This window comes from Nyctereutes procyonoides, unplaced genomic scaffold, assembly GCF_905146905.1.
Source record: "Nyctereutes procyonoides isolate TBG_1078 unplaced genomic scaffold, NYPRO_anot_genome, whole genome shotgun sequence".
Taxonomy (NCBI): Eukaryota; Metazoa; Chordata; class Mammalia; order Carnivora; family Canidae; genus Nyctereutes; species Nyctereutes procyonoides.
Window position 1 is genome coordinate 16,421,756 of NW_026575046.1, and position 460,515 is coordinate 16,882,270.

At 36.6% G+C, this 460,515-nt stretch overlaps 3 protein-coding genes, 5 non-coding genes and 1 pseudogene across 18 annotated transcripts; 3 read left to right on the top strand and 6 right to left on the bottom strand.

Annotated features, from left to right (window-relative positions):
- The first annotated feature begins 13,915 nt into the window (after positions 1-13,915).
- NIPBL (NIPBL cohesin loading factor) lies at positions 13,916-214,801 on the top strand. 3 transcript variants are annotated; one of them, XM_055325202.1, is made up of 47 exons: positions 13,916-14,261; positions 102,833-102,975; positions 104,958-105,123; positions 107,472-107,599; positions 111,439-111,538; positions 112,105-112,256; positions 117,398-117,558; positions 118,492-118,588; positions 121,845-122,471; positions 128,556-130,181; positions 147,745-147,927; positions 152,216-152,413; positions 152,667-152,738; positions 152,828-152,917; positions 154,453-154,556; positions 157,261-157,347; positions 159,835-160,066; positions 161,045-161,196; positions 161,774-161,854; positions 162,575-162,675; positions 164,223-164,361; positions 165,558-165,640; positions 166,227-166,359; positions 167,223-167,366; positions 169,705-169,794; positions 171,108-171,322; positions 171,418-171,520; positions 172,147-172,245; positions 172,333-172,479; positions 175,214-175,348; positions 176,197-176,295; positions 177,648-177,701; positions 191,559-191,667; positions 193,148-193,284; positions 196,949-197,089; positions 197,183-197,276; positions 197,707-197,861; positions 198,369-198,459; positions 199,930-200,103; positions 200,501-200,691; positions 203,666-203,773; positions 204,244-204,444; positions 207,898-208,044; positions 209,833-210,107; positions 210,961-211,135; positions 213,065-213,253; positions 213,817-214,801. In XM_055325202.1, exons 2-47 carry the CDS (start codon positions 102,912-102,914, stop codon positions 214,180-214,182), a joined length of 8,415 nt encoding a protein of 2,804 aa, XP_055181177.1. In that variant the 5' UTR covers positions 13,916-14,261; positions 102,833-102,911; the 3' UTR covers positions 214,183-214,801. The 3 variants fall into 3 exon arrangements, with proteins under 3 accessions (XP_055181177.1, XP_055181178.1, XP_055181179.1); XM_055325203.1 differs by having other exon boundaries at positions 213,065-213,294; positions 213,817-213,957; XM_055325204.1 differs by lacking the exon at positions 128,556-130,181 and having other exon boundaries at positions 13,917-14,261.
- On the bottom strand, positions 79,280-79,386 carry LOC129510052 (U6 spliceosomal RNA). The gene has a single exon (XR_008664494.1). It is a non-coding gene; the product is annotated as a U6 spliceosomal RNA (small nuclear RNA).
- On the bottom strand, positions 194,444-194,545 carry LOC129510031 (small nucleolar RNA U13). The gene has a single exon (XR_008664488.1). It is a non-coding gene; the product is annotated as a small nucleolar RNA U13 (small nucleolar RNA).
- Positions 214,802-227,921: 13,120 nt separating the features above from the next.
- Positions 227,922-369,204, bottom strand: CPLANE1 (ciliogenesis and planar polarity effector complex subunit 1). Of its 9 annotated transcripts, none has more exons than XM_055324960.1 (55): positions 368,976-369,204; positions 361,638-361,749; positions 358,434-358,569; positions 358,201-358,320; positions 357,839-358,003; positions 356,947-357,179; positions 353,863-353,969; positions 351,502-351,658; positions 350,986-351,089; positions 349,046-349,228; positions 346,037-346,286; positions 345,709-345,864; positions 344,776-345,545; positions 343,406-343,614; positions 343,126-343,206; positions 339,568-339,732; positions 335,706-335,879; positions 331,051-331,279; positions 329,584-329,723; positions 324,962-325,179; positions 322,277-322,441; positions 318,081-318,219; positions 317,288-317,397; positions 316,972-317,130; positions 316,748-316,856; positions 314,902-315,178; positions 312,033-312,936; positions 293,305-293,453; positions 292,556-292,719; positions 290,318-290,400; positions 289,495-289,577; positions 286,386-286,578; positions 284,162-284,455; positions 283,216-283,986; positions 281,378-281,544; positions 280,227-280,359; positions 279,364-279,418; positions 274,687-274,791; positions 272,306-272,377; positions 270,578-270,687; positions 270,026-270,221; positions 269,481-269,630; positions 264,955-265,193; positions 261,898-261,982; positions 255,881-256,042; positions 251,890-251,920; positions 251,218-251,349; positions 240,330-240,495; positions 238,089-238,147; positions 237,485-237,652; positions 236,625-236,749; positions 232,648-232,737; positions 230,339-230,422; positions 229,356-229,531; positions 227,922-228,906 (listed from the first exon to the last, which is right to left on the bottom strand). In XM_055324960.1, exons 2-55 carry the CDS (start codon positions 361,716-361,718, stop codon positions 228,739-228,741), a joined length of 9,951 nt encoding a protein of 3,316 aa, XP_055180935.1. In that variant the 5' UTR covers positions 361,719-361,749; positions 368,976-369,204; the 3' UTR covers positions 227,922-228,738. The 9 variants fall into 9 exon arrangements, 8 of the variants coding, with proteins under 8 accessions (XP_055180935.1, XP_055180936.1, XP_055180937.1 ...); XM_055324961.1 differs by lacking the exon at positions 368,976-369,204 and adding an exon at positions 368,561-368,689 and having other exon boundaries at positions 289,495-289,574; XM_055324962.1 differs by lacking the exon at positions 368,976-369,204 and adding an exon at positions 368,561-368,689 and having other exon boundaries at positions 283,312-283,986.
- Positions 369,205-374,710: 5,506 nt separating this feature from the next.
- On the top strand, positions 374,711-375,937 carry LOC129509664 (glyceraldehyde-3-phosphate dehydrogenase-like; annotated as a pseudogene).
- Positions 375,938-381,351: 5,414 nt separating this feature from the next.
- On the bottom strand, positions 381,352-381,458 carry LOC129510055 (U6 spliceosomal RNA). Its single transcript, XR_008664497.1, has one exon. It is a non-coding gene; the product is annotated as a U6 spliceosomal RNA (small nuclear RNA).
- A 6,799-nt stretch (positions 381,459-388,257) lies between these two features.
- NUP155 (nucleoporin 155) lies at positions 388,258-455,172 on the bottom strand. The gene is made up of 35 exons (XM_055325689.1): positions 454,896-455,172; positions 451,449-451,586; positions 448,709-448,805; positions 447,106-447,176; positions 441,838-441,930; positions 440,878-441,044; positions 438,974-439,079; positions 437,469-437,542; positions 436,248-436,339; positions 434,140-434,237; positions 433,043-433,195; positions 432,013-432,113; positions 428,393-428,563; positions 426,869-426,979; positions 425,236-425,330; positions 424,248-424,336; positions 423,519-423,581; positions 422,843-422,990; positions 420,921-420,987; positions 419,816-419,931; positions 415,934-416,031; positions 412,646-412,776; positions 408,161-408,352; positions 407,371-407,509; positions 406,341-406,476; positions 405,328-405,481; positions 405,016-405,120; positions 404,055-404,209; positions 401,596-401,725; positions 400,166-400,279; positions 399,367-399,487; positions 398,820-398,930; positions 395,392-395,528; positions 389,957-390,063; positions 388,258-389,384 (listed from the first exon to the last, which is right to left on the bottom strand). The coding sequence occupies exons 1-35, from the start codon at positions 455,050-455,052 to the stop codon at positions 389,246-389,248; spliced, it is 4,176 nt and encodes a 1,391-aa protein (XP_055181664.1). The 5' UTR covers positions 455,053-455,172; the 3' UTR covers positions 388,258-389,245.
- Positions 418,460-418,587, bottom strand: LOC129510024 (small nucleolar RNA SNORA30/SNORA37 family). The gene has a single exon (XR_008664481.1). It is a non-coding gene; the product is annotated as a small nucleolar RNA SNORA30/SNORA37 family (small nucleolar RNA).
- LOC129510001 (U6 spliceosomal RNA) lies at positions 443,920-444,024 on the top strand. The gene has a single exon (XR_008664463.1). It is a non-coding gene; the product is annotated as a U6 spliceosomal RNA (small nuclear RNA).
- Positions 455,173-460,515: the final 5,343 nt, after the last annotated feature.

Here is a 460,515-nt window from a genome sequence, read left to right on the forward strand (position 1 = left end):
ATCACATTTTGTTTACCAAATGTGTCAGTTGGTGGACATTTAGGTTATTTCCACTTTTTGGTAATTCTGAATAATGCCATTGTAAACATTTGTGTACAAATTTCTGTGTGGGCATAGGTTTTCATTTTTCTTGAGTACATACCCTGGAGTAGAATTTTTGGGTCATATGATAAGCATATATTTAATCATTTTGGGAACTGCCAAACTGTTGTTTTTTTTTTGTTTTTGTTTTTGTTTTTTTGCCAAACTGTTTTGCAAAGCGGCTGCACTATGTTATATTCCTATCAGCAGTGTATGAGGGTTCCAATGTTTTTTACATCTTTGCCAGTATTTTTTTTATTGGGTTTTGCACATTTTCTTTTATTTATTTGTTTGTTTGTTTATTTATTTATTTATTTATTTATTTATTTATGATAGTCATACAGAGAGAGAGAGAGGCAGAGACACAGGCAGAGGGAGAAGCAGGCTCCATGCACCGGGAGCCCGATGTGGGATTTGATCCCGGGTCCCCAGGATCGCGCCCTGGGCCAAAGGCAGGCGCCAAACCGCTGCGCCACCCAGGGATCCCCAGTATTTGTTGTTATCTTACTTTTTGTTCTAGCCATCCCAGTGGGTATGAGTGGTATCTCATTGTCAGTTTGACTGGCATTTTTCTGGTAACTAATGATGTTGAACATCTTTTCACATGCTTAGTGGCCATTTGTATTTCTTCTTTGGAGAAATAACTATTTAGATCTTTCGTCCATTTTTAAATTGGGTTGTTATTTTACTTACTGATTTATAAATGTTCTTTATATATTCTAGATATAGATCCCTAGATAAAGATCTAATATGTGATTTGCAAATTTTCTTCCCATTCCTTAGGGTTTTCTTTTCATTTTCTTGTGTCTTTTGAAGCACAAGTGTTTTTAATTTTGAAATCCATTTATTTATTTGTTTATTTTTGGTTGCTTGAGCTTTTGGTGTCATATCTAAGTATACTTTCCCTCTATGTTTTTTTCTAATAATTTTATAGTTTTTGCTTTTACATTTAGGTCATTGATCCATTTTGAATTAACTTTTGTATATCGTATGAAAAGTTAGGGTTCAGCTTCATTCTTTTGCATATGGCTATCTACATGTCCCAGTACCATTTGTTGAACAGCCCTTCATTCTTGAGCAAAGTTTAGTCTGATGTATAGCAATATCTTCTTTGATTTTTTCAAAATTGATTAAAGATTAGTAATTGGCCCATAATTGTGTGCCTTTTTCTGAATAAAGCTATTTGAATACTATGAAACTAAATACTTTTGAATAGTTTATAGACTATAATTTCACTACTGTCATTTTTAAAAAGATTTTATTTAATTATTTGAGAGAGAGAAAGAGAGAGCATGAATGGGGGGAAGGGCACAGGGAGAGGGAGAAATAGACTCCTCACTGAGAAGGGAACCAGAAGCAGGGCTCAATCCCAGTACTCTGAGATCATGAACTGAGCTGAAGGCAGTCACTTAACTGACAGAGTCACCCAGGCAACCTATAATTCCATTATTATGATTTATTTTTTTAAAAAAGATTTTATTCATTTATTCATGAAAGACACAGAGAGAGAGAAACAGACACAGGCAGAGGGAGAAGCAGGCTCCATGTAGGGAGCCCAATGTGGGACTCGATCCCGGGACTCCAGAATCACACTGTGGGCCGAAGGCAGGCACTAAACCGCTGAGCCACCCAGGGATCCCCTATTGTTATGATTTAAAATGTATGTGGTCCACATAGATTTCTAACTGTTATGGTTCACTATTGGAAAGCATGGATATCTTGGAATATGTGATATTTTGCATAATTTTAATTTCCACAGTTAGTTTCTGTTTTATTTCTAGGTGACAGGAACAATGAAGACTCTATCACCCTTCACTTTTAAAGCAGTCAGAATGTGTGGGGACAGTGGAAACCAATGGCGACTGGATAGATGTTATTAGAGGGTTAGTAGTAAGAGAAGTGGGGTCAAGAAGGAATGATTTAAGTAAAGCAGCAAGAATAATCAGGTAGAAGTGTGGATTGGGTTGGAATGGGACCTGGACTAATATGGACAGAAATTACTTGGAAAGTTTGAAAGCTGTAACTAAGCTTTCTACATCTGGTTGTGTTATGTGATAAGAATAATTTGATGCTTTGGGGTGCCTGGCTGGCTCAGCCGGAAGAGCATGCAACTCTTGATCTTGGGGTTGTGAATTCAAGCCCCATGTTAGGTACAGACATTGCTTTAAAAAAAATAAAAAATCTTTGGCAGCCCGGGTGGCTCAGCAGTTTAGCGCCGCCTTAAGCCCAGGGTGTGATCCTGGAGTCCCACGTTGGGCTCCCTGCGTGGAGCTTGCTTCTTCCTCTGCCTGTGTCTCTGCCTCTCTCTTTCGCTCTCTCATGAATAAATAAAATCTTTTAAAAAAGTAAAAAATATAATCTTAAAAAACAAAGAATTTGCTGCTGAAAACTAAAATGTCATTGACCTTTTCTGTTATTCTCTTGGGAAATCCACCTCTGTTCTATTACTCTCCCATTTTGGAGTAAAAGGTAAGAGAGACAGTAATTGAATAACTTCCAGAATTAATGTAACACTTTATAGGTTATTGATTTTTAGAGCTAAGCATTTGTTATAATATTTAACTAAATGCCATATAAATAAAGAGTCCTTTTCAGATATTGTAGGGGGAAAGTGGTGGATTATTAAACCATAGGAAACTTACGTAGCTTGGTTTTTCCTTAGTGGTCCTTATAATTCTTTAGCTCTTTCTCATTTTATAGACTCTCTCTGGCTTCTGCTCTGTGGCTTCAACTATCATCTATATGAAGATGACTCTCATATCTTTATCTCTAGCTCTGTCTCCTAAGTATCCATACATACTTTCAGCTGCCTGCTGGATAGTTCTCACTGGAAGAGTCTAATAGGCAACTCAAATTTAATTGATCCCAAATTGATTTACTTGTACTCCTCTCTGCTTTTAGCTTACACTTTCTCCTATGTCTGTCTCATTTAATGAGTCCATCTAGAGAACTAAATCTGAATTGTCAGTAATATTTGAATCCTCCTCACCCACTCCAACAAGTTCTAGATTCTACTTTATTTTTTTTAAAGATAAAGGCCCTGCTCCTGTAGCCTAGCCCTCATATCTCACTTGAACTACATACATTAGCTTTCTTTTTGATTCACATTTCTCCAGCCTCATTCACATTCCATCCTTCCTTCAATCAGTTGCCTAAGCTTCTGTTTCAGTTGAAATTACAAAAGTAATGTAGCTACATTAAGAGCCCAGATGAGAATACTCAGCTGGGTACATATTTCCAAATTGCATGAAATTTCCAGGTTCACTACACTTTTACTCTTTGTTTTTCCTAATGTAATAGTACTTCTCTTTAATGTGAATTTGCAGTTAGTCTAAATTGCAAATTTTATCTTGCATTTTATCTTGGATATATCTATTATCTTGGATGTAAAATTTCTTTAATGTTTACCCCTTGAGTGTGGGGTAAAATCCAAATACTTTATACTGGAGTAGCAGATCCCATCTTCCTTACATAATCTGCACTCTAACCAAACCCATTTCTAGATTATGAAATATAAGGAACTTTCTCATGCACCTCTATTTTTTTTATGTGTTCCTTTCTTTAGAATGATTGATTTCCTTCCTTCTTGTCTTCCTCTGCCTGGAAAATTGTTTATCCTTCACTAATGTTCAAATTTCACTTATTCTGTGAAGCTTTTTAAGACCTCCGGGTATCTCTGGTACTTTCATAGCACCTTTGATACAACTCTTGGTCATTATCTGTTTTAAGTGTACTTGATGTAGGGGTGCCTTGGTGGCTCAGTTGGCTAAGTGCCTTTAGCTTGGATTGTGATCCCAGGATCCTGGATCTAGCCCCAAATGGAGCTCCCTGCTTAGCAGAGTCTGCTTCTCCCTCTCCTTTGCCCAACACCCCCCCTCCGAAGCCCCCACCTCTCAAGCTCTCTCTTGCTTTCTATCTCTCAAATAAATAAAATCTTTTTTTAAAAATGTACTTGATTTAGTTTTCCTCTGGGATGAGTTATAAGAGGAAAAGAGGCAGGTTATTCATCTTTATTTGCTGTTTCCACTACACAGATGCTGGACATATGCTTGTTGAATGAAAGATCTATAGTTTGTAATAATAAAGATGTTGTACACTCATAAGTAAAGAACTTATCCCCCAACTTTGGATATGCAAATTCAGAACTTCTTTAAGACATTGCATAATCAACTATACTTCGGTTAAAATAAATAAAAAAAAAGAAGTAAAATCTCTATTTAGATGGTGAGACTGATAAGACAGTACCCTGTGATGGAACCTGGGCTCCTGAGCAGAGCTGAGAGTCAGGGGGTGTAAAGGGAGAACTACAGACCCCCACCAGTGACCTTACTTGCTTGCCCCAATACCCCAGCAGTTCTCCAAGTATCCACACAGTCACAGCTCTGCACTGGCTGAGGAACCTATTAACACCTGCCAATCCAAGGCTGTGGAAATGCCTCCGGGTAGTTTCACTCTTTTCATGTTCATTAAAATTAAATCTAGAAAAAAGGGAACCCATTGTCTTCTGATATACTGAGAATAATATTCTAAAAACACAGAGAATTAGAGACTCATTTGTTTAGAATATTTTTATTATATTAAATATAATAGTTACATCATAGTTTCAAACCAGTTTTCCATGAGCATTTCTTAAAGAGACAGATTTCACAACTTTGATGTTTCACAGCAATATCATAGGTACAATTAAAGCCCACAAGATTTAATGTAAGCACAAGACTAAACATTAAGTCTTTATCAATTCTAAGCTCCTAGCACAACATGGATATTCCAGATATTTTACAGAAAGCCTGTAAGATGTGAATAAGTTCTTCAAATTAAAAATACTTTTGTACACATGAAGAATTGTCAAGGATTACTACAGCTCTTTTAAATTCATAATGTAAATTATTTCCCCTTACATCAAGCAAGTTACATAGTTTGCCTGGATAGGATCATAAGGAATCATCTGCATGTATTTGAGAAAGCTACTGTATGTTGATGATAGAGTTAGGAAGACAACACTGGGAAAGCACTTTAGAGACGTGCTTCAGAAGACAGAATTCAACAGAAAGAAGCTAATAAATGAGAAACGGGACTACTAAAGCAACTGGGGTTTTGGTGCTGTTTTTTCAAAAAGAAAATAAAATATTTCAAAAGTCTAAAGAGCAGTGTTAAAACAGTACTCACATTAAGGTATAAATTCCTGACTAAAATTTTGTATTTAATTTTTTAGGGAAAGCGAAATCCTTTACTCACACATTTTGTTCACTGGAAGTTGCTTTCTTGCTTTTACTAATCTGTCACCATTCCCTACTCTGGAGTAAGACATGAGCCCTTTGCTTTTCCTTCCTTTGATCATTACAGTCAGAGTCTTAGATTATTAAATAAAAGCTAGCTAAAAAGGAAAAACTTGTACTACATATTTTAGACTCTATAATGTTGACTTTGGTGACAAAGTTTAGTTTTTATTGGAATTTGATAGGAGTTAACCCATTTTTCTCATCCATAAAGAAATGTTTCATGGCAAAGCTATTGCCACTTATTAATGTGATTTTTAGAAGATTATAGTATTTTTCCATGAGTGGAAACATTAACAAAATTTAAAATATAATTAGAGAGGTCAGGCTATTTATATAATTCTAATAGCCTATATTTACTACAACTTGTGTATAAAAGAACCACATAATTAGAAGTTAATACTGATTGGGGGCACCTGGGTGGCTCAGTTGGTCAGGTGTCTGTCTTCAGTTCAGGTCATGATCCCAGGGTCCTGGGGAGAGCCTTGTGTCCTATCCCTTGCTCAGCAAGGAGTCTGCTTGTTTGTCCCTCTCCTTCTGCCACTGCCCTATGCCCTCCTCCCTCCGACTTGTGCTCTCTAATAAATAAAATCTTAAATAAAAAAAAAGTAATACTGATTGTTTTTTTGGCATTAAAATGTTTCTAAGGCTGACATCAGATGAATTTTATTTCTTGGATATCATTGTCATGATTAACTGATTTAATACCAGATGCCAATACATATGTCAGTATATTATGATGTAACATTATAAAAGAACTGACCTACAAAGGCTTATAATCTGTGTTCTAGTACTCAATAGTAAATGATTCACTTCTACATACTGTCTCTTTGGATTCAATGGGTTACATATTGAATTTGTTTACATATTTAAATGAAATTAAATCTTTCAACAAGTACTTCGCCTAGTTCTTAGTGAAGATACACTCCATGTCTTTTGGAGATTGTTAAGTATTCAAGAAATATATTTTTGGAATGAATAAACGTATAATTGTACCTATAGCTAAAATTTGCCTGAATCCATTGTTTTTCTGTGCTTTGAACAGTATGTTTTCACAAACTGCAATTAGTAAGTGGCCAGACTACCATTATTTATTTGGCTAAAATCATTTGGGTCTTTAGGTTTTTTTATTTTGATGCAGTTAGCTAACACCCAGCTTTTACAGTTTTTACTTTAAATAATCATTATATCAGGCACTTTGAAGTTCTTAGAAAATATTAAATAAGCTGACAGTACAATTATCATTTAGCAACTATATTCCTCCATACCTCTGTCACAAAACAGATATTGCTTTTTTAAGATTATTTATTTATTCATGAGAAACACACAGAGAGGGGCAGAGACACAGGCAGAGGGAGAAGCAGACTCCCTGCAGGGAACCCAACGCGGCACTCGATCCCAGGACCCCAGGATCACACCCTGAGCCAAAGGCAGATGCTCAACCACTGAGCCACCTGGGTGTCCCCAGATACTGCTTTTTATTGTGTTTATAAAGCATAGTGGAAACAATTCTATTTTCTAAAGTGATAAACCATCTTGTTATATTATTTTGCTATATTAAAATTTTTCCCTTCTTTATCAAAGTTAATATAAATTTAATATAAGGGAACCTCCTTATCTGCACCAACTTTATAATTTTAAAAAGTGTCTATTTAGAGGCGAATTTCAGCTTTAGGTCAATGTGGATTTAGGGGTACCTGGGTATTCAGTGGTTGAGCATCTGCCTTTGGCTCAGGTCGTGATCCCAGGATCCTGGGATCAAGTCCCACATCGGGCTCCATGCAGGGAGCCTGCTTCTCCTCTGCCTATGTCTCCGCCTCTCTCTGTGTCTCTCTTGATTAAGTAAATAAAATCTTTAAAAAATAATAAAAAACAAGTAAATGTGGATATATTAAGAAATGGTTCACTGTTATATCTGGCTAGTAATTCATCAGGGTCCGAAGGTAATGTTTTCTGATTTTCCATCTTAGGTGGTAATACTGAGACATTTCCACTTTTATATTTCTACTAGAATTTCCTCTGCTTAATTGCTTTGTTCTGATCCACATTAATTTCAGCATCTGTAATAGAAATTCAGTAGTATACTGTTTGCATATTTTACTTATTCAGCTTTTAATATCTGATTTTCAAATAATTCTCTTTTATGCTGCAAATTCTTCCCTGGGTTGTCCTTAATTTAAGAAGTATGTTTTCTTTCAGCTTGCTTCCTGCAAGGTATTTTGACAGTTAAAATTGTTGCCCTGACATATCTGATACACTGGTAGCCTTTCTATCCTTTACTTGTCTTTCTGTAGACTAAACTCAAAAACAGAACAGCTGCCAAACAGTCAAACAAACAAACAGGAAGTCATGTGGTCTTCCTTTGTAATCCTACCCTTTCAGGACTGACTTGGCTCCCTCTGCTGGTTGGTAATATAATTGCTTTCTTAGTTCAATAAAGTATGTATTGTGTTGGTGAATTATTTGGAGTATAAGCTTTGGTTTAATAAGTGAATTAGACATTCTAATGTTCTCTAAATTTTGTGTTAAGGTTTTAACTAAACTAGGTCTTAAAGATCTATAATCAAAAGGAAGTTTGGCAGCATATGTCCGAAAAGAAACTTTTATTTATGCTCTTAGACGTGTCAAAAGTACTGAAATCTATACTGAAATCAGGCAAAACAGTAATGAAACATTTAAATTTTATTGAAATGTCTAAAACCTACTGACATTCCAGCATAACATAATCATTTTCTGTTTGATTCTTTTCACTTCATTTATACAGCATATTGTGTTCCTTTCAAATTCTATACACAATTCTCTTTTTAAATTCCCTTTAAATTTTGTATACAATTTTAAGTACATTTATTTAAAATAGAGTTGGATGGCAAATGAAGGTTAACTATTTACTTGGGCTAGAAAGAAAAGCCTTATTGACAGTTTGTTCTTTTTTAGAGGGAACAGAAGTTTCTATCATTTTCTGAGAATAACTTGTTCTTCTGATTGCTCTGTGAAGGTAGCAGTTTTCTTTGCATTTCTATTGCTCGTTAATAAACACTTGTTTTAAGATTGAAAATAAGGCGGGAAGGAATAGAAACAGACATATCTTTGCCTTATATTTATTATTTTGCTGTATTGGGCATTTGAGAATAGAAAATATACTATAATAAGAAAATAGTCATAGATCTAAACACACAAATTTAGCTCTACTAGGAAATTCTTTCTTACAACTTCAACTATATTTAACATTTCTACATAGTTTATTACTTTTTAACTTTAGATCACCTTTCTGAAACCATTATCAAACATCGTCTAAAGTACCCAGTGCTTCCTTTAAAACTCCTCACTACACAGGCAAACTTTCTAGCATTGATTTTCTAAGGAGGGGAAGTAACGGAAAACCCAAACTGAAGGGTTTTTTTTTAAATATACTTTTATTGGTCTATAACCCATAGTAAGAAATAGATTTTACCTGGTACCTCAGCACATGCACACACACAAATAGAATGTTTATTTAAAAATACAGACTGCTACGTGTGATGTACTCTTAGATCCTATTCTTTTCTCTAAGTAAAAAATGCTAGTCACAAACCAGTAAATTTCATGACCCATAATGGTACATGATCCGGTTTTATTTTTAATTTTTTTTTTAATTTTTATTCATTTATGATAGTCACAGAGAGAGAGAAAGAGGCAGAGACACAGGCAGAGGGAGAAGCAGGCTCCATGCACCGGGAGCCCAACGTGGGATTCGATCCCGGGTCTCCAGGATCGCGCCCTGGGCCAAAGGCAGGCGCCAAACCGCTGCGCCACCCAGGGATCCCACGTGATCCGGTTTTAAAACACTGGTCTAGTGGAGATGCTTTTAAGAGCATCATAAGCACTCTCTTCATACCTATTTAGATGTTAAGTTTTTAATGGATTTTGTATTCTTTCATAGATAAAGTCATTTTTAGCCTATTATTCCAAATTGGTTTAGGTTTAAAATGCATGTTATAGTTTAATTACCTGGTTCACATTCAGCACATGCGTATGTTCCATTAAGATTAGGCTTTCATGAAGATTTAATGAGTCTAAATAATTATATTGAGATATTTCAGAAATGCCATTGTCAAGGGTCTTACGTATGTAATGTACAGTGAACCTGTAATGTAGTATAATTAGTTGCTTTTATTTAGGAGTATGACATATAGATACACAAAAATGTAAATATAGGAAAATCAGGATTATAAGTAGATGGCATAAATAATAAAAATTTACGAATTTAGAAAAAATCCTTAGAGAGGTAAGAAGGATTAATGAAAGAACAAAACTTGTTCTTGAAGGCCAAGATGAAGAAAGTCCTTGAGGGAGAAAATCCATTAATTTCTGTCATCTCAACAAAAATTGATAAAATACACTGAATAACCTAACCTTTACAGATACTATCACAAATTTGAGGTATATTCACTTTGAAAACTTGAAACAGGAACATATTTACAGACTGTTGTTTGATATTTTAGTAGTGTGTAAATAGTCTACAAAACATATACACACTACATGTTCCTTACTTTTTCCTATCTTTTGAAAATTAAATTATTAAATTTATCACTAAGAATAGAACTGATAGGCATGAAATAGTGTGGAAATGATTCTTAAAACATCATTTTCATTTCTATCATTTTATGGCAAACTGTATTTATCTTGAAGATATATTTTCCAAAAAACCTCCTGAGTTCTTAATTTGTGAATTGTACCAATTCCTGCTGACACTCAATTTTTAGTCCTTGAAACCCATTTTAAAATATTTTATTAAGTCGTACGCAATTTACTGATCAAGAATACACATGGGATTATCCAGGAATATAAAAAAATTAATAAAATTAGTGCAAGTCACTTAAAACAAGGGGGCAATATTAGGTCAGATTAAGGGTTTACTGAGCTAGCTACAAACTACTGACAAATCAAGGCTACAACAACAAAATATAAAGTCACCATTAAGTCACCGAAATCTTTTGGGACATAAAGATTTAAAAATGTAAAAGCAAAATAAATGGATGGTGATGATCAAAATAAGCATCCCTCCCCCACAAAAACCCAAGAAACAAGACAAATCAAGAAGACACTAAGATTAGATTGAGATTCCACACAAGATCTCAACTTGGATACTTAAATTTAGGCAAGCAAAATGCTAATTGATTTAATACAAAAATATTCTGATACGCATTGAAACATTTCTTTAATTCTGTGATCTGGGGAAAAAAGTGATATAAACTAATTACAAGTTAAAACCCTTAAAGATAGAGAACTCGTCTATTTTTCTCACTAATGTATATAAGAGATGCTTATCATAAAGCTAATTAGCACCTAGTCTTTAATAAATGAGGGAAGTAAAAAAATAACATATCTAAAATTTTAAATTAAATGCTACAGTAATGCCAAGACTTTTGTTACCTAGACCTGCAAATTTACTAGTTTACCATTTAAGAAAGTGTGTAGGAAGAGAATTGTTTCCTTCTACTTTGAGTGAGAAACATTCTGGGCCATTGATAAGATTACTTAAAGCCGTTCTTAAGATTAATGGGTAAACTTAAAATGAACAGACTTAGATTTATGAAACAATATTTAACTATATTAATGATTATAAAGACTTTCTTTTTTTCTCCAAAAATTCAATACACGAACTATTATTTGGAATATCATGGCCAAAAGCTTATTGCATAGTTTCTAGTTTATTGGTATACTTCCTTATTATAAAAGGCCTGTTTTCCCAGGCAGTAATAGGAAATACAAACATTCAATTTGTTTCAGTTTTGAAAAATCATGATTAATATACCCTGGTATATCCAGGGCTGTCAAAAGGTAAGTAAATGTAATGAACAGCAAACTAAAAGGTGAATTAAAATATCCACTCTGCATGACCTTAGCTTTCGCTGAATCTTTTCTTCAGAAGGAAACTGTAAAAATAAATCTCACTAGTATTTGCTTGACAACATAACTGAATAGTAACCAAAAGTAGCCATATGAGGCCCTTTACATAAAGCCTCAGAAACATGCACCTTTTGAATCCCTGTGCTTGGCACACATTTTGTGCCCGATAAATACTTGCTGAATGAACTCTTCCAGTAGTGCTGGATTTGGGCTAGGCCAACCAAATTCTCACAGACTTTATTAGCCTGTATATATATATATATCTTTTTTTTTTGCAAGAAAGAAGGCAGACAGAATTTTTAAAATAGTGATTTAGGAAGAGAGCAAAGCTTATTGGCCCAGTATGAATATGATCATGTGATCTACTAATCGACTATCCTCTAGCAAGTCCATTTACAGGACCCTAAGAACAATTATCACTAGTTTGTGGGCTTCTGGTGTCGTGGAGGGTGAGTCTAGAAGTTGTGCCCTTCTCTAGAACTCTGTAATAAACTTGGTTTTCCCCTAATTTTTTTTTTTCAGTTTTCACACATCTTTCATAGGGTTCTCTGTAGCATCTAAGTGCATACATTAAGGGCTAGAGTTCAGAAATTGCTGGGGTGGGGGTGGGGGCAATGGGGGAGGGCAGGGCCCTTAAAATGGTCATTTATTCATTAACCAAATATTAAGCATCCACTGTGTATATGTCAGGCATTATTAGTCTAGACATTATTTTCTCCACAAAAATACCAGTGGAGAAAAACAAAACTTCTTGCCCTACTGGAGCTTAACGTCCCACTGAGTAAAAACAGATAATAAGATAAACGCGTGAGATATGCAAGAGGCCTCCACTCCAGGATAGAGTGGGCAAGGGGGGCAGCGACCCTGCAGTTTCGGGGCGTGGGGGCACTGAAGCCCCGAGGTGACACCTGAACCACACCCTGAAGGTGAGGGAGCAAGCCCTGCGGATTCTTGGGGGGAAAGACGCTGGCACCGGGTGTAGCGAGGGCAGAGGTCCCGCTCGCAGGACGTCAGGGCGGCTTCTCCCGCAGCCGCGCGCGCGCGGTATTTAGGCCACGGTCAAGACTTTGGCTTTTCCTCTCCGCGAGATAGTTGCCAGGCCGCCGCGTGGAGTGAAGAGGAAAGGAGTCACAAGACCTGACCTAGTCTCTCGAGTGATTTCTGGGGCCAATGGGAACACCGGAGTGCAAATCAACCCGTTCACTTTTTCAGCACGCTGGGGAACGTGCAGGTACACAGACAATGCGATTACCGAGTGATCCGGAGCCATGAAACCACGAACACCAAATTCGTCCCGCCGGAGTAAGATTCGCTTACCTGCTGCACTTTTTACCTGAACAAAAGCCCCCCCCGCCCCCCCCGCCCCCAACTTTAATTTTACGAACTTCGGAAAGATCAAGTTCGTTACAGCAGGTGACCGCAGGCAGCCCGGCACCGTACGCACGGTCGGTCGCATCCGCGCTCCAGCCTCGTGCAGCACCGCGCTGTCTCAAATGGAACGAGGAGAACGACGCTGGCGGCCGGCGGGGCCCAGGCTCCCCCCGCCCCCCCTTCCCCGCTCCCGTCGCCCGCCGTCGGCCGGCGGCCCGGGTCCGGCGGGCGGCGGGCGGCGGCGGCTCTCCGCGCGCGCCGGCTCCACCCACACCTAGAGGGGGGCGCCGACCCGCGCGCTCCGGGCCCGCCGCCCGCCCGCTGCCCGTTCGCACAGCGTCGCCTACAGGCCTTCATCCCCACGGTTAAGGGAGCACCAAAAGCACCGCCAACAACCACCACCACCACCACCACCACCACCACCACCACCACCGACCAGAGAAGGACCGCATATTCCCAGAAACCAGAGCATCACAGGCACGATTCCAATTCAGTCCAGCTGGGACGCTGCTTCACCTCCGAGCGTTTGCGTTCTCGCTCCGCAGAAATAATGCAGAGACGGGCGTAGAGTCCGGCCTCTCCGGAGGCGAGGTGGGGAGGGGGACGGGGGTTACGATACATCCATCCACCAGACTGCAGAGACACCATTAAAAAGAAAAAGCAAAAAGCAAAAAAAAGGCAAAAAAAAAAAAAAAAAAAAAGAAAAAAAAAGCACCGTCGCCGTCGCCGTCGCCTCGCGGGCGTCCTCTCCCCCGGCCGCCCCGAGCTCGGCTCCCTAAGCGAATGGCCACCAGCCGGGGCAGCGAGCCTGGCCTGCGAGGCGGCACGCGCGCCTCCTCCTCTTCCTCCTCCTCCTCAGCACTCGGGCCCCGCTCCGGTCGGCCTCCGGGAAAATAGAGACCGGGGAGAGCCGGCCCGCCCGCCCGCCCGCGCGCCCGCGCGCCTCAGCGAACGCGCCGCCCCGCAGGCTCCACGCTACGCGGCAGCATCTCCGCAGTCGCCCTGAGGAGGAGACGGGCGCCCAGGACAGCCCCGGGCGCGGGGCGGTGCGGCGCGGCCGAGGACGCGAGCCCAAGTGGCGGCAGCAGCGGCGGCGGCGGCGGCGGCGGCGGCGGCGGCGGCGGGCGGCGGCGGCAGCGGCGGTGGCGGAAGTGGAGTGGGGAAGAGGGGGTGGTTGTTAGTGTTTGGCGCCGGCGGAGGGAGTCATTCCTGCAGCTGCACTTCCGGTCGGCATTTTGTTCTGAGAGGGAGAGACGGAACGAGAGAGAGACACACACAGGGCTCCTTCCCCCCCCGCCCTCCCCCCCCTCCCTCCGTCGGTACCGACTCACCCGACACCACCAAGCCGCAGGGAGGGACGCCCCCGCCGACAGGAGGATTGGTTCCCGGGCCGGCGGCGATGCCCCCCCGGTAGCTCGGGCCCCCGGTCGGGTGTTTGTGAGTGTTTCTATGTGGGAGAAGGAGGAGGAGGAGGAAGAAGAAGCAGCGATTTGTCTTCTCGGCTGGTCTCCCCCCGGCTCTACATGTTCCCCGCACTGAGGAGACGGAAGAGGAGCCGTAGCCACCCCCCCTCCCGGCCCGGATTATAGTCTCTCGCCACAGCGGCCTCGGCCTCCCCTTGGATTCAGACGCCGATTCGCCCAGGTAAATTCCTGCTCTTTATTTCGGCGGCGGCGGCGGCGGCGGCGGCGGCGGCGGCGGCGGCGGCGCCAGGTCCTCAGCGTCTCTCCTCCTCGCTCCCCTCCCCGCCGTTTCCTTAGCGGCCCCAGGTCTCCTCCGCGGGCGAGTCTAGAGTTCGCTCCTCTCTGGTGGCAGCCGCCCTGGGTGGCGGTGGTTTTGTACTCTCTCCGGCCGGCTCCGGTGGCGCGGACTGGGCTCCTGCCGGGCGGCCGGGGAGGCGTAGGCCCGGCGGAGAGCGCAGGCCGCGGGCCAGCGGAATCTACTTGAGCTCGGGGATTAGGAGAGCTCCGGGCTGAGCGGAGCTGCTGCTGGTCGGTGACAGGCCTCGCCCGGGAGAAGAGCCGTAGCTAGTGAGGAGGCGGAAACAATACAACTCACGGCAAATGTGCCCAGATCGTCCCCATATTTACAACTTTCCTGGTCCGGGAGTGGGGAACGTCCCAGTGAAACAAACAACCCCCCTTCTTCCCCCTGTGACCCCATGAAGGGAGGAAGTAGTTTCAGTTAGTGAGACAAATGTAAATACTCAGACGCGGATCCAGTGGTAATTCTTGCCCTGTGTGAAACTTGTTTGGGCGTTAGAAAGTTAATAAAGACTCGTTTTCTTTTTCTTTCTTTCTTTCTTTATATTTCTTTTTTTTTAAAGAATTAAATCGCCCACATGAATATTGAATGTAGAAAGCCACAGGGTGGTAGACACTGCATATGCCCCCCCCCCCCAACACCACCGCCACCACCACCACCACCAAGAGCTTTTATGTTGTTGTTTGACAGTGTGGGTCGCACATGGACTTTTTTATTCAAAGGCAAGTGTAAAGTACTTGACAGGTTTACCCTGGCACTTTAGGTTTGTGTGCGTTATATAAGGACGATTTTAAACGACTATACGTAAAATACTCAGGTACTTCCTGATCTCAGCGTGGAGATGCATGGAAAGAACCCTGAATGTTCTGAGAATTGTACCGAGGTACAGGTAAAAACCAATTTTCTTTAAAAGCGCAGAAATTAAAGTTAGGCTTCAAATCCCAGGGAGGCTAAAAAAAAAAAAAAATGTAGAAGGTGCCATCCTTTCATGTCAGGGCAGATCTTCGTGAGGTCCCAGGATTGTCATTGGCTGTTTGTGCCCATGATGTTTGACTGTGTAATGAGAGAGGTGTCATTTTAATAGGTCAAATGTATCTGTAAATGCTAGAGAAAAATATCAGTTCTGCCTTAACAAATTCCAGTTCACGAGTAAGTTAAGTGTTCACAGCTTGTTTATTGAGGCGTTGGTAAGGTAGGTTAGTATAAGGGGAAAACGATCAATGTAAAAGTCCTCAGCCATACAAATTGCATAGAAAAAAAGAAATGTACCTAGCATTAGACTCTTTGGATACTTTGTCTCACATTAACTGAGGGAAAACTTTCACTGGTTAGAATGAAGCAACACTGATCAACAAAGTCCCTTGTTTTACTAATGGGTGTTGTTACATTGGTTCGGATTTTTGGTGTCTCATTAAATTATTATTGTCATTGTAGAATAAGTAACTTTCCTGAAGGTTATTTTTGAGTTTAGCCCTCTGCTTAAAATAAATTGTTCCACATTTCTGGCAAACGTATGGATAAATGTTAAAAAGAGTGAAGTTAATATAGCTGTCACGTACTAGGCATGTTTTTAATGCTATAAATCCGTGTAGTAGTCAGTAGCGTGTCCGTGATTTGTATTGGTCAGGGAGCAGTTTGAATTTTAAAAAGCCTGAAGCTCCTGCTGAGCCCCAATCCCGGCCTCCCTCCCTCCCACTAATCTCCCATTCCTGTCTTTGTGCTGCCTGCTCCTGTTAGACACTGTTTGCTACAGGGCCTCAGGCCTACACCGGGTGGGGGGCAGGCGAATGGGGTCTTGCTGGGGGGAGGGAATACAGAAGGGAGGAACACTTCACATCTGAAGCTGAGGGTTTGGAACTTTGGGGGAGCGGCCGGTAAGGGTTTCAATATAAATGTTCTAAAGGCCCTTAAATGAACCTGTGATGCCTTTACAACTTTTATTTAAAAAAAACACGGAGACGTATGTCAAAGGATGAACATATTTCTACTAAAGGTAATGGAAAAGAGGAGTTCTGCTTGCTTAGTTTTCATCAACAGAAACAACTTATTTTTAGTGCTTTATAGTTAAAGGGAGCTTTCTTACACAGATGTTTGAATCAGTGTGTTAGATATCTGTTTATGTGAATGATTTTTTTTTTTCTTGTGACTTTGGAATTAAAGTGAATTAGTTCTTACCAGATCTTATTTTCCTAATTCTACATATTTAGTGTTCTGTAAGTAGTACAGGTCATGTGATAGCTTTCATTAAGATAGCATAAAACATTTAAAATAAAGTAAACTGAAAATATGTGTTTTTGTTTTTTGTTTTTTGTTTTGTTTTTTTTTTGGTCCAAACCAATTATATGGGTTATTTTTAAAGGAGGAAACATTGTAAAGCTCAAACAAAACCTAAACTTGAACTTTAAAATTTTGACAACTTAGTTGGAAGGAATACTTTGTATTTCCCTAGAGATTATGAATACTCTGTTCTACCTCCCCTGTACTGGTTGTATGGATAGTCACCAAGTGGCTATTTTTGCATTTCTACTATTATTATTATTTTAATTTAGTGAAAGAAGACCCTATGAGTGTTCAAGTCATCTTTTAATGTTAGTTATATTATTGGAGAAATAATTCCTAGCATTATTCAACAGTGTGTTTATTGTTTTTCTTGAGTCTGCTGTTACCAATAACTTATAATAATTACTTGAAAAGAAAGCAGTTCTAAAGTAGTGAAAGTCTAGTAAATCAAATTAAAATTGAGTATTAAATACTTAGTTATTTTTAGTGTTTGGAGAAGAGTGTATAGAATGCTGTTTCTTGAAACCGTTTGACAATTTGTTTACGAAGTTACTGGAAAGCATTTTGAACCTGTGCTAGGGATCATTATAATACTGCCCCCTTTAAGAAGAAAAAAGTTATATTTGAAGAAAGAAAGATTGTCTACTTCAGATTGTCTTTGGGGATGAAAAGTGAAACTTTTTAGTATGGTAGTAAACCAGGTTTGGGTTTTTTCCATAGCAATCACTATTAAATTTCAGAAATTTGACTGTGAGCAAAGCTATACCAATTCAAATATGAAATATTTATTTGGAAGCCTGACTACCCCCACCTCAAACATGTATTTTCTAAGACTTCCTATATTGATTTGATATTCAATTTTTTTGGTACTGATCCATCATCAGATTGCCATAGAAACATTTGAAATCACCTATTTTATATTTTGGCATTCTTTATATTGATGTAAAATTTAATAATACAAGAATAAATAAAAACTAAAGAATTTGAGGTTTATATGATTCCATTTAATTTTCTCCACCTCGCAGTTTATTAGGAAACGGATAGTTTGTGAGTAATTCTGGAATTTTAAAATATGATTTTAGGTTTATATGAAGTGATTGGGAAGACTGAGGTAAATAAAAATTCCTTTTGGAAAAATGTAACTTCAGTGTTGTCGATCACATTTATTTGCTATAAAATGAATAGGAAATTAATGACTGGGAACTGTAAAAAAAAAAAAAAACAACCTAGTAATGAACTCTTTAGTTGAAGATATTTATTTTAATATCTTGAACATATTAGGTTGGCTTTGGTGGTAATTTATGGTACTATATAGCCGCCTTTAAAAATCATTTCAAAATATACTTTTTAAGCAAAGTTTCTATTTTTAGTAGTTGTCATTTATAATTATTCTTTGAATTTTTAAAAGGATTCTTTTTCAAGGTGACCTGAGTTCATTTTTAAATGTTCCCATTTCCCTGTGAGAGAAGTGACTGGCATGATTTCTATTTTTTGATGAAAAACTTGATACTCAGAGGCCATATTAATTTGTATAGATTCATGTTTTCGGTGAGAATAAGGGATTCTCTTGTTTTTACTAGTGTTTTATTAGACTATGTTGTTTTAAGAAAAGTGTGAGCTCTGGTCCTGAAGCTAGGTATTGCTGTTGCTCAATGCCAACACTGATACCTTATGTGACTTTTTTCAATTACCTGGGTCCAAGGTGCTTTTTCCTCTTCTTTTAGGGAGATATAATACCTGTCTCTTGATAGTATTTTCCTGATATGAAAATAGTACTTTTGCATTAGAAATCCTGACCTTGTGTGTATGTTTGGTGTTTGAATGACTGAATTTATTTACATTATGTTCCTCTTAAAGAATGTAAGTCACTTAACCATATTTATAGTAAATATATAGTGACTCCTGAAAGTGTTTTTATAAAGTGGAATTTTAGTGTTTCTAGATGATTTAAAGGCAGTTTTAAAAATACCATGACTCTTTATTTAAGGTCATCATTATCATTTTAAAAAGTATTTTGTTTGCTCAAAAATTTTTTCCCAAGTAATAAAAATTATTTTAGATATTTGTCTTATTATTTTGTTCAGTGTAAATCTAGGGTCAGTTTTGATGAATTGAGTTTTGTCAGAATGCATTGTTTTAAGGCATATTTCTTTCTAATTCCAAAGTGATACTGTTAAAAGACATTATTTCTTAATATAGCATTGCTAGCTAGGTAAGATTATAAGGACTTAACATGTGCCAGGAATTGTGTTAAGTATGTCACCATAATACTATCTCACTTAACATAAGAAACTCAGGAAATAGAAACAGTTATCCACAATTTAAACATGAAGAAACAGAAACTGGAAGAGTTAGAAAATTGCCCATCGTCTTATAATTAGTAAATGATCAGTCTGGTTTATATTTTTTCTTAAGGATTTAGGATTGCACATTTCTAGTTTTAACAAAATCGTCATATTGTTTGGTTGCTCAGTTAACTCAATAATACTTAAAAGTCTTGTAGTTAAGGAACTTGTGTACTTTAGGCAAAGAACTAAAATAGAATTCAGACTGTATATCCTATATATAATGTTTTTGAAATCAGCAAATCTTTGCTATCTTATATTTTAGTGTATGTTAAGCAGTCTGTAATTTTTACTTTTGTTTATTGAGTTGAAATTGTCAAAGCATCTATTTCTAGAAAGGGAAAATTCAGCTTTAGAGAGTGATTTCATTCATACATATGTATATGACCAATTGTAATATAGTAGATGAATCTATAAATTAGTATGACTGGTAATTTTTTAAAATTCTATTGTTTATATAGCCAAAGACTGTTAGTCCTTTCAAAGTCACCAACTTGGGAAGTTGTGTGCTTATTCTAGAGCTTTGCCATGTAATCTTATGGAGGGAGATTCCTTTAGTGAATACTTTTAGAGTTTTTGAGATGGTCTTTTTTTTTCTTTTTTCTTTTTTGTCCTTGATGGCAAATCTTTATCTTCAGGGGTGAATTTGAGTTGTAGAGACAGTAAAAAAACAACTTAGAACTTAGTTTCGGAGGACTGAGATTTAATAAGATCTTTTTTGTGTCAGACACTGTATTGAGTGGTTTATATTTGTAATATGTAATATTATTGAGTTATTTCCATCTACCATGAATCTGCATATAAAATGAGTCTGGTTGTGTGTATTATTCTAAGATACTTGAGAAAACTAAGGTATAGAATGTTTGAATGACTAGCCTAGGGTCCCGTAGCCAACAAATGGAAGAAAGTAGAGGAAAGACTCCAAAATTGATGCCTTACCTATAACCTTAACCACTACACTGTATATCATGTTTTGAACCTCTTAGCTACCCAGTGAGGTTAGTGATGTATTCTTGTTTTACAGACCAGGAAATTGATGCTCATCGTATAAAGAACCTTGTCCAGGGTGGCAAATCTAGCAAGTGTTAGAGGTAGGATTCCAACCCGATATGGCTAATTCTAAAACATCTTCCATTCTATCACCCTGCCTCTTCAAGATTTATAATACATTCTTTGATGAAAAGGGTAGGCTTGGTTATAAAGCAGTGAAACTTTTTATGTCTTATGAAGAGGAATTCTAAAATGTTTTGGTTAGTTACTTATAGATGATTGATTATTTGAATAGTCTTTTCTGTAAAATACCTTGTTAGTTTACACCTCATCTATTACACAGAATGTATCCACAAATATGCATTTAAGTACGATATGCATGCTGTATTTATGGAAATTGGCAAAATATGGAAAGGGCACTTTATAATTTTGTGATTCACTTATTTCTTATAAAAATGTCAGGTGTTAAAAAATATTCCAAAGACCGCATTAAACTTCCAACATAGTTTATGTAGGTAAATTGTTTTGCCATCTTACATGTGTGTAACATCAGTTAATGTGAACACACCAAACTTCTAAAGTGTTCTTTTGCATATATTTGCCTTTTGGCAGAAAGGAAAAACATTTTCAGTATGCAGAAACATGGAATTAGCATTAATTAATTTATTAAAATAGTTTTTTACACTTTTACCTCTCCCAAGAAATTTAGAAGCTATGACATAATTTGAAATACTCAGTTCCTTTTTGTTGTAGTTATTTGGATCATTTGTACTTCTCAGTCCTTTGGTCTTATGCTGATGAAATGTATACTTGTTAAAAAAACAGTACTGCTATTAAAACAAGTTATTGATTCTAGGTATCCTAAAAACTTACAGTGTTTGAAACTAATGCATTATTTAAATTTAAAATATAGTTTACTGTAAAAATACTAATCTTTAAGATTTTATATTTGACTCTTTAATTTGTGAAACAAAAATGTCCTTGAAATTAATCTTAATAAGGAAGATATATCACTGACTTTTCTGAACATTTCTACTTGGCAGCCTTTTCAGGAATTTTAAACAGGTTTTTAGTTGTCTTTATTTGATAGGATTGTGGCTTGCCAATTTCCATCTAAAGAAATTGATCATATGAATTAGGCTCCATGTAATTTAGTTTTTTCTTGGTAATGACCAAGTTGAAATTTTATATGAGTGTAAATTGGGTATAACTCCCCCTCATCTTTTTAAATACCATTCTTAAAAAATTGATACACATGGTTTTTTTCCCCTCAGTTTCTGCCTCTGTCTCAGAAAATTCTAAAGTTGAAAGTTAAAATGTAATGCCCTAAAAGCTACTGTTATCATTCTTTCTCCTTTAAGAAAAGAATTAAGAACCTAGTATGTCGTAACCTACCTTCAGGTTATCTTGAAAGACATACATGACATATACTTTTAATTTAACTCTATTAATTTTTTTACTCTTTTGTCATGTGTTTGTTCCTTTCTCTGTCAATATCCTAAGCAAAAAGTTTTTATAGCATAGTGAATACAGGTGGTGGTGTTAATGTGAATGGTTCTGTAATGTATTATTTTCCTTGATGAAATCTTGAACAGTTTGAAAGTCCTCAAAATCTGAGATCTTCATAAGTTCAAAATGCTAGTGAGAAAGTATTGATATTAACTGTAAAAACATATATTTGTATAGCAATCCTGCTTTCTTCTGTAGACAATGTGTTACTTCTCAAAATGTCCATTCACAGACCAGAAATTTCTTTTAAGGAGAAAGAGAAAGCATGGCCTTTTTTGTGAGTTTCCATGTCATAACATTTATCAGTTTATTACTTGTATTTCTTTGATAAAATAATGTGTTCCAGTGTCTGTAAGCCATACTGAATACCAGCTGAGAGCAAGAAGACATATTATTTTCATCTCTATGTCTGTAATACCATTACAGTGCTTTTCCTGTTTTGCAAGTATTCAATACATTTTTGTTGAAATGATTGATTAAAATTGAGCTATATGATATTTCCTAAAGAAACATTTCTAAATCTAAAATTAATGAGTGGCAAGTGTATGTTTGTGCTAATTTAGAAGTGTATATATATATATATATATATATATATATATATATATAAAATCTTAAGGCTTCTTGCTTCTTAAGACCGTTTTATTTACATACATCCTTAACAATGCACACATAACAACTTGTGTGTAAAATTAAATCAAAAAGAAAAACTCAAAATAGTTCCTTTTTTAGTTGTTAGTAAGGATTGTAAAGTATAGGAAGGAGTTTTTGTCTTGGTCCCTTGAGCAATAGAATTGGGAGTAAGATACCGAGGAAGAGTGTCCAAATAACTTTATTTTAAGCTCAAGATTGATTATAGTTTTAATTTTCTTTGCTAATTTATGTATTGTGTATGATAACAATGTGGATAAGTTAGCTGTAATGAGAAATACAGTACATTAAAAATGCTATTCACGTAAGATAGATATGACTGAAATTTTTTTTTTTAATTTAAAGCTTATTGTGCAATTTACACAGTAAAATTTCACTTTTTAGGTCTACAATTTGATGAGTTTTAAAAAATGTGTTCAGTCTTGAAACCTCCACCACAATCAAAACATAGAATGTTTTCATCACCCCAAAAAGTTGCCTTATATCCTTTTGTAACCAGTGTCCTACCCCTGTTCCAGCCCCTGACGACCACATATTATATCTGTCCTTATAGTTCTGTCTTTCCTAAAATGTCATACAAATGGAATCATACAATATGTAGACTTCTGTGATAGGTTTCTTTTGCTTAGGATAAGGCTCTAGAGATTCACCCACATTCTTTTATGTATTAGTAGTTTTTTGGTGACTGCATTTTGAAATTGAATTAGAATACCCTTTAACTGTAGTACTACTGTCAAAAAAGACTGAATAACTTGAGGTATTTCTCTCAGATCTTGAAGCTGCTTTATTTTTGGACATAATGTTACTTGCTCATTTTTACCCTTTCCCTCCAAAAAATTTGTAATTGACATTACTGGTAAGTGGCATTTATTTATATTAGTTAATTCTTTTCAAGTTAGATACTCCATCAACCAGGTAAAATAAACATTGCTCTCTCTTTCATCAAAATTAAAATAGGTAGCATCACATATTTTGAACATCTAGCACATAGAAACTAGAATACAAAATGAGGAAGGGTACAGTAATAATTCACCAAAAATTGAGTTCATGTTTTATTTTAATGTTTGTTGTTTATATTAAATATAGAGCATCAGTTATAGTGAAGAACAGTCAGTGCCTCTCTTTTAATGCTTAGAGTAGCAGTGCTGTTTACCGAAAAGGTGGGGCAGATAATGAGTAAATTTATTTGACCACCTGTTTTGTTTTTTCACCATTCCCTTTTGGAAACACCTTTCTCCCTTGGTTTCAGGGCTGCTTTTTACTTCCTCTGTGAACTGACCTTTTACTTCCTCTGTGAACTGACCTTTCATTTGTAGACTCTTGCTAGTTCTTCCTCCCCTGCCCACCCCAAAAATATTGGTATTCCTAAGGTGGTTCTTAAGCCTTCATTCTATTCTGCCTTCCTGTTGATCTCACCTATTCATTCAACTTTTTACATGCTTGCTACCTGTATGGGATGACTTACAAATCTTTCCAGAATAATGTATTTCTCTTTGAGACAGATCCATCTGTCTACCAGGCACTCCATAAATACTGTAAATTCAAAAGTATATAAATATGAACTCTTCCCTCAATTGTTCATTCTTACCACTCTTTCCTCAAAAAAGAAAGAAATCTGTTCTTAAAACTATATGAAGTAGGTGATTGTTTCCACCATCACCTCAGCTCCCTAAACTGGAAGGTTGGTGATCATGCTTGACCCTTCTCCTTTACCACACCTTCAACCCAGTTGTTTACCCAGTAACACCTCTGAATATCACTTGAATCCATCCCTCTTCTACTGTTTTTGATCTGTAAAGTGGGCGTGTATATACAGCTTGTCAGTTGGAATAACTTATAGCATTCTAAGAAGACTTAGAAGCAATTGTGAAAGATGTGTTTAGTGTTAGGATATTTTTTGTATGCTTGGGCTTTAGTATTTAAGATATATACGGGGTGCCTGGCTGGCTCAGTTGGAAGAGTATGTGACTTGAGCCCCACTTTGGGTATAGAGATTATTAAAAAAAACTTTTTAAGAAAATTAAGATGTAATCTTTATTAATATCCATGCTTTATAGCCTAAATGAGACTTTTCTATACACATTTCCACTAAATCTAAAATCTAGGTCCTTTAGACCTAGATTTGCAACAAACGAGAATAGTTGCCTTTATCCTTCCATACTTTACTTTTAGAGTACTGTAATTCATAAATGTATATATTCACTTCAATACTATGTTCATGTGTTAAGGAGCAGAGTCTGAATTGAAAGGAAACTAGGAATGTAGGAGGAAAGGGTAAAAAGGAAGAGCTTTTAAATTAACTTCCCTATACTTTGGAAACAAGTTCACTTGAATAACTCACTTTCATTGCAGATAACAGTAAACTAAAGAAACAAATACAATGGGATATGATACCATTCAGTTGCTAGATGTTCAGACATTTTTAATGGCGGGAGTCAGATATGTATGTTATAACTGTGTTACTCGCTTGTGAAGTTATTGCTGGTGGTTTTGTATAATCTTACAATGTTTCTTCCTTAGAATATGAAGTTATTCCTTTCACTCCCCATTTGAACAAAAGGGTCTGCTTAGAGTAATTGGCTTAAGTATTCCTGAGTATCTTTTGTAAAGGACATATTACAGTGTGATAGTGTCTCGAGAAACAAAGTAAACGTCTTCACTATATCTAGAGTTTATAATTAAAATAATATGTGCTGGGCCACCTGGGTATCTCAGTGGGTTAAGCATCTGCTTTCTGCTCAGGTCATGATCCCAGGGTCCTGGAATCAAGCCCCACAACAGGCCCCCTGCTCAACTGGGAGCCTGCTTCTCCCTCTCCCCCTGCTTGTTTTCTCTCTCTCTCTCCTGCTCTCTGTCAAAGAAATAAATAAAATCTTTAAAAATAAAATAATAGGTGCTATATTTTGTGCTAGAGCTAATTACCATGCTTTTGAGAAAATGGGAGCAATCCAAAGGCAGTTTACAAAGGCTGATGGAGGAACCCTGTCTTTATTGAGTCTCTGGTACCTTGTATGTACAGCACCCACTCAACAAACAATTGTTGAATAAATGATTTTAAATTATATTTCAGTTTGGGGACGTAGGACTAATTGGAGTGACAGAAGATGGGTGGGGCTTGTTAAACATTGAGTAAATTTGACAGGAGAAAGAAAGAAAACACAAAGCCCAGAAAAGGTAGGACAACATTTAAGGCAAAGAACTGATATAATTTAGTTAATTGATTGTATTTGGACAATTAGATTCGCTTAGCTGGATAAGAGAAAAATCTGTATACAAGGTGTTTTGGATTCTTTCTACTCTTTAATTCCTGTTTCAGCTTTGCTTCTGGTTTCAAATATTGCCTCTGTATTTCCATCTTCACTGCTAAGGAACAAATTTTTAGGCTTAAGGCTAAAATGACCTGCAAAATCCAAATATACATAGTCAGAATTGAGAATTTATGGGAAAAGGAGAGAAGTATTACAGTTCTTTAGTCTCTTCCAGTTGTTTAAGGTTTGTAGTACATGTCAAAGTGCCATTACACATCTTCAGTATTCAAGTGAAGGGGCCTAAAAACTAGAATTTAAAATGACAATTTGCAACAAGTTTGTGACTGTCCTAGGATAAAGTTCAGTATCTGACTCTCTAATATGCTGTCTATCTGTTGAGCCATGCTGCCACCTACATGATTTATCATATGATTTTAGTGATTCTGATTGTTTTCAACTAGAAGATAGCCACCAGAATTTTAGTGTTCTTTATAAAGACTTTATAGTTCAGTAATTCTCCATTCTCTTAGTTTTCTTAGAAAGTAAAACTACAGGGATCCCTGGGTGGTGCAGCGGTTTGGCGCCTGCCTATGGCCCAGGGCGCTATCCTGGAGACCCAGGATCGAATCCCACGTCGGACTCCCGGTGCATGGAGCCTGCTTCTCCCTCTGCCTGTGTCTCTGCCTCTCTCTCTCTCTCTCTCTCTGTGACTATCATAAATAAAATAAAAAAAAAAAAAGAAAGTAAAACTACGTACAGTGTTCTAGTACGTTAAGTAAGGCTAAATTGTGGGATTTAGAACTTAGAATCTTTTAAGAACTTCAAAGTTAATGACTTCCCCCCCCCCTTTTTTTTCAATTATAGAAGCAGTGCAGAAAAAACTACATGCTATTTGGAAAATAGGAAAAATATCTATAATCCCATATTTTAGGTCTTTCCTACTAGGTTTTTAATTAAAATACTTATATGAATGTAATTTTGGTTAAGTATGTATTTGTGGTATAAATTATACATACATAATAGTGTTTTCTCTAAAGGTTGTCTCATGAAGATTTTCCTAATTTCCTATGTAGTGTTCATAATTATTTGAAACGTTATCCTGGGGCACCTGGCTGGCTCAGTCAGGCAGGAGACTTGATCTTGGGGTTGTGAGTTCAAGACCCACATGGGGTGTAGATTACTTAAATAATAATTTAAAAAAACTTAAGTTATCTAATATTTTGTCTGAGGATGAACCCTAATTTCCCTAGTCATTCTGTTGGACATTTTATTTGCTCTCACTTTTTTCTGTATAAAAATAAGTCCGTGAAAAAAAAATAAGGCATTGGACTATCTTTATATGTACTGTTCCTTCCCGCCCCTCTTGGGGTTTTATTCACTTAGAGTTGGAATCCGAGAAGTGGAAGTTGGGCCAAAAGTTTGAACATTTTTATGGCTCTTAATAGTATTTCTGGAAATAATAATAATATGTATTTCTGTAATCTGTATTTTCATTCATGTTTTAATTCATTCAGTAAATGTACTTTTTTCCCAATATATGCAAATTCCCTATTGAGATTATCCTTAGCACATTTAACTGTTCCTCTTCTCCACTGTTGTGTGATTTCTTTTCAATATACTTTTGAATTTCTTTTATTTTTTATTTAAAGATCTTTTTATTATTTATTTATGAGAGACAGAAAGAGAGAGAGAGGCGGAGACATAGGCAGAGAGAGAAGCAGGCTCCATGCAGGGAGCCGGATGTGGGGCTTGATCCCCAGCACTCCAGGATCACGCCCTCGGCTGAAGGCAGACACTCAACTGCTGAACCATCCAGGTTGAGATGGCATCCTGTTTTTGAATTTCTTGATGATGAAAATCATAGGCTTTTTCAAACTAGGTGTATCATTTGGAGATATATAGTGAAATTAGCATAAAACCTAATCTAACCTAGCTGCTATCCAGGTGACATTTAGGCCAGTCATTAAGCTCATTTCTTCAATTGTAAACCGAAGGGATTCTCAGGTGGTCTCAGATTTTAGGAGTTTTATGGACAGAGCAAAGATAATGGAAAAAGGGAATTTAGATAAATTAGAGAGTAGTTCCTAGAAACAGAGTGGTAGTTAAAGGATCATCAGTTTTTTATCAGGAAAAAAAAAATGGTAAGGAGCTCTCTAGTTTGGAACATACTAAAAAGAAAAGTAAATTTTTAGGTAGGTCCTAGTACTTTTAATATTTGAGGTATAAAATATCTAGTGTGGTGTGGACGTGGCCACATCTCATACTCATTCTCTTGTTCATCAAACATTGAGCGTTACCTGTGTCTCAGGAACTATAAGATATTAGAGATGATGAAATAAAAGACTTTAGCCTTGCCTTCAAGGATCTTTTTGTTTTTGTTTTTGTTTTGAAAGAGCATGCATGTGGTGGGAAGTGTGGGGGGAGGGGCAAAGGAAGAGGAAGAAAATCTTAAGCAGGCTCCAGGCCCAGTTTGGAGCCTCTCACAGGGCTCAATTTCAAGACCCAGAGATATGGCCTGAGCCAAAATCAAGAAATTAGATGCTTAACCAGCTGAGCCACCCAGGTGTCCTCTAGGATCTTAAAGTCATAGACAGATAAACAAAGATTATATTATAATAATCAAGATTAACAAAGGAGGAACACTGAGGGACTCACCTAATTTAGACTAGAGATGAGGTACAAACTAAGTTTTGAAAGCCATTAATTAGACTTGGGAACCTATGGGGCTGGGGCAACAGTTTGATTTTGGAAACTGCAGATGCCTAGGTTATTGGAACATAGAGCTGGAAAAGGAGCATGCCATAAATATTTGAAGCTACAGAGAAGGTCAAGAGTCGACGTTATGAAGGAACGTATATGCCTTTACAAATTCTGCATTTTGCTTTAAAAGCATTGGGAAACCAAGAAATTATTTAATAATGAAGCATGTTGCATTTGGAAAATACTTTTTTTTTTTTGGCAGCAGTGCAGAGATTAGATAGGCAGAAAAAAAAGGAGGCTAGGGAAGCTATTTAGGAATTGATGAGGTCCTCAGTTAAGACAGTGAGAATGTGGAGGAGGAAACTTACAAAATATGTTAAGGAAATAGCCTGGGTACAGTTTGGTATTTTTATGTAGGTAAATTGGGTAATGGAGAATGAAAAGAGTCCAGGATGACTCTTTGATTCTGAAGTTTCATACTTGTGGGGCTTGGAATGTGGAGGTTCCATTCACTAAAGTCAGGAATATAGGAGGAAAAAGTTTTTAGGAATTGTACAGTGGTGGAATGCCTGGGTGGCTCAGCGTTTGAGCATCTTCAGCTCAAGGTGTGATCCTGGAGTCCTGGGATCGAGTCCCACATCAGGCTCCCTGCATGGAGCCTGCTTCTTCCTCTATGTCTCGGCCTCTCTCTCTCTCTCTCTGTCTCTCATGAATAAATAAATAAAGTCTTGGGCAGCCCTGGTGGCGCAGCGGTTTGGCGCCGCCTGCAGCCTGGGGTGTGATCCTGGAGACCCGGGATCGAGTCCCACGTCGGGCTCCCTGCATGGAGCCTGCTTCTCCCTCTCCCTGTGTCTCTGCCTTTCTCTCTCTGTGTCTATGAATAAATAAATAAAATCTTTTTTAAAAATAAATAAATAAAAAAAATCTTAAAAAAAAGAATTGTACAGTGATAATGCAGAAGAAGGGAGAGAGATGATACAGTTTTAGGCATGTCAAGTTTAACCAACCTATGGGACATTCAGGTGTAAAGTGGATATGGGAGTCTAAATACTTCAGGTCTTCAGAGCTCAAAAGACATTAGGCTTTTCTTTGGCAAAGTATGTAATTATGAATTGGTCTATTAGAGTACTATTTTCATAAGGAAGACATTTCTAACTCTATGTAGTCCCTTTAAAAGGATATATAAAATTTAGCTTTAAAACCATGTTGAAATTCTAGGATTACTTTGTTGTCTCATCTGAGAATATCCAGTATAATAATCATTTTATTATTATAGTTCTGGTATATATAAATTAGAATTAGCACAAAGCTTTTAAAGTCAACATAAGTTAAATGACTTTTGACTGCCTATGAATTAGAATACGGTCTACCCAGAAAAAGACAAATACCATATGATTTCACTTTCTTGTGGAATCTAAAAAAACAAAACAAATGAATAAACAAAGAGCAGAAACAGACTCACAAATAATGGAGAACAAACTGATGGTTGTCAGAGGGAAGGGGAATTCAGAGGATGGGCAAAATGAGTGAAAGTGAGTGGGCAATAGAAACTTAAGGTTATGGAATGAGTAAGTTACGGGAATAAAAGGTACAGCATAGGGAATACAGTAGATGGTATTATATTAGTGTTGTATGGTAACGGATGGTAGCAGCACTTGGGGTGAGCATAGCATAATGTATAAACCTGTTGAATCTCTGTGTTGTATACCTGAAACTAATGTAACATTGTATATCAACTATATTTCCATAATAAACATTTTTTTAAAGATTTTATTTATTTATTCATGAAAAACAGAGAGAGGCAGAGACACAGGCAGAGGGAGAAGCAGGCTCCACACAGGGAGCCGGACTTGGGACTTGACCCCGGGACTCCAGGATCATGCCCTGGGCCGAAGGCAGGCGCTAAACCACTAAGCTACTCAGGCATTCCCAAAAAACAATTTTTTAATTTAAAAGGATACAAAATATCTATGAAACACTATCACTTCACATTTTAGGCAGAATGGATATTGAAAAATATAGTAGCTTGGTCAAGTTGTTGTACACGTTAATGGTTATTTGAAAATGGTTTTCCAGGCTGACCTAGAAGATCTCTTCAGTCTTAAATCAGGGTTAAAAGTGGTGTGGGTGATGCCTGTGTTTTTGTTTTTATTTTTTAAATCTTAGTTGGTTTAAATTACCAGAAGAGAAAAATACCATTTTTTCTTGAGGTTTTGTTTTTCAGGGTATGGATCATACATTACTATGAACATAGAATAACAAAATGAATGTTCTTGTATGACTGCTTTCTATTGTACAAGGCTCTTCCTAGGGCCTTCCTGGTGTATTTGTTTATCCAGGTTAATCAGAACACTGCTTCTTTGGTTAGATTTATACTGAATCCACACACATAAGGAGATATTTTAGTGAGAACTATGTTACTTTCTCATGGAGGGATTGTCTTTACAAATATAATTAAGATCTCTACTTTTAGAATTATTAAATGGCAGTGACTTTTTAAAAGTATCATATGCAGGAATAATTATAATAGAATCAAACTGATTTACCAAAAATAATTGACTAGATGTCATAATGTCAAAACGAACCATAGTGCTTTCTAGAATCTTAAGTACATGTAAGCAAGTGTACTTTTTTTGTTTTGTTTGATTTGGTTAGAGAAGTGGCACACCAGAATCACCTAGGAAATTTTTCAAAACTGTAATACTTTTCTGGAGATGCAAAATAAGTTTTAAGTTTCTGTTTTCTTCCTTTATGCTTTTCAGTCATTCCACAAAAATTAATTGAACACTATATTCTCAGCAATGAATTCTAGGCATTTGGTATTAAGATTTATTTTCATCCTCCTTCCCAAATTTTACATGGCTGCCTAAAAGATCCCTCTTTTGTTCTATTCTGTAAAAATACTATTTGGGAAGCATAAAGAAGCAAACTGTGGTGAGTGGAATTATTAGTAAATTAGAATTAAAAATAGAATGGAGAGATGTGTTGAGTCCTAAAGAATGAGCAGAGTTGCTGGATACTAAAGGGGGTGTAGAATTGAGGAAAGAGGTTGACATAGCAGACACTGTAAGTAAATTTGGCAGAGAAATTGTTAGGAAATTGAAAGAAAAATTTTAAGATTTTATTTGAAAGAGGGCTTGCAGGAGAACACAAGTCGGGGGAGGGGCAGAGGGAGAAGCAGACTCCCTGTTGATTGCAGAGCCCCCATCCCAGGACCCAGAGATCATGACCTCAGTGAAGTCAGACACTCAACTCACTGAGGCACCCAGGCCCCCCTGAAATAAAAGTTTTAAAATACATATTTGCAACAGTATTTATAATACAGTAAAAAATTATGAACTGACTGGTCTGTTCCTAATAGTGCCTTATATTTAAAAAGTTTTCTCAAATGTCAGATTGCATTATCTTGTGTATGTTGGCTACACACTGCTGAAGAGTAACATGTAAAATGCTTAGAAATAGGGATCCCTGGGTGGCGCAGAGGTTTAGCGCCTGCCTTTGGCCCAGGGCATGATCCTGGAGACCCGGGATTGAGTCCCACGTCGGGCTCCCGGTGCATGGAGTCTGCATCTCCCTCTGCCTGTGTCTCTGCCTCTCTCTCTCTCTCTCTCTCTCTCTCTCTCTCTCTGTGTGTGTGTGTGACTATCATAAAAAAAAAAATGCTTAGAAATAGTTAAGTCCTTGGGCAGCCCTGGTGGCACAGCGGTTTGGCGCTGCCTGCATCCTAGGGTGTGATCCTGGAGCCCCAGGATCGAGTCTCATGTTGGGGTTCCTGCGTGGAGCCTGCTTCTCCCTCTGCCTCTCTCTCTCTCTCTGTCTATGAATAAATAAATAAAATCTTTAAAAAAAAAAAAGAAATAGTTAAGCCCTTAGCAAATATTTGTTATTTTTATTAGTTGACAGCTACCTTTCTCATTGTGATTTAATGAAAAATATATCCTTGTCAGGTATATTCCTAAATTAATATTAACTAATTTGTGACATTTATAATGAAATATTAGGAAGGAAAATATTTGATAAGCAAAGAAAAAGTAATCAAATTGGTTCAAGTTCATCTGGTATTGAAATATGAATACTCCTTCCTAATATAACTTGGCTGTATACTCCAGATCAAGTGAAGTATCCCAAATAATAACTGCCTGCACAAGGAACTTGATTTAACTCATCTCTAATATCTAAAGTTAATTATGTCTCCAAAAGTGTTGTATTATACTATCAAGTATGACAGTATACACATATATAATATATACATATATTTCTGCTGTATTTTGATAATTCACTTTGTATTTTCCTGCTTTATAACTTTAAATCAGAACATTTATCCCCTTTTTTTTCTCCATCTATCCAAATCCTACCTTCTTTCTGTTGCAGTCTTATGAGTTTTTTGGTGGTGAAAGAAGGAGGGTAGCATAACAGAATTACCTAGGCTTTTTTTCTCTCCCCAAGCTTATAATACTTTCCCCCTTTTCTCCTGCCCCGCAGTTAATGTGATCTTTTTCTTTTCTAATACACATTTGTGTGGAGGAGTTAGTTATTTAAATTGTATGTTGGGGCAGCTCCTGGGGCACAGTGGTTTAGCGCTGCCTGCAGCCCGGGGTGTGATCCTGGAGACCCGGGATCGAGTCCCACGTCGGGCTCCCTGCATGGAGCCTGCTTCTCCCTCTGCCTGTGTCTCTGCCCCTCTCTCTCTCTCTCTCTCTCTCTCTCTCATGAATGAACGAATGAATAAATCTTTAAAAAAAGAAAATTAAAAAATAAAAAATAAATAAATTATATGTTGACGCCTCATATTTTCTTATATATAAAGCTACAGTTCATTTTATTTCATTTTACATTATTTGTATTCTCAATCAGATTGAAAACTCTTTGGCTGCAGGATCTGCTTGTGGTATCTGGTAAAGTGTTTTGTCTGGAGCAGGCCCTTAGCAAGCATTTGCTGATAACATATATGGCTCATCTGAACTAAATTTAAATGATTTGGAAAATATCCTACATTCTTACAAACCACAAAATTCACTCTTTGTGCAATAGTAAAAATTCATTGGTTTTTAGTTTATTCATAAAATTGTGGAGCCATCTTCACTGTCTAGATTCCAGAATATTTCATCCCCCCAAGAAGAAATCCCATGCCCACTAGCAGTCATTCCCCATTGTTTCCTTTTCCAGCCCTTGGCAACCAGTAATCCACCTTCTGTTGCTGAGAATTTCCTTATTCATGAGTGGAATCACACAGTGTGGCCTGTTTGTATCTGGCTTCTTTCACTTGATCTCATATTTTATCATGTATCAGCACTTCATTTTTTTTTAATATTTATTTATTTATTTATTTATTTATTTATTTATTTATTTATTTATTTATTTATTTATGATAGTCACAGAGAGAGAGAGAGAGGCAGAGACACAGGCAGAGAGAGAAGCAGGCCCCATGCACCGGGAGCCCAACGTGGGACTCGATCCCGGGTCTCCAGGATCGCGCCCTAGGCCAAAAGCAGGCGCCACACCGCTGCGCCACCCAGGGATCCCAGCACTTCATTTTTTATAGTCAAATAATAGTCCATTTCATGGGTATACCACATTTTACTTAACTTTTTGTTAGCTGATGGACATTAGGTTGTTTCCACCTTTTGGTTATAAATAATGCTGCTATAAACATTCAAGTACAAGTTTCTGTATGGGCATTTGTTTTTAATTCCCCTGTGTAGATACATAGGAGTGGAATTCCTAGGGCATGCCCTAACTCTATAACTCTGCAGAACTGTCTGATTGTTTTCCAAAGAGACTACATGATAGTTAAGTTCCATTTTTAGTGTTTGAGATTTACACTTTTTCTACCTCCTCACCAATACTTACTACTCTGTGTTTGAGTGCAGATATCCTGTGGGTGTGCAGTGGTATCTCATTGTGGCTTTGATGTGCATTTCCCTAATGACTAATGATATTGAGCAACTTTTCATTTTCTTATTGATCATTTATGTATCTTCTTTGGAGAAGTGTTTCTTCTCATCTTTTGCCCATTTTTAAATAGGATTATCCATATTTTTATTCTTAAATTATAAGTTTTTACTGTATCCTGGATCCAAGTCCCATACATGATTTACAAATACTTTTTTGTACATGATTTACAAATACTTTCTTTCATTCTGTGGGTTATTTTGTCACTTTCTTGATAGTATCCTTTAAATCACAGAAGTTTTTTATTTTGATGATGTCTCATTTATCTGGGTTGTTGTTGATTGTGCTTTTGATGTCATATTTAAGACCCTGTCTAACCCAGGGTCATGAAGATAGACATCTATGTTTAGTTTTAGCTCTTACGTTTAAGTCTCTGACCAATTTCAAGGTAATTTTTTGCATGTGGTATCAGGTAGGACTATAACATCATTCTTTTTTACATGTGACTTTCCAGTTGTGCCATCACTGTTTGTTGAAAAGACTGTTGTTTTCCTAACAAACGGTCTTGGAACCTTTTGTCAAAAATCAGTTGAATGTAAATATAAGAATTTATTTCTGGACTGAATCTTATTCCATTCCATCCACCATAAGGGGTTCAACCTTATGCCAGTATCACAGTGTCATAGTTACTGTAGCTTTGTAGTAAGGTTTGAAGATAGGAAGTACGAATCCTCTACCTTTGTTCTTTTTCAATATTTTTTTGGTATTTTGGTATCTTGCATTTTCATATGAATTTTAGTGTCCCCGCATTCATTTCTGCAAAATAGGCAGCTGCAATTTTGTTAGGAATTAATCTGACTATAGATTAATTTGGGGAGTATTGCTATCTTAATAATTAAATCTTCCCATCCATTAGCGTGGGATGCCTTGTCATTTTTTTAGGCCTTGATTTCTTTCACTAAAAGTGTTGTGTAGTTTTCAGTGTGCAGTGTTGCACTTCTTTTGTTAAATTTATTCCTAGGTATTATTTTTTCTTTTTGATGCTATTATAAATGGAATTTTTTTTAGAATTTCATTTTGAGATTGTTTTTTTGGTAGTGTATGGCAGTACAATTGATTTCTTTTTCTAATATATTGATCTTGTATCCTATAAGAACTCCTTTATTCTAATTTGTGCTTCTTTTTAAGGGAGAATTTATGCTTGTTCTTTAATATTTTTGATTCTTCCCTTCTCTGGCCTTCCAAATACTACATGTTACAAGTAGTTACAAGATAGAAATTTTCCTTATTTGTCCAATCTGATGCCTTTGTGACTTGAAAAAACTTGTGCACGTATGAAAGGTAAGATTAGATAGCTCAGAAGCGAAGTCACATTATGTCAGAATTTTCATTTAGTGATATCTACCTGCAGTGTAGGATTAAAAATTAAGGAATTGTGGTCTAGTATTTAAAACTTGTTTCACCTGTAGGAAGCGCCTACTGAAATGTTCGTTGCAGAATAAATGCCTTTGTTAGCAATATGTATATATGGATGCAAAATAAATTTTCTTGGTCAATAATTTCTAAAGTATTCATCTTCTAGTTAGTAAGTGATTTTCAGTAGTGTGTCTGGAAAGTTTAAGTTGTACAGGAATAAAAGAAAAGAGTGACTAGGCAAGGAGGGTAATGGGATTACAGGAAGAGAAGAGAGGCAAGGAGGCAAAATTAATAACTTGAGTTTTGTTAATACAGACAATATTGTGATTTTAAATAAGTATCTATTGATTGGGAACAAAAGAGGAAACAGCGATAATAGGTTATTCCTCAAAATCAAACTTCTGTTTTTTAGTCTCAGTCAGAATTGAACCTAAATGGTAAATACATATATAAAAAGATGTTCAACCTCACTAGCAGTTAGAGAAATGAAGAGGTATACTCTTTTTTTTTTTTTTAAGGTTTTATTTATTTATTCCTGAGAGACACAGAGAGGCAGAGACATAGGCAGAAGGAGAAGCCGGCTCCTGGCGGGGAGCCCAATGCTGGACTCGATCCCAGGACCCCGGGATCACACCCTCAGTCGAAGGCAGACACTCAACCACTGAGCCACCCAGGTGTCCCTGAAGAGGTATACTTTAGTTCACTTTATGACATATTCTGTTGATCAAAAAAGATTAAATAAGTGCAGAAGTACCCTAAAAGTGCGGAGCTAAGTTTTAGCTCCCTTTCTCACTAATGTTGGTCTTATCACTAACCTTTAGGTGTTATGATAGCTATAAAGATGGGTAGAGTAGTTCTTTCTGTCCCTGTTTTTAAAATAAACATTGTCAAGAGCTTTCTGTGTATTACCGTTAGCATTATTTAATTCTCCCAGAAAATGTCTTGGGATAGATGTTATTTGCATTTTACAGGTGAGGAAATTGAAGCTTAGGGAGGCTTGATTGCAAAGCTTGAAACAGGAAGAAGGCAAATTTTAACCCAAGTATTGTTATTCTAAAACTACGCTTGAACTCTTAATTGCTCTAATACTAATACTGCTTGTCTGCTCCCTTTGAGGGGATTACACTGAAGTTGATAATATTATGCATAATACTAACTTGATCCTGGGGACCCCTGGGTGGATCAGCGGTTTATCACCTGCCTTTGGCCTAGGGCGTGATCCTGTGGTCCTGGGATCGGGTCCACATCAGGCTCCCTGCATGGAGCTTGCTTCTCCCTCTGCCTGTTTCTCTGCCTCTCTCTCTGTGTGTGTCTCTTGAAAAAATAAATAAAATCTTTAAAAAAAATACTAGCTTGATCCTTAAACTATTAATAACTATTATGTAATTTTAAAAATGAATTTTTATTTTATATCAGAAAATCTCAAGTCTTTGGTTTTGGAAATCAAATCAAGTATTTGCCTATTTTAATGTTGTATTACCTATTTGTTGTGGTTTCAAAAATTTCCTTGATGTCCTTACTTTGAAAAGTTGGTTCTTAAAGCTTGTAGAGTAGGGCGGCGCCAGTAGCTCAGCGGTTTAGTGCTGCCTTCGGCCCAGGGTGTGATCCTGGAGACCCTGGATTGAGTCTCACGTCCAGCTCCCTGCATGGAGCCCGCTTCTGCCTCTGCCTATGTCTCTGCCTCTCTGTATGTTGTGTGTCTCTCATGAAAAAATAAAATCTTAAAAAAAAAAAAAAAACTTGTAGAGTAGAGCTTTGGGTCCAAAGGCAGTTGACACGCTCAGTAAAAGTGGAAGTCCTGGAAGAGCTCTTTGAATAATTTTAGGACAAGAAGTTATAGCTTAGGGGAACCTGGTTGGCTCAGTCGATTAAGCTTCCGACTCTTGATTTCAGCTTAGGTTATGATCTCAAAGTCATGAGATTGAGCCCTTTGTGGGGCTCTGCCCTCAGCATAGTCTGCTTGTGATTCTCTCTCTGCCCTTCCCTCTGCTTATACTCTCTCTAAATTAATTTTAAAGATCTAAAAAAAAAAAGAAAAAGGAAATTATAGCTTAAAGAGAGGGTAGGCAAAAGTTGTGAAGAGTAAAATAACTCCAGGTTGTTTTCTCTGTGTTGGAGACTTCTGTTTTCTCTTAGATCTTACCAGCATATAAAAATAACAGATGTGATGTGATTGCCTTATGGGTACCTAAAAATTAATATGCATTGTGTTTCTTTTCAATTGAGCCTATGTAGGAGTTTTATATCTTTTTTTTTTTAATGTATATCTTTCTAGTGGGATCTTATATTCATTGCAAACTTTTGTATTGGGTTTGGTTTGTTGAGTTTTGAACAGTAGGACTTTACAGAATAAAATTTAGTTTAAGAAAATCTAAAACTTTGGATGGTATTGTGCCCTTTTAAAAATAAACTTTTAAATAGGTTTAAAATAACCAATAATAGACTATTTCCAAAGGATTGCTTCTGAAATCTTGTCTCAGAGACATTTTTAGCTCCTAGTTAGTGACCCTTTTCAATTTTAAACCTCAGTCACCCTTTCTATGATTATTTGTTTCTTCATTTCAGACCACCTCTTTTTTCCTTTCTTTTCACATCAATAACTGCAAATCTCTTTCTTCATGCCCTTCAGAACATCCCTTCCTGTGTATATCAGCTTATTTTTAATTTTTATTTTTCATATTTTATTATTATTCTTTAATATTTTGTTTATTTATTAGTGAAAGACACACAGAGAGAGGGAGGGACACACAGAGAGAGGCAGGCTCCATGCAGGGAGCCCGATTTGGGAGTTGATCTGGGGACTCCAGGAGCACGCCCTGGGCCGAAGGCAGGCGCTCAACCGCTGAGCCACTCAGGCAACCCATATTTTTCATACTTGAGGCCCAATTGCTTTCTGCCTGAGTTACTAAATGTACACATGTACACAGAGTTTTAAAAATCTGCTAGTACTCAAAATCAGAGGATTATCAGAGACTGGCTGCTGTTAGATCACATTTCCCGTACCCGTTTTTGAAGGGGCATTATGACAGACTAGGATACTTAATGCCCTACTTGATAATAATATCAAATACTTATACTGTGTTTATAGAATCTAAAAGCTAAACAGAAAGGAGAAAGGAGTCTTTTATTTTATGATTTAGAAAACAGAAGAATTCTTCACTAAAACCTTTAATTCCTATTCTTAGCAATGATGATGATGATAGTAATAGCAATAATGGCTAATACTTACTGAGTTCACTGCTTTGAGTATTTCACTTGGTATTATTTAATCTTCATTGCAATCCTTTAAGGTTTACATATAATATTATCCCTACTCTACAAAGTAGGAAACTGATGCTTACAAAGAATGTGACTCACTCATGGGATAATTGAGGGAAATCCCATGGCAGTTCAGAGTTGGCATAATTAAAATGTATGTGTGCTTCCCTTAAGTTCAATTAGACTATAAGCTCCCTGAGGTCAGGAATTTAATATAATGTTTATTGCTTTATTTCTGTTACTTAGCATATGATTCAAGTATTGTTAAAGTGCCTAGCATATGGTATATGCTTCATTTTTTTTTAATGAACAAATGAGGTTGGAGAGGCTGATTCATTAGCCTTAGCCATGAACCTTCTGGAGGGAATCCATACTAATCTCATTTGCATTGCATGACTTATTCCTTTTCCTTGGACTACCATTTTTGCTATCTCTGGCAGGGTACCTAGCAAGTTACTATTCATTCTTCAAGTTCCAGCATAATTTCATTTTTTCTGTAATGCCTTCTTATCTCTGTTTAAACAGGATTTGTTCTCTTTTCTACTCTCCCACTTTTTTCCTTTAAAGTCTATTATAATACCTATTATATCATATTATAATTCTTCCCCTAGCCTAGGAATCCTTGATAGGTCAGGAAAGGGAGGTGGTGGTGGACTGTGTCTTATTCACCTCAAATTCAACATTAAGTACAGTTTTTGGCACTTTAAGTGCTCACTAAATGCTGGGCTGAATGAATTCATACAAACAAGCTAAAAATAGATTTGTAGGTGAGTGTCAAGGCGTTTTATTTCAATGTTGTCCTCTCTGAATTACAGTCATTTGCTTTGTGATTTTAGGATACTCTTTAGATTATGAGGGATCATTCCTCTAGGCTGCTGTCTTTCAAAGATATTAAAATTGAGGTCCTATAGCATGTCAAGAGTCCTAGTAGGGTTTATTACAGAGTTCTCTGACATATCCTTTGGGGGGAAATTTTAAGAAAGGAAGGAAAACCTTAATAAGGGATGTGATCATAGATAAGCCAAATGCCTAAGAATGAATCTATTATTTAAGAATTTGAGTATAGGGATCCCTGGGTGGCACAGCGGTTTGGCGCCTGCCTTTGGCCCAGGGCGCGATCCTGGAGACCCGGGATCGAATCCCACGTCAGGCTCCCGGTGCATGGAGCCTGCTTCTCCCTCTGCCTGTGTCTCTGCCTCTCTCTCTCTATGACTATCGTAAATAAATTAAAAAAAATTAAAAAAAAAAAGAATTTGAGTATAGAAAGGAGCATATTAGATTAAATTCTAGGATCCTGGGGCGTCTGCCTGGATAAAATGGAAGAGCATATGACTCTTGATCTTGGGGTCATAAGTTTGAGCCCCACATTGGGTGTAGAGATTACTAAAAAAAAAAAATAATACACTTTCAAAACAAAAATTCTAGGATCCTTAAATACAGGGTATAAGTCAGAATTGTATGTGCTTTTACATATACCACATACTCCATCGGATCGGATTGTTCATGATATACAGTAGAGATGATAGGAATAGAAGTGCTTATAAATAGAGGATAGTGCATATGTTAGTTTCTGTAAAAGGAATTTTGTTAAACTATTGGTATACATACTTTAAATGATTAAGAATTTTTTTCAAATGCTGTATTATTTATCTATTGTTATATAACAACTTCCCCCCAAAATTTAGCCACTTAAAAACCGTAAACATTTATTATCTCACTATTCTTGTGGGCTAGGAATCTGGGTGCGTCATAGCTGGGTGCCCTCTAAACTCTGGTTGTCTCTTAAAGCTACTGTCTTCCTTTAGTCAGGGAATCAGTGAGGGCTGCAATCATCACACACTGGAATTAGTGTAAGGATTTGAGTATTGCAAAAGTGAAAAGTTTTAACAAAAATAAAAGCAGGATACAAATTGTGTGTGTTTGTGTTAAACATACTTTTAATGCTTAACAGGTAAATTGTATAAAATTTATTAGTTAAGAACAGAAATATGTAGTTTCTCAAAACTTGGTTGGAAAGAGTAATGAATGAATTTGAATAACTATTAAGAGATAGTTTTATTACAAAGTGTGTCTTCATGGGATAAGGTTACTTCTTGCTACATATTTCTCATTTCTATGTTGGTTCTAATATGGAAGTCTTTTCCTATTTGAGGGAGATCCACTAATGGAGGATACTGTTTGAAAATTTAGGACTTAATAGTGGATGATTGAACAGAAAAACCTACAGTTTGTTTATAAGGTCAGGATTGGACTTGAATTTGGAAGGACTTCTTAAAATTTAGTTTTTCATGTATGTAAAGGGCAGTTTCCCTGTGCTTTTCTCTATACTGAATCAATCGATTTTTTTAAGAGAGAGAGAGAGAATCTCAAGCAGGGGGTCCCCACAACAAGAGACTCAGTCTCACATCCCTGAGATCATGACAGCTGAAATAAGAGTCATATGTTTAACCCACCCAGCCACCCAGGTGCCCCTTTCCTGAGTCAGTCCTTTTTTTTTTTTTTTTTTTTTTTTAAGGTTTTATTTAATTGAGAGCATGAGAGGAGAGAAGAGCAGAGGGAAAAGGACAAGTAGACCCCTTACTGAGTGGGACCCTGGCTTGGGGCTTGATACCAGGGCCCTTGGATCATTACCTGAGCCCAAGGCAGATATTTAACCCACTGAGCCACCCAGGTGCCCATCCTGGATCAGTCTTAAGAATGAATGTGACATATAAAGAAAACTTCAAAACTTTTAGAAACACAAATAGAAAAAATATTTTGAAGATGTCGATTCCTAAATTGTTTATTGGTTTAGTATATCTTAATCAAAATTTCAATGAGATATGGGGAAACTTGAAATAATGTTTCTGTAATTTATCCAAAAAATAAATAAGAAATTTCTGAAAAATACGAGTTAATGAATGGGGAGGGAAAAACAGACATGCCTTACTCTATGTTAAAATATATCATCAAGCTAAATCATCACTGTACAATATATTGTGATAAATCAGTAAAACAGAGCAACCCTAAAATAAATCCTACTTTTAACCTGTCTCTACAAATTAAAAATATACGCAGTATCATAATACATAATATGTAATAAATACTATATATAAAAAGTATAAAGGCGTTGTGCATTTTTAGACCTCCCAAAACAATTTTGAATAATGACCATGATGCTAATAATAGGATATTTTGGGACTCTTTGTTGTAAGATTAATTTTAACAAGAGTATGTTTACATTCAGTACAATCTTGGGAGCTGCTTACATAATTCTTCATCTTGTTAAAATCATTGTGTTGCCTTTATTAGCCTTTACATTAAGAATGACTTTTTTTTCTATCAAACTAATGCAGTGGCTTTTAAAAAATTCTGCCTGTGTTCTTTGAATCAATGAAAATAATTAGTCTTGGTGGTTTTAAAGTCTTTGGTGTACTGTTCACTGATTCCATCTCCACTAAATTGTTATCCAGCAAATGATTTCTTCGGCAAAATGAGATCTTAAAGAACCAAGGTTCTACCGGATACTGCTCCATTTAGCTCCAGGTTTTGCTTCAGTGGGAAATCTGTCTATCCAAGTAAAGTGATTCAGGGTTTAAGTCTTTAAAAGTCTCCCTTCCAGCCCACAGCACAAAAGGATGCCCAGTACATATTTGCAGGCCATGGTCTTAACATGATCCTAGGGTGCTCAGTCCATTAAGCATCCAGCTCTTGATTTCAGCTCAGATCATGGTGGCAGAGTCCTCAGATCAAGCCCGGTGTTGGGCTCTGCGCTCAGTGCGTGGTCTGCCTGTCCTTCTGCCTCTATTTCTTCCCCTGCTTGCACACGCTCATTCTCTCTCAAATCAATAAAGCCTTTAAAAGAATAAAATGATCTTAGAAGCTGAAGCTAATAGTCCTTCTAGTTAATCTTTTTTTTTTTTTTTTTTTTTTTTAGGATTTTATTTATTTATTCATGAGAGACACACACAGAGAGAGAGAGAGAGGCAGAGACACAGGCAGAGGGAGAAGCAGGCTCCATGCAGGGAGCCCGATGAGGGACTTGATCCCGGGACTCCAGGATCACATCCTGGGTCAAAGGTGGCACTAAACCGCCACGCCGAGCCACCCAGGTTGCCCTAGTTAATCATTTTATATAATCTCAGACCCAAGGTTTTCTCCTCTCCTTTCTTAAAAAAAATTATTTCTGTTTTCTGAACAGATTTTGTTTTACTTGTTGATAGCCTAAAATTTGTAATTTTCAGAAGGAAGTGAGGTGAAAATTTGATCACAATGTATATATAGACTTTCCCCTCTACCTAATAATTTTTCTTGAAAGTAGCCACCACATTGGTCAAATAAAACAGTTGGCTTTGTTGCATCCTGAGTTTTTATTTTGTCAAAATGTCCTTGTTCTCATTAAGTCTTCAGTAGAAAGTATAATTAATACTTAATGATTACTAAATCTGAGTGTTGGAGAAAAGGGCACAAAATTCAAAAGTACTAGATTTTGAATATTTTCTGGTAGTTTACCTTTATGTTCTTTGAGGAAATGATAGCTTTTTAAGCATGATTTTGGTGTAGGAAAATTGATTCATAAGAAATATGAATGAGTTTCAGAGTAGTGCTAAAAATGTTGCGTATTTCTTTGCACCATGGTGACTGGTTGGTAGGATGTGGATTTCGTGTATTTTATTGTGTCACTTTAGGTGTCTCTATTCTGAAACAGTGGTTTTAAAACTTGCTGCATATTAAAATCATCCGGAAGGTAACTTTTAAAATCTTGATTCCCAGCTCTTATTCTTGACATTGCTATCAGCATTCCATGGATGGCACTCAAAACATAAAGTTTTCCAGGTGTTTCAAGTATGTAGCCAAGTTTAAGAAACACTGCTGTGAGATGTTCACTGAGCATCTTTTTTAATGCAGATTGTAATTCTAGAATAGTGTCTGAGAGTCTGCATTTCTAATAAACCCTCAGGTGGTATGATACTCCTGGTCAGTTTTCCAAGCCTTAGAGTAGCAAGGTTCTAGAATACTTACTTAGTATACTATTTGCAGATAGACTTTAGTTGTGGTGGTGTCTTTATTCAAAAAGAAGTTTATTCTGTTTTGGTCTCATAATTGCAAGATACTCTGTTAGGTGAGTCTTATATGCTTTTTCTCATTTAACCCTCGCAACACCCCTGCAAGAGTATAATATGTGTTTTTTATGGGAGATTCAAGTAAGTGATAAAATTATGGAGCCATCAGAAATTAATAGTTTAATAGTTTTGTGTAAGACTCCAAGTGAAAGTTAAAACTTTAAGAAGCATTTCATCATATGCATTATCCCACCTTACTTAAGTAAAGAAAACAGATTATGGGAGCAACAGGACTAAAACTAAGATGCATTTGCTCAGAATAGACCAGAAGAAAATATGCCAAAACATACTGCAGTTGCATTAGAGTGACAGGATTATAGGCATTTTCTGCTTTTACCTGTATCCTAAAAATATTTATAATGTGCATATATTATCTTTAGAATGAAAAGGAAAAAGCCTGAGACTTCTCAAAAATGCCTCTGAAGAATAGGCCTGAAAGGTAATAACTAAAATAAATAATTAAGATTCATATGAAAACCATCAAGATTTCAATAAAAAGATGAGTAAAGAACAATTCACACAAAGTACAAATTATAAATGAACAGTGGAAAATACTTTTTAAAATGTAAAACAAGCATGATAAGACATTTATTTTACATGTAGCCAAATAGGTACCTACCTTCCCCAAAAAGACATGCTTTAGATCTAATATTAACCCAATGCTGACAGGGCACAGCAAAACCAATATATTCATTCATTTTTGGTAGCATTATGCAGCTTTTTTCAAAGGCAGTATGGTGAACTCACAGAAGGATTACATTTAATATAATGGTAGTAGTATACAGAAGTATGCACTCTCCAACTGCCACTATGTAGAATGTTTATATGCTGAAAGACATTTTTTAAAAAGTAAAAGTCCATATTTGAGTGTAAAGAGATGAGATCACAGAATGCTATAGTATTTGCTTAAAAGTTCTTTAATCTTATGAACTGTCTTTTCAACTAAAAAAGAAAATCTGGTAAGTCTAAGTTAACTTTACATATGATAGCCCTCTGACTTTGGGGAGAACAAATCACATTTTGTGTATTATGGGTCTCTAGGTTTTATTTGTTTTTATGTTTTTGGCCCTCTTCAGATCATGTCCTGTAGAAGATTCCTAAATGAGCCACCAGTCTTCATTGAGTTTTGTTTTTTTAAATTTCTGAGTATTAAGGCCAACCTTGTATTCAAAATTTATTGAGCTGACCTTGTATGTTTGTATAGTTAGTTATTGTCCAGGTAGTATATAGGGAACATAGAATTAGAACCATAAGGGGATTATGATTTTAAGAAATAAAATGGTATTAAAGATACTACTTTTAGAAATAACTGAAGAACTTCAGGCATCTCTTAAAAAATAATCTGTAAATTCTGTTTCCAGTTTCCTCTTTTCAGTGTCCAAGGTTGCATCTAAAATAGCACAGTCATTGCCAAACTTGTGTATTTAATCTTAGCATTAGAAAAAAATGTATACCAGTAAACCACAATATTAAAAAGTTTAAACATAAAATTCCAGAAGTCACCAGATACAGGCCCTTTAGAAACTTGAAGCTTTACCTAAGAAATGAGGTAAAGGAAAATAAATTTATAATACTGTAAATACTTCACAGGACTATTACTGTATGTGTATCCCATCCTGAAATTGTTACCATGTCCCTACATCAGCCTTGTTGACTGTCATTCCAGACTTTTATAATTGAAGCTGAACAGCACACTCCAATTGTCTAGTTCTGTATTTCCCAGCCAGAGGTGGGTGAGTGCTGTTGGCATTTTGAGCAAAACATTCATTGTGCTGGAATGTGGTTTAGTGCTCCACTCGCTTCTGAGTGTCCCACTCACTACTGCCAGTTCATCTCTCAGGTATTATTAATACCAAAGCCTCTCACAGTTTTTGCAGTTGATGAGTGAGTACCACCTTCCATTGGGAATTCATTGGTCTACTCTAGAAGAATGCTAGTTAGCTCTTTTAAAATTTGGTTAATTTCATGTTGTAGTGTTGAAACTTTACGTTGGACATTAGTGAAGAAGATTAGGGTTCAATGTTATTAGGGAAACATTTTTCATTCCAACAATTGATGGCTTATAAATGCAGGAGAGGACTTGCTGCAATTTTTTTGAAAGATAATTTTGCACTGCTATGTCAATCAAGATTTAAAATCCTCATGCCTATTTCTCATTAACCCAACTTCAAGGAATCTAGCCAATACAAATCTTGGAGGGCATACAAATTCATGTTTTAGGATGTATATTTGCAGTATTGTTGGTAGTAGCCAAATGTAAGTAAATAGAAGTAAAACAAACACAACCAAGAACAAGAACCCCACCCACCTAAGTGGTAATAAATGGTGGTTAAATAGTTTATGATAGATACCATACATCTATTTTTTAAAAAAGGAAGTAGGACTTTATTTACCAGATTGTTAACAAACAATATATCGTTAAAGAAAAAAAACAAGTTAGAATATTATGATTAGTATGATCCCAGTTTTGCAATAAAAATATGTGTGTACCTGCTTGTGTGTATGTGTGAGTCCTGAGAGGTGATTTTTTTTTTAAATTTTTTGAATATTTATTTATTTATTTATTTATTTATTTATTTATTTATTTATTTATTTATGATAGTCACAGAGAGAGAGAGAGAGGCGCAGAGACATAGGCAGAGGGAGAAGCAGGCTCCATGCACCGGGAGCCCGACGTGGGATTCGATCCTGGGTCTCCAGGATCGCGCCCTGGGTCAAAGGCAGGCGCCAAACCGCTGCGCCACCCAGGGATCCCGAGGTGATTTTTTTTTTAAATGAATAAATTAAAAAGTAGAACCAAGACTTTCAAAGGTTGAGAAAGAAATAATGCTTTCTTTGTCCTTCTAGCATACAGTTGGCTCTCCCATCATTTACCTTTATTTCCTCATTTAGACAACTCAATTGCACTTAATAGAAAGCCTGACTCTTGAATCTCTACCCAGAAAGATTTTGAAAAAGACTTAGTAATTAATGAGGAATAAGTCATACTGTCTTCAGGGGTATCCTCGTCTCAAATTTTGTAATGTTTTGACTGTTTCTCTTTACTCCCATGTTTTGTTTTTTGTTTCCACTTCAGCTGTGGGAGCCAACCTGCAAAACATCTTTTCCATATATACCTTTGTTGTTCTTACTGCTTTTACCCTACTTTATATCCTAATTACTTTTTGCTCACATTATTACAATAGCCTATGAAACTGGTTTCCTTTTGTCAGCTTCAGCCTGTTCCATTTCCACACTAAATAGTGTCTTCTGAGCATATGATAGGATTAGTGATGTTGTTATCTTGAATGTACTCACAGGAGCAGTTTTGTGTTTATATATTTCCAGCTGTAGACTGTATACTCCGATAATTTGCACTTTATACCTCTACACTCTGTAAAGAAATAAACTTAACTTTTTTAAAAGAAAGGGGGGATACAGAATCTGTTACTACTGTGGGCTAGCCCTGAAAAATTACTATATAAACTACACTGACTCAACTCTTCCAGGAGGGAGGATGTTATTATAGTTATTATTTAAAATGGATTTATGGGAAGAGCTTATGTGGTGAGTTGTGTGTTAGGATAGGAATTCTATAATGAATAAGCATGTCTGCTCTTTTAATATCTGTAAATTCTTGGTTTGTTTTATTCTTTTGTTGTCATTCATCTTCCCTTTGAGAAATTCTTAGAAATTCTTAGCTGAACCAGGAGGAAAAAAGATTTTGTTATTTTGATCTATATCTAGACTAGCACTGTATGAAGACTATAGGAATCTGGAAAATCTTGCTAGAATTTGATCAAGTATCCTCCTAAGAGCAGAGATTCCCATTTAGAGGAAGTAGCATGGAAGGGAAAGCACCTTGAGAGCTTTTTTCCCAGAGGATACTAATGAGATTCTGAGAAGGCATCCACTTATTACTGTTCTCCCCTTGAGAAACAGTTTTGTTTTGTTTTTAAATTTCACTTTTAAGTAATCTCTGTATCCAATGTGGGGCTCAAGCTTATAACCCCAAGATCAAAAGCCATGTGCTCTACTGACTGAGCCAGCCAGGGCCCCCGAGAATTGGTTTTAATGTGTCTTTATTACTAAAGAAAAGTGTCATATTCCTTATGTGTGTAGGGACAGAAAACTGATTGAGAATAGTTGCCTTACAGAAAGTGAGTTGATAGTAGCTGTGATTATCTCGTTCACACTCATACCCAAACCTTTCATATTCTTCAAGGTACCAACTTCTACCTCCTCTAAGAAATCTCTGATTTCCTTCTAGCCTTTCCTACTCAAATAATTTCTCTTTTCTTTGAACTTACTTGGATCTTGTTTATGACCTTTGTGCTTTTCTACTTACCTGTAATTATGTGTGTACCTTAAAAAAAAAAATCTATGTACTATCCTGGAAACTTCTTAGAATAGGGTACATGTCTAACTCCTTGTATCTCTTATAGTACTTCATACAACACCTTGCACCTAGTGTAGAGGGTAGGCACATATTTCCTGATCAAACTATTTGTTATGAAGTTTACATAGGGAAAAAAGTTAATGAACTTTAAATGTCATTTTTCTTCTATCCCCCCCCAAAATATCTTTTGCTCCAGAGGAATTGGCAAAATTATAAAGATGATATGCAATGACTACAGTTAGGAAAGCAGTGTAACTGAGAAAAAGCCTCAAGAGCAAGTCAAGAAGTAACTGGAGATATAGATGAGCTATATCAGTTTTGTAAAATAAAGCCTTATAGGCTATTGAGTTTGAACTTTATTTTGTTCTTGAAGGGGAAACCACTGGAAGATTTTAAGAGAGGAGCTCTTTGATTAAATTTGTGTTTAAAATATATTTGGTACAGTGAGAAAGCTACATCTAAAAATTGTTAAGACTGAAAGATAGGATCCAATTAGGCTATTGCAAGAGTCTGGGAAACAAAAAAAAAATTCTAAAATATTAGAACAAAGGCAGTATAGTAGGATAGAAGAGAGTGGTTTTGAGAAATACAGATTAAGTTGATAGGTCTTTTTGGTGTCATATTTGACATGGGGTAAAGCAGAGGGAAGTCTTGACTAGGCTTCAGAGATTGGATGAAGTGCTCAAAATGTAGAAAAGGAATATGGGAGGAAGAGGAGTAGAGTTTTGAACATCTTAAATTTGAATTGTCTGTAGGACAGCCAGTTGAAGATGTCTAGCAATCAGTTGATTATATGCGCCTCAGGTTTAGGGAGAGGTCAGGATGGAGAGTTCCCAGCATGCAGGTTCTAAGTATGAGTGGTTAATGTTTGCCCTGGAGAGTATGTCTTATAGTGTATCACTTAAAATAGTGTCCCCCTAGCCAAGATTTGTTGTGGTTTGCTTTCTATAATTTTTTAAATTATAAAAACACAATTTCTTTTCATCTGAATCTAATCATGAGAAAAAATCAAAGCAACTCAAATTGAGGAAGACTCTACAAAACAACTGGCATTAACAAAATATCAGTACGTTGAAAAATTAAAAATATAGGTGGGGACAGCACCTGGGTGGCTCAGTCAGTTAAATATCCAACTCTGATTTTGGCTCAGGTCATGGTATCAGGGTTGTGAGCCTCGTGTCTAATTCCATGTGTGATGGGTGTGGAGCCTGCTTAAGATTCTGTCTCCCGGGATCCCTGGGTGGCGCAGCGGTTTAGCACCTGCCTTTGGCCCAGGGCGCGATCCTGGAGACCCAGGATCGAATCCCACATCGGGCTCCTGGTGCATGGAGCCTGCTTCTCCCTCTGCCTGTGTCTCTGCCTCTCTCTCTCTCTGTGACTATCATAAATAAATAAATTAAAAAAAAAATAAAAATTAAAAAAAAAAAAAAGATTCTGTCTCCCCTCTGCCCTTCCCTGCTGTGTGTGTGTGTGTGTACGCCCATGCTTTCTCTCTTTCTCTAAATAAAATTTTTAGAAATAAAAATGAAAATACAGGTTGGGGAACTGTTCTAAAAGAGACGTAATAATCAAATACAGTGTGATCCTTGATTAATTGATTGAGTGATCCTGGATTACCCTTTTTGAGGATATTATTGGGATAATTATCCCAATTGCATATGGATTGTATATTAGATAATTGTATCAAAGTTAAATTTAAATGTGACAGTTTATTATTGAGGAGAATGTCCTTTTTTCTTAGGGTGTAGTGTTAAAATGCAATTAAGTCAAGTGGTTTAGCATACAAAAAAGTGAGTATATATAGAGAAAAGGATAAAACAAAAATAAGGTATAAAACAAATGAGTTTTATTACAAGAGTTTTTTAGTTATGTGAAAAATGTATTTTTAGGGATCCCTGGGTGGCGCAGCGGTTTGGCGCCTGCCTTTGGCCCAGGGCGCGATCCTGGAGACCCGGGATCGAATCCCACGTCGGGCTCCTGGTGCATGGAGCCTGCTGTGTCTGTGTCTCTGCCTCTCTCTCTCTCTCTGTGACTATCATAAAAAACAAAGTATTTTTATAGTTGTCTAGTGTTCTTAATACATTTTTTAGTATGGTTGCATATTAAAAGTTGGATAAGATGGTATTTATTACGTTTGTGTTTTTATCCATTGATTAAGGGAAATAGTTAAGACATTAAAGCAAATGACTTTTCTTCTTCTCTTTGAAGCCAGGCCTACTAAATATAAGTGGACCAGAATTATTATGATTTATTATTAATAAACTCTGTAATAGTAAAAATAGGATAGTCCACAACCAAGGTTTATTTTTGCTCATATTACTTAGCCAACACAATTTATCAAGGAAGAGACCTGCTCCACCAGTCGCTCAAGAAGTGAGACTGATGGGGTTTCTGACAATGTATAATGGCACATCTGGAACTTTAGAACCCATGGTGAGCATCTCAGGGAAAGAAAGAGCTGGAGGATTCGCCCATTGGCTCTTCAATGTTTCAGCCGTGAAATGACACACAGGTCCTTTCCACTCATGGTGCATTAGCCAGAACCAGTTACATGGCTCTGCCTTATTGGTAATGGTCTGGGACTTGTGGAAAGCACATGGATATTTGGTGAGCATTAACTGTCACATTTTGTAGTTCATCTCAAGGAATACTGTTGATAGTCTTAAAATCTGTGGATATTGGCCATTGTTGCCATATTTCTGCTTATTAAACCATAAGAAAAAAATTGTTTTTATCACTTTTAGTGTCAGGAAGCAGCTTATTGCTTTTATAGTGACTATTTCTCACATAACTCATATTTATTTTTTACTTTTTAAAAAATTTATTCATGAGACAGAGAGAGAGAGAGAGAGAGAGAGACGAAGAGACATAGGCAGAGGGAGAAGCAGGCTCTTTGCAGGAAGCCTGGTGCAGGACCCGATCCCGGGATCACATGCTGAGCCAAAGGCAGACGCTCAACCACTAAGCCACGCAGGCATCCCTATTTTTTACTTTCAAAACTGTATAGTAAATGTAAACTGAATTTGAGAGAAGTTTAGTAATTTGCCTGGCTATAGAGTACTATCATTTGGAGAAATTACATAGTTTTGAGATTTTATTTTGCTATTTTAATTTTGATAATAGCTACTTTTATTTTTTTAAGATTTTATTTATTTATTCATGACAGACACAGAGAGAGAGAGAGAGAGAGAGAGGCAGAGACAGGCAGAGGGAGAAGCAGGTTCCATGCAGGGAGCCCAATGTGGGACTCGATCCCGAGAATAGCTACTTTTAAATATTATTTTAAACTCAAACTTTTTTGGCATTTTTAAAAAGGGATTTCCTCAAAGTTTTTATTTTTCTTTTTAAAATTTACATTATTTACCTTTAAAATAACATTAGGTGGTATTTTTCAGATTGTAATCTTTCGGGCAGCCCCGGTGGCTCAGCGGTTTGGTGCCGCCTTCAGGCCAGGGCCTGATGCTGGAGATGCACGATTGAATCCCGCGTCGGGCTCCCTGCATGGAGCCTGCTTCTCCCTCTGCCCGTGTCTCTGTGCCAATCTCTCTCTCTCTTTCTCTCTCATGAGTGAATAAATAAAATAAAACAAAAGATTGTAATCTATCAAACATTTGTTGTATATATAACCATTTCCTTATTCTTGAGCACTTATTTTGACATTTTTCAGGTATATAAATTCTAATGTATTTCTAAACAAATATCCAAAAAGTTTTGTTTTTTGTAAACACATTCAAAATATCTACATAGATTAATTAAACCTATATAAACTGTAGTGTCATTTGTATTTCTAAGATATGGCTCAAAATTAGTTTCTAATAAAATCTTGGTTAGAACTACAAACAGTAGAAAGCTTCAGTTTGAATTCTTGATCTTAGGATGTTTGTTCTTAATCTATTAGACAAAATCAACCAAATTCCTCAGATTGACTTGATTCCTATACAGACCCTTCCTACGTCTTTTTATCAAATTTAAGTTATAAATTTGAGTTATAAATTTAAGTTATAGCCTAAAAGCTCCTATTAGATGAAGTCCTGAGGTCAGTACAGTCAGGTGTAATATAGTGTTTTAGCTCCAGTAATTCTTGATGGGAATTTCTTAAAAACAATATCCTTATGAAAACAAAACAAAACAAAACAAAACACTAAAGCCATGTCCTAACTGTGGAAGCAAAGGAAGAGGATTACATTTTATTTATTTATTTTTCTTTTCTTTTTTAAAAAATTTAATTTTTAATACTGGTGTGATTAGCATACAGTGTTATATGTATATATATATATATATAGTGATTCAACAGTTCTATATATTACTCAGTGCTCATCAAGATAAGTGTACTCTTTGTGTATGGTGCAAGAGAGTGGTCTAGTTTCATTCTTCTGCATGTGGATGACCAATTTTCCCAGCACCATTTATTGAAGAGACTGTCTTTCTTCCAGTGGATCGTCTTTCCTCCTTTGTCGAATATTAGTTGACCATAAAGTTCAGGGTCCATTTCTGGATTCTCTATTCTGTTCCATTGGTCTATGTGTCTGTTTTTGTGCCAGTACCACACTGTCTTGATGACCACAGCTTTGTAGTACAACCTGAAATCTGGCATTGTGATGCCCCCAGCTATGGTTTTCTTTTTTAAAATTCCCCTGGCTATTCGGGGTCTTTTCTGATTCCACACAAATCTTAAAATAATTTGTTCTAAGTCTCTGAAAAAAGTCCATGGTATTTTGATAGGGATTGCATTGAACGTGTAAATTGCCCTGGGTAGCATTGACATTTTCACAATATTAATTCTGCCAATCCATGAGCATGGAATATTTTTCCATCTCTTTGTGTCTTCCTCAATTTCTTTCAGAAGTGTTCTATAGTTTTTAGGGTATAGATCCTTTACCTCTTTGGTTAGGTTTATTCCTAGGTATCTTATGCTTTTGGGTGCAATTGTAAATGGGATTGACTCCTTAATTTCTCTTTCTTCAGTCTCATTGTTAGTGTAAGATTTAAATGTGAGACAAGACTCCATCAAAATCCTAGAGGAGAACACAGGCAACACCCTTTTTGAACTTGGCCACAGTAACTTCTTGCAAGATACATCCACGAAAACAAAAGAAACAAAAGCAAAAATGAACTATTGGGACTTCATCAAGATAAGAAGCTTTTGCACAGCAAAGGATACAGTCAACAAAACTCAAAGACAACCTACAGAATGGGAGAAGATATTTGCAAATAACATATCAGATAAAGGGCTAGTTTCCAAAATCTATAAAGAACTTATTAAACTCAACACCAAAGAAACAAACAATCCAATCATGAAATGGGCAAAAGACATGAAGAGAAATCTCACAGAGGAAGACATAGACATGGCCAACATGCACATGAGAAAATGCTCTGCATCACTTGCCATCAGGGAAATACAAATCAAAACCACAATGAGATACCACCTCACACCAGTGAGAATGGGGAAAATTAACAAGGCAGGAAACAACAAATGTTGGAGAGGATGCGGAGAAAAGGGAACCCTCTTACACTGTTGGTGGGAATGTGAACTGGTGCAGCCACTCTGGAAAACTGTGTGGAGGTTCCTCAAAGAATTAAAAATAGACCTGCCCTACGACCCAGCAATTGCACTGTTAGGGATTTACCCCGAAGATTCAGATGCAATGAAACGCCGGGGCACCTGCACCCCGATGTTTCTAGCAGCCATGTCCACAATAGCCAAACTGTGGAAGGAGCCTCGGTGTCCATCGAAAGATGAATGGATAAAGAAGATGTGGTTTATGTATACAATGGAATATTACTCAGCCATTAGAAACAACAAATACCCACCATTTGCTTCAACGTGGATGGAACTGGAGGGTATTATGCTGAGTGAAGTAAGTCAATCGGAGAAGGACAAACAGTGTATGTTCTCACTCATTTGGGGAATATGAATAATAGTGAAGGGGAATATAAGGGAAGGGAGAAGAAATGTGTGGGAGATATCAGAAAGGGACACAGAACATAAAGACTCCTAACTCTGGGAAACGAACTAGGGGTGGTGGAAGGGGAGGAGGGCGGGGGGTGGGGGTGAATGGGTGACGGGCACGGAGGGGGACACTTGACGGGATGAGCACTGGGTGTTATTCTGTATGTTGGTAAATTGAACACCAATAAAAATTAATTTATAAAAAAAAAAAAAATAAGTGTACTCTTAATCCCCTTCATGTATTTCACCCATCCCCCTACCCATCTCCCCTCTGGTAACCATCAGTTCTCTATTGTTAAGAGTCTGATTTTTGCAGTATGGGGGTTCCTTAAAAAGTTAAAAATAAAGCTACCCTATGATCCAGGTATTTATCCAAAGAATACAAAAAGAATGATTCGAAGGGGCACATGCACCCCAATATTTATAGTAGCAATTTTCACAATAGCCAAAATATGGAAAGAGCCCAGATGTTCATCAACAGATGGTTAAAGAAGATGTGATGTGTGTGTATATACATATATATATGTTTTTCTTTTTCAAGATTCCTTTTGCTATTTGTAGTATATATATATATATATACACACACACACATATATGTATATACACACATATAATACATATATGTATATACATATATATGCAATATGTGTGTATATATGTATACACACAATGGAATATTAGCTATCAAAAAGAGTGTCATTTGCAATGATGTGGATGGAACTAGAGGGTATTATGCTAAGAGAAATAAGTCAAAGACAAATACCATATAATTTCACTCATATGTGGAATTTCAGAAATAAAACAGATGTACATAGGGGAAGAGAAGGAAAAAACAGACAAGGAGGCACATCATTAGAGATTCTTAACTATAGGGAATAAACTGAGGGTTTCCAGTGGGGAAATGGATCGGGGGATGGGGTAATTGGGTGATGGACATTAAGGAGGGCACTGGATGTAATGAGTACTGGGTGTTACACGCAATGATGAATTACTAAATTCTACCTTTGAAACTAATAATATATTCTATGGTAATTGAATTTAAAAAAAATTTTTTAAAGAATCTGATTTTTGGTTTGTCTTTTTTCCTTTGTTTCTTATATTCCACGTATGAAATCACATGGTATCTTTGTCTTACTTAGCATTATGCTGTCTAGATCCATCCATGTTGTTGCAAATGGCAAGATTTCATTCTTTTTTATGGCTGAATAATATTCCATTGTGTATATATACTGCATCTTCTTTACGCATTCATCTATTGATAGATACTTGGGTTGCTTCCATAATTTGACTATTGTAGATAATGCTGCAATAAACATAGGAGTGCGCATAGTTCTTTGATTTAGTGTTTTTATATTCTTTGGTAAATGCCCAGTAGTGTAATTCCTCCGTACTGTTTTCCGCAGTGACCTCACCAGTTTGCTTTCCCACCAACAGTGTATGAGGGTTCATTTTCTCCTCATCCTTACCAACAAAGTAGTTTCTTGAGTTTTTTTTTTTTAATAAAGATTTTTATATATTTATTCATGAGTGAGACAGAGACATAGGCAGAGGGAGAAGCAGGCTCCCTGTGGAGAGCCTGGTACAGGACTTGATCCCAAGACCCTGGGATCATGACCTGAGCCGAAGGCAGACACTCAACCACTGAGCTACCCAGGTGCCCCTTGAGCTTTTTATATTAACTGTTCTGACAGGTGTGAGCTGATAGCTCATTGTGGTTTTGATTTGTATTTCTCTGATGATGAGTGATGTTAAGCATCGTTTCATGTGTCTGTTGGCCAGCTGTATGTCTTCTTTGGAGTAGTGTCTGTTCATGTCTTCTGCCTCTTTTTATTTTTATTTATTTATTTATCTAAAGATTTTATTTATTTATTCGTGAGCGACAGAGAGAGACACACACAGACATAGGCAGAGGTAGAAACAGGCTCCCATGGGGAGCTTGATGTGGAACTCTATCCCAGGACTCTGGGATCATGCCCTGAGCTAAAGGCAGATGCTTAACCACTCAGCCACCCAGGCGTCCCTCTTCATTTTTTAGGTGTTGTATTAAGTTCTTTTTTTTTTTTTAAGACTTATTTGAGAGAGAGAGAGAGAGAGAGAGAGAGAGAGCGAGCATGCAGGAACAGGAAGGAAGGGCAGAGGGAGAAGAAGAGGGAAAGGATCTCCAGGAGACTCCCCACTGAGCACAGAGCCACACACAAGGCTTGATCCAAGGACCCCAAAATCATGACCTGAGCCAAAACCAAGAGTTGGACACTCAACTGCCCAAGACACCCAGGCACCCCAAGTTGTTTAGTTCTTTATGTATTTTGGATACCAACCCTTTATTGGATGTACCATTTGCAAATATCGGTATGTTGTCTTTTAGTTTTGTTGGTTGTTTCCTTTGCTATACAGAAGCTTTGTACTTTGATCTAGTTCCAGTAGTTTATTTTTGCTTCTATTACTCTCCCCTTAGGAGACATATCTAGAAAGATGTTGCTATGACCAATGTGAGAGAAATTACTCTCTGCTCTCTTCTAGGATTTTTATGGTTTTAGTTCTCATCCTTAGGTCCTTAATCCATTTTGAGGTTTTGTGTATGGTGTAAGAAAGTGTTCCAGTTTCATTATTTTGCATGTAGCTGCCTGGTTTTCTTAAGACACATTTATTAAAGAGACTGTCTTTTTCCCATTGCATATTTTGCCTCTTTGCCAAGGATTAATTGACCATATACTTGTGGGTTTACTTCTGGGCTTTCTATTTTGTTGCATTGATCTATGTGTTTTTGTGCTAGTACCATACTGTTTTGATTACTGCAATTTTGTAATATAGATTGAAATCTGGAATTGTGATACCTTTAGTTTTGTTTTTCTTTTTCAAGATTCCTTTTGCTATTTGGAGTCTTTTGTGGTTTCATACAAATTTTAGGATTCTGTGTTCTAGTTCTGTGAAAAATGCTGTTGGCATTTTGCCAGGGATTGCATTAAATTTGTAGGTTGTTTTGGGTAGTGTAGACATTTTTAATATTTATTCTTCTAGTCCGTGAACATAGAATGTGTTTCCATTTCTCTGTGTTTTCAGTTTGTTTCATTTTGTTTTATAGTTTTCAGAGTACAGGTCTTTTACCTTTTTGGTTAAGTTTATTACTAGGTATTTTGTTATTTTTGGTGGAGTTGTAAATGGGATTGTTTTCTTAATTTCTTTTTCTGCTGCTTCAATATTAGTATGGAAATGCAGTAGATTTCTGTATATTGATTTTATCCTGCAACCTTGCTGAATTGGTTTATCAGTTCTAGAAGGTTTTTTTGGTGGAGTTTTTAGGGTTTTCTATATATAGTATCATGTCATCTTCAAATAGTGAAAGTTTTTCCCCCAAAGTCAGGAACAAGGATGTCTGGTCTCACTACTTTTATACAACATAGTACTGGAAGTCCTAACCATAGCAGTCAGACAACAAAAAGAAATAAAAGGCATCCAAATTGGTAAGCAAGAACTAAAACTTTCACTATTTGCAGGATTACAATTTAGTATGAATATGAAGAATGTGTAAAGGCTTAACATGTCTGAAACAGTTATTAGTTCAATAACTTTCTTTAACTTTAGTTCAGTTAAAAGTCAAAAGAGGATTCTTAAAAAATACCCAATTCCTATTTATCACTCTCATTTAAAGTGGTTTCTGACCTTTGCTTTGACATATAAAAACAATATAAATCTTAGTGGCAACACATGCCTAAGGATCTCTAGAGCTGCCTTCTTCTTTTGTAGAATTGATGCTAATTGAACATCAAAGTTTTTGCACAGTATCAAGTTCCCTACGGATCTGGCTGTTAGCTTATATGTCAATGAAGTAATATTTCATCATTTATTATCATTGGTAGAACACAGACTTAAAGGAAATGCATCTGGTATCCATTTCTTTACCACATCATTATCTCCAATGGAAAAATATATGTGGAATGACTGCACTCAGTTGTTGCAAATGAATTGTTGTCATTTCATTTGTGGTAATTTTCCTTTATTTTTTTCCCCAAACCATCTATTTCCTGGTGAAAAAGAAAATTAGTGAAATTGCTTTTCTCAGTATACTTTATCTAAATTTTAAGTTTCTATAGTAAAGGTAGATTATTGCCTTCCAGAAGGTTTCTTCTTTATTACAAGTTCCTTTAGATGTTTGGATTTGTTTTTCTGATAAGTTAGAGGATGATCCCTGTTCCAAAGTTATTTACAAAATTATAGATTTAGTTGGAAGAAACGGACAACTTTCTCTGAAACTTTCAAAAACATAGGTAAGCACTTGGCTAAAATAAAGTCATCTCTTCATTTTTGTATTGGAAATGACAGTGTATTAAATACCAGTGTTTCACCAAAAGTGATTTTGTTTATTAAGTGAATTTCACCAACCAGTTAAATTTTACTGTTGTTTTATCAACTTTTTATGTTGCTAAGAGGGGAAATTTTAACATTCAAGTGGATAAAGTAGGAAAGATAACTTGAGAATAAAAGGAGTCTTCTATATGTCAGTTGACAACATTACATTAATGTATTTATGCCTTACATTATGTCTATTTCTCTTGTTTCACCTTGTGCTTCCGTAAACTTCATTTTCATCCTTTATTGAAAAGCATGATTTTGAACCTATCTTGTGATGAAGTTTACAATATTTATTGTGGTAAAAAGAGCTTTTGGGGGTCCCTCAGTGGCTTGGTTGGTTGGTGCCGAGTCTTGATTTCAGCTCAGGCCATGATCCTCAGGGTCCTGGAATCCAGCCTGATACCTGGCTCCATGCATAGCAGGGAGTCTACTTGAGATTCTCTCTCTTTCTCTCCCTCTGCCCCTCCCTTCACTCACACATTCATTCTCTCTCTCTCTCTCTCAAATTAATCTTTTTTAAAAAGATGCTTTTGGTTATGTAGGCAAAGTCTTTATTGGCATATGCATGATTGAGAAGCAAAATACTTTCATTTGAAGTACATTTCTTTACATAAGCAAAGAATCCTCTACTTTTTTTTTCTAACAATAGCAAATTAATCCATTTACATGATGAGAAAGCTTCTTACGACACTGACATACAGATTCTTGTTAATTGCAATGTTCACAGGAATAGAACTTTTTTTTTTTTTTTGAGTACCATACAAACAGGTGTCTGTAACCATTAAGCCCAAAGTAGACTTAACCAGAACTATCTTGGATGTCTTCTAAAAACTTTTGCCCAGTATTCTAGTTGATCTTATAAATCCCAAAAATGGATTGTGGCAGGAGTCTCTGCCACCTACTAATTGAGAAAGTTTGTGATTGTTATATTTGGAACTCACTGAAGTTTCCTTTGTACATTTGATGTTTATACTACTATGCCATTCCTAGGATACAGGTTCTCATCACTTTTTTGGTTATTACATCAAGCAGCTTTTCTGTGCAGGATCAGGGGTACAAATAGCAGAAAAGTATAGCTATTACACCTTACATCTCTGATTTTGTGGGTAAAAAGGAGAAGTTTGAAAAAGAAAAAGCTTCTGAAGTGACATAGATGCAAATATTTCCAAAGAACAGGATAGCATAAAATAATGATAGCAGAACTGAAGGGCATATAGGTTTGTTATCACTTGAGAAGTACTTGTTACAAGCATCTTATTTTATCAAAGCTTTTCAGTAAGTAGCCATTTTAAAGAAAAAGATTAAATAATGGTACACAGATGATACTCAGATATGATGAAATCATACAAGTAGACCTTGAAAGAGTCAAGATCAAATTGTGAGGACATGTGAGACTCAACTTTTGATACTTGACTGTATGTTTAGAGTTGATGCTTTATATATATAGTAGACTGAACTCGGAAATCTTTCTAGTGTTCTTTTTTTTTTTTTTTAAGATTTTATTTATTCATGAGAGACACACAGAGAGAGAGAGAGAGGCAGAGACATAGGTAGAGGGAGAAGCAGGCTCCACACAGGTAGCCCGATGCAGGACTTGATCCAGAGATTCCAGATCTTGCCCTAGGCCGAAGGCAGGCGCCAAACCACTGAGCCACCCAGGGATCCCCATTGGTGTTTTTTTTTAATAATAAAGAACATATTACTGTAGAATAAGAAATATTGTCCTTAAATGATAATTAAAAGGCTGTTTCATATGTATTCTGAAAAATGGACACATCATACTATGTTTTTTGCTACTAGTGGCTGGCTATTTTGTAATTGTTTTCCATCAAAAGTGCTGCTTATTTCCATGATCACCTCTACCACTGCACTCTTCATCTCAATAGTTTGGCTACCTTACATACTTTCATTGGCAACTTTAACCTGTGTCTGGGACATTACATACCTTTTTGTTAGTTTCTAACAATTTATTTCAAAGACTCTCTGAGCTTATTGTCTCATCTTAAATACTTTATTGACTAGTTTTCATCAACTTTTGAGAACATTTCAATCCTAATGTTTAACAAGGGTTTAACTATAATATTTAACCATTATGTTTAAATCAAACTTGGAAGGTGTTTGTCATACCTAGATTCAGAATTAGAGATCTGTATTCCAACCTCTTCTCTGTATGTCACCATAGCCACTTTGTTCTCCATTCTAGTTCTTTGCTTTTGCTACAAAATTTTTTACTCTTGCTATTTTGATTTTGTCATTCAGGACCTATAAATTACATTTTACAGTGGATCATTTTTATCTCCTCTTTAAGAAGCTTTATTATTGAGGTACTTGGGTGGCTCAGTCAGTTAGGCATCTGACTCTCGGTTTCAGCTCAGGTCATAATCTCAGGGTTCCGGGATCAAGCCCTGCATAGGACTCTGCTCAGTGGGGAGTCGGCTTGAGGATTCTTTCCCTCTTCCTCTTCCCCTCCCCCCTAAATAAATAAATCTTAAAACAAAATTTAAAAGAAACTTCCAGATTTACTTATTCTTCCTTAATACCAAGTAATATACTCTAATTTTCTAGATCTTTTTTTAGTGCCTTCCTACCCTTTCACACTACCAAAAGAAAGTAATTATATTTTATTTACCCCTGGGCCTAGAGTACATTTATATGTACCTTCAAAAGTAAAATTTCATCTCCTGTAAAAATCATTACCGATATTTCCATGAGTACATACAGCTTCTGGTTTGAATACTATTTTGAAAATGGAGTGGGAGATATAAAAATCTAGGCTAAAATCCCAAAACTATAGCAGAATTACCATCAGAACCATAATGATCTGATGACATTTATTAAGAGTCACACCAAAGCAAAGTAAAAAGGACTGTCTTTGCTTGGAACTATCTTGTAATACCATGCCTGCCTTCTTTCTTACCATGGAATGAACATAACCACTCCACTGAGGATTATTTTCTTTACATTCTTGCCAAGTCAGAATCAAAAGTAATGATTTAGGACTTGAGAACTTAGGAAGCTAAGTCCATACTGTCACTGACTTTCCCCAATTTTGCAGCCTTACACACACACACACACACACAAAATAGCAAGGATTTTAGTTTGCTCTCAGGTAAAGGAGATCTAGTTTATTCCAGAATAAAATCCTATAAAGTTATTTTATGAAAAGCCAGCTTTCCAAAATGAATGTGATCAGTACAAAATTGATTAATGCCTTAAAACTTTTTATTTAATATTGTTTTTGTTAAATTGTAATTCATTAATAAAGGAAAATAAATGATTCTTTTATTGTTGAAATATAATGTTTTCCTCAATATGATTCTTAAAAGTATATTATCAGTTTCTTTTACTGCCTATTTCCTTCTCCCTTGTTTTTCATATAATGACCTTGGATTTTGACCCCTTTTTAAAAAATTGAGTCTTTATTATAATTTCTGTACTCTTGTCTCTTACCCTGCACATATCTATTAGTTTGATATTGGAATAAGGAAAATCATGCTATTCGTAGTTTAGGTTAAAATTCATTTTGAGGTTGCCCAATTTTAGGAGTATAGTTTTGTTTTATTTTGAAGTAAGCTCTGTGCCCATCATGGGGCTTGAACTCAGGACCCCAAGATTAAGAGTTGTATACTCTACCGACTGAGCTAGCCAGGTGCCTCAGGGCTATATTCTTAGAAAATTTTGAGTCCATAAGATCTGTATATGAAACAAAACTGTGGTTAGATTTTCCTTTCATCACTAGTATATATATACTTTTAACCTGGTATGCACTGTGAAAAGTGTCAAGCACACGTCTATCTAATTTCTCTGGAATCACTTTGGCTCTTTAACTGTGATATTTGGTACTACACAGTAATATAAAACCTATATTAGGTTTTATTCAAATGTCCTGGATTTGACTTTCCTACTTACTCATTTTATGAAGTTAGGCAAGTAAGAACCTCTGAGGTCCACTTTTTTTGTCTGGTTCATATATCACCTAATTTATCTGATAGTGTCAATATGCCTAGACTTGATAATTTTATGTACCATGGCAGTTTTGTCGAGAGGATAAATGACAAGTCAAAAACCAAACCCCTGGTTTACCTTTCCTTACCTTATTTTTGATGAAGGGAATTTTAAAGTGTGAGTGATGATAGGTAGTATATTTGTAGATCTGAACTGCAGCTTTCTATTCTACCACTTTTAAGTACTTTTAGGTACTTTCCAGTAATATCTCTGTAGACCAAGTTAAAGAAAAAATACATTTTAAAGAAAGGATTTGTTGTAATTAATCCAGTTGAAACTTGACTTCTGTGTGTGAGTCAGTGATGCTCCTCAGGTTGAAATTTTACATTTATTTGTTTGTTTGTTTGTTTATTTATTTATTTATTTATTTATTTATTTATTTATTTATTTTTCTTTCCCTACATGATTAAATTGAGGGCATTATCTTTACTGGTGTCTCCTAATTTGGTAATTTGGGTAATCTTGGTGTAAATAGTTTTTATTAAAAACTACTTCTTAAGATTCTTTGGAGAAATTGACCAGTTTCATACTTTTACATTCATTCTTTTTTTCTGTGACCTGAAACATACTGGTATTTGGTTATATTACTTTACAACGTAGGTGTTCTGATGAATACTCTTGTAAAATTTTATTTTCAGAAGTTTTTTCTGGGGCAGCCCAAGTGGCTCAGCGGTTTAGTGCCACCTTCAGCCCAGGGTGTGATCCTGGAGACCTGGGATTGAGTCCCACATCGGTCTCCCTGGATGGAGCCTGCTTCTCCCTCTGCTTGTGTCTCTGCCTCTCTCTCTCTCTCTCTCTCTCTCTCTCTCTCTCTCTGTCTCTCTCTGTCTCATGAGTAAATAAATAAAATCTTTTTTTTAAAAAAAAAGTTTTTTCTGCAGCCATGGAAGTCACTTATACCTTTTTCTTTTTTTTCAGTCACTTATAACTTAGTTTGGTCCTGACAGGTTTGGTTTTCTGTGTAAGTCTGTTAGATACTGACTTTTTGCCTTGAATATGATTTAAAGGGTTGTATATTATTAAACGATAAAATCCAAGTAATGCTGGTAGGTGTATTTATAGAAGCTCAAAAATAATAGTATATAAGAATTACAAATTGAATCCTGCCAGTCTAGTCTTACGTAGGATAAGATCCAGTTTCTCAGAGTTTTACTGATGAATAATTTCATTCTATAAATTCATAATAAAAAATTCATAATGAAGATAGTTAATTGTTTGCAAGTTCATTAGTTGTGTGCGTTCTACTGATTGTCCTATAGATGGCATTGTTATAATTTGTTGCTGATTTCCACAAGATCTATTGTTTTTTCTTTAGGATTTTTTTGATTTGTTAATAGGAACACTTAAGTAAGCAATCAAACTAGATCAGATAATGTAGACCTCTTATGAATATAGCTGTTAACTTTGGACAATAGCCATTTTCCTCTTGAACTAATATCCAAGTAAATCCTTCAAGCGTAACTGCATTTAGGAAGGTTATTGATTTCAAATTAAATAAAATTATTTAATTATTAATAAAGCATTAAATAATGTGATATTTATTTTTCTTGAGGAAGTTTTATATAACTTCCTGTAGTTTTGTATATAGTTTGTCAGCATTACAGAATTTATATTTTTATTGTGCTGAGACAGTAAGTGTAGTTGATAAGACCAATTTTAGATTTGAGTCCATATTTTCACTCTGTTCGTTATTAGCTATGTGAATTTAGGCAAACTGCTTAACCTCTTTGAAGGAGTTTCAGTTTCTGTAATAATCAGCTGTGGACAGGGCAAGGACAATGCCTGGAACCCAGTAGGTACTCAATAAATTTTTGATGAATGAATAATATTTACGTTACAAGATTGCCATGAAAGTTAAATTTTCTGAATATAAAGCAGCAAGTAGCATGCATAGCAGGCATTAGCTACTGTTATTATTAATAATAGAAAATTTCTAGTGTAGCTAATATATGAAATAAATTTTTCTTAAACTCTGATTTCTCAAATTCCCTTTCATGATTTTCTTTCACTATCCCTACCGCAGATGTTTTGATTTTGCTTCAGTTTTCTGTGATATTTCTCAGAGGGAGGTCTCTGAAAGGTTTTTTTTCCTTGACTATTTACTTCAACTATACCAGAATCTTTATTAATGTAATTTTATATGTCTTGTGTCCTTAATATCATCAGGTTAGGACACAATATTGGATTTCTAAAGGAAAATATTTTACAATGTTATTAAGCAGCTATTTTGTCTACTTACATAGGTATTTCATAAATGTAAAGTAGAGAAGTCAGTATCTTTCTGGCAAGAATGTAGTGAAGATTAAAATTATATAAAGTAAACTAGCAAATGCCTAGCATACAGAAAATATTTAATGAATGGGTTATTTATTGATTGTATTGATATTAATATTTTAAAACACTATATCATGTTGTATCTCAAAACTATTAATGTTTATTTATTGAGTGCTTTCTACATTTGATTTTTACATACTATCTTGTTTAATATTTAAAAATAACTAAGCGAGCACTTGGGTGGTTCAGTCAGTTAAGCATCTGCCTTCGGCTTATTTCATAATCTCCGGGTCCTAGGATTGAGCACCATGTCAGGCTCCCTGCTCAGCAGAAGTCTGACACCCCCCGCCCCAAAAAAAAAAACCTAATAAAATCTTTAAAAAAAATAAAATAATTATGACTTGGATACTATTAGCCTCCCTTCATATTTGAGGAAACCTTTAAAGAGGCTAATAACCCAGAGTCATTCACTAGTAAGTGGTGGAATTATAATTAAACCCTCTGTTCTTACCCACTATTCAGTGTTGTTTGAGGGCTTTTTCTTCTTGAGCTAGAACAAAGTTCATAAATCCTATATAACTTTAATTTTTCTTGTTTATTTTTCTATGTTCCACACTCGTATCTCTGCTTTTTTTTTTTTTTTTTCTTCCTTTTGTTCAAATAGACCAAAACATAGTCTTCCATACTCTGGTCTCCCAGACTTCCAGGTCATAAATTTGTCGTTAATCTCCTGCTTTGCTTGTTTTGCTAGGTATCATTTATGAATATTGTCTTCTCATTCTCATACCTATTCCTAAGTTCAGTTCATTGACTTATTTGCTTCAGTAGCCTCCTCATTCCCTTGACCTTACCTTCCTGGTTGTGAGAATAAACACCTTTTTTTGACTTAATCTCTTTGGCTTATTTCAAAAATACCTTACTACTTTTGAACACTTCTTAAATGCCTATTTGCTGATGTTTTAGTACTCAGTTTTGCAGATGAGAGCTTATTCTTTTGATTAAAATTAATTAGGATTTTATGTTGATTTTAGTTAACTATACTTTTCCTCCTCAAGATTTCATTTTTGTCAGTGATAGAGCTGCTTCTGTAATCATCTATCATTTAATTAACCTATACTAAAATTGAATTTAGCCTTAAAATACTTCTGTCAGGTTACACCTTTCTTATGATAGCATTGTACCTGGGGTAGTATGGTAGGTGTTTAATACTAGTTAACTGAATGTGACAACTACAGCATTTTATTTATACTTTAAATAAAATATAATTTTATTGCCTTGTAAATGTTTTTCATTATTTGATTCCTGTGTTACAAGTTTTATATGTTATGCCCTTTTCTAACCATAATAGTAGTGATTCTGAAGCCATACTTACTGAACTTCCATCCACCACTGTGGCCCGTCCTGTGCAAGATGTTTTGTTTGTGTACGTTGTAGGTTGTGGGAACTCTCTTCATTTTTCAGATGAAGAAATAGATCTCAAAAGGGTTAATTGACTTGCATAAGTAACAAGTATATGTGTATTACATTTGTATTCTTTGGTCTCTATCCCCTCACATTCACCAATGTAGATGTCATTTTTTAAGTTAAATCAAGCAGTTTTTAAAGACTTTTTAGAGCACTTTTAGGTTTACAGCAAAATTGAGGGACAGAGATTTTTTATATATCCCTACACGTGTATAGCCTCCCCTATTATTAACATCAGTCACCAGAATACTTTTTTTTTTTTTAAACTAAGGATGAATCTACATTGACACATGATCACCTGGAGTCGATAATTTACTTTAGGGTTCATTGTTGACTTTTGTATGGGTTTGGACAACTGTATATGAATATCTACATCATTATAATATCATACAGAGTATTTTCATCTAAAAATCCTCTGTGCTCTGTTCACCACCCCTGGAAACCACTGATCTTTCTATTTACTCCATAATTTCACCTTTTCTAGAATGTCATATATTCGGGATCATACTGTGTGTAACCTTTTCAGATTGACTTCTTTCTTCTTTGTAATATGCATTTAAGTTTTTTCATGTCTTTTCGTGACTTGGTATCTGTTTTTTTTTAGTCCTGAATAATAGTTCATTGCCTTGATGTACCACTATTGATTCATTTATGTTTGGAAGGACAGTCCTCTCGGTTCCTTTTTAAGTTTTGGCAGTTATGAATATAACATCCATGTGCAGGTTTTTGTATGGACATTAGTTTTCAGCTCTTTGAGGTAAATACCAAGGAGTATGATTGCTGGACTGTATGTAAGATTATGTTTAATTTGGTAAGAAATTGCCAAACTGTCTTCCAAATATCCTCCTAGGTGTCCTCCAGAAAAGAATAAGGTAGGAGTTCCTATTGCTCCAGCATTTGGTGTTTTCAGTGTTCAGATTTGGGCCATTTTAATAGGGTGAATCAAGTAATTAAAAAAAAACATAGCATTATGATAGTAGACTCTGAATTTTTATTAAATATTTTCATTCTTTCTTTACTTATGTATTACTTCCTTCCCTTCTTCCCAAGACAGTAGTGCTCCTTCCTCCTAATCACATATCAGTTATTTGTTGTCTAAGTAGAAGGAAGTTTTGTCTTTATACTTTAGTTGATTAAATATTTTTAAATGTTTACTGAGAAGTTGATTGTTTATAAACTGTTCAGTGAACAAAATTTTTAGGTACAACATGAGATTGTGAGGGTTTTTTTTTGCTGCTACAAAAACCTTTAAAAACCATAAAATTCGCTGTCCTAATCACAAAAAGATATAAAGTTAGTTATATGCTGTCATTTAAGTTTTAAGGAATAAAGTGGGAAATAAAATAATAGATTTAGTTCCCAGAAAAAAAATGGGGGGGGGGGAATACAGATAGTATTAAGTCTGAAATTAAACCTTTTGTTACCATTTAATAAAAATGTTCCTGAATGTTCCATTTATCTGCTGCTCTGTAACAAAGTACCCCATAATTAAATGTGGCTTAAATTAACAACCATTGTCTTATGTCTTACTATTTTGTGTGTCAAGAATTCTGGTAGGGCTTAGCTTTATTCATGCAGTTTTGATGGGATTACTTGGAGGTATTCATCTGACTTCTCTATATGGTCCAAGATGGCCTCATGCAATGAGTGCCACCTGGGTAGAGATGGCCAGAAGCTGGGACATCAATCAAAGCATACAATCACAGAATACAGAATTACCTGCGTGACTGTGTGTTGTGGTAGTCTGACATTCGACATGGTAAAGCAGGGCTCCTAGAGAGTGTAATATGACTGAGTGAAAGTTGCAAAGTTTCTTACGACTTAACTCTGGGAATCTCAGGTCATTTCTTCTCTATTTTATTCACCATGAAAGTCAGTGAGGTCAGCCCAGATTCAAAGGGAGGGAAATTAGACTCATCTCCTTGTGAGGACTAGCAAAGAATTTGTGGCTGTTTTTAATCTGCTACAATGAATCACACCAGTTGTTCTAGATAGTGTAAATTCAAGTGAAAAATGAATTGGTGGTAGAGTAGGCAAATGGGTTTTCATGTATTTTCTACCATGAACAGATTTAAACAATTATTGTTAGAATCGGAGCAGCTGTAACCAAAGTTGATCTTTTCCTGGAACTCAAGCAAAATGTTTATTGGTTTGATTTGAAAGGAGTTGGAACTATAAACCTTTTTTTCCTTCTAAATATGTATATATCTTCCCTCTAATATTTTTTATGATTAACATATAAAACCATATGCTTTTTTTTTTCTTAAGATTTTATTTATTTATTCATGAGGGATATAGGCAGAGGGAGAAACAGGCACCCTGCAGGGAGCCTGATATGGGACTCTATCCTAGGACCCTGGGATCGCGACCTGAGCCAAAGGCAGACACTTAACCACTGAGCCACCCAGGTGCCCCAAACCATATGCTTTCATCTGACATTTCTTGAGTTCAGATATATGAATTGTAGATGTATGAGATCTGAGGAAAGACAAAGAATCCTCTGCTTCATTTCTTAGCTTCTGAGCCAAAATTATGTCTTTTCTTACCAACTTACATAACTCTTAAATTATATAAATAATGTTTTCTAAAATAAGATATAGGCTTGTATTTTACTGAGGAAAAAAAGAATATCAAAGCAAATTTCTGGGTAAGAAATGTAACTCCTATTCAAAACCTGTAGGTCACTTTAAGGATTTTAGCATTTATTCTGAATGAAAGGTATGTATGAGAAAGAAATGTATTAATTGATTTGATCAGAGAGTAGTGACATGATCTGGCTTATATTTAACAGAATCTCTGGCTGCTGTGTTAAATTGCTGAAGAGTGGCAATGGTAGAAAAGACCAATTAGGAGGATGGAAATGGTTGAATTCCAGATATATTTTGAAGACAGAAGTTCATGATCCAAAAGTGGGATGAGGGACACCTAGGTGGTTCAGTTAGTTAGGCATCCAACTGTTGGTTTCCACTCAAGGCCATGATTTCGTGCGTCCTGAGATTGAGCTCTGCATTGGGCTCCACCCTCAGGAGGGAATCTGCTTGAAGATTTTCTCTCCTTCATCCTTCTGCCTCTCCCCCTACTCATGCTCTCTTTCTTTCTCTAAAATAAATAAGTCTTTTTTTAAAAGTAGAGTGAGAAAGATAAAAATCAAGTATCGATAACACCAAGATTTTTGGCCAAAGCAACTGGAAAAATGAATTGCCCTTGACCAAAATGGAGAATGTTGCTGAAGGAACTGGTGTGAAGAACAATGTAAAGAATTTATTTTGAAAATATTCAAATTTGAAATGGTTGTTAGACATTGGAGGTGTCACATAAGCCATTGGATATCCTAGTCTGGAGTTTGCGTGAGAGGTCTGGGTTCAGGTTAGAGTCATTAGCATGTGTGATATTTAAAATCCTTGAGGCAGGGAAGTTACCAAAGCAGAGTAAAGAAATAAAGTGGTTGGGGATCCCTGGGTGGCTCAGCGGTTTGGCGCCTGCCTTTGGCCCAGGGCGCGATCCTGGAGTCCCGGGATCGAGTCCCACATTGGGCTCCCGGCATGGAGCCTGCTTCTCCCTCCTCCTGTGTCTCTGCACCTCTCTCTCTTTGTCTCTCTCTCTCTCTCTCTCTCTCTATATATATATATATATATATGTGTGTGTGTGTGTGTGTGTGTGTGTGTGTGTGTCTATCATAAATAAATAAATAAATAAATCTTTAAAAAAAAAAGAAAGTGGTTGAGGAGATGCAAATAATGAGTTGAGCTAAGGATGTAAGGAAAGTTTAAAAAAAAGACAGGAATGCCAGTATTAATGCCAGACAGAGTAGAATTTAAAGTTAAAATACTAAATCCAAAAAATTGGAAAAACGGATAAATAAAAAGAAAGTCTGTCAAGAAAATACAGTAGGCAAAAGCTTTTATAAATTAAACAAATAGCTAAATATATAAAGTAAAAAATGTTTTGAAATGTAACAACAGCTTGACAAAATAACACTTATATCGTGTGTGTATATTAGATTTATTTATTTTTATTTTATTTAAATTCAATTTGCCAGCATATAATACCCAGTGCTCATCTCATCATGGGCCCTCCTTAGTGCTCGTCACCCAGTTACCCCATCCCACACCTTCCTCCCCTTCTGCAACCCTTTGTTTGTTTCCCCAGAGTTTGGAGTCTCTCATGGTTTGTCTTCCTCTTTAATTTTTCCCCACTCAGTCTCCTGCCTTCCCTTATGGTCCCTTTCACTATTTCTTATATTCCACATGTTGATGAGACCGTATGATGATTGTCTTTCCCATTGACTTCATTTCACTCAGCATATGCATTAGAGAGATTTAATACAACAATTTTTAGTACTAGACAGATCTAGTAGAAAAAAACAGGGAGATCAGAGGTGCTGAATAGAGTAGTTAAGCTGAATAAAGAATATACTTTTTTTTAAGTGTAAATCTCCTCTTTTGTCTCAGAGAAAAGTTCAAATTTTGGTATCTTTTACTTAATTCCATTTCTCTTTATGTGATGTCAAGAAATGACCCTTTATTCATTCCTTCAAATATTGATGCATATCACTTGCTGTGCTTGATCAGCATATAACAATGAACAAGATATACCCATTTTCTGCTTCTTAGAACTTGATGTCCAAGTAGGGAATTAGTTATTAAACAACTAGTTACAGAAATGGTTATTTCATTATAGTTTTATAAATGCTTTTGGGAACAGCACAGAGTACTTGAGAATATGTTTAACGGAAGACATAAATCTAGGAAGGTAGAGAGATGCTTTCCTGAGGCAGTAACCAGAGTAGTAGGAATTAGGGAGGGAGCATAAGCAATTGGGGAAGGGATACTTAACATTTGAGGAAGCGACTACTTTCTCATGCTGAATATTTATAAAGGCAGCAAAGCAGAAAGAAGACGTTCTGGAATTAAAATCCAAAATGATTATATCATATTGAAAGATAGGAAGGGTTGCATGGATAAGAGTGTGAGGAATGAGGCAAGAAGTAAAAAAATCAAAGTGATATTTGGATTCGTTGAACCAAACCAAATAATCTGTCATTATAAGTTGGAGTTACATTCTTTTCACAGCTCACAAATTGATGCCCTGCAGTCCAAATCCGTCCTGCAGACTTGTTTTCCTTGACTCATACGTTATTTAAAAAAGAGGGGTGCCTGGTGGTTCAGACAGTTTAGCATCTGACTCTTTATACTGTTGAAGTCATGATCTCAGTGGTGTTAGATCAAGCCCCTTAAGATTCTCTTTCCTTCTGCCTCACCCTAACCTAAAAAAAAAAAAAGAAAAGAAAGAAGAAAGAAAGAAAGAAAGAAAGAAAGAAAGAAAGAAAGAAAGAAAGAAAGAAAGAAAGAAAAATGGCTAAGATTTAAAAATAGGAACCCCTGTTGAAAAGGAAAAAAGAAGGAAGAAACACGACAGATATTAATTAAGCTTCTTTAACACTTAAAGATCTGGCCACATGACCTGAATTCCCAAGTGGCTACAATTCACTGGAGTTGCTGTTTTGGGCATTCAGATTACCACTACCTTCCTTTGTTTTCTATCCATTTTTGCTTTTGTTCATTTGAAGTGTCTTCATGGTCACTGTCATTCGACTTTGCGACTCCTTTAATATTAGTACATCTATAAGCCTCAGGTGTTAGGAGCTCCAAGCACAGATAACACAAGAAAAAAACGTTTTTTTTTTTTTTGTTTTGTTTTTTTTACACTTTTTATATATTTATTCAAGAGAGACAGAAAGAGAGAGAGGCAGAGACACAGGCAGAGGGAAAAGTGGTAGAGCCCAATGCAGGCCTCTATCCCAGGACCGCGGGATCAAGCCTGAGTTGAAGGCAGACGCTCAACCACTGAGCCACCACCCACATGTCCCGAAAAAACCTTTCTTGATCAGATGATCTTTATTTTGATAGAAAATTTTAAAAATATTTTTTTAAAAGTCAGTTTGGTTGTGCACCATATATGTGTGTGGTAAAGTACTTAGTCAACAGCTGAGCATAACGTTTATTCAGCATGTAAAACTGACTGGTATTGTGATAGGCACCGGAAAGATTTAAAAAAAAAAGTCTATGCCATCAAGTAGTTCATAATTTACCTTGAAACTCAAATTTACATAAATAATTACAGTGCTGGGCAGCCCCGTGGCTCAGCGGTTTAATGCTGCCTTCAGCCTGGGGTGTGATCCTGGAGGCCCGGGATCAAGTCCCACATCAGGCTTCCTGCATGGAGCCTGCTTCTCTCTCTGCCTGTGTCTCTGCCTCTCTCTCTCTCTCTCTCTCTCTCTCTCTCTCTGTATCTCATGAATAAATAAATAAAATCTTTTAAAAAATAATTACAGTGCAGAATGGAAGGATAGAAGTGTGCTTTAGAATAGAGGTAACATGAGATTACATAAACCAATTTTAGAAGAGTAAGTCAAGCAATGGTTTTAAAGATAGAGTAGCATTATCATTTTGGTACTGCTTTAATTGGAGTTGCCCATGAAGGTCAGTGTGAAGACATCTGATAAATAAGTGATTGGATATATAGTAATAGCCCAAATTGAACTTACCAGGAATAGATTAAAACTACATTATTAACGATGCTGTTTCCTGTGTACTATAGAGATAACTATACTACTCTGAAAATCAGTGGTTTGTCCCTAAAGAATTTTTTTAGTAATGTCTTTGGTTCTTTCTTCTTTCCTACTTCTTTCATTCCTTCCTTCCTTCTTTTCTCTCCTTTCCTTACATTTTCCTTTCCTCTTTTTACTTTTCCTTCTCCCCACTTGCATTTAGCTATAGTTATCTTGAGCTTTCCATGTCTACAACGGCTTGTAGTCTTCTCTGTGAAGTTAGCACCAAATACTAGCACAGTCACCAAATTTGTTAGTTTTCAATCTTTTTTTGAATGTCTATCCTGACCAACTCCTTTTCTTCCAACTTTGCTTTTGTCTCTTTTATGTTTTAAAAATATTGTAGAGACTCATTAAAGAAGATGGATTCTCTTGGGTAATAGAAATACACATTATCTACAGCTTATCAAGTTATTTAAAAAATTGGTATAAAGTTGAAAGATAGTTTAGAACATAGGGTTACTACTACCCTCCAAGAAGGGAACGTTGATTGGAAACGGAGAATCTTAAACTTTTGAGAAACACTGGTTTATAATGATGTGGCTATATGTCAATTTATAAGAGAACAATTTTGATTAGGTAGGAGAAAGATTTCTAACATCTGGAAGGAATTGGACAATAAAAACTGAATTTGAGAAGCAAAATTTTACTTCACATTTAGTTATGTGTCCTTATCTTGGTAAAAGATAATCCAATGCCAGATCTATTTAAGCACCTTAAGCTAGATAAGGAATATTTTGTAGCATACTTCTAACGGAGCATATTCTAGAGTCACTGAATTCTTGAATATTCTTGAATTCTTGGTATCTACCAAACCTGATTACTGCCTTCATCATTTTTTATAACACTGATCAGCAGTTGTCTAAATGAACTTTATTTAGCTTAAAAAACAAATTTCCCTTTCTGTGAAATTCAGAGATTGCTTCTGCTTTTATTAAAAAGCCAGTGTTGGAGTGCCTGGGTGGCTCAGTTGGTTGAGTGTCTGGCTCTTGGTGTTGGCTCAGGTCATGATCTCAGGGTCCTGAGATCTAGGCCCTGTATAGGGCTCTGCAATTAGCCAGGAGCCAGCTTGAGATTCTTTCTCTACCTCTTGCTCCCCCTCTCCCTGATTGTGCATGCTCACTTGCTCGCTCTCAAATCTTAAATAAATAAACAAATAAGTAAGTAAGTAAGTAAATAGCCAGTGTTAGTATTAGGGAACTATATTGTTTCTCCTTACCTAAGTCTTTTTTCCAACCTAAACACTGTAAACCTTTGACAGAAAACTTTCAGTCTTTCAGAAACATAGTTTTCAATTCTTCATATAATTTTTTTCCCTTAGTCACTTATAAGCCTTGATTTTAAGAATGTCTAGCTTTGTTAGATGGAGCTATTTGAGATTTTAAGTGGATGCATTTCCAATTTCAAGAGCCTGAAATACAAGAGAATAAGAATAGAAAAACATAAGTTTAATAAAGGAATTAAGTTAGAAATTAGAAATACAGGAATTAAAGCTTTTAAATGAGAGTAAAGTGTCAAGAATAGAAGAAAATTTCAAAAGGAGGATGGTATTCAATTCTGGAAAAATAAAGTAGTAGCTAGAATGGTGGTTTGTAAAGTGGTACATGTATCCTGGAAAAGATGTGAGATGAAATGGAGGTGTGCAAAATAATTTGGCTCATTGTTGCAAAGGAAATTAGACCCTCTAGATACTTTTTTTTTTTCGAGAGAATGAGTGTGTGTGCTTGCTTGTGAGTGGGGGAGGGGCAAAAGGAGAGAGAATCCCAAGCAGGCTCTCCAGCTTAGGGCTCCATCCCACAACTCCAAGATCATGACCAGAGCTGAAATTAAGAGTCAGACACTTAACTGACTGAGCCACCCAGGTGCCCCTCTAGACATACTTTTTTAATCTTATCCTTTTAAAATGTCCATTTTGTGACTCTTCTAATAAACTAAATTCATATATATTGGACACACAAACACTATTTATTGAAAGTGATTGTTTTGGGGGGCCACTGCTATAAAGTATCTGAAAGAAGTTTGGGGAAATGAAAATGGGCTTTGAAATCAGATTTAGTTTTTATATTCTGGCGTTATCATCTATGAACTTTCTACCTATGGCAAATAGCAAGTTAGTTCTTTTGAACCTTAGCTTTTTCTCCATTACCTCAAATAAGGTAATGAAGATGTTTTTACTAGGATGTTTTAAGTACTAAATGACATAAATATGTAAAAGGCTCTGTAAAATTTTGTTTTTTTGTGGAATATAAAAAGAACCAGCAATTTGGAGTTACAAGGGATTTGTTCATATGATGAAAAATTAATCATCTACTTAGCTTGTTAACTGGATATTTCCCTGTAATTATTTTTTATGATCTTCTATCATTTTCTTCCTTTTTAATTTAATCTTTAAAGATTTTATTTATTTATTTGACATAGGGAGAGGAGCACAAGCAGGAGTGGCAGAGAGGGAGAAGCAGGCTCCCCACTGAGCAGGGAGCCTGATGTGGGGCTCAATCTCAGGACCCTGAGATCATGACCTGAGCCGAAGGCAAATGCTTAACTGACTGAGCCAGGCAGGCGCCCCATCTATCATTTTCTTCTTTCAGTAAAACCATAGTGCGCAGAAAAAGCAGGAAAGTCAGAAGATTGATAAAGACTGAGAAGCTTTGTAATTAACTTTGAAAGTGTGCTCTTGATTATTTCATTTCTTTGCTGCTTCTTATATGTAAAATAAAGGGATTGTACTAGATTATTTATAAAATGTCTTTCTAGTCTTATATATCAGTGATTCTATTCAAAACAAGGTAATTATATTGAATGTAACTGCCATCCTAGGGTAAGTGAAATAGTCTTTGACTACATGCAGGTGACAGTGTATGAACTTGTTTAAATATCACGATGGCTTTCTTTATTCCTCATAAGAAATTTTAGGCAAGTCCAAATTAGAGCTAATTAATACTACCAAATCATAGTGTTTGTGTTTAAATTCTCAGATATTGTTAGTATATGATTAATATGTACAAGTTTATTATATATGATTATCTTTTTTAAAAAGAAAATATTAAAATAAGAAAATACTGAACTATGGCAAAATGTTTATTGCTAGCTAAAGGAGGGTAGTATCTCTACTTGGATTTTTTTCAACTTCACTGAGGTATAATTTATATAATATAAAGTTATCTATTGTAATTATATAATTCAGTGGCTTTTAATAAATTTATAGAGTTGTGCAACCATCAACACAGTCCAGTTTTAGAACTTTCCCATTACCCCCAAAATTTTCCTCAAGTCTGTTTGTGGTCAGCTGTCAGCTCCCACGTCCCTTCGTCAGCCTTAGGCAACTACTGATCTAGTTTCTGTTTCTATAAATTTTTTTGGTTATTTCATCCAAAAGGAATCATACTATATGTAGTCTTTTGCATCTGGCTTCTTTGACTTAGCATAATGTTTTTGAGATTCATCCATAGAATAGCATGTATTAGTATTTCATTTCTTTTTATTGCTGAATGGTATTTCATTGTATTGATACACCATAGTTTGTTTATTCTCTCACTGCTTGTTAGTTGGATCATTTCCAGTTTGTTACTGTTATGAATAATGTTCCTTTGAACATTCACGGAGAAGTCTTTGTGTGGATATATGTTTTCATTTTTCTTAGGTAATTTCCTAAGAATGGAATTGCTGGGTTGTATGATAAATTAACTTTTTAAGAAACTGCCCAATTGTGTTCAGAAGTTGAGTGTACCAATTTACATTCTTATCAGCAGTGTATAAGGGTTCCAATTTCTTAAAAAAAGGGGGGGGAGGGGAATTCCAGTTTCTTTACATTCTCATCAACACAATATTATGTGTCTTTTTTAAATAGCTAATTTAGTAGGTGTGTCTGGTATCCCATGTGGTTTTAATTAGCATATTCTTAATACGTAATAATGTTCACTTTTTTGTGGGTATAAGTATTTACGTGTTTTCTTTGGTGAAATGTTTCAAGTCTTTTGCTTTTAAGTTGGATTTTTATCTTATTCAGTTGTGAGAGTTCATCTATATTCCGAATACAAATGCATTGTCAGATATGTGATTTGTTAATATTTTTCTCCCAGTCTGACTTGTCTTTTTTATTTTCTTGTTGGTGTCTTTAAAGTGCAAAAGTTTTTAATCTTAGTGAAGTCCACTTCATCATTTCTATCTTTTATGGCTCATGCTTTTGTTGTCTAAGAACTCCTTGCCTAACTGAAAGCCAAAAAGACTTTCTACTATATTTTCTTTTAGATGGTTTATCATATTGGCTCATACATTTAAGTCTCTGACCCATTTGAAATAATTTTTGTGTATGGTGTGAGAAAAGGGCCTAAGTTTGTTTTTTTACTTATGATATCCAATTGTCCCAAAACCATTTGTTGAAAGACTATCCTTTCTCCCATTGAGTTATCTTGGCAGCATTATGAAAATCAGTCCCACTATAAATATAAGAATTTATTTTTGGGCTCTCAGTTCTCTTTGTTGATCTTATCCTTACACCTAGACTTTTGCTAATAACATATTGTCTTGATCACTGTAACTTCTTACCAGATTTTGAAATTAGTAATATCAAGTCCTCTAACTTCATTGTTCTTTTTCAAATTGCTTGGGCTATTCTAGATCTTTTGATTTCGATATAAAATTAAGATCAGTTTATTTCTTTTTTTTTAAAACCAACTGGGATTTTTTGATAAGGATTATATTGAATCTGTAGATTAATTTGAGGAAAATTGCCATATTAACAATATTAAGTTTGAGCGTGGATGTTTCTCTGTTTATTTAGATGGTTTTCTCTGAGCATTGTTTTGTAACATTGTACAAATCTACTTCTTTAAAAAACGTTTTTTCTGAAGTGTTCCTGGTGGTACTATTTTGAATGGAATTGTTTTCTTAATTTCATTTTCATATTTTTGCTAGAATATAGAAATGCAATTGAGTTTTATATATTGATCTTATATTTTGTGACCTTGTTAACCTTGTTTTTTGGTTCTATAGTTTTTTCGTGGTTCCTTAGGATTTTCCACATATAAGATAATGTCATCTGGTAATAAATGGTTTCACCTCATCTTTTCTAATCTGAATGTATATAATATCTTTTAAATTTTATTTTTAATGTTGACTGTTTTTGGCATTAGTGTCCTTCTAGAACCTATAGTAGAAGTTGTAAGAACAAACATCCTTCTTCTGTTATTTGGTTTTGGGGGGTGGGGGGTGGGAAGCCTTAACCATTAAGTATGATGTTACCTGTAGACTTTTCATAGGTGCCCTTCAATAAATTGAAGACATTCCCTTCTATTCCTAGTTTTCTGTGCATTTTTATAATGAATGGGTATTGGATTTTATCATGTGCTTTTTCTGTATCTGTTGAAATGATTATGTGGGTTTTATTCTTTATTCTATAAATACAGTGTTTTACGTAAGTTGATTTTCAGGTGGTTAAACCTACCTTGCATTCTCAGGATAAATCTTCCTTGGTGTAAATGTATAATACTTCTTTATATGTTGCTGAATTTAGTTTGCTGATTTCCGGGGGGGGGGTAATTTATTTGAGAGAGAGCATGTGTGTAGGAGCAGAGGGAGGTGGAAAGGAAGAGGGAAAGAATCCCAGGCAGACTCCTGAGCACTGAGCCCGGTCCACCTCAGGACCCTGAGACCATGACCAGAGCCAAAACCAAGAGCCAGATGTTTAACCAACTAAGCCACCCAGGAACCCCTAGTTTGCTAAATTTTTAAAAGGATTTTTGTATCTGTGTTCATGATGGATATTGATCTATAGTTTTCTTTTGTTGTCTAGGTCTGGCTTTGGTATCAAGGTAATAATACCTCATAGAATAAATTGTTTCTTACATACTTCATAAGCTTCATGAGTGAAACCTGTGTCTTCCTAAGCCTGTCTTAGTTGAAGATTTTTATATGTAGTTCAGTGTCCTTGTTTGTTACAGATTGATTATTCAGATTTTATATTTCTTATAGTCAGTTCTTTTTTTTTTTTTTTAATATATAAATTAATTTTTATTGGTGTTCAATTTACCAACATACAGAATAACACCCAGTGCTCATCCCGTCAAGTGTCCCCCTCAGTGCCCGTCACCCATTCACCCCCACCCCCCGCCCTCCTCCCCCTCCACCACCCCTAGTTCATTTCCCAGAGTTAGAAGTCTTTATGTTTTGTCTCCCTTTCTGATATTTCTCACACATTTCTTCTCCCTTCCCTTATATTCCCTTTCCCCAAATGAATGAGAACATACACTGTTTGTCCTTCTCCGGTTACTGTGGCCAAGTTCAAAAAGGGTGTTGCCTGAGTTCTCCTCTGGGATTTTGATGGAATCTTTTCTCACATTTAGATCTTTCATCTATTTTGAGTTTATCTTTGTGTATGGTGCAAGAGAGTGGTCCAGTTTCATTCTTCTGCATGTGGATGTCCAATTTTCCCAGCACCATTTATTGAAGAGACTGTCTTTCTTCCAGTGGATCGTCTTTCCAAAAATATGGAACGCTTCACGAATTTGCGTGTCATCCTTGCGCAGGGGCCATGCTAATCTTCTCTGTATCGTTCCAATTTTAGTATATGTGCTGCCGAAGCGAGCACCTTATAGTCAGTTCTGGTAATTTGTGTCTTTCTAGGATTTTCTTGTTTTTAAAGATTTTTTTTTTAAGACTTATTCATGAGAGACAGAGAGAGAGAGAGCCATAGACATAGGCAGAGAGAGAAGGAAGCAGGCTCTGCAGGAGCCCGATGTGGGACTCGATCCCGGACCCAGGATCACTCCAAGTCAAAGGCAGGTGCTCAACCACTGAGCCACCTGTGGGAAATCCATCCCGGATTTTCTTGTTTTTAATAGAAGTTCTAATTTGTTAGTTTAGACTTGGTCATAATATGCTGTTATGATCCCTTTGATTTCTAAAGGGTCAGTTGTGATGTCTTCTTTCCATTCCTGGTTTTGGCAATTTGTGCCTGCTTTTCTCTTATTTTCTTGGTCATTCTGTCTAAGGGTTTGTCAATTTTATTGGTTCTTGTTTTTTGGTTTTTCAAAGAACAAACTAGAATTCCTTGATATCTATCTATCTTTCTTTCTTTCTTTCTTTCTTTCTTTCTTTCTTTCTTTTTTTTCTTTTTCTTTTTTTTTTTTTTTTGGCTTTGGATTTAATTTGCCCTTTCTGATTTCTTAAGGTGAAAAGCTTAGTCTATACATTTGAGACTATTTTTTTCTGACCTAGTCATTTAAATCTGTAAATTTCCCAATAAACACTGCTTTAGTGGTTGATATGTTGTGTTTTCATTTTTATTAAGTTCAAAATATTTAATTTCCCTTTGAAATCATCTTTAACCCATGGATTTCCCCAGATTTCTTTCTTTTATGAGTTTTTAAATTTTATTCTGTTATTGTCAGGAAATATCCTTTTTGATCCTAAACTTACATAGATTTATTTGTGGCCCAGCATGTAGTCAATTCTGGAAAAAGTTCTATGTGTGCTTAAAAGGAATGTGTATTCTGAACAGGTTTTGGGTGGAATGTTCTATAAATGTAAGGTTAGGTCAAGTTAGTGTTCAAATCTTTTACACCCTTGCTGATTTTCTGTTTCTTCGTTCAGTTCTGTCAGTTTTGCTTTATGTATTTGATGGCTCTGTTTTTATAAATGTCCTATATTGCTGACATTTTATTGACTCTTATCATTATGAAATAATCCCTTTGTCCTTGATACTATTTATCTCAGAGTCTATTTGATCTGCTATTCTGTAGCCACTTTAGTGTTCTTATTGTTACTGTGGGTATGGAATACCTTTTCCATTCTTTTTTTCAAACTATTCGTATCTTTGAATCTGAAATGTCTTTTGTAGAAGTAATGTCCTTGGGTCAGTATGATAATCTCTGCCTTTTGAGTAGCATGTTTAATCTATTCCCATTTAATATTATTATTGATATAATTGGATTTATGCCTACCATTCATCTTTTACTTCCTTCTTTTGTGTCAAGTATTCTTTTAGTGTACCATTTAAATTCCTCTGTTGATTTTCTCTTTTAACCATTTTTAAGAGTTAGTTTCTTAAGAGTTTGCTCTAGGGATTACAACATACATTTCAATTTATCACAAACTACTTTCTTTTTTTTAATTAGCAGGTTTTATTTATTTATTTATTTATTTATTTATTTATTTATTTAATTTATGATAGTCACACACACAGAGAGAGAGAGAGAAAGAGAGAGAGAGAGAGAGAGAGAGAGAGAGAGAGAGAGGCAGAGACACAGGCAGAGGGAGAAGCAGGCTCCATGCACCGGGAGCCCGACGTGGGATTCGATCCCGGGTCTCCAGGATCGCGCCCTGGGCCAAAGGCAGGCGTAAACTGCTGCGCCACCCAGGGATCCCAATTAGCAGATTTTTAAAAAGATTTTATTTATTTATGGGAGAGGGAGGGAGAATGTACACAAGAGCAGGGGGAGGGAGAAGCAGACTGCCTGCCCTCTGAGTAGAAAGCCCAATGTGGGCTCTATCCCAGGACCCTGGGATCATGACCTGAGCTGAAGGCAGACACTTAAACAACTGAGCCACCCAGGCACCCCCACAAACTACTTTTTAAGTTGAATTTTTATCCCAAGATAGCAGTAGAAAATGAGAAGTAAGCTAGATTCGTCTAGAATTGTGGTACTAAGTTTAAAAAAAAAAAAAACACTGTTTTCTAAACCAAGTTTATATACACTGATAATTCTGTTTATTTTATATTAAGCTATGATGTTGTCAGTTCTAGTTATGTTTTCTTTGGTTTTAGTTAACTATCCAGGTCAGTATTTAGTAGAATTTGTATCTAACTAAATGTGGCATGAGAGCCTACATTGAGTGTTGTTTTTGTGAATTTCATAGCTAAAATAAATTCCCAGTTTCTTCATTACACTAGCTGTAGTAATGATATTTCCCCCTACTAACTGCTCCCCAAAAGGTTTATAAACATGCAGCTTTCCTGTTTCTAATGTAAAATAGACAAGTTGAACTAATAACTATAAATTTTCTTCTGTCTTTAAAATTCTGTGATTCTATTTGGCCAAAAGTGTCTGGAAATTATAATATTTAACCTTATATGTTTGCATAGTGGTTATTTAAAACTTGCCCATTGTTGACTAACATTTGGTCAGATAGCTGTAGAGACATTTTTCATTTCTGCGCTTGGGTGTTAGAGGAATGAGAATCTAATAGATTTCAAGAAGGAAAAGAGGCTTGTAAACTTAAGACCATAACATGCAGAAAGCAGAAATTTGTTTTTAATATCAATTTACTGGTAATTTTTGATAATGAATTTACTTCTTAATAATTAAAGCTGGGCAGAATTTGAGTTATGGTTTCAGAAATTAATAAAAATTACCAGATAAGACCAGCTGGATTTTATTTCACCTTTCTTGTTCCCACAGCATTTATGTTTGAGAAGTTAGTAACATTACCAGCTTTTTATGGATTTGATTTGGGTTTTATTCTAGATTTCTCCAAGAATTTTGAGTTACAGTCTGTGTAAAAGTTCAACTCTACTTTTTGAATTCTTCTTAATAAGACTATTGAAAGGGAGTAGAAGAGAATTCTAGAATGTAACTGATAATAAGTCTGTTAAAATATGGTTCCCTTTGCAATAAAAACAAACATGAAGCTGCTAATATAAACTTAGCATATAAAGATTGTAGTTTTAAGAGCACCTCTTTATGTTCGATTATGACTTCCTGATGTTACCACTTTAATAATATGAACTTGCTCAACATTCATATTACAATCTTATACCTAGTGCTTGTGCAGGGCCTTGAGTTTTCATCTAATACCAGAAAATACTCTTTCCAAATAAGGTCACATTCATAGGTTCCGGATGGACATATTTGGAGGGGGCACAGTTCAACCCACACCCACTAATGTCATATAGTCAGAGTGCGGTGGTCAGAATTACTTGGATTAAATTTTTGCAGAATTATGTTATTATTTGGTAATACAGTTTGGTTCACTTGTTGCTGTTTGTATACAGTATTAGGGTATACTTTTTTTTTTAAGATTTTATTTATTTATTTATTCATGAGAGACACAAGCAGAGACATAGGCAGAGGGAGAAGCAGGCTCCATGCAGGGAGCCCGATGTGGGACTCAATCCCAGGATTCCAGGATCACACCCTGAGCCTAAGGCATACGCTCACTGCTGAGCCACCCAGGAATCCCAGGATTTACTTTTTAATCCATTTTGATTTAATGTTAGTTTTTTGAATATGTAAAACATTTACATGGTTCAAACTCAAATGATATTAGTAAGGTATGCTCAAAAGTCTCACTAGCATTGTATTCCAACCTTCCTCACTACATGGATACAAATTCCATTCTCCTTTATATCTCTCAGAATATAGGCCCCATACTGCCTACAATTAGGCAGCCTAGTAAAATTATGTATACATAGTCGTTCCTATGAAGGAAAATTTGTGGTGTGTTAAACTATATAGGTAGTACAAAGCATTGCCTAGAGTAAGATGTTTTATCAACTTCTGGGCTTGCAGTTTGTGAAAATTGCAATAGACAGCATTTATCTGCAGTTAGTAGCACTGGTTTTGAAATTTGGGACCATGACCCACTCATTCATCCATGATGTAGAATAGAATCAGATTTTTTCAGGAGATTCTAACCTGCCTGAGGCTGCTGTGTGGAAGTGGAACCCATTTTGGATAGGCTTCTTTAAATTTCATAAAATTATTTTTTCTTCATTTGTCTTGCCTTGATTAACAAAACATATATTTCTGCTCTTACTAATACCAAATGTTTGCTTTCAGCCATTTATTCTGGGCCATCTCAAATTTGCAGAAGCCCAGTTAGAAGAAGATATATTAAAGGAGAACTGACTAATAGGTGTCATTCTGTCCATTCCCCTGAATATTCGATAGTTTACTCTGATGTTAAACCATACCGTTAGACATTTGTCTGCTTAGATTGCATGATTTTGGCCCCTTTTAGGTTTGCTTTGACTGAATTGTGCATTACGATGCAATTTTTTTAAAAGAAAAGAAAGAGTGACCCAAAATAGATTTTTGGTTTCTTAGGAATGCTTTCAAGAACTTTCTCCATAACCTATATCATCCACAGTCTTCTTTATGAGGACTCACTGGTGAAATTTCTCTCAGATTACAGTATCTTGGAAAGGCTGTGCTTCTGAATAACTGACTTACTCATATTTTACAGACACTATGTATTTTCTTCCTTTGTCTTGCTAACTAGGAAACCTAAGCACATTTGATGGCCAATTCTTGGAGTTTTGGAGAGCAATATAATGTGCTTTTCTTTGTGCCATTTTAATTTATCTAAATGTATCCCTTGCCCTGAATCCTTCACCTGTTTATTTTTTATCCTATTTTTTCTGCTAAACTGCCTCAAATCCTTACAGGTTGAAACAAGCTTTGATTTATATGATTAATAATGTATGTGTATGTGTGTATTACACCTTTAGTTGCCCAAGCCAGAATCTGAAAGTCATCCTGGATGCTTTTGTCTCACCTACCCTCCCCATCCAAGTTGTCACCTGGTTTCTTTCCTTTATTCCTATGTATCTCTTTCTTGCTGTTACCTTGCCCTGCCTTGGTTTACGGGTCTCATTGCTTCATTGATGTATTTACTACTGCAGTTCTTCCTACCTACCTCCACTGCTACAGGATCCATTTGTATCACTTTCTCAAGATAAAATCCTTCCATGGTTGTCTACAGCAATCAATCACATTTGGACTCCTTAACACTTAAGGCTTTTTCATGATCTGACTTCTGCCTATTTAATCTCAATGTCCACACCTTTCATTGTATTCATGCTGAATAAGAAATTTCTCAAAACCTGTCATTTTTACACCTTTCTACCTTTGCACCTGCTTTTCCCTCTGCCCAGAACACCCATACTACTCCTCTTTATCTGACAATTCCTGCCAAACTTTCAAAATTCATTATAGGAGATACTTTCCTCAGAAGGCTTTCCCTGTCTCCTAACCCAGTATTTGTCAGTGTGATCCCTGGATCAGTAGTATTTGCATCATCTCAGAAAATTGTTAGAAATGTCAAATCCTTGGGTATTACTCAAGACCTACTGAATTAGAAACTCGGGGGGGTGAGGCCCAGCAGTCTGTGGAGCCCAGTCATTTTCAAACTTTAGCATGCATCAGAATCACCTGGAGGGCTTGTTAAACCACCAGTTCCTATCCCTGGAAACCTTGGATTAAGTGGAAGTGATAGACTGCATTAATAACCCCAGGTTTTTTTGCCCCTCCATGTATCCAAGTTATTTCCCATGTGACTGTGTAATTCTTCCCATTCCTTTTTAAAAAGGCAGAGACTATTTCCTTACCCCTGGACTTTGTATTTGGCTATAGGACTTGCTTTGACCATTAGAATTAGTTGATATGATGGGACCAAAGGCTTGAAAAGCACTTGGGGGATTGGGCTTGCACTTTTGTGCCTCTGGATCCAAGAGACCAGCATGTCTCCTGGCCCCCTGGTTCTAGGGGGAGGTTGAGAGACTATTGTTTTAAGTAACTGAATTTCTGTTGGGTATATGTACCTAGGATAGATAGGTAATGTCAGTTACCCAAAGCAATTATACCAGTTTTGTATACTCCCACCAGCATTGTATCAGAGTTCCTGTTGTTTACTGTGCTCCCTTTTGAACAGTTGAAATGATTAGTCTTTTTAATTTTAATGTAGTTGTATCTCATTGTGGTTGTAATTTGCATTTCCCTAAAGACAGATGAAATGAAGCAGTTGATCTAGTTTTCCATATTATGATCTAGGTTCTGTGAGGACAGAGAGATTATTGTCTTTTTTGTTCACTACTGTATCTCTAGACACAACAGTGGCACATTGTAGGCACTCAATAGATATTTTTTAATAAATAGTGTAAGAGCAGAACTTGATAAACATAGAATTGAGACTTTGCTGACTTTAGCTAATAATTGCTTCTGTGTCCTCAGTCAAGATACCTAACATCTCTAGGTCTTGGTTTTCTTGTTTGTAAAGTAAGACAGTTTAGCTCTATTATCCCTAAGATAATTTTCAAATAGAAGATTGTGTGATTCTGGAACTTATACATTGCTGTTCACATTTTGTATTATTTTGAGACCCACACTTTCACACACTTATTTTCTCTTGATGCTCTACTTTTCATTTAATGCCCTAGCTTCATTATCGTTTAACTTTATTTTCTTTTTGAAATAAAACTTACCCTACAGTGAAATACCAGTAGCAGAAATTGCACTATATCTAAATATTATTAGATATAATATCTTAAAAAGATATAATAATATCTAAAATTGGCGCTATATCTAAATATTATTCTCCACTAAATAGAACCAGAGCTCCTCCCTGAAGAAAGGGCTGATTTCCACTACTGAAGTAGGAAAAGTATGAGATGAGATTGGAACATCTTACTGCCTTGAAAGTAAAGAATTGCTTATAGGATGATAGGATGTAACGGAAGGACGCAGAAATCAGCTTGAAGGAGCTGCTACTGTCCAAATCTGGGACAGTTTGAGCATCAAAATAAATGATGATAATAAAGGATTGTAACCCATTGAATAAAAAAAACCCCAAGTCTATACTGATATGAATGAATGAATGAATGAATGAATGAGAAGGAAAGTGCTCTATTACAATAGAATACTATTTAATAAATATAACAGATTGATAGAAAATGATTAATGTGTTAAAATTCGAGAGTAAAAGTTTGTTTAGAATCTTGTTTAGGGGCACCTGGGTGGCTCAGTCAGTTAAAGAGTCTGCCTTCGGCTCAGGTCATTATCTCAGAGTCCAGGAATCAAGCCCCACACATTGGGCTCTCTGCTCAGCCGGAAGTCTGCTTCTCCCTCTATCCTCCACTTGCACTTGCTTTCTCCCTCTCTCTTTCTCAAATAAATAAATAAATAAATAAATAAACAAACAAACAAACAAATGTTTATATAGTCTCAAAATATCTTTCCGCAAATTCCTTATTAACTAATTGCAAAGGATAACTTCACAATGGAGAACATGGCCCATGCCACCTTAAGTGATTATAGTTAACATCACCAATAGTAGGGAAAAACTGATATCAGATGTGTCCTTATGTAATGCACTAAGAAGTACATAAAATCCACCTTTTTGATATTCCTTCCAAAAATGCATCACCTGAATCTAAATAATAACATCACATAAAACCAAATTGATGGATTCTATAAAACACTTTGCCCATACTTTTAAAAGATATCAAGGTCAATAAAAAAAGTCCAAAGATGTATTCTAGATTCAAGAAGATTTAGAAGACATGAAAATTGAATGCAATATATATGTGACCCTGGATTGGTTCCTGAACCAAGAAAAAAAATAGCTATAAAAGGAGATTATTGGGACAATTGATAAAATAGAAACTGTGGATTAGATATTTTAGATTATTTAAAATTTTAGATATTTTAAGATTTATTTAGATCACATCTATTTATTATTAAATTAGATAGATCTTACAAAAGTTAAATTTTCCGATTTTGTTCATTATAATGTAATTTACCTAAGAGAATGTTTTTGTTCTTAGGAAGTACATACTAAAGTATTTAGAAGAACGGACCATATCTTTGGCTTGCTCTCACATAGTTCAGGAACACACACACACACACACACACAGTGGGACAAGGAAAAAGATTGTGAATGTTAAGGCAGATGAGGTAAAAATATAAACAATTGGTGAATGTGGGTGAAAGTTATGTCAGCTTCTTGTATGTGAGTTTTATGTAATTTTTTGTAAGTTTGAAATTAGGGATCCCTGGGTGGCGCAGCGGTTTGGCGCCTGCCTTTGGCCCAGGGCGTGATCCTGGAGACCCGGGATTGAGTCCCACATCAGGCTCCCGGTGCATGGAGCCTGCTTCTCCCTCTGCCTGTGTCTCTGCCTCTCTCTCTCTCTCTCTCTCTCTCTCTCTCTCTCTCTCTCTCTGTGACTATCATAAATAAATAAATAAATAAAGTAAGTTTGAAATTATATCAAAATTAAAGTTATCTCCCCAACCCAAAAAATATAAAACCTTCAGACAAAAATTTTAAACAACTTTTAAAAGTTTTTAAAAATAAAAATTTAAGAAAAAACATTCTGCCTACAAATTGTTCTGTAGTTTCTAAATCAACTTTGTTTTAACTTGGTTCAATAATAAAAGTCAGTAATGTGAATGAACTAGATACTATATAGAACACACAGACTCTAATTGCTTTTTTAAGTAATTTTTAATTGTGTCATAATTGTAGATCCATAGGAGTTGCAAAACAAAAAGTATAGAGATATGTAATGCACCCTTAACTCAGCCTTCCCCAATAGTAACATGCTATATGAATGACTCTAGTACAGTTTCAAAATCAGGAACTGACATTTGTGCAATCCAGGCATTTATTCATTCGGATTAAGCCAACTAACTACACACTTTGTGTGGTTCTGTAGTTTTATCATACATGTTGTTGCATGTATCCACTACCATGCTGGGCATATAGAATTGTTTGATCATTATAAGCACTACTCCTTTGTACTATCAATTCATAGCCACATATATGCACTCCTCATCTCTGTTTGTTGGCAACCACTGATCTATTCTTTCTTTATTTCTATAATTTTGGTATTTCTAGAATGTTACATAAATGAAATCATGTAGTTGAGATTGGCATTTTCCACTCAATATAAAATTTCCTTGAGATCCATCCAGGTTTTATGTATCAATACTTTGTCTCTTTTTTTTATTGAGTGGTATTCCATAGTGTAGATCTGCCACAGTTTGCTTGAGCATTCATGCATTGAAAGACATCTGAATTGTTTTCCAGTTTTGGTCTATTATAGAGAATGCTCTTATCCAGGTGCAAGTTTTTGCATGAACATAAGTTTTCATTCCACATATACCCCTGAGCTTAATTTCTTTTCTTACTTAGCACTTAGGTTTATCCTTTAAAGTTTATTCTGAAGCAATTATTTTCATACTTTGTGACAAACCATTGTTTCTTCTAGTATTTTAAAGGTATGACTAATAATGCAAAAGTGATTTTAAATTTAATATTTTTAAGAAGTATATATAGGCTGTGTGAAAAAGGAGAAATAGATTCAAAATTAAGCAACTATAGTTGCCATGTTCAGGAGCTAAGATATATATATCAGTGGCTAATAGATTACTCTTTTTTTTTAATTTTTTATTTATTTATGATAGTCACACACAGAGAGAGAGAGAGAGGCAGAGACATAGGCAGAGGGAGAAGCAGGCTCCATGCACCGGGAGCCTGATGTGGGATTCGATCCCGGGTCTCCAGGATCGCGCCCTGGGCCAAAGGCAGGCACCAAACCACTGCGCCACCCAGGGATCCCCTAGATTACTCTTTTTTAAATGGTATGACAAATCGAAAGCCCCTTGGCAGTCCATTATTAAGTACCAGCCACATAATCTTTTCCTTTGTCTTAGGTTTTGTCATTCTTTAGAGACTAAAACATACTAATCATTCCTTGTCCCCAAATCTTTTTCCCTTTTTGCCTCTTACTCATGAGATTTCCTTAATGAGACATTCTGTGACTGCCTGCACCTCCAACATAAAGTTGGTTTCTGTCTTTTTTTCTTTCAAAGTGCCCTGTCCTTTTCATTTAGAAAAATCATGGACTCTGGAATGTTTAGAGCAGAAACTCTGGAGTCAGACCTCTGGCAAGTTACTTAACTTTTACATGCCTCAGTTTTGTATCTTAAAATGAAGGTAATAGTAGTGTCTCTTTAATAGGATAAGGATTGAATGAACTAAAATAAATATGACTTAATGAACTCAATATAAATTAATATGAAATTAAATATGTGAATTCTTTAGAACAGTTCCAAGCATATAGTTGAGGCTAAGTATTATTATTTGCTATTACTGTTGTGGAATATATCATAGTATGTAATTATATGTTACATGGTGATTATTCATAATATCACTCCTACTGGACTCTCTAAGCTCCATGAAGATATTAACCATATCTGATTTTTTACCACTGTGTACATAGTACCCACTATCTGTCAGGTCCTCTTCTTGGTGTTAGGTGCTAAGTGAATGATTGCAAATGCATAAAGTATCACTTTCTTTGAAAAAATAAGAAATCAGATAAGCAAGGAAAAGGAAATTAATCACTTATAAACTTCATCACCCAGTGATAAGCACTGGTAAAGAGAAGCTGAACTACTTCCTCAAGTCCTGGCAATTCAAGGATTCTTATCAAATTTGAAAGTGTTTTATTTCTAGTTTAAGTTTAGTTTGCTTTTGAGTTTATGTGTAATAGTTAATTGTGTTTTTGTTTTGTTTTGTTTTTAGTTAATTGTGTTAAAACATTATTTGAGAAGCCTTTTTATATCCCTCTTTTCTGTACACCCCCTCCCAGTTTTACTTAGATTTCTTAAACAGCAATAGAAATCCCCAGTAACATGAGATAAGATTTCTCTTCTTAATCTTAGGTATAATCACTATCATATATATTCTGGTCTGAGGAAATCACTATCTAGTTGATATCCTAAGAACTTAATTAAAGAGTTCAACTGCTTTTGCTGTTTGACATCTTTATTTTAGAGATGATACTATAGCATATACAGTCACTTAATTCTGTATTTCTGTTAACCTCAGTATGTAGTTGCTGTTTTCTTTTTAGTATTCTAAGTTTCATAGAAAGTTTACTTTTGTATAACTGTGATTATTAAATAAATTAAAAACCTCCCTTAAAATTTTTAAATCCAGGGGTGCCTAGGTGGCTCAGTTGGTGGAACTCCCCCTCCCCCGCCCCCACTCATGTACATTCTTCCTCTCATTCTTTCATTCATTTGAGTGAGCATGGGCTGAAAGGACAGAGGGAGGGAGAGAAGAAAATCTCAAGCAGACTCTGCGCCAAGCTCAGAGCCTGACATGAGGCTCAATCTCACCATCCTGAGATCTTGACCTGAGCCAAAACCAAGAGTCTAAAGTTTAACCAACTGTACCCACCCCCCTTTGTAAAATAAGTAAATAAATCTTTTAAAAAACATTTAAAATCCACTTTATCTTAATGAAAGATTGACATGTAGCAGAATTTAAAGAACTATTTTTTCAGTTTATATAAAAAATATGGCTTCTGATGTTATGAAAACCTGCATTTTATGATTAGTTCATTGAACATGAGCTTACAAATTTAGAAAACTACACATTCTGAATTTATATATTTATATCCTATAAAATAGTAAAGGGGTCCAAAGGAAGTCATGAAAAAGATTACTATAGATAATGTGAATTAGAAATCACTTCTGTTTAGTACTCCTTTCCCTGTAAATTGAACTATTTAAAATAGTTTTGAAATGTAACTCCTTAGTAGGGAGCCGTTAATTATTTAAATTGACTTCTGAAAAGTCTGTCTTCCCTGAAGAGCCACCCCAATATCTTTCCACATTCATTAATCATATTACTTAATGGTTATGTTTGGGTCTTGGATTCTTTTGTAGGTTTTTAAAATCAATTACAGAAATATAGCCTGAAGGGAATATAGTGTCTTAGTCCATTCAAGCTTTGATAACAATACTATAGACTGGGTGGCTTATAATCAACAGAAATTTATTTCTCACAGTGCTAGAAGCTGGGATGTCCAAAATCAAGGTGTGGCAGATCGATATCTTCTGAGAGCCCACTTCCTGGTTCATAAACTGTCTTTTTGCTGTGTCTGTATATGGCAGAAGGGGCAAGTGAGCCCTCTGGAGTCTCCTTTATGAGGGCATTAATCCCATTCATGAGGGCTCCACCTTCATAACCTAATCACCTCTCAGAGGCCTCACTTCCAGATACCTTCACACTGGGGAGTAGGTTTCAACATAACAATTGTGGGGGAATACATATATTTAGTCTATAGCACATTGTTTGGCGGTAATAGATTTGGAGAAAATGATATTTGCATCTAACAAAAGTTCCCTTATTTTTTAAAAAAAAGTTTATTATAGAAAACTTAAGTACATGCTAGATAGAGTATAAGAAATGCCCAATACCCATCACTCAGCTTAATAAACATTTGGATTTCATCTGTACTTCTTCCCATTCTCCAACCACTGCTCAGTTATCATTATTACTTTTACAGTTTTCTGGAACTTGGTAATATTTATATATACTGAAAAACAGAAAGCTTTATAATTTTCACAAATGAGGACACTCAAATAACCAGTATCTTTTCGTGATACAGAACATTTTGGGGTCTGTGGGTGGCTCAGTCAGTTAAGCGTCCAACTCTTGATTTCTCCTGAGGTCATAATCTCAGTGTCATGAGATGGAGTCTAGGTTGGGCTCTGTGCTGGCCATGGAGCCTGTTTAAGATTCTTTCCCTCTTCTTCTGCCCCTTCCCCACCTGCTTGTACGTGAATGTACACACACACACACACTCTCTCTCTCTTAAACAAAACAAGACAAACATTTTCATCACACCAGGAAATTTCTACATGCTCCTTTGCAGTCATATATCACCACCACCTCCCTACCCCCAAACCCGTAAAGAACAAATTGATACGTTGGACATCATCAAAATTTATTAGGAGAATGAAAAGACAAGCAAACAACTGGGATAATACATTTGCAAAATATATACCTAATAAGGAACTTTTATCTAATACATATAATTCATATTCTTAAAAGTAAAGATTTTCAACCTGTGCTCTAGACCTATAATTACTGGACATTAAAGCAGAGATGTTGATTTGGCAATTGGGTATATGAGTCTAGTATACAGGGGAGAAGTCAAAATAGGGGAAATAAATTTGGGAGTCATCAGTACACAGGTGTTATTTTAAAATCATGAGATTGGTTGATATTAAAAACAAAGTGGGATCCCTGGGTGGCGCAGCGGTTTAGCGCCTGCCTTTGGCCTGGGGCGCGATCCTGGAGACCCGGGATCGAATCCCACGTCGGGCTCCCGGTGCATGGAGCCTGCTTCTCCCTCTGCCTGTGTCTCTGCCTCTCTCTCTCTCTCTCTGTGTGACTATCATAAATAAATAAAATTTAAAAAAAAACAAAAAGTAAGAACAGGAGGATGAAAAAGGACCAATACAAAATTTAAGGGTGGCCAACCTAGTATGAGGAAAAACTAAGAGGATTTGTTGGAAAACAAAAGAATTGTTCAAACAGGAGAATGATCAACTGTGTTGAATGGTAGGTCAAAGGAGGCTGTCCATTTATTTAGAAATGTAGATGCTCTTATTAACTGTGACAAGACACCTGGTGGATTGATGAGAATAAAAGCACATATAATTTCAAGAGAATGGAGGAAAATTAGAGATGAGTATAGACAACCGAAGTAATTTTTCTGTGAAAAGGAGCAGAATAATTAAGCAGTTGAAGGGACCCTAGGGTCCAATATAAGGGGTTTGGGGTGTTTTTGTGTGTGTGTAAGAGTAGGGGAACTTATCAGCATATCGATGTTTACATGCTGATTGGAATGATCCAATAAGAGGGAAAATTGATGATGAATGAGAGAAGAGAGCTGCTGGAATGATTATCTTTGAATGAATTAGGACAGAGAAGGGATCAATAATGCAGATAATGCAGAAGTGATAATGATTTTTTTGCATATCTTCCTCTGCTCTTTCTTAATTATTCTTTTAGGTATTCTAAGTAATGATCTGTTGAATTAGAGAAATTTCCTAAAGTATAAAACATACTCCATTTGGTTTCCTCCTAAGTTGTCTTGAAGAATACGTTGTTCCTAGGGACTATGTCACTTAATGAGATTAAAAAAAAAAAAAGCCAGAGTTTCTTGAAAAGATTTTTAAGGAAGCCGAATTCAAATAGCTAACAGAACCAAAATGACTGATAAGACTATTACATACTTTTATAATTTAACGTTAATATAGAAGTCTTGGTGCAAGGAGGGATTTCTTATATTTTATATTTATCCCCCCAAAAAGTTTTCTTGTGTGCGTTTTAAAAAAAAAATTTGCAAACTTTGGAATCTACAGCTTTCTAATGGTGTTGAATAATCAATTCAGAAGAATCTGGCCAATCTTTGATGGACTTAGTAAAAAAAAAATGTGAACTTTATATTAAAAAGTAGTATATGATCCAGTAATTCCAATACTGGGTATTTATCCAAAAAATATGAAAATACTAATTCAAAAAGATATATGCACCCCTGTGCCCTTTGTTTATTGCTACATTATTTACAGTAGCCAAATTATGGAAGCAGCCCAAGTGTCCAACGATAGATAAATGGATAAAGAAAAGTGGTGTTTGTGTGTACAATGAAATACTGTTCAGCCATAAGAAAGAATGAAATCTTTAAAAAGTAATGAAATCTTGCTATTTGCAATAGCATGAATGTATCTAAAGAGTATCATGCTAAGCCCAGAGAAAGAGAAATATCATATGATCTCACTTATATGTAGAACTTAAGAAACAAATGAACAAAAAAAATAGAGAGAGAGAGAGAGAGACACACACAAACAACAAAAACAAAAAGACTCTTAACTATAGAGAACAAACTGATGGCTACCAGAGGGGGGGTGGGTAGGGGAATGGGTGAAATAGGTGAAAGGGGTTAAGAGTACACTTATCTTGGTGAGTACTGAATAATGTATGGAATTGTTGAAGCACTATACTAATATAACACTATATGTTAACTGTACTAGAATTAAAATTGGAAAAATATGGGATGCCTGGGTGGCTCAGGGGTTGGGCGCCTGCTTTCGGCTCAGGTCGTGATCCCAGGATGGGGGATTGAGTCCTGCATCTGGCTCCCTGCGAGGAGCCTGCTTCTCAGAACTCTGCCTATGTCTCTGCTTCTCTCTCTGTGTCTCTCTCAGTCTGTGTCTCTCATGAATAAATAAATAAATCTTTAAAAAAATAAAATTAGAAAAATAGATAAGCGATCTTTATTTCTAAAAGCAAGTGAATTTAAAATTTTTATAGTAGTTGAAAGTGTGCCCTCTTGTGGCCCATTTGGTGATTTCACATAAAAGCATTTGTCTTTTATTTCAGATTAAATCAATCATGTATCATCAAATGCCTTATGGCCAGAAGTTGAGACCTACATCTTAATGGCATAGTCCTAAACCTCACTTAGAAGGAAATAAAATCTCCATTGTTTGAACTTTCATTTTTAATACCTTAATATAGAAAATATATAAGCACAGTCTCAACCTTTAAGGGTTTAAGATTGACCATTTCTTTTGCAGTGGAAAAGAAAGTGAGAAATAAAATTTTTGGTGTGTAGACATGGATTAGTAACTCAAATAATTCATAGCAGCACTGGAAATTTTCTCCATGGCTTCTCTGTAAAAAAAAGAAAAAAAATATTAATTCCAGGACTAGGACTATTTTTTCCTGATGCAGTTTGTATTTTTGCATATTTTGTTAAGATTAGACATAGTATAACTACTCAGCAGGCCTCTGCTAGTCAATTTAACTATAATAATCATCTGGGACCTTTTAAAGTTCTATGAGCTTTTGTTACAGTTGGTTTATATAAAAATGCATGTGAAACAAATTGATAAGAACAAGGAAGAAGACTGATTATAGAAATACATAAAGTTTTACTAATTATTATACTTCTCAGTGAACATACACATACTCTTTAAAGTGATTTTTGAGACACCCTTAAATTTCAGCCTGATTTGTGATTTTTCTAATAGTACTTAATAGTGTAACTATATCTTTTATTACATATTATGTACATTATGATATAGTTTCATTACTAGAATACACACAGGAATAACACACATTTATTGATATCCAGCATGGTGGCTACAAGAAGCTCAGGGTTCCAGAAGCAAAGCATGTATCCAAAGAGTACATTAAAGAGCTGTGCTGCCTGTCTGTCTATTTATCAATCTATCTATCTACCTATCTATCTATCGCTTTTATTTTGTTTCTGTTATTTAATGGAAATAGCTTAGAACTCTAGAAAAATAGAAGTGTCTTAAAGAAGTGAGTATTTTCACAGTGTGGCTGATTGGGAACTTTTTGAGCTAGGATTTGAGGAACATCTTTTGGAAGTATCTTAAACAGAATGTGAAGTATTTATTCTTGAGTACATTTTAGGCAGGTAGCTTAACTAAAGTGAAAGGATTCTGCTAAAGAGGTGCCACTCTCAAGAGAGTCATTGTTACCTGTTTAAAATAGTGAGTAGTACAACGTAGATGTATTTATTTATTTATCTGGCTATTTAGGATTTATATTCCACTTCTTTCCCAAAAGAATTTGAGGCAGCTTATACTGTTCAACATAATATAAACTGAGACAATAAAAATATACTGGTTTTAAACCCTCCTTCCCTCACCACTCAGAAATAATATAATAACATTGGCGAGGAAGAAAGATGTTAATTAGCTAAATATTCCACTTGTGTAGAATTTCAGTTTGTTCAAAATGTTATAATCCTGAAAGGTGACAACATAGTGTAAAGAATACTGAACTAGAAATACAAACATTTGTATTCTAGTCTTGACTCGGTCAATTACTAGCTATGAGACCTTGAATACACATTTAGTTTCTCTGAGGAACAATTTCCTTACCTTTTATTTGTTTATCTTTCTGTCATAACAGTGTAGATGTTTCCCGGTTTTATGTCCATCGGATATGTATGAGAATATAAGGTTTGGTTAGAAACATCTGAGTTCAAATCCCAGCTCTATTCTGTGCTGTCTGTAAAACCACAGACAAAGCAAACGTTTAGGTTCTGAGCCTTCATTTTTGCATCTGTGAAATAGAGATAATCTTCACAACCCTCTGACTTCGGTAATGATTAAGGAAAGATATATGTCTCACACATAAGTGCTAAAAAAAAAAAAATCTCCACCCACAATGTTACCTTGTCTCTTGCCTATCTCCTGTTATTACAATTTGGATGTTATCAGTCCTCTGTGGATCATTTTCATAACTACAGCTGTAATTCTGACTGCTTTTGTTAGTTGTGGAGTTTCCAGCTTTCTACTTTAGACATCTCCAACTAGATATTATACTAGCATTTTAATCTGAATAAGTCCAAAATCAGACCATTATTACATGTCGGTACTGCAGTATTCAACAGCTTTCTGCCTCCATTCTCTCTCTCTGTGCCACTCCATCTTCCTTATAGTCACTTATATTAGTCTTTTTGAAAGTTTAAAGTTCACTTATATCAAGAGTATGTGAAATAAGAAAAACAGTCACTACTTCAAAACAAACCCCTTTGCAAGCTCCAGTTCATCTTTCTAGGCTTATGCTCTGGCTAAAGTGTCTATGAATGCATCCTGCATGTTCTATTAGTCTTTAGCACCTAGCAAGTGCCTTCACACAGTGGATTCTTTTTTTATTTTTTCCATACAGTAGATTCTTAACATAGGTTTCATAGAGGGTTATTTAAATATCTCAGAGACATCTGTGTACATTTAGCGGCAGTTATTAGAAGATTGATTTTAATGTTTTCCATTTTTATACATGTTTATGTCCTCGTTTTTCTGAGTACAAAAGTAATGTTCTGATAGTTTTTAAAAATGCTCAAGTAGTACAGATACAAATACTACAAAAATGGGAATTCCCCAAAATCCCAGAATACATCCCATCCCCTAACCACTATTAATGGTTTAAATTAAAATATATTCTTAAAAAGAATGTTTTTCATGCCTAGACTGTCATTTGCATAAAAATGTGTTTTAAGCTAAAATAGGGGCTTGAACTGTACATACATTGGTATTATTTTCAGTTAGCTATATATGTTGTGTATCTTTTCATGAATTTTTGTTTTTAATTAGAGTTGATGCAGATTGTGGAAGGATTAAAATATATGGAGTACTCATAGTAAAATTGGTTCAGATTTTAATTCAGTGAGTCTTTCCTCCCTGGATGATTATCCCCTTTACAACATGCCTGTGGCCAAACTCAGTTTTTGAGGGGTAGGTACTGTTTCCATCTTGTTAACCACTACCCTTTGTTTGCCTAGCATAGTGTCTGACACAATGTTACAAAATAAATATTATAAATATTATTTGTTGCACCATCATTAAGGACTAAATACTGTAGAAAGATGGTGTGACTTGGATTCAAACCCAGTCAGTGTGACTATTTCCTTTCTTCACATCTCTATTGACTATACAACATGATTTTTAATTAGTGTAATCTTTTGCGTATTGAGCATAATTTATTATATAAGTCTTGTTAAACTTTAATAATATTGTTGGACATTTTAATTGTTATGTAAAATGTCCATGTATCAGCCTGAGTTTGACTTCAGCTGTGTGACCTTAGGCAAATTACTTATTTTTTCGTACATCACTTTCCTCATTAAGTAAAATTGTAATATTAGTACCTCAGTGTCATATAAGGATTAAATAAGAGTATATTTACCTATTTAATTTTTATTAGATAGGTGTCAGTAAATGTTACCATTACTAGCAGTTTTTCACTACTGAAGAATTGTTGTACAGACAAGATGGTACACATTTCTTGCTTATAGAGTACACTCTGGCTGTCCAGGAAAGTTTATCTACCATGAGATTATGAGAGCACCTTTTATTCCAAATCCATCCCAATTTGAATATTATTACTATAACTTTTACCAATAATTTTTCATTTGCATTTCTTTTGTTTGTATCAAGAAACCATAAATTTTAAAGTGAAATTAAATGAACAAAGAACCAGGGCCTTTAAAAATCTTGTCAAGTGCTTAGATGTCTACATCATATTCATTATAATGGGTTGAAATGAGAATTTACCATAGTATCTTCTACTAATTTAGAATTATTTTAATTAAACTAAGCCATTCTAAAATAAATTGTTTAGTTTTTTTGTGTTTGACTTAGTTCTTAGTATTACAAAGTTTAGGGGTTTTTTCTCACTTTTTACTGCCAATATTTATTTCAGCTACCTTATCGATTATAATCAAGTAAATTGTAGGTGGGTATGCCTACGATGATTTTTTTTAAGATTTTATTTATTTATTCATAGAGACAGAGAGAGAGAGAGAGAGAGAGAGAGAGGGAGGCAGAGACACAGGCAGAGGAAGAAGCAGGCTCCATGCAGAGAGCCTGATGTGGGACTCCATCCAGGCTCTCCAGGATCACGCCCTGGGCTGCAGGCGGCGCTAAACTGCTGTGCCACCGGGGCTGCCCTGCCTACGATGATTATACATATTTGTAACACTATGGTGAATTATATACTGGAACTTCAAATAATTTATATCTTTCCAAAGTAGAGATTTATTATACTATTGAAAAGACCTCCTTTTCCCAATTCACCTTTGTTTCTCCTGTTTTCCCGGATGTGTATTTTTTTAGTTAGCAGTGTTACTGCTAATTTTCTGGATCTCTGTTACACTCCAGGTAATATGTCAGGTGATTTATATGCATTATTTTGTTGCATTCTCATCACCACTTAGGTGGGCTTCTGTGTTCCCGCTCCCTCTTCCATTTCTTTCAGTTGGCAACTTTAAAACTGCTTTGCCTTGGTGACCCACAATTAGACATTTTACCTGGAGTCACGAAGCAGTATGCAATGTAAACTTAGATTTCTGTTCCTTCCGTCTCTCTCAGTTTTGATCTCAACTCATTGATTTTATTTTACAATCCACTAATTGATCACCATTTATAAATTTTAACTAAAGTACTGCCTTAAGTGACAGTTCTAAAGCATTCATTATAATCTTCCTTTCCCATTTGGTTACCATTTCCTTCTGAACACATTGTTCCCCCTGAGATAATGATTTTCAGCTTCAGTTTCAGCAGTTTCATGAAAGATAGTATACTATTATTTTATTTTATTATTTTTTTAAAGATTTTATTTATTCATGAGAGACACAGAGAAAGAGAGGCAGAGACACAGGCAGAGGGAGAAGCAGGCTCCATTCACGAAGCCCGATGTGGGACTCGATCCCAGGTCTCCGGGATCACGTCCTGACCCAAAGGCAGACGCTCAACTGCTGAGCAACCCAGGTGTCCCTATTTTATTTTATTTTATTTTATTTTATTTTATTTTATTTTATTTTATTTTATTTTATTATTTTATTTTATTTTATTTTATTTTATATTTTATTTTATATTTTTGATACTATCCTTTTATAGAGCCAGGTAGACCCAACATTGCCCAATCCAGAGCCAGAAATGTCATGTCTAATTAGTTAGAGTTCTGCATATTCCTTTTTAGAATTCTAGGAATGTCCTTTCTTGGTGGACTCTGATCACTTTCCAACATAGGCAGCAGCATTTCCACAAATTACTCATATTCATCAACATCTGTGACTTTAGCTAAAATTGTAAGTCCATCTCTACCAAAGTCTTCTCCTGTTCTTCAAAAGGTTGGCTTCCAATGAAATCTGCATAGTTCAGCAGTGAGGTGTAAATATATTTGTCAGTAATCACATACTCAGTCTGTACATTCAAGTACTTTAAACCAAAAAAGCATTGTTGCTTTCCTTTCTTTCCCCACTTACTTCCAGTTTTCAGTTGACATCACAGTAATAACATACCTTGTTATAAAGCACAACGATCTTATGTTTAAGTTTATTAATCTCCTAATCCATATGTGGCAACTAATTAAATCATTTTTTGGGCTAAAAACTCTAGCCTGGGTTGGATCTGCTTTACATGTTACCTGGGATTTAGGAAAACAGAGTAAAGTTAGTTAGCCCACAGTGGAACCCTCTTGCAGATTGTTCTCTATTGGTTCCTGTCCTCTGAATTAAATAACATGGTCACTTGTTACTTAATCTGTTTGAGTAGAGCAATTTACATTTACAGTAGTCATACAAAAATAAGATGTTTTGTGCTGTTCTGTACATAATTTGCATGCAATTATTTTTTCCCATTAATTACTAAGCATAAACTGTAACTTTTTTATTAGCCTAAATTTAGAAAAAAATCTGTCACGTTTTGGTGACTTCTGTCACATTTTAAATTCTTTTCTTTTAAGTGCTTGATAGAATCGCTAAATTTGCATTGCTTCCTTAAATTTCTTCGGTGTTAACCAAATTAATAACTTCAAAGAGTGAAGTCCCCAGTATAACAAGGCAAATGTAAGGTAGCCAGTATTATATCCTTCTTATACTATTTCCTGTACTATTTCCTTTCAGCGAGCTCCTACTAGCAAACTTTATGTCATTATTGATTAGAGTAAAGCAGAGTTGTATCCTTGGCTGGCTACTAGAAAAGAATGTACATATGAAGAACCTAAGTGTAAGAAAAAAAAAAAAGAAATGATTACCAAAAAGACAAGGTAGTTGTTAACTGTAGAAGGAACTAAAGTGCTAACTTTTTAGATGGTGGTTCTATAGATGTTTACTTTATAATTCTGTTAAGCCATGCATACATGTTTTATGAACTTGAGGAAAAAGAAAATATATTTCTTTAAGATTTTGTTTATTTGTTCATGAGACACAGAGAGGCAGAGACGTAGGAAGAGGAAGAAGCGAGCCCAATATGGGACTCGATCTCCAGACCCAGGATCACGCCCTGAGCTTAAGACAGATGCTCAACCGCTGAGCCACCCAGGTGTCCCAAGAAAATTCTTAATTTTAGCTACCTGTATAATTCTACTTTTATTTTTTTTAAGATTTATTTATTTATTTGAGAAAGAGAATGTGTGAGGGGAGGGACAGAGGGAGAGAACCTTTCAAGCAGATTCATGAGATCATGACCTAAGCCAAAACCAAAAGTCAGATGCATAACCTACTGAGCCACCTAGGCACCCCTGAATACTTCTATAAAAAAACAAACAAACAACTTATTTGTAAAATTATTGTGAGTAAGGGGAATTATTAGTTTTGTATCATTTCACTATTTTAAAGTTTACAACTCAGAAAACTTAGAGGTTCTCTTAACAGTGACTGATAAGCAGATACAACCTCAAGAAAAATGTTTAAACTGGAAATTATAATTCCGTTTTCTGTTGTAGCACTGTGTTTTAGTTGACATGCAGTAGACTTCTATTTACTAATGAGTTTATAAAGTTGTTTAATAAAGGCATATCTTAGATTAGTGTACACCTTATTAAAATGTTGTATACTCCAAAAAAGGTTCTTCAGTAAGTACCATGTTTAAGGAAAAATAAAGGTTCCAAAAACCACATGTTAAAATTAAGATGAGAAAAATTGGGGGACATTGAACAGAATGGAAAACATGTTCAGGAATTTTACAGAATGTCTGTACACACAGACAAACAGAATTACATCATAATAAAACTGACTATTTAAGTCAAGTAGGTTATATAGGAACATCAAAATGTTAACACATTTCTCTGTCCTTTATGTGGTTGTATATTAATTATGTGATTGGTTGATACAAAGAACATGGAGTGGTAATTGGGAAGACAAGGTAAGCACATGAACATTAATTATATAAGAATGAAACAAGATAAGTTTCAAAAATGGCACAAAGTAATATACAATTATTTACAAAAGAATGTTGAACTATAAGTGAAGGTTAGATTAAGATAGGCTTTTACCTGAATTTGAAGTTTCATGAAGTGTAGTAAGAACTTGCCCTAAATCTTGAAGAATTATAGGATTAGGGCTAAAGTATAGATGGGCTACCCAGGTAGGGGGCTATATAAGTAAATAAATACAAATGTGAAAATACAAGGTGGATTTAAGATAATCTGATCAGCGTGGTTAAAGAGGATGGTTTATGTAGGACAGTAGTAAAAGACATAGCTAGCAAGGTAAGTTGAAGCCTTTAATGGTTTATGATGTGGAGAATCATAGTGCTTGTCAAAATTGAGTATCTCAGTTTAGTAATATAGACTACTGGTTACACAGGCTTCTTAAGCCAGGTTGCTTTTGTTCTAATCTTTCCCTACATGTTACTTTAAGCTCCCTGCTAATTAATTTCCTCACCAGTAAAATGCAGAAAATAATAGTACATACCTTATAATGTTGTTGTGAGAACTAAATGAGTCAATATATGCAAAGCACTTTGCAGGATCTAATGTATGATAACATATATATGAATGGTAGCTATTATTGTTACATAGGTTGACAAACAAAAGCAGAATATCTTATTTTATATAGGCATTTCCCTAATAGTATTATATTTGATATATTTTTACAAATAATTGTCTGGTTTTTTTTATTGCAGTGTTTGGGAAATGGAAAGTAATGACAGCTGGCACCTGAACTAAGTACTTTTATAGGCAACACCATTCCAGAACTTCAGGATGAATGGGGATATGCCCCATGTCCCCATCACTACTCTTGCGGGGATTGCTAGTCTCACAGACCGTAAGTTTGGTTAATTTATCTAATTTATTTTCTATTCTGTGTTAACAATGATTTTAAGAGAGACTATAGAAAAAAAATTATTTGTAGTTGTCATAAATAACAAATTATTTAAAATGCTAGATTTTGAATGACAACATTATTTCCTTTGGTTTATTGTCATGCATGTAAAGTAACACAATTAATATAGTCAGTGAATATAGGATCATTTCTGTTTGATCCTAGAACCATTAGAAAATGATGGCATTTACTTGTTTAAAGGTCTTAAACAATAAAAGGACTAATGCAGTAGTTAAGACCAAAGATGAGACAAAGCATTAAAGAAAAAATTAAAACTGAAGAAGCATGGATTTGCATATAGGGACAAATATAGACTTTTTAAAAAGCATTTCTAGAAATGGTAACAAACTGTCCTTTAAAGAAGGGTTGATAGCTTAACTTAATCTAATTTCTTAGCAGTGTTCATTTTGGATGTCATCTTCAGTAATCTGTTGGGAGTTTGTCATAGATATCAGCAGCCCCTTTTACTTTGAACTTTTAAGTTCAAAGACCTTTGTCATCCTTTTGAGATTTACTTAGTATAACACAGTTTTTTAGGGACTTTATGGTAGCCAGCTCTAACTTGAATCCTTAGTCCCTGGGTAATGATACAAAAAACAGCCTCCAGTGTCATCCTATCTGATGAAATAAAGGGAAAAAGGGATAGGAGAGAGAAGAGTAGAAGATGAGGATATCACATTATGCAAGCTTTGGGGCTTTATAGTAAAGGAGCTATAAGAAAATAATTTTAAGACATGTTTTTATCTGTGTTTAGTAGTCCTTGATATTATTTTCCTGTTGTTAATTTCCAACTGGTTTTAATGGAAGTAAAATAGTTAATAGCTGATAGCTTTGGGGTTAGGAAACTAACATGGCTAGTTTGTAAAATCTGAGATAAGAAAGTAGCTTCGGAGTTAGGATAACACAGGTAAGAAAACTTCTGAAACTGTCTGTTTTCATTGTCATTTTGTTATAGGTAAAGCATAAACTCATATAGGAGTGCCAAATCAGATATACTACCAGGGATTTATTTTTGGTTATCCTCCCTGTTAGCTCAGTTGTACCTTATATTTTAAAAGTTTGCCCAATAAACCCTTTATTAAGTAATAATTTGTTTTCTGTATTTTTATTGATAAAAACCTGTTATTAGCCACTGGGGCTGAGCAGCCTATTACACTGTATAGGTGATTAGAAATTAAGCCAAAAACAAAGATACTTTAATTAACTTTCTTATCTTTTACTTTAGACAAATGAATAGATTTCCATTATGTGAAGAGACAGTAAATAGCTGAATTTAAACTACTATATAAACATTTATGTCCTTTTGTTTGCTGTTAGAGTAGAATGAAGAGAGGAGAGAATGATTTAGGAATTTATAACTGAAAGCGTAACTCCTTAGATATTTGGCTTCCTCCAGAATCCCTATTCTATAAATGTCCTTCTGCTAAAGTGATCTATTTATTTTTTATATATATTTAAGCTTTTAAAAAACACAATACTTGTCTATCTGGTGAAAAGTTTGGTATAATTACTTGGTTTATTTATATGGGACTAGTGATTCCGATAAATCTCAGAAGCAAAAATAAATGAGATTAATGAATGTATTCTCAATTCTTAAAAGTTACTTTTTAAGCCTACCTTTTTGGCTACTCATTTATTAAATGAATAAAGATTTAAGATATGGAAAGTCATGCCTATAAAGGAGTTGAGTTTTATTCTTAGAGAGGAATAAACTCTGTTACTGCCCAAGTGATGTTTCAGGGTTTTATAGAGTTGATTGGGGCTTTTGGGGGAGAGGTAGAATGCATTTTAATAATTTGTCACATTAATATTTGTAACTTTTTTTAATCCCAAAATATTTGTAAGCAAATATTTTATAAGCAAATATTGTGAAAAGACTTCTTACAGTCACTCAAGTTCTAATAATCTAATTTTATTCCAAATAGTCCTGAACCAGCTGCCTCTTCCATCCCCTTTACCTGCTACAACTACAAAGAGCCTTCTCTTTAATGCACGAATAGCAGAAGAGGTGAACTGCCTTTTGGCCTGTAGGGATGATAATTTGGTTTCACAGCTTGTCCATAGCCTCAACCAGGTATCAACAGATCACATGTAAGTATAATTTAAAAGTGAAAATTTTTGGTCTAAGAGAGTCAATATTCCTGGTTTTATTCTTTATTTCAGAAATTTTACATACATAGTTTAGTTTTAAAATATATGAATATCCAAGTGAGCCTTACAATGAGATTTATTGTTATTTTGAGACGATAGTTCTGACCCATGTAGCTATATGAAGATCTTTTCAACTCTTTTTGAATAATTTTGGGATTCATCAAGGTGGATCTGGGGCAGGGACGTCTAAAGTTGCTCAAGAAGCTGTCCCCCTCTTGGTATTGCTAGAGTGGTTATAATTCCCACACACTAGGGACTACACTACTAGCTTTATTTGGAATAGGCTCACATGCTTTCCAAAGGAAGTTAACCAAAACTCCAGGACTGACTCTATGGATGGCTACTACAAAATTGAGAGTAATTTTCCTTAGGATTTATCATACCATCTGAACATACGTGTTTATTTTCACACAGTAGATTTTTTTAAAATAACAGAAACATAAGTTATATATCTTGTTTATAAAATCTTTGCATATGAATATACTTTAAAAAATTTTTACTGCAAAACTAGTACATACTTATAACATCTTAACATGGAAATGTATAAAAAGTTCAATTTCTTGGAGTGCCTGGCTCAGTTATAGAGCTTGTGACTCTTGATCTCGGGGTTGTAAGTTTGAGCCCCACATTGGGTACAGAGATTACTTAAAAATAAAATCTTAAAAAAAAAAAAAAGCTAAATCTCTCACTCTTATCCCTTCACATCTCATTTATACAGTGGTACTCATGTATTCTTCCTTTTTTAATTTTTGCTTTTTTTTTTTAAGTTTTATTTACTTATTTGAAAGAGAGAGTGCATATGTGAGCAGGGGTTTGTGGAGGCAGAGGGAGAGGTAGAGAGAATCTTCAAGCAGACTGCCCACTGAGCATGGAGTTGAACACAGGGCCCAGTCCCAGAACCCTGAGATGATGACCTGAGCTGAATCAAGAGCTTAACCAACAGAGCCACCCAGGCATCCCTAATTTTTGTTTTTAATTTAAAGATTCATTATTTAGAGGTATGAGAATAAAGCATATTATAATGGAGAAGTGATGACTCTTCCAGTAATATATTTAATGTGAATTGTTGATGGAGAAACTGAGAAATAATTGGTAAAAATTAAAAGGAAATCTAATACTAATATTGTCACTCCAGAAATTGAAGTGTCTAAATATTATATTAGTATTTATATCTATACATACTTAATAATTATCACCAAATATTTAGAAAGATAAATAGCACATATACATTTATGATTTATTTTTTGGAGAACTGCTTTAAGATTGCCCTAGAGATATATTGAAATTTATCATTGGACACCATCTTTATAAATCTTTCTTATTAGGTTTAATGAGCAGAACAGAGACATGTAGAATGTAAAGTTGAAAACACTATGTGTATTTCATTTTACCATTTATGTTCCATCGTTGAAAATTTAATTTGCTCCTTACTTTCAAGTTTATTGACAATTACAACTATGCTTAACCACTTGCTTGGGGTTTTTTGCTACCTGATGTCTTTATTTGAGAAAAGAATATTAGATGGAAAAATTACATAATCTCTGGGTCTTGTCTTAACCAGTATGGCAGCATTATTTCATTCAGAGAACATTCTCAAAAAGGCAGACTCATATTCAAATGTAAGAGAGAAAATATATTCTAAACCCAAACATCAGCTTCTGTGCATAATTATCATCTCTGATAATTATATCATCCATTATTTTGAATACTTTAGAGTAGATTCTGTTTTCTACTTTGAAACTAATGTGAACATTCTTTTCTTTTCTTTTAAGATTTATTTGTTTGTTCATGAGTGACACAGAGAAAGAGACAGGCAGAGACATAGGCAGAAGGAGAAGCAGGCTCCTCGCAGGGAGCCTGATGTGGGACTCAATCCCAGATCCTGGGATCACGTCCTGAGCTGGAGGCAGATGCTCAACTGCTGAACCACCAGGTGTCCCTAATGAGAACATTCTTAAATAAACTCATAGTTCCATAAAATAATGTTTGGGCCTTTTTGTCCCCTCTCACTCTGTTTAAAATAAAATGAGGAAAAATGTTTTCCTTAGAAGAACTCTTCACTGTCATTTTGATAATTATATTCCTGGAATAGCATCTTCGAAAATCCATGAAATTGATAGACATCTTTTGTGATTATTATTATTATTATTTTTTTTTTTTGCTGTAAGTTCTTGATTTTCTACTCAGTCTTCTGAATTTCACTAGTGAATTGCTATCTAACTAAAACATAGAATAGGGAATTCTCAATCACTATTTTAATTTTTGATACTTATTTTTTTTAATTCCAGAGAATTGAAAGATAACCTTGGCAGTGATGATCCAGAAGGTGACATACCAGTCTTGTTGCAGGCCGTCCTGGCAAGGAGTCCTAATGTTTTCAGGGAGAAAAGTATGCAGAACAGATATGTACAAAGTGGTGAGATTTTTCATTGAATTTTATATTATTATATTTTTTTGTGGCTCTCCTGTCAGAGCTTGCATGTAATTAAATTAAAGTGTCTCCTTTAATAAGGTAGCCTAGTCTCTGAATGCTGTGTTGATACCTTGAATCCAGCCAAGAGAAAGTAGGAAACTAAATGAGTGTTAATATTCTTGCAGTTTAATATGTAACTAAATTCCTTGGGAATTAGAAGTGTATTTTGTTAAATATTTCAGAATGTATTCGTTTATTCAGTCAAAGAGCTTTAGAAGTCTTTTTTATTTTAGGAAATCATTCCTTTCTTATCTAAGAAAGGAATCTTTTCATTAATCAAATAATAAAAATATATAGAGCTTTTCAACATATAGTACTTGTAGTATTTGTATAAATAATTATACCAAGTATTAGTTTTAGTACTGATGATTACATTCAGTTATATAGTAACTGGTTTAACACTTCTGTTGCCACAGCAACAGAAAAGTAGGCTTGTAAGTATTATTATTAAGGAAAAAATCTATAATAAATACCATAAAAAGCAGAAGAGTATGATATTCAACATAGATACAATTTTTATGTAGTTAAGGAGTACCCATGAACATCTTTACTAAATCTGACAAGCCCATGTACTTATTTGCCTCTCAAAATTAAAATAATCAGAAGAGAAGAGGTTAGATAACTCAGAAGGTCCGACTTATTAGTTAACTGATGAATTGTATTCAAGAATATTGTCAATTTTATTGACAATACCTCCATGAAGCCCTCCACTCCATTTCCTAGTTTTGTCTTATTTTTTTAAAATAGTATTTGTTAATTTTGTAAATGTCTCTGTGAGCTGTTTTTTTAAAGCAGTTGCATAGTTACTATCCATTCCCCAAATTGCATCTATAGAAATGCCTCTGCCCAAATTCCCCTTTCAGCAAATTGAAAGCAGATCTGCAGGACTACACTGTGTACCAGAACCAACAAGCTAGATTGCTGTAGGAGGAGACAGATAGGAATAGTGAAAGTAAATTTAGAATTAAAATGCTCTGAAAGAATGTTGCAATGAAAGAAATTACAGAGAGATCATTGATTGGAAGAAAAACTTACAGGATAGGAACATTAAGTATAAGATAATGTGAATAGATATAAAATTGAATAAAAGAAGTCTTCCAAAGCTATTTAAACTACATTTTGTAACATTTTAAAATATTTAATATGGGTACTAAATCACTCTAGTTAAAAACTGAGTTTTCATCTTTCAGTCACACATTTTGTATTTTATTCTACATGCGGTTGTATTTTAGTCAAAAATATTGATTTCTCCATATCATATTTTGTGAAAACATAAACTTAGCATTAAAAAATGAATTGATTTAATGCATATTATGATTTTTTTTCCTAAGCATTTCCCTGGTGATAGTCGGCTTTAAAATTAAAGTGATTTCTTGTTTGCCAAATGTAAATGGGAGTCACACATATGAAGCCAATTTAATAATATGCAAATCACTTTATTTTAGTTCTTTGGAACTTTGAAATAATCAGAAAGGACTTTTAGAAATTTCATTTGCCTTCTTTTTTTTTAATAAAGCCATTGCTGTCAAACTAGTAATTCCAGCTTGTCCCAAATATTTTTTAGCTCTCATCTCATAGAGAATTGCTCTCCCTCAAAAAAAAAATAATAATAACCAAAATAATTATAGTAATTAAATTATTTATTTATTTTTTAGTAATTAAATTATTAAGCTATGGAACACACTTACTACCAAATTGGAGTGGGAGCAGAAAGCTCAGAAGTTAGTTCAGACTTCATATAAAAGAAAACACACTGCTAGTGGTAGATTCTGGGGTGATTTTGAGCCTTCATCTCATTCAGCTACTGTTTTAGGGCTAGAATCCCATTCTTCAGTATTCCTGGCAAATGGGCATTTAACTTCTGTTTGAATGTTCTTGGTGAAAGGCACTCCTTTTTTTTTTTAAATTTTTTTTTATTGGAGTTCAATTTGCCAACATATACCATAACAACCAGTGCTCATCCTGCCAAGTGCCCCCTCAGTGCCCATCACCCAGTCACCCCATCCCCCCGCCCACCTCTCCTTCCACTACCCCTTGTTCATTTCCCAGAGTTAGGTGTCTCTCATGTTTTATCACCCTCACTGATATTTTCACTCATTTTCTCTCCTTTCGCCTTTATTCCCTTTCACTAATTTTTATATTCCCCAAATGAATGAGACCATATAATGTTTGTCCTTTTCCAATTAACTTATTTTACTCAGCATAATACCCTCCACGTCGAAGCAAATGGTGGGTATTTGTCATTTCTAATGGTTGAGTAATATTCCATTGTATACATAGAACACATCTTCTTTATCCATTCATCTTTCGATGGACACCAAGGCTCCTTCCACAGTTGGGCTATTGTGGACATTGCTGCTATAAATATCGGGGTGCAGGTGTCCCGGCATTTCACTGCATCTGTATCCTTGGGGTGCAATTGCTGGGTCATAGGGCAGATCTATTTTTAAATCTTTGAGGAACCTCCACACAGTTTTCCAGAGTGGCTGTACCAGTTCACATTCCCACCAACAGTGCAAGAGGGTTCCCCTTTCTCCACATCCTCTCCAGCATTTGTTGTTTCCTGTCGTGTTATTTTCCCCATGCTCATTGGTGTGAGGTGATATCTCATTGTGGTTTTGATTTCTATTTCCCTGATGGCCAGTGATGCGGAGCATTTTCTCATGTGCGTGTTGGCCATGTCTATGTCTTCGTCTATGAGATTTCTGTTCATGTCTTTTGCCCATTTCATGATTGGATTGTTTGTTTCTTTGGTGTTGAGTTTAATAAGTTCTTTATAGATCTTGAACTAGCCCTTTATCTGATAGGTCATTTGCAAATATCTTCTCCCATTCTGTTGTCTTTTAGTTTGTCTTTTAGTTTTGTTGACTGTTTCTTTGGCTGTGAAAGGCACTTTTCATATCAGTTAGTAGGAAATGGAATTTGGGAATATAATGTGATACGTATAGCTCCCCAAAAGATTGGCTATCATAAGAAAGAATATCATATCATTGGTATCTTAAGAAAGTTTGGGGTTAATCATAGATTTTATTTTTGATTTTAAAATGTCTAAATAACTGAATTTTTCCGCATCTCCTGTATAACAAAATGCCATTTGTGTAATAATTGAAGGGACAGTGTCTAGCTTGAAAAGAAATATGAGAATCTGAAAGCTATCCTCACACTTTCATTTTTTAATCAAGTATTCATTTAATCCTTACTATGTGGCAAAGAATTACTGTGGAAGAAAGAATCGGAGCATTCTGTTTCACATCAAAACATCAATATGGAAATCACAGCAACTCATACTTTGGGCCCTTCAGTAAAATAGTATTTTAAAACTGAGATCTGAATCACAGTGAAACAAATGGTGTTGTGAAATGAAGCTTCTAAAGACTGGAGATGTCTGTAATAAAGTATTCCATGTAATGGAAAAACCACCCAAGGACCTATTGTAGGAGGAATTGTGTAGTGTTTGGTCAAGAGGTCACATAAAGGGATTTCTAAAGGTTCTTTTTAGTTATAAGGCTAAATGACAGGACATTGAGTAAGCAAGTACTTTTTTTTTTTTTTTAAAATCTCTATCTCTGGTCCTGGATTAGTTATATAGTAAAAGGATGTTTTGGTAACATTGGTTGTACTTGATACTTCGCTTCTCTGTTTTGCTCTTCAAAATGAATATGTGGATCAAAAAAAGGAAAGAACTTTTGAAATATTTATGATAGAGCCATTACTATAAATTATTTAAAGGATATTTTACTATTAAAAGAAAATAACATGTTTTCCACTTTTATGTTATGTAGGAATGATGATGTCTCAGTATAAACTTTCTCAGAATTCCATGCATAGTAGTCCTGCATCTTCCAATTATCAACAAACCACTATCTCACATAGCCCCTCCAGGTAATAACATGCATCATTTTATGAAGTACTATTTTCTGTAATAAATATGCTTGTGAATGTACACTGTATTTATATCTTTAGGTAATGGTGAATTATATGTAATTGAAAAGTTGAAATGCTTAGCCTTAAATAGTAATTCACATGAACATTTGTCTTAAAATGTTAGATTCAATAATGTTCTAATATACTAATTGCATTAACTACCATCTTTGTGACTTAATTTTATACAGACAAAAGAATGTGTTAAAATAATGTGTTTGAGATAAATAAGAATATTTATAAAGGACAATTTAATTGATAAAGGAGCATGACTATATTATCTTAAACAAATAGATACTTATATGCAAGTAAAAAATGAATTGTTTTGTTTTTACAAATTATTTAATGTAACCCTTAGTTTATGAACCATAAATAATTTTTAAATTCTCTATTTTTCAAAATTTTCTGTGCATATAGATTTTGTTTTATACAGATCAGAGCTTGGAGAATTTTATGACTGTGAAATCTCAAAGAGTAGCATATTTATTTCATTTCCTGATATTGTTTATTTGGATTTTGGGTTTTAGCCGGTTTGTGCCACCACAGACAAGCTCTGGGAACAGATTTATGCCACAACAAAATAGCCCAGTGCCTAGTCCATATGCCCCACAAAGCCCTGCAGGATACATGCCATATTCCCATCCTTCAAGTTACACAACACATCCCCAGATGCAGCAAGGTAAGAAAGTTGATTATTTATAGGGAATGCCTGTAATTTATTTTTTCTTTTTATGATTTTTTAAAATACAAACTAAAAGACTATGCTGAAATTCATCATTTGGTAGGTAAAAGGATCCCTGTCATATGATTCTTTATTGAGTCATATTAGCTTATTATACAATGGAATATATTATAATTATGAAATTAGGAATTTCTTTTCTTAATTGGGCTTTCTTCTTACATAGCACTAAGCCAAAAAAGAATTATGTTTTAATTGCTAATGTATAAATAGTGTGAAAATTTTACTATGAAGTAAAGACAGTGCTGGTAGAAAAAATAATCTTAGATGCAAAAATTTCTGGAATTAGATTACTAGTTTTCAATAGAAATTAGTTGATAATGTCTTTTTAAGGTTATATTGCTTTGGGACTATGTCATGGCTTCTAAATAAGTTTTTATTAGTAGTATAAATAAAGTATATATACCTAAAAGTTAAAAAAAAAAAAAGGGAGGGGAGCACCTGGGTGGCTCAGTGATTGAGCATCTCCCATCGGCTCAGGTCATGATTCTGGGGTCCTGGGATTGAGTCCCGCTTTAGGCTCCCTGCAGGGAGTCTGCTTCTCCCTCTGCCTATAAATAAAATCTTTAAAAAGGAGAAAAAGCATATCCTTTTTTTGAGAAATTTTAAAAAGTACAAAAGGAAATATAACAAATATCTGTGTTTTGTCCCCTTTAATTAATAGCAATTTTTAACATTTGCAATCAATTATAAGTTCCTGTATATATTCTTCTTTTCAATTATGCATGGAGTCAAACATCCTTTATAAACTTTGTAACTTACAAACCTTTAATTTAGGCATTGATCAAAACAGCAAACTTCTAGATAATGAAATACTAGGTTAAGACTATTTTATACACTAATTTAAGGGAAAACTAGGAGGCAGATCACACATTTGGAATAGATAGTTCCAAAATTACAGAATTTAGCTTGAATGCTGAACATGAGTATGCATATATTTTGTAGCTTCTTGATACTTGTGAAATATTAGTATACTCTGGCACACAAAAGTATGAGGAACATTTTAACTGTAGTGAAAGGAAAGTGTTATAAGAAGGACCCATTTGTTCTTTATAGAAATATCCACATACGCATTATATATGTAGGAAAGAACATAAACTTTTGCTTTGATTACTCTTGTTTTTTAAACAAGATAAACCCGGCTTTTTCAAAAGAAGAGTTGAAATCACAAAATCAAAAGAGAAATATTAGTTAGAGCATCTGCCTTTTCAGTAATGACTCATTTTTTGGAAATTCTCAGGTATTTGAGAAACTAAAAATGTTACTCAGGGATTAGCCCCACCTAGATATTAAGGTTATCATACATAAGAAAATGTAGTGTGGTAAGGAACAAATGGATAGTAAGTGAGACAGAAAATAATCCAGAAATAAGGCAAATATATATGGAAATTTAGAGTATGTGGAAGATAACATTTAAAACATTTTTTTCAACCTTATGTTATAAAAATTTTAACTGTGCAGAAAAGTTGAAAGATGAGCACAGTGAACTCTTTCATCAACAGGCATCATAAGTCTTTGCCATTAAATACATCTGCTAAGAAGAAGAAAATTATATAAACACCAAATGTAATAATTCACCTCTAAGAAAATTAAGAATAGTTCTGTACTATCATTTAATATGCAGTCTGTATTCAGTTTTCACCATTGTCCCAAATATATCTTTCATGTTTTTTTTTTCTCTTCAGAACATGATCTAATTAGAGATGGAAATCAAAATTAAAATGTAATAAAATTCTGTATCAACCGCTTAGTAAATATTTTTTTAGTTATGTGATACCCAGCATCAACAAATGTGCAGGGAAATTTGAATTTCCTACGTTTCTTTATAGGGATATAAATTAGTACAATCTTTTTAGAGAGCATTTTGACAATACCTGTCATAATTCAAAATGTATATGCAGCCTTTAGTAGTTCAGATTCTCTCTTAAAGAGATGGAAGGGAATAAAACTCAATTTTATCTGTAAGTTCTACCAAGTATTCAAAAGAGAGATACTCTACTCTTCAAATATTCCAGACAAAAGAAAAATGTCAACATTTTCCCAGTTCATTCTATAGAGTTAGATAATAATCTGAATACCAAAATCAGGTGTAATGAGGAAAAGTATGAGAAAGGAAAATTATAGACCTGTCAACATCCATGAAAATAGAAACAAAATCTCTAAATAAATCCCTACCAAACCAAATTAGCAGTACTGATTGACAGCAGCCTGTATTATAAAACTGTATGTATTATCAGGAATACATGGATTAATATTAGATAATTAACACAAATTAAGAGGTTAAGAATCCTGTGTGCCTTTTAATAGGTGCCAAAAGAGCATTCAAAAAATTCAGCTTTTATTTATGATTTAAAAGCTTTTGGGATACCCAGGTGGCTCAATGGTTGAGCATCTGCCTTCAGCTCAGGGCATGATCTTGGGGTTTGGGATTGAGTTCCACATCAATCCCCTACACCTATGTGTTCTCCCTCTGCCTATGTCTCTGCCTCTCTCTGTGTGTCTCTTATGAATAAATAAGTAAAAATCTTTATTTAAAAATAAAAAAAAAAGCTTTTTACTGAATAGGAATAGAGTGGTATAATCCTTTTGTGATAAAGGCTATCTATCTGGGGTAAAAAGTTAGAAACATTCCTCTTGAAGTCAAGGGTAGGACGTGAGAGTCTATAATCATCACTTAGTGTGGTAGTAGATGTCTTAATTAATACAAGAAGATAAGCATAAAAATAAAAAATTATTAGTAAGGAAGGAATGAAAGTGTCAGTTTTCAGGTGATATGATTGTCTTCATAGAAAATCTAAGAGAAGCAACATATGAGATAATAGAATCAAAAAAGTATCCTGTTACTGGGTACAAGATCATCATAATGAAATTTAGTTGCATTTTTATACACCTAAAATAAGTAATTTGAAGTATAATCTTTTTAAATATCATCAACAATTTCAAGGAAAACTGTAAGATACCTAGGAATAAATTTAGCAATGTAATGGCACCTGGGTGGCACACAATTGGTTTTGGCTCAGGTTGTGATTTTGGTGTTATGGGATTGAGCCCCACCTGGGATTCTGCACTTAACAGGGAGTCTGCTTGAGATTCTCTCTCTCCTTTTCTTTCTGCTCCTCCAACTGATGCTGTCTCTTTCTCTAAAATAAATAAATAAATAAATAAATCTTTAAAAAGTTAACATGTATAAGACTTTTGTGGAGAAAATCATAACTTTTGAAAGAGATAAAAGAAACCTAAGAAAAGGAAATTATGCCTCTTCGTAAATGGAAAGATTCAATAGGGTAAAGATTAAAAATTTGCTCCAAATCTGTAAATTTGATACAATATCAATAAAAATCCCAAGCAGGGTTTTGTGTAACTTAAGCATCTTCTAAAAATTCATATGGAAGAATGAAAGTCCAAGAATAGCAGGATAATTTGAAGTGGAATGAGATATAGCTCAATCTAACAGTTACCAAGATTTACTGTAATATTACTGGTCTGTGAAAAAAAAAATTAAAAAAAAATATATTACTGGTCTGTGGAAGAGTAAAATATGGTGAAGTGGAATTTGGTAAAGGGCCTAGGAACATACTCATGAACAAATGGAAACTTGACACATACGGTATTAGATCTTAATGGGCAAAAACTGGTTTTTCTGTAATAAATTTTGCTAAGACAGTTATCTATATGGAAAAATGTATAACTGAATTTTTATCTCAACTATACAGAAAGATAAGATGGATTAAAGACCTAAGTGGAAGCCTATCTTTTTATTATTTTATGTTAAGGTGGGAATTTTGAATGGCCAGTATACATGAAAAGATGCTTGGCCTCACTATTAATCAAGGAAATGCAAAAATTAAAATGACAATCAGGGACCTTTTCCATTCTCAGGTTGACAAACATTGTTGACAAGAATATAGAGCAATAGGAACTCTCATGTACTACCAGTGGAATACAAATGGACATAAGTAATTTGGAAAGCTACTTGTTACTATTTAGTAAGGTTTAAAAATGGGCATATCTGGGGGCATCTTGGTGGCTCAGTTGGTTATGTGTCTGCCTTCAGCTCAAGTCGTGATCATAGGGTAACATGGGGCTCCCTGCTCAGTGAGGAGCCTGCTTCTCACTCTCCCTCTACTATTCCTCCTGCCTGTGCTCTCTCATTCTCTTTCTGTCAAATAAAAATAAAAATGGGCATATCCAAAAGTTTCACTCCTACACACATTTTTTTAAAAAGTCATGTCCAAGAATGTACAATACAGGTACATGTATACATGTACAAAAATATGCACTGTTTATAACAACAAAATTACTGAATCAATCTAAACATTGAATATAAGAATGGGATATTGTGTACAATATGCAGCAGAATATATGTATCTATTTAAAATGTGTGAATTTGGGCAGCCCTGATTGCTTAGCGGTTTAGCGCCACCGTCAGCCCCCAGGGTGTGATCCTGGAAACCTGGGATCTAGTCCCACATCGGGCTCCGTGCGTGGAGCCTGCTTCTCCCTGTGCCTGTGCCTCTGCCTCTCTCTCTCTCTCTCTCTCTCTCTCTCTCTCTGAATAAATAAAAAAACAAAACAAAAAGAAACATTTAAAAAAATAAAAATAAAATGTGTGAATTTAACACTACATATATAAAGATGGATAAATTTCAACATAATGAAATAAAAAGGAAATTATAGAAGGACATATGTATAGCATACCATTTATGTAAAGTTTATGTGAAATAGTGCTCTGTATTATTTAGGAATATATTCATTTATAGTAAAGGCATAAAGATATTCATGGAGTGAGCTGTAAATTCAAAATAGTGGTTACTTTTATGGAGTAAAGGAAAGGAAACAGAGGAATATGCAGATATATGGAGAGCTTCAACCTTATCTGATTTTTTACTTCTTTTCAAAAATGGATCTGAATGACATGTGGCATAGTGTTAAGAGCTGATCAAGCTCTAGGTAGTACATGAGTGCTCATTATATTTTCTGTAATTTATGTATGTTTAAAATATTTTGTGAACAGTTATTCTGTAAGAATTTTAACAGTTTATTTTTATAAAGCTTTTTGTTTTTATTCTTATTAATTTCAGCATCAGTATCAAGTCCCATTGTTGCAGGTGGTTTGAGAAACATACATGATAATAAAGTTTCTGGTCCGTTGTCTGGCAATTCAGCTAATCATCATGCTGATAATCCTAGACATGGCTCAAGTGACGACTACCTACACATGGTGCACAGGCTAAGTAGTGACGTATGTAATATATTAGTTATCGTTGAGGTAATAAAATAGTCCTGATATTTGTTTCATAACCTAGCATTTTGATCTCACAGTTTAAATTGTATCTACTATATATCAAAATTTATACTAGGTCTGAGAATCTGTCTATGAACAATGTGGTCTATACCCACAGAGCATAGACTAGAGTAAGGTTGGTAAACTGGCCAATAGTATGACCTACAAATAAGAATGGCTTTTACATTGTAAACAACAACAACAAAGAATAGTGAGTGACAGAAACTGTATGTGGCCCACAAAGCCTAAATATTTATTATCTGTCCCTCTACAGAAAAAGTTTGCCAGTCCTTGGTGTAGAAGTTTTGGTTCTTAACAAAATGTAGTTTCATTTTTAAATAGTTCTTTATGCAAAAATGTTCTTTTAAATAATGAACCTTTATTTATGCACTTAGCTCTTTTTCTCTCTAAGACATGGACAAAACTTTATTCTCTGAAATTTAAGGTTACTTTGGTGTTTTAAGATATTCCACATACTAGAATTGATTTTTGTGGTATTATCAGATAAGTTATATGTTATTGGTTTGCTGGTGTTATCAGATAAGTTACATGTGTATAAGGATAACAAAGATGACCGTGAACTCTGCCCTCTAGACATTTATAGCCTGGGAGGGTGTTCACAGCTCCTTTTGTAGAAAACAGTAAACAAAAATGGAGCATAGTAGTAATACCAGTTTTCTTATTCATTGCCATGCATAGGCTGTTGATTCTTTTGGATACAATTTCAGTTCTTCTAAGATTTACCATGAAGAAAACAGGAAAGTGCAGAAGAATTATGCTTTTGAATACCAACACTTTACCTGTCAGTAGTTTATGTCTTTTATTGGTCATTTAAAACTCCTCTAAAGCCTCTCCTATCATTTAGGTATAAATTTTACACTCTATTCTTAGGATGGAGATTCTTCGACAATGAGGAATGCTGCATCTTTTCCTTTGAGGTCTCCACAACCAGTATGCTCCCCTGCTGGAAGTGATGGAACTCCTAAAGGTATTGTTGTAACTAAAATTTCCTTCAGCATTTAATATTCCTTTTTTTTTTTTTTTTTTTTTTTTAGTTGTAGAGGATGTGGTGGGGAGAGAGAATCTTAAGCAGATTCCTTACCCAGTGCAGAGCCAAACACAGGGCTCAGTCTCACAACCTTGAGATCATGGCCTGAGCTGAAACCAAGAGTCCGACGCTTAAGTAACTTGAGTCACCCAGGTGCCCCTAGCATTTCATATTTCAAGTTGAGTAAAGAGCTCAAACTTCTTAGTTGCAGATACCAAAAACTATTCTTTATTGTTTTTCATTTATTGTAGGAAAGAAACAAACCTGTAATTCTCCCTATAAATTGATAGTGTTTTCAAACATTTATAGTATCGTCCTCACTGATAAATCCAATGATCTTTTCAAAACACAGCCTTCTTCTCTTCAACATTTGAAATTTGATCTACTTTCCCCATCCTCCACCTTCCCAAAAACACTTATTTCATATCAGTTCCACCAGTTTTCCTCATTTCTTTTATTGTTTTTCATTAGTTCTTCTGTCCTTTCATTCCTCAAGATTTCTGTCATCAGACTTTTTAATCTCCTGTTGTACTTTTTTCCTTGGCTGTTTTACTCAGTTTTAGTAACAGCATTGATTACTTTCATGAATAGAGTTGCCAAATCAATGTCTTTGGCTGTAGTCCTGTGTCCCAAAGTTACAATTTTTGTTTCCAGACAGAATTTCCTCGTGTCTAGCTGGTATTTCAAATTCATTTTCAAAATTGTTCTCACTGTTCTTTTTGCCATTCCTATTTCTATTAATGCCATTCCAGTCCTGAATCATCATAAAGTTGTCTCTTACCTGTCATGTAGTCACTTGTCAAAATGAGGCCTATTCTATACTACTTCTCTAAATCTTTTACATAGACTTTCATTTCTTTTTATTAAAAATCCTATCTTTTCAAGTTCTAAGTTAAATGGGTGATCTTCCATGGACCCTTCTCCTCTAATCTTCTCAAACCATTCATTAGTTTATATTTTTTCTAATAACTTATCCTATACTATCTTGTGGATGTGAATTTTATCTTCAAATTCCCAAAGAGTCTTGTATGGACTTTTGTGTATACTAGATTCATAAAATTGTGAATTTAAGTCCAAGTTTGGGCTTTTTTTTAGAAGTACTTAAAGTGTGATAATTTGAATTACCAGAGTTATTGGGAAAGAGTATTATATTCCATGTTAAAGAATTAGCTTAATTAATGCAATATAGCTAATAGTAAACTTTCTCTATCCATAAGAATTTCTAATTCTAGCCTGATAAATCATGGTCTGGTGTGCCTCTTATCATAAAGGTATTTTTTTCACAGATTGTCTCTGATCACAGAGTTGGAACACATTTTTCCTGAGGTGAAAGTTGAACTTTTATGAGCCATTCTTATTCTATAATTCTATGAATTTTCAGGGATAAAAATAACCCAGCTTATGAAAGAGAGAGCAACTTTCAGAATAACTCTATTTGTAGGTTAGGCATCAAAGTTAGGTACATACCTCACAAGTATTGTTAGGGTGAGAAATTATTCAGACTGCCAGGGAGGAGTAACAGTGGGATAGCTGGTTGATCTAGATAATCAGCCTATTTTTCCTCAAACTCTTGAAGATGGATGGATGGAATGGATAACTTTAGATAGAAAAAAACTTCAAAACAACTTCATGAACACATTGTTCATTAGAAACCTTTATTTCTGTTCATGAGGTTGTTTTTTCCAACTTGTTTTGAAGGCTGAATGCATTGTGAGTCCAATTTGATTTTTAGATGAATTGTTGGAATTGTTTGTTCTAAAATATATATAATTTGTCACTTAAATTTTAAATACAAAGGCAATATGGTGTATTATAATTCAGATGTTAAAAAAATCTAGGTTTAAATTTTTCAGGTTTGCTAGCTATATAACTTTGAGCAGGTTTCTTAACCTCTATAAGCTTCATGTTCCTTTCTGCAGAATAGTGATAATAATACAAATCAAGGTTGTTGTAAATTATTTAAATGAATTGATGTGCGAAGCACCTTGCACAAGCTATAACACAAAATAAATGGCCCCAAAAATGTTAGTTTCGTTTCTTTTTAACATCCCGTATAAACTTGTCTAAAACCACTATCTATTGATATAATTTCAAACTAACATTTTTAGTAAATTGCTCCAGTTGCATCTTTATCACATTCTAATAGATATGTTCCCTAAAAAGTTATATTTTTATATATCATACTTTAAATATATTAACATTGCTAATTGAAAGGGCAAATATGTATCATGGAAAAAATCATACATATTATATTTAAACACTGAAACGTTCATTTAAGACAAGTCTAGGTTTAAGTTCTTTCTATAAAGCACTTTTCATCCTGGTTTTTATAATTTCCTATGGGTTTTTAAACTTGTTATAATCTAATGATAAGAAATGTAACAATAATACTCATTTCTGAAGCGTATCAATGAATTTTTTTCTCATTTAAAAGCTTGTTAAGTAGGAGAATTTTTCCATTTGATGAGCTTATTTTCCTACGTCTTTGTATCATATAGCATTTGTTAAATTAATGGGATCTGGGCTGAAGATATTTTATTGAGCCTTGAAATTTGCTGGACTTGCATATTTTTCTAATAGAAAGAGGATTAGCAAGCTGAAGAGAGTATGTGAATGATGTTAAGTGGAGGGAGAAAGAGAACACCACATAAAGGTATAAATCAATATTTTACCACCAGTTCGTGAAGTAAGTGAAGATCCAAAAGATTATAATTGTTTGCACTTTCTTGTACTGGTAAATATTCATGATAGTGTAATAGGATTAATTTGTTATTTTATAATTTGACAGACTTATTCTTACTTTAGACTTGTCAGTTTCCTTAGATAATAAGTGAAAGAATGAGAATATTTGCCCAAAATATTTGTGTTATATCATCTTTAGAAACAGTGAACTCCTTTGCTGTTTTCAAACTAAGTATATTTTATAGGAACAAAAATAGAAATACCATAATACTGGTCTGGAAGATGGAATATTCATACTTCAACTTAAACCTGGATCGTCTATGAGGAAGCTAAAATACCATAGGGGACAACTCTTAGGCTTGCTTTTTGTATTTTGTAAATAAGTTGCCAAATTGGATAATTTCCTGGTATTTTTTCTAGCGTTCCTATATTGCACTTGTTTAATGTTTCTATCACAGTGTAAGAAAATATAAAACTAGCACAGTTGTTCATTCCTGTTGAATTGCTTTTCCAGGATCAAGACCACCTTTAATCCTTCAGTCTCAGCCTCTACCTTGTTCATCACCTCGAGATGTTCCACCAGACATCTTGCTAGATTCTCCAGAAAGAAAACAAAAGAAGCAAAAGAAGATGAAATTAGGCAAGGATGAAAAAGACCAGAGTGAGAAAGCTGCAATGTATGATATCATTAGTTCTCCATCCAAGGACTCTACTAAACTTACATTAAGACTTTCTCGTGTAAGGTCTTCAGACATGGACCAGCAAGAGGATATGCTTTCTGGTATGGAAAATAGCAATGTTTCAGAAAATGATATTCCTTTTAATGTGCAGTACCCAGGACAGACTTCAAAAACACCCATTACTCCACAGGATGTAAACCGCCCACTAAATGCTGCTCAGTGTTTGTCGCAGCAAGAACAAACAGCATTCCTTCCAGCAAATCAAGTGCCTGTTTTACAACAGAACACTTCAATTGCTACAAAACAGCCCCAGACTTCTGTGGTACAGAATCAGCAGCAGGTATCACAACAGGGACCTATATATGATGAAGTGGAATTGGATGCATTAGCTGAAATTGAGCGAATAGAGAGAGAATCAGCTATTGAAAGGGAGCGCTTTTCAAAAGAAGTTCAAGACAAAGGTAAAATAATCTCATTACTATCCCTTCATACTCTGGGCAAATATGTAATTATACTGTAAAAAAGGCTTTTTATATTTTGGAATTCATTATGTCTCTCAGTTATATTTTTCTTGCTAATGCTCATACCGCAGAAGTTGATTTCATTTTTTAAATCTGAAGCAACTATTTGAGATTTGGTAGTTATGTATCACTGGTCTGTCACCTATTATCAAGTGATATTACCTGTGCTGGTCTACTAAAATGAACATTAGTGTTTCTATCACATTTATTTTCCAGAAGTTATGTTAGTATAGTTTTGCATCTTCACCTTATTTCTGTCAAAACAAGGGTAACCACTATAGAATTATTTGAATCAGTACATTTAAGAAAAGTTTCTGTGTATGTTTATTTAGTTAGATTTTTCGCTTTGTTTCCAGTCCTACCATCTCTTAATAATAAAACTTGGGTTTGTTTGGTTTTTTAGTAAAAAAAAATTACAGAAAGAATTTTAAATTAATATTAAGTAGCAAACCTTAAGCCTCAAGGATCTTTTGTTGGTGATTAAAGTGTTCCCTTTTATCTGAGTAGTGTTGAGTTTTAAGTAGGATGAGTATGAGTAGGGTGTACTTTCAAGACACCCATTCTATGAATTTATGGGCTTTTTTTGTGCTTTATAAAAATTTGTAATCAAAAGTAAGTCCCTATTAAATTCTTGATTATTTGGTGTATACTATATATAAAACTCTTGAAAATTTTGATAGATTGATGAATCTGTGATTGAAATTATGTAATTTATGGATTTTACGGATTTGATGTCTTAACAGATTCATATACACATTTGACTACCCAAACCAAAGCATACTTTATGCTTTAATTTTATAGTCAAAATTCTGGGTTGATATATAGTAATCATATTTCCTTTTTAAAATGAAACTTCTTAATGTTGGGTAGAACTCCTTTTTATATATGATTTTGTTAATTATGTGATAGGATCATTTGTAGATAATTGTTTTTCTAGGCTAAGAAACATGCTGGAGATTTGTATTTCCTATCATGATGGGTCTTTTTAACATTACTGAAAAAACAGACATTATTTAGTAATTGTTGTACTTTGATGTTTGCTAAGTGCCTAGATCACAGATTGGTGCAAAAGAGACTGTCAGAAGTGTTTATTTTATTAGCTAGGGAACTGAATTTTTTTTTAACTGCCAAACTATTGATGTTAAGGATTATATACAGTGTTGTTTATTCTTTGTTTTGGTAATGTGGAGTTCAGGAAATAATAACTATATGAATTCCAAAATGTATCTCCTCCTCTAACCTCTTGTAAAAGTATATGCCTGGCAAATGAAGAAAGCAGCATTATTTAACTTCTCTTGATAGTATTAATCCCAAATCCCTGAATTCTATGACAGTTATGCAAGAAACATAAAATTGTAGTTTCTTGACTGATAAATATTAGTTGCTTTGATAACTGAATTTTTACATGATGTTTTAATCTGTTTTGGGAAATTATGTTCTCAAAAAGGAGCTTAATTCTTTAAACTATTTAATAATAGGAACAGAAACAAGAAATAATGAATTTTACCTTTCTTTTCTTTCTTTCTTTCTTTCTTTCTTTCTTTCTTTCTTTCTTTCTTTCTTTCTTTTCTTTTCTTTTCTTTTCTTTTCTTTTCTTTTCTTTTCTCTTTTCTTTTCTTTTCTTTTCTTTTCTTTTCTTTTTTCTTTTCTTTTCTTTTTTTACTTTCCTGAACTTTTATTGTATCAATTTGTTGAAGTTTTAAAAACTGAGTGAAAATAAGGATAGTAAGTATGGCTAATTGCATAATAGCAAACTTATTTTAGTCTACTAACTTTTGTGAGGTGAAATAAATTCAGCAAACAGCATACTGTTCATTCAGAAATTTGTAATGTATATTTTACTTTTAATTATTTAATCAGTTTTCTCTGTAATCTATGATAGTGTGGCCATAACAAAGGTTAATTGAAGAGTTGAGTGAGCAGAAAGGACTTACAATTTTGAACTCTGTAAGTTGACCTACAGAGGTATCTGGTGCTATAACGATTAAAGCAATGGATGTTCGTTGAAACTACCTAATTTGTAGTTTGTTTTAGATGAGTTAGTATGTGTATTTTCCCAAATTGGGTATGTTGATTTTGCCAACCTCATATTAGTGCTGTCATTTCTGACTTGTTTGCTGAAAGCCATGCTCCCATTATTTGGTGTCTTCCATTATTTTGTGGCTTTATTGGAATTTAGGTGCCACCTAATACCTGTGATTTGAACCTCATTTTGTGTTCAGTTTCTGCACTGTGTGATGGGATAGTGTTTTATACATAAGCAGTTATCTTGAGATTTTGGAAAGATTAAGGGTCTGGTATGTTGCTCTAAGACTGTAGGTAGGATCATAAGTAAACACAACATTTTCTGAAGTGGTAATTTTATAGTCAGCCCTTGAGAAATGAAATATTTCTTTGAAATGAGTTTATTACTAGTTACCACTGCATTTTAGGACTAAATTGTGAAATTGACATTTACTGCATTCTGTGGTATGGCACTGAGAACTTTGTAACTATTGTATTGATGGTGGTAAGGAACAAAAAAAGACTACTTATTTTACTGAGAGTTCTGTTCTAGGTTCTGATCTTGTTTCCCATTATATTCATTTGTAATGAGAGAAGCATTCCTTTCAATAGACCAGAAATGAAAAAAACTATGCCTTGTAAATAAGATTAGAAAGTTTAACACACATGGTTGTTTGATCAAATGGAGTTCAAGAAAAGGGATAGAGTACTCTTAAGAAATATTTTACCTAGGCTGTGGCAGGACGTAACGTACCTCTGTTCCACACATAGAGGACACTTTTCTGGCTGCTACGTATTTATGTCCCTTGGCCTGTTCTCCCTTCTTTGGATAGTTTTATATACACTGATAGGTTAACTCTCTGTAACCTACTATTTTATAATATTCTTAAAGGACCTTTTTGCTCAATCTTTTGCTCATATTTTCGGTGTCTAATTACATAAATTAATTTTAAAGGCTGTTCATCTTTGCTTCCGGGATGACCTATTGTAGACATTAATATCCTCCATGTGCTGAAAATTCCTGCTTTCTTTTGTCAAAGAGGGGGTTTCTTTGTCATCTTTGCCTATTTCATCTTTTCCCAAGGTCCACTTTCCAAGTTAGTAAGTATGAGGAATGGCCTAGCCTAGCTACTGATGCCTTTTATAATTTTACAGTATTCTTACACTATAACCCTTATAAAACATAAATGATCTATTGTCATTTGATATAGGAGACTAGATGGAAATAGGACAGTTAGCCACTTAGTTTATACTACGGTTTAGGGGTGGGATGTTTTCATTTTTCATAATTGGCTACTATGTGTATAACTGTGTTGTTCTAAGTGTTTTCAGTTATCACTTGTAGATTTAAGCAAGTGATGTAGTGTTTTCCTATAAGCATACTCAAGTTCAGAATTTCTCTAATGGCTGGATCTTATTTACATATCAGCATCTTAGATGACAAATATTGTTGGTTTTGAAATGATGGTATCTTTCTGTATGCATTTTCTTCAAGACTGTATGCATTCTGATAGCTAAACTTGTGATACCCAATGCTGAAGAGCGCTTAAAGATAATCAGTGTCCCAGATATTGAAATTAATCTTTATAGAGATGGCTTTCCATCATTAGGTGAAGGTTATGATGTAATGAAGACTGATAACAAAAGTGGATAGACAAAAGTGATGTGCAAATTCAGAGCCACTTTACAGGAATAAGTTCATGGTGGAACTGAATCAGATCAAGTGAATCAGACCTGCGTGCTCTTAACATATTCAAGAATCCTTGCAGCAGTAATGGAATTTTTCCCAGTTTTACAGAAGAGGTGACGTACTTTTCAATAGTTGAAAAAATAAAATTTTGTATTTAGCAATATATTGTGCATAATGGAAAAAATTACAAGATCTTTCCCAATCTTAATATATTACTCATGTGCAAATGCTTTCATACATTTTTATTATAAATAATCATAGCATCTATAGTTTAAAATAACTAAATCAAACATAACAATTTTTTTGAAGTTAAACTATGCTAAATTTCCATTTTAATGATAAATGATAATTGAAATGAGGTTAATGATACATAAACTCTTGGGTATTTTGTAATCCTTTAAAATTTAGCCTTCAAGATATTTTAATGTTAATGTTCAGAAGAAAGACTGATTGTTTATATTAATAAAAGAATGAGCCACAGATTTCTTGAGAGAAATCTTCAAGTTGCCTGAGATCTATGATGTCATTATGGTTTTTAAGTGTGTTTAAGTTACCATTTTAATGACTTTCACAGCATGTTTCATTGAAAAATATAAAAATCTTCAACTAGATTATACTATTTCAATTTCTAGATTCTAGTCCTAAAGGCTAAAGGGTATAAGGTGATAAAGCATCCCATTTATGAGATAATAATTATTTGGTATGCCCTATGGCAAGATATGAAGATTATTTTGTGTGGCAAAACATTACAAAATAAAATTAAGGAAACATAATATTCTGAGTGCTTTCTTAAGTATCGAGGCAGAAAGTTTCATATACGTTCTTGCCAGGGTAGTTTTAACTGGGAAAAGTAGATGGTAAGATACTTTATTAATATCATGTATTTTACAAATGGAACATATATGACAGTAAACTTGACTTCTGAATAACTAAGAACCAGAATGACCTATGTCTGCAAAAAATTACTAGCAAATATTTGAGTTAAATTTTAGTAAAAGATTTTACTAGATTTTAAGCTGGAATGGACTGCTGCTTCTCACTTTAAAACAAAATGATAAACTTTGGTGTATAAAAGCAGTTACCATTAAGGGTTTTTGTTTTTTCGAACTTGGTTTTCTAACAATAAGATGTTATTTTTCAGTGGTCATTTTGACTTTTAACCTTGTTTTTCTTAAATGATGTATCACATTAATGAATATCATAAGGGAATCTAGAGATTCTCCTATAAAAATGATTTAAAATGCCCATCAAAACAAAGCCAGGCAATTCAGCAAGTAAATATTAAAAGCAGACAGAACTTTAAGCTATAACTATTCCCAAGAACTAACTAGAGATTCAATTTATAGAAAATGACCTAGCAGCCTCTTGAGTCAAGTGGAATCATGCACAGAAATACATGACTTAAAAATACTTTGACATTTTATTGTGGTGGTAGATTTGGGTTTGTGTGTATTTTTGTCTTTACATTTCAGTTTGCCATAAATTATTTCTTACTGAGGCCAAGATATAGATCTTTAGAACATAGCATTGAAAAACCAAAGCATTTTTCTTAAGTAGAAGTGGCTTTTAAGACAGGATTTATCTAAAAAGTCCTTATATGCGTCTCACTTTTATACTTATAATATTGATGTTTCCTTATTTTAAATATACTTCTGTGTATTAGCTTTTAAATTCCATTTGTGCTGTTGATACCTTGAAGAATTTGAATCCAGGATCAGAGGTTAATGACAAACTATTAAACTGGGTTTTTTTTTTTTTCCCCTTAGTCTCCTCATTTACCTTTTTTCAGTGGCATGATTTCTATTTTCTTTTGGGTTTTATCCTTTTCCATATTTGTCTTACATGTTGTAAAAGCTTATGTTTCCTATTTTGTATCTTAGCAGATGTGGTGCACTTAGTCTTTGGTTTGATGGTTAAAATGATCTTAAATGAGAACATGTGATTTATAACTGGTTACCTTATTCTTATGTGAAGAATTCGGTTTATCATTTACATATACAAACATAAATATATGTTTGTATTTAATGTATGATAAGTTCTATTTATTTTATACTCTTGGGCTTATTTATATACTCAACATATATGCTGTTAAATTCTTGTTACTATAGTCACTAGTATTTATTGAGGTACGGCAAGCATGAATATTTCCTTAAACCTTGGTTTAAAAATATTATGTGATTCATGCCTGCTATTTTATACATGCATATTGACATTTGCATTCACCACATTTTAAAAAACATTGTGGATTAAATATCAAAGTCCATATGGCTTTTAATAAAATAAGAATATATGTCTATTACTGATACTGAATATTTATCTTTAAATTTCAGATAAGCCTTTGAAAAAAAGAAAACAAGATTCTTACCCACAGGAGGCTGGGGGTGCTACAGGAGGTAATAGACCAGCTTCTCAGGAGACGGGTTCTACGGGAAATGGGTCAAGGCCAGCATTAATGGTTAGCATTGATCTTCATCAGGCAGGAAGAGTGGACTCTCAGGCTTCTATAACTCAGGATTCAGACTCCATAAAAAAGCCTGAAGAAATCAAACAATGTAATGATGCACCTATTTCTGTTCTTCAGGAAGATATTATTGGAAATCTTAAAGCTACACCAGAAAACCATCCTGAGACTCCTAAAAAAAAGTCTGATTCTGAGCTTTCAAAGAGTGAAACGAAACAAAATGAAAGTAGATTGGCAGAATCTAAACCAAATGAAAACAGATTGGTGGAGACAAAATCAAGTGAAAGTAAGTTAGAAACTAAAATTGAGACACAAACAGAAGAACCTAAACAGAATGAGAGCAGAACAAATGAATCCAAACAAAATGAGAGCACCACAGTCGAACCTAAACAGAATGAAAATAAACTGTCTGACGTAAAACCAAATGACAACAAACAAAATAATGGCAAATCAGAAACAACAAAGGCAAGACCCGAAACCCCAAAGCAAAAGGGTGAAAGCCGACCTGAAACTCCAAAACAAAAGAGTGATGGGCGCCCTGAAACCCCAAAACAGAAGAGTGATGGACGACCTGAAACTCCAAAGCAGAAAGGTGAGGGCCGACCTGAAACTCCAAAGCAAAAAAATGAAGGTCGGCCTGAAACACCAAAACATAGACATGAAAATAGGAGGGATTCTGGAAAGCCATCAACAGAGAAAAAACCTGAAGTGTCTAAACATAAACAGGATATTAAATCTGATTCACCTCGGTTAAAATCAGAACGAGCTGAAGCCTTAAAGCAGAGACCTGATGGGCGATCTATTTCTGAGTCATTAAGACGCGACCATGATAGTAAACAAAAATCAGATGACAGGAGTGAATCAGAGCGACATCGAGGGGATCAGTCTAGGGTTCGAAGACCAGAAACATTGAGATCCTCTAATAGAAATGAACATGGCATTAAATCTGATGGTTCAAAACCTGATAAACTAGAAAGAAAACATAGACATGAATCAGGGGACTCAAGGGAAAGACCATCTTCTGGGGAGCAAAAATCAAGGCCTGACAGTCCTCGTGTTAAACAAGGAGATTCAAATAAATCAAGACCTGATAAGCCTGGTTTTAAATCACCAAACAGTAAAGATGACAAAAGGACAGAGGGTAATAAGAGTAAAGTAGACAGTAATAAAACGCATCCTGACAATAAGGCAGAATTTCCAAGTTACTTGTTGGGGGGCAGGTCTGGTGCATTGAAAAATTTTGTCATTCCAAAAATCAAGAGGGATAAAGATGGTAATATTACTCAGGAGACAAAGAAAATGGAAATAAAAGGAGAGCAGAAAGACAAAGTAGAAAAAATGGGATTAGTTGAAGATCTAAATAAAGGAGCTAAGCCTGTAGTTGTCCTACAAAAACTGTCTTTGGATGATGTTCAGAAACTTATTAAAGATAGAGAAGATAAATCAAGAAGTTCCCTTAAACCTATCAAGAATAAACCATCAAAGTCAAATAAAGGTAAGAATACTTCTAATCAGTTTTTGTTTGAGTTTTAGGGTTACTAAGGATTTAAAAAATTGAAATTTATAAAAATTAAAACACTGCTACAGGAAAATATAACATTTATATAAAACAGTGAATTGTTTTCAGCAATATAAATAAAAAGTTGTTTGAAAATTCTTTGTCTTCTACCCTTACTTGAACTACTCACTATAATCATGATTTTTACTTTGGTACACAGAGATAAGTTCTTTTGTTGTTTAGTTATTTTAGGTATTTTTGAAAGTTGCTCATTAATTAAATGAATGATTAGAATGGATAAATGTAACAACTTTCTAAAAAGCTATTTAGACTATAGAGATATTTCATTCTACAAGGAGGTAGTAAATTGAATTTTAATTTCTAACATCTCTAAAGCTATATCGTAAACAAAAATCAATGCTATAAGCTCTTAAGAATATTGTGTCTCATAGTGCTGTTTTCTTACATACCTATCTCTGAGTTAATTGTTGATGCATAGTTTAAATTTATATAATTTAGAAATTATAGAAAGGTTATTTCCCTTTTTGTGGGAGAAATGGTCAGTTACAGATATTTTATTTAAAAAATGCATAGTTTTGCCCTTTTTGTCTTAAGGAATAGTCAACCTCTTTAATCAGGTTAAATCACTAGTTGGTGAGGTTTGGGTCTGGGTTTTTTTGTTTTGTTTATTATATGGTTGCTGAGTTAAATTCTTTGGTTACTTGAGTAGAATTATTTCAGGAAAAAGAAAGTCTTAAGTGTTGAAAATACAGTGGCAGTTTGTACAGAAAATATAGTTTTGTGTTCCTTTGTATATTGCTTTTAAAATATCTAAGTGTATCTACATGTATACACACGTATATATAATTTACATACATATAAAATTTGATGATGGTGTGTGCCAAGACCTATGTAGCCCATGTGATATAAATACGTGAAGATACCGATTTTAAAGCAATAGAGGTTTTTAAGTTCTCATTCTGTGAAAGAGATTCATTAAGAACTTAGATTTATATTTACTTATAACTTAGATTTATATTTACTTATTATTAAGCTCTTGAATTATGCTGTTCCATAGGATAGTCACTAGCCTCTTTAGCTATTTAATGGAAATAAGTTTAAATAAAATTAAGAATTCATATCCTCAATAGCCACATGTGACAAGTGGCTCCCTTATTAACACAGCTAGAGAACATTTACATCATCACAAAAAGTTGTATTACATAGTACTGTGGTGTATTAGGAGATACAAAAGGTGTAATGGTTGTTATTTTTGTAAAATGTTGTATCTTGTCTATAAAAAAAGCTCAATTAGAACATAGTGTCACTTACTAAGAACTGTGTATTCAAAGAAGTGACTTGTCATAATCAGTCTTTTTTATTATTATTTGGTCTTTATCAAATATTTAGTTTTTCACTATTTGGTTTTATGTTTTAAAAATGAAAAAAGATTGTCTTTGTCACTAACATTTGTACTTTTTTGTAAAACTTTCAGATTTTAAATTATAGCTGTCAGACTTAACAAAAAATTAAGACTTTAGTCTTTATTAATTAACTTGAATGCATCTCTTCAGAATTACTTGTTTATGTAAAAGAAGTTGTTAGAATGTAGTGGCCAACGCTAGAATTGTTTTCTTTTAGATAAAGATTGTTTTTAAATTTTTTTACTGGAAGTTTGGGAGTGGCTTATATACAGTGTAAACTAAAGAGTATAGGTATACAATTTTAGAAGAGTTAGATGGAAAGATGGAAAGTGGTACCCTCTTGTCCCTTGATCTGGACCATCTTTTTCTCCCCTGCCCTCTGTCAGCTTATGCTAGCCTTGCTTTCTAAGCTCTGTCCTAACAAAAGAATCTTTACAACTGAGCATCAAGAAATGAATATAGCTCCTAACACAGTACTCCTAATAGTAACTTCTGTACTCTTTCCATGTTTTTTTCATTGCCTGTGAATGTAAACTTCTTAATACTAATCCATGTTTCTCGTAAATGTACCTTTAACACAAATGTGTATACTTGATATGTTCATGTTACTAAGTAGGCTTTCTGGGTGTGTCTGCCTGTTAGAGTAGGGTGTGTGTGTGTGTGTGTGTATACATGTGCAGGTACGTATATATACACACCTATATTGCTAAGTCTGCAATTATACTTAAGTGGACCTTTTCATCAAAAAATATTATTTTAATGCTTAGATTTATTTCAAGATCCCATGTAGATATCATTTGGCTTTATTTATACCTTAGAATTCATATCTGTGACTTTTTAATATACTAATTTTGGTTTTGTTTTAGACCTCTGCTACTAAGTTAGCAATAGCAGAGTTACACACTAGTGGATTTTTAGAATTACATGAATGGGAAGCACGGTTGAGAATTATTGGTCCTTTGTGTAATATACATTACTTGGAATTTTCTTTTGGAGAGTTATAGAAAGTCACATAATCTGACATATTGGTGTTTTTTTCTGAGTAAAGGAATTAGATTGAATGTTGTTGTGATACTTTTGTGGTTGATTTCTCAAGCCAAAGTTTTTATTTATTTGTCTGTTTATTTATTTATTTATTTATTTATTTATTTATTTATTTATTTATTTATTTATTTATGATAGTCACAGAGAGAGAGAGAGAGAGAAGCAGAGACATAGGCAGAGGGAGAAGCAGGCTCCATGCACGGGAGCCCGATGTGGGATTCGATCCCGGGTCTCCAGAATCGCGCCCTGGGCCAAAGGCAGGCGCCAAACCGCTGCGCCACCCAGGGATCCCATGGCCAAAGTTTTTGGTAGATTTCCCTTTTTGGAAGAGCCATGAAATTCCATCTTTTTAAATTTTTACCTGATGTCCATATTTAAAATATTCATTCTTTAGGGTAGTTTAAAATTCCTTGAGTATGCTTTAAGCCGATAAATTTAGAATGATAGGGATATAGATTTATGACTCCTAATATGTATTGCTTATTTTTGTCATCTCTGTGAACATATTATATGTAAAATGGCATAGTTATATTTTAATTGATTTCTGTGGGGATCTGTGTATATCCCTCGTACCTAGCATAATACCTAGTACATAATTAGAGCTTATTTAATAACTGTTGAATGACTGTATTGCCATCATGTTTCAGAAAAGGCTTTGTGGGAGATTAAAATTGTGTATTCACCTTTTATGTTCCCACCAATAGATCCTAGCTCAAGAGCTACATAATTTTCAGCATTCTGTTCCCTAAACTTTGTAATAACTCTTTTTACCCAGTCAACTACCTACTTTTTGTTAAGATCCCAAGGAGACTTACTCTTACTTATGTCTAATTACCCTTTCCCTTTATTTTGCTCTATAGCTATTATAGATTGGTTCAGTATCACTTCTACTCTCATGATGCTTCTATCATCTTCTGTCTTCTTACCGTCACCTTGTTTCTTCCTCTTCAAGCAGGGGATGGGTATGGAGAACCTTTTAAATTTCTAAAAGATCTTATAATATACTTCAGTATATTAAATGTCAAAAATAACCTTTATTAAAATATTTTAATTCAGAATATTATCCTAATATACCCTAACGTACAATATATCTCCAATTAAAATAATATAAAGTTAGGCAGTCTTTAAGACTGGCATGTTACATATTGTTAACAGCTTAGTATCAGTAATTACAAGCATTAACAATTTGATTTTGGTTATTAACAATTCCAGAGTGTCTCACAATATTTTACCTTTATATACAAGGAAATAATTTGTTTTGCCTCCACCTACTTCCTTTCAACAAGTTTATTGCTTTACATCACTTGTACTCAGTACTTTTCAGAAATATCCCATACCATCCCTGTTTGAGATCATGGCCTTTAAACAGTTAAACCATTACTGAAAATGGTTTTTACTGGGAATGTGTACTAATGTAGCAGCTCAGATAGTCAAGAGTGTTTAAAATCTAGTGTTCATTTGATTAGGTAATGGTTGCAGTCACATTTGGGGCAGTTATTTCGCCTCAGTTACTACTGATCACAAAAGTACATTATTGATCACAAAAGTACATTAATTGGCTGCCTTTTATGTGGCATTGAACAATCTAGTTGGATTGTGTTTGAGATCCTAGGCTTCTGTAAGTTTGAGAAACTACTGTCTCAGAGTGAATTTTTGGCATAGTTGATGAATTTCTAAATTGAGGAATTCTTAGTAAAGTAATATTCAGAATCTTTAATAGTGCTGCAGTAGAAATTTATTTTGATTCATTTGATTTATAAAATCCTTTTCAATAAACCAAAATTTTCCGTTTCTGCAAAGACCTTATTATCAATGGTATCTTTAGAAACCATTTGGAGAATATTTATTACAGAAGGCATAATATATACCTGTTGTTGGGTGTGATTTTTATAGCAGTATTTTGAAAACTTTGTCCATGATTTCTGTTCATAGAAAAATTTTAGTTCACATTTTGCTTAATAATTGCTCCTGATTTAAAGAGATTAAGTATAATTTTTTCATAAAAATTAAATGTATTAAAATTTACTAGAGATGTTTTTTTATCTTTCTCTTTCCATTTCTCAAGCCAGCTCAAAGACATAGCTTCTATAAGGTTTTCCGATATGTTAGAATTATAAAATATGGTTGAGGGTAAATAATTGTGAAAGAACCTCCTATTCTTGAAGAAACAATCAGTACTCTAACATACTGAATTCCCTCTTACTCTAAAAAATGTTACTGAAATCCTCCAAGAGCCTGAGACCTGTGCTAAGATAACAAATACCTACTTGAAAGATAATAGTATACTATGTCATAGTATATTAAATTGTTAATATATTATTGTAGTAATAAGTTAATATTATTATATAGTCTAATGTATAATTGACCTTCTAACAACATGGATGTTAGGGTCGCTGGCTCCCATGCGCTTGAAAATCCATGTAAAACTTTTGACTGCTAAAACTTAACATACCAACAGCCTATTGACCAGAACTCACTGATAACAGAAACAATTGATTAACATATATTTTGTATTCATATTTATTATATACTGTAATCTTATAATAGAGTAAGCTAGAGAAAACATTATTAAAATCATAAGGAAGGGAAAATAAATTTATAGTATTATACTGTATTAGAAAAAATCTGTGTATAAGTGGACTTGTGTAGGTCATGACCATGTTATTCAAGGTCAACTGTATGTCTAATGTAGTAGTACATAGTATAATTTAGTATGATAATATCAGGTAGGCATCATTATCTTAATATTTATATCAGCCCCTTGTAGAGGAGGGTTTCAATAACCTTTTTTTTTTAGAATTAGAGAATTCATTATGTTAGAATAATAGAGTAATAATATATAACACACTATCTATGATATACTGTATAATACAATATAATGTGGATTTTTTTTTAATGTGGATTTTTAAATCCAGATCCCCTCCTCTACCTACAAAAAAAAACTAGCCTTCTCTAGCTTCTGATGTTGGAAATTGAAAATTCTCTTAACTCCATTATAAATGATAGTACAAAGAGCATTGGTATCAGAATTTTGAATAAATCCTGGCCTTTCAAAGCCTTGGTTCATTCACTTTCAAGATGGAGAAACCAGTTTTCTTCCTACCTTATTCAGTTATGAAGACCAAAATCAATCTTCTAGTAAGAGCCAAAATCTAATCTTTTTATATGAAGAAATGCCATTATGCCATTTTTATTGAATATCTAATGAAGAGAGTAATTTTGGAAAATCTTTTTATGTGTATATACTTTATATTTACAGTATATTTGAAGACATTACTACCACCATTTCTTTTTTATTTTTTGAAATATATTTAAAATAATAACATTTTATTAAAGTGTACCATGATTTGATATATGTATAAATTGCAAAATGATTACTATAGTAAATTTAGTTAGCATTCATCACTTCACAGTTTTATTTTTTCTTGTGATGAATACTTTTAAGATTTACTATCTTAGCAACTTTTTCAAATATCAGTATAGTATTGTTTAACTATAGTCACCATAGTATACATTACATCTCCAGAAATTATTTTTCTTCTAACTGGTAGTTTGTGCCATTTGACCTGTACCCATTTCACCCACCACTCACCTCCCACCCCAGTCTCTGTCTACCACCAATTTGTTCTCTGTTTCTGTGAGTCGTTTTTTTTTTTTTTTTAGATTACACATATAAATGAGATCATATAGTATTTGTCTTTTACTGTCTGACTTTCATGTCTTAGCACAGTGCCCTCAGAGTACATATGTGTTATTGCAAATTATATGATTTCCTTCATTTTTATGGGTAAATAATATTCGAGTGTGTGCACGTGCACATATGTAACACATTTTCTTTATTGGTTTGTCAATAGACTAAACAACTTAAGTTGTTTCCATGTCTTGGCTATTGTAAATAATACTTAAGTGATCATGGGTGGGGCAGGTTTTGGAGCATATCTCTTTGAGATAGTGATTTCATTTCCTTTGGATATCTACCCAGACATGGGTATTGCTAGATCATATGGTAGTTCTATTTTCAGTTTTTTGAGAAACCTCCATACTGTTTTTCATAGTAGCTACACTGATTTACATTCCCAATAACAATGCACAAGGTTACATTTTCTCCATAAAGAACACCAACATGTGTTATTTATTTTCTTTTTGCCATTCTAACAGGTATATCTCCTTATGGTTTTGATTTGCATTACCTGATGCTTAGTAATGTTGAGGACCTTTTCATAAATGTGTATGTTATCTTTGGAAAAATGTCTATTCAGATCCTCTGCTTACTTTTAAATCAGATTGTTATTTTGTTTTGCTGTTGAGTTGTAAGTTCTTTTTAGATTTTAGATACTAACCCCTGATCAGGTATATGATTTGCACTTATTTTCTCCCATTCAATAAGTTGCCTCTTCACTTTGTCAGTGGTTTTCTTTGTTGTGTAGACGCTTTTCAGTTTGATGTAGTCCCATTTGTTTATTTTTGCTTTTGTTACCTTTGCTTTGATATCAAATCCAAAATACCATTGCAAAGACCAGTGTCCAGGAGCTTACCACCTGTTTTCCTCTAGAAGTTTTGTGGTTTCAGATCATACATCCAAGTCTTTAATTCACTTTGAGTTGATTTTTATATGTAATGTGAGATAGTGGTCCAGTTTCATTCTTTTGCATGTGGCTGTCCAGTTTTTCCAGCACCATTTATTAAAATGACTGCCCTTTCTTCACTGAATATTCTTGGCTACTCTTTTGTAAATTAATTGACCATATGTGCGTGAATTTATTTCTGGGCTCTCTGTTCCTTTATTTTTTAAAAAAAGATTTTATTTATTTATTCATGAGAGACAGAAGGGGGTGGGAGGTAGAGGTAGAGACACAGAGGGAGAAGCAAGCTCCATTCAGGGAAGCCCGACATGGAACTCAATCCCGGGTCTCCAGGATCACGCCCAGGCTGAAGGCGGCGCTAAACTGCTGAGCCACCTGCCCTCTCTGTTCTTTTAATATATGTGTTTTTATGCCAATATTATACTGTTTTGATTATTAGAGCTCTTTGCAATATAGTTTAAGATCAGGAAGCATGGTGCCCCAAGGTGTTTAGTCTTCTTTCTTAAGCTTGCTTTGCCTATTTGACTGTTTTGTGATTCTGTACAAATTTTAGGGTAGTTTGTTCTTTTTCTATAAAAAGTATTAGAATTTTGATAGGGATTGCATTAAATGTGTGGATGGTTTTGGGGAGTGTGGACATTTTAACCACATTAATTCTTTTTTAATCCACGAGCATAGAAATTTATTAACAAATTCCAGTACTATGTTGAATAAAAGTGGTGAGATTGGGCATCTTTATCTTGTTCCTTATCTTGGAAAGCTTTTCATCATTCAGTATGATACTAGCTGTGGGCTTATATATAGCCTTTAGTATATTAATGTTCATTCCCTCTGTATGTAGTTTGTTGAGAGATTTTTTTTTATCATGAATGGATTTTGAATTTTGTAAAATGCTTTTCTGTATTAGGATGATCATATGATTTTTATCATTTATTTTGTTAATGTGTATCACATTGAGTGACAGATTTTGAACCATTCTGCAATAAATCCCACTTGACCATGGTATATAATCCTGATTATTTTAATGTGTTGTTGAATTCTGTTTGCTAGTATTTAGTTGAGGACTTTGAATCTATGTTTATCACAAGTACAAGAGGGTTAGCCTAATTTTTTTTTTATGTGGTACTTGAATTCACGACCCTGAGATCAAGACCTGAGCTGAGATCAAGAGTCAGACACTTAACTGATTGAGCGTCCCTTGCCCTGTAATTTTCATGTCTTGCAGTGCCCTTTTCTGGTTTTGTCATCAGGGTAGTACTGGTTTGGAAGTGTTCTCTCCTTTCCTCCTCTTCTGTTTTTGGAAGTGTTTGAAAAGAATTAGTATTAATTCTTTAAATGTTTGTTAAAATTCACCAGAGAAGTTGTCTGGTCCTAGGCTTCTCTTTATTTGGGAGGATTTTGATTACTAATCCAATCTCCTAATAATCTATTCAGATTTCCTATTTCGTCATGAGTCAATCTTAGTGGGTTATATGTTTCTAGGAATATAAATATATATATTTTTAGGGACTTTTGTATTTGTATGCTATCCATTTTGATGCCTCTTCTTTTGTTTATAATGTTACTTATTTGAGTTCTCTTCCTTTTTATCTTGGTAAGTATAGCTAATGGTTTGTCTGTTTTGTTTATCTTTTCAAAAAGTCAGCTCTTAGTTTCATTGATCTTTTCTATTTTTAGTCTATTTCATTTATTTCTGCTTTAGTATTTAGTATCTCCTTTCTTTTATTAAATTTGAGCTTAGTTTGTTTTCTTTTAATAGCTAATTGAGATACAAAGTTAGGTTATGCTTGCACTATTTATTTTCTCCCTGTGCGTACATATCAAAGAAAGAATCATTTGATCCCTGTTTCTTTTTATAGTTCTCCCTCATAGTAACATAATAGGTGCACATTGATGAAATCTTTGTAGTACCAGTGTCAATATCAAAATTGTGGTGCTTAAAACCAGATTTTTCTTAGAATCTTCTGCTTGCTTCTTTTGTAATAGTGTTTTTCAATTGCTATAATCCAACTCCTTGGTTTTTGTCTTCATTAAATAAACCAGTTTCAATGACCTCAAATGTACAGACTAACTATAATGACTACACTGGCAAGGGTGGGGGGCACTTTGTTCCAATTTGAATTAAAGAATAACATGATATGGATCTGGGGTCAGCAAACTTTCTGTAAAAGCCCAAATCATTAATATTTTAGGCTTTGTGAGCCACTTACCTTAACATAGTAATAAAGAAGCAATCATAGAGAACAAATAAATGATTGTGTGTCACTGTATTCTAATAAAACTTGATATGTTTTATTAGAAATGTTTGATGAACAAATTTGACCCCACAGACTATAGTTTGCTGAGTTTACTATAGATATAAAATAGAAATTAAAAAAAATAGAAATTTTAATGTAGGTAAATGTAATAACTAAATTATTTATTCTGTAGCAAAAGAGACCTAAAATTTGGATTTTCCCTTGCCATTTGAGTATTTATATGCGTATATAAAAGGATTCATCTTTTATTTATTTGAGAGAGACAGAGCACAGCAGGGGAAGGGGCAGAGGGAAGGGAGAAGCAAACTCCCCGAAGATTTGGGAGCCTGATATGAATGTCGATTCCAGGACCCTGGAATCATGACCTGAGCTGAAGGTAGACGCTTAACCGACTGAGCCAAGCACCCCTAGAAATGAGTTTTGAAGTCATTGTCTAGTTCTTTTCCAGTATTTATGAATGCAGTATGAAATTTGTCAAATATAATATTTTAAGTGGGATATTTAATATCTGAAAGTACCTCATTTAGTGGGTTATATAGTATTAATATGTTAACATATAATAAATATGTAAAACATATATAACAAGTATATACTGACTTAAAATTGCTTTTAAAATATTTTATACCTGTTGCATGTCAATCAGGAAATCTTTTCATTTTGTGGATAAACTTTTCTATAATTATCAATATAGAACAACTAAGAACTGCTTTCAGGATTTAGAAAAAAATTTTCTTTTTTTTAGGTATTTTTATTTTTATTTATTCATGAGAGACACAGAGAGAGAGAGAGAAAGAGGCAGAGACATAGGCAGAGGGAGAAGCAGGCCCCTTGAAAGGAGCCCAATGTGGGACTTGATTCGTAACCCCGGGATCACACTCTGAGCCGAAGGGAGATGCTCAACCGCTGAGCCACACAGGCATCCCTAGAAAAGAATTTTCATTTCGAAAATGATGTTACAATAGATATAACTGATCTAAACATTTTCCTTCATAGAACTTTTTTGTTGTATAAATTTTCTGGAATAAATTTCCATGAATAATATGAAAAGGTAAAAGGATTTTTAACTCCATTTGCTGTGTACTGTATATTCTACACAAGTTAGCAGATTCTCAGTGTCCGTATTTCAGTAAGCTACAAGCAAACCTACAGAACTCAAAAACAAAGCCTGAATCATTTCACATCATCTCAGACTCCTTATGCATAGCAGTTACTCCTAAAGGTATTGTTGTGTAAAGCATTGTGGAGAACTTGATCTTTTCAATAATGGTCTTGAGTCAAGTTGTCTCATTTGGGGGTGGGGGTGGGTTTTGGTGTTTTTTTTTTTTTTTAATATTTATTTATTTGAGTGAGAGAGAGAGTGAGGGGAAGGCTAGAGGGAGAGAATCTTCAAGCCAACTCCCTGCTCAGCACAGAGTCCAATACAGGGCTCCATCTGAACCCAAGATTTTATTGTAATGAGGCTTCAAAAATAAACAGCAGTTTTGGGGGATCCCTGGGTGGCTCAGAGGTTTAGCACCTGCCTTCGGCCCTGGGCATGATCCTGGAGACCCGGGATTGAGTCCCGCATCGGGCTCCCTGCATGGAGCCTGCTTCTCTCTCTGCCTGTGTCTCTGCCTCTCTCTCTTTCTCTCTCTCTCTCTCTCTCTCTCTCTCTCTCTGTCTCTCATGAATAAATAAATAAAATCTAAATAAATAAATAAACAGCAACTTTTATATCAGAATTATAGGCGTGGGTAATTAAGCTCTCTAATACAAGGTACTTACTATCCTGGGGCCCCTGGATGTCTCTGTAGGTTAAGCATCTGCCTGTGGTTCAGGTCATAATCCCAGGATCCCGGGATCCAGTTCCAAATCTGCCTCTCTATTCAGGGAATCTGCTTCTCCCTCTCCTGCTGTGCACTTACTTTGTCTGTCTCTCTAATAAGTAAAATCTTGGGGGGGGGGGCACATAATCACTATCCTGTCAACTTATAATGAGTAAAACCAATTTAACTCTGAATATTTTATTCAATTTGTTATTTCTCTTTCATCGAACCTATAGCTTAAGAAACAGTGGGCAGAGTCCACACCTTGAGTTTGATTACTTAGAAGGACCTTTTCGATCTGAATTGACCCAACTATTTTGAAAGAAGTGGCAACCATAAAACTTAAAAGACTTTAAAACTTTTTTGATTTTGCTCTAAGAAATAAAATGCATGTTGTGAACTAATACATGCATAGAGACACATGTTAACAATCTCCACCCTTACTACAAGCAAAAAACTGACCTTTTCACTTTCATTTTAAAACAACTGCTAGTCGAGACCCATAAAACTGATTTCACAACATGCTTATGGGCTATAGCCTACAACTTAAATATTGCTGGTTAACTTTGAAAAGAAGGCTTACCAGTTCTAGGTTATAATCTCTTTGGGTAGAGATTATATAATGATTGTTTGCATTAGTTTTAGTATTTCTCAGAGACCATCAGAAAGAGAATAGCTGCAGATTTGATCCTGACCACCCCTCTCTAGCCAATGATGAATACTATTCTTCCCTTTAAAAAATCTTTAAAACAATTTTTTTTTGTAATCCTGAATAAGCATTATTAGGCCTTCAGCCAATACCTGGAATCTCTCTTTCTATCAAAATTAAGGCAACATTATACCAGATTATCTCATTATACATGACTTCCATTTATCCTAAACCATCACAAAAAAAGCAAACCTGTTTCCTGACACTTCTCTTCTAGAGGAGGTAGTCTCCCTGATGCTCTTTTCTCTTAAGTTAAGATTTCATCTTCAGGTATTAAACAGATCCTCCTTTCTTATTACCCTGATGACTGTTAACATCTCCCTGTGAGAGATTTGACGCCAGCAGGCATTTCTGGCAGGTGGAAGTACGAGGCACCAAGGAATGGTCCTTAGGTGTGTGTAAGGAGTCCTTCCCCAGAAATGCTGTTTTGTCCCCATCCCCGAACAATGGCTGCTGGCAAATTCAGCTCTGGACTAGTATGCTTGGCCAAGAGGATTCCAGAAACCTCAGACAGATTGGCATTTTTCTGGACTACAAGTTAGGAGAGGTTTCATTTTACAATTTGAGTAGCAGATCATATTTATATACCTTCAACAAATCTTTTGCAGAGAAACTTATGCCTTATTTCTCTATTGGACCTTCTTCAGAATCACTTACAATAAGTATAGTCAAAGATAAATCCTGAGCCACGCTGGAAACCATCCTATGTGTTCCATTTTCTTACTATGTTAAAAGAAAGTGCTTGTAATAAAGAGTCTAACTAAAACAAAACAAAACTGTGAGTTTCACTTTCCTCATTTTCACTCACTGAAGGAGCTTTAACGCTGAAAAGCAGAATCTCCTTTCTCCTAGTTTGCTGTTGCTCTTTCCAAATATAGTTTGAGGGGATGCCTTGGTGGCTCAGTTAGTTAAGCATCTGCTTTTGGCTTAGGTCATGATTCCAGGTTCCTGGCTTGAGCTCCATGTTGGGCTCCCTGCTCAGAGGGGAGTCTGCTTCGCCCTCTTTCCCTCCCCCCACTCACGTGCACACGTGCATGTGCACCTGCGCGGGCACACTCTCTCAAATAAATAAAATCTTTTAAAAAAATTCAGTTGATGTTAGAATAATATGGAGGCAAAGGACACTCACTTCCCACAAAGTTAAAAATCCCTGTATAACTCTTGACTCCCCCCAAATTTATTGATAGCCTAATGTTGACCAGGAAACCTTAGGAATAACAAAGTCAAGTAATAAACGTTTTGTATATTACATATATACTGTACTCTTACACTAAAGTAAGCTAATAAAAAGAAAATGTTATTAAGAAAATCATAAGGAAAAGAAAATACATTTACAGAACTGTACTGTATTACAAAATTGGTGTAGAAGTGGATCCGTGCAGTTCTAACCTGTGTTGTTTAGGGGTTAACTATAATTGCTAAAATACACATGTCAAAGTTCTTCCCCTAAGGTCATTGTTTTGTGTCCTCAAAACTTTTGACACCAATCTTCCCTATATTCACTGAGGATTTGGCATAGACTTCTTCTTTACTCCTAGAACTCCCATCAGGTTATAACCTTGGAATCCCTGTGAAAGGAACATTCGATGTCCTGATCTCCTAGTTGAACTATACACCTTTTTTAGGTTGCTGCTTTTTGTTCCTACCTCCCAACTGTTATACCATATTTCAGAGCTATGTAATCTATAATTTATGCTCCTTGGATGCATTTCTTCTTTCTTTCTTTCTTTCTTTCTTTCTTTCTTTCTTTCTTTCTTTCTTTCTTTCTTTCTTTCTTCTTCTTCTTCTTCTTCTTCTTCTTTCTTCTTCTTCTTCTTCTTCTTCTTCTTCTTCTTCTTCTTCTTCTTCTTCTTCTTCTTCTTCTTCTTCTTCTTCTTCTTTCTTCTTTCTTCTTTCTTCTTTCTTCTTCTTTCTTCTTCATGTTGTAGATTTATTTGAGAAGAGAGCATGTGAGCATGAGCCAGGGGGTAGGAGCAGAGCCGAGAGAGGAGGGAGAAGCAGACTCCCCCTGAGCAGGGAACCAAACTTAGGGCTTGCTCCTAGAACTCTAGTTAAAGATCCATTTGGTGCTACTCCCCTGTAATTTGTGTAGGTTATTAGAATTGTCACTGAACTACATTATATGATGTTTTTTATGACTTACATAATATGGAGGTTTATGTGAATTTTCTTGGTTTGTTTCTGAACATGACTGGTTTCCATTGTCTGAATCTTCAGTCCTAAAGAGTTCATTAATTGAGGTGGTTTATTTTAATCTCAGGGTGGTTTTTTTCACTTAAAAGAAACAAAAAACAGTGTTCTTAAATTAGTAGCTCTTTGAGACTTTTAGTAGTCTGGTTATAATAATCTGTTCACTCTGCTAATATGAATGATTTACATTTGAAACCCAGGATTACTAAAATGTAGCACATCTATAAGTAAATGTATTCTTTTAGCCTTATGAGAACAACAAAAAAAAAAGGTGCAATATGTCTAATGGACTATATAGCTACAAAAGCTGAGTGTGGTACTTCACAAAATTTTGATTAACTGACATTATCCCCTGGAGCCAATAACTTAAAGTTTTATGGTAATTCAAACACCTGAATTAAAGAATAAAGTAACTGACATGGGAGAAATGAGGTGAGAAAGATGATCATAAAGTACTAGTAATCTGAAGTTTTTAAGAACAAATAATTCCACAAGCAACAATAATTTATAAAATCATTGTGTTAAGTAGACATTATTTTTGCAGTTAATGGATTATTTCCTAATTCAGGGGAAAGACTATAACCAAATACATCATAGGTGTCATTTGAGGTACTTGCTATTTATTCATATCTATTGAAGCTGAGTCAGTTATTCAGTCCTTGATAATGTATTAAATATGCTGATTGTGAGTAGAGGAAAGTCAAGCATTTTATCTCTTACCCTTTGTAATCAAGGGATCGGGCTGAGTCGATTTATAGTGTTTTTACAAAAAGGAAGAAAAGATGTTTGATTCAGAAAACGCATGAACCTGTGGAATAGGTATTTCTATTCAAAATGAACCAGAGTTCACTTTTGGAGGATGGTACATCGAGAGACATTTCTCATTCCTGGGTTTTTTTTTTTTTTTTTTATGTTGGGTCATCTTCAGAAATGAAACATTTGGCCTTTGAATTATGTTGCTGTAACTTTCAGAGTTACATAGAAGCTAAAATGATCTACGGAATAGAAAAGCTCTTAAATCTGATAGCATTCTTTCTAAGTTAGGGACTAAGAGATGGTAAACTACAGTGAATAAACTTCGATGCCTACTTTATCAATTATATGACCTAAGTTTTTCTGTGTCTGGCTCTTGTGAGGAATTTTTTTAAGTAGAGAGCAGACTCCTTGCTCTGGGGATATAATAAACCATTATAAAGAGAGTACAAGTACATATATATATATATATATATATATATATATATATATATAGACCCTTGATTATCTATTGTATATTTATCTGCAATATATATATATATTGACCCTTGATTATCTATTGTATATTTATCTGCAGGATAATTTTAATTCTGGGATATTAGTATCAGGTCACTATATCTCTGAGAATGGGAATTTAGTCTAAGCAGAACATAATCAGGAAATATGCTTTTTAAAAAATTTTGTGGTGGGCTAAAGGCCAAATGCTTTGAAGGCTTTCTGTATTTAAAGACTCAAAAAGATTATAACATTTTAGGTAGTACAAAAAGAAAAGCATTTCCATTGTTTTAAATTTGGAAAATGTCTTCATTTGCCCATAAACTATAGTTATACAGGAAATATACTTGTAAGTAATCATAGGAAATTGTGAATGACAGGCAGTCAAAAATTATTTATTGACCATTAATATATACACATTTGATATTATAGGTCATGTGGAAAGGGGAAGATAAATACTAGAAAACATGATCCTTCCATCAAAAAACCCACACATTTAATTAGGAGTGTTCAAGACAGTAAGGACTTTTTTTTTTTTTTTTTTTTAGAGAAAGGGAGAGGAAGAGAGAGAATCCCAAGCAGGCTCCATACTGAAACACAGGGCTTACTCTCAGGATCCTGAGATCATGACCTGAGCTGAAATTAAGAGTTAGACACTTAACTGACTGAGCCACATAGGCATCCCAAGACATTAAAAACTTTTAAATGAAATGCATGCTGTGTTTATCTTGGGGCTGAATGTATGGACAGTCCAAAGCTAACATTGGTTTCTTTTACCTGTATCAATATTCTGAAAAGGGGACCTCGTTGATAAAATACAGTTGAATTAAGAAAGCCCAGAGAAATGTGTGATTTGAGAATAACACAGATAAGGTACACTCAACATTAGTATGTCAGGATTTTCAGCAATGAAGTCTTTGGAATATTACCAGTCACAAATATTACATCTTTGTTGGGTAAAAATTTTTGCTATGTGTGTTCTTAAAAGACTAAAAGTTACTGAAATAACTCCTTCATGATGTTGAATAAAATTTGCACGAAGAATAAAAAAGGATTATTCTTCCAATGAGATTAATAATTTATGTTCTGCTCTTCTTAAATTATTAGGATTGCATATTGAAACTTTGAAATTGTCTTAATCAGTACCCATTCATTTTTGTCATGACTTATTTTTATCCTTTACATAAGTACTATTATCATTTGCATGTTGTAGTGTTAAGGTTGATTATAGTTATTACTAATATTCTGTGCTATAGGCCACTAAGGTACTCTTTGCTCCTAATTTCTAAAATTCAGCAGGTAAGACATCATTTTTATACTTCTACTCAAAGATTTGCAAGGGTAAGTAATTTAAAATTGTCATCTTTAAAAAAAAATTGTCATCTTTAGTAGTCATCAAGGACAAATTATCATGAATAAATAGCTTTTGCTACTTCTTTGTTTTTAAGCTCTCAGTAGGATGTTAAGAATTTATTTCTTCATAGCAACTGTTAGTGTACTTGTGTATATGTGTGTAGGATTAAGTAGTAAATTTTGTGTTAATGTTACTATGTTGGTATATTTTTATCCTGTCTTAGACTTTCATGGGAAAATACAAACCTACTTCATAACATTTGAATTTACTATTTTTAACCATAAGCATCTATAGTTTAATATATTTTTATTGATCCTGCCTTTCACGTTTCTGTTATCTTCAGTTAAATGCATATATTGGTATATCTGTCTGAGGAAGTTCTTTATAATACTAAAGAGATTACTGTGCCTCTCAAATAGACACTGATAGGTAAAAGCATGTAAAATTCTTATCTCAATCACAGTACACAACCACCAACATCATAGAGGAAGAAGAGAAGGGTGTGATAAGTGTTTCCAACTCTTCCAGTTTGCACTGAAAGATAGTATTACTTTCAAACTAACTGGTCCAGATCTCTGTAACACAAATTTGGGTGCTACCAAGAATGTGAGATGAATCCCCTACTACACATAGACTGGTTAATGCCAGTGGATCTCTCATTTTAGAAAGGTTTTGGTCTGTACAGACAGATGAAGGGATTGTATCAAAAATTGATGATCTAACTACCCTATGTTTTTTTAAGTTATTATATAATGATGTATGTATAAAAACTGCATTATCAGTTCAGGGTGAAGCCTATTACAGTTTTAAGTATGTGTTTTGTTAAAATGCAAAACTGACTTAGAAAACATATGAATACTAATATTTCATTTTTATTGTGTTATTTTAGTTAAAATTTCCCTTTTATCTTCAGATTTAAATTCTTTTCTTACCTTTCATTAATAGGTAGTATAGATCAATCAGTGTTAAAAGAATTACCCCCTGAACTTCTGGCAGAAATTGAATCCACCATGCCACTTTGTGAACGTGTGAAAATGAATAAACGCAAGCGTAGCACAGTTAATGAAAAGCCAAAATATGCTGAAATCAGTTCAGATGAAGATAATGATAGTGATGAAGCTTTTGAATGTAAGTACCACATAACTTTATTATTATTTTAGAATTAAAAAGCAGATTGATGTGTTTGTCTCATTCATAATTTGGGGGGTTAGGAAGAGTACAGTGATCTTAATTCTTAACATAGTATAGCAAGTTTTTTTCTTTATACTTAAAAAATGTGCAAAAGATGAGATCAGTTGGCACCAAGAAAAAAATTAATGGGCTATAATTAGTGTCAAATAACACAGGTATGTGTCTATATTTAGCAAACATTTATTGAGTTCCTACTATATGCTAGGCACTGAAAATAAAAATACAAATAAGATGTAGCCCCTGTCTTTGAAGAGCCTTCAAAGGGGGAAATATGTAAACAGTTGTAGCACAGTGAAAAAAGTACAGTGATAATAAGTAAATCCAGGATGCTATGGGAGCACATTGATTGGCATCAAAATTATACTTGGGGGTTCAGGAAATGCTTACTGGAAGAGGTGACACTTGAGTTGAGTCTTGAAGGACACATAGGAGATAGCCAGGTGAAGAAATATTTAAAACCATACTACCACTAAATTATGAATGAATTAGCCACATTGCCAATTATCTGTGTGGTTTGGACCTGGCTTCTCCTTTTTGCCCAGCTGTGTCCTGGAATTCCTCCCTTGTTTCACTGTTTTCCAGAGCTGGCTTCTTCACTACACAGCTACCTCTCTACAACACTGTGATCACCTGTCTTTGCACTAGACTTGCTATACCTCGCCTGTCTTCCTACTGGTCCACTGAAAAAGTTCTTCTCTTTTATCCCTATCTTCCTTCTTCTGGAGCAAGAGAATTGAGCCTAGCCAAGAGGGGTCAGCAACCTTGTTTGACTTAAACGGCATTCAGTGGAAACAGACTATGGGAGATCTTCACTTGTGTGCCAACTGACTTAGTCATTATGACCAAAAGAAGTGGGAAGACCACCAGTGTGTTCTACCTTTTCCACCTAGTTTCCATAGATTGAGGTGTGACAAGCAAGGGCAGGAAGGACAGATGCATGCTGCCAATTTTAAATGTATATTGCTGATGGAAATCCTTCACCTCCTCCAAAGTTTTTTATGTTCATTTACTCTGATCTTCTTTAAATTGTGAGCTCTTGAGCTATGAGGAGTAGACTATGAATATTGAACAAATATGAACAAAGTTTTAAAATTGAAATAAAATATATAGCAAAGTTAATCTGACATTTAATTATATGTATAATTGTTATAATTTGTTATGAGATGTATTTACATGCAATATATTTCATTCAATGGCTAAAGTTAATACTTTTCTTATTATAATCAAACATTTTGGTCATATGGTAATATATGCTCTGGAAAGGAAGAGGAAAAAGGAGATCTGGTGGCCCAGAAACTCACTCCCCTTTATATACATGCCTCTCCTTCACTCTTCCTCCTTCCCCCCCCCACCTCAAAACATCACCCATTTCTAAAGGGAATAGCTAAGAAGGAGGAGTTCTTTAACTGCAGATTGATTTCAAATCACAATTCAACTCCATTTAACTGAGAGTGGCTCCCTGCATTGCTAAGCTGATGAGAATTTTGAAGCTACCTCACAGTTCAGTAGAAAGAATAGCATAATCAGAAATGCCCAACAGGTGTAAAAATAGGGGAGAGAGTCACACATGCCTGATGTGTGTCATCAGTGCAGCCACTGTTCTTTTCTGTTGTGGAAAAATCTTATGGAAGCTGAGAGTGTCATCATAAAGCCATGGATCCTGTTATATCTAGATATTTCCCAAGTGTATTGAAAGCTTAGTATTAGTTAGAGAACCTCAGCTTTTACCTGCTAGACAAAAGAGAAGTTTCTCTGGATTCTTCAAGAGACCTCAGAGTAGCTGCCTGTCTTTCTTAGTTTATTTCTATATAAGTAACTACAGAAAAATTGACTCTGGAGCCACTCATTTGAGAGATGAAAGTATTCCAGTTGGTAGTTGACATAAACAACCAAACTCTCGTTATACCACAGCAAAAAGAATGTAGTAAAAATACAGTGTAGTACAAGATGTAAAAGTATTATGAGAACATAAGCTCAAGCATTTTGCTGCTTTGAGAGAGACTTTATTTGAAACTTAAGGTTTTATTGCAGTTTAATCAAATTGGTTTCCTAAAAATCTAAAACTAAGGCAATTGTTTTGTTGAAGGATTGGGGAAGGGTTGAGGGCCACATAGATCTTTAAAAGTTGTTGGGCCACATAAATTTGGGTAACCATAGCACAAACACAAGGTCACTGGATTGCTGGGGAAAGGAGAGAGAAGACCTAAGTTAAAGAGCGATGTAGGTGAAATTTAGAAAGGGAAGACGGGAGACACTCAAGGCATGTTTTACCTACCTGTCTATTGAGCTCCCCCCTTATTTCTTTCAGGATTATGAAAGCAATAGAGAAAGAACAAACTAGTAACAATCCTGATAGCCTTATTACAACACACTGTATCATGGAAGTTGGGTGGGTTTTTTTCCTAATTTGCCATCTCATTTTTATCCAAATTTCCTAAAGTTTAATGAATGTGAAACAAAAATCTTAAAGGCCTATAAAAATTACTACCAATACAGTATTTTTGTATGTTCTTGATGATGACTGTAAGATTTTTCAAGCATTTTCAAATCATAGAATTGAATGCTTGAAATGAATTTCTGATGAAATTGAAATTCAAAAGTACTAAGTAAGTCATATTAGAAAGTAGAATACTACTTTCAAACATTTCTGAACAAGCTTACTTATTAGTTGTTATTCCTAAATATTTGGTAGTATTTTAGTACTTGTTGAAAAAATATTTAGTGAATGCTACATAGATGACCTTTTTCTCTGAAACACACACACACATACACACATACACATATTATGTTAGTTTATAAGGCAGTCTCTCACTAAGAGAATGTCCTGGGGTGTACCCTAATTGTAAAAGGGGAAAAGTCTTTCTTCCTCATACTTCATGTCAAATTTATGCCTTATTACAAAGAAAATCATTGGAGATTTAAATATATGCATTTACATTTGGTTTTTTGTTTTTGTTTTTTTAATGAACTATCTTGCTATGCCAAGTCTATGACCAAAAAGAAGGGGAAACAAAATTATCTTTTTCTGCTATGCTGTCAGTAGATTGGACAGAAGGGTCCAGAACCAGAAACCAAACTAGATTCTTGAATAGGAGTAGTTAAGGCAGCATGTCAGGGTAAGATTAGCCAGGGTCTAGACATTGATTATGGACATTGATTATCCACAAATAAAGTCCCCAGCACAAGCAGAGATAGAGTGCATGGGCCAAAGGTGGCATCCTTAAATCTCAGGATTTAAGGGGACTCAAGCAAGAATTTTGTTTTAAGTATTTGGATATTGATCATAATTAGGGATTCAAAATAGAAACCAATTCAAAGAAAGGGAGTCACATTTAGTTCAACAGACTAGGAAGTATTTCATTATCACCAACAAGTGGTCAAAACAACAAGATGCCAAGATATAGGACACATCAGTTCTCTATCCTACTTTTAAGTTGGTGGTGCTCTACCCTAGAAGGGGTATGGTAAATATTTGTTGCTTGTACTGCTCTCCAGCTCTCACAGGACAGACATTTCTAATCAGTCTTTCTTGTTGAAATATGATGCTTTCTTGGGGAAATACAATGTTCTAGGCAGCTATTACCAGTTGATCAGAGTTGATGTGTCAGATGAAATCTGTTTGCCAGTTCTGCCTAGAAGTTCCTGTCAGGACTGGTGTTTTTAATGAATGCTTTAGACCCTTGGAAGATTGGGGAAGTGACTGAAGGTAACATACATATATATGTTTGTGTAGCATGTGTAAGCTTAAAAGCTTTTCTCCTTGGGCTTAAGCAAGTATACTGTTGGAGAACTGAATTCAATATATGAATATTTACAACTGTACAGATTTATTCTATCTCTGAAGGCCTGTGATGTTAGATTATCAGAGTCTATTGAATTTATATCTAAGTTGTGGGCTTAACTTGGCTTTTAATTGTTGGTATATGTGGTTACTCTATATTCTATAGCACTTTCTCAAAAGTTTACTTTTCTTCCAAACCCTGCTCCCCGTCAATAATCCAAATGCTTTAAAGTGTTTCTGTTTTTCCTGCAAATCCTAGATAAAGATTGTTTTATATGCTTTAATTAATCCTCATGGTTAAGTAATACTATCCTTACTGACTTGAGTGACTCAATTTCCTAGGCCCACACAATTATTTTCCCCCATGTGGTTCATTTGTGAAGTACAAGTTTTAATATCCTTTTTAAATGAGGTAAATTATTTGTCATGGGGATTTGCTTTTAGCCTCTAGGAAACGACATAAAAAAGATGATGATAAAGCTTGGGAATATGAAGAGCGTGACAGAAGAAGCTCTGGGGATCATAGGAGAAGTGGCCACTCTCATGAAGGAAGAAGAAGTTCAGGTGGTGGTCGTTATCGAAACCGAAGCCCATCAGATTCTGACATGGAAGATTATTCTCCTCCTCCGAGCCTTAGTGAGGGTAATTCATCAGTGTCAACGGATTTCTTACATAAGCTGTTTTAAATTTAGGGCTTTAACTTTGAAGAATATTTGATACCTTTTTTAAGTTAATTAACAACTCCATTGCTAATCAAGACAAAAGTATATATTTAGTTTGGAATGGCAGTGGTTATTGTTCAAGTATTTAATGTTCTGGAGGAAACTAGAAGCAAAAATAGAAATACTTTAAGTTGTCATTCCTGTATTTCAATATTTCTTTTTGTTTATTTTAGTTGCTAGAAAAATGAAGAAAAAAGAAAAGCAGAAGAAGAGGAAAGCTTATGAACCAAAACTTACACCTGAAGGTAACATTTTAGTTTGTTTTTCAGTCTGCAACTTTAGTTTTCTATGTGTAATGTGAACATAATAAGTTTTTATTTTTTCTCTGTTGTAGAAATGATGGATTCTTCAACTTTTAAGAGATTCACAGCCTCAATAGAGAATATTTTGGATAATTTAGAAGATCTGGATTTTACTGCATTTGGTAAAATCATTTTAAGATATATTTTTTAACCTCTAAATATAAAATCAGTTTTAAATATACTTATTTACCTAGGTAAATACATTGTATACAGAGGCATGGTCTGTGCTCTCAAGAAACTTAAAATCTAGGTATAGAGTCAAGTTTAGTCTGTTATCAAGAAACTGAAAACTTTATTATAAAAATCAAGTATTATTGGTAGTGTCTTAGGAATTCCAAGAATGCAACTTGATTGCATTGATTCAAATGAGACTTGAATTGGTGCTAGATAAGGAGAGTACTAATACGAGCAAGGATACAGAAATTGGAACCCATGCATCTGCTTGTGTAATTCTTATAGCCAATATTTATTGAATACTCAGTCTTTGTCAGCAGTATATTAAGTGCTAGAGATGCAAAGATAAATACCCCAGTCCCTGGCTTTAAGTAATACAGAATCTAGTATGGAAAACAAAATAGTAAACCAATTAGAATACAGTATGATTAATATATTTGTATGTTCCTTTTATAATATGTAAAGATCATATCTATAAATATAAAAATGTAACACTGGTTTCAGTATTGAGAACTAGTCTCTACAAATCCGTGCCACCTTCAGCTGCACAAACACTAGTGTCTAATTTATACAAAAGCCATATAACATACAATAATTCTGATATGAGTCCACCTATTTGAAAATACCTGAAAAGTATATTACCCTTTGTATTATATTACCCTTTATTTTAAAAGTGTTTTGTGAGAGTTATTTGCCTAAGTATCATTAATGCATTTCTCCATTATTTGGAGTACCATTTTCATCATTTCAAAAACTTTCCAGTTGTGTACTGAACAGCTGTCTTCCATCTCATTTAAGATCCCAACAGGAAGACAGATGGCACTCTCAAATTAGGATAATTTGAGGAGGACTAATTTACAAAGAGGCCAGTTAGAGAACTGGGAACAGAATAGTGCCAGAATATAGGGTTAACAACCATGGGACTGTTACCAACCCTACTCTAAAAGGAACAAGGGTAAAGAGAAGTTACTAGAACTCATTCTGTAGGGAAAATAAGGTTGTAGGCTGCCTTGAGAAAAAGCAGTAACCTTTTGGTCAGAAAGGTTAGCCTGAGGAGACCTTACAAGGAAGGAGTCAGGGATATAAATACCCTGACCTCACTCTCCTTCTCTTTGATCTTCTGACAGGGCACCCCACTGGCTGAACCCAAACAGAAGCCAGAGGGCATGGGAGACTGTTGATGTAGTCCATACAGGTCAGCCTCGGGGGCGGGGGCAGAGAGCTTGGTTGAGAAGGGTCAACAGTATATCTAAAGTAGTGAAGATAAGAGACCTATCTCCTCCCCCCATCTTAGTCAGAATTCTCATTTTAATCCCTGTCTTCTCTCATTCAGGGTTTGCTTGAGGTTTATAGAGGCCTCTTCGGTTGTTACTTGTTTAGTTTGTTTATATCTGTTTCTGTGTCCAAAATTTTTATTTAAAAAAGTTAAGCTTACTATTTTGAGCTATTTATTGTACCTAAACTATTTGGTTTGGTTTTTCAGGTGATGATGATGAAATTCCTCAGGAACTTCTTTTAGGAAAACATCAGCTTAATGAACTCGGCAGTGAATCTGCTAAAATTAAAGCAATGGGTATAATGGATAAGGTATTTCAGTAAAGAAAAATTTATATATTTACATAAATGCTAATGTTTGATATTAAACTTCTCAAGGTAGATTACAAAGTTTACAAAAAGTAAATAATGAAAACAATTTACGGTTACCGTCTGAGAGTCTTATTGAATTATTTCTTTTTTAAAAAACAAGACTCAAAGAAGTATTCTGTAAATTATTCTAAAGAAAACCGTATTATTGCATTGAAAGAAGCATGGGCCTGGACTTTTTTTTTCCCACTGTTTTTTATTTTATCATTGTCTCAGGTATTTATTTAAATGTAGAAATACACTAAATTTTTCTTTGGCATTTGCTTAGTCATTGTGAATGGTGAAAGAGTAAAGCTACAGTTTCAACATATTAACTGTAATAAATATCTTGCCTCATTGCTGTAGGCTTTATGATTTTTAAGTTGTCTTTCTTGTGAGCTCTCTGTTGCTAAATAGTCTCATTTTATTCAAATGGAATAGCAGAGTATTTTTTCATTGATAATAACTTCTAACAATACTGACAGCATCAAGGAATGGTTTCCCATAATCTTTATGTGCCATCATTTACTCCCTAAACTATTGTGTAATTGCTGTGCAAATATAATTTGAAGACAAGTCCTCCCCCCTTTTCTAACCAGGGGCATGTTCCCTGTTGCACAGAATTATCTACTCTGTAAGTTCCCTAATTTCCTAGTCTATAATATCCTAGTTGTTTTTTTTTTTAATATCCTAGTTTTTAACTTTAAAGTAGAATGAAAAATATTTTGATGTTTTTACCAAGTTAAAATATAATTAGTTATTCATTTTTTGTTTATATATTGCCTCCATTCTAAGTAATGAATGTGCTATGAATTTGGGGTTTTTACTGAGGTATATTTGAAATTATATTAGTTTCATGTTTACCACATAACAAGTCGATATTTGTATATATTGCAAAATGGTTATAATAATAAATCTAGTTAACATCCATCATCACACATAGTTATAATTTTTTTCCTGTGATGAGAACTTTTAACTTCTACTCTATTAGGACCTTTCAAATATGCAATATAGTATTAACTGGTCACCAGGCTATACATTACATCCCGAGGACTTAAATCATATAATAGGAAATTCGTACCTTTTGACCATCTTCAACCACTTTAGCCCCTACCCCCAGCCCCTGTGGCAACCACCCATCTGTTCTCTGTATCTGTGAGGTTGGTTGGTTGGTTGGTGGTGGTGGTTTAGATTCCATATGTGAGATCATATGGCATTTGTCTTTATCTGACTTACTATTCTTGCCGTAATGCCCTCAAGGACTAATCATGTTGTCACAGATGGCAAGACTTCCTTTTTTTATAGCAAGATATTTCATTGACATTATATATATATATATATAATATACATATATATAGGTATGTATACACACACACATTTAATTTCTTTGTCCGTTCATCCATCAGTGGACACTTGAATGCTTGAACATGGGCGTGCATATATCTTTCTAAGTTAGTGTTTTCTTTTCCTTCAGATATATTCCCAGAAGTGGAATTGATGGATCTCAGGGTGGTTCTATTTTCAGTTTTGTGAGGACCCTCCATACTGTTTTCCATAGTGGGTGCACCATTTTACATTCCTAACAACAGTGCACAAGAGTTTCCATAAATTTGATTTTTAAAGGCAGACATATCATCTAGTTAACTAATAATTAATGTGCTATTAGTACACAATAATATTATGTATAGTGAGGGATGTATTGATTTTTTTTTTATATAGCAAATGCCATCAGTTTTCTGAGGTGATATTGCCAATCCTAGATTTTGTTTCATAAAGTCCATAATTATATATAGCTAATATTTCAATCTCACAAGGTGAATTTGCTGACTGTTTTCAAAGTATAGTTTACCAAAAGTCTTAGTACTTTAATCTGTTGTGAAATTATTTAAAGCAGTATTTGGGGGGAACTTGTTTCTATACTCCAGCATAAATAATCAAAATGTACTTAATGTCAGTTATTCTGTTGATTCTTCCATTTGACTCTTCTGGATGATTTGATTGAGAGTCGTAGTTGCATGGTAGGAGTCTAAAACTTTAGTCAGGAGAATATGATAACAGTTGGCCTCCAAGCAGAACCTTTAAATCGGCTATAATTTTTTTAAGTAGAGAAAGCATCCTTTCTAAGAAATGAAATAGCAGATTTTTTTTTAAATAAAATATTTCTTCTGGAAAAAAAAGTGTTACTTTACATATGTAACTTTCATCATTTACACTTTTATGCTTTATTCATAATACCACCTTGAATTTTAAGACACCTGCTGAATAACACTGTAGTGTGGAAACCATATTATAATTAAATCAACAGATGAAAACTTGAGAAAAGAGTGTGTGTGTTCATATGCATGTTCAGTATCACTGCCATGAGAACAGGGAGCCAGGCATCAGAACAAACTAACTCTTGACTAGCTATATGGTAAGAGTTGGGTTAGTAGTGTATATATGTTCCTGTTCTGTATTTGCTTTCTGTCTTTCAGAAACAAGTGATTAATTCTATACATAATTTAGATTTAAGTAGAGAATCTAAGTGAAAATTTTCTTATCCCACTCTTTAAGCGGGTGGTACTGTTATGTATTCCATAGCTCAAAGGTGATAATTGTACATGTTTCTTGAATAATTTATCACTTTTACCAATGATTGATTCTTAAAAAAATTACATTGCTATTTTAGCTTTCCACTGACAAAACTGTGAAAGTCCTAAATATTTTGGAGAAGAATATTCAAGATGGGTCAAAGCTTTCCACTTTGTTAAATCATGTAAGTTCAAGATCCATATTGTTAATTTTACCTTTACTATTGTTAAGATACAAATTTTTTTCAAAAGAACTCTGATTTATTGGGGAAATCTTAAATGTCATTAATTTGAGCTAGTTACATTCATTAGCAGTGCTATTAAATTACACTTTTAGTAATCCAAAATTACATTGTTGATTCACAGCTTTGACATAAACAGACAACAGATGTAAATTCATTTCAGTTTACAGAACTGTTTAAGTTTACATTATGCTCTTCCTTATGTGTGATTATGTTTAAAATATTTTTTTCATTTATGAAATGATAGTAATTCTTCTTGACCTTTCCTGGAGAATTTGTTAGAAACCTTATACTACTTTCCTAATGTATCCTAAAATAATAATCCTTATATACAATTTTTTTTTAGATTTTATTTATTTATTTGAGAGAGAAGAGAATGCATGTGCGTGCACAAGGGTCAGGGGAGGGACAGAGAAAAAGAGAAACCGATTCCCCACTGAGTGCTTGAATGCAGAACTCTGAGATCATGACCTGAGCTGAAGACAGACACTTAAACACCTCAGCCACCCAGGCACCCCATACATACCATTTTCATACCTAGTTCAAATGGTTATTGAAAGAATTAAGTAGACTAATTCATGTAAAGTGCTTAACAGTTTCTCCCATTTTAAGTTCTCAATAAATTTTAACATCAACTATTAATATATTTTAGTACCTTTATATCAAAAACATAGCAACATAATGTAATGGTTTATAAACTGATAAAAGTAAATTGCCTGGAATCTACCTTAGCATTGTAGCAGACTTTCAAATCATATGTGTATTCGAATTGCTCTTGATAGCTCTACCATTAATGAATACAAACACTAATGCTAATATAAGGTAAGAATTTGGGAGAGTTGAATTACTGAATTTTCCTTGTTGCAGAAAGTTTCCAAACCTCAAGGTCAAAAAGATCCATATTCTCTTAGCAATAACCACTATTAACATTTTTGATATATGGAAATAGATATGTATATATTATATATATACACACACATATATATAGTACGTGCACTGGATCTCATCTAATGAGAGAAATGTTCTTGGTGTTTGCCAAAGCCACAAGATTGCTAAGTGATCTACATGGAATAAAAAATGTAGAAAAATAATCTCAGATGGTATTTCTATGGCTTCTTAAATATATCTATATTATTCCAATGCCCTTTTTAAATTAGTTTTTGAGTCAGAAACAAAGGGCTTAGAGAAACCCATAGTGGCAATCTACTACATTCTTAGTTTGCAAATTTTATTTAAAACACTTTGACAAGAAATCGAAATAAATCTCAAGGATCTAGAGTTCTAAGCTGGTTGACTCAGTCTTAATGAAATTGTTTTAATTCCTGAAGCCTTAGCATTATTTAATGTGTAGCAGATAGTCTTAACATTTGGCATGAATGATGAACCTCCTTACTGACTCATCCATACAGCAATTTTAATATTAAAAGCTACTCTTAGCATATTTTTCTTAAATAGGTATGCAAGCAGTAAAATGGAAGAAAGCCTAGAGATTTAGGAAAAAATAATGGAGTTTGTAGGCATTAGTGATTAGAAAGCCCTTCTCTGCTTTACATATTGTGCTTTTGTTTCATTTCCCAATGTATAAGTTTTAAATAGCATGCATTTGAAATATTCCTAGAGTGTAAAGTTACTATTTCATAAGTAAGGATGTGATAGAAGAATTATCACTCTCAAAGTGAGATTAAAAGCACTCCTTCCCAATTGTACTAAGTTGCTAATGTGTAAATTAAAATATAATCTTCTATCATTTGATTTATCCATTTTAGAAAATAAATTATATTTTCAGTAGTCTGCATAATAACTACTTTTTAATCTCTATTTCAAAAATACTGTGTTGTTGAGAAACAAATACTGGGAATAATTAACATTTAACTGCTTTTTAAATGCAGCTCTACCATTCATTGTTTTAATTTTCATTTTGTTCTCACAACAGCAAGCAGAACTTGCAAAGTTTTGACTATCATGTTTATATGATAAGACAGATTTATTTATATACAATTATAGTCTTTATCTTAGATTTGGATAAAATACATGGAAGATAAAGATAACTATGAATTTGTTATTGGAGTGTCATCTAGTGGTGAAATTAGGAGATAGAATATATTATATTTGAAAACTTGGAAACAAAAATCTTTTTTTTTTTTTTGAAACAAAAATCTTAAAGTAACATCACTTCATTCCTGATGTTCATAAACATACATGTACATGCATGAGGGCACCTGGCTGGCTCTGTCAGTAGAGCATGTGACTCTTCATCTTGGGACCATAAGACCAAGCACCATATTGGGTGTAGAGCTCATTAAAAAAAAAAGTACATACATCAAAACACTTAACATGAAAATCAAATGAAATCAAATGTATCATTTTTAAAAATATTTTAACCTATAAATGTGTTTATTTCCATTTCATTAACTGTGTGTTATTTTATAGAATAACGATACTGAAGAAGAAGAAAGATTATGGAGAGACCTTATTATGGAGAGAGTTACAAAATCAGCAGATGCCTGTCTTACAACTATCAACATTATGACATCTCCTAACATGCCAAAAGCTGTATATATTGAGGATGTAATTGAAAGAGTTATACAATACACTAAATTTCATTTGCAGAATACACTCTATCCGCAGTATGATCCTGTTTACAGATTAGATCCTCACGGAGGTTGGTTTGCCTTTTTATATTGAAAGTTTTTGAGTATGATGTCAAAATTATCTGTTATATAATTTTATTATGTTGAATAGGTCAGAATGCAGTAACTTAAAATGGCACAAAAATTACTAGATCATATAACTTGCCATAAATACTGGCTTTGATTTGACTAAGAGTATAGAACTTTTAGTTAATCCCGTTCTTATTCAAGTATAATTTCTTTAGCAAATCTTTACATATAACAGAAGTAATTTCTACTGGTTAGGGAAAAATCCCAGATAATATTGGCTTCTGGTTCTATTTATCACTTCACCCTAATTTTATGTAGAATATTAGTTATCTACAAAATGGATTGATTCAAGATATATATTCTTTCTTGAATTTATAACCTTTATAAATGAGCAGTGAAATAGTTAACATGAATATTTATTTATTTATTCATTCATTCATTCATTCATGAGAAATAGATACAGAGAGAGAGAGGCAGAGACACAGGCAGAGAGAGAGAAGCAGGCTCCATGCAGGGAGCCTGATGTAGGACTTGATCCTGGGTCTCCAGGATCACACCCCTGGCTGAAGGCAGATGCCAAACCACTGAGCCACCCAGGCATCCCTAACATGAACATTTAACGAAAGGAGGATATACCTGGTTTATGAATAATCTATAATTACTTATTATTTTATAATTACAAGTTAAAGAGAATTTTAATCTTATTCTGCACCAATAAGAAAAAATAGAAATAAAGATAAATGTTTTATAAGATTTAGGAACCACTGGAATGTGCCATTGCTATCTAAATATCCCTAGAGAACAATTTTCTGTTTTAATAAATGACCAGCTTTATTTGCCAGGTTATATTTTTATGTAGCACACTCCCCCTCCACCCCCAAGAAAGTGTTCCCTTAATTCAGAAAACAGTTTTATTATTATTTATTAAAAATTATTAAAAGTTGATAAATTACTTGTTTGAAATTTTTCTTTCATTTTAGGAGGCTTGTTAAGTTCAAAAGCAAAACGGGCTAAGTGTTCTACCCATAAGCAGAGAGTAATAGTAATGCTTTATAATAAAGTTTGTGACATTGTTAGCAGCCTATCAGAATTGCTAGAGATACAGCTTCTTACAGACACAACAATTCTTCAGGTAATTTTTTTTGAAGCATTTTGTTTTATTTCTGGATCAAACATTGTAAGAATAGAGGATCTAACTGAGTTCAGTATAGCTTTTGCTTACTCAGTAATAATGCCAGCACTATGTTAATTTTTCCATTCAGAGTATATCTAAAATGAAGAAATAAAAGTCCAGGGAAGTTTTAAAAAGAAACATTTAGGGCGGAAGATAGGTGAATGTAGTAGAAACCCAAAACTCTAAATTCTTTGAAAGATAAAAGATTATTTCCTTTGAAATATGTCAGGATATTTTCTTCCAGAGTAGCAAAATGTTTTATATTATATTTAATATATTTATATTGTGACATTCATCAACCCAAAATGTGGAGATCAGAGGAATGATGGCTATGAAAGAAAGTATATACATACTAATATGCTTGAGAGTGAAAGGAACAGAGAAATTCTTGAACTAGATCGATCCTAATGATTAATAAGGAGAAAGAAAATGCTAAGTTTTTTCCAGTAAGTTTATGAATGTTTTGGAATTTAGTTAAGGTAGAATGTTACTGAAATCAACTAGAGATGTATACTGTTACTTTTTGTGTGTGCAGGTATCATCAATGGGAATAACACCATTTTTTGTGGAAAATGTCAGTGAGCTACAATTATGTGCCATTAAGTTAGTCACTGCAGTAAGTATAATCAATTCATACTTTTAGTTATCCCCCCCAGAAGAATAATATTGATAACATTTAATCTAAACTTGCAAAAATTAATGCAGACTGAAGTTTTGCATAGACTTATTTCAACATAAGGACTATTTGTGCCTTATATTTTAAACTCTTCTAATTTTTTTCAAATTTTATTTTATTTAAATTCAATTAATTAACATATAGTATATTATTAGTTTCAGAGGTAGAGGTCAGTGATTCATCAGTCTTATATAATACCCAGTGCTCATTACATCATGTACTGTCCTTAATGCCCATCACTCAGTTGCCCCATCTCCCACTCTCCCTCCCCCCCAGCAACCCTCAGTTTGTTTCCTATGATCTAGAGTCCCTGGTTTGTCTCCCTCTCTGATTTCGTCTTGTTTCATTTTTCCTTTCTAAATTTTTAACAACATTGTAGTTAATAATTCCTTAATATCTACAATTAAATCAGAAGTGTTTAAAATCATTTGAATTTTGTCTTTCCATCTCCAACATAGCATACTCCTGTAAATGAGTATACTCTTCTACAAGAATGTTATAATTAATGATGGGAAAGTTGTGCAAATTAAATCATTGTCATTGATGTTGAAAACATTTTCATTCTAAATGGCAGATGATATTTTTTATCATGTGATATATCTTTTGTTTTCAAAGAATTATAAACTAAACTAAATTTGAAATCTTATAATTCCTAAACAGGTATTCTCAAGATACGAAAAACATAGGCAGTTAATTTTGGAAGAAATTTTTACTTCACTTGCAAGATTACCAACCAGCAAGAGGAGTTTGAGGAACTTCAGGTAACTAATTATAGTAAGGGCCAAGTACCATGAAGAATTACATTATATTGTTGTCCTTATGAATTGATTCATCATCTGTGAATTTTTATTTTAGTGATCAAATAAAAGAGAGGCAGTTCAGTCAGAGCAGCACAAAGAGTAGCTTGGATATATGAAAACAGTGCACATTTGTAGGACTTAAGGAAGTTCATTGATTCTCAGGTGTAAGAATCTGTGACAGGGATTTTCAGTCATGATGCTATTGACATTTTGGGCAGTTAATACTTTCTTATGAAAGGCTGTTCTATACATGGTAAGATGGTTAGCAGCATCCCTGACCTGTAACTTCTAGTTGACAAGAGAACTACCACCCCCTTCCAGTTGTGACAATGAAAATTTTCTCCAGACACTGGCAAATGTCCCCGGAGGGACAAAATCAACGCTGATTAAGGCATGATGGGAAATATGGCTTGAAAAAGGCAAAGGCAGTTCAAGTGTTTTATAAGCCTTAGTGAGGAACTTGGACTTAATTCTTTATACAGCAGGAAGTCATTAAAAGAGAGCTGAAAGATTACTCTGGCAACAGTATAAAAAATTGACATGGAGATTAAATGCTCTTAAATCACTATGCACAGGATAACCAAGAAATGTTATCTACTGCTGTAGTCAACATTATTGTCTTTGTTGTCATAGGGAATCATCATCATTATCATAACTATTGTAATATTCCTGAGTGATTAAATGTGTTGACCTGGCATATAGGGTTATATTTAGATTGCTTTGAAGGCTATTTTATGTAAAAAAATTACTTTTACTTTAGTTTTTTGGATTAATTGTATATAGTCTATTAAATCTGAAGAAAAGCTATCAGCATATAAGAAAATTCTTACACCTTTACAGTATCTTTAGCATTAAAGATTTAAATTCGATTTTTTATTTTCTATACCACTGCCTTCATACCCTAGCACAGATCATCAAGAGCTGACTGTGTAGCAGATTTTAATAAGAAAATGAGTACCAGACTGCATGGGCTTATGGAAATCTTGAAGATTTTTCTCATTTTAAAAATCATTTTGAGGACAGCCCGGGTAGCTCAGCGGTTTAGCGCCACCTGCAGCCCAGGGCGTAATCCTGGAGACCCGGGATCGAGTCCCATGTCGGGCTTCCTGCATGGAGCCTGCTTCTCCCTCTGCCTGTGTCTCTGCCTCTCTCTCTCTCTATGTGTGTCTCTCATGAATAAATAAATAAAATCTTTAAAAATAAATGAAAATAAAAATCATTTTGAGAAATATTTGATATTTTTCATGTATAAATCTTTATCTGCAGTGCATATAGAGTATAGAAATTTGTATTAAATACAATTGCATTTTTCCTTTGACTAATTTACACATTGAATTGGGTTTTTTCTAATTTATTAAAAAATAGACATAAGGACACTATTACAAGCACCAAAGATAATGCCTAGAAATAGTAGTAAAGCATCCTGAAATTTTCAGATGATAGATGACATGTAGAATGAAATTCTGTTCATTCTTTGTATGATTTAAATGTTTTCTTCTCCGTTAAAGGTTAAATAGTAGTGATATGGATGGAGAGCCTATGTATATTCAGATGGTTACAGCACTGGTTTTACAACTAATTCAGTGTGTTGTACACTTACCATCATCGGAGAAGGACTCTAATTCAGAAGAGGACTCAAATAAAAAAGTAAGGAATCTTTTATAACTTTGTACTTTTATAGGAAAAAGCACTTAAATTCTCTGCTATTCTTATAAAACTAAAGTTCTTAATTAGAGCTTTATGGCTGGTCTTTTGGATCCAAGCAGAACACGAGACAAACTTTTAGGAAACATGAGTTCAGTTACTACTTTATCTATGAGTCATGAGACGTATAGATTTAATCCAAATTTGTTTCTTCAGCTATAAAATAGGAATGATAATATCTACCAAGCCTTTCATACCAACCACTCAGTCTCAAGTTGGATAATGAATGTGCAAGGGAATATTATACTATGTAATATCTATACTACTGCATAACATATAATTGTAATATAATTAATGTAAGTCTCATGCAGAAGATGAATTTATGCCCTCACTGTTATACCAGAATCTTTTGACTTGGGTTAAAAATATATAACTGTTATCTGTCACAACTTAAGAGTTTCTCAAGATATACTTAGAAGTAGAATATTAAATAGTGTACATATATTTCTTGTGTACATGTATTTTTTTACATTTTCCTGGTAACTAGTGAGCTTTTTCATGTATTTATTCACCTTTGGGTTTCCAAAACTTTGAATTGACTATTCATTTCCTAATCTCAAAATATCTCATGAAGGAATTGAATATTCTTTTGTATTATGTTGAAGCATTTCATAAACTTCAAACTTGAAATGTCTTTTTCTAAATTCTTTTTGTATTTTCAATCAATTTTTCTTCTGACCTAGATCATAAGAAGTTATTGATACTGCATTTGTTAACCATATTGGTATTCTTTCGTATTTTAATAAATTATAATGAACTCAATATTTTTATTTAGTTTTTGTATTGAAATGTGTTTACTAATTTGTAGCTTCTGTCTTTGTATATAAAAGAATAGTTTAAGCTGCTTTTGCCTTTTTTTTTTTTTTTTTTTGAGAGGTAATGAGTGGGGAGAAAGAGAATCTTAAACATTAGGCTCCACACCCATCTTAGGGCTTGATCTCACAACCCTGACATCACAACCCGAGCCGAAGTCAAAAGTTGGTTGCTTAACCAACTGAGTCACCCAGGTGCCTTACAAGCTTTTTAGTGTTTAGATGTATCACCCCTTTTCAGTAATAACCTGACCGTAGTAGCAATGGAACGAACTTAATTTTTTGGTTATTTCTTATATCTGTGTAAATTCATTTTTCTCAATTTAGGTTGACCAAGATGTTGTCATTACCAACTCTTATGAAACAGCCATGAGAACAGCCCAAAACTTCCTTTCCATCTTCCTTAAAAAGTGAGCAAAACTAACATAATCTGATTTTTTTTTCCCTGGTATAAAAAGTCGTTCATTTATTTTAGGTAAATGGTTAATCCAATTTCCTTCCAAAACTTGAGCCTTGATTGTGTCACCTTAGCCCTTGATCTACTAGTCTTTCAAATGAGGCGTTTGAAGTATTAAAAATCTAAAATCTTGTGAACTTACTTACACGTTAGACTCCAAAAGTTAAAGTGCTAGATTGAAATTCTGTAATTTTTCTTCAGTCAATTTTGAGGTATTCTAACTGAATAGGAAATTTTGTAGAGAGAGGTTTAGTTGGCCTTCATAAAAATTTGTGGTAATCTCAGAGAAAGAGTAGTCATTTTTTAAAATGTGGTGTACTTGCTGGAAACTAATGTTTATACTAAGCAATAAATGAATTCCCTAGTGGGGGAAGAATGAAATTTCAGAAACAGATTCATTTTAAGCCATGTTATATTTACTGTACTCTTATACCTTGTTATAGATATGGGGAAGAGAAAACTTAGTTAACAAAATTTCAGTCGTATTGGTGGACATGTCACCTAAATTCATAGTCTTTTCATTATTTATCTTTGAACAGATGTGGTAGTAAACAAGGTGAAGAAGATTACAGACCACTATTTGAAAATTTTGTTCAAGACCTTCTTTCAACAGTCAATAAGCCTGAATGGCCAGCTGCTGAACTACTCCTTAGTTTGTTAGGGAGATTGTTGGTAAGAGTATAGCATTTAAAGATTATTAGATTACTAGAAGACAACATAATGAGGATGTACTCTGATTCACAGATGATGAATTCTTTAAAAATGTGTAAGGAAATATGACCATTGCATCTTTTTTTTTTTGCATGTGCATAACTGTACACAATATTATCAATACTTTGTAGAAAACTTTGAAATCTTGTGGTTTTGGTGCTTTCATTTCATTACATAAGATAGCGGTGCTTTAAAAACTTTTCTTTGATTTAGAAGTACTGTATTGTTAGTTAAAAGCATCTCAACACTCACTGAGTCCATAAGTTACTGCAGTTAATTCATTTCAAAGCATGAAACTGATTAACACGAACTCTTTATCATCATTAAGAGTATTTCTGAAAACATGGTACTTTGTAGTTCTCATGTAAAACAAGGAAAATGTAAAGAAATATTGTAATTTCTCTTTTTATTTTTAAACTATATTTAAACTTGTACAATGCAAATTGTTACAAAGCTTTTGAGATCTTATGTTCTGTGAACTGGAAAATGTTTTAATACTATTCTGAAACCAAGATAATGCTTCATAGAAATTAGAATTCCAGCATAAGACATTCTTAGTAATATCCCATTTTTTTTACAAGGAGTTGAGCCTACATTTAAAGATAATGACTATGTTCTTAGGGAGATTTAATCTATATACCTTTTTTTAATGAAAATGTTCATATCCCAGAAATTCAAAAGGCAATCACTTTATGGAACAATATCACAAGGGGGGAAAATGTTTAAATTTCAGATAATACAACATACAGTTGGAATTCATATGATAAATTGCTATTAAAAATGTTATAAATTGATGAAATTAAGCAAATTATTTTTATGTTTAGGTTCATCAGTTCAGTAACAAGTCAACAGAGATGGCTTTAAGAGTGGCATCTCTTGATTACCTTGGAACTGTTGCTGCACGATTAAGGAAAGATGCTGTTACAAGCAAAATGGATCAAGGGTCTATAGAACGAATTTTAAAACAGGTATTGAGATATAGGATTAAAATTATGGGGATAAATATTAGTTAAGTACTTTCTTTAGGTAGTCTTATATTAGTGTTGTATTTCATTTTATAGATTGAAAATAAGATCTTATATTTCCAAAAGTGGTCTTTTCAAAAGCCCCACAGAGAAAGTTAATAACCTTAAGGTGAATTATAGTGTCTAACAGAAGTTTCAAGTGATTTATATAAATCCTTAGTTTACTTTCTTTCTGTGAACTGCTTTTACGAATGTAAGATGCTGTTTTCTTTTTGGTTTAACTAAATTTTATTTGAATCTTTAGTTTACTAAGGTGATGATTTAGCATTCCCAGTCAGATCATTTTATACCTTTGCATTTTGATTATCTTTTTATTTGGGGAATTGAGGAAGACTTCTTTTCATCATATTAGATAGATACTTCATGTTTGGCAGAAAATATTTTATTGCTTCACTTTTTTTTTTTTTAAATGTGGGTGAGGTGATAATAATGTTAGAAGTTACCTTAGAAAATTGATAGGTAAATGAACTCTAATCCTTCATACAAAACTGTTTTCATTTTCTTTCTGCTCTTTTTTTAACATTCATAGCCATATACATGCTGGCCATTAGAAATGCCTCATATTTTTTTTTTGTATACATTGTATTTTGAAATAATTTTAAACTATTTTTAAAGTTATAAGAATAGTACAAAGAGTTCCCACAAACCTTTCACCCAAATTCCTTAATTGTTGGTAATTTATAATATTTGCTTTATCTTTGTGTAATTCCTTTTTTCAAAATATACATGCATGCATATCTGTGTGTGTGTGTGTGTGTGTGTGTGTGTGTGTGTTTTCCCCTGAACTATTTGAGCAGACTAAATGCCCCATTACCCTTGAATTTCAAAGTATGATTCCCTGGATAAGAAGCATTAATATTAACATCACCTAGGGACTTGCTGGAAATGCAAATTCTCAGGACTCCTACTGAATCAGAAATTCTGGGGGTGGGGCCCAGCATTGTTTTTTGATCACCCTCCAGTTGATTCTAATGAATGCTTAAGTTTGAGAACCACTGCTTAGTGTCTGTTGTCTATAAACAAGAACTCTTGTTTAAATATCCATAGTGCAATTCTCAAAAGCAAGAAATTAGCGTTAATATGATACTGCCATCTAATATAATGCTACCATTCCTATAGTATTTCATAGGCTATAATTTGTTGCTATCATTGTTTTAATGCTCAAGTTGTCCAGGATATAACCAGTGAGAGCCCTTTTAGCTGGCTTTTGTATCTTTTTGATATTCCCATCTTTCTCTGAGAACTTTGTGGCATAACAAAATGTTTCAGGATTCTTAATCCTCTTTTCTTTCCTTGCCTCAGCCCTGGAGTGTGCCATTTCACCAAATAATACTATTTCTTTTTCTTGGAGAATGGTAATTTAGAGACCAAGGTCTAGGTTCAAAGTACATTTCAGTAACTTAGAGTGGACCTAGGACTCCTTTGTTACATATGACCATGTAGAGTATACCCTGTAAGACTCAGAGGAGGGGTCATTTGTAAATATTCTATGATTCTTGACATATGTCCACCTTGCTTTTGGAAGTTTATAGTGTCCTAGTTTACAGTGCTATGATGTATTTCTCCATGTATCCATTTCACCACACTCTTAGAATATGGGTTACTGTAATCTTTGTTTTCTACTTAAATATATTCCAAACCATATTGGCATTTTGTATGATAAAGCTAGAGTAGTATAAGCCATAGGCATGAATGTCAACTCACAGTTAGTTTCTGGCTATGTATTGTTCTTGATAGGTCCTAAAGATTCACTATCTCTCTGCTCCTGGATCAAGTGAACAGCTCACCTACTGTATGTTTAATATCCTACATGAAATAAAGTACTGTTTTGTATTATAAATAAAAATATTTATCTTCCATAGTGTTTTTTTAACATCCCAAAGAAAGCTATAACACATAGTAAAACAGATAATGGCAGTTTCCATTTTTAGATTAAAAGTTTGGAATTGCCTTTTTTTTTCCATACAGAAAAACCAATGTTAGGACCTTCTTATCTCTGAATACTTGACACATTATTCTGATAATTTTTATGTCTGCTACCTATGCACCTCCTTCAAAGAAAAGACATGTAGTTCATAAAAATAAAGGCCAGTCTCAGCTATCAATTTATAATGTGTTTTTCAAAAATACCATTCTTCTGTTTTTTCCTTTTAGTTGCTACACTTACATTTTCATTTTTTATCATTTATCAGTTTTTCCCTCAGATTTGTATCTACAACTAGATAAATTATTAAAATATACTAGTAATATCTGTTTTGTTCTTTCTTGGTTTATTTTGTAGGTTTCAGGAGGAGAAGATGAAATACAACAACTGCAAAAAGCATTGCTTGACTACTTGGATGAAAATACTGAGACTGATCCTTCACTAGTGGTAGGAATCTTTTCTCTCTTTTTTGGAAATAAAGCATCAAATTCAAATTGGATGTGAAAGAAAATTGGGAAGTGTGTTGAAGCGGAAAGTTGTTTGGAACACTGATTTTTGAAACAGAAAAATACTTGATAATCTAAACAATAAAGAATAATTATGGATTGATTTGTCTTATATGGAATTCTGATACAGATATTGTGTTTCCCATGTCACACACCCCGTTTTAGTGTGACATGGAAATAGTTAGACATCTTTCCATAGTTCTCTTTGAGACCGAGCTAGATCATTGCTTCTCACAGAGAATATGGCCCAGATTGTACTTGAGGTGATCGATTAGCACATGAAAAGAAGGTATTAGAATTCCATGTATATATTTATTTTTAAATATAAACCTTAATTATATTTTTATATATTATATATTCAAATTATTGGTATAATAGATTTATATGTAAAATTTATAAACTGTATTACGAAGCAATGTGCATATATTAGGGTACTTTTTAATTTTTTTTACTAATGGGATATGCAATCTAAAGAGGTTGGAGATAACTGTTCAGCCAACTGCTGCTGGCTTTCTATCTGCATTGAAAGAAACAGATTATAGGTATGCCTCAGCGTTAAAATATTTCAATAATAATTGGTTGTGTATTTCTTGAAGAAGCAAGGTAATATTTTGAAAATAACTAGAGTCGGGATCCCTGGGTGGCGCAGCGGTTTGGCGCCTGCCTTTGGCCCGGGGCGCGATCCTGGAGACCCGGGATCGAATCCCACGTCGGGCTCCCGGTGCATGGAGCCTGCTTCTCCCTCTGCCTGTGCCTCTGCCTCTCTCTCTCTGTGACTATCATAAATTAATAAAAAATAAAAAAATTAAAAAATAAAAACAAATCCTAGAAACATCTTTAAAAAAAAAAAAAAAAAAAAAAAGAAAATAACTAGAGTCCTCTACCTTTAGCATTTTATCCTATTGTTCTAAACTTTCCCAGTTGACCTATCGTTTATCTAATTTTAGTGACCTACATGATACTATCCTTTGTTAAGTAATTGATAGTATTCTAGATTTAATACAACCGTGTTTATCAAATTATCTTTTGACATCATTAATACAAGTGTTAGAACAAAGTAAAATATGAATTTTCTGAGAGTCAAACCTTCCAGCTTTATTAAAATTTATCTGCTAGAAGTTGCTTTAAAGTATACCTTAGTATTTATTCCTGATAGTGAGCACTTTATCAGTGGATTGGAAATTTCATTACTAATTTCATTTTGAAATTTTGTTAATTTAGTCACACTCAGGTCTTAATCTATTTTCTTTTCAGTTTTCTCGTAAATTCTATATAGCCCAATGGTTCCGTGACACAACTCTGGAAACAGAAAAAGCAATGAAATCACAAAAAGATGAAGAATCATCTGAAGGAACACATCATGCGAAGGAAGTTGAGACAACTGGTCAAATCATGCATCGAGCTGAAAACCGGAAAAAGTTTCTTAGAAGCATTATCAAAACCACACCTTCTCAGTTCAGCACATTAAAGTAAGATCTGGAGAGAAAGCATCTTTACACTTTCAGTTATGTCTTTGATATGTTTATCTACTTTGCAAAAAAATTTAATGTTTTTTTTGTTGTAGGATGAACTCTGATACTGTGGACTATGACGATGCTTGTTTGATTGTTCGATACTTGGCCTCTATGAGGCCGTTTGCCCAGAGCTTTGATATTTATTTGACACAGGTAAACTGGACCAAAATTATGTATGCAATGATATTGATTTTTCTGGTTATGGACATTTGTGGGATAGTTTCTATCTATTCCTGTTGAGAACAGATATTTTAAAAGATTATGAAAGTAGCAATTGTTTCTGTGTTCCATATTTGTTAAAGGGCTGTATTTTTTGGCATGTTTTTACGTATTGGTTCTTGTTTTACAGATAAATAAGTATATATCTGTATGAATATACATACATGATATGGATAGAATGTTATAAAAATATTCATTACCAAATTATTACTTAAATGATACTAAATATCCTAAAATATATATATATATCCTGAATTAGTTACTCATAGCAAGGTTTTAAGGGTTACACATCCTTGCAAATGAAAGATAGCAATAAAAAACCGGTTTAATTGAGAATGCCAGAATAAAGGAAAGGCTCTAAAATATAGAATGCCTCAGTTACTGTACTAACCTTCAAGTTAAAACTTTGAATCAGTAAGATAACATCTTTTACTCCTACAAAACTTAAAGGGATGTAGATACAATATTTATTGTCATTTCTTTCACCTTTTTTTCATGCTATTTTTTTGTTAAACACTACATGTTCTAAAATTCTGAAAATATCGATGTTTGCTTGGCAGATCCTTCGAGTTCTTGGTGAAAATGCAATTGCCGTTCGAACAAAAGCAATGAAGTGTTTATCTGAAGTTGTTGCTGTAGACCCCAGTATTCTAGCAAGGGTAAAGAAGAACACAAATTATTCTTATTTGAGTACTGCATTCCAGTTAAAATATTAGCTCTACTTAGTATATTTTATTTTCCTTTAGCTTGACATGCAAAGAGGAGTTCATGGACGATTAATGGATAACTCCACTAGTGTTCGAGAAGCAGCAGTAGAATTATTAGGTCGATTTGTTCTTTGTCGACCCCAGCTTGCTGAGCAGTATTATGATATGCTGATTGAAAGAATATTGGTATGTTTGTCATTTTTATTATAACTCAAATATAATTTTGCCTTTTTAATATCACATTTTTTTAGTTGTTAAACTAGAAAAGTAAATATCAGTTATTTATTTATAATGCCTAATATCTATACTATAGCAACTTCCTAAAGGATGACATGTTTCTTTTTTTCTCCCCCCTAGAAAGCCTGTCAATGTTAATTTTATATACATACCCTAAAGACATCTTAAACTAGATTGAAAATTAAAAGCTAAGGCTGTGACCCTAGTGCTGATGAGTCAGTGGGTTGGAAAGCAAGGGAAGCTACTAGGTATTCCTGGTGCCAAGAATTAGATCCAGAAAGTGGTGACTAGGGATCCCTGGGTGGCGCAGTGGTTTGGCGCCTGCCTTTGGCCCAGGGCGCCATCCTGGAGACCCGGGATCGAATCCCACATCGGGCTCCCGGTACATGGAGCCTGCTTCTCCCTCTGCCTGTGTCTCTGCCTCTCTCTCTCTCTCTGTGACTATCATGGATGGATGGATGGATGGATGGATGAATGGATGAATGGATAAATAAATAAATAAATAAATAAATAAATAAATAAATAAGTGGTGACTAGACCAGAGCATTGGGCAAATTCTAATCTCCAGTCTCCCAGATTTAGAAAGTAGACAAAAGATCCTCCATTCCTGCCCTACTTTGAGCTGAGAGCTAAGAGTCCTAATGATTGAACAGAGAGCCAGCAGGGGCAGGGGATACAGATTTCAGGCCCCCTCAGCCCCACCCAGGCCCAAACAAAGAACTGAAGAACGTGTTTCAAGAGGATTGCTCAATATTGTAAAACAAATCATTGTTGAAAATTTGATTCCTTTTTTTCATTAGTACTGCCTTTCAATGATGCAAGTTTGCATTGAGTAAATGATAGGAACTACAATGACATAAATATTTTGGACAGGAATCTAGGATAAATTTGTATGTATATAAACAGAATTATTTCATTGAAACCAAAGTACAGAATTTTGGTATCTGACAATATTTTTGGATCCTTTGTGTATATTTGCATGTTCCTTAAAGCTGAATTTTAACAAGCTTTAGATACCTGCAAATGAAATGAGAAAACCATTTGAGTCTTAAGATCAAACTTAAGAAATACTATTGTAAAATATTTTTTCTTTGTATGTTATGGAATTCTCTCGTCCTGAAGCCTTTTCCTAGAAAATAAAAGGAAATAGGAAGCATTGGCATTACAGAATATCTATGCTTCACATCACCCATTGTACCTCAAATGAAGTGCATCAAGCACAAGATTGGGTATTTCCACAGTGACAAGAGTTTGTCACCTTTAGTCTGCTATAAGAATATTATGTGACTGAGAGTTCAAGATAATTTCAGCTTCAACTGGCATAAAATATTGATTGAAACAAAGAACTTCAGGAAAGAGTAGAGGAAATTTTTTCCTTTTAGTTCCTTAGCCTTTTCAAAAATGAAAGGCAAAATCAGTAGGATTCTCAGAGCTAATGAACTCTTGACAGCACCTACCCAAGTAATATATCTTAAAATATTTTCATGATTATCAGACTGCATAATAGAAATAATTTTATACATTAAGTGTCCAGTGCTTTTTATTTATTTTTAAAACTCTTTAATTATTGGGTCACCTGAGTGGCTCGGTTAAGTGTCTGCCTTTGGCTCAGGTCATGATCTCAGGACCCTGAGTGCTTTCTCTTTTTCTGTCAAAAAATATAAAAATAAACTCCTTAATTACAAAAATTTGTTAAGAATAAGTACAGTGAACCATCATGTATCTACCACCATATTTCATCTATATTTTCTGCTAAATTAGTTTAAATTAAATCAAACATTTTGCAGTTTTTTCTGTGGATACTTCAGCCTACTGAATGTGGATAATGTGGGTGCTGCCATTATAAACAAAACTATTATCCCACCCAACCAAATTAACACTCTGTAAATATCATCGAATAACCAGTTTATGTTCATATTCTCCAACTGTCCCAAAAACTGGGGGAGAAAATTTTTCTAGTTTTTTTTTTTTTTTTTTTTTTTTTTAACAGAATCCAGTCAAAGATCATACTTTGCATTTGGTGATCATGTTTTAACATTTAGAGTATTCTCAGAACGCCTGGGTGGCTTCTGCCTTCAGCTCAGGGTGTGATCCCAGGATTCCCGGATCTAGTCCCACATCAGGCTCCCTATAGGGAGCCCCCTTCTCCCTCTGCATATATCTCTACCTCTCTCTCTGTCTCTCATGAATAATTTTTTTTTAATTTAGAATATTCTCTTTCTATACACTTACCCCATAGCATTGTCTCATTTAAAAAGACCAGTCAGTCTTGTTATTTCCTCATGACTTTAATTTGTTTTTTTGTTTCTTGTATTTCTTATTAACTATAAGATGGTAGGGACAATGGTTTGATTAGATATTTGTTAAAAATACTTCATATGCTATTTAAGTGCCACTATTCTAAAGGCTTCATATTTGTTATCCCATATAATTTTGGCAAACTTAGGTTCTAATCTTGTTTTTGGTGCTATTTAATAATTTTGCATGTATTGGATATCATATTTTGAAAGTAAAACAATATGACTCATATTTTTAGTAATAATAAGAAAACATAGAGGAAATATATAGACCATCTTTATCATGTTAATAGACTGCTTAATGGTATTTTTTTTCTAATTTATCACATAAATACACCTGAACATCTTGATTTTTCCGATACTTAAAAATAATTTTCTTTTCTTAGGATACTGGTATCAGTGTCAGGAAAAGGGTAATAAAGATTCTAAGAGATATCTGTATTGAACAACCAACATTTCCGAAAATTACAGAAATGTGTGTAAAAATGATTCGCAGAGTCAATGATGAAGAGGGCATTAAGGTAAGATCAAATGGTGACTACTTTAAAATTCACTTTTCATTAGTGTTTTATATAATTTAAGTATTTATTGTATCTAAATTTTGTTGATATATATGTAAAATAAGACTAAAACCTTTATAAGTGAATAAACATTTTTAGATTATAAAATTCAAAAAAGACATACTTTCATACATTTATATTTCTAGATCTTACATTAATAAAATCTGGTATTTCTCAACCAATTCAGTTATAACATTTAATGTCAATGTAGTGATTACATGCAGGAAGTTTATTATCAAATTAAAGTTATTTTAATTTTTAAATGGTTTGTTCTTGGTTTTCTAAGTTAATAAATACTTCTTTAAAAGTTTAATCTTGAGTTCATTAATGAATGTATGTGTATATGATTGTCCCTATATTTGTTTTTTTGTGTTTGTTTTTAAGAACCTCTCCCCCAAAAGTAATAAAAATATTTTTTAGTTTGATCAAAAACATTTGAATGTGTACTATGCAGATTTTCTAGGCTAGGCATAGTATCACCTATTTAAAATTTGTATCAATTTTAAAAGATTATAATTTTAAGAAATTGATTGTTTTTAAAAACTGAGAAATTCATTCCAAAAATTCCTGGTAGTTTGTGTTTTGATTAGTTATTTATAGCTTTGTTTTGAACCTTTTTTTTTTTTTTTTAAGTAAATTCTTTGCCCTCCATGGGGCTCAAACTCATGACCCAGAGATCAAGAGTTGCATGCTATACTGACTGAGCCAGCCAGGTGCCCCAACTTTGTTTTGGGCTTTCATGAGATTTGGGATTGAGAATTTTGCCATGTTTGTTGTAGTTGTGTAGTTTGAAATTTTCTTTCTTCTAGAAATTAGTAAATGAAACATTCCAAAAACTCTGGTTTACTCCAACTCCACACAATGACAAAGAAGCAATGACGAGGAAAATCTTAAACATCACTGATGTGGTAAGGACTCAAAGATGTGGTCCCTGTGGATGCAGACCTAGTTTATTAGGCCTATCCCCTCTTACAAAGAGAGAGACGATGATGAGCTAGTTGGTTAATGTTGACACTTAATACTATAGTTGGCCCTTCAGTTGCACAGGTCCACTTATACACGGATTTATTTCAGTAAATGCAGTACAGTAGTAAAAGTTTCTCTTATGATTTTCTCTATTTCTCTTATGATTTTTTTACTATTTTCTTTATCTTCATTACTGTAAGAATATAGTATATAACATACAACATACATGTTAATCAGCTGTTTATGTTATAGGTAAGGCTTCTGGTCAGCAGTAGGCTATTAAAAGTTAAGTTTTGGGGGAATCAAAGATATACACAGATTTTCAACTGTGCGTGGGGGTCAGCATCCCTAAACCCTGCATTGTTCAGGATAAACTGTACTTCCCATACTTTACTTTTCCGGAGATACACAAGGGATGCAAGGAAGATGAGGTTGGTGTTTCTACATAGCCATTTCTTGGTATTTGTTCACTTAAGCACGGATACTGAAATTCTCCATATTCCTCCAGTGATTGAAAACTGAGAGGGAAAGAAGTAGAGGATGAATGGTAACAGTCGCCCAGGGATAACAACCTAAAATGAGAGTACTTTTTTCAGAAAACATGAGTTAAAATTAATTTTTTATGTTTAATTATACACATCAGCTATAAACTTTTTTGACCCATAATGTTTTTATGTTTTGAACATAAATTTTGTATTATCAGTTACAAGTTCATCTCTGTTTTACTTACATCTTTAATCTGCTATCTAGAAGAAAAATAATAAGCAAACATTTCTATTTGTGTTGTTTAAACCTTACATATTTTTCTGACTAATTGAAGTTATTCAAAATGTAATGCCATATTTTTTTATTTAAATTCCAGTTAACATTCAGTGTAATATGAGCATCGGGTGTATAATATAGTGATTCAGCACTCCCATACAACACCCAGTGTTCATCACAACAAATTAACTTCTTAATCCCCATCACCTATTTCACCCATCCTCCCATCCACCTCCCCTGTAATACCTTATTTAATTTCAGTACATTAAACTAATTTCTTGAATATCGTATTTAATTTCAGTACATTAAACTAATTTCTTGAATATCTTCTAAGGTATTTTTAGAATTGTTTAGCCTTGGTAAATTTTGGCTTACTAAAAGAATAGTTTACTTTAAAAATAATTTTTTTAAGTGAGAACACTGAGACATTCATAAACTTCAGGCTAAAACACAGCAAAGGTTTTACTTCCTGTTTTTCAGATTTTTAAGTAAATTTCTAATCTTGATAGTTTCACCGTATTTTCCCACTTAGGTTGCAGCATGCAGAGATACTGGATATGACTGGTTTGAGCAACTCCTTCAAAATGTGAGTGTTATTTTGACTCCTGATAACAACATGAAATTAGTTCTTTGAGGATCAGTTCTTTGTAGGCTTTTTGATTTAAAAGAAACTTTTCAGTTATTTTTTAAGTATTTACCTTTTGGTAGGGAACATTTATTTCAGTATATTAAGCTGAATGTTTTGGTTAATATCCCTGTTTAATTTCTTAGTCAATTGCCTGTTTTAAGTAAGTTTTCTAAATCAGTAATTGAAATTCTGTCTTTCCTGCCTTCCAGATAATTTTTTCTTATCCCTTTAATCTATATGTTAGACATGAAATCTACAGACTTACAGATTGCATTAAATGTATATTTACATTACTTGACATGTTATGAAATGTGTAGAATTTCCTATGATAGTACAGAATTAAACCACAATTCGTGTTCTTTAAAAATTTCATAAATGGAAATGTTCATCTCCCTAGGAACTTTTTTATTTCAGAAATTTTTAAATAGATAGAAGTACCCATCACCCAGCTTCAAAAATTATCAGCATTTTCCCAATCTTATTTTATCTCTAATCCCTCCCCTATATTTTTTTAAATTATTTTTTCTTGGCTGTAATACTTTTAAAGCAACTCCTATACTTTATATCATTTCACCATACACACCTTAGTGTCTATCTTTAACAGAATTACTTTTTTAAAATAACCAGGATATCATTATCATCTGTATCAAAATAAATATTAAGTCATTCCCTAATATTCTATGTTCATATTTCCCTGATTGTCTCAAAAACGTATTTGTATAGTTGGTTTGCAGTTGCTTTGGTCGATACGGCTCTTAAATCTCTTCTCTTAATCTATGATTAGACCCTTCACTTCTCTTTTTTTTCATGCCACTTATATGTTTTCCTGTAGAATGTCCCACATTCTAGATTTCATAGATCTTTTCCTTCTGGTGTCATTTAAGTTGTTCCTCTATTCACCTTTTTTTTTTTTTTCTGTAAACTCTTAGTTATATCTAGAGCCTTAATAATATTGAAGTTCAATTTTGGGAATAGAGGGCAAAAATACTTCATAGGTGATGCCGAATATCACTGCATCACATCAGGAGGCACATAATGTTTGCTTATCCCACATTCAGTGGTCTTTTAGTTTAGGTGTTGTCAGCCTGGTGCACCTATTATAAAGATTCTGTTCATTTTTTTACATCTTCATGAATGAATAGATTTGTATGATTTTATATTTTATTTAATTTTTTTAGAGGGGTGAGGGGCAGAAGGAGGGGGAGAAAGAGTCTTTACCAGGCTCGATGCCCAGTGCCAGCCCATCGCAGGGGTCAATCTCATGACTCTGAGACCATGACCTGAGCCAAAATCAAGTCAAACACTTAACTGACTGAGTCACCCAGCCACCTCTGTCTTTGTTTTTAAAATACTGTAATCGTAGTTCTTTTGGGAGTTCAGATTGTCCTGTCTTTGCCCAGTGGTAGTCTCTTCATGTTGGTCTTGTATCTTTTGATATAAACTTAATACTTTTTTGTAGCCTGATTACTTTTTGCCTCTACAAGATGCCCTCAACTCAACTTGTACATTTTCTGCCCCAAACCTGAAATCAGCCATTTTTCCAAAGAGCCTTAATTTCCTTTGGGGAGAAGAATTTGGATGCTGCAGATGTTCTTCACTAATGGGTTATCATAGCTTCAGACCTTTTCCAGAGGATAGAGCTAGGAAATAGGTATTTCTTAGAAAGGCAAAAATAAATCAAGAATTTATATTGATTTTTTTAATTTAAATTTTTGATTATGAAAGTCTGTTTCCTTGGTTTTATTCTTTCCTTTAGGCTAAATATTTTGGTTCCCAGGGAAAGGAATATAATTTCTTACTTGTTTTCCCTACTGTATTAACAGTAACATTATTCGCTACAGTTTTTAAGATTGCTTTGCATTTCTTTTTATCTATTACTCACTAAATATATATTATTAAAAGTTATCTTTTCTTTATCTTGAGGGGTGGTGGAGGGGCAGAGGGAGAAGGAGAGAGAGAATCTTAAGCAGGTTCCATGCTCAACATGGAGCCTAATGAGGGCTTGATTTCACAACCCTGAGATCATTACCTGCATCAAAATCAAGTTGGCTTGATTGGTGGCTCAACTCACTGAGCTACCCAGGTGCCCCATTAAAAGTCTATCTTAAAATATATTTTTGTTTGATTATATCAACAATCTAGTGTCTAGTTAAGTCCATTTGTTTCTGTTTACTTCTGTATGTTTCACAATATTTTTAAGTCAACCAAAATAGTTTTATTGAGGCACAATCAAGATGCAGAATATCACTCTTAAAAGGTTTTCTATGCCTCTTTATAGTTGGTCCTCTTCCATTAGCCCTAGGAAACCACCAGTCTGCTTTTCATCACCAGAGTTATGCCTTTTGTAGAATTTCATATCAGTGGAATCATATAGCATGTAGTTCTTTGTGTTAAACTTTTATTTAGCAGAATGTTGCTGGCATATAAATATTTTATTCATTTTTATTGATGACTAGTATCAGTACAGATGTATGGTAATTTCTTTATGAATTCACAAATGTATAAATTTGTGTTTCCAGTTTAGACTATTCTGAATAAGCACTATGAATATTTGTATACAGGTTTCTGTGTAGGTGGGTGTTTTCATTTTTCTTGGGTAAATTCCTATGAGTGTGATTGGTGGGTCATGTGGTAAGTGAGAAACTGACAGACTCTTTCCAAAATGGCTGAGCCATTTTGGAGCAATGCTCCAGTTGCTGTACATTCTCACCAATACTTGGTTTTCTCAGTCTTTTTAACTTTAGCCATCTGACTTGTGTCAACGTGGAGGGACCTGGAGGGTATTATGCTGAGTGAAATAAGTCAATCGGAAAAGGACAAACATATGGTCTCATTCATTTGGGGAATATAAAAATTAGTGAAAAGGAATAAAGGGAAAGGAGTGAAAATGTCAGTGAGGGTGAAAAAACATGAGAGACACCTAACTCTGGGAAATGAACAAGGGGTGGTGGAAGGGGAGGTGGGCGGGGGATTGAGGTGACTGGGTGATGGGCACTGAGGGGAGCACTTGGCGGGATGAGCACTGGTTGTTATGCTGTATGTTGGCAAATTGAACTCCAATAAAAAAAATTTTTTTTAAACTTTAGCCATCTGACGGTGTGCAGTAATATGTTGCTTTAAAAAAATTTTTTAAGTGCCCTTTCTAAACATCTTTGTGGTATTTGCTTATGTTCTCAGTCTATAATATCTTAGGTTCTCCTCCTAAATCATCTTCCATAAATCATCGTCTGTTTCATAATTTTATATAATATATTTGGTGTCATTTCCCTATCAAGTCAAAAAATTAGCTCTATGTTTCAGAGTCTTGTGACCATTTAGTTATATTTATGTTAGCCATTCCAGACTGGACATCATAATTATATGTATTACTGGCAAGTTAGAAGCAGAAAGGAAATGACTAGATTTATAATCTCTTACCTGTTACATTTTCTATTCTTTATATCTTTACTTTCTAGTCCTCTTTAGCTAGTTGTTCTTTCAGTCTTTTCTCCCTATTGTTAATTTCTTACTTTAGTTTCTGACAATTTAGTTTACCAATGACACTATGACCTTATGATAGTCATTAGACAAGCAGAATTTAGTTTAATGAAAGAAAGCTTAAAATATTATATATGTAACAGACATAACCACTCTTAGAAGTTTTAACAATATATATATGCATAAATTTTAAGAGACGCTAGGAAGAATATAGAGAATGGACCACTAGAATCATTGGAAATTCTTGAGACAAGAACAGTTAGTACACATGGGGGCACCTGGCTGGCTCAGTTGATAGAGCATACAACTCTTGATCTCGGGGTTGTGCATTTGAGCCTCACATTAGGGATTGAGTTGTTTTTTTTTAAAGAATAATTAGCACACTTTATTTCCACATGAGCCTTATATACACATTCCATTCCTTCCAGTTTCCACTATTTCTCATTTTTTATTATTTTTGTGTGAGTTTCTTATATATCAATGATTCCCAATTCATGGATATGGTTTTTGGGTTTTTTTGGTTTTTTAGGGAAAGTTGTAGTACTATGAAGTAGGTTCAAATTCAGACATGCACCAAACTCTGTCCACCAACTAAATAGTTTTGTTGATATGTTAAATACACACACACACACACACACACACACACTTTAAATATATGTGGATTCATTTCCTTCATAACCTTTGATGAATTCATAGTTTTATAACTTTTATAACAAATTCATAGTATTTTTTTACCATTTTTCAGTAACATGTGAAAGAAAAATTTCTATTATAAAAGTTCTTATATTTTTTATTTCTATAAAGTTGTCTAATTTAAATCAATATCATATCCCTTTGACAGGTACACATAAATTGAATTGATTTTTTAGTGACACTCATTTTCATTGCTTATGATCCAAGACTGTGGTCCTTTTTTAGTTTATAAGAAAATACAGATGGGGCACATGGGTGGCTCCATGAGGTTAAGCATCTGTCAGGCTCCCTGCTCCAGTAGATGGCAATCTGCTGCTCTCTCTCCCTTTTCCCCTCCCCCAACTGTGTGCACTCGTGCCCGTTCTCTGTCTCTCTGTTTCTCTCTCAAATGAATGAATAAAATCTTTTTAAAAAAGAAAATACAGGCAGTGAAAAAAAATTGAATAACCTGTATTTCATATGTTCCTGGCCTTTGTAATCTAAAACAAGGTCTCCTTAAAGTTTATAGTCAAATACTTATAACCAATGAATGAATGGGAAAATTAATATATTTACAAAATTGAACAGTACTCCACATCATAAGGAAGAGACTACTGAAACAGCAACTTGGATAATTAAAAACATTGCACAGAGTGAAGAAGACTTACACAGAAGAGTGCATATTCTGATTCCATTTATATAAGTTTCTAGGAGAGGCAAAAACTAATCTGTATTGGAAAAATTCAGAAGAGTGGTTACAAGGGAGCCAGGGATTGACATGGAAGGAACATGTACTAAGGTTCTCCAGAGAAGGAGAACCAACAGTATCCTGAAAGGAAAGATAAAAGGATTTATTATAAGGAATTGGTTCATGCAATTGTGGAGACTCTAAAATCCCAAAACCTACTGTATGCAAGCTAGAAGTCCAGAAAAGTCACTGGTATAGTTCAGTCTGTATCTGAAGGCCTGAACCTGGGTAGCCAATGGTATAAATCCTAATCGGAGTGCAAGAAGAAACTGATGTCCCAACTCAGAGAAGAGTTGATTTCTTCCTTCTTCCATCTTTTATTCTATTCAGGCCCTCAGTGGATTGTGTGATACCCATTCAGATTGGGGAGGTTGATCTGCTTTACTGAGTCCACCAATTCAAATGTGAATCTCATCTAGAAACAGCCTCACCGGGCAGCCCGGGTGGCTCAGTGGTTTAGTGCCGCCTTCAGCCCAGGGCCTGATCCTGGAGACCTGGGATTGAGTCCCATGTCAGGCTTCCTGCATGGAGCCTGCTTCTCCCTCTGCTTGTGTCTCTGCCTCTCTCTCACTCTTTCTGTGTCTCTCATGAATAAATAAGTAAATCTAAAAACAAAACAAAACAAAAAACAGCATAGCTGAACTGATTTAAAAAAAAAAAATAGAAACAGCCTCACCATACCCAGAAGTAATATTTAGTCAAATAACTGGTCATCCTTTGGTCCAGTCAAGCTGACACATAAGATTAACCATCACAAATCCACTTTGTCAACTTGGCACCCATATATATCTCTTTAAACCATACTTCATTTCCAAAAAACAATGTATTCATAACAAAATAAGTAGGAAATACTCATCTCATGACAGTTAAGGTTTTTGTTTCTATACCTTGTAATGTGGTCATGGCTGCTTTCTGCTGCCCACTGTCTATTCCCTTTGCTTTCAACAAACACCTCACCTGGTCTTGGTTCATGGTGGGCTGACTCATAACTTCATTCATGAAGGGTCTATGCCAACAGTAGTCCTGGCTGGGTTGGGTTGGTATAGGTTTCCATCGACCTTAATCACAGGAGATAGTAACACTGAGTTGCCCTAAGGAGTCCCCTATATTCCAGACATACTCTTCCTTACCTCCATTGTAGAGTAGTAGTCCAGTCACTCTTTGGTAGTCAAGATCAATCACTCCAGCCAGTATCCTAATTCCCTTCTTTGCTTGTTGATTCAGAGGCATGAGGAACCCAAAGTAGTGGGTGGTAATCTTGACTTTCAGTTGAATGGGAACAGTTTTGTGTCTCCTACTGGAAGCTCTTTCTGGAGCTAAGACCCCTAGGTCAGCAAAGCATAAAGTTGCCAGAAGCAAAATTTTACTAGTGGGTCACTAGAGGTAATAGTGAGTGATACCACTCCCATTTCCACCCCTTGCAGATTCCTGGACTGTGAATCCTGGTTGTGGGCTAAACAGCACCAAATACTGGATGCTGATTCAAAGCATACAGAGCCTTCTGGAAAATCTTGCCCTACCTGTATAAGATATTGCCACCTATCTGGTGCTATATCTAACTCTTCAAAAGGCCATTTCATATTCTTTCCACCTGCTTCACTGATCAAAAGTAATGCTGTGTAGAATACCATGATAGTGGATGAGGCATTCTATAAATCTACAACTGGTAGTTTTGGTAGAAGCACTGCATGCAGGGAAGGCAAATCTGTATCCAGAGTAACCTCCATCCCTGCCACCATGGACAGTTCATTCATGACCCCATTGAGCAATAACGAGTAGTTGGGGAAAGAGCCTGGTATCCTCAGAGAAGGTACCTATAGAATGAGTCGTCCTATCCACTTGATTTGATTATTTAAATCTTCCTCTGCTGTGGTCATCCTTTGGTGAATATTTATGTGGGATATAAATATCCTCATATTTTTTGCCCATTCAGAGATGTCTGTCTACATGCCTCTTCGCTAAATTTCCTTGTCAACAGCTTTCTAATCTTCTTCCTTCCAAGTCCCTAACCATCCAGCCAAACCATTGGCCACACACCATGAATCTATATATAGTCACAAATTTGGTCATTCCTTTTTCCAAGCAAAGTGAACAGATGCACTGCTCAAAAGTTCTGCATAGTAGAGGAATTTCCCTTTAGCCCCGTCCTTCAGGGATGTTCCAGACATTACTGTGGCAAATATCCACTGTGGAATGGTCCCATTTGTAAACTACACCTCAGTCTTTTCCCCCTCTGTCAGTTGATCATAGGAATGATCATAGGGAACTCCCTATGACGCCATAAGTACAGGCTGGAAGAGAGAAGGGCAGTAATAGCAACAATGGGATCTATAGGCATTGAGCTGCTTCTTGATGTGACTTACTTGAGCCCTTAGGCCGGCTCTCACCCAGTCATATATATACTACTTAGATTTGATGATGACGTGCTGCTGTACATACCCAACTTTATGTCTTGATGAGTCAGGTAACACCCAGTTCATGATGGGCAACTCAAATTGCATGGTAGTTTGGTGGCCAATAGCTAGGCATTCAGTGACTACCAAGGTCCAGTCGCAGGCCAGGAGTTCTTCAAAAGGAGAGTAATTACCCACGGAGAATGGCAGAGCTTTGCTTCATAATCCTAAGGGTTTGTACTGCATGCAGTCCACCTATGGGGTCCTGCCGAAGGCTCCAAACAGCATCCCTCTTCTACCACTGACACTGCAGGCGCCATTGGATATACCGGGTCATCTGACCCATGCTGCAGAGCAACTTGGATAGCAGCCCCAATCTTTTGCAAAGCCTTTTTCTCTTCTGGGTCCCACTCAGTGCAGGCAGTCTCTGGTCACTCAGTAAATGAGCCAGAGTAATACACCCAAAAGAGGATTTTGTTGCCTCTAAAATCCAAAGCCCACTAGTCATTATGCCTTTTTTTTGGGGGGGGGGGGTTATATATAGGAGAGGCCAGATGGAACAACTTATTCTTTATTTAGAAGGGATAACTCAACATACCCCACACCACTAGGACTCTAGCAATTTCACTGAAGTAAAAGACCCTTGAGTTTTTGTTGGATTTATTGCCCCACCCTCTGACACATGCAAGTCTTATCAGTAAGTCTAGAGTGCTTGCTATTTTTTGTTCACTAGGTCAGCATCACACCATCAATATAATGAACTAGTGTAATAATCTTATTAAAGGAAGGCATAATCAAGATCCTGCAAGCTAAATTATAGCATAGAGCTGGAGAGTTAATAAATGCCTGAGGTAGGGCAGTACAGTGTATTGCTGGCTATCTGCCAATAGCACACTGATTCTGGTGGGCTTTTGACAGGGATGGAGAGAAAAGGCATCTGCCAGAGTGTACCAGGCAATGTATTAATTTGCTCAACTATTACCTAGTACAGCAGCTGCAGTTAGAGTCACCACCTGGTAAAGCTTAGGCTAGTCCACTGTCATTCCCCAGGATCCATCTGTCTACTGCACAGGCCAAATAAGCAAGTTGAATGAGAAGGTGGTGTGAATTACATCTCTGCATCCTTCAAGTCTTTGATGATAGTGCTAATCTTAACAGCCCCTCCAGGAATGTAGTATTGCTTTCCATATACTGTTTTCCTGGGTAGAAGCATTCCTTGAGCCTTCTATTTGGCCTTTCTCACTGTGATAGCCCTCACTTCCCAAACCAAAGAACCAATATGGGGATTCTATCAGCTGTCGAATATATCTATTCCAATTTTGCATTTTGGTACTGGGAAATAATCACAGGATGCATTTGGGGACCCGCTGGACTCACTGTGAAACAGACCAGAGTTATACACCTGACCTCTAGACCCCACTCCTACTTTAGGGTCTCCTAGAATTCGTGCCAGTTCAGAACCAGCATCTAATAATCTAATAATACCTAGAAGGTCTGATCAGTTTCTTTTCTCCAGTGTACAGTTAACCTGGTAAAAGACCATAGGCCCCTTTGGGGAAGGTTGAGGGAAAAATTAGTAATATATTTTCTATAGAGTATGGGACTCCTTCCTCAAGAGGATTCCTCGGAGAAAGCTGTGGACAGAATATATGTCTCCAAGATTCATATGTTGAAGCCTAACCCTTAGTATGATACTAGGAGATAATTAGGTCATGAGGGTGGAGCCCTTATGAAATCAGGTTAGTACTCTTCTAAGAAGAGACATGAGATGATCTCTCTCTCCCCTCTGCCATATAAGGATATAACAAGAAGATCCTCATCTGCAAGCTAGGAAAAGGATCTTCTTCACCAGAAGATGCTAGCACCTTGATCTCAGATTTCCCAACTTCCAAAACTATGAGAAATAAATTTCTGTTTAAGCCACCTGGTCTGTGGTATTGGTTATAGCAGCCCAAGTTGACTAAGAAACTGGTACCATGGGATGCAGCTGAAACAAGTGTACAAGTGGCTTTGGAACTGGATAATTAGTAGAGACTCAAAGAGTTTTGAGGTACATAATAGAAAAAGCTGATATTGCTGTGAAGAGGTATTGAAAGGCAGTTCTGGTGAAGGCTCAGAAAAGAAACTACATAGAGAAAGCTTTTGTCTTCTTAGAGAATGCATATAATCACATACAGAATGTTGGTAGAAATACAGACAGTAAAGGCCATTCTGATGAGGTCTCAGAGGGAAATGAGAAACATGCTATTGGATAACAGAAAAAGCAGTCTTTGTTATAAAGTGGCAAAGAACTTGGTTGAATTGTGTTCTTGTTCTAGTGTTTTGTGAACAGTAGAAGTTTAAGCATGAAAGTGGATATTTAGCTAAGGAGATTTCTAAGTAATAGTGTTGAAGGTACAGTTTGGTTTCTGTTTATAATTAAATACTGTATCTCCATCACCCAGTGAATGGGTAAAAATACTGACCTATCCACACAATTTAGTAGTATTCCACATCATAAAGGAACAAATGTTAGATACATACAACTTAGGTGAATAGTAAAAACGTTGCACAGAGTGAAGGAAGCCTTACACAGAAGAGTACATATTCTGATTCCATTTATATGAAGTTCTAGGAGAGGCAAAAATTAATCTGCTGTATTGGAAAAAATCAGAAGGGTGGTTGCAGGGGTTCAGGAATTGACTGGGAAGTAACATGAGGGAACTTTCAAGAATGATGGTAATAGTCTGTGTCAGTGGTTCTAAAAGTTACTGAGATTACCTGCAACTTATTAGATCTAGGAATTCTAAGGCTTTACCCCAGTAACTCTGAGGGTAGGTCCATCATTCTGTATTTTATTGTCTCCAGATGATTCTGATACAAATTAAAGATGTAGGTCACTTTTCTGTATCTTCATAGGAGTTTGAATTATAATGGTGAATGCACTTAACTGAGCAAATGTACACTGAAGATTAGTACATTTCATTTTGTGTAAATGTTATCTCAGGGAAAAAGTATACTGTCTACAGTTTACTTTGAAATACATCAAAAATAAGATGGATAAAGATGTGTGTGTGTGTGTATATATATATACATATATATGTATATATGTATATACATGTTCTTAACACATATAAGTGTAAGGCTGGTTTAACATGAGCGCACACACGTGTGCATGTATGATTTAATACTAAAGAAGAAATAAATAATCATTCCAGGGAACACTGGAAAAAATTTTGATAAAATTTGATAACTTTGAATGATAACTTCTAATAAACTAGGAATAAAATCTGACAGAAAATAACTACAAACCTGAAATGAAAATCATGCAAATTGGGAAAATGTTCAGAGATCTCATCAAAATAAAAAACCGTTGTCATGGGGCACCTGGCTGGCTCAGTCGTAGAACATGCGACTTTTAATCTCAGGGTTGTGAGTTCAAGCCCCATGCTGAATATGGAGCCTGCTTAAAAAAAACAAAAAAGGAAAAAAAAGTCATCAGATATGTTGAGGTGATTGTAAAATGTAGATGGAAAAGCAGAGAACTAAATTGTCATTTCTGAAAATGCAGGAGAAATTACCTACCTTACCAAATATAAGGACATCTATTTAAAGATGTGGTAGTTAAGATAGTGTGGTACTAAATAGACCAATAGAAAAAGATGGAGAGCCCAGAAATAAATAAGCCTCTATGCTTATAGGATATACTTATTATAAAATAAAAGTGGCACTGCAGTTAACGGGGGAAAGGATTGAGTTCTCAATAGATGAGGCTGGGACAATTGGCTATCTATAAGAATTTTTTTTTTTTTTTTTAATGAATTGATTCCTATCTTCAGGGCACCTGGGTGGCTTATTCAGCTAAGCATCCAACTCTTGGTTTCCACTCAGGTCATGATCTCAGGGTCGTGAAATCAAGGCCCAGGAGCCCCAGGTCAGGGCTCCATACCCAGCAGGAGCTTGCTTGAGATTCTCTCTCCCTTTGCCTCTACCCTTCCTCCCTCCCACCTACACTCACTCTCTCTCTCTCTCTCTCTAAAATAAATAAATCTTAAAAGAATTGATTCCTATTTCAATTCAATAATTACTTCCATATAGATTAAAGGAAATCTTTAAAACCTTTAGAAGATAATATATATATAAATATATATTTTTTACTTTTCTGTAGGGAAAGATTTCTTAAATTCCAAAACCATTAACCTTAAAAGATTGATAAATTTTGCTATGTTGAAATGAAATACATTTTTTAATCAAAAGACGTCTTAAAGACAGTCACAAACTGGGAAATGATATTTGACACACACATAACATGTAAGAAAGGGTCATTATTAAGAATCTGTGAAGAGGGATCCCTGGGTGGCGCAGTGGTTTGGCGCCGGTCTTTGGCCCAGGGCGCGATCCTGGAGACCCGGGATCGAATCCCACGTCGGGCTCCTGGTGCATGGAGCCTGTTTCTCCCTCTGCCTGTGTCTCTGCCTCTCTCTCTCTCTCTGTGACTGTCATAAATTTAAAAAAAAAAAAAAAAAAAAAAAAATCAAAAAAAAAAAAAAGAATCTGTGAAGACCTCCTTTTCTACAAACATAAGGCAAGAGTCCCAGTAGAAAAATAGGTAAAAGTTGAATAGGCATTTCATACAAGAAATAGCACATATGTCCTATATGGTGTTCAGCCTCATTAGTAATATGGAAAATACAAATCAAAACTGTGTTTTACATTCATTTGATTGACAGAAATTGAGGAGTCAGATGATAACAAGTGATGGAAAAGAGATGGATTAAACAGTATCTCTTAAACTATTAGTTGAAAAAAATACTACAACCAGTTTGAAAAAATACAGCATTATTTCATAAAGTTGAGCATTCCACTTCAAGGTATATACCCAAGAAAATCTTGAATATGTGTGCCAGGAGACAAATAAAAGAATGCTTATTATGCCACTAAAAAGTGTAATTAACCTGTCTTCAGAATAGATAAAATAATTGCAGTACTGACACACCTGTTGTATAGCAGTTAAAATTAACATTGTCATTTGCAGCAACCTGGATTACAGTTAGGGACATAATGTTGAATGAACAAGGCAAATCCCAGAAGACTACATCTGGTATGATACATTTTAGAAAGTTGAAAATCAAGCAAAACTATAAACAGTATACAGCTTACCCAATTTTTTTAAGCAAAGAAATTTTAAAGTTCCTGATAGTGGTTACCTTGAAGTGACACAGTAAGATGGAATAAGGGAAGGAGCACATTGGGAAAATAAAAGTTCATGAAAATATTCTTGTTCTTGAGTTGGAGTCATAGTATGATGTTTGTATAAGTAAACAAAAGGTCTCATAGCAGTATTGATGGTGTATCATGAACCAAAATCTAAGATTTATACTTTTGTATATACTTGATCTCTTAGAGAGGAAAAAGAAAAAGACGGGATTGCTTTCTGCTCCTGCCTAGAAAAGCCTAGCATGCGATTTTAGTAGCTGCTTAAGGAATTGAGTTATAGAGCAGGACAAGGAGAATTTGCTATACAGAGTTGAAACTGAAAATTGAAATTTTCTTTTCGATGTATTTCTTTAAGCTAAAGAGGATGGGGGCAACATATGTGTTATGTTATCCTGATTGCTGTCAATTGTTTTAATCATTCATACCTCATATAGTGAAAGTTTAAACTTGAGCTATCCAATACTAGCCACACGTGGTTTTTTTTTAACTTAATTTGAATTTTTATTTTTATTTAATTTTAATTCTTTAGTCATACAAGCAACATTTCACATATTTAGTAGCTGTATATGTCTTGCAGCAACCATACTGAGTAGCACAGACTTAGAACATTTCCATCATTGCAGCAAGTTATATTGGACAGCACTGGAACTCTTCATGAAAATCAAATACACATTTCAACTTTTTAAATACCTCCAGAGTTGTATTAGCTAGTCTATATTAACAAAACAATTATACTTTAGATGACTTTATAATTGACCTATGATTATAAAAGTTTGAATTGGTTTGATTTTTTGGCTATGATCTTTTTCCTCCTCTCATCATTCCTACCACTTTTCTAACACTGCTTATTGGTAATTTGACAAAGGATAATACAGAAAAGAAATCTAGCCTTATGTTTTATAATTACCTAATTGAAGGTACAATTCAGATGAAGTTATAATTATATTAAAAATGTAATTAACTCATACCTTTTTTGAGCTGTCAGAGGACTTGAAATGATGAAGAATAGAATTCTAATTCTTTAGAATAATCCTACTATCCCTGAGCATTAAGGAAGGTCACCTTTCTCATTTCTCTCATATCTTACCTCAGGTCCTACACACAACAGTTTAAATACTTCATACTAATATTGTTTGAAACTATTTATAAATTACTGGTTTATAAGATTTTAAAACATCTGTTATATATTTTTTGTTTATTTGCATTTTCCATATTAATTGTTAATGACAAATTGAAAAGCTTATTATGGACACATTTAATGCATTTATATTATTATTGCCTAATGAATAATTATACCGGGATTTTTTTTTTATGTATATACATATATAGTTGTTGAAGTCCGAAGAGGATTCCTCATATAAACCTGTGAAGAAAGCTTGTACTCAACTTGTTGATAACCTAGTTGAGCACATTCTTAAATATGAGGAATCTCTAGCTGGTAAGATATTTTATATATTGGTCATTAAGTTGATTTTATAAGATATTTTAAAATACTTTGGGCACATTTCTCAATTTTGCTTCTGGTTCTGCTTAGCCTAATAATTAAGTATTTCACTTTTAAATGAAGGGGTTTTTTTTGTTTGATGTTGCATCCTAGATTATATTGTTTAGGTTGACTAAGATTATCTAGAGTAGTATAATAAAAGCATAGGCATCATCTCTTGTACATCTTTCAGTAGCGTATAATTTTAGATGTTATGTTCAACAAACCTAAAAGTCCAGGGGCTAAATATATATTTAGCTAGTTGCACTCATCCAAAAACTGTTTGATATCTTTTAAATGATATAAAATATTCTCTCAAAATGAAATTGTTTTAACTATGATAAAAATGTTTTTAAAAGATTTGTAGTATATTCCTAATATCATTTATAATTGTTATATAAAATGCATTTAATCTTGAGCTAGATAAAGCAGTTAATATTTTTTAAATTGACAAATTCCTTACTTAATATTTTATATTATCTATTACATTATTTACCAGTCACAAATTTGAAGTCATTAATCAGAATATAAGTAAATAATTACATAAAGCTGTAAAAGTAATAATTGATAATCTATTGCTTAAAGCACCCAAGACTAATATTACTTCCCATATCCTAATGTACATTGATGAGGAACAGTAGGTAGTCTTGGTCATCCTCCAGAATTGGGGGCCTTTCAGAGGTACCATTATGGCGCCTAAGGAAGTTGTTGATATCCTTTATATTTTTTATGCAGTTTCTTTTCTTTAATTTTTTTTCATTTTCCATGTGTACCTCTTTTTCTTTTTATCTCCTAGTTCTGTTTCCCCTGTTTTTGCCTATCCTAGATTTTAAGGGTGATACTGTTGTCAATGCTGAAAAAATTGCTAATCTCTTCTAAAAATTAATTTGCCTCCTAAGAACCACTGTGTCTCCTAACTAGCAGCATTTTCCTCCCACTGGAACAGCAGTTTGTTTACCATTCTTGATGTAGTACTGGTCCAGCTTCTTAATTCGTCACTCCAGTCTTTTAACATTCTTCTACCACTGTAGCATCTTTTTCCCAGTCCTTTCAAACACAGTATCACCTAGCTAACTTGTTTTTGTCCCCCTTTGCTGAGTTTCTCATACTTACTTCCATCCATTTTTAGTAAGCAATATCATGTTTATTCCCAAAAGCCCATCCCTAAACTTAACTTCCATTCTACTTTTTAACTTTGGTCCTCCACCCCTTAGTGTAAAATTCTATTTCAATAGCACAACGTCTTCATTTCTTATTCTTAATATATGTAATATGTATAATAAAAATATGTAGGAAGTCTAGTATCATAAGAAATGCTAATCTTTTATTGAGGCATGTACTAAATCAATTCAGGGGATGATATTGAGTAATTTAAGAAATCTGTATAATTTTCACTGCCTTGTTATATTTTAGTATCTCATTTCTGTTTTTCCAGACTCTGACAATAAAGGTGTGAATTCTGGAAGATTGGTAGCTTGCATAACCACTTTGTTCTTATTCAGCAAAATAAGACCTCAGCTCATGGTTAAACACGCCATGACTATGCAGCCATACCTTACCACTAAATGTAGTGTAAGTATAGAGCTGTCCTATTTTTCTTTCTTACCATGTAGAAAGTATTTTAAATTTAGAATTCACATTGTGTCATCCACACTTCACTGATTAACTGTGTCATGTACTCGAATATATGTTCTAATATTTGTAGCAAGTTATCTACAGACATTATTTTTCTGATGTATTATAAATGAAGTTCAGGCTTCATTTCCTCCATAGGCTCCTCAGGTTAAACCCTCAGTAAATGCTTACTAAATGTTATAACTATTGTTAAGACCTCAAAGGTTGAATGAGGCAAAGTTCCTCTCATTGGGAAATCTACTGTCTTTTAGATTCTAAATCTGCTTTTCATTTGTCATTTCAATATATTTTATGAGTATATTGTATTTATTTTATAACACCATAGATATGTTGAATATGGAAAATCTAGTATATCAGAGATGTTAGTTGTTTTAATATTGTACATACTCTGTTTTTAAGATTAAACATGAAAATAAAATAATCCAGCATGGTGAGTTAAGTGACTTATTACAAACACTAAATTTTGAAATATTCTAAAAATTGTAAATGTAAATTGCTTTTTTACTTCCTACATTCTCAGTATTCCTAAGAAGCTAATTTTAACTATTTTCTCAACTAGATTTGTTTTGCAGCTATGGTCTGGTTTTTTGGTGATCTAAATTAACAAGTTCTAGATGAAAAACCTAAGAGGTTTTAAGTGCAGGAAGTACCAGAAGATAAATCTATAAAAACAACATATAATACTTCTAAGATCCTAATTCTATCTTTAGGGCTTGTATTAGATCCAGAAATAAATTGATTAATATGTAATCTATGCCCAATCATAGTAGCTGACATTTATTGAGCTCAGTGCCAAGTACTATGAAGAATTTTACATGCATTATCTCATTTACCTTGTGAAGTAGGTATCATTAGTTTTACAGATAAGAAACTAAAGCTTTGAGAATATAAATAACTTGCCCAGTTTCACACAGCTGACCAGACCCAGAGCTAGAATTCAACCCCACATCTGTTGGCTTCTAGGAACTGGACAATAATGTAACTTGTGTAAATAGACTTTGTTTGAACCAATATTACTTTGAAGCAAGATTACTTTGAAAGCATTTTGTAGAATTTGTATTTGTAGGTAAATATGCATATATATAATTTTCTTTTAAATCATGGTAATATGCCAAGATTGTAACAAGGTTTGAGGGAAGGCACATGTCACGTAACAGCATGAACACCCAGTCATCATGCTTATGAACTACAGAAGGATCTATAAATATATTTTTATTTAGTCCTGTGTGTATATTAAAAGGAAGGGTGAATGTTGGATAATTTTATACACACAATGTTTTATATAAGTAAAGCCATCTCCTATATGTTAGACACATTTAAATCTTTTTTGTTTTCTGTATCCTACTTCCATCTTTCTTCTTCATCATCTCAGGATGAACAACCTAGAGTATCCTTACATACTATACCCATGCTTCTGTAATTGTGCACACACACACACACACACACACACACACATAACTGGTTGACCAGATTTTTAAAAATCAAGTTATATATTTATACATTATCCATCTTATGGATGTTTTATGATTTATTTAACCACTTCCCATTTTAACAGGTTTTTATATTGCTTCCTATTGATAGGCAGCACTATACACATTCCTATTCATGTATCTTTTTTTTTTTTCATGTATCTTTAAATAGTGGTGCTTTTTTGGGGGGCCGGGGATAGATCCTAAGGAATGGACTTATTAGTAGATTAAGGGAGTATTTGGGTTTGGGTTTGGGTTTTTAAATAGATTTTTCCAGATTGCTGATGGATATGTTTTATAGCCTCTTTGGAAACCAGTATATGACAATCTATGTCATTTTTATACTCTTTGCCAGTCAGGTGTAAAGGAATAGTTCATTGTTGCTTCATTTTACCTTCCCTGATTCTAAGAAGGTTGAGCATCTTTTTTATGATATTAACCAATTGTACTTGATTTTCTGTGGTTTGACTGTTTATATCATTTGACCATTTTACCATTGAATTGTGGAGCTTTTTTCCTTTCCTTTTTTGAAAACTCTTTACTCTTAAGTTTTTGAGATATTGAAGCATTTCATGTTGCATCTTACGTCATTTCGAATGTTTTCTTAGTATTATATTCTTCTGATCTTTTCCTTCATGATTTCCATCTTTCCTTAAATTTTTCTTCTAGATATTAAATTATTTCTTTTATTTGATTTCTATACCTAAAATGTTAAGAGTAGTTTTAAAATTTTTTTTTAATTTTTATTTATTTATGATAGTCACACACACAGAGAGAGAGAGAGAGAGAGAGAGGCCGAGACACAGGCAGAGGGAGAAGCAGGCTCCATGCACCAGGAGCCCGACGTGGGATTCGATCCCGGGTCTCCAGGATCATGCCCTGGGCCAAAGGCAGGCACCAAACCGCTGCACCACCCAGGGATCCCAAGAGTAGTTTTAAAGTAAAATTTTAACTATGATGCTCAGATGAATTTATCTTAATGAAAACTCTTCATCTCTAGACCACTTTAATCCCTTATTGCTTAAAGCAGACAGGAGTGGGCAGGAAATGACAGGATTTCTATGTTACTTTAGAAGCATTCATCTTATTTATGTTTTTATTTAGTCCTGAAAAGATGGATGAATGTAAGGTGGGAACATTTTTATTCAGTGAGAGATAATAAGCTCAAAGAGACCAAAATGAGTGTCAGTAACCTGTTGCTAAGAATAAAGAGTGTTAACTTGACTAGATAACAACATGTTGAATGCCTTACTTAACAAAAATAACTAATAATTTTGGTTGCCTTGGGGCAGGAACTGGGTGACTGGAGGATAGTGGGTGAGAAACTTTTTTTTTTTAAAGAGACTTTATTGTAAATTCTTTACTAATAACCTTTTGGGTTTTTTTTTTAATGTTCCACCTATTTATTTAAAATTGCTTAGTTTTTAATCAAAGTTCTAAACTTTTTTTAAATTAAAATTTTACTATTTTAAAATTTAAAATAAAGTCCTATACTTAGTTTTGGGAGTCTGTATTTGCATCTATAATAAAAAGCATTAATACAAGGCTTCTCAGCCTCAGCACAATTGACACTGAGGGCTGAATTATTCTTTGTTGTCAAGAACTATTCTGTGTATTATAGGATGCTTGACAGTATCCCTGAACTCTATCCACTGGATATATCAAAAATACCCCCTAACTCCCCTAATGTGACAACCAGAAATTTCTCCACATATTGCCAAATATCATGTGGGGACAGACTCCGCCCTGCAACTGAGTACTACTAGGTTAACATACCCCAGTTTGAAAAATACTAATCGTAAAAACAGTATCAGTCTTGGTAAAATATTCAGTATTTAAACACCTTTGTTCAGAATTGGCTTGTGTTGCATTTTAGGGAAAAAAAGAATAACTGTAGCATTGTGATTAAATGACCCAAAGGTTACATGGTAAGTTAGTGGCAGAGCTAGAATCCAAGTTCCTGACATTGTCTGATGTTCTTCCTTCCATACCTTAAAAAAGCTCTTTTCTAAAAGTCTTTTTTTTTTAACTGAAACTTTACATATGTAATACCTCAGTCCCGAAATACATAAAGGTATATATAGTTTCTTGTTAGATTTTGGTGTTTTAAAGCACTAATTTTATCGTTGTAGACACAAAATGACTTCATGGTTATCTGCAATGTTGCAAAAATCCTAGAGCTGGTTGTACCACTGATGGAGCATCCAAGTGAAACTTTCCTTGCCACTATCGAAGAAGATCTAATGAAGCTTATCATCAAATATGGCATGACTGTAAGCATTCAGTTTACCCTATTTGTAATGATTATATAAAAGACCTTTGTCTTTAACTTTTGTCTAAACCATAACATTTTCTGTATCTTTTAGGTAGTACAACATTGTGTGAGCTGTCTTGGGGCAGTTGTAAATAAAGTGACACAAAATTTTAAATTTGTATGGGCCTGTTTCAATAGATACTATGGTAAGTTCAGTGCCTAGGCTTTAAAATTAGTCTGCTACATCCTGTAGTATGTCTAGCTCCTTTTTAAAAACACAGCTGATAAAGACAGCATGGATGGAATTTTAAGAGGTGTGATTGTCCTCTGGTTCTTTCTCAGAAGCAAATTTTCTAGTACCTTTTGTGTTTCCTTAAGAACTCAATATAATTACTTCAGAAATCTACCTCATAAGTAAATGTAAGTTTTTTGCCCATTATGTAAAATAAAACTTAAGTATTTTTTTTCTTACATTAATTCTTTTAGGCTGTAAGGCATGCCCTCGTAATTCTACATGTGCATGACACTTAGAACCATTAATAAAATTTAATCCTAACAACTTAGCAGTAATTATTTGAAGATAATAATTCAAGGATAAAAGGTTTATTGTAAATAAATACTACTTATCTTTACTAGGTGCCATTTCAAAATTAAAAAGTCAGCACCAGGAAGACCCAAATAACACCTCACTTTTAACAAACAAACCAGCACTTCTCAGATCTCTTTTCACTGTTGGAGCATTATGTCGGCATTTTGATTTTGATCTAGAAGATTTTAAAGGCAACAGTAAGGTAAAGATTCTAACATTAATTATTTTAGTATGCTCTAAAAGAACTGTGTGACCCCGTGAACTGAAAATTACTGATGACCCAGGATGAAAGCAGTATTAGAGTAGTCTGGTTTAATGAGAATTCTGAAACAGTGCTACCCAAAATACGATCCTTAGACTGGCCTCTGATCCAGGAACTGTTTTTACTGGTTTGTAACAAGATTACGCAAATTCTATCAGCTTTGTAACAGTAGGCACCCTGGGTAAGCAGCTTTTTTTTTTTTTTTTTAACTTTCTCAATGAAGGAGCAGTATGTTATTTGTATTCTGACACAAACTTCTTTGTCACAGACCTTTATTTTGGATGTCACTTCTAAAATCAATGGATTTATAAATATATTGGTGATTTATTCTTCAGTAAAGTTTTTATGTGGAAATTTTCATTGTGTTTAGGTTTTTTTCCCTTTATAGTTGAAACTGATCAAAGTTACTCTTCTTCATACACTTTAATGTGTTCCCCCCCCACTTAGGTTAATATAAAGGATAAAGTACTTGAACTATTGATGTATTTTACCAAACATTCAGATGAAGAGGTACAAACGAAAGCTATCATTGGTCTAGGTGAGTTAAGTCTAAATTTCTTTATGGTTTTGGTTGTTTGAGAGGTTGAGCAAATTTTACAATAATGTGAGTCTAAACTGTTGTTTTATTTAAGTATATTTCCATTCACAGTAGGATTTAGTATATAGAAAATAGGACTAGGGGTTAAGACACCTGGGTTCCATTCTTGGCTCAGCCGGTGACTTTCTGGGTGACCTTCAGCAAGTCATATAACTTCTCTGTTCGTCAGAGAAACTTTATTTTGGTAACATTAGCAAGTTTTATAAGTTAATATGCATGAGCAATTGGTTGATATTAGTCTTTTGAACAAAAATGATTAATAAGTTTTTAGTTGCCCAAACCTCGCTAAATATTTACTGATTCCTTTCATTAAACTTAAATCTTAAGTGTCTTATTCCTCCTTCATCCCTTTCAGAAAATTACCTATAGCAAATATATTAAACATTCATATATCACTTACATTAGGGAGTTACATTGTTACAGTGTTACCTTCAAGCCAAATGTACCTTTGAATATTCATCCTGGACATAAGTTATATAAAGTGGCAAAACTTAATAATGTTAATTCAGAGAACAAATAATATAAATTTTGACTTGAAAAAGTAGCACTATATAGAAAATAGTGCCTCTAGACCAGTTAATAAATGACATCTTACTTGAGCCATGTTACATTATACTCTGTGACCTTGGATTAGTTATCTGATCACTCTATGCTTTGAGTTTAGTTTGTTATATGGCATCAGTAACACTTGCTATATCATTAAGGATCTTCATCTTGTCTTACATAAATAAGCATTTTGTACAAAAAACATGAATATTATTATTTTGCTATTTATTAACTTATGGTTATAGGATTCAGCATTGTGGCTTCTAATTATAATGCCATAAAAAATAAATGGACGATATTGTTAGCTCTAGTTTATTGTAGAATTATTGTTTCATCAACTGGATATTTTTTTTTAATTATTTTTTTAATAATACCAATGTAGTACCTTCTGCTAGGGATCTGAAAAATGTTTGCAGACATTACCTCTTAAATCCTGAAAACATCCCTTTGAGGTAGGTGGGTGGTAAATATTATTGTCCCCATTTTACAGATGGAGAATTGAGGCACAGAGAGATTATGTGACTCACTCAAGGTCACACTACAAGTCAGTGGTGGACCAGGAATAGAACCCAAGACACCTGACTCCTAATCCACTCCCCTAGCCACTATGCCCTGCTCCCTCCTCAAGGTTTCCTCTTGTGTGAAATACTCCTTTGAAATGCAATTTCTTGTTTTTAATTCATGGGGAAAGAAGTACCTGCTCTAATACTTCTCTGGGTAAGGCCACTAGCATATATATTCTTCCAGTCATTTTAAGTTTTAATTTTTGAAATAAGGAGCTCTTTAAATAATTTATCAACATTTTCATTAAGTATTATATTTAATTTTAATACAAATATATCAAGATTTTTTTTCTCTCTTTAGGATTTGCCTTTATTCAACATCCAAGTCTAATGTTTGAACAAGAGGTGAAAAATCTATATAATAACATTTTATCTGATAAGAACTCTTCAGTAAATTTAAAAATACAAGTGTTAAAAAACCTCCAGACCTACCTACAAGAAGAGGATACACGTATGCAACAAGCAGATAGAGACTGTAAGTAAAAATATATTTTTAAATTTCATAGTGTGACTAGAGTTAGAATATTCTATGACTTTTTTTAATCCAGACACCTGAATTTATTTATCTATTATATGAAGAAATTCTGTTAAAGAGGAGTCCTTAAGTCCATAGTTAGGCTTTAGGGTATTTATAAACTCCCTAAAATAGTTTTTAAAATTTAATGTATAATGCAGATGTTAACATTTTGCAGTAGGATAGAGATTATAGTTCTCAGGTTCTCAAAGGTGCCTCTGACAAAGACATACACACAAGATTAAGAGCCATTGAACAAGTGTGCCAGCTATGGTTTTGTGCTTTTTGTTGTGGCCTAATTTGATGTATTTCGTAAAGTTAATATACATGTTCTTAATATGTTTACTTCCTTATGTAGGGAAGAAAGTTGCAAAACAGGAAGATCTAAAAGAAATGGGAGATGTATCCTCAGGAATGAGTAGTTCCATCATGCAGCTTTACCTCAAACAGGTGCTTGAAGCATTTTTTCACACCCAATCAAGTGTACGCCACTTTGCCCTGAATGTCATTGCATTGACCCTAAACCAGGGTCTTATTCATCCAGTTCAGGTAAGTATGTTTTATAGCAGCAGCGCTTACTTACTTAAAAGAGCCAGATTTGTTACCATTTGATGACATTGTGATTGGAGAAAAGTAGTTCTTTATCTTACTTGTTAAGTTTTTTTTGTCCTAAATGCTTAAAAATCCATCTCCTGGGTTTTCTAATTACTTTAAAATATGCATATATTCACAATATTGTCTCTTGAACAAATTTCTAACTTATATTGGTAGAATATGAATTTGGAATCAATTTTTGAAGTAGGGATGATTTGTTTTAATCCATAATGAGTCATATCTATAAGAACCCATAGCCTGTAATGTCAAAAGAGTTAATTGGGGTTAAGACTGGTAAGCAGGGTAGGTTTTACCCATAGAAAAAGTAAATTATATTACCTAAGCTCAGTTCCTTCATCTGTAAATTGGAAATAATACCAACTACTTAATACCTCAAAGCGTTAATATGAGGACTGACATAATAAAGACATATTAGCTTCACTAAGGATAGGCAGCTAATGCTGATGTAGTAGTATGTACACCATCCATTTGACATGTTCAGGAGAGTACCATCAGCTATAGAAGGGAATTTGTTAAATAACCAAAAGCCTGTATCCTTTAAAATTTTTTATTTTGGCTATTTGTTATAGAACTTTTTCTTAAAAAAAAAAAAAAAGAACTTTTTCTAATATATGCTATATGTGAATATGTTATGTTCTTCCCTATATCCCAAAATAAAACACACTAGTGAATATTTAGCCAGTTCATGACTCAGGGTCATTATCAATAAGATCATGTAATAAAATGTATGTTGAGACTCTTAAATTTTTGAGATACTTAGGATTCTTTGCTGATACTCTGAATGGCCTTAGTTAGTTATACTTTTTATTATTATATTTGCTTTTTTAAACTTTGGTTTAAAATTTCACACATACAAAAATATTACAAGAGTGTACAACAAACCCCCTTGTATTCTCTTCACCTATATTCACCACATGTTAACATTTTGCTGTATTTGCTTTCTCTCCTTCTTCATACACACAATTCTTTCTGAATCGTTTGATAGTAATTTTGAGATATCACAATAATTCTTTACCTCTAAACACTTCAGCATAAATATTTTCTAAGAACAAAGAAGTTCTCTTACAAAACCAAAATGCAGTCATCAAATTCAGGAGATTTAAAATTGATACAATGTTATCTAATATACACTCCGTTTTCAAATTTTGCCAGTTAAGCTAGTAATATTCTTTTATTTTTTAAAGATTTATTTATTTATTTATTTTAGAGAGAGAGAGTACAAGCCAGGGCAGCAGCAGAGGGGGAGAGATTAGAAGGAAAGAATTGTAAGCAGACTCGTCACTGAGCATGGAGCTCACATGGGGCTCAATCTCATGACCCAAAGATCATGACCTGAACTGAAACCAAGAGTTGGTCACTTAATGGACTGAGCCACCCAGGCGCCCCAAACCAATGATATTCTTTATGGACTTTCTCCCCCGATTCAGGATTTAATCCATGATCATCCTTTTCAGTTGTTGCTGTGTTGACATATTTTTAAACTAGTTTTTGTTTATCTGTTTATTGTTTTCAGGTCTCACTACTGGTTCAGATTCATTTAACAAAGTATTAGGGGCAGCCCGGATGGCTCAGCAGTTTAGTGCCGCCTTCAGCACAGGGCATGATCCTGGGGTCCCAGGATCAAGTCCCACGTTAGGCTCCCTGTGGGGGCCTGCTTCTCCCTCTGCTTGTTTCTCTGCCTCCCTCTCTCTCTCTCTCTCTCTCTCTCTCTCTCATGAATATATAAATAAAATCTTAAAAAAAAAGGTGTTTTTTGACTTTAGAAATCCAGTAGGGGCAGCCCCGGTGGCTCAGTGGTTTAGCCGCCGCCTTTGGCCCAGGGCATGATCCTAGAGACCCAGGATGGAGTCCCATGTCGGGCTCCGTACGTGGAGCCTCCTTCTCCCTCTGCCTATGTTTCTGCGCCTCTCTCTCTCTATGTCTCTCATGAATAAGTAAATAAAGTATTTTTTAAAAAAAGAAAGAAAGCCAGTAAATAAGGCTATTATGAAAATACTAGCTATCAGACTATCTGATCATTAAAGTTCTATATAAAATCAGGGATCCCTGGGTGGCGCAGCAGTTTGGTGCCTGCCTTTGGCCCAGGGCGCGATCCTGGAGACCCAGGATCGAATCCCACGTCAGGCTCCCGGTGCATGGAGCCTGCTTCTCCCTCTGTCCATCTCTCTGCCTCTCTCTCTCTCTCTCTCTCTCTCTCTCTCTCTGACTATCATAAATAAATAAAAATTTAAAAAAAAAGGTTCTATATAAAATCAGTGTTTTGGAAAATTTTATATCTTCCTAGTTTTGAATATGGAAGACAAGTTACTTTTTGCCCTACATTATCTTTACATAGCAAATTCAGTCAAACTTGAAAAGTTATTGGATTATATATTTGTATTATGTCAATCTTAAACGGATATTCTTAATGTAGGAGCTCTTTATGTTTAAAGAACCTTTACTTCACACTGAAATTGTTTCAGTTTCACCACATCACTATTTTTGTTGACGCTTCATCACTTTTTTTTTTTTTTGCTTTAAGATAAATCTCTTTTTTTTTAAGATTTCATAAATTTATTTGACAGAGAAAGAGAGGAGAGGCAGGAGGAGTGGGAGAGGGAGAAGCAGGCTCCCGCTGAGCAGGGAGCCTGATGTGGGGCTCCATCCCAGGACCCCAGGATCATAACCTGAGCCAAAGGTAGACATTCAACCAACTGAGCCACCCAGGCACCCCAGATTGGTCATTTTTAAAAGAACACTAAGATATGACATTTGTAGAAAGGCCTATAAAACTAAATACATATACCCTAGATATACAGTGAATTTTAACATATGTCATGATACATATAGAACTTTTACCACTGTGATGCCTTATAAATCCTATTTATTTATTTATTGCACTAAAAGAATACCTTTATTTTTATTTTAGTGTGTACCATATTTAATTGCTATGGGAACAGACCCAGAACCAGCTATGAGGAACAAGGCTGATCAGCAACTTGTGGAAATAGACAAAAAATATGCTGGATTCATTCATGTATGTGTTTTTAAATTGTATAACCTGAATTTAAACATCTTTCTATGGTATACCATTTCCTTGACAAATGTCCTGCCCATATTCAAATTAGCATAAAATATTTTGCTTAGTATTTATTTCTAAACATGCAACTAAGTTTGTCACCCAAGGTGTTTATTCTTGTTTAAGATTAACTTCTAAGACTGAACTAGAGATGACAGTCCAGCAAGCATGCCCGAATAAATAAGGATTCATGGGTTCTAGTCTTCACTGTGTGATCTGGCAGTAACAGCTCTTCTGGGTCTTGATTTTTTTCTTACATTAAATGAGGAGGTTGCAATAGATGATCTTTGATGTTCCTTCCAGCACTTGTGTCCTGTGATTTTATTTTAAATGAGAAAGCCAAACAGTGGATTTAGCTTCTTCAAAGTATATTTTTAATTTGACTCTTTTAATTTCCATCTCGATAACGAGGCTTTTATTGATTTCAGATGAAAGCAGTGGCTGGTATGAAGATGTCTTACCAGGTACAACAAGCAATCAACACATGCCTAAAAGATCCTGTAAGGGGTTTCAGGCAAGATGAGTCCTCTAGTGCTTTGTGTTCTCACCTTTACTCCATGATCCGTGGAAACCGCCAACACAGACGGGCCTTTCTAATTTCTTTACTCAACCTCTTTGATGACACAGCTGTAAGCATAAAAAGTTTACTATTTTAAGAAAATAAATGTTCTAATAAATTTTATGCCTTAAGTAGTCACTATTTTGAAAATATTACCATTTTAGTAAATAATAGTGACTGTATTAAATGGGGTTTTTTACATCTTGTATATTAATTTCAAGGTATGTAGTCAAATTTGGAGGGGAAGTTTTGCATGTGTAAAATACAATGAGGGATAAAGTATCATTGTATCTCCATGCTGAGTATCTTAAAACTTTGATAACAGTTCCTTTAAGCATAACTTTAAATAAGCTATATCACTAAACTATCACTTGGGGGGTGGGGATAGGTTACTTCAATAAATAAGGTGAAATTTCACTTATTTCTGTCACACTCAAATATTGTTAGAATAACTGTTGTAGGTTTTTGGCTGCTGAAATCCTTATTTATTCAACTTCCTTAATGAAGAGCCCACTTTTGTGTAATTACAATTTGACCCTTTGGGTTATTGCACAAATTGCACTGGCCAGGACCATAAGCCAAGAAAATAGGGTGTCCTATTCTTTAAGCTTACCTCTTAATTTATCATTCACTTTACACAAATATTTATTCAGTACTACCATGTGTGGTAATTATTGTGGTAAGAGATGAAGTTAAAATAGTAAATAGGACAGATGTAACATCTGCCCACATAGAGCTTACCAGTTAGTCTATGTGTGTATAAAGCTTTGAAAAGAACAAAAAAAGCGTTTGGAGTATTTTTTGTATTTTAATCACTTATAAGTTGATTTTGTTATCCCTGAACCAGATTTTCTTTCAATAAAACAAAATTTAAATTGCCAAATATAGATGCCTTACTAGACCTCTTTTTTTTTTAAGGACTACACGAAATTTTTTGATATCTAGCAAATATTTTAAGCATCTATTTCAGAAATACTTGGAATATAATTTAATCATCATCACCACCACCATCATCATATCATCATCAGTATTAAGTTTTCATTGTGTGTAGGACATCATTCTGAGAGTGGAAATGGTATGATACAGTAGTCTTGCCCTCACAGGATCTTACCTCCCTCCAGTTACGGAGATAGGACACAATTTTAAAGGAAGTAAATATAGTTAAGATTAGCATATTCTGAGTTCAGGTGGTTTATACTATTGATACTACCCTAATCCTTATCTTGTCTCCTAAGCTTCATTCCTGTGTGGTTTCATTGCCTCCTATATGTCATTAGCTCAATGTTCTGTCCACCCAGCATGCACAATGCTAAGCTGGAAATTCAGCTGTCATAATGCAGTGCTGTCTCCCGACTATTTCCAACAAAGGATGTCAGAGGAGGAACAAATGACTGAAGGCCTGGGTTAGATGAGATAGATCTACTACTTAAGCAAGGGATAAAAACGTAATAAAGGCACAAAGATAAGAATGTGTGGGAAATAATGAATAGATTGTTATTTGACTGGAGCAGAAAGGTCATAATGAAGCTTGGTTTATGGAGGAACTTGTAGACAGTGAAAAACCAAAAAAAGCATTTGAATAAAGTGATGAGGACAGATGCCAAAGAGCATTTTAGGAACATGTATTTCTTAGCATTGTGTTCATCCTGGAGGTAACCAGGGACTGATCTATTTTGATGACAGTAGGAAAGGAAAGAAGTATTGTGAAGAAGTAATAAATTAAATGAGGCTGTGTGAGAATTGTCAATGGATAACTGGAATGTTTTTGTCCTGAGCACCTGAGGAAATAATAGGATTGTTGAAAAGGAGTTGGCTTGAGAAGGACATAGAAAGAGGAGTAATCAAAGAGGTAGGAAGAGAAAACTAAGAAGAAAGTTTCAGGAAGAAAAGGGTGGAGAGTAGCGACCAGTGCTACTCAGAAGTCAAGGAGAATAAGGGCAGCCCAGGTGGCTCAGTGGTTTATCGCCACTTTCAGCCCAGGGCGTGATCCCAGAGACCCGGGATCGAGTCCCATGTCGGGCTCCCTGCATGAAACCTGCTTCTCCCTCTGCCTGTGTCTCTGCGTCTCTCTCTCTCTCTCTCTCTCTCTCTCTCTCTCTCATGAATAAATAAATAAAATCTTTTTTTAAAAAAAAGTCAAGGAGAATAAGATATTTTTAAAAAAGAAATGGGGCAAGATTAGATGGCAGCAGTCAAGCAGTAGGGGAACACAAGCTTGATTATGATTGAAGAATAGTGGGGAAGACAAGGGAGGAGCAGCTTAAGATTCTTTTAAGAAATTTGATTTTTGAAAGGAAAGACCAATATAGGACTTTTTTATGAACAAAGTTGAAGAATTTCAGTTTTAAAAAGGTTTATTCAGAGTAGTCCTGAACATTTTCAGTTTTAGGAGGGAAATATATATATATATATATATATTATATATATATATATATATATACACATATATATATATAAATTAGTGTTAAAACTAATAGACATGGTGGAGTTCTATGTCTGCATTTCCCCAACTTTCAACACATGGGTGTTGATACATAATTAAAAATAAAAAATAGAGGGATGGCAAGTTTATTGCTTCTGTCCTATGGGATTTTGTTGTTGCTCATGCCACCATTGGATTTTGTGTTGTTTGCATGGCAGGATAGGTGAGATGCAGAGGGAGTGTGTTTTTTGTTTTTTGTTTTTTTTTTTTTTTTTGAGGGAGTGTGTTTTGATTGCTGTATTTTCTTTTTCTTTTTTTTTCCTAAGCTGTAAGTGTTTTAAAGGAATTTATTAATATGCCCTTCTGTTTATATTTTATATGATTATGAAATGCTAAAAGTCTCTATTACTTCTTTTTAAAGCAAACAACTAGTAGTAGCCATAACTTTTGCCTTAAATTTTGCCTATCAGAGTTTTTATCATGTGAGACTATGGAATGGCCCTGTCAGAACGACTGGTATTCTGAGTTATGTACATAGAGGAAACTGACAAATGTTTTTTGAATACACGAACTTTAATGTTTTTTTAACCTACATGTTAGTATGATGTTTTTTTAAACCTACATGTTAGTACTATGATTCGTGCTTATTTTTTAGGGCAGAATAGTAACTGTGTGTAACTGATCTCCATGTGGGTTAAAGTCTCAGAAGCACAATGACAAATCACTATGAATTCATATGTATACTTTCTGATGTGGTATGGATTTATCATAAAGATTCCATATACTCTGAGAAAACTTCAGGGAATTCCACTGGGTACACTAAAAAATTTCACCTCTTCCCTTCTTAAGGTCCATGGTATAAGTCATTATGAAATCTCTTAAAATGGGTATAAGTTTATTTTATAAAATCCATTTCTGTTCCCCTTCATCCCTGTTTCTTAACTCCCTCCCCTGCTCTCTCCCTCCCTCCCTTACCCTTCTCTTTCTGAAACATTAACTGAGGTGAAAGTGCCCTCTAACATTTTTTTTTTGTCTGAAAAGGCTTTTTGGATGGATTTCTAGATTATCCACTAAACGTGTACCTTTTTTTAAAATTTACAGAAAACAGAAGTGAATATGCTCTTGTATATAGCAGACAATCTAGCCTGTTTTCCATACCAGACACAGGAAGAGCCGTTGTTTATAATGCATCATATAGACATTACACTCTCAGTTTCTGGTAGTAACCTACTGCAGTCATTCAAGGAGGTAAGTTACACACATTACTATTCTTAATGCATATGTCAAAGTGTAGGCATGCTATTCTCACTGTTTTGTTTCCATTGTTCTTTTTTTTCTTTTCACAGGTATATAAAGTCTTTCTAAATGAATATATTAAAATCTGGGCAGTGCTTGAATTGGGGAGAAGAAGTGGGTTGCCATTTCATGTCTATTAAGAAAGACCTAAAACCATTCCATTCCAGATCATTTAAGTGGAATATATACATACATATATATGTATATTTATTTATATATGGATTGTTCTTTTGATAAGCCATCCCACTTCTTTTTTTCTTTTACTTTAAGCACTGTTCTTAAGTGTTTGGTGTTCATTCATATGTTCATTTAAACCCCATTTTAAAGCACCTTGCTATTCTGTAAATCTGGTAATGCTATAGATTACAGTAGTATACTTGAAGAGATATAGAGATAGATAGCTTATTTATATGGAAAAACAGAAAATGTGTAATACTGTTGATTTCTGTATCCCTGAACACCTAACATCATAATGGAGTTGGTTTATTGCGTGCCCAGAATCTTTACCGAGTTTATTACAAACCTTATGTCTTCTCTTGTGGTTTTTAGGAGGAAATATAATTGGTTTCATTGTAATAGCACCTGATAGGGCATTTAAAGACATAATAGGCACACAGTAAATTATTTAAAACCTAATTACAATATTTTCATGTACCTGATGATACAAGTAGATCTCATTTTACAAAATTGTTGTGCTCAGAATTCCACTTGATCACACTAGTAAATGAGGGAGATATTATAATACCGAAGGGTTGGAATTACAGAAGTAACTAAACCCTTGCTGCTTGAAGTGTGCACCAAGACCCTGGCAGCACTGGCCTCACTTGAAATCTTGTTAGAACTACAGAACCTCAGGCCCCACCCTACACCTGCTGAAACAGTCTGCATTTTTAACAGAACCCTAGGTGGTCCTTAAAGTTTGAGAAGTTAATAATTTCCCAGAATCTTTAGTCATCATATTATCTTATTTTACTTCACTTACTGTTGTGAACATACTTGTAAATGTTCCTCGGGTTTTATATGTCTTCTTTAATAGTTACATTTTTAATAATTGCCTTGTAATCTGGTCTTTTCCCTCTCTTAAATCCAGCTAACTTTATTTCTTTTTAAGAGCTAACAGTTTCATAAAGTTCAAAAAAAAAAAAAAACATAGAATTTAACTGTTTAAGAAAAGTTGCATATTATCTTATTGAAAAGTTCTTAAAAGGGAGAGTTTGATAAAAGTTGGGGTGTTCAAGCCTATTATATTCTCCTCAGTTAAATTATATTCAGTATTATTTTTTTAAAAATAATCTCTCTGAAAAAAAAATAATAATCTCTCTGCCCATCGTGGGGCTCAAACTCATGACCTTTGAGATCAAGAGTCACATACTCTACTGACTGAGCCAGCCAGGCATCCTTTTCCTTACTTAAATTATGATTACTGCTTTTTCTCTATAGTGGCTTAACCTATGTAACAAATCAATACTTTAATAACCAATTTATCTTTCACCTCTATCCTATAACAAAAATGTTTCCCTTTGATATTTGATAAGGGCTTTTAGGGAGGGGGTAATCAGAGTGAATTCTATGTGATTTTGTTTAGTCTTGGAACCTAATTGTTGTTTATGGAAAGTCAGAGAGTTTCAACATATAAAATACTAATTTAGAGATGCTTTTTGAAGCTTGTGAATAGAGCATAATTTTTTTAGTGGTATTTTGTTACTATTTTTCCTTTTTTTTTTCTTTTTTTCTTTTCAGTCAATGGTAAAAGACAAAAGGAAAGAGAGAAAATCATCACCTAGTAAGGAAAATGAGTCAAGTGAGAGTGAAGAAGAAGTTTCCAGGCCTCGGAAGTCACGGAAACGTGTAGATTCAGATTCAGATTCAGATTCAGAAGATGATATAAATTCAGTGATGAAATGTTTGCCAGAAAATTCAGCTCCTTTAATTGAATTTGCAAATGTCTCCCAGGGTATTTTATTGCTTCTGATGTTAAAACAACATTTGAAGAATCTTTGTGGATTTTCTGATAGGTAAGGTTACATAAGCAATGAGAGAAAAAACTTCACCCTGTTCAAATTATAAAGAAAAATGAAACCCAGTTTTGACTGCGTATTTACTTTCATATTAAAAATGTTCCTTTTAAAAGAAGGAATTTGTTCCTTTTTGTTGCTATATAGTATTTTGTTGTGTAATATGGCACAATTTGTACATTCATTTATTGAAAAGAGGAAAAGCATTCCCTAGTTGCATTATAAATGAAAGGACTTATTTTGTTGATTTCCTTAAATAGATCTTATTAGAGAATTAGGATAATCTTAAAATAGATTGCAAATTTAAGTTTTTAAAGAGCTGCAAGTAAAGAATAGACCAACCAAGCTGAACTCAATAGAACCCAAATGGTGTTAAATGTTGGCAACTAATTAAAAATAATGTAAAACCTTGTAAGGTCTTGGGGCGGTGCTAAGAAGTTGGGAAGATTTTTTAAGCCAGAGTTGTTAATAATATGAAACAGATTTGTAAACATTGTGGCTGCTGTGTAGAGGATGAATAGTTGGAGGGCAAGAAAGTAGGAGGTAAACCAGTATTTATATTGAAACTGTTCTACAGTCACAATCATGGTATTCTAAAACAGACATGAGAAATTACTTTCGTTTAATGATACCTCTACTCAAGACAAATACTGATGGAAATGAGAGAATATTACTTTTTAATCTTTGCCTTTATGTCTTTACTTCCCTTTTTAAAATTATATTTTTGTGTACAAGTTCACTGGTCGAAATCTGTATGACAAAAAGTTTAATTATTAGTAAATGAAGTTTAACTACAATCACTTTCAATATAAATGCCTGAAAAATTTTTAATGGCTTTGTTTTCCCAAAACAGTAAAATTCAGAAATACTCTCCATCTGAATCTGCAAAAGTATATGATAAAGCGATAAACCGGAAAACAGGAGTTCATTTTCATCCCAAACAAACACTGGACTTCCTGCGGAGTGATATGGCTAATTCTAAAATCACTGAAGATGTGAAGAGGAGTATAGTAAAACAGTATCTAGATGTGAGTAGTAAAACCAAAATATATTTCCTTCTAATAATACTTTTATGAAAAGTAAATTCTTTGGGGGAGATGGTTCTCTCTCTTACCTGGAAGATTCATGAACTTTCAGATTATTTTTCTCTATGTGGTTTTAATGATTTAGGGGAATCTTGCCTTTCCCATTTCACACATTGCATCATATTTTGTCTTAGGAAATGCCAGCCCACTACTCATTTTATTTTAGTGAGAATGAGTTTATGGGCAAGTTTCAGGAAAAAACCATGCCCGCATATGGATTTTTTTTTTTAATTCAGTAGATTACATGGTCTATAGTTCATAAGAGCAAAAGTCATGAAAAGTCATCCTCCTGCCCTCCTCAGCCATTCTGTTGTTCTCCTTCCTGGCAACCAGTATTTCTACCTATTCATGTATTCTTACAGAAGTATAATACTGGTTTATATATCTGTATCATATATACCATACTCTTACATACATAACCAGTTAACAAATATGTGAGAAAATGTGTGTGTAGAATGTGCTTTTAAAATGACCAATTCATTAGAGATAGAAAATGGAATAGGGGTTACCCGGGGCTGGGGGGCAGGAAGGAAGGGGGAGCTGTTGTTTTAATAGGTACAGAATGAGTTTCTGTTTGGAATGATAAAAAAGTTTTGGAAATGATGGTGATGATGACTACACAACAATATGAATATGCTTAATGGAAGTGAATTGAACATTTTAAAATCATTAGAATGGTAAGTTTTATGTATATTTTACCACAGTAAAGTTTTATGTTTAAAAACATGGAGTTTTGTTTTGTTTTGTTTTGTTTTGAGATTGTCCCTAAAAAATATATTTTTTTATTTTAATCAACTTAAAGCAAGTAGCTGAACATAACTAATAATATTTTTGACCAAGAATGAAACCTACACAGGGGCATCTACGTGGCTCAGTCAGTTAAGTGTCTGATTCTTGGTTATGACTCAAGTCCTGATCTCCTTATGGCCAGACAGAACTCCACTTTTGCATTCTGCTCCCTGCTCAGCGAGGAGTCTGTTTCCCCTCTTCCTCTCTCCTTCCCTCCTCCACCCACCCTCTCTCCGCTCACGCACTTTCTCTCCCTCCCTCTTACTCTCTAAAAATAAATTTTTTAAAAAAGAATGAAATCTGCAATGTTTTTCATATTATTCATAGACTGTAAACCTTATACTCTAAAGCTAAAAATTATTGTAATCCTCTTTTTAAATTGTTTAACATCCTTTTTCTTCCTCTTATATCTTCTTATTTTGGCAGAGGGCAGAGGGAACAGAGAACTTGAAAAATGCCTATCAGTAATTCTTTTTTAAGAATTATTCATGAGAGACACACAGAGAGAGGCAGAGACACAGGCAGAGGGAGAAGCAGGCTCCCTGCAGGAAGCCTGATGTGGGACTCCATCCTGGGACTCCAGGATCATGCCCTGAGCCAAAGGCAGACACTCAACCCCTGAGCCACCCAGGCGTCTGTCCCTCGATCAGTAATTATTAGTCATCTGGTTGCTTGATGACTTGGACCGGGATCAGCAAACTTATGGGCCATGGCCCTGCTGCCTGTTTATTTTTAATTTTTCCCCTTGCCCATTTAAATAAAGTGTTTTTGAAACAGCCATGCCCATTCATTTATGTATTGTCTCTAACTGCTTTCACGCTATGATAGCAGAGTTGCATAGTTGTGACAGAAGCCATATAGCCTGAAAAGCCAAAAATATTTACTATCTGGCTTTTTATACAAAATATTTGCCAGGCCCTGTCTTGGACAATAGCTAGTCTGTTTAGCCACTAAACTAATACCCACACCTGACTGCTGCCTGGAAAACATTTAGGAAAAAAAACTTTTAAAAGAAACATTTAGGGACTTAAAAATATTTTTTGAGATTATTTACTTAACTAAATTCATATCTAATTTTTGTAGTTCAAACTTCTCATGGAACATCTGGACCCTGATGAAGAGGAGGAAGAAGGGGAGGTGTCAGCTAGTACAAATGCTCGGAACAAAGCAATTACCTCGCTGCTTGGAGGAGGCAGCCCTAAAAATAATGCAGCAGCAGAGACAGAAGATGATGAAAGTGATGGGGAGGATAGAGGAGGAGGCACTTCAGGGGTGAGGCGGAGGAGGAGTCAACGTATTTCGCAGCGTATTACGTAAAATGATTTTTATGTGCTTATATATGTCAGTCTATTAAATGTACACCAAGTAATGTAATACTTATGAGAGAAAACATTTTGTAGATAGAGATTCTCTACTTAACCATTTATACATCCTTTTGTAGAAAGTTTAACATAAAAGACAATAAAAAAGAAAAAAAACAGAAATGAGACTTATCCAGCATAAAGGGTTATTAATTTTTCTTTGGATTGTATTAATGTGTGTTATCTTTTTTTATTGTTGCTAAGTTTTATGTAGCTTTATGGTTCATATGTATATATAATTTTATATATCAATAAGAGTAAAGACACGGGTACAAATTAAGAGTTATATGGTTTTACAAGTATATGTTAACCCCTTGGCGCTGGCGGTCACGGTGCGTCTCATTGCCGGCAATGGAAGTGTGCTGGGAAATCCCAACTCCCGGCGTCAAGGGATTAAAAGCAATAAAAACAAAAATTTCACTAAAATTCTTTTGTGTAACACTTCGTCTTTTTTCCCCCCCCCCAATGTTTTAGTCATTGAGAAGGTCAAAACGAAATTCAGACTCTACGGAGTTGGCAGCACAGATGAATGAAAGTGTTGACGTCATGGATGTCATCGCTATTTGCTGTCCAAAGTACAAAGATCGACCACAAATTGCAAGAGTAGTACAGAAAACCAGCAATGGCTTCAGTGTTCAGTGGATGGCAGGCTCCTACAGTGGCTCCTGGACTGAGGCTAAGCGCCGTGATGGCCGCAAACTGGTGCCTTGGGTAGACACTATTAAAGAGTCAGACATTATTTACAAAAAAATTGCTCTAACGAGTGCTAATAAGCTGACTAATAAAGTTGTTCAGACTTTACGATCCCTGTATGCCGCCAAGGATGGGACTTCCAGCTAATGAATTTGTACATGCAGCCAAATTTACAGGAATTTTTTTAAAAGGCAGAAAAACTTGAAATATCAACATTCTGGCAAAAAAAAAAAAATCAGTTTTATGAAGAGTAAGAATGGAACCTGGGATGCAGGAACAAAAGAAGGAAATGTTGGGCAAACATTTTTGTGGGAGCTCCCTTCGCTGTTGTGCAGCAGAAACAGATTCTCAGTTCATTTTTACTCCCACTGTATTATAGTTTAACAAAAATTGTTTATATCTTGGAAAAAAAACTTTCTGTTTAAAAAATAAACAAGTGAATGTTGGAAATTAGTCTGTTAATGTTCTTAATAAAGTGTTCTTGGAGTTTAACCTAGCAGCGGATGGCTTTCTTTAGCTTAGCCCAGTTTCCAGGGAAGCATTGTTTTTTCCAGGCTGTAAAATGGCAGAGTCTCCTGGATATATAATTTATTCTGTTGAAAAAAAAAAAAAAAGCATGCAGTATCTATGACCTATCTGCAGAAGGAGTTTTTGTAAATGTAGATTTTGATGTATTAGGTCACCCTGAAAAAAATACGAGAAAAGGGATCCCCAGGCAATCTGGTGGAGCGAATACTGCAATAAATTTTTTTACTTCTCTTTGTTACTTGTCTGTTTCCATTTGAATTTCTTATTGTAAAGATCTGTTTAAATCCATTTATATTATTTTGCAGTCTTTTATGTAAAATTTATTATATCACTGGTTTTCAAAGCAAAACATAAAATATTGTTTATACAGTTTGTATAGGCTGACTTCTGAATAATTGGTATCTATTATTTTCATTCCCATAAGAGGGTGTAAACAATTAACTCCAGGGTTTTATTGTATCCTGCAATATTTAGTATTAACTATATATGATTTAGCACTGTGCCAAACACATTTTTCAAGAGTACATTTTGATATAAAAAGAAACTATAGTTTATTCCTTGTATGCTTCAATTTCTTTCTAGTGATGTCATGATGGTAATATTTATTTTTTAAACCTCGGGAAAAGGTAACAATCATGCTATTTTGGGAAACTAGCATTTCTCTTAGTTAAAAATTATGCCGTGTGTTATTTTAGAAATAGAGTTGAGTATGACAACTTCGTAATTACATTTTTCACAAGTTATTTTTTAATGCAGAAAAAGGAGTAATTTTACTAGTTGAGATGTTTATTCATTTTCTATTCTAAACATTTTATACCTCTTTGGGGAGCAGTTGTTTGTTACTACAAATGGGGAGATTTGGGTATTTGTTCATTTGATCTGCATAGTTGATGCTCAGAAATAGTAATGCCTAAAATTACAGGGGAGAAGATCTGTTTCAAATTTAAGTTTTTAAACAATGTGTGCTTAAGTTCGTTTTCAAAAGTTGACCTCTAGAATGTTAAGTTTTATGAAATTGGCCAATAAATGAAAATACTCAATTTGTGAGGAAGAGTGACATTGCCACAAAATACCTTTTTGTGAACACCTATTAAACCACAATGAAAATAACTTTTCAGGATCTATTTCCTATGTGGAATTCTTTCAGAACATTTTCTTGAAAGAAATGTTTTCCCACTCTTCTCCATCCACTTAATTGCATGTTTGCACTTCCTTTTTACTGTGAACTCTGTAGAACAAAACTAGATTGGGTTTTCCCCCCTTGAAGTATGTTTAATCAGTAAAGGACTATGAAAACAACAATTACTTATCAATAAGTAATTAGAAAAAATATAAGAATATAAAGTACAGCCTGTAGAGTACCAAAAAATAAAGATGCAGTTTTTGAAAAAAGCCAATTTTGAATACTATGAGCCTGACAATCATGTGTGCTATTATTAATTCTTAGAAAAACTCTGCTAATTAAATATGTTACCACCTTTTTGTAGATAAGGAAAACTGAGTCTCAGTGTCAGATTCAGTAATTTCCTTATAAATGTAGAATAGGAATTTAAATTTGAAGTTGGAGTCATTGTCTCACTACTCTAAGGTAATTGAACATCAGGCATTAAAGGAAATGGCCCTTGCTGAAAGTAAACCTATTCCTAAAGGATGCTTAGTAGGTATATACGTGGGGATCCTGTTTAGAGTGTGCTTTAGGGGGTAGGCACACAGTAGTTACAGCTTCTTTTTGCCTCGTGAATTGCTGTGTTTAGGTATTTTCCATATATTCTAAGCTCCAGTATTTTAGCTATTAATGTAAGCCAAGTGTTGGTATAACTTACAAGCCTTAAGCCTCAAACCAAAGTTTTCAAAAGGTATGATTTCTCAGATATGAATTTTTTAGGCCTTAACAGTAAAATAAGTTAAGGCTTTGACAGTCAAATCAACAAAATCAAACTTCTTAGTTATAGTAAAGATTTACAAAGTTCAATCTTTTTTTTTAATTTTCTTTATTTATTCATGAGAGACAGAGAGAGAGAGAGAGAGAGAGAGGCACAGACACAGACAGAGGGAGAAGCAGTCTCCACACAGGGAGCCCGACGTGGGACTCGATCCTGGGTCTCCAGGATCACACCCTGGGCCGAAGGCAGGCGCCAAACCACTGAGCCACCCAGGCTGCCCTACAAAATTCAATCTTAATCTATAGTTTGTTGATACTGTAATTTGCCAAATTATATTTTATTATATTGAAAAGGAGTTGTTATATTTGATATAAAAACTGCCAAATACCTCTTCTCTTTAATATATCAATATGAAAATTTTGTATTATTTAAATTGTTTCTTGTTTTTTGATGAAGGATGGTTAATTTTTTTTAAAATCCATACCAAAATACAAATGCAGAAAATAATTTAGTGATCTCTAGTAAAAGAAATTCTGAACTTTAAAAAAAATTAATATGTAGTTTCACTTTGTTGATATGTTGAATATTTGAATTATTAGCAGGTAACTGAAGCACACAGGCAATTATTGACGACTATAGTCTATCCATGAAGACAGGTAAGTCCAGCTTTTCTGTCCAATGTGGATTTCACGAGCACTGAGCAAAGTTATCAGACATTCATTTAGAAGGTGAACTTAAGACAGGGTGGTATATGGTTTTCTCTCCATACACCCCATGTTGGTTGCACAAAGAGCTCATCTTGGTCACTAGTGCAGTGTCCAAGTAGTCTGCATCTCCAAAATATTGATAGAAACTGTAATAAAGTTACCTTTGCAAATATAAAACCCATCAGATCATTCACTTGAAATGATCATGTAATTTCAAACACTTGATAGTAAATTTTGCTCTACAAAAATCTTACTTGTTTGAACCTTTGGCTGTTTGCCTTGCTCATTTTAAAACTTATATTTGTTTAACCCCTTGGCTAATTTTTGTCATGGGAAGCATATTATTCATTACACGAGTTGGTGTAATTTTTTTTATTTGAGGATTTTCCTAAATGTATTCCTTGTCCTCTTGGTCCTAAGAAACAGTTGAATGTAAATTTGGTATGAGAGGTCACTGACCAACAAATTCCAGTTTGCATAGTTTACTGACCAAGTGGTCATACAATTCCTGTGTATTTTATGTGATAATTGAGTGAATACCACCAACTACCCCCTCTTTTGTGAGACTCCACTTGTATATGGCTTCATTGTTTGCAATGATGCAGTGTGCATGCAGGTGTTTTTCTTACCGGGATTTTTTTTTAATGATTTTAAGTTGTTGTTTTTTTTTTATTTTAAGTTTTTGTTACAGAATCACCACATACCCATCACTCAGTTTCAGTCATTCTGAATTTCTGACCAAGCTTATGTCAGCTATACTCCATATACAATCCTCCTACATATTTTACTGAAACAAATCCCAGATATGTCATTTGATCTATGATGTCTTTCTTAGTTTTAGGTCTTAATCTATAGATTTCTTCATCTGCCTTTTATTCTTTATAAATATTTTATGAAGAAACTGAGTCATTTGTCCTTGGGTTGTTAAGAAATAGTTGATTCTAAATAGAGAAATGACAGTTATTTTCTGGCTTGTAATCCTTTTTCTTACCTGAATTATGAGAGACAACGTCTCTCAAACTCCTATGTATTAATTCTTAAGACTGCATAACTCAAACAGGAGTGCCATTACAGAGAGAATGAAGTAAGGAAGTGGGTCCAGTTTTAAGAACGATGGTGATAAGCCTTTCATCCTTTGAATTTTAGTTGGCAAGTGCCAAGCAGGCAATTAGAGATGAAGAACTAAAGTAAGGAAACAGAACCTTAAATACATAACAGAAGATGCCCTATGATTCAAGTTCCCATGTTAGAAATATTGCTATCCACCAGTAGTTTGAAATAAGTGGACAATAGGTTATGACTATTTTTTTATTATATAGTTTTTAGGCATTGCAGTTTTTGCTGAATGTAATGTCTCTATGTATTGGCTTTTTTCAGTCCTTATTCTCCATCATTTAGAACTTTAGAAATTAAAAATTATTTTCTGTTCCTTTGTCATATAGTTCTACTGTCTTCACCCTTTTTTTCTGCAAGAAATGACAGTGAAAGTTTGTCTTCATCATAACTTGCCTAGAATGGTAATTCAGGCCTAACCTTACTAGATTTACAGCATAACAGGGAAGAGTAATTATAATCTAAGTTTGTCATAAGACTTAAACCGATTAAAAAAAAAAGACTTAAACCGATAATGGATCATAGTTTTAAAAAATATTTATAGAATCATTCAATATGAGGGGTCAGAGAAATTTAACCCAGCCATTCCTAACCACTTTGGAATTTATGAACCTCTTATAAGTATCTAATGAAAGCCTTGAAATCTCTACTTAGAAAACTGAACAGAATTGTGCAATTTCAAGGGATTCATGGTCACTCCCACCCCAGTTACATGTATGATCTGCCTTGGAAATCCATGAACTATAGGTTAAGAGAAATTGAAGCTCAAACAGGTGAATTGATATCTATAAGCTACAGTTGACTCGAACAATACAGGTTTTAACTGTGCAAGTCCACTTAATATGCAGATACTGTAACAATTTTCCTTAGGTTTTCTTAAGATATTTTTTCTCTAGCTTAATTGTAAGAATACAGTATATAATACATACAACACAAAAACCTGTTAATTGACTATTAATGTTACCAGTAAGGTTTCTAGTCAACTGAAGGCTATTAGTAGCTAAGTTTTTGAGTCAAAAGTTACAACTGTGGGAGGGGTCAGTGTGTCTAACTCCTGCGTTCAAGGGCCACCTGTACATACCTACTTAGTACCAAGAGCCAAGAACAATTCTCAGGGTTTTTTGTTTGTTTTTTAAAGATTTTATTTATTCATGACAGAGAGATAGAGAGAGGCAGAGACACAGGCAGAAGCAGGCTCCATGCAGGGAGCCTAACGTGGGACTTGACCCCGGGCCTCCAGAATCAGGCCCTGGGCTGAAGGTGGGCCCAAACCACTGTGCCACCAGGGCTGCCCAATTCTCAGGGTTCTTAGCTCCCAGATCAGTTGCTCTTACAAGGAAGATTCATCTGGAAAGTCCTTATTCAGTCACCTGTAAGAACTGAATGTAGACAACTTAATAACTAAATGTGGATTTTTTTTTTGTACCTTTCAAAAGATTAACTTTCTAGTTAAGATTTTTAGGTGCCTACCATCCTATTAGGTAAGTGTAGAAGGTAAAATTTGAGATTTTATGTGTTCTGTTTTTATTTTAATTAATTTACCCAGGCTGATGGAGAAGACTAAAACTTGGATTGGTGAAAAGAGTATTAACTTTGAATTCAGAACATGGTCTGAAGCCATGTGTTAGTGAAATAAGTATAATAGGAAGTTTGGCAAGTCAAATCACCTAGTATGTTATATAGGAGCTTCTTTTTTTTTAAGATTTTTATTTATTTATTCATGAGACACACACAGAGAGAGGCAGAAATATAGGCAGAGGGAGAAGCAGGCTCCTCGAGGAGAGCCTGATGCGGGACTTGATGCCAAGATTCTGGAATCACACCCTGAGCTGAAAGCAGACACTCAACAGCTGAGCCACCCGGGCACCCCTATGGGAGCTTATTTAAAGAAACCCATAATTGGGGCACCTGGCTGGCTCAGTCAGAAATTAGAACATGTGACTCTTGATCTCAGGGTAATGAGTTTGAATGTCACATTGAGCACAAAGATTACTTTTTTAAAAAATCTAATTGTCTTTTGTGCCCATTTGGATCATCAGAATGTTTGGTTAAGCAGGGACATGAGGGATGGAATTCTGAAAGTGGAGACAGCACTTTGTGGAAAAACTGGCTTGTGAGGAGTACAGTATCAAAAGATGAAGTTATAGAAAGTAAGCGAGCTAAGTATATACTTTCCAGAACTTAAATTTTAATGTGTAGGCATTGGAAACACTTTAAGCAAGGGATTAGTAAAAGCTCACTCTGGCTGCTACGTAGAGGGTAGATTTGAGGGTGTCAAGAAAAGGATACTTATTAATGCAATCATCTCTGATGGTGAGAGCCTGAAGAGGATGATGATGGCAGTGTAGGGGTAAGATCAGAGAGACTGCAGATCTATTTAGGAAATAAAAATAGGACCTGACAGTTAACTGACTGAGGTCAAAGAAGACAGAGGTGTTGCAGATAGCTATCAGGTTTCTCTACTTTCAATTTTTATGTTTAGACATGTTGGAAGTGAATATCTCTGGGATGTTCAGATGATATCGAAAAGGCGGGAACATGGCACCTTTGGTGGGGAACTCTGGGCTGAGACTGCACTTGGGACTGCTCAGCATGGAAGCTGTTGAATGAGCAACATAGAGCCAAGGGAGGAACCTTGGAGACTACAGACATTTAAGGTGCAACAGGAGGTCAATGAGTTTGTGGAGGAGACAGAAGAAATGAGTAGTGGGGGATGGGAAGAATCCAGAAGTCAGCAGTTCAAGAATTTTAAGGACAGAGAAAGGAACATGTGAAATGCAGCAATAAGATCAAGACTGAAAAATTATTGATCCTGCCATCCAGAATGTAAAGGGCAACCTTTAGGGAAAGTAGTTTCAGAAAGAATGAGAGCAAAGCCAATTACTTTGAGAAATGAGTGGGAGTCTTGTCAGGGAGAATGGCCAGTCAGGAAAGAAAAGAAGACACTGAAATGCTGAGTAGTGAAGCTGGAGAGAGAAGCAGGTAATAAAGGTCTGACAGGCCTCACTCTAGTTTGGAGGGGCTTTAACTAGTTATAATGTACTCTGGGTTGTGATTCAGAAAGATCCCTCACTGGCTACATTGTGGGCAACTGTGATGCTGCCCAAATGCATGATGGTGTTATTTTTCTCCAGTAGGGCCAGCTGCTCAACAAAGAGGTGGTTTGTCTCTGAGCCAGGATTGGGAACAGGGAGTGGGGGTGGGGGCATAACTCAGCTAGATTGAGAGAAAAGGGAAGCATCAAGGGTCAGAGGCCTCCACGAAGTGGAAAAGCAACTATAATGGGAGTAGCAGAAATGAAATAATGGGGTGATAAAGTCAGAGGAAGGAATGTGTGAGATTTCTGAAGTAGGGTGGTTCTGGAAACGAGGTGTAAGGGTGCGACTGTAGGAATGGATTAGTAAAGAGGTGATGTTTGGCATTGGAGAGAGATCAAGAAATCACAGGCTCTATCCTTTCCTGCACTTAAAACATTGGATTCTTCTTTCCTATCCTACTAACAATTTCTCTTAGGGATCATTTGGTACTGACACTGGTTATTATTAGTTTCTACAAATTTAATCACTTGCCAAGTATTTGCTGGGTGCTTACTATGAGCAATGAACTGTGCTGGGCCAGTGGCAATGAGTTTGTGTTCCAGTGGGAGAGACGAGAAATGAGCCACAAAGTACACAATTATACAGTTATAACAATTGAAGAGAGTGCTTGAGAGGAAAAGTAACAATACATGAGAGTATGTAGCACTGAAGCCTGGAGGGCTGGGGGAGATAAGATAGGCTTCCTTCAAGTGAAACTAATCCTCAAAGCCTGAATGAAATAGCTGTAACAGGTATTAACAGATACCAAACAGTGTTGGTTGAACCACTAAGAAATGGGAAATAATTTTTAATTCCTCCCAGCAGTTCATCCCTTAGGGACATGATGGTTGAGGTATGAACTCTAAGAGGAAAAAATAGATGGAGGAAAGTGATGCAAGGAGAATATCAGATTGATGGCATGGCATATGCAAAGGTACTTTCTGAAGCTTCATGGTTCCCGGGGATGGCAGAGAGCAAGACAGAATAGAATGAAGCTAATGACCTAGATGGGCTAAATTCATGCTTTTGTAGACCAGACCATGTTAAGGATGTCCTAAGAGCAATGGGAAACCATGAAAGAAATGAAGATGGGTGGGAGTAGAATAGGGATTTGCATTTGTGAAATCAGAGTTGCATTTCTAGACGCTCACTGGCTACAATTTATACAGTGATTGGAGGAGGCCATACGGTCCCTGTGAAAGATGGTGATAACTGGGTAGGGGTAGAGGTGGCAGGAGAAGTGGCCTCGTGTGTAAAACTATTTAAGATGATGACCTGGGTCACATAGCTTTGGTTAGATACTGTTTAAGTTGTAATAAGGAGAGAATAGGTGTGAATTTCCTTAGTACGATGCAGTGAGAAAAGCCTTCCTGGGTAGGTACCGTATAGAAGCAATGTGACTTACACAGGATTCATCTGGAGGACAGCCCAGGAGGAAGAACCACAATTTGAAGTGAGGAAAGGAATCAAAAGACGTGACATTATCCAAAAAGGAGAAAAGTAGCCTTGGTGGATTTCTGCATAGCTTGTAAGTGTTCATTGAATCTTTAAAATCCAGCCTTTTATACAAAGTGATCTCAAGATAAACATTTTAATGAGACAGGCTTTTAATGCAATAATAGTTTCTATTGTTTACTGGTTTGATTTTTCTTTTTTTTTTAAGATTTTATTTATTCATGAGAGACAGAGAGGAGGGGGGGGGCAGAGGAAGAAGCAGGCTCCCTGCAGGGAGCCCGACGTGGGTCTCCAGGCTCAGGGGCAGAAATGAAAGTCACGAATACACCTGTTTGAGTTTTTTTTGTTTGTTTGTTTGTTTTTAGTAATCTCTACACCTCATATGGGTCTCAAACTCACGTCCCCAAGATCAATAGTCTCATGCTCTTCTGACTGAGGCAACTAGGTGCCTCACAAATATACTTGTATTTAAGATTTTATTTTTTTAAATGATCTCTACACCCAATGTGGGGCTTAAACTTAGAACCCTGTGATCAAGAATTGCATGATTCACTAACTAAGCCAGCCAGGCACCCCTTCACTTGGTTGGTTGGTTTAAGATTTTTAAAAATTTATTCATGAGAGACACAGAGAGAGGCAGAGTCATAGGCAGGGGGAGAAGCAGGCTCCCTGTAGGGAGCCTGATGTGGGACTTGATCCTGGGACTCCTGGATCACGCCCTGAGCCGAAGGCAGACACTCAACCGCTGAGCCACCCAGGCGTCCCCCCTTCACTTGGGTTCTAACTCATGTATTGCACTCATTTTAAACATGGGAATCAGTTGATATTGAACTCATGACATTCACCAATCAAATAAAACTCCTCAACAGAAACTACATATGGAAATGTAGGAATAGGGTTTCCTTTGTTGAGTATTCCAATTTGTTTCAAAAAACAAATGTTTCTCTGGGTGCTTAGCTGGCTCAGTCTATAGAGCCCCACATTGGGTGTAGAGATTACACGAAAATAAATAAGCCACATTTAGTTCCTATATGACCTGTTCTATTATTTTGCCCATTTAACTCGACCCTTCATGATGAAGGCTTTCTCCATGTGTCTGGTGATACCTAACTGACCTTTCAGGTTTTATTTTTTTAAAGATTTTATTTATTTATCATGAGAACACACAGAGAGAGAGGCAGAGACACAGGCAGAGGGAGAAGCAGGCTCCATGCAGGAAGCCCGATGTGGGAATCCATCCTGGGACCCAGGGATCATGCCCTGAGCCAAAGGCAGATGCTCAACCGCTGAGCCACCCGGGCATCTCACCTTTCAGGTCAGAGCAAAGTACCAAAAGGTTTATTGAGGTTCTGAGTGTATAGGTAGGTGGATTTCACCTGGGGGAGTCCTTTTCTGTAAAAGGCCAGGAAATAAGTATTTTAGTCTTTACAAATCATCACAGTCTCCAGGTTGCGAGTTCAAACCCTGCATTGGGATCCACTCTGGGCATGGATCCTGCTTAAGAAATAGATGCCTTAATTTCCAAGAGCAGAGAGTAGGCCAGGCTTGCTGATATCTGCTCTAAGGTGATCAGCTAGAAAGCTGGACTCCTGCCTAGGATCATTGTTTTTAAAGACCCTATAGAGAAAATTTCCCTTCAGCTCAGCAACTCCTGTCACAGATCTTGGCCCCCCACCAACATATATAGGAAAAGGCTGGGCCATTCATTCCCAACTCACAAACCAACTTTACCTAACAGGAATTTTCCCTCTCACTTACTGCCCTGATCAAATACTTGTATGGAAAGGAAAGCATTAGTTTCTACCAAGGGTCTCCTTCATTGCATAGGGCCACAGTCCAGATGCTGAACACAAATGGTCAGCGTACAGCAATGCTTAAAGGAAAGTAGGGTTCTGGAGGGCTACCCAGTGTGACTTCTGAGCAATTGTCAAGTGCATTTTCTTTTTACTCGTATGTCCTCAGCAAGGTCCAAGGTTTGATTTCTTAGAGAAAAGCTAAGCAACACATAAAGCAGAGTACCTAGTAATTATTTGTTGACATATGGAAAATTGTATAAGCAGTAACGGCTTGTCATTAGTCCAACATTTATCAGGTATGGACACTGGCTGGAAACAATGGGTGCTGAAGTGAGAAAGTAGGGAAGTCTGAAATCAATGTGTTTTTTGTTTGTTTGTTTTTAATTTTTAAAGATTTGTTTGAGAGAGAAAGAGCACACAGGCAGGAGAGGGAAGGAGGGGCAGAAGGCGAAGCAGGCTCCCCAGTGAGCAGGGAGCCCGATGTGGAGCTCAATCCCAGGACCCCAGGATTATGACCTGAGCCGAAGGCAGATGCTTAACTGAGCCATCCAGGGAAACTTGAATTCAGTGTTTTAAATCCAGGTCCAAGTATGTAGCTTCTTGGCAGAAGCTTTGAGCTTCCTTTGCTGGTGCATCCCAAGTTCACCCAGAATCCTTTGGTTCAGTGATAACACCATGCTAACTGCTGGATAACATTTTTTTAATTTTTTTAAAATATTTTTTTAAGATTTTATTTATTCATGAGAGACACACACACAGAGAGAGAGAGAGAGAGAGAGGCAGAGACACATGCAGAGGGAGAAGCAGGCTCCATGCAGGGAGCCCCATGTGGGACTCGATCCCGGGTGTCCAGGATCACGCCCTGAGCTGAAGGTGGCGCTAAACCTCTGAGCCACCTGGGCTGCCCTTCTTTCTTTTTTTAAAATTTTTTTTTAATTTATTCATTCATGAGAGACACACAGAGAGAGGCAGAGACACAGCCAGAGGGAGAAGCAGGCTCCCTCCAGGGAGCCCGATGTGGGACTCGATCCCAGGATCAGGACCTGAGCCGAAGGCAGACGCTCAACCACTGAGCCACCCAGGTGTCCCTGTATAACATTTTCTGATAAAATGTGAGCAAAGTTAAGATTCAGTTTTGAGAAACTGGGAACACTTTTGATAACTAGAGATATTTCCCAAGTATGATGTTTAAAATCCATATATGGAAAGTGCTTCCCTTTAATCCACGTATGGAGGGCATGAAGTCTAGACCCTTCCTCAGAAGGATCTGAAACACTTCTTTGGATGATTCCTCTGTGTTTAGATATACTAAGTAAAGTCATCATATTGCAGGGTTTTTTTTTTTTTAAGATTTTATTTATTCATTCATGAGAGACAGAGAGAGAGAGAGAGAGAGGCAGAGACACAGGCTTGATCCCGGGACTCCAGGATCACACCCTGGGCTGAAGGCGGCCCTAAACTGCTGGGCCACCGGGGCTGCCCCATATTGCAGTTTTTTTTAAGGCTGAGGATGTACTCAAGCTAGGGGGTGAGACTCCCTATGGTTATCAGTCCTCTGCTGATATTCTCTGTCCTGTTCATCCTTCATTTTCAGGTTTACTGTGTGGATCTTCCCTAAGAGAAGACTTCTCCTTCCACCTATGACAAAGGAACTGCTACCTGACTAGTCTACCTGTCTCAACCACAAAGCTGGGCAAAATTATGTGTGAGGAAACTGCTGTTAGACATTAGACACCATGCAGCACAAAACAGTGATCCTAGAGAGAAGGGATACTCATGAGGTAAGTCTCCAAATGCCTCACTGTCTACTTAAGGACAGGATTCTGATGACTCCAACATAATGAGCTAGAGTCCAAGCACATCACTGTGATCCTACTAAGCTGAAGAGGCAGAGAGCAGAGGTTAGAGTGTTAACAGTGGCTGGAACCTACAGGGCAAGGCAACAGAGAAGGAAGCTGCACAGAGAGGATCCCCAGAGGCCTGTGTGTGGATGAGGGGGAGCTGCTCGTATTGGTATGGAGTACTGAGGAGAACCAGCAAGTAGTTACTACAAGGTTGAGAGCCAGCAGACACAGCAGAGGTTGAGCCCTGCCGGGGCTCCTCCTAGCACCTCCTCAATCCTCCAGGCATCCAGGCTTGACACCAGAAGGGCCCATCTTAGAAGTGAAGATCTTGCCCTAAAAGTAAGGGCTACAAAAAATACGCTTCAATGAGGGTAAAAAAAAATATACAGTTCCATCAATGAAACCTGAAAGTATTAGTTCCCTGAAGATCTGTATTTTATATAAGAAACGCTAATGAGGGCAGCCCAGGTGTCTCAGCGGTTTAGTGCTGCCTTCAGCCCAGGGCCTGATCCTGGAGACCCACTCAGGCTCCCTGCATGGAGCCTGCTTCTCCCTCTGCCTGTGTCTCTGCCTCTTTTTCTCTCTCTCATGAATGAATGAATGAATGAATGAATGAATGAATGAGTAAATGAATGAATGAATAAATGAATAAATAAAATCTTTAAAAAAAGAAAAAAGAAATGCTAATGATCTTCAGGCTGAAGGGAAATACTAGATAGACATCTGAAACTACAGGAAGACATGAAAAACCACTGGAAATGATGCTTGCCTTAAAAGACAAATGAATGTTTAAATCAGAACAGGAGCAGGCAGGTAAAAGGGATTATACTATTTGTAAAAGCCCCTTTGTTTCTGAAGTTGTGTGAAATGTCGAGTTGGTAAGTGAAGGGTGCACGTTGTTAGCCCTAACGCAGCAGCTCTCAAACTTTGTGTTCTGTTTATACTCAAAAATTATTGAGGGTCCTAAAGAGCTTTTGTTTATGTGTGGATATATCTGTGAATATTTATCATGTTAAAAATTAAAACTGAGAAAAATGCTTAAATATTTTTAATTACAATGACCCACTCAATGTTTAATTTTTGAGAGAGAGAGAGAACACACATGCACAAGCAGGAGCAGAGGGAGAGGGCGACACAGAATCTCAAGCAGGCTCCATGCCCAATGCAGAGCCGAACGTGGGGTTCAATCTCAGGACCCTGAGATTGTGACCTGAGCTGAAGCAAGAGTCAGACGCTTAATTGACTGAAACACCCAAGTGCCCTCCACCCCACCCTGTTCAATGTTTATAACACATTTTTACAAAAGTAACTCTTTTCCAAAATAAAACTAGAAGAGTGGCTTTGTTTTATAATTTTACAGATCTCTTTAAAGTATGGCCTTAATGGAAGACAGCCAAATTCTCATACCTGCTTCTGCACTCAGCCTGTTACAGGATGTTGTTCTGGTTGAAGTACATGAAAACAATATGGCCCCACACAGGTATGTGGTTGGAAAAGGAGGTATATTTAATAGCTTTTTCAGACAATATTATTCTTTGATACTACACCAAAAATTGACGAGTGATTTTTTCAAAAAGATGAGTTTCTTCTCATAAAAATTATCTCCCAAATTATGATACTGGGACAACACCAGAAACTACCCAGGTCTCCACACCATGGTTTTTACAAAGTTTATATGAGCCTCCTGGAATCAGTAATCCTATTTCTCACCCAAAGCAAGGCTTTGCAGGCTGCAGGGTGCAGGATAGGTCTGGCTTATTTAAAAGTCCAGCATTGCTGGAAAGTGCCTTGTTTCTTTGGCTCCTGGGCCAGGTTTACCCAGGTGAATTTTAGGCTATGCTATAAAATGGAGTTCATTATTGAATCTTAGGGTGACATTGTGACTTTCTTCTCCTCAATGAAAGATTCTTTTTTTCCAGCAGATTTATCCATATAAGTTTTGTTTCTCAAGACTCATGGGGTAGTAAAGGAGGAGACAAAACATTTTTATTGAAAGTAACTTAAATATATAAACTTGAAAAAAATGAAAAGTACCTTTCAAGTCATTTTAAAAATTGTGTATAAAGATAAATCCAAAAGCACGTAATCTATAGTTAAACAACCCTTTCCCTATGAAGGCAAAATTATTGAGAAGTGTTTATTTTCCCTCTTGAAATGGCTAATCCAGGTAATAATATGGCTGTAGGTGGTCTATTCACATTGCTTCCTTCACTGCTTCTCTCTTTTAAACACACAAATCTTTCAGAACTACTATCACTGAGCTGCTGGCCTTTGCTCGGAAACAGAATGATACTTGGATCTTACAGGCCCAAGGCCCAGTGGACAGACAGGCTCTTGTCCTCCACGCTGGCCACCATGTCTTCAATGGCCTTCCAGTCAAGCTTGCTGAGGATGCTGCCAGTACTCTCAGACACACTGTCGATGCCACCAAAAGGAGGCTCTTGTTCTTCTTCAGTTGCTGACAAGTCCTATCAAATTAAGAAAGGTAGTAAGTTGTGGTCCAAGCCTGAGAAAAAAATAAATGGAACATGAACTAAGCTTTCCAAAGATTCTAGAGTTGCTCATGCACCAACTGATGAAGCACACCAGGGCAGTGGTTGCCCAGCACATCTAGATTGACAACAAGCTGAACATCTTCTGACACAACTAGATGCTGGTACCAGGTCTGAAGAATGGACACAATGGATTTTTATACTTGTAATAGAAATATCTGTTCTTACTTTTTTGATATTCTTTAATACAAATTCAAGGAAAATTCTGAAAGATAAATGCTACAGTACTAAGCCAAAAGTACAGATGCTCTGAATTACTACTTCAATCTTGCAGTATCTCCACATTTCACAAAAAACAAAAAACCGTAACAACTGGAGAACACAGAGAAATCACTAAGCAAACTTAAATCCGGAACAATGCTTACTTGTAGAAGGGAACTGTGACTCTCGCGAAGAACCGTACGGATGTCTGAAGGTACCGTCCAGGGACTCACCACGGTCTCCTCTCTCTCGTACTCTATACATACCTGTTTTGATTGAGGCGAAGGTTCTGCACTAATGTGATTTTTTGTACACTGCAGGCAACATGGAGCACCAGAACCTTTCAAGGGAAAAGGACAAAGCTACATGGGACTAAGTCATCTATAATTTTTTTTTTGTTTATTCTGACTTTTATCATCAAATCTGAGGGAGTCACATTTTACCTAATAATTGAAGTTTTTAAGATTTAAGAAATCTCTGCAATTCAAGATGGGGCTCAAACTCACAACCCTGAGATCAAGAGTCACTCCACCAATTGAGCCAGCCAGGTGGCCCTTACCTGATCTTTGAATCACAAGGTCTTGGATATGGTTTTTAATAGTTTCTGCCCTGTCAGTGTGATGGAAGGGAACAGAATTCTGGCCACCTCTTGATTTTAAAAAATAACAGGAACCTCTAGGACAAGGAGGAGAGGCTGCACATAGAACTGTGGAGAAGTTCCAACCACAGAGTTGGGTGAATGCACACTGTGGTGAAAAGCAAAACAGCTAGTAAAACAAAAACTTGAGATTGAAGGATAATAAAGAATACTATTTTAACCACGAGGGTTGGCAGTCTCTCCAAGGTAGACGGAAACAAATGGAGATGGGGCGCTGAGGTGGTTGCTCCAACCTCCAACCAGTCAGGCTGTGAAAGAGATCAGCAAAGGCTATAACCACCAACTAATGCCACCCCCACTTCTGCTACAATTAATTTGTTAATTAGACTTTGATACTCATCAAATGAACATAATTATTGCCATCTAAAAACACTGACAAAATCATCACCAAAATCAAGAACTTAAAGTTAGCGGTTCTGCATTTTAGGATAAATCTTTACCTGTGGGGAATCTACACACCCTGAGAAACTGTCCCTGGCCTTCTCTCACCTTGCTTTCTGCAGGGATGGCTTTGTAATTTCCTCCTCTTCAGATCAGAGTGTATCGCTCTAGGATTTGTTCGGGATATCCAATCTTAAAATACAATATCAAACAATGCTGTGAAACTGTGCATGTGCAAAGCTTTCCAAGTGTGGGTGTTCATGCCCCAGTGTGGACAGTGGACGCTTTCTAAGGTAAAAGGTCAGTGATATATTAAGAAGAAACCCCACAGTGGAAACTAGGCTGGCAAGCACACCAGCTGCCCTCGAAGAAAGCACTCTCTGTAGGACAGTGACCACCACTGCCCAGTTTCTTTATAACACATAAACAATGTCTACAGTGAGGAATCTGAAACTGAACAGTAAAACCGAATCCATCACCTGTACCACCCTCAGAAGGAAACCCTGTTCCTCCTCGTGCTCTACCTGTGTCAGTCCGTGGGCCATACTCTAGACACACAGCCAAGCTAGATACTTGGGAGTCCTACCCAATTTCATCCTGTCACAGGCAGGGCTACTCCTGGACAATGAAATACTTCTGTTTGCCTTTCTATGGGCAAGGCCCCATGCGAGATCATAATTCACTTCAAGAACACAAAACCCCGGATCTCTGGAGCTTTCATAAATATAATACCAGGGTACATATCATTTCAACTTATTTTTAGGGGCAACATTGTATTTTGGGGTATTTTATCTGTTAAACTAACACTGCTAAATATTTGTTTAGAAAAGAAGGAAACAGGGATCCCTGGGTGGCGCAGCGGTTTAGCACCTGCCTTTGGCCCAGGGCGCGATCCTGGAGACCCGGGATCGAATCCCACATCGGGCTCCCGGTGCATGGAGTCTGCCTATGTCTCTGCCCCCTCTCTGTCTCTCTCTCTCTCTCTCTCTATCATAAATAAATAAAAATTTTAAAAATGTTTAAAAAAAAAAGAAAAGAAGGAAACAGCTTTGGAGTACTCTAAACTAGAAAAAATTTTACAAAAGATGAAAGATTAAAATGAGAGACTTTAAAAGAAAAGAAGTCTGGGATGATACCATTAAAAGCACAGGAAGTGATGCTTCTAAGACTCATATTGATCCTAATAACTACAGCCTTGAGTTTTAATGCACTCAGTGGGGGAAAACTCTTGAAAAAGAACCTAAGAGAATTTCCAGGAAATACAGACATCAGCAGTCAAACCTGACAAATTAAACAGCAGACACCGCTGAATGGAGAGGCAGTAAAGTGGAAGACGTGTCTGCAGGGGAAGAGGGTGGCGCCGGATGACAGGCAGAGGGCAGGAATAGACTCATTCAGGTCTCATCATTTTTATAGTGCACGTAATCAGTGTGTTCATCGTTACACCTACCAAAGTTAGTTATTTTCTGTAAATTAGGATAACGCCACAGAGCTCACTCAGTTAATGTAAGACGAGGTAAGGTCATGCTCAGGCTGTGTTCACACAATGCCCGGCATCCAGGAAGTCCTCTGTACTGTTAGCTGGTGTCATTGTCCTAAGGGGGTCCAAGCAGGCCCCTGTACTTCCCAAAGCCTCCGTGGCTTCAGCTGTAAGATGGGGATGACAGCAGCCCTGTTTACCTACCAAGGCTGTTTCAGAGAGCTCACAGGAGAATAAGGTGGAAGTGCTTTCAAAATGGTGAAGAATAACATGGGGTGAGGAGGGGGCCAGGGCTGGATCTTAATTCGTAGGAATTAAGATCATGACCACTTCCTCTCTAGTTGATCAGAGCACAGCTGATTGGAATCCCCAAACTCATGGGCCTGTGTGCTGCATGACTGTGACAGAGGCCCCCTCCTGAATTACTGGTTTTTATGTTCAGTTCTGCGCTAAGCCCATGTTTTCACTTTTTTTTAAAAAGATTTATTTTATTTATTTATTTATTTATTTATTTATTCATTCATTCATTCATTCATTCATTCATGAGAAACACACACAGAGAGAGAGAGGCAGAGACACAGGCAGAGGGAGAAGCAGGCTCCATGCAAGGAGCCCGAGGTGGGACTCGATCCCTGGTCTCCATGATCACACCCTGGGCTGCAGGCGGCGCTAAACTGCTGTGCTACCAGGGCTGCCCCTGTTTTCACTTTTATAAGGAAAATTGAGGCTTATACAAATGGGTTAGGAATGTGCTCAAAGCTAAAGAGTAAGTGCTGGGTTAGGGTTCCAAAGAGAGCTAATGCCACACCCTGTTCCCTAAATCCCTGGACCACACAGCTGTACCTTTCAATCTAAAATCTGTATTTGAAATTTCTAAGAGTGTTATGATTTTGAAAAAATGTAAGTTGAAGAACTTTACTCTTTATTCATCCCTTACCTTTTTGGAAGGTAACTGGAGAAGGCACAGCCTTTCTTGCTGCCACTTTGGCTCCACCTCCTTTATTCTGTATGGTAAAAGTAGCAGTTCCTATAAAAATGAGCAAACTTCTTTAGGCTTCTGTATGCACACCATGATTTTTCACATGTTGTACTGTAAATCCTTTGAGGACAGAAACTTCTGATAAAGAGGGAACCCAATATATGGTGGTTGATTTGAACCAAGAAAAGAAAACAAAAGTGCAGATGAAGGAAGGGAAAACTCTACTTTAAAACTTGGTATCCTCATCGCACAACCACAGTCCTTTCTCAAATTGGCAAATGTGCCTTAACCACATCTCTGGCAACCAGAGAAGCCAGGCACATAAGCCTATTAGCAGTAAACACCTTGACAGATGCCAAATTAAATATTATCGAAAGAATAATTAAGGTTTCTGAAATTCCAGGATTAATAACATTATTTATGTTATGCAAAATGTTTTACTTATTACCTTCAACACCTCTATGAGGTAGGTTTTTAGATTTTATTTATTCATGAGAGACACAGAGAGAGAAGCAGAGACACAACACAGGCAGAGGGAGAAGCAGACTCCTCGCAGGAAGCCCAATGCAGGACTTGATCCTCAGACCCGGGATCACACCCTGAGCCGAAGGAAGACGCTCAACTGCTGAGCCACTCAGGCGTCCCTAAAGATTTTATTTGGGAGCCAGAGAGCTCACACACAGGGGGAGGTGCAGAGGGAGAAGCAGATTCCCCACTGAGCAGGGAGCCTGACATGGGGCTCTGGGGCTCAATCCCAGGACCCTGGGATCATGACTAAGCCAAAGGCAGACACTTAACCGACCGAGCCACCAGGTGCTCTTGAGGTAGGATTGAAATAACATATTTGAGGGCACAAAGCAGCAGAGCTAGAATATGAATGTAGGCCTGGATGATTCCAAAGGCCAGACTTTTTTGATGCTTTTGATGCCTCACATTACTTAGCATATAGCCTTTATATTGTTTTTTATAGAGCTAAACGTAAAGCAAAAAAAGGGGGCGGGGGGAGATCTGTAAGTGTAAAAGTTTGCTATTGGGAGATATCTGCCAGAAACTACACACTGCTTTACAAGACAGGTAACAACACAGACTCACTAATACCTTCAGAAAAACTTCTTTTACAAATGAGCTGCAGGGAACTTAAAAATATTGATGAGTGAGTCTTCACTTCCCCATCTCTGCAAAGACTGAACTGCCCCACGTGGGCCCAGGTGATCTGCGTCACTGAGACAGTAGAGCCTGGGATCAATTATGCCTGGGTTTCCCCCAATGCCGCGCAATACTGGGGGGACCCAAAGCCTCTTAACGTAGCCAGGGGAAAGGATTGGGTCCCAAGTGTGTCCATGGCTGGGCAGAAGCCAGCATGTTCACCAGCACCCCAGGCTGCCTTCTCTCTCCTCTTCCGGGGAAGCTAAGGGACAGGTGAGCGAGGGTAATGGCGCATTACGTCGTGGTCTTCTCTGATATGCTATAAACACTTGCCCACTAATATTCCTGAACAGTGGTTTACAAATAGCTATTTTCAGACAGGAAAGCTAAACTGCCATTTTTTTCCTCCACTTATCCAAGTATTCAATAATCTCAGTTGTTCAGTGTGAGTGGCAGCAATAGATAAAGAAGAGAATGTTGCTACCCTCAAAAGATTTAGTTGAGCGTGGAACATAAGTAGACAAGTAACTACATGAGACCTGCTGCAGAGGTGCCTCAGAGGGACACAATCATGTGATGGGGGGCCAGAGGACAACAAATAAATGGTAGCAATGGCAACTATGACAGCTGTTGTCTCTGATACAACCACCAGGCAAGTTAAGTATCAGCCCCAACTTAAAAATGAAACTTTGGGGGATCCCTGGGTGGCGCAGCGGTTTGGCGCCTGCCTTTGGCCCAGGGCGCGATCCTGGAGGCCCGGGATCGAATCCCACATTGGGCTTCCGGTGCATGGAGCCTGCTTCTCCCTCTGCCTGTGTCTCTGCCTCTCTCTCTCTCTCTCTCTGTGACTATCATAAATAAATAAAAATTAAAAAAAAAATTTAAAAAAAAAATGAAACTTTGGATAATAAATTCATGACATCAGTTTAGAAAAACAAAAGAATGAAGATTAGGGATGGCTTCCAAGACACAGCAGTGAGGCCTTCATGGTAAGAGAGACTTTCAAGGAAAGAATGAGGCAGAAAGCATAGCCTCTGGCTGGAAAATAAGCTGGCATGCAGCACCTATGAGCTGGGGAAAGGAGGCTAGGGAGGCCGGCAGGGAGGCTGCCTCGAAGTCCAGGGACAAGCTCTGGACTGATGTGGGGGTGGTGGTCCCTGAGGGCTTCTGAACCCAGGCTGCAGGAACACCTCTTCGAGAACCGTCCCTCAAGGGCAGGTGAGACCAAAGGAGCGCTGAGGCCTCAGCCCAGGTGAGTGCAATGTAACAATACAGGCCTGACACTGAAAGAGCCAAAACAAAGACATATTTCCATATAATCCAAGACTTTTCCATCTGATATTAAGAAAAACTGTGGATTCAAGTTTAAAATCTTGCCAATTTTTGGTATTTCTTTTACTTAATTTTGGCAAATGGATCAGGTGTAAAATAAAAATTAAAAAGAGCAGTATTTTCTTACTATAATTTGTTTAGCAAGAGTTAACCAAACTTTGAAGTTTTACTAAAAGGATTGGAATTTATGGAAATTTCAAGTTTCTAGATTGAGGCAGCATAATGAAGCATAGGTTCTAAATGTGTAGACTCTAGACCCAGGCTGGGCTTAAATCCCAGCTCTGCTACTTCCTACCTAACTGATCTTAGGTGTTATTTCAACTTTCTTTGCCTGGGTTTTCTCATCTGTAAAATGAGAACATAACAGTAGCTGTCTCATAGGGTGGTAATTAAAGAGCTTAAATGGAACCTGGCACATTATTATACATTTTTAGGCTGTATAGTATATATTAACTATGATTATACATTTTTAAATATTTTATTTTGAGAGGGAGAAAGACAGACTGTGAGCAGGAAGAGGGGGGTAAAGGGGGAAGAGAACCCCAAGCAGTCTCCACATTAAGCACGGAGCCTGACATAAGGCTCAATCTTAGGACCGTGAGGTCATGACGTGAGCCAAAATCAAGAGCTGGACACTCAACTGGCTGAGCCATGCAGGTGCCCCATGATTATACATTTTTAATGTGTAATCATTTCACAAAATAAGTATGTTTTACTCTGGTAATCAAAACCCAATATGGCAAAATTAAAGGAAGGTTAACAATAAATAACAGACATTGTATCTTCAAATGTGGAAAAGGATGTTCAAAAGGTAAAAACAGGGGATCCCTGGGTGGCTCAGTGGTTTAGCACCTGCCTTTGGCCCAGGGTGTGATCCTGGAGTCCCGGGATCGAGTCCCACGTCAGGCTCCTGGCATGGAGCCTGCTTCTCCCTCCTCCTGTGTCTCTGCCTCTCTCTCTCTGTGTGTCTATCATAAATAATAAATAAATATTTTTAAAAAATACGGATGCAACTGTCTTAAAAAAAAAGGTAAAAACATGATATTTCAATATGAGCCTCTTAGTGACAGACAGAAATCCTGATATCGATCTAGTACATCCTGATATCAGAACTTGATTTGTGAAAAATGCCTACCTCTTTAGCCAGACACACAAAAGAAACAAATTCCCAAATAAGTCATATCTAAATATTGACTGTTCAATTCTATTACAAAAAGATCATTAGTTTAAAAAAGATTTCTGTGATCTTCCTATTTCAAAGCAATGGAACAAACAAAATCCCAGCACAGGTAAGTTTTTATCAATCCTGCAGCTTGCATTCTGCTGAGAGGAGAACTGCTTTTCACTAAGATTTCATTTTACTAATGCAAACCAACTCTGGAGACAAGGAGGTCCAAATTATACAAAATTTTTATTTTCAAATTATACAAAATTTTTAAAAAAGGTCAAAGTCTTACCATGTGGCCAAGGAGGGCCTTGAGGATGCCCCAGAGGTTTCCCCTTTCGGATATAACTCGGTCTGGATATATATCTGAATTTTCCAGGTTGATTTGTTGGAATATTGTGACCATATTTATTCTCTCTACAGTAGAAATTACATAATTATTACATTCCTAGAATCTCAGTAATAAACTATATTTCAAAAAGCCCAAATTCTAGCTCAGATTAATACATTCATTTGACGTTGCTTTTTCTATACCTCAGTGATAACATTCGTGTTTTGACGATTCTCAACAAATTATTCTTCGTATCTCACACCTTAAACTTCATTTGTTTTTTCAAAGAAATTGGTCATCTATTTTAAATTGCCTATGTATTTGGCAGTTATGTATTTTTAATACTCTGTTTTATTTTAGAAAAGATTCGAGGGAGTCTGTGCTATTTTGAGTAGACCCCAAATTATACATACACAAGTAGTCTGATTACATGTGGGTTCGTGTTGGGAAGAGATGGCGGAGAGGCGAGGACTGTTTCTGCAAGAGTGGAGCCAAGGGGAGAAACAGGGAGAACAGTTAGGTGGCAAATTAGAGAAAAGGAAGAAACAGAATTGAACGGATATCAAAATTGCATTGATATCCAGTATGCCGGAGTGCGCTGGCACATCTTAGAGACGCAATGCCATTTTTGTCTTTTTCCTTGGTGACTCTATAAACTTGTAAAGACCTCACAATTATGGGAACATGTTTTTCTTTACTTGATTATCGTACTTCTGAGCAAGGTAGATGCAAATATACTGGACGTGGGGGACAAAAGCACTAAATTCTGCTTACTGCGCCTGACATAATCTTGCCGAATGACCTGCCAAACTTTGTCTTACCTTCTTGGAGAAAGGCAGTGTTGCTCTTGGGAAATTTGAGCAGCTCTGGGTTTGTGAGGCAAGGCTTTCTGTGCAGTTTTTGGTAGCTGTACTGATTCAGATAACAGTTCGTTCATCAGACTGTATGCTTGGGAGATCCGCTGATTATAGTGGTCCGAGAGTAATAACCTTCAAACAAAGAATTAAACAGCATTTAGTAAAAGACTCATTTTCCGTTCATACTTCTAGAGGAAATGTAATGTTTGAAGATGTCCTAGCATTTATTTGGTTTTTTTCAATGCTTTTCAAATGCAAATTCATATTTCAGATTTCTGAAAACCATTAGGTGGAAATTGAAGGTACCTATAGTTAGGAGCTTTTGGGTATTTTCAAAATACACCTACATATCTGGATTGGGGGAGGGAAGGCAACAACAGAAAAAAAAGCCTGAAAATTCAATGGAATAAACAATATTTGAAAGCAAATTCCTTAAAAGGCTCATGGAGTCTATTTTCCTTGCAGTTATCTCCCATGATTTTCTGTTTATGGACAGAAAGGGGCTACGTGAAGACTAGAGCTGGTCAGGCGTTGTCGACACCTCGGGTGTGCAAACTGGGGAGCTCACCTGTCCTTTTCGATCTTCATCTTTTGTCTCAGCCTGATTTCCCGTGAAGTCATGTAAAACTGCAGGAGAAATACCCAGTTAGTCTGTGATTGTTTAGTTCAAATAATTAAGCCACTGTGATGCAGGGAAAACATGAAAATTCCACTAAACAATTTTAATACCAAAGTTTTTTTTTTTTAAGATTTTATTTATTTATTCCTGAGAGAGACAGAGAGAGGCAGAGACATAGGCAGGCTCCATGCAGAGAGCCCGACGTGGGACTCGATCCCAGGACCGTGGGATCACACCCTGAGCCAAAGGCAGGTGCTCAACCACTGAGCCACCCAGACGTCCCTTAATAGGAGGTTAAAACGTATTTTTGCCATTCAGGAAAACAGTGTAAAACACTGTCATATTTGATAAGCTTCCTATCTCAGCACAAAACATGAAAATGTTAAACATCATGTAATTAAAATCTGGTTTAATAAGTGGGATGCAAAATCTATTTTAGTAGCTAAATTCATGTATTTTCTCAAAAGGAGAGAACCTTATCAGCTGCATTAAAAATTTTTTTTAATTTGAATTCAGTTAACATAGTGTCGGCTGCATTTAAAATGGAAAAAAAGAACACTGAAGTGCATTTGCTCTCTGCAGATCCTACATGGAAGTAGTCAGTAATAAATTAAAGGTCTTATTAATTTCTGATATAAATTCAAATAAGGGGTGCCTGCGTGGTTCAGTTGGCTAGGCATCTGCCTTCAGCTCACGTCATTATCTCAGGGTCCTCGGATTGAGCCCCACATCAGGCTCCCTGCTCAGGGATAGCCTGCTTCTCCCTCTCCCTCTGCCACTGCCCCTGCTTATGCTCTCTGTCAAATAAATAAATAAAATCTTTAAATAAATTCAAATGAAATTTGTAATTACAACCCCTCACTAACCCCATCCCTCACCTAAACAGTAGCCAAAAATAAACAAGTGTTTGCAACTGTGAAGGAGTGGTCACAAAATCTATGAACCAAGCAGCCCCAGTGCCTTCGATTAATTTATTCTAAATCTGGACACAGTTCTATCTTGGGTATTTGCTTGGTTGACAGGGTGACATCAGAAGTCACCCCCCATGGGTTGGAGGAACACATACATTAACACATGCACCTGAAGATTCTAGTCATGTGCCTCACTGCTGACAAAATGTTATATTAATTAAGATCGGGGCACCTGGGTGACTCAGTCTGTTAAGCACCCAACTCTTGATTTTGGGTCTCAGGGTCATGAGATCCAGCCCCATGGTGGGCTCCACACCATGGGGCCTGCCTAAGATTCTCTCTCTCCCTGTGCCCCTCCTTCCAGCTCATGTGCATGCACATGCTCTCTTTAAAAAAAAAAAAAAAAGTTTTATTAACATCAACATGCTTTCTCCAGACACAAGTATAGTGTACAATTTATGTAAGAGTTCACCTACTTTTGCACCATTTGGTGCTTAACTGTGACCACCTTATCTGGAAAACTTACTTTTATAGAACATGTTTCCCTAATGATGCTGAAAAAAATTAAGTACTATTATATTTTATTTCAAATTACAAAGTAAAAGATAAACTAAGTATAATCCAAATGTAATTTTCATAGTAATGTGATTATCAAAATAACATTGCTTTATTTCACCTTCTGAAGAAAACTGCTTCTGACCTAGCCATGGTGACGTCCACAGTCAGGGCTCAGTGAACAAATGTTGACAGTTTTTATTTTTTTATTTATTTTTTATTTTTTATTACTTTTATTTTTTTATTTTTTGTTGACAGTTTTTAAAGGGCAGTGCGCGCGTGCATGCACACACACGCACAATTGTACCCTTGGTACGTGACTAGACCATAGTCTTTATTTTTTGTAGATAACTTATGGATACAGAATTTTTATTACACACACAGTCAGTGTTCAATTGCCATTGACTCTCACTGAAAATTAAGAGAATAGCTCTAACTGGTCACCAATCACTCAACATCTTCACTGGGTTAAAATTAGCTACAGCCGTAATTAGCCTGGGGAAGGGAAAGTATTTAAGATAGTTCAACTTCTAGAACATGGTTTGTAGAATACCTTGCTATATTTTATTAAGGTAATTAACATTTTCTGACAAGCAAACTGGTGACATTTCTGTCTAATAAAAAAATGCATCCAAATTATGTTAATCCTTTTCCTGAATATTTGCTAAAGAAAAACTGCACACATTCTGTGCTAATTCCTTTGCCCCTGATACTGCATACTTACTGGATTGCTCCTTGGGCAGAAGGGGTCATGTTCTCGCCCTCTCTTTTCTGCCAGCTGGTTTAAGTACTCTGCCATTCTTTCCTTGCGTTTTCTTTTCATCCACACCTGAATTTCTCTTCTTTCCTTCTCCGTTCTTTGTGTTCGTCTACCAGAAGAATGCTGAACTCTGAGAAATATAATAGCCAAGGCATCATTTGATTTTACATTTTTTATGGATATAAGTAGAATCACAACTAAATGCTATTTATTTGGAAAGGGATTTTTTTTTAAAGTAATTTCTACACCCAACATGGAGCTCGAACTCACAACCCTGAGGTCAAGAGTCACATATGCCGCCGACTGAGCCAGCTAGGTGCCCCTATTTGGAAAGATTTTTCCCATTCTCGAAAAGTAGTATTTGTGCATTATCTCTATCAACTTGCTCCAACCTGTAGTCTGAAATCCATTGAAAATGATCTCAGAAAACTCACCAAAAGCCTCTTCATCCTACTGGATTTCTCTAAAGCATTTAATATAATTGGCTCTTTTTTCCTGTGTTGAAAACACTCTGTAGGCTCCTACATTGGCTACTTCTCTGCTCACCACTTCCATATTAATGTCTTGAAAGGTTGTTTTTTACTTCTTTACCAATCATCTATTCCTGGACTAGCTCAATCGCTTCCAAAACTTATACTACAGAGATGACTTCTAAACAGCTGCCCTTGTGGATCTAGCCTCACATTCATGTTCATGCCATACTTCCCACGGGCTGACCTGAGCTAATGCCTGAGCATGGCAGGCATAGTATGGCTGGCTCATTCCTGCAAGACACAGGACTCTTCTGGGGGGGCAGTGTTGGCATGATGTCTCACCACTGACCCAGCTGAAATTTTCCTAGAACACTGTACTCTAACATTCCACTTACTCAACCCTCTCCCCTCCCCCTTCTTGTCTGATGTGTTCCTCTACTTCTGTGATTTTCCACTTTTCCCTTCATAGGCCTTTCTCCCAATAATTGTCTTGCACATCATCTAATCCTATCTTGGTTTCTGCTTCTCAGATGATATGAACTGACACAAGTAGTACTGATAGTGGTCTAAGAAAACACGTAGTGTGAGATAGGGATTTGGGGCGGATTCATCACCCAGCATACGAGAACATCATCCCAAGTAGAAGGTCACAGGTACAAGTGATGTGGTTTGTACTGATAACCTGCTTTTCCTTCTGGAAATCTGGATTTGGTGTCTGCCAGGCAGAGGCTGCCTACCCAACTAGCCCCCAAGAAAAACTCTGGGCACTGAATCTCTAAATGAGCCTCCATGGTGGACATTATCTCACAGATGCTGTCATAACGTGCTGCTGGAGGAACTGTGTCCTGTTGGGACTGCACTAGGATTCTTGGGACCCTTGCCTGGTTTCCCTCCGAATTCACTACATGCACTCTATTCCACTTGCTGGTTTTGCTTTGAGTTATCTTGCTGTAATAAATTAAGTCATGAATTTTTTAAGTCCTCCCAGTCAATCAGCGAACCTAAGTGATCTCCTGGAGACCCCTAACACAGGATCAGATCTACACTGGCCCTGCAGTCTGACAGCTGCCCCAACTTTCTCTGGCTCCTGCCCTTTCTCCCTCACAAGTATTTCTCCAAATAAATCTCTTGCTCACCTAAATCTCATTTTGGTATTTGCTTCTTGGATGTGCCAATGAATATTACTAACTGATTATATTCTCCTGGCACCCTATAACGTATCTGAAACTACATTCTCTATCTTGCCAAAGAAATCACCATCAACTCAGTCATCCAAATAGAAAATCATTCTCACTTCCTCCTGACAGCCTTCAGGTTTACTCATGATTACTACCCTACGCTCTCTATTCTGAGGTCCTTCAACTTGAGACTACCGAAGTTAAGACCTCCAGTTGGCTCCCATTTCTTTGATCCCCTTACTATTTGTAGATAAGGAATAGATGTCTTTGGCCTCCAATCTATAACCAGCACACCTAGCCAGTCCCTCTCTCTCATTCCAAGGCATAAACTCCAGTCACACCTAACTCCTGGTCCACATCTGATCATCACTCCTTTGCATTTTATATTCTTGCTGCCTTGAATACCCTTTCTACTGTTTATAAGGAACACAAATTTCTATTGATCCTTTGAAATACAGCTCAAATACTGTAACTAGTGAAGCTGATGCCTTTGACGGACTCTCCCTGCAAGCTCCCATTGCACACTGACATAATTTGGTCTTATATCATTCTTTTTATATTTCTATCTCCATTCAATAGTACAAACCTGTCTTTATCCTAATTCCTGACATGATACACTATTGATGAAATATTCATAACATTCATAAGGTTAACTAATATAAACAAGTCAGGAGGCATATGTATCTCAAGGAAGCATTAGGAGGAGAGCCAGACTTTATCCTATTAGTAACCAGTTCTTGGATCAGGACAGGTTGCAAGGAAAAACATTTTAACCTAATATTCCAAGAAAAGACTATTTAATATGTATTCTAAGGGTTAATATTTAGGGTAAATACTGTGGATGAAGTCTTTAATTGGGTGCCTCCGTGGCTTAGTCGGTTAAGGGGCTGAGTCTTGATTTCAGCTCAGGTAATGATCTCAAGGTCATGATATCCAACCCCAGATCAGCTCTGAACTCAATGTAGAGTCTGCTTGTCCCTCTCCCTCCTCTACCCACCCCCCAACTTGTATGCATGCATGCATATACATGCTCTCTCAACCTCTCTAAAAACAAATGGATAAATAAAATCTTAAAATAAATCATTAATTACTTCTAAAAAGAAAGGATTAAATTATGTGGTACTTAAAATGATGAGAACTTCCAGGGAAGATGGTAGAGTAGGAGAACCCTAAGCTCATCTCATCCCATGGATATAACTAGGTAATACTCGTATCAGTGCAAATAACCCAGAAAATGATCAAAGACTAGAAGAACAAACTCCACAGCTAACTGTAGAGAAGATGCCATACCAAAGAGGGCAGGAAGGGTGGAGACACGGTCAGGGGCTAAGTGGAACCACAGGACTGTGTGCTGCTGGGAGGGATGCTGTGGGCATGGAGATGGGAGAGAAACAGATCCTCACACTGAGGAGCCCACACAGGAAAGATGAATCCCCATAGCATTTGGCTTTGAAAACCACAGGGCCTGAATTTTGCAAGTTCTTATAATCAGCAGGACTTAAAACCTGGAACTTTAAAAATCAGCAGGCTCAGCTCTGGAAAAGCCTGGAGGGAGAAGGGAAACTGAGTCTCTGCCCTTAAAGAGAAAGCACAAGAGACAGCCCTTCAGGATACAGCATAGAAGCAGCATTTGAAAAATGCCAGGGCATATGGGAGGGAGGTTTGTTTGCTAACCTCACACCATGTGCTGGATCTTTGGGAAACTTCTCCAAGAACTAAAGAGCTGAGAGACACCATTTCTGTTCCCTGCCCTGAGCCTAGACACAGGGACACATGCTGGAACCTGCACAATACTGACTCTATCTAACTTGCTAACAGTGCACAAGCCCCCATATTTTCCTGCAGGCCCATCCCCTCCAGCCAGGACTCCAACTCTCCTCCAACAGCAAACCCACTCAAATCATGATAACATGGCACATCCCACCCCACTCTCCTATGGACTCGCCTCCTCCAATGTGCTCTTTGCCAGAGCCCAACCAAAGCTGTGCCACAGCATGGCAGTATACAAGCAGCTCCAACAGGAGCCAACACCACTCTAAAGTGACTCCTGCCCCAGGGAGAAATAACCACACATAACTATCAGACCATAGCCTCTGCAGTCAGGTGGAAGCAGACATCTAGTCTGACTACAAGCTCTGCCCACCAACAAAAGCTTCTCTGGGGAACACACTGCACTTCACGGCTACTGCATCTCTGGCAAACACCTGGTCCAGCTCAACTCAAGCCCAAGGTGACACCAGACTGTCTCACTAAGAACCCAGGGACCACATCTTGTCCACAATAGGCAAAGAAAGCCATTACACACAACTGGGCTGAGAGAAAAAGTGACTCAGCCACAACATAAGGGTACATGCAATACACAGAGGAGACACCCCTGAAGTGCCAGGTTCTAGTAATTAGGGGACACTGCACTGCAGGGCACTATAAGGCCCTCTTCTTCATAAGGCCACTGCTTTCAAGGGCAGGAGATGTCGATGACTTCTCTGACACAGAAAAAGAGTTACAAAGAGTTAGACAAAATGAAGAGGCAGAGGAATGTGTTCCAAAGAAAGACCAGGACAAAAATCACAGAAAGAAGACAGGTGACATAGTAATATGACTTAAAGAGAACTTAAAATAGTGGCTATAGCTCACTGGAAAAAAAGTGAAGGACATCAGTGAGACCCTTAACAAAGAGATAGAAAACATAAAGAAGAACCAATCAGAGATAAATAACAATATAAATGAAATTAAAAACACACTAGATGGAATGAATAGTAGACTATAAGAAGCAGGAAAATGGATCAACAACTTGGAGGACAGAGTAATGGAAAGCAATCAAGCTGAACAGATGAGAAAAATAATACAAAATAAAAATAGTCTTAGTGCCCCAGCAACACCATTAAGTGCAATAACATTTGCATTATAAGGATCCCAGAAGGAGAAGACAGAGCAAAGGGAGAAAATTTATTTCAAGAAAATAATATCTGGAAACTTCTCAAATCTGGAGAGGGAAACTAAAATTCAGATCCAGTAGACACAGAAATCCCCCAACAAAATCAAGGAGGTCCATACCAAGACACATGTTAATTAAAATGGCAAAAAAATTAGTGATAGAGAATTTTAAAAGGAGCAAAAGAAAACAGTTACATACAAGGGAGATTTCATAAGGCAATCAGCTGATTTCTCAGTAGAAACTGGGCAGGACAGGAGTGGAATGATATATTCAAAGTGCAGAAAGGAAAAAACCTGCATCCAAGAATACTCTATCCTGCAAAGCTATCATTCAGAATAGGAAAGACAAAGAGTTTCCCAGATACAAGTTTAAAAAAATTCATGACCACTAAAACAACCCTATAAGAAATGTCAAAGGGGTTCTTTTTTAAAAAAATATTTTATTTACTTGACAGAGAAAGAGAGCGAGCGCACAAGTAGAGGGAGTGGCAGGCAGAAGGAGAAGGACAAGCAGCCTCCTTGCTCAGCAGGAAGCCTGATGTGGGGCTCAACCCCAGGGGCCTGGGATCGTGACCTGAGCTGAAGGCAGGCACTTAACTGACCGAGCCACCTAGGTGCCCCCAAAAGGGACTCTTTGAGTGGAAAGGAAAAATCACAAATAAGAGTAAGAAAAGGAGAAAGTGCAAAAAGAATAAAAATAAGTATGTATAGGGACCCCCCCTGGGTGGCTCAGTGGTTGAGCGTCTGCCTTTGGCTCAGGGCATGATCCTGGCATCTGGGGATCGAGTCCCACATCAGGCTCTCAGCGAGGAGCCTGCTTCTCTCTCTACCTATGTCTCTGCCTCTCTCTCTCTCTCTCTTATGAATAAATAAATAAATCTTAAAAAAAAAAGTATGTATAAAAATCAGTCAAGGAACTCTCAAAAGGATGTGAAGCATGATACCATACACCTAAAACATGGGAGGTGAGGAGAAGAGTAAAGAATGGGTTCAAACTTAAGTGCCCATCAACTTAATATAGACTACTATATGCATAATATGTCATATACAAACTGAATGGTAACCACAAATAAAAACTGGTAACAGATATGCAAAAAACAGAGAAAGGAATCCAAGTATATCACTAAAGAAAGCCAGCAAGGAGGGGGGGGAGAAGAAAAATGAAAGAAAAAAAAGGGAGGGGGGAAGAAAGACAGCAAACCATGAGAAAAGAGAGCAAGAGAAGAAACAGAAGCACCACAAATAATCATAAAACAAATAACAAAATGGTAATAAGTACATACCTATGAATAATTACTTTGGTTTTTTTTAAATTATCTTTTTTTTTATTCATGAGAGACACACAGAGAGAGGCAGAGGCACAAGCAGAGGGAGAAGCAGGCTCCCTGCGGGGAACCCAATGCGGGACTGGATCCCAGGATCCTGAGACCAGGACCTGAGTTGAAGGCAGACGCTCAACCACTGAGCCACCCAGGTGCCCCTACTTCGTTCTTTTTTTTAAAAGATTATATTTATTTATTTGACAAAGAGAGACAGAGTACACAAGCAGGGGCACAGCAGAGTGAGAGGGAGAAGCAGGCTCTCTGCTAAGCAGGGAGCCCTAGGAGGGGCTTGATCCCAGAACCCTGAGATCATGACCTGAGCCAAAAACAGACACTTAACCAACTGAGCGACCCAGACACCTCTACTTTGAATATAAATGAATAAATGCTCCAATCAAAAGATATAAGGTGACAGAATAGATAAAAAAAGCAAGACCCATCTATATGCTGCCTACAAGAGACTCATTTCAGACCTAAGACACAACACATGCAGACTGAAAGTCGAGGGATGGAGAAGCATTTATCATAAAAAGAGAAGTGAAAAGAAAGCTGGGGTAGCAATATTTTTACCAGGCAAAACAGACTTTAAAAGACTGTAACAAGAGACAAAGAAGGACACCACATCATCATAAAGGGAAGAATTCAACAAGAAGATATAACAATTGTAAATATTTATGCACCCAACATGGGAGCATGGAGTAGGGGGGCACCCAAATACATAAAGCAGTTAATAGCAAACATAAAGGAAATTATCAGTAATAATCAATAATAGTAGGGGACTTTGACATCCCATTTACATCAGTGGAGAGATCATCCAAACAGAAAATCAACAAGGAAGCAGTGGCTCTGAATGACACTGGACCAGATGGATCTAACAAGACATATTCAGAACATTCCATCCTAAAACAGCATAATGCACATTCTTTTCAAGTGCACATGGAAAATTCTCCAGAATAGATCACATATTGGGCCACAAAACAAGTCTTAGCAAATTCAAAAAGATCAAAGTCATACCATACAACTTTTCTGACCACAACACTATGAAACTAGAAATCAACCATAAAAATAATCTGGAAAGAGTATAAATGCATGGAGGTTAAAAAACACACTTTGGAACAATGAATGGGTCAACAAAAAAATCAAAGAAGAAATTAAAAAATACATGGAGACATATGAAACTGAAAAGACAATGGTCCAAAATCTTGGGGATGCAGTAAAAGCTGTTCTAAGATGGAAGTTTATAGCAATACAAGCCTGCCTCAAAAAGCAAGATAAATTTCAAATAACCTAACCTTATACCTAAAGTAGCTAGAAAAAGTAGAACACAAAAACCCCAAAACCTGTAGAAGGAAGGAAATAACAAAGATTAGAGCAGAAATAAATGAAACGGAAACTAAAAAGCCAAGAGAACAGATCAATGAAACCAGAAGCTCGAACTTTGAAAAGATTTTTAAAAATGATAAACCTTTAGCCAGACTCATCCAAAAAACAAGAGAGAGAGAGAGAGAGAGAGAGAGAGAGAGAACTCAAACAAAATCAGAAATGAAAGAGAAGAAATAACACCACAGTAAGAGACTATTATGGAAAATTATATGCCTACATTTGAACAACCTATATGAAATGGAAGAACTCCTAGAAACATCTAACCTCTCAAAACTGAAACAGGAAGAAAGAGAAAATTTGAACAGACTGGTTATCAGCAATGAAATTGAATCCATAATCAAAAAACATCCAAAAAACAAAAGTCCAGGACCAGATGTCTTCACAGATGAATTCTACCAAGTATGTATAGAAGAGTGATTATCAATTTTTCTCGAAATATTCCAAAAAAAAAAATAGAAAAGAAAAGAAAGCTTCCAAATTAATTCTTTGAGGCCACCATTACCTTGATACCAAAACCAGATAAAGACACTACAAAAAAAGGAGAACTACTGGGGCACCTGGGTGGCTCAGCTGGTTAAGCATCTGACTCTTGATTTCAGCTCAGGTCATGATCTTGGGGTTGTGAGACTGAGTCCTGTGCTGGGCTCCGTAATCAGCAGGGAATCTACTTGAGATTCTCTCTCTGCCTCTGCCCCTCCCCTCCATGTGCTTTCTTCTCAATCTCTCAAATAATAAATAAATAAATCTTTAAAAAAAGAGAGAAATACAGGCCAACATCTCTGATGAACACAGATACAAAAATCCTCAACAAAATATTAGCAAACTAAGTTCAACAATATCTTAAAAAAATAATTCACCACAATTAAGTGGGATCTATTCCAAGAATGAAAGAGTGGTTCAATGTTTGCAAATCAATCAAATGTAATACATCACATCAACAAGAGAAAGGATTAAAAGAACTATATGATCATTCCAATACATGGAGAAAAAGCATTTGACAAAATTCAACATCCATTTATGATAAAAACCTTCAATGAAGTAGGTTTAGAGGGAATATACCTCAACGTAATAAAGACCATATATGAAAAACCCACAGCTTATGTCATACTCAATGGTAAAAACTTGAGAGCTTTTCCCCTAAGATCAGGACAAGACAAGGATGTCCACTCTCATCACCTGCATTCAATATACTGCCAGATGTCCTAGGCACATAATCAGAAAGGAAAAAAAAAAAGGCATCCAAATTGCTGAGGACGAAATAAAACTTTCACTACCTGCAGATGACATGATGGTATATATAGGAAACTCTAAAGACTCCATCAAATTACTACTAGAACTGATAATTGAATTCAGCCAGGTGCAGAACACAAAATCAATACTCAGAAATTCATTATGTTTCTATATACTAATAATGAAGTAGCAGAAAAAGAAACTAAGAAAACAATCCCATTTACAATTGCACCAAAATAATAAAATACCTAGGAATAAGCTTAACCAAGGAAGTGAAAGATCTGTACTCTGAAAACTATAAACCACTGATGAAAGAAATTAAAGATGACACAAATGAATGGAAAGATATTCCATGTTCATGGATTGGGAGAACAAATACTGTTAAAGTGTCCCTACTACCCAAAGCAATCTACAGACTTAATGCAATCCCTATCAAAATGCCAACAGAATTTTTCACAATTAACCCCACAATGTGTATGGAACCACAAAAGACCCCAAGTAGCTAAAGCAATCTTGAAAAAGTACAAAGGTGGCAGTTATCACAATCCCAGATTTCAAGATATACTACAATGCTATAGTAATCAAAAGAGTATGGTATTGCTGCAAAAACAGCCACATTTAAAAAAAAAAAAAAAAACAGCCACATAGCTCAATGGAACAGAACAGAGAGTCCAGAAATAAACACACTATTATATGGTCAATTAATCATTGGCAAAGGAGAAAATATACAATGGGAAAAGATGGTCACGTCAACAAATGGTACTGGGAAAACTAGACAGCAATATGCAAAAGAATGAAACTGAACCACTTTCTTACACCACACAGAAAAATAAATTCAAAATGGATTAGGGACCCAAATGTGAGACCTGAAACCATACAAATTTTAGAAGAGAGCACCAGCAGTAACTTCCCTGACATTGGTTGTAGCAACATTTTTCTACAGGTCTTCTGAGATAAGGTTAATAAAAGCAAAAAATAAAGTATTGAGACTACATCAAAATCAAAGCTTCTGCACAGCAAAGGAAACCACCAACAAAACTAAAAGAGAACCTACTGAATGGGAGAACATATTTGCAATGACATATCTGGTTAAGGGTTAGTATCCAAAATATATTAAGAACTTACACACACACACACACACACACACACACACACACACACACACACAAGAACTTACACAACTTAACACCAAAAAAGCCAGAAAATCCAATTTAAAAATGGGCAGAACACACAGACATTTCTCCAAATGGCCAACAGACACATGAAAAGATGCTCAACATCATTCATCATCAGGAAAATGCAAATCAAAACCACAATGAGATGTCATCTCATATGTGTCAGAATGGCTAAAATAAAAAACAGGAAACAAGTTTTGGTGAGGATACGAAGAGAAAGGAATCCTTGTGCACTGTTGGTGGGAATGCAAACTGGGGCAGCCAGTTTGTCTGAAAAACAGTAGGGAAGTTCCTCAAAAAATTAAAAATAAAACTATCCTATGACCCAGTAATTCCACTACTAGGTATTCACCCAAAGAATATAAAAATATTCATTCAAAGGGATGTATGCACCCCAACGTATATTGCAGCATTATTTACAATAGCCAATTAGGAAAGTACCTCAGGTGCTTACTGATAGATGAATGGATAAAAAAGTGGTCTGTATGTACCATAGAATATTACTCAGCCATAAAAATGAATGAAATCTTGCCATTTGCAACAGCATGGATAGATCTGGCGAGTATAATGCTAAGAGAAATAAGTCAGGGAAAGACAAATGCCACATGATTTCACTCATATGTGGGATTTAAGAAGTAAAACAAAGAAAAAAAATAAGAGAAAACCAAAAACAGACTCTTTACTATAGAGAACAGATGGTTACCAGAGGGGAGGTGGGTGGGAGGATGAGCTAAATAGGTGATGGGGATTAGGAGTACACTTGTCTTGATGAACAGTGACTAATGTACAAAACTGGTGAATAACTATATTGTACACCTGAAGCTAATATAACAATGTATGTTAACTATACTGAAATTTAAAAAAATCTCACAATAAATTAAAAAATATATAAAAATGACAATAAAAATAAAATGATGAGACTTTGGGAAAACTCCCAGGATATAGATGTGCTGCTGTATTAAATACATCAGTCTGTCTACTGTTGGGGAAGGGGAGGAGAGACACAACCTGAATAAACATCACAGAAAGTATTTATGAAGAAAAAAAACTAAGTTTTGTATTTCTTTCATAAAAATCACGTTAAAAAATGGCCAATTTTGAATATTCCTGAACCATAAACATTTTAAGTGGGTTAACATGAATTATTCACGGATTACCTGGAGATATTCCTAGCTTGTTGTTCTGTTAAACCAAGCTCCTCACTGGAAACTCCATCTTTTGTTATAAGGTCCTCAATAATGTCTGCAATATCAGTTAATCCAGTCATCTGGAATGGATCTACTGAAACGCTTCATTTTCAAATGCAATTTGAGAAATATAAGTCAGTATATACAATGTGATTACATTAAGCAGAAATGAACATGTAAACTTTAAAAAATGAACATATAAAGCTATATCCTCTATGAGCATAAATGAACACAAAGATAATAAACACAGATCTAATGTTGTTCCTTAAACTTTCCAGTAATCCTCAGCACAAAAGTCTAATCATCAGTTATTCATGACTTCTTACGTGCTCTTAAAAAAGCAAACATAAGGCTCAGGAGATAACCTCTACCTGTCCTGCCTGCTGAATACATACACAGTAAAAGATATAGCAAATCCAGTCTACTGAATTCTAATTACTTATGCTAAAAGAGCAAAGGACATAGTAAAGCAATCCTCAGCTTCTTAAAACACTCCATTCCCAATGAGAATTAATTCCTTTGAGTCTACAAAAAAAATATGTAGTGTAGTAGCTCACATACACATGAACAATAAAATTTCCAAAACACACAGTTTACACCCAACCTTAAGTAAAACTGTGAATTAATTCTTAATATATTTACCTCTCAAATAAATCATCACTGTTATTCACACCTTAAAAGAAAAGAAATATTAATAAAAATTTAGGATAATTTTTTCTACTTTCATCTATTAACCTGATTTAGAAATTATATAACCAGAAATTGCAGTATTTTTTAAACCTCTAAATAGGTTTAAAGATATATTTATGTGTGTAGCCTATTTACCCTCCTCTTAAATATGCTATTTGGTAGTGAATACTCTGCATCTTCAGATTATTACTTTTTTATCCAAAGTAGGATAGGAAGTACACTTGAAGAGGAAGTATGCTTTAGGAAGTACAGTCCTCCTTTGCTTAGTACACAGTTTAAAATACTGAAGTTAATTTACTAAAACAAAGCAAAACAAAAAACCCAAAAAACAAAAATGCTCTAATGATCCTAAAGTAATACATTTGGGAAAATATCTAATTTAATTCCAAGAAGCCATTACTTGGAAGAAAAGGACCTAAAGAATAATTTTTAAACCTTGTCCAATATTAACTACATGTCTTTAGAGCAAAACACTAATCTACTCATTTTTTATATGTTTAATACTCAAAGAGAATTGAGTTACTATGGGGGAAAGTATTCTGATATCTCTTCTCAAAAACATTTTATTGTTGAGATTCTCTTAAATAAATCCACCCTGCCCCAAAACTTACACATCTATATGTTTTTAGTATTTATTTTACTTTCCTAAGCACATGTTGTTTTGTTTAATTTATTAATCCTCAAATAAAGATTTTAAATTATTTTTGTACTCAGAGTTGGGGCATTTGTGAGGCTTTAATAGCAATTAATTAAATTTAACTATTTTTTTAAAGATTTTTTTTTTTAATTTTAAGTAATCTACTTACTCAATGTGGGGCTCAAAGCTACAACCATGAGATCAAGAGTCACATGCTCCACCAACTGAGCTAGCCAGGGACCCTTTAAATTGAATTATTAAGAAAACCCTCAATTACTAAATGGGGATCCCTGGGTGGCGCAGCGGTTTGGCGCCTGCCTTTGGCCCAGGGCGTGATCCTGGAGACCCGGGATCGAATCCCATGTCAGGCTCCCGGTGCATGGAGCCTGCTTCTCTCTCTGCCTGTGTGTCTCTGCCTCTCTCTCTCTGTGTGTGACTATCATAAATAATAATAAAAAAAAAAAAATTTAAAAAAAAAAAATTACTAAATGAAAAAAAAATGGTAATGATGTAGGTATAGAGTAATCAGATATAAAAAAAGGTCTGATTGCTAAGAAATGAAATTTCTTTTCTGATTCTTTTTATCAAAGGACAGAAAAGTGGTGTATCCAAATAACTACCTTTAACAGTAGTTACACAGGAAGACTGGATCCTTAATTTTTTTTTCTTACTTCATTTTCAATCCATTTTTGGAACTCTTCCTTTGGGGCTGCCATTACAATTTACCAATTTACCAAACAAACACAATAGATCGGATTTATTCCTTCAAAATCACAATTCCTTCTTTTTAATTCCAAACAATGACACTCAGCCTTATTATCTACTCCACTTATCAGAGATGCCTCTGGAAATCTTGTGGCTATTACCAAAAATTAAATCCATCCTCAGTGAATAAATTATTTGCCACTGTTAAGAACACTCACAAGAATCAGCTAAGAAATAGAAGGCAATTCAAAAGAGGGTATCTTTTTTGAGCACCAGAAGTAAGAGAATGACTATCCATCTTTCTAAGATGCCAACTTTAGAAAAGGAAACATCCATTAGGGTGTCTAAATTCTGTACTCTAAAAAATAATAATTTGATTTCCTTTTTAATTTACAGTAGACATTGAATACTAGAGAAAAATAATTATCCATCTTTAGATGTGTTATGCCATTTATTGACAGTTTTTCCCTTTCTTATCTTGCATCCTAATTTAAGAAGCTACTACAGGGGGCGCCTGGGTGGTTCAGTTTGTTAAGTGTCTGCCTTGTGCTCAGATCATGATCCTGGGATCCTGGGATGGAGTTCCATGCTGGGCTCCCTGCAAGCAGGAAGCCTGCTGCTCCTTTACCTCCCATTCCCTGTTCTTAATTAATCTCTCTCTCTCTCTAATAGATAAACAAAATCTTTTTTAAAAAAGGAAACTATTACATCCCTGAACGAATACTTTCAATCTTACTTTTCCTACTCCTTTCTTTTCTTCTTCCTTTAAACATTTTAGAGTGGTCTTTATCCCCATCTTGATATGATCTTTGACTTCATTTCTCTTATATTTCTACTTCCTTTTACTGTCAGAATTGTTAAGTAGTCTATCAGTACAGCCTCTTGAGCCTGTCTTTGTTCCCAAACAGCCTTCTTCTACTCTTTATATTACCTGAAAGTCCCCAAAGTCCTTAACAAATTCAATCTTTATTCATGACACTCTAATAGCCATTCACTTTTTTCTTAAAAATCTCTCACCAAACTCCACTTGTCCATCTCCCTCATAGGGAGGCCCTGTACTCTCTCAAGGATGTCATTTCACAGGCTCCAGAGAGTAGCCAAAGGGATTTTCACTTCTTCTGTATTTCTTGCTGACAACAGATGCACTAAATCTTGGCTATATAATTAGGTAAAAGGCTCTTATATCTGTTTTTCAAGCTTAAACCTCTCATCAAGTTCCACTTGCTGTCAAAAACTGGGTGCCAAATAGGGCCATTTTACATACCCCAACATCACCTTACACTGTTACATTTGGTCGTGAGGTACTCTAGAGGCCAACATCAGAGCTAGGATATCGTTGCTCCCACATTGTGATAACACAAAATAACCATTCGGTTTCTCCTCCTCCTCCTCTTTCATCCACTTGGTCAGTGAGTGACATCAGTTGCCTTCAGCATGTCTCCTGCTTTCCCACAACACTGCCCAGGCCCTGATCAGGTCAGACGAATTTAACAACTCACTAAATGATCAATGCCTCCATTCTGGTCTTCCTCAAGACTTCCTCATTCCCCTTCTCTGCTCAGAATGCTCCAATGATTCCCTGACATAAAATGGAGAATACACTTCTCAGATCCATCAGAACCATCTACAACCTCTTTGACCTCATTTGTTAACTCTTCCCCAGAAGAGTCAATACAAAAGCTACGGATGGCAGAGAATCCACAGGAATCAAACAGGTTCCTATATATAACACTCAATCCTCACAACTCTGTGACGTGGAAATGATCAGCCCCATACAAATGGAATCCAGGAAGAACTTAGAGGAAAGAAAATTACAACACTTAAAGCCAGCTTCTTAGTTTTTCTTTTAATGACAGCTATGCCATTTAAAAATAACATTTTTTCCTGCTTATACTACTTTAATAATAAAACATACTGTAAACACTCAGTAAATTCATCATTTATGACCATCAATAGCTGAGGGAGAAAAAACCATTTCAAAGCCATTGGCAGTAGCCCAAGTGTTGTATTTATAAGGACCTATCATTCATATGGCAAAATGTATTCATTAGGACTACAGAAGAGCATTTTTAATTGCCAGCTCCAAATATAATGAATGAAAAGCAGCACCAAACTTTTCTAAGTCTCAATATTCTTCACTGTACAATGGGAATGATCATGGCACCCACCTTGCAGGTTAGACCTAACACACATAAAACAGCATTATCTGGGACACAAGCAGACTCTCAATAAACTACAGCTGTTATTTTGTTTTCCTAATTAAAACTCCAGGTTCTCAATATCAGCCACTTTGAATTTCTCAATTTTTGTAAAAATCAGACAGTATAGTAATTCCAGTTGCTATATATGTAACATTAATAAGTTATTAAAATAACTTAGAGATACCTAGTCCTATATCTTATTAGAGATAATGATACATGCTTGCAATATCTTAGGAAGATGACAATTTGGTTCTTCAAGTAAATGGCACAATTTTTAACTTCCCCTGAAATTTATAAATATTGCAAAATGGCTTCACAAATCCTTCACAACTGTGTTCCCAATAAATAATCTTCATTACTGGAAAACAAGAGTATAAATGAAAAAAGTGAAGAACAATACCAGGAGAAGTTGTATTCTGGTCACTGAAAAGGCTGACAGCCGAATCAGCAGAAGGAAACACACAGGTTTTCTGACTAGAATGAGTTTCTGTTACTGAAAATTCAGCTTCTGAAGTCTCTCTGTCACTTGGAGCCTCCTTATTCATGTGAGTCTGGAAATGTACTGATCCAAGGTAAAACAGTAGAGGAAAAAAAGCACATGGGGAAAAAAAAGATAGTTAACACTTTGACAAGGCAAAAGATATATCAGAAGTTTATGATATATTATTTTGATAACTTTCTACTGTATAATGAAATAATTTAATATGATATGTAAAATTTAACCTCCCTCATAGTAAAAAAAAAAAATTAAAATTTATTATCAGATTCAGGAAACATGGCACGCGAGCTGAAGTAGACAGGTTCATATCCTGTTATAAAAACAGAGAAGAGGGCAGCCCAGGTGGTTCAGCGGTTTAGTGCAGCCTTCAGCCCAAGGTGTGTTCCTGGAGACCTGGCATCGAGTCCCATGTCGGGCTCCCTGCATGGAGCCTGCTTCTCCCTCTGCTTGTGTCTCTGCCTCTCTCTCTCTCTCTGTGTGTGTGTCTCTCATGAATAAATAAATAAAATCTAAAAAAAAAATAAATAAAAACTGTTTTTAAATTTTAAAAATAAAAACAGAGAAGAAATGCTACATTTTAAAAAACAGATTAATATGCAACCAAGCCCTGTAAATAAAGAAATTGCCTGGTGCCAGAAAAGAAAAAGTAATCAAAGCTGGGCAACATATGGGCAATGATGCTGGGACAGTTCATACAGAAAGGAAATGTGGTTTCTGCCGTCTGCAGTGGAAAGAACTGAGCTACCTTCATATGACCTAGAGCATTGAAGGACAGCTCTATCCAGAAAATGAGGATAAAAGAAACCTTGGAGAAGCAGCAAAGAAATTTTCTATCTAAAGAGTGGATGGGAGAAAAATAAGTCAACTGTGAGAAATAAAAACCTCTGCTGTGCCACAAACAGGTATGGGATCTGAATTTATACTATGTAGTACAGCAACTACAAGCCAAGAAATGTATATAAAAATTTGTCCCCCAAATTTTTCTACTTCAGTAGATCCCAAGAAGCAAATACAAAACCACTTCAATGATAAACATATAAAAATCAACACAACTCTCCTAAAGATAAGTTCAGGATTAAAAAAATATTTAATTGCACAAAGAAACCACCACGAAAGACAGCAGTGTGCATATCTGACAATGGAGAATATAAATACATGAAGTAAAACAATCTGAAAGGGCATAAAATATTGCTAAAATCATTAAATAGATAAAAGAAGGCATAGAAACCATAATAAAATAGGACAGTACATCCAGCAAACAGATAGATTTGAAAAAGAAACAAAACTTCTAGACATTAAGAATATAGTTTAAAAAATTTTAAATCCAATAGCAAAGATACAACAGAAGAGAAAATCAGAAAACATAAAGACAGATCTGAGAACATCACCCTAAGTACATCACTGAGAGATAAAAAGGTGGCAATTAATAGTTAAGAGACAGGGAATAAAGTGAGAAGGTCCAACATATAAGGTCCAACATATCTCTAATAGGTGTTTTAGAAAACAATAGAAAGAATGGAGAGGAAGCAATACTCCAAAAGAAATGAATGAAAAATAACCAACATTAATAATCATTCCTACTCTCATTTATTTAAAATATTTTATTTATTTATTTACTTATTCATGAGGGACACACAGAGAGAGGCAGAGGGAGAAGCAGGCCTCCTGCAGGGCACCTGAATCAGGACTCGATCCCAGGACCCCAGGATCATGAACTGAGCCAAAGGTATATGCTCAACCACTGAGCCACCCAGATGCCCCCCTACTCTCATTTAGAATAAATTTTAAAAATATACATACTGGGGACCCTTGGGTAGTTCAGTCTGTTGAGCCTCTGACACTTGATTCTGGGTCAGGTCGTGATCTCAGGGTTGTAAGATTGAGCCCCACCCTCAAGATTCTCTGTGTCCCTCTTCTTTTGCCCCTCCACCCCCACACACTTTTTCTCTCTCTCTAAATTAAAAAAAAAAATCTCTTAAAAAATAAATTTAAAAAATATATATACACTGAGACACACTTGTATCAAAAATATAAAATAAACCAAAAACAGAGAAAATTTTAAAAGCAATCAGAGATGAAAGAATAACTAGACAGACACTAGTATACTAGGAGACTTTACCACTCATAGGCTCTTAATTGAAGAACTAATAAAACAAGGAGGCAATCCTCAAGAAAGCAGATGCAAAAAGCAATTGTGAGCAACAATACCAGAGAATTAAAAAATGTTGCCAGAGTGCATCTCAGGCAATAACAGTATTATTTCATGAAACTTGTGTCTTGGTTTTGTATATTTATTGTTCACACATTTACATTTGTTACAGATTTTTTAAAAAAGAAGCAACTGAAGGCAGAAAACATGCTGATTGATTCCAGTAAGTGTTGACCGAAAAGACACAGGAGACTAAATGGGAGAGTTGAAAACAAAGTAGACCTAAAATACTAGAAAACAATTATCAGGGAAGATGGGAGGGAGTATATCAGTGTTAAAAGCTCTAAAATCCTTATATTACCTGGGAGATAAATATATTTGCCTTAAATTTTAATTCAACTATGAATGTTGAAAATTCAAGTATAATCACTAAGAAGTTAAAAGTAGAATGTGTAATTTCCGAACCAATAGAAAGGAAGAGAAAGAATACAGAAAATTCAATCCAACAGAAGGAAAGGAAAAGTCAAAAATAAAGAAAAAAATCCATAGTAAATAGGAAGTACAAAAATGACAATATATGTAATATAATTATATTTGATGGTTAAGACATACCAATTATCTATTTTAAAAAATGAAATCTAGTTCTATCCTGGACACACTACAACATAATCACTCAGCCTGAAAATAAAAGAATATCTAACTTACAGAAAATACAGGGGGGGGGGGAGAGAAACATCTTAAATGACCCCACAGAGACTCAATTAGCAAAATCCAGATTCTGAAAGACACTTCAGGACAAACATCCATGTTTCTTCAACAAATAAATTGCAAGGGAAAAAAGAGACAGGAGGTACAAGAAGTTAAAAGAAACTTTTTTTTTTTTAAGATTCTATTTATTTATTCATGAGAGACACACAGAGAGAGGCAGAGACACAGGCAGAGGGTGGACTCTATCCCAGGACTCTGGAATCACAACCCGAGCCAAAGGCAGATGCTCAACCACTAAGCCACCCAGGCAATCCTAAAAGAGACTCATAAGCCATCAAATGATTGCCATGTGCTCAGATTCCCAACTAGAATAGAAAAATAAGCTATTTTTGAAAATGAGATAGCTGGCAACACTGAAACACTGATCAGATACATGACAATATTAAGTTTTTTTTAAAAGGAGCAATAATACTATTTTGCCTATGTTTTTAAGAAAGAAACCTTATCTTTTAGACATATTTATAGGTAGATAGTATGCTATCTGGGATTTGCTTCAAAATCATCCAGGAAAAGGTGACAGGAGTAAGTGGGTTTAAATATAAAAGAAGATTGACCATGAACTGATAATTGTTAAAGTTGGTTAATGGGTACATGAAGGTTAATTATACTATACTGTCTTCTATTGAAATTTTCCATCATAATTTTTTTAAAAATTAAATATATCAAAAAAGATATGCCACGGAAAAGAAAACAGTAAGGGAAAAATTAGTATTAGACAAAATTGACTGGTTCTAAAAACATTATTGGGGATAATGAGGGTCATTACTTAATGAGAAAATGGGGCAATATTCAACAAAAAATGTAAGAATAATGAACATAATCATTGTATAACATAGCTTCAACTATATAATGCAACATTTAAGAGAATCACAAGGAAAAATTCCACAATCACTGTGGGGAACTTTTAATGCACCCTTCTGAGCAATGAATAGATCAAGCAGACTAAAAAAATCAGAAAGAATATAGAAAATCTGGACAATTTAAAAGCTTGACTACATATATACACACATATATACCACATATATATACATAACATACACACACATACATACTCCATAAGCCAATAGAAAATGCATATTCTTTTCATTTAAACACTTACAAAAACTGATTATACATACCACACCACAAAAGAAAATTTAACAAATATCTAAGAATTGCTATTATTGTACAGGCATCTGATTAGATGAATTATGATTATGTTATATATAAAATCATTATATAATTATATTAGATGATTTAATGTGATGGAAATGGAAATAAATTAAAAACATAGCCAAAACCCCATAATACTGGGAAGCTAAAAATCCCTTTTATGAGCTAAAGATGACATCGTAATACAAATCACAAGCTATTTAGATCAAAACAAAACCAAACATGGTGCACGTCAGCGCTCGTCTGGGCCCTCGCAGGAACACGCTCAGCTTCCAACACATGTATTGGAAAAAAGGAAGGATGAAGTTGGGAAAAGGCCAACCAGTTAAGCCCTCAAACACAGAAGAAATGGTAAAGCTAAGAGTAGAAATCTCTGAGAACGAAAATCAAACAAAACCAAACCAAAGCCTGTTTTATTTTTTTTTCCAAAGTCTGTTTTTAAAAGAAAAGAAAACCCGAGTTAAATTGCTAACAAGACTGAATGAAAGACAATGTGGGAAAAAACAACTATAGATACAGCAGAATTTTTTTTTAGAAGTTTTGTAATTTTTTTTAATTTTTTTATTTATTTATGATAGTCACAGAGAGAGAGAGAGAGAGAGACAGAGACACAGGCAGAGGGAGAAGCAGGCTCCATGCTCCGGGAGCCCAATGTAGGATTCGATCCCGGGTCTCCAGGATCGTGCCCTGGGCACAGGCAGGCGCCAAACCGCTGCGCCACCCAGGGATCCCAGCAGAATTTTTTTTTAAGTAACTACCCTCACTTCATGGCGGGGGGGGGGGGGGGGGGGGGCTTACTTAGCGGTTGAGCACAGCCTTCAGCACAGGGTGTGATCCTGGCTCCCCGCATGGAGCCTGCTTCTCCCTCTGCCTGTGTCTCTGCCTCTCTCTCTCTCTTTGTGTCTCTCATGAATAAATAAAATCTTTTTAAAAAAATGCAAACACATAACTATTTCACCACTGTTTGGCCATTTAAGCAGAACTTCAAAATTCCAGTTCTGCAGCTGACCAGGGACAAACAGCAAACCTTGGGCCCCAAGCTCTGCACACCCCTCAGCAAGTGTACGGCTGGTGCACCCCACGCCAGGAGCCGTAGGTTGGCTTCTACAGGGAGGAGGGGGAGTGGCCTGCGTGGAAGCCAATCACATTCTCACAAAAATAATCCTAATCTAACAGTGAGGGGATTGAAGGCTTCAGCTTACAAATGAAAACTATTCCTACCCCAAAGATACAGATGCAGTGAAACGCCGGGACACCTGCACCCCGATGATTCCACAGCCAAACTGTGGAAGGAGCCTCAGTGTCCATCGAAAGATGAATGGATAAAGAAGCTGTGGTCTATGTATACAATGGAATATTCCTCAGCCATTAGAAACGACAAATACCCATCATTTGCTTCGAAGTGGAGGGACCTGGAGGGTATTATGCTGAGTGAAATAAGTCAATAGGAGAAGGACAAACATTATATGGTCTCATTCATTTGGGGAATATAAAAATTAGTGAAAGGGAATAAAGAGAAAGGGGAGAAAATGAGTGAAAATATCAGTGAGGGTGACAAAACATGAGAGACACCTAACTCTGGGAAATGAACAAGGAGCAGTGGAAGGGGAGGTGGGTGGGGAGTGGGGGTGACTGGGTGACGGGCACTGAGGGTGGCACTTGGCAGGATGAGCACTGGGTGTTTTGCTATATGTTGGCAAATTGAACTCCAATAAAAAAAAAAAAGAAAAGAAAAGAAAAAGAAAACTATTCCTAGTTCTACAGCTCCCAAAGGGTGATGCTTATTCTTTCAAAGCAAGGCTTTGGTCCCCAGCACCAACCCCCTCCCCCCAAACACACAGAAACACACCTTCCGAAATGCCAATGGCTTTTGGAGCCAATGTGTTTTCAGATTCAGGACCAGAAGACAATTCAACGTGATCTACAGGTTCAACCTGTAGAAAAACACACACAACAAAATAACTAAAAAGATTTTATACTTTGATAATTTCCCAATATTGTTAAATAATTTCACAATATGTACATTTTAAATATTAAGGTAACAAGTGAAAGAAATAGGATTAAGTGCAAAAGGGCTGAATGTGGGGATGGAGGAAGAGAAGGAAATTTTTACTTATTTGTAGTCTAAATGATTTTAACCTTTTATTTTTTTTAAAGATTTTATTTATTTATTCATGAGAGACAGAGAGAGAGAGGCAGAGATACAGACAGAGGAGAAGCAGGCTCCATGCAGGGAACCCGATGTGGGACTTGATCCCAGGACCCCAGGATCACACCCTGAGCCAAAGACAGACACTCAACCACTAAGCCACCCAGGCATCCCAGATTTAACCTTTTAAGAAGCATCATAAAGAAAACAGAATCACATAATTTTAGATTGGGGAGAAACATCAGCTACCATTCAGACAAAAACTTTCATTTTAAAAATGAAAAAAAAAGGGCCCAGAGAAACTCAGTGACTTTCGTAGTGGCAAGATGCGGATTTGAACACAGGTCTGCAAAGATCCCAGTCATTGCTTGTCTACAAGTACCCCTCTGTCTCTTCCAGGCTTACAGTCTGTTTTCTTAATTAAAATAAACAAGTCAAAAGCTTTGTATTTATGTATGCACTATAATAGGATAAGAACATTTTAAAACAATATCCCAAAATCTTTCATTTAAATTAGTGCTACTTCCTTCAAAGTAGTCACCTTAGCAAACTAAATACCTGGGGAGTTTGATCAACCTTCCTATGAGAACTCTTCCTTTGAAATTATCTCTCACGCTTGTGTTACAATTATTAATAACTGTTCTGGGCATAAGTCTTTACTATATAAATGTAATTTTATCACTGTCAGAATCTAAAACTGAGAGAGCAAAGATAGCCATTAAATAAACGTGTATCAAATGCCTGGCATGTGCCAAGCAAAAGACACAGTCCCTATCCTCCAGTATTAAAAGGCTTGGGCTGAAAGGGGGGCAGTAACAGAATTTTAAGGAAATTTTTCAAAATACATGTGTGTGATCTACACACTTCCCCTTGCCAAGGGATTGCCCCTTCCTCCATCCCCACCCTACCACCCCAGATTCCGCTGGGCTGGCATGTATATTTTGAAAAAGATCATGACATGCACAGCTGTCCTCTTATCTAATGGATCCAGATTTGTGTAAATTCCTTCTTGAAACTTCCTTTGGTTTGCTTTCTCCTGAGTCTCTACCTCAGAATGCTCCTTCTCAAGCTTTTTTTTTTTTTTTAAGATTTTATTTTATTTATTCATGAGAGAGAGAGAGAGAGGCAGAGACACAGGCAGAAGGAGAAGCAGGTTTCATGCAGGGAGCCTGACATGGGACTTGATCCTGGGTCTTCAGGATCACACCCTGGGTCGAAGGCAGGCACTAAACTGCAGAGCCACCCAGGGATCCCTCTCAAGCTTTGTTGAATCATCTTTAAAAGTCCATGCACCCCATAATTCTGTTCTTTACCCTCTTTTTCCCCTTATTCAGGGTACTCTTTCTGGGTGAGGCCCTATTGTGAGTTGAACTTCCTCCCAAAGACTCTCAAATCTGTACATCAACCCAAATCTAGCTCCTAAGCTCCAGGAGCATATATCAAATTTCCCACTAATCTCACAGCACCTCATATTTAAGACTTTCCTGACGGAACTTAGCACAGGGCCCAGCATGTAACAGAAGCTCAATGAATGTTGACTGAAGGACAAAGACTTGGATTCTGGAGCAAGCCAGGATCAAGATCAGATTCAAGTGTAAGTAACATATTTGTTACTAGAGTATCTATTTGTTACATATTTGTAACAAATGTTACAAATATAAGATATATTTGTTAACATATTTGGCTCTAGATATGCTCAATATACTAGAACATAAGGTGATTCCCCGGAATAAGGAATTCCAAGGATCATTTTAATACTTAACACTCATTCTGAAGTGAAGTTTGGGTTAAAAAAACAAAGGAAAACAAATAAACATCATAATATCATTACTTAGTAGTAGCCCTACCTCTTATTTTTCCTTGTAATTTCATATATGTTTAATCTTAACTTTTTATATGAGTTAAATGTTGAATTAAATAAATATTATAAACTTAATAAATACATCTTTTAAAATGTCAACCTGCTAGAAACCTGGAATACTTGATAGGTAAGTCAACAATGGAATTCTGCAGACCAATTTGCATTTTCCAATACAAGGCTTTAACACATTCAAAATATTTTTATTTGTTCCTTAATCTTTATTTTATATGAATTTTACTTTCTTTAAAAAAACCCAAGTTGTTTGTGTAAAATAATTAACTCATATTTGAGACTTCCTTTCTATATGTGTAACTACCATGATATACCAATACACATAAATAATCTCTTTCTTACGAGTCTTTTTTAAGGATACAGAAAACATCTAAGGACTATTATTCCCATTATATAAAACACTTAAAAGAAACTGAGAATTCCAAATATAAAGACAACAGTATTTATAAAGTCAAAAAATGTTTGCTGAAAAAAATGATAATTTGAGCGGGGTTCATTTAAAACCATATTCTTCTGTAATTCATACATTTCTTCTCCTGGTAGGAAATATCAGTCCACTTCTTAAAAGTTTAAGGTACTAGTTCTCATCTGGGGGCGATTTTGCCCCCCAGAGAACATTTGGCAATGTGTGAAGTCATTTTTTTATTATTGCAGCAAAGCTAGTGGGTAGAGATCACGGATGGTACCAAACAGCCTACAGTGCACAGGACAGTCTTCCACAGCAAAGAATTATCTGGCCCCAATGTCAATAATGCTGAGGTTGACAAATCCTAGCTTTAAAAGAAACAAATTTCCTATTATTTTGAAAAATCAAGTGTCTAAAATTACATCATATTACCAATCTAATAACTCAGTAACAAACATCTAAAATAAAGACAGGCTACCTTATCATAATGTCGATCTAGCATTCTGTATCTGGGGCAATCCTGTTCTATGTTTTCAGCAATGGTCTGTATTGCCAACAGCTGTTCATCAATTTCCTGAAGCTTAGAGGTGAGATGCTCTAGCCGGCGCACAGGGCGAGCTGGAGAGACATCCTGCAGTAGCTCCCACAGCAGATCATCTTCTGCAGCAGCTGAAATTGAGCTCTGTTCTTTGAATCGAAAATCTGGCTCCACCATATCTAAATATTTATAAAGGTAATCTATCAGAATTGATTACAGTTAAGGGAGAAGTAGATGCTCATGAACTAATTTTTTTGAAGACCTCATTTTAAGTCAACATAACATTCCCTTCCAAATCTGTTTTAAAACACTCAGAAAAAACACCAGCTTCCTACTTCTGAGAGCTGTCTATTGTGAGATAAGAATTTATAACAGACAATTATCATATGATCTCACTCACATGTGGAATTGAAGAAACAAAACAAGATCATAGGAGAAGAGAGGAAAAAATAAAACAAGATGAAATCAGAGAGGGAGATAAACCATAAGAGACTCTTAATCATAGGAAACAAACTAAGGGTCACTGGTAGGGGGGATGGGGTAACTGGGTGATGGGCATTAAGGAGGGCACGTAAAAAAAAAAAGGAGGGCACGTGATGTAATGAGCACTGGGTGTTACATAAGACGGATGAATCACTGATCTCTACCTATGAAACCAATATACTATATGTTAATTACTGAATTTAAATAAAATTTAAAACAAAGAATACTAACAGTATCACTATTACCACAAAACTCCATATACAAGGCAGTTCGAATGTTACTTTTACCCTCTGCTACAAAAACACAGTTCATCAAAAAGCAACTTTATTTAATATTTTTTATTTATTTTAAAGATTCATTTTTTTTGAGAAAGAGAGAGCACGTGGAGAGAGGGGCAGAGAGAGAGAATCTTGAAGACTCCCTGCTGAGAGCAGAACATGGCACAGAGCTTGATCTCAGGACCCTCAGATCATGACCCTGAGATAATGACTTGAGCCAAAATCAAGAGTCAGTCACTTAACTGAATAAGAAACCCGGGCACCCCTATTTTTGACTTTTTAAAACTCTACTTGAAAACCAATAGTGAGGATCCCTGGGTGGCGCAGCAGTTTAGCGCCTGCCTTTGGCCCAGGGAGCGATCCTGGAGACCCAGGATCGAATCCCATGTCGGGCTCCCGGTGCATGGAGCCTGCTTCTCCCTCTGCCTGTGTCTCTGCCTCTCTCTCCCTGTGTATGACTATCATAAATAAATAAAAATTAAAAAAAAAAAAAGAAAGAAAAGAAAACCAATAGTGAGGGATGCCTGGGTGGCTCAGCAGTTTAGAGCCACCATTGGCCCAGGGCATGATCCTGGAGTCCCGGGATCGAGTACCCCATCAGGCTCCTGCCTAGAGCCTGCTTCTCCCTCTGCCTGTGTCTCTGTCTCTCTCTTTCTCTGTGTCTCTCATGAACAAATAAATAAAATCTTAAAAAGAAAAAAGAAAACCAACAGTGAAACACAGTAAAAACTAGGCCCACTGCAGGCCATTACCAACTCCACATGGAATCTCAGGCTAACATTAAATTTCCCAAGACCAATATTAAAGCCAATGACTCTCTCTACTCTTGATTCTTGTGCCAAATTTGAAACACTTTTTTAAATGCATTCTTTTCTGGGTTCTGGATCTCTTCCTCTCTCTATTGCTCTTCCTTCTTAGTTGTCTTCTCATTCTTCTGTGCCACCCACCCCTCTGACCTGTCAGTACTTGCAGGGTGCCAGTCTCGGTTCACTTCCCACTCTACCCACCCTCCCTGGGTGATGTCACTGATGCACAGGTGATTCTCAAATTCACATGGCATCTTTGAGAGCTCCAGCCCTTAAATCCACCAGTGTCCTGGATAGCTCATTTAGTTTGCCCTAAAAGCAAATCAACTGAAACTCATTGCCCTGCCCCTCCACCTTGCTCCCCCTTCCTGATTCCCTGGTTCAATGAATAGTGCTGTCATTCACCCAGGTTCCTAAGCCAGAGGCCTGAGAGTCATTCAAGGTTTTTCTCTTTCCTTCAGATCCAAAGTAACACCAAATATTGATGATTACCCACCAAAATCTCCATTGCCACTACCATTGCTTAGCCGAGGCTTTCATAAGAGATGGACTCTGAATAGTATCTCTAGCTCTAATTTCTCGTACCCCTATTTGTCCATCTCCCACATAGATCTTTCAAAACACAAATCTGAAATTGTTCCTTTCCCACCTCAAATTCTTCAGTGTTTCTCTAATGCCTTCATCTAAAAGTCCACACACCTCAGTATATAGACAATGCCATTCAGCCTCTCTGCCTCCCTCCCTAGCTCATCTGGGGATGTCTTTTTTTTTTTTTAATTTTTTTTAATTTTTATTTATTTATGATAGTCACACACAGAGAGAGAGAGAGAGGCAGAGACACAGGCAGAGGGAGAAGCAGGCTCCATGCACCGGGAGCCCGATGTGGGACTTGATCCCGGGTCTCCAGGATCGCGCCCTGGGCCAAAGGCAGGCGCCAAACCGCTGCACCACCCAGGGATCCCCCATCTGGGGATGTCTTAAACCAATAAAACCACTCCCCTGCCTCCAAGAAAACTTCAGTTCTCTCAACCTCTGCAGGCTCCCCATCAAGCCTGCGAGTCATTGCACAATCTAGCCCCTCTGTCTGTGCGCCCTTCCTCTCACTAAGTCCTACTCACCTTCAAGGTTCCATTGAAACCTTCAAGTCCCTGTCCTCCCTAGAGATGGAGTAGATGCTGTACTTCCCAGAAATCTCATCCATACTACCTTGCCAGACCTTTCCATGCCTTATCGTCATCCTGTGCTTCTCTGACTTCCCTTCCTCCTCTACGAGAGCCCCCAGGCAGTGAGCCTGGTTCTAGGCTCTTCTTTACCCCCAGTATCTGGCCCCAGACTTAGTGTTGATTGAATAGTCAGTCAAATGAAGATTATGATGCCTGTCCTACCTAACTCACAAAGGTCCATGAGGATTGAATTATGCAACAAAATACTCTGAAAAATGTGAATCACTAAACAAATGTAAGCAGTTGTTCCAGTTTGTCATAATTTGAAAAGTTGACTGGTGTGAAAATGAAGGGCAATTAATAGCCCACAGGCATTTTCTAAAGATTTATTTATTTATTTTAGAGAGGGAGACAGAAAGAGAATACAGGGCAGGGAGCAGAAGGAGAGGGAGAGAATGTCTTAAGCTGACTCTGGTGCATGGGGGCTCGATCCCATGACCCTGACATCACGACCTGAGCCCAAACCAAGCACCGAGATGCCCCAGGTAGCCCCAGGCATTTGGCTAGATGCAACCCACATGAGGCTGTGTCCCACAGAGACAGACAGAGTAAGGATCAGAGAAAGTTAATTTACTTGCAAAACGTATCCAAATCATAAGGTAACAGAGCTGGGACTAAAAACCAGGTCTGTCCTACTTGAATCCAAAAGGTACCCTTGTACCAAACAGCCCCATGACAGGAGAGAGAGAGGACCACGCCTCCAAAATCTGGTATACACAGATCTGTATACACAGCTGTGAAAGACATGCCCAACACAGCGACGGTGCGCTTTCCCTGCCACCCCCCACCACACACACACTCCTCTTCTCTCCTGAGTTCCCACTGCTGATACACAATGAGCAGCCAGGGCAGGACTCTGCCCCCAGGCAACTGGCAACCCACAGGCTAGATGATGCACTCCTCCCAACAGCTGTGGGACGGGAAGGCAGATTGGTTTTCTGTTGCATGAAGTCTGATTAAGATTAATCTAATCATTCCCAGGATGTAATAACTTTAGGTATTGGAGAAATATTCTTCTAAATCTTGAAATATTTTGTGATGATACAACCTGATTTACAACCATAAAACTGAGTATTTTACTAATAATAGTGTACTGTTGGCTACATACCTGTGTATTTTCTATGTGCTATTCTAGAATCCCCCACCTTTTGAAATATGAGAATTCCTTTTTAAAACCAAAGCACTCATGACATCCCATAGGATATTTACTTTTAGCCTCCTTACTTAAGAAAAGACATATGCACAAAAAGACCTGTTGTCTCCTTGTAAAATACCCATGGGCCCCAGCTTTGGAACCATGCCCCTACCTCATTTACCTATCTAACCCCACTCTCCCTAGCAAGGGAAAAGCCTTTTCCTGATTTCTTTTGCAATTACCAAGTTTTTTTTTTTGTTGTTGTTGTTTACTTATTTATTCATGAGAGACACAGAGAGCGAGAGAGAGACAGAGAGAGAGAGGCAGGCACAGACACAGGCAGAGGGAGAAGCAGGCTCCATGAAAGGAGCCCGACATGGGACTCGATCCTGGGTCCCCAGGATCATGCCCTGGGCTGAAGGTGGCACTAAACTGCTGAGCCGCTGGAACTGCCCTACAATTACCAAGTTTTAGAGCCTGTTTCTATATATCAGTAATTTAGGGAAGGGAGAGAGTCATGTTATATATTTAGGGCATTCACCTTTGTCCTGCTGTATTTCTGATGATATAGGTGAGGTGACACCAGGTTCCTTCACTTCTGTGACACCAGCTCTCCAGCTTCTTTCATCCACACAGGATGGAGACACTTTTGCAGGTTTAAATAATACATCCACAGTGGAATTGGCAGACTCTATCAAGAATATGAAAAACATACAAAGATTGAGTCTAACCTTCTAAATAAGGTATTTAGAAGATTAATAGAACATTTCTAGGGGCACCCGTGTGGCTCACTTGACTAAGCATCCAACTCTTGATTTCGGCTCAGGTCATGATCTCAGGGTTGTAAGATCAAGCTCCGCGTCGGGCTCTGCACTGGGTGTGGAAGTCTGCTTGAGATTCTCTCCCCCTCACCCTCTGCCCCTCCGCCCCTCCCACAAAAAGAACATTTTTAAATGTGAATATAAACATCCAAAAGTATAGTGGGTTTGGAGAAGAGCTAAGAGACTTGAGAAGGAATAACCATGCTATATTAAAGAATGCTTAAAATGTTTTTAATCTACTTAAAAAGTAGTAAAAAAATATTACCTTCACCCTTAAAACTGTGCAGGGGAACAGCATTTGTAACTGAAGCTGCCATATAATGTAATTCTGCAGAAGTTGGGGCCTCCAGATGATCACTTGGCTGTTTGATAATTGTATCACTTGTAGGCTCTTCTCTGATAGGCAATTCCTGTAGATCATCAGCTTTAATGTCAATCACATTTATGTAAGTGTGTCCAACCTGAACCAAAACACAAAATCAAAGAAGGATACATTGTTTTTACTCTATGGAGCCAATCTGCACCCTCCTCCTCTGTAAAGATTTAAAAAAAAAAAAAAGATTTAATTCTAAAGGCAAGAAGAGCTTATATGGATCTAACTTAGGGAAAACTGTAGGAAGTATGTGTTATGGTCTTAATTTAAACACTTTGGGGCACAATATTTAAATCTTAATTTTTAAATCTTTCGAACAAAGGTACATAGGTGACATTTTTAGTCTCACTTCATTCTATACACTTGAATAATCCAGATGACCATAATAAATTTTAGCAAGGTATTATAAAACCTCTGAATAAAACACAATACTAAATTTAGTACCAGATCCGATGGTGAAGGTGACATAGGTTTCTCTGATATTTCACTGGGAAGTTTGAGATTTAGATATACATCTGGAGCCAACACTTGAGGAACAGTCAAAGGTTCATGTTCTGAAAATTAAGAAAAGAAAAATCAAGAATTAAAAAACAAAAACCTGTAAATAGCTCCAAGTCATTAGCATTATAACAAGTTAGCAACAAACAACATAAAATTTTGTTAAAAATCTAAGTAGGGCAGCCCCGGTGGCGCAGCGGTTTAGCGCCGCCTGCAGCCCAGGGTGTGATCCTGGAGACCCGAGATCGAGTCCCACATCAGGCTCGCTGCATGGGGCCTGCTTCTCCCTCTGCGTGTGTCTCTGCCCCCCCCCCTCTCTCTCTGTGTGTGTCTCTATGAATAAATAAAATTTTAAAAAAACTTAAAAAAAATAAATAAAATAAAAATAAATAAATAAAAATAATAAATAAAATCTAAGTAGGGGGTGCCTAGCTGGCTCAGTCAGTGGAGTGGGTGGCTCTTGATCTCAGGATTCGGAGTTTGAGCCACATGTTGGGTGAAAAGATTACTTAAAAATAAAATCTTTTAAAAATCAAGTAGAAGTTTCATAACATAAATAAATTCTAAAGGCAATTTACTCTAGAGTAATTCATAATTGATGGGAGATTGACTATTGCTTTTTTTCATATAAATGATTCACAAGGATAACAAAGTGTCTAAGTCATATCAAGAAAATGCTATAATTTCCTGGGGCACCTGGGTGGCTCACTCAGTTAAGCATCTGACTCTTGATTTCAGATCAGGTCTTGATCTCTTAAGCCCTGTGCTGGGCTCCATGCTGGGCACGGAGAAGAAAGAAGTAAAGAAAGAAAATGCTGTAATTTCCTATTTCCATTTCGGATATATTAAATCATGTTTGTTTAGGAGAGTTCAAGAAAACCAGCTTAGGAAATTAACCCATAATTATGTCTTTTTACTTTCAACACTTTTTAAAAAATTATTTGTTTGCTTGTAAAGGTTTACTGAGATATAATTCACATTCTTTAAAGGGGCACAATTCAGGAGTCCCTGGGTGCTTCAGTTGGTTAAGCATCCAACTTTTAATTTTGCCAAAGGTTACAATCTCAGAGTCACGAGATCGATCTTTTGCGTCAGGCTCTGAGCTGAGCATAAAGCCTGCTTAGAATTCTCCCTCTCCCTTTGCCAGCCCCCCACTCTCTCTATATCTTCTTAAAAAAATAATAAAAGAGCACAACTCAGTATTCAGTAGTTTCCAGAATATTCATAGAGTCCATAGCTAAATTTTACCACTTGAAATGTTTAACACTTAAGTTCTACAAAAGTCATCAGCTTCTTATTCAAAAGAACAATAAAGAAGCCTGTCACAATAGGTCAGCAAATGGTTTAACTCTGTTCCTTTTGTCCTAGGACTCTCATTTTATTTCCTAGCATCTTATTTTTAATAGAACATTGCTTTCAAATTTAATATGCAAAATATAACTTCTTGTTATATTGAATACTGGAAACTTGGTACCAGGTTTTGAATTTAAACTATATGATAACTCAAAAACTAGAAAAAAGTGAAAATACTTAAATTATCATTCTATCTCTATTGAATCAATTGATTGGTTTTATTGCTTTTCTTACAGATGACAGTAACTCTTGTTTTAGCATCACAGAAACATAATCTTTAATTATAATGCTATTCTCAGAAAAAAAGAGAAAAAATCACACCTGATATGGGAGAAATGATTTGTTGATCTTTACAACATTCAGTAACAATTTCTTGAGAAGCAGCTTTTTTATCTTGTAGTCAGTTTGGAGATTTGAGGCAAAAAAAGAAAACAGAAAATTTCACAAACAAAAAAATAAATATATGAACGCAGATTTTTAGATATTGTATATTAAAGGTAGTAGATTGACAGCTAAGAATTTAATTTTTAAAAATTAATGATACTTTCAGATTTTATTATTATTCACCCTGGGTAACAGACTTCTAGCAAACAGGCAGCCAATTCTAGAAGACTATCTAGCAGTAAAATACCTCCAAAGGCTTTCTCATAGGCTTTCTCTTTTAAGAATGTTTCTGAAATGCATATACACCATTTGCATCAAAAAACATTTTCTACATGCTCAACCTCAGACAGAAATGAAAACTAAACAGTCAGGTGCCTTTTTATGACCCATCACATGGGTAAAGATAAAGGAATTAGCTAAATCACAGTGATGACCCAAAAAAAAGGCTCATAAGTGAGAAGATACAGAAGCATTATTTGTAAGAGAAAAATACTGGAAACCAACTAATGCATTCAAAAATAAATAATTTGTTAAATATTTTATGGCACAGCTGGAAGAAGGAATATCCTTATAAAGTACTTTTTAATGATATGGGGAAATGTATGGCATAAACAGAAATCAAAGTGAAAAGCAAGGGATACAAAATACAGGTAACTTCTGTTATCCAAATCCAATCCATTCTTACAAATGTGCTGCACAGATACCAAGAGAGTTTTTAAATAAGGGAAAAAAGATGTCCTAGGCCATCCCATATTCCCAAACATTAAACAATTCTTAAACATCTAACTAACTACCCATCATGGAGTATTAAATATAAAGCATTTTAAACATCACTTCTAAATTAACATTCATTTAATCCATTAGTTTGTGTGCACATGCAGTAGTACTGACCATTTCAGATAGAATACTGATACTCTACTGCAAACATATACTGTAAGCAAATACATAAGTAAATTCTATACCTTGTATATATGTAAATACTATATGTATAAACTATACTATAATAATGAAACAATTAAAGAGACAGTCTAACTGGTGTGTCCAAAGAAAGCTGGGTAAAAAACAAACACTGGGACCCATGAAGGATTAAATTCTAGCGAAGACAGCAATAATATTTGGAAGATGAAAGTTCAGATAGTGAGGGAGGACACCTGTACTATCTACTGTATCAAACTATGTAAAATGTGCAAAAGAAGATTGAAAGAAAAATCATCAAAATATTACTTCTAGGGTGCCTGGGTGGCACAGTTGGTTAAGCATCCAACTCCTGGTTTTGGCTCAGGTTGTGATTTTGGGTCATGGAATCAGCCCTACATGGGGCTCTGTACTCCACGCAGAGTCTGAGCCAGCTTGAGTTTCTCTCCCTCTCCCTCTGCCCCTCCCCCACTAAAATAAACAAACCTTTTAAAAAAATGTTACTTCTAAGTAGTATAATTATAGTTAATTTCATCTTCTTCATAACTTTGCTACATTATCCAAATATTCTACTATGATTATATATTATTTTGAAACCACATCTATAAATATCATTTTAAAATAATATAAAACTAGAGGTTTAAAAAAGCACTTGCAAGGTTCTGAACACAGTTAAGAGCAACTGTTTCCTAAATATAGAAAAGAACTTCTATAACACAAGGTCAGATCACTTACATGAATGAGGAAGTTTGTCAGGCAAAATTCCAAATAATAGTTCCTTCAACTTTTATTTACTCTATTCTTGGACACAGTTACATATGCCCTTCCCACACCAAACCCAATCTAGTCCTCTTCCTCACTCAACTTCACCAGCCAAAGCTCCAGGCTTCTTGGTTTTAGGCATGAAATCCCAGTGATGGCAATTAATGGCATAGAGAACCGAAATTCAAAACATTATTTCTACTGATTTAGGATGTAGTCCATGGTATTTTGAACAAAATTTTCTATTATGGCTTAAGTTGTAAATTCAACATTTAATCTTAAGTTTAAAATTTGTAAAATATATGCCAGGGTTGAGAACAAGAACCTGGAATGAATACCTACTATCCCTTAAAATTCACTTTAAGTCATTGTTTTGAAGAAAAAATTTAGATATATTAAATGTTACCAAAAATAAATGAATTTTAGGGATGCCTGGGTGGCTCAGTGGTTGAGCATCTGCTTTCGGCTCAGGGCGTGATCCCGGGGTCTTGGGATGGAGTCCCGTATCAGGCTCCCCGAGAGGGGCCTGCTTCTCCTTCTGTCTATGTCTCTGCCTCTCTCTGTGTCTCTCATAAATAAATAAATAAAATCTTTAAAAAAATAAATATATATGAATTTTAAAAATTAAAATAGTATTTTACCTGGGTCTGTATTTGTACTTGCATCCTGACATTCTATAGCCTTCTTTCTTACAGAGGCCATGAAATGCAATCCAGCTGAAGTATTAATATCATCTTGCAGCATTTCTTAAACATAAAAAAACATTGAAAGCAATCACTGAGAAGCCAACATATTACCTGGAATCCAAACGCAGAGTATCTAACTCTAGGGAGGGGAGGTATGGGGTGCCAAGGTGTTATCAAAATGGACTTTCTGAATGAGGTGCTACCTACATTAACTCTCAAAGGCAGCTCAGTGAAATCAAAACCAAAATTGTGGAAGATTCTCTATGTCCAGGGGTAGAACCTAGATGTTCTTCTGGCTAATGAAGCTGCAGTAGAAAATGTTAAGAAAATGATATGGTCCAACTGATGTTCTAGAAAAACCACCTAAGCCAGTGTGTGGAAAGCAGATGGGAGTGGCTAAATCGAAGATAATCAGACAAGTGAGGCTGCTGTAACAGTTCAGATAAGTACCTCCAGTAATGGTGAAAAATGGAGCAGAAACGATAGATTTAAAATTACAAAGAAGGTAAAACAGACAAGACCTGGTTACTGACTAAGTGAGAAGGTGGGGAAAGGAGAATCCAGAGAACCTATGTTTTGGGGTTGAGTAGGTAGTGACACAAATGGGGATGGACAAGGAGCAGAAAACAAAGCACCTGGAAGGGGGAGGAAAACAAATCGGGACTGTGCATACTGCAGGTGAGGTCATTTCCACCCAAGCGGAAAAGTTCTGCAGCAAGTAGAATCCAAGTCCAAAGTCTATTAAGGGAGTTTGGATTTTCCTGGGACATCATCCAGGACGACTAAGGAGCAGAAGAGATGATCAATGATGGCACAATGTAGTATAATAAAAATATATATATTTGGTCTTCATCCTTGGTTCTAAGCATAGAATTCCTTAAATCTTTGAAATTTCCTGAGTAATTTCCTGTTGTTATTCATGATGAGCCCCTTTTGACTATATCTGGGCTTATGCTAGTGAGGTGACCCTTGACAGGCCCCAAGATAGCTTCGATGCTGGTCACCAGCAGAATGAACCACACAAGCAGAGGGTTAGAACTCTCATCAGCTTCACTCCGGCCCCCCTACCTCTGCGGAAAGGAGAGCAGCTGCAGATGGAGTTCAGTCACCAAGAGCTAATGATGTAATCAATCACACCCATATAATGAAACGTCAATAAAAATCCTGAAACAATGAAGCTAACAGGGCTTCTGGGTTGATGAGCAGAGGGATGTGCTGGGAGTGTGGCGGTACCCAAGGGAGAGTGTAGAAACTCTGTGCCCTCAATCTCCAAACCTTCCTTTATGCATCTTTTCCATTTGGCTATTCCTAAATTGTATCCTTTATAATAAAACTATAATCATAAGTAAAGCACTTCTCTGAGTTCTGGAATCACTGTAGCAAATTAGTGAACCTGGAGGGTGAGTCATGGGAATCTCTGTGTAGTTGACTGGGCAAAAATGCAGGTGTAAGGGGACCCCATTTGTAGCTAATATCTGAAGTGGTAAATCTTTTGGGACTGAGCCATAAATCTGTGGGATCTGTGTTAATTCTAGGTTATTGTCAGAATTGAATTATATAGGACATCAATTGGTATCAGAGAATTGGAGATTGTTGTTTGAAATGATACAATGTACACCCACTAGAGTACTATGTAGTCACTAAAAAGGACATTGTAGGGATGCCTGGGTGGCTTAGTGGTTGAGCATCTGCCTTCAGCTCAGGGCGTGATCATGGGTTCCAGGATCAAGTCCCACATCAGTCTCCTTGCAGGGAGTCTGCTTCTGCCTCTGCCTCTGCCTCTGTCTCTGCTTCTGTGTGTGTGTGTGTGTGTGTGTGTGTGTGTGTGTGTTGTGAATAAATAAATAAAATCTTTTAAAAAAAATGACATTGTAGGGGATCCCTGGGTGGCGCAGCGGTTTGGCGCCTGCCTTTGGCCCAGGGCGCGATCCTGGAGACCCGGGATCGAATCCCACGTCGGGCTCCCGGTGCATGGAGCCTGATTCTCCCTCTGCCTATGTCTCTGCCTCTCTCTCTCTCACTCTGTGACTATCATAAATAAATAAAAATTTAAAAAAAATAGTTTTTTAAAAAAAATGACATTGTAGAAGAATGTCTAGTGATATGGAAAGATATTTACCTCAACACTAGTATGTAAAAACAAGCAAGTAATAAACAAGTAAAGGAGGTATTCTTTATATATATATAAATATATAAACATATATAAATGTACATAAATATATGTGTATTTATAGATATATATGGGTGGAGATATTAAAAAAATAAACCTTAAAATACTATTAACACTAGCTATCTCTAGACAGAAAAATTATGGGAGTTTTTTTGTGGGGGGAAGATTTTAATATTCTTCTTATTCCCTATTTGTATTTCCTAATTTTTCTCCAGGGAACATGTATTACCTTCACAAAGCCAAAAAACAAAACAAAACACTTAAGGGTGAGAAAAAAAGTGGTTTTAAGACAAGCGAGTGGGAAAGAATAGCAGATGGGTTAGGAAACTGAGAGACAAGAGCTAAGCAGTTCAGTTGGGGAAGAAAACTGCGCAATGTAGCTAGGCGGAAGCCTGACAGAGGGCAGTGGCATGAAGAAAGGGAGGGAGGACCAGGTTGAGAAGTAAGTGACGGGAAGGGGTAACCAAGGTGAGGGAGAAATCAAGATGACTTTCAAAGTAAAACTCTTGACCAGTCAAGAGAATGGTGATATCACTAATAGCAAGACGCCAGTTTAAAATCTGGACATGTTGAATCTAAGGCGAAAGGAGAAAAGAAAGATGAGAGAGGACAGGTGTGTATTTGAGTGTCACCAAACAAATGTTAAGAGCTGAAGTCATGAGACTGAATGTTTATGTGTATGTGTATGAAAATTACTGAGGAAAAAGCCTCAGGGAACACATGTTATTTGGTGGCAGGAAACCAACTGAGCCACTAGGGAAAGGGAAGAACTTCCTATCTTATACACAGGTACTCTTCTCAACTGATTCCTTAATGTGTTTCTATGATGAACTCAACAGACACGTTCTTCCGTGATTTCCTTTTAGGCCTTGTGTATCAGTATCTTATCGTAGATTTTAATTAATTGCCTACTCTACGATAGGGACCACCAAATTTTTTCTGAAAAGGGCCAGAAAATAAATATTTTAGGCTTTGCAGACTGTATGATTCCTCTTGCAAGAAGCAAACCCTGCTGCAGTGCATAATCTGTCATCAACAAGGTGTAAATACACGGGCATAGCTGCATTTCAATAAAACTTGATTTACAAAGGGGCGCCTGGGTGGCATAGTAAGTGAGCCTCTGACTCGGGGTTTCAGCACAAGTTGTGCTCTCAGGGTCATGAGATCGAGCCTCATGTCAGGTTGAGTGTGCTCACTGGGGAGTCTGCTTGAGATTCTCTCTCCCCTTTCCTTACCTCTGCCCCTCCCCCAAATCATAACACACACGTGTGCACTCTCTCTCTCTAAAGTAAATAAATAAATATTTTTTTAAAAATTTGATTTACACATGAAATGGGCAAAGGACATGAAGAGAAATCTCACAGAGGAAGACACAGACATGGCCAACATGCACATGAAAAAATGCTCTCCATCACTTGCCATCAGGGAAATACAAATCAAAACCACAATGAGATACCACCTCACACCAGTGAGAATGGGGAAAATTAACAAGGCAGGAAACAACAAATGTTGGAGAGGATGCGGAGAAAAGGGAACACTCTTACACTGTTGGTGGGAATGTGAACTGGTGCAGCCACTCTGGAAAACTGTGTGGAGGTTCCTCAAAGAGTTAAAAATAAACCCGCCCTACGACCCAGCAATTGCACTGTTAGGGATTTACCCCAAAGATTCAGATGCAATGAAACGCCGGGACACCTGCACCCCGATGTTTCTAGCAGCCATGTCCACAATAGCCAAACTGTGGAAGGAGCCTCGGTGCCCATCGAAAGATGAATGGATAAAGAAGATGTGGTTTATGTATACAATGGAATATTACTCAGCCATTAGAAACGACAAATACCCACCATTTGCTTCAACGTGGATGGAACTGGAGGGTATTATGCTGAGTGAAGTAAGTCAATCGGAGAAAGACAAACAGTGTATGTTCTCATTCATTTGGGGAATATGAATAATAGTGAAAGGGAATATAAGGGAAGGGAGAAGAAATGTGTGGGATGTATCAGAAAGGGACACAGAACATAAAGACTCCTAACTCTGGGAAACGAACTAGGGGTGGTGGAAGGGGAGGAGGGCGGGGGGTGGGGGTGAATGGGTGACGGGCACTGAGGGGGACACTTGACGGGATGAGCACTGGGTGTTATTCTGTATGTTGGTAAATTGAACACCAATAAAAATTAATTTATTTAAAAAAAATAAAAAATAAAAAATTTGATTTACAAAAACAGGCATGGTCTGGATCTGGCCTGTGGGCCACAGTTTGTCAATCACTGCTCGACCAGATAACACACCAAAACACAAACACACACAAATACATACATACACACTATCTTGTCAAAGATAAAATGAAAACAACTTAGTCTCAAAACATAAAAAAAAAATTAGTCTCACTTTTACATACATAATTCTAGAAAGCTGATGTTAACTTTGAACTGAGACACTACATTAATCATGCTTATACATACCAAAAGGAATATCGAAGTCATCCAAAGGCTGGGAACGAGGATGTTCTTGTTGCTCCTAAATGAATCCCCAAATGATCAACTATGATTATAACTCAAAAACATTCATTATTTTGAAAAAAATTCAATAGCTAAGAGGACTGTTGAATGTTTATGTATGCGTTCACATACATTCTAGAAATATTTATTTACTCTATCAAAGTAACTCCACAAAGGAGTTCACAAAACTCACAAACCAAACAATAAAAAAAGAACATTACCAATTTAATGCAGCTTCTAAATTACAATGTGCACTTCCCCACTACAGAGTAGCTTTAACATTCAACTAGTACCCCCACCCTACCCAAACTGCTCAGGGACTTAACAATGTCACTTAGTGCCTCCAAATATGCTCTTGAGGCTTACTGAAGTATGCTTTTATAAAAATCCTTGTAAACAAAACTGTGTTTATCTAATTTGTTGCAAAAATCCATAAACTGTCATCAAATTTAGAAGGAATGTTTGAAAAGATCTGATTTGAATATCAGGTTATGTAACAAACCTACGTGTGGGAAATGTAACAGGAGCCACCCAAAGAACATGTATGACATGCATTAATATATCACGGAAAAAAGCAAGGAATGATTTCAAATATAAAAACATCACACAGGCAGATGCTCTAAACTACATTTTTTTTTATTTATCATTAACTCACTTTTCGCAAATGCAACTATATGTCTACTATTCCATGGAGGGATGCAGCAGGGTTTATGTACTTAACGATATAAAGATTCTCCTAATCACAATCAGAAGATTCCAGCAATCAGAAAACTAGATAAACCACAAAGACATTCCCAACTCTGTACATGCAGATCAGGGAAGCGTACCTTGGGCTTTGTAACTATTTCTGAATCATTATCATTAACAAGGGAACCCTCTGGTTGGGAAGCCACACTTGGCTTTCTCTTTAGTTTTTCTGATCCTTTTTCTTGCAGCTCTTTCTCAGCTCGTCGTCTTCGTCTGTTAAAGACAAGAGAATAAAACATGTTACTACTTTAGGAACATCGGTTCTTCACTTATGTCATGCTATATAGGGAGACAGTTATCAAAATTATGCCAATAAATTATTTTCAGTGGCATATAATTAAATCAGCAACATACTTTGCTAGAATTTGAGCAAATATAAGCAAAGGTCAGGAAGACATGAAAGTTAGTTCTAGTTCCTCTACTACTGAACTGACTTTTCTGTGTTAGTCACTGGAATCTCCAGTCAGAGTCACACGTTTTAGGTAATTTTCAAACTCTCTTTTCTTCAGACTCTGAGATAACCCCAGAAACCCTATGGATGACTCCAGGCACCCTTCTGAAGAAGTTAAGAACACTTGAGCCACCTCAGTGAAATCCCAGCAGGGAAGAAAGAAGGCCCAAGAAGCTAAGGAGAAGACTTACATGGAAGGAAGGAACCATTTCTGGAAAGAGAGCACTGGTAATAGATTTTAGGATCTAATAAATGTGAAACTCTTAAAGTATTTTCTAGACTCAGTAATAACCTACCAATCAATACATTTTTGCATACCCATCATGAGTAAAACACTATAAACCCTCTTCATTAGATGTCACAGCCTTGCTTTATACGTGCATGTTTTAGTGTCCTGAAACAATTCACATCACTTATCCTCCTGCTTCCTATGTAAGAATCTAGAAAATATAATAAGCTGAATAGCAGTATTACTTCAGTGCATTAGATAGTACATGGAATATTGTATGAGATGGCAAATATTTGTCCTACAAAAGAAAACTGCTCATAATGTTACAGAAAAATGTAAAAGAAACTTCCAGCCTATGAATTCCAGGAAGGAATTCCTTAATAAAATGTAAGAAATAATATTATTTCCCTCTCACAATATAGAAATTTTCTATAGGTCCTGGGATCGAGTCCCACACGGGCTCCCCAGGGAGCCTGCTTCTCTCTCTGCTTGTATCTCTGCCTCTCTCTGCATCTCTCATGAATAAATAAAATATGTAGAAAAAAACTTGCCTTTTTTTACTGTCCCTTCCTTGTCTCACTTCAGATGGTTCTATTTTGACATTCAGAAGCTGAAGGTGTCCAGAATCACCTTGTTCAAATAAATCATGTGTTTGTTTCTCTTGGCTTTGTTTGAATGCAATGAGGCTTTCAAGTGGAATAAGTTGTAGGTTTTTGTACTATAAGAAATAAAGCATAATAATTTAAAATTACAAACCTCAATTATGTAATATATTAATAAAAATTTCAGGAAAACATCTTTAAATTAAGTGTGTGTGTGTGTATGAGAGAGAGAGAGAGAGAGAGAGAGAACATGTCAGGATAACAAATTGATCTGGACTGGTAAGATTTATCAGAGTATCCAGAGTTTAAAAAATAAATTCTTTTAGAGTGCTAGATATTCCGACTGGGTCATCTTATTTCAGAAACTAAGCTAGAAGTGCTAATCTTCTTAATTTCTTTTCTACATTAAAAATCTTCCACGGGGCGCCTGGGTGGCTCAGTCAGCTAAGCATCTGCCTTCGGCTCAGGTCATGATCTCAGGGTCCTGGGATCAAGCCCCACATTGGGCTCCATGCTCAGTGGAGAGTCTGCTTCTCCCTCTCCCTCTGCAACTCCCCTTGCTTGTGCTCTCTCTGTCAAATAAATAAAATATCTTAAAAATAAAAATCTTATAAATGAAATACATAAGTCTAGCATTTGACTTAAAATGCTTTCAAACAGGGAGGATACAGAGAAGTGAAGATTATGGAAGAAACAGATTAGCAGTATGTTGATAAGTACTGACATTGGGTAATATAACTTAGGGGTTCATTATACCATTCTAATAAAAAAATTCCTTTAAATATCTCTCAAAATATCTGCTTTTCCATACCTTTAATCCTTTCTTTTCTGTTCATAGTGTGTTTAGAACAAAAGAAGGCATAAGTACTACTGCTAAAGAATGACCATTTCTTTTCCCAGTACCATCTTCATATCTTAAAAGTGCATCAGAGCATGAATGATTCAATTACCTTCCTAATATGGTACTACTAATTTATAAAATTAGAGCCAAAACAATTTGAATTTCAGGGATCCCTGGGTGGCTCAGTGGTTTGGTGCCTGCCTTTGGCCCAGGGCGCGATGCTGCAGTCCCAGGATCGAGTCCTGCATCGGGCTCCTGGAAGGGAGCCTGCTTCTCCCTCCTCCTGTGTCTCTGCCTCTCTCTCTCTCTATGTCTATCATAAATAAATAAATAAATAAATAAATAAATAAATAAATAAATAAATAAATAAATAAATCTTAAAAAGAAACCAATTTGAATTTCATAAATCAAAGCTTACAACTTTAAAGAGGATTCTGTGGGTTTATAAAGATTCAATCTTTTTAAGTACATTAAAAATATACCATTCTTAAAAACATGCACAACGATTTATAGACCTGGGTCTATTTAACTACTTTAAACTGTAACAGATTTGAAGGCAATCATATAACTACTAGGGACAGGAAATAATGTGTGTGACACTTACACATGTGCCCTCCCTTTCTCTCCCCCCGCCCCACACATACCCATATGAACAAGAATACTGGTCATTTTATTTTACTTCTTATTTCTTCTCTGAGAAGAAATACCTATGAAAAAGTCTCACCGATGCTAGCATCGGTATACAAGACAGACCTAAAAGCTTTACAATACCTAATTATCATTTTGAATTGGAATTTTATGTTACTTCCAGTAACAGAAACATTATTTTAAAAAAAGAATTGTGGGGGGAACAAAAGAAATGTGTAAGAACTTTTCATCTCATGTGTAGTATTTATGGTATGAAAAATGCAGGACTGCTTTCACATTGCTCTGCAATGTTCATTACCATATTTTCTGAGGATAGGCATGAATGAAGTAATGAGAGCCTTGGGTATTTTGTTTCTTGTGCTATAGTACTGGTAGGTATTGAAGGAATTGTTACCAACGTCCTTGAGTCAGAGGAAAATACATAAGGAGGTTTAAGTTGTAGATGCAATAATGGAAGTCCAAAGGTATTCTGAGGAGATATCTCAAGGGGCCCTGGCTTAACATCAAGTAGTTTTTCTGGTTTTATAAATACTGAAGAGTCCTGTTGAGGTGTCAAGTTTTCTTGTCCAACATACTGATCCAGGTTCACATGCTTAGGGATTTCTGTAGTTACAGTTTCTGCCCATTTCTCCTGCTCCTCTGCTTTTTTTATGGCTTCGGTATTATAGTGGCTCAAATTCAAAGGGGACACTGAAGTAGTAGGCATTGTTCTTTGTGGCAAAAGAGGCTGGAAGGAAGCGGATAACCCCCATGCCTCTTTAGGCTGTGGCAGGGGCCTGAAGGGAACTTGTTGAACTCTTCCTGAATGGAAGGAGAGGGACTTAAATTCATGCTTAGGCTGAAACTGAAGCAAAGGAAAACCATCAGCAGGTCCGAAAGTTTTTGCAGCTGGGATGAGTCTAGGTGTCTTTGGAATGGCAAAAGATGGAGACAAAAGGTGGAAAGCAGAACTTCCAGCAGGAGCAGGAGGCAGTGCAGTGGTTGGTAAGCTTTGAGATGCTGGAGTTAATCCTGTACTGGGAGGTGGGCTTTCGAACTCACATAAAGGAATACTCCCATGTGGTACATTCTGGAAGAGAAAAAGAAGCTGTTATGTAAGTTTAGAGTATATTACAAACTTCTTATTTTGCAAACAATGTTCAATATGTTTTGGAGGAGATGGAATGTAATAACTGCTAAAAATAACAAAAAGCCAACACCTGAACTGCTAGAACAACTTTAATGGTATTTTTTTAATGTGTTACCTGTAAATTTCCATGACTGTTTTGATCAGACTGCACAACTCCTTTAGGGCAGTGTGGACTCTTCTTGCCATGCTCTCTGGTGTACTCTCCTACAGGCTGTGGTTTAATAAAAGATCTCTCCTTAAAATGTCTACTGGTGTCATCAACATCACTACTCCCTCTCGTGGGGTTTAATACTTGGCTTCCCACCAGAGGCACAGACTGAGGCTGCTGCAGAAGTCGATGTATATCTGAGAGGTTAGCAAAAGATGATCCTACTATTTGCATTAGGCTCGTGAAGTTGATCTGTTGCAGCTAGGATAAAATAAAAATTAAACTATTTTAAAATATAGTGAAAAAATCTAAAGAATCAACAACAATGATCTGAGTATTCCACAACAATCATGCTTTTGTCTTAATATCTGTCAGACCCACGAATGCTGAGCAGGAGGCAGAGGTGGGGGAGATTTTTTTAAAAAGGAAAGAAAGAATACCTTCCTGTTTTCAAAGAGCTGTCAACTGGAAATATGAACTCATCATGAGATTCAGGGCTATCTATAAAGCAGTTTACATAAAGATCCCAGGGGTCATAAAGGAGTGATCTGATGGAGTGGAATGAGGACAACTACTGAAGTCCTAAAATGAGTGTTGTGATCAAATTTTCAGAAAAAAAAAAAAAAAAAAAAAAAAGCAAAGATCAGCAAACAGGTGGAAAGTGAGGACTTCCCCTGGAAAGGCTGATGAGGCGAAAGGCAAAGGGATGACCAGTGGTTGACAAATGCTGCACGTCAGAATCACCACCTGAGCATCATTTAAAAATCCCCATGGTCAGGTCATACCCACAGCAATAAGATCAGAGTATCTGGGGATGGAAGCCAGGATTAGTATTTTTAAGATGACAAGGTGATTTCAGTGTGCAGAAAAGCTTGGGAACCACTAGCATAAACACTGGCTTAGATGGAACAGGAAATTAACAGCAGCTCTAAGGAGAGGACAGGTGAGTGTGGGAGTTCCCAAACTTTGGAATGCCATCAGAATCTCCTGGAGGACTTGGAAAGCACTCTTTGCTGGGCTCCATGCCCAGTTTCTGATTTCAATAGGTCTGGGATGGGGCCTGAGAATACACTTCTAACATTTAAGTGATGCTGATGCTACTGATCCAGAGACTGCACTCTGAAGACCACTAGACTAGTGAGAGTATAATGGGAAAAGAGGGAAGGTAAAAGCTGGCTGTGGATCTTTCAAGCCCAACAGAAGAATTTGCACTTGATGAAACATACCAGTAGGGAAACACTGCAGGTTAAAAAAAAAAAAAAAAAATCTAAGTTCCCTTCAATTACTAAAAAAAAAAAAAAAAAAAAAAGTAAAGAAAAAAACATGCTTTTTTACGGAAAAAAAAAAGCACACACAAAAAAATCATCCATTATCCTATCCTCAAAGATAACTAGTATTGAGATTTTTAGTGTTTTTCCTTTTACTCTGTATTTTTAAAGCAAGATTTATTTCATATTATACAAATTGGTACCTGAAATTTACAGAACATTTTAAAACAGGAAAGTAACAGTATTAAGACAGTATCTGAAAAAAAGAATGTCTTAGAAAATGCATATATAGGACAATGGAAGTCTGAAGTTCTGAGTCTAAGGCTGGCTACCGCTATAGAAACAGCAAGTGCTATACTGAATACACTGTGGGCAAAAGAATCAAGAGGGCACACTGGATATGGGTTGTGAAAAAAAAAGAAAAGCAAAAATATCTCTCTAAGACAGTGATTCTTAATCCTTTGCATGCCTTAGAATTATCTGGAGAATTTGTTAAATATACAGACAGCTACCAGCAAAGTCCCTTGGTAATCCAAAAAAAAAAAAAAAAAAAAAGGCAGCCCCCGTGGTGCAGCAGTTTAGCACTGCCTGCAGCCCAGGGCGTGATCCTAGAGACCTGGGATCCAGTCCCACGTCGGGCTCCCTGCATGGAGCCTGCTTCTCCCTCTGCCTGTGTCTCTGTGTCTCTCATTAATAAATAAATAAAATCTTAAAAAAAAAAAGAGAGAGAGAGAGAGAGAGAGAGAAGTAGGTAATTCAGCCTGGACTCCAGGCCTCTGAATAACAAATGAAGAGTGCCCAAAGCAAAAAAACCCTACAATTTAATTTCATCTTGTCAATTTCTAAGAGTTTTGTTCATATTTCAAATCCTTACATATACATCGTATGTGTAGATTGACTTATTTATATGGAGATGTGCTTACCTGAACTAATTTAAACATTTCATCTTGGAGCATCTGCCTAACAGAATCTGAAGACTCTGGTAACTGAGCCCTGGGTTCATTGCTCTGGGTCTGCAGAGGTGTTGGCACAGGTGTTTGTGAGGCAACGCTGACTCCATTTGACACGAAAGGTGGAACTGAGGAAGATTTATCTTTAAATGCAGAGATCTGTGTACTAGATGGAAGCATATATATAAAAAACACAAGAAAAAAACAAATCAGATGTCTACAATCTGGAGAGTCTGATATTACCTTTTTCTTCTACTGTAAAGGCTTTCTGGAAGTTTTCAGGAAATTTAAACCCTAAAGCCTATCGTTCTGTACTCCTCAGCCACCTAGCCACCAGCCATCAGCACAGTACTCACGTGAATGCTATTTTATTAAGGGAGATGGAATGTCTTAGTCAGCCATGGTCCCTCCCTATGGTGTTACAATTGACAATTTATTTGCCTGGTCCCTGCAAGCATCTGAGTTTGAAACCTGTGCAATTATTCAGAGTAGTTATATTAGGAATGTTTTTTGTTACTAAATTTAATGATCCAGAGTGTAGTTAAGAAAACTAGAAAAAGTATGGGTTAAAAAAGTGTGTAATTCTACAATGCATAGAGCAAATTCTTGATCATCATTAAATGTGAAACAACAGTATTGTGAACACTTCATTTCCAAACAAATCACAAAGTTTATATTTATAATTAAACTCTAACCAAAAAAAATGCTTATTTAGGAATAAAAATTAAAGATCTAAATAAGTTTTTGTTTTACTTTAAATAAAACGATTGTTTGGGGATGATTTCTTAAACACAGCAGGTACTCAAATTTGTTTCGTAAGCAAATTGATTTCACAAACTAAATAAGGGAGCAGGCATTATTATATCCAAATAAATTGATCATTGTCTCTAAAAAGAAAAGAACATATTAAATTGCTTTTAGATTATTTGGGTTTATATTCATTCCCTTTCAGTAATAATATTTGCCTTTTATCAAGCATCTAATACTAAAAAGCTCAGTAACAAAACTTTATTTGGCAAATCCATGAAAAACAGGCATTACAAGTGATTTGCCTATTTTAAGACAACTTTATTGGCCTTTGTTTCCAACAAGTAGCAATGAGATAAATTCCAATAATGGAGAATTATTTTAAATAGGGCCATGCTATGTTATCCTATTTCAGCAAGACTTCTAAACACTAAACACACTGTTCAATCTCTGTAAAAGCCCAAAAGATAGAACAGGATGAATCTATTCTATGAGAAAATTAAAAGCATTTCATACACTATTAGAAATCTGTTAGAGGCTGGAAATGAGCAATTTTAAGTAATCCATCCACTACAGTTGACCCCTGAACAAAAAGCAGACTGGGGTGCCAACCCTCATGCAGTTGAAAATCCACGTATAACTTGACTCCTCAAAAACAGAACTACTAATAGCCTACTGTTAACCAGAAACACTATCATAACATAAATAGTCGATTAATATATTTTGTATGTTATGTGTATTGCATCTATATTCTTACAATAAAGTAAGCTAGAGAAAAGAAAATGTTAAGAAAGTCATGAGGAAGAGAAAATATATTTATAGTACTGTACTGTTTTTATAAAAAAAAAAATTATGTGTAAGGGGATCCAAGTGACTCAAACTCGTATTGTCCAAGGGTCAACCATACTTCTTTTTTTCAGAAAAGACTTTTTTTTTTTTTTTTTAGAAAAGACTCTTAAGGAATATATAGTTCCTGTATATCTTCAAAACATAGCTGTTAGAGGAAAATCTCTCAATAATAAACTTTTTTTTTCAATAATAAACTTAAAGGAAAAAAAATAAAGGTGTCAGAAATTTGTATCTACATTGTTCTTTCAATGCTTTATGTTGCTTTCATTTTACTTAGTTTTTAGTCAAAACATTTAGTAATTATTTCAAAATGGCACACCAGGCATCATTTCATTCTCTTATCTACTTGTAAAATATGATTATATCAAAATGGTACACAAAAATTCTTACCTAGAAGTTTCTGAACTTGTATCTACACAAAATGAATAAGGAATGGTGTGTTCAGGATTTGAAAAGGCTTTGATCATACTATAATTAAAGATTAATAATTGATTAGGAAGATATTCTTCACATTTCCTAAGGTGTAAGTGATCTAAAGCTCAGCCATCTAACAATCAAAACATTCTCTAGTCCTCTATAAGGCTTAGCTCATAATTACAATCTGTTTATATTTGTCTCCATAGCAATTAGTAACAGATTCAAACAAAAAGCAAAGAATATATCTGGATGACTAAACATATAACTTAATCACTGTTGACTGCCCAGTAGAAATAAAAGAATCTACAATGGAGAAGTGAGGTTAGTTGGGACCTCAAATTCCACATATAATGGAGGCAGACACTTTTCCCAGAACACTACAGAGCCCTTACTACATTTAAAACTGTAAAGACTAGTTTTTTATTAATAGAAATATGTATTTGTAAAGGCACATCACATTTAAAATATTTTTTTGTTAACTGCCCACAGAAATGAACAAAACTTGTATATCGAGAAGAGAAAGAAAATCTAATTACATTACCTCTCTTATCCAAGGTAGTTCTAAAATTCTAAAACTTCAAAAATCCTAAAAATGAAGAAAGCATGTTCCACCTGCAACAAATTAAAACTCTTTGGCTCCCCTTGAACAATAATATTCTAGCCAACAGAATAGCCCTATAGTGTGCAGTAAACACACTGCAACAGTGAAAGATATATATTGTGATTCATAACGGTTTTTTATTTGATCCAACAAAAACGGAATCAGTATGACACGGTGTTTCCCTAATTAGCAGCTTTATAAAACTCTGGTCTATTTACAGCTATATTTTACTTTGATAGGAGTGACAGTGATGGGAGAACAAAAGGCATTTTGTTCTAAATCTACCAAGATTTAGAAATCTGTAACACTTACTAAAGATCATCATTTACCACAGCTATAAAGTTAAATTTCACTAGGAACACAATATCGTTATAAAATATATATTGTAAATTATGAGAAAAATAACCTCTTCATTAAATGAATCCCAGATGGCAGTAATCATCACTTCCTTACTCTTTTCCCCCTTACCCTTTCTGTTCAGTTGATTTTTCCTCCATACATGTCTCCAATGGTTCTTCCCTTGGACACTGAACCTCTCTTGTGGATTGCTGCTGAAATTAATAGTACCCAAGAAGAAAATGGGTCATATAAGTAGGTATTACTGTCTTAGGTGTCTTTAGTTTCACATTCACTACTTACCCAGAGTAACAACAGTCTAAAAGCAAGTGAGAAACTAAACATGAAAATTAACTCCCAGTGCTGCTCTGATCAGATTTTTAACTGTGTGAATTGCCTTTGGCCCATCACCCTGAGCCACTGAGCTTATTAAAATACAAGAACAAATTATGTCAGTGGAAATTATTTACACTACATTTACAAATACACTGTAAATTACATATACCCATCATTGCGTGATTAATAAGTACATTCTGAAAACAACTATAAACAGGAAAAACATCCTTTTTGAAGGAATTTTTTCAATAATTAGAAATATCTGTGTTCCATCTGAAAATGCAGTGCATAGTTTTGAGAAAACAAATAATACATAAAAGTGAAATATGTGCAAAAACTGCATACTATAGCTGAATTACATGTTATGAATATAGAATACTTCTATTACTCTTGATTAAGTTAATTTACTATGGCAGTTTATAAAATAAAAATTTCATTGCCTGAAATTATTAGACATCTTACTAAGGATAGTATTTCAGTGAAAGAAAAATGTTGCATGGCCTGGTTATTCTCTGCAACCTACAGCGTACTTTTAAGACAATAACAGCCTTGGCTGGATGATTAAATAAAAATACTTAAATATAATTTAAATAACATTACCCACTATTTATTGACTTACTTCTTCTAAATGCTGTGGTAAAGTCTGCATGTTAATGACAGTATTGGAACTTTTAAGACTTTCAACAGGCTCTTTGGTACCTTCTATAAGGAAACAAGGAGAAAGAGAAAAGTGACCATTTGAAAAAAATCAGTTTACTTTTTAGAAGGTCCAGGAATATTATGGGGAAACAAAGATAATGACAGAAATATTTCTATCCTCCTTATAAAAATGTTTTTATTTAAATTCATTAACAGGGGATCCCTGGGTGGCTCAGCGGTTTAGCGCTTGCCTTCGGCCCAGGGCGTGATCCTGGAGTCCTGGGATCGAGTCCCGCATCGGGCTCCCTGCATGGAGCCTGCTTCTCCCTCTGCCTGTGTCTCTGCCTCTCTCTCCTCTGTGTCTTTCACGAATAAATAAATTAAAAAAATAATAATAATAAATAAATTCAACTAGCAAAATAAATAAATTCAATTAACATATAGTATATTCTTGGTTTCAGAGGTAGAGTTTAATGATTCATCAGTCTTATAATAATATCCAGCACTCATTATATCGCATGCATATCCATCACCCAGTTACCCCATTCTCCAATCCCCCTCCCCTCCAGGAACCCTCAGTTTGTTTCCTATGATTAAGAGTCTCTTAGGGTTTGTCTCTCTCTCTCTGATTTCATCTTGTTTTATTTTTCCCTCCCTTGTTCCATGATCCTGTTTTGTTTCTTAAATTCCACATATGAGTGAGATCATATGATAATTGTCTTTCTTTGATGGACTTATTTTGCATAGTACAATATGACTTATTTTGTTCTAGTTCCATCCATGTCACTGAAAATGGCAAGATTTCATTTTTTTGATGGCTTAGTATTCCACTGTATTTATATATACCAAATCTTCTTTATCCATTCATCTGTCAGTGGACATATGGGCTTATTCCATAGTTTGGCTATTATGGACACTGCGGCTATAAACATTGGGATGCAGGTGCCCCATTTGGATCACATTTGTATATTTGGGGTAAATCCCTAGTAGTGAAATTGCTGGGTCATACAGTAGCTCTATTTTCAATTTTTTGAGGAACCTCCACACTGTTTTCCAGCATGGCTGTACCAGTGTCCATTCCCACCAAGAGTGTAAGAGAGTTCTTTCTCTGCATCCTTGCCAACATCTGTCATTTCCTGACTTGTTAATTTTAGCTTTTCTGACTGGTGTGAGGTGGTATCTCATTGTGGTTTTGGTTTGTATTTCCCTGACACTGAGTGATGTTGAGCAGGAAAAGAATGGGAGAAGATATTTGCAAACATCTTATCAAATAAAAGGCTAGTATCCAAAATCTATAAAAAACTTATCAAACTCAACACCTAAAGAACAAATAATTCAATCAATAAATGGGCAGAAGACATGAATAGACATTTCTCCAAAGAAGACATATAAATGGCCAAGAGACATATAAAAATGTTTTTTTTTAGGGATCCCTGGGTGGCGCAGCGGTTTAGCGCCTGCCTTTGGCCCAGGGCGCTATCCTGGAGACCCGGGATCGAATCCCACATCGGGCTCCCGGTGCATGGAGCCTGCTTCGCCCTCTGCCTGTGTCTCTGCCTCTCTCTCTCTCTCACTGTGTGCCTATCATAAATAAATAAAAATTAAAAAATTAAAAAATAAAAAAAATAAATAAATAAAATGTTTTTTTATAAACACCTGAAGACAACCCCTCCTCAAGTAAATCCCTGATAAGCCTTGAGAGACCTCATATCACTGTGTTTAACTCCATGTAAAGCTCTGAGAGTTTCTGTTTTATTTTATTTTTTTTTTGAGTTTCTGTTTTAATAAAGATTGCTAAGGAAACGTACACAGATTTGGTTCACAAAAATGAAGAGGCCCACGATAGTTACAAAACCAAGGCAAAAGGCCCAAGAATTATAAACTCATGTTATGAGTTAATGAGTTCAACATTTCATAAGTATTACACTCTTAGGGAAAGTGTAAGAGAGACAGAGTATCTGGGGCACACTACTCACTGAGCACACGGTCTGCCATGGGGCTCTATCCCACGGCCCTCAGATCACAATCTGAGCCAAAACCAAGAGTTGGATGCTTAAACGACTGAGCCACTGAGGCGCCCCATGCTCTCTTTTAACTTTAGGTTTTAGGCAATTATAAACATACTATTTTAGATATGAGACTAAATAAGTTATCACAGACATTCATTCACCAACTTCAAATTAAAAGCCAAATAAAAAGATTAGCCAAATGAACTGACCTTCATAGTCCGATAGGTATGTTTCCATTTCCTCTTGGTTAAATGTTTCTACTTCTAAAAGATCCTCACCAATATCTACAAATTCTTTTTCAGTATCATCAGTAACAGGAATAATCTCATCTTTGGTTTCTTTTATTTCAGGATTGTATGTTTCAGTTGGCATTCTATTGACAAAAATAAAGCAGCAAAAATTTTAACTCATTCTTGGAAACAAAAAGCTTGCTTTCAATTAATTCTGTCTACTGAACAGGAACATTAGGTCTCATATTTATTGTTTTCTGTTTTTTAACCACATCTCGGTACATAGTAGAAGCTCCATAAAGGGTTGTTCGATGAACGACTAAACATCCCCATTTTTATTTACTCAAATAACTGGAATAATTTCAACCTATGAAATCTGCCATTCTCACAAAGGAATCTTCCTATTAAAGGTTAAAACTTGTTGTTCAAAGATATATTGCTTCATAAGTAAAAACGTATGAAATGATTACCTCAACTTCCCCTAACATAGGAAATCAATTAATATAAGAAGAGGATCTCTCAGGATGAGAATTAGCTCCTCTATCAGAAAATATAAGCTAAACCAACAAGGAAGAAGCATATTTTGCAATGAATTGTTAAAGCACTTCTCTATAGCTCAAAGAAATGCTCATTCCTTTACCTCTCAAAGGTTTGATTCTTGCCTTAAAGCCCAAACACTATCAAACAAGTATCATCCACTGAAAAGGAATGTATAATCAAAAACTTACATCAAGATATTTTGACGAGGTTCGTTTTGATCATTTCTTTCCTCAGTCCCACCTTGGGTGGTTACTGCGACGGAACAGTCAGCATTCATTTTGCAATCACTCTCAATGTTCGGTCCAGTCTGCAACTGAGGATAATGATTCTCTAGCACCTAAAAACAAACCATTTACAGTATTTAGTATTCACAGTCGAATCTCATACTTTTCATTATATTGTTTGGTTATTAATATTTTCCACAGACCTATTCCTGATTAAATTTTTCATTCGTTTATCAAGTATTTACCGCATTTCTTTTTTTTTTTTTAAAGATTTTATTTATTTATTCATGATAGTCACACACACACAGAGAGAGAGACAGAGAGAGGCAGAGACACAGGCAGAGGGAGAAGCAGGCTCCATGCAGGGAGCCCGACGTGGGGCTCGATCCCGGGTTTCCAGGATCACGCCCTGGGCCAAAGGCAGGCGCCAAACCGCTGCGCCACCCAGGGATCCCTATTTACCGCATTTCTACAACTCAATACTTGTTGCAAGTCTTTATTCCATCTGGAAAAAACAAACCTGACTACGTAAATAATGTTGGAAAGAAATCAGCCTTATAAATTAGTAAGGTGGGGGGTATGTGGGCAGCTTATTCGGTTAAGCATCTGACTCTATTTCAGCTCAGGTCATGACCTCAGGGTCCTGGGATCAAGCCCTGCATTGGGCTCTGCACTCAGCATGGAATCTCCTTGTCCTTCTCCCTCTGCTCCCCACCCCCCCCCGGTGCTCTCTCTCTCTCTCTCTTTCTCTCTCTCTCATTTAAATAAATAAATAAAATCTTTAAAAAAAATAAAAATAAATTTTAAAAACCCAATTTTGTACAGTATGTTACCAAAGTTTAAGTCACAAAACAATAACAATAAAAATGTAAAGCTACTTTCACTTAACTCTTTTTGCTATTATAAAGGCACTTCGTGATTACTCCAAAATGACATGATAGATAAAAATATATGCAGCTAAAAATACATGGATAGATCTCTTTTAAGTCTCTTGTTTAGAAATTTGTGTATATCACCTAGAAATACAAATTTCAGTGACAAAAAATGTCACAGTATCTTAAATAAACAACATTAGGATAATAGACACTGATCTCAAAAAATGAAAAAAAATCTCAAAAAAACAAAATACACACACACACACACACCCTGCAATCTAGAGTAAATTATTTTAACACTCCATTATTTTTTAATTCTAATTTTTAATTTTTAAAAATAATCTCTATGCCCAATATGGGGCTTGAAATCACAACCCTAAAATCAAGAATCACATGATCTACCACTGAGCCAGCCAGGTGCCACAGAATGAAGGCATTTAATTTTTTTTAAGGCATTTTAAAATAGAATAAATATAGTTCTCTCGGGCAGCCCTGGTGGCACAGCTGTTTAGCGCCGCCTGCAGCCCAGGGCATGATCGTGGAGACCTGGGTTCGAGTCCCATGTCGGGCTTCCTGCATGGAGCCTGCTTCTCCCTCTGCCTGTGTCTCTGCCTCTCTCTCTGTCTCTCTCTGTGTGTTGCACATGAATAAATAAAATCTTAAAAATATATATATATAGTTATTTCTTGTTCTCCCTTTTTCTTGCCTTACAAAACAAAACAGAAAAATAAAATAAAATAAAAGAGAACAAATACAGAACTAGGATGGGTGGAGGTAAGTCAACCAAGATGGTAACATAGGAGGCTCCTAAATTCCCCTCCTCTCACTGGCACACTGAATGTACAATTATACACAAAGCAATTACTGCTGAAAGAAATCTAGAAACTAGCTAATGGATTCCTATACATAAAGCAAATGAGAAAATATTCACACAGAGATAGGTAGCAAAAACTGAGACACATTCTGGCCAAAACCCCACCCATGGCACAGCATCCTATAAGCAGGAAGGAACTCTTAACTTCACTCTGATGAGGGAAGAGTTTGGATGCCACTTAGCACTCTAACTTTTAAGACTCTCACTTGAGAGATGAGCATCCAAAACACCTAGCTCTGAAAGCCAGTGAGGGTTGCATCCATAAGTCCCACAAGACCATAGCAAACAAAGCAGAAATTATTAACAGGTGCATGAGAACTCACTGCAACTATCCTCAAAAGGCTCAGCACAGTGGAACAGGCAAAAACACCCATCTCTGTCTTCTCCTGGAAGGATACAACTGCATATATCTGGGGGCTAGCTATGATACCCCACAGACTGGGAAACTGATGGACACCTCCCCTGCCTTCTCTCTCTAGCCCATTCCAAGTCACCAGTATCTTCCTGGAGGCACACATCTGGGTGTCAGCAGCTACTGACTAAAGGACAGGAGCCCAGATCACCTGTCTCTGACAACTAATGGGATTTGCATTTATGAGTCCCATAGAAGTGTAGCAAAGAAGCAGTTCTTAATGCCTGGAGGAGCATCCCCCTGTAGTTATACATGAGGGCCTAGTTCACAGAGATGGAACAAAAACATCCATCTCCCAGTTTCTCCTCAGAAAGGGCTTTCCTATGTACTTTGTCACATGCTGCCTCAGAGTCCAACTTCCAATCCCTGTGTCCCTAGATGCTAAACGTGACACAACATTTGGGACACTAATGGATCTTGACATACCCTCAACTACTGGGAATCATTAAGAACAAAGAAGAAGACTTAGATGATCACAAAGACTTCAGAGCCAAGCAGCAGCTCAGACCCAGCTGGCTGATGAGGTTCATCTCCTACATAAGACCACTCTATCCAGCCTGGGAGATGTGGCTGCTTTATCTAATGCACAAAAACCAGCACAGAAAGTCAAGTAAACTGAAGAAATGGGAATATGTTCTAAACAAATTGGCAAGATAAATCTCCAGAAATAGATCTTTTTTAAAAAATATTTTATTTATTTATTCATGAGAGACACAGGCAGAGGGAGAAGCAGGCTCTATGCGGGGGGAGCCTGACATGGGACTAGATCCCTGGTCTCCAGGATCAGGCCCTGGGCTGAAGGCGGCACTAAACCACTGAGCCGCCAGGGCTGCCCTCCAGAAATAGACCTTAATGAAATGGAAATAATGATATATCCTGATAGAGATTCAGAATAATGGTCACAGAGGTTAGGGGATGAACAAAGTGAAAACATAAGTGACGCATGAACGAAGTGAGAATTTCAACAAAGAGAAAATACAAAATGTAGAAAACAGAAATTACAGAGCTAAAGAATATGATAATTGAACTGAAAAATTCAATGGAGAGGTTTAAAAGCAGACTGGATCAAGTGGAAGAAAAGATCAGAAAACTCAAAGGCAGAGTAGTGAAATTCATCTAATCAGAGGAACAAAAAAGAAAAAAAAATTATCGGCTTATTTTTTAAAATATTTTATTTATTTATTCATGAGAGACACAGAGAAAGAGAGAGAGAGAAAGAGCCAGAGACAGGCAGAGGGAGAAGCAGGCTCCATGCAGGGAGCCCAATGTGGGACTCGATTCTAAGACTCCAGGATCACATCACGCCCTGGGCCAAAGGCCCCCACTGAGCCACCCAGGGGTCCCAAGAAAAAAAAAAATTTAAAAGAGTTAAGATAACTTAAGGGACTTATGGGACACCATCAAGCAGACAATTACATGCATTACTGAGGTCCCAAAGGGAGGGGAAAGAGAAAGGAGCAGAAAACTTATTCAGAGAAATAATAACTGAAAACTTTAAACCTGAGGAAAGAAACAGATGTCCAGATCTAGGAAGCCCAGAGAGTTCTAAATAATATAAATCCAAAGAGACCTATACTGAAGCACATTATAATTACATTGTCAAAGTTAAAGACAATCTTAAAAACAGGAAAAGAAAAACAATTTGTTACATACAAAGAAACTCCTTAACACCATCAGCATATTTTTCAGCAGAAACTTTGCAGAACAGAGAGAGTGGCATGATATATTCAAAGTGCTGGGGGGGGGGGGGGGCGGCGAATAACTTCTAAGCAAGAACAGTCTACCCAGCAAAGGTATTCTTCAGAATTGAAAGAGAGAAATAATTTCCCAGACAAGCAAAAACAGAGAGTTCATAACCACTAGACTAGCCTTACAAGAAATGTTAAAGGGAGTTCATCAAGCTGAAACAATGAAACACTAATGGGTAACAAGAAATTATGTGAAAGTATAAAATCCGCTGATAAAAAATATCCAGTTGGGATCCCTGGGTGGCGCAGCGGTTTGGCGCCTGCCTTTGGCCCAGGGCGTGATCCTGGAGACCCGGGATCGAATCCCACATCAGGCTCCCGGTGCATGGAGCCTGCTTCTCCCTCTGCCTATGTCTCTGCCTCTCTCTCTTTCTCTCTCTGTGACTATCATAAATAAATAAAAATTTAAAAAAATATATCCAGTTAAATTCAAAATAGTCTAGTGTTTTCATGGTGGTGGGTAAAACACAACTCTAGTGTGAAGATTAAAAGACAGATATGAAAAATAACTATAACTACAATTATTTGTTAATAAATACACAATGTAAAAAGATGCAAATTTTTACTTCAAAAACATAAAAATGTTTTTTTTTTTTTTGGTAAGGGAGGAAAGGTAGTGCAAAAATGTAGAGATTTTGTATGCATTAAAAGTTAAGTTGTTATCACCTTAAAATAGACTATTATATGTTTTAAAGCAAAAACCTACAGTAGACACACAAAAAAAAATGACACAAAAGCATATTACAGAACATAATCAAATAACAAAGGAGAAGAACAAGAGAAGATGAGAACAAAGGACTTACAAAATAATCTGAAAATTTTAACAAAATGGTAATATTAAGTCCCTAACTATCAATAATTAATTTAAAAGTAAATAGATGAGGGGCACCTGGGTGGCTCAGTCAGTAAAGTGTCTGACTCTTGATTTTGGCTCAGTTATGATCTCAGGGGTTGTAAAAAATCAAACGTCTCAGGGCTGGGCTCATCAAGCAGTCTGCTTGAGATTCTCTCTCTCTGTCCTTCCTCTCTGTCTCTTCCTCTGTCCTTCTCTTCTTCTGCCTTCTTCTTCTTCTCTTCTTCTGTCTTCTGTCCTTCCTCTCTGTGCTCTCTCTCTCAAATAATAAAATAAATCTTAAATAAATAAATAAAAATTAAGGTAAATGAACTAAATTATCCAATCAAAAGACAAGGAGAGTTCTCCTAACAGTTCTGGCTTAGGTCTGAACAACTTACTTTATTCTCTTTGACCTTGCACTACCACCAAAGTTGATCAGACCAAATAAGTCACGTGACCTGAGCCAATCAGTCTTTCTTAAAAATATGAATGGCACGGAACATATGGCTGAGCTGCACTGGCCTTGGAACAATAAGGCTCCACAAGTAGCCACATCTGAGTGAAACTTGGAAAGGTGTGGAAAGGTCTAGAGGAGCAGAAAAAGGAAGACAGTTTACAGAGAGAATGGAATATTCTTCCAAAGAGAAGCAGAAATGAGAAGTAGAGTGTTCCCCAAAATAAAGACAAGAAGAAGAGCTGACTGGTGACTTTCCAGTTGCCATAATGACCAACTTATTGCCTCAAATAGATTTCACAAGATTTTCCTTCTTCCTACCAATGAATTCCTCATTGCCAAGACCAACAAAAAAAAAAAGACAGGGAGTGTTGAATGGATTAAAAAAAAGGAGACTCAACTATTTGCTGCCTGTAAGAGATTTACTTAAGCATTAAGGCCAGAGACTGAAAGTGAAGAGATGGAAAAACATTCCATGCAAGTAGAAACCAAAGGAAAACAGGATAGTTATACTTCTATCAGAAGTATAACTTCTTCTATCATAGAAAACAGACTTTAAGCCAAAGCGAGAAATAAGAGATAAAGAAGGATGTTATATAATGATAAAGGGGTCAATCTACCAAAGACATTTAACATTAGTCAATATTTATGCAGCCAATATAGAAGAAAATAAATAATTAGAGCAAATATTACCACATATGAAGAGAGAAATAGATAGCAATACAAAAACAGCTGAGAAGTTCAATAGACAGATAGATCAGATGGATCTAACACACATTTACAAAACATCCTATCCAATAGCAGCAACATACACATCCTTCTCAAGGGCATATGGAACATTCTCCAGGAGAGATTATATATTGGGCCATAAAAACAAGTCTTAGTAAATTTAAGTAAGACGTAAGAAGATTAAAATCATATTGAGCATCTTTTCCAACAACGATATGAAACTAGAAACCAATTACAAGAAGAAAACTGTGCAAACCACAAATATGCAAAGATTAAACAACATACTCCTGAAGAACCAATAAGTCAAAGGTGAAATAAAAAGGGAAGTAAAAAAAATATCTTGAGACAAAGGAAAATGAAAATACAACATACCAAAACTTGTGAGGCCCAGCAGAAGCAGTCCTAAGAGTAAAGTTCATAGCCTGCTTCTCCCACTGCCCCTCCCCACCCCTGCTCATGCTCTCCTTCTTGCTCATGCTCTTTCTTGTTCTGCTGTCTAATAAATAAAATATTTTTTAAAGAAAGAAAAAACAAAGATCTCAAACAACCTAACTTTACACCTAAAGAAACTAGAAAAAAGAAGTCCAACATTAGTAGAAGGAAATAAAGATCAGAAAAGAAATATATGAAATATAGACTAAAAAGAGAAAAAAATCAAAGAAACTAAGAACTGGATCTGGGAAAAATAAACAAAACAGGCAAGCCTTTAGCTAGACTCAAAAAGAAGAGAGGACTCAAGCAAATAAATTTAGAAATGGAAGAGGAGACATTACAACTAGATAGTACGTGAATACTAATGATCACAAGAGACCAATTCTGAGCAATTACAAACCAACAAATCAGACAACCTAGATGAACTAGATAAATTCTTAGAAACATACAGTCTACTAAGACTGAATCACAAAAAACAGAAAATGTGAACAGAACATAATGAGTAGAGTCTGAATCAGTAATCACAACCTTCCAAAAGAGAAAACCCCAGACCCAGATGGATTCCCTGGCAAATTCTACCCACATTTAAAGAATGCCAATCTTTCTCAAATTCTTCTAATAAACTAAAGAGAGAGAACACTCTCAAACTCATTTTACAAGTCTAGCATTAGCCTTATATCAAAGCCAGACAAGAACACTACAAGAAGAGTAGAGGCCACTATCTCCAATGAACAACAGATGCCAAGATACTTAACAAAATATCAGTAAACTGAATTCGACACTACATTAAAAATATCATACACATGATCAAGTGGGATTTATTCCAGGGATGCAAAGGTAGTTCAACATCTGCAAATCAGTCAATCTCATATACTTTATTAACAAAATAAAATGTTAAAATCATATGATTTCAATATATGCAGAAAAAGAGTATGACAAAATTTTATAAACATCCATTCATGATTTAAAAAAAAAAAAACCTGTCAACAAGCTGAGTACAATAGAAATATCTCAACATTCTAAAGACCAGGGGCACCTGGATGGCTCAGTCGGTTAAGTGCCTGCCTTTGCCTCAGGTCATGATCCCAGGTTCCAGGGATAGAGCCCCACATCAGGCTCAGCAGGAAGCCTGCTTCTCCCTCTCCCTCTGCCTGCCACTCCTCCTGCTTGTGCTCTTGCTCAGCAGGAAGCCTGCTACTCCCTCTCCCTCTGCCTCTGCCTGCCACTCCTGCTTGTGCTCTTTCTCTCTGTCAAATAACTAAAAACAAAATCTTTAAAAACAAGCAAATAAAAACATTCTAAAGACCATATATGAGGGACCTATAGTTAATACTATTTTCAACAGAAAAAAACAACAACAAACAACCTGAAAGCTTCTCCTCTAAGATCAAAAACAAGATAAGGATGCCCAGTCTCACCACTTTTATATAACATAGTACAGGAAGTCCTAGTTGGAGCAAGCAATTAGGCAAGAAAAAAAAAAAAAAAGGCATCAGGAAGGAAGAAGGTAAACTGTCCCCATCTGCAGATGACTTGATACTCTACATGGAAAATCCTAAAGACTCCACCAAAAAAAAAAAAAAAAAGGTTAGAATAAATGAATTGCAAGATAAAAATCAATATACAAAAATGAATTGTATTTAGATACATAAACAACAAATTATTGGAAAGAAAACTTAAGAAATAAATCTCATTTACAATTGCATCAAAAAATAAAGTATCTGGGAATTAATGTAACTAAGGAGGTGAAAGACTTGTACACTGAAAATGGTAATACACTGATGAAAAAACTGAAGAAGACACAAATAAATGGAAAGCTGAAGCACCTGCCTTCAGCTCAGATCATGATTCCGGGGTCCTGGGATTGAGCTTCACATTGGGGTCCCTGCTCAGCAGGAAGTCTGCTTCTCCCTCTCCCTCTGCACATTCTCCCTTCTGCCCCCACTCCTTCTCTCTCTCTCTCTGTCTCTCAAATAAATAAATTAAATCTTTAAAAAAAAAAGAATTAAAGATTTGAACGTAAGACTTGAAACGATAAAATTCCCAGAAGAAAACATAAGTGGTAAGCTCTTTGAAATTGGTCTTGAGGGGAATCCCTGGTGGCTCAGCAGTTTAGCACCTGCCTTCGGCCCAGGGCGTGATCCTAGAGACCCAGGATCAGGTCCCATGTCAGGCTCCCTGCATGGAGCCTGCTTCTCCCTCTGCCTGTGTCTGCCTCTCTCTGTGTCTCTCATGAAGAAATAAAATCTTAAAAAAAAGAAAGAAAGAAAGAAATTGGTCTTGACAATGATTTTTGGATTTGACCAAAGTGAAGACAACAAAAGCAAAAATAAACACGTGGGACTTTATCAAACTAAAAGACTTCTGCACAGTAAAGGAAATCATCAACACAATGAAAAGGCAACTTAAGGAATGAGAGAAAATATTTACAAATTATATATCTGATCAAAGGTTAATATCTAAAATACATTTTAAAAGTCATACAACTCAATAGCAAAAAAAAACAAAAACAAAACAAAACAAAACAAAAAAACTGATTAAAAACTGGGCAGAGGAGCTGGATAAACACTTTTCCAAAGAAGACATACGATGGCCAACAGAATCATGAGAAGATAGTCAACATCACTAATTTTCAAGGAAATACAAATCAAAATCACAATGAGTTATTCCCTCACACCTGTTTGGATTGTTATTATCAAAAGGACAAGAAATAACAAACAATGGGGAGAATGGAAAGAAAGTGAACCCTTATACACTGCTCGTGAGTATGTAAACCACTACAGCCACAATAGAAAAGAGTATCGGAGGCTCCTCAAGAAATTAATAATTGAACCGCAATATGATCCTGCAATCCCATTTTTGGGTATATGCCCAAAGGAAATGAAACCATTATCTTAAAGAATTATCTGTACTCCCATATTCATTGCACCATTAGTCACCATAGCCAAGGTACTGAGACAACCTGAGCATCTGTCAATAGGTGTATGGATCAAGAAAATGAAGTGTGTATATACATAATGAAATATTATTCAGCCTTTATAAAGGAAGGAAATCCCATTCCTTTTATTAACAAGGATAAACCTGGAGGGCAATATGGTAAGTGAAATAACCCATACAGAGAAAGGCAAATACTGCATAGCACTACTTATATGTGGGATCTAAAATCAAACTCATAAAAACAGAGAATAGAGAAGTGGTTGCTAGGAACTAGGGAGTGGGGGAAATGGGGAGAGGTTAATAAAAGAGTACAAGTATATCTGATCGATATTACAGGTTCAGTTCCTGACCACTGCAATAAAGTGAATACTACAATAAAGCAAGGCAACAAAATTTTTGGTTCCTCAGTGTAGTGCATATAAAGGTTATGTTTACACTATCATCTCTATTAAGTATGCAATAGCATTATGTCTACAAAACCAATGTACACACCTTATCTAACAAATCCTATATTACTTAAAAATGCTAACCATCATCTGAGCTTCAGGGAGTCATAACTTTCTTGCTGATGAAGGGTCTTGTCTTATTGTTGATGGCTGCTGACTAATCAGGCTGGTGGTTGCTGAAGGATGGGGGAGCTATGGCAACTTCTTAAAATAAGACAACAATAAAGTCTGCCATGTTCATCGGCTCTTCCTTCCACAAATAATTTCTCTTTAGGATTGGATACTGTTTGATAGCATTTTAGCCACAACAGAACTTCTTTCAAAATCAATCTCTCAAACCCTGCTGCTGCTTTATCAAATACAGTTAATGTAATATTTTAAGTCCTTTGTCAGCATTTTAACAAGTCTTCGCAGCATCTTCTCTAGGAGTAGATTCCGTCTCTAGAAACTACTTTCCTTGTTCATCCCTAAGAACCAACTCCTCATTTGTTAAAGCTCTACCATGAGATTGCTGCAGTTCAGTCACATCTTTATGCTTTTTTTTTAAAGATTTTATTCATTTATTCATGAGAGACACACAGGGGCGGGGGGGGGGGGGCGAGACCCAGGCAGAGGGAGAAGCAGGATCCACCAGGGACTCAATCCCAGGTCTCCAGGATTAGGCCCTGAGCTGAAGGCAGCGCTAAACCGCTGAGCTACCTGGGCTACTCACAACTTTATGTTCTACTTCTACTTCTCTTGCTATTTCTACCACATTTGCAGATATTCCCCCTCCCCACTGAAGTCTTGAACCCTTCAAAGTCATACAGAAGGGTTAAAATCAACTTCTTCCCAACTCTTAATATGGACATTTTGACTTCTTCCCATGAATCCTAAATGTTCTTAATGGCAACTAGAATGGTGAATCCTTTCCAGGAAGTTTTCAATTTACTTTGCCCAAATCCATCAGAGGAATCACTATCCATGACAGATACAGACTTATGAAATATGAAAGTTCCTCCAATATAAGACTTGAAAGTCAAAATGGCTCCCCAATCCATGGGCTACAGAATGCATGTAGTTGTTAGCAGGCATGAAAACATGAATGTCACAGTACATCTCCATCACAGCTTTTAGATGACCAAGTACATTGTCAGTGAGCAGTAATCTTTTGAAAGGAATCTTTTCTTTTGAGTAAGAGGTCTCAACTCTGGGCTAAAAATATTCCGTAAGCCATGTTGTAAACAGATGGGCTGATATCCAGGCTTTGTTCTTCCTTTATAAGCATAAGCAGAATAGATTTAGCGTAATTCTTAAGGCGCTTAGTATTTTCAGAAAGGTCAATTAGCACTTGGTTTCAATTTAAAGACATTGGCTGCATTAACCACTAAGAGAGTCAGTCTGATTTTTTTTTCTTCTATTTCATTTCTATTTATTTGTTAAAAGATTTTGACTGATTGACTGGCTGATAGTGTGGGCAGGGAGAGGGGCAGAGGGAGACAGAGAATCTCCAGGAGACTCCACACTGAGCACAGAGACCGATGCAGGGCTTGATCCCATGACCCTGATATCATGACCTGACCTGAAATCAAGAGTCAGACACTCAAACTGAGCCCTCAGGTGCCCCTATTTAATTTTTATTTGATTAATCATGTCTTTAAAAAATTTTTTATTTGAATTCTAGTTAGTTAACATATAGCTAGTTAACATATCCATTTCTGGAATAGAATTTAGTGATTCACTACTAACATATAACAACCAGTGCTCATCACAAGTGCCCTCCTTAATACCCATAATCCATTTAGTCCATGCCCCACCTACCTCCCCCTCCAGCAACCCTCAGTTTGTTCTCTATAGTTAAGAGTCTCTTACGGTGTGCTTCCTTCTCCTTTTTTCCCCCTTCCTCAGTATTTATGTTTTGTTTCTTAAATTCCACATATGAGTAAAATCATATGGTGTTTGTCTTTCTCTTAGTTTGCTTAGCATAATACACTCTAGCTTTAATCCATGTCATTGCAAATGCAATACTTCATTCTTTTTGAGGCTTGAGTATTATTTATATATACATATATTTGCTTCTATATATTTATATATATATGTTTATATATGTATATATATATAAATCACATCTTCTTTATCCATTCATCAGTTGATGGGCATTTGGGCTCTTTCTATAACATGGCTATTGTTGATAATGGTGCTCTAAACATCAGGGAGCATGTGCCTCTTCAAATCAGTATTTTCGTATCCTTTTGGTAAATACCTAGTAGTGCAAATGTGGGTTGTAGGGCAGCTCTATTTTTAACTTTTTGGAAAACCTCCATACTGTTTTCTAGGGTAGGTGCACAGTTTGCATTCCCACCAACAATATAAGAGGGTTCCTTTCTCTGTATACTTAACAACATCTGTTGTTTCCTGTGTTAATTTTAGCTATTCTGACAGGTATGAGGTTGTATCACATCATGGTTCTCATTTATATTTACTCAATGATGATGTTGAAGATCTTTTCACATGTCTGTTAGCCATCTGGATGTCTTCTTTGGAAAACATCTATTCATGTCTTCTACCCATTTCTTAACTAGATTATGCTTTTTGGGTGTTGACTTTTTAAGTTTTTTTATATACTTTGGATATTAACCCTTTATCAGATAGGTCATTTGCAAATATCTTTTCCCATCCAGTAGGTCACCTTTTAGTTTTGTTGACTGTTTCCTTCCCTGTGCAGAAGCTTTTTATCTTGATGAAGTCCCAATAGTTCGTTTTTGCTTTTGTTTCCCTTGCCTCCTGAGACATGTCTAGTAAGATGTTGCTGCTGCCAAGGTCAAGGTTGTTTCCTGTGTTCTCCTCTAAGATTTGATGGATTCCTGTCTCACATTTCAGTATTTCAACCATTTTAAATTTATTTTGGGGTATGGTGTAAGAAAGTGGTCCAGTTTCATTCTTCTGCATGTAGCTGTCTAGTTTTCTCAACACCATTTGTTGAAGAGACTATCTGTTCTTCCACTGGATATTCTTTCCTGCTGTGTCAAAGATTAGTTGATTAAATAATTGCAGGTCCATTTCTGGGTTTTCTATTCTGTTCCACTGATGCATGTGTCTGTTTTTGTACCAGTACCATACTGTCTTCTTGATTATGCTTTGTAACATAGTTTGAAGTCCAGAATTGTGATGACTTCAGTTTTGGTTTCCTTTTTCAAGATTGCTTAGGCTACTCAGGGTCTTTTGTGGTTTCATACAAATTTTAGTATCATTTGTTCTAGCCCCATGAAAAATGCTGTTGGTATTTTGATAGGGATTGCATTTAATGTGTAGATTGCTTTGGGTAGTACAGACATTTTAACAATATTTTTTTTTCTAATCCATGAGCATGGAATGTTTTTCCATTTCTTTGTGTCATCTTCCATTTCTTTCATAAGTGTTGTATAGTCTTCAGAGTAGAGATCTTGCACCTCTTTGGTTAGGTTTATTCCTAGGTATCTTATGGGTTTTGCTGCAATTGTAAATGGGATCAATTGCTTAATTTCTCTTTCTTCTGTCTCACTGATAGTGTGTAGAAATGCAACTGATTTCTGTGCAATGATTTTGTATCCTGCCACATTGTGAATTGCTATAGGAGTTCTAGCAAATTTTGGAGTGGAGTCTTTTGGGCTTTCCACATACAGTATTATGTGATCTGGGAAAAGTGAGAGTTTGAATTCTCCTTTGCTGATTTGAATGCATTTCATTTCTTCTCATCTGGTTGCTGAGGCTAGGACTTCTAGTACTATGTTGAGCAAGAGTGGTGAGAGTGGGCATCCCTGTCATGTTCCTGACCTGAGCAAAGCTCTCAGTTTTTCCCCATTGAGGATGATAGTAGCTGTGGGTCTTTCATATATGGGCTTTATGATGTTGAGGTATGTTTCCTCTATCCATACTCTGTTGAGAGTTTTTATCAAGAATAGGTCCTCTACTAGGGCTCCTTGGTGGAGTTTTTATCAAGAATAGGTCCTCTACTGGGGTTCCTTAGCGTCCAACTCTTGATTTCAGCTCAGGTCATGATCTCAAGATTGTGGGATCAAGCCCCACATCAGGCTCTGCACCATTGTTTCCTTGTTGATTTTCTGCTTAGATGATCGTGTCCATTGCTGTAAGTGGGGTGTTAAGGCCCCCTATTACCGTATTATCAATTAGTTTATGTTGTTACTAATGGATTTATATATTTGGGTGCTTACAAGTTGGGAGCATAAATATTTTTAATTGTTAGATCTTCTTGTTGGATAGACTTCTTTATTATGACATAATGCCCATTTTCATCTCATATTATAGTCTTTTGTTTAAAATATAGTTTGTCTGATATAAGTCTTTTGTTTAAAATATAGTTTGGGGATCCCTGGGTGGCGCAGCGGTTTGGCGCCTGCCTTTGGCCCAGGGCGCGATCCTGGAGACCCGGGATCGAGTCCCACGTCAGGCTCCCGGTGCATGGAGCCTGCTTCTCCCTCTGCCTGTGTCTCTGCCTCTCTCTCTCTCTCTCTCTATCATAAATAAATAAAAATTTTAAAAAAAAATATATAGTTTGGCTACTCCAGCTTTCTTTTGACATTAGCATGATAAATAGTTCTCTATCCCCTCACTTTCAATCTACAGGTAGGTAACTTTAGGTCTAAAATGAGTCTCTTGTAGCCAGCATATAGATGGATCTTGTTTATTTGTTTTTTATCCACTCTGACACTCTATATCTTTTGATTGGAGCATATAGTCCAGTCACATTCAGAGTAATTATTGATAGATATGAATATGAATTTGGTGTCATTGTATTACCTATAAAGTCACTGTTCCTACAGATTGTCTCTGCTACTTTCTGGTCTTTGTTACTTTTGATCTTTCTTTCCCACTCAAAGAGTCCCCTTCAATATTTCTTGCAGAACTGGTTAGTGGTCATGAACTCCTTTAGTTTTGTCTTGGCAATTCATTATCTCCCATTCTGTTCTGAATGACAGCCTTGCTAGATAGAATATTCTTGGCAGCATATTTTTCCCCTTTCAGCTTGTTGAATTGGTCATGGCACTCCTGTCTGGCCTGCCAAGTTTCTGTGGAGAGATCTGCTAACCTTATTTGTCTTCCTTTGTACATTAGGGCTTTCTTTTCCTTTGCTGCTTTCAGGATTCTTTATCTCCGTATTTTGCAAATTTTACTATGATAGGTCTTGGTGTTGGCCTGCTTTTGTTGATTTTGATTGGAGTTCTCTATGCCTTCTGGATTTGGATGTCTGCTTCCTTCCCCAGATTAAGGAAGTTCTCAGCTATAATTTACTCAAATAGACCTTCTGCCCCTTTTCTTCTCTTCTTTTGGGACTCCAATGATACAGATATTATTACACTTTATGGAGTTGTTGAGTTACGTAAATCTACATTTGTGAACCAATATTTTTCTTCCCTTCTTCTTTTCAGCTTCATTGTTTTCCATAATTTTATCTACTACATCATTTATTCATTCTTCTGCTTCTGGCATCCTTGTGGTCATTACACCCGGCCGGTTTTGCATCTTGGTTATAGCATTTTTTATTTCAGTCTGACTAGTTTTTATATGTCTTCTATCTCTGTAGTAAGGGACTTCCGGGTGTCTTCTATGCTTTGCTCAAACCCAGCCAGTATACTTATATTGTTTTATTTTTTTTCATAATTATTGTTTTAAATTCTGGTTCAGGCATATTACTTATAACCGATTTGATTAGATCCCTGCCCATGACCTCTTCTTCCTGCTTTTGGGGTGAATTCATCCATCTTGGCATTTTGTCTCTGTCTTTGGTGTGTTATAAAAACTAGTAACGTTTCCTGCTCCTGAGAGTAATGGCTATATTAAGAAGAGGTCCTATACCATCCAAGGCCTGGTCCTTCATGAAGTGTTTCTGTTGTATGCTGTGTGTACTCTGCTATTGTGTTTTGGCTGCTCTTTCCCTCAGGTTAGTTCTCTGCAGAGTCTCTCCCCTCCTGCAGTGGGGAGTATCTGGACCTTGCCCAGTGTGTGGCAAGTTTTAGCTAGGTGTGTTTTGGTCTGCTTGTCAAAAAAGGCTAGGTCTGGGGCACCTGGGTGGCTCAGCTGGTTAAACATCTGACTCTTGGTTTCAGCTAGGGTCATGATCTCAGTGTCAGGAGATTGAGCCCCATGTCAGGCTCTGCACCCAGCATGAAATCTGCTTGAGATTCTCCCTCCTTCCCTCTGCCCCTCCCTGTGTATGCTCTGAGAGGAAGAATGAACAAATGAATGAAAGAAAGAGGCTAGGTTCTATGTCCCCAGAGCTTAAACTCTGCACACTCTATGGTCAGTAGTCTTAGTGAGTGCAGAGGGTTTGTGCTGGTCTTCTGGGGGTAAGGAGCTGCTGCTGCTCTCTCAGTCACACTTGCCCTAGTTCAGAAGCACCTGCAGAGCACAGACAGGTGGGGCTTGGTTTAAGTGGCTCAAGCCTCCACTGTGGGATACGATGTTGCTCACTGAAGTCCGTCTTTACTGATGGGGAGTGCAGAATGGCATTACCTTGCTCTCTTGACCCCAGAGAGGGGTGTTCATGCCCCTACTGTTCAAGAAGCCCTCAGAAGAGCGAACAATCTCCCCTCCTGTGTTTCTGTCAGATCCTTGCCTTCACCCTGTCTGACCTATGGGCCCACCTGGGGGTGCGGTGCTCCTGTGTTTTTATCTCAGGCATACCAGCTGAGTTTCAAATTTCCAAATTTTAGGGACCTGGCACAGCACAGAGTCACACTGATCCTCTGTGGGAGGGTCTTGCTGCACCGTGGCCACGCTGCCAGTTTATCCCAGAAGGACAGTTGCACAAACACGCACAGACTTGGAGTTTACAGTCAACAGAAAGCTGGGGTCCAGTTAGCTGCCCTCAGCAGCTGCCTCTATTTGTATGCTAATGAACAGGGCAGCCAATGACCCTCGGGAGAGTCAGCCCATCCTTTGAATCTAGGCATTGACTTTCCCTTTCTAGCTATTAAAGTCCTACATGGCATCTTCTTCCAGTACAAGGTTATCATGTCTACACTGAAAATCTATTGTTTAGTGTAACCACCTTCACTAATTTATTCTAGCTAGATCTTTTGGATAACTTGCTGGAGCTTCAGCACTTGCTACTTCATCTTGCACTTTTATGTTATGAAGATGACTTCTTTCCTTAAACCTCAGAACCAACCTCTGCTTAGCTTCGTACTTTTCCTCTGCAGCTTCCTCGCCTTTCCCAGCCTTCAAAGAATTGAAGAATCAGGGGCTTGCTCTGGACTAGGTTTTGGCTTAAGGGATGTTGTGGCTGCTCTGATCTTCCATCCCAACTACTAAAACTTTCTTCATACCAGCAATGAGGCTGTTTCATGTTCTTATCCCTCGTGTGTTCACTGGACCAGCACTTTTAATTACTTTCAAGAACTTTTCCTTTGTATTCACAACTTGGCTGTTTGTTGCAAGAAGTCTAGCTCTTGGCCTATCTCAGCTTTCAACATGCTTTCTTCATTAAACTTAATTATTTTTAGCTTTTGAGTTAAAGTGACAGATATGTGACTCCTTCACTTGAACACTTAGAGGCCATCGTGGAGTTAATTGTCTAATTTCAATACTGTTGTGTCTCAGGGAATATGGAGGCCCAAGGAAAAGAGAGAAATGGGGGAACAGCCAGTTGGTGGTAGAGTCAAAAACCACATATTTATTGATGAAGTTCAGCATCTAATATGGGCATGGTTTGTGGTGCCCCAAAGCAATTACAATAGTAACATCAAAGATCACTGGTCATAAATCGCTATAACAAATATAAAGACAATGAAAAGGTTTAAGATATTATAAGAATTATCAAAACGTCAAAGAGACATGAGGTGAGCAAATGCTGTTAGAAAATAATGCAAACAGATTTGCCCAATGTGTGGTTGTTGGAAGTCTTCAATTTGTATAAAATGCAGTATCTGCAAAGTATAATAAAACAAAGTGCAATAAAACTAGGTATGCCTATATTAACTTTCAGTTATGAAGTAAATAAGGCCTGAGGAGCTAAGGTAATATCATTCTAACTATAGTTGACAACATTGCATTACAGAACTGAAATTTGCTAAGATAGTAGAACTTCTCTGTCTCAAAAAACAAAAAAAAAAAGTATATCAGGTGTTGAACTGTGTTAACTAAGTAACAGGAATCCTTTCACTATGTATATGTATATGTATATTAAATCATCACACCATATACATTAAATGTCTTACAACTTTGTCAATTATACCTCAATAAAGTTGAGAAAAACAGAAAAAAATGAGAAACTATTGGAATTCTCCAAATATTAAAAAAGTTCATTTCCCAACTACTTCACCATACATAAATTTGTTTTCAAAAAAATTCATCTCCTTACTTTTTTTTTCCAGTGCAACAGCAACCATTCAATCAAAAGACATTTATGTAAAAATATTTGTTCTTGCAAACAGATTAAAAGAGCACCCTGCTAGCTGCCACTGGGTAGAGGAGAGAAAAAATAGCTAACAAGCATTAACTTATCTACTGATACCTATCTGCCTTTCTAGGTTTGGTTCTCTAAATTCTAGCCAAGACTACAAGAAAAATGATCCCCTAATGTATATGATTAGACACCAAAAATAAAAACTGTGTAGAGGCCTAATCCTTCTTCCTCTGAACCAAACCTGAAACTTGAAAGAGAAAGAATATAAATGCAATACCACTTGTAGTATCACTTAATATTATCTCATTTTTATTCCTTTTTCATTCTTATAAACACACATAAAACCTCAAAACCTCAAAGCCTCTATGAAAACACCCTAATTAATTATTTTTGAGAATTAAGGGAATCACCTGAAGGAAAAAAAATTGGTGTTTTTTGCAGATTATAATCAACACTGTCATTAACTTTGTTACTTGGTGATTCTTTAATAGATGAAGAAATATGAAAATAGTTTTAATTTACAATGAGAATTTTCATTTGTATGCAATAAAGAATTCAGGTACTTACCTCTAAAATGGCATTTTTTGCCTTATATGTAGCAAAATATGGTTGCTCCAAAAGCCACAATGATGTAAGAATGGCAGCTGTAGTGGTCTTTACACGAATGACGGGACTATACTCACTGGATAACTCAGTGAGACTAGGATCACAGAGCAGTCTTCTATCAGACCACCTTACCATCCATTCCAGCAGCCTTCTTATACTGCCAAAAGTGTCATTTAGTGCTAGAGGAAGATCTTCTTGAGGATTAATATCACTGCACTGAATTGCTTTGAAAATACATCTTCTAGTTTTGTTGGATTTGGGAGTCCAAAAAATATGGTTTGACAATCTCTGGATCACAGGTTTCTCCGAATTGGCATCTTGTATTCTGTAAACTGACTTTTGTTTTAAACCGAACAATCCACTCGTCCCTTCATATTTATCAACTTCATTCAAAGGGTTCTCTAAAACTGGCCTGGTTCCCTGATTAACTGGCACTGCAGCTGAAAGTGCTTGGTTTTCTGCTTTTTCAGACTCATATGACTCAGAAGCAACAACAAAGCAGGAGCCAGCTCTAAATATATTCTGGCTTTTGGTTTTGCCTTGACGTCGTTTTAATGTTGTATGTACATCAAAAAGTAAAGAATTAAGCTCATGTTCTTTAAGATGTCCAGAAAAACTGGTTAGAAATGGAATGCCGGGATCCTTGGAATCAAGTAGGTCTCTTTCAAGAACGTAACTCAAGAAGAGATCAAGAAATTTAATATATTCATCATCATCACGTTCAAATTCCCAAACACCTACTACAGGAAGCGCATTTTGTAATAACTTTTCATGATCTTTTCTTTCAAGATTTTCTTTCTGATTACAAATCTTTTTTTCATTGGACTTATTTGTCAATGTTAATTCCATGTGATTTGGGGTATTTCTAGCAAAACAAAATTGAAAAAGACAAAATTAAAGATTTAATCACTAAGATGCAGAATTGACAGCAAAGATTCTCTCCACTGATTGAATCATATAAATTTTTTTTAAATGCCTCAATGTCTTTCAAATGAGGGGGTTAGGCTAAATGATATCTAACTGTTTACTAGAGCCAAACATTCTAAGTCAAAATATATAACACATTAATATTAAGAGGGAGAAGTTTGTGTTAAAAAAGACTGAAATGTGTTCACAGAAATTTCGCTTTAAAAAACATGAATGGGGGGATCCCTGGGTGGCTCAGCAGTTTAGCGCCTGCCTTTGGCCCAGGGCGTGATCCTGGAGTCCCAGGATCGAGTCCCGCCTCAGGCTCCCGGCATGGAGCCTGCTTCTCCCTCTGCCTGTGTCTCTGCCTCTCTCTCTCTCTCATAAATAAATAAATAAATAAATAAATAAATAAATAAATCTTTAAATAAAATAAAATAAAATAAAAAACATGAATGGGGACACCTGGGTGGCGCAGTGAGTAATTGTCTGCCTTCGGCCAAGGGAGTGATGCTGGAGTCCCGGGATTAAGTCCTACACCAGATTCCTGCCCAGGGAGCCTGCTTCTCCCTCTGCCTATGTCTCTGCCTCTCTGTGTCTATCAAGAACAAATAAATAAAATCTTAAAAAAATAAATAAAAATAAAAAGCATGAATGTTTTTCCTGGGGGGAAAAAAAGGTCACTAAGAGGTCACAATTTAGGAATACAAAGTCAATAAAAATCACAAGTCACCAACATACATCTTCATTTATGGTTTCTGGTTACTTGCATTGGCCCCTCTCAGCTTTCACTATACAATGTGCAACAAGCAGAACTACCCTCAAGATTCTACTACACAGAAGTTGGGAATTTTTTCTAAAATTTCTGCTGCTACTATATCTGTTAGGCAAACCCTTTAACTGTCAATCATAATTACTTTTAAATCAATTTCCTTTCAACATGGTCCTTAGGGAAGAACACAGATTCCTAGTTCCCTCAATAAAAGAAATAAAGTGTTTGTGTCAGGCCCCGGAACTAAAAGTGTCATGTCTCTTCTTATTAAGAAGGCACAGAAGCAGCCTCCACTGTATTCCTGTGCTAACACCAAAATTGTTTGGTGAAACAAGCACATCATTTATAATACTATTAGGTATGGTTTAAGCAGATGTTTACATTTGAAGTAGATAAAATTATTTCACTGAAACAAGATTATGGTCCATTATATAGCCTTTCAGTCATGACAAGGATAAACTGCATGGCAGATAATGGAATTAGAAAGAAAAAAAAAAAACTAGCTAGAGTAATAGAAGTTTAAGTGAAAGTAAGAATTTCTAGAAAATTTACAGACAAGTTTCAAAGATGAATGTGCAATTTCCTTCCCTGGAAACCCTTAAAAATAATACAGCTAATCTAAAAGTCCTTAATTATTTAAATCTAAAGATTACTTTTTAAAAAACTAAAATGGGGTACCTGGGTGGCTCAGTTGGTTAAGTGTCTGCCTTCAGCTCAGGTCATGATCCCAGGGATCGGCAGGAAGTCTGCCTCTCCTCCTTCTCCCTCTCCCTCTGCCCCTCCTCCCTGCTTGCGCTCTCTCTCTCTCTCTCTCAAAAAAATAAAATCTTTAAAAAACAAAAACAAAAAACCTAAAACTAAAAGCTTTAGAATTTCATCTCTAGATGAACTCTAGAATTTCATCTACTTACCTGATTTTATACTATCAGGTAGCAAAATTATTTCAGGCCTCAAGAATATTTTCAATACATTTTCAAATTCATTCTACCCTCCTAACATCCCTGTGAGTCAGGGAGGATAACACATCATTAATACTGCGAACAGTGCAATCAGTGAGGGGCAAGGAAATCAGCTCCTCTGCTGCATGAACATACCGAAAATATTTTTTTCCAAAGGAAGTGAATACTTGCTATTAAGAGATCTCAACCGTACCTTTTTTCTTCAACGGACCATGCTTCCGAGAAGGTGTCTGCTGTATCTGCATCGCTGTGGACTGGAGGATTCCCCAGTTCGGTGAGTGTGCTCCTGCTCAAGCTCAGTCCTAGAGAAAACCTATCAAAACCTGGAGCCTCGGCTTTTTCTTCTTCAATTGGTTCCCAGATATTCATCTCAAAAGGACCTATATTCCTCTCCACACGTTTTAGGGCTTTCACTCTCACTTTATGAATAGAATGCATAATAACAGACATCATTTCCTCAGTTTGGGGACCTAAAAAACAAAAGGCCTTGCAGTAAATTAAAATGTTTCAACTCAAGACAAAGGGGAACCCAAGTCCAGTCCCTCCTGGGAACATGGAATCCAACTGACGACTAAGACTTATTTCCACATTCTTACAGAGCATGCTTTCTTCAGTGTTTATTAGAAAGCTATGGTCCGCATTTTAAGGTAGAACTGCAGAAAAGAACAATAAAGGGACAGAATCCAGACCATAAAAACGTGTGCCCTAGAAAACAAACAACTGAGACGTAATTTATCTATTTCAGGGCACCTGGGTGGCTCAGTCGGTTATGCATCTGGCTCTTGATTTGGCTCAGGTTGTGATCTTGGGGTCTTGGGATGGAGCCCCATGTCAGGCTCCGTGCTGGGCATGGAGCCAGCTTGGGATTCTCTCCCTCTCCCTCTAGCTCTCTCTTTATGCTCACTCACTCTCTCTCAAGTAAATAAATAAATCTTAAAAAAAATAAAAAAGAAGCAGCAATTTAACTATTTAAAAAATCAGACAATTAAAAAAGAATCCCTATTATTTTTCCATTCCCAAGAGTGGTAAATAAGAGAAAATGAGTATAATTTTAGCCAAAGAAACAAGGACACTTTTCTGACTTAAAATAATGGGAAACATGAAGAAGGAAAGTTTTTCAAGGTTGTCTACAGAAAAAAATTTTAAACATTATTATACATAAACAGGACATTTTAGAGAATGTCAAAAAAGTCTTAAGAAAAATAAAAGCCATATATATATATCAATGCAAGAATGTATAATCATAGGACATAACTTGACTTAAATACTAGATTGCAGTTATAAAAAAAGAAGGTAATTTGAATTCTTTAAAAGTTTCCACATTGTGATTGTAGTTAATGTCACTGAATTGAACACTTGAAAATAGTAAATTTTCTATTATGCATATTTTAACAAGAAAAAATTCCACAAAGGCATCTTGAATGTATAGGATAAAATTAGAAGCACAAATAACCATAAAGGAAGATGAAGAACACTAGTTCTCAATAAAATATCCATATTACACAAAGTGCTATATGCTCATTTTATATATTTTATCTTATTTAATATTCTGTGTGTAAGAGAAAGAGAGAGAGCACGTGGAAGGAGGGGCAGAGAGGAAGAGAAAGAATCCTAAACAGTCTCCATGCCCAGCGAGGAGTCCAACATGGGGCTCAATCTCACAACCCTAAGATCATGACCTGAGCCGAAATTAAGAGTCCACTAATTAACTGAGTCACCTAGGTGCCCCTTAATCCTCTTTTAATTTACATTCATAAGGTAGATATTAATATACTCATTTTACAAATATGGAAATGAGACCCAGAGAGATTGAGCAACTTGCCTACCGTCACACAATTATTAACTGACAGAGGCATGACATGAAGTTAGCTTTGTCTGGTTCCAAAGCAAAATTGGTGCTTATTTCTGCCTTCTCATACTATCTTCAAAGAAAGGAGAAATATGTAAAAATATAAGCACTAGAAATTACATGCTTTCAAAAGAAAACAAGAATCTTCAGTAATTCATCTATCAGATATCTAAGAAATGACAAATACTACCTTTCACCACACAGTGTCTGAGTCTCTGCTGAAGAGAGTGATATTTTTCTCTTAAAGGAACCCTTATATCCTCAGGATTGGGAAACGCTTTCACAAAAATTTCTGCTACCTTCAGAAAAAGTAAAAACACGGGTTTTATGAGCAATATCACTCTCAATTAAAACAAAAATCCTTTTAAAGTCTCTGATTTTCATTTAGTTTGTTTTCACCTACATTCACATTACCTTTCTGATTGGTGGCAGTTCTCCAATAAGGCTCAAAATTAGATCTTGAATAAGTTCTTCAATATTAGAAAACCGAGAGAAGGGCAGCATTCTGTACGCCCACTCCACTGCGCTGAGACAGTGCTCAACCATACAGGAATCAAACTCCACTTCGAGGTCCTAAAAGGATATTGAGAAAAACGTTTCCTTTTCACTTTAGATGGATAGATAAGGATGAGTTCAAAAGAGTTTGTTATAGACAGTAAAATCTTCTAATCAAGCAATAACTTCCCAAGTAACATTTGTTCGTCTTTCTTATTCCTGTGCAGAGAAATACCTTTTTTCCCTCCACATTTTCTCTTGCTTTCTGATATTGTCTGCAATTATAGGATAACTTATCACGAATATGTAGCATCCAACACAAAGCACAAAGTTCTCTGAAGCAACCTAAATTGGGAATACAAATATGAGAGATTGGGTGAGTATGTACATTAATGTAGAACAACTTCACCACTGCTTGTTTTTTTTTTTTTGCCAAAATAAATGTCTCTATTTTGTTGATTATAAGAGAAACATATATTCATTGCCAACACATTATATAAAAGTTGTGTAAACCCTTACAGAATTTTTATGCACAAATATTGTATGCATGGCAGTTGCCTAAAAATATTGAAAACATTTTTCTAAATAACTTACTCTATTTACCAGTAGTTTCTTTGCTTTAAGCTTCATAGTATTTTGTTGATAATGCTCAAAACCAATATACACAGCTCTACTTAATACTGTAGGGTTAATTTATTAGGAAAATTCCTTATGATAGGCAACTAAGTTTAAAACTTTGCAATACTAGAAATAATACTTTCCATTATTAAATGATTTTTTAATTAAAAGCAATAAAAGTACACAAAGATATATATGATCATACTATGTATGCTGTGGTGAAACAGGTCTTTTTTTTTTCATTTAATATATCCTGGATATCTTTCCATGGTGGTAATATATACATATACTGTCTTTTCATTGCCAGTGTAGTATTCCATTGCATAAAAAGTTCCCCAAATCAATTGTAAATTGTGTCATTATTAATATTTAGGCCTAATTTCTACACAAGCAGTTCATTTTGGACAAACCTATTGCTTTAACAGAAACTTCATCAAGCTTGTGGTCTCCAACTGCTCCAGGTCGAAAGAATGCTACACCTCCTTTACAGTAATTAAGTAATGATTGAGGGAAAGGACTCAATGAAGGAAGAGATCCTTTCATTCGAATCTGAAAGAATGATAAAATATGTTAATTATCAGTCATCTAAATCTATTTTTAAGGAAACTATAAAGGAACAAACAAGGCAGGTAAGAGAAACCATACAGAATAGAAAACACAGCATGGTTCTTATACCATGTAAGAAAATATCCCTGAAATGAGCCATAGTTTCAGAAACTTAACTCACAAATTTAATTCAAAAATTTCACTAGGCTAGGTCACAAAAGTGAAAAGAAAGTTTCAACGAAATTTTTTTCATCTCTCAGTTTTGCCTATATAGAAAGAATGTAATGCTATTTGTCCTGGCTTTCCCCAAAGGCATAATAAAGAAAAAGAGAAATTTAAGTATCTCTTATCCAAAGTAAAACTACATGCAGTACCTAAAAATAAATATGACAAAAGCTCTACCTACCTATATAACTTTAAAAAACTTGAGGGACAGGATTAGAAAGTCACCATTTGGCAACTCCTAATAAAGTACCAACTGCAGCAAGGATCAGCAATCAATGTCCAATTAGGTAAAAAGTTGCTGGGTTGATGGAGAATGTGAGTGGGTAAAACACAACCCAAACCCTTGAGTCTATCTCACCATCATAAAAAGTGAAATAATAAAAAGTCCTATCTGTCACATGAAATGATACAACAGGGAAGTACACAACACCATTTATGAAGGACTCATTTCTTTCTTTTTTTTTTTTTTTTTTTTTTTTAAGGACTCATTTCTAAGAAAATGTGAACCAGTGCAGCCCAGGTGGCTCAGCGGTTTAGCGCCGCCTTCAGCCCAAGGCGTGATCCTGGAGACCTGGGATCAAGTTCCACGTCGGGCTCCCTGCGTGGAGCCTACTTCTCCCTCTGCCTGTGTCTCTGTCTCTGCTCTCTCCTCTCTCTCCGTCTCTCTCTGTCTCTCTCTGTCTCTCATGAATAAATAAATAAAATCTTTAAAAAAAATGTGAACCTGATCAAGCCTCTCTACCTCAAAGAGTATAGAGTAATTACTAGTTCATGGGGAAATAAAAGGAAAGAGGAATGAGTTAAATGACACTAAATGGATACGCTATCAAACATACAGAATAAAAAATTACCAAGTTTCTCTACAAATCAAGAAGAGAAAAAAAAATTAAAGGAAACTACTATAGAATAAAAGAAAAGGAATCTAAGAGACAGTAACCTGAAAAAAAGGATTAGCAGCAGGCTTGTAATCTACTTTTTCCCTCTTCTATTCACTTCCACAATGACACAATCTCATCAAATCCCCTTGTAAGCATACTAATGACAGACCTGTTATCAAACAAATTAACAGTATGTACTAGATGTACAGAACCTAGCTAGGCTGGTTATTATAAACATAGGATACATGGATTTATGGAATATGGCTTGCTGGAAATGTCACACAAGTTATATAATTAAAGAGATCTAAAAAGGAGATGTTCAGTAACTGATTCAGTTCTCTTTTGTGTTAAACAGAGGCCAGGTCACATTCTTTCACAGCAAGAAAAACCTTGGGAGCAATATATGCAATCACAGTTTTCACCTGTGTCTTTTAGGTATATCCTTGAAATTATTGGTATAAAGTTTGAGTCAGACTTGATAATATAGTCCTTCCTATAATCTCATAACCAAACATGGGTGAACCTCATTTGGACCTTGATTCCAAAAAACCTACTATAAAAAAGACATTTTCAAAATAATCGGGGAAATGTTATTAGGACCAGGTATTAGATATTAATAAGGAATTAGTTAACTTTGGTATAATAATATGGTAGTTTTAAAATATGTCCACAAAGTCTTTAAAACTCGTCCCTTCAAAGGTAGAGCCTAACTTCCCTCACCTAGAGTATAGATCATACTAAGTAACTGGTTTCTAATTAACAGAATATAGAAGTGGTTATATTGATTTCTGAGATTAAGTCTTAAAACCATTGTAGCTTCCACCTTGCAGTCTTTTAGATCACTTGCTCAGGAAGCCTCTTGCCAACAATGAGCACCAACCTCTTAGCCATGTGCATGAGCAGTCTTGTAATCAGATCTCTGGTCCCTGTCAAGTGTTCAGATTCCTGTAGCAACAGTTCACATTTTGGCATGCAACTGCACGAGAAATGTGGCTTTTTGCTTTCATGAATAAAGACCTTATAATTTTGGTAGCAACAAGTGTTCCACCATCCCAACCAATTAGAAAACATCAATTTACTACAACTAAATTTGTAATTAAATTATATGCTCAATAAAGTCTAAATGAAGGAGGTAGAGAATACAGCAATAAAGGGAATCACTTATGAATTATACATATTTCTGTAAGAATGGATCTCTACATTTTTGGTACCTCTCCCAAATTCAATAAATTCATGGGCTATCAATAAAACTATCAGATAAATTTGAGGAATACTGAATTAGAGGGAATCTGTGGGTCACCTCTGTATATAGCCCAGGGATTGACAACAGCCTTAAAGATAAGCTGCAAGTCACATGGGGCACTGGACAATTACAGTGCCAATGAGTATACACACAAAAGCTCTGGTCTATGGCCTGTTCATCCTAGGAGGCATGTCTTCAGCTGTGTTGCTAAAGTCTTAACACAGTCTTAAGGCTAGCTGAGTTAATTAAAGCTAGATTAAGTGAGATTACTGCTAGGATTTGTACATAAGATCAAACTGCAATGCAAATCTCATTTCCAACTTTATTGTAGAAAACTGTTTACTTAACCAATTTTTAAAATGAAGTTTCCGGGACACCTGGGTGGCTGAGTGGTTGAGCGTCTGCCTTTGGCCCAGGGCCTGATCCTGCAGTCCCAGGATCTAGTCCCGCATGGGGCTTCCTGCGTGGAGCCTGCTTCTCTCTCTGCCTATGTTTCTGCCTCTCTCTGTGTGTCTCTTATGAATAAATAATTAAATTTTTTTAAATAAATAAATAAATAATAAAATAAAATGAAGTTTCCTGTAATAAACAGACTCAATAGATCTTGAAACTATTAAAACCAATCTTTCAATAAGAGAGGAAAACTCTTTGCCCTTCTTACTAGACATACTTTAAAAACAATTTTGGGATGACAAGATACAGAATGGGTATAGTTTAATGTTATATCTTTATGGTAGCTGTATGGAAATTTTACAAACCTTTCTTTTAAAAAGCCTAATTTTTAAAAATAATTTGGTGACTTCTCAAAGTCTCTCTAAAGGTTCCTACTAAGAAAAGTTGTAGATTCTTGTTTTAAATATAACCAAGGACTGGGCCACCTGGGTGGCTCAGCTGGTTAAGCATTCAACTCTTCATCTCAGCTTAGGTCTTGATCTCAGGGTCATGAGTTTAAGCTCTGTACTGTGCTCACAAGGGGCATAGAGCTTATTTAAAAACAAAAACAAACAAAAAAAAACAAAAACAAAAGAAAACATTTAAATATAACCAAGGGCCAAATTAAAGGTATTTGGGACTAATAATACTTATTTCCACATTTCAGAGAGACAGACAACAGGCCTACAAAGAACTTGCAGCTGGATAAGGAACATGAGCAGATGTCCCATTTGGCTACAGATCAGATAAGGATCCAATTACAACTCAGGTGAAGTCAGTGCAGAAGGGGATGACAGCTCCAGACTCAACTGAATCGCACATCTTAGAAGATAGCAAGGGGGAGACTCCAACTGGTGGAGATTACTGAAAGGAAACACACAGCCAAGAACTAACTCTAACGTCCCAGAGTATGACCCCACATCAGCCCCCATAGAACACAGATAATACCTCAGGATGAAGTGGGGGGAAATCCCTGAATTGACTTTACATCTTCAATAATGGTGGGAAAAAAAAAAAAGTAACTAAAATTACCTGGAATTAATTATGTTATGCTTTATAGTGCCAGACAGAATGGGAATAACAAAGAGACTCAGTACAGTGTCCTCTTTCAGCAGACCAGAAGAACTAGACTGATTAGGTTGCTTATTATAAACAAACCTGAAATCTATGGATTTATAGGGTAGGATTTCTTAGGAAAATATCAGTATTTATAAATATTAATAAGTATTAATATATTTAAATAGTTTAACATAGCACATGAGTGACTAAGACATTTTCATACCTTCTGCATGACTTTTCTCGCCCATCTCAACTGCAGTATGTACCACTGTGCCACAGGAAAAGAACACCGGGCTGCCCGGAAAAGCAAGAGGATACGTTGAAGGATTCCAGACACCTTTTGACGGTTTTCTTTCTCAGCTTTTAAAACAAGATCATCGCCATCTTCCTGAAGAAAACAAAACAACTGATTTTAGTAGCTAGTAATATGAAAATTTTGAGGGTTGAGGTGAAAACAAATATAGTGTTTCTCAAACTAAAATTTTCTTGGAGATTTATAAAAGAAATTTTGAGGAATGGCGTCAGAGATTTCAACTATAGCTATTTCTAGTGTCAAGGAAATATTTCTCTCATCTTAAACAATGTAAAGGGCTAAACTGACCCTAAACCCAAGTCTTCCCCTTTAACAGTTAAAGCCCACCACTCCTGCCTGACTGCATTGGTAGAATGTTACATAGAAGGCTCCTTTCAAGAATGTCATTTCCCTTCCTCTGCCTGGAAAAATCTTTGTATTTCAATGTCACCCTCCGTGAAGCCCTCCTGTTCTGTGTGATTATGACACTTTGCTTAGACTTCCAGGAGAGTTTTTACTAATTTGTTCTGTACTGATTTATGTTTCCCATTATATTGAGATCTACTCAAGAGCAAAGACCTTGTCATCTATCTTTGTATTATCACAGTGCATGGAATAATGTCCAACATGTAATAGGATCCGATAAATATTTGTTGAATAAATACTATCAAGTCAATAAGCCAAAAATTAATTTCTCAGAGAATGAGATAATGTATTATAAATATTTGCTTCCCCATCATCCTATTACCACTTCTTCATTGCCTTCAATTTTTAATTGAGTATCTGCCCCTCCCTGACCTTGCCTAGATAATTTAATGAGAGCTGATCCTACCTCCCCAGCTTCCAGGGAATGGACTGCCAAACAGAACCTTCCATTCTCCTGGGCCAAGAGTGAATCTCCATACCCTTACTTGAAATCCTGGTGAAAAATACTTCTGTTTTTCTTTCTCCCCTTCCTTCTCCCTCTAGATACAGACAAGGTATCCTTAGACCACCCTGCTCCCACAAAGACAGCCAGCCTTAAGCTGAAGCTAACATGTTAAAAAATAAACTAGAGAGGAAGAGCTCAAACCTATGCTAACATAACTGAGCCAGAAAGCTATCCTGCTACTAGGCTTCTTAATTATGCCAACCAATTTGGATCAAGTTTTCTATTATTTCCAATGCAAAGGATTCTAATTTTAATAAAAAATAATAAAATGAATCACTACTAAGGATCATAACCACTCAAACTAGTATCAGCACAGTATATTCCAAAAAATGCCTTAAATGCTGGTTCTTATTTCTAAACCAATACACTGAAGACTCAGATGTGACAGAAAAAATGAATCACTGAGAAATACAATGGACTATTTATTCCTCCCATGTATAACATATTACATTTGAAATATCAATAAAATATTTTTAAGCCATTGAAACATAACCTTAAATATAGTAAGAATATAAAAAACTCACACACAAAAAAAGAAAAAACCAAATACAGATAGAAGTTGCTAATACTAAAACATTAAGTAGTAAAAAAAACAATACCAGAATCACTTCAAAATATTAATCAAGGGGCGCCTGGGTGCCTCGGCGGTTGAGCATCTGCCTTTGACTCAGCGTGATCCCAGAATCCTGGGATCAAGTCCACATCAGGCTCTCTGCACAGAGCCTGTTTCTCCTTTCTCTGCCTGTGTCTCTGCCTCTCTCTCTCTGTCTTTCGTGAATAAATAAAATCTTTAAAATAAATAAATTAATAAAAATAAAATTACTAAAGTAAAAAATATTAATCAAATATTAAAATAATTTAAGTGTAAATAATTTGCATTAACGCTTTAACTCTTAAAGTCAGCTAACATAATGTTATGAGAGCAGAGAAGTTCCTGAGAGGAACATTGTATTGCTCTTTATAGCAGAACTATCAACTGAATAGTGAAGGAGAAAAAAATGATGTATCAAATTAAAAAAAAAAAAAAGTATTTCAAAAGAGGCAAAGACAGGGCCCCTGGGGGCACCTGGGTGGCTTAGTGGTTGAGCGTCTGGCTCAGGTCATGACCCCAGGTCCAGGGATCAAGTCCCGCATCAGGCTCCCCAGAGGGAGCTTGCTTCTCCCTCTGCCTACGTCCCTGCCTCTCTCTCTGTCTCTCTCATGAATAAATAAAATCTTAAAAAAAAAAAAAAGAGGCAAAGACAATGAGGTGAATAAAAGACTGAAATAATGTATGGCTTCTAAATTCTGATATTCATTTTTGCTACCCTAAACAAATGTCTATTTTTTAAAAATCTGGACATACAGTACTCTCTCTTGATTTTATTAGTGCCATAATTTTAACATTGATTGAGTGCTTATATGTGTCCTTGGCCCTGAGGTAAAACCTATTACAGGCTATCTCATTTAATCCTCACAATAATGCTATTACAGGTACTATCATCATCTACATTTCTCAGATAAGGAAACTTAAACAGGTCAGTGCATTGCCTAAGATGATACAACTAATAAACAGCAAAGCTGGGATTTGGAAGTTTGTCTTTAGGGCTTTCATTCTTAACTTGATTATTATCATTAAGTTGATTATCTTAAAATTCGTACAAAATCAAGTTTAAATTAATTAAAATATTAAACATTAAGCTTACTTCACTAAGAATAGCTGGCTGAGGACAATATAATGGAGGAGCTGGTAGGTACAAGCCGACTGGCACCAAGCCCCACAGTCTCTTACTGAAGTCCTTGGCAGAGGTGACCAGGAGCTGAAATGTCTCTGATAGAACATCTGCATCGGCCATAACTGCTGCTTTCAATACTTCTTGCACTGAACCAAATAGCAGATTTACATCTTCTTCTTCAATGGGATCTACCAAACACAAAATCAGGTAAATTAAAGTTTATATTATGCTGATCCTTTTCTGTAGTGTAAAATCTCCTATTTGAAAAAGTCAATCATCAAAAACATATTGGATGACATGCAAAACAGGCCAATTCCTAGGGAGAATTTAATAACTATTCTGCTACTTTTTTTTTTTTTTAGAGAGAGAAAATGCATGGGAATATGGAGGGGTGGGTGCAGAAGGGGTAGGAGGAGAGGGAGAGAGAATATCTTAAGCAGGCTCCATCCATACCCAGAGCAGAACCCAATGCAGGGCTCGAGCTCACAACCTTGAGATCATGACCTGAGCCAAAATCTAGAGTCAGATGCTTAACCGACTGAGCCACTCAGGCAACCCTCTTCTGCTACTTTAAGATTATAGGCAATTAGAGCATAAGACCTTTTCCAAAATTACATAAGATAGTGTAATGACAACTATATAACAAAAATATACTTGGAATAAGTCCTGCGTCAAAAAATAATACATGAAAAAATAATAAGAAAAAATGTCAAGAAAGACACGTAAATAATATACAACCTTATGTGAATGAAGGCAGTGGGAAAGTAATTTTTTTCTTTTTTTTATTAGTCCACCATAGTATTTTTTTTTTTTAAGATTTTATTTATTTACTCATGAGAAACCTACAGAGAGAAGCAGAAACATAGGCAGAGGGAGAAGCAGGCTCCCTACAGGGAGCCTGATGCAGGACTCAATCCCAGGACCCCAGGATTACAACCTGAGCCAAAGGCAGAGATGCTCAACCACTAAGCACCCAGGTACCCCGTACTTTTTTTTTTTTTTAAGAGAATGCATGCATACGAGCATGCACATGAGTGAGGGGGAGGCAAAGGAAGAAGGGAGAGATTCTTAGGCATGCTCCATGCCCAGCTCAGAGCCCAATGCCAGGCTGGATCTCACAACCCTGAGATGAAATCTAGTCAGACACTTAACCAACTGAGCCATCCAGGTGCCCCCACCATAGTATTTTTTAAATAAAGGTTAGTAAAAATGACATGTCATACAGCTAAAGAAAAACCAAACAAAATAGTCCTACTATCTGGATTCAACTATATAAATATCAGTATATATGTGGACATGTCCCAGAGGTAAAATACAAGGAGATGCAGGTGATAGAACTGGAGATTTAGGTTTTTTTGTTTTGTTTTGTTTTGTTTTTTATGATAGTCTCACACACACAGAGAGAGAGAGAGGCAGAGACATAGGCAGAGGGAGAAGCAGGCTCCATGCACTGGGAGCCCGATGTGGGATTCGATCCCAGGTCTCCAGGATCGCGCCCTGGGCCAAAGGCAGGCGCCAAACCGCTGCGCCACCCAGGGATCCCCGATTTAGGGGGTTTTATATTTAAAGCATCCTTTAACATATAGAATATAATATGAAAACACTCATGTATCAACTTTTCATCCTTGTCTGATATTAACATTTTGGTATATTCAGTTAATTTTTTTAATGTTACCGATACAGCAGAAATTTCTTATTGTGCCATTCATATTCTACTCACTCTCACCAGAGATAGCTATTAGCCACAATCTGGTATTGGAATTCCTATTACACAAATGTTATGGCCTCCTATTCTGTACTCTATAAAACTTGACCTCTTTCATATTTTCTTCTTTTATATATTCCAACTCTTTTTATCTAATTTGTATCTATTTTTATCTTTGTGTGTGTGTATACATACATATTTACCTAGAATATATATAAAGTATATATAAATATATATATGTATTTACCTATAGTTCATATTCATTTTCTACTTCACTAACCATCTGCTGAGTTTGTTTTTAAATCAGTTTATAAGGTATAATTTACATATACTAAAATTCATCCTTCTTAAGTATATAGTTCAATGAGTTTTGGCAAATCTATACAGCCCTGTAAGAACGCCATCACCCCAAAAAAGTTGTCTTATACCTTTCTGTTGGCAACCACTGATCTGTTTCCTGTCCTTATAGTGTTTTTTTTTTTAAGATTTATATATTTATTTGAGAGAGGGGGAAGCAGAGGGAGAGTGTGAAGGGGAGAGAAGCAGATGGAAAGAATCCTTCATGCAGATTCCCCATGTGGAACTGACATGGGGCTCAATTCTACAACCCATGAGTCTGATAATCAACTAAGCCACCTAGGTGCCCCCCTTATGGTGTTACTTTTTAATAACATGGCACAAAATGGAATCAAACAATATGTAATCTTTCCGACTTCTTTCATTCTGCACAATGGTTCTGCAATTCATCTGTTTTGTTGCATGTTATCAGTAGTTTACCTCTCTTCATTATTATTCAATTGTACAGATAACTGAAATTGGTTTATCCATCCACCAGTTGATGAGCATTAGAGTTGTTTCAAATTTTTGACTATTATGAAAAAAGCTGCCATGAAATTTGTATACAGGTCTTTGGGTGGTTCTATGTTTTTATTAATTTAGGTAAATACCTTAGGCATGGAATCCACTGAGTTTTTATTTCCTCTTTGTTTCTGACTCCTGGAAATTTCCCCCACTTTCTCTATTTATTACCCTTAAAATGTGTATTTTTATGTTTATGTTTTATATTTTATCTAGAAACACATTTTATTTATATATTTACTGTGGGAAAGTTTTGCAGATTATTTAAAACAATATATTGTCAAAACTGTAAGTTCAGACTAGGACTTTGTCTTTTTTTTCAAAACCAACTTTTATGTAGTTACGTATCTTTCATCTATTTAAAAAAATATTGACAGGGGTGCCTGGGTCGCTCAGTCAGTTGCGCATCTACCTTCGGTCAGGTCACAATCCTAAGGTCCTGAGATCGAGCCCCACATTAGGCTCCCTGTTCAGTGGGGAGCCTGCTTCTCCCTCTCCCTCTGCTGTTCTCTTGCTCTCTCTCTGTGTCAAATAAATAAAATATTTAAAAATAAATAAAAACTGGGGATCCCTGGGTGGCGCAGCGGTTTGGCGCCTGCCTTTGACCCAGGGCGCGATCCTGGAGACCCGGGATCGAATCCCACGTCGGGCTCCCGGTGCATGGAGCCTGCTTCTCCCTCTGCCTGTGTCTCTGCCTCTCTCTCTCTCTCTCTCTCTCTCTGTGTGTGTGTGTGACTATCACAAATTAAAAAAAATTTAAAAAATAAATAAAAACTTAAAAAGTAAAAAGTAAGTTTAAAAAATATTGATAGAAAAGTATCAAAGAAAAGTTTTTAGTCAGATTTCCAAGTATTAGGAGTTCTTTCTGGAAAGAGAAATAAGTTCTAAGAGAAGTCTCACTGCTTAATGGAGGCATGCACTAATAAAACCACAGGGTCCCACAGGGGTCATTAAACATACAACTTTAGGGCGCCCGGGTGGCTCAGCAGTTGAGCATCTGCCTTTGGCCCAGGGCATGATCCTGTAGACCCAGGATCGAGTCCCACATCGGGCTCCCTGCATGGAGCCTGCTTCTCCTTCTGCCTGTGTCTCTGCCTCTCTCTCTGTCTCTCTCATGAATGAATAATTAAAAAAAAAAAAATACAACTTTAAATACCTGACTTCATTACTCTTCATCTAAATTTCTCCATCTATATCACAGACAAATTTTAAGGGCTCCTGGGTAAATCTATGTAATATATGTGATATTACATTATTTTTAATTTTGTAACACCACTCTGAACTTTTTTTTTTAAGATTTTATTTATTTATTCATAGAGACAGCGACAGAGACAGAGAGAGAGGCAGAGACACAGGCAGAAGGAGAAGCAGGCTCCATGGAGGGAGCCTGACATGGGACTTGATCCGATTATGCCCTGGACTGAAAGCGGCGCTAAACCGCCGAGCCACCCAGGCTGCCCCACTCTGAACTTTTCAAACTAAAAACAAAACTGACTCTGTAATTTATGTACCTGGCAAGAGAACTAAATACTTTTAAGTACCCTCCTGTGTACGAGATTCTATGACTATGACTACAAAAGAAAATAATCCAAATGTAGCAAAATACAACTAGTAAAAAGATATGTACAGAAAATCAGAGTATTATTCAGTTACTGTAATTTTTTTTAAAGATTTTTATTTATTTATTCATAGAGACACAGAGAGAGAGAGGCAGAAACACAGGCAGAGAGAGAAGCAGGCCCCATGCAGAGAGCCCAACGCTGGACTCGATCCAGGGTCTCCAGGATCACGCCCTGGGCTGCAGGCGGTGCTAAACCGCTGCGCCACCGGGGCTGCCCAGTTACTGTAATTTTTTAAGCTGGAATAAGTTTTGGATGCTCCCGTGATTAAGAATAAATAGCAAACTTTAATCTTTGATAAGCTTACTTCAAAGTTTAATATAACTGTGGGTATTAACAAGTTTTTTATAATATCATAAAGTCTATATAATTAAGCTGTTACATTGTCAGACTATATGTGGGTAACATACCTGTAAATTGTTTGTATTTTGAGCCCATTTCATTTTTTGCTTCCAATGAGGCTGCCCGACCTAAAAAACACTGCAGCTTTTCCTGGAAAATCTGTGCTGGAGTCATATTTATTGGTAAATTCAGACTCATTTTCTTGGTCCTGAAATCACATCAAGTTAAGTGAAATGATTCCAAATTTTGAAAAAAAATGAAATATTAATACACTAAGAATTAAACATGAAATTTTAAGAAACAGTGAAATTCACTTTTTATTTATCCTCTGTTTTAAAAAGAAATAACTGGAGAGAAAAAAAGAAATAACTGAAGAAGCATTGCATTAGGGAGATTTTTAAGGCTCTCCACAATTATGATACTAATATATCTTCCCATCATTATTTCCCATTACTACCCTACAGTCTACTCTATCCAAACTGAACCAGTCTTATCTTTTGCCATAACCTTTGCTCATGTTTGGAATGTTCTCTCACTATAGCTACTCCATTTGTAGAGATCCTGTCTTCTCTCCAATGCCCATCTCAAATGATATCTCCCACATAAAGTGTTTCCTGTCCTATGCCTGCTTCATACTATTGCTCTCTCCACTGGAGAACCAGTACTTTTCTTGCCATACTACCTAAATTGTGATAATGTTTTGTCCTAATTTCTCTATTAAATTATAAAATCTTAAACATGGAGACTATGTGTCATTTAAGTTTATATCCACAAAGATACCTGGCATAGAGCTTAGTACAGAGGTTACTTAATAAATAAATATATGTTGAATTTGAACTGAAAAATATCAAAGATACAGCAATACCATAATATTCAAAAGAGGTAAAATACAGATAACTAGCTTGATTAGCATGAAATCCAAAACCTACTTAACACAAACTCTCCCACTGACTAAAAGCCCTTTGAGGCCATTAGTAACAAATGTGCTAAATACAAAACTTTTCTTTTAAATAAAATTTTTAACACAGGAAAGTTGCTGAGCTGTCCAAGACAGTAGCCACTAACTGCATTTAGCTATTTAAATTTAAATTAGATTGAAAATTCAGTTCCTCGGTCTTACTAGGCACATTTCAAGTGCTCAATAGCTACAGGTGACTACTAGCTATCATATTGACAGCATATATAAACAGAACATTTTCAACACTGAAAACAGTGTTATTGGACAATGCTGGAACAAGGATTCCACAAAATGTGAAAATGCCAGCAATGAGAGAAAGAAAAAATAGATGACACTATGTTGCTCTTTTTTTTTTTTTTTTAAATTTTTTATTATTTATGACAGTCAGAGAGAGAGAGAGAGAGGCAGAGACACAGGCAGAGGGAGAAGCAGGCTCCATGCACCGGGAGCCCGACGTGGGATTCGATCCCGGGTCTCCAGGATCGCGCCTGGGCCAAAGGCAGGCGCCAAACCGCTGCGCCACCCAGGGATCCCTATGTTGCTATTTCTTAACCTAAGTTTGTCTCAAAATACATACCTTATGAAATGGCTATGATGTTTGCAGAATAGTTGGAAGGCCACACCGATGGAAACAGATGTCTTCCAGTCTCCAAGTTTGTGTGCCAACCACACGGCCTCTGGAACGAGGCCACCAATAAGTAATAGTTCAAAGGCATATTCAACTGTCCACATATCAGAAAGATTCTGATCTCTTATGACACTGGCCACCATAGAGTGCTGCAGAGGAATGAGTCGAAGGGACTGTTCTATGCATAAAACAAAATGGAGAGTATAATTATATTTATCAGAACTCACACCTCTTTACACAGTCACATCTCTGTCTCTCTCTTTTTTTTTTAAGATTTTATTTTTAAGTAATCTTTACGCCAAATGTGGGGCTAAAATTTATAACCTCGAGATTAAGAGTCACATGCTCCACTGACTGTGCCAGCCAGGTGCTCCAACCTCTTTAACTAGTATTTTGGGTATTTCTACACAAAATAACAAGGAAGATACACACAAAATGGTTTAAAATATGGGTGCCTGGGTGGCTCAACTGGTTAAACATCTGACTTCAGCTCAGGTCATGATCTAGGGGCCTGGGATCGAGCCCCGCGGCGGGCTCTACCCTCAGCAGGGAGTCTGTTTCTCCCCTATCCTCTCTTTCTCCCTTTCCCTCTGCCCCCTCCCCTTACTCATGCTCTCTTCCTCTCTCTCTCCCAAATAAATAAATGAAATCTTTAAAAAAAAAAAGATTTTATTTATTTATTCATGAGAAACACAGAGAAAGAGGCAGACACACAGGCAGAGGGAGAAGCAGTCTCCCTGCAGGGAGCCTGATATGGGACTTGATCCCAGTTCCCCAGGATCACAACCTGAGCCAAAGGCAGATGCTCAAACCACTGAGTCATCCAAGTGCCCCAAATAAAATCTTTTTTAAAAATGGTTTAGGGAGGGGCAAATAAAATCTTTTTTTAAAAAAAATGGTTTAAAAAAATACTTAACATAGGGGTTTTTTTGTTTTTTTAAGATTTTAGTTTATTTATTCATGAGAGACAGAGAAATAGAGGCAGAGACACAGGCAGAGGGAGAAGCAGGCTCCATACAGGGAGCCCGATGTGGACTCGATCCTGGGACTCCAGGATCACGCCCCGGGCCGAAGGCAGGTGCTAAACCGCTGAGCCATCGAGGGATCGCCCTAGTTTTTTTTAAACACTGAAGAAGAATATGCCTCATTAGGGGGTCATGAAGTAAATGCCAGCATTCTTAAAAAATGAAACAGAGGGCAGCCCAGATGGCTCAGCAGTTTAGCACCGCCTTCGGCCCAGGGCCTGATCCTGGAGACCCAGGATCGAGTCTCACGTCAGGCTCCCTGCATGGAGCCTGCTTCTCTCTCTGCCTGTGTCTCTGCCTCTCTCTCTCTCTCTCTCTCTCTCTCTCTCTGTGTGTTTCTCATTAATAAATAAATCTTAAAAAAAAAATGAAACAGAACAGGTGGATACAGAAAGAGAAGCATTGAGTACATTACATAAAACAAATATAAACACAGTTTAATGAAAACTTTATGTCAGATAGTGTAAACACATATATATACACTTAAATATACCGGGGCACACTGTACCATTTATTTCTGTGTGCTATTCTGAAATAAATCTCTATTTCTCCTACTAGAAATTTGGTGAGGAGAGATGCATTTATACGACTTTGTAGTCCTCAAAGTGTCATGGAATAAAAAACTAATTTGAGGTAAAACTCAAGCCTTTAGGTATTCAATGTATTAATGTTTATAAGAAAGTAGAAAAGAGTAATTTTCAATAACTCTAAGTGGACAAGATTTCAGCCTTGGATTATATATACAAAGGGTCCCATCCTCCTTAACCTTCTAGATCTTTCTCTAATTAAAATAATGGAATAAGAAACTTGGAAATACAATGACAGAATTGCTAGTTTTTTTCAAAAAATACATATTGCTAACATTCCCACTAGCATCCTTAAAATAAAACTGGCAAATGGGATACATGGGTTTCTATTCCTTGAAACGATTAGTTTCTCATGTGACCAACAGTCTGCCCACACCAAACACACTTTAGCTTTCTGACAAACATCTGGATAGAAACAAACAAAAAAATTGTCATTCACACGAATGCTTGATTCTGCAGAGGCAGAGACCAGAGATTGACTAAATTTTTGCTACTTTTTTATTTCCTATGAGCAAGTTATCATACTATTACAAGAACTTGAATGATTTGATCTTCCGAACATTTTATTGCTTTTATACAGCAAACATCACACCAAATAAGTAACTCAATTCTCAATACATTCTGCCATTAGTTCTGATCTAAAACATTAACATGAAATCTATATTAAGTCAGACCTGTGGATATCCTTTTTCAAGATATTAGGAAATTAAAGAAACCGAAGGATATATACCAAGTTTCAGGTATTTAAATTTTCAATAATCAGAGTCTTAGGCTTAGAAAGAAATCACAAAACTTTCTTTCCTAGCCTCTCCTCTCGTTGAGAAGATTTACACAGGATTAAAAAGGCACGTATTTGAGCTTTTATTTTATGTATGTTTATGAATATGTCCAAAAACAACTCCATAATTCTATCACCTTTCTTCCTTCCGTGTGATAAAGATCAATCTTCCCTAGGTATATGAAGTGATCTGAAAAGATAAAGATCATGGCAAACAGCTCAAGTCCTATAAACAACGTAGGATAGAAAAGGCAAGAAACTGAGACAAATTTTTGAAGTCAGGATTTGACCTTTGTTTTTTCAGGTTTTTCTAAAAACCACATGGAGTACCACCTCTCCTCTTCAGTAAAATAATGTGGATTAAAGATACGATTTATTGTCAGAAACTTCACTACCAAAAATAGAAAACACAAGTGATAAATACCTAGGGCTGTAACAAAAAAGAGAGCTTAAATATAAAACCATTGTAATGATAATGAATACAGCTGACCCTTGAACATGGGTTTGAACTGGGCAGGTCTCCTTATACACAGATTTCTTTTGATAAACACAGTACAACAATATAAATTTATTTTCTCCTCTGATTTTCTTAATATTTTCTTTTTCTAGCTTACTTTATTCTAAGAATACAGTATATAATACATATACAATGCATATTAGCTGTTTCTCTAACAGGTAAGGCATCTGGTCAAGAGTAGGTTATTGACAGGACAGTTCAGTTTTGGGGAGTCAAAAATTTTATGTGAATTTTTGACTGTGCTGGGGGTCGGCATGCCTAACCTGTGTCATTCATGGGTCAAATGTAGTATCAAATGTACATGGAAATAAGTAATATTTATGTGAGAGCCTTAGAGGAAAGCGTAAGAATGAAAGCACAGGCTGGTAGGGTGAAAAGGCAGAAACACCAGCTGAATCTGAGTTAAGACATGGTAGGCAAGGACATGGTGGACAGGCCAGCACAGCAGGCAGAGCCTGGAATAAGCTGTTTTTGTTCAGACCAGCTCCCTAAAAGAAACCATAATCAGGTCACGACCAACTCTTCTTCCCAGGGAAGCAGGGACACTTGTTGCTGCCTCTATGAAACTGCTAATCACCTTACATCTTGTATAATTCTAACGTATGTGTACATATTTACCAGTTCATGTTGCTTCCGGCGAAAGCCCCTTGTACTTAAAGTGCAGATTCCTTCCCCTGGCTTACAACATCTGGCCTCTATCCCTGACTTCATCTCACATCATCTTCTATGCTCCAGCCACATTTGCATTTCAGTTTCTCAAATGCCATCAGGTTTGTTCTTGTTCTGAGGCTTTTGCACAAGCTCAGGTTAGAATGCTGTTTAAGTCCTGATATGTCCATGGTGGCTCTTTCTTGTCATTAAGAGTTCATCTTACACGTCCCAACTCAGAGAGCACTTCCCTCAATTCGCCATCTCCAACAGTCACCCAATCACAATGTATTGCTCTATTTCAGTCCTCTGCATATCAACTATTACCATTTGATATATTTTGTTTATGTATTCACTTATTTAATTTTCTGTTTCAAGCTATTAGATGTAAACTCCATAAAATAACAGGTATTTTATCTGTTTTGTTCATAGCAATCAGAATAAGTTTATTTCATACATCAAAAAAACTACAAATATCTTCATATTATTAATCTCATATGGTGCAAGCTAATATATTTCTAGCGCCTACAATGCTGCTTGGCACACAGCAGACACTTAATAAAATTAGTGGAATAAAATGAACATCATAGACATCTGTGTACATGTTTCTCTCCATAAGGGCAGGGCAATTCTCTATGCGCTAATCTATGGTAAATTTTGACATTGATAAGATGATTAAATAGAGCAAAGTAAATGATCCAAAGAGAATTATAAAAGCAAATCGTCCAAATAAAATTATAAATTAGCATGCTCGAAATTTATTAAATTTCCACATTTTTATATAAATGAAGGTGACAGTCCTTTTACTTTAAAAATGGAAACTTTATAAAAAATACCATTTTGTCTAAAATTTGTAATTAAGAATCCATACTCAATAAAAACAAACCCAAGCAATTACTTATTTCAGAATTTATTCATTTACAGTCACTGGGAATCTATGAGTCACACACTAAGTTAGAACAGTATTTCCATAGAATAACGATCACTGTCTAAGTTGATTTTAAATACTATGTGAAAAAACAAAGTAAGAAAATTATTTGCTTACTAACCTGTTTCAACATGAAGGGGAGGAAGAACGTTCACATTGTGAGGTGGCAAAATGCAAAGTGGCTGGTTGGTGAAATAGGCGGCCATGAACCGGGCCATGGACTGGATAACCCTCACTGCCGCCTCAGGACGAACCCTTCTAGTCATTCCAAACTCACAGGGAGGCTTCTCAGGAACTAAGGAATACAGCAAACGACCAAAGGAGATTCTGATCAAACTATCAAAAGTGGTAAGTTCCTGGGACCCCTGGGTGGCGCAGTGGTTTGGCGTCTGCCTTTGGCCCAGGGCGCGATCCTGGAGACCCGGGATCGAATCCCATGTCGGGCTCCCGGTGCATGGAGCCTGCTTCTCCCTCTGCCTGTGTCTCTGCCTCTCTCTCTCTCTCTCTCTCTGTGACTATCATAAATAAATAAATAAATAAATAAATAAATAAATAAATAAATAAATAAATAAATAAATAAATGTGGTAAGTTCCCAATATTATACAAGAAGAAAATTGTAACTAAAATTTTTTTCTGAGACAATGACCTATATAAGCTAATTTATAATAGGTATCTGTGCTTCCTGAGGACAACTGAACAAAAATAATTAGCCCGTAATTATGAGCATATACACTTAGGAACTACTGAGGACTTCAAGTTGCCAGTTTTATTTTAAAACATGGAGGGATAAATAGAAAACAATCCAGCCATGATGCACTTGTAAGCTTAGATTTCATTATTTTCCCTTCTGCCTTCCCTTTCCAATTTTTTTTCTTCGATAAAAGGAGGCAGAGCTTACTACAAAAATAATCTGAAAGGCACTAGAACGGTGATTTTTTTTTTAAGGTTTTATTTATTTGAGAGAGAGTAAGAAAAAGAGCACAAGCAGGGATAGGGGCAGAGGCAGAGGCAGAAGCAGACTCCCCATGAGCAGGGAGCCCGACATGGGGCTCAATCCCAGGACCCTGAGATCATGACCTGAGCCACAGGCAGATGCTTAACCGACTTAACAACCCAGGAGCCCCTAGAACAGTGATTTTTAATGCTGTTTTCTGTACCATTAGATCTGGGGATTAGGATACACTCCCCTTAGTAAGAGTGGTTCACTTTTATAAGATTCTTTGGTGGTAGGGAGGGACAAAAGGAAAATGTGGGGCAGAGAAAGTGGGGGGGGGATAGGAGTTACATCAGGATTTCTGCAGTGATTGATATATAAACTAGCAGGAGCAAATGTGTCACCTCCATTTGAGAATCAAAGCTCAGTAATATAAACTGGCATTCAGAAATTTGAAAATAGGTAAGCTACTAAATATAAATACTAAGTTAACATTAATTTTTATGAAATTTATGGCAGGACACCTGAGTGGCTCAGTTGGTTAAGCATCCAACTCTTGATTTCAGCTTAGGTCAGATGATGTCAGGATTGTGAGATCAAGCCCTGAGTCAGGCTTGTGCTTGGTGTGGAGTCTGCTTGGGATTCTCTCCCTCTCCCTCTCCTCCTCTGTTTCTCTCCCTCTCTCTCTCTCTCTCTCTCTCTCTCTCTCACACACACACACACACACACACACACACACACACACTAATTAATTAGGACACCTGGGTGGCTCAGCAGTTGCGCATCTGCCTTTGGCCCAGGGCGTGATCCTGGAGTCCCCAGGATGGGGTCTGCATCGGGCTCCCTGCATGGAGCCTGCTTCTCCCTCTGCCTGTGTCTCTGCCTCTCTCTGTGTGTGTCTGTCACGAATTAATAAAGAAATTTTTTAAAAAAAAATTAATTAAAATAAATTTTAAAATAAGATAAAATGTATGGCTCCAAAAATAGCAAAATGTTTTTCTTTCCCAGAAGTCACTTGATACATATTCACAATATTAAGTTCTATGTGCATGTGAACCACTTGTATCTTGTCACTATATACCTCAGCACCTAACACCACTCCTCTCACATAGTAGGCACTCAGGATTATTGTTAATAAGCTTTTTTTAATAAAAAGAATCTTGAAAAAATCTTTTTAGCCTTCAAGCAGTACTCTTCATTTGGTCACTAAAAGTTTGGAAAAAGCATACTACTACTTCACATTAAGCTTAAAAATATATGAGAACAAATTATTTTCTCCAGCATTAAACTTACTGTAGGATTATACCAAGGCAAGATTTCCAGTAATCTTAATCATACAAAAATCATTATTGGAACCTCAAAAATAAGCTCCTTAAATGTGAAGCAACTTAATTCTAAAAGATGGTCACAGAGTAAAACTGTATCAACTCAGAGGTAAAAAAAAAATTGAAATGGTAATTCTGTATGTGGCACAGTGATGATGTTAATAATGACAACCTTAGCCAGTAAAAATTAAATTATGACTTTATACAATGATTTAATAAGGTAAGTGTGCAGGAAAGAGTTAAAAGAACAGGCTTGCTTATAATGTTGGCCCTTGGATGGCATCTGAGAACGTAGATTTGGGGAAGATTCCCACCATCTTAACTGATGAGAATGACTCCCTGGACCTGTTTGTACAAATAATGTGGTTTATGTTAAACAGCTGTGGTTCTTCTGAGAGTGTAGAATTTTGGGACAGGCTAAACAGAAGGGTCTACATGACTCGCCAGCCTCTAATTAAAAAGCCTGGGCACTAAAAAATAAATAAATAAAAATAAAAAATAAAAAAAGCCTGGGCACTGAATCTCTAAATGAGCTTCCTTGGTAAACCATATTCACACGTGTTGACACAACCTGTTGCTAAAGGAATCAAATGTGTCCTGTGGAACTCCACTAGGAAAGTAGTCTTAGAAACTTGAAATTATTAGTAATGCCCACAAAAATTTATGTACACTGCAGCACTACTTAAAACAGTAAACAGGTGGCAGCAACTAAAACATGCAATAATGGGGGAAAGGTTTAATAGGTTTTCAAAAAAGACTTATTTACATTGGAAAATATTAATCAAGATATTAAATTCTAAAAGATTATAAAAACAGAATAATACACAGCTCTAATATACATATATAATATAAACATAGAAAGTGGTCAAATTATAAGTGACTTACTCTTCTTTATACTTTTCCATATTTTCAAGATTATCTAAAATGAACACATATTACTTCCATAATGAACACAAAGATTTTAAGAGATAAAAATCACAAAAAGTAAGAAATCCATTAACAGTGGCTAAAATAATAAAAACCTAAGTTGGCATAACATATGTTTATATATATCTTCCACTCTGGATATTGCTTAATTTAAATATATCTCTTTGGAAAGGGCAATGCAGATACACTGAAGCCTCTGAAACAAATTAAAAAAAGAGACTTGGAATACCTCAGAAAGTGATGTTCATCACTTTACTAAATCACTTTAAGCAACAGTTAAAGAAAATATGAGTATGTTTAGGAAAAATAATTGGATACCTGATATTATTTCTAACAAATATGGCTGTGAGAAAACAATTCTATCAGTTCAGCAGGCAATTATTGCTAAGGCCTGAGGATGCAAAGTTTTTTTTTTAAGATTTTATTTATTTATTCATGAGAGACACAGAGCGAGACAGAGAGAGAGGGAGAGAGAGGCAGAGACACAGGCAGAGGGAGAAGCAGGCTCCATGCAGGGAGCCCAACATGGGACTCGATCCCGGGTCTCCAGGATCACAACCTGGGCTGAAGGCAGCGCTAAACCGCTGAGCCACCTGGGCTGTCTGGATGCAAAAATTTAAAAAACAAAAACAAAAACAAAAAAAACCATGATAACCGTTATTGAGAAGTTGACAGGTCAAAATTCACCATAACATAATTTAGTCAGAGCAACTAACTTTTATGCATAAGCAATTTCATATCTAAACCTACGAATAAAAAGAATGAAATTACACATACTGGTTGTTGAAATACATACCTGAACAATCCTCATTTTCTTTTACAGGTAGGTGGGACCCCCTCAATATTTCTCTTACTAGTTGATCACATAATCCTTGAGCATCATTTAAATTATAGCTATAAAGGTAACAGTATAAAAGAGAAAGATAATAGCGCATCTGAAGAAAACATGTTCTTCTTCCTCCTTAAACAAGAAAGAATTAAACTTACATTAAGAACAAGTTAGCAACTTTTTTTTTCTAAAGTTTATTTATTTAAGTAATCTCTACACTGAACATGAAGGTCAAATTCACAACTCCAAAATCAAGAGTCACACACTCTTCCAAATAAGCCAACCAGGCAGCCAGCAAGGTAATGTTCTTGATCTGGGTGCAAGATAGACAGGAATGTTCTCAGTTTATGAGAGCTGTACACTCAGGTTATGTGGATTTTTCTGTATTTTACACTTCAATAAAAGTTTTTTTTTTTCTTAAAACAGGTCAATACTTTGTTCTTTTTCATTTTAAGTTCTGAACGATTTTATTATCTTTCATCAGGCCCTAGGATGACTAAGATGTTATCCCAAGAGAGCTGCAAATCCTCATCAACTCAGCACTGAGGTCCATTAACAACATTTATCTCAAGTACACATGGCATAAAACAAAAGGAAACACACTAAAAAAGAAAACGCCAAGACACCATACATATATCAATCAGTCAAAGAGACTTCCCAAAGAAGCACTATCCAAAGAGATAGGAGCCCCTGACCACTGTGTCCAAATATCTGAAGGGTGTTTAGAACTGACACCTTATCCATTCCTCCTGAGTAAAAGAATTCCAATTTTGGGGGGCTAACAATGCACCCAGGGGTGCCCAGCTGGTTCAGTCAGTGGAGCATGAGACTCCTGATCTCGGAGTTGTAGGCTCAAACTCCATGTTGGGGACAGAGATAACTTAAAAATTTTTTTAAAAAAAATCTTTAAAAAAATAAATAATGCACCTGGATCACAATTTCTCACTTAGATGTGGCCATGTAAAAAAATGACTGAATTATAAACCAAAAGAAAACACTGGACAGAACTTCCAGAAAAGCTGCTTGGAGGGAGGTAACTCATCTAGGAGGTGCACCCTTTCTTGTCCTTCCTGCCTTCTTCCTTTTTTTTTTTTTTTAATTTTTTTTTATTTATTTATGATAGTCACAGAGAGAGAGAGAGAGAGAGAGAGAGGCAGAGACACAGGCAGAGGGAGAAGCAGGCTCCATGCACCGGAAACCCGACGTGGGATTCGATCCCTGGTCTCCAGGATCGCGCCCTGGGCCAAAGGCAGCGCCAAACTGCTGCGCCACCCAGGGATCCCCCTGCTTTCTTCCTTTCTGCTGTCAAGAATATGGATGTGATGGATGAAGTCCGAGTACTCATTTTAGCTCATGTAATGGCCTTAAGATCGGAAGCAATGCACTAAGGTGACTGAGTAGAAAAACTAAAGGAGCACGGGTCTTTAACTAGACCATAGGAACACCAAATCAGCCCCAGAGTGTGAATTTCTGGTCTCCTTTTCTAAGACAGAGAAATAAATTTTCTTATTAAAAGAAGTTATTACTTTCAGTCTCTATTATTAGAAGCCATTTTTAGTGGATACAGTTAGAAAGAAATTAAATGTAAAGGTCCAGAATGGAATTAATTTCTCCATCAGAACTTCTCATCTTCTTGAATGTCACACCTCTTCATCCAGTTGGACAATCCCCTACTGAGAATGCCATTAGACTTCTTTCTCCAATCTACTCAGTCACCAAGTCCAACTGATCAAACCTATTGTCTGTCAAGTGTAACCTCTGCTCTCCAGTACTCTTGACATTGCTTTGATTCAGGACCTCCTCAACAGACTAATTTTCCTGCTTCCATGTGAGACTTACATATCTACACCACATTTCTACAAATGACCCTCTACATTGCACCAAAGGAAATTTTCCAAATGGCCTATATTCATTTAAAAAGTTCTCTTTCCTGGGATCCCTGGGTAGCGCAGCGGTTTAGCGCCTGACTTTAGCCCAGGGCGCGATCCTGGAGACCCGGATCGAATCCCACGTCCGGCTCCCGGTGCATGGAGCCTGCTTCTCTGCCTCTCTCTCTCTCTCTCTCTGTGTGTGACTATCATAAATAAATAAAAATTTTTTTTAAAAAAAAGTTCTCTTTCCTACATAAAGTTTCTAACTGATCCCAATCTCTTTGGGATAAAATCTTAATCCCTTGACAATACGTACAGTATGTTCCTTATCATCTATTCTCTATATATCTCTCACCTTAGCTCTCACCACCCTACCCCCAATATTGCATACATATATAATTTAGTCCTATTAAACAACTTGCAATTTACCAAATTGTCATGGTTTCTCACATCTTTTTGCTTTTATAATGCCATCTTCTTTGTTAAATCATTACTTCTATTTTAACTGGCTAATTTATATTCAATTTTAAATGTCAATTCCTGGGGTACCTGGGTGGCTCAGTTGGCTAAGCATCTGTCTATGGCTCAGGTCATGATCCGGGAGTCCCAGGATGGAGCCCCAGAGTCAGGCTCTCTGCTGAACAGGGAGTTTATCTCTCTCTCCCTCTGCCTCTGCCTCTCCCCCAACTCCTACTTTCTCTCACTCTCTCTCATTGTCTCAAATAAATAAGTAAAATCCTTAAAAAAATTTTTTTAATGTCAACTGCTCCAAGTTTTCCCCAGACTAATGCTGACACTCCAGCCTTAGGTTGTGGGAAGTGCTCTTCTGTGCTTCCCCAGCACCTACCAAACAACATAACAAGAAAAGTGCTAGTTGTTATATAATCTCTCCATATTATGGGCATCTTAAGGGTAAAGTTATTTATTTCAGTTAACCCTAGTACCTACTACAGTACTAGGGACATACAGGGCCCTTGATAAATACTGGTTAAATAGGAGAATGAATGAAATATACAAAGAAGCCATAAAATTAACTTAATAATTGGCCAAACCTGACCATGTGGTAGTTACAGTCATGGCTAGTTCCAAGGTTGCTAGCTGAGAACTTCTGTCATCCTAGCCATACCCTCAATACCATAAAAGCTATCACCAGTTTCTAGAATCTACAATCCTATAGTCTCATCAAAAATTCCATGAAGAAAAAAAAAAAAAATTCCATGAAGCCCATACTTAACCCAACAATCAGTCTAACTCACAGGAAATTCTTCAAGTTGAATTACTTAAGGGCAGAGAGCCTTAGCTCCACGCTTCTCTAAGTCTGTAAAAAGTAAATGGCCAAAAAAAAACATTATTTTATTTAGGATCTAAATCTCATTTTTCCCCATCAATAATTAATCACAACTCACTAACCAAAAGAAAGGACAGAGGGAGCCTCATCTGGGTAATGGAAAAAATTCTTGGTGCTACAAATTCCAAGACTAAAAACAATTTTAAGTAACTATTTCTGACAGTCAAGTTGCCTACCATTATGTATTCCATTCGAGCATTAATTGTGAGTACTCAGAAAATTTGGAATTATTTTTAAGCTCTACAGCATTCCAAAATACGTTACCACCAATATTATGGTGACTATTATTTTTTAACACTCTCCTACCTTTCTCTTGGGTTTCTTGTAGCGCTTTCTTCCACAATTGAACAGATTTTTCATATGATCCTAACAGGAAATATTCTTCACCTACAAAGTTTTTAACCAACAACCAGTCATGGTTAATGACATTACTTTATAAAAATTTACTTCATTTTAAAATTTAGTGGATGCAGCTCAGTTAGAAACTATTTTAGAAAACAAGGAATCACAAGCAATTAATAAAATCAAAGCCCAGTTAACAACATTGCTTATTCACAGAGTTAGAAAGTGTTTATAAGCTACTGACCATTGATAGATTTAAGTTCCAAGCCTTGGTTCACATGAACTCCAGCATTCTGTAAGTTAGCCTGTATATGACATAACAGAGCCTTGACAGTAGATGCTTCTTGTGCCATCTTTTCCATTAACTGCCTGTCATCTTCAGGAAGTCTTTGACTTAATTGTGTTTGATACCATAAAGTTTTTTTGTACAATACTCTCCAGAGGACAATCAATCTGCAGACAAAATTAAGTGATCATCAAAACCAAATTTCAGACTAGGAATAAAAATTAGTACAGTCTCCTACTTAGCCTTATTATTTTTGCCTATACTCTTTACTGATATAATAATGTATATACAAACTGATCAGATTTAAACAGCACAAAGTCCACTGATCCAAAAATACATAATATATTTTTAAATCTTTTTTTAAAGATTTTATTTATTTATTCATGAGAGACACAGAGAGAGGCAGAGACACAGGTAGAGGGAGAAGCAGGCTCCATGCAGGGAGCCCAATGTGGGACTCGATCCTGCAACTCCAGGATCACGACCTAAGCTGAAGGTAGATACTCAACTGCTGAGCCACCCAGGTATCCCAACATTTTTTAGATCTTCGTGGTTATTCTTCTATAGTGCTTACCTAAACCAACATTATTCAATACTTGGAGATATATCATGGCTGCCCAAGACTAATAAAATACATGTGTTGAATAAAACTCGGCATAAATTCTAAAATATTTTAAAATAACATAAAAATTTATTAATGCCGACTGGTAATAGATACAGGGTTTCTTTTTTTAAAGATTTATTTATTTATTTATTCATTCATTTATTCATGAGAGACAGAGAGAAAGCGAAGGAGATAGAGGCAGAGGCAGGAAGAAGCAGGCTCCCCCTGGAGCTGGGAGCCTGACACGGGACTCAATCACAGGATCACAACCTGAGCCAAAGGCAGACGCTCAACATACTGAGCCACCCAGGCACCCCCTAATACAGGGTTTCTTTCGAGGATCATAAAAACATTCTGGAAGGGCACTGGGTGGCTCTGTCAGTTGGACATCCAATTCTTGGTTTCTGCTCAGGTCGTGCTCTCCAGGTTGTGGGATCAAGCCTTGCATTGGGCTCAGCGAGGAGTCTGCTTGGGATTCTTTCCCCTTTCTTCTCCCTCCCCCTCTGTTCCTCCTCACTCTCCCTCAGATAAATGAATAAAATCTTAAAAAAAAAAAATATTCTGCAATTAGTGCTAATGGTTCTAAAACCTTGTAACTATACTAAAAAGCACTGAATTTTACACTTTAAAATGGTGACTTTTTCAGTATGGGAATTTTATCTCAATTTTTCAAAAAGGAAAACATCTATAATGTTGATAGTACCCTAACAGAAAGTAATTATACCTGTGTCCTGGTTGTTGAGCAAGATTTACTACTTGAGGACAAATCTTGAAAGATGAGTTCCAGGACCAGTTTTCCTGAGAACCACTATCTTGAAACATTTGAAAAATGGGTACCACCAGTTTGTCTTGATTTGCTGTTCTACTTCCATCAGTTGAGGCTGAAATAACTTCAGGATGAAGACCATATATAGCATTTAAATTATCAGCTACCATTTTAAGTAAATGAAAACTAGCCAAAAGCTTCTCTGAGAATAACTGACCCTGTTGTTGCTGGGTCAGCAAAAGCTTTATAGTATTTGAGGTCAGCTTTACCAAATGTCCCACATCTTGTTTGTATCTCATATCCCAATACTGGACTGATAAACACTGATGAAAAAGTTGAAAGATACAAAGGACCCATGCATTTTGTCCTGTGCTCTTATTTAAAAAAATATCTAGTTTGGGGAAAGGACATTTTATAAATTGAAGAATGTAGAAAAAATGAGTGATACAAACTACTGTGTAATTCAACATTACATTTTTTTCCATCACATTTTTTGAAATTCCTATATTCCATGCTGCAAGGAGATTTTTCTGGACAGAATGCAGTTCTGTAATGGTTTTATCTGTTTCCTTGACATTATCTTTTGCATGTATTGTATCAAACATAGATGCAAATTCCAGTCTTCCCTCCTTGACACTACTGAACAATGGATCATTTTTTTTATTCCAAAGTGAGAATAAGTTGTTCGGAAAGTGATTGCCTTCATTAGTTTCTTCTGCTTCAAAATCCTAAAATGTGAGTGAAAAAAAATTATACTTAGTATCATGTAACACCTTACAAGTAAAATCACTGATGTTCTCAAATTTCTTTCCCTTTAACAAAACAAAATATGTTTCTTGGAATAAAGTCAATATGTAACTTCAAAGTAAATAAAACACTGCTACTAAGTACCTGGAAATCTGCTGTTTTTTCACTTAACTTCATGGTTTCTTCTGTCTGTAAGAATCTGGGGACAGTAGAATCAGCTAAACTTTGATTTCCTTGGTGTTTTAACAGGCTAGATCTCAGGGAATCCAGTGATCGTAAGTTCAGCCCTTTGCCTTTTGGCTGTAGAAGATAAGAGATTTCTAAGAGTAAAAGTTTATCTGTAATTCCACCACAAACAATTACAAATTCTAAAGACAACTGTACACAATCCAAGGACATTACTGTCAGTATGGTTTTAATCTGGAAAGACTAAGCAGCCAACTTTTACCAATGATACCAAAAAGCACTATACCTTAGACAATATCATACTTTGATATGTTTTCTCAAGCCTCTGGGTTGAATCAAGTAGAAGGGATCTCATGAGCACTGATGGAGACAGGTTATCAACAAATCGAAGGGTTGTGACCATGTATCCATCAGAAATAATGAGGTAGGGTAACCGTGAGTGTGCTTTTATGGAAAATCTCTGTCTCATGGGGTCACTATCAGAAGCTGATGAGTCTACAGAATTATTTGAATCTTGAAATGTAAACTGCTGTGGTCTAGCAAACAAACACAAAATTAAAGAATTAGTAAGAGAAAAATCTTAAAGGAAACAATCATATTATTCCAAAGAAAAGCAAAACAACAATTAAAAGCTACACAACGATAAAAAAGCCAGTTAAACACACTAACATTTAATTGCATATATCTCTAAGGAAAACACAAATGTTAAATAATATATAGATTTATATGTTTTTTAAATGCCCCCTGAATTGTGGCATTTATTTTGTTTTTAATTTAGTTTTAAACAAACTATTTCAGAAAAGAATTAAGGTAGTTCATTTTTACTCTTATAGAGTTAATAGTAAACTTTCCTTCTTACCATATATGATTATAAGAATATAATTATGAAAAAAAGAATGTAATTATGAGTTATGAATATACTTGTTATTAAGGAGGAGAAAGAAGGGGAGCCTGGGTGGCTCAGTTGGTTGAGTGTCCAACTCTTGATTTCAGCTCAGGTCATGATCTCAGGGTTGTGGGGCTGAGCCCTGAGTCAGGCTCTGCACTAGGCTTGGAATTTGCTTAAGATTCTCTGTCCCTTGGGCAACCCAGGTGGCTTAGAGGTTTAGCGCCGCCTTCAGCCCAGGGTGTGATCCTGGAGACCCAGGATCGAGTCCCACGTCGGGCTTCCTGCATGGAGCCTATTTCTCTCTCTGCCTGTGACTCTGCCACACACACTCTCTCTCTCTCTCTCTCTCTCTCATGAATAAAAAAATAAAATCTTAAAAATAATAAATCTCTTTCCCTCTCCTCTGCCCCTCTCTCTCTTAAAAAAAAAGGAGGGGGAGAAAAAAACTGAGAAAGACATTTGGAAAAGATCGTAGTGACTAACTTTTTATCAGTTTTAGATTAAATTTGACTGAGTTTCCATATAAATGTACTTATTTACTGTTATGTTGGTATACCTGATTAGGATTACTTAATATCGCTGCTTATTAACTTTGGGGCTTTATAAAGAGATCAAATAATCAAAAATATATTATAATCTCTTTCTGGTTAGCAAATTATTCAAATACAGGTTTTATCGGCCAAATAGTCAACAACAGAAGACTAGTTAAATATAGGACATACACACCACAAGGAATCTATAGAACATTAAAAAATTACTTCATGGAAAGATGTATAATATAAACTGTTTAATCAAAAAAGCAAAACACTAAACAGCATATATCATAGAATTCATTTTGTTTTAAAAAAGAAACTAATATTATAAAGTCATACATACTTTTTTTAATTTGTAGGACAATACACTAAAACATTAATAATTGTTATTTGGGAGAAATAGGACTACAAGAGTATTTCATTTTCTACACTAGTTTTACAGCATTTGATTTCTAAGTTTCTTTTTTTAAATAATAAATATGTATTCCTTTTATAATCAGAAAAAGTAATCTAATTTAAAAGGTCCTAAATTCTTTTTTTTAATATTTTATTTATTTATTCATGAGAGACACAGAGAGGCAGAGACAGGCAGAGGGAGAAGCAGGCTCCATGCAGGGAGCCCGACGTGGGACTCGATCCCAGATCTCCAGGATCACGCCCAAGGCTGAAGGCGGCGCTAAGCCCTTGAGCCACCCGGGATGCCCCCTAAATTAATTCTAAAAAATATGAGGCAATTCAAGTCAATTATGAATTGGACCTTAAAAAATAAGGAAAAAATACTTTCACTGCAGGAAGTGACAAACTAGAATTTTCTAATACTAAAAATTAAGCATCATTTTTTGCTAAATATAATCAAGGACACACCCATCCTCAATTTCCTTTCTTTGAGGCAATGGCAATGGATTGATTTCAAAAGACTTTTCCAATTTTTTTGTTTTGTAAATACCTGTATATACATGTCAGGTCATATCTAATATCAACATCAATAACAACAAATATTTACTGAACACCTACTTTATGTCAGAACTGTGCTAAGCAGTTTATTACTAATTACTTTTTTACTTCATTCTCTCAACCCTAAGAAATAGAGTCATTTACCTTTCACAGTAAAAAAAAAAAAGAAAGAAAGTATAACTTACCCAAAGTCACACGATTAATAAGTAGAAGAACCAAGATTTTTTTTTTAAGAACCAAGATTTAATTTTTTTTTTTTTTTTAGATTTTATTTATTTATTCATGAAAGACACAGAGCAGAGAGAGGCAGAGATACAGGCAGAGGAAGAAGCAGGCTCCATGCAGGGAGCCCGACGTGGGACTCGATCCAGGGTCTCCAGGATCACACCCCAGGCTGCAGGCGGCGTTAAACCGCTGCGCCACTGGGGCTACCAAGATTTAAATTTTGATATGACTCCAAACCCAGCTGCTAACCCACCCCACAATTAAAAATTAACATATGGCTAAATTCTAAAGTCTTCTATTCTTTTCCCACAGCTTTTTCCTTCTTTCCTTTTGAGGAAAAAAACAGATAAATCCATGTACCAACTTAAGTTTGAGTTACTAATTTAACTGCTCTTCTTTTAAAACAATAAAAGATATATCACACTTCTTTGAACTTTTATATAAAAGAAAATAAATGTTTTAGTGCTACTAAATATTTAAGTAACTTATACTTACATAGCCACAATGTCAAATTTTCACCAGGATTAAGCAACAAAAAGAAATAAAAGAAAACTATAAATAAGAAACAGATATTGAGATAACAGACTCAAAGAAAGAATAAGACAATTTGAAAGACAAAATTATTTTACAAAAATACATAGTAAAGTAATACCAAAGGAGAAAACCTAAAAACAAAACAATTTAAATGTCTCACCTATATGTTACTAGTGGGTGAAAAGGAATAAATTCTGCTGGCCCAAATTCTATGGAGCAACCAAATGTAATTAACGTCACCAATTCACCTTGACAGGTCAATAAAACCAGGGAGCCACGTTTTAACATACAAGCCAGAAAAAGACTATCGTGAGTCCAGCTGATATCACCTACCCAGTAGGACCTAGAAAAAGCAAGACAGTGTATTTAGAAAGGACTCTACAATGTCTTTCATGATTTAAAATGGCCTAGCAAAAAATAGGGGGAAAAGAATGAATAGTAGGCAATTATCACATACATTTTGGGTTATTTTACTTCCCAGAAAGAAGGTAAGAAAAAAATGCTTGCTCATAAATATGTATTCCAAACAATATTCCAATCAGAAATTCACAGACACGTAAGCAAATGATAAGATGAAAATACTCTGTAGAACAGTAAAGTTTTTCAGTCACATTTTATTTATTTTTTTTTTTAATTTATTTATGATAGTCACAGAGAGAGGGAGAGAGAGAGACAAAGACATAGGCAGAGGGAGAAGCAGGCTCCATGCACCGGGAGCCCGACGTGGGATTCAATCCTGGGTCTCCAGGATCGCGCCCTGGGCCAAAGGCAGGCGCCAAACCGCTGTGCCACCCAGGGATCCCTCAGTCACATTTTAATTAGAACAACTTTAATCATATTGGTGCCTACAACTAAATCTACTTAAAAGTCAATACCATGCCTGTCCTCTCTGCAGCTTGCCAGAGGTCCATGCAGCAGCACACTGTCTTCCCTAAAGCTATCCTTACCACTCCTTAACTATCTGGTAATATGAATATCTTATGGAGACAGAAAGTAGCTCCTCATGTAAATAATGACACTCTAAGTTAAGCAGACTACTGCACTGAGACCAGTAATATTTTTTATTTATTTATTTAATTGAAGTACAATAGAGACATGATGTTACATTAATTTCAGATGTAAGAATGAATAATACCTTTAGAAAGGAACTTTTGGGGAGGAAAAGAAAATGACGGGGAAGGCTAGATAGGCCTGAAAACTGGGAATTCAGAGATTCAGAAAAGGAAATTAAGAAGTCTAAGAGGAAATCTTCCTACTCTATAATCCCAAGTAGATCCTGGTGGTGGCTCATGTGCCATCCAAAATCATGACTTACGTTGTTATTAACCCATACGCAGAGCATGGCAATTTTGTTTAAAAGCTAACACCTCAGCCTCCCTGAGCATATAATGGTTTTCCCAGTCCAGGATGTCTTCATTTTGGTCTCTAATGAAACTCAATAGTTTCCTACCAATTGTGATTCTACTCTTCCTGAGACAATGCAAGAAAAAATAAAAGAAAAAAAAAAATGTTCACGTATCTTCCACCCTACCAAGACCCTTTTTTCTTTTTTTTTTTTTTAAAGATTTATTTATTTATTCATGAGAGACACAGGCAGAGGGAGAAGCAGGCTCCATGCAGGGAGCCCGATGTGGGACTCAATCCTGGGATCCCAGGATCACGCCCCAAGCCAAAGGCAGACGCTCAAACACTGAGCCACCCAGGCGTCCCCCAAGCCCCTTTCTGAAAGTGAGATTTTCCTTACATAAAGCAATTTTTAGAATCTATCAATCAGGGCAGCCCAGGTGGCCCAGCAGTTTAGCGCTGCCACCTTCAGCCCAGGGCATGATCCTGGTGACCCAGAATCGAGTCCCATGTCTGGTTCTCTGCATGGAGCCTGCTTCTCCCTCTGCCTGTGTCTCTGCCTCTCTCTCTGTGTCTCTCATGAATAAATAAATAAAATCTTTAAAAAAAAAAAAAGAATCTATCAATCACAAATACTGAAAGTAAATTGCATTCTCTATCTAAATACTTATTTAGATATCTTTTGAATTACCAGAGCCTTAAATGTATTAAACTATCAGAAAATTGAAACACTAATAGAAACACAAGAGTTTTTACCTGATAAGTGTAGCTGGAACCACAGGATTCTTATTACTACATCCTCTCAGGCTACCACAGAGAGTAACAAAATTCAGTGTGTTTATGAACAATACCTGAGTTGCCTAGAAAGGAGGGAAAGAAAACAACAAAACCATTAAATTATTTTGCTTTAATCATTATTTTTGATTCTAGAGACCCAGAGACCTATTATCATATCAATAAACTCTCTTGGAAGTCTTTCCCAACTGGCAAAACAATACTGAAAACTATAACTCCTCACTCTTATACTCTATTTTAAGGACATCAGTTACCACTTTGTACTTTTTTCTTCCTTTTTACTATTCTCTTTTCACTTCTGAAGGCCAAGTTTTGAAATTACAGCAGCCAGTTTAAATAACTTTAACAATCTACAATACTAAATTGGATCAGAAAACAGCAATTCAAAGAACATAACGTAACATTAAAAAACAAAGAACTCCAAGCTGGACTAAACTCTTTTATAAGTTACTTCCAGGACAGATTATATTTACTGACCTTTGGGTCTTTCTGATTAAGGGTTACTGCCAGGGTAACACCATCTCTTGAAAAGGCAGAAATGAGAGCACCTCTTGACTTTACTGAGGCACATTTAGGAATCAGATTGCACAGATGGCAGTTTTGTTGTGCCCAATGAACATGGTATGGCAATGACCTAAGAAAGTAATGAAATAATTGAAAATAGAAAATATGTTAACTTTTTATATTGTTTTAAAAGATTTTTTATTTATTTATTCATGAGAGACACAGAGAGAGAGAGAGAGGCAGAGACACAGTCAGAGGGAGAAGCAGGCTCCATGCAGGGAGCCCGATGTGGGACTCGATCCTGGGATCAGGCTCTGGGCTTAAGGTGGCACAAAACTGCTGAGCCACCCGGGCTGCCCATATGGTAACTTTTTAAATTAATATTTAGTTCATCATAAAAAAAACTTAAGGATTCAACTAAATTCCTACATGTGCACAAATATTAAGGGGCCTCTTAGCAACTATCCAGAAGTTTCATCAAAGGCACAAGAGCAGTTGCCAGCTAAATAAGTTCAGTATCAGCACTCTGTTAGTAACGGCATGCTTCAGAGTCAACTCCAAATACATCTGCTTTGATGAAAGTTTTACAGGACACAGATTTCTACATTATTGTAAATATTTTTACAGAAATTAAAGAAGAAGAGAAGAAAGGATTTTTAAAGTAGTGGCAATGTTCTGGGATGCTTGTCTGTTGCTAGAGCCTACAACTCTTGATCTTGGGGTTTTAAGTTCGAACCCCAAGCTGGGCGGAGATTACTTAAAAATAAACTCTTTTAAAAAATAAAAATAGGCACGCCTGGGTGGCTTAGTTGGTTAAGCATCCTACTCTTGATCTCAGTGCAGGTCTTGATCTCAGGGTCATGAGTTCAAACCCTACACTGGGCTCCGTGCATTGGAGCTTCCATATAAAAAAAATAAAATAAAATAAAATAGTCTCAATGTTCTATATTTGATATGAGGACGGTTATACACATGTATACTTATGAAAATCCATCTCATTATACACTTAAGATTTATTCATTTTACTTTATCTCAATTATACTTTAATGAAGTACTGTTAACAGAAGAAAATGAAGAAAAACAGAAAAAAACACATTTTTACTAAATCCTGCTTAGGCATTATATGCTTTTAATGTACTCTGTATATTACTGGGCTTCTTAGAATAAATCAAACTATTTTTATTTTATTTATATTCATTAATTTTTTTTAAGTAATCTCTACACCCAATGTGGAGCTCAAACTCATGACCTCAAGAGCAAGAGTGGCATACTCTTCTGAGTCAACCAGGTGCCCCTAAATAAAACTTTTTTTTTTCATTTATTTATTTGAGAGAGAGCTTGTGCGTGCAGGAGCAGAGGAGGGTGGGAGGGGGTGGAGGGAGAGGCAAAGGGAGAGGGAGAAGCAGACTTCCCACTGAGCAGGGAACCCAATGCAGGCTTAAATCCAGAAACCTGGAACCATGGTCTGAGCCAAAGGCAGATAACTGAGCCACCCAGGTGCCCCAATAAAACTATTTTTAATTAAAAAGTACTTGAGTATTTAATAAAAGGTACAGTAGTAAATTCAAATTATGTCCCTTTTAAAATTCAATTGAATTATTTTTCAAAATAGCTACTTCTAGAATTTTAATACAAGACCATAGACTTTCTTACCTTTTACATGTTCTCAATTCCAAGAAAGGACACGAAACAAAAACAAGAAAAACCTTCTAGAGTAAACATTTAAAATGAAAACTAACAGGGATCCCTGGGTGGCGCAGCGGTTTGGCGCCTGCCTTTGGCCCAGGGCGCGATCCTGGAGACCCGGGATCGAATCCCACGTCAGGCTCCCGGTGCATGGAGCCTGCTTCTCCCTCTGCCTGTGTCTATGCCTCTCTCTCTCTCTCTCTCTCTCTCTGTGACTATCATAAATAAAAAAAAAAATAAAATAAAATAAAATAAAATAAAATAAAATAAAATGAAAACTAACAGTAATATTTATGGGAAGAACAGCTTTGTAAAATCTCAGAAGTTCAAATTTAATTTCATTTAACTGGGATCCCTGGGTGGCGCAGCGGTTTGGCGCCTGCCTTTGGCCCAGGGCACGATCCTGGAGACCCGGGATCAAATCCCACATCAGGCTCCCGGTGCATGGAGCCTGCTTCTCCTTCTGCCTATGTCTCTGCCTCTCTCTCTCTCTCTGTGACTATCATAAATTTAAAAAAAAAATTAAAAAGATATAAAATAAAAAATAATAATAATTTCATTTAACTAATCCTACTATGCTCTTATGGGAGAAAAAAATATTCCTGTAAAAGGGATAAAAAATAAGGAAGAAAAAAACCTTTACCTTACCTCATAGTTGTAAATACATTTTCATGCCACCGAATTGCTAGAAACGTTAACTTCAGACATTCCCCAGAATAAAAAGTAAACGAACACAAGCAGCAGTCTCCAAATAACTGTATAGAAAAATTTAATAAACTTTAGTATATAATTCATCTGAAAATAAATCAACAAATATATAAAACATGTATTTTATCATAAATAAAACACATGGAAATCCTGCTTATATTTTTATTCTTAATATTAGACTAAATAATAAGTAATTTAAAAAAAGAATAATTTTTTCCTTATTTCATAACTATGTATTATTTAAATTAGGGCACTATCCCTGGAGGTGGAGGAAGGTAAAGGAAAATAAAATTTTAAAATGCATAGTGCATTGGGTAATGAAACATTGGCCCATACACACAATGCATGCAGCTATTTATAATGTTTTTTAGTTAATGAATATGTTTTTTCTTGGAAACTAAATAGCTTAATATCATCAATTCTAGCTTTTTAAATTATAAAGCTAATTTTATTTTAAAACTAAAAATAAGTACAGAATCAGACCTATAAAATACAAAGAACTGCTGGTTGTCAGAGGAGATGGGAGAGGGGGTTGGACAAAATGAGTGAAGGGGAGTGGGAGATACAGGCTTCTAGTTATGTAACAAGTCATGGGAATAAAAGGTACAGCAGAGGGTATACAATCAATATACTGTAATATATAGTACTGTGTATTACAGTACTGTAATAGTTTCGCATGGTGACTATACTTGTGGCAAGCACAGCATAACAAAGAATTGTTGAACTGCCATGTTGTATATCTGTAACTAACACTGTGTCAAATATACTCAAATATAAAAAGAAATAAAAGGAAATAAATTTTAAAAACTAGGGAAAGGGATCCCTGGGTGGCGCAGCGGTTTGGCGCCTGCCTTTGGCCCAGGGCGCAATCCTGGAGACCCGGGATCGAATCCCACGTCGGGCTCCCGGTGCATGGAGCTTGCTTCTCCCTCTGCCTGTGTCTCTGCCTCTCTCTCTCCTCTCTCTCTCTCTCTGTGACTATCATAAATAAATAAAAAATTTAAAAAAAAATAAAAAATAAAACTAGGGAAAAAGAAAACTCAACTTAAGCCATTGTTTTTGATCAATTAACATACAACGCTATATTAGTTCCCCTCTCGTACCCACTAGTTTGTTGTCTTTACTTAAGAGTCTGTTTATTTTGTTATTGTTGTTTGCTCATCCTGATTTTTAGATTCAACACGTAAGTGAAGTCATGGTATTTGTCTTTCTCTGACTGACTTCTTTCACTAAACATTATACCCTCGAGGTCTATCCTGTTGTCACAAAGGGCAAGATCTTATTCTTTTTTATCACTGAGTAATATTCCATTTTACGTATATACCACATCTTCTCTATCCATTCACCTGTTGATGGACACTGGGTTGCTTCCATAGTTTGGCTATTGTAAATAATGCTGCAGTAAGCATAGAGGTGCATATGTCTTTTCAAATTCGTGTTTTTATTTTCTTTGGGTAAATAGCCAGTGGTAGAATTAGTGGATCATATGGTATTTCTTTTTTTTTTTTTTTTGATCATATGGTATTTCCATTTTTAATTTTTTGAGGAAATCCCATACTATTTTCTGCAGTGGCTGCACCATTTTATATTCTCACCAACAATGCACAAGAGTTCCTTTTTCTCCACATCCTTGCCAAACACTGTTATTTCTGGTCTTTTTGATACTGGTCATTCTGACAGATATAAGGTGATATACCTGTGTAGTTCTGGTGTGCACTTCCCTGATGATTAGTGATGTTGAGCATCTTTTCATATAACTGAGGTCATCTGTATGTCTTCTGTAGAGAAAATGCTATTCAGGTCTTCTGCCCATTTTTTAATTGGATTATTTGTGGGGTTTTGGTGTTGAGTTATGTAAGTTCTTTGTGCACTCTGGATATCAATCTCTTAACAGAAATATTATTTGCAAATATCTTCTCCCATTCATCAGACTGCCTCTGTGTTTTATTGATAGTTTCCTCCTTCCCTATGCAAAAACTTTTTTATTTTTGTGTTCTCCCAAAGTTTAATTTTGCTTTGTTTCCTTCACCAGAGGAGGTATTTAAGAAAATGTTTCTACAGCCAATGTCAAAGAAATTACTGCCTATGCTTTCTTCTAGGAATTTTATGGTTTCAGGTCTCACATTTAGGTCTTTAATCCATTTTGAGTTTATTTTTTTGTGGTGTAAGAAAATGGTCCAGTTTTCTCAACACCATTTGTTGAAGAGACTGTCTTTTTCCCACTATATATTGTTGCCTCCTTCATCATAGACTGACTGATCATGTACGCATGGCTTTATTTCTGGGCTCGCTATTCTGTTCCATTGAGCTATATGTCTATTTTTGTGCCAGTACCATACTATTTTGATTACCTTCATCTTTGTTCTTCTTTTCCAAGATTGCTTTGGCTACTTGGGGCCTTTTGTGGTTCTATACAAATTGTGGGGTTACTTGTTCTAGTTCTTTGAAAAATATTGACATTTTGATAGAGATTGCATTAAATCTTTAGACGGTTTTGGGTACTAAAGACATTTTAACAATATTGGTTCTTCCAATCCATCAACATGGATTATCTCTCCATTTGTTTGTGACATCTTTAATTTAATAAGTATTTTATAGCTTTTGGAGTACAGATCTTTCAACTCCTTGGTTAAATTTATTCCTAGGTGTTTTATTCTTTTTGATGCAATTATAAATGAAATTGTTCTCCTAATTTCTCTTTCTCTTACATCATTAGTAGTGTAGAGAAATACAAGAGATTTCTGTATATTCATCTTGTATCTTATGACATAACTGAATTCATTTGTTGGTTCTAGTAGTTTTTTTTTGGTGGAGCTCAAGCCATTTTTGATAAACATTTTTAAAAATACAACCAAGAAATATAAAAATATTTTTCCACAATTTTACAATTACTCTGTCAATTAATGAAGGCTAAAGACATATAGTAATACATTACACACTCTCTTCAATTGCTTCATAAATAATGCCTGTTCTTAAAGTCTGAGATCTCAACTTCTATAACACCATGTCTGATTTGGATTTTACCTCATTTTTTATAAAAACAGCATGTACTACAGTTTCTTTATCTTCTTTAGAAGGCAAATGAACTGCTTCTTCGGGTATGATCTGGGACCACTGGCCTACCAATGAAGGACTTTTAGAAGATAAGATAGTCTTGAATTCCAAATATTCCCAAAGAAATATGCATCCAGAAGGAGTTATAAGCAAAACTCTTTTCCCATTTCCAGATACATACAAGTACAGTCTCAAAGAGCTTGCTTTAAAAAAAAAAAGAAAGAAAGTTAATTAAACCTCTGAAGTCTGAATTGTTCCCAGAAAGTACATAATATATCTATTCTGACAATAAGAAACCTAATAATACTTCCATTCAGGATAAAATTAAGGCACTACTAATAAATTAAAAGTACAAATAATAGTAACATATATTATGTACTTGTTATATGATGGAACCTACTGGTAAGGACATCAGGGTGGCTCAGTTGGTTAAGCGTCTGCCTTTGGCTCAAGTCATGATCCCAGGGTCCTGGGATCCAACTCCACATTGGGTTCCCTGCACAGCAGGGAGCCTGCTTCTCCCTCTGTCCCTCCCCGCCCTGCTCCACTTGTGTTCTTACTAGTTCTGCTCTCTCTCAAATTTAAAAAAAAAAAAAGAAGAACCCACTCTTATCAGATATTTTAGGCAAGACTTTTCTTTAAGATGAAACCAAGTATCACAAATAAATACCAACAAAAAGGGATGCCTGGGTGGCTCATTGGCTGAATGTCTGCCTTCAGCTCAGTGTGTGATCCCAGAATCCCGAGATCAAATCTGACATGGGGCTCCTTGCGGGGAGCTTGCTTCTCCCTCTGCCTATGTCTCTGCTTCTCTCTGTGTCTCTCATGAATAAATAAATAAAATCTTTAAAAAAATCCATACATGGGATCCCTGGGTGGCGCAGCGGTTTGGCGCCTGCCTTCGGCCCGGGGCGCGATCCTGGAGACCCGGGATCGAGTCCCACGTCGGGCTCCCGGTGCATGGAGCCTGCTTCTCCCTCTACCTGTGTCTCTGCCCCTCTCTCTCTCAGGAATAAATAAATAAAATCTTTAAAAAAAAAAAAAAAAAAAAAAAAAAAAAATCCATACATATATAAGAAAATATATATACGTATATATTCTATGTAAATACATATATGTAAGCACACATACAGAGATACACTTTTAAAATAGTAACAATAAAATGTTTCATCTTCTTTTCCTATTTATTAAGTAAACCAATTTAAGCAAATAAAAAACTCCCACCTACTGCAGCTTGAATCATTTTCTTAGGCTTCTCAGTTGCCGGTATAGTTTTCAAGCAATCTTGATCTTTGTTCCAAAGAAAAAGCTCCCCTGTGGTGAGTACCCCAGCCAGCCACACATCTGTTTCCAAAAAGGAAATACAGTACTTACAACCTAATACTTCCCTTAATATTACCCCAAATTATGAACAAACACAATTAATCTAGCCCTTTGAAAATACAGTACTACTTAACCATTACTGGATGTTGTTAGGACAATAACGTCCTTCAGCAAAGGCTGCAGACTAGGAATTTTCTTCTTTGTTCTTCCTGATAGCAAGTTAATTTCATTTATGAATTTATCATCCAAGAGAAAAACAGCTTCATCTTCCTAAGAGGAGAAACATGTGAGACTTAAGAGGTACCAGAAGTTAATTCAACCTCTAACCTAAATAAATTATCCCAGAAAGGAAAATAAAGTGACATGCAAGAAAGATTTTACACTTATAACACAAATAATAAAATAAACAGTAAGGCTGATTAAGTAACTTGGAGATTTCTTCATTCTATCTTAAAATACTTCTTATTAGAATTACTAGGTAGGATAACCTAATGGTTGCATCCAGACCTTTTTGATATTTAAAATTATAGGAGTGTCTTCTAATTCTGCTAGTCAAAACTGAGTTATGCATGGTTTAATTTCATCAATTTGAACAGTAGTATGGACAAGTTTTTAAATTATATACCTAGATTAAAACAGATATGGCTTCTGAAATTTATAAACCACAGACTCTGGTCATTTTTTATTATCTAGAAAAAGTATGGTCTTTTGGGGTACCTGGACGGCTCAGTCGGTTAAGCATCTGCCTTTGGCTCAGTCACGATTTCAGGATCCTAGGATAGATGCCCCTGCTCAGTGAGGAGCCTCCTTCTCCTCCTTCTCCTTCTGCCCTTCCCCCTACTTGTGCTCTCTCTCTCTCTCTCTCTCTCTCTCAAATAAATAAAATCTTTAAAAAAAAAAAAAAGTAAACTGTTTTGAATGAACCTTGTTTACATATATTCTAGGGCACTGATTTTGAAAATACCATCCAGCCAACAAGTATCAGCAATACCTTTGACACTGTCAGAACTGCACACTATCCACCTCGGTTAGTTCCCTACTCAGGCAGGAACTCCAGGAGTGGGGCCCAATACTTGTTTTAAAAAGATCACCAGGTAAAGGGGCACCTGAGTGGCTCAGTCAGTTAAGTATCTGACTCGATCTCAGCTCAGGGTTGTGAGTTCAAGCTCAGAGTTGGGCATCACCAGATGATTCTTTTTTTTTTTTTCACCAGATGATTCTTAACCACTGCAAAGCTCAAGTGAGACACTGTTCTAGAGGAAGTTAACAATATAATTTGTCATAGGAAATGGCATTAAATACCGCATTTTTAAATTTTCGTATTTACTACATATCCTAAGAGGATTTTATAGGTTTGCCAACTTTCCCTAAGGTGAAGAATCTATTCCATATACTGTGACTAGTGTTCCTGGATAGCTGGTATATTCTGGGCCATCTTTATTCTAGTTCTAAGGGGCACTTTTATTGAAAACTCATGAAAATCACAATGGCAGGAAAGACTCCAATGACGGTTCCAGTAAGGAAAGGTTCAGAAGAAAGGAATTAAATATTCCCTTTCAGCTACACAAAAGTAAAAAGCTTTTGCACCATGCAGGAAGAAACAACCAACAAAATAAAAAAGCAATATGCTGAATGGGAGAAGACATTTGCGAATCATGTATCTGACAAGAGGTTAAAATTCAAAATACACAAAAAATTATATAACTCAACACCAAAAAACCCCAAATAATCCAATTTAAAAGTGTACAGAGGACCTGAATAGGCATTTTTCTATAAAAGACATACACAGATGGCAAACAGACACACGAAAAAAATGCTCAACATTACTAATCATCAGGGAAGTGCAAATCAAAACCACACTGAGATGTATCACTTAAACCTCTCAGCATGACTAGAATCAAAAAAAACAAGGGAGGGGGCAGCCCTGGGTGACTCAATCAGTTAAGCATCTGACACTATTTCAGCTCAGGTCCTGAGATGGAGCCCTACATTGGGCCCTGTGTTCAGCAGGAAGTCTGCCTGAGATTCTCTACCGCTCCCTCTGCCCCTCCCCCACTCATGCTTTTTCTCTAATAAATAAATTAAAAAAAAAAAAAGACAAAAGGGGACTCTGGCTGGCTCAGTCAGTGGAGCAAGTGACTCTTGCTTTTGGGTTGTGAATTCCAGCCCTCTGTTGAGTGTAGAGATTACTTACAAATAAAATATATATATAAAAAAAAAAGACCAGAAATAACAAATGTTCAGCAAGGCTGTGAAGAAAAAAGGAACTCTTGTGTATTGTTGGTAGAAATATAAACTGGTTCAGCCACTGTGGAAAACAAAATAGGATTTCCTCAAAAAATTAAAGATAGAAATACCATATGATCCACTAATTCCACCACTGGCTATTTACCCAAAGAAAACAAAAACACTAATTTAAAAAGACATATGCACCTCCACGCTTATTGCAGCACTTTTTACAGTAGCCAAACTACAGAGGCAACCCAGTGTCCATCAACAGGTGAATGGATAGAGAAGATGTGGTATATACATAAAATGGAATATTACTCAGTGATAAAAAGGAATGAGATCTTGCCCTTTGCAACAACATGAATGGACCTGGAGGGTATAATGCTAAGTGAAAGAAGTCAGTCAGAGAAAGACAAATACCATGACTTCACTTACATGTTGAGACTAAATTTCAAAACGAACAAACAACAATAAAATAAACAGACTCATAAATACAGAGAATAAAGTGGAGATTTATCACAGAATATGTTGTATACTGGAAATTAATATAACATTGTTATATTTAGATTTTTAATTAAAAATTAAAATTAAAATTTTTAAATTAAAATTTTTAATTAAAAAACTCCCTTTGAGGAGCACCTGGTGGCTCAGTTAAGCACCAGACTTCAACTCAGGTCATGATCTTGGGATCCTGGAGTGGGGCCCCATCTTGGGCTCCATACACAGCAGGAAGTTTGCTTTTCCCTCTCCCTTTGTCCCTCACCCTGCTCATGTTCTTTTTCTCTCTCTCTCAAATAAATAAATAAAATCTTAAAAAAAAAAAAAAAACTCACTTTGATATAAGCCATCTCAATCATGAACCTAATGTGATAAAAAAAAATTTTTGAAAGTAAAATATTTCTTCTAGACAGACCATTTAACTTTCTGGAGAAGCTAACTTGCTCACCTTAAAAAAATAAAAAACACAAAAATTCTTGCTCTATGAGCACGTGATCCTTCTAAAGACAGTGGGTTTATTTTTTAAGACCATAGAACATCCTATCTTAGAGCCAAAGTATACATTTAACACATTATTACAGCTGGTATTGTATGAAGATAGGAGAACCTACCTGTCCTAACCAGGAGACTCGTGGCCAGGGCTTTTTCTGTTTGATACTTGTTGATGTCAAAACTTCTAATCGTATCTCCATGCTTGTTAAGTTAACAACAGTCCACAAGATGCTGTAAAAAAAAAAAAAAATGAATGAATGAATGAATGAATAAATAATAATAATAATAATAATAATAATAATAATAAATAGCCCATAAGATTTACTGAGGATTTGAATTTAGAATTTTCACAAAGTAAATCACTTTTTTCATCAAATTAACTCTTTTTAAAGTAAGATATTGAGAATGTATTTCATATCTCATATTTCGAATAGTCAGACAAAATGTATTTGCTTTTTTCACAAGTTTTTTCTCAGACTATGAAGATAAAAACAAACTAGGAAAAGATCTTGACAATAAAATTTCTATGTGATATGTTTTTCTCAGTGTTCTAGGTATTTCCCAAAGACGCCCATAACAGTATCTCCCATCCCACATGCTCTTCTTATACTGTGACTTTGACACTTCTCTCATTGAGAGCTCTAGTTCATGCCTCATCTCTTAAAATTGGAGGAGATTTTTTTTTTTACTATTTTGACAAACGGTAAAATGGACGTGATGTTATACATTTCGCAAGGCTCCATCATAAAGAGCAATTACAGCTTCTACTTTACTCTCTGAAGTAATCACTCTTGAAGCTTTTAATCACCACAGAAGCAGTCAAACCACCCTGAGCCATCAAGCTATAACAGAGTTCAAACTACCCCAAATAAAGATGAAGCCCAGAAATGAAGTGAAGATGCCTGGCAAGTACCATGATAGATGTGGGGATAGTTGCAGTGGAAGCCAAGAAGAGTTTGCTGGAGCCAAGGAGGTGAGGAAAGCATAATCCTGGGATAGGGAGAATCCTGGGAGGATGTTCACACGGTGTGACTGCCTGGCACAGCGTGCTGTGCCCAAACAGAAAACACGGAAGTCATTCTAAAAAGGATCCCACTGACCAAGGTGAAAATTGTTTGAGGATCAAAACAAATTATAGCAATGGATTTTAAATCATGAGGGGTGCCTGGCTGGCTCAGTCAGTAGAGCATGCAACTCTTCACCTCAGGGTTGTAAATTTGAGCCCCATGTTGGGTGTAAAGATTACTTAAGAGTTTTTTAAAAATAATCTTTTTAAAAATATTATTTATTTATTTATTTTTAAGATTTTATTTATTTATTCATCAGAGACAGAGAGAGAGAGGCAGAGACATACACAGAGGGAGAAGCAGGCTCCCTGCGGGGAGACCGATGCGGGACTCAATCCCAGGATCCTGGGATCATGCCCTGAGCCTAAGGCAGACACTCAAACCACTGAGCCACTCAGGCGCCTGTTATTTATTTATTTGAGAGAGCGAGCATGCACAAGCATGAGTGGTGAGTGGGAGAAGGGCAAAGGAAGAGGAAGAGGAAAAAGCAGACTCCGCACTGGGCAGGAAGCTCAATGTGGGACTTGATTCCAGGACCCCAAGATCACAACTTGAGCCAAAAGCAGACACAACCTACTGAGCCACCCAGGCACCTCTGGAATATTCTTAAAAAGATGAAAAATGTAAAACTGAACCTTAATCTGTGTCTGACTCTAAATACCAACTGACAAGAAATAAAGAAAATGAAGGAACATATTAAATACACCAGAATAAAATTAACCAAATTCAGAATGTAACAAATGCTATAGGATAAATGATGCAGTTTCTTCAACAAATAAATGGTATTTTAAAGGGGAGAGGGAGAAGGGCACCTGGGTGGCTCAGTCAGTTAAGCGTCTCACTCCTGATTTTTAGTTCAGGTTATGATCTCAGAGTTCTGAGACCAAGCAAGCCCTGAGTTGGGTTCCACACTCAGTGGGAGTCTGCTTGAGATTCTTTCTCTCTGCCCCTCTCCCAAATCGCATGTGCTCTCGCTAAAATAAATGAATTAATTAATTAATTTTTAGAAATATTTTTAAAGGGGGTAAGGTAGAGAAGTTGCCAATTGCTATATATGTATTATATAAATATATATATATACACACATATAAAATTGGGGGGAATGTTAAGAGAACATAATAACCAAATGCAATATGTGAAGATCTTTTTTGGATTGTAATTTAAACAAATCAGTTAGAAATAGATATTCAACAGCTGCCAAAAAGAACAGGAAGATCTCTATAAACTTGGATTTCTAAAATATGTTATTAATTGAAAAAAGCAAAGTACAGAAGAGTATACATAGCGGCATCTGCCTGGCTCAATTGACAGAGCAAGTGACTCTTGATCTTATTGTTCAAGCCCTGCACTGGGTGCTGGGTATGGAGCCTACTTTAAAAAAAGAATGTACCTAGTATGCTACTTCATGTGTAAGGAGACGGAAATAACACATGCATCATTTAATTTTGCAAAAAGAAACAGAAAAATAAAACAAACAAACAAAATAGGTTAACTACCACAGTGCTGGGGGAAGAAGGGCTAGAAAACAAAGTGGATAGGCTAGGGAGAGAGGGATACCTAATGTACCTTTCACCATATAGTTCTGAGTTTTGGAATTACATTAATAAAAACAAGAATGGGGGATGCCTGGGTGGCTCAGCAGTTGAGCATCTGCCTTTGGCTCCGGGTGTGATCCCGTCCCAGGACTGAGACCCACATAAGGCTCCCTGCAGGGAGCCTGCTTCTCCCTCTGTCTATGTCTCTGCCTCTCTCTGTGTCTTTCATGAATAAATAAATAAAATATTTTAAATAAATAAATAAATCAAGAATGGAAGGGGGACAGAAAACTTAACACAAAGAGAAGCAAATGCAACTGTATTTCAAATGAGTAAAATAACCACAATGAAGAGAAAAAGAATTCAGGTAACTTTTAAATACAGTATTTTGACTACATGCCCTCAAACTGAAGATAAAAAGGACTACAAACAAATCTCAAATTCTTCTTAGTAGGTTTGTTTTTCCTAGGGGTATGAATATACAAATTATGATGCTATGTTTTGTGAACTGTAGGACTGAGCAAATGAACATATACATATATATGTAAATGTATACATATATATGTATACATATATATGTATACACATACATATAAACATATATATAGCTGTTGATGGGAGCCAGCATTCTCATTGCAGAAGAAAGAGGAAATAGTTATAAAATGGGGAAAGGTAAAGAAGAGCCCTAAGGGGCTGGATAAGAACTGGAGGTATCAGTGTAAAAACTCATGATTTCTAGCTCCGTCTTCTAAAAGGGCCTGCAGGAGCAATGATACTCTACTAGCAATGAGCAAACTTAGCACCCAAGATTTTGGTTGTCTTTGTTTTGTTTTTAAAGATTTTACCCACCCACTCATTTGAGAGAGAGAAAGAGAAAGCCTGAGCAGGGGAGTGGGAGAAGAAGACGGAGAAGCAGACTCCCCACTGAGCCCTGAACCCTGCTGTAGGGTTCAATCCCAGGACCCCGGGATTATGACTTGGGCGGAAGGCAGACACTTAACTGCTGAGCCACCCAGGTGCCCCCAGATTTTCATTTCTAAGTACCATTCCTCAGTAAGAGACACCAGGGCTCCTTGAAAAACAGCTGATTTCAGGGCAGGGATAGCAAAGCAAACAGATGGACCTGGAACATCTTGTTCCAAAGTAAGGAAGCAAACATATGATGGGGACATGTCAAAAAGAAACAGGACCAAGGGCTGCCTGGGTGGCTCAGTCTGTTAGGGTTTCAGATCAGGTCACAGTCTCAGGGTGGTGGGATCAAGCCCTACCTCTGGCTCAGAGCTGAGGACAGAGTCGGCTTGTGAATCTTTGCCCCCTCTTCCCCTGTTCCTCCTGTGTGTGGGAGTACACGCGCATGCACTCTCTTTCTCTCTAATAAATAAATAAAATCTTCAAAAGAAAGAAAGAAAGGGGACCAAGATTGATGGGCCAAATCTCCAGGTCAAATTTGAGACACTCTGAGCATCAAAATAAAGATGAGCAACAGGTTACAATCTCTTAAATGAAGAATAAATGAGGCCACACTGATTTGAAGGTAGATATGGAAAATCACTATTTTCCAACTATCATACTAAAAACTAATTCAGGAAAGAACCATCAGCCGATGCTAAACCAGGCAGAGGGAGAGGGAGGATTCTAAGATTTACATAATCTGGAGTTATTTCCCCACAACTGCAGCTGATCCTTGAACAACACAAGTTTGAACTCTAAGGGTCCACTTATACACAGATGTTTTTCAATAAATATGGTATAGTACTGTATTTTCTCTTATTTTATTAATGCCATTTTATTTTCTCTAACTTACTACATGATACAGCATATAAAACATACAACATATAAAATATGTGTTAAATATTTATGTTATTAATAAGGCATGGTCAACTGTAGGCTATCAGTTTAGTTTTTCCGGAATCAGCAGCTTTTCAACTGCATGGGGTGGGGGTTGACACCCCTAACCCCCACGTGCTTTAAAGGTCAATTGTACTTAATTTGCAAAAACGGAGAAAGTAACAGTGAACAGGAAAAAAATGATAGTGGAAAAAATGGACATCTTAACCTATAAAAGGGAGACATTATGCTTCTCTGATTGTGATAATTTGAAAAAGACATAACATTACTTATATAGTATTCCCACCAAAAAATTCAAACCTAACTCTATTCATGAGGAAATTAATTCATGTTGAGGAACATGACATAAATGGGCTATTAGTCCTTAAAAATATTGATAATGGGGCACCTGAGTGGCTCAGTCAGTTAAGTGTCTGCCTTCAGCTCAGGTCATGACCTCAGGGCCCTGGGATCAAGCCCTAGTGCAGTTCTGTGCACAGTGGGGAGCCTGCTTCTCCTTCAGCCTGTGTCTCTGCCTCTCTCTCTGTCAGGAATAAATAAATAAAATCTAAAAAAAAAAAAAAAAAAGGAAAAAAAAAAGAGAAGGAAAAGGTATGGGCAAAATATAAACACATGGGCAAACAGGGTGACAGTGTAGGGAGTTCTTTAATATTCTTCTTGCAAATTTTCTAAAAGCCTGAATTTCAGATTCAAAAAAGATGAATATTGACTATGACAAGGTATTAAAAGACATCGAGGAATTAACGTTATTTTTGGTGGTATGTGGTAAGGCTATTATGGGTTTTGGGTTTGTTTTTTGTTTTTTGTTTTTTTTAAGAGTCCTTACCTTTTCTAGATACGAGAGATACACTATATACTTAAGTTTTTATGCCAGGAATTTGCTTTAAAGTGTTCCAGAAGTATGGTCATATATAAAAGCCTTTCAACTAAAAGGTAAAGGATAAAAACAGCTCAAGATGTAAAGACGGAGCCCCACAGGGTTTGACGATGATGGACGGGGTCTCGTCTTCCAGAACTCCACGAGATGCTCTCTGCCTCCTAGTGAACCCGCACTCAGAACAAGAACTGCCACAGAGAATAATAAACATCACGGAACAAGGGAAATCAGCGAACGGAAGAAAGAAATGAAAAATAAACTCGGGGGATCCCTGGGTGGCGCAGCGGTTTGGCGCCTGCCTTTGGCCCAGGGCGCGATCCTGGAGACCCGGGATCGAATCCCACATCGGGCTCCCGGTGCATGGAGCCTGCTTCTCCCTCTGCCTATGTCTCTGCCTCTCTCTCTCTCTCTCTCTCTCTCTCTCTCTCTCTCTGTGACTATCATAAATAAATAAAAAAAAAGATCAAAAAAATATTAAAAAAAAAAAAAAAGAAAAATAAACTCGGGGATCCCTGGGTGGCTCCGCCGTTTAGCACCGCCTTCGGCCCAGGGCGCGACCCTGGAGACCCGGGATCGAGGCCGCGTCGGGCTCCCTGCGTGGGGCCTGCTGCTCCCTCGGCCTGGGTCTCTGCCTCTCTGTCTGGGTCTCTCGTGAATAACTAAATAAAATCTTAAAAAGAACAAGAAATTCAATCACACTCACAAAACGCACTAGGAGGAAAACTACGTTGAGTCCGCACACACACACACACACACACACACACACACACCCCCAAAGAAACGACCTTTATTCAAAACTCATTAGCGAACGCGGTCCCCAGAGCTCTTCCGCGGTTGCCACCCCAGGCAGCCTAAGAAACCGCCTCCGTCCCTCTGGGCTCAATTTACCCTGAAGAGGGTCAAACCGAAGTTTGTCCACGGCCACCTCGCGCGAGTCCCGGGGTCGTGCCCAGGGACCCACCCCCCACCCCAGCGGAACCCCCACCCTGCGGCGGAGCCTGGGGGGAGGGCGGCCTTCTCCCCCGCGGGGCCCGCGCCTCCTCAGCCCGAGGATGCGACGCGGGGGAGGCTGGGGGAGGCGAAGCGCGAGGGGAGGGCAGGGGCGGGGGGGGGACAGGACGGGGGCGGAGGGGGAGGCTGGGGAAGACGGAGCGCGAGGGCGGGGCGGCGGGGGCCCGCGGGGGCGAGGGGAGAGCGGGGGCGAGGCGGCGCGGCGGCCAGGGGGCGGGGCAGGGAAGGCCGAGCGCGAGGGGAGGACCGGGGGGGGGGGAAGGACGCGGGGGAAGGAGGGGAGAGGGGGGAGGGGGACACCGAGCGCGAGGGGAGAGCGGGGGCGAGGCGGCGCGGCAGGACCAGGGGGGCGGGGGGCAGGGAAGGCCGAGCGCGAGGGGAGAGCGGGGGGGGGGAGGACGCGGGGGAAGGACGCGGGGGAAGGAGGGGTGAGGGGGGAAGGGGCACCGAGCGCGAGGGGAGAGCGGGGGCGAGGCGGCGCGGCTGGACCAGGGGGGCGGGGGGCAGGGAAGGCCGAGCGCGAGGGGAGGACGGGGGGGGGGGGAAGGACGCGGGGGAAGGAGGGGTGAGGGGGGAAGGGGCACCGAGCGCGAGGGGAGGACGGGGGGCGGCGGGCGGGCAGCGACCCGGAGCCCGCGGAGGCCGGCGGCCGCACGGTGCGCGGGGGGGGCCGGGGCGGCGAGGGCCGGGCCTGGGGCAGTTACCTCCCGGGGCCCCGCCCGTCCGTCCGAGGCGGGGAAGGCGCGGCGAGCCCCAGGGCCACACGGGCAGCGCGGCGAGGAGGCGGGAGGGCGACGGCCGAGGCGCGGCCCGCAGCCCAGACGCGAGCCTGTGCCCGGGCGACGGCGGGGGCGGGGCGGGGCGGGGCGGGGCGGGCGGCTCGCGCTGCTCCTCCCTCCCGCGCTGCCTCCTCCTCGGCGCCCCGGCGCCGCGCGGTCCCGCCCCTCGTTCCCGGAGCCTCCGGCCCCCCCGGGCTCCGCGGCTCCCGCCGGGGTGCGCCCCTCCCGCGCGCGTGCAGACGCTCGCCCCCTGGGGGCTCGGGGGCCTGTGTAGTGGCCGGTATCGAACTCCCGGGGTGCCGCCTCCCTGGTTGGAGCCACCCCCCACCCCCCCCGGGACCTGTTCCGCGCTGTCCGCGGTGTGTGTTGGGGGGGCGGCTCCGTCCTCGCCGCGGGACGGACTGGTGTTGAGCGCGCAGTCCCGTCGCCTGCCTGCCGCTCTAGAGCTCTGGCCACCCTGGAAAGGCGTCTTTTCGGGAAGCTTGACTCCCGGTGCCGTAGGCGGTGCCTGCTCTGTTCCCTCCTCGCCCTCCTCTTCACGGCTTGATGTCCCGGGCTTGGTCCCGGGGATTTTGATTGGTCTTCTGCGATGTTTCTTTTTTTTTTTTTTTTTTTTTTTTTAAAGTTCTTTTTTTTTAATTTTTATTTATTTATGATAGTCACACAGAGAGAGAGAGAGAGAGAGAGAGAGAGGCAGAGACACAGGCAGAGGGAGAAGCAGGCTCCATGCACCGGGAGCCCGATGTGGGACTCGATCCCGGGTCTCCAGGATCGCGCCCTGGGCCAAAGGCAGGCGCCAAACCGCTGTGCCACCCAGGGATCCCTTCTGCGATGTTTCTTCATTGAGCATCTACTTTATTCTCCATTTACACCATAATGACATTCCTGAAGTTCTTACACGTTAACATTTGTGTACGTCTAGGTTTAGTCTTTAATATTAAAAACAAGGAGTCAGGAACACCTAGGTGGCTCAGTGGTTAAGCATCTGCTTTCGGCCCAGCGCGTGATCCTGGAGACCCAGGACCGAGTCCTGGGATCAAGTCCTGGGATCGAGTCCCACGTCGGGCTCCCTGCATGGAGCCTGCTCCTCTCCCTGCTTGTCTCTCTCATGAATAAATAAAATCTTCAAAGAAAAAATAAAAAACAATGAGTCAATATATACTTTAAAGTTATTGATTTAGTATTTCTCCGTCCTGGCTGCACATTAGAATTATTTGGAGAGCTATTTAAAAATATTGGCCCTTGGGATACACTACTGAAGATTCTGATTTGATTGATCCCAGATAGAACCCAGTTTCTCTTGTTTTTGAAAGTTCCCCAATTCAAGGGGCGCCTGGGTAGCTCAGTCCGTTAAGCATGGATTCTTGATTTCATCAGGTCAGGATCTCAGGGTGGTGAGACTAGCCCCAGGTCCAGCTGGCACTGGGAGTGCAGCCTGGGTGAGATTCTCTCCCTCTCCCTCTGTCCCTCCCCCTGCACGTGCTCTAGCTCTATTTCTCTCTCTCTCTCTAAAATAATGTCTTTAAAAGTTCCCAAGTCTATATTGGAATTAATTTTTTTAATAAAAAATAAAAAGAATCACACTTAAAAAATAAAATTTCGGGTAGCCCCGGTGGCCCAGCGTTTTGGCGCCGCCTTCAGCCCAAGGCCTGATCCTGGAGACTCGGGATCCAGTCCCACATTGGGCTCCCTGTGTGGAGCCTACTTCTCCCTCTGCCTGTGTCTCTGCCTCTCTCTCTCTCTCTCTCCGACCCCCCCCCCCGTGTGTCATGAGTAAATAAATAAAATCTTAAATAAATAAACAAATAAATAAATAAAATTTCCACAGGTGATTCAAATCTGAAGTCAAGGTAGAGCCTGATATTACCAAGTTGACATTCTTAATCATATATTAATTCACAGGCCTCCAGCATCATGAACATTGCATATTGGATATTGGCCTCATTTGAATCTTTGTCAAATAGATGACAATAGTAACTCATTATCTTACTATGCATTTTTTATTTCTAGTGAGATTGAACATTTTTCAAATATTTACTATCCATTTGTAATTTTCTTTTTTTTTTCTTTAAGGTTTTATTTATTTATTCATAAGAGACACAGAAAGAAAGAGGCAGAGACACAGGCAGAGGGAGAAGCAGGCTCCACGCAGGGAGCCGGACATGGGATTCCATCCCTGGTCTCCAGGATCCCGCCCTGGGCTGAAGGCAGCACTAAACTGCTGGGCCACCCAGGATGCCCTGTAATTTTCCTTTTATGAATTCTCTTTATATTCTCTGACCATTTGTCCAATGGCATTGTTCAGGTTTTTATTATTGTAAATAATTATGAGAATTAAGTTATTATTCTGCCAAATAGAGCAAATCTATCATTTACCTTTTAATTTTGTTGATGTAAGTTGTACGAAAATACGGAATAACAGTCTATTTTTATAAGATTTTCATTATTCTTATCTTCATTTAAATAAAATGTCAGCTGATGTCACTATATATTTTTTTAAAGATTTACTTATTTTAGAGACAGAGCTCACTGGCCCATTTACCCACAACTTGGGGGAGGAGCAGAGAGACAGAATATTTAAGCAGACTCCCCACTGAGCCCAGAGCCAGAAGCATCCTGACCTTACGACCCTGAAATCATGACCTGAGCCAAAATCAAAAGTTGGATGCTGGGCAGCCCCGGTGGTGCAGTGGTTTGGCGCCGCCTGCAGCCCAGGGCGTGATCCTGGAGACCCTGGATCAAGTCCCACGTCGGGCTCCCTGCATGGAGCCTGCTTGTGTCTCTGCCTCTCTCTCTCTGCATCTCTATGAATGAATGAATAAAAATCTTTAAAAAAAGAAAAAAAAAGATTTGGATGCTTAACTGAGCCACCCAGATGCCCCTAAGGCTTTATTTATTTATTTTTTGAGCAGTTTAAGGTTCACAACAAAACTGAGAGGCAGATATAGAGGTCCCACATATAGTCCCTTGCTCCCACAAAAGCATAGCCTCTCACCCATTATCAATATTCTGCACCACAGTGGTACATTTGTTATAATTAATGAACTTCTGTTGACACATCATCATCACTCAGAGTCTATAGTTTAATTAGGGTTTACTCTTGGTGTTATACATTATGTGGGTTTGGATCTTTAATTTATTACTAATTATCCATATATGACAATTTTGTGTAGGGACTTTGAGCGTTTGGGGGTAACTGTGTGTCAATATTCAATATTAAGACATCCCTCTTAAAACTTTCTTGGCTCTATTTGATGGATACATCTATATAGAACTAGCTCTTCCCTCTCTGATCCACGTATCTTTTTCTAACACCAAATGAATATTAACACAAAATAGGAGAAATATTTTTCTTGTCTGAGATCCATCTAAGTCCTATAACTTCATTTCGGTCAGAGTAGAATATATTCTGTAACAAATACTCCCTAAATCTCAGTGGCTTAATGCAACTGAACCCCTTTTTTTGAATAAAGCTTGATCCATACTGCACACCAATATATATTCCAGGGGTATCAATATTTAAATTTTAAAAATGAAATCATAAAAAAAAATATATTGTTGAGGGACACCTGGGTGGCTCAATTGGTTAAGTGTCTGTTTGTTTTGGCTAATGTCTGATTTCATGGGTTGTGAGATCCAGCCCCGTGAAGGACTCCATGCTCCAGGGGAGTCTACTTGAGATTCTCTCCCTCTGCTCCTCCTTCTATTCATTTGCCCCCACTCTTAAAAAAATAAATTTTTAAGAAATACATATTTTTGAATATTTTTTTTATTTCAGAGTATGGAATGTCTTTCAAAGCAGCATATAAACAATTAGTGTTCTTACCATCTAAGATGAGAATTTATTTCTAGAGGACAGCCTCGTTATTTAGGAAAATGCTTTGAGATGCCTGTGAAATTTGCTACTGCCCACCAATGTTCATGTCCAATGTTCATGTCACTTCATCTTCCTCAGCACACAAAAACCACATGTCTGGACCCCTTTGTATTTAGATGCAGCCATTGGCTATTTCTTGCCAATCAGATATGGCCGTGTTAGTGATGCGTGTTATTTTGAGACCAAGGCAGTTCAGGGAATGTGTGCCTTTTCCAAACTCTTTCTTTTGACCTCTGCAATGAAGAAGGTGGAAACACAAGATGGAAGTGTTAGGCAGGAAGCTAGGCATGAGTGACAGGAGGAGGGACCTTAGATGTCCAGACAAAGCACAGAAGACCACCCAGGGACCATCCCATTCCACCCAGTTAGTAGTGGGTAAGTGGTTATAACATATAACATCCTGGCTGAAGAAGAGATACGTTTATTGTGCCAGTTGCACTTATGCAGAAAGTCACCCCTTGTTCTCATTTGACCTCTGTCTTGAGAATAGAAAGAATGCTGCAGTTTCCTACCCCCTGCAGGGATTTTGAATACATTTTTGGAAAGGACATGCCTAGTTGGCTAATTATTATATAATCCAGGCCTGTCACTCAAATGTTGCCATTCGAGGACCCACTCTAAAGAAAAATTTGTATAAACCCCACACCCTGGAGTTTGCAAGGCCTTTTCTCTCTTGAGTGGGCCCACTCCTCCCAAAGAGTAAAACTTTGCCTTACTTTCTTTTTTCTTTTTTTCTTTTTTTTTAGATTTTATTTATTTATTCATGAGAGACAGAGAGAGGCAGAGACATAGGCAGAGGGAGAAGCAGGCTCCAGGCAAGAAGCCCAATGTGGGACTTGATCCCGAGGCTTCTTTCCTTTTCAATCTAACTCTCAGTAACAGAAAAATTCAGGGTTCCTGAACAACTGAACATAGCTGTGTCTCTGCCTCTCCCAAACATAGCTGCGTCTCTGCCTCTCCCATAGCTAAATGTTTGCGTTAAATCACAGGCCAGGTTTTTCAAGGCATTTTGGCTTGTTACCTGTCTCTTTAAAAAAAAAAAAAAAGGTAATGCAGTGCCTGGGTGACTCAGTCAGTTAAGCCACCCGCTCTTGATTTCAGCCCAGGTCATAATCTCAGGGTCTTAAGATCAAACCCAGGGCAGGGCTCCATGCTGGGCTTGAAGCCTGCTTGGGATTCTCTCTCTCCTCCCTCTGCCCTCCCCCCATGCTTGCTCTCTCTCAAAATAAACAAATAAATAAAATGTATGGAAATGATTACAATTTGCTAAGCCAAAAAATTATTGAATGCCTATTATGCATCAGACACAATGGTAAGTATAAAGAGGGGAAGACAATGTAGTCCTATTCAAAAGAGATTCATGGACACATGAATAAAGGGTTGCCTCCCTTTAACCTACAATCATGAATAAGAGTTCAATGGAGAATACCAATTCTTTTTTTTTTAAGATTTTATTTTATTTTAGAGAGAGTGTATGCATGTGTTCAGGGGCAGGGGTAGAGGCAGAGGAAGAGGGAGAGAATCCCAAGCCAACTCTGTGCTCAGCCCCAATGTAGGGCTCGATCTCACAACCCTGAGATCATGACGTGAACCAAAACCAAGAGTCAGACACTTAACCAACTGAGCCACCCAGGTGCCCCCTGAGAATACCAATTCTTATGACAATGTCAAAGGAGTGGAAGAAAACCAAAAGACTAGTGTCATGAAACCCTAGGATGGAGTAGCCAACCAAGTGAAAATCCAAGTAAGATCAAATAAAAATAAGCCTAAGAATTCTCACTGCAGGGCACCTGTGTGGCTAGGTGGTTGAGCTTCAGATTGTGATCCCTAGGTCCTAGGATCAAGTCTCACCTCAAGCTCCTGGTGGGGAGCCTGCTTCACCCTCTGCCTATGTCTCTGCCTCTCTCTCTCTCTGTTTCTCTCATGAATAAGTAAAAATATTTTTTTTAAAAAAAAGAATTCTCGGGCAGCCCGGGTGGCTCAGAGGTTTAGCGCCGCCTTCAGCCCAGGGCCTGATCCTGGAGACCTGGGATCGAGTCCCACGTCGGGCTCCCTGTGTGGAGCTGCTTCTCCCTCTGCTTGTGTCTCTACCTCTCTCTCTGTGTGTGTCTCTCATGAATAAATAAATAAAATCTTTAAAAAAAAAAATTCTGGCTCTCTGCTCCTCCCCGTTCGACAGACAGCCACGTCTTCTGGTGCAGGGCCAGCCGTGTCCCCGAGACACGATGGTGAAGGTCGGAGTGAACGGATTTGGCCGTATTGGGTGCCTGGTCACCAGGGCCGCTTTTAACTCTGGCAAAGTGGATATCGTTGCCATCAATGACCCCTTCGTTGATCTCAACTACATGGTGTACATGCTCCAGTATGATTCTACCCACGGCAAATTCCACGGCACAGTCAAGGCTGAGAATGGGAAACTTGTCATCAACAGAAAGTCCATCTCCATCTTCCAGGAGCAAGATCCCACCAACATCAAATGGGGTGATGCTGGTGCTGAGTATGTTGTGGAGTCCACTGGGGTCTTCACCACCATGGAGAAGGCTGGGGCTCACTTGAAGGGCGGGGCCAAGAGGGTCATCATCTCTGCTCCTTCTGCTGATGCCCCCATGTTTGTGATGGGCGTGAACCACGAGAAGTATGACAACTCTCTCAAGATTGTCAGCAATGCCTCCTGCACCACCAACTGCTTGGCTCCTCTAGCCAAAGTCATCCATGACCACTTCGGCATCGTGGAGGGCCTCATGACCACCATCCATGCCATCACTGCCACCCAGAAGACCGTGGACGGTCCCTCTGGGAAGCTGTGGCATGACGGCCGAGGGGCTGCCCAGAACATCATCCCTGCTTCCACTGGCGCCGCCAAGGCTGTGGGCAAGGTCATCCCTGAGCTGAACGGGAAGCTCACTGGCATGGCCTTCCGTGTCCCCACCCCCAATGTGTCAGTTGTGGATCTGACCTGCCGCCTGGAGAAAACTGCCAAATATGATGACATCAAGAAGGTAGTGAAAAAGGCATCGGAGGGCCCCCTCAAGGGGGCTGGGCTACACTGAAGACCAGGTTGTCTCCTGTGACTTCAACAGTGACACCCACTCTTCCACCTTCGACGCCGGGGCTGGCATTGCCCTCAATGACCATTTTGTCAAGCTCATTTCCTGGTATGACAATGAATTCGGCTACAGCAACCGGGTGGTGGACCTCATGGTCCACATGGCCTCCAAGGAGTAAGAGCCTCCTGGACCACCAGCCCCAGCAAGAACAAGAGGAAGAGAGAGGCCCTCAGCTGCTGGAGAGTCCCTGCCCCAACTTAATCCCCCAACACACTGAGAATCTCCTGACCTCCAATTTACATCCTAGACCCCGAGGAAGGGGAGGGGCTTGGGGAGCCCTACCTTGTCATGTACCATCAATAAAGTATACTGTACCCAGCCAAAAAATAAAAATAAAAATAAAAATAAAAATAAAAATAAAAAATTCTCACAGCAGCAGTTTTGATGTCTTGAAGTTAATAGTGCCAGATGTATAACTGAAATCCTTTAGGTAGCAGATAATAAAATCAAATCTAATTAGTTTAAGCAAGAGAGAATTTATTGTAGATTCTGGTGTATCCCACAGAATGTAAGGAATGGTCCTTGGAGGAACTGAAACCAGACAGATCATGGGCATTCTCTATAGAGCAGTGCTCTCCAGTAGAAATTTCTGTAATGGTGAAAAGGTTCTTTTTTTTTTAAGATTTTATTTATTTATTCATGAGAGACAGAGAGGCAGAGGGAGAAGGAGGCTCCACGCAGGGAGACCAACATGGGACTCGATCCTGGGACTCCAGGATCACTCCCTGGACGAAGGCAGGTGCTAAACCACTGAGCCACCCAGGGATCCCCTGGATTGCCTTTGTATTGTGGCTTTTGGCACAATGTCATATTCAGACATCAATGTTTAGAATTTGATATTTAACAAGAAATTGAGAGAACCCCTTTCTCTGTGAATAAAGCTGAACTGTTTAGGCAGCTGTCTTGTTAAAGAATCAAATAATATTCTACTTGGGAGCCTTGAAGCTGAAAATGAAAACTTTGTTTTCGGTGGTATCTATCTTCTATCTGAAGAAGTGAATGTCACTGATTCAATGAATGGATAGTGTGGTAGCTTTGAACTCTGTTGACTTGGCTACGCTGAATCTGCTCCCAATATGCCTCTAGCCAGAGTAGACCACAAGGAAGAATCTTATGGGAGATTTCCAGGGCAGAAGCAAAGCAGGTGTCTTATAGCGTGACCTGTATGTGGTCACTTATCTCTGACGTTGCAGCTGCTTTAACTTCCCTTGGATCCTCTTGCAATGTCTCCCAACTCCTGGGCCAGGTGGAAGTATTTAGTTCCACGGAGGCCTCAGTTTCTGCAGGACACGAGGTACCACCAAGGTCAGAAGCAACAAGACTGACATGGGTTTTGGTCCTGAGCTCCAGCTCCACCTGTCCTTGCTGTCTTCTACTTTGCAGTCACCTTCCCTTGCTGCCTGACTGCTCTATGGACTTCAAGCTCCAGCATCTGATGCACAGAAACAGCCTTACAGAGACTGCTTAAACTAGTTCCTTGATTGCATAATGTCAAATTCCTGTAAAAATACATACCACAAACACAGTTCTTCTTTCTCAGAACCGTGACTTATATGTAAGGCAACAATTTTTTTTTTTAAGATTCTTTAAATTTATTTTTTCATGAGAGACACAGAGAGAGAGAGAGGCAGAGACATAGGCAGAGGGAGAACAGGATCCTTGAGGGGATCCTGATGCGGGACTTGATCCTAGGACCCCACAATCACACCCTGAGCTGAAGGCAGACACTCAACCGCTGAGCCACCTAGGTGTCCCTAAGGCAGCAAATTTCAATGACTATAAAGTTACTTCCCAAAATATTCTTTAAAAGTATCATTTCCGTGGGGCGCCTGGGTGGCTCAGCTGGTTGAGCATCTGCCTTTGGCTCAGGTCATGATCCCCTATTAGGCTCCCTGCTCCATGGGGAGTCTGCTTCTCTCTCTCCCTCTGTTCCTCCCACTGGCTTGTTCTTGCTTTCTCAAATAAATAAATAAAATATTTTTTTAAAAAAGTGTCGGGATGCCTGGGTGGCTCAGTGGTTGAGTGCCTGCCTTCGGCACAGGGTGTGATCCTGGAGACCCGGGATCGAGTCCCACATCGGGCTCCCTGATTCGAGCCTGCTTCTCCTTCTGCCTGTGTTGTGTCTCTGCCTCTATCATGAATAAATAAATAAAATCTTTAAAAAAAAGTGTCATTCCTGTTATGGTAGCAAAAAGCTACAGATATCTTAGAGCTTACACGATGATACCGCATCCTGAAAAAAAGACTAAGGTGGATCTTAGCAACCATATTAATAGTACATAACCTGTCCTCCCACATTGCCCTACCTCAGCTAACTAACTGAGCCAGGTAGGACTTAGGACAGTGGTATGTTGGTAAACATTTAAAACCTGCTTTAGGGGGTTGGGGAGAAGCCATGATTTACATAGCATTGGCCAATTTCTGTAGGGATTTTCTTTTCACCATTATTGATTTTGAGTTAAAGCCTGATGTCATCTGGCTCATGAATTTCCTGAAAATGTAAGTCAGCTCTCCAAAACCAGAACCAGCAGCTTCAGCATACCACTGACTTAGTCATCCTGAGTGGGAATCTCTTTTGATAGATTTATCAGAAGGAAGCTGTTTCTTTCCCGTAAGTCCACCTCCCCTCATATCTCATTAATCTAAATGGACTCACAAGCCCTGAATATAATGTTTCAGATTTCATGATACACAAACAGTGTGAGGATGGGTGAGTTATCCAGATTGGCTTTTATCAGTGAGGACCCTACTCTGGTCTATATTGGGGAAGGACAGGTAGTTTAATAAAATTGGGTTCTTGTTAGGAAAATGGAAAAAAAATGGAGAGATTTTAAAATTCATTATATAAGTACCCTAATGATTAGATACCCCAAGTCAGGTTGCTATCAGGATGCTGAAGAACAAATCATAAACAAAAAATATCAGCTACACCAAGTACCATAGTTCATACTTTCTAAGATGTACTTCCCATTTTACCATCTTAAACTAGGATGAGTTTTATTTATTTTTGTTTTTTTTTTTAAGATTTACTTATTTATTCATGATAGACATAGAGAGAGAGAGAGGGAGGCACAGACACAGGCAGAGGGAGGCCCCGATGCAGGACTTGATCCCAGGACCGGGATCATGCCCTGAGCCAAAGGCAGATGCTCAACCCCTGAGCCACCCAGGCATCCCAAGAGTTTGGGATTTTACTTTGTGTGCAAGCTAACAAATTTTTACTTGTTACTATTACCATAAAGAATGGCAAAAGCCATGAGAATTTTTGAGGTTACAGACTATTTCTCAAGGCAAAAGCAGTAGGTGGAGTGTCAGTACAATGTCCACGAGGTTCTCCATACCTCCCAATTACCACAAGGCAATACAAGTGGTTAGAAGGCTGAAGGGGGTTGTGTCATAGGAGAATTGTTTAGCTGGGAGATTTCCCACTTTTATAGTGAGTGAGCTGGTAGACCAACTCATTACCTCAGCAAACACAGCCCTCAGAAATGGCCTGGGAAAGAGCAATCAGGGCTGTGCATTCTGGGCATGACCTGCAAGGGTGTGGATGTGCAGGGTTATGATGGATTACCTAGCCCATAAAATTGTATTGAAAAACACAGATAGGGATCCCTGGGTGGCGCAGCGGTTTGGCGCCTGCCTTTGGCCCAGGGCGCGATCCTGGAGACCCGGGATCGAATCCCACGTCGGGCTCCTGGTGCATGGAGCCTGCTTCTCCCTCTGCCTATGTCTCTGCCTCTCTTTCTCTCTCTCTGTGACTATCATAAATAAATAAAAATTAAAAAAATATTGAAAAACACAGATAACATTATCTGACTCCAAAAATAATTCCAAAGATTGGTCTGCCAATATAAAATCATTTTATCCAATCATTTTAGCCGATTTATTGAGCTGTTTTCTTTTTTATGAATGGCAGATATGCAGTTGTTCCAATAATGAGAGAGCCATACTGTATAGTAATGTAATTTTTGAAAGCAAAGTTATAAAACTGTAAGAAAATTAACACATTATTAATTTTGTATTAAGTATCACTCACCTATGGGACACTTGGGTGGCTCATCTGTTGAGCGTCTGTCTGTCTGTCTGTCTTTGACTTGGGGCATGATACAGGAGTCCTGGGATCGAGTCCCGCATCGGGCTCCCCACAGGGAGCCTGCTTCTCCCTCTGCCTGTGTCTCTGCCTCTCTCTGTGTCTTTCATGAATAAATAAATAAAATCTTAAAAAAAAAATATCACTAACCTAATGCCTATGTAGAGAAAGGCTATCCATTTCTGTAAACATCTTGTACATGATGTTCTACAGATTAATACTTAGGTGGTAAGACAATAATGATATAAAACATCTCACATGGTTCTTACTGTGCAGTTATTAGATTTTCACAGGAACGGATACCTGGGTGGTTCAGCGGTTGGGGACCTGCCTTCAGCTCAGGTCGTGATCCCAGGATCCAGGAATGAGTCCCGCATTGGGCTCCTTGTGAGGAGCCTGCTTCTCCCTCTGCCTGTGTCTCTGCCTCTCCCTCTCTCTCTCTGTGTCTCATTAATAAATAAATAATTTAAAAAAATAAGTGCTATTCACTAAGTAGAAGAGGATCATCATAAAGGTCTTCATCCTTTTTTTTTTTAAAACACTTTATTTATTCGTGAGAGACACACACACAGAGAGGGGCAGAGACACAGGCAGAGGGAGAAGCAGGCTCCATGCAGGGAGCACGACGTGGGACTTGATCCCCAGTCCCCAGCATCACACCCTGAGCTACAGGCGGTGCCAAACCGCTGCGCCACCGGGGCTGCCCAAGGTCTTTATCCTTATTGTCTTCATGTTGAGTTGAGTAGGCTGAGGAGGAGGAAGAGGAGGGGCCAGGCTTGCACAGAGACACAGGGATGGCAAAGGTAGAAAGGCGGAAGAGTTGGGAGAGGAAGCCCGGGGGGTGCAGACACATGCTGTGTAACTTTATGGAAATACACTGTGATTTCTGTCTGACTTCCTGCTCTTTCATTTTTCTCAAAATATTTCTATGTGGTACTACTTCCACGGTTCGCTTTAGTTTCAGTGCCCATATCACAGAAGGGTCCATGTCATAAAGGAAGTCAAAAGCACTCTTGAATAATCAGAACCCTTCTGCCTGCTTGTCTAATGTCAGGTTGTTTTCTGGCACTGCTTCTTCTGTCTTCTCCATCATCTGGCATTTGTTTGGAAGCATTCAACTTTATTGTTTTCTGTTAATTCCTTTGGTGGTGATATCTACTAGCTCTTGAATTTCTCCAGGATCCATATTTTTTTTTTTTTTTTTTTTTTACTTATGATAGTCACAGAGAGAGAGAGAGAGGCAGAGACATAGGCAGAGGGAGAGGGAGAAGCAGGCTCCATGCACCGGGAGCCCGATGCGGGATTCGATCCCGGGTCTCCAGGATCGCGCCCCGGGCCAAAGACAGGCGCCAAACCGCTGCGCCACCCAGGGATCCCCCATATCTTTTTTTAAAAAAAATATTTTATTTAAATTCAATTTGCCAACATATAACACTCAGTGCTCATCCCATCAAGTGCTCTTCTTAGTGCCTGTCACCCAGTTACACCATCCCCCACCTTCCTTCCCCTTCTGCAACCCTTTGTTTGTTTCCCAGAGTTAGAAGTCTCTCATGGCTTGTCTTCCTCTCTAATTTCCCCCCACTCAATTTCCCTCCTTTCCCTTATAGTCCCTTTCACTATTTCTTATATTCCACGTGAGTGAAAAAATATGGAACACTTCACGAATTTGCACGTCATCCTTGTGCAGGGGCCATACTAATCTTCTCTGTATCATTCCAATTTTAGTATATTTGCTGCCGAAGTGAGCACTCCAGGATCCATATCTTGAAACCTTTTACCCCTACCTTTTTTCTTTTTTTGCCATAATTGATGTGTTTCATGATTTTCTTGGTTTTGTTGTAAATCCTGTGAAGTCAGGCACAATATTTGGACACAGTTTTCTCCAGCAGGAATTTATTGTTTCAGGCTTGATGGCTTTCACTGCTTTTTCTGTAAAACAGCAATAACATATTCAATAGTGTGATCCTCCCAGACTCCAAAGAATCTCTATTGGAATTCTCTTCCATAGCATTGACAGTTCTTCCCATAGAATACCATGTGTAATGAGTCTTAGGGGTCCTTATGACACCCTGATCTAGAGGCTGAATTGAAGATGTGTTTAGGGACAAATAGACCACTTCGATGTCTTCTCTATTGAACACAAAGTTCTAGGTTGTCAGGGACATTGTCCAATATCAAAAGAACTTTAAATGGCAGTCCCTTATTAGCAAAGTACTTCCTGACATCAGGGATGAAGCATCAATGGAACCAATATAGGAAAAGGGTTTTCGTTGTCCAGACTCTCTTGTTATACAATAAAAATGCAGCTAGTGTTTATCTTTTCCCTTCCAGGCTCCGGAATTAGCAATTTTATAGCGAAGGGCAGCCTGGTCATAAACCTGATTGCATTTGCACAGAACAGTAAATTTAGCCTATCTTTCCTATCTTAAATACTGGTATTCTCTTCTCTTCCTAATAAATGTCCTTTGTGGCATCCCCCCCCACCCCCACCAGAATAAAGAACTTTTGTCTGCATCAAACACCTGTTCAGGCAGGTATCCTTTCTCCTCAGTAATTTTTTTAAAAAGAATTTATTTATTTATTCATGAGAGACAGAGAGAGAGAGAGAGAGAGAGAGAGAGGAGAGAGGCAGAGACACAGGCAGAGAGAGAAGCAGGCTCCCTGCAAGGAGCCCAATGTGGGACTTGATCCCGGGACTCCAGTATCACGCCCTGGGCCCAAGGAAGGCACCCAAACCCTGAGCCACCCAGGTGTCCCACTCCTCAATAACTTTTTTCTTAAAGATTTATTTATGATAGACAGACAGAGAGAGAGAGAGAGAGGCGCAGAGACACAGAAGGAGGGAGAAGCAGGCTCCATGCCGGAGCCCTACGTGGGACTCCATCCCGGGACTCCAGGATCGCGCCCTGGGCCAAAGGCAGGCACCAAACCGCTGAGCCACCCAGGGATCCCCATCACTCCTCAATAATTTTAATGGCATCTGAGAACTTATCAGCTGCCTCTTGGTTGGCAGAAGCCGCTTCTCCTATTATCTTGATTTTTTAAAGTTTTTATTTAAGCAATTTCTACATCCAATGTGGGAATTGAACTCACAACACCAAGATCAAGTCAGTTGCTCTTCTGACTAAGCCAGCCAGGCGCACCTATCTTGATATTTTTTAAGCCAAACCACTCTTGAAATTTATCAAACCTTTTGTTGGCATTAAATTCTCCAGCTTTAGATTCTTCACATTCTTTTTGCTCTAAGTTGCCACATAATGACTTCACTTTTTCTTGAATCATAGGAGTCTACAGGTATGACTTTTTTTTTTTTTTTTTTTAAGATTTTCATTCATTTGAGAGAGGTAGCGCAAGCTGGGGTGGGAGGCAGAGGGAGAGGGAAAAGCAGACTCTCCACTCTGAGCAGGGAGTCCGACGCAGGGCTTGATCCCAGGACCCTGAGATCATAACCTGAGCTGAAGGCAGGTGTCTAACTGACCGAGTACCCAGGTGCCCCTAAATATGCCTTCCCTATAGGAATCCTGCATGCACATAAAGGGTGCATCTTCAAGAAAAAAAACGTATTTTGTGAAAAGTGAAAGGTTTTAATACCTGCTGGTGAAGCTACAGTGTCAGCTTCATGACTTTTCTTTTTTTACAATGGTCCTTACATTGGATTAATTTATCTTGAAATGTTGGTAACCACAGTTGCAGACCTCACACCAAGCAATTCAACTTTTTCTTGTAATGTCATGAATTTGCTTTTTGAGAACTCTTTTAGCATCACTAGTGGCACTTTGGATTGTTGTTATCCGAGGTTTATGAAATAGCACTAAATGTGAAAAATGCACAAGAACCACAAGAGAGCTCTTTTTACTGCATTATACAATTTACCGGAGAGACAATTGCTTACATGATTAGCATCACTTGGCATTTTAAGCAGATATTTGCAACATTTGAGCTGCAATAGAAACAGGAGGCAAAGGGTGTCTGGACAGCTCAGTCAATTGAACATCTGTCTTCGACTCAGGTCCTGATCCCAGAGTCCTGGGATCATGCCCGGCATCTAGCTCCCTGCTCAGTGGGAGTCTGCTTCCCTCTCCCTCTGCTCCTCCCTCCTCTGTCTCAAATAAATAAAACCTAAAATGAAAAAGCAGGTGAACTACTAAATTATTACAGTAATATACTATGTACTGCAGTTAATTTTATGCAGTTATGATTCAATATTGGATTTTTATGTTTACATCTCAACTACAAATGGTGTCATGTATGATCTGTGTATGTATACGTTTTGATAAATGTTAACCTTTTTTTCTTTAAAGTCTATTTTTTAGTAATCTCTCCACCCAACGTAGGACTCAAACTCACAACCTGAAGATCAATAGTTGCACAGTCTTCCGACTGAGCCAGCCAGGCACCCTTATTTTATGGTTCTTGAAATGCAATTGATTTTGTAGGTTGACCTTGTATCCTGTGATTTTGCTTCTCAGTCCTAGTAGCTTTTCCTATTTAGCAGTGCTATTTTCTGTATATTATATAGGGTTTTCTATATAGGTAATTGTCTATGGATAATCTCATATTTACTTCTGCTTTTCTAATTTATGTCTTAAATTTCTTTTGCTTGCCAAATCACCATGATCAGGACCTCAAACACAAGGTTGAAAAGAAATATACAGGGATCCCTGGGTGGCGCAGTGGTTTAGTGCCTGCCTTTGGCCCGGGGTGTGATCCTGGAGATCCAGGATTGAATCCCACGTCGGGCTCCTGGTGTATGGAGCCTGCTTCTCCCTCTGCCTGTGTCTCTGCCTCTCTCTCTCACTGTGTGTCTATCATAAAAAATTAAAAAAAAAGGAATATACATATTTTGTTCCCAATCTTGCAGAAAGTGTTGTCTCCTACCATTAGGTGTGTTCTTAGCTGTACATTTTTTATAGTTGTCTTTTATCAGGCTGAGGAGCTCCCTTCTACTTATTTGCTTAGAATTTGATTATGATGTGCTTTGGTGTGATTTTGCATCTGTCCTGCTCTAGGTTCGTATTTCTTGGACCTATGGGTTTATAGTTTTCATTATTGTACAAGGAAGTAGTGGTAAACAAGTGGACAGATTTGAAATGCTGTTTGCCTAGCATTCAATTAAGAAAGCACTTCTTTTGTTTTTTTTTTAATTTTTATTTATTTATGAGAGAGAGAGAGAGAGAGAGAGAGAGAGAGAGAGAGAGGCAGAGACATAGTCAGAGGGAGAAGCAGGCTCCATGCACCGGGAGCCCGACGTGGGATTCGATCCTGGATCTCCAGGATCACACCCTGGGCCAAAGGCAGGCGCCAAACCACTGAGCCACCCAGGGATCCCACTTCTTTTCTGTTCTGTGTGGTTTGGATGATGATCCTATATCATCATACCCCAAGACTGAGTCCATGACTCAAGCTGAGTTAATCAGAAACCTTCCTGCGGCGTCTCTGGAGTAACCAAAACAAAGTAATTTGACACTGCCTGCATTCTCCCAAGAGGTACGCAGCAAACTGCAGACACAAAGAATAAACATGAAAAGAAGGGCTGAACTGACCTAGAGAAAAAGCCCTGAAGGTATCAAGGCTCTGGAACTAGCCTTGTGGAAGTTGCTCTACACTTGGATTTCTTAGTTTTGAAGGCTAATAAATTCTTTTGCTTAAACTAACGTAAAGTCTTAAATTTTTGTCAACTGCAATAGAGTCCTAATGCTACACCAGGAATTTGGAATTTATTTTGAGGGAAAAGGTAGAGGTGTAATATATTTAGGTGTGCATTTTTTTTTCGAAGATTTTATTTATTCATGAGAGACACACAGAAAGAGGCAGAGACACAGGCAAAGGAAGAAACAGGCTCCATGCAGGAAGCCCAACGCAGGACTTTATCCTGGGTCTCCAGGTTCACACCCTGGGCCAAAGGCGGCGCTAAACCGCTGAGCCACCCGGGCTGCCCATAGGTGTACATTTTAAACAGACCCTAGTGTGGAAAACAAGGAAGGGGTCAAATTAGAGGCAGGAAGACCACTGTGACATTACTGCAGGCATCTAAGTGAACCTCACTAAACTCTAAAAACCTGAAGTAGTGGGATAATTAAACAGATACGGTAAATATTAAGAAAATAAGCTTGCTTAGAAATTGGTGACTGGTTGGATCTGGAAGGAGAGAGGAGTTTAAAAGCAATACCATGCTTCAGAGTTGAGATTTCAGATCATGAAGACGGAGTAGAAAATAGAGGAAGGGGGTACCTGGTTGGTTCGTACCTGATAGAGCATGCCAACTTTTGATCTCAGGGTCATGAGGTCAAGTGCCATGTTGTGTGTTAAGCTTGAGAGAGAAGAGAGAAAAGAACAGAAAAAAGGAGGAACAGGAGTGGGTAGATTGCAGAAAGAGGAATAAACGCATATCTGATCACATTTTGACTGAGGAGCTGTGGAGGTCAGCTAAGTGAAAATGTTCATTATACAGGTAGAAACTCAGCTGTGGACTGGAGATATGATAATCCTAACTCCCACATGGTAAATTGATTAATCTTTTTAAGATTTTATTTATTTATTCATGAGAGACACAGACATAGGCAGAGGGAGAAGTAGGCTCCTCAAGGAGAGCCCGATATGGGACTTGATCCCAGGACCCCGGATCACGACCTGAGCCAAAGGCAGATGCTCAACCACTGAGCCACCCAGGCATCTCTAAACTGATTAATCTTAAAAAAGAGGTAGTTTCCATAACTGAGAGTTCTAAAACAAATGTTTAATTTCAAGTATGTCATAATGCAGTTTTTAAAATTTTTTTTAAAAAACTTTTTTTTTTAAGATTTTATTTATTTATTCATGATAGACAGAGAGAGGCAGAGACACAGGCAGAGGGAGAAGCAGGCTCCATGCAGGGAGCCCGATGTGGGACTCGATCCCGGGTCTCCAGGATCATGCCCCGGGCCGAAGGCAGGTGTTAAACCGCTGAGCCACCCAGGGATCCTGATAATGCAGTTTAGAAATGATGCTTATTTGCAATGAAAAAAGTAAAAATAACAGTATTGTTAAATGACTTTAATATCTGGAGTATAGAACAAAACTGAATAAAAGTAAATTACATTAGTTTTTACAAATTTTTGAATTTAAAAAAGTATTATTATTTAGTTTTAATCTTCTTATGAGGAATATTTGTTTCTTAGGGAAATGAAAGTTTGAAAGTTTAAATGATTTAACTCAAGAATGAGAAGACTCAAAAATATCCTGGAAAAAAGTTTTATTATTAAGAGAATTTAAATGAAGAAACTGATAGGAAGTGAAAGAAAATTACGTGCCCTTTCAAGACCTTTACATTCAATATTCCAGTTCTTCATTTTCTTGATACAACTGTATCACTATCATAATTTTTCCTCTCGTGAATAAGAGGAAAAAAGAGGTGGGAAGTATCCTGAGGAAGAGAATGAGCAATCTGTGAATCCTGAGACTGAAATGAACTACAAAACATAAATGTGGAGGAAATCCGTGTGATTAGCAGAGAAATGTTCAATGAACAAGTCGCTAGTAAGTCACATATGTTATAACTAAAAAATGCTGAACATAGATCACATGCATTTCAGGGTCAATATATCATACCTTGCGAAGTTACTCAAATAGATTTTTCTTTTTTCCTGACCATTTTTCTATATGAAAATGATCTACCTAAAACAAATATGTCACAATTAAGATCTTCAGTGACTCATCACTGCCTATAATGAATGTACTGTTTCATAAATAATTTTCAACTTATTTGTTGCCTATATATGTTTAATAGTCACTATAAAGAAACAATGTGTTAATGTGTTGAATAACACCAAGTACAAGATAATACAGTGGACAAATGTGCTAGAAGAATGCTACTCCAAGCTTGAGCCTCTGACCACCAGCATAAGCATCATATTAGAGGTGAACATCTGTTTTAGTAGGTTATCCATGTGATTCTTATGAATTACGTTTTAGAAACACAGTTATAGAGAGCTAAAAAGGAGGGGACCTAATTTCTCTTAAGAGTCTCATTCTCCCAAAGGTATGGAAAACATGTGCTGTGCAGTAGGAACTGTTAAACCCTCTCAAAAGTGCTCTGTGATAAAAGGAACAGGGTTCAGATTTCTGACTCCTAAGGACCATTTAGCTGTGCTAGCTTACGGTGCTTTTGAAAGATGTAGCTTCAATATTATGAGTTGTGGATATTTAACATATATATTAACATGTTTGTGTGTAAATGGGCTTAAAAAATATATGTATGTATATATATAGCAGAACTGGAGCCACGCTAAATAACATTTAAGCAAGACTTTCGTTTTAAGTAGACGTAACAGAATTTTATGTTCATAAAAGTAACAATGCATAACATATTCATTTCACATACTCTAAAAAACAACACTTAAGAACAAAAAGTTGAAAAATATGGGAGGTAGTGGTACCTAACGAGTGACATTTTGACAGTCTATTAAATACTATGATTCAGAAGTTTATGGGAAAAAGGAAGCTAACTTCTAAGAGAATAAATATGAAAAGGTCAACCCATGATCTTGAGAAAAAAAGAAGGGAAGGAAAACAATTTTCAAAATGTACTTTTATAAAAATCATTAGGCATGCTTCAGTGACAATAAGCAGAAGGTAATTACTCTTGTTCGCATAAAAAATGAAAGGAAAGAAGTCCATGTTCTAGTTTTTTTGTTAGTCCTGGTCATTCCCACTCTGTTCTCCTTCATTGTTGCTGCCATGACTTTGGGGAACTTGGTTTAGTTATTCCAACTTGTTGAAGACTAAAAACTACATTACTAACAATTTTGCTTTATATATTGTGTCTTGGACAAAATTCATTTGTTGTGGTTATTGACTGGGCGGAGGAAGAATCAAATGGAGCAAATTCCCAGATAATGCTTATAAAGCTGGTTTGGTGCACACACTTTGAGAACCCCTGCTTTAATGCAGTCATGAGTCACAAGGACTGGTAGGTAGGCACTAAAATAAAACAGTACCTCCCTGTGTAGGTATTTAGGACATAGAACATTAGTTACACATTTGCCACCTGCTCAAAAAACAGCCAAATATGTATTAATCTTTAAGAATTACAACTGACAAAATTAGTAGTAGGAAGAAATTTCTTTCCAAAGATGAACCCAAAACCTAAATAATTTTTAAAAAGAGACGGTGTTTATTTGCTTACATTAGGATTGTTATATAGTCCAGTATTATGTGACCTACTCAAATAGCCTATTTAGGTTTTGATATCAATATTGTTGGACTAACTTGGAAATGAATAGTGTAAATTCAAAATTCTGCCTTCATTAAGTTAAAAATAAGAATTTCTAAATACGTTTTATATTTGTGCTAAGATCATAAGTAATCTTATGTTATTTTTTAATCTGATTACTAAAAAACAAAATAGTAATAAAAAATTCATCTGGCAAATGTACTGTATTAAAAACATATTTCTATTAAAATTGTTCATAAATTCTCAGATTTAGAGCACCTGATATCCGGACCCAGCTGAGCTTTTATTTTACAGATCAAAATGTACGGACAATACATTACAATAATTAATGAAGCCGTTCTAGTTTAGCCTGAAGAGATTTAAAGTTTCCAGTGATGGCTTGTACCGCGACTGAAGAGCTCATAGACTGAAGCTCAACCAGATAACCACAAATGGCATCCAGGCACAAATTTGTAAATCTTCTCCTGCAAAGGAAGAGATACCTGATCAACTACAAATACATTTAGAAACATTTCCTACTTTAAGACTTTTCTCCAATTTCTGCTAACCTTAGTAAAGTCCCACAGAGAGAAAGGATCATATGATTAAGTAAATGGTAAATAAATGAAAACAGACAAGAAATCCACAGAATAGGTGAATTATCACATGACCATCGTGTTCCTTTGGAAATTATAATGGGAAGGGAGGCAGTAAGAATGACTCCTTAAATTAATATTTATATTCTTTTGGTCTTTTCAAACAAATATACCTTGAAATCAGGCCAATAATCTCACAAAGACATAACTGAATTGTCTAGATCACTAACTCAAAGGAAAAGGAGTTTAGAAGTAACTCACAAGTTATATCATTTTACCTACAGAAAGGATTCTAAGGGTTTTCAATGGGTTGAAAAATGGAAAAAACTCTAACCTTTCATACACGCTGATACTCAAATAGTTAATCTCCATATCTTCCCGCATTCTAGCTTTGGTGCCTAGATGCTTATTAGAAACATCTGAATGCTTTTACTATACTACAAAATCTAATTCATAGTTACCTCTCACAATTTAAAACTTGGCTAGGATTCTCAACATATCTTGCCAATAGCACATGTATACAATCCAAAAGGTGCAGGGGCTTCTTCATTCTGTTCCAGAATGGATCCTATAAAGAAAATACGTATCATGAATTGTAAAGTAAAATATGTCAACCGATTTTTCAACTGTTTATGTTATTAAACCAGTCACCAGAGTACCAAGCAAAATTTCCCGATATTAAAATTAGCATTTAACACAGGAGCACTGTGACCCCGGGCGCACTGACAGCTCTCACTATTCTGTGAGGGCTTCCTGCACAGCATGGGGTGTGGGATGCCCTGTTTAGGGAGGAGAGAGTGGAATGGTGCTATTTTCCCCCTTGTCACCAGCACAGTGGCCCCCAGGAGAGGTGGGTGCTGCTTACATCAAATTCCACCCCCTTGTGCTTGGGAAGTGCTTATTTACTGAGACAAGTTTGATTCTGAGATAGTGTGACAGGCTTCGCTCCCAGAAGACCAGCAGAGGAAGCATCCCACATGCACCAAACCTAATGCTTATAGAACACTTCAAAGAGTCACCTATAGTACTGGTGGGACTAGGAACAGGCTTTACTTTTTTTTTTCCTTTGGAATCAGGCTTATAGTTTTTTCTTTGCTTGTTAGTTTGTTTATCCATTTCCTTTTTCTCTTTTTTGGGGGTTCAGGCTTTTTTTCCTTTCTCCCCCTCCCTTTTTCTTTTGATTATCTGTTTGGTTTTTTGGGGTCCTTTTCTGTTTTGGATCAGGCTTTTTCTTTTTTTTCTAGGCTTATTTTTTTTTTTTTTTGTGTGTGTGTGACTATCATAAATAAATAAAAAATTAAAAAAAAAAAGAAAGGGAAAGAGAGAGGGGGGCAGAAGGCAAGGGAGAGAGAGAGAAAGTTGTTTTTTTTTTTTTGAATATTTTTATTTACTTGAGAGAGAGAGAGAGAGGCAGAGACACAAGCAGAGGGAGAAGCAGGCCACATGCAGGAAGCCCAATGTGGGACTTGATTCCAGAACTCTGGGATCATGCCCTGAGCCAAAGGCAAACGCTCAACCATTGAGCTACCCAGGCATCCCGGGAGAGAGAAAAATCTTAAATCTTAACATCTCCATGCTTGAGCATGGAGCCCAGTGCAGGACTCAATCTCATGACTGTGAGATCATGATCTGAGCCAAATTTAAGAGTCAAATGCTTATCTGACTGAGCCAACCAGATCTCCTTGACTCCATTTTATTTTTATTTATTTATTTAAAAAAAAAAACATTTTATTTATTTATTCATGAGAAACAGAGAGGGAGAGAGAGAGGCAGAGGCAGAGGGAGAAGCAGGCTTCATGCAGGGAGCCTGATGTGGGATTCGATCCCAGGACTCCAGGTTCATGGCCTGGGCCACAGGCAGGCACTAAACCGCTGAGCCACCCAGAGATCCCCTTGACTCCTTTTTTTTTTTTAAATTTTTTTTAATTTTTTATTTATTTATGATAGTCACAGAGAGAGAGAGAGAGAGAGAGAGAGAGAGAGAGAGAGGCAGAGACACAGGCAGAGGGAGAAGCAGGCTCCATGCACTGGGAGCCCGATGTGGGATTCGATCCCGGGTCTCCAGGATCGCGCCCTGGGCCAAAGGCAGGCGCCAAACTGCTGCGCCACCCAGGGATCCCTTGACTCCTTTTTTTTTTTTTTTTTTTTTTTAAATTTTTATTTATTTATGATAGTCACACAGATAGAGAGAGAGAGAGGCAGAGACATAGGCAGATGGAGAAGCAGGCTCCATGCACTGGGAGCCCGACGTGGGATTCGATCCCGGGCCTCCAGGATCGTGCCCCGGGCCAAAGGCAGGCGCTAAACCACTGCGCCACCCAGGGATCCCCCTTGACTCCTTTTTAATATAGAATGTTGTAACAACAAGCTTTCAAAACACGCAAAAGATAGAAAAAAAAATTAGAACAACAGCCATTAGGACTACTAGCTGGGCTTGGAAAAAAGCATAGAAGACATCAGAGAAACCCTTGCTACGGAGATAAAAGGCCTAAAAACTAGTCAGGCTGAAATATAAAATGCTGTAACTGAGATGCAAAACCAATGGGATATAATGACAATGAGGAGTGAAGAAGCAGAGAAGAGAATAGGTGATACAGAAGATAAAATACGGAAAATAATGAAGCTGAAAAGAAGAGGGAAAGAAAACTATTAGATCATGAAGGTAGACTTAGGAAACTCAGTAACTCCATAAAGCGAACTAATATCCTTATCACAGGAGTCCCAGAAGAAGAGTGGGAAAAGGGGGTAGAAGGTCTATTTGAACAAATTATAGGTGAGAACATCCCTATCTGGAGAAGGAAACAGGCATTCAACCCCAAGAGGCACAGAGAATTCCCATCAAAATCAACAAAAACAGGTCAAAACCACAATATACCATTGTTAAACTTGCAGAATACAAAGGTAAAAAGAAAATTCTGGAAGCAGGTAGGGACAAAAGGTCCTTAATCTACAAGGGTAGACACACAGGTTAGTAGCAGACCTGTCCACTGAAACCTGGCAGGCAGAAAGAAGTAGCATGATAGATTTAAAGTGCTGAATGGGAAAACTAGGTAGCCAAGAATACTCTATCCAGTAAGGCTGTCATTCAGAATAGGAGAGAAAGTTTCCAAGACAACAAAAAACTAAAGGAGTTTGTGAATAATAAATCAGCCCTGCAAGAAACATTAAAGGCTTCTCTGCTCAGCAGGGAGTCTGCTTCTCCCTCTCCCTACCATTCAGCCTGCTTGGTTCTCTCCTTCCCGTCTCTGTCAAATAAATAAAATCTTAAAAAAAAGAACCATATGAGACTCTCAATACATGCAGAAATACCATCTGACAAAATACAGCATCTTTTCTTGATAAAAACCTTCAAGAAATCAACATAAAGACCATATTTGAAAGACTCACAGCTATTATCATCCTCAATGGGGAAAAAACAGAGCTTTTCCTCTATAGTCAGGAACAAGACATGTCCACTCTCACCCGTTGTTCAGTATAGAACTGAAGCCCTAGCTTCAGTAATCAGACAAAAGGAAATAAAAAGCATCTGATCAGCAAAGAAGTTGTCAAATTTTCACTATTCATAGACAACATGATACTCTATGTAGAAAACCTGAAAGAGTCCACCAAAAAATTGCTAGAACTGATAGAGGAATTCGGCAAAGTTGCAGGATATAACAAGTTTGTTACATTTCTACATACCAATAATGAAGCAGCAGAAAGAGAAATCAAGGAATCGATCCCATTTACAACTGCACCAAAAACTATAAGATACCTAGGAACAAATCTAACCAAAGAGGTAAAAGATCTGTACTGAGGACTATAGAACTCTTATGAAAAAAATTGAATGACACTAAGAAATGGAAAAACAGGGATGCCTGGGTGGCTCAGTGGTTGAGCATCTGCTTTTGGCTCAGGGCATGATCCTGGGTACAGGGATCGAGTCCCATATCGGGTTCCCTGTGAGGAGCCTGCTTCTCCCTCTATGTGTCTGTCTCTCTCATGAAAAAATAAATAAAATCTTAAAAAAAAAAAAAAAAAGGAAAAGAAATGGAAAAACAGCCCATGCTTATGGAATGGAAGAACAAATATTGTTAAAACACCTATATTACCCAATCTACACATTCAATGCAATCCCTATCAAAATAACATCAGCATTTTTCACAGGGCTAGAACAAATAATCCAAAAATAGGTGTGGAACCAGAAAAGACCTCAAATAGCCAAAGTAATGTTGAAAAAGGACCAAAGCTGGAGGCATCACAATTCCAGACTTCAAGCTGTATTACAAAGCTATAATCACGAAGACAGTATGGTATTGACACAAAAACAGTACGACAAAATAGAATGCCCCAAAATGGACCCACAACTATATAGTCAACTAATCGTCAACAAAGCAGAAAAAAAATATCCAATATGAAAAAAGTCTCTTCAACAAATGTTATTGGGAAAACAACAGCTACATGCAGAAGAATGAAACTGGACCATTTTCTTACACAGTACATAAAATTAAATTCAAAATGGTTTAAAGGCTGAAATGAGAGACAGGAATCTGTAAGAATCCTAAAAGGGAACACAAGCAGCAACCTCTTTGACCTTGGCTAAAGCAACTTTTTTTTTTTTTTTCCTGAAGCAACTTCTTACTAGACATTGTCTTTAGAGGCAAGGGAAAAAGCAAAAATGAACTATTGGGATTTCATCAAGATAAAAAGCCTCTGCACAGGAAAGGAAGCAGTCAACAAAACTAAAAGGTAACCTACTGAATGGAAGAAAATATTTGCAAATGATACATTGATAAAGGGTTAGTATCCAAAATGTATAAAACACTTATCAAAAAACACTCAAAACCAAATAATCCAGTTAAGAAATGGGCAAAAGAGATGAACAGACATTTCTCCAAAGAAGACATATGGTTAACAGACACATGAAAAAAAAAGGCTCAACATCACTCAGTATCCGCAAAATACAAATCAAAACCACAATGAGATACCATGTCAAGAGGAAACACAGGTTCCTGAACAGGAAAATTACATGCTCTACAAAGTGGATTACTTTTCCTAAATAACATCACAAAGCAGTTTTCAATGATGTTCAAATATTAACCATGACCAGATAATAATTTAGTAACCGCATAATATTAAAAGCTTAATTCTAGTTCTGGCTTTACCAGTACTAGCCATGTAACTTGAGCAGGTTATTTATTCAAAATCTCTGCCCCTGTTAGATGCTCACCTCCTATTTGTAGGCTCATTTTGAGGCTTAAATGAGATATCTAAGCGTCTTACAAAACAATGCATAAATGTATTGATGGTATTACCATGAAGACATGATGTAAGTCAGAAGGTTTCATTTGGATCTTTTAATTTAGGATTAAAATTATAGAACATATAGTCTGAGGAGGTTTGATATGGTGAGAAAGATTGTTTTGTAAATTGAGGTAGAACTGACAAACAACATTGTATGTTTCAGCTGTACAACATAATAATTTGTCATTTGTATACACTGGGAAATGATCACCATACTAAATCTAGTTACCATGCCTCACCATCATAGTTACAAAGTTTTTTTCTTATAATAAGGAAGATCACTGATATTTTAGATGAAGTTATAGGGAACAAATACATTTTTATTTTGTTCTTGTAACACAAATGGTGATTCTTGATATAATGGAGTTAGGCTATCCACCAAGGGGAAAGCAAATACGTTTACTAATACTAAGAAATATTTAATTTTTATCATAATATACAGCAAAGCAACTCACCAATTTTAAAAGTCTAAAGTATAATAATTTCTTATATTCACAATGAAGCAAATTTCTGATGTAATTTTATCAGATGACAAGATACTTATACATTCAAAATATTCTCCTTTAATCTAGAAAAAGTTTGTTAACTTTAGTTTATTTCATATTTCCCTTACCCGTGACTTGAACAAGTGATCATATACTTCCAGTAGTCTAGGTAATGGCACTCCAATTTCATTCATTGTCTGTATTACGAAACCTACATCCCAGTTCAAAGTACAAACTTGCTGCTCTAAAAACTGCACAATAAAATCTGGAGAAGGAAAAAATGTCAGAAATCAGAAGTGTTAACTCTTCCCCTCCCTGATAAAATAGCCATATTACATTGGGTAATTTTAGGGTATACAATATAATGTGATACAAATATATATTAGTGACATGCTTTTACTACTCCAGTAAGATTACTTAACATATCCTTCACCTCACATAATTACTCTTTTTTTTTTGTTATACAATTGTTAACTCTTGGGGCACCTGGGTGCTCAGTCAGTTAAGCAGCTACCTTCAGCTCAGGTCAGGATCTCAAGACCCACATCTCTGCTCAGTGGGGAGACTGCTTCTCCCTCCCTCTGCTCATGCTCACTCTTTTTCTCTCTTCCTCTCAAATAATCTTAAAAAAAAAAAAAAAAAAAAAAGTTAACTCCTGATACTAAAAAGTAGGCCTTATTCATAAATTAGCAGTTTCTAAAGAAAAATCTTTTGAAAAATCTTTTTTTTAATTTTTATTTATGATAGTCATAGAGAGAGAGAGAGAGAGGCAGAGACACAGGCAGAGGGAGAAGCAGGCTCCATGCACCGGGAGCCCGATGTGGGACTCGATCCCGGGTCTCCAGGATTGCGCCCTAGGCCAAAGGCAGGCGCCAAACCGCTGTGCCACCCAGGGATCCCTAAAGAAAAATCTTTTGAAAACCAATTAAAAAAAATTTTAAGCTTTTTTTTTTTAAAGATTTTATTTATTTATTCATGAGAGACAGACAGAGAGAGAGAGAGAGAGAGAGAGAGAGAGAGAGAGAGGCAGGCAGAGACCAGGGAGAGGGAGAAGCAGGTTCCTTACAGGGAGCCTGATGTGGAACTCGATCCCCAGACCTGGGATCATGCCCTGAGCCAAAGTCAGACGCTCAACCACTGAGCCCCCCAGACGTACCCCCCCCATTTTTTTAAATATCTAAGTTCTATATCAGAATAGGCAAATATAGAGATATAAAGTAGATTGTGATTGCCTAGGTCATGAGTGGGAAGGAATAGGGAGTGACTGCTAATAGGTATGTGGTTTCTTTCTGGGGTGATGAAAATGGTCTAAATTTAACTGTGGTGACTGTTGCACAACTATGAATATGCTATAAATTTAAAGCAGTTAGGGAAAAAACTATATTTTGGTGAATTTGGAAAAATATAGAAAGGTACAAGAAATAGAGCCCATTTACAATCCCGCTATTGGAGAAGATCCACTGATATTTAAGTATCTTGATGTACTCTCAATTTAACAGTTTTTCAGAAAAGAAGGGCTACTACATCCAGATTTTAGAAATATGAAATGTATTTTTTAAAGTGCCTCATCCCCTCAGATATATAAGTTATTTATTCTGATGGTTCTAATTTTGGGCCCATTCTCACTTTTTACTATCTGTCATATCATAAACAAGATTGTAACAGTAACAATCACATTCATATTTATGATACTCAAAATCTGAGACTGACCAATGTGAATACCCATGGGCAAGAGGAATCACTGTCAGTGTCACTAACTAAACCTGCATCTCCCCTAGATCTACCATAAAAAAATTTTGTATAAGTAATCAAAATTCTAAAAACTCTAAACTTGTTCTAGTTTGAAGCCTGTTGGAGCTTGTTTGCCCTTGAAAGATGGACAAAGAAAAAAGAAAAAAAGACCTCTACCCTAAACTTTATTGTGCTCAAAAATTTAAAATCTAAGCCAAAGCAGAAACACTGTCAAAAGAAATTAAGTATGTCCTTTTGTTACATGTTTATTTTCTCTTTATTTTTCTCGATGAAATAGCATGGCAGGTTTAAACACCATACTTACAAGAAAAAAGGGTATGACTGTAATGGCTTTATTTCTTGACACTTCCAGGAATTAAGTTCTAAATCAGGGATGGGGTATAAACAAGTCTCTATCCTCATTAAATAAGCAAACAAACAAATGATTTAATGGAATGTGTTTTTTCTTGAGCATTTTCTTGGTTCTCAACATTTTTCAAAGACCCTATGTGGTTAACATCTTACTTTACAGATGTATTTAGGTTGATTTATTTTTTTTTAAAGTAGGCTTCAAGCCCAGCATGGAACCTGTGGGTCTTGAACGCATGACCCTGAGATCAAGGCCTGAGCTGAGGTTGAGAGTTGGACACTTAATCAACTGAGCCATTCAGGCACCCTGATAATATTGTTTTACAACTGAAGAAAACATTATACATTGGCAAATGGCTAATAATTAGAGTCATATGCATAACAATTATAGTAGTATAATTGATTAAGGAGTTTAAAAAATTGCATTTTTAACACTATTATTCACTATTTTAATATTTTTTTAAAGATTTATTTGAGAGAGAGACAGTGTGTGAGGGGAGGGGTAGGGACAAGGTGTGAAGGAGACTCCTTGAGCAGACCTCCTGCTGAGCGGGAAGTGCAATTCAAGTGGGGGTTGATCCCAGAACCCTGAGATCACAACCTGAATCAAAAATAAGAGTTGGGGGATCCCTGGGTGGCGCAGCGGTTTGGCGCCTGCCTTTGGCCCAGGGCGCGATCCTGGAGACCCGGGATCGAATCCCACGTCGGGCTCCCGGTGCATGGAGCCTGCTTCTCCCTCTGCCTGTGTCTCTGCCTCTCTCTCTCTCTCTGTATGACTATCGTAAATAAAAAAAAAAAAAAAAAGAGTTGGCCGCCCAACTGACTGAGCCACCCAGGTGCCCCAACCATTTATTTTAAAGAAAAATAGGTCTTCAATATAATAAGAGCAGTTGAAGTAAGCACAGATTGCTTGTGCAGAAAAACACCAGACATTTTTCTTTCCTCTTTAAACTTGTAGAGGGTTACCAACAGTATAAATCATTATGGTCTGTTAGCACTATCCCCAGACAGATCTATAAACCTGCAAGGTTGGGGAGCCCAGGTGGCTCAGCAGTTTACCGCTGCTTTCAACCTAGGGCGTGATCCTGGAGACCCGGGATCGAGTCCCAGGTCAGGCTTCCTGCATGGAGCCTGCTTCTCCCTTCTGCCTGTCTTTCTCTCTGTGTGCCTCATGAATAAATAATTTATCAAATAATTAAATAACTTAAATAATCTTTAAGAAATAATAAAAATAATAAAAAAACTTGCAAGGTCAAAGATCGTTTCATATCTATCAATAATTTCTGCTATCTCTGGAGGTCTTTCTTTCTGGAGAGGTAGAATTAAACTACTGAGCTGAATAGCAACAAAGAAATAATTCCCCTCTGCAGAACATTATTGTGCCATGTCAATGAAGAAAACCATCAAAAGAAAACAACACAAAACACCCATTTTAGCACTTAAGGCTACTGCTCACCTAAAGGAAAGAAGCGAGGTGTGCCGGCATAAATTTTGCCAAGGAGCACAACCTTGAGACTAAGCGCATGCATTCTATCAGGGGAGCTCAGTGTCACACTTTCATTCAATTCTGCAAGAAAAAGACATGCCATTAGAAACCCAAATTGTCTTTAATGTGAAATGTTTAAGTTGGCTATTTTATTCTGTTTCAATATCCTACAGATAACATTCTAATATGATGAGCAGATCCTGTTTGTTAGTGTCTGAAATACTTCTGTCTTACCAGGACATTGGATATGGAATTTTCAGGAAATTGTCTCAGAATCCCTTAAGAAGTACATTCACAAAATGACACCTTTTTCTCTGAGAGTCCTCTCCAATACAAATTGAGGTCATTCTCTAGGGGACCACCCTCCCCCATACCCGGGTACCTTCTTCCACTTACCCTCTACTTAGGTATATATAATTTTCATGAGCTCTAGATATATGAAAGCCTCTAGCAGCTTCCATTCCTTTACCAAGTCACTAAATAATGTATGCTAATATACCTGTAGGTGAGCACTTACCTTTCTCTATGATATCTTGCCAAAGTGTCTGCACCAATATAGGGTCTGAATAACCAGCACAATGAATTATTGCAAGTTTACACTCTGCAAGTTTAAACGGGTCAGCAAATTCCCCATAAAGCTGTCAGAGAAAATGCCAACATTATACATACAACCAGAGGTCAAAAATCAGAAACAGTGATGCATTCCTTGAAAATTAAAAATGATCAAAGATTTTATCCATAGTTCCTAAAATGCAATATATAAAGATGTGATGACATGCAGCTGGTCATAACTCCAATAGATTTCAACATGCGTGCCCCCCCCTTTTTTTGGTTGGCAGGGAGATACTGCAATAACATGTCTTTTATAATTAATGTTGTCTAAACCAGGGTTTAAAGAATCATGGAAACACAAATCTCAGGCTGCTTAATGGTACTTGGAGAAATGTCAAGAATTATTGAAAAAGGAACTGCTATGAAGAAAGGGAGAAGTTTGGAGAGACAAGAAAAGAAAGTCACTTTTCCAAGACAAGAAGCAAGGCAATAAAATAGATGGCAGGAGTTTTAACTAGGCCCAATGTGAAGCTGATAGATTCTTGATAGAAAATGACCTGGAAAGAGCAAGTTAGTTTTTCCTTAGAGTCAGATACCACAGCAGTGATTTGTCAGCCCAGCAATATGCTCCCCAGGATGGCTTATCTTAATTTTGTGGAGATAGATTAATTTTTCCCATGAAACACAAAGTAGAATGCAGAAGAAGCAAGGAACTTGTACATATTAGGTGACTGCTAGAGGAATTCAACTTGCTTTTTTATTACCTTAGTTATGTCCATTAGCTCAGAATCCAGCTGAGAAATTGCATCCTGTACAGAAGAATGATGGGAATACTGCCTTTGTAGTGTCTCTTGTATTTGAAGTTGGATCCTAGCAACCTAGTTTGGATGAAAAAAAGCAAGTCTTAAGTTCTTGATGATAAATCAACAAGTACTTCAAGGAATGATTCCTAGTATCTGACTTTAAGTTGGTTAAAGTAAAAACAATGTATAAAGTAGTGACTATAGTTTTTTATTTAAGATTTTATTTATCTGAGGGAGAAGAAGCGAAGAGAGAGCACGGGGGGGGGGGGAGGGAGAAGAAGTCACAGGCTCCCCATTGAGCAGGGAGACCAATGTGGGGCTAGATCCCAGGACCTCAGAACCATGACCTGAGCCAAAGGCATATACTTATTAACCAACTGAGCCACTCAGGCGCCTCAGTAGGGACTATAGTTAGTAACACTGTATTGCATATTTGAAAGTTGTAGAAAATAGATCATAAAAGTTCTTATCACAAAAAAGAAACTTTGTAATTATTTATATGGTGATGTTAGACTTATTACGGTGATCATTTTGTTGTACCTAAAAATACTGAATCATTACATTTTGTACCTGAAACTAATAATGTTAATTATACCTCAATTTAAAAAATGTATAAATGAAGACTTCTATCATATCAAACTAGCAGCTCTTCATCACAACATAAAAGATCTCACAGGAAGTATACTGTGGTAGAGAACCTTTGCTATCACTCTAACACTCATCCCTCCTACAAATGTAGCCACACAATGGCTAGATCATATTTTTCAATCTCCTCTGTAGGGAAATATGGCCATAAGACTAAGTTTTCTTCAAAGGAATGTAAGTTGAAGTAAAGTATACACTTCAGGGCTGAGGTCTCTAAGAGAGTGAATGCGCTTCTTACATTTTCTCTTACTGTCTCTGACAGAAGAAAAAGATAAGGCCATAGGGAATGGTAGAAACAGAAAAGAAAACTTGGGTCTTGAAATCAGTCAAGCAGAAGAAAGCCATTGGCCCACTCTGGATATTTGTGAATGAGAAATAAACTTTTGTATTTGGATCATCATATGCTTTTGGGTCTCTTAATTAGGGCAGTTTAGCCTACTCTACTTCATGTATCTACTCAACAGTTTCCAGAATAAATGATAAATGTGATATAATCTCCCTTGTGTTAGAACAGTTGGAAAAAACCTTTAGAAATGCCACAGAGAAAAATTTAATTACAGCAATGTCCTGTGATCCAATAAAAGATTTATGTCCAACTGTGAAACTAAATATATACAGGCAGAAGAGACTAGAATTACTTATACTGACTGCTACCTACCAATGACTTACTAGAGAGAAGAAAGGAAAATGGAATAAATGCAGTAACTACTCAATACAGACAAAGCTTAAGTATCTTTAGCACTTACTTCCATTTTTTCTTCTAATTCATGAAGGAATTCACCATCTGCAGCTATCGATGAAATGGCAGTGGAACTTTTGGCACTAAGAATGGCTCGAGCAATGTACTCTAGTCGCTGCTGAAGTGAAATTTCTGTGCTGGGGGGGGAAAGCCCTTATTTTTATTTATATGAATTCTTAACAATCCAATATACAAATATATTAATTATGACATACTATTCTGTATATACCAAATGAACATAAAGGGCCATTCAAAACTTGAAAAAACTATTAGAGAATTTCTAATAAAAGAGAACTAGAATTTAAGGCAACAGATAAAAAAATACTTAAGTTTACATCCAAAAAAGTAACTTATTTTAAAACTTCAATTCAGTATATTAAAACTTGGATTCTTCTAAAACTAAATTAAGGAAAACATTATCACTCTTTAGAATTCTTTACTTCTCTACCTTAATATGGCCAAAACGATGTGATCCTTCACAAAGCAACTAGAATGACTTCTTAAAATCAGATTACGTCACATGCCCTACTCCTTCAACTTCCTCTCTTTTACCTGGTCCTGTGTTCCCCAGCTCCAACCCCACCAGCTTTCTTTTTTGTACTCTAAACATTAAACTTGAATCTGATACAGTGCCTCTGCAAAGACTATTGTTCCTATGGTTGGACCATCTCCACCATGTTTTGTTTTTTTTTTTAAAGATTTTATTTATTTATTCATGGGGGGGGGGGGAGAGAGGCCCACAGGCAGAGGGAGAAGCAGGTTCCATGCAGGGAGCCTGATGTGAGACTCGAACCCAGGTCTCCAGAACCTGGCCCTAGGCTGAAGGTGGCGTTAAACTGCCGAGCCACCAGGGCTGCCCCCTTCCATGTCTTTAATAGCTGTCTATTCTTATCATTTGAGAATCAATTTTCCTAACAATTTGTCTGAGGCTTTCTCTGACCAATCTTAACGAAAGCAGCTCGCTCTCCCACCAGGCCCTTTCTACTGTATTATCCTATTTTTATTATATTTATAGAATCTGAATTTGTGTCTGTGGTCTATATCCACTAGAATGGGAGCTCCCTGGGAACAAAGATGGTGTTTACATTGTTCACTACTCCTTCCCACATGCCTTGAACATACATCACTGGGGTTCAAAATCTATTTGGTGGCTGGCTGGCTGGCTGGCAGGTGTCAGAAAGCCCCAAGCATGTATCCACCTCCATGGTTACCACCTTCAGTCCTTTCCAATCCCCTATCAGACCTGGTTTTTTGACATTACAAAGAGACTTGGCATTAAAAACAAACACTAATTCATTTAGTTGTTGGCAACCTCTCACAGCAACCAGTATTAAATATAACTTTTGTGTTACTTTGGCAAAGAAGATTCCAAATGAAAATACAGGGTTAAATTAATTATCTGTCCAAGATTGTATTGTTTTTTTTTTGCAATGATAATCTAAAAATTTCAATGCTTTTCTTAATAAGTTTTTTTTTTTAAAGATTTTATTTATTTATTCATGAGAGACACAGAGAGAGAGAGAGAGGCAGAGACACAGGCAGAGGGAGAAGCAGGCTCCATGCAGGGAGCCTGACATGGGACTCGATCCCGGGTCTCCAGGGTCAGGCCCTGGGCTGAAGGTGGCGCTAAACCGCTGAGCCACCCGGGCTGCCCCCTTAATAAGTTTCTAAACAATATTCAATGTATATGCTCAAGACTTTTTCAGTAATTTATTTATTTATTTAAAAGATTTTATTTATTCATGAGAATACACAGAGAGGAGAGAGAGAGAGAGAGAGAGAGAGAGAGAGAGAGAGAGAGAGGCAAAAACACAGGCAGAGGGAGAAGCGGGCTCCATGCAGGGAGCTCGACATGGGACTTGATCCCGGGCCTCCAGGATCATGCCCTGGGCTGAAGGCAGCGCTAAACCACTGAACCACCCGGGCTGCCCTTTTTCAGTAATTTAAACCAATACAAGAGCAGAGTAAATTAGTCTAGAATTAGTAAAACATTTAAAATTATAAAGCTTTTGTCCTTTTAATTAAGAATACTAACTGCTTAGTAGGAAAGAATCTAAAGACATACTTTATTTTTATTTTTTTTAAGATTTTATTTATCCATTCATGAAAGACACAGACACGGAGAGAGGCAGTCTCCTTGTAGGGAGCCCAATGCGGAACTTGACCCCGGATCCCGGGATCACGACCTGAGCCAAAGGCAGGCGCCCAACCACTGAGCCACCCAGGCGTCCCCTAAAGGCATAAAGAAGAGATTTAGAAGATAGTCTGATGGGAGAGTTTTGGGTATTTAGTACCTTCTATACACTATTAAAAAAAAGAGAGAGAAAGAACTATAAACTTAAGGTAAATCTAAGTAAAAGCATAAAAACATACACAACCTAAATGAGGTTTATTTCTGAAATCTGGATGTAACTAGATACAGATCAGTTATCAATCATTATTCATAAGGAGAATTTTACACCATACCTATGCATGTCAGCTAATTTGGACAGGACACGAGCAGCATTACTGAAGCTTCTGTTCTTTTCATAATACCTCCACAGTAAATCCATATAACGAACTTTGTTTTGATCAACTTTGGCCATTCGGACTAGATGTGGCTCCAGAAATGGAGAAGCAATCTGTAAATTATACAGTCACTCAAAAACATTTTCTGGACTATCCAGTTGTTCTTTATGCAGTAACTATAACATTTTAAAGACAAACACAGGTGTGCCTTGCTTCATAAGCAAAATTGTAATCCAACAACAGAGGGCAATTTTTCTCACTACTGATGAATTTTTTTTTTTTAACCAGAGTTGCTATGATAGTTGAATTAGGTTGATTAAACTAATCATAATCCAGTCATGTTTTTTTCAAAGTTATTTTTTTGAGAGAGACAGAGAGAGAGTGAGTGCAAGTGGGGGGTAGGAGGGCTGGAGGAAGAGAAAGAACCCCGAGCAAGTTCCATCTCATGACCTCAACCAAGATCACAACCTAAGATGAAGTCAAGAATTGGACGCTTAACTGACCAAGCCACTCAGGCACCCCTAATTACAAATCTTTTAATAAACTTTGAAAACATAGCTACTGATTCTTAGACTCTGAGCTCAAAGACATCCTTGCCATTATCAAATACCATGCATTCATTTCATACACTGAAGAACACTGAGACTCAGGTTGGTAAAAAGACGTGTGAAATCACATACTGAATTAATGGCAGAGGTAACAAGTTTAGGACTCCTAATTCATAATCCAATGACTTCCACTGCACAATATAAACAACCCATATCAGCTTCACTGCTCACTAGGAAAAGATATTACATTACTTGGCTTGATGTTAATACCTAATAGTAGGTTCAGGATAAGGAAATGAATTTTTTATAAATATGTATATGCTACTTGAAAATACAAATTAACAATATTGGGATAAAAAAATTTTTTTTACCTGCAACAGCTTATCTGCAAGATCAGCTTGTATTAGCCAATTATAAAGGGCAATGCTAAAGAGTTCATCTTTGGATCGTTGAGACAATTTAAGCATTTGTTCAAACTAAAATAAAAAAATAGTAAAGATTAGCAATTAAAGGCTCTCTTGCTGGACATCATAACCATTAGCCTTATAAAATCCTGAAATCAGGAATACTTAAATGCTTATAGTTCTAAGAGCGACCACCTTCCCCAAGTGGAGTTGCCACCACTACCACACAGAACTTCTAAATAATGTATTTTCAGGATAAAAGTATGCTATGTCCCTTACATGATGCCCTGCTTCTTCATTACTCAGCATATTGGGATCAGATGACAATACTGGAGGCCCAGGTTTTTTGGGTACACTGGGAGACTGAGGAGCAGCCTTACTTTGATTTACCAGTTCTTGAAGTGTATCTGTAATACACTTATAACTGTTTAATCTGAAAAAGAATGGAAAAGGAACAAATGCATTAGACAGCAAGTGACTTATCTAATTTAAGTACACAGAATAATTTGAAGACTATTTTGGGGGATAGATTTATGTACACACACATATACTTGGTATTAAAAGCAATATAGGGGCAGCCCCGGTGGCGCAGCGGTTTAGCGCCGCCTGTGGCCCAGGGCGTGATCCTGGAGACCCGGGATCGAGTCCCACGTCGGGCTTCCTGCATGGAGCCTGCTTCTCCCTCTGCCTGTGTCTCTGCCTCTCTCTCTGTGTGTGTCTCTCATGAATAAATAAATAAATAATCTTTAAAAAAAATAAATAAAAGCAATATAAATCGTATACTTTTTCAAGGTTTGAGAAACCTGGTTAACTATAAAAGGGTGAAGTCATAAATATGAATGTATTAATAAAAAATGTGTTTTATATATTTATATATTTCCTTTACAGACGCATTATTTTTTTAAGTCACTACTAACTTGTGGACATTTAAAAACCATCCCTTTAATATAAAATACTAATCTTCACCAAGAAAGGGGGAGAGGATGTGGTTCCAAATAAGTTATCTCATTTAAAATTGACATTAGTAAAGTGTCATGAAAAATATAAAGGCAAATTCAAAAACATTTATAAGTCTTTAAGAATTTCCACCAAACTAAAACTTTATTCCTATATAAGAATTATAATCCTAATTAAGGCCTGTCATAAAACAAGATATTTTAAAGTGAAAGCATAATTCAATTTTATAAGGGGTGAATTTAAAATATTATTTTCCTATTACTACCAATCAAACTTTACACCAAGGCAAGTCTGTATCCATAAAGCTGACAATCTGCTAAGATGACAAAACTTGCCTTTCCTGGAAAGCCTGCAGTCCCACGATGTCTTCTTCTGGTTCTCCATGTTTATAGAAATGAAGCCCAAGACCCTGAGGATCTTTTTTTTCTGCAGCAGTAAGAGAGAGCTCCACTACCCCCTCATAAAAACGGACTAATGAGAAAGAATAGGGACAAAGAGCTAAGACTTATTAAGCTGGATTTGTTTTTCCTTAGCTGGTTTATAAAAATACTGATCAAGGTTTTTATGTCTCTACTGTATACTAGTCACCCTGATGACACTAACATATAAACTATGTCTGGTGAATCTACCGAAGAAAAAGGCACCAACATGTCCAAAAGGCAGCTATTAAATATATTTTCTTCTTCACTGGAAAAACAATTTCAAAGTTAGAATAATAAAAGGGAAGGTTTTCAGTTCCTTGATGGAAAAAAATCTTGGATTCACAACAATACCTGTGCTAACAGTTTTTACTTTTATAATATGTTAGATTTGATTTAAAGTAATTTTAAAGCAAGCAAACAGTATTTTCAAATTAGTCGAAAAAATTTAAAGCATCCAAAAAAATAAATGTAACCCATGAAGCTATCTAATACAGCTAGTAGTTTAATTGGACAAGGACTGAAACTCTTGTGTTAAGAAGTTACATATTTCAGGACAGCCCTGGTGGTTCAGTGGTTTAGCACCACCTTCAGGCAAGGGCGTGATCCTGGAGACCCAGGATCGAGTCCCACATTAGGCTCCTTGCATGGAGCCTGCTTCTCCCTCTGCCTGTGTCTCTGCCTCCCTCTCTCTCATGAATAAATAAAATCTTAAAAAAAAAAGTTACATATCTCAGGAGATAAAAAGAGCATTACAGTTTTTGCAAAGGCTAGTGCACTCATCAAATACTGAAACACAGGGCATGAGATTCCTATGTCATATAATTCGAAACTGAAGTTGAAGGATTTGCTTCTGATAAGAGGCTCTTTCTCACCAGTTTGTTTAATTCACAATCATTTGTTCCTTGAGTTAGGAACAAGATATGAAGAACATTTTGTTTCTCACCTTGTCTATACTGAGCACAGACACTGGAAAGGTCCACTTGATTGCTGATTTTCTGATATTCCTTTAAGGATTCTCTTAACATTCTTTCCTTCTCAATCTTATTTTGAACTTGCCGGGAACGTTGGAGGAGTTCATTTGCCTAGAATTAGAGAAGGCAAGAACTTAAAAAGACATAAAATCCAGCATATAGATGATGTTATCAACATTAAGTTTTGGTCTACATCTCAATTTACATCTGGTTTATTATCATAAAAAATAAAAACTCTACAAACTTACTTCTTCTTAATTTTAGGCAGAAAAATTTTTGGCCAAAAAATCCTAGCTATTCTTAATTCCTCTCACAAACATTTTAAGCAAGATAGCTTTTGACTGGTAAATCTCTTGCCTAGTCAATACATTATTGGTCAGCAGGCAGTCCATGTGATACTGATTTTTTAAATTATTTTCACCTGTAAGAAAGGATCAATAAAAATTGCCCAATTAACTAACTTATAGACAAAGTTTTAGTAATTTTTAATTTCTAAGAAGAAACATTTAAAAAAATATATGGTCTTGAAATACTATCAAGATTCTTTATGAAAACCTTAAATATGCGAGGATTTTAAGAAATGATGTATTCCAACCTCTTTCATCATACAAACAAGGACCCTGGAAGCCAAGAGAGGTTAGGAGACCTATTGAAGAGCCGTCGTGAGTAAAAGACGGTTCCTGATTCCAATTCTATTATGGTTTTCATACCACGAACCCTCCTCCTTTAAGAAATACTGAAATAGCCAATAGAGTATCGTACCTTAGAACAAATTGCATCGTCAGTGCTATACAGAAGTGGGCAGATATCCTGTAAGTGTAAACTAATGCCATCAACAGCAGCGTTATCTCTGATGTAGCAGTTGATAAGAGAAGCAATTAATGCCCCAGTCAATTCCTTGTCCCTGATTACCAGATCTTTAAAGGTGGTGATTTTCAGCTGCTCTTGAAATTCCTAGGAGTATAAGAGAAGAATTCCTAAGAGTATAAGAGAAGTCATTTTTTTCTATCAAAAATATAGGAATATCCTATTTCCACCTATAACATAATTTCTGTAACAATTTAAAATAACCAAAAAATTAATAAACTCATTCAAAGGAGAAAATATACTAACTATATGGACTAACACATTCTTTTTTTTGGACTAACACATTTTTGCAAACTTTCCTAGAATCATACAGAATTGTTAACTCACACTGTGATAGGTCCAAATCTCCCAATTTACAAATGAGAAAAGTAAAATGTAGGCAGATCAAAAATTAGAGCCAGGTCTCATAATTTTAGTCAGAACCAGAAAGAAGGATCACTCAGCTACATTAAAAAATCTTGGGTTGGGCACCTGGGCAACTCAGGTGGCTCACTTGGGTTGGGCATGTGCCTTCGACTCAGGTCATGATCTCAGGGTCCTGGAATGGAGCCTGCATTGGGCTCCCTGCTCAGCAGGGAGTCAGTTTCTCCCTCTCCCTCTGCTCTTCTCCACCCTCCCATGCTTGTGAGCACTCTCTCTCTCTTTTTTTTTAAGATTTTATTTATTTATTTATGACAGACACACAGAGAGAGAGAGAGAGAGAGAGAGAGAGAGAGAGAGAGAGAGAGACACACACAGACAGGCAGAGGGAGAAACAGGCTCCATGCAGGAAGCCGGACGCGGGACTTTATTCTGGGTCTCCAGGATCACACCCTGGGCTAAAGGCGGCGCTAAACCACTGAGCCACCTGGGCTGCCCTCAAAATAAATTTTTAAAAAAATTTAAAAATTAGGGATCCCTGGGTGGCGCAGCGGTTTGGCGCCTGCCTTTGGCCCAGGGCGCGATCCTGGAGACCCAGGATCGAATCCCACATCGGGCTCCCGGTGCATGGAGCCTGCTTCTCCCTCTGCCTATGTCTCTGCGCCTCTCTCTCTCTCTCTCTCTCTGTGACTATCATAAATAAATAAATTAAAAAAAAATAAAAAAAAATAAAAAATTTAAAAATTAGAAAAAATAAAAAAAACCCTTGGGTTTATGGAGCACCTCAGTGGCTCAGTTGATTAATCATCTGACTCTTGATTTCAGCTCAGGTCATGATCTCAGGGTCCTGAGACTGAGACTCCTGTCAAGCTCTGCACTGAGCATGGAGCCAGCTTAAGATTCTCGCTCCCTCTGCTGCTCCTCCCCTCCTGCTTTCTCGCACTCTCAAAAAAAAAAAAAAAAAAAAAAAGAAAAGAAAAAGAAAGAAAGAAAAAAAGAAAGATCTTAGGCTTACATTTACTTTTCCTAAATGTTAAAATTGTATTTAAAGCCTTCTAAAATATGGGGAGAGGGGTACACCTGGGTGGCTCAGTCAGTTAAGCATTTGACTCTTAGCTTAGGTCTTGATTTTAGAGCCCCAGTTTGGGCTCCATGCTGGATACGGAGCCTACTATTATTAAAAAAAAAAAAAAAAAAGTCTTCCAACATGGGATTTTGAACTCATTTTGGACAAATTTGCTTATCAAATGGAGTTCTCAAGTACTAAGGTGATATAGTAAAATACTCTGGGGATTTGAGTATTCTTTTTTCCCCTAAATTTCAGCACAAATCCAATCCATATTCCAATTTTTTTAATATTTGATTTGCATCCCTTGAGCATAAATCCATGAATCTATGATGCAAAGAAGGAAGTTTCAAAGATGCATCACAAAAAAGATGTCTAGCCTAAATATACCTATGTTTACCACCTAATAAAGTAATAATCATGAATCTACCTGGCATGGAAAAGAGCTTTTGTAGTTAAACACTTCACTTGAGTTTTTAAAAGGCAAAGAAAAGTTATGTGCTTAAAACAAAACCACCAACAAAACAACACACTGGACACTACTGGAAAGAATGAGGGAGCTGGCCTCTTAATTTTGAAAATTGGTACTTAAAAGTCAAGAATTTGGGACTCCTCCTGGGTGGTTCAGCGGTTGAGTGCCTGCCTTTGGCAGGGCATGATCTTGGAGTCCCAGGATCAAGTCCCACATCGGGCTCCCTGCATGGAGCCTGCTCCTCTCTCTGCCGGTGTCTCTGCCTCTCTCTGTGTGTTTCTCATGAATAAATAAGTAAAATCTTAAAAAAAAAAAAAAAAGGTCAAGAATTAAACATTTCAGGGTAACAAAAAGGCCCTTAGAGAATAAGGGAATTTTTTTTTCTTTTTCACAGAATTGCAGTGATTAAATATGAAAGAAATCACAGAGAAAACGACCATTTCATAATCCTATATGCAATAGCTAATTCAAGTAATGATTCATCAATAGTTGAAGAAAGTCTGATGGGGGAATTTCACACTGGTAGGACCTAAATTCAGCAATCTTACTATCAGTAAAAGTGGGACAATTAAACCTTCTGTGTTTTCCATTAAATACAGTTTGACACATAAACTGTATTTATAAAGTATTTTATCCATCCTCAAATAAATGGACCTGAATTTAATCCTCTATAGACTTACCTTCCATTTTGCAAAAAATACAAGAAATAGAGGGGTAAGTTCACTCCAAGGAGGTAAAGACAACCTCAGAACATACAAGATTGATGATCTGATTCTTTCTTGGCAATTTCAAGGGAGAAAAGAAAATGGCTCTAGACTTGACACAGATTTAAGAGAAATAACAATCAAATTCAATGAGTGAACCAACTGTTTAGATTCTGATTTGAATGACCCAATCTGTAAAAAGATTTTTTTTAAAACATTTATTATTTATTCATGAAAGAGAGAGAGAGAGAGAGGCAGAGACACAGGCAGAGGGAGAAGCAGGCTCCATGCAAGGAGCCTGATGTGGGACTCGATCCCGGGACTCCAGGATCACGCCCTGGGCTGAAGGCAGGCGCTAAACCACTGAGCCACCCAGGGATTCCCTGTAAAAACATATTTGTAAGACAGAAATTTCAAATGGTAAGTATAATGATGACTTATTCAAAGAAATGTCCCTCTTTTAAAATTTCATTAAAAAAATTTTATTTTCTTATTACTTAATTTATTTTAAGGCAGACTGTCACATGCAGTGCCTCATTTGGATGTCTGGAGCCTCGGAAGCTTGACTAACCTACTTCTCCTACAAATGGACCTTCAGAGCTCAAATGGAGGTTCTAGCAGGGAAGCACAGTTACTCGTATACCTTCTATCAGGGAAAGTCATCCTCTTTGAGCACAAAGCTTTGGAAAGGACACACACGGAGTGGTAAGGGAGAAAGGGGATACCCGCCTAGCCAGTCAGATCAGCTGAGTCAATCTTGGTGATCAATGGGGGTGATAGCTGTTGTAGCCAGATCACCAAAGAAATACATAGTAAAGTATATAGGAATGAAATAACATGATGTCTAGGATCATCTTTAAAGTAATTTCTTGGGACGCCGGGGTGGCTCAGCGGTTGAGCGCCTGCCTTTGGCTCAGGGCATGATCCTGGAGTCCTAGGATCGAGTCCTGCATCCGGGATCCCTGTGTGAAGCCTGCTTCTCCCTCTGCCTATGTCTCTGCCTCTCTCTCTCTGTGTCTTTCATGAATAAATAAAACCTTTAAAAAAATAAATAAAATAATTTGGTAAAGAAAAAGAATAGAGTAATGAGTTAATAAAACCTTGAAAATACTGAATACGAATAAAGTGTGTATATAGGGATTATAATGTAGTATTTATTTTTGCGTATGTTTAGAAGTGTTCACAATTAATAAAAATAATAAAAGGTTCACAATTAATACATTCCCCCCAATGGCCTAACATTTAAATGAATGCAAATTACTATTATACTTAAAAAGGATTCAAATGAGGATGGCAAGAGAAATATAACCCATTCATTTCTCACAACAGTAAACATCTTTCTTTAAAACTAAGAATGTTTAAGTCATTGGACTCTTTGAAATTACATGCAAAAATTTTGTGGATGCATCTGTATGCATTCTTTGAGGGTGGGAAGAAAGAGTTTTTGATCAAATTCCCAAAAGAATCTAAAATCCAAATGAAGGTTATAATCTACTGTTTAAAAAAGTATTTCTGGTAAAGATTTTATTCACATAACAAGATAAAATTCTTACATAATGTAAAAACTTGTGGTTTTAACAATGCAGATCCCTCAGTTTTCATGCTTTAGTGCAATCTTCCATTAAGATTTCCATTAAGAAGATATTAACTTCATTGTAACCTAAATGCTTCCCCCAAAAGTCCCCTCCCAAACCCAAGGGTAAAACTAAAGCCCACTCAAAAGAAAACAAACTAAGCACAGCATTAACAGTATACTCTTAAGGGAAAAGAAATCTTACCTTTTGAAGTTCTCCTACAATGACAGTGAATTGATGTTCACAAAGAAGTTTCCATAAAGCCAGAGCCTGGTATGATTTTCGAACCAACTGCTGGATTGCCTGAAGTGAAACCTTTTCACTCAGTTGAGCCTCTAATTACAAAATACAACTAATGAAGTTTTATAAAATGACATATTGTTATGTTTTAAATAAAACAACACTTTACTTGAAATAAAAAATAATAGTTAAGGCTGAAATCCTCATTGATCTCCTCCCTCCCCTCATCATAGCCAACCATGATCATGACTTGGTGAATTCATGCTTTTACTCTGTCATTATGTGTATGTGTTTCTGTATGTCCGTCTGTGTGAATGTACACATAAACAACAAAAATACTATTTTTAAATTATTTACACGTTTCCCATCTAGTTGTATTTTCACGGGCTATTTATATTAATAAGTGTAAACCTAGTATATTTAAATTGCTAGATATATTCCATCATAATCTAGTATACTTAAATTATTAGATATGTTCCATCATGTAAGTATACCACAAATAGGTCCATGTGCCACCTTAAGGACATTGATATTGTCTCCCATGCTTTGCTACTAAAACAATAGTGCAAGAAACATCCTTAAGAAAAGACTCCATCAGATTTCTCTAGGACTATGTTCCTCAAATCTGGATTAAGATAAATTGGTGGGAAAAAAAAAAAGTAAACCCGCAAGTCACAAAATCAATTCAGTCATGAGAGTTCTTTTTTTCTTCTTAAAAAGAAACAGGGGCAGCCCAGGTGGCTCAGCGGTTTAGTGCCACCTTCAGCCCAGGGTATGATCCTGGAGACCTGGGATGGAGTCCCACATCAGGCTCCCTGCATGGAGCCTGTTTCTCCCTCTGCCTGTGTCTCTGCCTCTCTCGTCTCTCATGAAAAAATAAAATCTTAAAAAAAAAAAAAAAAACAACAACAAAAAACAGAATTGGGGTGCCTGGCTGGCTCAGTCGTTGGACCATATGAGACTCGATTTCAGGCTTGGGAGTTCGAAGCCCCACGTTGGGCATGGAGCCTACTTACAAAAAAAAAAGAGGAAATATAAAAAAGGAAAATATTAGAGTATAAAACAGGTACTTATTCCCTATAATTTTGTTTCAGTTGTATATGTATGCTTTCAAGCATCAGGGTCATAACATAAAATGTATTTCTCACTACGGGGAAAAAAGTCTGATAAAGACTGCTACGTGATATATCCTTAGAAGTGAAACTATTGGCTATCAATATATATGCATTTTCAGCTTTATAAGATATGATCAAATTGCTCTCCAAAGTAGTAATTTCAGTGTACCCTCTTTTGTTTTAATCCTTACCAATGCTATTGTCAGGCTTAAAAGATCTTACTGAAGTACAAATAGCAGTAATGAAAAAATGTTTATAAAATAGTAAACAGAAAACTAGACTTAGCAAGAAGAGACAAGAGTAAATGGCTGGGTCTTAATTAGCAAAGTTCTATCAGCCAGAATAATTGGCTCAAGTAGAACACAAAAAATTCTCAAAAAAAAAAAAAAAAAAAAAGAATGGCAGCCCCCCCCCCCCCGCCTTTTTTAAAGATTTATTTATTTATGACAGAGAGAGAGAGAGACGCAGAGACACGGGAGGAGGGAGAAGCAGGCTCCATGCTGGGAGCCCAATGCGGGACTCGATCCCAGGACTCCAGGATCTTGCCCTGGGCCAAAGGCAGGTGCTAAACCACTGAACCACTCAGGGATCCGCATCAGCCCAATTTAAACAATGATTATTATTCCAAATTATTTCTAGAATAATTGATGATTATAAGTTTTCCATTACTTTGCTCTTTCCTTGGTTGCTATTTACAATAGACCAAAAAACACAATAAAAAATTTTTTTTCACAATAAAAATTTTGATTGACGTTTTTAACTCTATAAAAAGGTGTGTCACTAATCATTATGAAAATGCAAATCAAAAACCACAATGAGATACCCCTTCGTACCCAGTAGGATAGATATCATAAAAAAGAGAACTGTAACTGGTGAAGACCTGAAGAAACTCAAATACTTTGTGTACTAACTACTAGTAGAAATGTAAAATGGCACATAGAAAACAGTGTGGCGGTTCCTCAAAAATTAAAAACAAAATACCGTATGATCCAGCAATCCATTTCTGGGTATGTAACAAAAGAAAGCAGAGACTCAAATTTATTTTGTTTACCATGTTTATAGAAGAATTATTCACAATGTCTCTAAGGTGGAAGTAACCCACGTGTTCAAAAACCCAAGTGTTTTCTCTGCTTTCATGAAAACAAAACAAAACAAAACCCCAAACCAGCATTCAGTGTTGTTTTGCAGCAAGCCATTATAGACATAGCATGCACCTCACCAAACTCCTTCCCCAGAAACCACACACATCACCTTGGCATCAAGCACCACAACTTTAAAATGTGTCTATGAGCATCTGTGCTTTAACTCTAAAGGTGTCCTAAGGTGGGGTGTCTGGCTGGCTCAGTCGGAAGAGCATGCAACTCTTAATCTTGGGGTTGTGAGTTCAAGCCCCACAATGAGTGCACAGAGTACTAAAAAAAAAAGTAAATAAACTTAAAAAAAAATGTTCTAAGGAAGAGAGAAAAGTCTAAGAAAGGTTATTTTCTGGGGTCTGGGAATGTTCAAAATTTTTTCCATATAAATTAATGGTAATTACTTCCTGACTTTATGCCATTTTGGCTTATGAAAGGTTTCACAGGAACACTCTACTTTCAGATAGCAGGAAAAACCTGTATAGACATACAATGTAACAGTCTTAAAAAGAAAGGAAATTTGGAAATTTATATATATATATGTTTGAGGTATACAAGTAGTTAAATTCAAAGACAAAAAACAAAAACGATGACAGATGTTAGGGGCTGGAGCAGTGGGGGAAATGAAGAGTTATTGTTTCAGGGGTACAGAGTTTTATAGGAAGATGAAAAACGTTCTGGAAATGGATAGTGGTGATGTTTGCACAACAATGTGAATGTAGTTAAAATGGTAAATTTCATATTATGTCCATTTTACAATTAAGAGACTCATATTTGGATTATGTTTTCTTGTATAGAAAGGGAAAAGAATTAATGGGCTGAAAGTTATGGAAATACATGAGATCCATATTGTCTCACTTTCCCAACCACACTGATGTTAATAAAAAATATCTGTATTACCAAAAAACTAGATCCTTTTGAGAAATGTCCACTGTTTTCTATTCTATAAATAAAACTCTTTATTGGGGTCATGTACAGTCAACTGATCAGAAGGAGTAACTTACCATGAAACTTCCTTTGCAGTTCCTGTTGCATCTGCTGAGTATTTCCATTTTCAGGACGCATGAATCCTATCAGCCTCTGCTGCACTTTGGCAGTTGTGCTGAAACATATTCCAGAATGTATATTGTGCTTTCAACCGTTTTACTGATATACAATTCATGCACCATACAATTCAACCATTTAAAGTATGTAATTTAGTTTTTTGAAATATATTCACAGGGCTGTGCAATTATCACAATCTAATTTTGGAACATTTTCACCCACTCCCTATTAGCAGTCAATCCTCATCTCTCCTGCCCTTACCCTAAGTAACTGCTAGCCTACTTTCCATCTCTTTAAGTTTGCCTATTCTGAATATTTCATATAGATGAACTGGAATACACTGTCAATATTCTTTTCCTCTGTAGAATAGTGAAATAATCACGGTCAGTCAATGATGATTTAAACCTGAAGCATTTTAATCTCCTGGATGCTTAAAGTTTCAATTTGGTTTTCCTGATGTACATTTTGTTCAGAAAGGCCGGATAAATGGTTGCTTCTTTCTCTTTATCTGCCAAATTTAAAAGTAATGAATTGAGAGGTGCCTGGGTGATTCAGTTAAATGCCGCCATCTGCTCAGGTCATAATCTTGCGGTTCTTGGATCAAGCCCCTCACTGGGCTCTCTGCTTGGCGGAAGTTTGATTCTCCTTTTCCCTCTCCCTTTGACACTCCCTCTGCTTGTGCACTATTTCAAAGTAAATAAACAAAATCTTTTAAGAAAAAAGTTATGAACTGAGTTTCTAGCATCCTTCAAAGATGAGCAGTATTTTGGTTTCAAGTTATATAATAAAATCCACCTTTTTCCCGTGTGAGAAAATTTAATTCCCAACACTCAGTAAAAAAAGACACACTGAAGATATTATGGTGAAATTGTTAAATATTCAGTAATAAAGCCAAAAAGTTAAAAAAACTTCAAGGTAGCCTTGAATATTAGCCTATACAGTATATATATATTATTGAATATATATATTCATATATATTTAAATATATATATTGTATATTAGCCTATACAGACAAGAAAAAGAAACTACAGCTGGAAAGAAAAGGTAAAACTCTATATTTGCAGATGATAGGACTACATATTTGGAAAAAAAAAAAAACCTCAATGAAAAAACTTAACTAAAAAAGAAATCAGTAAAGTAACAGGGTATAAAATTAACAGAATTGCAATTTTAACTGTAAAATTCAATAAACTGCTAAGAAACTATTAACAGAAGAACATAATGTTAAAAAAAATCTTCCAACTAAAATTCCAGATCATTTCCAGAAAGGATACTGATGGGAAAAAGGAAAGATAATAGTTTCTGTACAATTTCAAAGGCTGACGGAGATGTGAATTTTTCAGAACTGAAAACTAACTGCTAGAGAAATAAAATCATATATAAAACTTCTAAATCTGTGTTTGGGGTAGGGAGAGGTCTGATTCATCCAGTAAAATAAAGGGATGGGGAAGGAAAGAAAAAACACAGCAGAAAGCACAAATTCAGGATGGTGAGAATAAGATCAAACATTAAACTAATCCCAATTGTGGGACAATTTATGGTTAAATGAACTGTCAAGAATAAAGATAAACTCTTAAAGTGGGTTAACAGGAGAAGGGAGAGATCAATTTATATGTTAAGAAATACTTTAGTGTTCCAAAGGCTCAAAATAAAGAAAACTGATATAACTTTCTCAGGAGACAACTAAATACTACACATCAACATTTTAAAAAGTCCTTAAACCGGGATCCCTGGGTGGCACAGCGGTTTGGCGCCTGCCTTTGGCCCAAGGCGCGATCCTGGAGACCTGGGATCGAATCCCACGTTGGGCTCCCGGTGCATGGAGCCTGCTTCTCTCTCTGCCTGTGGTCTGCCTCTCTCTCTCTCTCTGTGACTATCATAAATTAAAAAAAAAAAAAAAAAAAAAAAAAAAGTCCTTAAACCCACTAATTCTACTTCTCAAAAAACTCATCTGAAGATTACTAAACAAGTACACAAACATGTATAAAGAGGAATAATCACTGTACCTTGTTCATAACATGAAAACACAAAACACTGCAATGATTAGAATTACACCATTAATTGTTTGCATATAAATAATGGGAAAACATGCAGCCAATATAAAAATTATTTATCCCACTGACTTGGAATGCTCCAAAAGATAGAGTATATACAATGTTTTATGAAAGTATGCCTACTTTTTTTTTTTTTAATTTTTAAAATTTACTCACAAGAGACACACACAGAGAGAGGCAGAAACTTATGCAGAGGGAGGAAAACCAGGCTCCATGCAGGGAGCCCAACATGGGACTCGATCCCAAAACTCCAGGATCACGCCCTGAGCCCAAGGCAGACATTCAACCACTGAGCCACCTACGCGTCCCGCCTCCTTAGATTCTTTAGCAGTTTTTTTTTTTCCTAATTTTTTTGTTTTTATGTAGGGAGAAGACCTAAGGTTTGAGCAGCAGGAGAAAGATACAATGTTGATTACGGGGTCACAGAACAGTCTCTGTCCCATTGAGTGACAGCTGCCACTGGCACCATCCCAGGGCAAGGATGCGATCAAAGGTTTTCTTTCAGCACCAGCTACCAAATCCTGGCCCCACTGTCAGGGGAGGACCTGTGAAAGTGCTATATTTGCAGTTTTAAAGAAATTTATTTATTTGATTTTATTTATTTGATTTATTCATTTATGAGAGACAGAGAGAGACAGAGACACGGGCAGAGGGAGAAGTAGGCTCCATGCAAGGAGCTCGATGAGAGAGTCGATCCCTGGACGCCAGGATCGTGCCCTGGGTCAAAGGCAGGCGCCAAACCGCTGAACAACCCAGGGATCCTTATTTATGAATTTCATAAAGTTTACACTGTTATACTTCAGATCATAAATTTTCTGTGCAGTGAAATCTTTACAAAAAGCCCAAGTTACTTCTATAACAAAAAATTCATCCGAAACATACGTCACACAAAAACTTTTATAGGTATGTTCACACCAGCATTTTTTATAGTAATCAAAAAGCAAACACAGCCCAAATGAGTGACGCCTGATGAACTGAAAAATGAAACAAACTACTGGTGTTACACATTAAAACATGTGAACCTTAAAAAAAAATAAATAAATAAAAATAAAAAAATAAAATAAAATAAATAAAACATGTGAACCTTGAAAATATGCTAAAGGAAAGAAACTAAAACCAAAAGGTAATGCTTCAAATTAAATAAAAGATCAGAATACAGATCCATAGAGACAGACAGATTAGCAGCTGCCAGGGACTGGAAGGGAAATGGGGAATGCTATGGACTGTGTGTTTGTGTCCCATCATATTCCTATTCTGAAGTCCCAAATCCAAAGTGATGATATTAGGAGATGGGGCCTTTGCAAAGTAATTAGGTGTAGATGGGTTGATGAGAGTGAAGCCCCCAGGATGAATTTAGTACCCTTAGAAGAAGTGACCAGAGAGTCTGTCATCTAGTTTTCTCTGCCACGTAAGGACACAGAAAGAAAGCAGCTGTCTGCAAAGAAGGAAGAGGGTCCTCACCAGAAACCAAACATGCTGGCATCCTGGTCTCAGACCTCCAGCCTCCAGAACTGTGAGAAGTGTTTGTTGTTTAAGCCATTCTATGGTATTATTGTTATTGTGGCCTGAACAGGGACTGACCGCTAAAGGGGAAAGGGTTTCTCTTTGGCATGAAGAAAATGTTCTGGAATTGGATAGTGGTGATAACTGCATAATCTTATAACTATACTAAAAACCACTGAACTAAATAATTAGTATTTATTCATCCTTTTAGGATGAATTTTATAAGATGAATTACATCTCAGAGAAAAAAAGGAAAAATAGGCAAATAATTTTGTTTATTCTTACTTTGGATTTCCTAATGGTCCTCCTGCGAATTGGGAGTTTCTGTCTAGAAATTCTTGTAAACCTTTTAGTTCTTGTAGCACTGACTCCAGCAGTTGGGAGGGAACACTACTTTCAATCTGTAAGAAAAAGAGTATTTTCAAAAGCTTTAAAACACTGAAAAAGTGTATAGGCAAAAAATATATATATAACTGAATATCAAATTTCAATTTTTAAATACCTTATCTTCATAAACAATAAAGGGCTAAATAAGAACATCCCTCCTGGCCTGTTCTAGTTTGTTTTAGGCATAATTTACAGACCGTAAAACACATCTTAAGTGAACATCTTGATAGCTTTTTATGTTTTACTCCAGTTACCACCCAGACCACAATACAGAATATTTCCAACACCCAAGAAATTCCCTAATGCTCCTTTCTAGTCATTAGTCATCTCCCAGGTAACCTAAAGTTTGATACATTCACACCAGCATTTTAGCTTTGCCTTAACTCCATAATTTAGCTTTGCCTGTTCTTGAGCTTCATATAAGTGGAATCATATACCATGTGAAGTAAATGTATTCTTATTTTTAGATATGTGAACTTTAAAAGTATTAGAGTTGAAAAATATTTGGTATCTTTCAGACTTAAAGAAAAAAAGCTTTAAAACATTCATATTTCACATTAAAAAAATTTACTACCTGAATTTATAATACAAAGTTTTACGGGATCTATTCTTAAAGCACTCTAGAAAGTACTAATGCATGGAAATTAGTACTGTGTCTGTGGAGTTTGGGAACATATAAGGAAAATATAAAATAGTAGCTTTGAGTAGTATTAAATTTTAGGACTTAATTTGTTTAGCCCTCACAACAGCCTTAAGATGGAGATGTCTTATTATTCGCATCTTACAGTGAAGTATCAGACCGAACTATTAAGAAAATTACTCATCATTTATAGTGACAGAGCTAGGACTTCACCCAGGGCAAGGAGGGTTTGTTGGACATGCACACAAAGGAATAATCATTGCATTTTGTTTATAACACCAAGAAATGTGAAACAATCTATTTATGCAATTAATACCATAAACTAGTTTTACACCAACAAAATACATTATACAATACACTTACTGCAGTGATCTCTCTGTTGCCACTCTTGAATACTCTCTCCACAACTAAACTAGCATCCCAGATATTGCTGAAATAAAAAAATGTTTTAATGATTATACTGTATAAACAAAAATAATTAGACTATGTAGTAAATTCCTTTCTTATGTTATTAAAGTATAGCAATTATTTCATTTAACACTTTATGAAGTTGGGCAGCCTGGGTGGCTCAGCGGTTTAGTGCCGCCTTCAGCCCAGGGTGTGATCCTGGAGACCCAGGATCGAGTCCCACATCAGGCTCCCAACATGGAGCCTGCTTCTTCTCCCTCTGCCTGTGCCTCTGCCTTTCTCTCTCACTTTCTCTCTCTGTCTCTGTCTCTCATGAATAAAATCTTAAAAAAAACCCCAAAACACTTTATGAAGTTATCTGAAAGAACAGAATACAAGAAAATTTCTAAACCTGATATACCTCATTATTTCACATAATGAAATACTGCTGAGAAAAAATCAAGACTGGGGGCAATGAATTGTAAACAAGAAAGTTTATAACGCAAAAACAAAATTATAAAGGAGTTTTTGCACGGTTTCACATTTTTTTTTAAGACTTTATTTATTCATGAGAGACACAGAGAGAGAGAGGCAGAGACATAGGCAGAGGGAGAAGCAGACTCCATGCAGGGAGTCCGCTGCGGGACTCGATCTCAGGACTCCAGGATCACGCCCTGAACTGAAGGCAGATGCTCAACCACTGAGCCACTCAGGCGTCCCACTGCTTCACATCTTAAGCAAATGATTCAAATGAAAGCATCCATCTCAAGTCTAAGACAAATATACAGCACACAAGATAATTAACCAGATGATATGATCACCTAATTGAAAAAATGGCTATAATTCTTTGTCCCTTTTTTTTAAAAATTTTTTTTGTTTTTATTTATTTATGATAGTCACACACAGAGAGAGAGAGAGGCAGAGATATAGGCAGAGGGAGAAGCAGGCTCCATGCACCGAGAGCCCGATGTGGGATTCGATCCCGGGTCTCCAGGATTGTGCCCTGGGCCAAAGGCAGGCGCCAAACCACTGCGCCACCCAGGGATCCCTCTTTGTCCCTCCTTAAACCTATCCTTTGCTATGTAACTTTGATGTGTCGCTCATAATGAGAAGTACATTTGCCATTTTTGAATGGATTTTATTTTTGAATCTGGGTTGGACTGAAGATTTTCCCTGGCCCAGTGACAGAGGTGAAAATGATGGTAAGCCAACTCTTAACCAAGGCATCAAGAAGCTCTGCAAATTTCTACCTCTTATGAGACCTTGCCATCATGAATAATCCCTGGGTAACCTGGAGCATGACAGACCATGTGAAAAACAATCCAGTTGTCCCAGCATACAAACATGACCCTACGGCAGCTCTGGTGGCTCAGCAGTTTAGCGCTGCCTTCAGCCCAGGGTGTGATCCTGGAGACCCAGGATCGAGTCCCACATCAGACTCCAAGCATGGAGTCTGCTTCTCCCTCTGCCTGTGACTCTGCCTCTCTCTCTCTCTGTGTGTCTCACATGAATAAATAAATAAAATCTTTAAAAACAAATAAACAAACATGACCCTAAACATGTGAGAATCAAGCCAAGATTGACAGAGCTCTCTTCAACCTCACAGGTAAATGCATGTAAATGAATGAGTCTAGCCAAGACCAGACTGACTACTTGACTTGCAGATACATGTCACTTAGTTAATGGGGGAACACTATATATTATTATGTATACATATACATATATAAAAAACAGCAACAAATATACGTGGTTAGATGATAAAAAAAAGCTAAACAATGGGAAGCAATCTTATTAATGAACAAGTGAGCTAGGAATAAATGATGTCCCAAATTTAGAGGCAAAAATAAAAATATTCAACTATACAAAATAGGACAAGGCTCAGTCCATGCATAACTTACCCCATGATTCGAGAAAAGTAAATGCAAATACCATTATGTTTTCCAGAGTACACAATCTCTGGTGCAGCCATACAACTCATACTTGCAGCCTGAGTTGCTGGGTTTCCTGAAACACACACTGGAGTTGACATGGCAGGAGGATGTACACCTTGCAAACACAGAAGAAAGATAAATCTTTAAATTTAAACTTAAACATTCAGCATCCTCATTAACCCAAGTCTGTGTATCTAGACCCAAAGGTAAGAATATTTACAAAAACAGTAGAATAAATAGGTATTGAATTTGGTCTTCCCTAGTAAAAAGACACTCAGACTTGAATGGGTGCTTCCAGGTAGGCTTTCAAGTGTCCGCATATAAGAGAAAAGGTAAGAAAGCTTGCAATCACCTCTTCTTAATGTTGAGAGTTAAATAGAGCTAATTATACAGATTTCACGGTTGCTAATTAAATCCTGATACCCAAATTAAGAGCTTTCCAGGTATACTACTAAAGGTGTTTCTACACAAAGGCATTCACAGCTAAATGTCAATACTGCTTGGACGTGACTTCTATTAAATTACATTATTTTCAAGAGACATAGGCAAGTTAGTATTTCTCTCACTAAGCATTAAGGATAGTAACAGTATTAGCTCTTCAAAAAGAACAGCAGTAGCAACATAAAACAAAGAAATGAGGTACCTTGAGACGGTGTTCCCAAAAATGATGGATTTGGGTATGGACTACTACTAGGAATAGGGGAACCTAAAAAAGAAAGAAGAATATAGATTTATAAAATAACCTCCCAATCTTTTAAATCTGATTAAATGAGATAGAGAAGCTATTTCTAAGCATGAGTGAGGAATGGCACCATTCATGACATATTTAAAATTTAGGGACTCCTCTTATTTCCCAGGAACTTTCTTTTCTTTTTTAAGATTTAAAGATTTTATTTATTTATCCACAAGAGACGCTGAGAGGCAGAGACATAGGCAGAGGAAGGAGAAGCAGGCTCCATGCAGGGAGCCCGATGTGGAACTCGATCCCGGGACTCCGGGATCATGCTCTGAGCCGAAGGCAGACACTCAATCACTGAGCCATCCAGGCGTCCCTCCCAGGAACTTTCTAACAATCCTCACTTTGGAAAACACTGAGGTGGGAGTTTACTTATTATTAAATCACTCACCTCCTTCCTTTTGGATAACTAACAAATAATTTCTGTAAATACTACTGATTACATGTTATTTTGTTCTCTAACACATAAAAGGTCTCAATAATAATAAATCATTGCTTTTACGAGTCAGACATCTATAGAATTATTCACCCAATAAAAAAGTAGCAGCAAATAATGAAAAGCTTTATTCATTAAAATATTCCAGTTTCTAAAATTCAAACTATTAGAAATAGTCTATTTGAGTATTTCATACTCACTGGGATAGACAGGAGACCCCAAGATGGGACCAACATTACTTGGAGCAGGGAGAGTAGTTGGAAATCTCATCTGTGCTTCACCACCATACCTGTTTTTATGACAAAAGAGGCTGAGCTTATTCAGTGAAATTATCCACCTTCAAAGCTGGAACTGTTTCAAATCTTGCTAGCTCCCAAATAAATGCTTTAAACATTAGACTTTAATGTATTCTATTTACAGTGCTCACAACACAAATCTAATAAATGTTGACTTGAATCTCAACCAGAAGAATTATAAGGGACTCTTAGCAATTTCTAAGAAGGGTTAGCAATGCACAGAATTTACTTAAAGTATATGGCACTGTATTTTTTTATACCAGATTATGACTAGATAGCACTTGAAAAATGGTTTTAAGCAATTCACATTTCAAATTGCAACTTTAGCTAAATATCTTAGAAAATGCCTCTTTGACACTAAGTTTCCTTAAAGTGATTCAGAATCCCTCAATGCCAATGATACAAATAAAGCAGAATCAGTATAGTGTTTTAAGAAGTAAAATTGATATAGTAACTGGAGTAGAGAGAGGTGTAGAAAAAAGACCAGACCGAAGAAGTTGGAGAACAGAATCCAGTTTCTGTATAAAATCCAAGGATAAAAATTCATACCTTATACTAATCTATTTTTTAAAATTTTATTTATTTATTCATGAGACACACAGGAGAGAGGCCGAGACATAGGCAGAGGGAGAAGCAGGCTCCCAGCAAGGAACTGGATGCGGGATAGGATCTTGCCCTGGGCCAAAGGCAGATGCTCAACCACTGAGCCATCCAGGTGTTCTGTCTAGCTATTTCTATTAGCATTATAATCGTTCCAGATTTCTTCCTTTTGCAAAAGAATGTTAGTAACTTGCCTATACAGTTCCTCAACTGTTTGGTAAGCCCTTAAACTATGTTGACCAATGTAACCATTGAAAAAAGTGGCCAAGAACAAAAGAAGACTGACATATACCTGAAGAAAGCCCGAGTAGCCCATGCAGATACTTCTCTATCACAGGCAGCAGTGGAACAAGCAAGGATAAGGCAGGTTGCACAAGCCTGGTCTTCCTATTTAAAAACAAAGAATAGTACCTTCCCTATAGTAAACATTTAAAACGAAGTTTGGGTTACTGCTGTATCCAATGTTTAAATTTATGCCTAGCACAGAGCAAGTGCCTAATATATATTTGTTAAGTAAATGAAATCAGTTGGTATGAAAAAGTATTTATCACAAAAACTTCGGTGAAGTGTGCTCTTTTTTTAAAAAAATATTTTATTTATCAGAGCAAGACGGCACAAAAACAGGGAGCTGCAGAGGGAGAGGGAGAAGCCGGCTCCCCGCTGAGCAGGGAGCCTGATGCAGGGCTTGATCCCAGGACCCTAGGATCGTAACTTGAGCTGAAGGCAGACAACCAACTGAGCCATCCAGGTGCCCTCTTTCTTTTTATCTAGTTTCTATTTTAGTTTATAGTTTATTCCCCTAATTTTTTTCTCATGGTCTTTTTACCTATTAGAAAATAACAATAACTAACATTTATTATGTACCTGTCATGTGCCAGGTACTATTTTAAGAGGTTAGCATATATCAATCCCCACATCATACACTACTATAATTCATGTTTTTTTTTTAAATTTTATTTATTTATTCATGAGAGACACGCACACAGAGAGAGAAAGGCAGAGACACAAGCAGAGGGAGAAGCAGGCTCCACGCAGGGAGCCTGACGTGGGACTCGATCCTGGGACTCCAGGATCACACGCCCTGGGCTGAAGGCAGGCATTAGACGGCTAAGCCACCCAGGGATCCCCTAAATTCATGTTTTACAGATGAAGAAACTGAAGACCACAGAATTTTACCCTGGTGGTGGAGGCAGTGATGTGAATCCAGTGTCTCTGTATTTAACTTTGATCTGATATTCCTGATCTTAAGTTTTTTGAGTTTTACACCTTGTCAATTCTAGCTACGGCTTTGACATGCAAATGGCCTCATCACTACTGCCCCCAATTTTTTCATCAGGCCATTGGCAAAAAATTAAAAAAAAAAAAAAAAAAAAAAAAAAAAAACCCAAGGATTTGTCCACAAATATCCTGCGTTTGTAATAAAAATGTATAAAATAACTGGAACCTGAGTCTCTGATTAGTATGCTTTAATGAGAACTTATTAATAATGGGGTGCCTGGGTGGCTCAGTTGGTTGGTTAAGTTATCTCTCTTTGGCTCAGGTCAGGATGCCAGGGTCCTAGGGTTGAACCCCGCATCAGGCTCCTTGCTCAGCGGAGAATGTGCTTCTCCCCATTCCTCTGCTGCTCCCAATGCTTATGTGCTCACTCTCTCTGTGTCAAGTAAGATCTTAAAAATATATATATGGTTTCTTAAAAAAAGAACTTACCAATAACAAATAAAAACCTGAGCTTATTGTATAGGCTTTATTTATTTATACTGTTCCCAAATATTAGTACACACATAATGACTAATGTAAAGAAAGGAAGATTGCTAAGATCACCTGTTAATTATAGTATTTTGATCTAACTTACATAAAATTCAGCTATTACTCCCATTGTTTCATTGTTCAAAATATCGTATTTTTTAAGAAGTACAAATAATTACCTGATGTAATTTAAAGAATCTTTCTATCTCTTCTCCATCTCCACCCACATTACTCACAAGTAGATGCCTCAGTTGATCTACAGGTCTAAGTTTATGAAACATAAGACTCCCCTAAGAAGGTAAAAAAACAAAAATGAAACAAATAATAGTTTTATCAAGCATGGCTGACATCAACTGACCCCACTATTTTATTTAATAATATTAATAAAAACAACAAAACATGCCCTTCAGGAATACAAAGTAAACTGGTCAAAAAGAACATATATGTTGCAACTCCCAACTTATACAAGATCTATCTACATATGGCTAAACAAAATTTAATAAGAAAACATGGGTCTGTAAGACAAAAAAACTATGGGTGAATTTTTTTATAAACCCCAGAGTAAGTTCTTTAAAAAAATACTTTTGATATTTTTATAAATCCCAAAAGATAACAGAAAATTTTGACTTCTTATATGCTTATCTGTATGGGAAAAATCTCAATAGACAAAATAAAATGACATAACAGGAAAAATATGACACTAAAATTAACAAAAATTTCCTTGATAAAGAGCCTTTATAATAGATTTAAAAAAAGGACAACTCAATAAAATAGAAATAGGCAGTCCATAGAAAAACAAGCACTTGAAAAGAATGTCCGTCTTACTCTTAATAAAATGGCTTATTATACTTAAACAGGATGTGAGGAAACAGGCACTCAATATTCATCAATAGTGAATGCACGCACATATATATGAATACAGGGCAATCTGGCAACACCTATCAAATTTAGAAATGCACATATTCTTTCACCCAGATTTAATTCTACAGCTTTATTCACACACTCAGAAAAGGATATACACATAAGGCTGTAGAACGGCAAAAGATAATCCATTAATAGGTGCTTAGTTAAATACGGTACATCCATAGAAAAGAAAACCTTTGAAAGGTTCTTTATATACTGATTGAAAATTCTTTATATACAATTTATATACAAATTGAAAGTTCTTTATATACTGATATGGGAAGACCTCTAGAATATGTGTTTGAGATATTAAAAACAAGGTATAAAACAGCATATATAATACACGACCGTTTATTTAGAAATATATTTTATTGTTTGTATAACTACACCTCTGGAAGAATACACAGATACTGAGGACATGGGTGTCTGCAGGAAAGGGATCTCAAATGGAAGGGAGAATTTACTCTGTATACTCCTTGTTATAATATTTGAATTTTAAATGCAACACTATTCTGAAAAGGAATATTAAAAAATGTTTTTTAATAACCTAAGTGAGAATTATAAAAAATAAAAAACAGGTTATTTTGTACCTAGAGTAAAATGCTGTACTAGAGTAAAATGCGACTTTAGAAAAAGAATAACACTCATAAATGGTATTTACGAACTGTTCCTTAAGGATATCTTTAAGAGTAAATATTCCTAAAGTACTTAAGTAAATGACTATTAAGCAAATACTGCAGAATACTTAACATTAAACATTGCTTCTTTTTTGTCTCCAACTTAACAGAATATGTACATACCTGTGCTGAGAGGAGAACAAACTTCTTTGGAGGCAACATGTGCTGTTGTACTACAACAGGTGAATCAGTTATTGGAATATGATCCTTATTTAAGGGTGTAATTATTTTATCCACTTTCAATTCATCTATTGCGGAAAGAGCCCAGGAATGACCATCAACGCGGGTTGTCATCTGTGCAAAAGAAAGAAACTTTTTATATCTGTTATTAAAGTTACATAAAGCAAAACCTTCCAAAAAGGAAAAAAACATATAGACCTAATCTCTAATATGTAGAATTATACAAATTAGTAACACATGAAAGTTAACATTCCTAAGTTTCTATTTAATGCTCTCCTGTCTATTCCTTTAATCAGGCTATCTTCTATGACAATAATCTTTTTTTTGTTGACAATAATCTTTCATACCAGAAGGCAAAGGCAAATTTTCTTAAGATAACCCTAAACAGGATTTACTTCAATTCTTCAATAACCAAAAATTATTCTACCACCTTTCCAGGATAGACTGGATAGGTTACACTTTGTGGACTGCAGATTTTTGTTCTCTTCTGAAGTTTTTGCTAAAAACTCTTCTTTTTAAAGTGTTTTAATTTTCAAAAATTCTATTATAAAAAATTTCAAGCATCTAAAAATGCTTAAAGTACCAATACCTAAATTCAGTAATTGTTAGCATTTTGCCATACTTCCTTTCTCTAATATACACGGTATATATTTTTTAACTGAACCATTTGAAAGTGATGGTATCATATGTCACTGCTAAATACTTTTAAATCCATCTCCTAAAAATAAAGATGTTCTCTTATATATAACATATATAAGATTTAAGAATATTAACAGGGATGCCTGGGTGGTTCAGAGGTAAAGTGTCTGCCTCTGGCCCAGGGCATGATCCTGGAGTCCCGGGATCGAGTCCCACGTCAGGCTCCCTGCATGAAGCCTGCTTCTCCTTCTGCCTGTGTCCTGCCTCTCTCTGTGTGTGTCTCTCATGAATAAATAAATTCTTTAAAAAAAAATATTCAAAAAAAATCTGATGCCTAGCCAATATAGTTTTCCCATATGTCAATGTCTTTTAGCTAGCTTTGGGAAGACTATAGTTTTCGGGAGACTACAATTTGGTTAAAGTTCATGTACAACATTTATATTTGGTAATTGTTTTTCTTTTAAAAACTCTACATTGGGAAACAATTCAGGTACTATACAAATGAAATGTATAGTATTTGCTTAAAAAAATTTATCATTCATTGAGTGCTTCCTATGTGCCAGGCAGTGTGCTGAGTGCTTTACACAAGAATTCATTAAGTCCCACAACAAACCCACAGAAGTGGTAGTATTATAACTATAATTATTGTTAACTATAATAGACAAGGTAATTGAAGGCCAGAGACACATTAAATCCTTTGAACCATAGGTTTAAGGAAAGAGAGTAAGAATTCAAACCTGTACTCCCTAACTGTGCTCCCATCAGGACAGGGTTCATATCTTACTCAGTTCTGAATCCTCAGTCTACCTCAACACCACATTAAACAGAGATACATAGCTGGTGCTCAGTAAAATTTAAAGAATACAGAAAGAATTGGAGAAGGATGCCTGGGTGGCTCAGCAGCTGAGCATCTGCCTTTGGCTCAGGGTGTGATCCTGGAGTCCCGGGATCGAGTCCCACATCAGGCTTCCTGCATGGAGTCTGCTTCTCCCTCTGCCTGTATCTCTGCCTCTCTCTGTGTGTGGGTCTCTCATGAATAAATAAATAAAAATCTTTAATAAAAAAAGAAAGAATTTGAGAAAAGTGCTTCTTGCTCCCCTCCCAGCTCTTTGGGCCATGTCAGAAACTTGGAAGAGCTCATGTTTTCAAACCACTTTCCCACCCTTGGGGATGGTTTCTATCTCCTCCCATCTACATACCTTTTCCCTGTTTTTTTTTTTTTTTTTTTTTAAATTTTTTTATTTATTTATGATAGTCACAGAGAGAGAGAGAGGCAGAGACACAGGCAGAGGGCGAAGCAGGCTCCATGCACCGGGAGCCCGATGTGGGATTCGATCCCGGGTCTCCAGGATCGTGCCCTGGGCCAAAGGCAGGCACTAAACCGCTGCGCCACCAGGGATCCCTCCCTGTTACTCGTAACTAAACAGGCTTAAATTTGAGAATAATCAGGAAGCAGCTGGTGGCAGCAGGAACCAAAATACCTTTAAAGAGAAGATTACAGGGGGATCCCTGGGTGGTTCAGCGGTTTAACACCTGCCTTCGGCCCAGGGCATGATCCTGGAGTCACAGGACTGAGTCCCATATCAGGCTCCCTGCATGGAGCCTGCTTCTCCCTCTGCCTGTGTCTCCCTCCCTCCCTGTCTCTCATGAATAAATAAAATCTTAAAAAAAAAAAAAAAAGGATTACAAAGGGAGTCTCAGACAATCAAACCCTTGGTGGAGGTTGGTTTATCTGGTTTGATCAGGAGGCAGGCAGCATATGCTATGTAAGGGCATTTAGGAGAAATAAATGGGGTAGAATAGGGGATACCAACAGTGTAGGCAGAGATAGCCTTCCCTAGTCATACCCCTGGAGGTGCTGGCCTCTCCCCAGTTCCTTTTGTGCTGAAGGCTAAGATGAGCAGCCCAGGTGTGAGACTGGGCTAGGACAGGCCGGGGCTATACTCCTTATCCAGGATCTCTACATCAATTTCATGGAATATGTGGTGGTATTTGATTTGAAAATGGAATTATGTGTTTGTGTGTGTACATCTGTATATGCAGGAAAGAGAGATCAAACAAAATGGAGAAAATGTTGGTAAGTGTTTAATGTGGGGTTCAATTTATCATTCCTCTATTCTTATTTATGTTAAAAAATTTCTGTAATTAAGGGGCGCCTGGGTGGCTCTGCTGGTTAAGCAATGGACTCAATTATGGCTTAGGTCATGATCTCAAGGGACTGAGATCACACCCCAAGTTGGGCTCTGCAGGGGCATAGAGCCTGCTCAAGATTCTCTCTCTCCTTCTCCCTCTACCCCTTCCCTCTCTCCCTCTTAAAAAAAAAGATGAAAGAAAAAGAAAATTCCTATAATTAAAAGAAAAAAGTTTGCTTTTAAATTTAGGTAGAACTACAAATTAAAGACATCATTAAGATAAAATTCTAAGGGGTGCCTGGTTGGCTCAGTCAGTTAAGTGTCCAACTCTTGATTTTGGCTCAGATCATGATTTCAGAGTGATGAGGTGGAGCTCCAAGGCAGTAGAGTGTCTGCTTGACATTCTCTCTCTCCCTCTCCCTCTCAATCCCATGCACATATGCTCTCTAAAATACATAAATCTTTAAAAAAAGATAAAATTCTAAGTCATAACTATAATTAAATAACTAAAAGCCTAATATATTTAAATGGGACAAAAGTCATTTCAGAAAAGATAAATACATTTTTGGATACATTATGAAAGACATTCTAAAATGATGCCAATGTTTAAAGATATTTTTTAATAATTACCATCATGACTTCTAACCTCACAGAGGAAATAATTAACAGGATATACTTCTTTTCAATATGATTATTCAAAATAAATGGTACCACAACATAAAGATTTACAATTTTATTCTTCACTTAAAATTATAGATTATATATAAGATTAACATTCTTGGGATAACTTACCTGGGTTTCCATCATTGGCTTTTGGAAAGGAAATGTATCATGGTTGACACACCACAAAATGTCATTATCTTCATTTTCCGAAGCTGCCATCAGTAGAATACCTAAAAGTTCAATATACAAAATCTTATTATATGATGCTAAATATAAAGAGTATGCATCCTTAATGATCTTAAAAATATTACTAACATTAATATATGTAACATATCTACATATCATGCATTGTTGTAAGTAAACAAGTCACAAAATAAAAGTTAATCCCCTAAAAACACATAAAATTATTGTCAGGATAAAATCATTACATGTTCAAGATCTTATACTTCATTTCTTTCGAGTAAACACTTTTTTCACATCTTAAAATTCCTGATGTTAGGATATATTTCACAATCAATAAGCTTATGAATTTAATTGTTAATCTAAAGAAAGCATTTTTAGTATATAAGAAATCAACGGTATCTAATATTCAATGAAACAGAATTTCATCTACCAGTTATCTCAAACACATGAATAAAAAATGATGAAGTTACTAGTGGAATGGCAGAATAAACTATAAAAGCATCATCTTAGCAATCCTAATTGATTTTGAAATATACTCTCCTGTGCTCAATTCCAACTCCTCCCACTAATCTCTTTATACTGACTTTAGTGGTATCAGCCTTAAGTCTACTGGGAGGTTATAGGCAATAAGGCCATAATTAATGCACTAAATTAGAATACTCTAAATTTTATTGGAAAATTTGTTATTTTCAAATGACTCAAGACATTCTAATTTTAACAATTAAAAAAATCTAATTTTAGGGGCACCTGGGTGGCTCAGTGTTGAGCATCTGCCTTTGGCACAGGTCGTGATCCCAGGGTCCTGGGATTGGGTTCCACATGGGGAGCCTGCTTCTCCCTCTGCCTATTTCTCTCCTCTCTCTCTGTGTCTCTCATGAATAAATAAATAAAATCTTAAAAAAAAAAAAAGAAAAAGAAATGAAAACTAAAAAACCAAAAAATCCAATCTTAAACCTGATAGTATTTCAAAACTTACCTTTACTGTAAAGAGCCTTATGTACTTTTGAAGGCTTTTCCACTGTTGAAGATGCTGAGAATCCAGGAGGTAAGCGGACATGAACCAGTGTCAATGTATTAGGTCGTGCTAATGGTTGTCTGAATGGACAAGTGCTGAAATATAACCTTACACCTGATGATGGGATAAAATTATACATCAGTAACAGAAAGTGAAAGAGCTGAGATATACATGTCATTGAAATAATTCCACAGGGAAACACTAACTCCTGTTAAAGCTACAGAATCACTTCCCTGACTGATCTTAAATCACCATGTGTACCACCACCACCCAAAGTAGAGTTCTAAGAAAGTGTCACTTTGAATTACCATATGAATCAACACATTTTAGTAGATAGAATCTGCAACTATAAGCCAAGGGAGTCCTTGTTCCTATTCAGGCTCTGTCATTGAATATTAGTCATTTTACTTTTCAGGCCTAGTTTTACCATCTACAACATGAGGAGACGGAACTAGAAGAATCGGGGCACCCAGGTGGCTCAGTCTGTTAAACATCTGCGTTTAGGGGATCCCTGAGTGGCTCAGCGTTTTGGCGCCTGCCTTTGGCCCAGGGCGCGATCCTGGAGTCCTGGGATTGAGTCCCGGCGTCAGGCTCCCGGCATGGAGCCTGCTTCTTCCTCCTCTTGGGTCTCTGCCTCTCTCTCTCTCTCTCTCTCTCTCTCTCCTCTCTCTCTCTCTCTCATAAATAAATAAATAAATAAATCTTAAAAAAAAACAAAAACAAAAAACATCTGCCTGTAGCTTGGGTCATGATCTCAGGTCCTGGGATCAAGTCCCACATTGGGCTCTCTGCTCAGCAGGGAGTCTGCTTCTCCCTCTCTCTCTGCCTCCTCCCCACTGCTCATGCCCTGTCTCAAATAAATAAAATCTTAAAAAAACCCAAAAAAACAAAAAGAATCTTCCAATTTTCAAAATCCTTAATTTTATAAATTATTACTATGGCTTGGTAATTGATACAGAAGTAAAAACACATTTCTAATCATAATCATAATCCTAAATTTCCAAATCTGAGTATTATCAAGCTCTAAAAGCAACAGAGGACATATAAATTAAACATACCTGCATGTGTGACCGCCAATAACTGACAGTCCAGTGATTCAGAATTTTCAATCACGGCTATTTGAACAATTGGCTTAAAAACAGAACGATCTATTGTCCTACAAGAAAGGAAAAAAAAAAACTAGTCTCTTTTTAAAATGGTCTACTACACGTCTCAATATGCTAAATAAGACTAACTTCTTAGAAAATTAATACAACAGCACCAAGAGCCAGCAAAAACCCCTGAATACAAGTTTACATTGTTAGAAGTTACCCCTTCCCTCAAAGATCATAAAAGAAGGCTATCTCCATTGAGTGAACGGTTAATGATGAACAAGACATTCTCAGAGCACCAAATCACCATTGTAAATATTACTCCAAGTGTTCAGTAGTGGAAAAACTGGTGGCTATATGCCTACTGATGTAATGCTGCAAAGAGTTCACATCACCTATGTGATACTGGTTAAAAAAAAAAAAAACCACACTGAATTGAATGATAAGGAAAAAAGACAAATTCAGAAATTGAGATATTCCACAAATAAGACTCTTACCCCTCCCCCACCAAATGTGAGTGTTAAGGGGAAAAGGAAGGTGGTGCGCAGCCTGGATGGCTCAATGGTTTAGCGCCACCTTGGGCCCAGGGCGGGATCCTGGAGACCCGGGATGATGTAGGGTTCCCTGCACAGAGCCTGTGTCTCCCTCTGCCCCCGCCCCCTCTCTGTCTCTCATGACTAAATAATAAATCTTTAAAAAAAGAAAAAAAGAAAAAAAAAAGCTGGTAAGACAGCTGTTCTGTAAGACAAATGACTAACATAATTCATGGGTTCTGACTGAATCTGGGAAAAAACGGAAAGACAATTATGAAAGATTAGTGAGACTATAAAGTAATTTTAATATGCAGTATATAATTACAAAGTAATGTCACAAAATTATTAATGTTTTTAGGTGTGGAATTAGTATTGTGCTTATTTAAGAGACTTAGGACATGGAAAATGAAGGATTTACGAGTGAAAGGCATGATTCTGCAACTTACTTTCAAATGCTCATCAGAAAGAAAGTGACAAAATGAGGAAAACGGTAACCACTGCTGAATTTGGATAATCTGATAAGGTATTAATGGTTTTTTACTATGCTACTCTTCTAGCTTTCCTATGGATTTGAAAACATTTCTGAAGAAAAAGGTAGTTAGGGGAAGTAAAAGGAAACCCTGTTCTAGACTGTCTGCCTTAGGGATGCCTGGGTGGCTCAGTGGTTGAGCATCTATCTGCCTTGGGATAGGGATTGAGTACCACATCAGGCTTCCTGCATACAGCCTGCTTCTCTCTCTGCCTAAGTCTCTGCCCCTCTCTGTGTGTCTCTCATGAATAAATAAAATATTAAAAAAAAAAAGACTGTCTAGGAATTCTTTTGTCAGTGAAAAGCAAAGAAAGCATTGATTTTTTTTTTGTGAGGATATGCAAACAGAGCTATAACCCAAGCACACACAAAACTGAAGCTGAAGATTTGAGGTCTTTGTTATGGGAAGAGAATTTTTGCAGCTGAGCTAAGTTAGTTGCGATATACATAAATCCCAGTACGTAGCGTCTCAAGTCTTGGCTTGTTAATTTGGGTTCTAGTACCTATACCTAAGAGTCAGACTTTAGAGAAATGTTAACATTCCTTAGTTTCAGTTTCCTCAGAAAACAATGTGGGCAACACGACTGTAAAATTCTGTATTCCCAAACTGCAGTGTGTCAATTATCAGACCAGCTGAACTTTTATGATGCAGTCCTCTTAAAAGGTTGTAGCAGTAACAAGCTGGGGGACGAAGACTTTGTGACATGTAGTTTCCTAGTGACAACTCCTTTAATTGCCTATATAGGCCACCTAAAGCTTAAAATTTCAAGGAAAAACACGTCATGCTATACTTTACATTATAAAAAGTCTGCCTTATGTTTCAAACTATCCAACATTAGAATTAAATGAAGTCTGTCTCTAGCAGTTGTTTCAAACATAACTTCCAGTGTCATCATCTTCAACATTTCTTATCTTTTACAGATATTCTGAAGAGGAAATAATTTTAGTATGCTGCACATATATAATTATATGCCTTGTGCAAATGAAATGCCTGGCAATAAATTACATATTACCTAGCGATGTTTCCAGCAGCAGAGACAATAGAATTCTGAGAAACTGAGGCAACTCTGCTCATTCCTTGTCCATCTTGGCCCAAATCGTACACCTGTGAATAAAAAATTGTACTCACTTAAACATAACTATAATCCATACAAATATTACAAAGTAAACTTTTGGAGAACTTTTTATTTTATTATATACTCTTCTTTTCAAGGATCCTTTAATTTTGGTACTTTACACAGATATGGAAACATTCAGAGATTTGAAAAATTTTTAAAAAGTTTTATTTATTTATTTATGAGAGACACACAGAGAGAGGCAGAGACACAGGAAGAGGGAGAAGCAGGCTCTCTGCAAGGAGCCCGATGTGGGACTCGATCCTGGGATCATGCCCTCAGCTAAAGGCAGATGTTCAACTGCTGAGCCACCCAGGCATCCCTGGAAATGTGAAATTTCGTAAAAATGGGAGCCCTAAGAAGTAGTTTGGGATGTTTTTTAAAAAGCATACAGCTGGGCAGCCAGGGTGGCTCAGCGGTTTAGCGCCGCCTTCAGCCAAGGGCGTGATCCTGGAGACCCGGAATCGAGTTCCACGCTGGGCTCCCTGCATGGAGCCTGCTTCTCCCTCTGCCTGTGTCTCTGCCTCTCTCTCCTCTCTGTGTTTCTCATGAAAATAAATAAATAAAATATTTAAAAAAATAAATAAAAAGCATACAGCTCAGGGGTGCCTGGGTGGCTCAGTTGGTTAAGAGTTTGCCTTCATGGGATCCCTGGGTGGCGCAGCGGTTTGGCGCCTGTCTTTGGCCCAGGGCGCGATCCTGGAGACCCGGGATCGAATCCCACGTCGGGCTCCTGGTGCATGGAGCCTGCTTCTCCCTCTGCCTGTGTCTCTGCCTCTCTCTCTCTCTCTGACTATCATAAATAAATAAAAATTAAAAAAAAAAAAAAAAGAGTTTGCCTTCAGCTCAGGTCATGATCATGGGGTCCTGTGGTCCTGGGATTAAGCCCACATTCGGCTCCTTCCTCAGTGGGGAACCTGCTTCTCAACATCTGCCCTCCATTCCCCTCCTCCCTAGTGCTTGAGTTCTCTCCCAAATAAATAAAATCAAATTTTAAAAAACAAACAAACAAAAAACAAAAAAACATACAGTTCATAGGAAAAGGCTGAGAGTAACTGAATCTCTTCCTTAAAAACAGGGATTTTCTTACCCCCCCTTAAATAGTATATTAATACTTACCTGTATTACTCCTTTCTCAGATCGTGTATATAAAATGTTTCTAGAATTATCAATTGCAATCTGAACAATAGGATCTAAAAATAAGACAAAAATAAAGAGAAAAAAACCTCTAAAGATTAACAAACAGTAGCCACTTAAAACAAATTTAAATTGTTAAATCAGAACTTTGCATTTAGGGGCTATCTTCTTGCTTTGTAGGTAAGTCCTACAAGATTTGCATGAGGACAAAGCCAAGAAGCATTTAAATCAGACAATACACGAAAAGAGCAGACATCAAATATTGTGACTAGCTTAAGAGCTTCACAAAGAAATTACTGTCTTTTTTAATGAATTTTAAGCCAAATCGGAACCAAGTTTTAGATTATTTCTTCAACATTTAATTAATGTCTACTATATGTTAGAAACACAGGAAATAATTATACTGAGTGCATTCCTTCAAGAAACTTCCAAGTTAGTTTAGTAAATCACTGTGAAGGGAAAAAAATTAAAATTTCAGTCACATTTTGAGTGTGACTCATATCTTACTAAAGCATTTTTAAATTACTTCACCTGCCTAAATCTCTTACTTTTATTAAAAACTCAGATATATTTATTTTATGTTGAGGATTTGTTCTAGACCAGGCAAAACATATATTAGAGGTCTCCCTCTCACACTCACACAGTATTGGTGTAAATGCATACAGCTGTTTTAGGCACATGTTCTGTGATGCTATATTCATAGGAACTTGGGAATAAAACTCAGATTGTCTATTTTATAATCTCTTCTTCCTTTAAGAAACCTACGAGAGAACATCTGGGTGGTTCATTCAGTTGAGTGTCGGACTCTTGATTTTCGTTTGGATCATGATCTTGGGATCATGGGATTGAGCCCTGTGTCAGGCTTCACACTCAGCACAGAGTCTGCTTATCCCTCTCCCTCTGCTCCTCCCTTTATTCCTCCCCCTGGTCACATTCTCCTTCTCTCAAATAAATAAGAACTTTAAAAAAGAACTTTAAAAAAAATATACAAGTGTTATTTAATAAAACAAACTTTCAGTTAAGAGTGAGAATTTCTGAAAAAAATGTCAACAATCTTAAAAAATTGGGACGTCTAGGTGGCTTAGTGGTTGAGCCATCTGCCTTTGGCTCAGGACATAATCCTGGAGTCCCAGGATCAATTCCCACATCAGGCTCCCTACATGGGGCCTGCTTCTCCCTCTGCCTATGTCTCTGCCTCTCATGAATAAATAAAAACTTTAAAAAAAAAGTCTTAAAAAATTTCGTTGTCAGGGATGCCTGGGTGGCTCAGCAACTGAGCGTCTGTCTTTGGCTCAGGGCATGATCCCGGAATCCCAGGATCGAGTCCCACATCGGGCTCCTTGTGTGGAGCCTGCTTCTCCCTCTGTCTGTGTCTCTACCTCGGTCTCGAATGAATGAATGAATGAATGAATGAATGAATAAATAAATAAATAAATAAAAATCTTAAACAGAAAATTTGGTTGTTAAATTTATTGTTTTCTACTTACCATCTTCTGAGAATGTGAATTGTAGTAATGAAGGAACAAGGAAAGAAAGTGCACTCTTTGAGTGGTTTATTTTCCTGCATCTTTGGCTAAACCAACCTGCTTCTGCCTTAAAAGGAAAAATCAAAAGAAGGAAGACTTGTAAATATAGATACACTTGTCACTACTATTTGGCAACTGCTATATACCCGCATGTATAAAAATCCTCAAATCTTAGTCAAATACCCATAATTATAAAGACAGACTATTCAGAATTAGTACTTAATTTAATCCTTTAACTAATAATAGAAAATGTAGTTAGCCATAATCAAATCATGGCTTTCAATGAAATCAAGCTATTTCAAAACCTTATAGAGCTATGTTAATAAAATCATATTTTAATTATCTTAAAAACTCTTTTATTTGAAAGTAGTAAAGCATATAGTAAGTGCAGTTTATAAGAGCCCAAAGTACATAAAGGTACTTGTATCATCTCTTCCCATTTTAGCTAAAAAGGAATCTTAACAACAGCAGCCATTGCCACCACAATCTATAGTTTACCTCTCAATGTCTGACTTTTGCCATACAAAACCATTTTTTTTTTTTCCGGTAATGAAAAGCTGCCAAGAGAAACTAGGTAAGAGAGAGATACAATGTAATATAAAAAAACACAGGGCAGCCTCATTGGATCAGTGGTTTAGCACCGCCTTCAGCCCAGGGCCTGATCCTGGAGACCCGGGATCGAGTCCCACATCGGGCTCCCCGCAAGGAGCCTGCTTCTCCCTCTGCCTGTGTCTCTGCCTTGTTCTCTTTTTGTGTCTCTCAAGAATAAGTAAATAAAAATCTTTAAAAAAGAAAAAAAACAAAAAAACAAAACACAGTAGACCAGGGTTGTAATCCTAAATCCTAGCTCTGCCACTAATTAATTAGCTATGTGACTCTAAGATTATTTATCAGTTTCCTAACACTTACCTTATGAAAAAGCTAATATTACAGTATGGAAAAAACATAAAAAAGAATTTCAGAAAAAACACACATGATCAATAAATATATGAAAAGATCCTCCCCTCAGCTAGTAATAAAAAAATTTTCCCTCAATCAGATTGGTCAAAATTAGTAAATTTGGTAATACCAGTGAAGGGAGGTAGGATATTCATAGAAGGCTGCTAAGCATCTAAAAAAGCAATAATGAAAATATTAATTATAATTTTAAACACATATACTACATAAACCAGCCATTAGAATTCTTAAGTCTCTACACAAAAAAGTATACATGTACACAAAGGGGCCTGCAAAAGAACATTTCCTATAGCATTATTTACAAAGAGGAAAACAAAACCTAGGAATTAAGCAAATAACATACATCCATTTTATAGACAATCATGCAGCAATCAGGAAACATAACATGAATTATGTCAATAAAACATAAGCAATAATCTAAGGAAAAACATACAAACATAATTTGTATATGTGTATACATATAAACACATATGTATAGATATTTATCAGTGTATCATGTCTTAAAAAGATACTCAGTACTAGGTTTCACCTTTTTTTTTTTTTAGATTTATTTATTTATTTATTCATGATAAGACACACACAGAGAGAGAGGCAGAGACACAGGAGGAGGGAGAAGCAGGCCCCATGCAGGGAGCCGACGTGGGACTCAATACCGGAGCTACAGGTTTGCGCCCTGGACCAAAGGCAGGCGACAAACCGCTGAGCCACCCAGGGTTTTACTTCTAAAGAGATTGGACTGGGTTTTATAGACATGGTGTAGTCACAGAAGACTCATTTTAACTTTATATTTGAATACTTTCCATAAAAATATATTTATGTGCTTATATAATTAGAAAACAAAAATAAAATCTATCCCTATTTTACTTATCCTTAGGAGGGAAAAAAATGTTTATAAATGCCAGACTTACCTGGTATGCTACTTCATATAAACAGCCATCTTTTCCAGCCAAGAAAATTCTGCCATTATCAGTGGAAGTTATTGTTAAAAGGTAAGTATTATCAGTGGGAAGAGAATATAAAGGATCTGGAAGCAACTGCATTCCACCACACATACTGTCATTAAGAACTCCAGAACCTATTTTTTTTTTTTAAAAGAAAGAATACATGAATCAGCTTAACAGTTTTTTTAAAGTTTGAGAGAATTATTGCATTATCTTCAGAATTGATATTTTCTACTGAATTCCGGGTATGTCGATACCCAAAAGCTTCTATAACATAATACTTTTAAATTACTGTATAAAAAGTCTGATATAATTTATTCAAATTAAATAGAACCTACTATATATTTATATATATAAAAATACATAATATATATAACATTGTACAACATCATCAAAAAACTATCCCAAATTATTAGATTTTGGAAAAGAGCCTAAGGATGTGATAGTAATAATCATTAATTTGAGCCACTGAAATTCAACATTATTTCACTCAAAACAGAGAGACTGCCAGGATGCAAAAGAAGCCATTGAATATACTAGTAATAAATTGAGAGCTTCTTATATTAAAGGAAAGAATAATGTATATTTAAGTGTTCCATATGTTAAAATGACAATTGAAAAACTAGAAACAAAGGAAAGCATTAATAGAAAAACTCACTAATGTCAATCATTTCTCTTCTACTCCCCCTTTATACTGTACATTTAAGGAGTGTACATTAATATGATAAATGTATTCAAAATATGTTTTTTTTTAATAATTTGCTTGATAGCCCTAGTGACCTGATAGATATCACACCCATAGGGAAATACTATTTTTGATGAGCAAATAGTCTGGAAAGTTAACTTAGCAGAAAAAATTAGCTTTTAATTATACTAAATTGGCTAATATATTTTTATTTTAAAAACACCACATGTAGTTTCCTATACCTGTTTGTAAATTAGCATAGCTAAGTCCAAGAATCACTATATCCACAGGGGTTGCCAAAACCAGGAGATGTCGTACATGAGGTTGAAAAATGCCTATGATAAAGCAGACAGGAGTTAGGGATTATTCCAAAAACATCCATTTCCACTATTTAAGCATTAACAGACTAATATTTTACCATTAAACTAGTGATTAAACATGGGACACCAGGATGGCTCAGCAGTTAAGTGTCTGCCTTCAGCCCAGGGTGTGATCCTGGAGTCCCAGGATTGAGCCTCCACATCAGGCTCCCTGCATGGAGCTTGCTTCTCTCTATGCCTATGTCTCTGCCTCTCTTTCTCTGTGTCTTTCATGAATAAATAATATTAAAAAAAAAAAAAAAAAAAAAAACCAAAAAACCTAATGATTAAAGTCTATGTAGCAGGCATTTGGCTGGCTCAGTTGGTAGAGCATGCAACTCTTGACCTTAGGGTCATGAGATCAAGCCCCATGTTGGGCTTGGAGCCTACTGAAAAAAAAAAAAAAAGTTAAATAACATATGAAAAGCCTCAACTCAATTTAATTTTGTTTTTGTTTTGTTTTTTAATACATTTTAAGATTCTATTTAATTATTCATGAGAGACACAGAGCTAGAGAGGCAGAGACATAGGCAGAAGGAGAGGCAGGCTCCATGCAGGGAACCTGATGTGGGAATTGATCCTAGAACTCCAGGATCACGCCCTGAGCCAAAGGCAGATGCTCAACTGCTGAGCCACTCAGGTGTCCCCCCTCAATTTAATTTTGATGTTAAAATATTACTATCTATGATCATTTAAATAAGTAAGCAATAAAAAAGAACCATCTTAGAAAAGAAACACTTCAGTATTAAATACCATTTAAAATCAGCATTACATTAAAAAATATACAACCTTCTATTTGTATACTACACTGACAGTAGTATAATTCACAGTACCCAAAAGATGGAAGCAATTCAAGAGTCCACCAACAGATGAATGAACAAAATGTGAACACAAAATGCAGTATTATCCAGTGTTAAAAAAGGATGACATACTGACACTACAACTGGAATGAATCTTAAGAACATTTTAATTGAGGAGCACCTGGGTGGCTCAACTGGTTGAACATCTCATCTTGATTTAGGGTCAGGTCAGACTCTCAGGGTGGTGAGATCAAACTCCGGGTCGGGATCAGTGAAGAGTCTGAGGTTTCCCCCTCCCCTCAGCCGTTCCCCCTACTCATGTACATGCACACACACTTAAAAGAAAAAAGAACATCATGGGACACTTGGGTGGCTCAATCTGTTAAGTGTCTACCTTCAGCTCAGGTCACGATCCCAGGATCCTGGGATCAGAGCCCCACATTGGGATCCCTGCTCTGTGGGGAGCCTGTTTCTCCCTCCCTCTCTGCCTGCTGCTCTCCCTGCTTGTGCTTGCTCTCTCTCAAATAACATCTTAAAAAAAAAAAAAAAAGAATACTGTAAGTGAAAAAAACCAGTCACAAAGAGATAAATTCCACTTATATTCCACTTGTACATAAAGTAGTCCAATTCACAGAAACAGAAATGAATTTATGTTAAATGAGTTTCCCAGATGAATTTATATATCAAAAACAGGTAATTTATAGTCTCAGAACATTACCAAGTACACAATTTTTTTTGTTAGTTCGTGCTGAAGTACTGTTTATTTTTTTGGTATTAACATTAAAAACTGTGCAGTGGCATGAGATTCTATGTATAATTACCACTGTCATGTTATGATACCCAAAAATAGTGTCTTACTGATAGGAATAAAGGAAAATATATCTTATGTCACAATTACGGACATTTTTTCCTGTATATACCCTTAGCCTATTTAAGGGTATTAATTAAATACCATAGAAGAAAGAACAATGAAACTTTTACTTTCACTGATTAAACATCAAGGGGCACAAAAGCCATTTTTGTGTATCAAGGTTCAAGCCAGTAAAAGCTGAAGAAACAGATTTTCTACCTAATGAACTCAAAATATAAGTGATATTCCATACGTTGATTTAAAAAGCTTGAACTATATAAAAACTTAGATTTTCCTTAATAAAAGCCTCATCTCATGCTTGCTTCAGCAGCATATATACTAAAATTAGAACAATACAGAGATTAGCATGCCCCCCAGCACTAGGATGACATGCGAATTTGTGAAGTGCTCCATATAATAAAAATAATAAAAACCTTATCTCTAAGTACTCAGTCACCAGCCTATGCCAAAAAAGTCATCTTTGATTACACAAACTTTAATGAAGTTAGACTTTTACAGATGGCGGAGTCAGTTTATGGCTTTGAGTAAAGGGAGATAAGTAAAACATATCTTGCCAAACGATGGGATCTTTTCTAAAATCTCTCATCATTTATACAAGTATTTTGCAAAAGGAAATGGTAGAAATGGAAGCCAGGAAGCCATCTCAGGATGGCTTCAGGATGCAACAAGGTTAAATGATTGACATTTCTCACTTCTGTCAGCTCTCACTTCTATAAAATTATACATCTTATTAGTACCTTTTAGAAATTAACATAAGTTATACAGGTCTTTGGAACAGTTTAAAGTTTCACTGCTGGGCAGCCCGGGTGGCTCAGCGGTTTAGTGCCGCCTTCAGCCCAGGGCCTGATCCTGGAGACCCGGGATCGAGTCCCGCGTCAGGCTCCCTGCGTGGAGCCTGCTTCTCCCTCTGCCTGTGGCTCTGCCTCTCCCTCCCTCTCTCTCATGAATGAATGAATGAATGAATGAATGAATAAATAAATCTCTTTTAAAAAATAAAGTTTCACTGCTTTTGGATGAAAAAGTTTTAAAGTTTTGAAAAAGCTTGAAAAAGTTTTGAAAGAAATAGTTTAATACTTGTGCACAAATATGAACACGCAGGATCCTTTGCTAACACTTCTGTTTTTGCTGCTTTGATGAAGACACTCAACAGTACCGTAACCCACTGCATTTTAGAAAGGCATGCTTTGGCACTGAAAACTTGGCCAATGGTACCTTCAACTTCTAAATCAACTTCAATGACAGTAAGAACTGGCACCTTTTCAAGAGTTGTTGGTTCCGAACAGGAAAATATAAAGTTCTCTTCTACTGAAAAGTCCACTGGCTTTCCAGAAGTAATTGACTAGACCTATAGGAGGTTTACTGTATTAGAGGCAGGAAAGATCATTCCAAGAATAAATTCCAGAAAGGAGTTTACACATGATTTGACTTTGGTGGCAGTCCTCCTACATCATACAGATGAGGTAAGTTGACTCAGAAATCATTAACCACTCATAATCACTATAACAAATAACGTCCCAAAGCCACAAGCTCTTTCAGCTAAGTTACCTCTCAAGAAGATACGAATGAAACTAGACAGCCATGTGTATCTTTCAACACATAAGAAATGCTTCCCTAAACCCAGAAAAAGTGTGATTAAGCCGTCCATTTCTCTGTGGACAAAAACCTGCAAATGCTAAAAAACGCAGAAACACTCATGTTTACTCAATCATAAAATTGAAACATGTATTCATATTCTGCTTCCTTAAACAGAAATCACCAATAAAGCAAACTCTTGCCAAAAAGCTGGACTTAGAAAACAATGACTTTATGAATAATATGTTCTTACAAAAGGTAAAGATAAGGATTTTGTTAGCTTTAACATTATGTTCAAAAATCAGAATTTTCAGTACTTATGACAAAGTCAGAACTATTTCATAATCAGGGCACCTAGGTGGCTCATTCAGTTAAGTGTCTGACTCACTGATATTGGCTCAGGTCATGATCTCAGAGGTGAGATCCATCCAGCCTTGGAGTCCAGCCAGCTCTGTGCTGCGCATGGAGCTTGCTTTGGATTCTCTCTCCCTAAGCCTCTCTGCCCCCCACTCGCACACTCTCTCAAAAAAAAGAAGAAAAAAAAAAGGTTTCATTATAAAAGACAACACATTTATTGTCCTATCAAATACTGTGTCATAATTTTAAATTTGCAATGAAGTTTACAGTTGGGTAGAACAAAATTTTACTATTTGTTTTAGATAGACAATTTATATTTACTAAAATGCCAAGCAGGAATAGCTCTCGACTTATTATGAATAAACTTTTAGATACTTTTGTAAAAGAGATTTATTTAGGGGCGCCTGGGTGGCTCAGTCAGTTGAGCATCTATTTGCCTTTGGCTCAGGGTCCTGGGATTGAGCCCAGCATCAGGCTCCCCACAGAGCAGGGAGCCTACTTCTCCCTCCCCCTCCTAGTGCTATTTGTCAAATAAATTAAATCTTAAAAAAAAGGGGGGGGTTTATTTATTTGAGAGAAAGTAAACATGCTCTTGAGAGCAAACATGAGCAAGCAAGGGGCAGGAGTAGAGGGAGAAGAAGAGAGTCTTTTTTTTTTTTTTTTAAAGATTTATTCATGAGAGACACAGAGAGGGGCAGAGACAGAGGCCGAGAGAGAATCAGGGTCCATGCAGGGACCCCGACATGGGACTCGATCCTGGAACTCCAGGATCATGCCCTGAGCCAAAGGCAGACGCTCAACCACTAAGCCACCCAGGCGTCCCAAGAAGAAAGAGTCTTAATCAGACTCCATACTGAATGTGGAGCCCCATGTGGGCTCAATCTCAGAACCTTGAGATCATGATGTGAGCCAAAACGGAGTCGGATACCTAAATGACTGCACCACCCAGGTGCCTCTATGAATAATCTTAAAAAAAAATAAAGTGAATAACCTATTAAACATTCCTAATCACTTTATATATTTCTAATTAGAACTCAGAACTAAACTTCAATAAAAATTTCAACTACTTAAAATTTGTTATTCAGTCCTAAACTATTTTTTAAAAATTTTTATTTATTCATGAGAGACACACAGACGAGAGAGGCAGAGACACAAGCAGAGGGAGAAGCAGGCTCCATGCCAGGAGCCCGACGTGGGACTCAATCCCGGGACTCCAGGATCAGCCCCTGGGCTGAAGGTGGTGCTAAACCATTGAGTCACTTGGGCTGTGCAGTCCTAAACCATTTTAAGTCTATACACCACCCACACCACCACCACACCACATAAATTAATCATTACATTTTTATTTCTTTTTTTTTTTTTATTTTTTTTTTTTTATTTATTTATGATAGTCACAGAGAGAGAGAGAGAGAGGCAGAGACAGAAGCAGGCTCCATGCACCAGGAGCCCGATGTGGGATTCGATCCCGGGTCTCCAGGATCGCGCCCCGGGCCAAAGGCAGGCGCCAAACCGCTGCGCCACCCAGGGATCCCCTACATTTTTATTTCTTACCAGCTTTTGGTTTCACAAGCCCCACGGCAAGAATAGTTTCACTAAGTCCATCAAAATAGGCGAGATCTCCTCTGTAAATAAAAAAGTAACATGTTATATGTATAAAGAAAACAAAGTTTTATCTTAAAATATTGTTTAAGATTACAGTATGTAATGAAAACTAAACCAGCAAACAAAATTGTTTCAGTTCCAAGGTCCAGAAACACAGGCCTAAGGTTAATAAGCATAAACCAAGAAAACAGGAAATGCTGCCCTCCATCCCAAACTTCCTCCCAGGCAAGTTGCAAGGCTCAAGTAACAGCAATTCTATTGTTGGGGCAAGATCCTCTACGAACAGACTCACAGGGAAAGTATATGGCTGAGGGTAGAACAGAAACATTAAGGAAAAAACCTCCAGGGGTAGCCCTGGTGCCGCAGCGGTTTAGCGCCGCCTGCAGCCCGGGGTGTGATTCTGGAGACCCGGGATCGAGTCCCAAATCAGGCTTCCTGCATGGAGCCTGCTTCTCCCTCTGCCTGTGTCTCTGCCTCTTTCTTGCTCTCTCTGAATGAAGAAATAAATAAATCTTAAAAAAAAAAAAAAAGAAAAAACCTCCAGCATCTCAACCTGTATCCTAAGTGCAAAGTAATTCTACAGGAATTTGAAACCTGTGGTCCACTGAGGGTAATCACAGCAATAGCAAAATCAAACTCAGCTCATTTCTGAGGTATGATCCTGGGGACCAGGGATCGAGTCCCACATCGGGCTCCCTGCAAGGAGCCTGCTTCTCCCTCTCCTGTGTCTCTGCCTCTCTCTCTGTGTCTCTCACGAATAAATAAAGTCTTTAAACAATAAAATAAAATAAAATAAAATATTTTAAAAAAAGAGAGATCTTTAAAAATGTCAAATAAAAAAAAAAAAGTCAAACCATCTCTCAAATAACTGGTAGGCTATCTTATTGGAAGATCAGAGCTTGGTAACTAAACCCCTGCTACTGAGACTGGCATCACCACTGGCATTTTGTTACAAATGCAGAGTGTTTTTCTTTTTTAAGGTTTTATTTATTTATTCATGAGAGACACAGAAAGAGAGGCAGAGACACAGGCAGAGGGAGAAGCAGGCTTCATGCAGGGAACCAGATGCGGGGACTCAATCCCGGGACCCTAGGGTCACACCCTGAGCCAAAGGCAGACGCTCAAACACTGAGCCACCCAGGCGTCCCATAAATGCAGACTCTTGAGGCTCACTCAGAACTACCATAACAGAATCCACATTTTTTTTTTTTTAAGATTTTATTTATTCATGAGAGACACAGAGAGAGAGAGGCAGAGACACAGGCAGGGAGAGAAGCAGGCTCCACACAGGGAGCCTGACATGGGATTCAATCCCGGATCTCCAGGATCGGGCTGGGCTGAAGGCGGCACTAAACCCCTGAGCCACACGGGCTGCCCCAGAATCCACATTTTAATTTCATCCCCAGGGGCCTGGTATGTAGACTGAGGAGCACTAACCCAGTTATTAGACAAATAAAAGATAAAACCAGGCAGCTTCTAAGTAGAACACTAGCTGCAATTAAGATAATCTAAATTCTAATCATGGTACAGCAAACCAGTGTTAAATACATACCCATCTTCATAGTTCCACATGAATATATCACTGTCAATTGTGAGCCAAGCTCTGCTGATAGGAGGGAACACACCCATCATGCAGTTACACTGCATATCTGAAGTTATGTGGATGTAAGGTAAAAAGATTTCAATCTTTCTTAAATTTGTTACGAAAGATTATGGTTTAAAATTTATGATAAAAAAAATCATAAAAGAAATCATGACCTAATCACTCTTTAATAGAAAGAGTAAATAAAATTTCTAATGATTTTTAATGAAAGACATAGCTTATGACAGAAATAAGTCTGCAATTTATAATTTCTAAATAATGCCATCTGACCACTTGAAATGTATTCTGAAGGACAAATATAATGTTTTTACCATTACTAACTTAAAAAATATTGATTATGAATAACACTATTGAATTTTTACATGAAAAAACTTACCGGACCAGTTTCTCCATGGTGTAAGAGCAAGACTGATAAAGCACATGTATGCTAAAGTCATAGGTAGGTACAATTTGCAAGCTTCTTATAAATAGTAAGATTGAAAAAGACAAAATGAGGCATCTGGGTGGCTCAGTTGGTTAAGCATTTGCCTCCAGCTCAGGTCATGATCCCAGGGTCCTAGGATTGAGCCCTACATCAGGGCTCTTTGCTCAGTGGGGAGCCTGCTTCTCCCTCTCCCTGCCAGTCTTCCTGCTTGTGCATGCACAAGACAAATAGACAAAGGATTATGTTATGTAATTAAAAAACAAGGACACAATCATGAATAATTTTCTAAGGTCTTTTGCACAGATAGTACTATCAGAACATTAAAGAAAAATATTTAACTAAGCAAGGGTAGAGTATGAAATAAATTATATTTTATATTTAATAACACTTTCATAGTCTCAAATATTGAAAATTTTAGGGAAAATATTAGATTCTACTAGTTTTTCTGTTTACAAGTATTTCCTTATTTCCATTTTTTTCTGAATCAGACTGTGAAAAACTTGAAATGTTTTGAAATTTATTTTATTTTAATTTTTCTTAAAGATTGTATTTATTCATGAGAGACACAGAGAGAGGCAGAGACACAGGCAGAGGGAGAAGCAGGCTCCATGCAGGGAACCCGATGTGGGACTCAATCCTGGGACTCCAGGATCACGCCCTGGGCCTAAGGGAGGCCCTCAACTGCTGAGCCACCCAGGCATCCCAAAATGTTTTTACTTTAAGTAGATTAATATGCTTTTAAAAATCTCAGATTAGGGATCCCTGGGTGGCGCAGCGGTTTAGCGCCTGCCTTTGGCCCAGGGCGCGATCCTGGAGACCCAGGATCGAATCCCACGTCGGGTTCCCAGTGCATGGAGCCTGCTTCTCCCTCTGCCTGTGTCTCTGCCTCTCTCTCTCTTTCACTGTGTGCCTATCATAAATTAAAAAAAAAAAAAAATCTCAGATTAAACTTTAATATAGCTTCGTAAAACCTACATTATGAAGGCTATAGATTGATATAAAAAAACCTCTTAGCACGTAACTACAAATCTAGTATCTTTATAGGGTATACCACACTTTTAAGAGAATCAGATAAAATCTTTCTTTTTAGAGGAGAAAATAACTCCTCTAGCAACTCATTCTATGAAGATATCATTAATGTTCCATTGTTATGGGATCCTTAGAAATGCAATCACTTATAAATTTTAATTAGATACCAATAAGTGTAAAACCACACCAAAAACTTTTGGGGAGGGCAAATGAAGTACCTAGCAGTTTGTTTGAAGATCTTATTTATCTATTTGAGAGAGAGAGAGAAATCACAAGAGGGAGAAGGAGCGACAAACTCAACACTGAGCAGACAGCCCAACATGGGGCTTGATCCTAGGACCCTGAGATCATGACCCCAACCAAAGGCAGATCCTTAATGGACTGAGCCACTCAGGCACCCCAGTTTGTTTGTAAACATTTTTAGAGCAACCCAGTCTTAAAATGTTAGAATATGAGAAAAAATGAAAATCAGGGGTCTTTCAGCTAAAACGTGGTAGTAAAAGCTTCCTTGTATAGTGTTTAACTGGAAAGTACTACTTTGAAAGAGTATCATCAAAACACAGACTTCTTTGTAAACAATTCACTCTCTTCAGTGATCCAGAATTAAAATGTGATTTAATTATTAACATAACTTTTTTCCCTTAAAGAACATCTAATCCAGATGAAATGGGACAAGGTCTCCCAAGATTTTTTTTTTTTTTAATTTATTCATAAGAGGGACGCCTGGTTGGCTCAGCAGTTGAGTGTCTGCCTTCGGCTCAGGATGTGATCCTGGAGTTCCAGGGTCGAATCCCGCACTGGGCTCCTGCATGGAGCCTGCTTCTCCTCCCTCTGCCTGTGTCTCTCATGAATAAATAAAATCTTTTTTAAAAAAGTAATAATTTATTCATGAGAGACAGAGAGAGAGAGAGAGAGAGGCAGAGACACAGGTAGAGACAGAAGCAGGCTCCATGCAGGGAGCCCGATGTGGGACTCGATCCTGGGACTCTAGGATCACACCCTGGGCCAAGGCAGACACTGAACCGCTGAGCCACTGAGCCACCCAAGTCCCGTCACCATTCACTTACATATTGAATTTTCTAGGTACATGGCAAACTATCCACACACTTAAATGTTTTTTAAATACAACATTAAATGAACTTATATACACAAACCAATTAAAAACAAAGCAAGAATTATAATAAGAACACCAGTTTTTAAAAACCTTAAAGAGTTAAAAACAAGGTAACAGGATACGTCCAAACTGTTCAACAAGTTCAGGTGGGAGAGGAACTCTTCGGATGGAACTGATCTCTGGAAGGTTGGGTACTGACAGCAAACCAGGTCCCTGTAGAGGATAATCCATATCTGACATGCCAGAAACAGTGGGATTATCTGCAAGTAATAAAACAAAGCATTTAATAAAATAACAATGTTTCAGGGATCAACTGGGCATATTGAAGCACTACAAGCTACAAAAATATTGTGTATCTGGCAGTTATACAGCTTTAGAGAGAATAAAATAGTTCTGACCCAATACAAAGGAGGTCTGAGAAAATACTGTGTTAAGGTAGGGGCAATAACAGGTTTCAGCACTACACAGAAAGTTATCTTTCACAAAGACTCCATAAGAAAGGAAATATTTAATTCAATAATTTAAATTTTTTTCTATTATTTTACTAATCCGAAACAGGAAAATATTTATAAAGCTATTTTGTGATTGTCAGATAAAACAATTGTGAACAAAATATTGATTAGGGAAAAACCACTATTTCTTTCCTCATTTAAATATTAATAGATTAAAACAATCCATGCATTTTTCTTAGACCACCCCTCCTCCAGACCAGTAAGATAAATACAAATGCTACCACATAAGCAATATTTTATTGGGAGAAATCACAGACTACTCTATAAAGTGTTATCATTGCACAACATTTCTCTTGCTCCAAGACACAGTCAACTAAGGGCAGGAGTGGGCTGGTCTATATAACCTGTCCTTCTATGTCTTAAACAGAGAGGTGTTTTTTAGATCTGACTGATGACATATTTATCCCAGGCACCTTTCCAGGCTGCCATTAAATACAAAGATACTGGGGAAGACTGATGTATGAAATAAATCCTAAATGTCTTATGAAAATTTAAAATATACAACTAGAGAGAAAAATACAATTAGTTCCTATGTACTAATTATCCAGTTTCAATAATTACCAATAACATGCTCCATCAGATTTCATTTATATCCCTAGCTACTCCTTCCCTAATGGATTTTTTTTAAAGATTTTATTTATTTATTAGACAGAGAAAGTGCACAAGTAGGGAGAGCAGCAGAGGTCGAGGGAGAAGCAGGCTCTCTGCTGAGCAGGAAGCCTGAAGAAGGGTTCAACCCAGGACTCTGGGATCATGACCTGAGCCAAAGGAAGATGCTTCGCTGACTGGCCACCCAGGAGTCCCCCTAATGGATTTTATTTATTTATTTATTTATTTATTTATTTATTTACTTACTTACTTACTTATTCATTTATTTATTATTTACGATAGGCACACAGTGAGAGAGAGAGAGAGGCAGAGACACAGGCAGAGGGAGAAGCAGGCTCCATGCACCGGGAGCCCGACGTGGGATTCGATCCCGGGTCTCCAGGATCGCGCCCTGGGCCAAAGGCAGGCGCCAAACCGCTGCGCCACCCAGGGATCCCCTCCCCTAATGGATTTTTTGAAGCAAATCCCACACATCCCATTTAATCTCAAAACATAATTTAAGAGGATATTACACATGTTAAATGGCAGTGGGAATACAAAGGATGGAATTAATAACTCAGGGAATGATGTGAATGGCTAAAAAAAGCCCTCACAAAGGAAGTGATATTTAATGGCATCTAGAAGAATATCAGGTAAAGAAAGAACATTCCACAAGTGATGAAGTAAATGATGATATAAAATAGAATCCTGAAGAGAGCTTCTTATGGAAAACATATTAAATTCAGTGTAACTGGAATATAGACGCAGGGGAGGATATTAGGTTGAAGAGGTGAGTGTAAAGGTGGATAGGATAGATTTGGGTCAGATAAGAGAACACAAGAATATATGGACTTTTTTCTTTCTTTCTTTTTTTTTTTTTTTACATCTTGCTTTTCAAACCTAAGGAGGTCAAAGGGAGTCATGCTGTTTAAGATAAGAGTTGCTAACAGGCCACTCAGTTCTTAAAAGCAAGCCCACTGGTAAGTTGTAGCTGTCAGGAACAAATACTACATTTGTTTTGTTTCTATCTTTTCTCTGACTGCAAGTCTACCCAACGATTTTTATGAATTTCCAGAAGTGTCATCCAGGTTTACACTGCCAAGTTTATCTAACTTTATCCTTGTTATTTTAACTGGGTTACTGTTTACCAAAAGTCTTGTCTCTGTCTTACCGCTTCTCTGCTTTTCTCCAATATACATCTCACAAAGGGGTCCACCTTTTTTTTCTTTTAATGGTAGTCATACAGAGAGAGAGAGAGAGAGAGAGAGAGACAGGGACAGGCAGTGGGAGAAGCAGGCTCCATGCATCGGGAGCCTGACGTGGGATTCGATCCCGGGTCTCCAGGATCGCGCCCTGGGCCAAAGGCAGGGCGACAAACCGCTGTGCCACCCAGGGATCCCGGGTCCACTCTTTTTAAAGCAACTCATGTGGGACACCTGGGTGGCTCAGCGGTTGAGTGTCTGCCTTCAGCCCAGGTCATTATCCCGGGGTCCTGGGATCCAGTCCCACATTGGGCTCCCTGCATGGAGCCTGCTTTTCCCTCTGCCTGTGTCCCTGCCTCTCTCTGTGTGTCTCTCAAGAATAAATACATAAAATCTTAAATGAATGAATGAATGAAGTAACTCATGTAATTCCATATGCTTCGAGGAACCTGGCTATAATTTAAAACCGTCAAAAGTATTTTACCGTCACCTCTCTTTTGTTGGCACATGCACTGCTTACCCTCCCCGCCCATCATCACAGCTAAGTTCCCCTCTTTCTTTATTCCCCCTGGTAGTTCTTTTTAACTACCTTTATATTTCAGGGACTTCGTATTATACTGACTCCAAACGGAATAAAGAATATCTTTGAGAGAGGATGGTAAATTTCCAAATTAATTTCGTTTGCTCGTCTGTTTTAGTCTAATGTTAATATGCGGAATTAACAAGGAGGGGACTTGGATCAGGTGATCCTACTCAACTGGCCTTAGCGATGGATGAACGCTTGGAGGCAGTGAGCAGCTCATTAAGGTTGGGTGTCTTTAGGGCAGCCCGGGTGGCTCAGCGGTTTAGCGCCGCCTTCAGCCCGGGGCGTGATCCTGGAGACCCGGGAACGAGTCCCGCGTCGGGCTCCCTGCATGGAGCCTGCTTCTCCCTCTGCCTGTCTCTCTGGCCCCTTCCTTTCTCTCTCTTGAGTAAATAAATAAGAGTCTTAAAAAAAAAAAAAGGAAAAAAAAAGGTTGGGGTCTTTGCTGTTTCTGCTCCAAACGGGGATTGCTCGCCACTCCCACACTCTCAAATATCGGCAGTGGAGCGAGAACATGACAAAATATTGAAAATAGGCTCTTTTCCGCTCTTCAAAGTGTAGCAAACGGCTAAATCTCAAAATGTCTTCGTCGGGCCCACCCTGGGGATAAGGACCTAGTTAGGGAGTCAGACGAGAGTCCCCTCGGCTGAGAAGGCAGTTACCGAATGGGCACTGATCACTCACTTGGGGCAGACACCAGGAGAAGCTCGGAAAGGTCCGGGAACATGCGGTCTTCTTGCAACTGACGGTCGACGAGCCGCCCTGCATTTTCCAGCGCTTCCTGCAGGCCTGAGGCCGACGTGGACGCCGGCATCGCCGAGCCCAGTAAAGACGACGGCATGTCGGGACTCGGAGACAAGAACGTCCGGAAAAAGCCAAAAACCAAGGAGAAAAGAGGGAAAACCCGAGACCTTAGCTCAGACCCGCAGCTCACGGCGCGCGCGCCAAACGAGCGCCTCGGCGCCTGTGCATGACGCACTTCCGGTTCGCCGGGAGGGGAGTTTGAAGGCTGCGTTTCGGAGCTGGAGAGCGGAAGCCGTGGAGCACGCTGGGAGTTAGGGGCGGGGCGACGGAGCGGACGCGCTTTCCCGGGCGGAGGCTGGGCGGCCGTTGGCGAGAGGCGGAGCGGGAAATCGTGGAGGTCGCCTAGGGAAGGCGGGAAAGAAGGGGATAGGGAATGGGCCCGGGCCGGGGCCGGGGAGGGTCGGGAAGGGGGGGAGGGAAAGGGGAGGGGGAAGGAGATGGGGCAGGAGCCGGGTAGGTGGGAGCTGGGCCGTGTGCGGCCGCGCCGGCCGCTCCGCTTCTGCTGGGTTTCGCGAGCGCTGGAATCCGGCGCCTCGAGCTTTGCAGGTTTGGAATCCCTCAACTGCAACTCGGTAAAAGTCGCGCGTCAGTGTCTTTGGCGCTCCAAATAACTTCTCTTGCGAGAGCGGATAGGAGTCGGTAGCTTGGTCCGAAAGAGTTTGCCTACGAGCCGGATTTCACTACATTTCTCGCGGGCTTCAGTGTCCATTAAAATTCATCAGACTTTCCCGGCTGGCTCAGTCAGTAGTAGAGCGTGTGACTCTCGATGTCTGCGTAGGGACCTCACGCTCCACCTTGGGGTGCAACCTACTTAAAAAAAATTTTTTTTTAATTTATTTATTTATTTATGATAGTCACAGAGAGAGAGAGAGAGAGAGAGGCGCAGAGACACAGGCAGAGGGAGAAGCAGGCTCCATGCACCGGGAGCCCGACGTGGGATTCGATCCCGGGTCTCCAGGATCGCGCCCCGGGCCAAAGGCAGGCGCCAAACCGCTGCGCCACCCAGGGATCCCTTAAAAAAAAAAATTTGATCAGGCTTTTCTATTTGTGTGTGACTTACTCTTTAAAGAATTGTGTGTTTATTGAATCGTTCGTGGCATGCAGGCAGTTTCTGTCTTTCTTTTCTTATTACAGAGAGGAAGAAGAGTGTTCTTTGTAATTCATCGGTTGGTCCCCAGCACAAAGAAGAGGGACTGGTAAAAAGGAGGCCACCCGACAGATCACCAAGTCCTGCAGAAATCGCATTTATAGTTTGTGCCAGGCACTGTGCCTGGGGCTGGGAATATCAAAACTGACACATTCCTGTCCTCAAGGTGCTTCCTGCAGGGACGCACAAGAAAGTAAAGCAATTAAGGGCATCACCCTGATTTTTTATGGGGTATTTGTATTAACTCCAGGAGGAGGGTAGGATGAGCAAGGAGAGGTAAGATAGGCTTCTTTTCACACGGAAGGTAACTTGAATGGTCAAATCAAAGCACTCAAAGAGCATCCTTATTTAGAAATATTAGAATTTGTCCTTAGGGGCAGCCCAGGTGGCTCAGCGGTTTAGTGCCGCCTTTGGCCCAGGGCATGATCCTGGAGACCTGGGTTCGAGTCCCACGTTGGGCTCCCTGCATGGAGCCTGCTTCTCCCTCTGCCTGTGTCTCTGCCTCTCTCTCTCTCTCTCTCTCTCTCTGTCTTCATGAATAAATAAATAAAATTTTTGGGAAAAAAAAAGAATTTGTCCTTAGTCCTCATTTAGAACCACAGTTAAGTAAGGTTCATCCAATTATATTCTTCATAGTTTAGCTAGTCAATAACTGAAGTCCTCCTTATTGACTAGCTAAACTGAAAGAGGACTTCAGCTATCTCCATTTTAATCTCAAACTTTTTAATTGAGTCCTTCTTTCTAGCTTATGTGAAAGATCTTAATTTAGGTGAAAGATCCTGCTGGCAAAACATCCTGTGATGGGAACTGAAAGTACTGCTTTAAGCAAAAAAGGACTGCCCTGAGCCAGCAAGCCCTTGCCTGTGGTTGACCCCAAGATAATGATGGACCTGATCTTTACTGCCCATTTGGGAGTATCTACTGGCCACTGTCCTACATTTTCCGAATATAAACCTAGAGGTATCTTGAGCACTTTGGAGACAGTCTGGCTGTCTTCCAGGTGTTGGTCTCTGAATATTAAAATTTCTGTGATCTTGCAGGTATATAGGTATAATGTAAGACTTCATAGTAAATATATCAGGAAAAATTAGATTTGTATTCTTGGTGGATAAACAGGCAGATGGGTCTCCAGCTGTCAATTTTCTGTAGTAAACTGCAGATTGAAAACTGACGGTCTAGTATAGCATTTGTTTTTAATTTGAGGTAAAACATATGATTGAGAGTTTTCAATTCTACAAATTGGATGATCTGGCAATACTGGTCTAATATTCCTGCACTGCAACAATATTCTAAGGGGGCTAAGTCCAAGGACTTCTATTCATTTGCATATTGCCTACGGTTGCTTTCCAGCTAACAGTGCTAAGTTGAGTAGTTGTTACACAGACTGCAGGGCCTCAAATCCTAAAATATTTACCATCTAGCCCTTTACAGGGAAAGAGTGCTGAAGTCTTCCCTAAACAGTGATTCTAAAGCTTTTGGCCTCAAAACCTCTTGAGACTCTTAACAATTATTAAGGATTACAAAGAATTTTTGTTTTGTATGGGTTGTATTTGTTAATCCCTAAAATCTAAAAATGAGAAATTTAAAATGTCATTTGAAAGAATAAGCCTAATTCATTTTAATATAAATGACACATTTTTTGAAAAAAATCACAGTATCTAAAATTAAATATTAGAAGAATGGTATTTTATATTTTTGCAAATCTCTTAAATGTTTAGCTTAATAAGATAGCTAGATTTTCATATCTGCATTTGCTGTCAGTATGCTGTGATCTCTCGTTTACTTGAAGTATATGAAGAAAAGGTGTAAGAAAAGCTGGCTTCACAGTTATGTAGTGGGAAAGGGAGAGGCATTTTAATAACCTTTTTAGATAATTCTGAAGGTTATTCTCTGATAGGGTACCAAAATTTCACAAGTGGTATAATATTTTGTTTTTTTGTGTGTAAGTAGGCTCTACACCCAACACAGGGCTTAAACTCATGCCTCTGAGATCAAGATTTGAGCTATACCACTTATGGTGCCTGGGTAGTTCTGGGTGCTTCAGTTGTTCAGTTGGTTGAACTAACTCAGTTTCAGCTCAGGTTTTTTTTTTTTTTTTTTTTTTTTCCGATTTTATTTATTTATTCATGAGAGAGACGGAGAGAGAGAGAGGCAGAGGGCTCCTTGAGAGCAGGAAGCCCCAATGTGGGGCAGGATCCCAGGAACTTGGAATCATAACCTGAGCCAAAGACAGATGCTTACCTGATGGAGCCACCCAGGTGCCCCACCCTAAGTGTTACAGTTTCTTAAAGGTTAGTTATGATGTGGATATTTGAAACCATCAGTGAATTTTTTTGAACTTTGTTAAATTAAAAACCATTCGTTTATCTTATATTTTGGACCTTCTATCCACGTATGATTCTGTAACATTATAGTTGGTCATTTGGGAAATATTAGTTCTCTTAAATTACACAGAACTTCTGAATGTTGACGTATCTTATTGACAGAAAAAAAAGATCATGTTAATATTACTACTTAACAGAAAAGTCGAGTATTGGGAAGTTGTAAAGCTATGATAGTTGATACAACCATGATACAATCTTGATAAGTTTTTCTTTTTTTTTTTTTTAAGATTTTATTTATTTATTCCTGAGAGACACAGAGAGAGAGAGGCAGAGACACAGGCAGAGGGAGAAGCAGGCTCCATGCAGGGAGCCGGACGTGAGACTTGATCCCGAAACTCCAGGAGCAAGCTGAGCCAAAGGCAGACTCTCAACAACTAAGCCACCCAGGCATCCCTAAACAATTCATTAAAATTACATTATCAGAATCATGATTTGAACCCAGACATTCTAGTTCTGGAACTCATTTGCTTAATGCTATGCTATTCTGCCTCTCAAGTATTTAATTCACAAATAATTTTACTTTGCTCCAAGAAAATCAAAGTTCCTCTGGAATACTTTACATTTTACTATGAAGTTGTTTCAAACAGGGCACCTGTCTAGCTTAGTTGGTAGAACATGCACCTCTTTATATCATGGTCATGAGTTCAAGTTCCACATTGAATGAAGAGCCTTTACTTTGAAAAAGAAATATAGGAAAGCCTGGGTGGCTCAGCAGTTTGGCGCCTGCCTTTGGCTCAGGAGGTGATCCCGCATTGGGATCCCTGCATGGAGGCTGCTTCTCCCTCTGCCTGTGTCTCCGCCTCTCTCTCTGTCTCTCATGAATAAATAAATAAAATCTTAAAAATAATAATAAACATGTTTCATAAAGATAAAACCAGAGAAAAATACTTTAATGTACAAGTCTCCACTAGTGCAATTACATTGTCTCTATTTTTTTAAATCAAAAGCAGATCATCTTGTGATTTTTGTATAATCACAATTATCTACTCCTGGCTGATGATATATATCTTCCACTTTATATTTTTCTACAGTATTTTGTAGCTTAAAATTTTATATATATATAATGAAATCTTCTCAACAAATGGTGCTGGAACTATTAGACATCCATGTGCAAAAAAAAAAAAAAAAAAAGAATCTAGACCTAGGCCTGTCATAAAAATTAACTCAACATGGATCACTGGCCTAAATGTAAAACACAAAGCTGTAAAACTCCTTGAAGATAACGTAGGAGAAAATTTAGATTTTCTTAGGTAGAGCAATGACTTTTTAGATACAACACCAGAGGCATGATCCATGACAGAAATAATATAAACTGCCTTTCGTTACAATTGAGCCAAAGGCAGACGCCCAACCGCCGAGCCACCCAGGATCCCCACCTTTCATTACAGTTGAAAACTTTTGCTTTGCAAAAGACAATGTCAAGAGAATTAGATGACAAGCCATAGACTAGGAGAAGATATCTGCAAAATACATCTGGTAAAGGACTGTAAACCAAAATATACAAAGAACTCTTAAAAAATCCAACAATAAGAAAACAATCTGACTAAAAAATGAGTTAAAGACCTTAACAGATACCAAAGAGGATATACAGATAGCAGTTAAGCATGTAAAAAGACACTCCACATCATATGTCATCAGGGAAAATGCAAATTAAAACAATAAGGTACCACTACATACCTATTAGAAGGGCAAGCATCTGGAACACTAACAGTACCAAACTCTCATTCATTGCCAGTGAAAATGTAAAATGGCACAGTTACTTTAAAAGACAGTTTGGCAGTTTCTTATGAAAATAAACATACTCTTACTACATTATCCAGAAACCATGCTCCTTAATATTTATCTACAGGGGTTGAAAGTTATGTCCACATAAAAGTTGCATATGATGTTCATAGCAGCTTTTTTTAAATAATATTTTTATTTATGATAGTCGCGCACAGAGAGAGAGAGAGGCAGAGACACAGGCAGA

Coding starts and splice junctions, on each gene's coding strand:
- NIPBL (XM_055325202.1), top strand. CDS start 102,912: ATGAATGGGGATATGCCCCATGTCCCCATCACTACTCTTGCGGGGATT. Junction 111,539..112,104: donor ATCTCACATAGCCCCTCCAG/GTAATAACATGC, acceptor TTTGGGTTTTAG/CCGGTTTGTGCCACCACAGA. Junction 204,445..207,897: donor ACCTCTTTGATGACACAGCT/GTAAGCATAAAA, acceptor TAAAATTTACAG/AAAACAGAAGTGAATATGCT.
- CPLANE1 (XM_055324960.1), bottom strand. CDS start 361,718: ATGGAGATACGATTAGAAGTTTTGACATCAACAAGTATCAAACAGAAA. Junction 318,220..322,276: donor CGAGAAAAGTCATGCAGAAG/GTATGAAAATGT, acceptor TCATTCTTTCAG/ATTCGAATGAAAGGATCTCT. Junction 251,350..251,889: donor AGTGATGATTTATTTGAGAG/GTAAATATATTA, acceptor TTGAAAATGAAG/CGTTTCAGTAGATCCATTCC.
- NUP155 (XM_055325689.1), bottom strand. CDS start 455,052: ATGCCGTCGTCTTTACTGGGCTCGGCGATGCCGGCGTCCACGTCGGCC. Junction 441,931..447,105: donor GCTTGTGAAACCAAAAGCTG/GTAAGAAATAAA, acceptor GCTTTATCATAG/GCATTTTTCAACCTCATGTA. Junction 420,988..422,842: donor TACTTTTCTCGAATCATGGG/GTAAGTTATGCA, acceptor TTTTTATTTCAG/CAATATCTGGGATGCTAGTT.